We start from the raw sequence: 425,654 nt of genomic DNA on the forward strand, positions 1-425,654 counted from the left end.
CTTAACTACTTTAAAGTTAAAAATCTCCTTCTTACAAACCCCATATCGGTTATGGTTTTATTCTATAGTGTTGAAAATTAAGTTCCTTAGAAAATGATCACAAAACATTCAAATGCTTTTTCCGGAACAAAATAAAATTAAAACACGCTTTTAGGCGATGTTTTTTTCTTGCTAAAATCAAAACGGTTGGCTGGAGTTGAAAGGGAATTTAAACCTTATCGCCATCTACATAAGGAGTGTCATTGTTAGCGGTTCGATTCCGGATGTTACACGGTGTGGTGCATAACCTTAAAATGAAACTTTAGGCGAATAGCTGAACTTTCACGTAATATATATTGCTTGGGCAATGTGTCAGATCAGATGATGACAAGCTAAGTTAACTTAGAAAGCAAAAAATTGTTTCAAAATGCTCACTAAACTCAACTATTTCAAAGTTGTAATCATACGAAGAATAATAAATAAATATTTAAATGTTTGGTATTATAAATCAAATACTACCCCTAAAACAATATTAAGCAGAAAAAGTGCTAATAACTACACCCTGTCCAGAAATTTTTACGTACAACAGAGTCTGGATCGCTTCTAAACTCACGCAGAGGTAAAAAATGAGCAAAGGGTCACAACGGGACTTGCATGACAATAACTCTTCGGGTAGCTGTACTCTTCTCAGATTGGAAGGAGTTCCCAGCGTAAACAGGGGAACTTTACCGTAACCAACTAGTAACTTTGTAAATTATTAGATTTTTTGTGCTTTGTTAGGTGAACTGTAGATAGTAGCTGCGTTTTAAACGGCTTTGTAAGTAATTTTCAGTTTTTTTTTTTAAACTTTGATTCTGAAGTCTGATGATTTATGTTTAAAATAGGTCAAACTTCATTTTCAACTCACAAAACTATTTTTTTATAGGTAGTAAAATATCATTTTCAGTCAAAAAACAATAAAAACATAGTTCTATTCGGGTACTCCAAACGAGTCGATAGTTATTTTGATCCAATAAAAAAAATCTGTCAATTAAGTAGGTGATTATGTTTGCGTACGATGAGAATAACGTTGAACTTTAAAAAAATTACGATGACTATCCCTCTTCTCCCCAATCTACCCTCTTCAGATGCAGTTTTTGCATATACACTGCCATCTTCTCTAAGCATGAATAATTTCGTATTGAACAAACAAGCTTGTCCGGGGAACGGTGCAGAGCTCAGGTATAAATTTATATTCGCTGCCTCAATGAATTATTAATGCGGTTTTCACTCGTTTCGGATTGATTTTTGGGGCATTTCCACAGCAGTAAATTAAATGATAAAGAATTGATATTTTAGAGTAGATTTAAAAAGTTTATTTTTATGTGTAACGCCACGTTAGTAAGTATTGTTCGTAAAATAAGATGATTTGTGAAAGTGGAGTGATATAAATTAAATGGGTAAATATTATTTTTTTTATTTCCTTTATTCGTAAAATATATTTGTATTCAGTTTTTTACATGCTTTTCGACTATCACACTAGACACATGTCAGTATTATGGTAGTCGAAATTTGTGTATAATTATATAAATGTAATACATGTTCATTTGTTAATATATTATTTTGTGAAATGCAATGTATTTGTAAAATAGGTAATACTTAAACTGATTTTCTAGTTAAGTACATTTCACAAGAAAAAACCAACCGTTTTGCATGTTGATTTTAATAAGATAAAATAAATATAAACACAAATGACTTTACTTGAAAATAAAGATAAATTAATTAATTATTTTAAAAAGAAATTTTAAACATAATTTAAATGATTTTTGTTATTTGTTTTTGGGGTATTATGCCGTGTTGCGCTAACTCCTTCTTTAGCCAACGTTTCGGACAGCATTGCAGTGTCCATCATCAGGGCAGATGTCTTATTTGAGGTTGTGTTAAAATGTGAGCTTAAGTATGAGGTTGTGATACCGTGTTGCCAGCTCCAACCCTCTGAGCTAACATTAACGTATCATTTTTTTATTTAAAGTGGTTTTCTTCGTTTAGCTCTGGTGTATCCGTCAATTACCGGATACCAAGAACTATTAAGCTTAGCTCCATTGTGATGGACTCGCCCTGGGATAAATTTTTTTTATTGTTGATTTATTATGGTTAGAAAGAATTTTTCAGTTGATTTCACGAAGTAGGAGTTTACCAGATGTTGGCCTTAAAGCTGCTTTAGAAACAAGTGTTTAGATTTATTAGGGTAGAGAAAAAAAAAATAGGAACATGCGCTGTATCGTAACAGACCTCCGTGATGGTCGTTTGAATTCTTAGATTTTATTCAGTGGGGTAGCAATGGATTTGCCAGAGTAGGGGGGGGATAGGAAAAAAAACCTAACGAGGTCGATAAGAAACAATTCAACTAGGTTGAGCAATGCTACTAAGTGGCTTTCTAAGTATGAAATACGCCGTTAAATATAGTTACGTAATTTTCTAAGGATTCAGACGAATTATAATTATGAATAGCGAGGTAAATAACATTTTAACAGGACGAGTTTCGAATTTGCCTAATTAAATTAAAATCTCGCAAGAAGATTAAAAAAATTAAAACTATCACATCATAATTATTTACTACATTCTAGAATTAGGTTGGTAATTTGAAAAGAGGCTAAAAACTGGTGGGCCAACACGCCACTGGACTGGGGGTAGTCAAGTTTCATCCTTTGAACAAAGAGTTAGACATTTCACTGGAGGAGTAACAATTTATTGGTTTTGAGACGATTTAAAATTAATGTGACAGGTTCTAGGGCCATAATTGATGTGTTCCTTTAGTGCATTTCTGTCTTTTGAAAACAAAAAGCATTCAGAATTCAAAAGAATATAAATTAGAAATCGCATATGGTGATTTGGGGGGTTGGTTTGGGGAGGGGGAGTCTGGTTAGAAAAAGCGGTTCAAGGCAGTCAGCGTTGAAGGTCGGAAGAAGCAAGTCGATAGTCGTGGTTAAGGAGCGCGGGCGGGTAGTCAGTTTTTGGGAGTCTGGATTTGAAAGCGCGGGGAGACGGTCGGGACAGTTAGCGTTGAAGATCGGAAGGAGGAAGCCGATAGTCGTGGTTAATGAGACGGTCGAGACAGTTAGCGTTGAAGAACGGAAGAAGGAAGTCGATAGTCGGTGGTTAGAAAAGGCGGTTCAAGATAGTCAGTTTGAAAACGTTGGGAGGCGGGAAATACAGTCAAGGGGGTCAGAGTTTCAAGGTCTGGGAGACGGTCAGGAATAATCAGGATCGGTCAGCGTTTTAAGATAGTCGAGTTAGTAAAAACTAGGAAGCGCGTCAACAAGAATTAATCGTCGGGACGCGAACACGGCTAAAATCATTTAGTGTAGAAGGTGCGGTTTTCTAACAGCATGAGTTTTCTGCATGTGACTGTGTTTGTTTTTTTTAATTATTTGGATTGTTGACACTAAGATGTATCGGTAAGTCTATTATAATCTAATTATTAACACTTATTTCCTTAATGTAAACCAAATAATCCAATTGTATTTTGAAGTAAGGGTATTCAACTTGAGCACTATAGGTACCCGTTAGCGAAGGAGGTCATAAATTACGAGACCTGGCCATTAAAAAAGGGACGAAGAACGGTTACCCTGAAACCGCTTTAGATCATCCAACAATAGACATTGTTTATGAGTTTAAAATGATTTAATAATTCTCTAGTAGTTATATTTAGCGCCAAAATTTATAGAACACAAACCATTGTATTTATGCAGTGTTTTTATAGTAACGGATAGAACGGTAAATTAAATGCTTCAATGCCTGTTATTTGAAAATGAGTTGTCGTATCCTCCTTGGGAATTCAACTTATTCTATACGGAATTCATAAAATATATTTAATTAAATATAATTTATTCAAACATCGCTCTTTTAATTCATTTTTGAATCGGAATAACGCAGCGGATCGAGGCTAGTCGCCGAGAGAGTGCATCTGTCTGGCATTCCTATTCTATCAAGCGAGATTTTAATTTTTCATGGGTTTGACGGGGACGAAGTATACGAATTTTCCGTAGGCTGTCCTATCTTACCGAAGCGACAAAAGCGAAGGGAACGAAATTTGTAATTTGGCTTGCCTAATAGGGACTCTTGTGTTAGCAAAGTCGATAACCCTGGATACCGATATAACGTCTATTTTAGTATAGCAGCGCCGGCTTTTTCCCCTGCTATTGGTGTGGTTGAGTTATTCCCGTAAAAGCACCGGTTTCTGTCGAAGGTGTTGGCGGACCAGCCTTAGATAGTCACCCGGAATAGACCTCTGTTTCGAGTATTTTCAGCTGGTGAGAGGACGCTTTCACTGAGTTCAGATCGAAGGGAACGAAAATTGCTAGTGGGCTTTCCTACTTGAGTTAGCTGGTAGACGAAGGAACAAAGCGGATAAGGGCTATGCTATTCTTGGCTGGCGTGTGAGGAGGATTTTCTCGCTGACAGAACGAAGGGATCGTGACGAATATGAAGTTGTCTCGGCGATTTCTGACGTCCTTCCTGTCAAATTCAATAAGTACTTACCCCACTATAGGAGGAGAAGTCATCCAGAATTAGGTTGGAAATTGACTCCGACTGAAACCGTTTGAGCTGACGGAGATCGGATGATTTCAGATTCACGACCTGATGATTCCAGTATCCCTGATCCTTAGCGCCGGAAGTCGAGGATATCAATTTCTACCATTCTTTGATATTTGAAGCGAACGGAGGGTAACAAACGATAGAGCGAATGACCATGACTTTGAAGTGGGGTAAAATCTCCCGTCTAGGAAACATTCGTTATGTCGGATGGACGCCCCGTTCAAATTAAATATTGACATGACTATTTTGAGTGTGGACGAAAGACTTGAAGTATGTTCTGTATTGTACATATGATAAATATGTGTCATTACCTCTACTGGAACGGGAAGCTGTATAGACTGGAGCCAGGAGCTATTTGGAGTAGCGTGACTGCAGAGGCGAAGTCGAACAAACTGAAGCTGAATTCATCATTATCCTTACGAGCGTAAACCAGAGGGGTGTTCACGGGACTCCCGAACTCCTGACGTTGCTGATGCAAACCACTTCAGTATATGTTTATGTTTGAGGTTAGTAGAGTGGACTCCTAATTTTCGGCATGCTGGCGAAGCTCAACTCATCATCGATTTGGGGGAGGTTGACGCGACCTAAACCTCGCGCTACCCACGTGACCCAAATGGTTCCTGACACCAGGCTATCATGCCACCGGACCAGAGCAGCTCCTTGTACCTAACGGTATAAGATGAATCTTCATCATTCATCATCAACATCAACAGTTACCACCAAGGACCCACATTCCACCTTCATCACCCTCCGGCAGGAGGCAAAACATGTCATTATTTCGTCTGTCGCTGAGCGATATTCAATTCATTTCTGGAGGTGTTGGGATTGGACCATCAACTTGGCTGCTCTCGAGCTGGTCACGTTGATGGGTGGGATTTGGACGGAGACCAATCGAAAGCAACACATGTTTTGTCTCTAGCTATTCCCGAAAATACCCACTCATAGAAATAACTCACAAAACTAACAATCCATAGTCAAATCATTAACTTAGAATCTTGTGCATCTTGAATTGAATTGTCTATAGTGAATTTCATGTACTTAATTTGTAATTAATTGTCTCATTATATTAGCACATTATCAACTGCAGCAACCGGAAACGTTTGGGCGAGCAAACAAGGTAGGAAAAGGTAGTTAAAATCGGGGTAGTCGGTCATTGTCTTATTTTCAAACCATACAGAATGTAACACGCCTCATCTAAAAAGAACCAAAGTTACCACAACCAATTAAAAGGATCCTTCAATGAATTAATCCCTGTCGAAACAAAAAATTGACACAACGTGACATATTAATTCGTTAAGATTGAAGGGTTGATAAACCGCGAGAAGAGGGCAGGCGGGAAAACATTACACCATCGTCTCTATTGATGTTTACGGGATTTTTATGAATTTCAATGGCCTCCTAGAATTTAAATGAATTTAATTTAATGATGTCAGTCATTCTTTAAAATAGTTTTTTCCCTTCATAAATAACCAATTCTGAATATATTATATTAAGTAGATGATCACATACAGGAAAGGAGTTTCAACGAACATAATTTGCTTAGTATTTTTATACGCCCATGGGGCTTTTACTTTAGGTACACTGAAATACTTACAATTTTGTTCAAGAGGGTTATAAACAAGGGTTGAAAAAAATAATTTCTAACTTCACAATGGTTTACAATTAGATAAAATAAAATAAAGAATAATTATTTTTAACTGAAATAATATCTTCATAAATTTTTTTTTTTTAAACATCGACTTTTTTACATTAAAAATGTCGATATTGTTGGTACATTTATTTGCTTAACTATGTAGGCAAGGAATTGGCGAATTTGCTAGATAATTGATTCTGAATGTTAGACATTGAAATAGGTCCTTAAAAAGAAGCTACTCTTAAATTGACCAGACTCAAAAAAATGATGAATAGTATAAAAATAAAACTTTCATATTTATTAGAGTAAGTTGTCATCAAATACAGGTAAACGAATTCAATATTCGGCATTCACATTAAAGACTATTCTTAACTAAGACGGGATGAGATATTAATAATGACGGAATCTTTACGAGATAAGTGAAGACGCCATGTACAAAAATGTGCCACATACGGCCCTGGTGTATTGAACAGACCAATGGTTGAATTTTTGAATAAATCATGAATCTTAACGTCATAATTGAAGAAGTCGTGTTAAAATATCTACGGCCCGCGGCTTTTTGCAATAGACAGACGTACAGTCGAATTTGCCTTAGCAGTTCTAGAAAATTGATCTGTCCTTGGAGTTTATTTTAATAATATCCGATAAATGTATTATTATAATCTCGGATGTTTTTACATGAAAGTTACTACTGCATTGATTAGAAAAATAAAATCTGGTGCTTACTGCTAAATTAATAATTAAAAAACGTTAAAAAAAATTTAAACCGTTTTACAGTAAATATTTTAAGGGTAAGGTACTGTTTTTATCAATCTTATACATAAATAACTTAAAACTGTAGGTATCGATCTAAAAAATATTAATTCGAGCAGTTCCTACAGAAGTTTTACATTTTTAACTGATATAATTGTAAAAGATATTTAATTAATAAATGGGGTAGCCAGATTATATTCCTATGCAAACTTTAAATTAACTACTGTTCGCTTTGTGAATCATGTCTTTGATCGACTCTGCACTACTGTATGCGTTCTTAATAATTCGACACTATATTAATAATGCACACTGCACAGAACACAAAGTGCACAGAACACACAGTGCACGGGGTTCTAAGGCAGTTGCAGTGAATTATGAAGCGATCATATTTCCGATCTGAGCGATCATTTTGCGATACACTTGATGCACGATACCATAATTTGAAACGAAGCTCATGGCGCAGCTTCTAGACAAGTTCAATAAATTTCGTGATACATTCGGAACAAAAAATCACTGTGGAGGGCTATGGGTTCAAAATTACAATTTAAACCATAAAATTATTGCTATAATTGATTTGTATTTTAGAACAAACAATTTTGTTTAAATAAAGAGTGTTTGGAATTTGTTTTAGAGAAGAAATCAATACATTTTATTTTTTATTTCACTTACTTTTTTACTAACTTCCTAAATACAAGTCATAACAAATACAAATAACAAATTGTAAAATTATACATAATACCATATCCTAACAATTTTTCTACAAATAATTCAGGTTGTCGGGAAGCAGATTGTAAATGTGTATACCCTAATGGCCCACGGTTCTCTTAACTAATTGTGTTTACTGTATTAGCGTACAATTTATTATGTTTTCTCGTATGGTGTTCGTGAAATTGTGATTTTTTATAAACGTCGTGATCGTCTGTATTTGTCCACTTTTTGTTTTGTAGATAAAAATACAAAATATTATGTTACATTCGTACATTCCAAAAAATACTTGCAGAACTTAAAAATTATATTATTAAATTTGATTTAATTATTGTTTTTTTCAATGAATGGAGTTCTACGAATTAAACACAAAAACAATAAATACCTTGGTATACGTGTTTCGTGGGCAGTATCTGCATTATAATTGAAGATTTTTGTGTAAAATTTTATTTTTTATTTGTATTCAGTATTTTAAGTATGTAATCTGTGTGTTTCCCCAAATTTCGATTTTATTCGTATTATATTATTTAAGTACTGGATTGGATTAAGTTAAAGCAATTTATTAATTTTTGAATTCTATGGAAGAGTCGCATTCAAATCTTTTAATGTGTAAAAACCCAAATGTAAATACAATTTTATATGTTATTTCTTTATTTATTTAATAAAAAAAATAAAGTAGACCCTTTTGTCATTAGAAGATGAGCTATTCTGCCAAATACCACTAATCAGTGGAATGATATTTTCTTTTAGTGTTTCTATGTGTTGTTTAAAAGTGAGATGTTTGCCAATATGTAGGCTCAGGTAAATTCACGATATGGAAGGTGTAGGTTTCTTTCTTCTCTTTATAATGGTTTATGCGACGGCGTTGTTCTTTGAGGTGAGCATTTAAAAAATATTTATTGATTAAATGTTAATATACTTTTTAACAAGCCAGTTGTTTAATATAAAGATCCATTTGAGATTCTTCTAATTAGTTTTTGGCATAATAAAAAAAAATATGTGCTATTTGTGCATAAGAAGGTTTTTCCATTTGATTTTAATGTATAGTATTTCATCAAAGGTTTTATGGAAGTCTACTAGAAATGCCATGACATAGTTTCCGTTATCTATACTTGTTCAAAGTTTGTTTATAAGGTAATTTGTTGCAGAAATAGTGTCAGACTTTTTTCTAAATCCGTGTTGTTTAGCATATAATTTTTCTTTTGAGTTGTTTAGCGTATCGTATCTTTACCCTTTCACATATTTTTGATAAAATTGAGTATGAGTTTGAGTTTTTGAACCACCTTTATATTTTTTTCTGGAAATTGACCTTGTTTTAAGTCCAGGTTGATCACTTTAGTAAGAACAGGTGCCAGAACCGGGGCAAGTTGCACCGTTGTGGATTAAAGATTATTATGTCCAACAATTACGTTAGATTTTAGGTATTTTATAATTGTGTTTATTATTACTCAGTTGTAGGTTGCAGATATATGGATTCAGCATTTTCGTGTGTTAATGTAATTTCATCATCCAATTTCCCGTGCATTTGTTGATTTTATTACCAGCCAAAGAAACGCCAATATTAAGTAGTTTTTGAAGGTTATTACATATCTTGGTATTTTCTTTGATGATTGATGACATAATCCACTTTAGTTTTTCACACGATTTGTTTGGTTTCTAATGATTCCATTTATTTTGTTTCATGTTTTCTGATATTATTTTCATATTTTAAAATAGTAAAAATAGTACTGTTTTAGTTTTTTACAAATTTGTGGTTTTCTATTTTAAAAATGCCGAACTATGATATGAGTAAATGAAAATTAAAAATACTTCATATTCTAGTAGTTTGACTGTTTGACTTAAGAAAATGAGTAATTGACTTAAGAAAGTCTGAAAATTCTCAGAATTCCAATGCCTATGCTAAAAAACACAGTAAATCTAGTAGCATAAGCAAAAACAAGTTTTTGCCTATGATACTTAGGATACTGTCTCATTGCTTTTTTATTTGCGGTTTTTGTGAAAAAAATATGAAAAGTAAGAAATTTTTTACACTGATATAAATTATAAAATATTTCTCTCTTCTCTAAAATATAATATTAAATTGCATAAACTAAATCAAATCTAATTATATTTCACACCATAAACTTTGAACATAAACGATAGAAACGCCACCAATTAAAAAAAAATACGAAGATCACAGTCCCTTTTCTAAACGGCAGTCTTTAACGAGTTCATCACCAAACCGCAAAGCATGTGGTACAGTAGCTACTAACTGACTATAAGGCTATACAGTACCTAGTTACTAGTCAGCGGAGAAAGGCGACAAAAGGCTACCCTGTTGAAGTTAATGGAAACCACCACCACCCCAAACGTCTGGGGTAGCTGCGACAGACTGATGAATTTTATACTAGATCCATCCCGAGAGAAACTACCCTTAGTTGTTATGGAATACAGTACATTAGCTTTTGTCATTTGAAAATAATCCCAAACCAACATTAAACCTGCAAAATATTCATGGTGGAATAGTCCGGAGGGTGAATTTTATACATAAAATCATGTACGGTGTGTTAAGGGACGTACTTGAATTTCTTTAACCAATGATTCCTGACATCATATGGAGTAAAAAACAAAAAAAAACATTTTGATCTCCAGTGACATTGTTTATGTTTTTTGAATTAAATTTAAAACATTAAATCTGATTAGTTGATGAAAAAAATACTAATTTATAAGTCACCAGAGATAAAAATTTTTTTTTTTACTTTTTACAAATGTCAGGAATTCCTGGTTAAACGAAGTCAAGTACGTCCCTTAACAACCGGTATAGTATGAAAAAAACCTCCGATGTAAAATATCCGGGGATCACTATAGAAAGTAATATTAAATTAAAGAAATATGTAGTAAAAAATAGATAACTCACTCATATAAATATATGACTTACGTAGAAAAAAATTCTGAAACATTCATATATTGAAATGGTTCTATGCCGTGGTACAGTTGGCGTTGCAGTATGGCGTAATTGCACGGGAGGCGTTTATAAGACTTACTTATATCCGATAGTAATAAAAAAAAAAAAGATTATGAAAGTTATTTTTAAAAAAGCAAAAGTTTTTCCAACCAGTGAACTTTTTGATAAGCTCAAGATACTGCTTGTTGTAAAACTATAAAGTTACCTTCAACATCGGGTAATATATAGGTACCTAAATAGAAAAGGCCCAATTACCTGTCGTAATATAAAGTGAGTACAAAAACTTTTCAAATAATACAAAAGATTTTCAGATATATTTTTTTGCTATTCGGTAATTTTTTGTTTTTTATTTACTGATTTTACTAACCTATATTTATAATATTTTATATGATTAATTACTGGAAAAAATTAAAACTCAATATACCCACTATTTTTAAGCAATTTTATTGTAAAAGAAAATTTTATTTATTGTGTGGGACTATTATCTATATCATGAAAAATGGTTGAATAATTCACAAGTCATGAATCACAATTTTAAAAGTACAGTTAAATCAAATTGAAATCTGCCAATAGTTGAGTTTTTTTTAAATAAACACCAATTCTAAACAAAGGGAATAAAGTTATTATGAATTTTGTTGGCTCGCTAGAAAAAATTTCATCTCATGCAATTTATATCAATGAACCAACCAAATTTACCTACTACTAACCTTTGAGTTTAGCATGGACAATGGTAGGTAGTTTCACCGTCACGTAGGCTTACGTTGTGAGCTTTGATGTGGTTTTTCTTGTGTTTTCATATCATGAACTCTGCCAAGCCTTCTGCTTTAATTATCATATTTGTTACTATTTTATAAGAAACTTTCATGCATGCAAGAGTGTTTTGTTTTATGCACGATGTTATGAGACAGTTCCAGCAAAATTTGAAGGTTCGTATGCAAGTGTTATTACATGAAAGCATTCTGCAAATTTAATTCGAACATTCAACTGAAAATAATGATGCAAGAATTTATCACACTATTAATATTTTTATGTAACGAAAAGTATTTTTTTATCAGTGCATAATATATTATATGAAATAACGTACAAAAGTTTTCACCGTACGCAAACGTCGATTCTTTGAACTATTGAATGAATTGATTTCAGCAGCCAAATTGTTGAGTTCAAATAATTAATAACTTGTGTTAGCTATTAACTTGTGGATGGAGTTTAAAGCTATAAACAAAATGGCGTGACCGTATATTTCTGAGCCATGTATTTCAGAAAATACTGGTCTAAGGCAGTCAACTCTTAGATCATCGACATCATCTGCAATTGGAAGGTTGAAAGAGCCTAAGCAAAATCCGAATACTAAGTTTGGGGATCGTACATTCGGAGTATCCGGCCTTAAAGCTTGGAATAAACTTCCTATAGAATTTAGATGTATAACCAGCCCAACAGAATTTAGAACCAAATTAAATACTCTCTTTTTCATAGACTCATTCCAATAAATCCGTCATTCTATCCAGATGTTGCATTGTTTTCCTTTTGTTATACCGTAATTGATGATTCATACACATACATTCTTCTCTAGCGATTGCGTTCAACTACTTACGATAAAGACAAAATGCTATTGACTTGCCTACCAATGGACAATGGACAATATCAGCGAGAACATAACACGTCAATCGGTTTGATTGTTGGCAGATGAATCATTTTGATGCGTTAAAGAACGACGATTAATTTCATTCATCCATTTAAGATATATTTCCAGCTAATAATAAAAACTAATTTTATAAACACCCTAATATAATAGAACTCCCCCCTTCTTCTGGCGCTTGTAAAATTAGATTGTTAATGTAAATTTTAGTTATAAGTTTCTACATATCTAATTATATTTTTTTAAGATACGAGTACTAGTTATAGGCCTTAGTCGTAAGTCTCTAGATGTAAGTCTCAGACGTAAGTCACTAGTTTTAATTCAGTGTTAACGATTTAAGAAATATATTTGTACAGCGCCCTTGAGGTGATTTCTCGCGAAAACAGCGCTATATAAACTAGCCAAATATTATTATTATTGTTAACTTTGGAACAATATTTACTTAATTGTATTAAATCATTCCAAAGCAAATCATTTCTCAGCATGAAATAATGCAGCCCGGTGAAATGTATAATTTATTGGATTCATTCCAAAGCAAATAATTTCCTAGCGTGTTATAAACCCGCCCGGTGAAATGTTTTGTATAATATAGAACAATACAAAACAGAAATTAAAAAAAGCCAAACAAATTGTTATAAGATTCTTTTTATATTAAGATGTTTATACATTGGGGTCGATACATGTAATTGTATAAATATGCATATGAGTGTGTTATTGAGCATGTGTGTATATTGACTGTATTTAATAATCTATCTGTCTATTTATTTTATGCCTTTGTATTGTAGTCACTTGAAATGTTATTCTTCTGTATCACTTTAGAGTTATAATGAATATTTAGGCAGTTTAGCGGGTGCTTACAAAGAATAAAAAATATATTTTTTTAAATACCGTATATATTTAATGGAGACGTGACATTGGTACCGAACCTTGTTATAATTATTTCTTGATAAGTTTATTTAGGTACTGTTATTATAAAAACATTTTTTCAATTGTGTATTTTAACTTATAAACCTTATAATAATACCATAATCATAATTACAAAACTCGATGAAAAATGAAAATAAAAATTACATTTCTAAATTGCACAAAGTTTTATTTTAAATGAAGAGTTTGTAGTACAAAAGTATTACGTATACCTTACGTTTCATAAGTAATATTATTTTTTTATCTGAACAGGATAACCGTAAAGTGCATAAACGTCGTGAGGGTTTTCTACATGATAGTAAAAGTAAAAATGATACATAACTTTTTTTTGAAATCTCAATATTTTAAGGTAGTTTTCAGGCATAAAAGTTGAATTTTTATGGAGAAAATTATATTAATTTACAGAATAATATTTTTTTATGAGAAAAGGACATCAGAATTTCTTAATAAAAAATTCCTTCTATCATCATGTAGAATCACCTCCCGAAGTTTGTATACTTTACCCCCGGACAACCTGTGTTAATTATAATTCGTAATCATGCATGTTTGTGAAATATTTGTATTCTCAAGTTCTGAATGTGTGTAATATTATTATGGTGTCTTTTTTAAAGCTTCTGCTTGTCGACATTCATTTTATTCTCATTTTTCATTCCTTTATTGTCTTTATTTTAACCTCTCCCTTGCCCACGTCTGCTTTAACCCTACAGAGCTAAGTTCAATAAGTTAGACCTTTTGACTAACATTTTTCGAAGTCCTATTTCAAAAGATTTTATTATTATTATTTTTTTTAATGATTTGCTTAATAACTTAATCAACGTAACAACAGAAATAACAAACCTTTGTTCGATTATTCTTTTAATACAAAATCACATTTTTCTAATATGGCTCTCCTTTTATGAGATGAATTTTACCCTTCACTAAACACTATTTGGGAAAAATGCCTTTATTTAACGTCGCGCAGTAGATACATATAAATATACATGTAACGACAGTAGGATGAAGAAATTCATAACTCTTAAAACAATTCAATTAACCATTCGAAAAAATGACATATAGTCAGTAGGTATCTCTAAACTAAAATAACTTACCTACCAAACACAACCACCATGCGCACGAGTCTAGCGGCTACTAAGTTGACGCATGTGATGTCTGTATTCTCCGTAGAAGCATTCAAAAGAGACATGTAGATTTGATGCTCGTCATTTTGACGAACGTTAACTATGTAAGGATAAAGGGTACGGAGAGAATATTATAGGGGGAGGAATGGCGGGATGAATGACATAGTACTAATGTCTAGAGCCCGAGGCTGGCCGGGGGCTTTGTCTCGAGGTAGGGGGATGGGACGCCAGATAAATCATCAATACACATCTCCAAGGGTAGTCAGAGGTGAACACCATCGTCATAATCATATTATCATCTCGTTCTGAAAGGACACTGGGGAATTAAAATCAAATAAGTATTTTCTTGGCTTCGTTTTAGACTATTCCCCAAATACAGCAACTTCCATCAATCAAAACTAGAGATTTATTTAGTTTTGTGACTGAACGTATAGTTTGTACGTTCGGTTTTTGGTTTCAAGGTGGTGGCCGTGTTGATTACTGCCATTTTATACCGCCAGAGTTCGGATAAGCGTGGATCCTTCTACGAACTGTCAAATTAGAATTTTTTTCAGTTTCAGTGCCGGCAACCCGGGCGTTTATTTAATTTCATGGTTGTTTACATTGTTTTCTTTTCTTTTATTTATAATATTATGGTACCAACCTGTTAACGCAAAAAAAAATAGAAAGAAGGATTGCAATTGAGATTCTTTCGTTTTTTGAACGAATTGTATAATTACTCCTCATTTGATATTAAAAAAAATCTTACATAAAATATATGGTTTTTAATTAAGTAGGTACGCAGGTCTGTACCTACACAATTTTATGATTACAGAGATTTCAAAATTTAGTTTTAATTTTTTGATTCTTTATTGTACTTCTTTCTAGATTTTGAGGAAATGGAAGCTATCTGATGTACAGGAACTCCTTATTTTTTTATATATTCAATAATATTGTTTTTATAAACCCAATAACAATATTATTGAATATATAAAAAATAAAAACATAAAGTGGAGTTCTACAAATTAAACTTAATAACAATAAATAAAGGAACTCCTTATTTTTTAACTCACATTAAATATGAAAAATTTCAAATTCATATTACATAATAACCATTCCCTACTTTTTTTATTATTAAGCTATTCTGTTTGTGTTTTCAAGTACAAAGAAGCCGTAATTATGCATTGCAACGAATAGGAAAAACAAGGTACGGAAATTTATACGTGCATTTATCAAAAACGCATTCGTTATTCAACCGTAACTGCAGACTAGCAAAAGAAACTAAAAAAAATTTTATTTTATAAAAATAAAAGCCAGCAAAAAGCAACCAAGTCATGTGAAAGACATTTACATAAAATTATTATCAGCTGTGTTGTTAACGTTTATATTTAAATTTAGGCCTCTTCGAAGATCATTTGAATCCTCGTCGAAAATAAACGTTTTTTATTTCGAAATAATGAAGATCTGGATAAATACAAAGTGTCCGGGGGTAAAATGCGCTAACTTCATGAGATGATTCTACATGATGGTAAAAGTAAAAAAGATCAATAACTTTTTAAGAAATTCCAATGTCATTTTCCAATACAAAAATATTTTTTCCATAGAAGAAAATTTATTTTCCCATTCAAAGATTCAACTTCTCTTAAAACATTTGATGAATCAGATACTTCAGTCAGGCCATGTCAATAGTAAGAATAGTAGAAGAGTATGTATGAGAGGGAAATGAAGAGTTAATATGAATGGTTTTTCAAGGAAAGGAAGAAGAGTAAGTTCTGGGAAGGTAAAAGGTATTAGGATTAGGTAGTATGTACTTGTTTTCATTTTGTATTTTTTATTATTGTATCGTGCATGTGTTTTTTTTTCGGTTCCCCAATATCAAAAGATGTATTTCCCCACACTTATGTTTTGAAAATTATCAACCTTCAAAAGTGAGCTTTGTGTCTCATCATGATTGCTGTGCTGTAGTAAAAAATAGAATAAATATTAAGATTTTTTTTTAAAACCTAAAATATTAGCTTTTTCGAAATGTTAACCAATTACCTTCACCCTCTTATATGATTAAACGAAACATTTTCGGTTGATGAATTTTATTCTTAACTCAATCCTGATGAAAGCAAACTTAATTTCCTGTATAATTTTATAATAGGAGTAATACAAACTTATAAAATACAATATTCAATAACCTTTTAAAATTTTAAGCATTTCTGGTCCATTATTGCTTTTAATTGTGCTGTCCATTGTTTTCAAAGTCAAGTGGCTTACGACTCTGAAACTGGAACTGCGCAGTGCTTTCTCGGAACCGGTTCTTCAAGGAAATCTAGGATTCCCACCCCTTATCATTGTTTCTATGATAAACTACCCTCCCCAAACACTCGGGCAATATTCAAATTCACAGACATAAATCATTGTTTACGCAAAAACCGAGAAAAATCACCTTTCCAACACCTCAATCGTCGTTTATCAATGCGGTTTAAACCGGGTAATAAATCATAGAGAAAGCCTTACGATAAATCTGTGATATAAAAAATAAAAACCTTAAAGTTACTGCTAGTCATTCTAGGTTTTTTTTTTTCAGGCTGGGGGATGCAAATTTGATAGGATTTTTAAATCTGCCCGTAATGTAGGTAATTGTTAAGTAAATTTATAAATTTTCACTTGAACCAATCAATTTGTGGCAAGACATAATAATAATTTATATTATATTAAAATAATAATAGTACAGCAATATTAAGTGGTGTTCAATTAAAATATGTCATGTAGATTAATTAATAAATATTCAACCAATTTGGTTTGCCACTCCAGCGATTGATGTAGTATATATACATTTACCATAATTAATACCATTCCTCAAAATATTAATATTGAAACATTTGAAACTGCTAAATGCGGTTTAAAGCCAATGAATCCACCTAGATTTCACCACCTATCCCATATTTTAGGTTTAAAAAAATTGGCACATTATTAAGCGATCACTTAAAACTTTTTTGCAAACTTGGCAAAATATTTCAATTGTTTTTGTGTTTAATTTGTAGAACCCCTATGTTATTATAAAGTTCTGCAAGAATTTTAATTTTTATTATTGTGACAACTGTTTTGCCGTTCAAAGCCAATTTTAAATTTTAAATGAACTGTCATATAAAATATTCACAAAACTCAATAATAACATTAGTAAATTTGATTTACATTAAATTTTTATAAAAATTTGAAAAAAAAATGCCAAAAATCGTTCATAGTGAATAGAGGTTTAAGTAACAAGCAATTTATTTTGAAAATACACGTGACTCAAGGTAATTCAAATCCTTGGGGCATCATTTTAACTAAATTAATACAATGAACTTTTTTAGTAATTTATTTTTGTGATATTATGCAGTGTGGGGCTAACTTATTTTATACTCAGCGTTTCGCACAGCATTATAGTGTCCATTATAAGGATAGATGTTTAGACCACTACCTATTTAATACAAAATATGAACATGTTTCAAACCAAAAAATATCTAGATCATTTAAGCCTTTGGTTTTGAAACATGTTGATATATTTTATTAAATAGGTAGTGGTAGTGGTTAAACAGAGTTTATTATTATTATCATTAAAAAAGAAGATGATACTAATAAATCTAAATATAATATGAAACAGAACAAGACACGAAAAAATAAAAAGATAATGGTCACAACTAGGAATCGAACTCAGGGTTTCTATGTCTTACCGAGACAGGCGTCTTGATGAAAACGAAAACAAAACCACTCGACCATTGGGACCCATTTATCGAGTGTCATATTTCAAATTCAGAATTAACAATATCAACTTCAAACAAATTTTTCAAATATATTTTTTAATCTTTTATATTTTTCTGTGTCTTTTTCTGTTTCATAACTCGTTTAACTCTATCCTTAAAAGTAATATAAAAAGAAAAAGATATTCCTTTTTTATTTTCGTTTAATTAAAATTTAATTTTAAAACTTTGGCGACTTAAAGTTGGTAACCTGAAGACATTTTGTTTAACATTTTTTTTTTATTTGGTACAATATATATATATTTTTTTTTACATTTCAAAGTTTTCCAGTAATGTTGGCCTCACTGGGTGGCTTCATTTATTTAATAACAACTGTGATTACAGGTATACACAAGTTATTTCTGAATTATTAATGTCGTGAGTGAGTTTATTTGTTGTAGTTTTATAAAATTACTAGTTGACGTGTACCCGGCGTTGATCGGGGTTATGAATGATTTTGTAGTAAAGTTTTAAGGAAGTATCTTCTAGTCAACTTGAAAACTGGGTGTCTTTTTTCGGTTGACATAATATTATTCTAAATTATTGAATAAGTTTTCTTTACAAATATTTATATCACCTGGTTTTGCCACGTCTTAATCTCTTCTACCATCCTATTTGCACAAATTTCTTCAATAATCTTCATCACATGTGCCACATTTTTCCACACGCAAAAAAAAAAGATTTCTTTGATCGTGCCATGCCTTCCTCAAGCGTCTCCGACTTTTTCTATCATCCAATTCATGTAGTATCATTAAATCCACTGCACAAACTTATGTGGTTATTTGGCAAAGATACATCGTTTTAAATTTATCAATTTTAAAATAGAGTTAAACAATTTTTTTAAGCATTATATATAAAATTTAAAAAACACCTTTGTAATACACAATTTTCATTGAATTAATAAATGACCGTCAACTACGTGTCGATTATCTCAAGCTTCTTCACACAAACAAAACCTGGTTGGCTGTCATTAATTAATTCAATCAAAGTTGTATATTACGAGTAAAAAGTGTGTTTTTTCATTTAGTATAAAACATTACTAATTAACTAATAAAACATCGCGCTATTTCTCGTAGGCACGTTGTAGTCGGAATAGGAAAGGTAGGAATTAGATAAGTGTTCAACAATAATATTCATCAAGGAAAAAGGAAAGGTGTAAGGCATAACGACGCTAGGTACCAAATAAATAGAGTGGATACAAATTCCACGTATTATGTCCTTCTATGTACCGCGTTCTACACAGTTTGATACTCCGATGATCTGTAGGGAACCCGCTTGCACAGCACGGGTGTAAACTGTTAGTTAAAGTTAAGGAATTCAATACTTCGTTTGTGTGAAAGCACTAATATTAGGTTTTCAAAATAAGCCTTATTATTTTCTTACTAAAACCTCAAATTTGCACTGTTTTCTTTATAACGACAATCCTAAAAGCTTAAATGATTGCGTATTTTCCGAAAACATTTTGAACCGCAGATATTTTTGAATAAGATTTGAGATTTCCTCATAGCGTATTCAGGCGGCGAGTTCTCATAGGAAATCCGAACCCTTTTCCATACCCTCTAAGGCTCCTTTTAATTCATTGTGTATTTTTTTCGACTTTTCTTATTGGCTCAAGTTGCGGGAAAAATGGATACAAATTGAATCGACACATCCTACCCCAGCAGAAGTGTTGTCAGGCCTGAACGTGAAAGAAAAAAATCATGACAATCCGATTATAAAAAAAAAATTTTTACAAAAAATAATGTCTCGAGAAGGTAATTGCTGGAGGATATCGATTCGATTGTCGCGTTATTAACACTTAAAAAAATTGCAGTTTTCAAGTAATCATCTAAAGCAGGTGTGGCGAACCTAGGGCACGCGTGCCCGAGGTGGCACGTTTGATCATTTGGATGGCACACTGACGATTTCCAAGTTAATTTTTTTTTTTTTTTAATTTTTAAGTTTAAAAAATATTTTTTTTGATTGAACAGTTGTTTCAAAAATATCTGAACAATCGTTCGTATTCTTCTTTTCTTTTCAAATTTAACAGTCATTCTGTTGATTTTTTTCAAACCAGAATTGGGTTTTTTCAACTCAAATTTAATTTACGTTACATTTGAAAATTTCATTTAATGTTCCCGCCGAAACTGACAATTTTTCCAGAGAAATCGATAGGAATATTTTTTTACGCTTGCAATATGATTGGTTTATTTATGCTTGCAACACTCACAAGTTGTTTATGGAGTTCGCTGCCTGTCAAATTTTACCGGTTTTTATTTTTCGCCGTGCGCAATGTTTTCTACAAAGCTCTATAATCTGTAATTTTTAAGCTTATGAATAAAATTTAAAAAAAAAAACATTTTTATTTTATCTATTTGGTTAATTTTTTTTACAGCTTGGGCACGCCACACAATCTAGAAATAATGTTTGAGGATTTTTTGCACGCGGACCCAAAAAGGTTCGCCACACCTGATCTAAAGGTTAATCGACGCGTTTGAGCCAATCTTTTCACGTAATAAATTACAAATTACTTATTAAAATAATTTTCTCAAACCCACCAATCGTTAACTGGAAAGTGCAGAATATTTTTGTATCCAAAGAAAAACATAATTTTAAAATTCCAAACAGAACAGGACAGATTTTTTTTTCCTTAATTTATATTTACGAAATAAACATACCATAAACACCAATTGAATGTCACAATCTACAAGCACAGTAAAAAAATAGAAATAGGTATATAATTTTAAAAAAAAAATTAACTGTTGCATTTTAACGTAAAATGACGAAATAAAATAAAACAATATTACAAATATAGACACGTATAAAAGTAGGAGATACAAGTATATACAGAATATAATTTACAACTGTAGAATAAGATTAAATTAATATAGAATTTTCACTTGCAGCAAACTATTTGTGGATATACTAATTATAATAATTTTCAAAACCTTAACTTTTTTGGGATAAGTCTAAATGATATTTGCCAGTCGCTAAACAAGCGACGGAATATTATAAGTGTCCTGTGGTCCTGACCCACGGCGTATTCTTGACTTGATTCGACTTGTCACTTTATTTTCTTATATTATTATATCTACCATATGTCTTTGCTTTCATGTACCTTTGTCTACTCCTATATTTTTCATTTTACTTTATTCGTGTTATTATTTTGTAATTTGGAAGATGTCCGTTAATAAATAAATAAATAATAGAATAATTTTTTGTACCAATTTATTGTACATATTTTCAATATATAAAAAAACCAACCGATTCAAAAATGACTATCGCCAAGCTACAACTAAACTGCGTGTTTTTATATAAACCTGATGAAGGTTCAGGGTGAACTGAAACCGATTGCTTTTTTTGTATATTGAAAATATATACAATAAAGTGGTATTAAAAACAAAGTAATTTTATTATAATGATTATAAATTAATATTAACTTAAAATATGTGACAGTAAAGCCTTCCTGTACCCATGCAGTTAAATAGATCGGCCACATCTGCCTATATATTACTAACTTCCTGTAATCTAGGTACAAGTGAGTATTTGAAATGCTCAGTCCTGGTATTGTTACATTTAAATAATATTTCGGAACGAGTAGCTTACATAGTTATATGAAATTTAATGAGGTCGCAACTGGGAATCAAACAAAAGATCTCTGTCTTACCATTGAGTGTTTGAGACCTGATTATTTACATAATTTTTAAACTTATATTCCAATTTAACAATTACCAATATCGATATTAATTGCGCCCCCTTCAGATGGATTCAAAGGTTCTGAGTTCTAGTAGCGTCCGAATCCAAATATTTTTTAATCATTTGTTTCCGTTAGTGCAAGCCTGATGTAAGAGTTATGAGTAAGATCAAGAGAGGGGCGCTTAGATAGTTTGGTCATGTAGAGCGAATGAGCGAAGAAAATAGTGTAAGGAGAATATTTGGTGCAGATTTTAATGGAAGCAGAAGTCGGGGACGCCCGACGAAGACATGGCACCACCAAGTGAATCAAATGATTGAGTGTGAATGTCAAGAGTGAGCATAATAGATGCGTATGAATGTGAATGAGGCAAGGAGTGTGTGCCAGGACCGATTTGTTTGGTGGTCCGTCCTCTCTGCCCACCCCTGCGGCGAAACGGTGTGATGGTTAGTTAGTTAGTTTTTTTTCCGTTACTTTCGTGGAATCTTTGAATTGTGCCATTCATTTTAAAGTTGTATCTTTGTAATGTTGCCAACAATACGGATCTTGTATAGCATTAAATCCACTTTAAAAATCCCACTGCGCAGTAAACAGTAGACATAAATCCGAATTCAAAAAAACCCGCACACCAATGGCACGCATGAATCGACACACTGACCATAAAACTGTACCAACTCTGTTTACTCGTCCGCCACACAGAATTGCGCGCCGCTCGCACCGAATTCAATGCGTTTTTTGTTCCGGTACTGTTAAAAGAGCAGTGACAGCTCGCGTTATGATTTATCAGGCCGTAAATATTCTTTTGTATTAAAAACCCATTTACTAAGTAAAATAATGCTGGATGGCTGCACCACACGACGACCATCGTGAAACTGGCGGAATTGTGAATCTAGTCGGAACAAATGCGTAATTAGCGAATTTGTTATAATTTCCGGCAGTTTGTTTGTGATTACACTGCGCCCATACTTTATGAACACTTTTTAAACGTAGGTAAATATATTTAAATGATATTAAATTTGTAAGTCACAATATACACTGGAATATTGTTATATATAATAATATCATTCTATCGTCATTAAAAATTATCACTAAACATACTAATATAGGTTGTAAATACCGCACAAGAGTCCCAACTGCTCCCAGCCGCCTGAAGATAGTGAGACTATGACATCCCCAATTGAGGTATGTCGTGAGGCTTAAGGTAGTGGGGAGGGGAAAGAGATGGGTAAGATGATGGTGGGGAAGTACCTGGCTATTCAGATCAAGACACCAAATACGGCTAAATCCATTTCAAACCACGTTTCAATTCTGAAAAGTCATCTTTCACTAGGGTAATACTGAAAGTATCTTCCAATCTGAACGTGATACAAATATACCGTATATTATTTTTAATGAATAAATTACTTGCGCAATGCGCATGCGTGGTTGTTGTTGAAAACTTGTTCAATGAACTCTAATTTTGTTTTCCATATAGCCCTTATTCATATCATCGACCGACTTTTGCAATTATTTATATTTTTTACGCATTTTAACTCCGTATAGATGGCTTCATAAAAGTAATTTATGTTTTGTAATAAATTTAAATAAAATATTTATATATTTATTAATATAAAAAAAACATATAATTCAAAATACCCAGTTCAAAAAATTCACTAACGACATAAAAGAAAAAATTTACCTAGTACCTACTTACAAAGAAAAAGTTCAAAGATATTTTTTTTGATAATTGCGACTAGATATACTCATATATTGAATAAATGTTCTTTTTTATATAATCTATGTAGGTAAGATTATTTTAAGCTTATTTTTATCGAAAACAACTATCTCGCATTATAGAAATTAAATTTATTTCGTTTGATCGAAATTCGAAAATCGTCGACGGTATAGTTTTCAATGAATGTACGCATATTATTATGTCGACTGTAGAAAAATGTTAAAGGATAATTTCTTTGTGGTTAATCAACTTTGAACCATATGACCAATGATCAAAAAAGCAAAAATCAAAGCAAAAATCAAACAACACTCACGACCCAGGTGCGGTCATGGTGACCGCACCTGGGTCGCGCATTGTTTGTTTAGGAATGTTAGAGTTTAATTCTCAACCTGCCACCGTTGTAATTTAACAATCTAACTTCCATATAGGATAAGATGTTACTCTCTGTACCATCACGGCAGAAAAGCTTTCCGACTTACCTGCAAAAAGTATTTCTTTATAAAAATCTACATAAAAAAATGTAGATGTTCGTTGGTTCAAAATCTTTAATCTCCGAATTTCTTCACCGATTGCTTTGAAATTTTGACACAACATTGCAATCGAATCCATAATATGTAGATGTCACTTGTGACAAGTAAAAACATGCTTTGTTTTAAAAACAGCACTATTTGTGTAAAAACATACCCACAACAACGCGTCGCGCAGAACAGGTAGTGATTAATAAATTACTCAATCATTTTACTTTATTTTTATGCAAACTGGCTGAAAAATACCCGGGCAATACAATAATTTACCTAATAATAGTTATTTTGCATATCCCATATGGCAAGGCTCTTGACAAGCGAGCTGAAGGTCGCGGGTTCAAATCCCAGCGTGCGCAAGTATATATTATTTTATTAATTTGTCTTATGTCTCATACATGGTATACATGCCGCACGTGTTGGAGTGGAAGATACTCTCAGTATCACCCTGCTGTAAGACCCTCATTCAGCATTGAAACGTTGCTTGAAATGGCATCCCAACTATTTACATCCCCTCCCCATTACCTTCAGCCTATACCCCATACCCCAATAGTGGACTTGTATGTTTATATTATTCCATTTCAATAATTTGTTTAAAAAATTTCAAATAAAAAAAACGTTCCTTCAGGTATAGTTTATAATTTCATAAATTTTAAGTTTTTTTCCGTTAGAGGCGTCCACTTGAACGTATTGCTCGAGAACGTGATTTAAATACTGAATCTCATGAAGCTACGTGATGCCGGGAATTTTTATTTCTGTTTTATTTTATTTTCCTTGGAATTCTACGGAATGAAGCCAAAGGTTCACGTACAAAAAAAAAACCTTTTTTTTATGTGAATACTGCACAAGAGTCCCAACTCATCCCAACCGTCTGGGAGTCAGTGAGACTACAAAGTTTTCAAATTTACTAAGAATCTCTTCAAATTATTGGTAATCCGATTAAAATCGAGATTGCAAGTTAAATGAATTAACAGGTTTCCTGATAAAATTTTAGTGCATTTCTTACAAGTATTGAGACATCGTGATAATGTATTCAAAATGTTCCAAAAGTTCACTTTTTGCAAAAGAGTCAATAGATGTCGCAGATTAACATAAAAATAAGATATGTTTATCTAAAGACACTGCCTAGATTGCATTTAGTTCGGGTTGAATCTTGCGATCATACATAAAGATAGTTGCCAATAAAAAAATGTGCGGTTAGAAAAATGAAAACAATGTTGGTAGTTCTTATCCGAAGTATGATACATTTAAATATGACCGAAGGAGATAGAATCCCATTAGCTCAGTGGTAGAGCGGTGGCCCGGCAAGGCGATGGTCCTAGATTCGAATCCTAGATGTTACCGTATCTTTTTCTGATTTTTGTTTAGGAATCGCTAATATTGTCTTCAACAATTAAATATTACAATTTGAGGTTTTACTCACAAGTTATTCTAAATAAAAATTTAAAAAATTTCTGTCCACGTCGGCATTTGAACTTATCCCTCGACCGCAAAGGCTTTTGGTTTTGATATTATTTTGTTGAACTGTATAAAAAAGCTACCCGTTTGGGTTGCACATAAACGGCTGTGTTAAGACCGCGTATATCAACACCGCAATATTGATGGTATAACACCTCATAAAGAAAACGTATGCAGCCAATTACTAGTAAAATTGCCAGTTGCTACATCTGAAGAAGAACCGCATTACACCTCCATTACTACCACTATTAATATTGAGTTCATCAACTTGCTCACTACGGAACCTTGGCGTTAATTACGTCACGGAAATGAGGCTATATCATTTGACAAATTCGGGCGTCGCAACGTCCCTTGGGTAGGCTCCGTTCGCTAAATGACAACCGACGCCATAATATCACCAGCTTAATTAAATTTGTATGCAAAGCGAACTCGGGAAAAGCGCAGCATATTATCGCATATAAAATCGTCGCTTTGCAGGTAAAACTGATTAAGTGCCTTCCACAGATAATTTATTGTCTTAAGGATAAATTTTTTAAAAATCAAATCTGCTCTTTCACAAATAGCACTAATTTAGTTTGTTCACTTAAATACACATTTTGTAAGTTTCGCTTTAAAATTATTTGTTTGCGCCTTTACAAACCTCATATGAACATGAATAAATAGTTCTATCCATATAAAAAATCAATTCTTTCGAGAAGCATACAAATACATAATTTTCAATTTAACATTGACAAAACTCTTTATTAATATTCATAATGCGTATTTACGGGCGCAAAAAATAATTCGTCTTAATATTGTAAAGCATAACTTGCAAAATAATCAAATTAACTCTATTTACTAACACGTAGGTTATAACGAACGTCGCGTTTAACCGTAACAATAAAAGAAACAAAAATTGTTGAACAAACGAGTTCCTGGAAAAGTCACTTGGTGAGTTTCTCCTTTGGCCCGACGATATATCGTTCCCAGTTCCCAGGGAGAAATACATGAATAATTGCATAATATTTTAATGATACGATGCACGTCACGAGTGCTGTGGAAACTGTCTTTGAATATTATCATTTTCTTTCACTGCAGCACTATGGAAATGTGACGTCATTTGGAAGCCGGAACGCTAGCGATGCGGAACTAGGGTCGTGTGAATTATGTCAAAGTTTTACTTACGTGTTCACGATGCAATGTATTATTATATTTACGAATAAGAAAGTAAGAAATTTTCGTATTAAAAAAAATTATTTTCATGGATTATCATAATTTCTTAATTTTTGTATATTTATTAGTAGTTTTAGCTTTGTTGTAATTAACGTAGATATCATCATTTAATTTTTCATTCTCTTTGAGATATTTTACAAACGTTTACGATGATTTTGTTTTTCAAATATGGATTTTTAAAATTTATTTTCAAACGCATTGCTTTGATAAAAAGCATAAAGTGTAGTCCTATGAGAATATTATGACGCGAAAGTAAATAATATGAAGTGTGGGGGACGTCCGAAGAAGAGATGTCACAACCAAGAGAATCAAATACTCGAGTCGAGTCCTGTCAACAGAAAATAATGATTCCATGACAACTCAAGAGTCCTTTAAAAAGTGATAGTGGGTGAGTTGGCATGGCGTTTGGGTCCCACCCAGGCGTAGTGTGCTCAATTCCTCAGCTGGCAAAAGTCATCAATCATAACACAACCAATCAGTTTTCATTGTCAGGTTATTCGTTATCCGGGAATGTTTGTCTTTCTTTTAAACAAATTTATATAAAATGATTAAAACGATGAAAAAACCTAACCTATTTACCTTGCTAACGTTACCTATTTAACCCCTTTTAAAGGTGTGTTTAATCGTTATTTTGATGATTTTCCCAGACACCGAAAATAATGTATGCATGGTACAATAAATGGATTTGAGTGGCGGTTCCTCTCTACCTACCCATCCCGGGAAACAATTGACCAATGGAATCCATTTATCCGCCTTTTTCACGTGAGTACCGCACAAGAGTCCCAACTGTCCCCATTCGTCTGGAGCCAGTGATTAATATTAAAAAAAAATGGTTCACATAAATACAGAATTATCATTTGAGTATCGATAAAAATAACTTGTTTTTGGTGTCTATGCATTTTATCGCTTGTCTGTTTTATTTTATGTGGCTCTTGACGGGGGCTATAGGAAAGGATTTATTTATGCGGGTCTTGAAAAGGCCTGGATAATATGAAGGAGGAAAAACAGATGTCAGTAGCTCGTTCCACATACGAGCGGTCTTACCCAAAAAAATCGAAGAAGCGGCCCTTCTCATGAAGCCAACGGACGCCGTGAACGGGTGTTTCGCTCGTGTACGTGAGTTTCACGCACGTGCACCGGTGCACCGAGATCAATACTGTTAGCTCCTTAAAACAGGATCGTAACCACATTGCGTCTATGCATTAGAGATTGCAATCGGTTTGTTAACAATGAATCGTTAATCAGACGGACCGCCTTTCTTTGCACAGAATCAAGTTGTTTTATCAAGTATTGTGGGGCCCCAGCCCAGAGGTGGTTCCCAAATTCAATTGCTAAGCAATTCAATTGCTCCCATAATCCGTTCCAATTTTCAAAATGACACTTAAATGTAATCAAATCCACATACTATATTTCGCTGAATCGGCGTTATAGACAGAGTCACAACCAAACTTATTATTTTTAATATCATACGTCATTTCTCGTGTTCGCCTTTATGAATTTAACCAGCGACCTTTGTGACGAAGTAAAGCGATCTTATGAACACTCCTTATAATAGAACAATACTGTATTTTATTGCAGACGCGTTTCAATGAATATATTCACAATATAGGTTCAACAATCTTACATTATTGGGTAAATAGGGATAGGGGAGATACGAGTACAAAGTCTCGGATTCTACTTATCGCGCCACTAAATACGAGTTAAAATTGATAACATTGTCTTTCCGTCGGTTCGGTATTGTTTGAAGTGCCCGGCGTTATCTTCCTCGGAACTTCTCAAACTTTCCCTCCCCTTTCGTACGTACTTCTCTGTGTTCCGAGTACTATCCGCAGTCTACTGCGAACACTGCTGCAATAACATCGTTAATTTTAAAAGTTGTAAAGCGATAGTTCTGTAAACGTAAGCATTAAACAAAGCAATTCTTTATGAAAAAAGTTCAAAGGTTTTGTAAAATAATAAAAAGTCAGGGTACATTTGAATTGCGAAGACAAGTTTTTGAAATAAATAATTAATGATAATTCAGCCAATGTTTTTTTACTCTTCATTACAACTACGCACTAAACTGCCAAAGCAATTTGTCAGCAGGTCAATTTCATATTTTTTTATTGTAACCCTTAAGCAACAATATATAAAATACATAAACATATAGATTTAACACAGTCAGTATACTCATAAGCATACTCACTCAATGGCACACTCATACATAAACACTCAATCAACTCAACCCAAAAAACATTCCCCCAGTCTTTTTGAATGGTGAGATTCTGAAAACAGTAGAAACCACAAAATATCTAAGACATATCATCAACAACAAGTTAACGGATGATGAAGATATTGACAGGCAGAGGCGTGTACTGAGTATAAAATGCAACATGCTCAGTAGAAGATTTCGGCTCTGTAGTCCACGAGTGAAAAGGACGCTCTTCTTAGCCTTTTGCACCACCCTGTACACATGCGAGCTCTGGGCTAATTTCAAGAAAAGAACAATGGAAAGGCTTCGGGTGCAATATAACAACGCTTACCGATTGATGTTCGGACTCCCCAGGCACTGCAGTGCCTCCTCAATGTTTGCACAAGGGCGAGTTCCAGGATTTACAGCTCTGTTAAGAACCAGGATTTCAGGACTGAGGGAAAGGATAAACCATTCCAGAAACATTATTATCATAGAATCCCGTCTGACTTCAGGATCGAGCATTGAAGACCATTGGAGAAAGATACTTGCTCCCATAATCTCAGATCCGATGGATTCCCGTGTTTCTCTGCTTTAACTTAATTTCATTTTCTATTTAATTTTTAATTTATCAATCTCTTCTTATTTATTTTACTAGATGTAAATATTATTTGTACTTATATCCTCTATGGGATGTGTGGGATTGCACTAACCTCCCCACATCCTGGAATAAAGAATTTATTATTATTATTTTATTATTATTAATGGATAGGATACTTATGTATTTATGGACAATATCAATATTTAAAAAAAGTATTAACCATATTTTAGCGTTTTTTAGTTCAGTAGTGCAGGTCATTTATTATTCTATGAGAATTAAATTTTAACTATGAACCATAAACGCTTTATGAGTATTATTTTCTTACAAAAAACCACAAATAATAATTATTTACCCAACTTATTATTATTTATAACAAGTTTTAAATTTTAACTGTAAAGCAGAAACGTTCTTTGCAAACGCAGCAAAATCTCTTGAACGGTAAGTTTTGGCGTAATGAAAATTGCACAGTTTTTATTCAGTTGGTGAGCCCGTCATTAGCATAACGAATTACGAATTTATAACGGTACACACAGCTTTGATTTACAATAAATCGGTCCATTTTGACTTTCAACCGGTGCACATAAAAAGTGCATTCAGGAGAAAAAATATGATTGTCTATTACATTTGGATTTCAAACTTCCATCACTCGCCCCCCACTTTCACAGACGTAAAAAATCAAAGATCAGAAAATCAACACTCAGAAACGAGTATAGGGCAGACAAATCACTTAAATTGATTAGTTTTGTTGGAATTGATCTATGAGTTTGATTCATCGCACGTATACATAAGTTTTATTCAAAATAACACTACAATATTGATGTGGTGGTAATTTTTTTAAAGCATTGATTGTAGTTTAATAGTAAAATAGGGTACAAAAAAGAAACCGCATCAATGTGAATATTCACATTATTTTTATTTTTATTTTTTATCTGTAAGTATATGAAGTTGGGAAGGCTGACAGAGATATTGAAAGAAGGGTAAATGAAGGTAACTTCATTAATGAAGTTCAGCCTTCGGAACGCGGTTAGCGCCAGCAAAAAATTTCCAAAGTAACGACACTAGCAGTCAACAATGGAGTACTAGTGATGTATGGCAATGAGGCATGTAACTAGCAGAGGAAGGATGAAAGTAGATTACATGCTGTAGAAATGAGATTCCTGAGGCTTATGTGTGGTAAAACCATGCATGATACGTGAGAAGTGTAAAGATTCGCAAAAAATGCAAGACTGATGTAATTGTAGTGAGTAAGATTAAGAAGGGACGCTTAGATGGGTCGGGCTGTAGAGTGAATGAATGAAGAAAGGAGTGTAGGGAGAACATATAACACGAATGATAGAAGTAGTTGGGGACGACCGAGGAAGACTTGGCACGATTGAGTGAATCAGATACTTGAATCGGGCCATGTCAAGAGTCAGTAAAATAGTAGAGCATGTATGAGACGACCTTTGAATGTGAATGAGGCAAGGAGTGTGTGGCAAGATCGAGTTGTTTGGCGGTTCGTTCTTTCTGCCTACCCCTGCGGGGAGAAGGTGTGATGGTTAGTAAGTTTTACATGAAGAAGCGTATCTGTGATGGGCGACATTGGTTAGATTTTTATTCAAATTTACATATTTACGAGATGAAATTTTGCACACTTGCCATTCAAAGCAAAACAAAGGTCACTATTGAAGTGAGATTTCGGAAAAATAACGCCATCCCATTTTTCCACCTCTCAAAGCAGAATTTTCAGAAGTTCTTGATGAAATTTGGTTCACTTTCAAAATAAAATGAAAGTTCTTGATGAAATTTGGTTAACTTTCAAAATTAAATGAAAATCATTGCTAAAATTAAAAAAAAAAACTATGATTAATGCCCGGGCAACACCGTGGACTTGGTACTGGGTAAATGTGCGTTGATACTGCACTAGGCCAGAGAAAAACTCATCAACACAATACCAGCTTTGTATTTTTTCTAAGCAAATTATGTAAACAAATAGTTTTACATTTCCATTGGATAAATTCAGCGTCGGTTGTATTGTTATCAGACCAAAATATGGCGTTGCTTAAATATACAACTATTTATGCTCTCTGTTGATTCTCAAAAGTTGTTGTGGGATGTTCCAAGTTCACAGATTGCTTTAATCAAATACTGGCCATCTAACAAAGCAACGTTAAATTTCCACACCTAGTTATTTATTTCGTAATATGTTTGACGTTAAGCTTTTCAGCGATTGAAATTGTGAATCGTCGAGTATCTGGATTATTTGTATGATCGTTGTTGAAATTTCAATTGACGTTACAAAATGGTATTCAAAACGTGATGTGGGCTGAAAACTACTTGGCGATGTTTTTATCTTTGATATGAACTTACAAAGAATTCGATGCTAAAGTACCCATGGAGATCATTGTAAAAGAAAACATTTATAAGTACTTGTAGCTACCTAATAAATTACTAACGAAGCTATTATTTACTATCTGACCCATGTTTAGAATCGTTGGGATAGTTAGAGATTGTCACAAGTTAAACCAAACGCCATTTTTCGAAGAATTGGAACTCTAAAGCGGTGTTAAGCTGTCTCATGTTTTGAAAATTTTTATAACCGTTTACAATCTTTCGATTGGTTACCTTAGTTGGATAGGATTCTAACTTCTCTTAACCTTATTCTGAGAACCTTAACTATCAAAGTTTACAAAGACGATTTCTCGTAAAATTGTGTTAAGTAATTTAGTTAAACATATGTTAAAGGAAAATATTTAAATTGGAGGTATACTTACCATTTGAGAACATACATAAACATGCAGAGAGAACCATATGCAACCAGCTAGGGCATAATAATAACTTGTATGAAGTTCTAACTACATTTTTGTAATGCCATTCCAGAAGGCGATGCACTACGTAGTAATGCAAAATCGTATATTTTTTTTTTGGTTTGAAAATTTGGTCGCCTAGAAATGTTTCAGATGCTTTAATAAAATACTGCGAGTAGAATACATCTTGGCCTTTGAAATAATCGAATATTTTTTAAATAGGTAAGTCTTTTTATAAGCCCAGAAAAAAATAATAAAACATAAGGCCTATGAAAACTCCTTTAAAGTTCAAAATCTCCTACTTACGAACCCATTTTCGGTTATTGTATAATGTGGCAAATTAATTTATTAATAAAATGGAAAAAAATAAATATTTATGCCTGAACATCCACAAAATAAAATAAAAGGCACTTTTTGGCCATGTTTTTTTCTTGCATAAATCAAAACAGGCGGATGGTGTTAAGCAGGAATTTAAACCTTATCGACATCTACGTAAGTGATGTTATTGATAGCGGCTCGATTAAAAATATTACACGGCGTACTGCATCGCCACACTGTGCCTCGTCAAAACGATCATAACGATACAAACAAAATGGTAATTGTAAAAGGATCAAAGCATTGATGTAATTACACGTTCAAGGTGATGTTATAATCTTAAAAATTAAATGAAACCTGATGTTAGAACGTCGTGATACAAGTATCTCCGGAAATACAACACAGATGACTCTGAAAGTTATTTTGGTTATAGAAGTGGGTAAAAAAATGGTTTTGCATCCATACGTAATTTTTGAAAAAAACTGTCACTTAGAACTTTGTTCAACTGAGATCACGTTTTGTTAATTGATTTAGTAAATTAATATGTGTTGTTTAGTTTGCCATGGCGTGTTTTTGTTTGTCATCAAAATAAACTGTGAAAAGGCAAAAGTGTTTGTCTTTCAGTTTTAACTCTGGTAAATCTCGTTGTGGCAAATTACAAACATTTTTTGGACGAAATTATGTTATTATCTTGAACCAATTTTAATAACATGTGACCAAGTAGAGTTCATTTAATTGAGTAAGATCTTTTATAGAGTTTTGTCTGTAAAGTCTGTTTAAGAAACACAGTAAACACGAAATATGAAACAGTGCAAGACACGTATAAATAAAAAAAATAACGGTTGCAACTAGGAATCGAACCCCGGAACTTTTTTCTTGATCGGGACACGATGGCGTCTGACATCAGACGTCTTTACCAACTAAACATTTATCTTAAAGATAGTTATAATATTAGAATAAAATAACAAACCCGTTTCGTTTCACCCTGAACCGGTTGGATTTATATTTTGAAAATACATACAATAAAGTGTTATTAACAACAAAGTTATTTAATTCTAATTATTAAAATTATGTATCCACAAAGTGTTTCTCTATAAGTGAAAATTTAAAATAGAGTTGTTCAAAAGTTTAGCGAAGCCAGGAAGATTGATTTTATGGTTAGTTAATTAGCAGTATCAGATTTAAGACTATTTTGAACATATAAGAAAAACACCTTAATATCTTGAAAAGTTGGCGTTATCTTTGCGCTTTCTACCTTCCGGCATATGTAATATGTTTGTGGTTTTTGATGGAGAAAAATGAATTTGCTATACGTACAGTGTAGGTTATCAAAATAACGGAAAATAAATTCAACGAACTGAGGAGCATAAAAATCGCCGAAATTCTGCAGAATCTATTATTTGATGGCAGATGCAGATACTGATACCTTTCCATGTATCGTCTTATATTTTTATAAATTTTCATCCAACCATAATACATCGACGACAAGAAGTTACAGTGAAATGCTCAGCCTTCGACAGAGCCTTCGAGCAAATGCAAATTGAACCGTGAAAAAGTCTGAAGCCTCATTGGTGATTTCAGGTCACCGGCTGAATATATAAAGCACCTGAACACGGTACCCCCCACCCACTCGGAAGGCCATGAAAATGATTTGCATCCATGAATTTAAAACGTCGTTAAATTATTCCGCAGCACGAAAAACTTTCCGGTGCAGTTTCGTAACTAAATCAGAAGGTTGAAAATGCATTCACGTGTAAATGTCAGGGCGAGAGATTTTATTACGTAGTTACAAACAATGTTTGATCTAGAAGAAAATAAATCTGTAATCTTCACAAGAAAATATAAAATTTCCGTTTTTACATCCTCCCGAAATAGCGAACAAATGTACATTAAATTATAGCGTTATATTAAGAAAACACGTTAAAATTATTAAATGTTGAAGTTATGAAACATTATCTTTGGCGATAAAGCCTTAAAGTTTAAAAAATAAAAAGTAAAGATGAAAATTGTGAAAATGGATAGTATGTTGAGGTATCAGAGCAATTTTTAGTTCTATGCGATATATAGTTAAAATTTCCGATAAACTTTGTGATAACAAGAACTTTATTACTTTTATTGATGAAGACCTTTAAAAACAAATCAAATGTGGCCTAATATATATTATAATGAAAAGGAAAAGAACAAACAAGTTCAAACTTTACTCAATTTTTGTATTCCTCTGCAAAGGGCCGCAATCGCCAATTAAAACTGAAGTAATTTAGCCAAAAAAAGTTTATAACACAAACTTATGTTTCAGTTTTCAATAATTATGACTTAAATTAATAATTATTGTCAGTTAATTTTTTTCTGTTTTTATGTATTGCATACTACATACATACAAGTGGAAAAAGTAATGTCACAATGTGAATGTGCCATAATTTTTGCAAATGGTAGCAAATGTCGTTATGCTTTGACATTTATGTTATAGACAAATAGATAATTAGTTAACAACAAGCAACGGAGTAATATACACCTGGAAAACGCGGAAATATTGTTATCATATTGATAATGTTAATTTTTTTAATCAAAGCATCGTTGCTAATATTTTTCACAAAAAAGGTCATGGCAACAGATTTAATAACTTAGAAGCCATTGAAATAAAGAAATCCGTTAAAACCAAAAGTATTTTTCTTAAGAAAAGAAAATACCCTAAAATGAAGCAAAATTTTAGCGACGTAAGTACAACAACCGTGTATAAAAACATGCAACACGCGGCCCTGGTGTATTGGACAGACCTGCGATGATGTTTTCCTTTTCAAATCTCTAAAATAAAGTGGGAATAGACATAAGTGATGTTGTCGTAAAAAATATTCTACGTGCGTTTGTTTTTCATTCAAATAAGACTGAATGCTGTAGAAATGTGATCCCTGAGGTGTATATGTGATAAAACCATGTATGATCATGTGAGAAATATGGATATCTGCAAAGAATCTAAGGTTGATGTAAGCGTAATGAGCAGGATTAGGAAAGGGACGCTCAGATGGTTTGGGCACGTAGAATGTAAAAAGAATGTATGTTTTACTCAAATGTAAATAGAACACGACGCTGGGGACGCGAGAGAAAGATCGGCATGATCAAGAGAATGAGGTAATTCAGTCGGGCCATGTCAATAGTATGAATAGTAGAAGAGGATATATGAATGTGAATGAGGCAAGGAGCCAAGACCGAGTTGTTTGGCGGCCGTCCTTTCTGCTTACCAGTTAGTTTGTTAGTTAGTTTTATATGAAGAAGCGTATCTGTGACGGGCGATTTGGTTTAATTTTTTATTCCAATCTACAGATTTATTCCGAGATTGACGAAATTTTGCACACTTGAATTTAAAAGCAATATAAAGTGAAACGAAGGTTATTACCACATTGGGCGGTATTGAAACGAGATTATAAGGTGAAGGGCACGTTGCGCGCCAATTATCTCAGGTTATGTGGTCACAAAGTGTAGAAAATAAAAGAAAGGAGGAAATGATTCCAAGATACAATATTTATTTCTACATCTTTAAATAACATAAGAACTCTTTAATCAATAGCAAATATCTCAGGGGTGTGCATCAACTGAAGGTTTGAATGCACAGTTGGAAATTTAAAGTTACATTGAGAGATGACAATAAGGTTTGTGACATTAAAAACTTAACTAACCTGATAAACGGTAAAAAGGGCGCCAAGCAGTGCCATCCGGCAAAGCTAATGTTTTATATGTAGAGCGATGGATGACCAAGGTAAAAATAGCTAATCTGCGTCGCCATTGTAGCTCGTAAATTATATGTCGTGTCGGCCCATGAGTTGGTTCGTGTCCCCTCTGCTCCACAACTTTCGGGAAGCGCAGCCTGTTGAATACTGATGCCTGGAAGTGGCTGTGCTGACCGCCAACCCGTCTCTCCTTGTGGCGAAGTTGCCATCCTTTAAAACAGCCGTAAATCAGAGATGGGCACTGATTGTTGCTATGACTCTGTAGCGGGCCAGAAATAACTGCTACAAAAGGACACCATTGAAATGATTGAAACCTATCTAGGACTCATGAGTTCTTATGTAAATTAATCGGTAACATCAGTTTCCTTCCTCGTTTTTATTACATTATCCCCACACAGGAGGCCCTGAGGAAAGTACTTTCCGTCAGGGCCTTGTCATCTTTGAGAATGCAGTGTGGAGGATTTTGTAACGACAGGAAAGAGAGAAAGTTCTGGCTAAGAAAAAGGTATGAAAGGTGGGTATTAACCTAAAGATCAGTGTGCCCAGGAGTGACGGACGTATAAATATATGACTCCTAGTGCAAGGCAATAAGTCAAGAGGCCAGTTGGAGAAGTCCAAGAGTCCCCCAAACCAGCCTCTCCAAATCTGATAAACCACACAGCTGGTAGGCATGCATCCTGAACACATCTCACCCGATGAACCCGGGCACCCCTGCTAAATCATCAAATGCAGCGAACCACTACGGCATAGGTGGTGTTGGTATTCAATAAATGGTTCCCTAATTGATACCCAAACCTTCCTCCCAAATTTTATGATCTTGTCATTATCTCATCTCTGATGATGCTTCTGTTAATCGAAACCGGTCAGTCTTAGTAAATTAAACGAATTTTGTGGTTACCAACAAAGTTATCGTGTTATTTCATTAAAATTAGTAATGAAAGTGTACGGGACGTGTTTGCCGGCACAAGAAAAAACTGTAAAGTATAAGCACCGGCACACATTTACCTTTGTCCTTTGTAATGATTCAAATAAAGCTCTAGAGGTATTTCATTTGAATCGTTACAGAGTTATTTAAATATCATAAAAATGTATGGAGGATCGACTCTTGTTATATGTCTGCATATAAAAGTGCGTCTTGAGAAATACGATATATCCGACATTTGTAATCTGCATTTTGTAGGAACGCCTTTATAAAGACGGTTGGTTTTTATTGCGGGTGCGACTTCTTGTATCCGTCCAGGCTCAGTCGGTAACGGCTCTGCGGGGCGCTGGCTGGCGGGCTGGCTCAGTAGGCAATGGTAGATCCCCTCTCTGAGGCTGGCTGGCAGGAAGGCTCAGTCGGTAACGACTCTGCGACATCGGGGTCAGTGAGCAGGCAGACCCAATAGGCAACGGTAGATCCCGTCTCCGAGGCTGGCTGGCAGGAAGGCTCAGTCGGTAATGGCTCTCCGGGGCTGGCTGGCAGGCAGGCTCAGTAGGCCGCGGAAGTGGAGGGGGGGGGACCGGGTTGAAATCAAACACAGCGAGTTGGTTCCCAGGTAATGACGCGGGTATGGGCAGAGCGGGCAGCGGTAGGTCTTGCCGGGTCCAAAGCTTAGCGAAATCGTCACCGACCCCTGTTTGTAATATCAAATTTATTATAACGAGCTTTACATTTTTTGCTATGAAGCTCGCCACGTTGTAGAATTAAATCTGTTTATCTCAGAAATAAGGGAATATTTTATAATATCAGTTCCTATCTACCGCTGTTGTTTTGCCAAAACCACGTTATCGCGATTTTTTTTATTTGGTTATAATAAGACATTTTCTACAAAGTAAGTGGTCAAATCTCTGTAACATTTTTTGAGTTTCGCTAAGTACTTAATTATCTTACGTGTAACATATTTTATTTCTATTTGAGTTTATTTAATTAACATGTAAGAATCTTTGTATAAAACTATTAAGTTTTAAAACTATTGAATCCTATTATTGCACAAAAAACTTGCAAATTCTGGTATTTTTTCTAAATTTCATATTGCCTGTTGCCGGGAAAGCGGGTCTTTTCGTTCAGCCAATGAGCGTTTGCTTCGCGAGAGCAAGATTTTTGCGTTTCATCAAGTTTCTTGCGTCAGGGCGAGACAACTGTTTTTCCATTCGGCGTGATAAAATGTATCGCTAAACGGCAGGCCAAGTTTTTAAACATGAGTTACCTATCTGTAGGGCAGGTTTATCAACATTAGTTTTTATGGTAGGTTTTACAAAGTTTCCAACAGTGGTAAATATGATGGCATTTTGTTGTGTTTGTTATATTTGAAGTTCACATTATATTGATGATGATGATGACGTTCGATACAGAAGGATCAGTGTTTATGCAAAAGGCAATTAAGTGTTTATGCAAAAGGCAAAATCGATAATTTAACATTTATATATCAATAAGATTTACAAAGGCGGTATGTCATTCCATCTGTTTTTTAAAATTAAAATTTCGATTTTATGATAATAACTGCGATGTTTTTATTCCCAAAATACAATTAAATCAGATTCAGTTAGTATTGAAACATGAGAAATTATGTTATTATTAACCGTCGTCCTTAGCTGTAGGTACAATAACTCAATTTCAAAAGTAAATATTCCGTAATAATCATTCAAAATCTATAATACTTTTCAATAAACTTTGCGATTTGATTTGCTGTTGGTTTTATCGTTATGATCAAAATTTGAGGACTAATGTTTAAATAAATGCCTTTTTTCCTAGACTCCAATTAACTAACTAAAATATCTTTTAAAAGTTAACAGAAACAGTCAGAAAAAGTCAAAGTAATTTGTTTTAAAGATAACCACTTAAAGTTGTCAAACATTATTATATGAAAATACTATTTTCAGTTTCAGATTCTTCAATTATAATTGCAAGATGTTTTTATAAAACAATATTTCGATAATAAGCAAAACCAACAGAAAATCTTTATTATATATATTTTTTTTTTATTTATTTAGAAAAGAAGTAAATATTCACATGAGATAAAAATATATTACATTTCATTTCAGACATCACTTTTTTTTGTTTACCCAATTTGTAGAGAAATATTCTCGGGTCAAACTGGGGAGCTAGTCTATGTGCTTATATATATATATATATATATATATCGATAATAATATGTATGGTTACAAAAATGGAAAAAAAAATACTACAAAATATTGTACAATAAGAAAATTACATATAATTATAGAAACAGAATATCAACAAAAATCAACGAAAAATCAACAAAAATATAAAAATAAGCAACAGAATGTATCTGAAAATCATCGAAATAAACTAAGTAGGTAAGTCAAAATAAGTAAGTAAGATAAAAATAAGTCAATCTTCTCTGCAAAAATACAACGAAAGTTTTTTTTTAAATTTAAAACAATTTTTCCCACTTTTTATTGTATCCGGTAAATCGTTAAATAACTTTGGGCCTATATATTCATGATAGTGTTGTGCAGCTGTCGTATTGCATTTAGGTACATACATGTTCCCAGATGTTCTAGGTCTTATACTTCGCGTTGAGGACCTTTCAGAATCTTTAAAAAACTTTTAAAATAGCATTTGTTTGAAATAGTTTTGAAATCGGTAGGACCTTAAATTTTTCAAAAAGTTCATTGGTTGGAAAAATTCTTGGTTTTTTAATAATAACTTTGATTATCATTTTTTGTGTAATTACTATCGAATACAGATTATTCTTATAGATACCTCCCCATGCGATTATTCCGTACTGCAACACTGACTTTACAAGAGCAAAGTAAACCATTTTAATATTTGAAAGATTTAGGATATTTCTTAATTGTATAAAAATGTAAGTAAGTTTTCTAATTCTTTTCACACAGTGTTCGATAAGTTTCTTAAATTTCATGTTACTTTCAATAGTGATTCCTAGATATTTGACATCTGGGGTTTTCTTCAGGATTTTACAATTATTATCGTTACATTCTCCTCCTTTACACGAACGACTGTGCACTATCACGCTAATATTGGAAACTGTGACAGGATCATTAAGATAAAAAGGTATATATGATGTTTTTTCTACATTAAGACTTAGTAAGTTATCATCAAACCATTCCTTTAATATGTTAATGTCAGCATTCGCAGCTATATTCACTTCTGTCCATGTTATTCTTTCGATTATGACTATGTCATCCACATATGAGATGACACTTCCATTAAGAGGGATAGTAAACATGTCATTGACATATATAAGGAAAATTATAGGCCCAATTACTGTGCCTTGTGGAATTCCTTATTCAGAAGACAAGGGTTCACTTAGTGAATTATTTAGATTAACGTACTGTTTTCTATTTTTTAAGTAACTCTGGAACCAAGATAAAGCTTTGTCTTCCAGTCCAATTTTCTCTAGCTAAGCGATCAGCCTAGAATGCGACACACTATCAAAAGCCTTTTTTAGATCGATAAATATTCCCAGACACTTCCGACGTCTATCCAAGTTCCCCATAACTAGAGAAGTCAATTTTGCAATTGCATCATGAGTTCCTAGATTAGGTCTAAATCCATATTGGTTAGAATGCAGATAGGTAATAATATTTATTCATACAAAGATTATATAAAGATAGATAATATAACACATTTTTTAATAAACTGTTTTAACATTTTTGACATGCACAAAATACAATAATATATTTTCAGACGTCGCGCGTCGGTATTTTCCGTTTTTCCTTCGTTCAGTTAACTAATAATAGTAATAATTGCTAATTTATATAGCGCCGTTTTCGTGAGAAATCACCTCAAGGTCGCTGTACAAATATATTTTTTAAATAGTAAATACTAGAACTACTCACATAAAACTAGTGACTTACCTTTGAGACTTATATCTAGTGACTTACGACTCAGGCCTATAACTACTGTCTTAATATTAAGGCCTATAACTACTATCTTAATGACATATATTTATAAATATGAAAACTTACAACTTAAATTATTATTCACAATCTAATTTTATAAGCGCCAGAAGAAGAAGAAAGATCTACATCTAACTTTTGTTAGTAACAGTTTGTTGTTTTGTAACAGTTTTCTGTGAAAATAAATGGTTAAACAAAAATAATACATTTCGCTGTCCTAGTTCTTATATGTTCAATGGATCTTTTTTCGCAAAACTGAGTTATGAATACCAATATGTACATTAGCCTATTGCGCATTAATGAAGTTAAAAAAAAACATATTTTTGGTTTTTAAGTGATATTTTAAGCATTTTTCGAGTGCCAATATACACTCACGGAATAATGTTTCAGTTCTTATTTGTTCAATCTCCTGGATATTGAACATTCAAACACTCAAAAATATGAATATAATATTTTTTAAAAAGTTCATAGATATTTGTTCAACATCCCGCAGAAGGTTGAGGTCTAGAATGTTCAATCTCCACTGTCAACCAATCAGGAGCCGGCTAGTTAAAATGTGCGGCCATGTTGATTTTTAGTTGCTTTCTAACAACGAAATTGTTCCACTAAAAATATGTTTAATTGGGAATATATACTGTTATTAAACTAAAAAATGACTTCACCGACTCCAGAATCAATAAACCTTAGAACAGTAGCTCAAATAGAAAGGTAAGTCTTAAAATTATGTCATTTATAGGCTTTTTCACCATATTTTACATGTACTTCTTGAATTTGCTAGGCAAATATACAGGATGCTTAATTTATTATTTATTTATTCAATTATTTACTTACAAACTTAGGACTTTTACCTAAAATGAGTATTAATAAATTATATTAGTGCATTAAAACTTTTTTTTTTCAAGAAATACAACAAAATAGTCAGGAAATGGAAATGTGCAAAAAGTCGACTATCCTCATAGAATGATTGAAAGACATCTACGACACATATTTTGTCCGTTATCACTGCTGAGATCGCTGATGAAAAAGTCAATTTTAAATTCATTCAATTAAAAGCTTCTGATTTTTTGTTTTTTTTAGTCACATAAAAAACAATAAACATATTCTTATGTAGGAACTACAATAAAACCAACTAGGCACACGACTAACAACAATAAATGTAATGTTACCATTGCGCACACCCATAACCCAAATCGCGGGATATTATAATTTAAGGATTTTAAGAGCTGAAAGTATTTAAAAAAATTATATTTTATTCACAATAATCAGCATAAATAATAAGCTCACGGCAAATAAGACCTTTCGAAAGAAAAAAAACATCTTTCTAAAGTTATTAAACTTTAAAAATTACTTTTATCAAATGTAGGTAACGAAAAAAAAAAAAAAAACAAATTTTCAAGTGAAAATTGAACTTCAATAATTTTACGCATCACTCGGGATTTTTTTTATGAAATACCGCACACAGTCTCAACTGCTCCCAACCATCTGGAGCCAGTGAGACTATGGAATCCTTAATTGGGGTATATTATTATATTGTGAGGCTGAAGGTAGTGTGGAGGGGAAGGAGATGGAGAGGAGAAAGAGAGGAAGGAGGATGAAGGAGAAGAGAGATGGTATGTGAGTATCTATTCAGATCTGATCACCAAACACGGCTAAAGCTATTTCAATTCTTATGGTGTTCTTTACTCCATATCTTTCTCTCTGGAACATGCCGCAAATAGACTATATGTTATTTTAAATGAATAATTTGTGAAATAACATAAATGAATCAAATAAAATTTACTTGCGCACGCCGGGATTTGAATCCGCAACCTCCGGATTTCTAGTCAAGAGTATCCCTAGACCACGGAAGCCGTAATACGTACGATGTAAGAATATTTCACATCACGCATGCACTGACAACCGATAGTAGTATATTAGCGGTAGGTACCTTTGTACTTATGCATTGTTTTCAAACTTCCAAAATATTGGATGATTTATATAGAGCAGTTTTTGTGAAAAATCAACTCAAGAACTCTGTTTGTATATTTTAAAATAATACTTTAAGTCAACTACTAACTAGGATAAAAGAAAAGTATTTGAAATCTGAAAATCACCCTTTTTATACAATTTATCACTTATTGGCTAATTGAACAAAAAATACCTCAAACTTATGGGAGCCGAATTGTTCAATCTCCAGACGATATGTTCAATATTCAAAATAATCATTCATCATTTTCAAGACATGTTCAACGTCCACCTTTAAAGTCATTGTAATAATATTATCATATTAATATTAGCATATTATAGCTTCAATCTTCGAAAAATGATCTTTAATAATTTCCTGTTACACATATGTATTAAACGAAATGACCAAAATCGAGAATTTTTTAGAATTTGCATGTAAAAAACAAAAAAAAACGTCTCCTGTAAAATTTGCTAAATGGTCTATTGAACATAAAAAAACTGAGGCAGCGATTTAATAGATTAGAAATTAAAATAGTGTCAAGGTTAAACGTAAGGGTTATTATAATCTACGCTAATTCAATTATCTGATGAAAATTTAATTTTTCAAGGTTTGCTTTAAAATGTTAAGACGAATTATTTGTTGGCGCCCGTACATACGTAATATAAGTTCATTTCTAATGCACTTTAACATGGAAACTTCTGTGGCTTGACTTCAATTAACTTGTATATTTATATCTATCACTGCATATTATATAAAAGCTGTTTGTTTCTTACAAAATAAATAAATAAAATATGAATATAAGTATTATAAAAACCCTATTCTTTCAAGAATAGCATACAAATACAATATTTAACCGGTGATTCAATCAAATATTGAATTTGTATGCCTTTCTTGGAAGAATTGAATTTTTATACTGACTTAACTAATTATTCATAGTTTTGTTCATTCATAGCGTATATTCAGGTGAAAACAAATATTTCATCTTAATATTTGAAAGTATAACTTGCAAGCAGCAAATTTACATAAAATAATTTAATTAATGAATCTATGAACCCCTAAGGTTAAACCCTATGCTCATTATAATCAACGTGTTCATAGATGGCGTTAATTCATTTTTTTTATTAAAATACACTTTTTTCAAGGTATTGCTTTACAATATTAATACAAATTGATTGTTTGCGCTTGAAAATACGCAAAATGAATATTGATAAATAGTTTTGTCTGTCAATAATACAATTCTTCCACGAAAAGCATACAAATACCATATTGAATTGAATCATCGACACAATATTGTATTTGTTTGCCTTTCTCAAAAATTTTTATTTTTTAAACGACCAAAACTATTTAATTATATTCATATTGCGAATGTAATGATGCAAACAAATATTTTGTCGTAACCTCTCGAAAACCGTTCGTGAACCAGTGACAAAATTATTTTTCCGCTGAAAAAACCGTTAATGCGCTGCAGGCATTGGAATTACGCCATTGTTGGAATCTTTTCATGTGCAATTTAAACCTGTACGCCATGTGAAAGTGAATAAAAAAATCGCTTCAAACAGTTGAGTTCATTTTTGATTCCATTATTGATTTCCCTCAAAAAGGGTCGGGTGTTCCACAGGCTTATATTGTAAAGAATTACCTTCCGAAAACCGTATTATATTTAAATAAATTAATTAACACCATCTATAAACATGTAGAATATAACGAGCATCGCGTTTCATCTTAAATAAATAATCTAGTCTAGTTTTAAACCCGAGCCGCGATCGAACTAACCGCTCTCTCATAGTGGTCTTTCGTCAGTTATTATGAATTGCTATAAAAGATCATTATTCTCATAACTTATGGGTTGTTATAAAATTGAGACTTGAAACATTTGTATTCTCTTCCTATAAAAATATTGAAATACGATGTGTTGCACCCGCTACGTTAGCTAAATGGCAACATCTGCAGATTAATTTAAAAGCTCACTCCGTACTGGGGAATTAATAACATTATTATCGCAATAACTTCCATAGAACTTCCACGAGGAACAAGGTACAATGCGCAGTATAATCGTGTAGCAACAGGGGTAGAGTGGGATTTAAGAGACGGTTGGGGGAACCGAACAATACGACTCTACAACTTTCCTCAAATTAACGTGGCATCTGCTTCAACTACCACGAAAGTGCGCTTTTTCGAATTTTTCCCTGAGCCGAGTTTTTAATAAACAGTTTAGCGACGTAAGGAAAGGAAAGCTTTTCAGAAAATGTCGGCACAGAAGTATTCTTGTGAATTTTTTACTTGCATATATTTGTACGTTGTGCAATTTTTATTTTTATATTATTTTTATTTTATAATTGTAATGTTCGAAATTTTTATCACTTTATTTGTGTTTTCAGGAGAGTCCTGACTGCTTCCTTCTGTCTTTGAGCCAGTTTGACTATTGCATCAGCCAATATATATCGGGAGGGAAGGTGATTTGATTTTGAATTAGGTTATTCAGATGTGGACACCTCACATGGTTAAAGCTAGTTGAAGCAATATTGGGCCTATCAGCGTTTGAATAAAAAATGTTCATTTACTGTTAAACATAATAGTTATCCTCTTATGCTTGTGGGCTCTTGTCTTCTACCTTAATATTTTATACAAAGTTACTTAACCAACAACTAACTAAGCATCACATGTATAATTATGTGATGTATTCTGTTGGCGAGCCAATAAATAAATAAATAAATCACGCCGTTCTGCAGAGGTAGGCAGAGTGGGCGAACCGCAAAACAACTCAGTCTTGGCACACACTTCTTGCCTCATTCAAATTCATACATAATCTTCTATTATTCTGACTCTTGACATGGCCAGATTCAAATATCTGATTAACTTGATCGTGCCATGTCTTTCTTAGGCGTCTCCGACTTCTGCTACAATTCGCATTTTCGTTGTATATTATTCTTGCACTCCTTTCTTCGCTCATTTACTCTAAATTCCAAAACCATCTAAGCGTCAAATTTATCTAATTCGTTACGCTTACGTCGCCTTACACTCTCTTTGGATCTCCACATTTAGTAACAATTTTTTTTTTCAAAACCTCAACGCAAGTTTTTTAACCCTGCACTACACACATGCAATCCACAAAGTAAACTTTGTAAAAAGTTTTTTCCGTGCAAAAGTTCAAGGGAGAGAAACGTATTGCGAAAGCTTATTTGTGAAAGTTTACAAAAAAATACCCATAATGTTGTTCGGGATGCTTTCAAACCATCAAATGACTTCGTTATGCAGTTCTTAATTTGTGGCGATGATTTAATTTCTTGAATGCATATTATGAGAATTCTTTTCAAAGCTTTAAAGGAAAATATACTTTGAAAAATTGTAGAAGGAGAAAAAATGCCTTCCACTGTGGCTAATTATTGATACTTATCGTTTGTTTATTTATAACTTCTATTTGACATATCACTTCTTAGATGAATTCACTAACTCTATGGATCGTGTATACCGATGTCTTTCAGTTTGAAAAGCTTAGTTGGTTCACCCTCACTCAATAATAATCCAGTTATTTTGAATAACAAACCACATTATCTAAAAAAATAATAATAATAATAAGAATTTATTCCAGTATGTATGCAGGGGTAGTGCAATGCAATACATTCCATATTTGAAATAATATACATAATAGGTAATAAAAATAATTATAAGGTTGGTAATAACATAGGTTATTCCGACAGGCACAAAAAAGCGGAATTTAAGTGAAAAAATATATAATATAAACACAAAAATGAGGTTGTGCATATTTACAGCATATCCAAAACCTTGAAGGCCAAAATACAAGCGGTTAACTCAGGCACTAAGGTACCGAAAGGATTGAAATTGGGCACCAGTACTAAGAATTATTCATTGAAATTGAATCAAAGATTAAATTTCTGAAAAGTAGCATTTGTGGAAAAACCCTTCATTATTACGAGCACATTGCAAAACTAGGGTTCGAACATTCAAATCAGTTGTCTCAGATTCTGAAGTGCCGAACGGACTAAAATTTGGCACACGTACCAAGAACTATAGGTACTATATAACTTTATATTGAAGTGGAATCAAGAAAAAATTTCAGTAAGGTAGCATTTCTGTAAAATTCTTCATTGTGACGGGCAAAAATTCAACACTTTGGTTTGAACTTTCAAAACTGGTTTTCAGGCTCTTAGGTACCAAAGGATTGAAATAAATAATTATTATTACTGAAAGAAATGGAAACAAAGATAAAATTTCAGTAAAAAAGCATTTATGAAAAACTCTTCATTCTAACGGGCCTAATGTAAGACTTGGGTTCGAACTTTCGATGCACTTTTCTCAGGAACTTAATAACTGAATGGATTGAAATCTTGGATCCATACTCAGAATATGGTCTGTATTTAAATCGATGAAAAAAAAACAGAAAATAGCAATTGTGGAAAAAACATAATTTTAACGGGACTAATGTAAAAGTTGGGTTCGAATTTTCGATGTACTTTTCTCAGGAATAATAATAAATAACCAAATGGAATGAAATTTTGGATCCGGAATCAGCATTATGGTCTGTATTTGAATCGATGAAAAAATCTGCAGAAAATAGCATTTGTGGAAAAATCATCATTTTTACGGGCCTAAATGTAAGTCTTGGGTTCAAAATTGCGATGCACTTTTCTCAGGAACTAAATAACCGAATGGATTGAAATCTTGAATCCGTACTCAGACTTATTGTCTGTATTTGAATCGATGTAATAATCTGCAGAAAAAAGCATTTATGTAAAAATCAAATTTTAACCGGCCTAATGTAAGACTTTGGTCCGAAATCTAGATGCACTTTTCTCAGGAACCAAATAACCGAATGGATTGAAATCTGGGATCCGTACTCAAAATAATGGTCTGTATTGGAATCGATAAAAAAATCTGCAGAAAATATCATTTATGAAAAACAATAATTTCTAAGTGCCTCATTTTTACGGGCCTAATGTTAGACTTAGGTTCGAACTTTCGTGCACATTTCTCAGGAACTTAATATCCGAATGAATCAAAATCTCGGTTCTTACTCAGAATTATGGTTTATATTTGAAGCAATGAAAAAATCTGCAGAAAATAGCATTTGTGGAAAAATCATAATTTTTACTTGTAAGACTTGTGTTCGAAATTTGGATGCACTTTTGTTCAGGAATTAAATAACCGAATGTATTGAAATCTTAGATTCTTACTCAAAATTATAGTCTGTGTTTGAATTGTTTAAAAAGTCTGTAGAAAAAAGCATTTGTGGTAAAATCATCATTTTTTCGAGCCTAATGTAAGACTTGGGTTCGAACTTTCGATGCACTTTTCTCAGGAATTAAATTACTGAATAATGCTATATTCAAATGTCAAATGCTATTTTCTAAAGATTTTTTCATCGATTCAAATACAAACCGAAATTCTGAGAAAGGATCCAAGATTTCAATCCATTCGGTTATTTTTTTCATCGATTCAAATATATTCCATAATTCTGAGTACGGATCCAAGATTTCAATCCCTTTGGTTATTTAGTTCCTGAGAAAAGTGCATCGAAAGTTGGAACCCAAGTCTTTCATTATGCCCGTTAAAATGATGATTTTTCCACAAATGCTATTTTTTACAGATTTTTTCCTCGATTAAAATACAGACCATAATTCTGAGTATGGATCCATGAATTTAATACATTCGGTTATTTAATTCCTTAGAAAAATGCATCGAAAGTTCGAACCCAAGTTTTTCATTAGGCTCGTAAAAATGATGATTTTTCCGAAAATGCTATTTTCTGCAGATTTTTTCAGCAATTCAAATACAGACCATAATTCTGAGTACAGATTCAAGATTTCAATCCATTCGGTTATTTATTTCCTGAGAAAAGTAACCCACTTTACTTCGGTTTAACGTATTTTTCTGGCGCTCCAAATGTCCAAACCACCTAAGTGGGAGGCGGTTATGGGTAGGTACCGCTGCCTCAGAAACTATTTATTGGATAATTAACACCTCTGTCGTTGGGCACCAAATTCACGGGTTGAAGTTTTCCTAGTCTTGGCAACTCATGCGTCTGTTTACTGACTGCGTGACATATCTGGTTGAGGAAGATCTCTTGACCACTCCAACAGGTCTTGCTTTCAGTCCTAAACACACTGACCTCCAGATTCCTACCCACCTTTTATACTCTTTTCCTACCCAGAACTTCCTTTCCTACCTTTCGTAAAAAATATCCTCCACACAGCATCCCCAAAGATGATATATGCCTCCTGCGTAGAGCTTATTTAAAAGAAATGTGTGAGAAAATAATAATTTAAAAAATAAGTTACTATAAAAGCCTTGATGAAGCTTGAGATAAGCGAAACGTGGTTGCCTGTCGGTTATTAATTCAATAAAAAGTTGGATAATTAAAAAACGTGATTTTTATTTTATATATAATGTCACACCCCTAAGTTTCTTTTTTAAATGGGTTAACTTTGCTCAATTTAGCCTTCTTTCAAAAAACAAAATATTTTTTTTTGTAAAGTATCTTGTCTTGGCCATAATTATCATTTCACAGCAATTATTAGGTACCATCTTCGAATAAAATTGTTTCGCATTCCAAAAGCTATTGATTTTAAGCTCATAATGTAACAGCTTCGATTCCTTTAGTATTTTTCTGGGAGAAATTCTCTGGGAGTAGGTAAAAAGTTTTGACGAATTAATTGAACATCGATAGCGTATTTTTTCCGGCACCGCGTTTGGTGACTGTTGTGACGAATGAAAAATGCAATGCGTGGTATGGCCGCCTACAAGTATCATAATAACAATGCAAATGAACAAAACAAACTACAGTTCTGCTCACAGCAACCCGAAAAAACCTTTAAAATGTTTTAAAAATGAAATTTTTTACGCAACCATTACAAAAATGATAAGCGTAGATCATGGTTATGTTTTTGTTGTATACCATCTCAACCTAATATCTTTTTTGTAAATTAACCCCATACAAGACGCCTTGAGGAAAATGATTTCGGGATGATGTGTGGAGAGTCCTTTAGGAGAGGAAGTTCCTGGAAAGAAAAAGGTACGAGGAGTGGGTAGGAATCTAGGGATCAGTTTCTCTAGGAGTGACGTATAAATATATCCCTCCCACTGCGGCGCAAGGCGATGCGTTGAGAGACCAGTCAAAGTGTCTACCCAAACCAGCCTCTCCTGATCTGGTACGCCACGCAGCTGGCTGACTTAACCTTGCATTTTTAAACCTTTTGCTGTTTTCCAAAACTAACGCACGGTAACGACTTTATATAAAATAGTTTCAGATTAACGTATCTTTACGTGTAGTCGCAAATATTGCAAACAAATTATTTTCTGGTTTTATTGCGGATCGTTAATAATATTGGACAAAACTATTGTTGTAACTGTTGTTGACAGTTAGAATTGGAAAGGTATTCTGACTTAACCCAGGTCTATGGTATACGTCTTGTGTCAAATTGATCATGATATAGGCCATGAGGCCTTGAGGGACTCTGCGGGTGATCACTGCACAGCGTAAAATACTCGATCGCACTGAGTGAACTTGTTCACCGCATAGGTTTTCTAAGCAGACTATTAATGTAAAATAGTAATTGTAGGTACTGCACACTGTCAGACAGTTACAGGTAATTTAGGGTAGATGAATTCAGGATCATTCATTAAAAGGAGATGCATACAGTTGCCTCAACATTACGAATCTTGTTTTTGTCACCATATTACTTAATAATTTGAATTATCTTACCTCTTGTTTTGAAGGACAAGTGTGCAAAATTTCGTCAATTTACGAAAAAAACTATAGATTTAAATTTAAAAAAACCCATCGCCACACCTGTATACCCAAATTTATATGTGTAGGGTCCCAAAAGTCAACGTTATCCCTTGGGGGGCTGATAGGTGAATTCGTGACGAAACGGAATATGACTCTTGTAAAAAATCGCTAGTTTTTGAGATATTGGCATTTTTATGAATTTTGTAAAAAACGACAACACGTGTCAGTTTTTTGAATTTTATTTTTTATTACTCGGCCTTGAATAAAAGCCTTGCTATCGATCACAGTTCAAAATAAAACCAGGATTGCTCATATCTTTGGAAGATAAAAACATTTTTGGCGGATTCGTCAGCTTTTTTTTATTATTAGCTAACTTAGATGTCAAAAAATGAACCACGCTAACCTGACATAAGTGCTCATTTAGTCTAAGTTTTATAATCGCATGAAATTTGCAATATTTTAATTTAGAAAAAAGATATTACCAGTTTATCACATAACAGAAAGAGACAAAATGGTGTCCGAAGAATGTTTGATGTATTGTTGAAGTTATTGAAGTTGAGAATGTACATTTTGAGAACGCTACAGAACGGACATGGAAAACTTAAAGCAATCATATAATTATGTAGTCAAAGTTGAGACGATCTCCAAATTAGAATGAAGAATTTGTTCCAAGTTATGTGTGCCATTCATAACTGTAATTATTATTTTTTTTAAAACGTTTATCAACATCATCAACATGCCTTGGAAGCAGTATACTATTACGTGTGCACTGATGGATGAACTCGATCGCTCAATGGTTCCCGGCACTGGCAGTGCTGTGGCGGTATTCCCACTCTGGTGTCTCGTTAATTTTCATTTCGCAAGATAACACCCGCGAAACTCAAATCATTTGTCTAGATTACGCGCCACCAACGTTCATTGATTTATGTACCTTTATTATTTATGCAGCTGTAGGTACTATTTCTGTTAGTTTATCACCAGGCGGGATGGTTATTGCAAGCGGAATATCTATTTATAAATTGATCAAGCGAAGTGTGGATACTATATTTTCTAACTGAAATAAATAACTTTGAAAAAATCAAGCAACGTTTCAATTCTAAATAGTGGTCTTACACCAGGGCAATACTGAAACTATCTTCCACTCTGAAACGTGCCGCAAGTATACAATATATTGTATTCTTAGGTGTAGTAAGCTATTTTGTGTAGTGGGTATTGTTCGTTTTTGTTAGCCTAATTTTATAACACGTTTTTGTGTTATGTCTTTCGATGTCCTTGCTGTACATTTTTTTCTTTTAAAAGTATTTCAATGTCAGCAGTTGTTTTACTGTTCGCAAATTAAGTAGCTTTTTAGTTATTTTTGAAAATCCTTTCTCACGGCTCTGTTTTGGAAAATTTGCAACTTATTTTATTCTCTGTCATTATAAGAAAATATGTTTTAATAAATGAAACGCAGTAATGAACATGTGAAGCCAAAATGGATTATTCTCTCACCCACCCCAAAACGAGTAAAAACTTCTTTTTTTTCTATCAACCTAGTATGAAATAAAATAAAAAAATATTCCAACTACCTAATATGAAATAGAAACTTGTTTGCCCAACAACCTAGTATGAAATATTTTTTTTTTGTCCAACAACCTAGTATTAAATAAAACTTTTTTTTGTCCAACAACCTAGTATGAAATAAAAACTTTTTTTGTGTAACAACCTAGTGTGAAATAAAAACTTTTTTTGTGCAACAACCTAGTATGAAAACAAAATAATTGCCGGTTAGAGGATTGAACTTCAAAATTTGGAAATTCAGATCATGCCTTTATCAGATTCGCCACGTATATCATACAGAATGATTTATTATGAATGATTGAATTCCACTTGAATATTATTTTTGGACACAAAATATTTATTGGTTACAAAATAACAACACTGAATGATATTGACGTCACTTTTGATTTATTATTAGAGTGAATCCGCAGGTGTCGCATATACTTTTGACGGATAGGTTGGACAGTTGCCAAGCCACAAATATCTATTATTTATTTTAAGTTAAATATAATATTTTACTCGCTAATTTATGTTTGTTTTTGAAATAATAAATAATATGCTATTTCTGAGAAATTCCGATCCTTTTTATTATTAAGTAAGTCATCTGGTCAGCTTACCATCAGGTTAAAAAAAATTATGTCCTTTATTTAGAATGATTTTCACTATTTACTGCGTTTGTGTTGTAATATTATGTTAATAGTTCATTGGTTACAGTGATGAAACAATTTACAGATATCAAATACTACATGATGGTTACCTATGAAAAGATGCTTCCTTGAAATATCTTATTTATTTATGTCTATTCTTAAATACACATTTTACAAATGATAAAAGTGGTTTATATTGTAGTATAGAGAAAAAGTACAGAAAAAAGGTATAAAAAATAAAGAGCATAGGTTGAAATAGGTAAAACTGTGTGTGGGTGATATTGTATATTACGTGAATACCTCACTAGGAGAACCTTTGTGTTTAAGATTAATTGTTTGTTGTGGTAGAAAGTTATTATTTTTTTTTTCACAGACATATCTTGAAACATGAAAACACACATTTATATGTGAGAGAATGTATTTTTGGATAATTCTTGAAGAATGAGTATAATATTTAATTTTACTTATTATATTTTGGTTATGTTTGGTTTGGAATTATAATCTTTTGAATAAAGAGAATATCTTGATTTTTTATCCAGACTACGATATGTGATTTGAGAAAATTTGTAGCTATATTTGTAGTCAGTAATTATTTGAAAGTAATGGGCACACTGTTAAAAAGTTTGGTTGCGTAGTATTGGAAGTGTCTTTGTCCTTGTGTGGTGTGTGTTATCGGAATTTTAAGTGTTTTATTTTTTGAGGACCTGGTTTTTATTATGGATTTTGGTTGATTTGTAACATGAAGATTATTATGGATGAGGTGTAGGAGAGCAGTTTTGGCGTAAAGTTGTCTTATTGACATGACGTCTAGTGTTTTGAAGATTTTGTTTGAGTCTGTGTAGAATGGTACTTGCAGTATGAGTTTTATTATTGCCTTTTGAACTTTTTGAATTGGTATTATTATTATTATTCTTATATGTGGTATGTTTATTTATACATTTAAATTTATACCGGGTGACGTGCTTAGTGAATGTTTGTGCGTGTGTGTATGGGAGTTTGTGTGTATACTCATTTAACAGTTTATATCATTGACATAATGCTCTTTTAAAATTTAAGAAGTGAATGCGAAAAAATGTCGATGTTAGAATTTAGATTTTTTATTGAATATACGCAGAGAGCACGGTAATTTGCTAATTAGATGATGAATTTGATTGTAATTAAGCTCTTGAATAGCGCTGTATGTTGTGTACGTCTCTAAAATGTTAAAATCAATTCGGGACAGAAGTTTGGTATAAGCCATGTTATTGTTTAAATTCTATGTTTATTTATTTAGAATTGATGACACAAGTGCTATTTCCATGAAAGTTATTGACAGTCATAGTACAATGTGGAAAGAAAGGAACCATTACAAGTTCCAATAAGTTAACAAGAAAAACAGAACACACGTTTGTACAAAGTTATTAAGAAATAAAGTAGATACGAAAACAAAAAAAAAACCTGTAATGCAGTGATCTCATTATTGCTTAAATGTTTAATCAGTACAGATTTATATTTAGATACAGGCATATTAAAAACATCAATTAACTTTACGAGTTACCAGTGGTGTGTAATCTATTAGTAACAGAATTGTAGCCTGAAACCGTAGAATGATTGTTACAATAATGCATACGTGGGTAGTGAACCTTAATTTTATGGTAGGAACGTGAAAGTGAATCAAGATTTATAAATCAGGGCTTTTATTTAAAAACATAAGATCAATTTTTTTTCTGTCGCTTAACTTTAACAATATCAATGAATCTAATTAAAACTCATGATCTATTGATTCTAAAGAAATTTTAAGACTAAAATTAATACACCTCAAACATTTCCGTTGGACTCTTTCAATTATATTAAAATGATTATTAAAGACAGATGACCAAATCGTAGAGTTATATTCTAGAATGCTTCTAACGAGACTTGTAAACAGAATTTTTGATGTGTAAATATTTTTTAAATCGTTCGAAATCCTTACTACAAATTCCAATATTTTCTTAGCGATAGAAGTTATATAAGATACAGAGTTCTTGGTAAAAAATGAAACCTAAATAATGCAAGCATTTCAATAATAAATTATAACATTCAAACCAGCGCGCAGCAGAACAGTAACAAAAAATATCATTTATTGCAGAGTTGTAACTGGGTGACCAAGAATAATTTACACGACTGCATTGCATAAAATAATATGTTTTCTGTTAACTGAGTTTCGCTTCGATTCAAGTTTTATCAGGAATTCTATATATTTATTCTAATATCGCTCTCCAGCAGGTATTCTACCGTGAGTCAAAATTCGGGCAATTCGGCATTCTAGACCTAAAACTATCATGGTTGCTACAATAAACAAACGCAAACCAGTCCCAGCGAGAGATTTTACGTGACGTCATCGTTCTAGAATCTTCCGTCTCTTTCGTTTTGATACAAGGCGCGTAAGAAGGAATAGGACCACCGTCGATAAAGTATGTACGAGCTCTCGCTGGGACTAGTGTGAGTTTTTTTGGACACAATTGTTTTAAATTTCGCTAACACACAAATATTTTTTAATTGAATTTTCAACTGTGATAAATTTAATACTGTTTTTCTTTGTTTTTTTTTTTTATTATTTTAAAGACTATTTAATATACATAATATGATAGTGTATATTATTCATAGTTCTCCTCACTAAGGATTCCGAGGCGGACTGTAGGTGTTGTGTTACTTTATGATGATCGTGATCTCCTCATCTTCATGTTGTTTGTTGATTTCCTCATCTTCAAGTTTATAGACCTCATCTGCATGGATGTATTTATTAAAAAAATTATGATGGTTATGATTTCCTTGTCTGCTTAGCCATATCCCTATGTTGTTGTTAAAATTGTTTATTTCCACTTATTTACATATGAATCTGCTTTAAATCGAGTTTCCTTGACTGGGTTTCTATCGAAAGCACTTTTTTAAATATGTTTTAATTTGAAAAATAATGCTTTCCGATACTAAACCTCAAACCTCGTATAATATATTTATTGCATATTTGAATCCATCCTGCAACAATTCTCCCTGCGGAAATGGAGGCTGCATCTTGTGATAACTAATTAGCATTCACTCGCAGTGGCTTCCGGCTGATAGATTTAACAATAATTACTCGTGGGGCTTGAGGCTAATAATACTCGGCGCTTCTAGCAACCAGGCACCTACCAACATACTTACCTAGTGCATACTTACTGAGGAAGCAAGGATTACACAAGGTGTAATCCTGAAAATATTCTGAAATATTCGGTTTTAAAATCATTATACTTTGAAATCTGGTCAGAAGTGGCACATTATCGATTGTGTTATATTTTACATCGTTGAAGAGCTTATTAAAATAATGAACGGATTTTAAAAAAAGGTTGACGTAGAAGAAGGTTGCACTCAAATTCAGTTTTCAGGGCGATGTCACAACTTTAACGGTTCTTATGGAAGTTCCCGCTTACTTCCAAGTAAGCAGACATATCATAATTATCAAAACACTTTCTATGTTGTACAAATTGCACTTGTTGAAGTTATTGCAAACGAAAATAGTACGGCGATGTAACCTATTTAATGGTTATTATTGCACTGAACTTGCAATTTTGATGTGTTCAACCTTTCGTGGGTTTTTCATATGCCAAGGTTTCAAGTAGATACGGGAAGGGTACTGTAAAAGATCATACCAAATTCAAGGTATATTTCTAACCCAAAGAGCAATTTGGTGACCAAAAACAGACCGCTGATATCTGGGGAGCTTTGCTAATCTGATGACATGCACAAAAGTGAGGGTAAAAGGTGGAAAAAGACCATTGCTGAAATTATGAGATACTAAAGCAAAGCAATAACCAATGAAAACAAATTTCCGATACCGGATACAAGCCAACATTAGCTTTTAGGTCTAGGGATATTATTAGTACACTGGACCTAAAACCTAATGTTAGCTTGGATCCGGTATCCAGTTTAGGTCCAGTGTACTAATAATATCCATAGACCTTCTCCGCTTCTTTCTCGAGTTCATCATGTATGCACAATCGACGGTCTTAACACATCAACTCCGGTGGTGGGTCAGTATTGACTAGGTTCTTAAAAAAATAATTACTACACCGTCGCTATTTTGTGAGGTCTACTTCCCTTAGTCTAATCATTCATCAAATATTTACCCACAATTTGAAGTAAAAATGAACATAATCGGACAAGGTTCATTTGAGTTATAAGTGTTATTTTGCGTACAAATGCGCACTTTTAAAATTTAAATCTTCCTTACACCGAACGTAGAGGAGTTGCAAGATCAAACTATAAATTAAATAAATGGATTAAAGTTGCACAAGAAGCACTTAAATGCATTTTTTTAATTGTCTATTCGTACCCATCACCTCTGCTTCTGTTTTTTTTGATCCATCGGAGTTTAGGTGTCTTTAGATAAGAAATACGTATTTAAACAATAATCATTTTTCGGGGATAAATAAATTGAAATCCAAAAGACTATTCACCCTGTATAAGAGTAATGGTAAGTAGCAAGTGGTACTTGGCTCGGTCGGTCTGTTGAATCTATGTTGACACAGAAACACCTTGCTTTGGGCCTGGAGATTAACGGTGAGAATTTCTCCCTGCTGATTGTTTGATGCAATGCAATATTATTGTACGAAGCGTTAAGAAATTGTTGGTTTTCGACTAAAACTACTATTAGGTTTTTACGTGCAGTTTGATTACATCTGTCTTTAAAGTTATGTACGCAATTATTCAATCTATAGTTTAAGCAGTAAATCGATATTAATTCATGTTAATTACTTGATTAAGAACCGTTCTGCTGGCAAAATTACTAATATATTGCATAAACATACGTAATAGTACTAGCTTTGTGTAATTTAATATACCATATCACTTAAGGTGATGGTTGGAGATAGATGGGAACTGGATAATTAACATTCCCCTAGGAACTATGCATATTGTCATTTAAAAACAAAACAGGTGTACTGGAACTTAGTTCGTTTATTTTAACCGAACGGTCTATTTCACGTTGAAGAAGAATGCAGTCAAGAAGGTTTTGATTGAATGATATAGTTAAAAAAATATTTTTCGAATGAATGTTGATTGAAACATTATCGTTAAAGAAGAGCAGAAACAAAAGAGGTTCAAGGATAGACCCTGAGGAACTCCAGAAAAAAAATACTCATTCGAAAGAACTCGAACCGTTATAAAAACGAACTGTCTACGAATTCCCTAATATGAAGCAAAAAACTGAGTAGTCTAATGGAAAACCAAACGAACATAAATTATATGAGAGAATGTCCGTGTCAACTTTGTCGAATGCTTTTTTGTAACTTATATGTATCATATTGTACTGTGTACGTCTAAAGTCTAAATAATCTAAAAACTAACGTCAATATTTTTTTTACCTGTATCAGTTTACATATAAAAGGTATTTTTTTAATTTTTTTTATAAGTGAGTATTTAACTTGTTTCCATACGTAATAATTAAAAAATTACCTGGGTTTCAAGCTAAAAACAGCGTCAAGAGAGAAAAGGGTGTTAAAAAGATAGGATATATTTTTTAAGACCATGGGCAACACAAATATAGTTAGACGAAGTCAATTTCATTTCTCAAAGTCACGTGAAGTAAAAAATTTATTTATTTTTTATTGGTAAAATAATTAAATTTATGAAGTTTTCATAACAAAGCATTCATAATTCAATATTATTTATAATACAATAGAAAAAAAAACTTTTTATTAATCAGGCCATCTAATCAGACCGAGCCAAAAGAAATGTTTAAACTAGTTTCTAGACGATTGAGATAGGCCATGCAAAATCCCTGCTCTATCTTCAATCTAGGGGATCTTTTAGCTCTTGGAATGAAGAACCTACTTTTTCCCTTAATATCTTTCAAATTATCGTTTGAGCTCGAGGAGAAAAAAGTAGAATAAAAACTTTGATGTGAACTTTGCATGTAAAAAATTGCCTGTTTTTAATACTGAAAACTTCTGCTTTGAAAGTAAGCAAATAATTTAAATCAAACATTTGGGCTGCTTTAATGTTTGTTTTAGACTATTATTATAATGTTTATCTTTCTGAAGTACTCGGAAAGCGTATTTTTTATAAAAAAGGTCAAAATCCTAAGTCCAAAAAATAAGTAATGCTAACCCGAAATTATTATGATAATGTCTCAATTAACCTTTTTCTAATTATAAATTAACCTTCTCGCATACCATATTTTACAAAAAATATTTAAGTACAGACGCTCAGATCATACAAATTTTGTATGATCTGAGCGTCTGTAAAGTTGTAAAGTTTGTAAAGCTTTTAAAGTGTAAAGTTAGGTAAGGGCAGATTAGATAGGTTTGTTCTTGCTTCAGATCAGTTGTGTTAAGTGCAGTGGACATAATATACGAGTATGTCCTAAAACCAATGTTCCTAAGTTCTTTTCTCTCGAAAGAAACATCAATGTATACTGTATCAATAAAATTGTACGTTCTTCGTATTAGCAGTAGAAATATGACGAGATATTTTTCATATTTTTTAAATAAGTGACAAAAGCCTTTCTAAAAACGTCATCTCTAAACAACTGCTTCATGTTCTGTCTCTGAAGCTTTTAATATATTGACTAATTAATGCTTTATTGTCAGGAGAAAAGTTTGGGCGCGCTACTAAAAGCCATCTTGTTATATTTGTATTCATCCAACAGCATTAATTTGTGAAATAATATCGTTAAATAATAAACAGCGGCGGCCGCGGCCCTTTAAGGAGATTATTCACGTTGCGAGGCAACCCCAATCTTCCTTTAAAATTCCTATAGCGTCGTTTCATAAAATGAACGGTTATTTTCTTAAGTATCAATGAAGGCAAGTATCCTCCGCGTCAAACTGCGTGGGTCCAGTGATATGGACTTCTCAAGAAGGACTGTACAATTTCTGAAACTAACCTAACAATTAAATCTTTTCTTGTCACTTACACTCGCGCAGATCATAATAATCAAAGTGCTACTTCACAGGGTGGGAGTTGGCCTCCTAAACAAATGCTGTTTTTTCTCACTACGTTTTCACTTTTGTGAGTTTTTTTTTTATTTTCTTCCTGCTTCAAATCTATTCCAGCTATTCAGTATATTCAACTATTCCTCAACCTACCGTTACGTCGCTTCCACTGGAGTACTAAACTGTTATTACTTTTGGTATTTTCAAATGTTCGCAAATACGGGGCAGACTCGATAACGGTATATGTATCATATAAATAGTGAGATATTAAAATTCAAGGCAAAATACCTATTTATTCTATTCACATCACAACATTAAATTTGGTCTGACAATCACTACCATTATATCTTCCTTCGTCCTTCCACTGGATTACCTACACTGTCATAACTTTTTTTATTTCCACATTTCCTGCCCATTGCATGAAAATCGAATTGGGATCAACAGATTTTTACGAAAGTTTCTGACTGGTATTATTACAATTTGTATTTTATTATTTTTATTATTATTTTGTAAAAATAAAATCAACCTATATAACACAGATTTTTTTAGTATAATTCTATTTTCTTAAATTAATTATTTATTTTATTTTTTCATTTGATCCTCAGGAATTGAATCTTCCTACTCAGGAACTGGAGTCGACCAACGTCGTCCAGTGGCGATCGGGTAGGACCGACATTTATTTCGTATATTAACTGCTGTAATGTCATCGAATTTCAGAGAAAAATATATATGTTTGTTTGTGTGATTGCCACTAAGTTGATAGAATGCGATAGAATGAACGAGTCCATCTGCGAGTTTTAGCTCGATCGAATGTTGGAAAGTTGATTAATTTCCACTTCCAAATATGCATTCATTCGCGAAAATAAAATAGAAATTCAGATAGGTATATGATTTCGTTTTATCTAATCTACAATTATAAATAATTATTATTTCATGAGCTTTTCAACAAATCTAATGCAGTCCTCCTAGTGAATCCCAAATTGATGCTAGAACGTTTCGTGGTAAAGAGAGTTTTTTATATAATAAAAACCGTGGGTCTTCACAGGATTAGCACCATAATTTAACCGGTATAAAAATAATAACCGCGGTACAGAAAACAACCTGCATGCTCGCGATAACGGCATGACAAATGTTTAATTGCATGGTCACCCTAGGCAACACTTTATTCCACCCTACACACACTCCCTTTGAAATGGTGGTCCACTCGTTCTAATGCTGATAAACAGGGTTTAACACTGTAAATACATAAATTATGAACGTGATTTGGTACGTCACTACTTGCATTATAAATAATATAGCTGTGTAGATGTCACTCAAACAGGGATTATTATTATGTAGATACAACGGTGTCAAGTGTGCGTCAGAGGCTTTAAATTTGATTTATTGTAAATGAACACTTGAACACGTGCAAAAACGCCAACTTGAATCTGCCTGGACAATTCGTTTGATAAATTGCCCTACAATGACACTATACTATACCTTCAGTCAAGTACATCGATGGTACTTAACTGTTTAAAAATAGAATAAATGGCTTCATGACATTATCAGCTTAGTAATGTCAGAATAATAATATATATAAGGTCGGAACAGTGAAAAACTTGACTCATTATCATGATGTTTGTTAGGTAAATTTTTTTTTAAATCAGGTTTAAGACTGGCTTTACCACACCAACGTTGACAGGCGTGTAAGAATCTAAACAGTAAGACGCTAAGTAAATTAAGTACATAATAATAATTTAAGAACAAATAAGTAAATTGCACAATCATAAGTAAATATGGATAATATCGAATGTAGATAATATATATATTAATTACATAATGTCATTATGAAGTTTTGAAAGTATTTTAGATTTGTGTTATTGTGAAAGCTGTTTCGGCGTTCAAGTCCATTTTCAAACTCCGCCCAATTTCAATTTATATGATGTATATAAAATATTTTTAATCGCTAAAATATTGTAAATTGTAATTAATAAATTTAAATTAAATTTCTAAACCCAATTTTGGTTGATGCGATTGTAAATAATCTCACGAATGGGTAAGGTACATGCCTGTAGTGCCTAAATGTTTTTAACAAAATATCGTAGCGTGTTCTCAAAACATTACCTAGAATTATGTTAGTAGGTACGTATCTACTATCATAGTGCTACACCCTTCATATGAGTATATGTCCTACAACAGTAACAAGTCTGGCCAGTAGAAAAAATATGGGAATCTACATCTGTGTATTAAAAAGAATCCCGTGAATGATGACCGTGTTAGGAAATTTATTGTTACGGTGGAAATTGTTTATTTTTCTAGGGTTGAACTGTTCCAGGGTGAATTACAATGTGTTCACTTATTTTGTAAAATATTCGAAAAAGCAGTATTTTTTTAACTTTCGGCTTTTTTAAAGGATTCCCGCACAAGATTCCTCATTTGCCGGTGCCAATGGATCTTCGTCATTTCCAATATGGGTTATATTGTTAGGCTCAAGACGCTGATCTGACAATTCATATCTTATCACCAAATTCGGATAAAGTAATTTTAAGCAAAGCTTCAATTCTAATTGGTGGTTTTTGACTAGGACAATACGCGGAGTATCTACTACTCTGTAATGTAAAACTGTAGATATTTTTTTAATTAAGCTACCTGTTAATGAACTTAGTAATAGATACGCAGATGTGGCGGATCTATTTTAATATATGGAAGGTAGGTACAAAGAAGGCTTTACTATAATATCTTTCTCATCAATATTTTTATTTTTATTTTTTTTTATTTTTTTTATTAGGAACATTAACAGGTTTATAACATAACATGCATAGAGAGAGAGAAAAAATAAGTAAAAGAATTAGGTTACAACCCAATTACCAATGTTCACATCATGCAATAAAGATAAAGAAGGTTAAAAAGCAATAAACAGACCAAGAAAACAAAGAAAGGTTAAAAACAAAGAAATGTTAAAAACAAGGAAATAATAAGAGAAAATGTATATATATATATATATATATATATATATATATATATATATACACGTATAAACACATACATACATATATATACATACACATGCATATACACATATAAATACATACGTACACACATACATATACATAGTTGCATACATACATACGCATACATACATGCATACATACACACACGAACATTTGATATTAAATACAAATAATATGTAAGAGTGATAATGAATAAATGATGAATGTGTAGTGGTACGCAACTACTTCATTCGAACGAAATTCTAGAAGTCTCGATTGTTCCAAACAAACTTCTTGGATGTTCTTTTATTTATTTGTTTGGAAAATTCTACATAGCAACCAAATTGTTCCAGAAGCTTCTTCACCTTTTAAAATCGACAGCATGAAGAAGTCAGTCAGTCATCAATCTCCCATCAGTTAACAAGGTGTTCAACGAGTGATAATCCGCGCACCTCACTTGCGCGAAGGACATTCATCACGGCTCTGCTCATGGACTCCATCGGGACATCATCATAGCGCTTTGGCCCAGATCGCCGTTCCTGGCCAACGCTACATGGATTACAGCGCCCTGGTTCCAGCGTCTCTGACCAGCGCTTCATCCACTCACCATGACCACCACGAGGACACGTAGCATCCTCACTGGTCTACTCAGCTCCCTTTCAACCGCATACAAGGTCCACCGCACCTTCGGCATTCTCGTCAGCACTGGAGTACTGATTGCCAAGATCGCCAGTGCCTGACAGTCAACGAGTCCGGTCACCAGCGCCCGGCGTCGACTCACCCCGCTCGACCCGCGCTTGACCAGCACATCACAGCCAGCATCCGGAGAATACAACATCAGTCCTACGCCCACTCTCATCACGGCCCTGACTCACAAAATAAACACTCTGACCTTCACAACGTCTTTCATTCCGTGCCTCCTCACCAGATCACCAAAAATGTAATGTATTAAATTTAGAAAAGGGTTAATTATTACAATACTCTGTTAACAATTTTTTTAAAAGCTCCCAAAGTACACGATAATTTAATATTAATATTAATATTAATTTAATTTTTTATTTAATATTAATTTAACCTAAGTCTACTTTTAAATTTCGTATGTACTTATGAATATATCTTACTTAAAAATCCTTTAGCGTGTATTCACTGTGTACTTTCTAATGTTATTGTACGACAAATAGGCCCCGAGACAAATGATTTCCTTCTGGGCCTATGTCATCTTTCGGGATGCTGTGTGAAGAGTCTGTTTTAGGGAAAGGAAGGAAAGGAAGGAAAGGAAGGAAAGGAAGGAAAGGAAGGAAAGGAAGGAAAGGAAGGAAAGGAAGGAAAGGAAGGAAAGGAAGGAAAGGAAGGAAAGGAAGGAAAGGAAGGAAAGGAAGGAAAGGAAGGAAAGGAAGGAAAGGAAGGAAAGGAAGGAAAGGAAGGAAAGGAAGGAAAGGAAGGAAAGGAAGGAAAGGAAGGAAAGGAAGGAAAGGAAGGAAAGGAAGGAAAGGAAGGAAAGGAAGGAAAGGAAGGAAAGGAAGGAAAGGAAGGAAAGGAAGGAAAGGAAGGAAAGGAAGGAACGGAAGTTCTGAGAAGGTAAAAGGTGTGAGGGTTAGATAAGGATTATAGGAATCAGTATGCACATGAATATGGTCTCCCCAAAGCAGCCTCTCCCGATCTGGCACGTCAAGCAGCTGGTGGGCAGCCGCATCCTGAACACACCTCACCCCATGAACCCGGACACTCCTGCTAAATCTCGGAACGTAATCAATTGAGGTGACCTATGGTAGAGGTGTTGGATATAAAAAAAAATTGTTCCCGGGGCAGCGGTACCCAAACCCGCCTACCAAATAGAAAAATGCCACACTTAAGCGTGATTTTTCTCATATTTTCTAATATTTTATTATGCTCTATTATTGTACTCATAGCATATTAATTTATACTGTTAAATAAATAACATATCTTATTAAATGTGAAAAACTCCTGATATCTGAAAAATATAAAACTCTACTTTGAAATGCCCTTTATTGATTTTTTCGTAATAAAGGAAGAAAACAAAACTGCATAGTATTTCAATGCCTATATTTTTTCGCGAGTTTCATTTCAGATTCATGCGGAACTCGTATTTCGCTACTTATTCATGATATTTCTTTGGCTAAGCTGTGTTTTTGAAGCCATGAATGGCTGTAGGTAGAGGGTAAAGTCTAGCTACCAGAAGCGCAGGTTACGACGGGGATAAGGTATTGGAACCGTTCCAAACCAAATGCAGCGATTTCCGTGGAGCGGAACGTTTGTTATAATACAAAACGAAAGCAAACTGCAACCAAGTGAATAGAATGTATTAGAAAATACATTGAATATGTGCATCATAATTAATTTTCTGTGGAATGAGAACAAAATAAACAATATTCCGTTATTTTATAAAATGCTTAGTGAAAATATTAAATGTTTTCAATAAAATATTCATAAATTCCAATACAACTAAAAGTGGTGGTTTTGGATAACTCATGTTGTCACTTATGTCATAAATCAGTGTGGAAACCTTTCATTTGATTTTATTCATATTTACTTATGATTATGCTCTTTACTTTTTTATTATTATTAACTTATTGTTATGTTCTTAATTTACTAATGATTTTTATTTACCTATCGTCTGACTGGTAAGATTATTACACGATAGTTCTAAATTGGTGAGGTAAAGCCGGCCTTTAACCTAGTTTTAGACCGTTTTAACCAAACAAATATCACGATACGTAGTAATTCTAATTTTTCACTGTTCTGACCTTAGGCGCCATGTTTAGTAAGGTGGTTAAATATATTATACTTAATGTTATTTTATATTAAATACCTAATTTTTGGTACGTATTATAACTAACTGAACTTTTTTTTTTCTTTTTTTTACATAATTTACTTATTTGCTAATTTTTATTTAATTATTATTAATATTTCTATTTTTGAGACCGATAATTCGTGGTGGAATTCCATTATAATAAAACAAATAAAAAACTTTATTCCACTTAATTTTATTTTGACCGTAACCGGTTTCAGCTCGTCAAAGCCATCTTCAGACTGGTACACAAAATTCTTAGTCTACGGTTTATATACACAACATATGGTGGAGGGGGGAGAGGGGTAGTTTATAGGGTTTTAGTCAATTTTATTTGTTACTAAGTCGTTTAAGATTGTGGAATTTCTAAATATTTGGTAATTCCAGTAAGCTAATAACCTTGGGTTTGTAGCTCATTTCAATATTTATTTGGGAAAAACCTCACAGGTAATATGCATTATTAATGACCTAATTTTATTGTCAAATCATTATTTATGATGGGATTATATTTGCTTTTTGAAATGATACATGTTTACATTTGAGAAATTATTATAAGAATTAAGAAAGTAGGGACTTAGCAACTGATACTAATAGCTTATTAATTACAAAGTTACTTATTGAAGGGGTACATGTTTACATTGAAGTAGGGATGGTCTAACCCAAGGCTGCCCAACCTTTTTAACAGTAGGGCGAAATTGACGATTCTCTCCCCCCTCCCCCATATGTTGTGTATATAAACCGTACACTAAGAATTTTGTGTACCAGTCTGAGTCTGAAGATGGCTTTGACGAGCTGAAACCGGTTACGGTCAAAATAAAATTAAGTGGAATAATTTTTTTTATTTGTTTCAATATAATATATTATTATTATTAATTTCTTATTATTGTTTATTTTATATTTAAAACTTTTTATTACTTACTTCTTAGTATTTACAAACTTATATTTGTTTGTTGTTAATAATTATTGATTCTCTCTCTTGTCATTGTCAGTATGGTCACCCTATGATTGTGGCTGATAAGGCTACACTGTTACTTTGAAATACTTATTTAGTCAGGAGTTTTAGTTTGAATAACTGTAGTGTTTATTTTTGTGATAATTTGTAGGATTTTAATTCAAAATTATATTAGGTTCAGGAACATTTTTTTACTATTTACTATAATTGTAAAACAGCACACTTTGACACAGGAATACCCTAGTGAGAGAGATGAGCGGCTTATGATTTTACTGTAATATACTATTTTTTGAATAAATAAATATTGACTTTCAAAAATTCGGAAAGTCTGATTATCTCTTTCTCTCTCAATCTCTCTATGTCTCACAGGTGTGGTTTCGTAATGTGAAACAACTACACAGTCGAAACACACACGCCCACGAAAACACCGATGTCTGAAACATGAGTGACATCTAGTCGACCGCTTACACACTAAATGACAGAGCATAGATTTGATGATATTGTTATGGCTTGTGAACACCCTTTGTCCGCCGTACGTGTTCACTCGTTAACCGTCAGTGTGGGTGACGAATTGCAAATAATCTCTTCAGTTGCTGACTATAACGTTCTCCCAATTATGATCCTATATTGAGTTATAGGGAAACATTTGATAGACCACAGTTGTCTACTTTACAAAACAAGTTATTTTTTTTAAATTTATTTTAACTACATATAATACACATATGGAAAAGAGTGCATAATATCATTTTCCAATCCTTCAAAAGATAACATCAGCAAATTAACCTCTTTTACATTACATATAATGTTAAAAGATTTATACTTTTTTCATTTATTTCAATTTAGTAATATTTAACTTTGTACGAGTATATTATTTTTCTTTTGTCATGTTTACTTCTATCATCTTACAATTTGTACTATGAAATTTAATTTTTCTGGAATCTGTCCCGTTAATTATTAATAAATAAATAAATAATCAAAAATAAATGTATATTTTTTTAAGTGATAAGTATACATTTTAACAGTACTACCCATCTCAGATAAGAAATCTATTCTCGTATTTAAGATGTGGAGTTGTGCTATTACACTTTTAATTTAGTGTTTAATGTAATACTATTTATAAAGTAATTATAATGTTATACGAGACGTAAATGAAAAATAGATAACGTACATAGATTACAATGTAACGATAAATAATTGTAAATAAATAACGTTTATATAACATATGTACAGGTATATTATACTTATTATAGATAACATAATATCACGGAGTCACAAAAATAGCACATAAAATAAGCTCAAGTGTACGTTTCCCCGAGCCAATTGATCTAACCCAGACAAAATTGATTGTCAATTGAAAATACGTTTAACGTAATACGTAATAACGACCTCTGATCACACAATAATTTCATTTCATAAATGATACAAGTTGTAAAATTTGTTAAAAAAATTGTTTCGCATAATATATACTTTACAGGTGCCACAACTTATGTCATCTTCCTGGGCCACAAAAGGGACAGTTTAAGTCAAATGTAGGTGATTCACTATCCGAACGTCGAAAAATTAGTTAATAATTAGCGCTAGAAAACAACCCCTTAAAATGGACACCACTGCTGACGAAGCCCCTCAAGTGGTGGCACTACTGCAATCAGGGATGCGACAGAGTTCTCGGCAACTAAAATTGCCGTATTGCTGTTCGACGGGTCTTCTAACGGTTTCAAGAGAGTGGTGGCTTCATCCGGAGTCGATAATCAGGGCAACGACGCTGAACATATGAAAGAGACATCGCTTTATTGTCTCAGATTTGACAATAGGTGCGATTTTTGTAAAGCCGAGGATACATATATATTAAGTATATATAAACATTGTATATGTGGTAGTATGATAAATAAAAATTTCATGCTATTTGTAATCCTCACTTTCTAACACAAATAAATATATTTTAAAAATACACAAATCAGTATCAAAATCTGTTCTAATACACGATTACAAACGTTCATAATTGTTTTACAAATAATTTAAATTAACTGTAGCCAAAATTCGGGAGTTGGAATGTCGGAAGATTAGTTCCACACCGGCAAGCAAAAATATATTTTCTTGAATTATCTCTTTGTCTTCAAGTATTGCCAAGTTACATGGACCGGAAAATTGGCGTACAGCTGTCGTAAAGACCGCAAGAATTTAAGTAGAACACGTTTAATACGGAAAAAAAGATTTACAAATGCTTATGAAAATATGTCAAACATATTTTAAAACAATGTTTTATAAAAATATGCATGGTAAATCTAATCTAAATTCTTATCTCAATCTCAATAATATATGTAATAATTCACTCGAAAAATAGTCTACCGATATCGCTGAAACTTTTTTCTTATAAGTAGTTTTAAGATAGTGGTTTGTATGATAGAAGAAGTCGGAGACGCCTGAGGAATACTTAACGCAATACATCTGCACCGAAATGAGTACGGAGTCAAATTAAATCCGATGTAATATAGATTTTTTTAACAGTAACATTGTAGTAGGTATACATAGTGAATGGTGGAAGTCGGCGATTCCCGAGAAAGACATTAGCAATAGCGTAGCATTGCGTAGTTCACGAATAATATTATAAATAACTCTTGTTAGGTGGGTATTCTGCATTTTTATTTCTTATTACGTAAGGGGATCTGATTGATTAAACATGGATCAATATTTATTGTTCAAACCAAATAAATACAATTGATTTTGTAAACGCACAAGATTTACAAGTTATAATGTCAAGATTTAATAAACGCATAAGATTAACAAGATATAATGTCAAGATTTTGTAAACGCATAAGATTAATAAGATATAATGTCAATATTTACTAATTGTATAAGATTAACAAGGTATAATGTAAAGATTATAATGAATAATAGTAACAAGAAAGCGATTATCAATTTCCTTCGACTTGACCTCTGTTACTTAAATTATAACTAAAGCATGTCGGGTTTCGGGAGTTTTCTGTGTAATATATTAAAAAATTGTATGTTTAAAAACGTCCACATGAATTTTGATTTTTTTTCTTCATTTTAGAATCAGATTTCAGAATTTTGGGTGAACTTTAGGTGATATTTATGCACACACACTAATTAGAAATCCGATGGAGCTGAAACAATCAACTTTAGGTGATATTCATGTACACACACTAATTAGAATTTATCTAAGGCATTAAATTTTCAATTGAAGAATTTTGCTTTGCATCATTTCATTTGATTTATGTACTATAAATTTTAAATAAATAAATTCGTAGGAATTAAGCCCGATAACATTACAAACATTTAACTTTGACTCTCTTCCGTTTCATAATTTTCTGTGTATAATAATAATAACATGGCATTTGTATGGCGCAGTTTAGTGTCATTTCACTCCAAGTGCGCTTATCAATTTACATGTGTGGTTAGTTACAGGCCAAGCAGTGAACTATTAAAGAAAATGTTATTATTCGTAAAACAAGTGCTAAGAGGGATTAAGAGATGAACATCATTGAAATTTCATAAATCTGCATTGTGAGATTAAGTTTGTAATTACTAAGCTCCGCTTAACTATAGATGCTTCTTTTTTGCAATCCTTAATATAATTAAGTGCAGGACCCACGAGGAGTGATATAAAAGCACAGCAGTTTTCTCACGTTGTCATGAATAATATCCAACACCTCTTCATCTTTTTTAAATCTCTCGTTAACCACGAGCACTTACTTAAAATAAACCCGCCGTACGCCGTTAATCCTAACTTTAAGGTTATGGCTAAATCTAAGCATCACTTAGAGGTTAAAGACGCTAGTCTTAATCTTAGTCCTTATTATAAATATGGCGATTAAGCATGGACGCTGCCATCAAATCCTGGGATTGAAACTTTCAGCGGTTTATTAAGCTCGATTATTCCGTAACGAAGCCTTCAATTAAAGTGGTTTTAACATTTTTAAAACCAGTGTTATATGATTTGACATTTGTCAGAATTTTATGTTACCAAGACGAAAATTTCACACCGTAGAAGGTTGGAATGACCTGTCATTTAGTTTTAAATCAGATTTTTTTTGTTTGAAACAAAACGTTACGATTTATGACGGCATTCGTGGTCGAAGGGTAATGCTCTCAACTAGCAAGCAGAAGGTGGCGGGTTCAAATCCCGGCGTGGTCAAGTAAATATTATTCGATTAATTTGTGTTATTTCATAATTTATTCATTTAATATAATATGTAGTGTACTTGCTGCACGTTCCAGACTGGAAGATAAGCTTAGTATTGCCCTTGTGCAAGACCACTATTCAGAAGTGAAACTTTGTTTGAAATGACCAGATCTGAATAGCCAGGAACTCCCCCAACTTCCCCTTTACAATTTCCTTCCCAGCTCCACAATCTTCAGCCTCCCAATACACAATGATTTGGGTGGTATTTGATGGTCTCACTATCTCCAGAGCAATTAGTACTCTTGTGCGGTATTCACATTAATAAAAAAACTACCATAGCTTAAACAAATAAAATAAATGGTACTTACTTTCAATTCATATTCTTTTTCTAAATTATATAGTCGATATTTTCTTTTCGTTGAATATTATCTATATTTCTTTTAAATTATTCCATATTTCATATATTATTTTAATGTTCTTTATATATAATCGACCACAGCAACTCGGACATATGCCTAGCAAGGTGGTTGAAACAATTTCAATCATTGTAATAAACAATGCACAGAATAAAGAAAAAAAATTAAAAAAGGAATGTTGACCCAACGCGTTGAATGCTAATTTTATGTTTAATACTTTTTAAGATAAGTGATAATCCTTAATATATGTAGATTAATTTTAATAAAATAACATACCTAATAACATAGTAGTTAAAAAAAATTGTAGCCAGATGACAGACTAGATTACCAATTTAACAAGCGTAGCTTAAATTCGTTTGTTTATTTTTGACCTCTGATGTTTCTACAGCCCATTGACATCAGAAGAGATTTCATTACTATACATCTACCCAAAATAGGTGAAAATTTGTGACACCATCACATTAGTGACGTTGTCATGGATTCTTGCTGTAGAAAAACACTTTTTTGCACGTGGTTTTTATATTTATTATACGTAGGTGTTACTCCAACTGATATTATATGTGACGTGTCTAATCGAAATCATGTGAGACTTGCTGCTTATTGTGCCATAATAATCCAAATTTATAAAGTGTATCGATATCAGTTGGAAAGTTTCACATTTCAATATTCCTAAATAGGTAGATAGTTCATATTGAACGCGATTATAGTTAAATAAATAATTTTTACTCTGAGCAATAATAGTTTTTAGGATAATAATGTTGATTTTTTTATTATGTACACATTGGTGCGGTAGACAAATAATAAAGATAGTGAACCAAATATAATAGTTTTGGAGTATTATTGATGGAGGTGTGGATAGGTATCGTTTCTCGAATCCAGACCGTTCGCAATCGCCGTCAAAGTTCATACATTGGTCGACGTTCTTTTTTTGAGTCTCGTCGAAGGAGCATACTTACATACGCCAAACGTCAAAACTAGAATGACTTCGTCAAAAATTGTGGTCCTGGTGTTTCGAAAAAATCAAATATTTTTTTTATTCGCCATCGAATTGAGTTCTTATTTCATGTAATTCGTTATTGCGCGTCGGTGACGTGATATTCAGCGCCAACCCGGTGCGTGAGACTGGGGTCATAGGCTACTTAATATTCACATACAATCTATACCAAGGCTGCCCAACCCCAGGCCCGCGGGCCATATTGTGGCCCGTGAACGAATTATAAGCGGCCCGCGTGAACCATTTTCAAAATACCCGCCAATTTGAAAATTACTTGGATCGAAAAATAATTTCGTATCATTGCATCATCCACCAGGAGGTGTTGTGTGCAAAGGACATAAAGTTGAATGATATAATGGAGCCAGTAGTACGCTGCATAAATTACATAGTTCAAAAGCTCTTCACAGACTTCGATTCAGAGTTTTATTTCAAGAAGAAATCAGCGAATTTGGAGAGTTACAACTGTATTGCGCTATGCGATGGCTTTCAAGGGGCAACATGTTAAAACATTTCTTCATCTTGAGAGAGCAGGTGTTGTAATTTTTAGAATAAAAAGGGGCGTAACCTTTGGAAAGCGATTTACTCAAGAATAAGTACTGGTTGAGTGATCTTGCATTTCTTGTTGACATCACCAATTATCTCAATATTTCAAATCTTAAATTACAAGGCAAAGATTGTTCACTTCCGACTATGTTTAGCCAACGAAAATATTGACCTTTTCCCATACTCAAATATTTGAAAGAGAAGCTCAATATTGTCACCATGAACTGTACTAAGTACGAAGTTAAAATTAGATGCTTATTACAGTCGTTTGAAGATTCCAGGACTTTGAAAGTGCAAAAATAAATTTATTATTTTTTTTAATCCTGTCACAATTAGTTTGACTGAAATAATTAGTTATCCTGCCAATATTCAGTTTTTTTATTTTTTTATAGTGAATACCTCACAAGAGTCTCAACTGCTCCCGTCTGGAGCCAGTGAGACTATGGCATCCCCAATTGGGGGATGTTGTGAGGCTGAAGGTAAGTGGGGAAGGGAAAGAGGAAGGTGGGGAAGTACCTGGATATTCAGATCTAGTCACTAAACACGGCTAAAGCCATTTGGAGCAACGTTTCAATTCTGAATGGTGGTCTTACACCAGGGCGATACTGGTAGTATCTTCCACTCTGGAACGTGCCGCAAATATACTATATATTATTTTAATTAATTAACTGTGAAATAACACAAATTAATTAAATAAAATTTATTTGCGCACGCCGGGTTCGAACCCGCGACCTTCGGAATGGCAGTCCAATGCGTTACCACTGGACTATGCCGAGTTGGAACTCACTGAACTTCAAAATCATTCTGCACTGAAAAACCTTTTTGCAGAAAAAATATTTTCAATGTCACAAACTTCTTCAGAAGAATTTGGAGATTTCTGGAAATTGGTGCCAAAGGAAGACTGTCGTTTCAATTTTTAAGTAGTTTTGGATCAACGTATGTTTGTGAAAAGTTTTTTTCTAATCTTAATGTTGTAAAAAATAAATACCGCACATCTCTAACTGAGCAATATATGTCTGATTTGTTGCTATTGTCAACATCTGAACTGACTCCTAACATAGGAGAATTATTAAAACAAAAACCATGTCAAAAAACATATTGATTGTACAAATTACATGGATTTAGATTTTTGTTACATAAAATGATGTTTCGTTATTCGGCAGCAGATGTTATTTATTTTATGATTTCAATAAACGACAATAAAATTTCGATATGTTTATTTGTTTGTTGCATAAAACAAGACATTAAAAAGCTTAGGTAACAAAAATAGAAACCGTCAGTAGTCAGTGGCCCGCCAGTGACTTTTAAATCGTCAATTTTGCCCAACTGTTAAAAAGGTTGGTCAGCCTTGATCTATTTCTATACTATCCAGCATTTAAAAAAAAAATTGGTCATTATTATAATAATAATTTCCTAATATTGTGTAAATTGAATTATGTTTCTAGTTATTTTGAAAATAAACACGAGTTCCTGCAGCTCACCTTATGGAGTAGTAGATTAATTAAGAAAAAATATATTGAACTTATTTTGAATACTGTTATAATTTGAAATCTTGTATTATTTTGCAATAAAAAAAATAAATAATAAAAAAGGGAAACAGTCATAATTTACTGTTTAAATTTTCACTTTTTTATAAGTTTATGTATTAATTTTATTTTGTTTATATGATTATTAAACCCATTTACGCCCAAGACTAAAGTAATCGTAGAAAAAAGAATAAATCCATTTTATGTAGTAGGGAATACAGTTTTTTAACAAAAACAAAAATAAAATATTTAAATTTTTTTATTTACTACAAAAAAAAGTGCCGTGCTCAAATGGGGACACTGGGCTCATTCAGTATGGTATTTCTCGAAGCATGGTTTTTCAAAACAAAAAGTTTTTTTGCATTTTTTGCACTCCCAACGTGCCTTACTATGGCAAATAGTGCATCGCAACTGTTTTGTCAACTTCTCCGGAAAGTGGCCAAAACCATCAAACTGTAAATTGAGCACAACAGAGGCTGATGGGTGAGAACTTTGATTAGTTTTTTGTCGCAAGTAATAACGAGCAATAGTTCGTCGAAATTGTAGCTGGTCCATCTTCACGTCGTTACTAAGTATGTGTAGACGCCAGGCATTGCTAATGCATAGATCGAACATGTATGTAAATAACACCAACCACCACTTCTTGCCTCGTATTGAAGTTCGATACGTTGAAATCGACTGATCGGCTTGATCGACACCGCCCATGCTTCTGTTGTAATTCACAAACACTTGAGGAGTATTTACATCGGTTTTCTTCTTTTCGATTGAGCTCCAGCGCTTTACTTTGCCCAAAGGAAGAACATTATCGTAGTTTGTTCCCATTCTACAAACGCTGTTATCCAGCCAGCGAACAAACAATATTTTATTGACCGTGTCAAACAAGTCAGCACGACTTTTTTTTTTCATATCCTTGTCGGGTGTGAGAGGACATTTGCTGGTCCTACCCTCACGTACAGTTCCTGTAGCGCGATAGCCAGATTCCCATAAATCCCGCAGCAATGCATAGCTAGTGAAAAAATTATTGAAGAACACAACATGGTCTCTAGGATCTGTGTTTAGCTTTTTCAACAGGTTTTTCACAACTCGTGTACTCAACGGCTCATTGGTGGGTCCTTGCGACTTGCCGCAATAAATATCAAAATTGTAGCAGTAGCCATCAACACTAGCGAGCATTCAATTTTTATAACCGAAGCGTACAGGCTTACCTCGAATAAATTGTTTCGATGGATGACGTCCAAAATATTTCACCATGGATTCATCTATTGACAGATTTGTGTGAAACACTCCCCATTGCATAAATTTCTTCATGAGAACCTCAGCAAGGGTTCGCACTTTGAACATTTTATCTGATGTTTCAGCAGCTTCAGTAATATCACAAAAATGTAGGTACTTTTTGATATCTAAAAATCTGCTTCTCGTCATTGCCTTAGAAACAACAAGTACATTACAGTCCTCGTCTAAAGACCAAAATAGACATTCGCGAGGCAAAGTGTGATAACCAGATAGAGATAAAATGCCCAAAAATGTTTTCAACTTACCAACGGTAATATTGATATCATGTTTATTGTTTTGTGATGCATACAAATCAGAATATTGAAGAATCATATCGATTACTTCCTGATCAAAAATTTTCTCAAAAATTGAACCAGGATTTTTACCTTTGAGATCAGTAATTAGGTTTTCGCATCGTTGTTGTACATTATTCTCATCAAAAGGCGTGTGATCGTAGCTAGGCTCGCATTTACGCCAACGGGGCCCAACATTGCACCGTTGCTTTCTAGCGGAATTTGACAAAGGCTCTTCATCAGAACTGTCCCAATCTTCTTCGTTTCTGTTTACAAAAACTTCGATATTTCCAGGAATATCTCTTGGCATGTCATTGGTAACAATATTGTCTTCATCGCCTTCTTCTTCATCAGTGAGGATACTTGGTTCTGGGGGTAGAGCAACGATATCAAATTCAACATCTGAGCCATCTTCTGCCATAAAGCATCAAGGGTCTCCTGGAGACCATGATAGTTATCGCTTACTTCAAATTGCCGTTTCGACATATTTATGTGCAGTCAAAACTCTGTAAAAAGAAGAATATTTTACTCATTATGTGCCCACTGTCCCTATTTGGGGACACCAACAAAAAAAAGTAGTTCACAGTTCAGTAAATTATATATTTTACCTTATCAAATTCTTATTCCAAAGTAAACAAAGTGTTCAATAAGATTATGTAGAAGAATTAAGAATTAACGAACGTAAACATATAAAAAAAAATACTTACATTTGGTAATCACTGCAACTCTGAGATTCACTTTATTTATGACACTAAAATACTTTTTACGAATGGTTTTTTCCAAAATGTTTGATATAAAATGTAAGACACATCAATCACCTCGACAATAATGCACTGTTAGCAAAACTTATCACATTAATAACAAAATGGTGGGTAGATTTAAAGGCGTCCTCGTTTGGGAACCCCAGGCGTAAATGGGTTAAAGTAAAAGACAAGACACACTTGCTACCATTGAAAGAATTATTTGTGTCTAGATCATGCAGTGCAAACATGCCTTAGCTGCTTGGCTCTTGAAGAATAATATATTTTTAAGAATACTTTTTTTGTTTAGAAAGTTAAACTTTTTTGTTTATTTGTTGTAGTTCCTAGTGTAAAACTGACAAATTGGACAGACTGGCTGATTTCGCTATAAAAAAATAAGATTGCTAAAAGTTTTGACATGTTTTAACATAAATGAGCAATAAAAAAATGGTATTTTTTGACGTTTTGATTAATAGTATTTCTAGTGTTAAGATTAATAAACGGGATGTGATTTATTATATATTTTTGTTTTATTACTTTATTAGTAAAATCTTAGGTTGAAAAACCCAGTGCACATGACCGACGTCACCGTCACGTCAAATTTACGTCACAAGTGGTAGGTTAAAATGTGGACTCTAATAACCTCAAATAAATTCCCAGAACATTGATTACTGTTTCCGGAAAACATTTCTTGAAAAACAAAATAAATATAGTTGTTTTAGTCGAAACTTATTGTTTTCTTCTCTTGTTCATTCGTGAAAATATATCTACATAGCTATTATAGGTGTGTTCTCTAGTATTGTCATCTCTTTTCTATGAAGAAATATAATTAATAAAACAAATTTACAATTTCAACACGCTTATTGCCAATATTTTCGATGTTTAATGGCTCAAGGTACTTAAACATAGGGAACATTATCTCAAAATAACTGCATTCATTTTTTATCATTAAAATACCCCAAAATAACATAACGCAAATCAGAATAATAATATATAATAACAATAATACAATGTTAAACATATGCTTGAAATAATAAAATTACAAGAGGTTTAAGCGTTATCTATACATGGTGTTAAGCGATGTACTTGTCTTACTTTAAACTAGTGATTTCTGACATTATTTGGTGAAAAAAATGTTTTATTAAATGTTGGTCTCCCGTGAAATTATTATTTTTTTAACATAGAAAATAAGCATAAATTAGACAGCTAACGTCAACGTGAGGGATGTGGCTCTTACTCGAAAAAGTTGTTTTTGAAAAAAAAATTGTTAAATTTTATGAAAAATAAAATACCGGAGATCAACGCCGAAAGATATTTTTTAAACCACACTGAATCTGTGTATCCACTTACATTAAAAAAGGTTAACTTATATGTCCCAAACAAGTATACTTGTGGAAGATCCCATGCACTTTTCATGTCAAAAGCTAGGACTTGTGCATATCAGAAAGCGCCAATCAACAGAACGACTCAAATGCTTATTGATTCTGATTGCATTAATTACTTCAAAAGTCAAACAAAGTAATACTAATAAATATTATCAATGATCAATGATACTTGAACAAGGCTAGAACTTATAAAAATGATATAATCATTATTCTTTAGTACATTTAGTGCCATCTTTTTACCTTGAAAATGGTGACGGCGGGTATTTTATTGATCTCGAATATCAAAGAACAATTACGGTCTGAATTCTTTCGCCCAAGTTCAGAGGCAATATTTATTTTTTCATCTATTTAAATGTTTTATTACAATGAACACCGGCGAAGTCGGCATGCCTTCTCCCCCCGAAAAATGGCTCAAAGTAAAAAACCGAGATAAAGAAAGGTTAATAAATTCTCTGTCTTTGATGAAAACATTAACGTATTTGAATAATCTTTACCGAAGCCAAGAACACAATGGCGGGCAATAAAATTCTGACGAAAGGAAACGTTTTCCATTATAACTTACGCGATTCATTATTACTTTTTGCCAGTGTCCTTCGTCTTGAAGTAATATTCGTAGCGGTCTCGAGTCAAAAAAAATATATTGAAGATGCTTTGATTTTTATAAAGTTTGGAAGTACATACTTGGAGAGTTATCAGTTAGATTTGAAATACAATCTTTTGATGACAAGGTTTACTATATCTCCAATTTATTAGATAACTTATTTAAATGTGCTGGAGAGGAAGGTTGAGAAATAATAAGAAGTAATGAAAAGTACCCAGCTATTCAAAACTGTCCACTAAATACAGCTATTTGTCTAACGTTTTGATTCTAAACGCTGGTCTTTCACTATAGCTAAACTGAGAGTGTAGCATTAGTCACGCTTTATTTGATTGTTATAAATCGTCCTTTGTTTTATTTTTTATTAAAAATAAAAATAATGAATTACAAATAAATATAATGCAGGTATATTACATAATATATGTATTTGATGTACCCCCATTAATAATTTATAGAATACATGTATTAATTCTTATTTATCTGTTTACTAACATACTGTATTTAACTATCCAACGTGAGTTTTAGAAATCAGACGTAGAAAAAAACCTTACTCCTCCTCTTGTTTTGATGGTAAGGTGTAAAAAATTTCATCAACCTAGGAAAAAATTAATTCTTAATACAAATATACACCCTTCTACAATACTCGTAGATACATTCTATATCCGGGTTCATGTGCTGTACGTTTACATTTGGCTGGATCGGGAAAGACTGGTGGAGATACTTTTGACCTCTCCAGCTGAACCCTCTCGACCTATCGCCTTTCACCGCAGTGGGAGGGATGGAATCATACGTCAGTCACTCCTTGAGTCATTGCCCCCTGATTCCTACCCACCCCTTAAACCTACCTGTTTCCTTTCCAGAACTTCCTTTCGCACCTTCCTCAGCATCCCCAAAGATGATATAGGCCTTGACGGATATTATTTTCCTTTAATATGTGATGTATGATACATATATGTTATGGCATGAAACGTTTTATGGTACATAATAAAGAAAAAAATATCCTTTGTTAAATGAGAGATCATCCTTTTCGCAATGAACATATTATTGTGGTCAAAGATTTAAAAAAAAACATCTAAAACCAAGTCTAAATCATTAGAAAGCATCATGTTGCTATTTGACATTTCCACTTAACTTCAACTATATTATTCTCTGGATTGTTCTGAAAAAAATATTAATAAAACATCCCCCTATCTCCCGGGAGCGCAGAAAAATAGAGTAGTCGCTCGTGTTCCGCCAGAACGGTTTGTATGGGAAAACATACACCACGCGGTGGGCGCCCACACCTAGGTGGTAGGTGGTTTCTCATCGTACATCAACGTTCAAATCTTTGGGGAAATTACTATAAATGGAATAAAAAATACCAACGCCTAGTTGGCGAAACTTGCCTAGGTATTACCGAGCTTGTCAGTTTCACTTAGGGTATAAATATAAATAATGCCTGTGATTGATATGAAAATAAATTTTTATGCATTCTATATTCACGTCAGACATAGACAACTATTTTCTCCTTGAAAGAGTTTGACTTGGCTGCTCATATTGAGTAAAGTAAAATTGTTAATGCAAACGGATATTAATACCGCTTAGTAACTGAGTGGAAGAATGCGTCGGGTTGGTGGTGGGCTCTCAATTCCTCTACTAGTATGTCACCTATCATTTCACACGCACTTATAAAGATGGTAATATGAGTTTAACATAAGGGCGTGCAGTGAAAACAGGCTTACTACATACACACAGAGGACAAATCAAGAAAAATATTAGAAGTAGTGTGTAAGTTAGAGATTATAATTAATAATTTGTAAGTCACGTGCGCTGTTCGTGTACATTATATTTGCGTTGCGGGCGGATCCAAGAAAAAACTGAAAATTTGTAAGGTTTCGAATACTGCATACTTTTATGCAAACACTGTCACGATTTTTGAAATACTCAGTGTTAACAAAAAAAATATAAAAAAATGACAATTAATATATACCAACCGTCCAATAAAGATGTACAACAATATCTAAAAAAAATACAATAAGTAGGTATGTAAAAACAACAACAATAAGAGAATAGAAAAAAACTAGGTACAATAAAGTTTGGTGCAAATTAGTACAATAAACTAAATACAATAAAGTTTGCTGAAATTTTGTTATGATTTGGGAATATCCCTAAATATTTCCAGTTGCCACTGGATTGAAAGTTATAATAAAGTTGATACGTTTGCACAGGAGGTTGAGAGAAAATTAAGTTAGTCCTTTGATGGTAGATTAAGATGGTGGCCGTTTTAAAAGGAACACACAAGCCAAAAATGGGTGCAGTTTTAGTGCGCCTAATAGCACCACAAATATAGGTAATAGACATAAAAATGGATTGAAAACGAAGTCAAGAAACGTTCGATTTTAACGCAAAAGTGGTTTTTATTTATTTTATAAGATTTGGTTATTTCTTATATGCGTTTATGTATTTCTAACGAGAAAATACAAATTTTAGTCGCGTACCAATACATTTTTTTGTAAAGTGAATAAAATTTTGAATTCATCTCTACAAGAAAAACGTTAGGAAAAACTTCGATTTATGCAATCATCTTTTTTGGTAATCATAATGTAAATTAATCGTAGGTAAGATTAATCGAAAATGGTGATTTCACGCCATTATGCTCCTCTAAGGACGGGTTGTTTCGCAGAATTTCATCACAACAATTCATCAACGTTCAAAGTTTGTATTCAAGTTCTGTTACTATATCATTATTAGCCCGTTATTTAATAAAACTGTAATGATAAAAGAACTTGAATAAAACCTTCACAAAACTTAAAAATCAACTTTGATATTTGATGAAGATTTAAAGATTCTATGTTTATTTAGATATCCTTTTTTTTCAATGTGAATACCGCACAAGAGTCCCGACTGCTCACAACCGTCGGAAGCCAGTGCAAGTGGGACTGTGGCATCTCCAATTCGGGTATATTGTGAGGCTGAAGGATAGAAAGGCGGGGTAGGATATGGAGAAGAGGAAGGTAAAGAAGTACCTGGCTATCAGATCTGGTCACAAAACACGGCTGAAGCCATTTTAAGCAACGTTTCAATTTTGAATGGTGGTCTTACACCAGGGCTATACTGAGAGTATTTCCACTCTGGAACGTGCCGCACTATTAAATTAATTGTGAAATAACCCAAATGAAACCAAAAAAAAATTCTTGCCAACTCCGAAATATCCGCCTGAAGAAATGTTGACCAAAGAACAAAATAATGAAGTTTCTTTGTACAAACTGCACAATTCTTTATTTGGAATATGTAAAATATGCACATGGTTTGTGTACCTACTTTTAAATGTAATGATTTCAAAGGAAGTTTTGGTTCTAACTTATTAAACTACTCTTCACATAACGACTAGTAGGTATTACTATACATGTACTCGTAGGTATCCTTCCATAATAGGTATATTGGGTAAGTTTGAGTTAAAGGCAGTCCACGCTCCCACCTTCCTCCTTTCATCCCTCCGGAGAATTCCACATAGTTGGCTTTCCTTCCCAATGCCAGTTATGCCATTTCAATATTCAATAAAAAATAAGTGCTTTTCTACTCGAAACAAAAGGCGAAACGACTTGCGGGAAATCTAAGTGGATTCTACTATGCTCAGCACAGTGTACAAGCCCGTTCCGATACTCGTTTTACAACTGACAACGCAACATGAAATAATCATTTTATATCGATTTGCATATGCGAACATGGAGTGAATGAAGGAGGGAAGGATGTATAAGTTATGCAAATAGATAGAGTACCACACTTTAGAAGAACTGAAGACCCGAATTATCGAGGAGACATCCGCCATACCTCTTGAAATGTCCAGAAAAGCAGTCCAAAACTTCGGAAATAGACTAAACTGTGTATTGCTGTTGAAGGCCTCTATCTTTTTCCAAGTGCTAAAATGGAATTACGAGTGTATACAGATCATAATAAAAAAGTTTTAAGTCTAAGTTTATTAGTTTTTGTTAATACCTCCTAAAAACCGGGTCATTACTTTTGCCCCACCCTGTACATGACATTAATAAGGAGCATCGCAGAGGAGCTTTTGCATAATATATTCACGATATTTCAATTTTTCTACACTGTAGAATCTTGTTCCTATTTTTTCTTTTTCTGTGTCATGCACTTGGGTATGCATTATTTACTTATTAGTTGTGTATTATTAACCATTGACATAAATAATAAGACGCCTTACGAAAAAAAAATCTGAACACATTTCTGTTTCTTGATTGAATATGAAATGACTACAAATAATATCATACATAGCTAAATGAACGGAACGCATTAGAAAGAGATAGCCATTCAAAGAATATGCGTACGGGTGAAACGGCGATATTATTGTAAGCCCCCCTCGTTAGCCCTAGTTATGAACCTACACTACATTATTATTTTTTATTTTGTTTTTACGCCACCTGAAATCTATAAACTGTATTTTGTTTATTCGTTCTCTTTTTATTCGATATTCACTTAAATGCACCTGTACATATATGAACCGTTTATTATAATAATTTATTTTTGTTACGTAATCTTTTAAAACTTTTTTTGTTTGTGTGTATTATACATAAAATCACTTTTAATCCCACCAGGGCGTTGATAATTAATATTATAATTTGTTTTGCAGACAGACTTATTTGCACGAGAACCTGATATTCAGTTAACACAGAAAATATGCTAAATTATTCTCTCTTTTCTACTGGCGAAGCAACTCTATACACAGGTCATACAAAACCTCCCTATGAATAATACAACACTGAAACTGTTAAAGAAAACTTTATTAAGTGTTTCCGATAATTGTGTCATAAATCTCCCAAAAGCGATCATATTTGTATGGAAATACGTGTGAATAGCGGATGGGGAGGGGTGAGGGATGCGGATAGAGGATATCCTGAAGGTAAAGGCACACAATTACCGGCACTATAGCGAACACAGCCTTATTGTTAAGTGAAGGCTCCGCCCGGTGTGTGTTTTGTTTTGGCGCCGCCGGATGTGAAATAAATGGCGGGAAACTATCCATTGCGGAATCCTCCTCTTCCGGTTCCATCCGGAAGAATGGTGTCGGGAAATTTCAGGTTTCGCTTGAATTTCCTAGGATTGAATGTATACTATTATACTATTACAATACGTAGCCGCAGTAAGGCTTGCACTCGTATGGAAATGCCATTGCGAAATTTATAAAGTTGTAGAACTTCGCGCAAATATGAAATTTGTTGTTGCATTTCGGTGTTGCAGATTCTGAGCCATTTCTAAAGCTGGTGGAAACAGATTTTTGGTTAAGACTTCTTCTGTCATATAACCTTTTGACAAAATATTAGTTAAAGGCTTGGAATGGAGTTTTTGTTAAGACTTCTGTATACAGGCTTCTGTTATATAGTCTTTTGACAAAATATTAGTCAAAGGCTTGGAATGAAGTTTTTGTTAAGACTTCTGCATACAGGCTTCTGTTATATAGTCTTTTGACAAAATATTAGTTAAAGGCTTGGAATGGAGTTTTGGTTAAGATTTCTGCATACAGGCTTCTGTTATATAGCCTTTTGACAAAATATTAGTTAAAGGCTTGGAATGGAGTTTTGGTTAAGACTTCTGCATGTAGGCTTCTGTTTAATAGCCTTTTGACAAAATATTAGTTAAAGGCTTTGAATGTAGTTTCTTGATGTAAATAATGCGTGTTAAATATGTTAATGTTCATTTCTCTTGGGAGTAGTCAGAAATAGTAAAACCCCTAATAAATCTGACCTGTTCATAAGTTATAATTGTTAAAACTTAGGTACATAATGTGGAATTCATTTCGTGGGTGTCTCCGTGTGCCCGAAGAAAACTTTTTTTTCCTTTACTCTTGATGAAATTGGTTACACATTATCTAATATCGTAAATCTTTCTTGATCACATAACAATGAATTTTATTGGCTTTTCTAGGGCCAAGGAACCGATAGTCTTAAGTAATCTAAAGACTTTAGTTTCCTTTCAAACAATAATAATAATAGTAAAAATTTTCATTTTTCAATAGATCGTAAGCTAGTCAAGAACTGACAATATTGAAAAAAAGGATCCTGCTCAGCGGTATATTCCAGAACCGAAATGCAGCTGGTTTTCAGCAGTGCCTCCAACATGTATACTATAGATAAAATTAAACGAATTTCGGATTAAATCAAATAGTAAAAAATCTTATTAAATTAAATAAAATTCAAATCACAAAAATAAAAAAAGTATTGCTAAAAATGAAATAGGAGGCCGTTCCCTGACAAACTTTTAGTAAAATCCTAATATATCAAAACTCGTGTTCACCTGCATAAAATGAAAAAATTCAATAAGTATGTTTTTGAGCACGTGTTCCGACATCGTGATAATATATTCGTATTTTACTAGAAGTTTATCAGAAAAAAAATTATTCATTCGGGGCATGTAATTACGTTTTTAGCCGATGATTTAAAAATATTCTTAATTTAGGAAGAACTTTTTAACTTATTTTGAGGGTTACACCAAAACCTCTTAGATCACAAGGACAAGAGAGAGCCAAGTTCCGACATCGTGATAATATATTCGTATTTAACTAAAAGTTTATCGGAAAAAAAATTATTCATTCGGGACATGTAATCCCGTTTTTAGCCGATAATTTAAAAATATTCTTAATTTAGGAACAACTTTTTAACTTATTTTGAGGGTTACACCAAAACCTCTTAGATCGCAAGGCCGGTACACTCAGCCTCCGCAATCAAATCAGCCTCCTTGTATGGGGAACCTCCAACTTGTATGGGGAACCTCTAAAAATGATTTTTTTTTTTAAATCAACAATAACATTTTAAGATGTTTTAATAAATTAGAATAAATAAAAAAAATTAAATCGAATTTTTTTGTAAAATACCATATAAATTAGGAGGCTGCTTTGAATGAGTATCCCGGCCTTGTGATCTAGGAGGTTTTGGTTATCCCCATCAATGTAATATATGAAATGATATAGGTAATATCGAAAAATCGTAGTTCAAGACGCCTGTCGCGGTAAGACTGGGTTCAATTACTAGTTGTGATCGTTATCTTTTTTTTATTTTTCTGTATCTTATTCTTTTTTATAATTTGTTTAGATTTAAAAGTATTATCTTCTTCTTGATGATAGATTCTTATTTGATTATCAATACTCTTTTTCTCCATGTATTCCTTTCAATGGGTATTTATAAATAAAATCTATCAATTATGTTGTTCTACCGTTGACTGTGCAATTAGCAACCATTTTTTTCAGAACTTTTCAAAGCACTGAAACGATTTCGATATTCGAATAAACAGAGGTATTTCATTAAAGAGGAAGAGCCATAGCCACCCACCAAAGACACATTATGTCTCGGAAGATCATGAAAATGGTCTGTTCGATGTGTACTGTGTGTGTGTGAGTCACGGTACCACTGCAGTCTGTCTAATAGATAGACAAGAACCTTCGAATTCATCAAACTGTGCATTTGACATATTTAGTATCATATGCGGTATTAAAATGAGGATTGTCTAGGTCTTGGTGGCCGATTCTTCTGCCCACATACTGTGTGACTGGCCGGATTTGAGACTGGTTGATGGATATCTTTTTACCTCTCCAACATGATTCTCTAGACCCATCGTCTTGCACCGCAAAGGGAGGAATAAATTAAAACGTCCGTAACTCTTGGATACGTTGACTCCCGTTTACTACCCACCCTTGATACCCTTTTCTTACCCAGATATTCCTCTCACTCTTCTCCATACTTTTCTTAAATAACCCTCCACACAGATAGGCCTGTGTGGAGCGAATGTAAAAAATAAGCTGACAGAGGTAAGGCCAGATATGATCGCGTCTCGGGATATTATAGCAAAATCGGACACATGCATTTTGGACAAGTTACACCGTCTTTGAGTTTATTTTTACAATAAAAAAGGATCATTCACTGCGTTTCCATAGTCCAACATTGATGGAACAAAACTATCGGTAATAATCTTACGCAATATCACTGACACATAATCCGTACATAAAGATCACACTCAATGTGTACTACCTAGCAATATTTTTAATAAAACAAATTTTTGAAAGGCTTAACTTTACCAAAACTACAAAGTTGTTATTAAAAATGCGTGGATGGACAAAAACTCACGGTATTTCATTTATTAAGTTCAAATAATGCATGTTTTTACAATGGAATTACACAATTAATGTTAATAAAAATTTGACCTGTTTAATATTATCCTTGCAAGGGTGGAGTCTATTTATAGCTTTATTATTATATTTTTTTGTTTATGACCTCTTACAAACAAAACAATAGAATCAAAAGAAACGCAATACGCCCATAAAGCTTTATTTAGCTTTTCTTTGAACAGCGCACGCAATAACTGCTAGCTAATTTGTGTTCACGCTACAGTAAAAGCCAGAAAAATCGAAAATTCAAGCATTTACGATTTTTTTTAAAAAATAAAATGTAAGCTTTTATGATATTTTTCAATCTAACATCTATTTATTAAAAGGTGTTTTTTAAAAGTGTAATCGCATAAAAGTCCAACTACTCCCAACCGTCTGGATCTAGAGAGACTATGGCATCCCCAATCAGGGTATGTTGTAAGCCTGAAGTAGTATGGATGGGGAAGAAGATGTAAAAGAGGAAGTAGGGGAAACACTTGGCTATTCAGATCTGGTCACCAAACACGTCCTAAGCCATTTCAGGCCATTGAATGGTGGTCTTACACTAAGGCAATACTTTAAGAATTTTCATGTCTGGAACGTGCCGCAATTCTACCAAGGGTTTATTTCTTACAGTTGACACTTGTAACTTCTCAAGTTGACACTTGTCACATGAGAACGGGTCGCTTCTACGATTCGTTCTTAAGTTCAACAGCTCGGCTGTGGAACGAACTGCCGGCCTCTGTGTTTCCTCCCTCCTACAACATGGGACTCTTCAAGACCCATGTTCACTCCTTCCTCTCCAAAAAAAGACCCTCCACACAGCATCCCCAAAGATGACATAGGCCCCGAGGGAAATTATTTTCTTCAGGGCCTCCTGTGTGGAGTAAATATAAAAAAAAAAAAAAAAAATATATAATTTAAGGAAAAGGTATAATATTATTGTTGAGGATCTAAAATAGAAAAATTGCATCTGCGTGTACAATAAAAAAATTTAAACACTAATTCATGTGTTCTAATGAGTAAGAAATTTCTTATCAGGAAAAATCTATACTCAACTAATTACGTATTAGAACAATCTATCTACAATACGTCGTTATCAGTTTGGGAGAGTTAACAAAACTAGCCTGATCTGAAATAACCTCCAAACTAACCAACCGAAGGAAGAATTCAGTTTTTATTCGATTATGGCCAGTTTATTAACAGAATTTGAACAATTCATCAAATCTCTACACTAAGCCCTAAACCCTAAACAAAACATAATTTTGCACAACACCACTATATTCATCAAGGAAATTTTTTTATTTTTGTAAATCAAAAGCATTGACAAAAAACAAATATTCACCTGTGTCAAGAAATTAATATTTTATTGACATCATTAACAAAAACACCATTTCCAAGTGAATTAATCATACAAATAATCCAATAGGTAATATTATTATTATTTTTGAACCTAACCTAACTTTTTCACAACTGATTAAACCAAAGATACACGGAAATGGTGGTTTAAAACCCGGTAATCATTTATGTCACTACGTTATAAGGAGCATTTTTATTCATATTATTATGGTATTAGAGGTATTAAAAAATAGGAAAACCGTATTTGTGTTGTTTGTTTTTGGGGTGTTATGCCGTGTTGCGCTAACTCCTTCTTTAGCCGACGTTTCGGACAGCGTTGCAGTGTTCATCATCAGGGCAGATCCGGTAGATCCGAAGATGTCCGAAACGTCGGCTAAAGAAGGAGTTAGCGCAACACGGCATAACACCCCAAAAACAAACAACAAAAATGCTTTTGGCCGTGAAAATCTAAAAACTTACCAAACCGTATTTGGTTTTATTTTATCTACATTACACATGTACAAACTATTAAAATAAAAATCCTGGAAATAAATAAATAAAATTAAGTCAGGTGAGGTTAGATTAGGTTACGTTGATATAAAACCTAAGTTTTTAAAATTTTCGAACTTTTACAGTAACACGTTCACTTGTACACTCACACATGTACCTGCTTATTCTTGTAATGACAGAAAGTTTGCATGAAAATGATATAATCACCACCTAACCGAGGTGCGGTGGCATAATTACATAATCCAAACTAAGTTATACTACTTTTATATAAATTATAAGGGTACCTGCCTACAAGTCAGAGTGTGATATTTATCGTGCGATGGTTTGTTATGTCTCGCTGGACAAACCATTCGAATCCAGTAACACAATATAAGCATAATACAGAAAGGTATTTTCTTACAATTATTTTATTTTTACAGCAGGTAAAGATGGCCCCATAGCCATTTTAATTTTTTCCTTATAAGGTCCATTTCCTTTGTCTTGGAGAGAGGTAGTATTTTTTTGGTTCCATAAATCAGAAAAGTGACAAATCCGAACAGATTACGAAATATGTCTGAAATGATGAAAAAAATGGCCTGCAAACCAAATACAATTTTGTTTATCACGTTTCATGACTAACCCAACCATGTTAACCTAGTTTTCACTGAAAATCAGATTATACCACTTTTCAAAAGTATTCTGATTTGTCACTGCTATAATTCAATACATCTAGCTTGTGAATTGCATTTTTTCACATTAACTCCACACAAGAGGTCTTGAGGAAAGTATTTTCTATCAGGGTCTATATCATATTTATGGAAGCGGTGTGGAGGTTTTTTAAATTAAATTAAAGGGATGATGTAATGGCAAGATATTAGGATTGGGTCAGTGTGTCCAGTGTTAACAATTAACAAATGTCGTGTAAGAAAATATACATATTATTCCTGAAAAACTTACGGCATTTCATTGTGTTACTCACTTGCAATCATATTTCTTATCTCAGTTAATTTTCATTAAAGCATGCAACTATCAGAGAGATGTCTCGAAACTTATGATTTACAATCCAGGTATAAAAAGTTATGTCGTTACCCGTCGACTGTTGGTAGTTGTGACATTGGTTTAACTTTGCATGATAAAGTTATTAAAACATCTCTTTTAGGATTGATATACGACCGAATGTACGCCTGGGTTACTTTAACTCGTCGGAGATACCCGACTTTGCAAAGAGAAACATTTTGATTAATGATCTGAGAAGGGTGTTTTAAATGGTTGAAGAATAAAGAGATATTTTGCGTTGGTCACTTGTATGTTTGTCACTTGTATACTCATGGTATGTTTCAGAGTGGGAGAGAGGTACTCTGAATAGCACCCTGGTAAAAGAATTAAATTCTGAATGGTGGTCTTACACCAGGGTGATACTAAGAGTATCTCCACTCTTGACCGTGACGCAAGTATAATTTATATTATTTTTCATTAATAAATTGCGAAATAACACATATAAATCAAATAAAATTTACTTGCACACGCCAAGATTTGAACCCGCTACCCTTGGCTTGCTAGTCGAGAGCCTTACCCCTCGACCACGGAGGATGTCAAATTATTGGCATATTGCGTGTTACTTCAAATTGATTTTAATAAAGTTACCTGTGCCAAAAGCTAATTTTCATTAAAAACTATTTCAATACTAAAACAAAAATTTTCTTCAATACAAAAAAAACTTTTCTCACGCTCATCATCCATCCGCATCCAAATACAGCATCTTTTCGGTAATCTTTCGGTGTTTGTGTGGGGTTGTTTTGATACATGTATTAAAAGAGTAATGACATGAGAGTTGCCACAGGTCTGGCGGACCGCAGTGAGGTGAAGCTAGACAAAATAACAGGGGTTTGTCATACAGTAGGCAAATCATATTGCTTTTAAATTAATGAATCAAATAGTTTCTTAATTAGTCAGTTTTCTTTCGTAGCATTATATTACTTTCAGCTACATACACTTTACGTCAGACTAATTTGGTTATATTATTGTATAAAAATCAGTGTTAAAAATTTATGTAATCAGTTTATTTTTTAAATTTTATTTACTGTAAGATATATTTTGCAATATTTAGCGTATAGACATCTGTTAATATGTACACATATCCAGAGATGTGCAAAATGGGTACCCAAAACCATTTAAAATGCAAAATGGAAATGGGTCAAAACTTTTCCATTTGAAAATGCAAAATGCAAAATGGTTTTTAGAAAAGCATTTCAAATGCAAAATGCAAAATACCTATTTTCAAAATGCATTGAAAATGCAAAATGGTTTCTCAGGTCAAACAATTAAAATAATTATAGAATTTTTAAGCAATTTTGTCATTTAATAATGGACATCAATGTAGAACAAACATATTACATGATGGTAAATCCAAAAACACCACGACTACAGATTATGAAACCACAAAAAATTTGCGCGGGACTAATATTGCCAACGTAAAAACATAGAAACTGCTATCTAACATTTAATATTACAGCGTCATGGCCCCATGTTCAGTATTTGAATCAGTATTTTTTGTAATGGTATCACTCAATTGCCAGGGCTCCTACCAGGGAGCAACTTGACAAATGTAAATTATCTCTCATAGCGAGGTTGAGGACCGACTGATATTTGGGGTTTATGAAAAAAAAGATTAGTGGAGATAGTAGGAAGAATTTTGCAAAAAAGCATTTAAAATGGAAAATGCATTGAGAAAAGCATTTAAAATGCAAAATGCAAAATGGTTTTTAGAAAAGCATTTAAAATGCAAAATGCAAAATACCCATTTTGCATTTTGCATTTCCATTTGAAATGGATTTATTTGAAATAAAGCACATCTCTGCACATATCATTTTAATGTTTATATATATGGTAATATTCCTGAAATGATTTAATGTTAAAAACTTAAACAACGCTCCCCCCCTAAACACGAGTTACTCTCAATTAGGGAGGTATTAACAGCTTGGTACTTATGTACTATATAATATCGGATAGGCTCGTATCTAGTCGGAATCATTCGGAGCTCGGCTTGCGCACGCGCCGCTCCACTGTACAGACAGTGCCATCTGTGTATAGTTATCAGAACTATGTTAGATAACATTACAAATTATTACATGTATTGTGATTGCGTTGTATTATTTTTTATTCCTTTAACATTTCATCACACGCGCACAAGTTATACTCTTGCAGTAAGCATACATTTATTTAAATACATTCATGCTTAAGACTTTCAAGCATTCCATTATACATCTTAAATTATGTATACATTAGCAATTCTGTTTTTCTCATATGCGGCAAACTATTTTTTTTTAATGTCTTGTTTTATAAATATTGTATATTTCTATTTTTTTATTTATTAACTTTCAAAAATACGCTTTTACTATTAAGTCCAGTTAAACTGATTGAAAACAGTTTGTCAACGGGTTCTTTCAGTATTTTTTTTTCAATACATATGTAAATAAAATATACACATTAGTACAAAAAAATTCTTTCACATAACCATTTTTTTATATACATTTCCTTTTTAGAGTCAATTGTCAGCTTTTTATTGAGATTGGTAACTACAACTGGATGTTGTAAATTACTGGATCGAGGTATTCTAGAGTTCTTTAAAAGTATTTATTCAGGTATCTAGGAATTACAAGTCAATCGTTTTCAATTAGTATTATGAACATGTGTCACTATTTTATTATGTTCAGATTGAGATGTATGCTGCCTCGCAATTTTAAGCCACAATATAGCACGAACAGATAGTAAATTTACAAAGTTGTATAATAATGACCTAAGCACGTCAGGTCTTTGTTCGTATTTAGTTTTGTTTAATAATAATTTTACCAAAAAAATATTGTACATTTTGGACTGAAAGATGGACTTTTTGGACTATTTCATCCATAAATCATTAGGACATATTGTTTTTCATTATTTTATGAATAAAAATTAACACATTATATTAATATTATTATTATTAAATGAGTATCCAACATTCTCCTGATGCGTCATTTTCTGATTTCAAAAGAAGTTTAACCGTAATTAAGTCGATCTAAAATCAAAATAAGTTAATCCTTTTTTCTTGTGGTATTGGTTTATATTAGTAGAATCGATGACATGTTATGGTAGTTTGTTCCATGTTTCCAATACTGTATTTGCAAGGAAGTATTTATAAGGATTGAATGCAAAAGGTTTTGGAGGATTGTGATTATCGCCAATTTGAATGGGTTGTTGGCTGAATTATTTTGTGGTTCTTCAATCCGCAGAATCTAAGGTTGCGTGATTACTCTCAGTGTACAAAAATGAGAATTCGGATATCTTCTATTTAGTTTTTATTTTAACAAAACTCACGTATCAATAATTTTATGAAAAAAACAGATCGCGTACGTTATAACTTGAGTGGCTGGACCACTGAAGATAGAATGAATTATTTGCAGCGCGAGGTACCACGCGCAGGTTCACAGTGATACCAGCCTCACGCGAATGTGGGTAAAAGTAATTTTGTCATTATTTTCGGGAGATGTCAACTCCTTATAATTTACCCTACAAGGTGTTTTATTAAATTTTATCGAGTTTATTGATTTTGTATTTTTTCGGTGGTGAAGATTTCATGAATTGGAATGACATGGAAATTTGAAAGTCTCAATCAAGTCACTGCTTTCTATTCTATCTTTTTATGTTGGTTATATTAGTTCTTTGAGTCTATCTTCACATTTGGTCGTCTCTTTTTTATTGTAATCCAAAGCAGCTACTTTCATTTTAGATTAAACTTATTTATATTCCTTGCCTTTCCTTAATATATACCTCACTGTCCTATTTTGAATAACTTCCAGCTTGTTCAGGTTGCTTACGTTGACAAAATATAATATTGTTGAGTAGTTGTCCAAATGTTGAGCATCTATAGTTTTATCAAATTATCGAAGAAAGCAAACACTTTGTGGCTTGACATTATACAAAATGAAAAAGATTTTTTGTTTTAAACCACTTAATTAATAAAAAATTTATTATATACGTAACAACCGGTTTCGGTTGTTCCCAACCTTCTTCAGGACAGTAAATATATAAACCGGTCGACGTATATAATAAGATAAAGTGGTTTAAAACAAAAAATCTTTTTCATTTTGTATCTATAGTTTTGTTGACAGACAGTTCGATGGTGCAAAAACTTTTTATTTCGAATGATACAATAAATTGGCTTTTCATCGCAGATTATCCCGGGAAACATAAATAATTCGATATAACTAAAATTAATTGAAATAACGACCCCAGGGAGCTTACATTAAAGATTCACAATAAATCTCTTGGAACTTCTGAAAAAATCTAATGAAGATTAATAATTATTCAGCTTTCAGATAATTGATTTTTGTCCAGGCCAGAACGGCAATGAGACACAGAACGGTGGAAAACAAGATGGAATTCTCATGTTTTAAACGCATCTTAATATTAATAATAAAAGCACGGGATGTTTCTTTTAGTGATAATGTGAAAAACACCTTCATGAAAGCAGAAATAAGCTTGAAAAAATAATCAGATGAATAAGAAATGGTCAGTCTGTGAGAGTATTAAAATGCATCAAGCACCGATATATTTTAACTTCATTTGTTTTTTTTATACCCGAGGTTGAGAATTGTCATTTTAACACACGCGTGAGATCCAACTTTAAACAAATTAAGTCAGGCTTAAACACAAAAAAATAATATATTTTTATTAGTAAAACTTGTACATATCTATGCAAAATCAAAAAGAGTCACACTTTCTAGAATCCAATTTAAGAATGACATCGCAAGATTATTTGTCGTTTACTGTGAAAATTAGTGATTCCAGAAACGTTTCACAATATTTACAATTAATACCATATTAATCAATTACAAGCATACATTCAATAAAACATTAATCAATTACATCATTAATTATATCAATCTCAGAATAAATGGGATTTAATAGCGTAGTCATTCTCCCTAGAGGCATAATCATTGCATTGGTAGGTTGGTCCTGCTTCTTGGAAAAATAAAAAAAGGTCTGCCTAGCTCTGGTGAAGTTATCGGGGAAACAAAACGTAGTACCTTCCAGAAAATCAGTTAATGTGTCATTTGCAATTTTTCTCCTGACGTCTAGACGATCTAAAACTATCATTCCATCAAGAAAGTCAGAGGAATGCAACATTAAAAAATATACCCGAAAAAAGATACCTTTTATTATGATAGGACACTGAAAACAATGATCAGGGTATAACCCAGAAAAAGTGACAAAGAGGCAGACAAAAGATGAACTGAAAGTATTGTTGCAAGATGGGAAGGCCTCTGGAGTATTAGATGGGAAAAATTGGTGATTAGTAGTTGTAAAAGAGGCCACCTTGAGATATTACGCCAAAATGATGATGACCACATAACAGCTGTAAACTTTTGTTTATAAATGTAAAGAATGAGGAACCGACATACATATTTAAAGCATTATAGATTACCTTTAACGCGAGTCTTTAACACTTCGATTACTGTGATGTGGTTATTTGTTATAAAAATCTAGCAAAAATAGTTTTCAGAGATAGTTATAGATTGCGGTGCTTGCACTGTTGGGTACATAATAGGTTGGAAGCTTAGTTATATTTCTATGCTCCGGCAGAACATATCATAAACTCAAATAGAATCGACGTACGTCCAGTAAGATTTTTATTGTAATTATCTACGAGAATATGTAATATTATATAATGTGTAATCTTGAACGAATGAAATCAATGATTAAATACTCTCGGACACGATATATATACCGAGTGAGAATGCTTACACCAGTACATGGTTTATTTATGCACTAGTAATCCCAGACATTACAATAGATTGCACGTAAATTTGTTTAGGTCCCACTGTAGATGAAAGAAGGTATTGATTTCCACATGTGATATTTTCAATAATCAAATACTAGGCATCTAATACCTGTTATTTTGACATGCAAAGCTTAATTTTGGTCGTCAGTTACAACGGTAATAGTAGTAAATGAAGACATCTATTATGTGTATATGAGTTCTGTGGAGATGAATCAAGAATGTCCTGAAACAGTGAAAAAGAAAAAAATAGGTATTCTGACGGACCCATTCAACTGTGATGGAAAAATGAGGAGTGGACCAAATTCTAGAGTAATAAATTTAGGAATTCAATTAATGCGCCCTTTGAAGGAAAATTATCAAAGTGCGTGTTTTAAAAATTGGAGCAGAAATCAATTCCCTTTTATAGATTTTGACAAAAGCTTTGTTAAATGATTACTATAGGAAATCTCTTTGTCAAAAATTATCTTCCACATTTTTTTATGCTTCGCCCCCTCTCAAATACATTGAGAATTTTAAAAAGAAATTTGTCTTTTAAGATTCGCATCGATAAATTATTTTCAGTAAAGGTAAACAGAGAGAAAATCGTCAACCAGAGTTAAAACATCACATTTAAAAAATATTTTTTTAAACATATTTATCGAACTTTTTTATTTCCCTAAAAAAATCCGACACTATAAATATTACGATAAATTCTTTTCAGTAAAAGGTAAACAGAGAGAAAATCGTCAACAAGAGTTAAAACATCACATTTAAAAAATCTTTTTTTAAACATATTTATCGAACTTTTTTATTTCCCTAAAAAAATCGGACACTAGGACTCAGAGGCGGCTCGTGACAGAATTTGCCACCAGTGCATTTCACAAATAATGGTAACATGTAAAATAGGAAAATATACCCAGTACAAATAATTCATTTGTAGAGAAAATCCATTCGTCGCTCTTTCATTTGAGAAAATTCTTCAATTACAAGATTATTAAAGTCTAGTATAGACGAGATCAAACTTTTTCGATGCTCATCATTGATAAAGCAATGAGACGATCTTGGGACATAGTATTCCTCAGAAATGTTTTTACACGTTTCAACGTAGAAAAACACCTTTCGCACTCGACAGTTGTCATCGGAATAGTACAAATTATTTTTAACAGTATCACTATTTCACTAAAACACTCCACCAAGTTACATTTGTAAAATAATTGTAAAATTGATATTGCTCCGTCAGCAATCGCAAAATCATCTCTAGTTTGTTGGGATTAAATGAACTTCGGTTACTTTTGATAAAATCAATGTTAACCGCAATGTTTTCATTAGCACTCATTTTTAAAAACCTTTTGGCAGAGCAAAACTCGCAAAAACCGTTAAAACGTCGCGTCAATCGCCAATACTGAATAGTGAATACTGTCAAGTTTGCAGATATGTAGATCGCGCCGGTACCGCTAGAATATTATAACATTGTTAATTAGTTCGAAATCTGTCAATCCTAACTAATGCATTCCAAACGTTTTACGCATGTTTAAGGTATTTGATAAAGATCAGGATGTTTCGGCGCATGCGCCGATAATGCACCGACCACCTTCTATCTCCACTGCTCTAACACATCAACAGCCGTTATGGGTCTCTACCTGTCTCACTCATTTCACGGTTCCGGCCTCTAGAGATAGTGCCTATAGAAGGTACATGGCATGCCTCGGCAAAGCGAAATATGCACGGGTTGATACCTATATTACATTGTTTTTCGCATGCGCGGGAGTCTAGTACAAACTTTGATTGGTAAGAATATTATAATGATCTGGCGGGAATTCTTCGTGAGTGGATATACGATTTTACATTTCTGACGTATATCGATGTTTGGCAGTGCAGTGCACAAATGCACTAAGGCAGGGACCGCCTCTGCTAGGACTAAAGATTTGTGGAAAGCTGGTTGAGATTGTTGATCTGATTTTTAATCTCTTTCATTTCGGAGGTTCGCTCATTTCGGTTGATTATTCATTTGGTTGAATCATTTAAACAGTTCAATACTTTCGTAAATATGAAATGTTGTTACAAGAAGGTAAATGAGAACTACATCACACACTTACGAGGGTATAAAATATGTAAAGGATTAAATAAATAAATAACCAAGGAAATTTTACCACAGTAGACTGCTCTTATTTTTCTCGTTCCAATCAAGTTTCCACACGGAGAAAAAATTACCTCTTAAAAAAGCGACAGCATGCTAATTTCCTGATAAAATATTAGTCATTCAGAATATATCGAGAACACGTGCTATTTTCCAAATGAATATAATGACGAAATGCGAAAAAATCATTATGTAATTTTTAATATCAATTTTAACTGATACTTTGTTCGGAACTCTCTCGTTTCGTTCGTTATAGTCCTGCAGTCCCCTGTTAAACAAGAAAAATAATAATTAGACCAGATTTTTAATAAACTTACAGTATTTTATAAAATTAAGTCATGAAGAGCGACGTATACACATTCACGGGTTATATTACTTACATTCCACATTTCCAATGTTCTACTTTTGAAATTTTGAACTTTTAAATTTTCTTTTGTTAAGTATAACTGTTTTATGAAGACGTTTTTAAGTAAACTTTTTTTTCAGACAACCTCCAATAAGCTTTTGAAGTGAAACTTCTTTACGCGCGTCATGCAATTTCGAGGACCGGAGTAAAACCGACTCATAACCGTCACGAAAAACCGTGATCATTTCGCTATAGGAGCCTAGCTAATATTATATACCTAGTTTAGGTCACTCTCCAAACTCAGCTTCGCGGTCTAGAGGCAGAGCGCCTGACTGTCGTCGTGAAGAACCGAGGTTCGATCCCCGCTTTAACTAATTTTTTTTTTCTTTTTGTGATTTTTTTAATACGATTGGTTGCGCCAATACGCAATAGACATTAATTATACACACATCTCATGCACACATACACACATACCTGCGACCACTGTACTGAGATAGTATTGTTGTTCCTTTGTTCCTACCTTCCTTCCCATTCCTGCTAATTTATGTGCCCTTTGGTAGTCAGTATGTTGCAATAACCCAAACCGCTAACAATAAACCGCATCCGCTCGAGATCTCGTCTCCCTTATCTTACGAAATTATTATTCGCGACGATATAGTGCAATCCGCTTGTGTTAAGTGACATTGTTGTGAAGAAAAGACGGGAAGAAACAAGTGCCCCTTTCCCAATGGTGAGTCCTTCCTGTATCCATACAACAAATATTATCTTATGTGCAGTGGGCATTGCTCAATCATTCAAGGTCCTTCGACAATCATTTTTTACACTAACATAACTTCTTACACACCATAGTTGGCCCAAACGAGCCTGATATTGAACCGTAATTTCCGTAATTTCGGTAATAAACCATAAGAGTGTTATTGCGTTTTACATACCCGCGTAATCAATTAATAATTACCCGCATTTTATTTCTGGAGATTCCTATCCGATATTACTGGATGAATTGAATGGAAATAACATATTTACCCGCAAATAGAATAGATTTATAATATATGCCAATACCGCTATTTAATATCTATTTCTAATAATAATACCGATATTGTTATATCAACCGCATTTAAAATTAACCGCATTTCATTATAAATTATTTGGTTATTGTAATACATCCCAGTATTGGATGTATTATACATAAAAATAATAATACTTTAATAAGACGTAAAGTGATAAATTTGGTCTACCCGCATTATCTATACTTAACCCTTCACGGCACCCGCACTGAGTTAACCCTACGGGCATAAAAGTTAATTTATTGAATAAAAATTAAATATCAATCAATTTATTTTCTATAAATATTATTATTATAATATTTTTTACCGCATTATATAATAAAATAACCAGAATCAGAAAATGGCTACAAGCGCGTCAGGGTCGTCACGTGACGAAAGACTCTTGAAACGTTTAAATGCCAAATTGGCCGCTAATTTTGCATGTTTACAATCAGTCTTCGACAAGATGAAGAAGGCTTCTGATAGTGTTAACAATCGGCAATCTTTTTTATCAGGCGCAAGTACACTAGAAAGAATTCGGTCCGAATTTATAACGCTTCTAGATGAAAAGGTTAATTGTGAACTGGAATTGAACCCAGAAGCAGTCGCTGAATATTCTCAATTAAATGCTTTTGAGGAAATTTTCGGCATTATTAAATATACCGAAGCGAACATGCTGGCCAATCCGGTTGAAAAACCTCGCCGTCAAATTAAATTACCGCCTTTAGAAATAGCGTGCTTTGACGGAAAATTAGAAAATTGGCCTCTTTTCTATGAGACTTATATCTCGGTTATCCATTCAAATTATTCATTGGATAATTCAGAAAAGATGCAGTATCTGATGTCCAAGTTGACGGGAAAAGCTTTAAATATTTGCAAAACTATCACACCTACCGGTACAAATTATCAAGTGATATGGGACGCATTGTGCACCAAATATAATGATCCACGCGTTCTCGCTGAGTCATACTTTGATCGATTGCTGAAAATACCTGCTGTTACTTCGGTTACGCCCGCTTCGCTAGAAAAATTTGCAGATACATACGCGACTAACATTGCCGCACTGAAACAGTTACGAATCAAAGATCTCGCAGAATTTATATTGCTACAACTGGGCCTTAAACGTCTTGACATAGAGACAGTGAAGGCTTTCGAATCGTCTATTCGGAATGATGAAATTTTCCCGTCCAGCTCTGATTTAATTGATTTTGTGAGAGGACAGCAACGAATCCTTAATCGCGCGCAAATCGCACAACCTACGTCGAGCCGTCTTGGCTCAAATAATAATAATTCCGCAAAGACATTTATTAATGTCGAAAAAGGCGACAATCACTCTGTCGAAATTTGTTTTTGTTGTCAAAGGGGATCGCACCCTTTGTATCAATGCTCTAAATTTAATGGTTTAGAACCACGCGAGCGATTTAATTTAATCAAGTCATCGAATATACGAGTTTGCGTGAACTGCCTCAGTACTAGGCACGGCACAAAAGCGTGCAAATCAAAGAGTACGTGCAAATCATGCACTCTCAACCACCATAGTTTGTTGCATTTCAAACAAACTGATCAGCGAAAACCACAACGAGACCAAATACCGTCTCCCGCGTCGCCAGCAGACGTCGATAATGACGATTCAAATTCTGCAAGCCCGGTATCACTGTGCGTGACAAATTCATTTACTAGAGCAAATACTATTGCACTCTTAGGAACTGCCGTTTGCACTACCCGAGATGCTAAGGGCCAGGTGCAGACAATACGCGCTCTGATAGATAGCGGCTCCCAAAGGGATATTATTACGCGTAAATGCTGTTTACGTTTGAATCTCACGGTGCGATCATCACAAGGCACTTACGTCACGGGAATAGGCGACTCAAGAAATTTGACAAAGGGCATGACTTGTCTAAAATTATACTCTCGCTACGACGACACTCACTCGTATATGATTGAACCTTATGTAGTAGAAACTATAACTAGTGAGTTGCCTACTGTTAACGTCATCCGCGCCTCGTTGTCGTATCTCGACAATTTGCCCTTAGCAGATAATACTTTCCACACGCCCGGTGAGATTGATATTATCTTGGGATGTGACATGTTTGCTCGCATTTTTAAAGCAAACAAAATATCAGGTTATCCCGGCCAGCCAATTGCTATCGAAACTACTTTGGGCTATCTCATCCTAGGCACTGCTCCAACGATGACTGAAACCCCAAGTATAAACGCCACACCATCATTTTGTACGTTCGCGAAAAATGATGACTTTTGCCTTTCGCGCTTCTTCGAATTGGAAGACATTCCAGACGAGAAGTTTTTAACGCCTGATGAACAGGAATGTGAAGACATTTTTAAACTCACCACTTCCCGTGACACGACAGGTCGTTACATTGTTGCGTTGCCGTTTCGTAACAGTCCTTCTATCCTCGGTGAATCGTTGCCAGCCGCTGAGCGCCGGTTCCGATCTCTCGAACGCCGATTAATAGCTCAACCCGCTATAAAATTAGAGTACGACAAAATATTGCGCGAATACCTACAGAAAGGGTACATTTCGCCTGTCGATAATTCTGACTTACCCCATTACGTCATTCCGCATCATATTGTAGTTCGCGAGGACAAATTAACTACCAAAATCCGCATGGTTCTGGACGCGAGCATGAAATCCGATTCGGGCTACTCGCTCAACGACATTCTACATACCGGTAAGAATTTACAAGGTGATTTGTTTCGGATTATACTTAAGTTCCGATTGTTTGCAGTAGCTATAACCGCCGACATAAAACAAATGTATCTTCAAATTGTAGTGCAAGAAGAATGCCGTCGTTATCAGCGAATACTTTATAGATTTAACAATAGCGACCCTTTACAATTGTTCGAATTTAATCGCGTCACATTCGGCATGTCTTGCAGCCCATTTTTGGCAATGCGTACACTGCGCCAACTCGCGTCGCATGAACGACCTCGTTTTCCACTTGCTGCAAACTTGGTGGAAAATGGCTCTTTCTATATGGACGATTTCGTCACCAGTTGTTCGTCGGTCGAGGAAGCCTCCGAGTTATCGACGGAATTAATTCAGCTGTTCGCTGCTGGAGGATTTGACCTTGTAAAGTTCTCTAGCAATTCTCCTAATCTTTTGTCCACGATTCCTTCAGCGCGTCGTGTTAAGGAACATGTGGAATTTAATCCTGATGAAAACCTAAAAATACTAGGGCTTCATTGGATACCCGCTTCAGATAATTTCGTATTTGTTGTAAACTCCAACGAAAGAATTTGTACTAAACGAAACATTCTCTCGACGATTGCTCGTCTTTGGGATTTGATGGGTTTCGTTGCACCAGTTGTATTATTAGCCAAGCTTATAATTAAGTCTCTTTGGGAATACAAGCTTGATTGGGACGATACTCCTCCTGGAACTGTTGTCACGCTTTGGCGACAGTTTGAAAAAGAATTGCCATTACTGCAATCTATTAAAATTCCTCGTTTTGTAGGAATCGAACACCAATGTATACTAACCCTTATCGGGTTTTCAGACGCAAGTGAACGCGCATTCGGAGGTGTTATTTACTTACATGTTTACTGTCCGAATACTGATAAAACCACAATTAGTTTATTATGTGCCAAATCCAAAGTCGCTCCTGCTAAGACGATTTCACTTGCGCGATTAGAACTATGTGGAGCACTAATACTTGCGCGATTAATGCATACGGTCAGTAATACCTACGCATCAAATTCAAGAGCTCATACGACATTAGCTTTTTGCGACAGCACGGTTGCTCTAGCGTGGATAAATTCACCGCCTGCGAAATGGCAGACCTTCGTTGCCAATCGTGTGTCACAAATACAAAAACACCTGGGGGCTGAATGCTTCTATCATATAAAAGGGAAAGACAATCCCGCCGACTGCCTGTCGCGTGGTCTCACCCCCGCTCAACTCATAGACCATCCGTTATGGTTTAATGGCCCCGCATTCGCTCAGTTACCTAAAAATGATTGGCCTTTACAGCGTTTTGATTCGAAATCTGTATCTGATCCACCCGAACTGAAAACTAAAGTTTTGATGTCCGTTCAAAACAATAACCGCCTCAAAACAATTGCTCCACCTTTACTGTGTGCACTAGCTTCTCGTGTTAGTTCATGGCCGAAATTAATTCGGATTGTAATCTATGTTTTTCGTTTCATTAAGAAATTACCGCGAACATTCGAATTAAGTCATATCTTAACTGCAGAAATAGCTGTTATAAAATCAATACAGCAAGAACATTTCTCCGAAGATATAAAGGCAGTCAATGATGGGAAGAAGGTTCGGCGAGCTATTGCAAAATTGAATCCGTTTCTTCATCACGGTATTCTAAGGGTAGGAGGCAGATTAAAAAACGCTGAAATAGAATTTGACAGTCGTCATCCCATTCTATTACCCGCGCGTGATCATGTAGTCGATTTAATAATAGATTACTATCATATAAAGAACCTACATACGGGTCCCACTTTACTCATGTCTCTACTAAGACAGAGATTCTGGATACTTTCATCGCGTAATCTGGTCCGGAAGCGCGTCCATCGGTGCAATACGTGCTTCAAAGTTAAGCCTAAACCACAATTCCCAATAATGGGAGATTTACCCGCTTGTCGCGTCCGCGAAGCTAAGGCTTTTCTACACACAGGTGTTGACTACGCTGGCCCGCTACAAATAATCCCTTATAGACGTCGGGGGGTCCGAAGTCAAAAGGCATACATTTGCATATTTATCTGCCTAGTGACCCGTGCGGTTCATATCGAACTCGCTTCAGATCTTTCCACCGAAGTCTTTCTCAACGCTTTCAAGCGTTTTTTATCTAGACGTGGTCCTGTGAGTGTAATGTACTCCGATAATGGAACGAACTTCGTGGGAGCTAAGTCTCATTTAAACTCTTTATTCGATCTAATAGAGTCTCGTAATTATAAGAAGGAACTCTCAAATAATCTACGGGAAAACCGCATCGAATGGAAAATGAATCCTCCTCAAGCTCCACACTTTGGTGGAATCTGGGAAAGTAACATTAAATGCCTGAAGAGTTATTTAAATAAAATCGTAGGCACCTCTCTACTGACTTACGAAGAGATGCAGACAGTGCTTTCTCAGATTGAAGCAATTTTAAACTCACGTCCGCTGTCGGTACTTAGTGTCACCGATGTTTCAGCTCCGTTACCTTTAACACCCGCGCATTTTTTAACAATTACGCCGTTAAAATCTCTACCCGCCGCTGACTTGTCCAACGAGTCCGTAAACTTACTGCAAAGGAAGCATCTCGTCGATCATCTCGTCCAGACTTTCTGGAACCGCTGGCGTATGGAATATTTAAATACTTTACAATCGCGGCAGAAATGGAACACGAGTTCAAACCCGGTAACGGCAGGCACAATTGTAATGATCAAGTGTGACAATATTGCGCCTCTTCAATGGCCTATTGGCATAATAGTCAACGTATATCCCGGTTTGGACGGAGTGACCCGTGTTGCTGATGTCAAAACGAACACCGGCATATACCGCAGAGCAGTAGTAAAACTCTGCCCTTTACCGTCGCAATAATAGTCCTTGGCAACTTGGTCATCAGATGGTACATCTATGGCCCTCTTTTTTATTTTCTACATTATTCTATTTAATTTAGTTTAAATTTACCGCTGATTAATTTTATTACTAAATTAATACAATAGCATCACATATTAACATTTTTCTGACCTTTTTACAAATTAATACTAATTTACCGCGTGTTACTACAATTTTGTTCGTTTTAACGTTAAAGCGTACTGACCTTTTTATGGTTTATGGAAGTGGATTCTTTCATCCCCTTCCAGGCGGGGGGCATGGTTGCGCCAATACGCAATAGACATTAATTATACACACATCTCATGCACACATACACACATACCTGCGACCACTGTACTGAGATAGTATTGTTGTTCCTTTGTTCCTACCTTCCTTCCCATTCCTGCTAATTTATGTGCCCTTTGGTAGTCAGTATGTTGCAATAACCCAAACCGCTAACAATAAACCGCATCCGCTCGAGATCTCGTCTCCCTTATCTTACGAAATTATTATTCGCGACGATATAGTGCAATCCGCTTGTGTTAAGTGACATTGTTGTGAAGAAAAGACGGGAAGAAACAAGTGCCCCTTTCCCAATGGTGAGTCCTTCCTGTATCCATACAACAAATATTATCTTATGTGCAGTGGGCATTGCTCAATCATTCAAGGTCCTTCGACAATCATTTTTTACACTAACATAACTTCTTACACACCAACGAGGATAAGTGATAAAATGCTCTCGTGCTGCGACTTTTAGATATTTTGACTATATGATATTTTGGTCGAAATATAGCTTACAAATCGAGCCGGTAGAGTCGCTCGGTATTTTGATTGATTATTTTAATTTTGAATCATTTAAATTACTAATCAAGGCCGATAACGCGACTAATTACCCTCGCAGACGTGCGTGACAAGTTTTTTTAGTAAAAAACACAGCAGTAAGTGAGTTTTTCAAAATTTAGAAATGTTTTTCAAATTCAGACTCCATACGGGTATGAGACTGTTAAAACACGATAGATCTTTTCCAAAACGGACAAATATACGGAAATATTTTGAAAAACGACAGATATGACTTCACACTGCCGATATATCTTCGATTCGACCCTATATAAAGCGTTAACGAGACGTTATGTGATATTATTCTTTTTCCGTGTTTGAAAACGAAAATTTGCAAGTCGACAAGTCAATTGAGGAGTACACGTTGTATACGCGGTTCTCGTCGCGCGAGATACCTCTCCTCGCGGTCTAGAGGCAGAGCGTTCGACACTCGTTATGCAGGACCCGGGTTCGAATCCCATATTTTTATAACTTTTAATTTTTTTTATCACATGCTACTTATAAATATGTCAATAGACAGAAAAAAAGAGAGAATGAAATTAAAAGAGAGATATAAGAATACTAAAAGTTTCACATCCGTCGTGCGTAGGCTTGCCACACACTGTATTTTTTTTAACATCAATTCTACATAAGAGGCCCTGAAGAGGTTTATTTATTGTTTTTTTTGAGGATGCTGTATGGAGGGTCTTTTTAAGAAATGAGGGGAAGTTCTAAGAAGGAAAAAGGTATGAGGAGTGGGTAGAGGGATCCGCGGGTCAGTTTGTTCAGGAGTGATGTATACATCCATGCTTTTCACTGCGGTGCAATTCCGAGAAAGTCTGGCTGGAGAGATCAAAGAGTCTCCCTCTACTAGCCTCCCCCGATCCGGCCCGCTCCTCTACATCCGCCACCAAGATCGGGACAAACCTCACTCTACAAACCCGAGTACCCATAAAATATGTTACCCATCCACCCACCCATTATATATTTTATGAAAATAAATTTAATGTTATAATATTTAGCGGTACCCGTTCCCGCCTCCCAAATTGAAGTTATAATAATATTTTCCCATAAAACACTTTATTGAATTTGAACTAAAATATGCAGAATTTCATTTAATCAAGTTCTAATATATTCTCCTAAGGGATGAACACTATGAACACGAACAGTTAGCTCAACCAGACTTTACATATTTAAACTACAAATTAAAAACTTCATAATTAGCCTCGTTAAAGAGGGTTGATATATTTTTAAATATTTAAAATAGGCACTTTGTTAATAATCTCCTTTGGAATCTCCAATCTACACCTCAATTGAAACTTTTCTCGTTACCTTGACTGGATTTAAAGCTCTCCACGGTGTTAATATTGGCTTTAGTTGTGAAATCATGTAGCCAACTTTGGCATTATCAGTGTATTTTCGATAAGGAGTGATTTTATGGAAGACTAATCATAATTTATATACGTTAAGACTAATTACTTGTCAAATCCACTAAAAATATTATCAACCCTAACAAAATAATTTTTTTTTCAAATGTATGTGATATTTTATAATACAACTTTTAACAATACACAAAAGACTTTTTTAACTTAATAGTGGCTCTAGCATACATATGTTACGACATCCATCTCAAGAATTTTTTTTAATTGTCTATAGCCCTCAGGCCTCTGGCTTATTGACCGTTTACAGACCCTGTCAGACTGTCGGAGAATTTGTTTATATTTCCGCTTTGCATAAATCCAAAGAAATATTTCTGAAAGTATCCAAAAGCAAAAACTATTTTTGAAAGGAGGTAAACTACGTTCTTATAATTTATTATTAGAAATAAGCATTTTATAAATATATTTTAATGCAAACATAATAAAATTCTACAAATGACTCATTTTACGTATTTTCATCTAGCTCACTAAAATTACATATAAAAACGAAAAATTTTTTTTTAATATCAACGTTACTGTTATATCACTTTTTGTCGTTCCACATAAAAATAATGAATAAAAAATATAATGCGGTCTAAACGTTTGGTTTCATAGAAGTATCTTGACTATTTTGTAGTTAACTTATAAATTTGAATGAAATCAAAATATTATTTCTCACCATGACAATAAGAGACAAACAACGATTTTTAATAGACCATATGATCGGTTATCATGCAAAAGCGAACAAATTAGCCTGACAGGTTAACTAAGAAAAATATTAATTCCCGTATAAACATAAAAAAGTATTTATCTTTGGAACCCTTGAAACATTTATGTGCTTTGTGTTCTCCGCAAACTGGACTAACAATGGTGTTGCGTACAAAAAACGGTCGCACTTATCCACATATTCCACATGTTCCCCATAGCACAAGTACTCCCAGCAAGTCCTACGTTCGATATTGAATTAGTTCAAAGAACTAAAATAAAATGCTAGCAGTATTTACTAGTCGAAACGACTGTGAGTTGTCTTTAAGGGTAAATAAACACATTATAAGAAAATTAAATACTAATTTTAATTAATAATAATCTACATGTTTCAAAGCCAATAGCTTCTTCGTCAAAATATTGAATTTCATAATTCTAAAGAAGAAACCATTGGCTTTGAAATATGTAGATTATAATTAATTAAAAGTGGTGCATATACTTTAATTTCTACATAAAGTTATTTTGCCACAAAGTTATTTTGCAATCATTTTGCAAGAAGTTAATAAATGATATAATTCTTTCTGAGAATATATAAAAGCACCTACCTAATCAGTGTTGAAAAATGTAAAATGTATGTGTTTTCTCTAAAAACCAGGAATAAGAGTATTTTAAAAAGTACTTCCATTGCTAAAATTGATGATTTTCCCATCGAATCGTCTTCGGATCATCATTTTAAAGCATGAAAATTCCATCCCTTCGTCTCCACAGAGCTGGAAAAAAGCGAAATTTAATCCTCGTCGATCGACGCACGTTGTCAATAAATATAATTATCAAAAAAACATACTTCCGGAAAATATTTTCATCGAATTTATTAACTGAGAAACCATTTGTAGATTTATCACTGAAGAAAAAGATAATTATAACAAATTTTAACGACACATGAAACAGAACAACACACATACAAATAAAAACATAACGATCACAACTATGAATTGAACCCAGGATCTCTTGTTTTACCGGGACAAGCCTCTCAAACCACTCGACCATTGAGACCCATTAATTAAAGGTCGTATTTGTCTTTCTCATATTTCTAATTCAAAAATTAATAATATCATCTTGCAACTAATTTTTCCTATTCTTTGGCATCATAATTTTTTAAATGGAAACAAAGTGTCTAAAGAAAATGGTTTGTAAGCTAGATAGTGTCTCGGATATATATATCCGATTTTTATTTATATGGGATTCCTTGACTTTTCAAAAGTTTAAATGAATATTCATAAACAACATTTTCTTTTGAACCTATTTTGAAGGTTATACCATCAATGTAATAAATCATTGAAGACGAAGATAATACTAATAAATCAATACGAAACATAAATCAGAACAAGACACAGAAAAATAAAAGGATAAAGATCACAACTAGGAATTGAACCCAGGATCTTTTATTATCTTTTTCTTCGATGGTGTAAAATATTGATGGGGGTATAACCTTCAAAAGAAGTTAAAAGTTGGGAATGAATATTTATAGATTTCTTCATTATTCTATTGTTAAGTATCTTATCTTTCAATCCTTGTTAGTTATTATGACGGCCTCTGTGGTTGAGGGGTAAGGCTCTCGACTGGTAATCCGAAGGTCGCAGGTTCAAATCACGGCGTGCGTAAGAAAATTTTATTCAATGAATTTGTGTTATTTCACAATTCATTAATTAAAAAAATATACATAGTGTACGGTGTGTATAGTGCGGCACGTTCCAGAGTAAATGATACTCTTAATTTCGTCCTGGAGTAAGACCACTATTCAGAATTGAAACGTTGCTTGAAATGGCTTTGGCCATGTTTGATGACCAGACCTAAGTAGCCAGGTTCTTCCCCATCTTCCTCTTCCCCATATCTTCCTCCTCCGCACTACCTACATCCTCACAACATACCCAAATTGGGGATACCATAGACTCACTGGCTCCAGACGGTTGGGAACAATATAGACCCTTGTGCAGTATTCATATACATAATTTTTTATAATTATAATGGCGATTTTCCATGGCCAAGTGCAATCAACAACCTAACTTAACGAGCAATTGGATTATTATAGCATTTTTGAAAATAATTATGGTTTAAATCATTTCAACCCTAACACACAACGAAATGTATTTATTTAGACATTAAATCCTTCAGAATCTCCCCTCTGTTAGTGTGTGAAGCTGTGCTTTAGCTTGTCATTCGGCCTTGAAGAGGGTCAACTGCCGCGCTCGAAACGTCAGGCTTATATGATAAGTCTTAGGAGAATAAGTTTCACAGCTCTGAGGACAGATTCATTGTTGGAAGAGCTAAAGGCCTGGATTGGTTCCGACTTGGTGGTCACTGCGAAATTGTAAGACAAGTTTCGTCGGAACAATAAGTTAACCTGAAAAGGGAAAGGCATTTTATTTACTTGATGAAACAATAGTGCCTTGTTTTATTTTAAATTTATTAGTAAATTATTGGTTTAACAGTGTTTTTGTTTGTTTCAATATGTCAAACTATAAAAGCTAGATATGCCTTTATCATTTAATAGAGGATTGGAAATTTTATTTAGTCTTAGGTTTTAATGGTCATAAAATAATCGGTCCATCTCATGGTCACAACTAAGCCCGTCGTCCTACGGGTCAGTAAGCAATTTAACATAAACCGAATGCTAAAAGACCATGCCCAGAAAAGTCCCACTCAGGTAAAGGTTATAGTAATAACCAAAGATATTATACCGTATGTCGCTGATTTTTTTAACCAGTATTATTGCACACCTTCGCTTATGCTAAAGGGTCCGCCCCTTTCCAAACCTAAATTTGAAACCTGCCAATTACATTGACACTAATACTAGAACAGATTTCCGTGTAGGAAACTCCAAATTAAGACATTTCAAGTAGGAAACCAGTTTCTTTTTCTCCCCATTGCGTCAATCCAGGTTTCTTTAATTTTTCCTCTCTTTTGAAATCTGAAATAATGATAATGTAAACGTATCGTAACTATGGCACATAAAAACTGATATAAATTATTATTTACCTGACATAAATAAATAATCACGTTTTTTTCATGTGTATACTGCTCCCATCTGTATGGTGACAGTGAGACTCCCAGTGGTATCCCTGCTTGAAGTATGTAGTGAGGCAGAAGGAGTAAAGTTACTTTACTCCGCTACGCACAAATTATTTAAACAAAACTTTGTTTCAACTTAATTACCACAAGAAGCAACTATTTACGTCGGGAGAGATGGTAAAAGATGCATTTAAGTTCCATTTTTCCAATCAAAGTTCAAAGGTAAAAAAAATTCTCAGTTAGTAATATTTTGTATTTGAAAAGAAAAACATTGTTTTTTATATCACCATCAGCTTCTACAACAATAGTGCGGGGTCGTCCATAAAAACTTGGAAAAATCATAAAAAATTGATAGATATCGTATTCGAATTTTGTAAATACAGGAAATGATATGCCATTTGTTTTGAAGTTCACTTGGCGTGTCGCATTTTTACAAAGTTGCACTGAACAAGATGGCATTTTGAATAAAACGAAGGCGAGCTGTACTCGGCGACAACACCAACCCGACTAAAGTAACGAATTAGACCACGATCCGCCGACGGTTGGGCGCCCCCATAGCGTAACAACTTTTATTCTATTATATTTGGTAATAACGAATGTAATTTTCTGCCAAGGGTCTTACAATACTCAGGTTATGACGATTGCTTTCTTATCCGTGGGAAAACGGGCTAAGTCGGAACGATGTTTTATAATAGAAGAGTGAGATATCAAGAAAAGTTTGTTTCGACGATTTTCGATGCTAGCAACAAAAAACATTTAAAAGTATTACGCAATCTATGATTCAATCGGAGATTTTTGCCATATATCGAAAAAAGATTTAATAATGCAGCTCTTCAACTTTAAGATGATTTGATTTTCGCATCGATTTTCAGTTTTCTAATTTATATTCTATAAAAAATATTATATTTACTAATATATGGATATTTCTGGATATTTGTGTATTTTATGGAAATTAATGACATTTACGGGTATTTTTTAAAATTTTATGGATAGATATTTCTATGAATATTATTCATAATTTTACTATCGCGGATATTTTTGGATATTTACGGAAATTAATGAATATATGGGTATTTCGGTATTTTATTGAAGTTAATGGATATTTATGAATATTTGTGAATATTAATGGATTTATATGGATATTTATAGATATTCATAAACGTTATGGGTATTTTTTTGAATATTATGGATATATATGTTTATGAATATTTAAGAAAAATATTTGAATACGTGAATATTCTTGGATATTTATAATTTTTATAATTTATTGTGAATATTAAACGTAAATTAAATTTAATTAAATAAACTTAAACAATATAGAGGATGTATATTATACTAAAACTTTTATTGATATTTTATAATTTTTTGGAATTTAAATTTAAAAATACTATTTTTATACTTATTTAAGGACGGGTTTTTTATGGATAATCATAACTATGCGCGAAGATTTAGAATATTTATAGATACTGACTGTAGAAAAAATCCAACAATACAATAATCATTATAAAATAAGAGTAACTGGATTGTTAATTACAAACTGAATATAGAGCATTAACTACGATGCACTGAATAGATAACACACTAGGAATGCCTTCCAAGTAAGTTTGAATGGAAACCAATATCGCCAGTGATTAAAATCATTTTGGTTTTACTGCAGTTAGCACGCGCTCTGTTGTTCTTACATCTGCTAGATCTAGTAATTATCACGAAATACGTTCACAACGGTTTCCTTGTATTCTTTTGATATTGGATAACATTATTTGATATTCTCATACAAATTGGACAGCCATATTATTTTGTGGTACAAAAGAAGATAACATCTCAATTCTTGTTGAGTTTATTGAAAAAATATCTATCTCTCTTTCAAAAATCAGATGCATCCATAAAAATTGGTATTGAATATTCAAACAATATCCCTGGTAAGATGGCCATTGAATCCGCTTCTCCTAAGGCGTCTCTTGTGCCCACCGCTTCGCCTAAAATCATCATTACTATGAGAGATACGCTGGAAACGGGTGTTTTCGCTTCATAAAACACAGATGTCGCTAGGGGTCTTTCCTTAGCGGGTTTTGCAGAAAATGGTTCGGAGATTCGCTGAGATATGGGGGACCGGCTGTCCACAAATACAGGATGTTGAATTTTAGAATGGAAAAATTGTTGAAAAATAAGTATTTTTTTATATTACATTCTAATGTGAGCGTATGACAAGTAGTAATGTTTTTGCTGGGATCTAAGAGAAATTTTATATTTCTTTATAATCAAATTTCAAACAAAACACGACTGACGTTTATTTTGTTAGTTCCTAATTTTTACTTAGTTTTCGCTGAACCAAGCAAATAAACTAACTAACTAACTAACCATCACGCCGTTTCCCCGCAGGGGTAGGCAGAGAGGACGGACCGCCAAACAACTCGGTCTTGGCACACACTCCTTGCCTCATTCACATTCATACATCGTCTCATACATACTCTTCTATTGTTCTGACTCTTGACATGGCCCGACTCAAGTATCTGATTCACTTGGTCGTGCCATGTCTTCCTCGGGCGCCCCCGACTTCTGCTACCATTCACAATTGCATCGTATATTCTCCTTACACTCCTTTCTTCGCTCATTCGCTCTACATGCCCAAACCATCTAAGCGTCCCTTTCTTGATCTTACTCATTACGCTTACATCAGCCTTGCACTCTTTGCGGATATCCGCATTCCTCACACGATCATACATGGTTTTACCACACATACGCCTCAGGGATCTCATTTCAACAGCATTCAATCTACTTTCATCCTTTCTTTGCCAGTTCCATGCCTCACTTCCATACATCAGGGTAGGTACCAGCACTCCATTGTGGACTGCTAACTTCGCTTCTTTGGACAATTTTTTGTTAGCGCCAACTGCGTTCAGTCCTCCATTAATGGAGTTACCTGCATTTACTCTTCTTTCAATATCTCTGTCAGCCTTCCCATCACTCGTAAACATGCTTCCTAAATACACAAATTCATCCACCTGCTCCAAGTATTCCTCATTCACAGCTATATTACACACTGTTTTCGTACTTTCTCTTTCAAACACCATTACTTTAGACTTACTTACATTCATCATTAACTCATTTTTCACGCATACTTCGTTCATCCTAGACACGAGAGACTGCAGATCATCTATACTATTAGCAATCAGCACCGCATCATCAGCGTACAACAGGCAACATACTTTCAGATTACTCAAATTCGCGCCCACTCCCACATCTTTCAATTCTTGCATACAATTATCCATGTATAGATTGAATAACCACGGTGACATTACGCAGCCTTGTTTAACACCTTTTGTGATATCAAACCACCCCGTAAAACCACCGTTCACCCTAACACATGCAACGCTTCCCTCATACAGAGACGCAATTGCCTGAGTCAGATTCGCATTCACTCCATACTTGGACAACACCTTCCATAGCTTTTTCCTGTCGACTCGGTCGTATGCTTTTTGTAGATCTACAAAGGCACAGAAAAGTTTCTGGTTTTTTGCCAGAAACTTCTCGGTGAGCATACGCAATGAGAAGATCTGGTCCATGCACCCCCTTCCACTCATAAAAGCACCTTGCACATCCCATATTTTATCTTTTGTTTCCTTTCTTACTCTTTCAATCAAAATTCTACCATACAGCTTGCCAACTGAACTTAGCAGGCTAATAGCCCTATGATTCCCACATTCCATACGTGACCCTTTACCTTTGTATAATGGCATGATCACTGCTCTTCTCCAATCTAAGGGCGTGTAACCTTCCTTTAAACATTGGTTAAAAAGATTGCACAACCATGTGAGAATTATACGGCTACCTCCTTTAAAATATTCAGCAGCAATATTGTCGAAACCGACAGCCTTACCATTCTTCATACACTTAATTGATCTTTCTATCTCATCCATGCTAATTTCGGTAACATTCAGTCCATCATCGTTCATATCTGATTCGCCGCTAGAATCAATGTCACTCACTTCGCTTTCAAAGACTTCCTCGAAATACTTCATCCATCTCTCTTTTATTTTTTCCTCATTCGTCAACATTTTTCCATCTTTCGATTTTATTACTTTCATGCTTCCGGTTTCAGGGCCACACCGGGACCTTTTGACTTCTTTCCAAAACAACTTAATGTTTTCTTGGAAATGGTTTGTCATTTTCATTCCTTTTTCCTCTTCCAGGCGTTTCTTTCATTCTTTCACTCCAACTCTTACTTTTTTCTTACATTCCTTATATACTTCTTTCGCTCGATCCTTCTCTTCGCTGGAAGCACTGCCAGCCGCAATCAGACATAACCATGCTTTCTTCTTCTCTGAGACCAGTGCTTTAATATCATCATCCCACCATGCATCACCTTTCTTTCTACCTTGCGTACTTATTCCACACACCTCTCTAGCAGATTCACAAAGACTCACTTTTATGTGGTTCCATGTTTCGTCTATGCTTAGACCATCCATTTTTTTCTCATTCAATCTCATCTCTGCACAATTCACATACTTACTCCTCTCATTATCGTTTTGTAGTTTTTCTATTTTGATTCTTGTTGGAGTTAGTACCGTTTTCACTTTAGAGCGCCAACCGCGAAAGAGGTTTACTCTCGACACCACCAGAAAGTGGTCAGTTTCAACCTCTGCCCCTCTGAAAACTCTCGTGTCCTCGGTAACGGCTCTCAACCTAGAGTCAATTACTACAAAATCGATAATTGACCTCTCATTTCCTCTTTCCCACGTATATTGGTGGATACCTTTATGATCGAAAAAAGTATTGGACACAAAAAGGTTCCACTCTAAACATACTTCAAGTATTCTGTTCCCGTTGTCATTCGTTCTTTTATCCCCAAACATACCTAAGGCCGATTCAAATCCGTCACGTCTAATTCCTAAGCAAATAACATCTTATAAATAACCCAATCATTTTATATATATATATGAATATGTGAAACTTATTTGAAAAACTTTATAAAATTGTCACCAGAATGTAAAATACAAGTGTGATTTTTTGAAAAAATAACTTGTTTTTTAATCACACTCCTTTCAGAATCAGTATTTTCAACGATTTTCAAATCAAATAAAATGTTGGAATAAAATTAAAAGATTATGAAAAGTATTTCAATGAGATAACTACGTACCTAGTATCAGAAAAATTATACACGATCATAAAAAATTGAGCACTCATTCGTTTTCTTTTCCTTTTCTCAAGTATTTTGCTGATTTTTAAAAGTTTGCAATTAAAAATAAAAATAACTTGAAAAAGTAGCTTTTCTGCTATCAATGTGTTAGGTATGTTATTTTATGCCAAATAAATACATACTCGTATTTTAGCAATACGCATAATTTTTTCATTTCTTGATTTTTTTTTTTCAAATACTGTAAAAAAAGATCTAAATGTCTTGCATTTTTTAACCGTACCGTAATGACTAACTTTTCTTAGCTCGCACAGTTTAACGCGTATCTCAAAAAGAAAGACTCGTCTGGGTTGAGGGCAGTAGGAAGATTCCATTGATTTATGAAAATTATACTGTAAGCTAGTATATTTCGTTTTGTTTCATAGTTTTCCTATTTTTTTTTATTTCTTTTCTAAATTTCCTTTGATTCTTGTCAATTTAATAAAATTTAGAACTTTTGAATTCCACTTGTACCAAATAATACCCAATATCATTAGGGAGATAAATTTTTGTATGTCATTTTCCAACACTATGCAAGGTTTAAAAATTCAAGGTGATTAAAAGAGAAAGTTGATATGGTCGAATTAGCTCTGTGGTCAGAGCACTTCCCAGCAAGAAAGAGGACCTGGGCTCTATTCCAAGATATAAATGAATTTTTTCTCTCTTTTCTGTTTTACATCTTTCGTTTGAGAGTCATTAATCTTGTCTTGCAATGATTACATATTAAAATTTGAAGTTTTACTATATGCATAAGTTATTCCACTGTTAAAATTTTCACAATTACACATTTCTCAATTACTATAACCGTCTTACTCAAAATATTAATACGAGGGATAAAAACGGGTTAGTATAAAACGTTACTCATTATCAAACGCACGCGTACTGCGTGTACCGGCCGTAATACGGCATTGTTGGTAGTCGACAGTTTTTTTAAATGCCCGACCCTAGGAATAGGAACGGATTACGATGGTAATTTAGACGTAGATAGCGGACTTTGTCAACAATCTGGTTGACTTGATAAATATCGATCGGTCGCGAAATGAAAATGTAAAAAAACTGTAAAACCCATTTACAGAACTAGCAGAGGAATATTTTATATCAATATTTAGATTTTTTAAATTAGTCGGACTTCGATGCAATTCAAAACAGACCACATTAAAAATGTTATCTGAAGAAACGTCAAGCTAGCAACAAAATGCGAAATGCGTAAATGACTTTGTTTTTGAGGTTTGGAACAAAGTGATGCCAGCCTACAAAAATCTTGCATGAATAGCATTAGGGGTAAATATTTTAATCCGAGCAGCATATACGGCCTTCTTTCTCTTATATCTATACCAACTCTGGAGCGGCATATTATAGAAAATTTATAAAAAAAGATTTAAAGACCAAACAAAAGATCCTGTAGTTGTTTAAATATATCGGGCATTTGAAAAACTCTTCGATTTGATGGTTATTTAAGAACACGGTTCGACTTCGGAAAGGTACCCCAGCGATCCCAACACCGAAAGATCCGTCCCTTTGCAAATGTCTCACTTGGTTTCCTTCCAATGTTTAGTTGAAGTAGAGCCTACAGTGTAGGTCCTAAACTTTACGCGAACAGTATATACGTACATGTAATAATATTATCATCTTCTATCGAAACTGTCTAGAAAAATATCCTTACAAAATCTAACCTTGTAGTGGTAAATTTTTTAATCTTTTGCATGTCAGTACAATATAATTAGTTCAATTAATGTAGTTTTTGACGTTTAATTTTGGTGTAGCCGTCAAGTACGTAATACTAAAAACAATTAAAGGATTTATGTTCTTTGTTATACAAACCCTTTGACACTACTAGACTTTAAATGTATTTTTGACGGCCCTCGACGTTAGCGATCAGAATAAAGTTTTGAGAAATGTTTATATGTAAAACATTTACATGTAAAACATTACGTGTAAAACATTATTTGATAATATGGGCCTCACTGTGTGCTTTCCAATTTTAAAAATTAATTAAATTCAATAAAAAGATTATATGAAATAATAAAATAAAATACAAAAATTATGAGATACAGTTATATATTTATAATGAAGTATGCATTGTAATGGTGCCGGGAATTGCGCATTCATGTTTTGTTATTTTTCGTTTTTTTGTGATTTTTTGTTATTTAAAAGAAAATCTGATCTGATTGGTATACTGATGAAAATTTGTGCTGGTCGAAATTTGTGTTTTTGGTAAAATGTATAGTTTTGTAGTGTTTTCTGACCAATAGCTGAGTTTGTTGCTCCTCCCCAAACAACGATTCCATATTCTTATTATGGATCAATAAAGTTCTAAATATGTTTTTAATTTGTTTTAGTTCAGTATATTCTAAATAAATCTACAATACAGCTCACTAACCTATCATGAATACCTATCTATTATTTTTCTATTTCTTTTTCTTAACTTTTAATTTATAAACACGTAGATTTTAATATACCTTACTGATTACCCTTAATGAACCTCTTAATATGTACTTCGGCCGGCTAATAAGACTTTATTTTATTTGAGACACAAACAGGACATTTAAAGTACATTCTTGTATAGTAAGAAATAAATTTATATGCAAATATAATGTATAAATGTCCCTAGACTAATGTCTCTGCAGCAATCACATTTGCACATTCACTGTCAAAACAATTTCATTATTTTTTTATACAAAGTTTAAAAATTACAGAAATTACAAGACATAATAATTTTGAAAATATGTTTAAATTACGTACATAATACAAAATATCAAACCATCAAAAATCAACAAACAACATGTGTTTTTTATTTTTATTTTTTTTTAGGTACAGAAATCGTGGAGATATCTCATGAAACAAGTTATATTATTATATCTGTTTAATGGCTGCATTGTTTAGATTCAACTATAAAACTGTATTCACAGTGGACATGACTTTGCTTATCTAAAGCAGTTTTTATTTTCGTGGTTTTGTTTTATGAGTTTCGAAAACAAATTTATTTATTGTATATTTGAAACGTTAAAAAAATAATTTTGTTTGTATATGAGATGAACACAAATGATTACAGTTTCCCCTAAAAGAGATGAATACCTATTAACATTTTCTCTAGATTCACAGGAAAATAGGAAATGAAGCGAAATTTTAGAAGAATGTCGAGGACTACATAGGAAATAACGAATATTAGGGAAATTTGTTTGAAAAAGACTCGCGTCCAAGTCATAAATTATTTACAATACATTATCTTCGTCAAGTAAATTATTTCCTTTGTTTGAAACGTTTCAATAAAATTTTAACAAATTAGAAATCCAGTCGGTTTTTTGAAATTTGCACGAATTGTTATAAAACGATACCCACTTGTACTCACTATCATATGTGCCCAGTAGCTAAAAGTTATTCATTATTTCATTTTATTAATCGCTTTGTTTACTTCCATATTTGAGATAGTATAATTAGTTTGTTTGTGAAACCCTAATTTACCCACTGTATCTGGATCCTGGTCCATACGTTATCACATCGATCCACATTCCTACACCTTGCTTACTGCACCCTGTGATACAATATTCCTTATCTATTAATATAAAAACAGTACTAACGAGTAATACTTGGAGCAGGTGGATGAGTTTGTGTATTTAGGAAGTATGTTTACGAGAGATGGGAAGGCTGATAGAGATATTGAAAGAAGGGTAAATGCAGGTAACTCCGATAATGCAGGACTGAACGCAGTTGGCGCTAACAAAAAAATGTCCAAAGAAGCAAAGTTAGCAGTCAATGGAGTGCTGATACCTAACCTGATGTATGGAAGTGAGGCATGGAACTGGCAAAGAAAGGATGAAAGTAGATTGAATGCTGTTGAAATGAGATCCCTGAGGCGTAAGTGTGGTAACACCATGTTTGATCGTGTGAGCTTAAGGCTTATGTAAGCGTAATGAGTAAGATTAAGAAAGGGACGCTTAGATGGTTTGGGCATGTAGAGCGAATGAGCGAGGATAGGAGTGAAAGGAGGATATATAATGCAAATGCGAATGGTAGCAGACGTCGGGGACGCCCGAGGAAGACATGACACGATCAAGTTAATCAAATACCTACTCGAGTCGGGCCATGTCAAGAGTCAGAATAATAGAAGAGTATGTATGAGACGATGTATGAATGTGAATGAGGCAAGAAGTGTGTACCAAGACGGAGTTGTTTGGCGGTCCGTCCTCTCTGCCTACCCCTGCGGGGAAACGGCGTGATGGTTAGTTAGTTAGTTACTAGTGACTTCTTTGTGCTCTTAGTCTTTTGTATGGTACAGATGTACCTATCATTATTTGTATACCCGTTTTTAGCGTATGTTAATAAATAAATGTATACTTTCTGTAAAATGTCATTTTGGTGACTTATTTATTTGACATTCCTAAACCTGAATACAATGAACAATGAAGTTCTCTTAAAGGTTAATCACCATACAGTTGCCTCCTTGATTGGCATAACTATTAGTTGTCGTCATAAAAAATAACCCAAGAACAACTAGAATCATGCACCTGACAATCAGCATATTTGATGGAATTTCTGACCAGCTTCCAAGTACTAGAATTAGTATTATTTAGAAATATCAATGATTATTTGAAAACAAAACATCTTAAAGATAATTTTATCTAGTTTCTAAACGAAGAAAACTATTGCAATAAAATAAAGCTAAATTATTGAAAACATCTCTTCAAATTTGTCATAATCCAGTTAAAAACGGGACTGCAGGCCCTATACGAATGAATTGATAGGTTTCTTGTAAAACTTTATTAAAAACGAATGTATTAAAACGACATCGGAATACGTTCTCATAAAAATCATTATTATTCGCATTATGTTTTTTTAAATATTAGCACGGCAAACGTAGGTGCATAAACACGTGTTCCGATATATTCGGAAATAACTAACATTTTATTAGGAAACGACTTGCTGTTCCGTTTTGAACAGGATTTTAATAAATCAGCAATACTCATTTTTATCCGGCTACAAGCGGTAATAAGCGCATTTAAAATGTCTCACAAGCATTCCGAATTTTCATGAAATTTCTCAATCAGGGCAAGAGAGAGAAAAAACGGAAGAAGAGCAGAAAGGTAAGTCGGCATATCCTAAATTCCAATCCTCTCGTATTCCGCGGTGCGACGGTGCCTGAGATCATCCCCAACAATCAATAATATAAAATATTTTAGTGAATACTACAAGAGTTATGTTACAAAATATTGCACACTTCACATAAAACAGTGCACAATACATTTACATAAATTTTAGAACATAAGTTCCAACATCCAGAGATTACCGCTCGGACAGAACCTGCTCGTAGCTTCCATTCCCGCAAGCGAAGATACTTCAAGCCGGAGGCTGCCCTCTGTAGTCTGTTCATCTCTCAGGTAAAGAGTTATCTGAATTCTTCCTCGGCACTTGAAGTTACTTCTTCAAACTTAAACTTTCATCTTTCTCAGCATCCGAGAGTTGAATAGTCATAATATCATGTATCCAAAGTTATATGTTGTACAATGTACGTGTGTTAGATTCCCTAAGGCAGTGCAGTATGCAGTGTTTGAGTTGATATGAAATTTGTAATAAAACTTTTGTATACCGAAATGAAAGCAATGAAAATTTTTGTTTTATTGCACTGTTATTTATTTAATTGTTATGAATCATTTGAGAGACAGAACTTCGTTGTGGACACTTCCAATACATGTGACTGATACAGACATTTTATGTGACTATTGGTGAAATTGACAAAATATTATCAAGTACTTGTAGGATTTATTTAACGGATAATCAATTTGTAGAAGTTTCTAGGTCGTATTTAAATTGGCCACATCAGATTTATTGTAAAATGGTTTTAATATTACATTTTACACATATTGTTCATATAACTCCTTATTGTATGCCCGCAAAGATTCATCTGAAAATCGTTTTCCCAATGACAACTTTTCGAGAATTGGATTAAATATAATTAATTATTCCTTCTCAATTTGAAAGGCGATAATCAACACCTCTGCCATAGGTCACCCCAAGTGGGCCGCTACGTTAGGTGATTGAGCAGGGGTGCCCGGGTTCATCGGGTGAGGTGTGTTCAGGCTGAATCCATCGCCTTGCACCGCAGCAGGAGGTTTTGATTCATGCGTCCGTCACTTCAGGACACAGTGACCCCTAGATTTCTAACTACCCCTCATTCCCCTTTCCTTCCTAGAACTTTTTATCCTTCTTTCCTCAAAATATTTTCAACACAGCATCCCCAAATAGAGGAAAATTATTTTCTTCAGGAAAATGTGAGGGGTTGATAAAAAAAGAACAAAAAAAAACGCAAATTTATTTCAATAATTCTAATTGAAAAGAAAAAAATATTTGCATTACTCTACTTTCTTATTCAACGGTACCTGCTTGCTTTTAATACGTATCCGTCCAATTTATTTGATTTTATTAAATTTTTAAAGTTTTTTGTAATTTTTTTTATTATTCTATCTAAGTTTTGCAATTGCAATAAAGTCGCAGATAAGGAAATCTTTGACAAGTTATTAAACATGTTAAAGTAAATTTATATTACTTTTTACGTTTTTAAATTTGGAACGGCGGATATGCTCGTAATCTGAAGTTGAAAAGCGATAAAAAAAACGACTTTAGTCATTGAATTAGAATGAACTAAAGAGGCCCTTCACTAAATTAAACATTCAATGAAACTTTGCTGATTTAGCGAATGATTTCTGAAACGGAATATGAACACTATAAACATTTGCTTTTCTATCAATATTTATCATACGAAAACCGCATTAATAAAATTGGTAATTCCATTGTATCACTGGCTTCAGACGATTGGGAGCAGTTGAGAATCTTGCACGGAGACACTTAACAAACACTTGTTCTGTTTTTAAAACAGAACTTAAAATGTTGTAAAAATGTACATTTTTTTTTAAGAAAGACAAATATTCCTAGGTTACAAATAACCTGACAATATTTGAAAATCTCCTACTACCACCACAGTAAGCTGAAAATGTTTCTTGTCTTGTGATGGAGGACTTAGTCAACCGAGGAATTGAGCACAGTACGCCTGAGTGGGACCCAAGCGCGATGTCAACTCGGCCACCGACCGGTCATTATTTATTAATTTCTTAAAGACAGGAATAAGATATTTATGAAACATGATTTATTACAAAACATGTTGACAATTACTATAATTAATATCCCTATACTTATGCATGCGCAGAATTCATACTAGATAGTGCATAAAACTGAAGAAGTATCAAGTGCTTAACGCGAAGATTTTATTTGATTTGAATACCACACAAGGGCACCAACTGCTTCAAACGTCTGGAGCCAGTAAAAATATTGCATCCCCAATTGAGGTACATTGTGCGGTCTAAAGTAGTGGTGAAGGAAATGAGACGTGGAAGAGGAAGGTGGGGAAGTACCTGGTTATTCAGATCTTGCCACCAAACACGGCCAATGCCATTTCAAGAAACGTTTTAATTCTGAATAGCACCAACACCAGAGCGATACTGAGAGATTCTTCCACTCTGGAACGAACCGAAAATGTACTACATATTATTTTAAATGAATAAATTGTAAAATGAAATTATTAAAAAAAATACATTTAGGTACTAGCGTACTCCGGAATTTTAACCTGCGACCTCCACATTTCTAGTAGAGAGCCTTGCATTTTTTTTTAAATCCATGAATGAAAAATGAAAATATTTATTAGTCATTTTGCGTAATTTCTGACAAAAACCATTTTGACTGGCACCAAACAATGAACAATAGAGATCCTATCCATAATTTGTGGAGTGTTGATTGAGGAAAACAATATATTATTTATATGTGCATTATAAAACATACACGGATATTGATCGAATCATATCTTATTAGTATAGTTTCTTAGTATGTGGACTAATCAAAAGTTCAGTTAATTTCATTGCTGCATAGACCTACCTTTAAAATTTTTTTCATGATTTACTTGACTGTGTTTTACGAGTTTTTTGAGTTGAAAGTCAAACCGGTAATTAGGTTTTCTTATTCTTCTTTGTTTTGGGGAGAGGAGACGGAACTAATCCGGTTACAGCGCAAGGGTTGTTTAAATTTATTGGGGATTCGTTTGCTTTTGTAATGTAGTAAAGACAAATTATGTCATTTTTGTACTTCAGAAAACAAAGGGTAGAAAAAATACGAGGCGAACATTTTTATGGAGAAAACTCGGAAAAAAGCTTAAACGGGATATTTACGTAATTTTTAAGAAGAAAAAATTGGTTTTGCAAAAGGATCAATGCTAAATTTGTAAATGATAGAAAAATTAAACATCATAATGCTTACAGATGTGCATTTATTATCTCTTCAATGTTAGTAAATAAAACAAAGAAGTGTAGCTTTTTTTAAGTTTCGTAATTTTTTTTAGGTAATTGTGCCGTGTTGCGCTACCTCCTTCTTTAGCCAATATTTCGGAAAATGTTACAGTGTCCATCATCAAGCTGTGAAGCGGGTATTTATGCAAATTGGAAGTGATGATTTGATCTGGTTGAAAGCGTTAATCTTCTTAAGACAGGTATTTCAGTAAAAATAAAATCAATGTGTTTTTCGGCGTTTCGTTTTGGTGTAGCCGTCAAGTTCCGAAAACCAAGAACTATTGTAGAACTAATATCTACAAGTCTGCCCCGACGATGAACTTTGTAACGCTGTCCGAAATGTTGACTGAAGTTGGAGGAAGCGCAAGATTGGATAGTAACCCAAAAATGAAACATGATAAACGTTCCGACGTAAAAATCTTCATGTTTTCTTCACTTGGGAAAAATAAAAAAATAATATATATACTATTTATTATATTTTTCGGCGCAGTCCTGAGTAGTAAGTAGGTACCGACTCTCAGTATCGCCTTGGTGAAAGACAGAAAGATAATGTAAGATGTATAGTTGCAAGTATTACACGAGATTCTATTATGCAAACTACTTTTCCAGACAGAATCATCTAAAATAGAATTTACCACTGAGGATTTCTCGTACCGGATAAAAGCTATCTGAGGTGAATGCCAAGCTAAAACCGTCTCATGTCGCATCTTATCAGATAATTAATTGCATAAATTAACTATTTATCATGTGCTGGGAAGCAATTGAGATATGAATGGGAAAGGTAAGGTTCAGGGTAGGGTAAAGGTGGAAGTTCCCACTTCCTCGTGTTTGAATAATTAAAATGAATTTGGGTTAGCGCAATAAGGATGGCACAAAGTCACTATTTAAAGTAACTACCTTACTATCATGCCATTTCTCTTCAAATGAAGCGAGGAAACTAAACAATTATTATAAAAATACACATACCATCAAGATCATCATACCAAACTAAACTTTAACAAACATGCTGAGTATACACAACATTTTTTTTCTGATCTGCAATCACCAAATACAACGCCATTATTGACATTTTAACTACTGCTCTTCGATTTTTTTCTTATGTAATGACAGAGAACTCAATAAGTTGCAAATTCGCGAAAATAGAGAAATGAGAATAATATCTTACTAAGCTAAAATGTTAAAGGAACTAAACTGGTTCAGTGAAACAAATTTTGAACACGATGATATTAATCAATAAAAAATAAACAATCTATTATCGAAATACTTTTCAGATTAAATTATATACAACAAGCACATTCAAAGACATCATATAAGAACGTGCAATGAAATTAGGCTACCAAAAAAGGATAAAGCCAACACACAATAAAGTTTGCTGTACAAAGGAATGCAATATTAAAATTCGCTGCTTTAAATCATACAGTCTACACCCATTGATAAATTCTTGCTGGATTGCAAGATTTTAAGGAATTGATAAAACCTTATAATATATGTAACTAATAATTAATTAGCTATTAGGAAGTTTACAAGAATCGATGTAAAAAGGACTAAAATAAATATAAAAATAAAAATGTATTATCTTACAAAAGTGGTACATCTTATTATCTTACAAGAGTGGTTACAAAAAAAGAAAATCATACTGACAAACAATGATATATACGAAAATGGAAATAATGGCCGAATTTACATCAACGAAAATCTCACTAAAGAAAAAAAAGACCTCCTGTACATCACAAAACAAAAAATGAAAACAAAATTTAAATATATATGGGTTCAAAATGCAAAAATATTAGTAAGAAGTGAAGGTGAAGGCAAAATCATCCACATCAAAAATGAGAGTGATATAAACAGATATATTTAACAATAAAATAAAAACACCTTTTGACCCGGAACACTTATTTTATCAGTTATAAATTCACGTCATGGAAGATTCAACACTATTTCAAACTCATAAATTTATAAAATGCTATAATTTGGATAGCTGGATAAATGATACAAAGATCAAAATGAGGTTTGTGGCTATTCACCTAAATATAAGATCACTAAAAAAGAATTTTAATTCATTTATTGCACAAATTAATGACGTTCTGCAGTTTATTGACGTAATCTTTCTAACGGAAATAAATACTAAAAACGAAACAATATCTATGTTCAATATTCCAAACTTCATCGCGATTGCAAATACTCGAGAAAAAAGAAGAGGAGGAGGACTTATCATGTACTTAAAAAACAATCATACTTTTAAAGAAACAAACAATTCTTTTAAAAGCTGCGAGACAATCTGCGGGGAAATAACCACTGTTTGTCAAGATATCATAAACATCCTTGCAATATATCGTCCGCCGAGCAGCAACAAGAATATATATCTGAAGGAACTAAAGCAAATATTACAAATGACCTCATCTGATTCAAATTACTTGTACTGTGGTGACATTAACCTAAACTTATTGGATACCAAAAATAGTGTAATTACAGAATATCAAAATCTACTCAGTGAAAATGGTTTAGAAAGTGTAATATTAGATGTGACCCGGGATGAAATATTAAACGGTAAAAATGTTTATTCATGTATCGACCATATTGCAATACGTAACCGTTGTAACACTGTATTTTCATGTATTGTAACTAACAAAATATCCGACCATTATATAACAGGAGTAGCAATCGGGAAAGAGGTACTTACAAAGGATTTAAATAAAAAAAGGGAAATCATTGATAGTAAAATGGTATATTCTAAATTAAAACTAGTAAATTGGGGAAAACTATTACAAACTGAATGTCCCTCAGAACTGTACTATAGTTTGAAAAATATATTTGAAAATATTTATTCGTCCTCGAAGAAAGAAATATCATTTGTAAATAATCTTAGGCACAGCAATCCGTGGGTTACTGAAGAAATCAAGAACATGATTAAAAAAAGAGATTATCTTTACCGAAAATGTAAGAATAGCCCAAATAACCCGGTATTTCGTTTAGAATATACTAGACATAGAAACAAAACAAACAAACATATTAATATTACTAAAAACGCATTCCACAAAAATGTAATAAATAGCTTAAACGGAAACCCGAGGAAACTCTGGGACGAAATAAACAAACTAATAGGAAAACCTAAACAAAATTTAGATAAAATAATCCTTCAACATATGGGAAATCAAGGAGACACAAAATTTTTATGCGATAAATTTGCTACAACATTCGTAAATGAAATAAAAGACATTAGACACAATTGTATTACAAAATTCTTAGATCGTAACATGTATACAACTCCTGCTATTATGTCAATGAGATTTAGACCTGTAACAGAAAAAGATATAAAAAAAATAATTAATGATATGGATGTTAAAAAGTCAGAAGGCAACGACCAAATAAGAATTAAAGACCTGAAGTTAATTGCTGATAATATAATTCCAGTCCTTACTAAATTAATTAACCTTTGTGTAAATAAAAGCATCATGCCTGACGAACTTAAAACATCCATCATCAGACCTATTTATAAATCAGGAAATCACAAAGATTTCACAAACTATCGACCAATTGCGATTCTCTCGTGTATTGATAAAATTATTGAAAGAGCTATTTTTAACCAAATACAATATTTTATAGAAAAAAACAGAATCATAAATCCCATACAGTACGGATTTCAAAAAGAAAAAAGTACTACACAATTACTTTCTAATTTCACTGACCACATAAATTGTCATTTAAATGAAAAATATTACGTTGGTATAATTTTTATAGACTTTAAAAAGGCCTTGGACACATTGGACCATCAAACATTACTAAAGACAATGGAAGAATGTGGTATTAGAGGTCCTTTAAATAAAATGTTTAAAAATTATCTGTTAAATAGAAAAATTAAAGTTAAAATTGACGGAATTTACAGTGATGAAATGTTAACAGACACTGGAGTAGCAACAGGGTCGATATCGGGACCTACGTGTTATTTAATGCAAGTAAACAGTTTACCTAACGTAATAAAACGTTGTAAATGTTACATGTTTGCAGATGATACTTGCATCATATGTGCTGACAGAAATCTACAGAAAATTGAGGAATTTTTACAAACAGACCTAAATAACATAATTAAATGGTCCCACGACAATGGAATTATTATTAACGCAAAAAAAACAAAATATATGCTTATACACTCTCCATATGCAAGTTGTCAGGATAAAGAACTACATATAAAAAGTCATTCATACGATTGTTTTCACACAAAAAACCAATCTCTGCCATGTAAATGCCCAAACATAGAAAAAGTTTACCAATATACATACCTTGGTCTTACAATAGATGTCAATTTTAACTGGTCAAATCACATTGAAAATGTATGTAATAGATTAAGATCCATATTAGGGAAATTTTATCACCTAAAAAACTTAGTCAATAAAAATATATTATACTGTATACATAATGCATTAGCGGAATCAATTATAGGATACGGAGTAAATAGTTACGGATTAACGTATAAAACGTACTTAAATAAAATAGAACAATTACAAATCCGTTTCCTAAAATTGATATCAGGCAAAAAAAAAATACAATTATGTGTAGGTGATTATAAAAAAATGTTTTCTTTGTGTAATGTGCTCTCTATACATAGTAGGATAGATTACCAACTAACGCTAGATGAATTCTGGAATACAGAATTCAAAAAACCTGTAAACCATAACTACCCTACTAGGCATAGAGAAGCACAAATGTTTATTATTAAAATATCGCAAAATGTATACGGAGATAGAACAAAAAGATATAAAATTCCGGAATTGTTTAACTCATTACCAGAAGATATTAAAAATGAGACATGTCATTCAAAAATAAAAACGAAAATTAGATCGTTCTACCTCCGTCAAACATAAAAACAATTAATATTGTGGTACCAAGATATCAAGTTGAAATTAAATATATTGTTATAAGCTAATAAATAGAAAAACTGAGAGATTTCTTACAATTAAACTGATTGATCAGTTTTGTAAGATCTAAGTAAGAGAAAATAATGTACAAATAAAAAAAACTGAATAAACACATATAAAAAAAAAAAAAAAAAAAAAAAGAACTTAACCTAACCTTTGAATAAAATCGTCTTCTCCGTATACGTGCGCAGTATAACACACAATTTCATAATAAAGTATTCCCAGTCAGAGCTAGTCTGCACGGCATCACGATGCATTCAAAAGGAACGTACATTAATAGACCTTTACGATGAAATATATTTATATTAAAACATAGTATCAATAAGTACCTATATAGGTGATTAAGATTCATAATACTCCATTTGTATGCATTCATAAATCGCCGTCCTAGTTCTTACATGTCCAATAGACCTTTTTTGAAAAACTGAGTTATGAATGCCAATATGTTCATTAGCCTATTGCGCATTAATGAAGCTCAAATAAACATATTTTTTGGTTTCTAAGTGACATTTTCAGCATTTTTCTAGTGCTAATATCCACTCACGGAACAATTTTTTAGTTCTTATTCGTTCAAACTCCCGAATATTGAACATTCAAACACTCAACGTAATGAATATAATATTTAACACGCCGGGGTTTGAACCCGCGACCTCTGGATCTCTAGTCAAGAGTATACATAGACCACGGAGGCCATAATACGTACCATATAAGAATATTTCACAACACGCATGCAGCGACAACCGATAGTAGTATATTAGCGGTTGGTACCTTTGTACTTGTACGTTGGTTTCAAACCTACATAATATTTAGATGATTTATATAGAGCAGTTTTTGTGAAAAATCACCTCAAGGAAGTTGTTTATATTTTTGAAAGTAATACTTTAAGTCAACTACTACCTAAGATAAAAGTAAAGTGTTTTAAATCTGAAAATCACCCTGTATATACAATTTATCACTAATTGGCTAATTGAACAAAAAAATACCTCAAACTTGTGGGAGCCGAATTGTTCAATCTCCAGACGATATGTTCAATATCCAAAATAATCATTCATCATTTTGAAGACATGTTCAACGTCCACCTTTAAAGTCATAATATGGGCATATTATAGCTTCAATATTCGAAATATGATCTTTAAACATTTCCTGATACACATATGTAAAAAACGAAATGACCCTAATCGAGAATGTTTTAGAATTTGCCTGTAAAAACAAAAAAAAACGTATTTTTTTACGTATTATTTCATCTGTCACATATCTATTGTACAAAAAATATGTATATCTATATGGGACTTGTGGGATCGCACTAACTTCTCCACATCCTGGAATAAAAATATTATTATTATTATTAACATTTTCAACATTGGACTTCAAGGGTATTTTTAGGCAAGGATTCTAAAATATATTATTAAATATTTAGAGTTATGTAAAGTATGTCATGTGTATTGTAATTGGATTATTTAAATCTATTTTTTTGTTTGTTTTGGTTTAAGGCATTTCACCCTGAAAAGAGTGCTTTGTTAAATCTGTTATATACATTATTAAAAAAATAATAATAAAATTAGTGGACAATGGCTTCTAGAATTCGGTACCGAGTCATGTAAGGCGCGTGCATTGATACCGGTTTACTAGCCTCCTCAGAATTATAGATTATGCATTGTGTTAATCAGTGGCGGTTTTATCTTAAGCGCGTTTATTCAGTGAATCCTTATCAAAATGATAATATGTTATTTTATTTTTAAAATATTAGCACATTATGAACAGCGTGCTATTAAAATCCAAGCGACCGAAAAATACAATCAAAGAGCAACCCGACATTCCCATGCTGTGCGTTATAAAACCATCACACTATCCCCCTGAAGGTGCAATCTTAAAACCTATGCCAAAACAAGACGATCTTGGTGCGCCACAAGAGAATGTTTGATGTCACGTTACCTCTGGAGTTTGATGGGTGTCACAGAGATTAGCCAAGCCATCACGGCCGTTAACTGAAGTTTTCATTACATGGATGCAAGTTAAATTTTATTTTTCTTATGGAGGTTGGGTTAGTAGTAGTAATTTTTTTTTTGATTTTTTTTCTTGTTACTGCATTTTTCCAACCGTTTGCTTTTAGTGGAATTTGTAAATCTACTTGTAAAAGAGATTTTAATCGTAACTGTCTTAAGTCGCAAGCAATGCACTATTGTGTTGCGATTTATATAGTTTGGTTTCGGCTTTCAACTTGAAAGCAGTTGGATTTATTGATTTGTCGCAGTTATTTTTGTTAGTTATACCAATAATTTACAATTGCGAAATATGGTGTTGTTTACAAAAAAAATGCGACTTCTTGTGAGAAGGAAAATAAAAAAGTAGGTGTGCAAATATGATATCTTCTCTTGATATTCTGAACCCCCAGTGAAAAAGTCGACGAACCGCCACTGGTTGTTCATACAGAAGTACATGTAGTACAAATCTGTCATTGTCTATAGGTAAATCTGATCAAACAAGAACACTCGCATCCTCCTCGGCTCTGAGAGCGATCGATTTGAGGCAAGGACATGCAATACTCTCTATGTATTAGTATTATGCACACATCTACATCTAGTGCAGTTCATTGATTGCATATCAGTTACTAATTTCCTTGCGTTTTACATATGCAGACACTTCAGACGGGAACATGTTTGTATTAATTAGATGGTTGGTGCATTGGGAGTCACGTGAAGCATGCTGACGCATCAGTTATCATTGCATATTGCATAATTATTTTAATACTATAATATTAAGACGTGATCATTTATTTACTAACCCTCTACTGAGCATTTACTCAGAAATCATAATAAATTTAAAACCACAGTACTCAATACCCATTGTATAAATAAAAAAGATTTAAAAGAATAATGCATAAAATACAATAAACTTCAAGTTAATATCACATTAACTTTATGTAGGTACGTGTGGTAAAAAATCATAAAAATAGTGAAGATATTGTGAATAATTAAGCATTTATTATGCCTTAATTATGATTACATACTCGTTATTTACATGAACAAAAAAGTGCTGAACTAATTTGGTTTGAATAAAACCAAAGATAATTAATTAATTAATAGCCTAGATTTAAAACCAAAATATCAGCGAAACCCCTAATCTAATTGTCTCTCTCCATAATAATGTACTCTCTCCATAACAGAGGAGAATACAAAGCTATTGCTGTGAAATAATACATTGCATCTAGTAAGTTTTGGAGATACATATAGTGACTTATAGAGTCAGGCCAGTCAAACCTTGAATTAACAATTTTATACAACTAAGGACATATTTTTCGCCTTTCAATTTTGTTTGAATAAAACCAAAGATAATTAATTAATTAATAGCCTAGATTTAAAACCAAAATATCAGCGAAACCCCTAATCTAATTGCCTCTCTCCATAATAATGTACTCTCTCCATAACAGAGGAGAATACAAAGCTATTGCTGTGAAATAATACATTGCATCTAGTAAGTTTTGGAGATACATATAGTGACTTATAGAGTCAGGCCAGTCAAACCTTGAATTAACAATTTTATACAACTAAGGACATATTTTTCGCCTTTCAATTTTGTTTGAATAAAACCAAAGATAATTAATTAATTAATAGCCTAGATTTAAAACCAAAATATCAGCGAAACCCCTAATCTAATTGCCTCTCTCCATAATAATGTACTCTCTCCATAACAGAGGAGAATACAAAGCTATTGCTGTGAAATAATACATTGCATCTAGTAAGTTTTGAAGATACATATAGTGACTTATAGAGTCAGGCCAGTCAAACATTGAATTAACAATTTTATACAACTAAGGACATATTTTTCGCCTTTCATATAGTCAAGATAAATTGAGTTTACTTCGTAAACATAATTGTTTTTCTTTAATAATGTGTCACATTTTCACAGAAGATAATATACGAGTAAGTAGATATATTTTTCATTGATTGACAATAATATTCGGGGGATAATTTACTTTTCGCAATATTTACACAACAACAATGTTTTTATTTTATTTTAAAAGCAACACGGTTTTGAACGGCAGATGTACTAGGACGACACTCTATTCATAAAGATTATTAGCTTGTATACTTTTGGTGAAGTGAAAAAAAATTAATTTTAATGTTAAACAATTATAAACTTAAAACTTTTCGAAACACTAAACTTTTCAGATCGTGGAATAAAGAAAAACACGAGAAGAACCTTGCGGGCGTATTTTGTGATACAAATATTTGTCTAATCCAGCCTTAAATTTCCAATACAAAACTGTGTTCACGAAATTGACGACGTCAGGCGAGTTTAAATTAGACGTCGACGTCGCTCTGGGCTATTTGGACTAAATGGAGCATTTGTTTCCATTCAAATTTGTATTGAAAGCACTCCTAGAGTTATTCTTTATTTTATGTTTCAGAACAATAAAATTCAATCATTGTGTAAACTTGCCTCTTCTGTTAATAAATAGTAAGAGCATATAGCAATAAGCAAGACAAAAGCTATTACTTCATAGAATAAATCTTTGTTCTATGAACTTCTCAGAAACAGTATTTATATTCTCAGTAACAGTAATTTTTTGTACGTGTTAAAGTCATAACTGCTCTCAACCGTCTAAAGCCAGTGTGAGACTAAGGGGTTATTTTGTGAGGCTGAAGGTAGTAATAAAGGAAAGGAGATGGAGAAGAGAAGGGCTATTGAGATCTGATATCCAAACACGGGTAAAGTCATTTAACACAAAGTTTTAATTGTGTTGGTCTTTCTTCAAGGCGATACTGAGAGGATATCTTCCACTCTGGAACCTCTACATATACACCGGACAATAAATGTACATACAAGTATACTAAGCATAACGAAGTTCTGTTTAAATCCGACCATTTGTCATATCATCTGGCTGTAAATTTGTTTGTTATGCTCCGGTCCCGGTTCAAGATGGTGGCCGTATTGGATACTAACTTTTTTATTCCACTAGTGTTCGCATGACCGTGGTTACTACTACGAGCTTTCAAATCGGAATGATCAATAGTCAACAATGGTACCTACTCACCGGCCTGAAGCAAAACCTCCTAGATCAAAAGACCGCGTCACTGAATCAAATCAGTATCTTAACTTGAGATCCGCCTAATGTATTATTATTTTTTTTTAATTAACTAAAACATTTTAAGATGTTTTAATAAATAAGCATAAAATCTCTAACAAGTTATATATATAAACAAGACTTATATTTACTTACTTATTATTAAAACAGTATTATGAACCAATATACACATTGCTATATACAAGTGTGAGTTGTTAGAATTATCTGTAATGATTGTGCGACCTACGTAAAATTTACAATGTGCAATTTTTTGGGTAAATTTAATATCGTGCATTATCTCAAAATCGAATAATTCTTTTGAATGTAAAGAATTTTGTAGTCTTTTTGACCACTCGAGTGATTTTTGCATACAATTCCAATCTTGCAAAACGTGTGAGTAAAACTTGCCATAATTTTTAAAATCTATAGAACCTAAAAATATGATATAAATATTGAAATCTATATGGATTCATTAGCTTTAAGCCGGCTTAAGCAGTGTCATATGTTTCCATATTAATATTTGAGAAATCTATTAATAAAATAATACATAAAATTATAATTATATACCGGCTTTACCCCGCCACGCGTTGCTGCCGCTCAGTCTGTCTGTTCAGATGGGGAAACAATAGCGCGTGTTGCTTTTACGTCTAATAGATGGCGCTGTTTAAAAAAAAATCCTATCACAGGTCATCTACATAATAGTTTTATTTAAAAACACACGCGTATTCAAATGCAAAGTTGTGTAAAAATTTCAAAGCAATCGGTGAAGAACTTTTGGAGATTTAAGATTTTGTACAAACGAATATTTACATTTTTATTTATATTAATTTATAGATAGATAAATGACACCTAATAGACAAACAATCGCTCGAGATATTATCTAAGGAATAACAAGGGAATTGCATTTGATTTCAATATAATTTAGCAAACACATAACGGCTTCTTTCGTATATTTCCCAATAACACAGATTTAGCGATTCAATAACAGAAACATATTAATTAACAAATAATAGAAGTTCATCCAAAATGGCTAGACTGCCTTTCCCGGCATCGCCCGGGTTATTTATCGGCTCTGAGCTGTCGACGCCAGCTGCGCCTAGTGGAATACTTGCTCCGCTCACAGATGCTCTGCTAATTGCGGACAACCAGGCGCTGCGCTTTCCCTGGACACCATTACTATTGGAGTGCTACGTATTATTATTATTATTACATTAGATGGGTGTGATTGTGATTGAATTTAATTAAAAGCTACGACTCAAACCAAGATAATCAATTTAGTCATTGAGGAAGAAAATAATGCATATCTAAATGAAACGTGAATCAGAACAAGACATGGAAAATGAAAAGGTAACGGTCGCAACTGGGGATCGAGCACAGGACCTCTGTGTTACTGGAACTACACTGCGGAAGATATTGCCGCATGACTTTCTTTGGCCTCATATTTAAATTTAAAAATAAATAACAATATTGAAAATATCTCCAGAGTAAAAATAAATGCCGCCAAAGGGAATTGAACCCGCACCTTCTGATGTCCGGTCAGGTGCTCTGAAACCACTGAGCTATTTTGGATTATTTCCAACCCGCCAAATACTGCTTTTTTGTTCACCTGTAAACAATCAACTTTATTTTTGTAGGAAAGGCTTTGTTAGTGCTAAATTTCTCACTAGATGGCGTCGAGACATATTATATCTTCATTTGCTGGTGAAATGTTTTTCGACTTTACAAATATTATTGTTTTGTTATCCTTTGTGCTATTTATTAAACCTTGTCTTATATACATTAGTTCAATAAAAAAATAATAGTGTCTAGTTCTGTTTAATGTTTAGTTCAGATTTATTAATATTATCATGTTCATAGGTAGCATTATGTAATAATTCATAAAATTGTTAACAAATGTCACTCACTACATATTGAAGACGAAAGCAGTGGTTAGTGGCTATCCTTAGCGCTATCCACTTCTCTTCTTCATCCTTATCCTAGCGCTAAATATAAATATAAATACTACTACGCAGGAGCGTTAGCAACGCACTCGTTTTTTACAAAATTTCTGTCAATCTATCAAAGTTAATATCAGTAATAAATGTAATACTATAAAAGTATTAAGTTATGTTCAACTCGCACCATGTGACATAAGTCACATGGTGCAAGGGTATTTCATATCGCTCATCGAGGAACTCCACGTGGATTAGCCAGTTATCAATACGCGCAGAGCTTGAATGCTGACCATACTATTGAAATTTCTCCGAAACATCAACGGCGCTCACCATTTTCACAAATGCCTCTTCAACTCTTCGGCAAGATGGCACCACTTAAGTTCAAAATTTCTAGTTGCTGGTATCCTTTACCCTAACCTATCCCGACGTAGGGACTAGGGTTATAGAAGGTAGAACTCCAATAATTCCTCACTTATAATATTTAATACGTGTTACTTCCTTACTTAAAATAATTCTTCTTATTATAATAAAGAGTTTTAAATTTTTATTTTTCACCTCGAGTTTCTTCGTTTTTAGACAATGAATGAATTTTTAAGTTCAAGTAATTGTACTAGAACTTTACCTTTCCTGTTATGACTTTCTATTGACTACTAAGCTTAGTATGATAAAATAAAATGAACTTGATTGAAGTGGCTCAGAGCCAGAGATTGTCCAATTGGAAATGTTGCGAGTCTGATTGTAGTGAAGTAGAAAAGTAAATACGTGGAATGTTTGGCTGTAATTGGCTGTTCACAACTGTGCACTAGGAACTATCGCTGTGACAATTGATAGAAACGATTTGGTTCTGAATGTGGCTTTCTCACCAGGGTACCTAGGACGGTAGATTGATAAAAACCTTTATCAATACGATATTGATAAAATTCATTTCATAAAGGTCAGTTAGCTATATTTGCGAGCACGGTCAGAATGTGATTCCTAAAGTCAGTAGAAAATAGCTGCTGTTTTTAGCGCGACCTCCAAGGTGTCAGAAGCTTTCAATATATCATGTTTTTAGATAATGTGGTTTGTTATGCCAAATAACTGGCTTATTAATGCATTGAGTTGAAATAACTGACCGGTCATTGGCTGTGTTGGCATTGCGTTTGGGTCCCCCTCGGGCATAGTGTGTTCAACTCCTCGGCTAGCTAAGTCCTCCATCACAACACTAGCAACATTTTGCGCTTACTGTGGTGGTAGTAGGAGATTCAGGTTATTCGTAACCCGGGAATGTTTGCTTTCCTTATAGATGAAATGGGATGTTTGCTTTTATAGAAGGGAATGATTGCTTTTATTCTTTCTGAAACAAACAAATGGTTTACTTAATTTATTCATCCGTAATGTGATCAATTGATTCCGTTGCAGCTTCGAGAAAAAAAAGTTGTAAGCTATAACTAATAACCTCCTGAACTAATTAACTCAATTTTTACTGTCAAAAAGTACACGCAGACCGCCAATGTATTTAAAGTTAATATTTTACTTCCAATAGTATCTATATTTAACTTTTACGTAGCTGTCTGACGTTTTGAAATATCAATTCGTAGAGAAATACGCCAGTGTTACCAGAGTATATCAATTTCTGATTTATTGCGTTATCAATATCAGTTTGGCTTTTAAAAGCGCGACCGTCCTTGGAAAATTGGTATAAAATCAACGATAGTTATGGATATCAGTGTGATAGACCCCAGGGCGATATTCAGAACTTCTCACAATTTAGAAGAGGTTATAAAAGAAGAATATCTTAAGAAATTATTATGACGTATTTTGATCAAGAGCCTAGTAGGTTATCACTTTGTCGTCTTGTGTAGTTACAGTAATCGGATGCATGTAATAATATCCCTCTTCGTAGGTTCCAAGAATAATTAACATTGCATAATAATACATTATTCAAGGCGATTACCAATATTGCCATTGCAATATTATACTGCCAATTAATTAAATATTAGATTAATAGGTATTTAGTTCATAGGCCCGTCAGTGTCGTACCCATGCAATTGAAGTAATGCAAAACCAAGTATGAACATGATTTAATCTTAATGATTTAATAATGGCCTTTGCTACCGCGAGCATTTGTAAGAATATTTCTAAGTTAAGACACACATAAATTATTAGGCATATAAAAAAGGCATTGAAGTATAAAATATCCAACTTTTCAAAAAAACATCTTTTTAGATGCGGCTTTATTGTATAAAGGAGCAAAATGACTTTTTTAGGCAATGATCGGAAAAATCACAAGTTCGCAAGTATATATGCGTAATGTATCTTTTCCTTCTTTCCCAACTTAAATATTTGTTTCTAGTGCAGAACGGAGTGTCGGAGAATATAAGCCTGGCATGATCATGTTAATCAGAATAACAGAAAAGCACATAAAGGAACTAGAGTTGGCCATGTCAGAGTTGTGTTGGGTTTAGTTGTTTCGTCCACTGTGCCTACACTGCCTACTACTGCATGGAAACGTTGTGACGGTTAATTTAAAAAATAATATATAGTATTATGTAAAGTATCGATACAGGTTCAGTCCTAGAGAGGTTAATTTTTATGAGAAAAAACCGGATTTCTGTATAGTGATATGCAATAAATAAATAAATATTTGCCGTACGTTCCAGAGTTGGAGATACTTTCTGGTGACCGACCACCATTGAAATGAAACATTGCTTGAAATGTATTTAGCCGTATTTGGTGACCAGATGTGAACAGACGGTTACTTCTCCACCATCCTTTATAACTTCTGCTTCCCCTCCACACTGCCTCAAGCCCCACAACATACCCCAATGGGGGATGCAATAGTGTCACTGGCTCCAGACGGTTGGAAGCAGAGTCTCGAGCGGTACTCACATTTATTTAAGTAAAAGAAACTTTTGATTTATCTTTACTTTACTTTACATTATTTGGCACAGTTGAATAAAAATGAAGATAGGGGAAACCGGGAACAATTGTACCAATTTAACTTTTACCATTTTCTATGTTTACGAAAAAATATTTTGCTATCAATGGAAGATATTTTAGCTGTTTATTTTTTTTTCGAATGCTTATTTATTTATTATATATTATAGAAACAAACAGTACATGATTTACAGAGATGAAACAATACACAGGAACAAGATACTTCATGTGGTGTACCTATGATATGTTTCCTTGTAATGTCTGCTAAGTGGTATGTTTATTCCTTAATTACCAGGTGACTTGTGTAGTTTATAGATGTATGTGTGACGTTTGTAATGTATGTGTGAGTGTTTGTATGTGTGTGTCTGTATGTATGCGCATTGAATAGCTTAAATTATTGACATGATGCCCCGTTTGAATTTGGGCAGTGAATCCGAAAAAATGTCAATGTTAGAGTTAAGACAAATAAACTGAGTATGAATAACTCGGTTAATTGTCGAATTAGATGCTGCATTTGTTTTATAATTAATAGCACTGTTTGTCGTGTACCTCTCAAAGGTATGTTAAAGTTAATAAGGGACAGAAGTTCAGTACAGTCAATGTTATTGTTTAAAATTTTGTTTATAAATATTGAGTCAGCTACTACTCGTCTTCGCTGCAAAGTTTAAAATAAGCCATTAATAGAAAATAAACCGTTAGCGCGTAAACATATCGGAGGAAATTCTACATCTGTCCTCGTGGTTAGATGTACCAGTAGCAGAATGTTGATAAAAAACAGAATTTATTCATTAAGTTTTTCATATTCAATAATTTTGTATGGGAACACTGTTATTTTAATAGTTTCTAAAATTACTATTCAAAATTTCAATTATATTTAAGATAGTAAACGATTTATCTGGCCTCAAGAAAACTAATATGGAATTCGTCAGTTATAAAAACAAATGCATCTCAGTATCATAGCTTCTTTTAATTTCAAGATAATTAGAAAAAAAGATGTTTATGTACGAAAAAATGCGCTACTTTTAATCAGGTGGCACGTCTATCCCCCAAATAATATGTTTAAATATTTTTTTACAATAAAAATACGAACTTTGTCATGGAAAAGAGAGAGAGAGACAAAAAGTACAACGAACAAATAATTGGACTTTGAGATCTGGGAGCTGTAATCACATAATCATAAAAACACAATCGGGGTTAGTTCTAGCTCGGGGACAATTTTACCGGTACAATCATCCCCCGATAAATCGGTACAGCTGTCCCGAACCTGACATTTCAAATAAAAACCCAAAAAATTGGTTATTCTCTACTCACGAATGCTTCAAAACTCGTCATAAACTAAATTCATTTGTCCAAAGTAATATGTAGATAGTAAAGCAGGTACAAAAAGAGTATAGTAATTGTAAAATTATGTATGCAATCGATAAAAAGATTAATTTTGGTGCTTCTTCCAAACGTCCCGTGACCCACGGAATGCTGGCGACATGCCCGCACGTGTCACGGCCATCGCTTGACGACGTACCATAAACGTACTTATTATAGTTAGTCAGTTATTCGCTTTGGTACTGCTGACCAGTAGTAAATTTTTCCCCGGTCTCCCCTATCATTAGAAGTTTGGTACAGAAATATTTCCTTTTTATATACCTAAATGAAATCAAAGAGACTTGAAACAAAAAAATATCCATACTCATTCCAAGACTTAAGTCTAGTAACAAGTGTTTACCCCCTGAAATCCAGACTTAAGACATTATACACTATTATAAATTCCCTGGATATCTTCCGTCGTGTCGTCACACACTTCCGCTGAGCGAATCCTCGTAGGAAATGCGCACATTTCCTCGTTTTTTCTTCTACTTCTTTTCCTGCCTCATCCGCGAACAATGGCTCTACGATCCCGTCCCCCACAGGAAGCAGCCTCCTTTATTAAATCTTCAGGATAAATCTTCCAGCATTCATCCCGCGGTGTGGGCATCTTTGCAAGAGTTGGAATGAGCATTATAAGAGCAGAATTACCTTGTTTGCGAGAGGCTGTAATTTTTAATTTTGCCATTACCATCTTGGCGTTTAGTCGTAAAAAGGCTTGGTACAACGGAGATATTACTCGGTAGAAGTGTGGGCTGTGGGCGTTACCATGTTCCCTAAGTGCGCTCATTCTTTTCTCACTTCTTGACTATAATCTATCTATACAAATAAAAATGTGGTTGTTTTTTGTTCACAATCTTAATTTTTCTGAAAGTTCTCCATCGATTGTCTTTAAATTTCAATATCACGTTTCATACAAATATGCGTGTGTTTTTATATACCTACATTACATAGAAGTCACTTGTGACAGGTAAAAACATGCTTTTTTGAAAAACAGCATTATCTGTTGGATAAACTTGCGTTTTTTGAAAAAAACGGTGCCATCTGTTGGACTTAAAAGTTACACGAGATATTGTTTTTCTATCTGCACAGACATACTGAGCCACAGCAACGCGTAACGGTGTACAGCTAGTTTGCAATAAAATCCAAGTAAATTGAATATTTCTCAAAACTAAATACTCATTTTTAAAGGGGATGAAATACGCTTTTAAATTTTAATATTATGTATAAACATTTTCAAAAGAGATTGATGATTTTTTTGGTTAATACCGCACAAGAGTCCCAACTGTTTGAATCCAGTGAGACTATTGCCTCCCCATTTGGGGTATGTTGTTAGGTTGTTGGTAGTGGAGAGGGGAGGGAGATGGCAAAGAGGAAGGTAGGGTTTTACTTGGCTATTCATATCTGGTCACCAAACACGACTTTTCAAGCAACGTTTCAATTCTGAATGATGGTCTTACACCATATCTTCCATTCTGTTCCGATGTTAGCAAAAATTGATATCTAATTTCCGAGAATTAAAATTTTATGATTTGGCGATATCATTTTCTTTCTAGTAAATAATTTCTCTGGTTCTATTAACTTCTAGTGATTATATGTTCTGTGTTTTTTTTTGAATCGCCAGGTACGGTTAAAGCGTATTTAATATTAATCACCCCAACAAATATCAAGAGACCCAAACAGCAAGAACACCCGTAAATGCTTAAGAAACAGACATTTATGAAAACAATTTATCTCACGGTTAATCTTAAAGATCCCTCTTCAGGTCTCATGTTCTTTTTCATTAATTTATGATTGGTATTATAGGTACCTACCTAGGATCGCATATATGCATTCTCTATATACAGTAGTGGAGGTATTAATACAATTTAAAAAAGTAAAATTGTTGAAGAAGGATTTCTTAGGTTCAATGATTTAATTTAATTAAGCGCATAGCACTACTTTGACATTTTCAATTTTGAAATATAAGTAGGGACGTGTTTTGTGATGTGAAAATAATCAAAATATATATTTTTCATTCTCCACAGGAGGTATTTTAGGGAAAATAAGGAGAGGACGTTCTGGAAAGGAAACATGAATGAGTGAGTAAGAATCTGGGGTCCATGTGTCCAGGGGTGACGGACGAATCAATCCACTGCGGTCCAAGGTGGTGGGTCGCGAATTTACGGCTGGAGAAGTCAAAAGGTCTCCTTTAACCAGTCGCTCCCGATCAGTCACGCGGCAAACGCATCCGCCGTCAAGACCTAGACAAACCTCACCCGATTAACCCGGGCACCTCCGCTAAGTCACCAAACGTAGTGTACCACTTGGGGTGACATATGGCAGGGGCGAGTAATAATTTATCAAAACGATTATTTTTATTCTATATTTGAAATTTGTATTGCGTTTTAATTCTGTTGAATCAAAAAATTAGAGTTTTTATTTTCGTATGTCAATTAAGTTCCTTAATTTTGAAGGAGTTCCTAACAATCACTTTTAAATTTTTGACAAAACTGTCACGTGGTCTCCGTGGTCGAGGGGCGTCTCGGGTTCAAATCCCGGCGTGAGCATATAATTTTTATTTGATGAAATGCGTTTTTTCTTTAATTTCACGATTTATTCATTTAAAATAATATAAACTGTACTTGTGGTACGTTGCACACCAATATCGCTTTGGTGTGAGACCCTCATCCAAAATTCAAACATATTTGAAATGTCTTTACTAAGTGTTTGGTGGATCTGAATCGCCTTCATTTTCTCTATCTCCTTCCCCTCCCCACTACCTTCAGCCTCCCAATATACCCCAATCGAGGATTGTATTGGTGTCACTAGCTCCAGAGGGTTGTGAGCAGTTGAGACTCTTGTACGGTATTCACATTAAAAATAAGTAAACTGTCAAACACACAATTGTGTATGTAGGCAGGTATATTTATTCACAGGTACCTACTTATAAAGAAGCTTTTTTGCCTAGCTAAGCATACAGTAACACACAGACATTAATACCAGGAAGATTTGAACCGAAAAAACTTCGACTACTAAACAAATCTACTACCAATACCAGAAAAAATAACATATTATTATAAGCATTAACTACTTGCCTGAAATATCCATACAAATTGAAAACATCTCCCGTGTAAAAATAAATGCTGCCGACGGGAATTGAACCAGCACCTTCTGATGTCCAGTCAGGTGCTCTAGACCACTGAGATACGTCGGCATATCCCCGACCCGCCAAATAATTCAATATGTACAAGTACTTCAATCGAAAATTACTTCTTTTTATATTCACAGGAGATATTTTCAATTTGTATGGATATTTCAGGCGAGTAGTTAATGCTTATAATAATTTGTTATCTTATGTGCTATGCATAAAAACCTTGTCCTTTAAACATTAGTTTATCATTAAAAATTAAAAAAAAAAAAAACACAAAAAATGGATTCAAAATATTACAGCGATTCTATATTTTATTAATAATTTTTTTTTCATACATGAAGGACAAGAAAAATATCAACCCAGATATTTGCAAAATCAAGTCAAAAGACAGAATAATGCAACTATTTCGCAAAATAGGCTCTTTGGCAACAAAAGACGCAACCTTTATCATAATAAATGACCATATTACCAAAGTCTGAATGGAGTCCCCTGAAAGTTAGTGAATAGCTAACGAAGGAACTATTTCCTTCTTCCCCGAGTAGGTCTTACCGGATGCAACCCGAGATACTAAGTCATGTCTGCTGAATACAAATCAGATGTGCCTAAAGCCTTACACCGACCAATCTTCCTTGAATATGGATGTCATAATCCTGCCCCAAGCGCTAAGTGTTTCATGGAATTATAAAGAGGGTAGATTTGAATGTAAGTTAGCGTCTTTAGTATAACAGCTTAACCTCTCATCAATGATAATAATTTCTATTTCATAATTATTGGCCCAAAATAAGTAGGTTTTATAAACAATTGTTTTAAATCTATTTTTATCAGAGTGTATTTAATATACAAAGACTGAGAAAACAAAATGGTTAGGTTGTGACCGTATTTTTAATGACGTCAAAGTATTATACAGGTTGTCAAGAGACGTTGGTACCTAACTTACTTTAATCAGTAATTCCAGACGTTTTTTGTTATTAAAAATTCTAATGAAATTTTGGTCTCTGGTAACATTTTTTTCGTCGTTTGTTCTGTGGAATTTTAGGTTTGACGCAAAGATTTTACAATCGCAACAACATTTCAATCTTATGTTATGTAAAGTCTCCGTAGTAAAAAGCATTCAAAGATGGTTTGAAAGCAAGATATGCAAATACAAATGTTAGAGGGAGTGCGCTTATATAAAAAAGCTATAAAAATTAAGCGAAAATTGTGAAAATATTTATTCAAACACAACTGGTTTGAAATAGAGCATAAATCTCTCTACAGATGCTTTAGTTGTATTTAAAGATACACTGTGAATTTTCCATGCCCAAAACATATTAAATAACAGAACAAAACGTGTTTTTAATAATTTTCGGAGCTTACTTTGCGATTTTTTTCTATGGAAGGAATTTCATATAATTAACGTTTTGGCAAAACAAATATATTGATATTATTTTCAAAAATAACATATAGTTTTTTTGGAACTTAGAAACTAAAGACTGTTGTTTCCCAATTTATTCTTATCTTAGTATTTTCCACAACTTTTTTGTAAGTAAATATAAGATTGTGTGGGTACAACATAAGAAACATTAAAATAATTATTCAGTAACGTTTATTAATTTTACCTTGCTAGCCTATTTCGCTTATGCCTGTCTTAGATTCTCAGGTGTAAAGCAATTTGCCAAAATATTTAGTGTTATCCTGTCTCATTACTCACGTGGTTCTCCGACATTGTATTTTGTTAATTAAATTTATTATCATCATCCGAATTAATTAACATCACGCGGGAATCAATTTATCTCGGCTTATTGATAACAGGAGTGTAGCCTCCCAAGAGTGTAATAGTTCTTCGTTATAACAAATAACGGGGGATCGGTTATCTGAAATACAAGACGATCTTTTTAGTACGTTTGTTGTGATAATTAACAAAAACACATTATGTTGTGTTAAGTTGAATACTGTAGAAATAGTTTATTATTTCTACTTTGTTATTTTTAATTATGTTTTTTACAAGAAAATAAATATTATTATGTTCCTTTTACCCTAGATTCATAACCATTTGTCCCACAGACCGCACAAAACGTAAATTTGTTTCTAGTGTCTCGAGTGAAAGAGATAGAATGATGACCTCTCAAGTACCTTCCTAGATCGCTTGTTCATTAGTAACGCGGGTGCGTTTGCCTTGCAGTGAAGTCTTGTGGACAAGTTATAGACCTTCGAACGTCTGAGAGACGAATGTTTATGAATAGTGTAACTTTTGACGAGACTGCAAGTTATTTTGAAAAAATTGTTTTTGATGAATTCTGGTTATACAGAGTAAAAGTAAGTATATTATATTATTCTACATGAGTTATTATTTATAATTACATCTTATTTTATTGTTCAAAATGTATTTTTTTGTGTATTTTACATCAAATCTTTTTATTTTATTTTAGAATGGATGATCGGCAAATTGATGACTATTTGAATCGTTTATCTGATTCTGGTGATGATAATTTTACCAGTCAGCAAAAGGACGTAGAAATCAGTGATGTCGAAGATCATGTGAAATTAGATGAAATGGTACCGACAGATTCCGACAGTGATAACGACATGGTTACGTAAAAGACACGAAATGCCAACTTTGAAGAGATGCCTAAAAAGTAAAATCGCCGAAGTTTTAGATGAAATGCCTACCATTGCCACACCTGGTCCAAGTGGTACTCAATAAAAGGTTTGTGGTTATTGTGATTATAAAAAACGGCATATGACAAGGTTCCAATGCAAGCAATGCAAAAAGTATATGTGCATGGACCATCATGGCCTCATGTGTGTGGAATGTATCGAGGAAATTTAATTTGAACTCGTTTATTATTTTTTTGCTACCTAATTAAACATATTAAAGAGTGCCATACTTAATTTATTTATTTTATTTACAAGTACCCCAAAACTCGTCACTTAAATTTAGTCGTCTGTGAGACGAATGTTTATGAATAATGTTCCTCTTAGATAAGGTTATGAATCTAGGGTTAAAATAAAATAAGAAATTACATTACTCTCATAATTATCACGTGTTGATACACATTTATGGAAGACCATTATTACATAGCTACATTATTATTACACGTTTAGCTAATATGCTGTATCTATAGTTACAGCATTTTAGCATTACATCGCTCAACCACCATTCGACGAGTCATGAATATTCCATGTCTATAATGAGCTCACTTATATTTGTATATTGTGGATACTTACTAAGGAATTAACGATGACACAATACTGTAACTACAAAAAATAACAGTTCTATATTGACAGAACATTTTGTATTTACGCAGGCCGATGGCGTGCAGGAGACAGAGTTTTAACTGTACCCGTCGCGTGATAGGTCAATGCGCTGTATCTCCAAAAATTTGTTTTGAGATAAATTATTAAATTTTGGACTTTTTTATTTTCCTGGCAAACTAATATCTTAAGGTTTTAATAAGATTTGAAATGTAAAAAAAAAACCATATATATATTTCATGAATTTCGAAATACATGGTATACGAGTATTGTTTATAATATTTTAATATAAAAATAAAGAAACTATTTAACTTTTAACAAAATTTTGAAATGGTTACCTACTATTAAAGTAATTTATTGCAAAACTAGCTTTTTGGATAAACAGTATATTGCCACTAAACGGGCGGCAGAGACTCTTGAAATACCACTGGATACTAGTATTAATGGAGCTGAAAGTCGGTTTTATGTCTACTGGACCTAGTTGAATAAAACCAGGCGGGTTGTCTCAGTAACGTATCTTCACTTCGCTATTAACCCATCTAAACATCTATCAAACTTGTAATCAAAAGAAATACGCATTTCGAATAAAGAATTATTTATTCATAAAATAATTTTTGTACGTACATTATCGCAAATCTAAAAGCAGTTAAAATTTTGAACATTGTTCATTGAACCTTACTTACATAAATATTTCACATTACTTACAGACTTACCGATGCACAAACAATAAATATGATTAATAGGGTTCCGTAATAACTCAACACAACGACAATTCAATACACATTTAAAAAGTTATATTGTAGAATTAAAAAACTTTTTTCGAAATTTTGCTTTTAATTCAATTCAAAAATATATATCTACAGAAGAATATTATTTTCTCTATGCAAACAATTCAACTTTTGTCCCTCAAAACTACCTTAAAACATTAAAAAAAATTTAACAAGTAATATCATGTAGAATCACCTGCCGAAGTTTTAAGAACTACTTACTCTATCGCTTGTTTGAATTATTTTTCACACAGCTGATTTAAAAATTGAAAATAAAATGGTTTTTAAATTCAAACCAAATTTGGGTTCTTTGATTCCGATTTCACCTTTTAACACTTTACGCACGGACAACCGAAATTAGTATTTTTGATTATCGATACTAAGCGCAGTCATTTATTCTTATGTTATGTTCAAATAACACATCAAAGAATTACCCACCAAACATGGATAGGAGGGGTTTTTCCAAATTATGTAATTGATTCAATTTATTCACAGACTGATTTGTGACCATGTCGGAACCAACATTAAGTTTCTCAAATCGTAAATGTATGTAGGTATCTATCTACCTACTTCAAACCGCATACCAATTCCCCATAACATGCATCTATAATTATTTGGTCCTTGTTGCATGTCAAAAATTCAGTAGTCTGCCTGGCCGGGTACAGTTCGTTAAGGATCATTATTCCTTGAAGTATTGCTGGATGGATGTTAGAAAGCGTGGCACAGACCGGATGGCTAGTCGATGATGTGGCAGTTATAAATAATTGAAAGGTGGACAACAGATGTCACTAGACGACGGTAAATTAAATGTTTCGGAATGCGGCTTAAAATGTTGGAAGCTTTTCGCATTCCTAGAGAAAATAATTGCAGCAGTAAAAAAATATATACTTTTTTATAAATAATTACATACAGTTTGCTTAACACAATTTTGTAGAATTTTTTTTATTTGATTCGTCGATTTTTTAAACTTAATAATAATAAGGCCCTGTGTCATCTATAGAGATGCTGCATGGGCGGTCTATTTGAGGAGAGGAAGGAGTGAAATGATGTTTTGAATAGACCCATCTTGTAGGAAGGAGGAATTACAGAGGCCGGAAAATTGCTCCACAGACGAGCTGTTGTCAACCATGTATAAATGTTGGACGCGCGTTTGGCGTGTTTCGTTTGCGTTTTTGGCACTATGCACCGGTGCTGAAGGGATCAATGGTCCTAGTTCCTCGGAGCCTCGGAGGGCGAATACTGGCAGAACAAATAGCATTCTCACCTAGCCTGTGCTGTAAATCCGTTTGTTTAGATAGGGGAATCTATTAAACGGGCAGCACATTTCTGAACATGGTAAAGGGTTTTTACTATTTACAGATTGGAACTTTATATTGGTGTTTTCGTAAATAAAATGCATTTTTGAAAGATTCGACTATCTATTTGCAATAAACTTAACATTCTTAAAGCGACGTGTCTGAAGTGTTGAAAGGACTAAGAAAAACATCAAAGCCAGAGAGTTTTTCTGTTAAGTATTTGGCAGTTTTGTTTGCTCTTACACGAAACTTACTGAAGATGTTTGAGGTATAATATTATTTACTGTGCAAAGTTAACCCAGACTGTAAATTTGTGACACATTCTTTCGACTCTTGAGACAGACAATTTTTATTGTTTATTTACTTGTATACGTCTGTTATTGTGGCACGAAACCAAACTATCAAATAAATAATATTAAAACCACTTATTGCCTGTTATTCGTATTAAAAAATGGGATATTCGAAAATATCTTACATCAGTTAAAATAAAATATTTTCGTAGATTATGTTTAACCTCTAAACATCATACGAGTAAAAGTAAAAACAAAATAACGTAATAAGTATTGAATTAAGTAAAAAAAACTGAGCAATCGCACCCCTCAATGTTATTTTTGCTTAATTTATTGATATTGAATATGACTTATGAAGGAACCTTTATGAAAAGTAAGAAATAAGATTTCTTTTAATGTTACTAAGCTCATAATTATTTATAGTTATTATTCATGTAGCAATTACTTACATTTCTTACTAAGTAATAAAACTTAGTGCTTGACTAATGGAAATAACTCTGCTATAATAACTTTACTAATAAGGTATAACATTTTCTTATAGAAAACTAAAACATTTATATGAGGTACGTAGTTACTTCCTTTCAAAATTACAAGGTACTATAGATATTAGTGTGTGCATCAGATAAGAAAAATTACTTAGGTTACTTTATAACATTATCGTGAATAATATTAAAAATAATATTTGTTCACTCAAACTTCGACATTTTATGGGATTCACTGCCCATATTTAAAAGGAGCAACATTTTAATAATATAAACTGTTAAATGCATAAACACCTACACATACACACATACCTACACAAAAATCCAAACAAACACACACAGAAATAAACACACACACATACACACCAACACACAAACCCTAATACACACACACTAACACTCTCTCTCTCTCTCACACACACATACATACACACACATACACACACAAAATAAACAGTTTTTTTAATTGAATAATATTATTATTCTATATATAAAAGAAAGACTTTAAAATGAAGTTCTACGAGATAAACTTGATAACAATAAATACGGAAGTATTAAAATGCTGTATTTACAGCACCCTCGAGGTGATTTCGCACAAAAACGGCGCTATATAAATCATCCAAATATTATTATTATTAAATTCTTAATTTAATTATGTAGGCGTAATACATACGTATAATTGATGCTTTAATTTAACTATGCTTAGTAAATATTTTCATATTTTACAGAATTATCACGAAAACTGTCAGACTATGTTAAAAATGGACCTTCCAAATTTCCCAACCTCCATCTTGCCCATCTCTCTCCACTGCCCGATCCCTTCAGCCTCAAAATATACCTCAATTGTGGAAGTCAACAACCCATTGACTTTCGCAAGATACGACTATTGTGTAGTGTTCACACAATAAGTAAATAATTATTAACTGTAGACAAAATTAACAAACTTTTTGAAAACTAAAATCAGAAGGTTACAGAAAAAAATAAACCTTATTTTTATTCAACTCAACACACATATCACGCCTACCAAAAAATAAAATAAAAAAACTTTCTTAATTTTTGACTTTTTTCCTCTCTTGCTCTCGTATTCCCCTGGGCCTCGCATTGTCGCGTAGCAGCGCGCGTTTATTTCTGGAGACGCCGGGGTTATCCTGTACGATCAGACATACGTCCTGACGTATTTCTAAATATTCCACGTGGTAGAAAGGGAGAGGAAGGGGGTCGTACGTCGCAGCTTCATGTATTTCTGGCCTATGTTGTGCTCCCGTAATATGTCCGCGATACAACTGGATTTAGTTTTAGCATTGGGGACAAACAGTGATTCTTAATTATTTCAGCAGATCGGTTTTGTTTTCAAGCGATATGTAGGTACCTTACATACTATGTGTAAACACTTCATAGATATTTCCCACATATCTTCAAGATTGCATAATGTATTTAATAGTGTACTTTTTATGTGAAACCGCATAAGAGTCCCAACCGTCTAGAGCTAGTGAGTCTATGGCATCCCTAATTGGGGAATGTTGTGAGGCTGAAGGTAGTGGGAAGAAAGGTGGGAAAGTACTTGGCTATTCAGATCGTGTCACCAAAACGGCCAAAGCCATTTCAAGCAAAGTTTCAATTCTGAACGTTGGTCTTATATCAGGGCGATACTGAGAAGATCTTCCACTTTGGAACGTGCCGCAAATATACCATTAATTATTTTTTAAATAGTTATTTGTGAAATAACACATATTAATCAACAAAATTTTATATTTGAATTGAACCAAAACCTCCTAGATCACAAGGCCGGGACACTCATTCAAAGCAGCCTCCTGACTTTTTGGGATTTCCAAAAAAAATTGTTTTCATTTTTTTTTCAATTTATTTTCATTTAAAAAAAATGTTTTTGTTGATTTAGAGTATTGGCACATTGCTAGCCAATCCAAGGGTGCATGCTATGCCTCAATACAAAGGACTATTCCATCAAAACCGTGGTTTCAGCAATTCCCCCATTTTTCCAAAAAAGAAATTTCTTCACTTATTCGAATGAGGATCGGACATTGTTCCGTTCCTTCCCATCTTTTTAAAATTCACGTCCTTGACTCCCCAGATTGTACATTCTGTGGTCTAGAAGTGGGAACTTTAGATCACATATTTTTTGGTTGTCCCTCTCTAAACAAATATCCTCTCTTCTATCAAGCCTTATCTAAAATTGCCTCCCCTCCATTCAACATCTCATCTCTTCTAAGTCTGAACTCGACTCCAATTTTCATTATAATTTTGAAATTTGCCTATTTAAATAAAATTAATATTTAAATTCACCTTTCATTTCTCAATAATTTTAAATGATGGCCAAGAACACCCTTGAAGGGTGAAAGCCAGAAATAATGTAAAAAATATATATATATATATATATATTTTGAAGGTTCCCATTCAAGTAAGGAGGCCGATTTGATTCAGTGTCCCGGCCTTGTGATCTAGGAGGTTTTGATTGAACCCGTTACCTCCAGCTTACTAGTCGAGAACCTTACCCCTCGACCACAGATGCTATGTATGATGCAATGATGGAAGTGACGTCAAACTTATTGTTTGCTCTCTCTACGAATTAAAAAAAGAATGTTATTTACTGAATGTTTACGCTTTTCTTTAAGTATGCTTATTATAAGTTTATTTTCAATTTCCCTGAGATATAAGCTATACATTTGGATGCCTTTACGCATTAAACTATTGTGTTTTATTGATTTTTTTCAATCTTTTAAGTATGATGTTTTTTTTTTCTGTCTTGTATGGTGTATGTGGAAGACATACACCATACAAGATAAATGTAGTTTGTGTCTAAATTAAGTCGGAAGTAAATTGTTAAAAACTTTGTAGATAAAAATAATATGTCTAATTCCGCAAGCAGTCTTGTAGTTAATTTATTAATACTGGGTTTTTAAAGACGATCTCACTTACACAAGAACAATCCAGTTATAAAACTCGGTAAATGTACAAATAGGTACAATAATTTTAACGATCTACTCAGACAAAGGATATATCAATCTTCATACATATAAATAAAGATTTCTATAAAACTATTAATAAAAATTGTAAAATTATATGAATGACAAATAGTACAGAAAAGTAAGATACCGAAGACACACAAATAGAGACTCAAGTAATACATAATAAAATTTTGAATCCATATAAATTATTTATCAACGAAAATATCTATTTCAGCACACTCTCATATTATTGTACAGTCGTCACATTTGGGTCAGAGGGCTAAAATAGGCGATATTATTTTTGAATTTACTCAGGTGAAACATGCTATGGCGTCTTAAACAATGGAAATTGGGAACATTTATTTCAATATTGCTAAGACATAATGTATCAAGATGCCCGTGAATTAGTTTTGTAGTGAGTTATATTTATTACAAATCAGTTATCTCATTGCTCTATTCTGTAATTATTTGAACTATTTTTAAGCTATCTATATTACTAAAATATAACTAGAAGGGTGGTTATTAATATTTGTATTGGTTATATCATGGTTACCTATATTCTGTTCATAAGTCTCAATGCAGATCATATAAGTTCAAGTAATTTAAAAGATAATTAAATGCTTCTAATGTTATATCTACGAATGTTTAGCTTTAAAGAACAATCAGCAAGTGTTTTGATGTTTTGTGCCACCGTTCAACGTAGATCTCATGTAAACAATATTCTTATTTTGCTTCAATGTTGTTCTAAAATTCTCCAATGTTGCCTTTATTTGAAATATACTGCTATTCTCTAAAATTATCTTCTTAGTATGAAATACTATTGAGATTATAGCACTTAATTAATGATTTGGTTCCTCGACGATTAGGAGTACTATACTATCGTTTGACATACGTCCGTTGTCTCAGAGACTATAAGTTATTGTAACGAATAAAACAACTGAGCCTTGGGATCGGCTAGCATCGGCTGAACTCGTAACCATTCGGGTACAACCGACGTGCTATCTCGATGTTGTATGTCCGCCACCTATAAAAAACTCTTAAAACTACATTAACTGGAGAATAATAACTTAGATCCATACACTCTACCGACAATACAAAGTTCTTGAATCGTTCTGAGATTTTCATGAATTTGTTCTATTCTGATATTGTTCTGTGAGTCTTTTGGACATTCTAGTAACAATTTTCGCAGTGTTTTATGATTCTAAAAAAATAATAATTTGGTTTTTTTATATAACATTTATTAAAAAATCGTTTAAACAGAGTTTAATATTTCCATTTAATAATAAATATAATTTTGGTTAAAATTCAAAACACACAATAAATTTAACTATTTTCACTGTAATATCGAATTATTGCCGCCGTTCTTACAATAGTTGGTGGTGCACTGATGAACATTTTTGCCTTCCAAGCAGTTGATTTAAGATCGATTCTTGTCGGTGGTATATATATTTAAAATATTATGTTACTTAGGGTATATTCTGTACAGGGTGTCCGGAGATAAAATACACTAACTTCGAGAGGCGATTCTACATGATGGTAGAAGTAATAAGGATAAATAACCCCTATTTCCATCTTTTTTTTCCATACTAAAATATTTTCCCATAGAAGAATATATTTTTTCCCAGACGAACAATTGTTTTCCCAAACGAACAATTAAACTTTTATCTAATGACTACCTTAAAACGTTGAAATTTCGTAAAAGATGTTAATTTTTCTACTTTTAAAATCGTGTAGAATTACCACCTGAACTTAGTGCACGTATTGCACCCCCCTGACTCTGGACCCTGTATAATTTTTTTTTTAAACGCTTTTTAAATTTGCCTAAAAATTTTGACGGGCCCGCGTTAGTATAACATAAACAGTGTAGTCATGTTAATTTATAAATAATGAAAAATAGATTTAGTAGGTATAATCAATGTGATATAATAACCTACATAAATCATTGCGGTGTACTGTGTAGGTTTATAATCTACCAAGCTAATGATAGATTAATGGTGATCGATATTTGATTCTGCGAAAAAGTTGTAAGGCGGTGCAATGTTGAGAAGCCGTGGTATTATGTTGAACGTTCAACTATGTCGTGTCGGGCTGCTCGGGTTTGTTTTGAAGTTTCAGTTGGCGGCGTGCTTCTTTAATTATCCCAGCGTCGCGGTGCGTCCCAACCGACGCGACGTCCCAACCAACTTCCTCAGCAGTCCTGACTTCAGTCAGGGGCCAGTCTCCTGTCTCCCGTCTCCCTCCATCGCGTCTTCCTGGCGTCTCGGACGTGAGAATTTCAGTGTTTTCGTGCTAAACCACCAGAAAACAAAAAACTTTAAAAAGGTGTTTTACAGTGAAGAAAATTTCTTTGTAACCTTTTACAAATGAAGTAAAGACTTTAAAAAGTGAAGTTTTGTGCTTAATTTGAGTGTTTTTTTTATGAAATCGCCGGAAAACTTAAAGAAATATAATTCACAGTGTAAATAATGCAGGTAAAAAAACGTGTTTTTCTAAGCAACATTCAGCATTATCTTATTTTGGGGTGAAATATATTCTGAGTAAAGAGGAACAGTTTGGAAAGGAAATCACTTCTTTAAAAACTTTACTTGTATTAAAATAAGTTTAGAACTCACTCAAAAAAATGATTTCTACAAAACACGGAGAAAAATGACTATTGCTAATTTATTAAAAATCTCTTCAAATTAAAAGTAATTCTGGTTAACTACAGGATTGCAGGCATTACGAATAAATTAGCAGGCTTTCTTTTAAACATTGAGTGAATTTCGAATATATTATCATGATGTCGGAAGACGTGTTCATCAAATTCCGAATTTTAGCATTACTACCAAAATTCTTTGTGTATTCTTGATATATTAATAAGGCAAATCGATAAAACAATCTTAAATTGCTGTTCGATTAATGAGGCCTATTAATTTATCATAAGGGCAAAAATCGATTTCTCTCCGCGTAGTCCCAGAGAGAGCTCGTACGTGACTTCATATTTCTATATTCTGTAATTTTCGTTTTCATACAAGACGTCTGAGAAGAAAAAAGACGTGTATCCGATATCTCTCTTGGACTATTGTATTCGTTTACTTTACTTTTAAAAAATGCTACTTGAAAACAGGTTGAATTTAGCTCGTTCCTATGAAATTCTGAAATGAAATAACGTGAATTCAGATAACCACAAAATTGTAGTGAAAAAGTTGGGCTTAACTGCAAAAACATTGGTTTTTCAAGAAAACAATTATTACATTGCGATCCTTTGCTTTTTTGCCTAAGATAAAACGTTTTACCACCGCGGCTCACGTACACTAAAAGTCATTTTAAATATGTGCCGTCTAAATTTATTGGGTGTAAAATGGTCATTTGATTTCAGAGTTATTGTCTAATAATTTTGTTTTGCGATTGTTGAGTGAGCAGAGTGCTTGAATTTTTAATGTCTAGTATTTCAACCATTTATTTATAGTTCATTTAGATGTCTGTGTCAAAAGTAGGTCTTTTAAATTGAAAATTATATATTTTTGAAGCAAAGTGCAGTTATATAATATAAACAAGATTAAACCAATAACACATCTGCGTTGGTAATGAACGCTTACTCTGTTCGAAATGTTGGCTAAAAGAAGAAGGTAGCGCAACACGGCATAATACCCCGAAAATAAGTTATGATTAAACTTAAATTGTTTTTCTTAATTTTTTTGAGTAGGTAGATATATCTTTGTGCTCTGTTCGATTTTTAATGATACGGACAAACTGATAGTAAGAAAACGTTAGAAAATAATGTTTATTAAATTAATGATGATCATCAATTGCTTCCTTTATCGTATTCGCGTCAGAGGATCTAGCACAGCAAATCGAATACTAGTAAATTGACAATTTTGAATTGAAATATTTACTTTGATATATATTGGCAGTCCGCTTGTACTTTTAGACACTATAAAGGGAGTTAATAAGTTCATTAGTCCTAATTAACAACTTTTGTTTTTCGACGCTGGAACGGAATCATCTTTCAGTTCTAAGAACTTAGTTAGTTCACCTTCATGCAATAGTTAGCCAGTTATTTTGCATAGCGAACGATATCTTCCAAAAAGTTGTGCATATTGACAGCTTATCTGAAACCTTGGAGGCCGCGCTAAAAGTAGAGGATTTTGTCTACCGTCTATATGAATCATATTCTGACCGTGCTTGAAAATATGTAATATCTCTCCATGGATGACAAATTTTATCCATCGTCCGTGCTAGACCTCATGTGACCCGTCGCATCGTTTCGTCCGTGCTAGACCTCATGTGACACGTCGCATCGTTTCGTCCGTGCTAGACCTCATGTGACCCGTCGCATCGTTTCGTCCGTGCTAGACCTCATGTGACACGTCGCATCTTTTCGACCGTGCTAGACCTCATGTGACCCGTCGCATCGTTTCGTTCGTGCTAGACCTCATGTGACCCGTTGCATCGTTTCGTCCGTGCTAGACCTCATGTGACCCGTCGCATTGTTTCGTCCGTGCTAGACCTCATGTGACACGTCGCATCGTTTCGTCCGTGCTAGACCTCATGTGACCCGTCGCATCGTTTCGTCCGTACTAGACCTCATGTGACCCGTCGCATCGTTTCGTCCGTGCTAGACCTCATGTGACCCGTCGCATCGTTTCGTCCGTACTAGACCTCATGTGACCCGTCGCATCGTTTCGACAAGGCGCTTCTCTCCTTCGCTACTTCTGCGGCCTCCGTCAATTTGTGATCCAGCTACTTCTCACCATAGCTCTTGAGTTGGTTCTTTCAGTTAAAATAGTCAACCTTCTCAATAGTTGAGAAAGCATGTCATCATAGCTCTAATGTCATTTTATTTATTTAGTCTCTTTATTCCGTCGGTGAGGTTAATAGAAGAAAGCTCTGAAAAATAGCGCAATACCTTTTGACGATTTCACCCAGCATGACCCCTGAAGTTTCGAAAATTCTTCTGAATAGAAGGAGAGAGGCTCCTCCGTTATCACTCATGAAAATAGGTGGTAATTTGAGTGGCAATCGGCTGACATGAGAAATTCCCATCTCGTATACAACCATCACACATCACTCCATCAATAGAATAAGGTGCTTTAATAGCCGCTGTGCCCACATGATGCATAGATGTGTGAATGCGGCGCGGTACAGACCACCGAACATGACATGTGGCAACGAATGCCTGTTCAATTCAATCCTCGGCGGGATTGATTCACAGGGCGACTCCTGAGGCTTTTGACTATCTCGTAGACATATTATGTAGATGTTTCCATAAAAACATAAGGTACAGGTTTCATTTTATTTTCAACAATAAAAATATTATGAATACCAAGCCATGGTGGTAAAGATAATTAAATTAATATAAATTTAGTTTCGTCAAATACTAATAAATCAAGATGTTAATTAAACAAGTCATGTATGGTGTTTATTATAACAGCGGAAGTAGCCCATCACTTTAAAGATCGAAATATGTTTTTTTTTTCTTCTCATTTCTTCTCATAAACACCACCTGGTTACAGAGATAAAAAATACAATGCTTGAAATATTATTAATCTGTTTGCCTAGAATTGTTTTCTTTTGAGAAGTTGATTTGTTTTGAATATTATTTCTTTGAAGTCAGTGTAATAGTTTTGATTCTTGGTGAAATATTCAAAGAATTTGAACAAGAAAGAAACATAAATATTTTTTTATCAAATTTTTTTTTTTTTTAATATTTTTATTCTAGATAAAAGAAAATTACATTTTCACTTATTTAACTAGAAATAACATATATATTACACATAAATATAAATATATTACACACCGATATTATTCACTTTCATTGTTTTGTTGATTGAGCATGAAACTGAGCAATTTTTTTTTAAATATACCTATACTTTTTTCATTTTTAATTTCGTCTGGGAGGCAATTATATATGTTGCTTCCCTCGTAACCAATGGATTGCTTGCCATAATGAGTATGTATCGTGTTTAAATGTATTTTATTGTGTTGCCGTGTAAAGTGTGTGTGTACTTGGGACGTTTTAATGAGTTCTGTATTTGTATGTATGAGTTTATTATTTATTTTGTAAATAAGGAGACATGTATTATATTCATATAATTTTCTTAATTTTAATAGTTTTGTTTCTATATATAATTTTTTTGTTGATGTTCTAGGTTTGAAGTGAAATAGTTTTTTGATTACTTTGTTTTGTGTTACCTGTAGTTCGTTTATATATGTTTCACACGTATTTCCCCAGATTTCAACCAAGTAGTTTAAATGTGAGTGTACGAGGCTATAATATAGACCTTTTTTAATTTTATTTGGTAACAGAAATGATATCCGGCTGAATACGCTAATTAAGGGGGTGATTTTATTTTTAATATCTTGAATATGCTGTTTAAAAGTTAGGTGTTTATCAATGCACAGTCCAAGATATTTCTCCTGTATCAGGATTTGCAGATTGTTATTTTCAATTTTTAAGGGTACATGAGGAGGAATTATTTTACGAGTTGAGCTTAAAATCATGTATCCTGTTTTTTTAACATTCATTGTTAATATATTTGATTGGAGCCAACTGTTAATTTTGTCTAAGTCACTCTGTGCATTTTTTAGTAAGATGTTTAAATCTTTACCCCAGTAGAAAATTGCAGTATCATCTGCATATAAAAAAATATCACCGTTTAAATCTAATTGGGAGATATCATTAATATAAATTTGGAACAGAAGTGGTCCTAATATGGATCCTTGCGGAACTCCGTAGTTTATTGGTAGGTGGTTGCTATTTTGATTATTGATGCTAACAAATTGCTTTCTGTTGCTAAGATATGATTTGAATAGATTAAGAGCAGGACCAACTACACCAATTTTCTCGAGTTTCTTGAGAAGTATGTCATGACTTACTGTATCGAAGGCTTTTTGAAGGTCAATTAGTATGGATAAAATATAATTTCCACCATCAATGCTGCTTCTAAGTTTACTGATTAAGTCATTTATTGCCACAAGTGTGTTTGATTTTTTCCTAAAGCCATATTGTTTTTTATATAAGAATGATTTTTTTGATAGAAAGTTGTTTAATCTATCGTAGATTACACGTTCAAAGATTTTAGATAAGATTGGTAAGATAGAAATGGGTCTGTAATTTGAGGTATCCGTTTTGGACCCACCTTTGTGAATTGGTATTACCTTAGCAATTTTGCAACTATCTGGAAAAGTTCCCTCTTTAAGACACTGATTAATTAACTTTGATAAAATAGGAACCAATTCTGTGGAGAGACTTAGAACTGTTTTACATTTGAGTGTATCATAACCAGCGCTTGCATTTAGTTTTAAGGATTTTATTATTTTACTTATTTCTAATTCCGTGGTAGGTTGAAGATATAGTGATTCCATGCTATCATGCACTAATGTTATTTCATTGGCTAGATTGTGTGTCATTTTTTTGTGTATATTATTAGCTAAGGAGGAGCCAATGTTACAAAAGAAATTGTTAAAGTGTTCGCATATCTCTACGTTGTTTGTGACTGTTTCGTTGTTAATGATTAATTTATTACAAAAAGTATTCAAAGTATTCGATTGGTTCTGTATGATGTTGTTTATTAACTTCCAGGTTTTTTTACTGTTATTTTCGCATTTTTTAAAAAGATCACCGTAGTGTTTTTGTTTTAAGTTTCTTTTTTTCTTAGTAATATTATTTCTTACTACTAGGAATTCTGTTTTCAATAACGTGTTGTTTGGTTGTTTTTTTAGTTTCAGGTGTAATCTGTTTCTTTTGTTGATTAATTTTATAAGGTCTTTGGTTATCCAGTCTGGGTTATTTATGTTTTTTGTGTTAATTTTAGTGATGCTATTATAATTAATTTTATTTGTGAGGTAGTTTACAAGATTGTCATAGTTTAATACCGAGTCGTCATTCATGTTAAGATGAAAGGGATTTTGGATGATATCATTCTTTAGATTATCAAAATCAATATGTGTATATTTTCGGGACGACTTTATAGATGTGTTTTTAATATATGTGTGAATTACATCAAGGAGTAAAATATTGTGGTCGGATATTGAATTATCACAGTTCGTTAATGAGTATTCTAGTTTTATGTCGGTGAGTATATGATCAATGATTGTGTTTGTATTTTCTGTGATGCGTGTTGCGTGTTTTTTGTTTATTTTGTTCAAAATGATATAATTATTTAAACTAATTGTATTTGTGTATTTACGAGTGTGTGTATTAGTTGGATCAAGTAGATTTATGTTAAAGTCTCCAAATATAATACCTCTTTTATATGTTTCTAGCTGAGAGGAAAGTGTCTCTAAGAAGTCTTTGAAAACAGTATTTGGTTTTTTATATACTAATCCTATTTTAAGATTGAGCTTGCTTACATGAATCCATAGAAAGTTGTTATCAGAGTCGCACGTGTTATCAATCACATTGTATTCTAAAGAATTTTGTAGAAAAATAGAGAGTCCGCCACCAAGTCCAGCTCCCTGCGGCCGGCAGGATGCTTCGTGTTTGTATCCTTCTAAGTTGAAGTACTTCAGGTCCGCTTCTTTAAGCCAAGTCTCACACAAGAGGATGATGTTGAAGTTCGAGTTAGTGGATTTCAGTAAGCATTTGATGTCATCTAGTTTACCTCTCAGGCTTCTGACATTTAGGTACATAAAAGAGAGTAGGGTTTTTCCTTTAGATGTACTTGGATGTGTATGGCACGAAATTTTTTTAATTCTGATGTGTTTTTTTAGTTTTTCTGAACTTTTAGTTTTACTTAACATAACCATTTGTGGCTTTCTCTCCTCCAATAATATTTGGTGCTCTTCATGGTGTGATATAAAGCTTTGTATGTTTAGGTATAAGATCTGTTCCTTCAGCCTAAAAAATCGATTTTTTTCCTTTCTATTTCAACTTTTCTTTTATATACTGGGCATTCCTTACTTGTAGCTGAGTGATTTGTATTAAGTTTGAGTCCCAATCTTTTATTTGTTATTATGCAGTTTATGCACTGAATATCCCCATCATCTGTGCATTCTTTTATGTCATGTTGTTTTGCACATTTAGAGCATTAAATTAACGTATTCTTAAGACAGCTTGTTTCAAAGAATATGAACAATTCATCAAATTTCATTGTTAATTTTCAAGAACTGTTAAAGTTTTATTAAAGTTCTATTATTATTTGAGTTCTGTGAAGCAACTGGCCCACTTTGTTACAATAACAGAACTTCAATAGGACTTTCACAGAACTTGTAAATTTACTTTGAATTTTGATGAATTGTTCAAATTCTCCAAAACAACCTGTTCTTGGTAATTAAAGGTGAAAATACAACTAGTTGTCAGATACAACTTGTCAGATCGACATACTTATCAATGCAGTCGGAAGCGTCGGTAATCTAGAGTATGTGATTATTTTTAATGTGAAACCGCACAGGAATCCCAACTGCTCTCAACTATCTGGAGCCAGTGAGACCATGGCATCTCCAATCGCGGTATGTTGTGAGTCTTAAGGTAGTGGGGAGAGGGAAGAGATGGAGAAGAGGAATGTGGGGAAGTAAGTAGTGAGAATGGTGGGCCTGACTTAAGAATATTTTCCACTCAGTAAATTGTGAAATAACATAAATTAATCAAATAAAATTTATTTTAGCACGCCGGGATTTGAACACGCGACCTCCAGCTTGCTAGTTGACAGCCTCACTCAACCACGGATGCCATCATAAAAAATATCAAAAAAAAAAAATTGATGTGGCACCTCACAAGAGCACCCTTGTCTGTATCGTGTTCAGATGAGCGAACTATATCGCCACCCGGTGGGGCAGCGTTGAGAGGTGGGTTAAGGAAGGGGCTGTGGGAAGGGATTTGGTCTTGAAGAGATCCGGATTATATGAAGGAGAAAAAACAAATTCGTGTATCTCGCTCCACATTTGAGCCAACTTACACAAAAACAAAGCGTTCTCATAAAGCGTACATCAATTACTGTGAAAGGGAGTTGCGCTCGTGTTTGTCAAGTTTTGCGTATTTGTTTTGCATTTTTTTCTACATTTTTATCGTCATATTTTGGCCGTCTGCTATTAACTGTTTTATACACGTAGGAAAAGCTGATTCTGGTTGTGGGTTTTCTCCGTCTATTCTTACGATAATTGCTTGAGAAGCAAACAATTAGTTCGTTTAAATTTTTTTTAAACTATTTATTCAACATATTCTGAACAAATTTCTCTCTGGCCGACATTTCAGTTTGCCGAATTCAACAAAACAAGAAAAATTCATGCAGGAAAACTTATAAAATTAAAAGTTTACCACAATCATCGAAAATATTAATCACGAGGTCTAGCACGGACGATAAAGCTCTTTTTCAATACGATATTTATGAAATCTGTCGTCCAAGGTCAGATAGCGATATTTGCAAGCACGGTCAGAATAATGTGATTCCGACAATCAGAAGACAAAAGACGCTACTTATAGTGCGGCCCCAAGGTCTCAGATCACGTGTTAATGTGAACAACTTTTTGGATTAATTCGTTCGTTATGCAAAAAAAATTGGCTTATTAATGAATTACGGTACTCTAACTGAACTCTTAAAACTAGAAGAAATCGTATTCACGATCTATAGACTTATTAAATTCATCTAAAACGTGATCAATTGATTCCGTTGCAGCCAGTAGCATTAGCAATGTAGGTCTGGCTATCAACAGCGTGACTGTGCTCAGGAAATTGCTACAAAATCGTATGTTACAGCTCATAGGCTCATAGCTCATAGAGTTTGAAGGGAACAGAAAGATATAAGGAAAACGGTAGGTAGTTTAGGAAGTTCTAATTATTACCTACTTAGATGTATTAACCAAGAACATCTCGCCACGCTTATATTCTTGATGGCTTCTTCCGCCGAGGCAGTTCTCAAATACCGAAAATATCTTCCAATTAAAAACTAAGCTTTTGTAGTCCAGCAGTTTATCATTTGAAAACGTCAAGGTAGCCTGTTTTAAAAGACCAAATTAGGGCTTCTTAAATAATTTCTTAAAATGAAGAGACTTAAGGAGTGTGCTTTGAGTTGGTTTCAGTTTTTTATTTATGAAAACATTACATTTACAGAATTAAAACGGATGTAATACAATCGATCGGTAACCAATGGGTAATGGTTGTCCAATTATATAAATTTTTACTTTAAATGTGTGAAGATTTGGTCCAACCCGCCATGTTCCAAAACAATAAATAGTTACATAATATTTCATTATATTCTGTAATTTGATATATCCTTTCCATCGATTATATTAACTACACCAGGAAAATATATATTTTTTTAGTTATTTAATGAATTTGGCTAAATAATAATAATTAGTGAATTAACGAGGTTAGTGCAGTCCCACATATTCCATATATTCCAAATGCATAATTCTTCATAACGATTCATACAATGATGACAGTGACTGCATAGTTATTCATATTGATTCCCACAATGATGACAGTGATTGCACAATTGTTCATAGTGATTCACACTATGATGATAGTGATTGCATAGCTATTCATATTAATTCCAACAATAATGACAGTGATTGCATAGTTATTTATATTGATTCTCACAATGATGACAGTGATTGCTCAATTGTTTATAGTGATCCACACAATAATTAGAATGATTGCACAGTTATTCATATTGATTCCCACAATGATGACAGTGATTGCACAACTGTTCATAGTGATTCAAACAATGATGACAGTGATTGCCCACACAGAGTAAATAAATAAATTAAGGGAATCACTATGAATAATCTCAACTGTACATTTATTTATGCCAAATGCCTGACCATTCGTTTCACTAAATGAAAAGATAAAAACAAATTTGTATTAAAAGTATAAATATCAAGTGGAAAGTGTGAATTGGCTTCATGAAATAATTATAATTTTTTTAATTTTTTTTTTATTATCAATATAAAGTTTCTTTTACAGGTTTTTTTTTCGATGTCTGTCTCACTAGGATAAACCTGTGTCGAGACAGACGTATTTGATACATTAAAAATGTTTACATATTTTTTGATACATTAAATATTTCACTACATTAAATGACATTGTGAAAAAGATAGAAAATAATAAATAATAATAATAAATGATACATTTCTTAATCAGCATCTAGTTGGAGTACATACTTATGTAGGGATTTTTATAAAAAAATTTATCATGGATCTGTCTTGGCTGATGATCCAAGATTTGATGTCTGTTTTATATTTCAGAAAAAAATCGTTCAGTCTAATGGCTAGTGGGAGAGCATTATATAGCCTTGTTGCAAAATATCTAAAGTTTCTCTGGCCAAAAGTTGTTTTAGCGAAAGGGATTTGTAAGAAATTATGTCCTTTTGTTCTAGTATCACGAGCAGTTTGGATATTGTCAAAAGTAGTTTTGTGTTTGAAGAGGTATGTTAGTATGTTTTTGGCATAAAGTTGCCTAATGTCCATAACACAGATTTTCCTAAAGATTTCATCCGAGCTGCTTGTGATTGGTAGTTTGAGGATAATCTTTATTATAAGTTTCTGAGCTTTAGATATTGGATCAATGGCGGCAGCGTTTGCTCCTCCCCATGCTATGATACCATACTCTATTAAAGATTGACAAAGTGCATAGTAGATTGTTTTGAGCTGGCTTAGGTTGCGAGTTTGTCTAAAAAAATGAATGAATTTTCTAAGTTTGTTTGCTGTAGAGGTTATATGTTCTTTCCACTTTAAATTGCTATCAAAAATAATACCTAAGTATTTAATTTTAGTTACCTGTTCTAAATAAGGGCAATCACATATTATCGGATTTGTCAGGTTGCAAGCACAAATTTTAATTTGATTTTCTGGGTTTCTTAAAGAAGGATTAATACTAAATTCAATGTATTTAGTTTTGGTTACATTCATTGTTAGTGTATTATTGTTTAACCATCTTTTAACCACAGTTATGCCCCTGTTAGCTTTTATGTAAACATCATTCCAATTGCTTGATTTGAAGAGGAGAATCGTATCATCAGCGAAACTTACAATTTTGGCATCTATTTGAAGATTACATAATTCATTTATGTATATTAAGAACAGGGTAGGACCTAAAACACTTCCTTGAGGCACGCCGTAGCTAATTGGTAATTGATTGCTATTGCAGTTGTTGATTTTCACACTTTGCTTTCGGTTTGACAGGTAATCGCTAATAATAGTAAGTTCATCACCATTTGTACCAATATTAGATAGTTTTTGTAAAAGTTTAGAGTGAGAGATAGTATCGAATGCTTTGCACAGGTCTAAGAATATTGATATGCATTTTGATCCCTTGTCTAAGTTTTCATTTAGAAAATCGGTAACTGTTGCCAGGGCTTCGGAGGTGCCTTTATTTTTCCTGAATCCAAACTGGTTGAGTGATAGTATGTTATTTTGTTCAAGGTATTCAATTAGTTGATTATTAATAGTTTTTTCAAAGACTTTAGATAGTGAATTTAGTAATGTAATTGGACGATAGTTCGTTATGTCCGCTCTAGAGCCTCCTTTATGTATTGGGATTATGATTCCGTGTTTTAGATTGTCGGGGAATCGGCCTTTTAGGATGCTTAGGTTAATAAGATTTGTTAAGGGAGTGGTTATTTCTGATACAAGTTTTTTTAAGGCAATATTTGATATATCGTCCAAGCCAGTTGAAGACGAGTTTTTTAATGAGTTTATGATCAATCTAGTATCTTCATTTGAAATTTGTTTTAGACTAAAATGCAAGTTGTTGGGCAAATTTGTATTACAGCTTAGTGAACTGGAGTTGGTATGGTTTACATCGATATTTTTTGCGAGTTGTTCACCTATTTTTGAGAAGTATTTATTTGCATGATTAACAATAATATCGGGATTACTAGAAAAACTAAATATTTTATCATTTACTTTTAGTTGTTTTAAGTCATTCGTAGGATTAGGTTGAGAGTGGGTGGCTTCTTTAAGTGTTTTCCAAAGTTTTTTAGGATCATTATTACAGTTTTCTATTTTCTGTTTGTAATATATCTCTTTAGCCTTTCTTATTATTTGGGTACAAATGTTTCTATATCTTTTATGAAAGTTTCGAAGTTGTATATCATAAGGATTGTTAATAACGTTTTTGTGGAGTTTGTTACGTTTACGGATAGATTTAATAATAGTGTGGTTAATCCATGGCTTAATTGGTAAAATATTATTTGGTATATGTTTTATAATTATGTTTGTATGTTCGCTAATGGTAGTCTGTAAGTAATTGATAAAGTACGTCCAGGCGTCTTCTGGATTTATAATGTTAAGTAATTCTGACCATGATTTACTCATCAGAGATTGACGAACACAATCATAATTGATTTGAATGATTTTTTTCTTATTTGTTGTGTTTTTATGTTTGTCTTTTCTGTTGCATGTTTGTATGGAAAGAATAGTGGTGTAGTGGTCGGTAAGTGTAGATTCATATACAATAGATATTACTGGGCAGTTGGATTTGACCATGATGTGGTCGATGCATGAAATGGAGTCTAATGTAGCACGTGTGGGAGTGTTTATGGTGCTTTGGAATCCATGGTAAGTGAGCGTATTTAAGTATTCTTGGCACTGAGGATGTTCGTTTGTGGGCAGAATATTTATGTTGAGGTCACCAGCAATAATACAATTTTTAATATTACATAATTCAGTTAAACAGTTATTAATTGATTTTAGGAATGGTGAAATATTATAAGAGGATGGAGAACGGTATATTGCTAAGATACATGTGTCATTTTTGGGAGTTATTTGCAAACAGTTTGCACCGCTGACTTGGATTTCCTTGACAGATAAACCAATAAGGTCAGTTCTGGTATAGACAACAACTCCATCATTTTGTTTAGTATGTATTGAAGTGCTGTAGTGATCATACCCTTTCAAAATTTTAGGAGCATAATTTTTTGGTATCCAGCATTCAGTAAGAATAATTATATGAAAAGAGGTTCCAATATTATCAAGTTGTAGCAAGAATTCGTCAAAATTCTTGGAAATTGATCCAATATTTTGCTGTAAGATTTGAAGAGAGGATGAGTGTGTTTGTAGTACATTTTTACAGAATTTAGGATTTGACGTCCTATAATTGGTAATACATTCCATTTTTAATAATATCCATTACAGTAAGGGTTTTCTCTAGAATTAAAAATCTACAATACCATTTTTTTAATGTCACTTTCATGTTTGACTTGAATGATTTTTTCCCCCGGACCCTTACGAACGAGTAATTTATTGGCTTTAAACCATACAAATTCGAATTTTGTTTCTTTAGCCTTTTGTTTTGCTTTCCACAGCAATTCCTTATAGTAAGGCGTGAGCACTTCACTAATATAAATAGGTGATTTTGGGTTAAGTATTTTGGCTGTATTTTTGAAAGATAAGACCATATCTCTCGTTTTCTGGTTGTAGAAATTTACTTGCAGTTTATCGGGGGCGTTAGTTCTGCGGTCCTGGGTCCTGGTCACAAGGCGTAGATCCTGCTGCAACAATGGCATACCAAGGGAATTGGCTACCCGAAGAATGGCTTCAGCTGGTTGTTCTCCCGGCCGCAATTCAACACCCGCCATTTCCACACAGTCGCAGAGATTATTTTGTTCCATAGTGGCTAGTCTGGTTTCCAGGCTTGAAATTCTTAAGTCATTCTTTATATTTATTTCACGTAAGGATTGTGTATCTTTTTGTAGATCTTGTAGTACTTTAAAATTTGATAACAGATCTTCATATTGATTACTTATAAATTCGTTGCTTCTCTTCAGTTCCTTAATTTCGTCTTCGAACATTTTTTTAAGTTCAGTGACCTTTTGGTCAAAATGTTTGGTCAGACGAATAAAGAGCATATCATCATCGTCGGTATTTGCAGCCGAGGATGTAGACGGTGATCCTGGTCTGATTAGGCATTTTGGGCATTTCCAAGAAGTTTTATTTTTTTCTGCCATTTTTTTGTAATTGGAATCAGAGATATTGAGGCAATTATTGTGAAATGTTATTTTGCACTTGGTACACGTGAACATATACTCATCTTTATTTATTGGGTTGAGGCAACCTTCACAGTTAAACATTGTGGTTAATAATCCTCAACGCCTAAAAAATAGTTTTCCGCAAAATTTTAGCACGAAGCGATCTCACTTTTGACCAATAGCGAGATAGGTATATTGTTTTGAATTTTGTTTAATGTCAAAGTAATTATGGACACTGATAATATGATCCTAAATTTCACTTAGATACAATCTTGAAACTTAAATAGGTGTTAACTTTTCACTTATCAATATGGGTAGCCACAGAGAAATTTTTAGACCGTTAGGTTTCACCGTTTTACACACGATTGCAGTATTAGTTTCACTATTTTATCACTTGACTATTTCGATTTTTTTATACTTAATTTGTTTATCACATTTATATAAGCAGCGCGAAACGCAGTGATGACACTGTGAGTAGAGTTTGACACTTTTTTGGTTTTATTACAGTGATTTTGGTGATGTTTTTTAGATTTTTATGTAGAGCGTTTGACAGTCGACTTGTAGGTAGGTAGGCTAGTTGTTGTTGTTCGATTAAAAAATCTGTAGAATATTTTTGAATTCTGATTACAAATAAAAAAACTGTAGAGTATTTTTCGAAATCTGAGAGCATTTTAATAATATTGAAGCGTATGTACGGCACTAACGTTCAGACAAAGGAATGTAAATTCGTGAGTTTTGGGGAATGTATCAAAACTGCTTAAAACTCTTTTAATGACCTTTTCTAACAATAAACACAACATCAACACATGGGAGAACGAGTACCCTCTGGCAGCTCCCTAATAAAAAACGAACACAAATATATAATTACGTTTGTACTGGGAGTTAGTTCAAGGATATTTTTAACCCCTTTCAGAGAAGCTCCACAACAGATGTTCGACGCGTGCTAAGCCAATACCTTTTTACTCGTATTTTTACAAGTAAGCTGCTTCGTCTTTGACACGAGTTTTTCTTATTATCTTAACGAAACAGGGGGGTTTTAAGTACAATGACGCAGTTAAGGGTTGAACTTTTATATCCTAAATTATATTGAGCGATTCTTTTAAAGTATCACTTTACATTATGACGACAGAGAATACTTACCTACTTGAAGTAATAAAATAATGTAGGTAACTTGAAGAAATGTGATTGTTTTCCAATTGTTCACAATTTCTCTATGCCTAGGATATTCCGACTATTCCGGGCTCTGGGCATGTATAAGAAAATATGTTCATAACAAGAAACATTCAGTAAGAATTCCAGTATTTTCGATGTACGTACCTAGTTAAAGTTCCTTGGGGAAGAAAATACTTACCTAGGAGAAAGTAATTACCCTTTGACGACCTCCAGGCCCTGTGGGAGAATGAAAAGATCCTTGACCAGCACTAAATGACTAAAAACACAATGAAGCACAAATAAAAATAATATTTTTTTTTTTTTCCATTTTTACTTAACTTTAGTCGAACTAGCTCCCGGCAAATAAAAATTTGCGCGTATTCATTACATTTATTTACTCCAGAAGACGTTAGGTTTTGCAAAGAACGTAACGAATTAGGAAAGGTTGTTTACCTGAATTGGAAGAATTCATCAAATTTCGATGAAAATTTTCAAGTTCTGTTATTAATTCATTATTGGCTGGTTATTTTTTTTATATTTTAAATTTGTTGAATTGTTCAAATTCTAAGAAACAACCCGTCCTTGGTGTATTATCTTTTCAAAAAACACTTTCTTTATTCTCTAAATCTCTAAATGAAATAATTCTCTAAGCATTGTACAGTCTGCACGAATGAAAAATAAAAAAATATTAAAGACGTGAAATATGACAGGTAAACGAAGTTTTCAATTTCCAAATCATCTACATAGTTGTTAGTACATTTTTTCCTTACAAACATACCTGATTAACGTTATGAATATAACTTCTGAGCCAATTAAAGTCGTGCTAATTTGAGTTCAAAAAGCTCTCAGGGGATGATTTATATCTCTCGAAAATTTCTTTATATCTTCTGTCTGGAGGGTATTTAAAAATAATCACCAAAGAGTAAATTAATCGTGAATTTTAAAGTAAAAAATGCATGATTATAAATCTTTTTACATTTTAGGGCTTCTTGTTTCGATCGTTTCGGGAGTCGATATCTTCTCCGTGAAGAGAGCCAGTTTATAATTTCTAGAATTAGCCATTTTATGTCTCTGTCCATAAAAACCGATCACTTTTCAACGTACCCCGTTTCGCACGATTCCAATAATCCATTGGGTCTTTACTTTTTATCTACAGGTTCAATCCCAGTCTATCCCAGTTCAGCCTTCCAAGCTCCAGTGACATTTAGTTCTTGCGAAAAGCCGAGCTATTCGGAGAAGTCATTTCTATTTGGAGCTTAAAGCTTCTGCAGGCACCTGCCGCACATTTCTCCTTTCAATTCTTTGACTGCATCGAAGCTTACAACTCACAACTTCCTTGTTACAGTAATATTTTTTTCATATGTATGTACCTATTCACTTGAATTAACTGACAGTTGGTACCAAATAAACGAATTAATTTTTTTGTGGGGTACATTTGTTTAACAATTATTGCAATAGATTTAGACAAAAAATATAAATAATTGTTTATAAATTATGTATCTAACATCGGTAGTTGACAACCTAATGTCAGATTGTTTAATAAGTTTTGATGTGGAAAATAATAATACTTATGTTAAAAGCAATAAATACTTGGGCAATACCTCTATTAACGTACTCATTTGGCATAATTAAATGGGCCAATACAGATTAAGATAACTTATAACGATTAATTAGAACTACGCTAACAAAGTTTAATTGCCATCATCCAAATTCAGCTATAGAACAAATTAATTTACCTAGAAATTTAGTATGTAGATGTATAGTCAAAATAACTTCTTTGAAACATAATCAGGTAGAAATGCTCAGAACTTTTTTCCATGGGAAAGCTCATAGCTCAGAAATGAACAAAATAATTTGCAAAGCAGATAGAAACATTACACCGTTAAATTTATACGACGAAAATGCGAAAATTGTTATAAATCCCAACCAGGAATTATTAGATTCCTGGTCAAATAAAATTATTCACGCAAAACATTTCAATTATCTCAACCAAACGTATGTTGACAAATTTTCGTCAAACAAATGGTTGAGTATTGGAGAGTTGAGCGCATAAATAGAAGGATTTATGCTTGCCATTCAGGATAGAGCCATTAATACTAAAAATTATAGGAAACCTTTAATCAAAGATACAAATCAAATTGATGATTTTATAGAAGAAGAAACTATAGAACATATAATATCGAAATGTTCTGTATTATCACCGTCCGAATATACATTAAGGCACAATCAAGTTCACCAAAGTTTGGTAATTAAACATAACTTGATTGACAAATAATACCATATTATGAATACAAACCAAATTCATTTTTAAATAACGAATTTTATCAACTATATTATGATAAAACTATACTAACAGACCGAACGATTAATCATAATAGACCCGATAAAGTTATACATGACAAAATTTAAAAAAAATACTTATATCACTGATGTCGCTATTCCAAATTTCTGTACTATTCAAAAATCTGTTAATGAAAAAATAAGAAAATACACAGATTTAGGAAGAAGATAAAAAGAAATTGGCACTCTCAGACTATAAAAATATTACCATTTGTTATTTCGGCTACTGGCATTATACTAGCTCTCTCATTAAAAATTTAGGCGTATTAGATCTATCAAAAAATGTTTATATAAAATGCAAAAATCAGTCATTTTAAATGTACGTAGGATTACGAAAGATTTTTTAAATATTTATGTTGAGATCAGTAAGATTTATAGGCCCTGTTGGGAGTTCTACTGAGCCGAACCCTTCAAGAGGTTCAAAATATCAGGAGTCGGTGAATTATTTTCCCATTTGATCTCTGGTGAGTTGACGTGTTGTTCTTGTATTGTTTTGTGTTTATTATGCTTATATAATGCACTTGCATAATGTTGATTGACTAGATGATCATTTTTGGAAAAGTGTGTGGAAGGGTTTAGTTTTTCCTATGGGGAAAATTTAACCCGGACATAAAGTCGGAAAAAAGTAAAAACACAAATCTCGAGAAGTTCTTCAAACAGTCCATACAATGGATTATACATTGTCTGGACTTTAAAATTGTCTTACTTTAAAAATATCTCATACAGTAAGGAAAATTAATCATATTTAGTTAAAATGCATTATCTAAAAATTTCAAAGACAAATGGAAAAAAAAAAATATAAATCAATAATGTTATCATTAATTTCTGCAATTATTTAAGTTTATTTTACTATTCTGACAGCTGTTTTGGTGTTCAAGGCAATTTTTAAACTATGGTTAGGCCACGTTGGGAAGAATTAATAATATTAATCTATTCACCCCCTCCCAGTATAAATTTTAGTGAGGTCTAAATGATTAATTACCGGTTAACTGATTTACTGAGAAAGTAATTGTCACAATAAATTCTCTATCTTATCTTTGTAATCTGTTTTCTCCACATTAAATATTAATAATTTTTAATTTTGATAATAATGTCGTCGAACAGAGGATTCAATTGCCACGATTACTTTCTCGGTAAAAATCGTTTTAACCGGTAAAAAACATTTAAGACACCATCAAAACTGAAAATGAGCGTTGGTTAATAGAATCATAAAAATAAGTCGTATCAATTCGGCAATTTGAAAATAGCCTTACCTCAATAATAAAAATAAAAATTAACTGAAGTACTTGAAAAACTAATTTAAATCACTTCACACTTTGATTTCCTTTAAATTTTGAAAATTGTATTTCTACGTATTACACACATTATTAAAATTAATGACAACTAGAAAGTAAAAAAAATATGCCCTAAAAAAAGTAATAAAAAAAGATATTACGTAACAGAAGAATAACATCGCTTTAAGAAAATAATATAACATACGGCATAAAAGAGATGTGTATTTTTAGATATGACATGAAAATTCCTTTCCTTTGCACATACAAGATACATTTTTTAGCTTTTCAGGTACACACCTAAAATCTTGTCCACATAATTTATTATACACACAGTGCACATAAAATTAAGTTGATGATGGATAAGTTCTGTTTAGGATCATTAAATATGTATTTATCTTACCAACACATAGTTGCAAAGACTCTCATTAAACATGTGTGCAAATGACCTCTGTCCACTGAACACATATTACCAAGCAGTGTATTAATTGTTTTTATGTTCAATTCGTCAATGTCTTTGTGGCTTGACATTATGGTTAAGACGAAAAATTACTTAATGAAACGAAAAACAATTTTTTTATTTTAATTATGGTATCGGCTTATAATTAGGAAGGCGGGTTTGGGTACCGCTGACCTTGGAACAATTTATTGGATAGCCAAAATTCCTGCCATAGGTCAACCCAAGTGGTTTGCTACGTTTGGTGACTAAGCAGGGGTGCCCGGGTTCTTGAAGTGAGTTTTGTCTAGGTGTTGGCGGCGGATGCGTTTGCACCCAGTAGGTGATCCGGATCGGGAAAAAAGTTCGAGGGAGCCTTTTCACCTATCCGTCTTGCACCGCAGTGGGAGGGATGAATTTATACATCCTTTACTCCTGGACACATTGACCCCAAAATTCCTACGCACCCCACATACTTTTATCCTTCCCAAAATTTCCTCTCCTACCTTTCCCTAAAAAGACCCTCCACATAGCATTCCAGAAGAAATACTATCCCTGAGGCGTAAGTGTGATAAAAACCATGTGAGAAATGTGGAGATCCGCAAAGAGTGCAAGGCTGATGTAAGCGTAATGAGTAAGATTAAGAAAGCGACGCTTAAATTTTTTGGGCATGTAGAGCGAATGAGCGAAAAAAGGAGTGTAAGAAAAATATTTGACGTAAATGCGAATAATAACAGAAGTCGGGGACGCCCTAGGAAGATATGGCACGATTAAGTGAATCAGATACATTAGTCGGGCCATGTCAAGAGTCAAAATAATAGAAGAGTATGTATGTATGTGAATGAGACAAGGAGTGTGTGCCAAGACCGAGCATTCTGTCTCTCTCTGCCTACCCCTGCGAGAAACAGCGTGATGGTTAGTTAGTTAGTTCATTACACTTCTATAGGTTCGTATCTTTAGTGTCTTTGTCTAAGTAGTAAAATATGGCGTTCTTGTTCCTTACCGACACGGTTTGAACATGGGTCCAGCCAAACTCAACATTCTTTTGATATTTTAATGCGCAGTCTCGGAGAGTGTCTTACGGGCTATTCATAAATACATGTTATTTAGTCTCTGGTCTGATGGGATCGGCTTTGCCTGAGATGGATGACATTGTGTCTCCTGGAGATCATGCTAACTGAATGCTCGCATTTAAATTATTCTAATTCAGACAAAAATGCAGACGACTTTTAACAAAGGAGGTCATAAAGACAAGTACACAACTCTTGCTCACAATCCAAAAATAATTACAATTCATGTTAACCCTTTCGTCCCGGAAAGAAAAAAATCACATTGGATCCGAAGCGGGGTCACTCAGTCCCCCAATTTGTTTTGCTTATTAAAAGGTGTTAATGACATAATTCGATGAAATTTGTTTTGGTTATAATTAGAGGGAAGTATATATTACATATTTCAGTAGTCATTATCAAAATCGTTTCATAAATAAAGTCATAATTAATGTTCTAATGAATTTAGACCATAACGCATATGTTTTCAAAGAAAACGGAGAAGGCGGGTACGTAGCAAGCATCGCGCCTCGTTTCCGAATCTCGACTGCCGATTGGCGATTAAGCGTCGACGTGGGTGGCTAGTTTCTTGCATAGGGTGGTCTGTAAATGATGGATATGTATTTTTTACTTTTATAGTTTATGAAAACTACTACGTACTACTAAACTAGGTACGGATGTTAAATATTTTGAAACAAATGTTGTATGTTGATATTTAATGTAGGTATTAAATTATTTTATTTCTACAATTATTCTTATTATTATTATGTATCTTTTCTCGGGAGATTTTTCAATGTGGATGAGTGTTTCAAGCTAATAATTATTGCTTATAAATAAATGTTACCCTTTGTGCTATGAAAAAAAATTCTTGTCTTAAACATTAGTTTACAAAAAAAAAAATAATTAATATCTTATTTCTGATTGTTTTTATTATAATTTCATTTAGAGTATCATCTAGCATCGTGCCGCAGTTAACCTGTAATCATAAATGATGCGTTTGCTTGAATAGGTATATATTGAGTTTATAGTTTTTCACTGATCCATTTATGTAGGTATGTTTTACATTTTTAACGGTGAATGGTTTTGTTTTGTAATGTTTTATCAAATAAAATTGTAAAAAATAAGGTATTTTTAATAACTTCAAATTGTTAAAAATAAGGTATTTTTAAAGTATTGAAATCCAATCTTGAAATAAATATTTTTTTATTGTAGCCTGAGAATTCCCCGTTTTTGATAAACAATATTTATGAGAGATCTGGAAACGGTATTTATAAACTCGTAATAGGATACATATGAGAAACCGGAGAATTTCTCTCTTTTTCTTAGTAATGACGGCCCCCATGGTCAAATGGTTGAGATTCTGGGTCGCGGGTTCAAAATCCCAGCAAGCGCAAATTAATTCAATAATTATGTGATATTTCATAAATAATTCATAAAATATAATGCATTTAATATAATATATTTTCCGCACGGCCAAGGATGGGAAATGCGTTCAGTATTGCCCTGAACAAAAACCACCATTTAGAATAGAAACGTCATCATACTAGGAGGCTATCTCTTTTATGGTGACCATTTATAGGGATTGATTAAATAAACTGAAAATTGCAAAATTATAATAGAAAATAGAAAAAGACATTCGTAATATAAAACATAATTTTAATATAATTTTAAAATATCTTACACACATAATATCGTAGTAAAATGAAGAAATTTACAAAAAGACAAAAAACACACCTCAAAATATTATATTTTTACAAAAATACACCTCAACATTTTGGAAACACATAAGGTAGGTACCTACTTTATAATAAATGAGTTTTATGAAACAAACATTAGATATTAGCAAAAATTATTACACATATAGTATAATGAACATACCTATTACTGGTAAACAAGACATGTCGATCATCCAGTTGATTAGTCAGACATCTCTAAATACAAAGTTTTGAGATAATGAGGAAAGCAATGTTCGAATGCTCGCCATAAACCAAATATTATTTACATGTGTCTGTATTTTATAAATTAAATATGCTATAAAAAAATAACACCGGGAAGTATAACGGTTCGGTACATTAGTACGACATTTTTAAATTTTCTACAAATAACCCAGAAAACATATATTTTGTTTGTTTTTTCATTTTACATATAACTGTATACTCAACTCAAATTCCGATTCTTCGGAGATGTCTGACTAATCAACTGGACGATCGTTATATTTACATATTATACACAAATCGCGTGATGAAAATCACAACTTGAAATGTAAGATATTTACTCTTTATCGTATTATTACAAAGAATTTTTTTTCTTGAGCAAGTGGAATGTAACATATACACACGGCACGAGTTCCCAAAATTGAAGATGAAATAAACGAAAATTATAACCTAGCTAGAAGACAATAACTTTTTAAATAAAAATTCACAATTTAGAAAAACACACACAACACGATGAAAGTTAAACCCAAACAACATGGAATAAAATCAGCATTATTAAATAGCGAATAATTCTGTCAGCTATTAATTTTGGTACATACATATCCCAAACTTTAATTTATTGGTAAATCGAATAAATATACTCCAGAATAAATTGTATGAAAAAATGAAATGCAAAGTGATTACCAAGAAATAATCTAATCTAAAATTGGGATCATATTTATAAAAGAAGACAAAACAAAAACAAGCTGACGTTAACAACACAATTTTTGCGTAATTTGATGGAAAAACATAAAATATAATGTTATAAGAAGGTACAGTAACTATTGGATATTATGTCCGGTTTTTGACAACATTTCACTTGTAAGATATTATAGCGTAATGACTCCTGGATATATACTTATTGCACAAGACTGCAAAAGTGAACTAGATGTTCTGGAAAACATTGTAAAATTGATATCAAGTTATCAATAAACAATCGCATAAATTAACAATTTCCAAATGACCACGATGCTTTGAGCAATTGAAACCTTTATACATAAATTTAAATGGAAAATGAGAAAAGTGCACCACGTCTAAAACAGTAGAGGGACTTCTTATAAAAAAGTGATAAACAGAGAAATGATTAAAAGCACAAAAGATATGGTCGAAAAATGTTTGTTTTCTTATAGAAAAATATGTTGTTCATTTACCAAATGTTAGTAAGTGACTACATGCACTATCATGAATGCTTTAATTATTTAAAATACACGTAATTTATTATTAAAAACTATAATATTAATATGAAATAAACAAAACGGATTTTTATGCAAAATATTTTCCAACGTGATCATTTTAAAAATGAAACAATTCGACTGAGAATACACCAAGATAACACAAACAACCAGTACACTAATTGAGTTTGTGTAATCAAATGAACGTGAACAAATTCTAAAATACTAGACAAACCTAAAATTGCAGATCATGGCACCATTAGTATAGTGATGACTTGAAAAGAAACAGCAAAAATACTAGAAAAAGTGAATAATAGAAGAAATTTCTAAAGGTCGGATATGCTTATTACAAAAATGACAGATTGTTTGTTAATTTTAAAGTTCTATGAAATTTCTATTCAAGTTCTGTTATGATATCAGTATAGGCCAGGTACTTCACAGAACTGAAATAATATCGGAACTTGAATAGAACTTTCGCAGAACCTGAAAATTAACATCAAAATTTGATGAATTGTTTAAAATCTGTCAAAAGATCCGTCCTAAGCAACTTTTATTATTTTAACAACATTCATTATTGGCATTGTCCTTGATAGTTTTACAGTTAGTACAAAAATTTTCTTGGACCCTGTGCAGAACACAAATAGATTTCCTGCAAGTATAACAACACAGCTTAGTTTTTCTATCAATGTTGCGCGGGCAAAGATAACACCGTCTTCGTATTGCCTTGGTAGGTAAAACTTGTACTTCATTTAATACAATATCGTCGCTTGTGCTCGGCATAACTTTTTCAAATAATTCGAAGCCGTATTGCTGCGCTTTGTGAAATTTTACACCGCTTTCTTTTCTACTTTTAATGTTGTTTTTCACTAAGTCCATGGCCAACTCCCTGATAAAGATTTTTCGTCTGCTTCGGTCATTTGAATGCCATTCTGGATATTTAGTGATCCAAATAACATAAGCATTCAAGGCAGCCATATCTAAAATCTCCATGAAAATACGAAATGGCCACCTTCTTGTCGACCTAACGCAGGAATATTCCCTTGTCATTTTGTCCCCGGTGTCTACAGCCCCCTTTGTTGAGTTGTAATGTAATATTATATCTGGCTTTTTTGACTCTGACGCTGATGAAATTTTGTCGTCGTGGAATTCGGTTGAAAGAAGAGCCACTGCACTCTTCTTTTTCGGCACATAAGAAACAATTGTAAGTGCATCGGTAAAACCAAAAAGGCTTGTATGTAATTCCCTTTGCGGAGAAGGTAAAAATTCTTTTGGAATTTCTCTTTTATTCGACCTCAATGTACCAGTCAGCGTCAAATTATTATCCAATAATTTATTGGCAAGAGGTATTGACGTGAAAAAGTTGTCTGTCGTAACACCTCTTCCAGAACCGTAATATGGTGCTACTAAGTCAGTTACGACTCGTAACCCCTGATTTACTTCTCGGGCATTGCCAATTTTGCCCGTGTATACTTGAGTATTTAAAATATAGGCTGTTTTGGCATCAGCTGCCACCCATATTTTAATTCCGTATCGTCCAGGTTTGCTTTTCATGTATACACGGAAAGGACATGATCCCCGGTACGTCGCCAAACGTTCGTCTACGGTGATGTGGGAATCCGGGGAGTAATTTCTAGTGCAAGCTGCGTTAAAATTTTCATAAATTGATTTTATCGCCTCCAGTTTTGTCCCACTTTGTGCGATTCTTTCGTGCCTAGTCACTCTATCATCAAATCGTAGAGTACTAAATAAGAATGCAAATCTATCTCTAGACATAGCTGCTGTATAAAAAAATTGCCTAAATAGATCATTCGTTGTCCACAACTCTTTCAACTGCATCTTTCTGCAACGGTTTCTCCCAGCAGCAAGCAATATGCCGATAAAGGATTTAATTTCATCCGTAGAAATTGATGCATCATCGGCTGTGCCCTTGTTTTCCCTCACACAAAAACGTTGGGTTTCAGTAACTATTTCTTTGAGAATATCGTCAGTAATAAACAATGAAAATGCGTCTCCAATAGATGAAATATTTTTGCTTTCATTTGTCAGGCCAGGACGAGAGTAAACAATATTGTGTTGCCTACTACGGGATTGTGTCGGAGGAACGGAACTCCACTTAAATCCAGATTTGGAAGTAAAAGATTTTTCTTCCGTTTCATCAGTAATCTTTTCGGCATCTTCGTCAGAGGTGTCGGATTCACTTTCAGAAGAACTTTCAAAAGAAACATGATCTTCAATGTCCGATGTGTTTTGAATGTTTTCAAATTCAAAATCACTGTTTGACTCATCACTACCAGAGTCTTTCTCTAATAACGCTCGCACCTGCTCAGCGTTTAAAAATTTTTTGGGCATTTTTTTAGAATTGTGTAAATTTAAAAAGTAAGTAGGTAAACTTGATATCGTAACTGAATCTGCAATCAGAGCCTGCAATCTGTAATCAGAAAAAAGTAATTATGTAGCATCAACCCACTTACTTTTCAATAATAACTAACTAAATATCTAATCATCACGTCGTTTCCCGCAGGGGTACCTAGGCAGAGAGGACAGACCGCCAAAAACTCGGTCTTGGTACACACTCTTTGCCTCATTCACATTCATATATATACAGTCAAACTTGGTTATAGCGAGCACAAAAAACTAAATTTTCTCCTTAGAGCGATTACTCGTTTTATCCAAAATAGGTTTTCTAAAAGTCGTAAGTACCTACCTACCTGCCCCTACTATTAATATATGTGTAGTGTATTAGAAAACAACACTTTTATTCATAAAATTTATAATCAATGATTGTTTTTAATTTTTCGTTTTCCCGCTCCACAATTCCTTTCTCAAAACAATCAACACATTATAACTACCTTCACCTGGTTCGAGGCTTCCAAGAAAAATAACATTAAATTGCCAGTCGTAATATAATCAATAGCATGGGCATATTGTAATTTTACTCATTGCACTTACATCAGCCTTGCATTCTTTGCAGATTTCCACATTTCTCATACGATCAAATATGGTTTTACCACACATACTCCTCAGGGATCTCATATCAACAGCATTCAGTCTACTTTCATCATCATCATCTGCCAGTTCCATGCCTCACTGCCATACATCAGGGTAGGTACAAGCATTCCACTGTGGACTACTAGCTTCGCTTCTTTAGACAGCTTTTTGTTGGCGCCAACGGAATTCAGTCCTCCATTAATGGAGTTACCTGCATTTACCCATCTTTCAATATCTCTATCAGCCTTCCCATCTGAGATTGATATTCTCAAAATATCTCAAATCGAAAATTTATGCATCCAAAAAATAACCATGGGTGCCTTCCGTTGATTATGTGTTTACATTTTTATGTTTTTAATGATCTATCAAATAACGAAGATAAAATAAAATAAATAACAAAAACATCTTGAAATTATTATTTCACATAAAGAAAAGAATTAAATGATACCTTTTTGTTAATTATAATTAATGTAAGACTAAATTTAACGCTTCTTGAGGTGAATTTTCACAAAAACGGCGCTATTTAAATCATATGGTCATATTCTAATGCGTGAAAAACTAGTAGGTACTATTAGTACTACTAGTAGTACGATTATTCTATAAATTGTATGGTTTGAGCAATGGAATACATAATGTTTACATGAAAATAAATTTAGAATTAATATAATAATTTTTATCATAAAATAAAAGAATATGGGAACCAAATGAACATTTTGAGTAAAAGCGCAAAAACAAGCTGCAATAATATGCAGTTATAATAATAATACACCGAGAAATTTTGACACTGATACCATCAATAAAAGCAAACTATTAAAATGCAATATTTTAATATTGTGGAGAATAAATAATGTTTATGAATGTAAGTAAGTCCAAAGTCATGGTATTTGAAAGAGAGAGTATGAAAACAGTGTGCAATATAGTTGTGAATGATGAATACTTGGAGCAAGTGGATGAGTTTGTGTATTTGGGAAGTATGTTTACGAGAGATGGGAAGGCTGATAGGGATATTGAAAGAAGGGTGAATGCAGGTAACTCCATAAATGGTGGGTTAAATGCCGTAGGCGCCAACAAAAAGCTGTCCAAAGAAGCAAAGCTGGCAGTCCACAATGGAGTGCTGGTACCTACCCTGATGTATGGCAGTGAAGCATGGAACTGGCAGAGGAAGGATGAAAGTAGGCTGAATGCTGTAGAGATGAGATCCCTGAGGCGTACGTGTGGTAAAACCATGTATGATCGTGTGAGTAATGTGGATATCCGCAAAGAATGCAAGGCTGATGTGAGCGTAATGAGTAAAATTAAGAAAGGGACCCTCAGATGGTTTGGGCATGTAGAGCGAATGAATGAAGAAAGGAGCGTAAGGAGAATATATGACGCAAGTGTGAATGGTGTAAGAAGTAGGGGACGCCCGAGGAAGACATGGCACGATCAAGTGAATCAGATACTTGAGTCGGGTCATGTCAAGAGTCAGAAAAATAGAAGAGTATGTATGAGACGATGTATGAATGTGAATGAGGCAAAGAGTGTGTGCCAAGACCGAGTTGTTTGGCGGTCCGTCCTCTCTGCCTACCCCTGCGGGGAAACGGCGTGATGGTTAGTTAGTTAGTTAACACCCCTGAAACATATACTTTTATACGCCATTGCATAAGATAAATGTACTTACCAATCTGAAGACGCCCGTAGCACTGTGAAACTGGTCCGTTCCCAAAGAGAATTATTTAACACCAAAACACAAGTTAGCAATAACCGAAAACACTATTTATTCGCTGCAGTCTTCAATCATACTGTACTTTAAACTTTTGAGCAAGTTCTATCTTCCAAATTCCAACAAATTTAAAAAAATAATTGTCTCTTTCTGGTCTATTTGTATTTCATACGACAAACAGAGACGGATGCAATTTTAATTGTGTTCCTAAAATGTGTTGCTCATAGAATGTATAAGGACACCTGCGCCGGATGTTACCCAGACGAAATGGTCTGGGACCGCCAAGTGAATATCTTAGTATTTCAAAAGGACATATGAGAAGCGCTGTGTCACCGATTCGGATTAAGTCCTTTTCATTAATAACTAAGAAATTACTTACTATCCCTTAAAAATTGTCCAGTTACCGCCTCTCCCATTTCAATTCCGGTCAATCATTAGGTAAAGCAAAATGGTAAAGTGATAATAAGAATACTAGCGTGACTCAATTATAACGGTGTAGCCCTTTTTATTACAATGCAAAATTTATCTTTCGGCTACCGGCTTCGGCAGGATCTTCGTCCAGTTCGTGGAAACGTTTATAAAGTCCCGCCCCGTAAAAAATATTCTATCAGATTTAGATGTAATTTATTTAATATCTTAAAAAGTAGTAATGCGATATAAATTTTTTAAATGCAGATCGATAGCTGAATAGTTTTTCTAAGATTACCTAAATTATTTGTTATATGGTGTAAAAAACCATCTAGATACAGCTTAAAACTCTAGTTAGTGTAGAATTATAACCCCGGTCCGGGGTGGAAGTGTTAAATTTATGTTGTCATTGGTTCTTAAGATACGCCGCTCTATTGATTTTGTATTTTAAGAGATTTATTTTACAATGTACAATTTTTAGTTGTTTTTAATAATACTTGCATGATTTCAAGTTAATAAAATTGCTAGTGTTACATGAAAAATTGTATGGACGTGTCCAAACCGGTAATGAATTGTAAAAAAATTAAAATTTTGGTGGCGTGTCTGTATGCAACTCCGGAGCAATGAACTCTAGAAATGGGATTTTCTTTGATTTACAAAATTTGAACTGATTTGGACAATGATTCAGACAAGCGATAATGTTCGTACTGAAATTAACTACTCGTCATTAAAAAAAAATCGTTTGATACGTGTATTTCTTCTGCTTGAACTTTTGACATATGCAGTTATTTTTCATGTTTGAGGCAATTTTATTTAATTTTTTATAAATACTTTCAACGTCGTTCAAAATTCAAATATTAAAAAAAAAAACTTTTATTTCACAAAAATACAGAGTATAAAGGGTATAGCTTATAGGTCACATCTTATTTCTTCCAGTTAACCCAAAAAATACACATTATATTACATAACCTAACAATTACATGTTAACAAATGTATGAAAATAAAAACATAGGTATTTAATTTATGTGAGGTATTCATTTAAAGTGTAGTGAAATTTTTTTTAAAGAAATGTTTTTAGTGATTTAAATTTAAGTATGTCGGTTATTTGTTTGATGCTACGTTGAAAGTTGTTATATACTTCAATGACCATCTAGTGTGGTTCTTTTTGAAATATAGTTTTGTTTGCCTTTGGGATTAATAAGTTTTCTGTGAACCATGTAGCGTGTTTATGTGTTGAGTTTTTTTGTGGGAATTTTTATGGAGATGATCGAACAAACAGGCATAACTCCATTATATTTATGTCCGTCACTGTCAGAATTTGAGAATTTAAAAAATTGGTCTACATGAATCCCGGTGACCAGAGTTTTCAATTTTTCGTAGGCACCTCTTTTGGATGATAAAAACATATTTAGCGCTTACTGAGTTTCCCCAAAACACTATTCCGTATTTTATCATTGAGTATACGTATTCATAGTATGCGGTGATTATTGACACGATGTTTAAGATATTTTTAAGGGTGCCTAGAACAAAAGAAAAGCTACTAATTTTTGCTACAACTTTAGATACATGTCCTTTCTAGTTTATATTTGCATCTAGCTGTATTCCCAGCAGTGAATAGGTTGGGAAGGTTTGATATATAATTCCTACAATTATTATCAAGTCAATCCTTTGCCAGCTACGTCACCCATCATTCTATAAGAAATATTTTTTGTTTATTATGATGGAAGTAGGAGAAATACAAATGTTGTTAAATTATTCGTTACCCGTGAATTTTTGTTTTATTTTACAAAAACGAAAGAAAAAATTTTTAGAACATACAAATAATACGGTGTTATTACGATACATGTGTATGTAGGACAATGCGAAATTTTGATCTCTGACACATTGTAAATTCACTGTAGGTACTTTGCAGAATGTCAAAATAAGTTATCGAATATTTTTCTTCAACAACCAAAACTGATTAAAAATAATTAATAATATCTAATGATTTTTTAAAATACAGAAACATCACAAATGAAGTTCTTTGAATATCTCCCCATACAACAAAAAATGCTGGTGGAAACAAATTTGTAAGCGTGGAAGTGTTTTATGTTCGATAAAAAACAGTGATGTAAAGACATGAAAAAATAAAACGAATGTGATGCCTTCGAAAAGAAAAACATGGTAACAATTTTCCATTGTAAAACAGATGAGTTATTTTAACAAGGTGTGAAAAATGAGTCCGTTTAAAATGGCATACAAGTTATATTGTGTATTAGGACAGATCCCCAATTAAAATGTAAATGTGAAAAACTGTAATATTATAAAAACTTTTACTTGGTGTAATTTTGCAATTTTATACTACCGAGTACTTATAGTATTACGCTGATTAAAGAACACAAATCTACTTTCCAACTTTCTCTCTCAAATCTGCACAACATACCAGAATTATTGGGTATGCCAAAGTTCCCCTGGCTTCGAGCATTTGGGACTCTCGGGGGTATTCCTATAAATAAATAAAAATAATAACCGTATTTTGAAACAGTTTAAAAGATAAAATGGCACTAGCCCATAAACTTCAATGTGTTATTATGAATCTCTGATATTTCTCTAGTGTTTAAACCACTGCACATTTGTAATGGCATGTCGGTGCAAAAACTTCAAAGTATGCATTGTGAAAGAGTGTTTCTACGAGTGATCTGAACACTGTGCATTTAAAATGGCTTATACCACATTCCGAAGTGCGAAACGGCGTATGCCACTTGCACCATTCCTGATACCCTTGCTGTTTCCATGGCTGTTATTTGGGTTACTGGACTTGACCCTGGGCCAACTGCATGACGAGTCATTTCCTTCGCACCCGAGTGATGAGGAGAATGGCAAGAGACTGACAAGGGAGTACAGACTGAAGCAGGGGGTGGTGAAGGGGTTGGTTTTGGAGCCAAGGGATGGAAAGGGACTGGATGGGGTGGAGGTGTTCTTGGGTATTCCCTATGCAGGGGCTCCAGTGGGCGGGATGCGGTTTATGCCACCAGGTAAGAATTTTATAATATTTTTTTCTCTTTTTTTGCAATTCTGTTTGTACTTAAAAAATATTCAATCAAAGATTATAATTATTATTCGTGTTTATAACGCAATGCTCATTTTGCGTAAATCAGTCCCGATTTTGAAAATGACATTTAAAATCAAAGCAAAATCGAGTTTATTGAACCAGATTTCACGCAAAACTAACGCACATCACAAACAACCAAAATTATTATGTTTGATTATGGCTAGACAAAAATTTTGACCCAATCAAATAATTTGTAAGTTTCTGAAGTGAAAAGTTGTTCATTGTTCTAATAAAGTGGACTTATTTCATCAAAACAAATAATTTTTCAGTTTTTCCAACTAACTACCCTGTCACATGTAACATATAAAAAAAAATGCAATACTCTAATTAAAATCTAAAAATAAAAAAATCAATCCGTAAAATATAAAGTGTTTTACTGTAATAATTTAAAACTTAAAATAAGAAAAATTGTATAACTAAAGATTGAAACTCTATCATCCTAACTAAATGCGGATTTGATAAGACCGACATTTATTTCGTATATTAACTGCATTAATGTCATCAGAATTCAGAGGAATGCATATTAGTCCGCTTGTGCATACATGATTGCCACCAATGTCATCGAAGGCGAGTCAATTTACCGAGTTTCAGGTCGGGGAAGTGGATTAATGTACGCTTCCAAGTTTTGCATTCTTTCATTACCGAAGTGAAATGATACAATATTACGTTTTAATAATAATAAAAACGCTCTTTCATTCAACTTGCTCTCGGTTCTTAGAACAGCATTTATCTAAAAAAAATAATAAGACATCTTACCCAGTCTAAAGAAGCACACAATTTCCTAAAAGTGATTTATATCAGCTACAAGCGTCTACTTACTAAGCGAGTACTATAAAAGCTGGCTAAACTAAGCACACACTGCATCGATTCCAAATGTTGTGGGTTTGCGTTAGTTAATGTATTTATTATACATTAGCTGACGAGACCCGGCGTTGCTCGGGGTTAAGCCTTGAGGTGATTTTCTCACATACAAAACATCCAATAATTTGTATTATTATTAACCTTTCCTTATCTGTGGCGTGTATTTACTACACATTGCTTCTAATAACTTTAATAACTCTATAAATATAATAAATTCTGGGTTCAAATTTAAGGTATTCCTCCGTTATACGTTTATGCAGTGAATTAAACAATAATATTTTACATAGTTTTCAAATTCAATTAAAAATCAGAGATTTTTCTTAAAAATCGGGAACAAATACACCAATACAATCAACCGTGTGATACTAATACGCGAAGAGTGTGCGAGGAAATGACATGCTATTGGTGTCCCGCTTTAATTCACTATGCGGGAACATGAAAAATCCACACGTCTGCAGTTGTATTTTGATTTAGACCATCGATACGTACGACCGCACAGCTGTGTTTGTGCCAGCCGCCAGCTGCTTGCCAGTCGGTCGCGGGCCGTCGTTAGATAGGGACTCCTCGCACGTTTTTTTACCATCTGCAGATGGTTTTTTCATGTTTTCAGCAATTAAATTACAATTATTATCACTTTTGATGGCATTTTTAATGTGGAAATAATATTATTGTTTTGAAATAAGTATTTTTTACACTTGAATACCCCATACATTTTTCTTACTCCCATTTTGTCGTTCACCACATGCGCCACATGTTGCCATACTTTTTGATTAATTTGATCGTGTCATGTCTTTCTCGAGCGTCCTAGACATTTTTTACCATTCTCTGCTATTTACCGATTTGTTACTTTTAAAAAAACTACACTATATCGACTTTTATTCGACTCCGTATCTCATTTCAGTGCAGAGATAATGGTCTCTTTACGGCGTGATTTTTACGGCGTCTCCGACTTTCTCAGCTATTCAACCCGCTCTATAAACACTTCTAACACTAATAAGAACAAATAACAATTGGTCTAGTAGTTTTGGAGTCTATAGGATACATATAAAGAAACATTCATTTTTATATATATATCTGGATTAAGTCAGTCGAATATTTGCTTCAAAGTATACAGTAGGTAAAATAAATACATCTAGCGTACCTAAACGATACCTGAAATATATTTCTTTGCAATAGATTATCGTCAAATGTAAATATGAAATGAAATTCATTTGTATTTATCTATAATAGCAAAAACAATAACGGCAAACATAATCCTTGATTGCTTATTGTTGCAACTCCAACAGAACAATAGATTATTTTATTTGTTGTGGGGTTTAAGAAAAATTCGTTAATGAATTACTTAAAATGAATGCGCATTATATTACTAGTCGTTTTGTGAATAGTACACTTTGAGTTCAAAAAAGGATGTGACTAATTTTCACTAAATAAATCAAAACAAAAATTTCTTCTGAAATCATACAATTTTTTAAGTCGGTACTAAAATACTTACCTACCTAATTAAGAACCATATAATATAATAAACGTATATTAATATTATATTATTTTTTTTTTTAATTTCAAATAAAGAATCGTACAAATAAATAAGTTATAAAGAAATTTCACAATCTTAAATCTTTATCGACAAATCTTTAACGACAAATCTTTTTTGAAACTGTCTCAAGCCGATGGGTACCATTTTATTCAATTGACAGCTCTTAGCAGGAACCACGACTAAATACAAATAAAGAGGTAGTATCCAACAAGGCCACCACCTTGAACCCGAACCGGGACATACAACACCAATTAATAAACATGAAATTTCAAAATGTCGAGTAAAAACCGTTCGGTTCGTGAACTCGTCCCTCGGCGGAATCTGTACCCAGATTGTCCATGATAAAATAACGAGTACATCTTTGTTCTGGTATTTATAATGATGATGCCTATTTTTTATTCATGGCTTGTCTGCAGGTTTTGTCAAAATACGCCTTATCTCTTCTTTGTGCACCTCTTTGATGTAATTTTTCAAAAAAATATGTTTTAATATAAGTACTGCACAAGAGTCCAACTGCTCCCGACAGTTAGTAGCCATAGAGACGATGACATCCCCAACTGTTTTGAAGCTGAGGGAGTAGATAAGGGAAGAAACAAATACGACTAAATCTACATTAAGTTTTGATTCTGAATAATGATCGTACACCAGATCTAGAAATACTAGTGGGTACTCAATGGCACAAAATTATTGTTTTCTTATTTAGAGCAGTCACCAGATTTCAAATCCTGTTCAACAATCGATTTCACAGTCAAATATAAAGACATCACACAATATCTAAAAGAAAAAAACAATATAAAATGAATATTTTAAAATGCAATTTACTTCAGCCGTTCAAACATCTCAGAAGATTGATGTTCCCAGTTATTTTATTTTATAATACAGTGAGCATTTCTCTCATACTGTACCAAAATAAATTCGAAACGGATGTCAAAAATCCGAATGATGCGATGAGTATTTCTAAAAATGTTCGCAGCTCAAACAGAGAAAAGGGAAAAATTCTCCTGTCAGCATTTTGACGAGCGTTTAATCAGACTCTTCCTGTGGCCAAAGTCAGTTTGACGGGTTTAAAAAAACCACAAGAAAATATAAAAGTTCCCTCTCTTGGCCAGTGCATGGAAGATCAACTATAAAATTTGTGACACTTATAGATTATAGTTTACATTCTCTTTACATAATTTGGGATACTTTTAGACTGTAGTTTTCATTCTCTTAGTTATACAATTTGTGACGCTTCTAGATTATACTTTGCATTATCTTTACACAATTTGTGACACTTTTAGATTACAGTTTGCATTCTCCTAGTTACACAATTTGGGAAACTTATAGATTATAGTTCGCATTCTCTTTACACATTTTGTGACACGTTTAGATTATAGTTTTTATTCTCTCAGTTATACAACATATGCGACTTATAGATTATATTTTTCATTCTCAAAGTGACATTATTTGTTACCCTTATAGATTATAATTTGCATTCTCTTAACTATACAATTTGTGACACTAATATTATAATTTGCATTCTATTAGATACATATATTGTGACACTTACAGATTAACGTAGGGTTAAACCTGTACTTACCTAACCTAACCTAACCAGGTTGGATTATAGATTATAGTTTGCTCTCTCTTAGTTTTACAATTTGCGATACTTCCAGATTATAATTTGCATTCTCTTAGTTATATATTTTGTGACACTTAAAGCTTTTGGATATTTCATAAAATAAGGTATACTTGTTGCACGTTCCAGAGTGGAAGATACTTTCAGTATCACCCTGGTGTTATAACACCATACAGAAGTTAAAACTTTGGTTGAAATGGCTTTAGCCGTGTTTTATGACCAGGTCTAAATAACCAGGAACTCCCTCCTTCCCATCTCCTTCCCCTCCCCACTATTTTAAGCCTAACGACATACCCCAAATGGGGTTGCCATTGTCTCACCTGCTCTAGACTGTTGGGAGCATTTGGGATTCTTGTGCGGTATTCACGTAAATAATACAAAGTTTTTTTAACTCATGGATCATAATTTGCTTTCACTAAGTATAGTAAATAGTAAGACTTCGAGAATTTACTAGTGCAGACCAATGAAAATCATATATATTATTTCTGTAGCTTTTGAGAATATTGTGGCCTTTCAAAAACAAATATTATCATTTTTTATTGTTTAATTATATGTTTGGTTGACAATTTAGAGAGTTCCAATAAATGTTCTTATATAAGTCAGAATATCAATAGTAATCGTGGATTTAAAGCAATTGTAAATCATGGAATATGCAGTGTTTTTTATATATTATTATGGTGTCTTCTGCGTGCGACGTTATGTCTTCTCCAAGCTTACGGTGACACATAACTAATAACGGGGGTTCACTCTTGGCACACATTTTAATTAATTCTGACGATTTCGTAACCGAAGACCCCTACGGATGTAAGTTATTTATATTTAAGGTTAATAAAAACAGTACCCTACCACTGAAATATTTTATGTAAAAAGGTTTGAAAAGGAACTATAAAATTATCGGTAAGAACTGGATTTATTTTTTCTGGATAACGAATTAGAAACTTCCCGAGGGATCCCTCTAGAAATATCCGTTGTTTTAGTAATACGTTCATCAGAAGTAATTAAAATAAACCCCACGGAAAAAAAATTGCTAGGCCTGCTAAGGCAAAGTCGACCGTAGGTCCGTCCATTTGTTTTTACACGACTTTGCCACTTATTTTGTTAAGATTCCTACTTTATTTGAGAAAATTGGTAGGGAAAATTCAATCGTAGGTCTGTCCAATATACCAGCTTGCATATTTCTGTTCATGGCTTCTTCACTTACGTCATTATGATTCCGACATTATTTTAGGGAATTGTCTCGTCTTAAACCCTGTGCTAAAATTGTTTCCAATAAATTGACATTCCAGGTTAATTGGTCAAAAAATTAAACGAAAAAAATTCACATTAGCATAAAGTATTTTTACTTAATAAAATAATCTTGTTACCCACTTTTCTGATGTAATTTACAATGAACAGTTTCAATTTTGAAAATTAAAGGTTCATTTCAAAAGTTCAAAAAATACAATATAAAATCGTGATTACAATTAATTTTAAATTCAACAATGCAACGACAATTGATATTAGTAAGTTTAATAATTAAAAATAGTTTTTTCTCAGTTAAATTATTTCATTCTTCGTATTAAAAATATGTTATTTTGTTCAAAGAGAATCAACTGAACAGATTTTGTTTAGTTGTACATCGAATTAATTAATTAGTGAGAATTAAAAACCTAGCTTATTTTTTAAACTGACTTAGTATAGTAATATTATTGTTGGCGGTGTTGCCATTGCATGTTTAACTACAATTTGTAAGAAATGTTTTGAGTTTTTTATGCGATATCGGATAAAAAGTAATAACTCTACAAATAAAGTTAAACTAAGGCATCACTAGCTGACAAAAGATTAATTTTATATTGAGAGACTGAAGGGTGTAACGGAAAAGGTAGAGAAGGGGGTAGAGGAAGATTGGGATGAAGAGTTCCAACTGCTTTCAACCGACTGGAGCCAGTGAGACTGGCATCTCGGCAGTTGAAGGTAGTTGGGAGGGGAATGAGATGATGAAGAGAAAGGTGGGGAAGTAACTGGATATTCATTCAATCTTGTCACCAATCACACAACTAAAGTAATTTCAACGTTTCAATTCCGAATAGTGGTCTTTCACCTGGGCGATACTAAGAACATCGACACAATGTGTATATGGCTTTGTAAATAATTAGTGACTTTAAACACCTTATTAAATGAAAAAAATTACTTTTTGAATTTAAATGATTATTTTGAAGGATTTCTTCAGACCAAAAAAATGCTTATAAATGATATCGTCAATAATGCAAGGTGGTTGAAACGTATTCAATCAAATTTGTTCTTTGAACAATCAATCTAGATAATATTATCAACTAGTAACTACTCCTAACAAGAACCCGGCATTGCCCGGGTTTTGTTCTGCTTTAGGGAGGTGGGAAAATGGGATATGTGTGGTTTTTTGAAATCTCATTTGACCTTCGGTTTTTTTTACCTTTTTTGACGGTTAAGTGCTAATAAGTTATTGACGGCTTCAGTGGTTAAGGGGTAAGGGTCTCGACTTGCAATCTTGAGGTCGCAGGTTCAAATGCCGGTATGCGCAAGTAAATTTTATTGATTGATTTGGGCTATTCCACAATATAATCATTTATAAAATAATATACGGTATATTTGGGTCACGATCCAGATCAAAAGATACTCTCAGTATCGCCCTGGTGTGAGACTACCATTCAGTTTTAAGAAGTTGCTTAAAATAGCTTTAGCCGTGTTTGGTGACAAGAACTGAATATTCAGGTTTTCTTCCACCTTCCTCTCACCATTCCTTCCCCTCGCTACTACCTTCAGCCTCACAACCTACCCCAATTATTGGGGATGCCATTGTCTTACTGGTGCCAGGTGGTTGGGAACAGTTGTTGATCTATTGTGCGGTATTCACATAAAAATAAAAGATTTGTATACAAATGGAATCCATTCCGATAATCAGCGTGTCACAGACCCAATTATTTATATAAATATAGAAATAGAATAGAAGATTATAAATACTCGAAAAACAGGCGCGTGATATATTTACAAAAATAAAAGACAAATTGCCACCACCCTAAAATATTTTTTTTACTAATAATTTCATTGAAATAACGTAACGGCGTTCATAACAAATGATTATCCTCTCGATTCATTGCACGTGTTTACCTAGAAGTAGTATCAAGATACAGAGGCTGAAACAACGAAGGTAATGAAATGGAAACATTGTCGAATCCGCTCTTTCTTTGTCCCCATTTCTTCGTCGGATAACTCCCGTTTTTTTCCAATGATTGATTGCAGAGATTTGTTGTGAGTCACTGCAAAAAATTATTGGAAATCTGTGATAATAATGAAAGAAAGAAGGAGGGTTTTTTCTGCCCTTTACCCGACCGCTTTGGTATCGCTCGTTCGTGTTCGTGCCTGGTTTTTTCAACACTCTCTCATTTATTTTTTTCGCCCGGTTCGCGTTGTTTTTCGGAATTGATGATTTCGGGAAAACTTTCACGATTTATACAGTTGTAGGTACTTGAATTGTGGTGTTGTTGAATTCTAGCGCGGACCCGTGAAAAACCACGGGATTATCTGAATTCTCGACAAATCAGTTTCAATTTTGAAAACGACACTTAAATTCAAAGCAAATTTGAGTTCATTAAAAGATTTCTCGCAGGAATAAATTAAAGAAAAAATAACCGAATTGTTTGATTAGAAGACTTACTTATTATCCTTTTATATTTGTGTGTTCACAACAATTAAGCATTTCATGCACTCAGGTAAATTAGTTCGTTTTTTGCACAACAACGCATACAGGTCTCATGGAAATCGTTGCGTCTCCCTTACTGTCATGGTGAGAAATATGGCTTAGAGGTGTTAGGAAGAGAAAATACTACGCTTCATTATCTAATTTAAAAGTTAAACACAGATAAATTTAATTGCACACTTTTATGAAACCAAAGTTTCTAGCCGTAATTTGAAAAAAATATTTATGAAATTTCGTGAAGTTTTTATTTATTATTGTTACATAAAACGACAAAATGCTGAGGTGACAGTTACGTTTATAATACATTTGTCTAGTAAAATATTTTTGTGCTTTAGTTTTTTTTTGCTATCAGTAACAGTAAGGTAAATTAAATTATTAAAAAAATTTCAATCTTTCAAACACAGTTTTTAGTTTTCTAATAGTTTCATAAATTTTCCATTTATTTGGATTTTATTTCAAAGCAGAAATAATCTGACACAATATGCCAGAGGTCTGAAGGGTTAAAAATATCTTACCGTCATGTCAATTTCTCGAAAAAATAGGTGTGAGAAAACTACTAACTAACTAACGAACAAACCATGACGCCGTTTCGCCGCAGGGGTAGGCAGAGAGGACGGACCGCCAAACAACTCGATCTTGACAAAAACTTCTTGCCTCATTCACATTCATACGTCGTCTTATACATACTCTTGACATGGCCCGACTCAAATATTTGATTCACTTGGTCGTTCCATGTCTTCCTCGGGCGTCCCCGAATTCTGCTACCATTTTAATTTTCATCGTATATTCTCTTTAAACTCTTTTCTCTGCTCATTCTCTTTACATGCCCAAACCATCTGATCCTCCCTTTCTTGATCTTACTCATTACGCTTACATCAGCCTTGCACTCTTTGCGGATCTCCACATTTCTCACACGATCATACATGGTTTTACCACACAGACGCCTTAGGAATCTCATTACTACAGCATTCAGTCTACTTTCATCCTCTCTCTGCCAGTTCCATGCCTCGATTCCGTACATCAGGGTAGGTATATTTGGACAATTTTTTGTTAGCGCCAACTGCGTTCAGTCCCCCATAAATGGAATTACCTACATTTGCCCTTCTTTCAATATCTCTGTCAGCCTTCCCATCTGTCGTAAACATACTTCCTAAATACACAGACTCATCCACTTGCTCCAAGTATTCCTCATTCACAACTATATTGCAGAAACTATATTGAGAGAACTAGATTTCCCGCAATGAGTTTATTAACTCCTGGGAGTACGATGCTTTATATAATATACTATATTCTGTATTGTATACTTTTAATAAAAAAAAAAAAAAATAAAAATAAAAAAATAAAAAAAATATGATTGGATCAACACACAGTTGTCTGGAAACACTAAATTCAGGTATATTCACTATATAGGTAAAAACTATGCGAAGACAAGACAAGAACTATGTGCAGAATATTACTATTTTTGTGTCGTATTTTTCTTCAGTGCCAATATAATTTGGATTATGTGGATATTATGTGGATAAGAAAGAACTCCTTCGAAATCTAGTAATTCTTTGGATTTCTAAGAATGTTAGAAATACTTATTTACGTACCAACTTCCCTTTCTACTATGTATCTTCAAGTTTCTGTCTCTTACACATTATCATTAATTTCTGCGACAGTTATAGTTTCAAAATGTACTATTGGACAATGTAGGATTGATGATCGTTTTTTAACGAATCAATCGTAGTCTTATTTAGAACATAAAAACTAGACGGTAATTCTGTAATTTTTCTACACGGGGCTCTAAATAGTAAAAGCTATTGATTCTTACTATAACATATAATTGACGTTTTTACGGCAGAATTTTGACTCGACCAACATCTAGGCTATGGAATGATTATCCGTATTCAAATAAACGTATCTTCAAGACCAAGATTCATATCTTTTCATAAATAAATCTCAAGAAACCCTTCTCATAAACCACTATTGTTGAGTCATTAAAAAAGCTTACCTACTATAAATCTGTGTTTAATCACTGTCATTTTTACAATGAATTATTATTACCGATGAATAATGCAAATTAACTTTTCAATGTTTATTTTTACTGAAACAATATCAAAGCGCAGAAACTAATTATAAGGATTTTTCTAAAACTAATGATCACCTGCAGTTAGTAGAATCTTTGTTTTGGATATCAGACAACTTTACGCAAAAAAAATACTGGCGTATTTATCTCATTACGCACAGAAGTCTATTCAACTTCTCGCGATACTAGATCCTTCGGGAGTAATCTCTTACTAACCTTTTTGGTAAAACAAAATTTTTCCAGAGAAATTTTAAAGCTTAACAATGCACTTCCACCTCCCATTAGTCAGAACACAAATTATACTATATATAAAGTGGATATCAAGTCTTGGATCCTCAATCAAGAAGGATTAAACTTTAACGATTTTTTAACCTCATTTTAAGTACTTTATTTTTATAAACTCTTTTACCAATGAGAGATAAAATATTATTTACTTTAAAAATAATAATATTATATAAGTTAATATTATAAAAAATATTACGCGGTTTCGTGCTATGCAAAACCAATACCGAACCAATTCCGTAACAATAATGTTGTAATTCTCTGATCACGGTACTATAAATTTTTGTTGCTGTAATTTTATTTCTGTATTATAATTTTTTTTTTTATCGTCACTTTGTTGTTATTATATTTCACAGTCCTTTAAATTTTTGTTGCTTTAATTTTTAACACATGTATGTATGTATATTTCTTTCTCATTTTAAGTTGCACTGCTTTTATGTATATATAATAGCCCTCTAGGCGTTAAATAAAATAAATAATATTATATTTCAGCGTATTATTATTTTTTTTACATATATTTACAGCATTAATTACAGAATTTCTTTGCAAGACAGGCAACGAACATTACCCAAATCAAACAACAACAAAAATATTAAAATAATGTAAAACAAAAGTAGATTCAGATTCAAAGTCAGGACCTTTATTTATCCCGGATTACGCATTTAACCAATAGTGCAATTTTTTTATTTTTTATTTTTAGTTATCGAAATATTTTTAATCCAGTTATTTTGATCAATCTATTTTATTTTGTATTGCAGGCAGTGCCACCCAGTGGTCGGGTCTGAGACTGGCCACCAGCTTCGCCCCGGTCTGTCCCCAGACTCTGCCGGATATCAAGAAGGAGTCGTTCATGTCCGCCGGAAGGTACAACTACCTGAAGAGACTGATGCCCTTCCTGAAAAACCAGTCGGAGGATTGCTTGTATCTGAACGTGTACGTACCTTCCAGTGGTAAGTTGAACATTTTATTTCTAACCTCATTTTAAAAAATCTGCCTTAAAGATTGTTCGCTCCCCGGTAATAAGTAGTTTAAAGTGAGATAAACTAATGTTATAGTATTACCAGGCAGAGCTCGTATGCGCGTCTTCATGAAGCGTTCGAAAGGAACGCACTCGTAACTTCCTTTTTATAATTTTGATGGATCATAGTAACCAGTGGTCATTATTTTAAAATTAACGAGACCTTTAAAAATAATCCTTGCATATAAATATTAAAATCGTAGTATTAATTAGTAAATCTACATAAATAAATATTGAAAATTCTAGTACAACATGGAGAGAAAGTGTTGGGAAGTAAGAGATTCATAGATTTACATATGGCATTGCATAGAGCTTGCGTGGAAATCTGCAAGAGGGAACCAGTGGTCAGTAGTCGCCAGGGCCAGTGGGAAGGATCCCTGAGAAACTTACTGTTTCAAATTCCAATTAGCCAGTTACTAGTTAGGTCGAATATCTAGTCACCTTTATAATTCGCGGAGTATTACTAAATCTTTGATTAATCCAAAAGAACCAATTATTTATAAACTTCTTTCAAGGCGAGTCGGAGATCTGTTTGTACGAACATAACAGAAATGAAAAATTATAAGATAGCATAAATTTACAAGAAAAAATAATTTATATTATTACAAATTTATTTAAAGGAATGAAGATAAAGTAGCCTCGTTAAAATATTATCATCAATTTTATAATCATTATCAGAAACTTCTTTTATCATCGTAACATTAATCTCCATCAGTATTATTTAATAATAATGTTATTTTTTATTGAAGTTTCATTTATTCAAAAGTTCAGATCTGTGAATAATCCCTTCACAAATTTCGTCGTGTCGTCGAGGAAAATTATATTTATTTTTGTTAAAAAAAATGTAGGAATTTTTAAAAATAAACTGCTTGGCAAAGGCAAGGCAAATATGCTGAACATTTTCACCACGAACTTTTGTAAGAACGGCGTCATGAATTCATTATAAATATGTGATGAAAAGAACTAATACAAATTGTGTGTATTGTTGAATTTTAGAATGTTATGTACTCAAATCACATCACTTTTTAATAAATGTAATTTTTCCATTTTGCAACGTTTTCTGGGCTCTAGGGACTACCGCAATGCACTGATATCGTTATCGTAAATATATACAGATGATCCAGGATAAAGACTAGTTATTTGCCTAGCACTGCGCCGTGTTTCCATCATTCCGGATAATGTTTTCAGTGTTCTCACCCAGGCTTCGTGTTGTGGGTACAATTCCTCTGCTGACCTAGTTCTCCATCACTGCAAAAGTAAAAGAAATCAAAATTTAGAGGTTTTCAATAATTCCGAATAATCTTTATCTGTGTCACCGTGGTGGAAAATATTATGCAATAAAATTAAATACTTTTTTTACTACTGTATGATAATTAATTTTGTTCAGTCGTATAATTGTGATAAAAGACGTTTAACCCACATGAGGCATGTCCGAATGATATTCAATTCTTCGAAGAGCGAATGTGCGTGTCATTTAATAATATAGAATTTACTGTTCACAAAGATGAAAGACATTTCACAATTATTTTATGTGGATCATATAATATATTGTTTTATAATATATACAAATTCAATCTATATAATATATAAATAAGAGTGTCCCTGTTGACGCAACTATATGCATCTCCCTTTAACGTATGTTCCTGCGTTCCTTTACCCAATTACCTGTCCCTGCCTGACAGTGTTCAGTACATGTACCAGTGTCATTGAAACAATTTATTACACACAACCAGTCTGATAAGAAAACCTGTACAGTACACACTTTAAGTGTTCCCTCAGTGCGTTGAATTTGAGTCTATTGCGGAATCTCGTCCAGTGATCACCGCAGCTTCAAGGCCATAACATCGATTTGCACACCAAAATCCAAGGGTAGTTCAGAATGCCTTTCCTATTAAAGTGTTAATCACAGCTCTCCAATAATTGTGTAAAATATAGATAACAGTGCACGATAAAAAAAAAACAAATTGATTTTGCTCAAAATATTTGTGACTCCAATCCCGGTGAGGTTTTGTTTTTACGAAATCTTCTGTTTCATTCCATGATTGATAAAATTTTGCACACATGACCTCTAAACAAGAGGAAGGTCACTATCAACATAAGAAAGGATAAGAACCACCCATTCTTTTTGTTACCGGCCATATTTTATATTAAATGCCATCCCGAACTTTGCAGATTTTCTGCGCGCCAATACTCGGTCCTCGAGTAATGTTCGGGATGGGCAGAGCATGAAACTGTCGCCAAGGCATGGGCACACAAAGGATTACAGGTTCTACTGATTGTAGTGAAATGAAAGCAGTAGTTTTGTTTTTGCACATTATAAAACATGGAGAATATATTTAAGTAAACATGTTACATATTATGACTCGGCACTTACCCCCAGGGATCAAAAATTGGTTCTTAATTCTATCTAAAACTGATTAACCACTTAATTACGGAAAGTGAGCGGGGAGCTTCCATACGGCCGGCGGTGGTCTGTCCCAGACAGATCGAGCTGGCACCATCAGGGCTTTGGTCCAGGAGACGGGTCCAGCGTCTCCGACAAGGTGGCTGATAAGCGGTTCTGGAGCGTATCGGGTCTATCGTTTATGTAACATTAATGGAGCGAATCCATCCATTGAGCTGATCGGCAGATTACTTGAGCGGGTGCCGTCCGGGCTTGTGATTTTATTATCCGTATCTTATTAAGAAAAATACGGCTTGTATCGCGCCACTTGAGGTGAATGCTTCATTTCCCGGAGTCCGCGGAATAACGATTTACAAGGGATCGCGTATATAAACTTCAGTAGAACATTATTTGTGATCTTCACGAACACACACACGGTCATCCATTATACGGACGTTTATTTAATAGAGCCTGCACCGACTTGGTTTTTGTAAAAAAGAACCGAATAACCCGCATCAGGAATACTGATGTACACTTTTTAATACGATCGCCCATCCAGGGTAAAAATGAATTATAATCTAATTGACTGTGCGATCATTACACGGCCGTCCCGCTCGTGTAACAATTCCAGAGTACCCAGCGAAAGGAAACGGAAACAAACAATAGACTGCCCGGCGGTCTATTTGTTGCCAGACCGTGCTCTCTATAATTTTAATCAAAATTAATGCTATGAATGGTACTTGTTCTGAAGAGGTGTTTTAAATAATTACTTTTAAATAAGACTTAACACCGCTTCATAACATTACCCCCCGCGCCACACAAATGTTTGTCCCCAAACATTAATACAACTCTAAAAAAAACTACAACTGCAATAACTAAGCTTGAAAAGATCCTCTGGGTTTCTAAAAAAACAATCAACAATTATACATGAGCATCATAATTTGTAAGATAAGTAAGGAATAAGACAAAATCTACGATTTGGATAGCAAAACTTATGATGAATGGGTGTGCCGCAGCTTCAATCGCACCCATCGAGCGTGCAGCCGGATGGTTGAGCCTGCGATTCATCCATTCTAGAACTTAAAGATAACTTAAGATTAATGTAACTTAATTACAAATTTTAGAAGATATTACGTGAACGGAGTCTGCAAGCACCCACAGTATCGGAATACCGGGTGATGATAAATTGACGATTGTCGAAGACTGCCGTTAGCGTTACATCTGTGACGGAAAATATTCTTAAACAAAATTGTAGGTAAACCTGTAGGTATATAAAAAAATATTATTGTTCTTCTCAACACATCTAAACAACTTAAGCGTTAAAGCTTCACTGGCCCTTTAATAGGGCGATAAGCCACTCAGGCAACACTTTTTTTTTAGGGAGGTAAACCAACCCTCACTTTTCACTGAGTCTACTTCTCCGTTGGAGATAAAAGAAATTCGAAGAAATTCTATCTACTCTACCTGACCTGGTTATTGGGTAAGTCTTTCGAAGAGAATTTATACAATAAGACAAAATAATCATCCTTGGAAAGCATTATTTCGTAATAGTAGAAAAAACTTTTAACCTTTACACACACGCAGGTGTGTAAGGTGGTTTAATCGAGTGGAACTGTCAACAACCAATCTTATAGATGTGGTGCAATTAGTAGTAGTATACATCCATTGTTGTAAATGGAGTCATTGGTCGAAGATTGTATACATCCATTGTTGTAAATGGAGCCATTGGTCGAAAATTGTATACATCCATTGTTGTAAATGGTGCAATTGGTAGAAAATTGTATTATTGTACTAATTTATAGATAAAACTTACTTTTACTAAATATAACTAAAGTTATAGAAGGAATTTAAGGAAAAGACATATGCTGAACCAGCTCTTATAATTGTATCATTAATTACTATGAAATTATTAAACAAAATATCAAGAGTACTAACATAAGTATACCATTTCCAAACATGACAAGATAATTATAATAAAGTAAACAAAAATATATTTGGTAAAATTCAATTCTTAATAATAAAATTTTTAAAACTGCTTAGAAAACAAAGATGTACTGGACCGGTACATCTTCACTTTCTAAGTAACGGGCGAACATATACAATATGCACATAAGTATATATTAAGAAACCTAGAATATACGGGGATAGTGGGAAAGTATCACCGTGCATTCCAAGATTTGGGCAGTTTATATATCCCATGCTACCTAACTTTCACTTGTTTAGTCAAAGCCATATTTCACGTCGTTTTTTTTTTTTTTTTTTTTAATTATTGTCTTATAAGCTTATCTGAACAACATCATTGTCGTGTAACAAACTCGAGTAGGATACTAGAGTGTTATACTAAATTTATTATGTTTCTTTCTATTATTTACCGATTATACTAACCATTTTACGAAATTTCTATATTTTCTAAAAGAAAATTAACTAGGACAGGACTAAGGACTGTCATAATGCTGGGTCGCTCCAACTCGGGTGATCAAGCCGCTTTGTGCTCCCGTGCATTGAAAAATATTTGAAATATTAATTAATTGAGAGTACTTGGTAGGGTGGCCAGACCCACCAAAGCACTATCAGAAACATATTAATCCGGTATATTTTCTGACTTGACGATGTCTTTCACGTGAAAGTTACCAGTTTCCTTACCTTTGAGGTCTGCTAATGTATAGATTAAGTCTGATTTTTTCTTCACGACTATATTTTGCACAAAGCGTGGAGCTAGTTTCTGTGCAAAGTAATTTAAAGCGTTTGATTGGACGAAATTTCTACGCCAAACCCTGTCTCCGACTTGAAAACTAACATGTTTTCTCCGCAGGTTATAATGGTTTGCTCCTTTTTGATAAGCTTTTAGTAAAGCATCTGAGACTTGCTCATAAACTGATGACAGTTCTTCTAATTTTTGTGCGTAGATTCTCTGACTAGTACAATTTTGTGAATTAGATTCCGTATCAGCTATAGGGTTACGATGCAAATCACCGTCTAATATTTGCTCCCGACCATGCATTAGAAAATAAGGTGTAAAACCCGTAGCGCAATTTACGGAATTGTTCATAGCTGATTGTATTTGTGGTAAAAATTTTGACCAATTACGGTGGTCTGATTCAACTAATATCGATAATGCGGTGCCCAAAGTTTGGTTATATCTCTCTACCACATTATTTTGAGGGGTATAATAAGAGTTATAAAACGGAGGAGGTATATTATAATTATTTAATAAGTCCTTAAATTCTTTGGATACAAACTGACGGCCGTTATCACAAACAATGGTGCGCGGTACGCCATGTACAAGAAAGATACTTTCTTCTAAACTCTTCACAATGCTTCGCGCGGTACCTTTGCGCAACGGGAACAGCCAGGTAAACTTTGAAAAAACATCGACACAGGATAAAATAACGGTAAAACCAGAGTAACTTCTCGGTAATGGACCTACCAAATCCAACGATAACATTTGCATTGGACGTGTAACTTTTTTTGGATGTGATGAAATACCGTTAGGTGAGGCCGTACTGATTTTGTGGGCCTTACAGACCGTACAGCGATTTACAAATTGTTTAATGTCTCTGTACATATTTGGCCAAAAATACCGTAATTGTGCTTTTTTATAAGTTTTAAAAACGCCGGGGTGACAAGATCGAATAGACTCGTGAACACTACTTAAAATGTCTAATCTTTTTTCTTGAGGAATTACTTTTTTCCACGCAGTGTCTTCACACAGTGCTAAACGAGTTTTCGTGTGACGAAATAGTTCGTTTTCCCGAATTTGGAAGTTCTGAAAACGTTGGGGAAATTCTTGACAACCCTTCCAAATATTTTGATACCACTCATCTTGAATATTTCCTGAATCTATAATGGAGATTTCGGCAAGATCCATTCGCGAAAGGACATCTGGGACTATGTGTTGAGTACCTTTACGATGGATTACGTCAAACGAGAATTGGGATAGGCGTGAACTCCAACGCGCGAGACGACCGCTGGGGTTGGACAGAGAACCTAACCATTTTAGGCTTGAGTGGTCGGTTACAACTGTAAAATGAGTTCCTTCAATGTATGGTCTAAAGTGTGTAACGGAGTCTAGTACGGCTAAAAGTTCGCGCTCAGTTATTCCATAATTACGTTCGTGAACGTTTAAGCATCTCGAAAAATAAGCAATAGGGTGCTCCTGTCCATCTATAGTTTGAATTAATACCCCCCCAATGCCTACGGAGCTTGCGTCACAGTGTATAGCGAAGGGTTTCGAAAAATCTGGACAACTTAAGACTGGGGCAGAAGTAAGTGCTTGCTTTAGTGCAATAAATGCGGATTCAGCTTCCGGTGACCATTTAAAATTACTAATTCCCTTTTTTGAACCAGTAATACTTGTTAAAGGAGCTGCAATGCTTGAAAATCCCTTGATAAACCGTCTAAAGTAACCGCACAGGCCAACAAATGCCCGAATTTGTTTAGCATTTTTCGGTATAGGAAAATCTTTAATACTATCTATCTTACTTGGATCAGTGCGAAGTCCCTGGGAATCCACCATATAGCCCAAGTATTTAAGCTCGGCTTTACAAAATTCTGACTTTTTTAAGTTAATGGTGAGACCCGCGTCTCGTAGACGTTCGTACACCCGATTTAACAAGTTTAAATGTGATTTCAAGTCTTCCGATACTAATATAAGGTCATCTAAATAGCAAAAAACATTATCATCGAAATCAGGTCCAAACAATGCATCCGCTAGTCTTTGTAATTCGCTAGGAGCATTTTTCAAACCAAACGGCATGCGAGTGAACTCAAAGAGGCCCCGCCCAGGAACAACAAATGCTGTCTTTTCACATGATTTTTTGTCCAAGGCTATTTGCCAAAATGCCTTGGAGAGGTCAATCGAGGAAACATAACTGGCACCGCCCAGTTTATCTAGGATACGCGCAATATAGGGAAGAGGGTAACTATCACGTACCGTGACGTTATTAATTTTTCGAGAATCAAGGCAGAATCTAGCTGTTCCGTCTTTTTTTGTTACAATTATTACTGGACTGGACCATGGTGAACGAGAAGGTTGAATAACCCCTAATTTTAGCATTTCATCAACTTCTGTTTCTAATTGTTTCTGCCGTGCGGGTGAAAGAGGGTAATACCGCTGTTTGATGGGTGGTCCTGTTGTAATTATTTTGTGTTTAACTAAGTGTGTTAGACCTAACCCCTTTTTTTCAAAAGAAATTGACTCGAATTTTTTAACTATTTTAGAGAGTTCCCTGTTCTCTTCAATAGTTAGGGATGAGGCTGGCCGAATAGCCCGCAACCCACTAATATTTCCTTCCGAAACAGGAAGAGTAGCTTTCGAAAACAGTTCCGGTGCGATGTGGAACTCCTTCCAAAAGTTAACTCCTAGAATAATTGAAGGCGACAATGTCGGGATGACGTAGAAAAGAATTTCCTTTGTGGATGATTTATACGTGACCGGCAATGACATTGTCCCTAAGACTGGTTGGTTTGAACCGTCCGCTGTATAAACACTAAACTTAACTTTAACTAACTTAATACCTAATTCCTTAAAAATTTTATAACTATTGCCTCCTAGACATGACAATGAAGCGCCGCTGTCTAGCATTCCACTGTAGAAATTATTTATAATATGTACATAAGTATAAGGACGGTTATCATTTTCAATAGCCATCTCCCGTGGCAGCGGGCCCACTGTTCCGGTTGATGGGGATGAAAGAAATTTATCAACTATTCGGAGCCAACTCTCCCACTCGCTTTTCCTCTGCGCCAAGGACGGCTTGTAGCAAGAGAGACTCCGACCTAGTTTTTTGACTTTTTATGAGCTTTGTCATTGATAGCTCCCACTTTAGGATTGTTAGACCTTGAATTTTTCTTCCTGCAATCTTCTATAACGTGTCCCGATAGTTTACAATATGAACAGAATGGTTTATTGTAAAACGTTCTAGAATTTTCGTGTGCAGTTTTTGTATATGTGTTAGAAGTAGAAGAAGACGGTTTATTGTATTTATAATTATTATCTCTGTTTCCAAGACTAACTTTAGTATAGTTGTTGGAATAATTGTTGTTATTTGGTTTTCTGTACTGATTTTGGTTATAACCTTGGTGTCTATGCATATTATTATTATTAAAATTAGGTGTTTGTCTAGCAGTACTATCAAATTTCTCCGGTTTATTAGTGACAGGTAAGTCTACTTTTGGTTGAGAAACGTTGAAAGATACGAAATCATCCGACAGTGATGCATAAGATTCCAAGTTGCCTGCATGAGTAGTCAATTGCTCGAATGTCGATATATCTCTTGAGACTAGTAAATTTGTATACATAGGCAATAAAGCTTTTTTTGCCAACCGCAAAAGTTCTAATTCCGGTAGTTTAGCTTCAAGCATATTGTTTAATGATTTCATTCTGAGAGTGAATTCTAGCACTGACATACCTTTAGGTTGTGTCATGTTAAATAGTTTTACCTTAAGATCTGTTTGAAGGTCGTTTGCTTCAAATTGTCTTATCAAAAGTTTTGAAAGATCGTCCCATTTCAAATCCTGAGTGTAAATAGACCTGAACCACAGGAGTGCTAAACCTTCTAAAAGATCAGGAAAAACGCGTACAAGATGATCCTGGTTAAAATTTTTTGTCCTACATTTCTCCTCAATTAATAGTAAGAATTCCCTTACACTACTTTTTCCGTCATATTTCAGTTTCCAACCGTCTACGTTATTTGAGTGTGAGTCCCTATAAATAATCTTCGTTTGTTTAATTATGTGGGCTTTCTTAATGGTTGTGTCGTCTAATTCAGAATCCGATGATTCAGAATTCACTTCACTTATAGCAGGTATTTTAATCTCTTTATTATAAGCGCGCGCCTGTAAACGTAACTCATGAGAAGTCGACGATGGATCAATATTCCTGTCTTTAAGTTCTTTAATGAGAACCTCCTTCGAAGCCCCATTGATATTTGGTATTGGTATTGGTGAAGACATGATTACGTTCTTTGATGTTCAGATAGAAAGAAAGAAGTAAAAGAAGAGAAAAATAAATATTTAATTTTTTTTGTTTATAAAACAAAAGAAACTCTTCATTGACGGCTGTAGTATCATTAGACGTAATATTAGCTCAACTTCTATTGTACGATTGTGAAAAAAAACAAAAAAAAATTGTTAAAAAAAATATGCTCCACCCTAATGAGAATTGCGAAAAATGGACCACCCTATTATATTGTGAAACGTTATTAAACGTCGGCCTAATGTAATTGTCAATCAAAGATATCATTTAATTTGGGCGAAAAAAAATGACGTAGGTATGTATATAAATAATATTGAGTGTTTGTTGACTTACGAGTAATTAAAACGCATATCGATTGTAATGTGGACTTACAATTTGTATTGTAGAACGCCGACATAAATGTTTTTAATATTATGTATATTAGCGTAAAAATCTAATAATATTATAAAACGCAAATATGCCTTGATCAAACAAGTGAATGACATCGTAAAATAATCGTAAATAATTATGAATTAGACAGTTTGACATAACCTCCCATATAATCATCTTGTTTACCAATTAGTGTTGACATAAAATTTGACAGCTACAAAAGCATAGATAAATCATAGATTTCATGAAAGATGAAAGTTTACGCAAGATTTTACCATAGAATAACGCAAATTATGAATTATCGTTACAAGAATACTGAGTGTATTTGAGGTTATGAAACAATATTCAAATCACTTGACATATGTGATACAATATTATGTCAATTAATCATGAAACATTTCACCAAAATCAGCACAACATGCAATCACCACGAGCCAAAACACGTTGAGGCGCCAATTGTTACCGGCCATATTTTATATTAAATGCCATCCCGAACTTTGCAGATTTTCTGCGCGCCAATACTCGGTCCTCGAGTAATGTTCGGGATGGGCAGAGCATGAAACTGTCGCCAAGGCATGGGCACACAAAGGATTACAGGTTCTACTGATTGTAGTGAAATGAAAGCAGTAGTTTTGTTTTTGCACATTATAAAACATGGAGAATATATTTAAGTAAACATGTTACATATTATGACTCGGCACTTACCCCCAGGGATCAAAAATTGGTTCTTAATTCTATCTAAAACTGATTAACCACTTAATTACGGAAAGTGAGCGGGGAGCTTCCATACGGCCGGCGGTGGTCTGTCCCAGACAGATCGAGCTGGCACCATCAGGGCTTTGGTCCAGGAGACGGGTCCAGCGTCTCCGACAAGGTGGCTGATAAGCGGTTCTGGAGCGTATCGGGTCTATCGTTTATGTAACATTAATGGAGCGAATCCATCCATTGAGCTGATCGGCAGATTACTTGAGCGGGTGCCGTCCGGGCTTGTGATTTTATTATCCGTATCTTATTAAGAAAAATACGGCTTGTATCGCGCCACTTGAGGTGAATGCTTCATTTCCCGGAGTCCGCGGAATAACGATTTACAAGGGATCGCGTATATAAACTTCAGTAGAACATTATTTGTGATCTTCACGAACACACACACGGTCATCCATTATACGGACGTTTATTTAATAGAGCCTGCACCGACTTGGTTTTTGTAAAAAAGAACCGAATAACCCGCATCAGGAATACTGATGTACACTTTTTAATACGATCGCCCATCCAGGGTAAAAATGAATTATAATCTAATTGACTGTGCGATCATTACACGGCCGTCCCGCTCGTGTAACAATTCCAGAGTACCCAGCGAAAGGAAACGGAAACAAACAATAGACTGCCCGGCGGTCTATTTGTTGCCAGACCGTGCTCTCTATAATTTTAATCAAAATTAATGCTATGAATGGTACTTGTTCTGAAGAGGTGTTTTAAATAATTACTTTTAAATAAGACTTAACACCGCTTCATAACATTTTTTTCCACTTTTTCCACTGAACTTTGAAACTTCTTGACGTTCAAAATAAGAGGAAAATTACTGTTTACGATTGCAAAAAAACTCTGATATTAATTGAAAGACTGAATGTCTCTGGTTGACGAATGTTTGAAAATATTCGTACCTACTGATATAAAATATTGCTAATTAATTAAAAAACTCTTCAAACTATTCGTAATCCTGTTAAAGACGGGATTTCAGGCCCTTGACGAAAGAATTGATGGGTTTCCTGATAGTAGTAAAATGTAGTGTAGTAGTAAAATGCCAATAATTTGTCGAACTGTCGGAAAACGTGTTTATAAAAATCCTAACATTTTCGCATTTCGTCATTATATATTATTAAAAGAAACGCATGTGTATGCACATGTGTTCCGATATATTTACAAATGTATGAAAAGTGTATCGGAATGTGGCCTGCAGTCCCGTTTTTATTCGGATTACCAAAAATTTGAAGAGATTTTTTCATAAATCAGCAATACTCATTTTTCTCCGTGTACTGTTAATATAATTTTTACCAAAAAAGAAATGTAGAAACATCAGAATTAAATTCCTGTCTTTGGAATGCTTTTCTCGAGAGGTTAATAATAAATGATTGGAATTTTAATAAAAAATAAATAAAACTAAAGCTGTTCTTCCGATGGCTCGTTGAGAGAAAAGAAATAATAATCTCGCAAAAATTCCTATTGTATGCGCCAAGATAATTTGTTATACTTGGCCTGACTCCAGAATTTGTATCAAAGTTTTAGAAAAAAACGTAATGTAAGCTTCGTCATTTTCTGTACAAGAAACGACTTATAAAGAATTTAATGTTAAAAACTAATTAATATTATTTCATTATTTATTATTTTTCGTCTAAATTTTCTAATTAGTTTGCCTTTTGCACAATAGAAACAGCGTACGTAGATAAGTATTTACTGTGTTTGGGAAATTATTTTATGGTAGAATTTCAATTTGCATTATTATTCGTAACCCTGTAAAATTCTTTATTAATCATAAATCGCCTTTAAGTGAATACTGCACAGGAGTCCCGATTGCCTGAAGTCAGCAAAACTACAGCATGCCTAACCGGAGTATTTTGTGAGGGCAAAGGGAGTGGTAAGGGATGAAGATTGATAGAGGGTAGTTTGGAAGTACTCGGCTATTCAGTTCTGGTTACATAATACGACTAAAGCAATGAATGTCAAGGAACGTTCCGATTCCGAATTGTGGCCATTTACTACAGCATCTACTAAGTTATAATCATAATTTTATATTCAAAACTTCGATACGCTAGTGCGGAACAGAGGCGTGAGGGGAAAGGGAGCTGTATAGCATTAACAATTATAATATTGTGATAAAATAGATTTTCACGTTACTCGTTGGAGGTATGTTCACCATGGGAACTTCCAGGGCCGGCCTTATGTGGGTGCAATTGGAGCAGTCCGCTCCGGGCATCGACTTGATAAGCGCCAATGAACCAATGAGTATTGCTGATTTATTAAAAATGTTCCAATATTATTGGTAATATGGTTAAAAAGGGACTGCAGGCCGCTTCCTGATATTTTTTTAGCAAATTTGTAATAATATCGAAACTTGTGTTCATGCACATGCGTTTGTCTTAATAATAAATAATGTCGAAATGCAAAAGTGTTAGGATTTTTGTGAACACGTGTTCCGATATCGTGACAATATATTAGTATTTCGCAAAAAGTTTATAACCTATCAATTCATTCGAATAATTTTAATAATTTTAAGAGATTCTTAATAAAATAGCAATATTTTTAATCAGTAAGTTTTCAGGCGCGGTTTAGCCAAGGGTTGGTCCCAGGTATTTTTAAATATCAGCATTTTTCTTCTTTCTTATGAGTATGTTTATATTTGACTGTTATTTAATCTCAGGTAGAATAAACGACGTTGACTTTAACCTGCCAAAGGCCAACAGCTAATGAATCAAAACAAATGCCTCCAACACAACAGAAAGGAAGTTTTCTAGCAGAAATAATAATGTATTTCAGCGGCACATTATTTGACGATGATGGATCTTGAAAATTATTGAATTGTTAATTTCCCTTGGTACTGGATAAATAAATGGGTACGAGATGAAAGCTCACAGCTAACAGCTTTCATAATATATTATTTATATCAGAATTTTCTTCGGCTGTTGTTACAGGTTTACATAGCAACACACATCAAACATCTTTGGATATTCGGCTGGTTGAATTATTTGACCATACGTGTAATGATCTGCCCTTTCTACTTCAAACTTTTCCTTCTCTTCTTTCTACGATAAATTTTCCTTAAGTCCCATAGGTAACTTTTCCATAGGGCTTTGGTTATGTATATATCCGGGGTAGGAATGTCCTCCCTTCCGTCTTTCAAGCCTTTGTCCCTCTCCTTATTACACACCCCTTCAAGTGTGTACATCCTAGTTTGTCTACGTGACGTACGACCTTGAACGTACTTATTTCACGTGACGGTTCAGTATAAAAAGGCTTCACCGAACGTTGTGTTGGTTTTTTTTTTGTTTCTCGGTATAGAAACCTAGTTATCTATGTATGTGTGGTATCCCTCGGTTCTTTTGAGATAGAGTGAGTTGAATCCATTACCGCTGAGTTTTAAAGCCATTTCATAAACCTTATCTTCTAAGTCGCCTGCTCCCCCAACTAGCTACGCGATTCTATCTATCGTAGGGTAATGTGAACATAATAAAGTGTTAGATTTTATATATGTGATATACATACGATAAATTTATGGTGTTAGTTGTCGGCGCCATCCATGTATATATTTTGGGAGGGGAAGGAGAGGAAAGGAAATGAATTTTTTTCAAGTTAAGATTGGCTCCTCCTCTTTACCAAACAAAACCGATGGATGATAATTTGAGCAAGGCGATCGATATCTGCGTGTCTGGATATCACAACCGGCCGGGTCTCCCCTTGTTCCAAATCGGCAACCGTCACGCCAGAATAAAGAAAACCAAGTCTCATCACCAATTTCAGAATTGCCCTAACCTCATACACCTCCAGGATAATCTACTTTACTGAGTGTAGAAGGGGAAAGCCATGACATCCCTTGTCACGAATCTAGTCGCGAAAATGTGACACGTAAGGTCCTAAGTTACGTGCCACCTCTAGAAAACGTTGTAACTCCCTCGTCGTCGGGTATTTACATCCCTTTCTAGGTCAATAACATAGATAACACACGACGATCTAGTCGACATTTAGCCTGCTTTTTAGCGATAGGTTGTGTGCCTACCCATTCAGCCAATTATCATGTGAGATATATGTAAGGTCTACTCGAAATGCCAAATTTAGGATGAGGACTGTTTGTATTTTAATATTTGGTTCTAGTAATTATTTTATGAGGTTACTAGCATCCTCGTGTATTAGGTATGGGTAACTTCTACTGAATACCTATCCTCTCAAGTAGGTATAAACGGATAATTGGTTTGATTTTTGCATTTAATTTAAAGAGGCTGCCTACCTCTCGAAAGGTACCTGTTGAGAAAAGTTGTTCAGATGGTAGTTTTATTTCGGAGATTACCATCTCCCTCTTTTGACTCTAGATTTGTTTTTGTGCATCCCAATTCGTAACTTAGAAAGTCAAACAATAGATGAAAAATATTAAATTAGAAAGTCAAATAACAGAAGAAAAGTATTCATTTTGTTCCGTCTGGTTGCATCCGATCGCTTTCTATTCGGGCGGTCATACGCTAGCAAAACTTTCCCTTTGACTGACTGTACCTGCGTCTTGTCCTATATATGAAAGGGTCATTGGCCCGTCTCCCTTTTTCAGATGATAGATAGTATGATTGACACATTCCCTTTCTGAAACATTATTTGGGCTGCAGGGGTTGTAAACTTGGATGCTGTATCCGTCCTTTAAAGGGACTTCTGTTATTTAATAAATAATATAAAAAAACTCACCCTGTTAGTCACCTCCAAATCCTAGTGTGAAACTTACCTGGTTACACACTACATAGCTAAATCAGTTTAATTTTCGGTCACCTCCCTATCGGCTTCTTTCCTCCTTTTCAGCGAAATCCTTGCAACTTGTTCAAGGTTGGTCCCCTCCCTACGCCTATAGAAGGGTAATTAAATAATTCTGTAAATACAATTGTACCTCCCTAATCTCTGTTGGGATTCGAACCCAAGTTTATAATTTGTTTGATCCTCTGGTTTTTGGTCTCCGTGGATAGATCTCGCCAAATCAATTCCTCCCTAGACCGATTTAAAACTTGCTGCCTTTATATACGTTCACTCTGTTTTAAAACGCAATCATTATTATTATTATTTTCATGTTTTTAAGACAAGTAATTTAGTTTGAACTACACATTTACGAAATCACGTTTAATTTAACAAATTTTATATTATAATCGCGATCGCCCAACCATTAGCGCCCCTGGGGTGATTTTTCACAAAACGGCGCTCTACAAATTATCCAATTATTATTATTGTCATTATTATTAATTGTATTCTCACTGAGTCCAACTACTTTCACTTCACACAAACACCGGTTCAATAATATTTCACTTTAATTCAATATTCCACAGTACTTTCTAACACCATTTGAATTCACTAATTAACTGTAATTTCACACGACACTTCTGATTTGTATTGGTTTCTCGGAGCTGTCAACGTATCCACGTTCAAGAACTGACTGCCCGTATTTTATCCCTTCCTGTGGGAATGTGTTTACTTAAGGCCTGTAATCTATCCCATGTTGCTAGTCTAGACAAATTTTTTTGGAGCACGTTCGTTTATTATTTATCGTTTATTTATGTGATTGTTCAAACCATCACATACGTTGGATTTTTTATATTCACGTGATGGAAATTTTTTCCCCATGCAACCCATTACTCCGTCAAACTTCAGAACGACGGCAAACACATTTTATAGACTCCCATTAAAATTTCGATTGCCTGACGCACGAGAATGACGAAAATCTCTTCTGCATTTTACGCAAGCGCACAACATTTTGTTCATAATTTTAACTGTCACCGTTTTATATTAATATTAATTTATTTTATTTATTACTAGCTGACGTGTTACCGGCTTTGCTTGGTGACTTATTAATGGTTTTGGGTGGCGGCCACTGGCGGCCCGTGACTTTTGAGTGTACTAAAGTGCTCTAATATTAAAATATAATGACTTTATTGATGTTGTTGTAGCCGAAAACTTTTTTATTTTTGTTCAAAAGTTTAAGTTTAACAAAGCACTGCACTGATTTTCTAAAAATCTTCTGAAAATTTCGAAAAAAAATAAAACACTTTTTCGGCTACAATGACATCAATAATGCCATTTTATTTAATATTAGCATTCTAGTTCACCCAAAAGTCATGAGGCGCCACTGGTTCGAACAAGCCTGAAAAACTAAATGTCATGTAGATGTTGCCTTTTTCTAACAATTGGAATATTTATACAACTGAGCATTAACCGTTTGGTCAATATTGTCAAGTCAAATACTATAATATATAAAAAGCTAATATTACTATATAACTTATATATATATATATAGCTTATTGTAACATTTCTCTTTGGATAAACTTTGTGTAATATGTAATGTGTTAATTGAACTTGGTCCGTTAGTAAATAAATAAATAAATTAAATTATGAAAAATAATGTAATTCCATATTTGATAAAAAAAATACATAAAAGAATGGTTTAAAGAAGGCAGGTATATAAGTACCTACTTACATATCTTGTGATTAAGCGGAAATTTTGATTTTGATTTATTAAACAAGAGAACTAACTTCCACTTCATAACTCCAGCAACAACAACACACCTTATTGGTGTGACAGTGGAGGTGTTGAAAATTATACGACTAAACGCTTCTCTCTTGTTTGAGATAAATTCTGAAATCACGTACGAAAATACGTTGTATTATACTAATTCAGTAGAGATGCAAGGTTATGAAAACTAAATCATCCACGTTTATTTATGGACAAATAAAATGTAACCAAGTGCCCATATAAATATAACGCAATCCACCTAAACACTTTGAAATGGCACTCGTAAAAGGAAACCCAACTTTGTTGAATTTATTTCAGTTGTAATAATACGGTTCTGAGTAATTTGAACACAATGTATTTGCTTTAGCAGATGAATGGAGAAAATTGTGCCAAGAAATGAGCAAGAATGCATTACAATATAAACACAAACAGGCATTACTCATAATGATACGTTTCTACCGAGAGAAGTGTTAATGAACATTCACAAAATTTCTGAACTCAATCAAGGGCCTAATAATATCATATAGTATTATTATGTCAATATCGTTACAATCAGCTGAATCACTTATTTGTTTAGGCAGATTTTAACTCGTAAAGCATTATCATCTAGGTTTAACGCATTTAGGACGGGTTGTTTCACTGAATTTGAAAAATTCACCAATTTCAAAGTTGATTCTCAAGTTTATTGAAGGTTCTCCAGGGGCTTCACAAAACCGAAATAATAACATAACATGAGTAGAACCTTCACAAAACTTGAAAATCAACTTTGATATTTGATGAATTTTTCAAATTCTGTGAAACAACCCGTCCTCAGTAATTAACACTACTACACCTAGACCCCGACATATACGCGAAATGGAAAATTCATTTGAATATCTTGTAAAACACAATCCCGTACCACTAAACTTCGGTACTCACGTATCGAATACCGAACAAGAGTCACAACTTCTCCCATCTGTCTGCACCCCCAATTGGGGTACGTTTTGAGGCTGAAAGTGGCGGGGAGGGGTAGGGGTAGAAGAGGTATGTCAGTTGGGCGGGTAGTGGACAAGTTAATGTTTCTCTATAAATAAACATATTGTTTAATATAAATACAACATTACCAAATCATACATAACATTACGAATATCTCTTCATTGCTCCGGACATCAATGACTTTTTATTACAGATAGTTTTATTTGAGCTTTTTCCTCGTCTCTTGTGTGTAATTGTGGGGGAGGTTTTAATTTTTTATCAGAAATGTAGTTGATGTATGCCCATGGAATTATTTTGTAAATTAAAAATGAATTAATAATTCGCTTAAGTGACAAGATATTTATATTCGTCAACATTTTCTTGGTCCCGCGCTGCCACAAACATAAGTGAAACCTAACCATTATGTATTATATATTTGTACAGCGCCCTGTGATTAAGCTGGTTATTAGTATATCAGTTAACTTAAAATTTTTATTTATTTGTGTTCTTACATCTTCTATTATTTTTTATTTATTATTTTAAATATTGTATTTTTTGTAAATCTCTCAGGTCACGGATACAGAACCCTTAGTTTTTTTTAAATATTTTTTTTATTATTATTATAATTTTAAGTGAAAATCTGTTATTGGATTTTATCTTTATTATTTAGTTTATTCTTATATATGTAAATAATTTGTTGATTTTCCCAAATAAATAAAAAAAATTTTTAGGAAAACGGCGTTTTGCAAATCATCAAAATATTATTTTTATTATTATCCGGTATCAGGTCTATAAGCAGACTAAGAAAACGTTTCATGGACATCGTTCTTACCCATGGAATGTGGATACTGAGTGAAAGGGGAAATGATTCATTGTAAGAAGAAACTACAATCATAAGGATGAGGAAACTCTTCAAGTCTCTATGACCATTGATTTCCGACAGTAAACAGCTAATATTTATTATATAATGAGAAATTGGCTAAAAAATATCAAAGAGAAACCATCTCTTCGACTCCAATAAAAATCTATCCCTTATTATTTATTTATTTCAGTTTGTACAGTTTTTTTAATAACAAAACAGATTGGATTCTAGGCTTGTGCCATTTATACAATGTATTTGCAGTGCCAAAAATCTTAGTGCGTTGTCGTACATGAAAAACACATCGATCTTCTGAAGAACTACATTTAGGAAGTACGTGGCACTCCGCACGGGTGAGTTCATGAACAAATTGGTGCGGCTCGTCCTACAGTAAAGCAGGTTATGTCGACGTCTTCGATAGTGGGACTCTGGTAAAAATAAATTTATTTTAGCCAGAATCTCATTGTTAAACATGAATCCGTTTCGTAAAATGTTAAAATATTTAATCAGAGCAATATCTTAACAGTCGACATGTCTCCAAAAGCGTGAATACTGTGAGCCGAAACGCGAGTAGAGCTTCGAATTATGTATGGGAAACGAACGAAGCAATAGCCAATGGCGCAAAACGCCGCTTGCGGTTGCTTTGTCCCTTTCCGATAATCTGAACTCGGCTCGGGTTTTGGCTCGCAAATGTATACTAAGGTGGAGCGGTCTAGTATGGAGAATTTTTTTTTCGTAATATCGAATTCGGCATACGCGGGATTAGTGCTCCGTTATGTACTTATCTGAAATAAAAAATATAAAAAAAAATATTTATTCATAATTACGACATCGCCACCACTTTGAATTTTTGATAAAAACACTGAAAACACCAATAATGTTCTCCCGATTCTTAGAAATGCTTATAAATATGTAAAAAAAATCGAGTATTTATTTATTACCTATGATATAATTACATTATTATTTTATAATATAATTATAAAGTAGGACTGTAGGAACAGTTAAACTATTCCCACACAGCAACGAATCCTTCTACCCCAAACGCGTATCAAACAGAGTGAAGTGTATCGCATATTATCTTGGCGAAGTTTCCGATCCGCTAGACATTATCTAGTAGATCGGGGTACTGACGCTATTCCTTCTTGTAGTTTAAACTTTAGACTCTCAAAAAAAATGTGCTTCGTCTTCAATTCCTCAAGAAATAATGCAGAGTGAAGCACAACCAAATAATTCTCACCATGGGGTGAAAGACTTCCCTTTTGTGGCCAGAACACTAGACAGATATTGTATTTCAGATCGAGCAGGAGCTGCAATTTTTTTCGCTGTATTACAAAATGTTGGCTTAATTTCACAGAACGATACATCTCGCGTCGTGGATAGGAGTAAAATTCATCGAGCTCGAATGAAGAAAAGAACTGCCCTTACTAGTAAGCCGTTAGTAATCGATTCCAATGAATTTGGTTTATACTTTGACGGACGGAAGGACAAAACTTTAAGCATGGAGGACAATCGGCGAAAAATAATAACTGAAGAACACGTTAGTTTAGTAAAAGAACCAGGTAGCGAGTACATGGGACACATTTCATTAAAAACCGGAAAATCTGAAGCAATAAGTAATGGAATTATTTCATTACTGTCTTCGAAAGATATTGCTTTGAAAAAAATTGTTGCAATTGGATAAGAGACATGTTAAAGGAGCTGAATATTTTGACGGTGAAGCAAACTGAGTATTTGAATGTACTTATTTTTATACATAAAATTAACATAGGGATGATGTCTAAGGAACTGAAAAGAAAAATAAATTACAATAACGAGATACACGGACACGGAACGAGAAATTCTAAGCAAATTAGATTGAGAACAAGAAAAAAAAACAAGCACCCAAAAATCTCTGATGTACCAGCCGTTCAACTCTCTAACAAAATCCCGAAGGAAATTGCTGTGATAGAAAATATTAATAAGTTCAAAAATGAATTAAGAAAATATGTCTATCTCAATTAATTATTAATGTTTCTTTTTTGTGACTTTATTGAAATATTTAAAGAAAGATCAAGTTTGCCAAACAATGTACATGTTTATATGTTTATAAAACTATTAGCACACACGAAGATGTGAGCTAACTTAAGATTAATAAATAAAAAAATAAAATTGGATGCGACGGAACTGAAGTTAATACGGGGTACAAAGGAGGTGTTATTCGGCGCCTTGAATCACATCTCAAACGGCCTTTACAGTGGATTGTCTGTCAATTACAAGCAAACGAACTCACTTTACGACATCTCTTTGAGAACATCGACGGAACCACGACTGGACCGCAAAGTTTCACTGAAATTATTGGTAAATCTTTAAATAAGTGTGAACAACTTCCTGTCGTGAAATTTGAAATCATTCAATGTTCATTACCAAGTATGACAAATACACAGGATTTAAGTACAGATCAGCTGTATCTACTGAAAATGTGTAAAACTATTGACTCCGGATTCTGCAATGAAAATTTATCAAAAACAAATCCCGGTAAAATTGTACAATCCAGGTGGCTCACTACAGCGAATCGGATTCTTCGGCCTTACATTTCTACCCTAAAACCATAAAAAAATATGGTAACTTTAAAGACATTTGTATTAACAGTTTACGCACCTGTGTGGTTCAACATTAAGACCAAACCATTGTCTTTCCAGTGCAAGGCATTTACACGAAACAATAGTGCTTTCACGGTATTTGCCAAGTGATTTAAAAGATAAATTATTGATCCAGTAATCCAGCGTAATGGCTTTTTTGGGCATCACGAAAATAAATTGTTAGCCATGTTAAACGACAACCGAAAATACGTAAGAGAGTTGGCGTTGAGAAGAATATTAAAAGTTCGGCAAATGAAAATGCAATCAGACTTTATTCGTACCTTTAAAGTGCCTGTTTTTGATTTTTCAGCAGATGATTATATTGATGTTATAAAGTGGGAAAATATAACCAGAGATGTGCTTTATTTCAAATAAATCCATTTTAAATGCTTTTCTAAAAACCAATTTGCATATTGCTTTTTAAATGCTTTTCTCCGAGATAGCGGGGGTGGGGGTTGTGATGAATCAAGGTCTCTCCCGAGGTAGATGATATAATCCGTCATAGTAGCGCTATCTGTCGGCACAGTCGCATATGAATTACAGGGAACTGCATACAAAGATGGGGGAGTTTCCTTTAGGGTTGCGGCGAAAGGGGTAGGCGTGACTTTCTGACAGGACAAAGGGAATTACAGATAGGGGGCGTGTTTAGGTTTTGATTTATATAGCATCGACCTTGGAAATATTCCCACAAAATGAATAGGTGAACGAACGGGGCTAGGATCAAGGTTAAATCACTTGACATTCTAGGAGTTCACAACCTTTTTTGAACGCATAACTTCACTCGGACGGAGCGAGATTTGGTGGCAACAGGCCTGTTACTCGAGGTTAAAAGAAGTAAGAGGGTTGCCAATTTCAGACACTTGGGAGTGTTGATTTTGGGAAAATTTCGAACATGGTTCTGCGTCATTTAGTCGGTAATAACCATTATCGAAAGTACTTAATTTTATACGTGGCTTATGGAAGACGAAAATACATTAAAATTAATGTATAGACGCTTGGCAGAGGAATTATGACCGAGTACATACGGGTTTGTTGTGAAGGGAACTTGAGACCTCTGATTGATTTGAAACGAGTTGAGGGACGAAGAGAGAAGATAGGCGTGTGACTGAATCATTAAGGCCAACACCCATAATTGCAGGGAGGAATCGTGAAAATTCAGTAATAGTTCTTAAAATGAAACTGGCCAAAGAAATAAACAGGTTATCAAACCGATGCGATCTCGGACGAAAGGCAAAGGGTGAGCGACATGATGTGTACTGGGACATTTCAACTAGAACAAGTACCGAAAAGGCCTTAGGAACTTGGAATAATCAGTGAAAAGTGTGATTATTATACTAAACTACGAAAGGGGAAGGTGAATAAATGTGCAATGTAAGAGGCGACCTTACGCAAGGGACTTATCATACGGAGGAAGGGGAATGGTTGTCAGAAGTGATCGATTCGGGAGGTAAAGGGAGGAACGGACGTGTACAGCATTCAATTCGACAAAAGGCGAGTTGCGAGTTCTATTTTCACACGGAAGAAAGAAGATTGAAGGTAGGCTGTAAGATATATCCACGAAAACGGAAAGTTAAGAGGAAAATTTTGATTAGTTACGCGTAAGAGGACGTCTTAGCGCACTAAAGGAAAGGTCATCAGAACACACATCACGGACCAAATAGGAACGCGAAAAATTTAAATTAGAAAAACAGGTCAATTTTGACGGATTATAAGGCACCTGCAGGAAGGGGCAAACTTCAGAATTTCACCAGTACGGGCCTGTGTTGTGAGACAGCAGATGCCCATTTTTTCTGAGAAACGCAGAAGGGTAAGTCTGATAAGTTTTAAGTCACACAGAGGATAGTGTGCGAGAAATATAAGACCGTAACGCTTCAATAAAGGTTGGATCGCAATGACAAGCGTAGTTAATTACTGCTATAAAACATCATGCGCGGGCACAAATCGAGATAGTTCGTCACAAGTCGCCGAGGACCTTTTAAGGGAGTATACGCGCCGCGCTAGGAGAAATTATCACTTTGATAACTTATCCCGGACTTAGAGATTTTCTGGTCAAAAACATACAGTTCAATTCAGTGTTTGAAGAAATTAGACTCAGTGACGTAATAATTAAATTCAGGTTGAAAGGTTTTATTGGTTTAAATTCAGTAATTAAAATTAATAAACGCTAAAAATTCCTTCTCGAATAAAGTTGAACGCGATTTTATGTTTTAAATAAAGTCACGGATTATAAACGAGTTGTAATTAAAATTAATAAACGTTAAAATTCCTTCTCGAATAAAGTTGAACGCGATTGTTATGGATTCAAATAAAGTCACGGATTATAAATGAATTGTAATTAAAATTAATAAACGTTAAAATTTCTTCTCGAATAAAGTTGAGCGCGATTGCTATGGATTCAAATAAAGTCACGGATTATAAATGAATTGTATTAAAATTAATAAACGTTAAAATTTCTTCTCGAATAAAGTTGAGCGCGATTGCTATGGATTCAATTAGAGTCACGGATCATAAACAAAAGATTGTGGTCAAAAGATAATAAACCAAAAATATTCTTCTCGGAAAAAATTAAACGAAAGTGATAAAATTTTAATTGGGAGCTTCAATGGAGCCTCGGATTAAAGTCAAATTATAACTGAAATCTATATACCTAAGTATCTTGCTACCGCGCTTTGGGCTCGATCGAAGCCGTGTTACAACGAAATTTTTCAATAACTACTGGGTTAGGGAGGGGATATCGAAGCACATTCATTGCGGCCGGTAGAGAGGGTAACACAAAAAAAAAAAATTAGGAAAATAAGGTTGAGAATAATCAGGTGGAGGTAAAGATATTATGTATAAGCTCAGGGTAAATCTAGTGATATTCGCGAACACCCCGCCCAAAATGGCAACGGTTGTGTAAAACCCAACCCGGATGTTGTTATTTAGCGGATAGGGACTGGGTAAGTGTTTTATTTCCAATTCAATTCAACCAAATTCCCAGATGGACTTGGAACGCGTGAAGCTGATATTTGCCGACTGACAGTTATTACTAATCCACTTTAATATGTACATAAAACTAACATGCCAATTTTCAGGATTCCCCGACAATATCAATATAATTACCCTCAAGCCTTACCCCATTCCCAAATTTACCTCTCGAATAAACTTCATAGTTGGGTAATGTCTGATAGTGTCGCTGCAAATCCGTTTCTCACAAACACTGACTAGACAGAAGGATTTTTTTTCTCACGCTATCACGTGAGAGGGGTTGTCAGCGTGGACGGATCAGGCCAACGAAGCGCTGGATGGACTACACCCTCTGACGGAGCCGTGTGGAGTTATTGGGCACGAAAGTGGAATGGAAATAGTGATGCCAATTGGTAATGAACGGGAACATGGCCTGCAGTTGGGGCGTGTAGGACGAAGGCACTTTGGACGTCTGTGAAAATCCACGTGGAGGGCGGCGGCGTAATATTTCGTGGGAATAAGTCCGCAGCGCTATCACATTATTCAATGGTGTCGACCGAGGGGCTGATGTAAGCCAACTGGAACGCTCCCTTGGCGGAATTACAGCAGCTCCCTTGAGGTGAACTGTAGGTCTGACGGCACGTGGGGGATTGAGCTTCATCAGGCAAAACCTACACGACACACTTATCGCGCTAGTATCATGATATGGGATGCAATTACCTTCCCCATCTAGACTCAGTAAAGTAGCTCGTCCGGAGGAATGGGCGTTGGAGCGATTTTGGAAGTGGCGTGATGACTTAATTCGCTTTCTCTTGGACGTGAAAGGATCCGACAGGTCAGGGTATCTTTATGAAATGGATCGCCAGCTGTGGGGTATAGTCTAGCCACGTCGGAGTCAGCGTTTGATTTCTGATCACCATCCACCGTTCTCGTATTTGGTCAGCGGAGGAGCCAACGTAATTTGCAAAAAAAAAACATTTCGATCACATAGTTTACCCTTTCTCTCCCCCCCCCCCTCTCGTCCCTTCCCTATATAAGATTAAGTGTCGAATAACAAAATTAATATATGTAAAACAGAATGGAGGCGACCCCGGAGCTGAGATGACGAAAACCGTCGCACTATGCATGTCAACACCATACTATACTAATTTGTGCAATAACGAAACTATTTCATGTCCTCGGATTTATTTAAGGTAGGAAAGAGCTTAAAAGGAAAGGTTTACAAGCGATTACCACTGTATAAGAGTTAGGCGTACTGCAGGTGACAGGAGTAGGCTAAACACGCGGTCTTGTTTTAAAAATTTCAATGGTAAGGGGATCATTCACTCTAATTTAAACGAACCAGGATTACCACAAATATATGCATTAATAGCCCGTTCATATCTCATATGAATTTCAAAACCAAAAAATACACAACGCTGAAAAAGGGGCATTATTGCGAATTAAATCTTAAGATCTTCTGCCGTATGTTCCATACGGGGGTCGAAAGACTTAGCTAGGGTTTCTTCTTAAGGTAGTCCTCCAAGGGCGCCACCAACAGCTTAGGAAAATCGAAGGGCAATGACCAGGATGTTACAACATTTTGCAGATCAGACAGGAGAAATAACCATTATTTCAATATAGGTATAAATGTAGAAGGATGGAATCATTACAGGGTCATGGTAAATAAGAAGCTCAGAACAGCATCCATTGCCCTGGTTTTCTCAACGGCTGAATACTGTTCTCCAGTATGGGCTAGAAGCGCCCACACTTCCATGGTAGACATTCAGCTTAATGCCACAATGCGAACCATCAGCGGGACTTTAAAATCTACTCCTCTCCCTTGGCTCCCCGTACTTGCAAACATAACCCCGCCAAACATCAGGCGAGAAATTGCAACACTGAGGGAATACAAGAAGGCGCTGCAAAAAAGCGCAATACCTCTACACGAAGATGTCGTCTCCCACCCGGCATGCCGCTTGAAGTCCCGAAAGCCCTTCTGGGCGGAAGGAGAGAGGCTCCTCCGACTACCTCTCACCCCAGAAGATAGGTGGAAACTTGAGTGGCAAACGGCCAACGTGGGAAATGCCCATCTCATACAGGACCCCACCGAGAGACAGCCTGGGTTCTCACTGCCTCGCAAAACCTGGTCCGCCATCAATAGGTTAAGGTGCTCCCATAGCCGCTGTGCCCACATGATGCACAGATGGGGCCTTAAAGAGTCGGCGATGTGTGAATGTGGTGCGGTGCAGACTACCGAACATGTGGTCAACGAATGCCCGCTCCATTCATTCCCCGGCGGGATTGATGAGGTTCACATGGCGACGCCTGAGGCCCTAATATGGCTCGCAGATCTAGATGTCCCCCTCTGACCCCCCACCATACGAAAGAAGAAGAAGAATGCTTTTCTCAATGCATTTTCCATTTTAAATGCTTTTTGCAACATTCTTCCTACTATCTCCACTCATCTTTTTTTCATAAGCCCCAAATATCAGTCGGTCCTCAACCTCGCTATGAGAGATAATTTACATTTGTCAAGTTGCTCCCTGGTAGGAGCCCTGGCAATTGAGTTATACCATTACAAAAAAATACTGATTCAAATACTGAACATGGGGCCACAAAGTGGGCTGAAAATCGCCTTTCAAAGACATATAAAAATATTCAACGTGCTCTCGGAAAATATTAAAATGAGTCAAACACAGAAAGAGTTTAAAAAAATGTTAAAATTTGGATTTATTCAAATGATCGAGCCTATACTGGTGCCCTCACCCAAACGCCTTGTCATTGATAGTTATTGCAGTATGTACGGTGCTAAAACTTACTGTATGTGTATTGTGTAAAAGCAAACAATAATTAAAAGTAACCAAATGCCTTGTCACTGTAAGTTATTATAGTATGTATTGTGCTTAAACTTGTTGTATTTGTATTTTCAATATGTAAACAATAATGTAACCTAAAAAAATGGATTGCTGTATGGGAACCCATATGCCCATATTAAACATTTACATATAAGCAAACCATAGACAAAATGGAGAAATAATTAACTAAAAATTCTGCATCAATACAGGTTCGCCTAGTGAGGCAGGTTATGCACAACCTAAAATATAGTACATTATGCCATTTCTATATAACACTCTTATATAGAGACTTGAATTTTGATTTAAAGTGTCAATAAAATATTGTATCGAACGTCATCAGCATCATCAATATAAAATGTACATCAATTATAAAAACACAACAAAATGCCATCATATTTACCACTGTCGAAAACTATGTAAAACCTTCCATAAAACTAATGTTGATAAACCTGCCTTACATATAGGTAACTCATGTTTAAAAACCTGCCCTGCCGTTTAACGGTAAATTTTATCGCTCGGACCTAAAAGGCAGTTGTCTCGCTTCAACTCAAGCAACCATCTTACTCTGGCTAGGCAGCCGCTGATTGGCTAAGCACAAAACCTGCTTGAGCGGCCCACGTGTATCCAAGAGATTTGTAAAAAATACAAATTTGCAAGCCCTTCCTGTAATAATAGGAAACAATGTTAACTAAATAATTATATACAAATATACTTATATGTTAATTAAATAAGCTCGAATAGAAATAAAATATGTTACACGTAAGATAATTATGTACTCAGCGAAACTCTGAAAATGTTACAGAGATTTGACCACTTATCTTGTAGAATATGTCTTATTATAACTAAATAAACAATATTGCGACGATGTGGTTTTGGCAGGGCGACAGAGGCAGATAAGGTCTAATATTATAAAATATTCCTATATTTCTGAGATAAACAGATTTAATCCTACAAACGTGGCAAGCTTCATAGCAAGAAAAAAGCAAGCTCGTTAGGGGAATTTCATAATACAATCAAAGGTCGGAGGCGCGGTCCTATAGAATCTTATAAAGGCGCCGCAAAAACCGGTGCCTTCACCATTCCGCCACAAGTCCTGGACCGAGCAACATCTACCGCTGTCGGCTTGCCATTACTCGTTTCGCTGGGAAATAACTCGCTGTGTTTGATTTCAACCCGGTTCCCCCCCCCCGCTCCACTGCCGCTGTCTACTGCAGCTGCCGGCTACTGAGCTGGCCTGCTCACTGGTCGCGACGCCCCGACGTCGCGGCGCCTCTGCCCCGGGCTTCACTGAGCCTTCTCAATAGCCAGCCTCGGAGAAGGGATCTGCCATTGCCTACTGAACCAGCCAGCGCCCCGCAGAGCCGTTACCGACTGAGCCTGGAGGGATACAAGGAGTTTTACCCTCAATAAAAACAAACCGCTTTTATAAAGGCGTTCTTTTCAATATGCAAATTACAAATGTCGAATATATCGTCTTTCTCAAGACGCATTCATTTATGCAAACATACAAGAGTCGATATTCCCTGGATCGAGGGGATTGAACGTTGCCGACTGAGCCAGCCCGCCCGCCAGCCAGTCCCGGAGAGCCTTCCCTCCAGCGTGCGGTCTTGCTCACTGGCCTCGATGTCACAGGGCCGTTACTGACTGACCTTGGACGAATACAAGGAGTTTCACCCGCAATAAAAACCAATCGTCTTTTTCAGGACGCTTTCAAAGATTAGCAAATTACAAATGTCGAATTTATCGTCTTTCTCAAGACGCATTTGTTTATGCAAACATATTACAATAGTCGATATTCCCTGCATTTTTATGATATTTTAAATAACTCTGTAATGGTTCAAATGAAATACCTCAAGTGCTTTATTTGAATCATTACACAGGACAAAGGTAAATGTGTGCCGGTGCTTATATTTTACAGTTTTTTCTTGTGCAGGCAAACATGTCCCGTACAAATATTGTAAACTAGACAAAACATACTCATATGTAAAGCATTTAAGCATTAAAATGAATCGTCAACATAAAAAAGTTTATTTTTCAACTTGAGGATTTAAAAAAAAAATCGCAAGTTGCGCCACAATACGAAGTATGTCAAAAAATACAAATAAATAGTAGTATATCTGTGTGTAAAGATAGAATTGTCAACCTTATGATTCCAGAGATAGCCTCATTTTTAGTGTCAGTGCCATACAAATTTTTCTTTAAAAAATGATAACTCCTTCATTTGTACACGCAATTGCTTCGTACGAAATTTTATGGCATAGTAATGATCAGCAGAATCCATTTCTACCCAAAAAAATACCCTTGAAAATTCAAGTCTCTATGTCTATGAAGGGCGATTTTCAGCCCACTGTGGGCTATGGCGCTGTAATACATGGTATTAAATGTTAGATAGCAGTTTCTATGTTTTTACGTTGGCAACATTCGTCCCGTGCAAATTTTTTGTGGTTTCATAACCTGTTGTCGTGGTGTTTTTGGATTTACCATCAGTAATATGTTTGTTCTATATTGATGTCCATTATTAAATTTCAAAATTGTTTGACCGGAGAAACCATTTTGCATTTTCAATGCATTTTGAAAATAGGTATTTTGCATTTTGCATTTGAAATGCTTTTCTAAAAACCATTTTGCATTTTCAAATGGAAAAGTTTTGACCTCTTTCCATTTTGCATTTCAAATGGTTTTGGGTACCCATTTTGCACATCTCTGAATATAACCGAGCCACCACTAACCAAATTTGTAAGTGACGAGACAATTTTACAAGCCATTACCGATCACACGATAATTGACGATGTCATACTATCAATGATAAAAAATGTTCCTTGCCACACTCAAGCTACAGAGAGATGTGTGAAAATTGTAACAGAAGCCTCAGCCGTTGTTTGTGGACCCTTGAGGCGAGATGGATTAATAAAAACATGGTTAGAGTCACGACACCTTATGCCTATTTTTAACACCAAAATGCAGTACCGTTCATAGTAACTTTTGTAATTTTCAAGTTTTTCAATGCGGTAAATAATATATGTACATTTTTTATTTCCACTATTTGTTCAATTCTAACAATCTACGAATGTATTATCTGTAAAATAAATGGTAAAATACAAATTGTATGTGTGTTTATTTCGCGTACATGAGCTATAAATACTTAGGTAAAATCGTGAAAATGATAAAATATAAAGCTTTGGCGGTGTCCAGGTATTGTGAATATATTTTTTTAATTATTTTTGTTGTAATTGTAAATATATGTAGCATCTGTCCCAAATATGTCGATTTAGAAATTCTCAAAAAAAAAATTTCACTCCACCTTAATGTATAGGTACACAAGATAGGGAGAATAATTGATCATGCCCAGGATATAAATAGAAGGGTTTATCAACAGACAAAATTAAAATAATCTTTCGAGTGATAGGTAGTAGGTTAGTTCTTAATGTATTATTTCATTTTATTTGACTGGACGTGGCGAAGTCCTATTTTAAGTCGACCGTTTGGCATTATAGATGCCCAAAAATTTGTTTGTGCGTTCCGTTTCTGATTTCTGCTACGTCCACTTTATTATATTCATTCACGCCTTACTTTTACTACATGGCTAAATTTGACTAGATGGCTAACATTGACTAGATAGCTAACTTTGACTAGATGGCTAACTTTGACTAGGTGGCTAACTTTTACTAGATGACTAACTTTTACTAGATGACTAACTTTGTCTAGATGGCTAACTTTGACTAGGCGGTTAACATTGACTAGGTGGCTAACTTTGACTAGGCGGTTAACATTGACTAGATGGTTAACTTTGTCTAGGTGGTTAACATTGACTAGGTGGCTAACTTTGACTAGGTGGTTAACATTGACTAGATGGTTAACTTTGTCTAGGTTGTTAATATTGACTAGGTGGCTAACTTTTGCTAACATTTTAAATATTATGATACTAACCTGCTTGCGTTGAGAAAATTTTAAAAAAGAATTGTCATTCAGATAGAGACGTTTCTTTGGACAAATTTTTTTAATTCCTCTAATGAAATTAAATAAAAGTTACTAATTTAAAATATTGTGTGGTCTGTAAATAAACAGATTTTATGTTTTGAAAGGAAATTTTGGTTTTGATTTAATAAAAAAAATAGAAACACACTTTTTTTTGGATGCGAGGTCTACTAACTGTTTACAGAACTACTCGTTATAAAAATAGTATTGTGCTTTGATGCACAGTGACAAAGCCACACAATCAAAAGATAGTTGTTCACTCCACAACACTTTTTCCCTGCAGCCTTTATATTTTCAATAGAAAACGAGGAAACGCGATCCTCGCTTGAGATAACGAAATGGTAAAAATGAAATGCATTCTTTCGGGACGTTCTTTCACTTTGTTCCTTCCGTTTCCGTTTGCCTTCACCGCCTCGTCCTCGTCAGGCCTCGTTTGTCACTTGTTTGTGTTCCTCCCGTCACCATGTCACAACCACCACCCATTTCCCTATGCCTATGTCCCCCGCACCTACCGATCATATTATATATGCACAACATTATTCATAAAACATGAAATGTAGGGCTGAACGAAATGGTTTCATAAATATATGTTTTGATATAAAAGATGCTAGAAATGACAATTTACAACAAATTTAAACCTATTTGATTATTTTACACTAGACAAGACGCGTGAAAAATGTAGAGATATTATAATTCTAGGATTTATCAAGCTGAACGTATTTACTAAACAACAAAAAAATTGCCACCTTTTTAACAAACAATGTCAATTTTAGAAACGATCAGAAATTTAACTTTCGAATGAACTTGTAAAATACAATTATTACAAATGTCAAAAAATGATACAATATACACGTGTCAAATTCAAAATTTTTCATTTTTGTTCCTATTTTATCGCTTATCTTATCTGTATCCAAAATAAGTTACAATTTAAAAAAAAATTAAAAGCAAAAGTTCTAAAATTTATTGAACAGTATAGGCCAGTGCAATAAGCGCCAAAAATGGGGTCGCGATCCTAATTATTACGGCAGTCCCAATTTTTTTATATGTTTTATAAAATGATCCCCTAATGTAAAATCTGAGTTTCCTACCTTGGCGCACATGTGTTCGCGCCGCCATTTTGAAAAAAACCGGCCAAAAACGCGCGAAAATCTAGTTTTTTCCAAATATCTCATTTGATCAAGAAAATTGATATTACAAAAGTTGTAGGTAATTTTATTTTTTACTATATTTGTTAAACTTCTTTAGCCGAAATTTGCATTGGAAATCAGATATTTGGGAAAAACTTGATTTTGGCGCGATTTTTGCTGCTTTTTTCAAAATGGCGGGGCGAGCATAGGTGCGCCAAGATCAGAAACTCAGATTTTACATCATGGGGCCAGTTTATAAAACATATAAAAAAATTGGGACTACCGGAATAATTACGATCGCGAATCGCTATTTGCACTGGACTAGTAATTACTAGAAATAAGAATTATCTAATATTTTTTAATGTCTGGGATAGTTACAGAGTTAACATATATTTGTATTATTGTATTAATTTATATTCAAGAGTATTGAACTTTTTAATTAAATTGAACAGATAATTGTGATTAGGATTCTATGTACTTTGCGATTTGAAGGAAATCTGAAGCCGGAAATTCACATGCAACCTTTGGACTCTTCGGCTACCCCGGACTACCTACGGAATTGGTTATCTGTGCAAGCAACAATAAATTTTAAAAAAATTTCCTGATCTTCCGCTGAAGTAAAACCAAAGCACGCAACATACGGATACGACCACAACATGCTTACATCAGTTATTTTTTTCTGTAATTGGAATTAAAGGTTTTCTGCTGTGATTATTGACCCGTTCCATTCAATTATCAGTCGAGTTCTGTTGTTAGAAATGAAAAATGAGTTTTTTTATCATTGAAAAAGGAGACAATGATAATAAATCTAGACGAAATATGATAGGGAACAAGACACAGAAAATAAAAAGATAACGTTCACAAATATGAGTCAAAGCCAGGATCTCTTGTCTTACCGGGAAACCTTCATAACCACTCGACCACTGAAACCTTTGCATTAAACGTTATATTTGTAGATCTCATATTTAAATTTTAGAATTAACAATATTATCTTCCTACTAATTTTTTCCCAATTTATAATTTCTTATAAATTGATTTGTATCCTCGATAGTGTCTCGGATGATTATATTTTTAATTTCTGTGTCTTGTTCTGTTTCATGTTTAATTTAGATCAATAAGTATTATCTTCTTCTTCAATGATATATTAAATTAAGTTAAAGTTGTTTCAATAATTATTTTTTTGGATCATTTAAACAATACAATGCAATCAAAACTAATATACAATCATCTCCCGCTCCCATCCAACTAATAATTAAGTGAGCGAAGTTATATGGTTATCTTAACGTTAAAGTATTGTGTATATATTACACACTTCAAGTGAAATCTCTTTAATTGCGCTACAGAAAATAATGGTTAATATTATTACTTAAGTACTGATCTCGGATGAATTCGCTTTCCGGTCCTTTGTAGCAAGTCGGAAATGTTAACTAGATTGCGCTTATCACGCTGTTTTATTGACTTGAAACTGGCATCTTTAATTCTCGCAAAAATTATAATGGGTAAATGGGATGTTTTGAAGATCTTTTCGACCTTATAGGCTCTTCGGTGATGTGCCTTTAATTATTTTAAAACAATTCGCTGCGTGAAAACATTACCAAAATAAATACGAACATTTGGTTACAAGGCATCTGCATTTAAAAAGAACTGCTACGTACGTGTCATAAAATCATGTTTAATCGTGTTACGTACTTATTGTTTGCTCCGAAAAATGTGTCAACCCTGCAAATTGCCCTTTGTTTTAACCGGGATCGAATTTTTTGTTATGGCAATACAAATTGTTCCTTGCTTCCTTCCCCCTCTCTACAACTTTATTCATCGGTCTTAGGTTTGTAATTGGCCGCAGAGCACCGTCATGCGGTACCGATCCACAAAAACACAAATAATTACATCGCAACATTACGGAATTAAACATTATTTACTTTGTAAAATCTTAAAACCACCAGAGGATTCATTCCACCTTTAACCTATTAATGAGTATCATTCTTACACTTTACTTTGAAACAGAACAAGATGTGTGACGCAAAGAAGGGTGGTAAAATAAGTCGGGGTTGACATGACCCGATTCACAAATTGCTTTATATCAAGAATCAACCGAACAACATATGCGCATGTCAGCACGAGACAATGCATTTATGTAAAAGATTTTTCAAAAGACAGAATTGTGCGGCTGTCAATCTTATCTTCCTACCCCTACGGAATTATGATAAGAGAATCAGTTAAATTTAAAGCAAAAGGTTTCGCGGTTTTCAAAGGCTTCATATTTTACAAATCACACCTAGAAATTTATCTCAACTGACAAGATTCAAATGTTAATTCACTCGGTCAAGTAGTTTGTTATTGGTTTTCAAAATGTCAAGGGTAATTTGGCAATCAAAAGCCAGCGGTGATTTATTTTCAGTCAAAACTTTGCATCATGGAACTAACACTTTAGTCGAAATTGAGCTATCTGTACGTGACCATCCATAAAATAAAACCTTTTTTTGTACGCTTGGGTATTTTTTTGCAAACGCGGTACAAACCGGTTATTTAACTCCAAATCTTAGGAAAATGTAAAATAGAGGAGATGATTGACGATTTCATAGGAAAACAAGATTGTGAAGGATTCAGGCAGTCTATAGTTCAATGGGAACTTTCAATCTTTTAAATTTGTGTGCAAAAAAAGTCAAATATTTTGAACGATGAGCTCTTATTATCATGGTACATGGCCATCATTCGAAATGGGTCATTCCGCCGTTTCGTTCAAATCGCATGTTCTTGCAAAAAAGTCATATGAAAAATAATGTTTTTCAAGAAAGTTTTATTGGAAAATGTAGTTATTTAAAAAAGGAAAAAGTAGTATTTACCGGATTAGGCATTTGTTACTTAATAACTTTATGGTATACAAAAAACATGCTAAAATCTCATTACCTTCCCCGTGTAAATGAGGGACCGGTAAATTGATCAATAAATAAGAACATTTTACACTAGTAAAATCACTACATTCATTAATCGACCTGAATTTACAACTAATTTTGCATATTTATTGGTGTTTAATTTATTTTTAAAGTTACTGTATCATAGAAAGAATTGAGATTTTGTTTTTGTCCAGAAAAAATCGCTGTCGTCTTCCGCCAAAGCGGTAATTAAAATTGTGACCGTGTTTGTCACTGTTCGTCAGCTGTACCCCACCCCGCGCCTCCGTTATTAATCAGTGTACCGCTATATCTGGACGGGGGAGGACGTGCGTCGCTGAATAAAGAAATATCTGCGATCTCCGTGCTCGAAAACGACTTTGTCACCGACCAGGCATCATTACCTTCCAGCATTTTTTAAAGTAAGTACATGTTTTAAAAATTTGAATCATGAACCTATAAACTATAATTAGTCGGACTATTTTTTATTGAAACATAAAGATTTGTAATGTCATTATTAAGCGAGTTATTAAAGAAAGATTGTCAAAACCTCATTACCCTCCGTCTCATTACCTTCCGTATCGTAAAATTTTTTGCCGGATGGTAATTTAGAGGTGTGGAGGGTAATGATAAATTTGTAAGGGTTATTTTTACGTGCATCTGGGACCATGTTTGGGGGTTCATAAAAGGTAATATTATCAATAAAAGCAGTTTCTTGCGTTCTAGCGTCGGACAATTTCAGTTTTGGTGAAATACATATTTTCGTTTTATCTATTTACTGATATGGAAAAACAATCTGTTAAAATTTACCCTGCGAATTTTTATTTGAAAATCGATTTTTTTATTCAATGATATAATTATAATTATTCAAATGTAAACGAATAATATATTAATTAATTAATTAAACATAACTTGATTGACTGCCGTAATGTAGTACCATATTATGAATACGAACCAAATTCATTTTTAGAAAACGAATTTTATAAAATATATTATGATAAAACTATACTAACAGACCGAGCGATTAGTCATAATAGACCCGATATAGTTTTACATGACAAAATTAAAAAAATAACTTATATCATTGATGTTGCTATTCCAAATTCCTGTAATATTCAAAAATCTGTTAGTGAAAAAATAAGAAAATACACAGATTTAGGAAATGAAATAAAAAGAATTTGGCATTCTCAGACTATAAAAATATTACCATTCGTTATTTCGGCTACTGGCATTATACCTAGCTCTCTAATTAAAAATTTAGGCGTATTAGATCTATCAAAAAATTTATATATAAAGATGCAAAAGTCGGTCATTTTGAATACATGTAGGATAACAAAAGATTTTTTAAATATTTATGTTGAGGGATCAGTAGGATTTATAGGCCCTGTTAGAAGTTCTACCGAGCCGAACCCTCTGATATGAAAATATCTGGAGACGGTGAATTTTTTTTCCCATTTGATATCTGGTGATTTGACATGTTGTTGTTCTTGTATTGTTTTGTATTTATTTTACTTATATAATGCACTTACATAGTGTTGATTGACTAGCTGATCATTTGTGGAAAAGTGAGTGGAAGGGTTAAGTTTTTCCTTTGGGGAAGACTTAACCCGGACAACTAAATCGGAAGTTAAAAAAAAAAAAAAACAAATGGTTTAACTATTCCCCTACAGTCACAATTATTTTCATTACTTATCTTCATTACTTCAGTTGTCTATTAAAACAGATGAATTTTTACAAAATTTCAAGTTTCTAAACAAATCCAGATTTGAACAAAAATCTATATAAAGGGCATTATTAAGAGTCCAACGCAAATTTCCCGATTAAAAAACCATATCATTACTGTTAGATTTTAAATCATTTAGGGAAAAAAATATTAAACAAAGATATAAAAGTAGTGTAACAATTTTTGGGCTCTCCTGTAAAAGTAACGAAATTGAAATTATCCATATTTGTTATTCAACTTTTCACTTGATCCGATACTTATGATAATTTTTCTTTATTATTTGTTACAGGCTAAACACCATAATCCACAATGGCAAAGTTAAATAAAAAACTGAAAAAAGAAGAAAAGTTATCCAAGGACAGGCTGCGTAAGCAACAAAAATATGCTGAGATTAAAAACAATCCGGAACTGTACAGTCTTCAGAAAGCGAAAGAAAAAAAAAGATACTTAATGCGAAAAGCGCAAAAAAAGATTTGCAGCATTGAAGATATGAGTGAAAGAGCCCAGAGAGAGCAAAGACGAAGATGGCGAAAGAACTCTGTAAATTATTGGAAGAAAAAAGAGGAGCAGCGTAAAATAGAAACGATTACAGTAGAAAATATGCCTCCAATTCATGAAAATGTCAAGGAAGTACCCAATAATGTGCAAAATACTCTAGATCCTGACCCTCTCGCAGTCGAGAATGAACAACAAATCATTAAAAAAAATGTGCGTGGTCTAACGAATGTTAGAAAATTGAGGTATAGATCATTGAAAATCATTAAGACGTTACAGGACCAGATAAGCAAACTCAGGAACGAGAAAAGAAACGAACAAAAGAAATTGAAGGCGTTGCAGCTACAAAACTTAAATAGACCAATCGAAGATACAGTAGAGAAAAAAGTAAACAAAAGTAACAAAAGTAGTAATAGTACGCAAGAATTCAATCCTTTTGATCAATGTGAGTTCGAGAAGTTCATCCGATCCCTAAGAGTAGAATATCCTGATTTCGATGAATCAAAACAGCAGTCCCCCAAAACTGTGGAACTCCCACACATGGACATTGACGAGGAAACCAACAAAGAGGATAAGGAGGCGCCATTCAAATACTACTTAGATGACTGGATAATGGTTCAATATAAAATAACTAACACGACACATCATTTCATTGGGAAAATTATTGGAAAACATGAGTACACACTAGAGTACAAAGTAATTTTTTTGAAAAAAGCTCAAGGGAATTCCAAAAAATTTGTCTGGCCAACAATTAGTGACGACGATTTCATTTTGGAATCACAAATTCTTCAGCGCTTGCAAGATCCAGATGAGAATGAAAGAGGACAATTCACTTTCAAAAATTTGCCGAACTTTGATTTGAAATAGTTTTCCAGCAAAAACTTTCACAAGAATGATCTCAAGTTCCTTAAATATTATGTTCCTATTTAGATGTAAGACCTTTATCTTGTACTTATTAGTTACATATGTTGTGTTTGTTTTAAGTATCTCTGATTTTATTTTAAACTGCATTTCAATTGACTTCTGATTTTTTCTTATTTTTAATTATTATTTTTATTATTTCTATTTTTCAAATATTACAATGTTTGCTTAGGAATGTGAAAATTTTGTATTTCTTGTGTACAAACCTACTTATAAAACGTAATTATAAAGAATTTGACTATTCCTTATAATTTCTGGGTAAGTAGTATAATAGGAAAATTTTAGTTGTGTTGGGTTTGATGTTCCAGCTGCCTTTTCTTAATTTGTATTTTGATATTTTTTTCCATTATTTTTTAACAATTCATACAGATATTGCAAAAGCATAAGTAAGCAGAACTGATTACGTATGAAAAAATGTATTTTTTGTCTCCAATGTTCAAAAGTCTGAATAAATCATTTAGTTTTTCACTATAATAGGTTTTTCTTCTTTTTCCTAATCCGCTCACCACGTCAAATGATACTTAGCATGATTTGAAATCTATTTTATTATTCAATTTCTATTTAAATTTCATTATTCACAGACATTTTAAGAACCTTAAACATGTTCACTACCATCTATTAATATTTCATTACCAAACTTCATTACCATCCAAATTTTTAAATTACCATCCAACAGTTTTTCATTACCATCCACACCTTCATTACCTTCCATCAATTTTCTTCGAATCCAAGTGTCGCACAAAGGTGCCCTTTTCACTTTTATACATCTGATAGGTACGGGAACCCATTTCTATAAAAATATATAGTAAAAAGGCAAAAAAAAAAAAATCCGCGGAAACAGGCAAATTTGAACGAAACGGCGGAATGACCCAAATACATGTTTTAAAACAAGCTGAAGTCCTTGGCTTTGTGCAGGCTTTTCGCAGACAAAATGTAATATAGACAGTGACCTTTCGTTTGTATTGAATGTCAGGAGTGCAAAATTTATTTATTCGTTTCAGAACAAAGATGTACATTTGAGTAAAAATAATTAAATGTGTCGACACTTTTGAACAAATTGTGATCAAGAGAAGAGGACAACTATCAAGCTTCTCAGCTTATTACAATGTGATAAAAATCTGTAACGTACCTTCGAAAAAACTGACGCTGAATGGCCAGATAATGAAAATGTTACGTTTGAATTTCTGAGAAACAACTGTGCCTTAAATTAAATGCTGTACCTCAGCTCCCAATAGCTTCTGTCTGTCTGGGACCATGGCATGCCTTTAACCTTTCACTTCGTAATAATACCTTCCCTGAAATGTGGAAACTAACAAAAGTCACGCCTATACACAAAAAAGGCAAAAAACCGGCAATCGATAATTACAGACCTGTAGCTGTCTTATCAGCAACCGCAAAACTTTTAGAAACCATAATTTACTCACAAATATATAATCAAACAAAACATATATACTCACCGAGAATCAGCATGGATTTCGCCCCACTCTATCACCTTCAACAAACCTTATGAATCTCACCACCTATATGAATAAATCGTTTAAAATTTTTTTACATGTCGATATGATTTATACAGACTTCGAAAAAGCATTTGATAAAGTCGACCATGATATTTTATTAATAAAATTGAGAGACATCGGATTCTCTCAGGATTTTCTCGCTTTCGTAGCTAGCTACTTACACAATCATCGTCAGTATGTTAGTTACGGACACCAGTTCTCTCACGAATACAAAACTAACCCCGGGATTCCCAGGGATCAAATTTAGGACCCCTCCTCTTTCTTTTATTAATTAATGATATAGGCAAGGCCATTAACCTCTTAAAATATCTCCTCTTTGCTGACGATATCAAACTTTTCAGAGCTATCAAAAGTTGTATCGATTACATTCTTCTGCAGAATGATCTTGATTCTCTTGTCAAATGGTCGGAATTAAATAAATTACCCTTCAGCATCCAGAAATGCAGTGTAGTTACATTTACAAGATCCAAAGATACATTTATATTCCCATATCACATTAATAAAAATATATTAACACGCAAAAACGAGATTCGTGACCTTTGAAGCAAATCTCTCTTTCAAATCCCACATATCTTTCATCGTCTCCCGCGCCAACAAAATGCTTGGATTTGTTCTTCGTAATTCGAGATCATTTACTAATGGAATTGCAATACGGAGAACATATGAAGCACTTGTCCGCAGCATCCTGGAATACAGCTCCATTATTTGGGCCCCTACTGAACAAAACCATATCTTAGAAATAGAAAAAGTACAAAAAAGGTTTATGCGTTACCTGTATGGAATATACATACTATCCATTCCTGTATCCATCCTTTAACAGAAATGCTCGATTTAAATATATTAGAAGCCCGCAAAAAAATATTTTTAGGCAAACACTTTTTTAAGTTAATCTCTGGTACAATACACAATCCGCCTATGTTGAAAGAGGTTAACTTTTATGTACCTAACAATTATACTCGAGGGAGATCCCATGCACTCTTATATGCTCCGAAAGCGAGGACTTCTGCCTATCAGAACGCGCCAATAAACAGAGCGACTCAACTGCTTAACGATTCTGCATTAGCCATCGACATTTTCAATGTCACCTACAGACATGTCACAAAATAATAAAACTGCCTCTGTAAACTTTTTAATTTGTAATCTTCTCCATGATATATTGGTGTATAACCGTTTTATGGAGAACATGAAAAAATAAATAAATGACTAACTGGGGTATGCTGAGAGACTGAATTGAATGAGCAAAGGAAAGAAACGGAAATATTCGGATCCTATCACCAAACACGACAATAACAATCTCAACCAATGAATCTGTCTGCAGGGCCTTACTGCGAGTATATATTATATCTACCACATTTCCAAGAAGAAAACATCACCTGTGTTTTGATTTGATTGCCATCTTGTAAAAGATATGTTTTACGTGCGTTTAAGCTAGCTCTCTATCCCTTCGCATCAAAAAAATCTCTTCTATCCCCTTCCTTTCCCCGAAATCAGCGGCATGACGATATTCAGTCCGCCCACCACCGGCGCCCATAAAGTTGTGGGGGTCACTCTGTGAAATATTTCCACGCACGGTCCAAATTCAAACTCGTCCGGGAAGCGGATGTAATACGGGAAGTCGGCTTTATAAATGGGAGCCATGACTTTCCCATGTCCGCCGCGAATTTTGAGATACGCTCGTACATCATTATTTGGCAGAGAGATGGAAAAAGATTTTTTCTACCTTTATTTACCTACTCATTTGTGTTTGTACTTTATGAAACCTGGCGAGAAACTTTTTCAGATATTCGTAATTTTCAAGCTCACCTTGCCAAATTATTATTTTCAAACCACCTATTTTGAGTATCGATTTTTGTGCTCGTGCTAAAACTTTCACGTATGTAATATATATCTGCAAGTATCCAAAGGATTTAAATTAGAAATTCCTGGGCACATGTCGATAGAAAAAGAATAAAGCAGTTTTATATTTTTTTCAATAAAAAAACAACAAAAAATTCAATCGCACTGTCACACGTCGCAACGGATCACGTGATACGCACAGTGTCTCGTCTCAGTCTCCAACAGTGTACATATCACGTGACTCGCTAGGCTCTACCCAGTGGCGATGTGTGATGGAAGAATATTTTTATTGTTTTTATTTGAAAAAAAAATATATATATTCTCGAATTGCAAAATGAGACCTAAATTTTTTACTCCAAATATGCTCAGGAATTACTGGTTTAAATTATTTTATACACACTACATTTATTTATCTAATTCGCTATGTATTAATGCCGACGACATAATAAGAAAACATATATACACCACCACCGCAATAAAATATAAACTTTTAGTTCAAAATACCTAAATAATATATTTTCTAATAAAATCCAACAGAAATTAAATGTCCAAACTTTGATTCTTGCGCTCACGTATATTTTGTTAAATTAAAGTAATGAGTCAGTACACAGATCTCAATGTTTCTATCTCCAAACGTTAAATAAGACTAAAGATTATGAGGAGTCATTACCCACAATTAGTGAATTCTTCCTTTGTACTAAGTACAATAATATCTGCCATTTACTTGTTCAACCCCACTCAAGCTTTAAGCAACTAATGCGAAAACAAAACTCAAAACCATGTTAATAAACGCATCATATTACACTTCAATAGATTTCGGAAGATCTCGGCTTTCAAATTCCGGTAAAATTTATAATACGGTTATGGATAAAATGTATTTATTTTTATAAAGTTTAATTTGCATACCTTTTTTATAATCTTGAAAAAAGTCATGGATATGGTTTCAACATTAATCTCATTGTCCATTTTAGAGGGAACCCCCCACCTATTTAAAACCACGTCGACATTGTCTGTTGTTTTGATTCCATTATTTCATATGGATTCATCTCAACGCCAAAGTTAGGCTTTCATTATTGTCCCACGCCATCCCTAACTTTTCTCACACTTCCACAGTGGGAAACCTAAAATGAAAACTTTTCTTTCTTATCATTCTTTCTAGTGATGGGAACAATCGAGAATCAAATTTCAAAATGATCGATTATTTAAAAATTAAACAATTTAATGCCTTGAAATAATAACTATTTGTCCACGGATTTCAGAAAATCCGACTTTAAATTATTTTGAAGAATAGTATTTTAACGACTGATAATATTATTTCACATCCAAACAAAAAATTCATATGGCTAGAATAGCGACTCGGTAAACATAGAATAAAATCCCAAACTATATTTTTGGCCTAGCCCATAGGTCATTATTCTAAAATACACCATTTCCTGTTTACACTATGTTTGTTTTATAACATTTTTTTAATTGCTTGCTGTTACACAGTTTATTACAGATTACGGGTGTAGGTACCTACGCATATTATAATGCTTTTAAAAAACAAGTATTTTTCAATCCTTCTCAGGTTACGAATGACCTGACAATATTTGTAAATCTCCCATTACCATCAGAGCAAGCGAAAAATATTGCTTGTGTCACGACATGGGATTTTATCAGGATAAAGCCGATAAATTGAGATCAAGATGCCCGGGTGGGAACCAGATATGATGCCAACTTGGCCGCTGACTGATCTATTTAAAACATTAAAAAAATCAATACATTTACCGCTTTTCAAAACATTGTAATTGTTATTTTAATACCTACCGCCATTGTTTTTCCGAAGAAACAATACTTGTCGTTATAGTAATTTATTTTCGGGGTAGGTCATGGAATGAATTAACTGAAAGATTAACAATCAACCCTGTAAGATATTTAACTTCAGGAACTTAATATTTAATATTTGCTTGCCAAGACATGGCAACAATGACCTTCATTTGATTTATCAAGGGTTTTGAAGGGAGGAAGTAGCAGATGGTTAGTTGAACAATCAAGGGCTTTCAACGGCTTTCTTGGGTTTTAAATGTCGTAAAGGTCAATCGTAGTTACCGGACACTTTCGTTTCTTTAAAGTTTGAATTCAACTCATGCCAATTTAACTGAATTACTGGAAATGCATTTTAAAATAAAATCAAAGTTACATAAGAAAAATCTATCTAGTGGTTTTTGACATCCCTTTGCACTGGCTGCAGAAAAACAATGCCAAGGGTAAAGTAAATTGTATTATTGTTTTAAGCTATGATTTATTCAAATATCTGCTTTAACTGATATAGATTCAGAATCAGTAAAATAAATTCCAAATTCATCCACAAAGAGATTATACTTTTTTACTTTTTACTTTCCTTCTACCCAGAGTCAATTGATAAAATATGGGTCTCCAGAGGGGTTATTTTTAAATGTTTTTTATGTATCTCTGCCATCAACGAACTGAAAACCCGATAAATACCTCAAGAATGCGCTAGTAACGGGACGTGTAAGTATTTAATTATCAGTTCATAATTATAAGTTGTAAAAGGTTTCGAAACCCAACTCTGCATGTAAAACTACCTGTGTGTTACAAGTATTATGCCGTGTTGCGCTAACTCCTTCTTTAGCAACGTTTCTGATAGCATTGCAGTGTCCATTATCAGGACTGATGTGTAATGATTGTGGTGAAGTCGTGAAGTGTGTGCTTATTTGATGTACTGCCATCTCCAATTTTCTGGTAAAAAAATATAATTTATCATGGTTTTCTGCGTTTAGTTTTAATCGGATACCAAGAACTATTGAGCTCGTCTTTATAAATAGAATTCCAATAATATTTATATAGACGAGCTCAATAGTTCTTGGTATCCGATTATGCTGTAATTATTATTTTGAGAAATTATTTCAGCGCGAAGAGACATAGCGCTATCCGTGTCTAAAAGATTTAATCGAAAAATAATTCGATTATCTAAAGTTGTGGTTGACCATCACTAACCGTGCCACCCTTTTCCGGCTTATTTAAAGTGGAATTGAAACGAGTTTTTCATTATCCGCTTAAGTATCTAAATAGCGCAGTAACATAGCGGAAATTTCTCATCACGCAAATTTGGCAAGAATCCGTTACAGAGTGGCGATTTATCTCCGGGCAGGCAGCTCCCTACGGAAATCTGCATATAAATACACCACGGGATTATGGCGATGTTCAACCGGCTTCATTGTCCACAAATCTACAAAGTTATTATTATTGTCAGCTTCATTAATGTGAAAACAATGCATGTCGACTATGTGACATATTTTATTAATATTTAGGTTAGCGTGTTTCAAACGAATGACCAAGCAAGTAATGACCAGCAAATCGACGGGCAGTCTTATTTTTTAATGATGATTTTGTACCCTGACCCGTTTAAGCTTTTGATCAAATTGTAATCAATGCTGACAAGCGTAAAGATCATGTTGTTATAATTTTCAACTGATCAAAAGCTTAAACGGGCCGAGAATCCAATGTTGAAGTGTCAAAAAATTATTATTTCAAAAGCTTAAAATTTTTGCTGGTTAAAGGCTTTTGTGTGCTTTAAAGTTTTTTAAGTTCTGGCAGCGTGTTATAAGGCTTCACCACTTTCTATAGTAAACTATTTTTCGTATTCGCTTTGCCCCTTTTTTGGTACACTTATGTCACTACATTCCTATATCTGTTAATGTTCTTGCTATATATGATTTTGTTTGAGAAGTCTTTTGGTAACAGGTTATTTATTATTGTATGCATAAATATCATCGCGTTTTACAGTCAACCAATTTAGTTAGTTTTACACTACAGTTATTTTTGAAAATGTATTTTGCATTTAGTTATATCGTACTTAATATTATTCTCACTTCCCTAGTTTTTTTCTATGTGAATATCGCACACGAAACTTAACTGCTCCTAACCGTCTGGAGCCAGTGAGACTATGTCATCCCCAATTGGAGTATGTCGTGAAGGTAGTGAGGAGGGGAAGGAGATGGGGAATAGAAAGGTGGGAAGTACCTGGCCATTCAGACTTGGTCACCGAACACGGCTAAAGCTATTTCATGTAGCGTTTCAATTCTGAATGATGGTCCTACACCAGGGCGTTACTAAGAGTATCCTTATCTCTGGAAAGTGCCGCAAGTTTACTATAAATATTATAAAATTTAAAAACATTTCTTGCGCACGCCGGGATTCGAACCAGCGAAATTCGAATCGCTAGTCGAGAGCCTTACCCTTCAACCACGGAGGCCGTTTTGGAGAATTTGCACCTTATTTTGTTCTCTGCCGTTACACAAGAAAATAATCTTTGAACAGTAATTAAAATGTGGAGAAATAATGGAGTTGTACATTAATAGTGATTGTAGTTTATCTGGAATTTTTTCGACAAATCCTACTGCATCCCGGCAGTCTTTTTTTACCATACATGGTTAAAAAATGAATAAAACTTCACTTTCCAACTACATAAATACAGCTATATAATATACACATAGGACAATAGTAATTTGACATAATAAAACAATAATACATCATATATTTACAATTATTTTGCATAAGAGGACTTCATAATTTTGTTAACTTAACTTAAGATTGAACAGTTATTTTTTAAATTTATTTATTGGATTATCCGTATTAGGAAATTGTAAATTTGGATACCCTCATAGCCAATGCTATTCTTAACACTTTCATTATTTACTGTTTTTGTGTACAATTTGTTATGTTGTCTTGTTTTGTGTTCTTGTACTTGTTTCTAGAAATCTTGTTTGAAAGCTTTTGAAAGGTCAGTTTGAAAAAACTCCTTACTTTTTCATATCAGTAACATTTTCAATTATTGAAAAAAAAAATGCGATTCTTAAAAGAAAATTGGAAACAGATTATTACGGGGCGCTTCGGCAACGGTTCAAGTCCTAGATGCGACCTTATCTTTTTCAGATTTTTATCTTTGAAATTTTCCCCTAAGAATCGCTTATATTTTCTTCAATAATAATATTACAATTTGAGATTTTACTCATTAAGTTATTCCCAAAATAATATGTTCAATAATTTCATCAACATTTTTTGCTTGTTTATTTTTATCCATCTTAACAAATTATTAACGTTTTTTTTCATTCTTTTAAGTTATCTTCAATTATGAATCATCGGCAAACAGTCGTAGCTTATATATTAATTTATATCTACTTCTAAAGAAAAATTTATTGGTTCATACCAAAAGAATGATTTTCTGTACATACTGTAAAAACGATACATCTTCTCGTCCATAAACAACATCCCCTTGAAGGAGGTTAGAACAAAAAGATTTCCCACAGGAGCGCCGGAAAAACGTTTTTTTTTTTCTTTAAAGCAGAAAACGGTCTCTACTATTCCAACAAACTGCTCTTGTTACTGGAAAAAACTTGACCGAACCAAATACCAGTAATTTTGACTTCTATCTTTTGTCGATGTTTTAAAATATATTTTTATCTAGTTATTTAAGTGGAACGGCTGCGCGGCCTTCTCATACAAAACTTTAATTTGGATTTGAGGCAAAAATACTTAACCAAACCTAAAATATATTCTTTTCAATTAAAAATTTCTATTTGCCTGTTTTATTTGTGTGTTTTAAGTAATAATAGTAATTATATTAAATTAAGCCATTAAAAATAATGATAATTAGAGATAATGATAATTTTCAAAAAAAAAAAATCTTTCTCAACCTACGTAGTATGAAAAAGAAATCAAATATAAATTAAAAAATAAAACATCGTAAGAATTTATGTCGGAGTTTAAAAATTTAAATACACAAATTTGTGTTCCAAAATTTTGAAAATGAAAGTTAAACCGATCAAGGTAGTTTTATTGATAAATCTTGTTTTTTATTTAATATTTAATATTGTATTTGGAAAGTAAAAAAGGCAAAATTATTTTTTTCACCAAACACTGTTGAATCACAAATATTTTCCAAACTTGCCTTTAAAATCGTAAAAAATAGTTTTTTTCTTAATCACCCATATTTTATAATTTGAAACACAAATAAATAAAGTAGCCCATGTTTTTAATAGTTTTTTTTTACACCTTTCGATAAAAAAAAACAATTATTCAGTTTGGTTGGGTGGTTTGGGATAGAATCCAAATTTAAATTTTGCACGTAAAAGGCCGCGCCACCGTTCCCCTTAATGCTTGAAAATATTCTAGTAGTAATTAATTTTAAAATACTACTTGGTGCACAGCATATTTCCGGATGACCGCAATGGCAAAGAGAATAAAATCCATGACTGCTCATTCAGAGATCGCATTTTTGTGATATTACTGTTTTCAATTTGGTAGGCGGGAATGGGTACCGCCGCCCTGGGAACCATTTATTGGATGACCAACACCTCTGCCACAGGTCACCCCAAGTGGTTCGCTACGTTTGGTGACTTAGAAGGGGTGCCCGGGTTCATGGGTTAGGGATCGCCCGGGTCTTGGTGGCGGGTGCGTCGGCCCACCTTCTGCGTGGCGGGCCGGTTGGGAGATGCTGGTTGAGGGAGACCCTTTACAACCAGTTACCGCTGTCCGGGCCGCTCGATAGTACAGGGGCCCGACCCTCAGGCTCACGACTAAGGGTGGGCTGCCCCATCAGCGAGTGAAAAAACCCCGCCACTGCTGTTGTGCCGGTTCGTGACCGGAGGGGACCCAGCAGCAGCGTTTGGGGCGCATTGGATGCCCTCTCCAGCCGGACTCTCCCAGCCTATCGCCTAGCACCGCAGTGGGTGGGCTGGAACCAAACGCTCATCACTCCTGGACAGCCTGAACCCCAGATTCCTACCCACCCCTCATACCTTTCCTTTCCAGACCTTTCCTTTCACCTCCTACCCTTACAAAAAAAAAAAAAATTAAATTCATGAACATACAACACAACAATTTTAACATCATTACAGCGGCGAGTAGCAGGCGTCCCCGGTGCGGGCCAAAACTGTTGGTAAATTTTGCCAACATTCGCGGCCTGCACACAAATTTAAATTCCGTCCATCACCATCTTTTGTCCCAACGTCCCAACCTTCTTTTCCTATCCGAAACTCAGATAGCCGAGCCGCCAGACTCCTCCTATCTGGACTGCCCGGGCTTTACCCTCGCAAGCAAATTCCGACTGAAAGGAGGAGTCTGCCTCTATAGTCGAGCTGACGTCAACTGTGTGCGACTATTGAGTCTGGAAAACTCCAGATTCGACGTAATGTGGGTGCGCGTCAATCTTGCCAGTACGGCAAGATTCTACGCATGTCTATACCGCTCACCGAACCATAGCGAATCAGACACTTCCGAGCTCTTCAAACATTTGAGCGATACTATTGATGATCTCTTGCCCCGCTACCCTTCGGCCGAGTTTGTTGTTCTGGGGGACTTCAACGTTCATAACGAACCATGGTTGAAGTTCTCAGGCCCAACGGACTCGGCTGGCCGACAGGCGGAATCCTTTGCCATTTGCTACGGATTAGAGCAATTGGTTCAGGAGCCTACAAGGGTTCCTGATGTCCAGACTCACCGCTCCAATCTGTTAGACCTATTCTTAACTACTGTGCCACACGGTTATAAGATTGACGTCACAGCGCCTCTGGGATCATCTGACCACTGCCTAGTGACGACATCAATCCCCGTTAGCCTCAGACCAACCAATGAGAGGCTGAGGAGAAAAGTGTGGCACTATAGGTCAGCAGATTGGTTCGGTATGCGGGCCCATTTCAATGCTTTTCCGTGGTCAGCTGTTTGTTTTCGGACTTCGGACCCTTCAAGATGTGCCCAGGAGATTGGTGAAGTCATCAATTCGGCGATGGATGGCTTCATACAATCGACTACTAAAGAAACTGGTGTGGGCTCAAAGCCGTGGTTCAGTCGACAGTGCTCCGAAGCAGTTCGACGAAAAAACGCGGCTTACCGAGCCTACAACACATCTCGAACGCCCGAAAGCAGATCAGCATACAACAAATCGGCAAAGGAATGCAAGAGAATCATCAATAGGTCAAAATTCGAACACGACCTGCAGATCAGCAAAAAGCTGGCTGCCTGCCCGCATGGCAGCAGAGCATTCTGGTCGCTTGCGGGCTCAATAGGTCGAAATTTTTGCAAACCCAGTTTGCCACCTCTTACCAAACCTGACGGCTCACTAGCAAACACCGCCACCGAAAAGGCAAACCTTTTAGGGACAATGTTTGCGGAAAACTCGACCCTCGACGACGGGGGTGCTGTTCCGCCGTCGGTTCCTCACTGCGGCTTCTATATGAAAAAGCTGAGGATCCGGCATCGGGATGTACTCCACGTCATACGGGGGCTCGATGTTAACAAAGCTAGTGGACCTGATGGAATACCTGCCCTGGTATTGCAGAGGTGTGCTGCGGAAATAGTTCCAGTTTTGACAAAGCTCTTCAAAATGTCCCTGAAGTGTGGCACTGTGCCCTCTGGTTGGAAAAAAGCGGTAATTCACCCTATTCCCAAGAAAGGTGACCGCTCCAACCCGGCCAACTACCGCCCCATAGCGATCACATCAGTTCTGTCCAAAGTGATGGAACGTGTGATCAACGACAAACTGCTCACATACCTCGAGAAGAACAAAATTATCAACGACCGTCAATACGGATTCCGGCGGAACCGCTCGTGCGGTGATCTTCTCGCGTATGTGACGCATGTTTAGGGGCGGTGCCTGGAACGTCACGGTGAGACCCAAACGGTCGCACTAGACATATCCAAGGCCTTTGACCGGGTCTGGCACCGAGGACTTGTCAACAAATTGCATTCTTACGGACTTCCCGCATCCCTGTGTACGTGGATTGCTGACTTTTTAAGGGATAGGTCGATTCAGGCGGTTGCTGACGGTTTCACCTCTTCCTCGCACTCCATAAATGCTGGCGTCCCACAGGGATCGGTTCTGTCTCCGACTTTGTTTTTGTTGCACATCAATGACCTTTTGACATGTGCACCGATTCATTGTTACGCGGTTGACAGTACAGTTCATGATAGCTTTTTGTTTGACAAGCCCCCAAAGGGCACACAAACTCCAACGGCTCGGAGGGCTTTGAAGCAGAGAATGGACGGTTATCTCGAGAGTATTTCCTCCTGGGGTAAAAATAATCTCGTCGAATTTAATGTTTCAAAGACGCAATCCTGTCTGATTACGTCTAAAAGGGATCCAAATGATAATCTAGTCTCCTTCAACGGAAGCAATCTTCCGAACAGGCCTTCCATTGATATGCTTGGTCTAACTATAAGTGACCAGCTCAGGTACGGGGGCTCCATCGAAGCCAGAGTAAAGTTGGCCTCTCAGAAGCTGGGCGTACTGTACAGGGCCCGCAGATACTTTAATAGTACACAACTGCTCACCCTGTACAAATCGCAAGTGCGCCCTACTGTCGAATTTGGCAGCCATCTCTGGTCTGGAGCCCCAAAATACCTGAAAAAAACCCTTGACTCTGTGCAGAAACGGGCGGTCCGTTTGATAGATTCCCCAATCTTAACAAACGGACTGCAATCTTTAGAGCACAGGCGTCAGGTAGGTATGCTGTCCTTGTTTTATCGGTATTACAATGGAAGATGCTCTGAGGAACTAGCGTCATTGATCCCTTCGGCACCGGTGCGTAGTCGGGATACTCGCCAAACGCGCGCCCAACATTTTTACACAGTTGACACTTGTCACATGAGAACGGGTCGCTTCTACGATTCGTTCTTAAGTTCAACAGCTCGGCTGTGGAACGAACTGCCGGCCTCTGTGTTTCCTCCCTCCTACAACATGGGACTCTTCAAGACCCATGTTCACTCCTTCCTCTCCACAAAAAGACCCTCCACACAGCATCCCCAAAGATGACATAGGCCCTGAGGGAAATTATTTTCTTCAGGGCCTCCTGTGTGGAGTAAATATAAAAAAAAAAAAATATTAATGTTATATCAGCTACGCCACTGTTATAATCAGAGAGAGATCTGCCTCACTCAACACTAGTGAAGTCAAATATCTGACTTTACTGTCCAATAATTACATTTTAAAATACTATAAGCCGCACGTTCTAGAGTAGTAGCTAGTGGCTGTGATGCATCCTCTAGTGAAAGACCACAATTAAGAATCGAAATGTTCATTTTCTTTTGTGAATACCCCACAAGAGTTCCTGGAACAATAATGTTAGTGCGACTGTAAGCTTCTCTAGGCAAAACAGCTTCTATGATTAGTATTTGTGATTGAATATTCCTACCTATATAACAGAATCATCATTTTGACAGTTGTGAATACCATATAAAAGTTCCAACTGCTCCCAACCGTCTGAAGCCAGTGAGATTATGGCATCCTCATTTGGGGTATGTTACCTTGCTATTCAGATCAAATAACGAAACACGGCTAAAGCTATCTCAAGCAAAGTTTCAATTCTGAATGTTGATCTTCTACCCTCGAACGTGCTGCAAAATACGATGTATAAATTTCGAATGAACAAATTTAAATAAAATTTATTTGCGCCGGGATTTGAACTCCTGACTTCCCGATCCATGATCAAGACATTAATGTCTCGACCACGCAGGCTGTGGTTGACGCTGTAATTAAATCGTGTTTGGTAAAGAGATTTAAATCACCTTTCCTTCCCAACCCACATCTTTCCCATTTGATACAGTTGTAATCCTACCGTATCTTGGTATTTTTATAACGTAATTTGTTCGTGTATATGTTTCATGCTGTAATTACCGACTGTAAAATTTATTTAGTTTTCAAATGTTTATTAAAAAAAATTATTTACATAAAATAAAGTAATAATTTTATACACACGATGTACCACCATAATAAAGCTAGGCTTGTGTGTATGGGGGATGCCCCATTATTGTTTCTGAATATTTCGATATCTTTTGTAAACAAAACATTTTTCAAATAACTGAAATTGACGAAGAAATAACGACAAGACAATGAATAAAAACAGTTTGTTTTGACGGTATTTTCAATAGACATCCGAATATATAGACTGGCCCATCGGAGAAAGGGGAACAAACCAAGTTGAGGGAATGCGGAGGATGCGTGACCGTGTCCCTTTCTATAAAATGTCAGTAAATTACAGCATACAGGTAACTCGCATTGTAATATAACCATCTCTGCTTACGAATTACTAGTATTTTTTTTTTACAAATGCCAAACAAATTGCAGCCTCCAGTAAAAAAACTTAACTACAAAACCCAAATTTGGTGATCAAAAGTTTTGGCTTGTTTTTAAAACTGAATATTTTGTCACCCTATTTAGTTAGAGACTTTTACAAATATGTTATAATTTACTCTCCACACTCATTTTAGTCACTCCAACCCAATTTGAAGGAAGTTTGATTTCTTAACTGTTTTTACAAATATTCCGTTCTTGCGCAGAAAAGTCTCACAATGGACTTCGCTGCAACCCGACGCCTTTTTAAAGGAACTTTACTTTCTACGCACGGTCTGGTTATTTCAATGTGCGCTCTTTAGCGTTCAACCGACGACCGATTATTTAAATTAATCTCGAACCTTCCTGGTTCCAAACTCCAGTTAGTCGAAATGATACCCAGATTTCATGTTAGAGCAAGTCTATCATTTTGAATATCTATGGTATTTACCTTTTTCAAATGATTTGAAATCCAGAAATATCCTCAGCAATAAGTCAAATACACAAAGTGCCTTCATACGGGAGGGAGCCTACATAAGAGAAATAATATAAACATATTTTGATAAAATGCTCCCATAAAAAATATTATTTTACCTTACATGCTTTTAGTGAAAGCTTCTGTTGCTAGGGAGAATATTTAAAGAATTTAAAAAAAATGTATTGGGTAGGGAATTACTTAAAGCAGTTACTTCAAGAAATTAAAATATATTTACTAAAGTTCTTTCAAGAAATATTAGTTTTACATCTGAGGATACTAAGAAATGTCAGTATTAAATTTGAGAGGAATTTTATATATTCTTTTGATTCGTTGCTACTTTAATTAAAGAAAAATAAATTAATTTACTTTTGGTAGATGTAAGATCCTGAAATCTTATTTCGCTTAAGTATTTCAAAGTAACTCAAAACGTTTTACAAAAACACCGAAAAACCACTGTAAAGCGCCAATTGGGTAATTGAATTACCAAACGGCGATACGTAAATTGACTATATTGGGTTAAGTAAATCAAGTAAAAGTCTGAATTTTAGACAAATCAGTTCTAATTTTATTAAAATATTATATTTGAGGTAGGTACCTACTTTATCTGTGACTGAATTTTTTACACAACTGGGAATAGAAATGTGTAGATTACCTGGCTATTCAGACTTGGTCACCAAATACGGCTAAAGCCATTTAAAGCAACGTTTCAATTCCGAATGTTGGTCTTACAGCAGGGCGACACTGATTTTATCTTTCACTCTGGAAAGTGCCGTAAGTATACTATGTATATTTTCATTTTTATAAGCAATAATTATTAGCCTGAAACACACATCCACATTGAAAAATCTCCTGATAAAAGATACATGACGCCAACGGGACTTGAAACCGTGTCTTTTCGATTTCCGGTCGACAGTACTGACCACTGAGCTATGGCGGCTTATCTCTTATCCGCGAAATAATTCTATATATACTATTGTTTCATTCAACAATTACTGCTTTTTACATTTTTTCACCTGAAACAACCAACTTTATTTTATAAGAGAAAGGCATTGTAAGTACTAACTCTCTCACTAGATGGCGTCGACACAAATTGTCTACATTTTTTGGTGAAAATACTAGATCTTGTCAAATATTAATTATTAATAATTATTACATTAGTTTACCAAAAAAATAATAATGTATATTTTCAATTAACAAAAATACTTGCGCACGTATTTGAACTAGCGACCTTCGGATTGCTAGTCGAGAGCCTAAGTAGGAGTAGGAGATGGGGAAGAGAAAAGTGAGGAAGTACCTGGCTATTGTGTTCACGAGACATATAACATTATCCACTACAGTGTCACCTACTCAAACCTACCTCACACCCAGCATAAAACAAACACCATATTAACAACAGTTCTAAATTTATGTGTTATATACAAATGTAAATAATTTGTTAGACACTGTAATGTATGTATAAAAATAAAAAAAAATTCAGATCTGGTCACCAAACACGGCTAAAGCCATTTCAAGCAACTTTTTTATTCTGAATGATGGTCTTATACCAAGGCGATACTGAGAGTAACTTCCACTCTGGAACGTGCCGCAAATATACAATATATTTTTTTAAATCCGTAATTAGTGAAATAAAACAAATTAATCAAATAATATTTACTTGCGCACGCCGGGATTGGCGCACCCCTCGACCATGGAGGTCGTCGATAATGACAATTAAGTCCTTTTTCTTAAAAAAATCTCCTTTAAAGCCATTTTTTCTATTAGTTCTATCAAAATCTATAACAGCCAATATTACAATTTGTCTATCTATTAATATAAGTAAGAGCGTCTGTGGCAGCGGTGTGCAGGCGGACACCGAGCGAACACCGGGAGGGCACCGCGTGGACAGCGGGCGGACACCAGGCCGACACCGGGCGGACACCAGGCCGACACCGGGCGGACACCAGGCCGTTTTCAATTTATCAAAGTCAACAAAAGCACTAACGTCCTCGTAAAAATCACCGTCCGAAATAAATAATTTTCTCACTACAAAGAAATTTTAAGAATACAAAAAAACTTTCACAATAATTTACGCTGCTCAACAAATTAATGAAATTGATATGAAACTGGGTAGAGTTTCGGGGGAAATTTAACCAACAATAAATAATGTCGTCGATATAAAACACATAGGTGGTAAAAAGCTACTGCAATTTTCTGAAACACAAGTTTAAAAATGTGTCTTGTAAATAATACAATTAATAAAACTAGGGGAATTAGTTTGCGGTTATTGGAAACCTCCGTGGCAGGATGGTGAGATCTTTGGCTATAAGCCAGAGATCAAGGGCTCAATACCAATCGAAGTGCTTTTAATAAGTTTGTTTCTTAGGAAACATTAAAACCCCGCCATAACACAGGGTCATCCCTAGCATGGAGGGTGAAATATCACAAAAAACCAGGTGGACTTTTTTAATCATGCATCAATAAAATAAAGAAATGAAATTACGAATAAAAAACTACCAATTTTTATCTACTTCTTCTATCTGTATTCTACCTTGAGGTGATTTTTCACGAAAACGGCGTTATATAAATCAGCTTAACTAATATGTATTTGTGTATATAAAGAAAAGTGTGGCGGAGAGGCGACGTGTTTTAATTTTTGTACAAATCTACAGTTTTATTACAAGATTTATTCCATTAAGCAGACTTGACCTTCAACACAAGGGGAAGGTCGCTTTCTGCACGAGCCTTCGAAAAACCACCCAATCCACTTTTCCTGCCTCTTACAGCAGAAATTTCAGGTAAAGTTGTTCACACTCCGAAAAACTTTGCGTAAAGGCCGACAATGACGGTGACTTCAGCAAGTCGAATAAATAAATGCGCACAGATCGACACACTTAGCGTAGCAGTCGGACGCGTATTGCATTTCCACTTTTGATAATTTGGACACAAAAATTCAATGATTTATAAATAAATACCATTTGCAGATGTGAGCAAATGTGTAAATCTGTTAGTATCTAAAAATATGAAGTTTGCATTTCGATAAAGAATTGGATAAACTAAATCCTAATGTAGAACATTTTTGTTCTGGGACAACACAATATTTGAAACGTGCTTTAGCGTCACCTTAGCGATTTTCAAGACCAAAAGTATTATAATGATTTAATTTTGGGTATTATGCCATTTTTCTGTACCTTCTCTTTAAGCCAAATGTTTCGGACAACTTTATAGTGTCCATCATCAGAGCAGTTATATAATCTAAATCACTATAATGCCTAAGCCTCGTTTAAATTGTCAACCTTTAACATTTGGACAGTCGGATTCTTTTCAACTTTAATCTTCCAAAATACTTTTCTGTATCTATCTACCGTTGTTGTTACATCACACAATACTCAATTCAGTATAAATCTTCAGTCCCAGGGGTTCCGGGCAGCATGATTCTTGCTTGCCCATCCATTTCAATACCATCACGCTTTATAAAAGTCTCATAGTTAGTTATCAACTTTACGTAGTTACATCATAACAATGAAGACTGTCTTGTATGCAATTATTGGCTTCTCGCCAATAATAGTGAAATTCTGGTATCAATATATTATTCCAAACATTTCGTCATGGGTCGATTGACATGTCAAGTTCGTGATATATTATTTGTTAAATATTGAATTGCTTTATTTCCAACAGTCGCAGCAACGAACGCTAAATCTGTCATTTAATTGCAGACTAACTTTGATCTACCGTCTTGAATAACTGTCAGTACAACAAAGACTGAAGATAGAAATCTTTCTAGATTAGGGTAATGCCGAATAGCATTTGACCATGTAGCCGACTGAAAGAACACATGAAGCCCTTGTTCGCAGTTTCCTGGTATACAGCTCCATTATTTGGGTCTTTTCTGAATAAAACCATATCGCAGAAATAGAATAAGTTCAAAATAGTTTTCTGAGTTACTTCTATATGAAAAAATATACGTATTATTCATTCCTGTATCCATCCTTTTTCTTAATAGGAAAGCTCGATTTCAATAACTTAGAAGCACGCCGAAAAACATTTTAATTATACTCAATTCACCTGTACTGAAAAAGGTTAACTTATATGTACCTAGCAAATGATACTTGGTATAATCGAAGTCGATCCCGTGCACTATTTTATATTCCGAAAGTAAGGGCTTCTACATATCAGAACTCGCCAATTAGCAGAGCGACTCAACTGTTCAATTGATCACCGACATTTTCAATGTCACTACAGACAGTTCAGTAAATATCACATCACATTACACTCGCCACAGCGGTGGTGTGTGGACGTATACGTAAATACTTTCGTCTTTACAATATTAGAGTATTGTTACACGCACCGTTACTAGTATTTTGCCGCGAGTGAGGTGACTGCGGTCACTAAGCCCAACCCATTATGGACGTGCTACAAATAATAGAACATATTAAACTAGAAATCTCAAATATTTCTACCAAACAGGACTCCAAGGCCAAAACTAATCTGGAAACAAACATCAAACTTCTAGAAGAAAAATGGATGCACGAAAAAACTTCATTTCAAAACGAGATTGTTTCTCTGCAAACCAAACTTATAGAAAAATTAGAAAAAAAAATTGAAAATTCAAGTTATATGGAAAAAAAAACCTATGCAAGTCGACTAAAAGAAATCCCGGAATCGAAATATTCATTGATTATTAAAAGTGAAAATTCAAATATGACATCAGACGCAATAAAAGAACAAATTGTCAAAAAAATAAAAATAGCAAATTTAGGCATTGCAGTAAATGGAGTTCGTAAAGCCGCCCAAAATAAACTGATAATATCTTGCCCTACTAAAGTCCACGCAGAAAAATTGACGGATGAAATTAACAAAACGCTCAAAAAAAATATGGTTGCGGAAGAACTAAAAAAGAAAAACACAAAAATTTTCATAAGAAATCTACAGGCAGATCTGACAGAAGAAGATATAATCGAGGCTTTAAAAACCCAAAATGAAGGTATCAAAGATATAATGGAAAATGATACAAAAAACACTGTAAAACTAATAAAAATGTTTAAACCTAAAGTACAAAATGGACTCACTAACTATATATTAGAAACCAGCGGAGCACTGAGGTCCTACCTCATTGAAAAGGAAAAAATCAATATAGGATTCAGCAGAGTACGAGTGGAAGATGCAAACCCCCTGACGCAGTGCTACCACTGCTTGAAATTTGGACACACTGCACTGAAATGTTTGAGCAAAGACAAAAGCGCGACCTGCTTACATTGTGCTAAGGATCACGAATGGAAGGAATGCCCAAACAAAAACTCGGAAGAAACATGTAGCAACTGTATTTACCAAAACAATACTTTTAAGATGACCCTTAACACTAATCATAAAGCAAACAACACAAACTGCACTTACTTTAAAAAGATGATGCATATCGCGCAAAGTCGCATAGACTATGATTAGATATGTTTATATGTATTATTATTCTAAAAAATCAATGCTTCTAACCAAAACTGTATTTAAATACTTAACATCTTCTTCTGATAAGCACAATAATGTATATCTTTTACTTCCGAAATATGAGTATCTCATATCTTTGATATTTTTTTCTTCCTTAAATATATTATATTCTAATTTATTGTCCGGTATCTATAGTGTTAACACGGGAGTATTGAAATGTATATTGATGTTAGTTTATCCTAGGTATACTCATACATGTAGAAAAAATATTTATTGTTGTCAATTATTTAACCAAAAACTTTCTGAACAAAGCAAAAATCTAACTAGGAATATATTGGTAATGTTTACTTCCGTAAAAATATTTATACAATTTATTTGCCTTGATAAATCCTCACACTTGTTTATATACTATTGCCGCCTATCAATATGGGTGATTTGAACGTAGATTTTGACACCTCTGAAATCGCTTATGAACGCACACAAAGTTTTGAGAACTGGATTATCAAAAAACATGTTTCGGGAAATAATAATTTAACTGCAATCAACTTAAATATTCGATCCTTATCAAAATATTGGGATACGTTTCTTGTCGTTATCTCTAGCTCTCTGAGTAATATTGATATAATCACGCTTTGTGAAACGTCGATTAATGAAAATGATATACATCTTTACAAAATATTGGGTTTTACTTCTCATTACTTTTGTCGAAAAAACAAATCGGGAGGCGGGATTATTTTATATGTGAAAGATCACCTAACGTTTCAACAAATTAACATAATGCCAACTAAATTTGAATGTGTCTACGGAACTATTTCTGTCAAAAAACATAAACGTCTACATATATTGGCAATATACAGACCACCTAATTCAAATAAAAAAATATTTCTCGAAGAGCTAGATGTAATATTGGGAAATATTGAAATTAAAGAATCCGTTATGGTACTTGGGGATACGAACATAAACTTATTAAATTATCAGGAACCAATTGTAATGCAATATGAAAACATTATGGCTAAATTTGGATTTTTAAAATGTATTAATGACGTGACCCGTGAAGCCATACTGACTAACTATGTAACGGCTACATGTCTAGACCATATCTATGTAAGAGAGAGAGAGACAAATGAAATCAGCTCATGTGTATGTGAAACTATAATAGCGGATCACTACCTTATTGCAACAACGATGCGTTTCTCTACCTATGAGGCAGGTACCACCAATAAATCGCACCATACGAAATATACTGTAATATCGGGAAAAAAAGTCGACCTACTTATTGAAATCACTGATTGGAATGAAATACTAAACAAAACGGAACCTAACTTAATTTATGAAGAAATTAAATCGAAATTCAAATATATTTACGAAAAAAGTACTGAAACAAAATCAAATACAAATAAACAGCGTAATAACCAAAAGGGCTGGATAAATTATAATCTCATTGAAAATATACAACTACGTGATACATTATGGAGGAAATGGAAAAACACGCCTAACAATAAAATATATGAAATCGAATTCAAGAAATACAGAAATAAACTAAATAAAAAAATATTAAACACAAAAAAAATATACTATAATAACAAATTTAAACATTGTTTCAAGGACATTAAAAAAACATGGAATGAAGTAAATCAAGTATTGGGTAGGAAAAATAAATCAGATTGTGATGAAGTCATATCTAAATATTTCTTAAATTCCCAAACTGCGGATGTGGTGGCAGAAAACTTTGCAAAATTCTTTGACGACGGTGTAAATCAGTTATTGCACGAATGCAATGTTCGAGCGTCTGAGTTGAAGCAAGAACATTTGCAACATTCAATGTACCTACCAAGAGCTAATACAGAACAAACTGAATGCATTATCGGAAGAATGAAAAATTCAAAGACACCGGGCGTGGATCTAATTCGCATGTATGATCTAAAAAAACATGTTAAATTATTTAGTCCTATAATTACTCACCTAATTAACAGAATTATTGACACAAGTCACATTCCAGCTGAACTAAAATGCAGCATCATAAGGCCCATTTTTAAAAATGGAGATCACACCGTAATAAATAATTATAGGCCTATTTCCTTATTACCCGCATTAGAAAAAATATTAGAAAAATATATATCTTTAAATTTGGATAAATATTTAAATAATTTGGGCATTATTGATGAATGTCAGTATGGCTTCCAAAAACAAAAAAGCTGTGATAAACTGCTCGAAAAATTTTCCAATTATATAAATTCAGAGCTTAACTCAAAAAAACATGTACTAGTATTATTTATTGATTTCTCAAAAGCTTTCGATACACTCAGCCATACACAATTAATCAAGGTACTCGAAATCATAGGAATCCGTGGTAAACTCCTATCATTTTTCAAAAACTATTTAACAAATAGAAAAATGTATGTAAAGATTTTGAATGTAATGAGTAATTTTAGATTTATCAAATCAGGGGTGCCACAAGGGTCAATTTTAGGACCAAAATTATACATTATATATGTAATTGCCATGTCTAAACTTTTTAAAATAGCCCGTAGATTTATTTTTGCTGATGATACTGCACTAGTTGTCTCTAATGAAAACCCTGAAATAGCTATTCAAGAATTACAAATTGACTTTAACGAACTACTTAAATGGTCTCATGATGTAGGATTAATTATTAATGTCAAAAAAACTAAATGCATGTATATAAGATCACCGAGCTTGAAAATGTGGAACTTACCTAAAATAACTGCACATAATTTTGATTGTATACATAAAAAAATGGATAATATCTGTTGCTGTGAAAAAATTGATTTTGCAAACGAATATACTTACCTTGGCATAATCGTAGACAATAACTTTAAATGGGACAAAAGTGTGATCAAAATTTGTAACCAGCTCCGATGTTTGGCGAGTAATTTTTATAAATTAAAATTTGTATTGCCTCGATGTACTCTCAAACTTATATATCATTCTATGGTCGAATCAATACTTAGATATGGAATTCGAACTTGGGGACACTCGAGTAACATTAATATTAAATTCATTCAAAATCTACAAACTGCTATAATTAAAAAAATTGTTAAACCTAGCATTTACAAACAAAGAAACAACTTAAAATTACTGTATGGCTCTGAGGGCCTACTCCCAATTAAAGGGCTTCTCTGGTTTATTATAATTATGGATAATGCGGGAAAAAATGGGTACAAAAAGCCATTGGTGCATAGTCACAAAACAAGATTTACTGAAAAAAAAGGCCTAAAAATTCCACTAATATCAAATAAGTATGGTAGCAGAACACTTGACTATTTGATACCTGTGATTTATAACAAATTTAACGAAAACTTTAACTTGAAAAATAATGAGGAACCCTGCCCTAAACTGACAAAAAAGTGGTTAATAAATGAACAAAACGTTTATCTATCCTAAACATTATATTTGGTATTAATATTTAAACTTAAGCTAATGTGTATTAATAATAATAATAATAATAATTGGATAATTTGTAGAGCGCCGTTTTTGTGAAAAATCACCTCAAGGGCGCTGTACAATTTATTTCCTAGGATCTACATTTGTTATTTAGACCAACTGTGCCAGCACGAGGTTCGTCATCCGTTCAGGCATGTGTCTGCCGCCAATATAGCGCTGACATGTGTCTGCTGCCAATAAAGAGCGCCGACACAACATCCTCACATAGACAACAAACCTTGGCAGCACCGCTGTGACGCTCGACAAAGACAGAAGATGGAGACTCTGCTGCAAGAGTCTTAGGTAGCGAAGGAACTGTACCAGCTGCTGCAGGGAGAGAGACTACCCCGTCCACCAACTGTGCCAGCACAAGGCTCGTCATCCGCTCAGGCATGTGTCCGCCGCTAATATAGCGCTGACATGTGTCTGCTGCCAATATAGAGCGCCGACACAACATCCTCACATAGATAACAGACCTTGGCAGCACCGCTGTGCAAAATCACCTCATCCTAGTCTACCCTAGTCTCTCCAGTCACCTCCCAGCCTTTCATGCCACCTAGTGCATCCTCTCGACCGTTTCAGACTCCTTCCTGGCTCCAATACCTAAATAAAATCCAGCAAAAAAAATAAAAAAATAAAATTCTTTCTATTGTCGTGATCCGACGATTTCACACCTCTGTCTCAGACCCTTAGGGCTCGTTTATCGCAGGCTATCATAAGCAAAATCTTGAACCAAAGTCAAAGTGAAGTTTATGTGTACAATCTGTAACAAAATACATAAACAAAAACAGAAAATAAAAACAAAAACTTTAAACAAAATATGGCTTATCTGTCCTCCAGGCAGACATCCTCGGTTGAAAAGGTCCCGTAAATCCCGACACCACTTGACACTTGAGTCAGGTATAAAATCTTCGACTGCACTGAGAATCTTTGTTCTAGGTTCACTTTCAAAATTTAATCGGTTAAAATGCTATAATAATTGCAAATTCCGGCTAAACGGTAGAAGTTACGCGCATTTCGCGAAATAAGAAGGTAAGCACTATATAAAACACGGATGCTGAACATTTTTCAGCGATCTCTTAACAAGGGAAACCTTCTGAAAGGATTAAACAAACTGGAGCGGTTAAAACACGTCCGCTCTCGTAGGCTTTACCTAGTATTATGTTATAACATTAAATGGTAGAACCTACAGACAAGCTGATTGTCACAGCTTTGTGGGACTACCCATATCTTATATTGTATTAAATGTAATTATATTAAATTTAATAAATAATAAAAAAAAAAAAAAATAAAAATAAAAAAAAAAAAAAATCTTTTGACGCATCTCACAAAACAGTGAAACAGCCCCATTACCTTTTTATCAACACGCACCTTAAATTTTTAATCTTCTCCATAATATATTGGTGCATCCACTGGAGTGATTGGAAATATATTTATATGTGTACATTTACCATATTGTTTAATTTATACCATTCCTCTAAATATTAATAAATGTACATACAAAACTGCTTACTGCGTTTTAAAGCCAATATATCCGCCTATATTTCGCCGTTTATCCCGTATTTTTAGGTTTTATAAATATGGAAAATGTCTCAAAACGTTTTTGCAAAATGGAAAAATATGCCGAAAAATCAATCCAGTGGATAATCGTTTTATGGAGAGAATAGAATGCACGTATGGCATATTTAGTAGATTATCAACGCCTTGAAATTTAAAAATCGTTACAATTTGTATCTTTTTTCTTGTACGACATAGTGAATTGTACGACCTAGTGAATTGTACGCCATAGTTAATAATATATTTCCTAGGTATTACAAAAGAAACATTTCCACAAAAAGATACATTTTCACCGAAACGCTTTTGTAAGAATTTATTTCGGCAAGTTGAGTGTTTCTTTGCTAAAAACTACTTTGTTAAATATTAACGACTGTTGGAGTTTCTTTTATCTGCGTAAATATTTAGAAAAATATGACGCAAATATTTAGAACATACTTCGGCACTCGTTCAAATGTTTACAAAAATTCTTCATTTTAAAACATTCGGAAATGTACGGGAATGAGAAGATATCGAACAGCTTAAAATAACATTGTTTATATGTTAATAAAACATCAAAAGTTTTCTAATAAGATCTCTTATGCTTTTTTTGTATCAAATATTTCTAATTGATTGATTTTCGATCTATGCATCTCTTTGGAGCTATGGCATTATATTAAAAGTTTTTTTTTTAGCGGTGAGTTAAGTTTGCAAAACGTTATTGACGAGCAGTAGTATTTCATTGGGACAAGAACCAAATTCATTTTAAAGCACAACTAAAATACATGTTTTGATAATGAAATTCGTAACGCAATATTACAAGACTTACTGTTTTAAGAGTTATTTGTTGTGTCTAGTTGATTGGGGTAGACTGTGAGGCAATGCATTTATGTATATTTATATATGAAAGAGACAACGAGTATGAATAAGACAGCGAAACTTCTGATAGCCTTAAAAATTATAAAAGTTAAACTTTTCCTAAAAAAATGGGTATCCTCTACATATCGAGGTGAATTGATGGTGATCGCCGTTTTCCCAAGACAAACAATCACCAAAAAGAAGTTCCACGTTTCCAACTTTGATTGTAACATTTAGGCATGAATATTAATTATAAAGGTGCACTTGTGTCGTATTTGTCGTGATCGTTCTCTTGAGATGGGCCGAATTCAATTGAACACACAGAACATTGTGGCAAGGTATAGCTTTGAGTGCAGGGCCTGCACGAAGGGATGCAAAAGGGTATTATCTACACATCTGCCCTGATGATGGACACTGCAATGCTGTCCGAAACGTTGGCTAAAGAAGGAGTTAGCGCAACACGGCATATTACCCCAAAAACAAATAACAAAAATACTTTTGGCCGTGAAAATCTTAAATCATATTTAACGTTGTCTAGTCTATAATATTCACGCTTGTATTAAAGCTTATCCTTGACCTACGTTGTACTTTTCACTATATTATGTCTTTGTGCACATATCCAATATCCTATAATATTATTTGGGCTATAATGTTACTTATAAATTTTCTATATCAAATATTCAATAAAATATAACAAAATAAATAATTTTGTATAGCAAAAACGTGATTGTCTTGAAACACTTGCAAAGTTGTAATTTTTTTAAATTAACAATTATTTCCATTATCAAATAATATAGAAGAGGTTATAAATCAGTTGAAGCTAAAACCGAAGTTTGACTAGAGTTTGTTATTGTTATTCTGTTGTTATTCTGTTCAGAGAAAGAAATGGATTACTTGCCATCATATAGGTTTCTTTGTAATAAACAGAAATAATTGGGAATGTTGGGAGACCTAGACTATGTAACAGAATGGTGTGCACTGTACAAGTGCAGGCCAACACCGAATCCTTAGAAAAAAGATAGTTGAGGGAGTACTTGTCATAAGAAGACTATACGAGTTTTGTAAAATACTGATGATGAATGCATTGGCAATATAATTAAATGCAAATTGATTTTTACTATCAATTTATCTATATTTCAGTGGAAATCAATATTTCACAACATGGTTGATTTGTACATGTGTAATATACTTAACTTACCTTAATAATTAATAACAGAATTAACTTTACTTAATAATTTGAATAGAAACTAAAATAAATAGGTCGTCTGTCAGTGGCCTCACTAGTTTGATATTGCCTTCAGAAGGCGAAACAGCTATCACGCGTTTTAACAAATACCTTTCTTATAATGAATTGAATGGTAATGTCAATGAATGCATAAAAGAAAATTTGAAACTTTTTTTTTCCAACTTTAGTTTTTATGACTGCGAAGAAAAAATATTGTTACTTCTCAATTGTAACGCAGTCAGACATTTAATTAAAGAAGAAGGAAATGTAGCACAACCCATCACATCATGATACCATGACCCTTTCAAATCAGGCAACACAAAAATGATACGTATCTTTTGTAAAAACCTATGAGCATTTTTTTTTACACCACGACAAAATAAAACACATGTGCACTTCTGCGCGGTGATTTATGACTGTGAGTTACACGGAAAACTAAGTCCACTTTGTTTTTGTTTTTATTTCATATCGTTAGCAGTACAGTGGAAGTGTTCTCTTCCCAACAAGTCGAGCATACCTTCACATTGACACGGTAGATCTAGTCTTTTGCCAAAGCACTGGCAATGGGCCAAAACCAATTAAGAAAACAGTCCAACGCAGAAATAAACCATGGCCGGTGCATCAGAGTTCAGAAACTGTAACCTATACAGACTGAACTTATTGACCAGCTATTTATTAGCGTATCCTAACAACAACATGTGGATCTGTTGAAAACTTTACAGCTTATGAGGAACTAAAGCGATTTGTTTTACCTGTTGGAGTTATTACAGAGATTAACACAAGTATTGCAATTTATTGCAAACTTTCGAACAGAGTTCCTTAAGTGTGCTTCGCCATGCCAGCTTAATATTTAAAAAAATTTAACAATTTCTCTTCAGGGGCGCTTTTCTTATTTATTTCTACAATAGTAGAAATATAGCTTAAGACATCTAATTAGAGCAATGTTTTTTTGGTGATTAACCTTTTTAAGAATTAGTATTATTATTTTAGTATACTGAGTTTTGAATTAAACTAGTTCTGCTATGTGATAATTATTTTCACCTGCGAAAACTGTTACGCCTTCCTAGAAGAAGGCAATATCAAATAGTTATCGAAAGTATTATTAAACTGTTATCAAACAGTTCTATAACGGTTTGATAATGCCTTCGGAAGGCGAAACAGTTATCTCTTGTAATAGTTCTTACACAGTAGAACATGTTTGTAAATAAAACATTTTTTGAGTTGACCATTAATAATATATAATACATATGACTAACTAAACATGAGAATGAGGAAATATTTGAAATTATGAAGTGAAGATCTTAATTTTTTTTTTGTTTTTGTGGAAATCAACAAACATGAGTGAGGACTGTGAAAAAAGTACTCTACTTTTAATTTTTAATACAGTCGTTATTAAAAAAAAAACAATTTTAAACATATATGTAATAATGAAAAATAATTTTAAGTTACTGCAGATAAGCTGCCATTACTATGAAATTGTCTATGATAATCATTGCATGCTTAGTTATTTTTACGCGAATATCTACCGCACAAATTCCCAAATGCCCAAAGTCAAATGGATCTTGATATCCCCAATTATTATGGTATGTTGAGAGGTTGATAGGAATTGGTATGGGAAGAGGAAAGTAGGAAGTTCCTGGCTATTCAGATCTGGCCACCTTGGCTAGAGACATTTCATGCAAGGTTTAGATGTCTGAAAGTAGTAAATGATGTCATTTTCATTAGCGTATTATTTTATTAACACATCAAGAATACGAACGAAAATATATTCACATTAAAATGCAAGTATCGATATATTCATTAGATGCGTTCATCAACTTACACCCTATTCATATTTTTTAAATAACGTAAAAAAACAATAAATACAGCAATAGCATTTCACAAAAAAAGATCTCAATAATTACACTAGATTATTATAACTTGTTATTACATTGATGTTTATAACCTTCAAATGTTATTAAAATAAAAGTTAGTTCAATAAAAATTAAATATTCACAAAACTTTTAGAAAAAATCAATACGAGTCCCATACAAATAAAAAAAATGTTTATTTGAGACTCTTTCTAGGTTACAAAGCAATGCTTTAAAAATTTGTAATCATTCAAAAAGAGAGCTGCCATAAGAAAAAATTGTTGCAAGTTAATTCTAAAATGCGATAAAAATGACGTATTATAATTAGGTCCTAATGGACGAGTGATTAAAGACGTTGTACAGGTAAGACAAATTTCCTGGGTTTGATTCCCAGTTGAGACCGTTATCTTTTTATTTTTCTTTATCTTGTTTTGTTCATGTTTAATTTAGATTTATTAGTATTTCTTCTTCAATGATATTTAGACTTCCATATAACGTAATTAAACTTTGTTTGTATACACATATTTTTATATTCCTTGACACTCTAATGACATCAATAATTTAATCCATAATATGAGTACGTTGATTTGGTACAAACGGACATTATTTACTTCGGCAGATTTATAAATAATACCTTCTTATTTACTCGTAGGTACTTTGTTCTTTTCCTTTACCTTTCTTTCTTTCTTTGCCTTTACTATGCAGACTTTGGTGTTGGGAACTCTTTGAAATTAGTAAAAGGTTCTATTTATTTTTTGTCTTTATTTACTGTACAGTAAAATGATCTGGATTAAACTACATTGTTCATTGCCTGAGGGTAGGTAATTCTCTGGCTCCCGTTATTTGTTTACTTTTGTAAAAATGAAGCAATAAAAATACACATTAAACACCACTTGTTTTCTCAAATATTAAAATTGCCTAATTTTCTTTAACCTTAGTTAGTATTCAATAGCAATGCCGGATGCTAGAGTCAAGTCAATACAAATGAAATGTTTACATGATAAGTTTAAAACCATAGGCAGACAATAAAAGCAAACCAGCTGTGAAACACCTTGCCTATAAAACTAAACCGCATGTTGATGTTATTCGACTTCCTTCGTTCCTACACAACTTTCACATTAGTAAGGGAACTATTTTGGTATCACAAATGGTCAACCAACTTCTATCAGTATGAGATAAACTAAATTTAAAAAACTTGTAAAGATTCTCTAATAATTCCGCTGCAGTGTTAGTGTGGCTACTCTTGTACGAAGAAGAGGGCCGTATACTGCTTGGGTTAAAATCTCATATTAATATTCGAGCCAGATTTTTTTAGACTGGCATCAATCACTTTGTTCCAAAACTCAAAACACGGTCATTTTTACATTTTGAGTTTTGTTTCTAACTTCACATTTCTTCAGATACCATACATTATGACATTTGTAATTCCATTGGCCCGGTCAGTTTTTCCAATTGATTATGCGTTATGTATTTGCTTTGGTAAGTAATTTTTGATAGTCCTGCAAATGGGTACTGTCTAACTTCGGGTATTCTTCGTTTTCTAATTTTAATAAAAATAAATCTAGACCTCATACAGCAAACAGTGTTATTAGGCATTTGCAAGTGCGTACATATTATTAGTTATATAACTGGAATATATCTCAGCCAATTGGTGTTTCTGCCAAAATTTTATTGAAAAAAACTGGAAAAATTTACAATAATTATAAGAGAAATAAAATAAGATGAGATTGCGACTTGACCAAAGTAGCTAAATTGCAGTTGTCTGGCAGTCCTGCCGAGAATGATCGTAGCGGAGAATGGATAAAAGTGAGCATTGGTAAAGCAGCATATTAAACGTTCACTTATCTATAATAATAATCACACATATATTATATATAAAAATAATCACACAGGTTTGCTTTCGGTGGAAGGTTTAGCGAAAATAGTGATGAAAATGCAATCCAACGATGTTAGCGGGTTTGCCTCCCCTTTGCTCAGAAATTCTCGTGCAGAAAGACGTACAAATCTTCAATCAAGGTACTGAAATTTTAAGAACATAATATATATATATATATATATAAATCGAATTTTTATGGTGTTTCCCACGAATAAGGAAAATATGAGGCTTCTTTTTTTGTTATTACAATACTTACTTTAGACTTCTGCAATGTCACTCCAGCCTACTGCACATCCGTGCTACAGTCAATTCTCAGAAATGTTTTTTTTTTTTAAATGGGACGCATATGGATTGACCTACCAGCATTTTACAATCTTAAATCAGTCTTTTCATCCTAATTTAATCTGATTCTCTCTAAGAACTCGCCAGGAAACCCCTTCGTAAAGCTTCTTCCTAAAACCTATTCTTAACAGTACTAGGTACAATTTTCCACTCAAAGTGTATCATTTCATAGAATTTGTAGATTGACGAAGAAAATTCGCGCTTGCCTCTGATAATGGTATGTTCAGTAGGAGTAATAGGACTTTACTTCTAAGTATGACTCTTTGACTTCCTTTAGCTAAATGTGTACAACCCCAAGAAGCGAAAAATAACATTTTATATTTATTTATATTATTCGCTCATACGGGTGTATACAAACATGTGGTATACATAATAATTTATGGAAGAATACTCTAGAAGTGAAATTCTTAAGAGCCCATCCAGAAGAATAGTATTCTGCTAACCTTGATAACTAACTAACCATCGCGCCGTTTTACCGCAGGGGTAGGCAGAGAGGACGGACCGCCAAAAAACTCGGTCTTGGCACACACTTCTTGCCTCATTCACATTCATACATCGTCTCATACAAACTCTTCTATTATTCTGACTTGATAATAATTAAAATTGAGTGTATTATTAGAGCCATCTTATCACTTTACTCAGTGCAATTGAAGACATCTACAATCGTGCGAAAGTACATTATTGCCAACCGCATACAATCTAGGTACAAGAGGGTATAAAAATGACTCAGTCCTAAATTAAATAAATATTTTCGAAACGTGTTTTTTGTATTCATATTTTAAAATCTTCCAAATGCTTTTATATCTGTGGGAATGCTGTATTTAAATGTCACTAGGGAAAGTAAAAAGGAACACTTAGGACGGGTTGTTTCGGAGAATTTGAACAATTCATCAAATTTCAACATTCATCTTCAAGTTCTGTGAAAGATTTTTTCAAGTTCTGTTTTTATTTAAGTTTTGTCAAGCAACTAGCCTTCAATGATATAATAACAGAACTTGAATAGGACTTTCATAGAACCCGAAAATGAACGTTGAAATTTGATGAATTGTTCAAATTCCCCGAAACAACCCGTCCTTAGTCTTGAAATGATTTAAATTGTTAGAGGGGTAAAACAAAAAGGCTTTCAATTCATTCAAGAGCTTAGCAAATGAGCAAACGAATAAAAGTCAAATATCTTGTGTCTATGTCAAAAAGAATCAATGATAAAAGTTTTCAGAGGCTTTTCACTCAAATACTGGTAAAACAGAAACAAAATTTCACCTGCTTTATTTGGCTCATCACTTGTAAATGAACTGTTAACATAAATAAATATATAGAACGGATTTGTAGCTCTCACACACAGTAGAATTATTTGCTTTTCAGGTACCTATCTAGAAGCTTCAGGCCAGACGTGAATGCCAAACTTAATACTAAAGCGCACTTGAGATTTATACAGAAACAGCGGATATTATGCAACGTTGCTAAGCTTTTGAGAGGATGGCTTAACTCTAGCTTCAATAGAGTCTCCTTAGTCCATACCTAAACTTGTCACTCCAAGTTGAACTTCTGACTAGCTTTTCAGTAAATACGAATAAACAGATTTAGAGAATCTAATGTCCGATGTACACAAAGGTTGAGAGAGAGAGACGGGTATTATATCTATCAACTTTCATTTAAAAAATAACAAGGGTGGATCTAATAATGTAGGTACCTCCGGAAGGCAAAAACGTTATAACAAGATAGGATCACTTTGTATCAAATTCAAAAGCCTTCTAACAAGTACGAAACTTTATCAATTTCTTCCTACACCCCTAGTACGAGTATCTACTACCTACCTCTGTCGTAAACTTTTATATTTCTGAAAACAGACTTCCCTCGCGCAGAGCGGATTTTATAACGAAATTAAACACCAGAGTTCCAACTCGAGTTTTGTGATAAATACTTTGTTCTAGTGTTTTGATAATTAATAATCTCGTCGAATTTAATGTTTCAAAGACCCAATCCTGTCTGATTACGTCTAAAAGGGATCCAAATGATAATCTAGTCTCCTTCAACGGAAGCAATCTTCCGAACAGGCCTTCCATTGATATGCTTGGTGTAACTATAAGTGACCAGCTCAGGTACGGGGGCTCCATCGAAGCTAGAGTAAAGTTGGCCTCTCAGAAGCTGGGCGTACTGTACAGGGCCCGCAGATACTTTAATAGTACACAACTGCTCACCCTGTACAAATCGCAAGTGCGCCCTACTGTCGAATTTGGCAGCCATCTCTGGTCTGGAGCCCCAAAATACCTGAAAAAAACCCTTGACTCTGTGCAGAAACGGGCGGTCCGTTTGATAGATTCCCCAATCTTAACAAACGGACTGCAATCTTTAGAGCACAGGCGTCAGGTAGGTATGCTGTCCTTGTTCTATCGGTATTACAATGGAAGATGCTCTGAGGAACTAGCGTCATTGATCCCTTCGGCACCGGTGCGTAGTCGGGATACACGCCAAACGCGCGCCCAACATTTGTACACAGTTGACACTTGTCACATGAGAACGGGTCGCTTCTACGATTCGTTCTTAAGTTCAACAGCTCGGCTGTGGAACGAACTGCCGGCCTCTGTGTTTCCTCCCTCCTACAACATGGGACTCTTCAAGACCCATGTTCACTCCTTCCTCTCCACAAAAAGACCCTCCACACAGCATCCCCAAAGATGACATAGGCCCTGAGGGAAATTATTTTCTTCAGGGCCTCCTGTGTGGAGTAAATATAAAAAAAAAAAAAAAAATTGTTCTGAAATATAACACTATCGACAATTAATACACGTCACACCTCCCTTACATAATATTCTCTGCTCTGCAATATTTAATTATTATGATTATCATTTATTATTGGTGCACTAGCTGACATGTACCTGGAGTTACCCGGGGACTTATTTATGGAAAGTTTTAGGTTGTGAATTCTAGTGTACCTGACAACTGGGTGCATTTTTAAGGTGGAAATAATATTATTGTATAAATTATTATTTAAATGACATTATGACGACTTTAATTCAACTCCGTAACTCATTCTAGCGCAGAGCTAATAAGCCTTTTTCGAGTATCCCTGTCTTCTTCTACCATTCAAAAAAACTCTGTAAGCACTCCCGGAACTAAGAAGTATAAAATTTGTAATTTTCATCGCAATCGAATGAATTTTATAGGAACGCGTACGGAACAAACAAATAAATGTTCGTTTTTACATACATACGAAGTTTAAAACATTATTAGCATTCTGATAGATATTATAAGCATTGCTGATAGAACCTAAACATGAATACTAAGATCAGGTTGTTTCGCAAAAATTCACGTGTAAATCGAATGGCCATTCAGCGCCATTGTGTTTTTTTGATAGTAGAAGGTTCCCGTGTAGTGCCGATTCTGATTTGAATAAGTTGTGACGTGTGAAAACTATTTTCGTGCCGTGTTGCTCTACCTCCTTCTTTATTCAACTTTCCAAACAACTTTACAGTATCCATCTTCAGGGTAGTTGTGTTTGTAACGCTGTCGAAAACGAGGTAACGCAATACCTAGTGAGTAGCACAATAGAGCCTCGGAAAACATATTTGTACAGCGCCATTAGGTGTTTGCTAGCTCCACACAGGAGGCCCTGAGGTGAATAATTTTTTTCTCAGGGCCTATTTCATCTTTGCGGATGCTGTTTTGTGGGTATTAGGAACGGAAGGAGGCAAAGTTCTGGTAAGGAAAAGGTTATGAGGGTCAGTGTATCAAGGAGTAACGGATGTATGAATCCATCCGAGGAAGGCGATGTTCTAAAAGTCCTACTGGCGAGGTGATAAGGTCTCCAGTCTCAACCAGTCTCTTTCGATCCGGCCTACCACGCAGTTTAATGGTTCTCGGTGCGGCGGTACTCGACCCACCTCCCAAATAGATATAAAAATATGAAAATCATCATCCAAATATTTTCATAGTTATTACTAAACCCTTTTTTGTAGCTTTGAGAATCTTGTGGTACAAGATTCAATTTATAATGTTTAGGTTTTCGGATAAAATTATTTTGGCAAGAGAACTTTTTGTGTGCGGTTTCATCAACCACGGTGGTTTTCCTAAGCACATATCTACTTTACAACACACTGTTGACTGTTGTAGATTGATACGTTCTTTCTGTATGACATCGGGTCTTAAAATATCATCCGAAGGAAGCACATCTAACTTTTCCAATTTCAACGCAATAAATTTCTTAAGCATCTGATTTTTATATGGGTACTATGTAGTGAGAAATGGAATACATTTATTTGTAAATTCGCATAAAGTATCGAGGAAATTTCTTATCCGGTCTTGAGCATAAGAAATTGAAGGTGAATTTCAACAAATATTAATTGCATGTAACAATGTACAAAATGTCATTAAAGGCACACGGAGAAAAGTGTGTATTGCTAATTTATTAAGATTCTCTTCAAAATATTCGGTTAAATTAAAAATATTAACTATTATTATTATTATTAGATAAGCAGTTATCTGGTTAAAAACGGGATTGCGAGTCTGAAAATAATCTTGCAAATACTATCTTTCTCGATAATCTGAGCTATGACCCTTTCAATCTCACACTAACAACAGAACAAGAAATCACTGAAATCATCAATTCACTCAAAAATACACACTCCGCGGGAGTTGACAATATATCCACTAAACTAATTAAACACCTTAAACCAATCATTGCTAAGCCCCTTGTATACATCACAAATCTAAGTTTTCGAACTGGCCTTTTCCCAAACACTCTAAAACATTCAACAATTATTCCTATCTTTAAATCAGGGGACAGATCAATCGTCAATAACTATAGACCAATATCTCTACTGAGTCCAATCTCTAAAATAATCGAAAAAACTGTAAAACAAAGGCTCTACAAGTTTCTCGAAGAAAATAAAATCCTGTCAAAAAACCAATACGGCTTCCGCAAAGGTCTTAGTGCATCAGATGCAATTGCAGCTTTTACTAAATTAATTTCTGATAACCTCGATAAAAGTCGCAAGCCCCTCGCTGTATTCTTGGATCTGGCTAAAGCCTTTGACACTGTATCTCACCACATACTTTTGAAAAAACTCTCACAGATAGGAATAAAAGGTGTTCCTCTTAAATGGTTTGAGAGCTATCTAACAAATAGGTCCCAGTCAACTATTATTAACTCCGCTAAAGAGTATAGAAGTACAAGTTTGCCAATCACATATGGCGTGCCCCAAGGCAGTGTGTTGGGCCCACTTCTGTTTCTAATATACATTAACTCGTTATGCAATTTGGATACTGGTGGCACTATAATATCTTTTGCCGATGATACGGTTATAATATTTGCAGATGAAAATTTGAATTCAACATTTGAAAAAGCAAATCATGGTATAAATGAAATAAAACACTGGTTAGATTCCAACCTCCTCACTCTAAATATTGAGAAAACTAAATACTTACTTTTTTCCATACGCAAACCTAATCTCCCTCAAAACTATCATAAACTTACCATACATTCATGTTCACAGAAATTCAACATGGCTACATCACCTCACAAAAATTGTTCATGCGATAACCTTATAATATCAAACGAAATTAAGTACTTGGGGGTCATTATAGACAATCAACTGCGATGGGAGGCCCATATAAATTCTACAACAAAAAGGCTTCGCAAATTATGCTACATTTTCTACTCTCTCAGATCTATCCTTAACCTACAAACACTAAGATGTGTATACTTTGCACTTTTTCAATCAATTACTACATATGGTATAGTGGGATGGGGAGGTTGTGCAAAAACGATTCTTCATCCCATGGTTTTAATTCAAAAACTGTTACTAAGGATAATATTCAAATGTAAGCCAACAAACCCATCAGAACCACTTTTTAGAAAACTCAGAATATTAGATATTCGACAATTATATGTTAAGACCATTCTCATATACATACGGAAAAATGACTTGGTGAATAAAACACAACAAAAAATTAACACCCGTTACTCGTCACACCTAAATTGTAAAATTCCCCAAACGAAAACAGCTTTCGCCCAGCGGCAGTTTTCTTATATTGCTCCCAAAATATTCAACTCGCTGAGTATTGATATCAGAAAATCAAAAACTCACAATTTGTATGTCATAAGTGTTCAAAATTGGTTATTTATAAAGGGAAGGAACTTTTTCAAGGAATGCCTGCCATCATTAAATTAAATTAAGCTCATTTTCTTTTCTTTATTAGTCATTTTTGTTTTTTCATTCAATTCTGTAAAGAAAAAAGTTTAATAATTAATTAATTAATCTTTATTTTCATTATTTCAATAAGTTCATTTTCATAATTTCTACTTTATTTTCATTATTTTAACAAGTAAAGTAACCTATTTATTTGCTGATTGTGTTCATTTTATCTCATTAATATCAACAGTTTAAAATACGGTTGATGTACACTTGAGCAATCTACTGAACTGGGAACCAGTAAAAGTGTCACCTATTATACACATACATTGCATGTAAAAAAAAAATACTTAGATTAACAAGTTATCAAATATTACATTTATATAATTATATAAACCTATGTATATAAATTTCGACTACCATAATACGGGCGTGTGTCTAGTGTGGTAGTCGAAAAGCATGTAAAAACTGTACACATTAATATTTCATGAATAAAGAAAAAAAAAATAAATAAAATAAAATAACGAATGAATTGGTAGGTTTTCTGTTTTTGTAAAAGAGTAATACAATATCAAGATGTTGGAACACATATTCATAAAAATCATAATATTTTTGCATTTCGTCATCATATACGAGTATTATCAAGGAAAATGCAGATGCATCGATAAGTGTTCCAATTTATTAGGTATTGACTAAAAGTTTATCAGAAAACGCCGTGTAATCCTGTGTTTAACCAGAATATTAATAATTTGATGAGACGTTTTATAAATCAGCAATACTCTTTTTTCTCAGTGTACTCGTTTATTAGTAAATCTGCAATCGCTTGGTTCGATAGTGAATATTCGATATGAATCGATTCATTCATTGAAAATCACAGCTTAAAATGGTAAATTTTTACTGTAGTAAAAGACCTAATCTGAATATCCAGGTACTTTTCAAACCATTCTAACCCATTCTATCCTTCCCGTCCCAGCTTCCTCAGCCTTAAAGCTTACCCCAATTTTGTATACCATAGACACCCTGGCTCCGGGCAGTTAGAAGCTTTGTATGGATTGATGATTTGGATATTTGGGACTATTGGATGTATTCTGGTATTCTAGAAACTATCGAACGAACGAACTATTTTTTTGACCCACTGATTTTTTGTATCTATAAAATGATTTTTTTTCCTATGCCTTTTTTTCAGTGTCGAACACGAGTCTCAACTGCTTCCAACCATCTGGATCCAGTGAGACTATGGCATCTCCAATTGGGTTATGGAATGAGACCAAAAGTAGTGGGGATGGGAAAGAAAAGGAAAAGAAAAGGTGGTGAAGTACCTGGATATTCTGAACGTTCACCACATACAGCTAACGCCATTCCAAGTCTTTTGCTAGGACAATACTGAAAGTATCTTCTTTTTAAATAATTAAAGTATGAAATAACTCAAATTATTTTCTTTAATAAATGTTATTGGAATAACTTCTTTATGTAACTTTTGAAGGTTTATACCCATCAATAAAATATATCATTGAAGAAGAAGATAATACAAATAAATCTAAATGAAACATGGAACAAAAAAGATAACTTTCTCAAATGGATGATCATTAGGCGAATAAGAGGAGAATAATTAGGCCCCAATGGCCGAGTGGTTAGAGGCATTGTCCTGGCAAGACAGAGATCCTGAGTTCGATTCCCAATTGAGTTACTGTAATTTTTTTTATTTTGCTATTTTTTTCCGTTTCATGTTTAGTTTAGATGTAATAGTATCTTCTTATTTAATTATACATAAAATTAAATTGCTCACTTACGGATTTATACCCGCGACCTACAGATTCGTAGACGAGGATCGTAAACACTCAACCACGGAGATATTTTCTATTACATTAATTATTCGATGATTATTATTGTGGAAATATTTATAACGTAACTATATAAGAAAGCTCGTAATAATATACAGCTTTTCTGTGAACCTGTTATAATTCTCAAATGATACCAGTTATACGTAGTTTGCAAACACGCACAGATTGCAATGTGTAATGTGCAACTTGGCGAGACACACATAAACTAGCAAGTTTAATAGACTGGATACTTGAATATTATGACTTCTTGCTTAGCTTCACTTCTACTCGTTAATCTTGTAACAGTATGGTTTTGGCTTGCATACCTCTCTGTACAATATTATATATTTAAATTTCTAACTTACTATAGCTATTAGTATCTAGTTCTTAGAGAACTTCGACAAATTTGAAGTTTCAATTAGCTATAATGAAAACTGTATCTATAGCTTTGTAAGTTAGTATTAGATTTTCAAACGCATATTAAGAATTAATTCCCTTTTCATTTACCGAAAAATATCATTGGAGAAGAACATAATACTAATAAATCTTAACGAGAACAAGACATAGAAAAATAAAAAGTTAACAGTGTCAATTGGGAATTGAACCAGAATTTTTGCCTTACCGGTGTGGCGGTTACATCACATCTCGCTTCTCCTAAATAAACAGAGTTTGTACAGCAACTAACCAGTAACCACTAGCAACCTCAGTGAATAAATGAACGAGCTTCTAAACAGAAGTGTCATTAAAATTACTCCCCATTGTGTTTTGACTCCCACACACTTTAACTTAATAAACCGGGAATACGTCTCTAACCACTCGGCCATTGGGACCAAAATATTTGTATATTAAGACCTGGTCACTTAATACGGCTGAAGTCATTTCGGTAAATATTCGGTATCGCTGGACACGGATTATACGAAATATTTTTAAATAAAACTTTCTGATTTACCATAATTACAATAAAAGGAATCTGACTGCATTTGGGATATTTTTAAATTTAGTATTTTAATTTTCAATTACGTTAATCGAAAATTCACTTTCGTTGTATGGGACAGCTGGAATGATTTCTATTGATGACATTTTCTCCTGTTGGTATTCTTGATAAGAGTAGCTAGATTTTTTACCATTTACTCTATGCAAATACAAGGTAGGTACTATTTTGGCCAAACTCGGAAAATAAAATAAAGATATTTAGGTATGTTTTATAAAAATAGAAAAATTAAAAAAGGTAAGGTTATTAAAGGTTAGGTTAGAATAAAGGTTGGGTTATTATAGGTTAAGTTAGGATATAGGTTAGGTCGGATTATTGTAGGTTAGGTTAGGATAAAGGTCGGATTATTATGGGTTAGGTTAGGTTGGATTATTGTAGGTTAGGTTAGGTGAGGTTGGGTTGTTATAGGTAAGGTTGGGTTAGGTTAGGATATAGGTTAGGTTAGGTTGGATTATTATAGGTTAGGTTGGGTTATTATAGGTTAGGTAAGTATTTAGGAATAAGGTTGGCAAAAACACAAATCGATTCAATAAAATTTACCTGTACCACGCTGGGATTTGAACCCGCGACCTGCGGATCGATAGTCAAGAGCTTTACCCTCGACAACAAAAACTGCCATATTATTGTGATAGGTTTTTCGAAACCTGTTTTTTCAATGCGTAGCGTTCTTTAACATATAACCTTTCTTTAACATATTCACGCTTTTCTTTGAATTTCACTTTTGTGAATATATATGAATGAGTGCGTGAGTGGAATCTTGAAATTGGAAACTAACCCACATCTCAACATCGAGCGAGCTGAATCTCAGCAGAAAGAATCGTTGACGTCTATAATGCATTCTATATTTTTTTGTTGGCAATCAATGTTAAAATTTTTCTGAAATTTGATGAAATTGCGAAATAAATGTGGGTCATACCCAATTGTTATTTGCATCAGTTATTAGCGTGGTTGACTCCTGTCCCGGAAGAGGAATCAATCCTTAGTCAAACAAAAAAGAACATTTGGAAGCTTTTTTAAAAGATCACAGTAGTTAAGGCCCCGTAGTAAACGTTCAAAGATGGTTTGAAATTGAGATATGTAAATACGAATTTATAAAAAACGATAATAATTAAGCGAAAATGGTAAATATATTTAATAAAACACGACTCGTTTGAAGTAGAGCAAAAATTTCTAGACTCTATTCAAAGATACACTTTGATTTTTTTCATAACTTATTAAATAACAAAGCAAAACGTGTGCTTAATAATTTTCGGAGATTTCTTTGAAATTTTTTTCTTTCGAAGGAATTACATAGAATTTACATAACATAACAAATGTATAGATATTATGTTAAAAAAAAAAAAATCGGAACTAAAAAACTTAAGGAGTTAAATAGCAACTTGTTGTATATTCGAATATTGATAAAATTTTTAACAAAAACCTTTACTGTTATGAGCGTTATTTATATAAGTTTCTATTTATAATAGTTATCATTTTCACCCGTTAAATACAGTTTTACTCAGAAATTATATATCGCTTACTTCTAACCAACCTCTGAAATAAATTATTCAGCTACAATGCCCCCACTACAGCTACAGCCCACTAATTCTGGATGACCAAATCTACCGAAGAACATTATTTATAAAAAACCAGACTTAAATATTCTAATGGCTCAACTATTTGTAGACCATCGCATCTGTAACATTAGACCCTTTTTCCGAAAACAAAAACCAACCAAGACCCTTCGCAGCTGGAACTGCAAAAACACGCGACCCTACTTTTTACACATTAGCCTTCAGGCCTCAGACCCCGGCCTTTCACCCATTTTCTTTGAGCTAGCACACGAAGGACAAAATGAAGGAAAAAAATATCCAGTCAATTTCGGGAAAATCGGATAATTATCTTCTTGGTTAAATCAGTTGAATCTATTATTAGTTTGCGACAAAAAGTCGAGTAAAAGTCAACTCGACAATATTCTCAAGGGACCTCCAAACCAAAATTCAAATCTACAAAAGGTGTTGAAATTATCTTCTACAATACTGATTTCGGTTGTGGCTGCCTGTTTTTTTACTGTGATTCTTTTGTACTGCAAAATTGGAACTCATTTAGTGGAGAATTCAAACGAGTGATCAAGTACCAACCCACTATTTTGGTGAACACTAAACATCGAATTCTGAAGAAGTGTATTTCTAATTTTCTCTTTTTTAATAAATCTATAATACTGGTACTTTAATACCTTTTATTTTACTCGTCATCTTTGGGGATACTTTGTGGAGAGTTTTATTTAAAGAGAATCCTGCCGGAGAGGTTTTTTCTCTCTTCCATTTTGATACAAGGCGAATGAAAAGGTAGAAGACGACCGTCGATGACGTACGTACGAGCCTACGAGCTATATGATGTACAGTAGTATATATATTATTCACAGTCCTCCTAACTGGGGATTCCTATTCCGAGTCTGACTGTAGGTGGTTGTGTTAGTGTTAATTATGATTTCTTTATCTTCATATTTGTCGACATCATATTTTCATCTATTTTGCTGTCCTTACGTTTGTAGACCTCATTTTCATATTTAATTGTTATTTTCAATTTTAGAATTCATGTGTCAGAATTCAGACAAACCTATGATTTTGAACGGGTCTGAGCTAGTATCTAATAAGACAAAATGCCATACAGTTTACTACCGTAAATTTAATTTGTTTAATGATAAAAAAGTGGTTTTCGGTTCTTTGGTTTTTTGGTTATTTGGTTCTTTGTTTTGGTTTTGGTTTGAAATTAAGGAGAACGGTTGCCCGACCTTTTTCACACAAAACTTAAATTTGGATTTGGGGACTAAATACCCAACAAAACTGAATAATTGTTTTTTTTTCAATAAAAATCCAATACGGATATGTGCTTTTTTTATTTGTGCATAAAATTATAAAATATAGGCAATTTAAGAAATCTATTTTTCACGATTTTAGAGGCTAGTTTGGGAATTATTATTTTTTAATTGTAATTACTAAAAAAATAATCTCACCCTTTTTGATTTGCAAATATAATGAAATACAAATTATATTAAATGGGAAAAACTTTTTTATTGGCTTAAAATTTCATTTTCAAACGATCGATTTACGTTGGAACACAAATTTGTCGTACATAAATTTTAAATTCCTACACAAAAACATCTTTTATACGATTTTTTATTTTTTAAATTTATATTTCGTTGTATCTACATAGTAAATTGAGATAATTATTTTTCAATAATTTTCAATAACTCAAAAAAAATTGTCATAGTTGCCTATGAAATTATTGGCTTTGTTTTCTAATTTAAAACACAAATAAATAAAGCAGGAAAATTCATTACTAGATATTTGCTATACCTTTGGATTAAAAAAATAACTATTCAGTTTGGTCAAGTATTATCTCCTCAAATCAAAATTTAAGATTTGTACGATGAAGGGCTCTTAAAAGACCTCGCGGAAATGATAAAATATTTTTATACTATTAATTATTACTCCAAGAGTGTTTTAATATACGCTTGTGGTTTAACACTGATCTGCTCAACAAATTTTGAAATCATTTGATTCCAAAAGCTACCAGACATTTTTCTTGGAAATAATAAGGCGTTCAAAGAAAAGATACTTCCAGACATTTAATCCTTTCAAATAATATAAAGTTAACCGGTTAATACATTCAGTTCTTCAATAAACTTTCAACAAGAAGCTTTGTTTGGTTTTCTTAGAAGCCTTTTTCAGTTCTCTTAGTAGATTAGTTCTTGTAGACTCAGGAATATGTAACAATATAATATTATTCCCCTGTTATCCCTCCTATTACCTTTATGGAATCTGATAGGGAGAGATTAGTTCTTGAAGTGATCTCGAAAAACTGTAAGCCTTGTTGCCAATCCTTTATGTAACAACCTAAATAACGAAAAAAACCTAAATAACTAAAAATCGAAATATAATGTCTCCACTTTTACTAACCGGCGAACTTATCTTGACCTAATGACCTAGTACAAAATCTGTAACAATTTCGTCTGTTCTGGCTTACTCAATCTAATAAACTTTAAAATACCACCCAGAACGACGAGGCTTAACGACTTCCATATTAGCCGGACGCGCACAAATGCTGGTGTCAGGGATCCAATCAGAAGAATGTGCGAATTGTATAATAATAACCAAAACCTGAAGGATTCCGACATATTTTTTGATACATATAGTACTTTTGGTAGGAAATTGAAGTCTGTTTTCCTATAAAAAAAATAAAATGTGTACTTACTTCATTCACTATGCTCTTTAAGTACTTTTTTATGATTTATCTCTAAACTTGTATAAAAAATATTTGTACACTTTTATTTGACACTGAGCATTATCTATATGCAAAATATTTTTTCTTATACTTTTACCTTATTTGCATGTAAAAAAATATTTAAAATTGTTATCTACCAGTCAATCTGTGAGAAATAGTTAGGATGCAGGCGAATTCTCAAGTTATTGTTTTACAAAATTATATTTTAATTACTGTCTGTATCTGTGTTTTCTCCTTAAATAAATAAAATAAAACCTCTTCATGGTTTGAAGATATTACGCCTGTTAAAAATGTTTTTTTATGGTCACCTAAAATGTATTAAAATTTGGATATTTTCTGTGGTAATTTGGTTGACTGAGCGAAGCCCTGTTTTAATTTGTCTGTCTTTAAATTCGTACGTTCCGTTTTCGTTTCAATATGGCGGCTATTTTAAAGGCTCAGTTAAGATTATTTTTTCAGAAATGACATCGTCGTGTTATTTTTACTTTCTTGTTTGCATTTTTTTAAATAACATGGTATTTACCTGTCTGAATTTAGTAGTGAAGTTTCTTTGGACAAATTGTATGATTCATTAATAATAAACATATATGTTTGTATATGTGTTATATTGTAGGTAATGGTTAAGGATTTCACGGCAGTAATATGTACAGTAATTTTCTCGGCTTACTCGCGTAATACTATATTATTTTTTTTTAATAAACGCCATTTTTCGGGGCTTTTACTTATGAATATTAAGAAATATACATTATTTATTGTACATAACTGAATTGCTTTTATATTTGTTTAAAGATGAATTGAAGAAGTCCACTGACTTAGTATAATTGTTTCCCTCCATTAGTATTCTAGGCAAAGAAGAATACATATAGTAGTTAGTCCCAAAATTTCTGCAATGAAATAAAATCCTGACTTCGAGTATTACGTTTAGTTGGTAGGTACTACGTGTTATGATTAAAAAAAAACAATGGTTTTGATTTATTAAATAATTATAAACATACTTTTTCAGACGTGAGGTCTACGGTTTACAGAACTACAAGTAATCCACTAACTTTGAATTTTGAAAATGACTTAACGCTTAAAAGTATCTTATAAAAGTAGGCAACAGAAACTACACTGACTTCCGAGTAAAATACTGGCGACAATTCCAGAGGAATGTTGGGAAACGTTGTGTGAGGTGAGTCTGAATCTGAAATTTGAAAAGAATATCGGAATTATTATGAAATTATCCTAAGTATATCAGGAAGCTGCCTGTAGTCCCGCTTTTAACCAGATTACCAATAATTCAGTCAATCTGTGAGAAATAGTTAGGATGCAGGCGAATTCTCAAGTTATTGTTTTACAAAATTATCTTTTAATTACTGTTTGTGTTTTCTCTATAAATAAATAAAATAAAAATAAGTAAATAAAAATTTGAATATATTTAAGATAAATCAGATATTATCATTATTGTCGGTGCATGAGAGAGACGTCATGGTATCGATTCTCCAATCCAGGCCACTCGCAATCGCCGTCTAAAGTACATACATTCGTCGATGTTCTTATTTTTGAGTCTCCACGCTAACAATGAGTGGGTCGAGCGAATCTTTGTGCAAGTGGAATGACTTCGTCGAGAATAGAGGCCCATGAGGCGCTTTGTCGGCGCGATGGGTCCAAGACTCGAATAAGAGAAAAGATTAAAAAACTGGTCGGTTTTGCTGGACAGGTCAAACGGCAATTTAACATACAAATTTCGGATGTCGGTGCAAACATGATCTGAAATATTCCCAAACGTTCCTTCAGTTTGGTGCAAAAATTTTTCTACATAATGCGCAAAATTTTTAATGAGCTTAATTTTGAAAATTGAAACTGATGAGTATTCAATCATGTCAAACAAGCAATAAAGTAGGTACCAAAATATTTTATCAATTTGGAAGGTGGATATGGTTTGGGCACCATCGCCCCGAGAGCCATTTATTGGGTAACCAGTTTATTTATTTATTTTTATTTATTTATTAATCTTAAGTTAGCTCACATCTTCGTGTGTGCTAATAGTTTTATAAACATACAAACATGTACATTGTTTGGCAAACATAATCTTTCTTTAAATATTTCAATAAAGTCACAAAAAAAGAAACATTAATAATTGAGACTAGCAGTTAAAAACCCGCTCCGCGGGTTTTTGCTGCTAGGCCCTGCGGGCGGCACTTGGTTGGGCTGCGCCCAGTTTAAGTGATATTAACAACAGTTACATTTAATAGATAGATATAAGGTCATTCACAGAGAGAGGGTGAGTATATATTGTTAAAACACGGAACAGGAAGGAGTTAATGAATAATAACATGCTCAATTTAGGCATAATAAGAATGACAGTTGTTTGAATAAATGAAATTTTACGTATTTGTGATGGATTATTTCAAATGAAACACTATTATTGACTACATGTCTACAACTGATATTAACTGTTATGGTACCTAATATAATTTGCTCATAGGAGACTTGCAGTGCTTAAATATGTGTTACAACCGTCAATGTCTATAAGTTGAATCAATATCGTATAGTTTGTCACAACAATTAAAGATAGTTACAACAAAGTTGACTGAAATAATACATTATTACATATTGATTAATTGTACCCGTGTTTATGGATAAAAGGAGGGTAATGGTGCAATGTGATTAGCAGTCGGTTTAATTAAAAGGTGTGAATTTTACTCCAACTGGTGGTAATTCTTTTCCTAAAACTGTTACTGTATCTAATAAAGTTTAAAGTTAGATTATATATACACCTTCATCAGGAGAGTAAAAATCTATATATAAAGGTAGATTATTACAATATAGCGCCCCTGAGGTAATATCTCACAAAAGCGGCGCCATGCAAATTGTCCAATTAATAAATAAATATAATGTTTACATTTTATTATGTACGTATGCATTGATATACAATGGAAATAGATAAAATAATGTTATCCGATTAAACTTTATTTTATTAAAAAACAAATAACTTTTTTAACTTCACTTTATTATATACAACCAATACATGTTTCATGAACGAAGTATACACCGAAGTCAAAAATTAAATATAGATTACAATTGGAAAAAAGAAGTGGAAGGAGGGGGGAGGGGTAAGAGTAGGGGCTGGGTTTATAAGAATTATGAATTACAATATGAAAGACCAGTTAAGTGGGAAAATATTTAAAAGAGAGTTTATAAAAAAAATTCTTGTTAATTACATCTACTTTTATAAACATGTTCTCTTATTTATAAAATTTAGAAATTATTTATTTGTGATGCTTTATATCCTGTGTGAAGTATTTTAAGACCTGAAATTTTTTTTTGCATATAACCATAAAACAATATATTCATAAGACAAATAACATTTAATAACGGTTATTCTAATAAATTGATAGTTGAAATACTAAATAAAATAATTAAACATATTATCTTCAAACGGTATTTTTACCCTAGTTCTTAAGATATAAATAAACAATGGCGTAGAATTCTGTTTGTGGATAACGACACTTCTAAAATGATATATATAAACATTCCTGGTACTATTCAACCGGCGTTTTACACTAATAACAGAATGAATAAATATATTCTTAATAATATAGATTGCGAAAATCAAACAAAAAAATCAGGAGTTTATAAACTCAATTGGGCTGGATTTGTAATTTATTTTACAAAGGTAGAACCAATAGAAACTTTGAAGTCAGAACTAAAAAACATCTCAGGGTTCTAAATGGAAATAGTGAATATGAGTTTGCAAATCATCTTTTGAATCACACTTTCGATAAAAATTCAGGTCTTAAAATACTTCACTCAGGATTAAAGCATCGCAAATAAATAATTTAGAAATTTTAGAAATTTTAGAAAATAAGCAAAAAAAAAATTATAAATAATAATGAAAAATGCCATTGCAAAGTAGAACTAAACTTCCAGAAGAAATCTTATTATTAAATGCTTGATGTTCAAGTAATTTTGCATATTTAAATATACGCGCCAGTCATTTGATTCGTTTCTTCACCGCCAGAGGGGCGCTCTGTCGGCCACCTAGCCGCGATGCGTATCGGGAATCGGCCATATTGAATTAACGCCTGCTTTTTTCGTCAAACGTCAAACGTAATCACGTAATTGTGGATAATTTTCACTGTAATGTAATTAATCCAATGGATTATGAACTTTCTAAGACATATTTTCTTCGATATTATCCAAAAATTGTATGAGCAAAAACGATATTTTTTAAGAAATATCGTATTACATGTGGCGATTCTATTTCAGTATGAAATGGTGTCTTAATCTTTAAAGTCTTATTTAAACACAATTTGAATTTGACCAATCACAGGGCCTACACCGTCCAGACGCTGGAGTAATAATATTATCAGATAGACATATTTTCTTAATTCATTTTTGAACTTATTAATATTTTCTATCACAGCAATTTCCTTCGGGATTTTGTTATAGAGTTGAACGGCCTGGTACATCAGAGATTTTTGGGTGCTTGTTTTTTTTCTTGTTGGCAATCTAGTTTGCTTTAAGTTTATGTGTTAGGACAGAATAGTCCCAACTGCTAACAACCTTCTGGAGCCACTGAGACTATGGTATCCCCAATTGGGGTATGTTGTGAGAAGGAAGTGGGGAGGCACTGGAGAGTTATAGTGAAATAACACAAATTAGTCAAATGATATTTAGATTATCCAATAAATGAATACCGAGGCGGCGGTACCTATACTTAAATCCCAAATAACAAATTATCTAACCTTATTGAACTTTCCTTCACAGGGACCGGAGTAAACCGCGCTACCGTCCTTGCCAGATGCCGATCTAGTAAAACTGACATTCATTTGGTATATTAAATGCTAAAAGATCGTCCGATTTTGTAGAAATGCGTATATGTCTTCGTTTGTATAAGTAATTTGTAACAAAAAGTAGTTAAAAAGCAGTGTCATCGACAACGAGTCTACCTGCGAAGTTTCAGCTCGATCGAATGTCGTGAAATAGGTTAATTTCCGCTTCCAAGATGTTCATTCATTCATTATCGAAAAAAACATCATATAGATGTTTTTTTTAAATGGCGTTTTTTGGATTGTCAACTTATTAATATCATTAGAGACTTAAAATATTGGGTATATCAAGAAATAAATCAAAATGAACACATTTTATTGTAACCTTCAATAAAAACTCCATAAAATTTATTCAAGGTCAGTTCACTTTGCCAGAATTCACAAAATTTTAATGGAGTGCTGATTACCACCGACTTCAAATATTCTCAAAATAATAATAAATTGCTAAGAGCAAACAAACAATATTAATTAATTTCAAAGTTGTTTGCCTAACATAATTACAACTTTGCGACAACTTGACGGAAATTCAGGAAAATAATTCCTGGTACTTGTAATGAATATTTATGAAATACCAGTAAGGTTTAACGGTTAAAAAACTATCGCTTAAATTACTAATTAATAATATATTAGATATTGTATATTATGTATTACACAGACGTACATATTTAATATTCGGACATTACTACCTTGCATTCTTGTCAACTTTTCAATATGCTAATTTTCTCAATCCTTTAATTTAACTCGAAATTTTCTTAGCTTTTCTCGATTATTTTTTTTTGCCTAGCGGAACGGTGTTCTGCTTGCAAAGCTTATTTATTTATGTACTCTCATTTCAATTAGAGTTATATTTCGGCATATTTTGCCATTTTGCAAAAACGTTCTGACAGATCGCTTGTCATATTTCATATATTTTAAAGCGTAAAAATGAATAATATTTTAACATTTACATGAAAAAAACTATTACTTAAACGTTAGAAATTTCTAAAGAATTAGATTTTAAAAAAATACACTCCTTTTCTGTAGGCAATCGGTGAGAAAACTGTGATTTATTATGACGTTCATAAATTATACAGTTCTTAAATAAAACAAAAATTAACGCGAATAATCCCAGCAAATTGTAATCATACACTGAGGCCATTTTTAGGATTCCATCCATAAAATCCAGAATAAATATTTGAGGCAAAAAACTGTTTGTTTTCAGTAATGAAAAAAAAAACATTTATCCGCGTTATAGAAAAAAAAAATTGTAATGTATACCCAGGGCCAGATCTGTCCTTCAGAAGCTCAAATAGAGTATGACATTTGTGACTAGTAATAGCCTTCCAAGTCTTGACGGGTTAAGAATGTATTGTTTGTTGAATACTAAGATACCTTGTACAACATTTAAATATGATGTTACCTAGCAAGCAAGTTTTCTTAAAATAGTAGCAAAATAAATCATGCACCATCTTTTTCTTTAATATGACATATTTTGCTAATATTGCAAAAACTCACTTAACATATAAAATTTCCTACCGGTTTGGCCAAAGTCTGTATTTTTTATACCTATCACAAACTTCTTATTTTGTCAAAATTTTCTTTGATGTGATTAGTTCGACGAGGCACTGTAAAACTCGGGTTTTCCTCTTTAAAATAAATATTAAGGACACGCTTTCGTTCTATCAATTTTCCGGACAATTTCCCCGGACGAGTTCCGCTTGACCACTTCTCTCATACAGCCAGCAACATCATATCTTTATGGCCCAACTTACCTCTCGATACGGCGCCGTATTTTTTCGATACCGTACTTAGAAATTTGATATTTTCATTTTCGGGCATCACTTTTACGAAGCCTTCAAAAGCACCTCTCAAGCTTAAGTAGTATATAAGACGTGAAATATGATATATAGATTGTAATTTATAGCCACCTACGTAGCTATATAGTTTAATATTTTATATTGGTTTATAAATCTTACCAACAAAAATCAGTGAATAGGACAAAACCTATTCGAGTTTTGGATTCATATTCCAATTATTGTTATTTTTTGTTTCAGTTAGGCAATAGTTTCATGAACTAAGATCAAATTACTTTGACATGATACTTTTCTAGAAATGGGGAGAGGGGCAAAACCAAATCGGCTGAAGAATTGATGAAATAATGGATGGCATAGGAATGACTCTTTTAAAAAAATAATAAGTTCTCTTAATCTAAGCTTTCATATATGGTTTTAGAACATGCTATGTCAGAATTTTTGAAGTGAAACTTCTTTACCCGCGTCATGCAATTTCGAGTACCGGAGTAAAACCAACTCATGACCGAAACGAAAATGCGGGACCGATTAAAGTTCATTTGATCTAGTCAAAGTTTTGAAGTAAAATATAAATGCTTCTTAGCTCATCTCGACAACTGGCGTTGGTGGTGTAATGGTCAGCGTAGTTGCTTTCCAAGCAGTTGATCCGAGTTCGATTCTCGGCCATCGCACATAATTTTTTTGTTTTTAACGCCTTTTTTTTTTTCAATGGTTGACCATAATATCAATCCACTAAGTAATATTTTAGGCCTGTAGCATACTTGAAAAGTTAAAGAATGATATAAAATTTTTTATGATGTTAACGATAAAAAAATAAAAAAAAACATAAAATTACCATAAAAAATGGGCCAACGGCACGCGGTGTTCCCAAGCGGTCACCCATCCAAGTACTGACCGCGCCCAATGTTGCTTAACTTCGGTGATCGGACGAGAACCGGTGTGTTCAACATGGTATGGTCGTTGGCAAACGCTAAACAATATTAATTTCTATTCTACCTGCCAATAAATATATGAAAATTAGTATAAAAAAGCCCTAATAATACTGAAAACATTAGCAAGGTGTGTGCGACGTTGATAAAAATAATCATTACATACGCGCTTGAAAAAGATCGTAATTACATCCATAACTTTGCAGGAATTTTTTTTTTCAATGGTTGACCATAATATCAATCCACTAAGTAATATTTTAGGCCTGTAGCATACTTGAAAAGTTAAAGAATTTTATGATATTATTAATGATAGTAACGATAAAAAAATAAAAAAAAACATGAAATTACCATAAAAAATGGGCCAACGGCACGCGGTGTTCCCAAGCGGTCACCCATCCAAGTACTGACCGCGCCCAATGTTGCTTAACTTCGGTGATCGGACGAGAACCGGTGTGTTCAACATGGTATGGTCGTTGGCAAACGCTAAACAATATTAATTTCTACTCTACCTGCCAATAAATATATGAAAATTAGTATAAAAAAGCCCTAATAATACTGAAAACATTAGCAAGGTGTGTGCGACGTTGATAAAAATAATCATTACATACGCGCTTGAAAAAGATCGTAATTACATCCATAACTTTGCAGGAATTTTTTTTTTCAATGGTTGACCATAATATCAATCCACTAAGTAATATTTTAGGCCTGTAGCATACTTGAAAAGTTAAAGAATTTTATGATATTATTAATGATAGTAACGATAAAAAAATAAAAAAAAACATGAAATTACCATAAAAAATGGGCCAACGGCACGCGGTGTTCCCAAGCGGTCACCCATCCAAGTACTGACCGCGCCCAATGTTGCTTAACTTCGGTGATCGGACGAGAACCGGTGTGTTCAACATGGTATGGTCGTTGGCAAACGCTAAACAATATTAATTTCTACTCTACCTGCCAATAAATATATGAAAATTAGTATAAAAAAGCCCTAATAATAAGAGAGAAGAATACTAGAAGTTTCACTTCTGTCTTGCGTAGGCTTGACACACCCACTTTTTTCGTGCAGATCATCGAGTCAAATCATTTCCCTCTTATAATTAGAGTCTCTTTAAGACTTATGTTCACTCCTTCCTCTTATCAAAAAGACCCTACACAAAGCATCCCCAAAGATGACGCAGGTCCTGGGTGAAATTTTTTTCTCATGGCCTCCAGTGTGTCAATACACAACATTTAACTTCCAGTGGGAGGCTGTAAAAGTCAAATATTGTCGGGTTATTCGTAACCCAGACATGCCTTTTAATAAATTAGACGTGGTATAAATTTACTTCGTTTTAAAGTAAAACATCGACTTCTTGTAATCTTCAGAATCTGTGAAGCGGGTATGGGTACCGCGCCATCCCGGAAACCATTTATTGGCACATCCGCCATCAAAACCTGAACACACCTCACCCGATAAAACCTGGCACCCCTGCCAAGTCACCAAACGTAGTCAACCACTTGGGGTGACCTGTGGCAGATGTGTTTGGTATCCAAGAAATGGCTCCCGGGGCGGCGGTTCCTATAATCGCCTCTAAAATTATAAAGCCGGTATATTAAATTATCTCGGCTTCCGACTGCGTTTTATCTCAAAATTGTTTCCAACAAAAAAATCAATTTCGTTTTTTAACCTTTTACTATTTTTGTGTCATGGGACTACCGATTCCAAAACAAAGATACAACTAAGGCACCATTTTAGTGGATATACTTACATCATTATTAAGGAGAAAACAAATATTTCTCTACTAAGCCTACAAAGGGCTATAAAACGGTCTGGTTTCGGAGGTACAAATACAATCACCTTCCAAAGTAACTCACGCTCTAGTAGGCATACGAAAAAGAAGACGCAATATTTTCTCAAAGTCAAAACAAGATATATTTCGTCCATTCTCCTGTGAGAAAAATGCACGGCGTTAGTGATAAAGATTAAAATGATTTATTTCGGATACACGTTTTTCTGAATATTTACGGAACATAAAGCTGAAATATGGCTTTGTTATTTTTCCTATCATAAATATAAATACGTGTGTATTTTAGAATAAAAATTATTTTTCATATAGTGCGTTACTGTCATCTGTTAACGAAAGATTGAAACATTTTATCAAGTTCTAATGGGGTGGCTTGCAAGGTGCGTCTTTGGTAAACGTTTCAAACGTTGGCACAGAGATGGCAGTAAGCATTCTTTACTATTTTCAGAAAACGTAACACTCTCTGTCGTAAAACACACTCGTGTCGAAACTTTTGAAACCTTATTATTATGGAATTTATGGATGTATATTTCTTCTTATATTTTACCGCAAATATAATTAAATCTTTAGCTTCTCTTCTATGAGATAAATTACTTATTTGTCATTATAACGAGGCTATTTAGTTAGGGCTGTCGCGTTTTTCATATGTGTTTTTCATCAATGTATGACATGTGTTTTTAAATTTTATTTCTAATTATTTTTGATCTACAGGCGGCCTGATGATAAGGTTTTCCCAGGACATACGTTATCCTTGGGGATGTTGAGTGTTGGCTATTAGAGTTCGAATACGTGTACCTGGGTTTTGAAGAGAGCCATTTTGAAGGTGGGAAAAAACCGAATATTATTCTCATTTTGAAAGATTTTCTCACCACTATCCCGTTTGGTCACGTAATGTAAACGTTTGGTCAACATTCGTTTGCTAGAAACATCAACAGGCGTTGAGTCACACTGTGACTCAAAACAGTTTTAGAGAAAGATAACATTAAGCTTCATCTGCTTATTTACCGTGTTGTGTAAATACATGGGTAAGTCTGGGTATGTCTGCAAATATTTTTTCAATTAAATTTCAAGCGTGAACATCTTAAGATATCATAATTCCTCCTGCGTTAAACTTGAAAAGTAGTCGATCAATATCGCTGAAAATTTCTAAGTTTGTTCTTATTAGTGCCAGGAGTATTTAGATTTTGTTTGAATGGTGTAAGAAGTCGGGGACGCCAGAGGAATACTTAACGCAATATCTCTGCGCCAGAATGAGATACGGAGTCGAATTTCACAAATAAAACAGTAACATTGTGGGATACAGTAGTTAATGGTGGAAGAAATCGGTGACGCCTGAGAAAGATATTAGCAATAGCGAAGCATTACTAGTTTCTAAATAAATATCTTATCTGGAAGATTTTGTACATAACTTGACATTTTTTATCCTGCGTTTTTACAGGAGAACAATGAAGTTATAAAACTAAGTCAATACACTAAAAGGTACAAGAATTAAAAAATATATACCTACTCAGACAAAGGATACATTAATTTTTATGCATCTAAATCTTAATAAAGATTAAAAAATTAAACAAATAAAAATTAATATATGAAAGGTGCTTCAAATGGCAAATAGTACAAAAAAAGTAAGAGACACAAATACAGACCCAAGAAACACAATTAGAGAAGCAAGTAAAACGTTACATTTCAGCGCAACATATTGTTTAGCAACAAAACATATTATACTATATTGTCTTACCTTGAGGGGTTAAGGTATTTTATGAAACAAAAATAATGCTGATTAAATTTAAACACAATTAATTATATCTTTATCATTAATAATCGTGAAAACCATTTTAAAATCAAAACTTTGATGCTAAAAGTTGAGATGGTTTTGTTCCCTTGTGACTTCTGTATAAAACTTCTCTCCCAGTAATCAATCAAAGTGCCAACAATTTGAAGGCGAGATTACAATTTTTACAGACAGCTAACGCACTCTTGTAGAAACAAATTAAAAGTTTGAGAGATCGGAAGTTACCAGAGTTAGTGTGTAGGTGGTGCTACCAGTATTGGCTTTGGAATGATTCGCTCTGAATCAAATCGTAAAATAAACTTTTTTATTAAAATAATGGTGTTTTATGTTCGGTTTGAAATGTTATGGTAATTTGTATAAAATAAGATATATATTATTTGGAGGTACGATTTAATAATATAATTAAGGATTTATTTAGAAAAAAATTGTAAGTGGCCGTAGAACATCAAAATACAATAGCACAAAAAAATATTTAGTTCAAAGCCGAAGGTGTGGCAGTATAGCCCTGATGAAAGAATTCAGAATAAAAACGTTTTTTATTGTTTTTTTATAATTATTTTATATTAAGTTTATAACAATTTCTATTTGGGGGGTGGGTATGGGTACCGCCTCCCCGGGAACCATTTATTGGATAACCAAAATCTCTGCCCTAAGTCACCCCGAGTGGTTCCATTCGTTTGGTGATTTAGCAGGGGTGTCCGGGTTCATCGGGTGAGGTGTGTTTACGATGCACCTGCACACCAGCTGCGTGGCGTGCATCGCAAAGAGAGGCATGTTTTCGGGAGAGGCTAGTTTGGGGCGACCCTTTGACCTCCCCAATTAGTCTATAGACCCATCGCCTTGCGTCTCAGCATGAGGAATATATTCATACGTCCGTCACTACTGAATACACTGATCCCTAGATTCCTACCAACACCTCATACCCTTTTCCTTCCCAGAACTTCCACCTTCCTTTCTTTAAAAAAGACTCTCGCTCAGCATTCCCAAAGATGACATGGGCCCAGAGGGAAATTGTTTTTCTCAAGGAAAAGGGTCGCCCTGCTGCCACTATGGCTGCTTGTCTGCAGTTTGTAATTTAACAAAAAAGGTTATTTTGAGAATCACATTTTTTTTTCTTTTCGTTCATACTTGGATTTATCTTTTACTAGCCACATCACGCAATGTAAGTGCTAGGTTTCTCATTTTCCTTTTTAACTTATTATCAATTTGCTAATATTATTGTTAATCGTTTTATTTACTAAAAAAATATTAATAAAGAAAGACAGAAACATTCCCCAAAACATTTGGTATTTTCTCAATTAACAAAAATAGAGGAATACAAATAATTGACAAAGCTGGTAACAAGATTTGGATTGCCAGATGCATCTCTTTAGTTCACTCAAATGGAATACCGTAATTCTACTGGCTCCGGGTATTTGGATCGCTTGTGAAGTATCACATTAGAAAATAATTCAACAATAATATTACATATCAGATGACTGCTGACTTATAAATTGCACGGGAAATATTCTTTGCACAGGATTGGTTTGAGTTTTTATATTACTTTTGTATCCTTAGAGTTGTGATGTTTTGAATATCCACGAAAATAAACGATAAATAATAAACGAACGTGCTCAAAAAAATTTTTTGTTTAGACAACGACGGAAGATTTATGGACAGACAGGCCTGGAGTAAACAGATTCCCACGGGAAAGGAGAGACCGGAGGGACAGTCGAGTTTTGAACTTGGGTGCATTGACAGCCCCGAGAAAGGGATACAAATCAGAAGTGTTGTTTGAAATTGCAGTTAATTATTGAATTCAAATGGTATTAGAGAATATTGCGGAATATTGAATTAAAGTGAAAGATTGTTGATCCGGTGTTTGTGTGAAGTGAAAGTGGTTCGACTCAGTGGGAAAACAATTGATAGTAATGACAATAATAATAATTGGATAATTTGTAGAGCGCCGTTTTGTAAAAACCCACCTCAGGGGCGCCAGGTGTTGTGCAATCGCGATTGTGTTATAAAGTTGTGTTGATTTAAACGTGATTTCGTATACAGTTCGAACTAGATTGCTTGTCTTAAAAACATGAAAATAATAAAAATAATGATTGCGTTTTTAAAGCAGAGTGAATGTACTTAAAGGCAGGAAGTGTTTAATCGGGCTAAGTTATTGATTTGGCGAGATGGCATTCTATCCACGGAGACCGAAAACCAGAGAATCAAATAGATTATTAACTGTGGGTTCGAATCCTAACAGATTAGGGAGGTACAATTTTATTTACAGGAATATTTAATTACCCTTTTATAAGCGTAGGGAGGAGGTCGAAAATTAAAGTGATTTAGCTATATAGTGTAACCAGGTAAGCTTCACGCTGAGAATGAGAGGTGCCTAACTGGGTGAGTTTTTTATATTATTTATTAAATTTCAGAGGACCTTTTTAAAAGACGGATACAACCGAGGTACAGGAACTAAGTTTACGACACCTGCCGCCCAAATAATGTTATCATTAACAGGGATGTGCTAGGCGAACCGTCAATCAGCTGTGAGCGAGAGACGAGTCAACGACCTTTTCATATATAGGCCGAGAGGCGCGGAGTACAGTCAGTCAAAGGGGAAGTTTTGCTAGCGTATGCCGTCCCAAATTGAAAGCGATCGGATGCAACCAGACGGAACGAAATGAAAACTTTTCTTCTGTTATTTGACTTTCTAATTTAATACTTTTCATCTATTGTTTGACTTTCTAAGTTACGAGTTGGGATGCACAAAAACAAATCTAAAGTCAAAAGAGGGAGATGGTAATCTCCGAAATAAAACTACCAACCGAACAACTTTTCTCAACAGGTATCTTTCGAGAGGTAGGCAGCCTCTTTAAATTAAATGCAAAACATCAAACCAATTATCCGTTTATACCTTACCTGAGAGGATAGGTATTCAGTAGGAGTTACCCATACCTAATACACGAGGATGCTAGTAACCTCATAAAATAATTACTAGAACCGAATTTTAAAATACAGACAGTCCTCATCCTAAATTTGGCATTTCGAGTAGACCTTACATATATCTCACATGATAATTGGCTGAATGGGTAGGCACACAACCTATCGTTAATAAGCAGACAAAATGTCGACAAGATCGTCGTGTGTTACCTATGTATTGACCTAGAAAGGGATGTAAATCCCCGACGGCGTGGGAGTTACAACGTTTTCTGGAGGTGGCACGTAACTTAGGACCTTGCGTGTCACATTTTCGCGACTAGATTCGTGACAAGGGATGTCATGGTTTTCCCCTTCTACACTCAGTAAAGTAGATTTTCCTGGAGGTGTTTGAGATTGGGGCAATTCTGAAATTGGTGATGAGACCTGGTTTTCTTTATTCTGGCGTGAAGGTTGCCGATTTGGAACAAGGGGAGACCCGGCCGGTTGTGATATCCAGACACGCAGATATCGATCGCCTTGCTCAAATTATCATCCATCAGTTTTGTTTGGTAAGAGGAGGAGTCAGTCTTAACTTGAAAAAATTCATTTCCTTTCCTCTCCTTCCCCTCCCAAAATATATGCATGGATGGCGCCGACAACTAACACCATAAACTTATCGTATGTATATCACATATATAAAATCTAACACTTTATTATATTCACATTACCCTACGATAGGTAGAATCGAGTAGCTAGTGGGGGGGGAGCAGGTGACTTAGAAGATAAGGTTTATAAAATGGTTTTGAAACACAGCGGTAATGGATTCAACTCACTCTATCTCAAAAGAACCAAGGGATACCACACATACATAAATAACTAGGTTTCTAAACCGAGAAACAAAAACCCAACACAACGTTCGGTGAAGCCTTTTTATACTGAACCGTCACGTGAAATGAGTACGTTCAAGGTCGTACGTCACGTAGACAAACTAGGATGTACACTCTTGAAGGGGTGTGTAATAAAGAAAAGACGGCAGGGAGGACCTTCCCTCCCCGGATATATATATATAACCAAAGCTTTATGGAAAAGTTACCTACGGGACTTAAGGAAAATTATCGTAGAAAGAAGAGAAGGAAAAGTTTGAAGTAGAAAGGGCAGATCATTACAGAGTTCATTTATAATGTTAATTTATTGTTTATTTTTTAAATGATATTTTTTTCATGATACATTTAGTTAAGAAATCACTTCTAGGTAAGCATTGATTTCTACATTTAACGATATTTATTGTCTGGTATTGTTCAAATTTATATCATTATAGTGATTTGTTTTTGGGGTATTTCGCCGTGTTGCGCTACCTCAAGCAAATTAAATTTTAAATTTGAAAAATAGTTCGAATTTTCTGAAACAACCCGTCCTAAATCTTTCACTATTCTGAATCTAATTGCTCTTGAAAAAAGTTCTCCACAACACAAATGAACTCTTAGCGTGGAGGACCATAATACTATATTGGTAAATAAACAATACGTTTCCACTCCAGCGATTTTTGGCATATTATGCCAAAAAACCTTTTGAGCGATTGCTTGCCATAATGTGTCAAATTTATAGTCCTATAGGATATATTTATATATGATTCTACATATACAAGTAAAAAACATTAATAACTTTTTTTTAAATTTCAACTTTTAGATGTACTTTCACTATTCTGAATCTAATTGCTCTTAAAAAAAGTTCTCCACAACACAAATGAACTCTTAGCGTGGAGGACCATAATACTATATTTGTAAATAAACAATACGTTTCCACTCCAGCGATTTTTGGCATATTATGCCAAAAAACCTTTTGAACGATTGCTTGCCATAATGTGTCAAATTTATAGTCCTATAGGATATATTTATATATGATTCTACATATACAAGTAAAAAAGATTAATAACTTTTTTTGAAATTTCAACTTTTAGATGTACTTGTTCAACTACAAACGAAAAGTTGCGCCGGCGTGTGCGTACTGCATTATTATTGCTTTTGGATCATTTGAAATCAACTGTTCGATCCTAGAACTAACACTCGCTACCCCCCCCCCCCCCCCCCACCGGCACTTTACAGCTGGTAACAGAACAGCTGTGATTTGTTTACTTTAAAGAAATATTATAAACAAATACCTCACATGTACTCACTATACATGCATGTGGGTTACATAACTCGATAATGGGTTAGAGGGCCTGAAGACCGCCCGTTACGTAACAAGGGATTCATTAATTAATTCTTCTGAAAACTGATTACTTCAATGATCGTTTTATGCCGTAAAAACATAAGGATTTTTAATCAACATTTACGACAACATACCTCTCTACGACGAAAACTTCAACGAATACCTACAGTTGGAAGACGAAGACACCAACACACTTTCGGTGTAAATTCGTGTTATTATTTTAGTGCAGTTCTCTTTGTTCTTCGAATTTGGTTTAAAACATCAAACATCAAACAGACGATTTTGAAGCGCATTGTTATAACTTCGAACACTCGGTTTACGCGTCACTGGCAAATAATAAGCAACGTCACCAGTCTAGCGCTCGACAAGCACACAGCGAATTTATCGGGTAAGTGTGTACCTCCACTTAGGATTTTAGTAGGTATGTCTTTTTGTATGGAAAAAAATGTAGAATTTCGGAAAAAGTTATTTTATCTTTTTTGCTCCTACCATCATGTAGAATCACCTCCCGAAGTTACTGCACTTTGACCCCGGACACCCCGTTTATATGACATCAATCGCTCGAGTGTATGAAACAAAAAAACTCATCTATTCTTTGCTGAGAGTTAGTTCCTGTGTTTATACTTCATGTCTACGTTTAGAATCCGTTTCTATCTTTAGAGTTTATTCCTTTGACAGGGTTATTTCTTATGTTTAGAATTAATTCTCTGTTTAGAGATAATTTCCATGTTTAAAAGTTTTGTATTGCTTACCTAAATTCTGCGGAACTGATATCCATTCATCCTTTGCTGAAACATGTTAAGGTGTACATTTAATAATAGCGAATACAAAATAAAAATACACGTTTGCTATCAGATCTGTGGCAAAGTTCAGGGCAAACATTATGAGACCTAGGGCGTAAAGACGTTACGAAATGGCATTTTCTAGAACCCCTTCCAATAAGAATAACTTCGCAAAGATCTGTTATTTCAAGAAATGTTATTTCGTTTGTTTCACACAAGGACGCATTGGAACAGATTATGCTGGATTGCCCCTTTTTTCTACTGTCCTACTATTTTTTTACATCTTTTAGATTGTAGTAGTGTCGTACCTACCTTTTATAAATAGCAGCCTAGTAGTACCTAGTTAGTCAGGGCAGGCCCTAAGCCAAACGGCACCTGGCGCGAACATAATTTTGGCGCCCCTTGCCAAAACCAGTAAACTTCTAGGTAGGTAATCACTGTAATCTATAATATTATTAAATGATTTTTATTTTAGTGTAGGGCTGTAAAGATTACAAAATAACCTCATGGCGATATGTAAGGACTGTTAGTTGTTAGGTATTATCAGAGTCTTGGCGCCTTGGCAAATCGGCGCCCTGGTAACTCGGCGTCCGAAGCTGACTGCTCCAATTGCACCCACATAGGGCCTATATAGTGACCTACCAGTTAAGTATGGTCCTGTTTATTATTTGCCCGTGCAAAATATAAATAAATATTAATATTCACATTATGTACATTCTAGCATTACGTTGATTAATCAAATGGATTGTGCATATAGTTTTGTATTAGTGACGCACCTGTGGATGCAATCTGCAAGCCATAAATTGATCATAGTTTGACTAATGGCAAGAAGATAGATCATTGAAGAAATATATAATGTATTTTTGTACAGAGCGCTTGAGGTTATTTTGCACAAAAACGGCGCTAAACAAATCATCCAAATATTTTTATTATTATTTTTAACCGTTGTTACTGTTCCCTTTTTTCTGTGTCTTGTTCTGTTTCATGCTTCTTTTAGATTTATTAGTATAATCTTAAGATTACGTGAAATAAATAATTAATAACAATAAAATAACAAACACCCATACAGCTAGATAGCTAAGATTTTTTCTAAAAAAAAACTACAGGTGTTACATGAAAACTTTAACAATATTTCAACACAATACGAAATTTTATAGTCGATGGATTTATTTTGTTTCGTTATATTTTTATTATAATATCGTGTTATGGTTGCTTAGGCGCGGAAGCCTTACCTAGGATATTTTGAATGGATAGTTTCGTACATAGACTGTATCAGTTTATGAAGGTATTCACGTTTTGCTCCAGCTATGTGTCATCTTCATTGATTGAGTGATTTTATAAGTGCCTCCTTTCTAGCCCGGTATACACCCAAAAACATTAATTTAAACTACTCCAGATGTGCCTTCGAGAAGAAAGTTTTTTTATGTGAATAACGCACAACGTCAATTCATTCCAATTACTGTCCGGAGCCAGGGGCACCATGGCATCCCCATTATTAGGATATGTTTAGATGGTGAAGGCGATGGCAGAGGAAGGTAATGGGAGAGCGCAAGGTTGGGAAGGACTTTAGATCTGGCCGTTTAGATCTGGACACTAACCCGAAATTGCAATCTAACAACCGGTTAACAGTGGCGCTGCAGAAGTGGTACTGAAGGTACTTCCCGTCTCCTGGTGACAAGGTTATAGGACGGGAAGGTAGGAAGTAAATGATTGGAGATAACAATCGGTTACACGCCCGAACACGAAGCTTGCAACTGAATTTTTCTCATTATCTTAGAGTTTATATGTAAGTTTCCGTAAAACTAACAAAAAATACCATACTGTTTTTTCACGCTTTTCACTACAAATCTCAGGGACCCTGATAGTAAAACTTTTTCTAAAAAAAAGGAGAAAAAAATCTTTTCTCTAAAAAAAAAGTAATATTATTTCAAAATCTGATGACAAATAAGTTCAGCAGTATTTCATTGGATGTAACGACGTGGTTGAGTGATTACAATCCTTGGCTGCGAATCTGTAGGTCTTTTGTGTTATTTCACAATTTATTCATTAAAAATAATAAAAATAATATTTGGGGCATCATCCAGAGGAGATACTATCAGTATTGGTGAAAGACCACTAATTAGAATCGAAAAGATGCTTAAAATGACTGACCAAATTCTAAAAGTCAGGTAGATACTTCCCCACCTTTCTCTTCCTCGTCGCCAACTCCTTTTAACCATCTTTAGCATTTCCATAAACTACAATTGAGGATGCCATAGTCTCACTGCCACCAGACGTCAAATGTATGTCAAAAATTAAATTACTAGTTTTTCAAATTTTTAGCCTGGTAACCATAATTCAGAATCAAAACATTGCTTGAAATGGCATTTGTCATATTTGGTGACCTCAAAAGACCTTTTCTCTCCAAACGCTCTTTACTTCGGCAGTTGAAACTGCTTTCACGGAAAAAAATCACTGCGTATATTGCATTATTTTATATCAATGCCTGAAACAAAAGAAATATATAACGCCCCCACGATCAAATCAAATAAATATTACATAAAACGAGGAAACCAAAATTTCTGTAGATTCTATAGCCTTCGATTTGAATAAATATATTTTACCGTTTTGATTTTATATGAATTCGTTTCTTAAAATACAAATTCTGTACCCGGATGAGTATACTTGGAACTTGAGATAAAAGAACCCGGATTTCTACATTCTCTCTGCTTCAGAAGGGTTTTCAATTTTATTTTGATTGGTGCTGCTTCGTGTCATAGAGGGCTGTATTTTTAACCCCTTACGTGACTTTCTTTCACCTTCTGTAACCCTGGATAGATTATATTCATGTCTTATTAAAAACAAAAGATTTTTTTCAACCTTTTAATATTCTATTTTACGTGGAAAGGACATAACTTCACCCATTCAAATATTAAATTCTTGATCCCCTCGCTTATTTGAATATGTCAATGTTATGCTCACTTCAGGCAAAAACTCAATTGTACCTAACGAATATCAAAAGGTTTCTGAAACAGAGTGTTGGCTACTTTTTTCCTAGCTGTCCATTTGTTTGAAGCTAGTGGGACTATGTCGTCGCCAATTTAGGGATGACTGTGAAAATTTAAGTCTAGGGAAAGGAACCTCGCTAATCAGCTTTTTTTCTTAAACAAATCCAAAGCCGTATCAAGCAAGGTTTTGATTCCGAATGGTGATTCTCTTCAGATATTGAAAGTATCTTCCACACTAGAACGAATAATTTCAAAGTAATTTGTGATTTTAAAACTAATCATCATGAGGGAAAAAAAATTGCCGCATCTGAAAATCCAATATTTTTTATTTTTTATATTAGGATGTTCTGAGAAAAAAATACCCTCAAAGCCTATGTCATCTTTGGGAATGCTGTATTGGGAGTCTTTTAAAGGAAATAAGGGAGAGGATGTTTTGCGAAGGAAACTGTATGAGGTTGATATGAATCTGGAGGTCAATGTGTCCAGAAGTGACGGAGAAATGAATCCGTCCCTCCCTGGAGAGGTCAAAAGGTCTCCCTCGATTCGGCCCTCCACGCAGCATTTGGGCCAACGCATCCTTCGCCTAGACCTACACAAACTTCACCCCACGAACCGGGGCACCCCTAGTAAGTAAACGTGGCGAACCACTCGGGGTGAACTATGACAAGATGTTGGTTATCATATAAACGATCCCCTCCTATTTGCATAATATTTTACATATTTATATATATATATGTTTTATCTATTTATTAAGAAATTTCGTCAAATCACCAGAGACAAAAGACCAAGAGACAAAGCAATAATATTTTTTTAAAGTTAAAAGTTAAAAAGTTTTAGTAAATAATTAATACATTTTAATGATTTCCGAACACGTGTTCATGAACAACCGAATTTTATTTGCTTAGTAATCTACCATGACGAAATACAAAAATATTCGGATTTTTGTGAACACGTGTTCCTACATCCACATAATAAATCGTGTTTTATAAATAGTTTGTTAGGAAACGTGTTAATTCATCAATGCATTCAATTTTTTTTTCGCATTTCGTCTTCATATTTTTAAGGATAAGCGAAGCCGCGTTAACACGTGTTCAGATATATTTTGAATAATGAAATGGCATCCCATCAAATTTTTAACTGGATTTTAATAAATAAGCCTCAAAAATTTGTTTTTTTTTCCGTATAATAGCCATGTTTTTTCTGAACCATAATCATTTTATAAGTATATTTAAATTAAGTAAGTGGGTTCTCTTGTTTGCAAAGATTCCATCAGTTTGTTCTAGTTAGAGATCAGGATTCGGTGTTGCAATCATTTTTGAAATAGTCATGTTATGTTACCAGATCAGAATAGCCCAGCATTTTTACAATTCAAAATTTCACTTCCCTAAACCTTTGCGTTTCCCCATCACTCAAAAGTTTTGCCTCACTAGCTGATTGTCTTGATCATACCATGTCTTCCTCGGGCGTCTCCATCTTCCAACATTCACATTTGCGACATATATTATCCTTACACCCCTTTCTTCGTTCATTCGCTCTACATGCTCAAACCAACTGTCATAACATCAGTCTACCACGCTATAGTACAATCAAATCTCCAATACGCTGTAATCAGCTGGGGAGATGCATACAAAACAAATCTACTCCCTGTTGAAATTATACAACGTCTAATTATTGAAAAAAACCAAGAGATTATCTAACACACCTAATTTTTGAAGAATTTAAAGTACCTATTCAAATTTAATGATCTTGTTCAAAAAAATAACAATTCAAATGATAAAAGAAACACAAAATCACACGCTTTTTAACTGGAAGTCGAACTCGTCAAAAACATATATTTTCTACATAAAAATGAAACACCACTTTTGCTCAACATCATTACATATATCTAGGGAAAAAATATTTTAACAGCCTACCCGAAAATATCAGAACAATCTAAAACGATAAACACCTACTAAAAGCAATTAAAGAGAAATTCAATATAAAAATACCAAAATGATGAGACTATCTTTTTTAATTAATTATAAATTTTAAACTTAAATCATAATTACAAAGAGTACATATTCTTCATCTTGATGATCACCACCCTTCTAGATACAAGCGCCAGCTTCTATAGAAGATGAACACAAAAAAAAATCAAAAGCAGTGAAAGCTAACTTTATGAATTATTTTAATTAACATCAATGATTATACAATGTACTTTGATTAATTATATTATTTAATATAGAAATTGATTAAAAAAAAAACTGAGCATTCCTTTACTAATCTTACTCATTACCCTTACATCAGCCTGGCATTCATGGTTTTACCACAATTACACCTCAGTGATCTCATTTCATACAGCATTCAATCTTTATTAATTATTACATAATATTAATAAACCAAAAAGCTGTTATTATAAAAGCGCTCAAATTTTGGAAACCAACACGATGGAACTGATATTGGACAAAAATTATTTATCAATGAATATTATGTAGACCCTGGTTTTATTGCTGATCCGGTTTTGTAATGTTACCAAGACAAGGTTTAAATACGACCTTCAAATACGTGAAAGATAAATTAAGAATTCACCACATATTAACATCAACGCCTCCACAATGTTTCCCGGAGTAACGCTTTAATACCATTGTTATGGTTACTGGGGTTTTTCGACGTTTCTTTGATTCCTCCCTGACTTAATTTAACGGTTTTGAGTCCTTCAGGTCTGAAAATTCTGGTCACATACGAAAAGCTGGCAAAACATGGAATATATTTGTATTAGTTTTATGATGCTTTCAGAATATCTTCAGTTGCGTGTTGTACATACAAATTCCCGCAAATTAATGCAAATCATCATTGTCATTTCTGTTTGACAAGATTTCATAATAATTTAATTTAATATCAAAATTCACGTACAATAAACTCATACTTTTGGAGGATCATTGACAGAATCAAAATATGTCCAGATTAATTCGACCAATTTTCGGAAGTCAGCTCAAATGTTTTGTGACGTTTTCCAACCAATGTCAAATATATGTAAATGTTAACAAATTATTAAAAGCAATAATTAGTCACCTGAAATATCAATACAAATTGAAAGTATCTCCTGAGTAAAAATAAAAGCCACCGACGGGAATTGAATTGACTTTTGATGTCCGGTCAGGTGCTATGGACCACTGAGCTACGTCAGCTTATTTCCAACACGCCAAATAATTCAATATGTAGTAGTACTTCAATCAACAATTGCTGCTTATTATGTACATTTTTTTTCACCTGTAAACAGCCAACATTATTTTTGTAGGAAAGGCATTTTTAGTGCTAAATTTCCCACTAGATGGCGTCGAGACATATTATATTTTTTGATGAAATATTTATACTTTTTTTTCATGATAAACTGATGTTTATAAGACAAGGTTTTATGCATAGCACAAATTTCAGGCGACTAATTATTGTTTATAATAATTTGTTATCCTTTGTGCTACCTTATCTTATGAATATTAGTTTATCATTAAAAAAAATAATAAGATGTAAGTGTGTTTTTAAATTTATTTCCTTCATTATTTAGTTTATACAATTTGCAAAAAAATACAAAGTGTTTGCGAGAAAACAAAATAAATCGACGGGTATTATAAACTATATCGGGACGTCTGACATTGACTAAACATATTAAATCTAGCTGTTTTATGTGCGTCATCCCCAATTATTTAAAAATATTTTGTCTGAAGTAATTATTCCAAATGAGCATATATATAAAGTTAATAGACCAATTATAAAGATTGTAAATACATTAAAATAGAAAATGGTGAATAAAAAAAAATCTAGAAAAAAAGTGTCCGTGAATTTAATAAAATAGCTACTTTATGATTATTATGATGAGTTTTCTGAGAATTTGGATTATTTCAACAGATTTTAACAGAATCTTAAAATTTATCTCTAAAAATAATCCTCTGAAGTCAAAAATAAAGTTGCAACCTTTATTTTATAGTAATGCCTAAGCTTAGTTCTAAAAGTCCATAAAATATCCTATTTTTATTATATTCTTTTCAATCTTGACTGTTTACAATACGAACGTAAAACCTTTATTTTTTTATAATAGTATCAACTACTCACAACTGTCTGGATGCAGTGAGACTATGACATCCCCTATTGGGGTATATTGTGAGAACGAAGGTAGTGGAGAGGAGAAAGAGATGGGAAAGTGGAAGGTGGGGGAGTAACCTGGCTATTCAGATTCAGTACCTGGCTATTCAGATCAGTCACCAAACAATTCTGAAGCCATTTCAAGCATCTTTTCAATTCTGAATAGTGGTCTTACTTCCACGAACGTACCGCAAGTATGCCATATATTCTATTAAACACAAATTCATAAAGTAAAACTTACTTGCGCACACCGGGATTAGAACCCGCGCTCTTCAGATTGCTAGTCGAGAGCCTTACTCCTCGACTACGATTTTCGCAACAATCCTAAAATTTAAGCGAAACGTTATTTTTATTTATTAATCTACTCTTCTTTTATAGCAAACATTAATAAAATTCATTAGAGAACCAACAAAAATGTTCAAGCCATATAGCTAAACATTTTTGGGTGTTTTTGCGCTGTTCAACTAATTACGAGTTAACGTCAACTCTCAGGTTGTAAACAAAGCTCACTTCGTTTATCTTCTATTTTTCTTTCGCTCTCCTGCCGAATAGTAAACTGTTAAATGCGGAGGGTGCTGTTTTTAATAAAAAAAAATCCTGCCTGGTAATAATTTCGTTCAATCTTCACGTCTCCATGGCAACTAACAGGGGTCCAGAGACCACGTAGATACGTGCAGGAACGTGGTAACGTCTAGGAACGTACTACGTGGGTACTTACTGCTGCTTTCACTGCAAAACTCCTCATTATCCTACGTGTCGGCTACCCTTGCAAAAATGCTGATCTTCCAGTTTAAGTTTTCTAGAAGAGAGAATTTTAAATCGTGCGGTGGAAGAATTGACACTTTTTTCGTTTTAATATTTTTTAATACACTCTCCTTTAGTTAGTCATCCCTACGAAGATTTGAAAAAATGTAGGTGTTTTTGAACATCGAACTCACTAGTAATGAATTCCGGAGAAAATCGCCGCTATACCCGTTGAGATGAGCAAAAATGAAATTTGAAATTGATTTTATCACTGTACCGCTGCTGTGGGCCATCATTTTTCAGATGTCACCTTCAGGACTTGATGCGAAACACGGATAAATTTTAAATCAACGCCATTTCTGTAAAATTTGCTGAGCCCTTCAAAACTGAGCTGTTTGTTTTGCAGCACTCTTTAAATGCAATGTAATTTAAAAAAAAACTTGAAACGTTATAATGTATTATTGAAGTGAAACTTCTTTAGGCGCGTAATTCGGGGACGGAGTAAAACCGAGTCAGGATCGACACGAAAATGCGGGTAACCCCACCACCGCTCACCGTTCACTGTCCCTCTCTCACCATATGCGCTTGTTGAGGTGGGGGAGCCGCTCACGAACGTTCTCTCCCGACACGGGACAACAATCGATGCAGTTTTTGCACGATTCATTAAGGATTTAAGTGCTCATGTATATATCTCGCACTTTAGTTACCATAACCCAATTATCACGACATTAGGAAATGATATTCATGAAATTGACAATGAAAATGGCACATGATTGGTAAATTGTCATTGTAATTTCTTTGTAATTTTTAATTGTAATATTGTTATTTATTTAATATTGTATACTTGTGAATAAATTGAAAATTTTTGGAACTATACATTAATCGAATGTCATTCATCTATAAGAAAATATTAGAAAAAGCAAATCCATGCTTCGTCGTTGAATTATTTAACCTCTAATTTTCAAACTAACCTAAGAGAGAAAATAGAGATGATGAAATGAAAATAGAGAGAGAGGAATACTAGAAGTTTCACTTCTGTCTTGCGTAGGCTTGACACACCCACTTTTTTATTTACACAAAGAGTTCACTGGGCGCTAAACAAGTATGTTTGTGGTATGTGTATGTAGTTGCGAATAGGCGTTTGAATGTGTAACATCGAGTTCATATATTATAGGCTTAGCTATGATTTTGCTACCAAAACAAAGCTCAAGCTCTTAGCCCAAGCTCACTCAAGACCACGCCCTGCATAGTTGTTAATTACTTTGTTGTTAATTTATTCCCTGTCATATATTTTTTCAATTTCACATACCAACTGTTCCAAAAATATGTATACATATATGGGACGTGTGGGATTGCACTAACCTCCCCACATCCTGGAATAAAAATTATTGTTATTATTTTTTGGAATAACTTTTATTGAGTAAAACCTCAAATTATAATGTAATTGTAAAAAGCATTCACTTTGTGGCTCATCATAATTTATAATAAAAACACATAAATTTGTTTTTGACCACGATAGTTTTATTTTCATTCTACCGGTTTCGGAAGATCCCTTCCTTCGTCAGGAGAATAAATATTCTCCTGACGAAGGAAGGGATCTTCCGAAACCGGTAGAGTGAAAATAAAACTATCGTGGTCAAAAACAAATTTATGTGTTCAAATTATAATATTTAAATATTGAAGACAATATTAGTGATTTTTAAACGAAAATCTAAAACAGAAAAATCAGAAAAGGAAACGGTCACATCTGGGACTCGAACCCAGGACCCTTGTCTTTCCGGGACAATGCTCTACCAACTGCGCTAATGGGACCCCATCCTCCTCGGTCACTTTTAACTGTATCATACTTCGAATAAGAACCCTTAATTACTACTACTCGAACCCTTCCTGGGTTCGAGTCCCAGATGTGACCGTTTCCTTTTCTGATTTTTCTGTTTCAGATTTTCGTTTAAAAATCACTAATATTGTCTTCAATATTTAAAAATTATTGTTATTATTATTATTAAAACACTTATTGTGGTTGTCAGTGCACGATGTGAAATATTAACACTTCCACCCCGGACCGGGGTTATAATTCTACACTAACTAGAGTTTTAAGCTGTATCTAGATGGTTTTTTACACCATATAACAAATAATTTAGGTAATCTTAGAAAAACTATTCAGCTATCGATCTGCATTTAAAAAATTTATATCGCATTACTACTTTTTAAGATATTAAATAAATTACATCTAAATCTGATAGAATATTTTTTACGGGGCGGGACTTTATAAACGTTTCCACGAACTGGACGAAGATCCTGCCGAAGCCGGTAGCCGAAAGATAAATTTTGCATTGTAATAAAAAGGGCTACACCGTTATAATTGAGTCACGCTAGTATTCTTATTATCACTTTACCATTTTGCTTTACCTAATGATTGACCGGAATTGAAATGGGAGAGGCGGTAACTGGACAATTTTTAAGGGATAGTAAGTAATTTCTTAGTTATTAATGAAAAGGACTTAATCCGAATCGGTGACACAGCGCTTCTCATATGTCCTTTTGAAATACTAAGATATTCACTTGGCGGTCCCAGACCATTTCGTCTGGGTAACATCCGGCGCAGGTGTCCTTATACATTCTATGAGCAACACATTTTAGGAACACAATTAAAATTGCATCCGTCTCTGTTTGTCGTATGAAATACAAATAGACCAGAAAGAGACAATTATTTTTTTAAATTTGTTGGAATTTGGAAGATAGAACTTGCTCAAAAGTTTAAAGTACAGTATGATTGAAGACTGCAGCGAATAAATAGTGTTTTCGGTTATTGCTAACTTGTGTTTTGGTGTTAAATAATTCTCTTTGGGAACGGACCAGTTTCACAGTGCTACGGGCGTCTTCAGATTGGTAAGTACATTTATCTTATGCAATGGCGTATAAAAGTATATGTTTCAGGGGTGTTAACTAACTAACTAACCATCACGCCGTTTCCCCGCAGGGGTAGGCAGAGAGGACGGACCGCCAAACAACTCGGTCTTGGCACACACTCTTTGCCTCATTCACATTCATACATCGTCTCATACATACTCTTCTATTTTTCTGACTCTTGACATGACCCGACTCAAGTATCTGATTCACTTGATCGTGCCATGTCTTCCTCGGGCGTCCCCTACTTCTTACACCATTCACACTTGCGTCATATATTCTCCTTACGCTCCTTTCTTCATTCATTCGCTCTACATGCCCAAACCATCTGAGGGTCCCTTTCTTAATTTTACTCATTACGCTCACATCAGCCTTGCATTCTTTGCGGATATCCACATTACTCACACGATCATACATGGTTTTACCACACGTACGCCTCAGGGATCTCATCTCTACAGCATTCAGCCTACTTTCATCCTTCCTCTGCCAGTTCCATGCTTCACTGCCATACATCAGGGTAGGTACCAGCACTCCATTGTGGACTGCCAGCTTTGCTTCTTTGGACAGCTTTTTGTTGGCGCCTACGGCATTTAACCCACCATTTATGGAGTTACCTGCATTCACCCTTCTTTCAATATCCCTATCAGCCTTCCCATCTCTCGTAAACATACTTCCCAAATACACAAACTCATCCACTTGCTCCAAGTATTCATCATTCACAACTATATTGCACACTGTTTTCATACTCTCTCTTTCAAATACCATGACTTTGGACTTACTTACATTCATAAACATTATTTATTCTCCACAATATTAAAATATTGCATTTTAATAGTTTGCTTTTATTGATGGTATCAGTGTCAAAATTTCTCGGTGTATTATTATTATAACTGCATATTATTGCAGCTTGTTTTTGCGCTTTTACTCAAAATGTTCATTTGGTTCCCATATTCTTTTATTTTATGATAAAAATTATTATATTAATTCTAAATTTATTTTCATGTAAACATTATGTATTCCATTGCTCAAACCATACAATTTATAGAATAATCGTACTACTAGTAGTACTAATAGTACCTACTAGTTTTTCACGCATTAGAATATGACCATATGATTTAAATAGCGCCGTTTTTGTGAAAATTCACCTCAAGAAGCGTTAAATTTAGTCTTACATTAATTATAATTAACAAAAAGGTATCATTTAATTCTTTTCTTTATGTGAAATAATAATTTCAAGATGTTTTTGTTATTTATTTTATTTTATCTTCGTTATTTGATAGATCATTAAAAACATAAAAATGTAAACACATAATCAACGGAAGGCACCCATGGTTATTTTTTGGATGCATAAATTTTCGATTTGAGATATTTTGAGAATATCAATCTCAGATGGGAAGGCTGATAGAGATATTGAAAGATGGGTAAATGCAGGTAACTCCATTAATGGAGGACTGAATTCCGTTGGCGCCAACAAAAAGCTGTCTAAAGAAGCGAAGCTAGTAGTCCACAGTGGAATGCTTGTACCTACCCTGATGTATGGCAGTGAGGCATGGAACTGGCAGATGATGATGATGAAAGTAGACTGAATGCTGTTGATATGAGATCCCTGAGGAGTATGTGTGGTAAAACCATATTTGATCGTATGAGAAATGTGGAAATCTGCAAAGAATGCAAGGCTGATGTAAGTGCAATGAGTAAAATTACAATATGCCCATGCTATTGATTATATTACGACTGGCAATTTAATGTTATTTTTCTTGGAAGCCTCGAACCAGGTGAAGGTAGTTATAATGTGTTGATTGTTTTGAGAAAGGAATTGTGGAGCGGGAAAACGAAAAATTAAAAACAATCATTGATTATAAATTTTATGAATAAAAGTGTTGTTTTCTAATACACTACACATATATTAATAGTAGGGGCAGGTAGGTAGGTACTTACGACTTTTAGAAAACCTATTTTGGATAAAACGAGTAATCGCTCTAAGGAGAAAATTTAGTTTTTTGTGCTCGCTATAACCAAGTTTGACTGTATATATATGAATGTGAATGAGGCAAAGAGTGTGTACCAAGACCGAGTTTTTGGCGGTCTGTCCTCTCTGCCTAGGTACCCCTGCGGGAAACGACGTGATGATTAGATATTTAGTTAGTTATTATTGAAAAGTAAGTGGGTTGATGCTACATAATTACTTTTTTCTGATTACAGATTGCAGGCTCTGATTGCAGATTCAGTTACGATATCAAGTTTACCTACTTACTTTTTAAATTTACACAATTCTAAAAAAATGCCCAAAAAATTTTTAAACGCTGAGCAGGTGCGAGCGTTATTAGAGAAAGACTCTGGTAGTGATGAGTCAAACAGTGATTTTGAATTTGAAAACATTCAAAACACATCGGACATTGAAGATCATGTTTCTTTTGAAAGTTCTTCTGAAAGTGAATCCGACACCTCTGACGAAGATGCCGAAAAGATTACTGATGAAACGGAAGAAAAATCTTTTACTTCCAAATCTGGATTTAAGTGGAGTTCCGTTCCTCCGACACAATCCCGTAGTAGGCAACACAATATTGTTTACTCTCGTCCTGGCCTGACAAATGAAAGCAAAAATATTTCATCTATTGGAGACGCATTTTCATTGTTTATTACTGACGATATTCTCAAAGAAATAGTTACTGAAACCCAACGTTTTTGTGTGAGGGAAAACAAGGGCACAGCCGATGATGCATCAATTTCTACGGATGAAATTAAATCCTTTATCGGCATATTGCTTGCTGCTGGGAGAAACCGTTGCAGAAAGATGCAGTTGAAAGAGTTGTGGACAACGAATGATCTATTTAGGCAATTTTTTTATACAGCAGCTATGTCTAGAGATAGATTTGCATTCTTATTTAGTACTCTACGATTTGATGATAGAGTGACTAGGCACGAAAGAATCGCACAAAGTGGGACAAAACTGGAGGCGATAAAATCAATTTATGAAAATTTTAACGCAGCTTGCACTAGAAATTACTCCCCGGATTCCCACATCACCGTAGACGAACGTTTGGCGACGTACCGGGGATCATGTCCTTTCCGTGTATACATGAAAAGCAAACCTGGACGATACGGAATTAAAATATGGGTGGCAGCTGATGCCAAAACAGCCTATATTTTAAATACTCAAGTATACACGGGCAAAATTGGCAATGCCCGAGAAGTAAATCAGGGGTTACGAGTCGTAACTGACTTAGTAGCACCATATTACGGTTCTGGAAGAGGTGTTACGACAGACAACTTTTTCACGTCAATACCTCTTGCCAATAAATTATTGGATAATAATTTGACGCTGACTGGTACATTGAGGTCGAATAAAAGAGAAATTCCAAAAGAATTTTTACCTTCTCCGCAAAGGGAATTACATACAAGCCTTTTTGGTTTTACCGATGCACTTACAATTGTTTCTTATGTGCCGAAAAAGAAGAGTGCAGTGGCTCTTCTTTCAACCGAATTCCACGACGACAAAATTTCATCAGCGTCAGAGTCAAAAAAGCCAGATATAATATTACATTACAACTCAACAAAGGGGGCTGTAGACACCGGGGACAAAATGACAAGGGAATATTCCTGCGTTAGGTCGACAAGAAGGTGGCCATTTCGTATTTTCATGGAGATTTTAGATATGGCTGCCTTGAATGCTTATGTTATTTGGATCACTAAATATCCAGAATGGCATTCAAATGACCGAAGCAGACGAAAAATCTTTATCAGGGAGTTGGCCATGGACTTAGTGAAAAACAACATTAAAAGTAGAAAAGAAAGCGGTGTAAAATTTCACAAAGCGCAGCAATACGGCTTCGAATTATTTGAAAAAGTTATGCCGAGCACAAGCGACGATATTGTATTAAATGAAGTACAAGTTTTACCTACCAAGGCAATACGAAGACGGTGTTATCTTTGCCCGCGCAACATTGATAGAAAAACTAAGCTGTGTTGTTATACTTGCAGGAAATCTATTTGTGTTCTGCACAGGGTCCAAGAAAATTTTTGTACTAACTGTAAAACTATCAAGGACAATGCCAATAATGAATGTTGTTAAAATAATAAAAGTTGCTTAGGACGGATCTTTTGACAGATTTTAAACAATTCATCAAATTTTGATGTTAATTTTCAGGTTCTGCGAAAGTTCTATTCAAGTTCCGATATTATTTCAGTTCTGTGAAGTACCTGGCCTATACTGATATCATAACAGAACTTGAATAGAAATTTCATAGAACTTTAAAATTAACAAACAATCTGTCATTTTTGTAATAAGCATATCCGACCTTTAGAAATTTCTTCTATTATTCACTTTTTCTAGTATTTTTGCTGTTTCTTTTCAAGTCATCACTATACTAATGGTGCCATGATCTGCAATTTTAGGTTTGTCTAGTATTTTAGAATTTGTTCACGTTCATTTGATTACACAAACTCAATTAGTGTACTGGTTGTTTGTGTTATCTTGGTGTATTCTCAGTCGAATTGTTTCATTTTTAAAATGATCACGTTGGAAAATATTTTGCATAAAAATCCGTTTTGTTTATTTCATATTAATATTATAGTTTTTAATAATAAATTACGTGTATTTTAAATAATTAAAGCATTCATGATAGTGCATGTAGTCACTTACTAACATTTGGTAAATGAACAACATATTTTTCTATAAGAAAACAAACATTTTTCGACCATATCTTTTGTGCTTTTAATCATTTCTCTGTTTATCACTTTTTTATAAGAAGTCCCTCTACTGTTTTAGACGTGGTGCACTTTTCTCATTTTCCATTTAAATTTATGTATAAAGGTTTCAATTGCTCAAAGCATAGTGGTCATTTGGAAATTGTTAATTTATGCGATTGTTTATTGATAACTTGATATCAATTTTACAATGTTTTCCAGAACATCTAGTTCACTTTTGCAGTCTTGTGCAATAAGTATATATCCAGGAGTCATTACGCTATAATATCTTACAAGTGAAATGTTGTCAAAAACCGGACATAATATCCAATAGTTACTGTACCTTCTTATAACATTATATTTTATGTTTTTCCATCAAATTACGCAAAAATTGTGTTGTTAACGTCAGCTTGTTTTTGTTTTGTCTTCTTTTATAAATATGATCCCAATTTTAGATTAGATTATTTCTTGGTAATCACTTTGCATTTCATTTTTTCATACAATTTATTCTGGAGTATATTTATTCGATTTACCAATAAATTAAAGTTTGGGATATGTATGTACCAAAATTAATAGCTGACAGAATTATTCGCTATTTAATAATGCTGATTTTATTCCATGTTGTTTGGGTTTAACTTTCATCGTGTTGTGTGTGTTTTTCTAAATTGTGAATTTTTATTTAAAAAGTTATTGTCTTCTAGCTAGGTTATAATTTTCGTTTATTTCATCTTCAATTTTGGGAACTCGTGCCGTGTGTATATGTTACATTCCACTTGCTCAAGAAAAAAAATTCTTTGTAATAATACGATAAAGAGTAAATATCTTACATTTCAAGTTGTGATTTTCATCACGCGATTTGTGTATAATATGTAAATATAACGATCGTCCAGTTGATTAGTCAGACATCTCCGAAGAATCGGAATTTGAGTTGAGTATACAGTTATATGTAAAATGAAAAAACAAACAAAATATATGTTTTCTGGGTTATTTGTAGAAAATTTAAAAATGTCGTACTAATGTACCGAACCGTTATACTTCCCGGTGTTATTTTTTTATAGCATATTTAATTTATAAAATACAGACACATGTAAATAATATTTGGTTTATGGCGAGCATTCGAACATTGCTTTCCTCATTATCTCAAAACTTTGTATTTAGAGATGTCTGACTAATCAACTGGATGATCGACATGTCTTGTTTACCAGTAATAGGTATGTTCATTATACTATATGTGTAATAATTTTTGCTAATATCTAATGTTTGTTTCATAAAACTCATTTATTATAAAGTAGGTACCTACCTTATGTGTTTCCAAAATGTTGAGGTGTATTTTTGTAAAAATATAATATTTTGAGGTGTGTTTTTTGTCTTTTTGTAAATTTCTTCATTTTACTACGATATTATGTGTGTAAGATATTTTAAAATTATATTAAAATTATGTTTTATATTACGAATGTCTTTTTCTATTTTCTATTATAATTTTGCAATTTTCAGTTTATTTAATCAATCCCTATAAATGGTCACCATAAAAGAGATAGCCTCCTAGTATGATGACGTTTCTATTCTAAATGGTGGTTTTTGTTCAGGGCAATACTGAACGCATTTCCCATCCTTGGCCGTGCGGAAAATATATTATATTAAATGCATTATATTTTATGAATTATTTATGAAATATCACATAATTATTGAATTAATTTGCGCTTGCTGGGATTTTGAACCCGCGACCCAGAATCTCAACCATTTGACCATGGGGGCCGTCATTACTAAGAAAAAGAGAGAAATTCTCCGGTTTCTCATATGTATCCTATTACGAGTTTATAAATACCGTTTCCAGATCTCTCATAAATATTGTTTATCAAAAACGGGGAATTCTCAGGCTACAATAAAAAAATATTTATTTCAAGATTGGATTTCAATACTTTAAAAATACCTTATTTTTAACAATTTGAAGTTATTAAAAATACCTTATATTTTACAATTTTATTTGATAAAACATTACAAAACAAAACCATTCACCGTTAAAAATGTAAAACATACCTACATAAATGGATCAGTGAAAAACTATAAACTCAATATATACCTATTCAAGCAAACGCATCATTTATGATTACAGGTTAACTGCGGCACGATGCTAGATGATACTCTAAATGAAATTATAATAAAAACAATCAGAAATAAGATATTAATTATTTTTTTTTTTGTAAACTAATGTTTAAGACAAGAATTTTTTTTCATAGCACAAAGGGTAACATTTATTTATAAGCAATAATTATTAGCTTGAAACACTCATCCACATTGAAAAATCTCCCGAGAAAAGATACATAATAATAATAAGAATAATTGTAGAAATAAAATAATTTAATACCTACATTAAATATCAACATACAACATTTGTTTCAAAATATTTAACATCCGTACCTAGTTTAGTAGTACGTAGTAGTTTTCATAAACTATAAAAGTAAAAAATACATATCCATCATTTACAGACCACCCTATGCAAGAAACTAGCCACCCACGTCGACGCTTAATCGCCAATCGGCAGTCGAGATTCGGAAACGAGGCGCGATGCTTGCTACGTACCCGCCTTCTCCGTTTTCTTTGAAAACATATGCGTTATGGTCTAAATTCATTAGAACATTAATTATGACTTTATTTATGAAACGATTTTGATAATGACTACTGAAATATGTAATATATACTTCCCTCTAATTATAACCAAAACAAATTTCATCGAATTATGTCATTAACACCTTTTAATAAGCAAAACAAATTGGGGGACTGAGTGACCCCGCTTCGGATCCAATGTGATTTTTTTCTTTCCGGGACGAAAGGGTTAATATGTGATATAATTCACGTTCAATGGACTCAAATTTTCTTTTAAATTTATAAAAAAATGTTTTTTTGTCTAACAAGCGATGCAGTAAGTTGGTATATACCCATATTAAGTTTATTTAAAAAAAATTGAAATGCGTATTTATATTATTACTTTGGTGATTTTTGCGATGTTCATTCGAAAGGTAAATTTCTGATCGAATATGATGAATTTAAAGGTAATGAATGATCCTGTGGCAAATATTTAAATAATACTTTCAGTTTTACAAATCCTGCAATTGTGATTTTTTATGGGTCTGCACCATTAATGTATTTTAATTGGTCAATGGTCTGCACTAATTAAGTAATATTTTCCAAGATACTCGTATATCCCTACTTCTTTTGATGAGTTTAATTTGTGGTCAAAGCCTTTCGTTCCAAATAAATTCTGTTACTTTGGCCAAATAGTTTTCATTTTCAGTTGAAAGAGGTTCATGCCAAATCCTACATTTAATATCGAAACCTTATTTGGCTATATCATGAGAAAACGTGTATGTTTCTTCTGGAAGAAAATAGTAAAAATATGTTTGCTTATTTACAACACAAACTCTAACATCTCAATCCCAAGAATAACAAAATTCAATTATTGTTAATCGAACCCACATCTTTCGTTTTCATTACGTTGTTTATAATAAAACAAATTCAATGTTTGAGTTTCATTATATTTCCTTCAAAATAAAAATGGTTTCATAATACGAAATATTTCTTGGCAATCTTCAACGTTTACAAAAGCGTGGTCCTACTCAAACAAAATGATTAATTTAATCATAAAATTGCGAGAAAGAAAAAGCACCCCATTTCCTAACTATTAATTATGTATACAATTTTTATGATCGTTTCTAATATTTGCTTTTGGAGGTTTTTTTTCTGAAAGTACAGGTTTTTTTGGTGTTGCCATTTCAACCCTTGATGGGGAGTGTTTACCAACGTGATCGCGCGTTTGTTGCCTCTGGCACTATTTTACAAAACCTTTTCGATGTCGGGTTCAAAGCTCTCAGGTTTTGCTGCGTTTTTTTACGTTGGTCGTGTTTTTGTAACGCCGTTTTTATCATGGGAAAATATTACGTTACATTCAATAAATTAAGTCGATCCTAAGTGTATTTAGATTGCGCCCGGAACGTCGATTTTTTGTGGAAATATTTTAAATTATAGAGATAAACCGAAGCAGGGTGATATTTACTATGCTAGAAGTTATTCAGGAATCCAGAAATGAAAGTACCCATATTGGTTATCTTTTTTTTCACTAAGGTAATATTGTACATAATTTATGTTCGAAGACCAGTACTTCTAAAGTCAAATTATTTGGTTGACACCACTTTATCAGATACAACATCTTCGCGTTATGATCTCTTCACCTGGATGATTCGGATACTAAAGTTAAACTAAAGTTAAATTAAATTAAATTCGATAATATATACAGATTCAAAAAATATGTTCTGCTACTACTAAATTATATGTTAAGATAATTATATTATGTATAACTGTAACTCTCCTAGTATTATTTGTCATTTTACTGAGCTTATGTAAAATTTTATATTATTATTTAACTGTACGTAACCTGTATTTAACTGCATTTTTGCCTGCATGTATGTAATTTGTAGATTTTTGTCTGAAACTTAACTGAGTTTCTGTAACTGGATAGTTCTCACGTAAATGAGAACATCTGTAAAAACCCAGTAAAAATAAATAAAACATTGATCAACGATGAAGAGACAAAGTTAAGAATTGATAATGGAGTGGAGGGGAGTTAATTAGGGGAATAACATGGTCTTTATAAGGAAAAAAAGGTAAGGTAGGAAATATTTAAAAGGGGATTGTTTACAATTTTTGTTCAAATTATTAATTAGCCATAACTATTTGAGTATATTACCACGTTTATATATCTGAATTATTTATAACGTTTAACGTACGTCATATTTATAACCTTGTAAATTACAAATGTTTGGTCATGGTATACTTACAAATTCCGAGTCATTATTGATATTAATAACTTTAAATTACTGGAGAACTGAGAAAAGAAGAAAGATGAATTTTTTAAATTGAGATATTTCGGCATTTATGAAGAGTTTTGATATTTATTATACATTGGAGAAGTATCCCATAATTTCAACATTAGAATTTATATGAAACAATATAGACGATTGCGACAATAATATTTCGTTTTAATTTTTAAACAGTTAAACGAAGAAGAAAAAAATATTAACGTTTTAATGATGAAAAAAAATTAACCATTATTTTTCTTCTGGTACCTTCCCTATCATGCATTATTGAGGCAATCTTCAAACTGCATTTCTTTTACAGTTCTTAACTAACAGTACTGCGGAACTAAACTAGCATCAGTCCCCTAGTTTATGACACCATAAAGTACGGCATCATCCCCTGTATACTATTTCGTAAATATTCGCATGAATTACACAGGCCTGCAACGTTTTTTTTCTTCTTTGAAATAAGAGGTAATTCCCATGAATTTTTGGTTGCTGAATTCAGGAAAATTATCAAAAAAATTCCATAACGTAAGGTTTTTCCGCAAAACGCAAAATACTGTGGGATTGCCTATCTTAAGACGCAAAACGGGGTTTATTGCAGAAATATATATTTTTTATTATTTACAACTTATAATAAGATAATATAAAGTTTTATAGACTGAAACAAAACATTTAGTAGCTCATGACGATAAAATTATTCAGCTTTGAATCATATGTATTGCGAGAGAGCCTCGAAACCACAGCGATGACTGCTACTTTTGTTCGTGCAATGTGCAAGGGTATAGTACCAAAAAAAAAAAAAAAAAAAACAAATTTGTTACCCAAACATGGATTCAGCACTCCACCCAGTCCCTCACGGACCTGGCATTCCTACACCACAAGAACCCCAAAGCCTGGACGATTTGCCATCATCAGAAAGTGAATCAGAAGAAAGTTCTAGTGACGAGTTTCAAGTAGGCGACTCCAGTGGACCTCAACAATTTTCTCAAGCTGAATTAAATGACCTGATCCGAGATTTAAAATCTTGGTGCAGTTAGTGAAGAGCAAGGTGAGAGGTTTCACTAAGATATCAAGGAAATGGAGAGAAGGTATCAAGGTCGATGGGATACAAATATGATGGGCGTCTACTGCTGGATGCTGGATAGGGAAAATATAACGTCCCACAAACGAAAAAGCACAAAACGAAGCTTCCAAACTAAAAAAAAAAGTGGGTGTGTCAAGCCTACGCAAGACAGAAGTGAAACTTCTAGTATTCCTCTCTCTCTATTTTCATTTCATCATCTCTATTTTCTCTCTTAGGTTAGTTTGAAAATTAGAGGTTAAATAATTCAACGACGAAGCATGGATTTGCTTTTTCTAATATTTTCTTATAGATGAATGACGTTCGATTAATGTATAGTTCCAAAAATTTTCAATTTATTCACAAGTATACAATATTACATAAATAACAATATTACAATTAAAAATTACAAAGAAATTACAATGACAATTTACCAATCATGTGCCATTTTCATTGTCAATTTCATGAATATCATTTCCTAATGTCGTGATAATTGGGTTATGGTAACTAAAGTGCGAGATATATACATGAGCACTTAAATCCTTAATGAATCGTGCAAAAACTGCATCGATTGTTGTCCCGTGTCGGGAGAGAACGTTCGTGAGCGGCTCCCCCACCTCAACAAGCGCATATGGTGAGAGAGGGACAGTGAACGGTGAGCGGTGGTGGGGGTACCCGCATTTTCGTGTCGATCCTGACTCGGTTTTACTCCGTCCCCGAATTACGCGCCTAAAGAAGTTTCACTTCAAAAAGCATGTTTTATAAAGATTTATAATTGTATATAATGTAAATAAAATATATTATGACTTAAAATTAATTAAATTTGTATAATTTTATGATTTTTTTTCTTTTGAACATTCCCTACAGAAGTAGTGTAAGGCGAGTTTTGCCTATATTTTAATTTCCACTTTGCGGAAAATCCTTACGTGATGGGACAAAATGGATGGCATTCTCGAATTCAGCATTTCGAAATACATATAATTCAACCATTACCATTTTTAAAAAAAATCAAAAATGTCAATTTGCACACCTGTGTTATTTGTACGATTAGTAGAAATAAAAAGATTTTGAATACGCTAATTCTAAAATTGATAAAATCGTTAATCATATATAAATTTTCAGTGAATAAATCTGATAGTATTATTACCCTTGCGTCTGGACGATGTAGGCCCTCTGATTGGTCAAATTCAAATTATGTGTTTCGGGTTAATTCCACTAACTTGAAAATTAAGACCCGATTTCATACTAATATAGGATCACCAGATTTCTTCAAAAGCATCGTTTCTGCTCATATATTTGTTGGATAATATCGAAGAAAATATGTTTTAGAAAGTTCACAATCCATTGGATTAATTACATTACAGTAAAAATTATCCACAATTACGTATTAAAATTTGACGTTTATCATTATTCACGCGAAAGACAGATTGTGTTCAGTGTTGCCAGCGTATATCGATTTCCAATCAATGTAAAAAGCTTTTATAGCCAGTTAGTGTCAAGCAATGTACAATGTCAGTGTGATTTATTAAAGTGAGGTATATACATACAAATATATAATTATAAACAATAAATATATTATATAATTATAAATTCACCATTATAAAGCCGGCTGCAAAAATAACCAGTTCCACTCGATACTCAACTAATTATTTTTTGATATTACAACACCGATCACATGCGCTGTCATCTAGTTATGTTTTAATGCCATTACGCCATATTGGTTCAACACTTTTTGACATCATAGGTACTCATATTAATGTAGATACTAAAACAAATATGTTAGTATTTTTATTTTTTGAAAAATTCGATTCACGTCGTAGATGTGACCGAATATTTTTCGGATTTTTCTTTTCCAAATTTTCGTTTAGAAATCGCTAATATTGTCTTCAATAATTAAATATTTCAATGTGAGGTTTTACTCATTTATTCCAAAAAGTTATTCCAAAAGTAAATTTTCATCCTAAACTATAGACACACATTAAAATTAAATTAAGATATATTCCAAGACACTGTCTACATTGCATTTAGTTTGGGTAGAATCTTGCGATCATACATAAATAGAGCAGACAATAAAAATGTGTGGTGAGAAAATGAAGTAAATGTTGGTAGTTCTTATTCGAAGTATGATACAGTTAAACATGACCGAAAAAGATAGGGTCCCATTGGCTCATTTAGTAGAGCGGTTCCAAGGCAAGGCAAGGGTCCTGGGTTCACGTCCTAGATGTGACCATATCTATTTCTCATTTTTTCTGTTTCAAATTTTCGTTTAGCAATCGCTAATACTGTGTTCAATAATTTAACATAACAATTTGAGGTTTTACTACTCATAAAGTTATTCCAAAAATAAATATTCTTCCTAAACTTGAAGAAAAAGTCAATAGATGTCGCACATTTAAATAAAATTAGATATATTTATCTAAGACACTGTCTAGATTGCATTAAATTCGGGTTGAATCTTGAGATCATACATAAAGATAGCAGGCAATAAAAAATTGCGGTGAGAAAATGATGACAATGTTGGTAGTTCTTATTCGAAGTGTGATACAGTTAAATATTACCGAAAGAGATAGGGTCTCATTAGCTCAGTTGGTCGAGCGGTGCCCCGCCAAGGCAAGTGTGTCCTGGGTTCACGTCCTAGAAGTGACCGTATCTTTTTATGATTTTTCTGTTTTAATTTTCGTTTTGGAATCGCTAATATTGTCTTCAATCATTAAATATAATGTAAATTCGTGATAAAAATATGTATTCGAATAAAGAGTAACATTTCTTGTTTTTATTCATATTAAAATTTAAAAAAATACAATGTCGAAGCAACAGATTTTAAAATGTGCAAAGATTTTCACACTCACCACCCTGGTATGAGAAATGATACTATAATGAATAAAACATGAATTCATTCCACCGTTACTATTTTATTTGACCAGCTGACCTGCTACGTTCCTTCTAGTTCTAACAATGCTTCGCGAGAATACATGGCCGCAGGGTGCTGGAATATATTAATTGTATATATGCAGATGCACAATAATGTTTGAGGTTTGCGCCCCGGATAAGACGTGATTTCATTGAAAATAAGGAATTTATTTCAAATATTTGGACGTGAAATTTTCACGTGTTTTTTTTTCAATTTTCGATTACATTAGGTGTTATATTTGTATTTGTGTGTTTCACTACACTATAACAAGCTTGAGTCAATAAATCTAAGGCTCTATCAATAAGGTTCAGGGGGAAGTTGCATAATGAAAGGTAATAGTAGAATTATTAACTTTTTTCATTGATTTACCCTAACAATGCCTTAAGGCGAAGATTAATGCTAAATCAGTATTTTGACTAATCTTTATTACGAATTGGTGTACATTATGTAAACCAAAAAATATGTTTTAGATAAATTGAAGGTTTTCCTATCGTTTCGCTTGAGTAGAATACAAATAAAAAAAAGTGGGTGTGTCAAGCCTACGCAAGACAGAAGTGAAACTTCTAGTATTCCTCTCTCTCTATTTTCATTTCATCATCTCTATTTTCTCTCTTAGGTTAGTTTGAAAATTAGAGGTTAAATAATTCAACGACGAAGCATGGATTTGCTTTTTCTAATATTTTCTTATAGATGAATGACGTTCGATTAATGTATAGTTCCAAAAATTTTCAATTTATTCACAAGTATACAATATTACATAAATAACAATATTACAATTAAAAATTACAAAGAAATTACAATGACAATTTACCAATCATGTGCCATTTTCATTGTCAATTTCATGAATATCATTTCCTAATGTCGTGATAATTGGGTTATGGTAACTAAAGTGCGAGATATATACATGAGCACTTAAATCCTTAATGAATCGTGCAAAAACTGCATCGATTGTTGTCCCGTGTCGGGAGAGAACGTTCGTGAGCGGCTCCCCCACCTCAACAAGCGCATATGGTGAGAGAGGGACAGTGAACGGTGAGCGGTGGTGGGGGTACCCGCATTTTCGTGTCGATCCTGACTCGGTTTTACTCCGTCCCCGAATTACGCGCCTAAAGAAGTTTCACTTCAATAATAAATTACTCAATAAAAAATATAAATGTAAACTGCTAAAAAAGGAAACAACAAAAAGTACAGTATTATAGCTAAGATTATCTGCGACAGTTTCACTTTTGTGCTTTCTTATAAAAATATTTATAAAATAAATAAAAACCAGTTTTGTTCTTGAAATCGAACGTTTCTAAACTCCGTTTGTCAAGCGATTTTAATGCCTATTACCTAAAGTATAAGGCATACCAAGAATTTACACATTTTTGGCTTGTAGCTTCCTCTTAATATGATCTTTTCATGTTACAAAAGTTGATTTTGTCCTAAAAAGGAAGAAATATTTTTATTTTTTATTTGTATAAATAAAGAAAATACACGATAATTTTTATTATACATGATATTCATTGAACATTTCAATTACCCAGAAAGTAGAGAAATCTCGGGTCAAAATTGTTATGGAACTAATCTCGACCAATTTTCTTCGTGCTATGGTGCCTGGAATTTTCTACTTTAGAATTCCACCGTCGGGATTTATGGATGCAGAAGTAAGTTTTGAAATGAAGTTTATTTTTTGTGCAGCCAAATGCAACTGTGTATGGAGGCTGGGCACGTGCTAAAGCGTTCACTTCGATCATGTGTAATGCACTGAGGCCAATTAAATTAACGGGAACCGGATTCCTTCAATAATATCAAAAATTCTATTGAAATTGGTAAAAGTTCAAACGGTGCTTACTTTTGCCCTTAAAAAAAAGAAAATTATTTGACACAGATATAATCTGTCTTACTAATTAAATTCTTACACGCCTATTCAACGTTGATGGGGTAAAGGTGGCCTCGAGCATGGTATAAGACAGTTTTCAAACAAACATCATGGTTATAAGTCAAGTTTTTCACTGTTCTGACCTGACGTGCCGCCTAACATTTAAACCAAGTTTTTTAATGAGGCTGATCATTTGTACATATACACTAGTCTCACAACAAGAGTTGAATCGAACAAAAAAAGTGACGTCGCATTAGATGTGTTGGTGCATTCGTATATAGAGAGAGGCAGCCTATTGTCTCTGATACTCCATTGTGTTGTTCATGGCAAACATAAACCAAGGTACATAATTTGTATTTGTATTTTTTTAATTCAAAAAGTTGTTTTTTTTGTGGTTCAGAATTAATGAATTGGTTCCTTTTTTTAATGACACCGTCGAAAGTTTTTCTTTCATAAATGAGAACTCGTTTTACAAATATCAGTCAATTTTTATTTTCTAAACTCGAGTTACAAAGTTTGAAACATTCTATATTCAAAACATATAGGTATATATGTACTAATTCAATTCTATTTGCGATACTAGAATTACGAATCAATAATCAACCCATCCTTCTAAAATTTAAGAAAAAATATCGAGAACCCGTTTGTTTTTTTTAAGTTTCAAGGATTTAAAATCTGCTGCTAAATAATATTTCCAAAATATCGAATATCCAATTAATAAATACATCATTTACAGTTAAAGCTTTTCCTAATAAATAATTTACTGTCTTAAAACTAATCCAAAATGCAATTACGAGAACAAAACAATTTGACGGCCTCCGTGGTTGAGTGGTAAGGCTGTCGACTCGACACGCCGATTTGTATTATTTCAGCATTTATTAATTTAAAATAATACATAGTATACTTGCGGGACGTTCAAAAGTGGAAGATATTCTGAGTATCGCCCTGGTGTAAGACCACCATTCAGAAATGAAAGGTTGTTTGAAATGGCTTTAGCCGTATTTGTAGACCAGATATGAATAGCCAAGTTCTCTCCCAGCTTCCTCTTCCTCATCTCCTTCCCCTCCCTACTACATTCAGCCTCACAACGTTCCTAGATTGGTGATGATATAGATAAAAACATGAACCGATGAACGAATTGATTGCTATTAAAATCATAATTGCCAATTATATTCCAATATACCGACAGAATAAAGCTACAAATGGTCAGTATTGTTCTCAATAGTCGGTTGTTATCAATTCATTGGATAATGGGATATAGTATAATCAGTTTATTGTTATCTGGGATCCCTCAGAGACCAGATTTCAACCGCCGCAGAATCTCCTAAGATCAATCAGAAGCAGGACAATGATTTTGATTTATAGGACCCTTTATCAAATGATGATATTATTTTGTGAATTGACTGAGGGTATGGGAACGAGTCCCACATTGATTGACTCTTGTAATAATACAGCTAACGAAATGGGTTTCGTAATAACACGTAATTTCGGTTTGTTATTTGTGATAATACACATTTTTATCTGAATGAATTTATCTGGTGGTAATATTAAACCCATAATCCCTAGAAGAATGCTCTATACCAATTCGAACACCGATATCGCCAATATCGACTCCTAGACCCCAGACAGGCTATTGAATCTCATTAGATGTACAGGAAAGTACGGAGATTGATTTAAATGTAAGTTTCGAATAATTACTCTCATTAATTTATTCATATTATACGCCATAAGGGCTTTTACAAACATGTGATATACATATAATACATAACAATTTAGGAGACCAGTAATCATGAAGTAAATTTTGCTATTTAAATTATATAGAACCTATGCAGAAGTATAGTATTATGCTAACTAACTAACTAACTAACCATCACGCCGTTTCCCCGCAGGGGTAGGCAGAGAGGACGGACCGCCAAACAACTCGGTCTTGGCACACACTCCTTGCCTCATTCACATTCATACATCGTCTCATACATACTCTTCTATTGTTCTGACTCTTGACATGGCCCGACTCAAGTATCTGATTCACTTGGTCGTGCCATGTCTTCCTCGGGCGCCCCCGACTTCTGCTACCATTCACATTTGCATCGTATATTCTCCTTACACTCCTTTCTTCGCTCATTCGCTCTACATGCCCAAACCATCTAAGCGTCCCTTTCTTGATCTTACTCATTACGCTTACATCAGCCTTGCACTCTTTGCGGATATCCACATTCCTCACACGATCATACATGGTTTTACCACACATACGCCTCAGGGATCTCATTTCAACAGCATTCAATCTACTTTCATCCTTTCTTTGCCAGTTCCATGCCTCACTTCCATACATCAGGGTAGGTACCAGCACTCCATTGTGGACTGCTAACTTCGCTTCTTTAGACAATTTTTTGTTAGCGCCAACTGCGTTCAGTCCTCCATTAATGGAGTTACCTGCATTTACTCTTCTTTCAATATCTCTGTCAGCCTTCCCATCACTCGTAAACATGCTTCCTAAATACACAAATTCATCCACCTGCTCCAAGTATTCCTCATTCACAGCTATATTACACACTGTTTTCGTACTTTCTCTTTCAAACACCATTACTTTAGACTTACTTACATTCATCATTAACTCATTCTTCACGCATACTTCGTTCATCCTAGACACGAGAGACTGCAGATCATCCATACTATTAGCAATCAGCACCGCATCATCAGCATACAACAGGCAACATACTTTCAGATTACTCAAATTCGCGCCCAATCCCACATCTTTCAATTCTTGCATACAATTATCCATATATAGATTGAATAACCACGGTGACATTACGCAGCCTTGTTTAACACCTTTTGTGATATCAAACCACCCCGTAAAACCACCGTTCACCCTAACACATGCAACGCTTCCCTCATATAGAGACGCAATTGCCTGAGTCAGATTCGCATTCACTCCATACTTGGACAACACCTTCCATAGCTTTTTCCTGTCGACTCGGTCGTATGCTTTTTGTAGATCTACAAAGGCACAGAAAAGTTTCTGGTTTTTTGCCAGAAACTTCTCGGTGAGCATACGCAATGAGAAGATCTGGTCCATGCACCCCCTTCCACTCATAAAAGCACCTTGCACATCCCATATTTTATCCTTTGTTTCCTTTCTTACCCTTTCAATCAAAATTCTACCATACAGCTTGCCAACTGAACTTAGCAGGCTAATAGCCCTATGATTCCCACATTCCATACGTGACCCTTTACCTTTGTATAATGGCATGATCACTGCTCTTCTCCAATCTAAAGGCGTGTAACCTTCCTTTAAACATTGGTTAAAAAGATTGCACAACCATGTGAGAATTATACGGCTACCTCCTTTAAAATATTCAGCAGCAATATTGTCGAAACCGACAGCCTTACCATTCTTCATACACTTAATTGATCTTTCTATCTCATCCATGCTAATTTCGGTAACATTCAGTCCATCATCGTTCATATCTGATTCGCCGCTAGAATCACTGTCACTCACTTCGCTTTCAAAGACTTCCTCGAAATACTTCATCCATCTCTCTTTTATTTTTTCCTCATTCGTCAACATTTTTCCATCTTTCGATTTTATTACTTTCATGCTTCCGGTTTCAGGGCCACACCGGGACCTTTTGACTTCCTTCCAAAACAACTTAATGTTTTCTTGGAAATGGTTTGTCATTTTCATTCCTTCTTCCTCTTCCAGGCGTTTCTTTCGTTCTTTCACTCCAACTCTTACTTTTTTCTTACATTCCTTATATACTTCTTTCGCTCGATCCTTCTCTTCGCTGGAAGCACTGCCAGCCGCAATCAGACATAACCATGCTTTCTTCTTCTCTGAGACCAGTGCTTTAATATCATCATCCCACCATGCATCACCTTTCTTTCTACCTTGCGTACTTATTCCACACACCTCTCTAGCAGATTCACAAAGACTCACTTTTATGTGGTTCCATGTTTCGTCTATGCTTAGACCATCCATTTTTTTCTCATTCAATCTCATCTCTGCACAATTCACATACTTACTCCTCTCATTATCGTTTTGTAGTTTTTCTATTTTGATTCTTGTTGGAGTTAGTACCGTTTTCACTTTAGAGCGCCAACCGCGAAAGAGGTTTACTCTCGACACCACCAGAAAGTGGTCAGTTTCAACCTCTGCCCCTCTGAAAACTCTCGTGTCCTCGGTAACGGCTCTCAACCTAGAGTCAATTACTACAAAATCGATAATTGACCTCTCATTTCCTCTTTCCCACGTATATTGGTGGATACCTTTATGATCGAAAAAAGTATTGGACACAAAAAGGTTCCACTCTAAACATACTTCAAGTATTCTGTTCCCGTTGTCATTCGTTCTTTTATCCCCAAACATACCTAAGGCCGATTCAAATCCGTCACGTCTAATTCCTTAATTATTTAATTATTATTATTGAGGTATGTTATTATATTAGTTAAATGTATGGTATTTATTAGTTACACGGAGATCTATTTTGTATATACAGCCGTTTAAGACAAACAGTTAGGCATAAAATCATTCTAATGATGATTTGCGTTTATTTCAAAACTATGTTTTTGTAGATATTCCCCTGTGATTCTAAAACCCCGATTTTTTAGGTAGAACAAGTTCATAGTTGTTAGTATTATATCTGATTTTTTCAGTGAAATTGGAGTGGATTTTACAATAAGGGGGCGTGAAGATGGTCTCAATACATTTACTAGAAAGGTAGTCCGTCCTTTGAATTTTTGAAATACTCGTAGCATATTTAAAATTCAGACAATTTAGCAAAAAATTTTAAAAATATTTTTTAGTTTTTAAGTTTCTCGTTTTTTTAAAATCAGTATTACATTACTTTGGTTACATCAATTTTATTGTTCTTCTAGGAAATTCGAACCATTAACTAAAATTCCAATTATCTTACTTATATTACTTTAAAAAATTTTTTAAATTATGAAAAATTAAAAGTATGTAGTATTTGAGAAAACTCCAGATTTTACGATATCCCATTCCAAGATAAGATTTTTCTTCACCCAGATGTTTAATCAACTCCCGTCTTAATAAGATGGCAGCAAGTATTCACGTAAGAAAATTCCTTCTTTGCTTCACCGGCACCTGCGACGTGTAATTATTTTCATTAGTAAAGTAGGTTCTTGGTTTCCGATGGTTGGTGGTTCGGCTGACCGAGAAGCCTTGAGTTTCTTTATTTAATTAAATGAGCGAGTGGCGTTTTAACGAGCATTCAAAGCTTCTCGAAATCCTTTGAGATCGCGCGCTACACCATTAGAGCTTCCGTTGCAATGGTGACCCTATTCAAAAGGCTGCGGAACATAAATCCAATGTTTTTTTTTTTCCGCTCTATAAAAATTATACTTAATTTTTCTAAATTATATGAAAGGCGAAAAATATTCTTGTATTATATAAAATTGTTAATTCTAGATTGAACTGCCCTGATGTTATTAATTTGTTATAGATGGAACTTATTGTTTCACAACAAAAGCTTTGTGTGGAATTCTTTTATAGAAAGGATCCACAGACTTGACAATGAATTAATAGATGTTGCCGATATTTTCATTTTAAATTGTTTATGTATTTTGAACCAGATCAATTCATCACTTAATAGTAAATGTCAATAACGATATATCATAATTTATGCACGTGCTTAAGTATTAATAAAATTTTTTTTAAAGTGTTCTTCAGTTCACTATATTGTATTTAATGCTTTAATTTTCATTTATGATATATAGTTGTTATTCTTAATTAACTGTTGTTCAAGTTTGTGTTTAAGGTACTGGTGTTGTATTCTTATACAAAATTCTAATAGAAAGATTTAAAAAATGATGCAAAACTTGCTCTTATTGTAATTCTGGTTGTTCATTGCCATGTGAGGTGAAAATGGTTTTCATATCAAATTAAATACTTTTCATGATTAAGATGCTTTTTCTTTCGAAGAAATCCATTTCATTTTAATATTTACGTGTATTCTCCAAAATTTACCATGAAAATTAAAATGCAGTTTCAATTTTTTTTTCTGTTTTAAAGATGATTCTAGAAAATCGTCCATATAAAATTTTTAGCATGGTTGTTGAAAATCAACTGCACGGAATTTTTTATTTATAAAATGATAGATTATCTTTGTTTTTCCAGTATGCAGGTATTTAATTTTTTGCCATTTTCTGGATAGCATTTCTTTTTTTCTACTGCTTATAATCTTACAAAAGCATAATTTTCGTTCAACTGGAGCTGAAAAAGGTTCATTTTAAAAAAAATGTAAGAAACATATTTGAAAAATATTATTCTTTGATTTGTCTCTAAAATAGAAATACTAATCGCAATTTGCCTGTTAATTATGTTCATTGTTTATGAAGAAAACCTAAACATATGCTCCAACATGGTTTTCCATACAGTGAAATAGTAATTGTGTAGATGGGTTCAGTAATCTCTGAAATTTGTCAGCACTTCCAAATATCTTTCAGCTGGATTGAAAACCGTTGACCTCCTGACATAGAGAGTCGTAAAGAGGATTGCGTATTTTGCACATCCAGAAAACATTACTCAATCAATGCTAATCGATGAAAAAAAATATAAGGGAGCTGGGATGCAGAAGGATCAACATATAGGGTCTTTAAATGTCTGGAGAGTTCATCATTCGGAGGATTAATATTAATAAAGTAATTGACTGCAGGCCACATATATTATTCTGCCCTCCACTCCTGAACAGCATAAAGACAGATGAATTGTTAAAATTCTGTACAGAAGGAAATGTAAAAAGTTCCGTTTATCAAAATTTCCTTGCCACATATGAAATGTTCGTAGTCGACTACAGAGGCATCTTGTTCTGTAGCTGGCTAAAATGCTCGAAATATTTTCCCCAAGCTACATTCCATAAATATATGTAATACAGAATTGGAATTCTAAGCAAGATTTTAAAAATAACTTTTTTTTATAACGTCAACATACTATTTCGTGCAATCATTTTTTTACTCGTTGTATTTTGTTGCTAAAATATTAGTTTTGTAGTTATATAGTAATATATTGATTTCATCCAGAAAACTTGTTTTTTTCCCTTTTACATTTTTAATAACAAATCAAGTTTATTTAAAAAATTCTTCTTTGTACTGTATATGGGGAATAAAAAACAAGTTTGCTACAAAAAAAAAGAAGCTTTTTAAATGTTTTTCCAAAATCACGAAATCTCATTTTTTTCAAAAATTCAGCCGTAAAGCGTGCTAAAAATGAAAACTTTATTTTAACGTTTTCAAATAGCTACAGATCATCCGCAACTTTTGAAACCTTACCCGTGTTAAAATAAGGCACTTTTGTCTCTCTATGGAAAGCAACACACGCTACCGTAGTCAATTAGTTCGCTTTTCGGAACAACGCATAGAAATCATCATATCTCCCTTAATGAACTAAACGGTGCAGTGTTAGAAAGAAAAAAAATACCATATAAAGAAGTTAACTACAGAATAATTCATAAATACAACTCTATGAAACCAATCGTCACGACCGCAATTTGAGAAAAATTTGAGAAACTTTGTGATTTTTTTAACAATTATTTTTTCTTATATGAAACGGAAAAATACTGAGGTTGCAGTAATGTTTTTAATATTTTAATTCAGTTTTTGGATGGAGAAACGTAAGTTGAGCCATTTAAATAAAATTTTGTTTAATTTTTCAATTTTAAATATTTATCACCATCCAAACACAGCTTCTGGTTTTCGAATACGTTCAAAAATATCTCAATTATTTTGATTTTATTGAGAAACGGAAATACACATAAATTCTCCGATTTTACTCAATACGCCAGAGGCCTGAATATTGAAGTTTTCTCCCAATCTACCTCTGGATTATTTTAGTCGATACACGAGAATTGAATCTCTAATAACTCCCATCTCACAGTATAATAAGAATCAACAAAACCGTGGAGTTAATTATTAATAATTGGTTTGGAGGTTTTTGGGTAAATAAATTTTCTACCTCAGTGACGAAACACGAAGGGGAGATTTTTTTTGGTAGCTTGACTTTTAAAAGGTTAATTTGAATCGGACCATTGATTCGACTATGCACAGTGTAAAGCGTTTTCATTTGAGCAACGCAATTGCTTTATTCAAAGTGTTAATATTATTTTTTTCACTATTTTTCAGCATTTTCGAGTTAATCATAAGTTATTTCGTACTAAGTAATGCGGTCGCAGAATAGGCCAGTGTACGGACTAAATTATTTAATTAATTTTTCATTCAAATCTCAACTTGCTCGTAGTCTCTGCAAGTAAGGTGTTTAAAATCAGTGGAACACAAACAGTCAAGGGAAAATCACTTCAACCAAACAAAATGCATAAACCAAAAACCTATCTTGAAAAAAAAACTTGTAAAAATATTGCAAATGGACAATTTGAAATCAAATAAAAAAACATATATTTCTACTACTTTTTGTAAAAGTGAAGACTTTGCAAATCTATATTTAATCATACATTTAGTAAATTAACGTTTTTCAGGGAAACTAACATCTTTATGCTGTTGTTATCGGCAAATGGCATTCCTTTATTTAAAAAAAATCGGCTAATAGTAGAACATGGTAGGTACTGACCCCAAAACTGAAGATTTAAAAAAATATATTTATGTATTTAGAAATACACAGCACATTTTATCACATGTGATAATGTAGGAATATTATATTAAATATGTCCACACGATATCATTTACAAAAAATAGATTTTATCCAATTAATGAATGTTGTTATTACTTAATATTTAGAAAACAGTTCTCACTCCCTCCCAAATCAAAGAAACATAACCATAATATAGGCCGTTTAGATAGAATAATAAAGGTTTAAATTATAGTTTAAAAAAATAACTCTCAATATTGAAAAATACGATTTACCAACATGAAAAATACATCAACCAAGTTATCGAATATTTTGTCCGACTCGGTGGAGATAAGGATGCACAGCGCTACGCGTCCTGGAAATTCAGGATATTCTGAAGATGATGGATGAGATGAAAGCCTTCTTTCCTCCCGCGAGATTCCAGGAGATATTTGCACCTCCTCTCCGAAGGCTTTGAACCCTACACCGGTGCTAATGTGCCAAACTTCTACATAATTAGGGATGGGGAGACGAAGTGGTCGGATTGATGGAAGGATAAAATGACGACGAATTTGTATGTATTTGGACCCACTGAAGAAATAAACGCACAGATGTGAGTTGTGGGCGATCCAGAAAAAAATCTCCAGAAAAAAACACAATTTTTCGGGTAAATTGTAATAATATTGAATTAATTTAATTGTATAATTGAAAAAATTTTACTTCTTAGAATTTCTTTCGAGAGCAATTACACGATTTCATTGGCTTTTACATCCTACGTGTCGAAATGTCAATTATATGTTTTTAAGCTAATTGGACAATTGAGTAGGGATCCTATCAAGAAGTCGTAGATTTAATCATCTACTAGCTAAATACTCCATCATTGAAAAGGCATAATTATAATTTTGAAATAAGAGCTTTACAAATATTATCATGTTATTTGTAAGCAGGGAATGTTAATCAATCTTTCAAAAGTAAAGTAAATTTGGGGACTTTTGAATTTCTTTTATGTTCAGTATACAAAACATAACCATCTAGAGATTATCTTATCAGTGGAAAGTAAGGCTAAAAGATACTCTGGGTGAAGTAAGGCTAAAAGATAGTATGGGTGAATTAAGGTTAAACCATACTTAATAATAATTTCAAGCTTTGACGAGAGAACGTGGAACATCCATACGATTGACAAATTACGGAAGTCGTGGTGAGATTCGTAATTATTATTAGTATTGTATGATTGAGTCAACCTTTAAAGATACGCTATGCTAAAGCTCTTTGATAAAGCTGACTCGAATCTAACCGTACTTACTCAGTACGAGTTTGATGAGACGTAGATAAAGGTTTGTTGTCATTGATGCATCAGTCAATGTTTGTTATGGATTAAGTTCATCTGCTAGTTTTTTTTTATCCTATAAGATGGTCTAAATAAAATTATTTGATTGAAGGAGAAGATAATTCTAAGAAATCTAAAAATATATGAAATAGAACAAGACATTGAAACATAAAAAGAGAATCGAACCCAGAATCTCCGTTTTACAGGGACAAGGTCTTTAACCACTTAACCAATAGTTGAGATGAGTTGAGACATTTTTTTGTGTCTTATTCTATTCCATGTTTCATTAAGATTTGTAAGTATTATCTTCTTTTTCAATGATATATTAAACTGTTGGGTATAACCTTCAAAAGTAATTAAAGAAAATATAAAAATCGTGTATGTTTATTTGAGACAATATCTATGTCATAAAACAATTCTTCAGAACTTTGTAATCATTCAAAAAGATAGCTGCCTAAAATATGGGAAAAATAAGTTGCAAGATAATATTGTCAATTCTTGATTCCTTATTGTGACCGTTATCTTTTTACGTTCCAATGTTCGAGTTTTGGTTTTCGTTAATAATGACGGTAACAGAATATTTTCAAATATTGACAGATTATTCAAAACCTGTAAATATTTTATTTCTCTTTTTAAACATGAAATAAACTGCTATTACTATTTCCGGCAGCGATATCATCCCAAAAACAACAGTCAAACTTCTCGGTGTCAATTTAGATTCAGACTTTTCGTTTAAAAGTCAAATAAATAGGACTGTAAGCACCGGTTTTTTTTTACCTAAGACAATCAAGTCTGTCCGAAGAAACCTTCCTTCAGAAGCAACAAAACTACTTATCAACTCTTACGTAGTCTTACGTCTCGATTACTGCAGCGGCATTTATGCCAGCCTTCCAAAATATCAAATTGACAAACTTCAATCAGTGTTTAATGCAGCAGCACGGCTCATAACCGGGGTTTCAAAATGTTCGCACATTTCAGAACACCTTCATAACCTTCACTGGCTCAAGTGCCCTGAAAGAATCCAGTACAAACTGTGCTGGATGGTGTTTAAATCCATCAATGAAATGGCCCCACCCTACATCTCTGAACTATGTTTCCCGGAAAACACTGGTCTGAGGCAGTCAACGCTTAGATCAGCAACATCAGCAGCTGTAGGCAGACTGATAGAACCTATGCGCAAGCCAAATACTAAGTTTGGTGATCTCGCTTTCGGAGTATCTGGGCCGAAGGCTTGGAATAAACTCCCTCCGGAACTAAGATCCATAACAAGTCCAACAGAATTCAGGTCTAAACTAAAAACTTACCTTTTTAAGCTGTCGTATCCTTAAATTAAATATACCAATTCTAAGAGAAAGTCCAGTTATATTCAATTTTTCAATTAAGTCCTAAATCCTGTATCTAAATTTCGCCAATAAACACTTAGATAATGTTAATCTCAAGTAACCTACCAGGTAAGTATTGTATTGTATATTTTCTCCATAAATAGTAAAGTAATAACATAGATCACTGTAGAAATGTATTATAAGTTGTACAGCGCCCTTGAGGTGTTTTTGTACAAAAACGGCGCTATACAAGTCATTCAAGTATTATTATTATTATTAATGTTTTAAAAAATATATTTCAAAGTGAGGGTAATTTTATTATTTAAGTCTTTTTTCTATTCCAAACTAAATATCCTTTACGGATATTCCCACGGATGGGTGGAATTTAAAGTGACGAATGATCGGTACTCGGCTGCCAGTATAAAAGTTTTCGCTAGATTACCGGTCTCATTTGTTTTCCGTATAGAGAGGAAATCACGCCATCCCATTATTGGGTCAATCGTATATACTTATGGAATTTATCTGCCTGTTTCTAGTTATACAAATGAGGTGTCCCCTACAGATGAATTGTAAATTATTTACCACATATTAATTACAGAAGGTTGAGGACACATCGTTTCGAATTTATTTTATAAGCCGACATGTTGAAAATCTGGCCGATAAACGCGTGTAGTCACGGGTGATATGTCTGGAGTTCATTTCATACGATAAAATAAGTTATGAGGCAAACTCACTGTAACTATTAATAATCTATGATTATGTTTGTTACGTTGAAAATAACCTAAATCTTATTAATTTCTCATAAGTCACAATTTATTCTCCAAATACATACATAATATAATGTTTTTATTAGTATTTACACTATTTTAGATACGTTTTAGCTACCTGCATTTATATCATATTTAACAAACCTGTTACATATTTATTTTTCTCACTTCAATGTTCTAACCATATAACAAAATACAGTGCCTACCATATTATTATATACCTATACATTACAACAATGATGTACTGTACACTCTTTTTCTAACCACAAGCTAAAGCTTCCATGGAAGAGTAGTTTTCAAATCTTACAATATGTGCAAACACAATGTTTATTGTTTATTGCGGTATTTTAAGTAGGTACATAGTTATCTATGTCCTAGTACAATCCTTATATACAGATAAATATATTTTAGTAACACATTTAAAATGAATCAATCACATATTTTCGTAATTTAAATTTAAATGTTTTTATGTTTTCTTCTGATTTTATTTCTTCTGGTAGCTCTCCAAATATCTTCAACGCTCCGTACATCAATAACTTTTGACTCTGTGTTTTTTCCTGAAGGGGAGTCTCAATTCATTTCTTTTTCTCGTCTCATGTGTGTGTTTGTTCTGTAGTTTATAAATTTTTCTTAGGAATTCACTAGACGTATGGCCATTGATTATCTTGTAGATTAAAATATGGTATTAAAGTAAATAATTTATTTAAATGACAAGATATTTCACGCCTTCAACTTGTTCTTAATTTTTGTGTATCTATTTTTCTTCAATATGGTTCTCATTGCTCTATTTGGTAGAATTGTCATTTGTTTCACTAAACCGTCGTTGGATAAGAATAGGATGCTTCTACAGTAATTTGTGTGTGGTACAATAATTGCGTTGTAAACATTTTTATTGTATTTATCTATTGCTTTTCACGGTTCCATGGCACTTTTGAAAAGTGATAAAAAGGCCCACAAACCTAACTTAATGCAACTTATTTAACCTAGTTTTTTTCATAACTTTTTATGGTATGTTTTACTTTTCAAGAGTGCTTTGAGATGTTTTATCGTAATTACCCTGAGTTAACCGGTTACCGCTTTTCACACAACATAAAGCCTAATTTAGCGCCTAATAATCAACCTTACTAGGACTAAAAGTCTGCCTCGAGGTTAACAATTTACACGATTAAGTGAAGCAATATAAAGTAATCACTACATAGATAAACACAAAATATTACAAAAAGAAAGAAGAAAAAAAAAGACGGTGAGAAATTAACACACTTTTGAAAATTAATATTTGACGTTATGAGTTAAATTCCTCAGCTGTCTTGTCTCCGTGGTAGTAAGAGATTTTCAAATATTATCAGGTTATTCGTAGACAGGAAATGTTTTTTTCTTTAAAAAATTTGATTCTAAATTATTTACCTGTGTTGGGATTGTATAGTAAATAATCGCCAACATGCGAGTTGCACATATTTCCTTCAGAGTTGACAGTGGAGTAGAGTGCGCTATAAATTCTGATCCGGACATTTCGTTTACAAAAATCTCCGTACCTCATGAAACACGTATCCGTTTATTCTTTATCTTACTATTTATCAAGCATGATTTATATTTGCGATATTTAAGTAGATACTTGCATTTGAAATATACGAAGCACTAGAGACCTACTCCTCTATCAGATGACATCGATTAAGATTTTTCGATGATTATTGGCAATGGTCTTATTCTCACTAGTTCTCGATGATTATTGGCAATGGTTTTATTCTCACATATTCTATTTTTCGATGATTATTGGCAACCGTCTTATTCTCACTAGTTCTCGATGATTATTGGCAATGGTTTTATTCTCACATATTCTATTTTTCGATGATTATTGGCAATGGTTTTATTCTCACTAGTTCTCGATGATTATTGGCAATGGTTTTATTCTCACATATTTCTATTTTTTGATGATTATTGGCAATGGTCTCATTCTCACAAGTTTATATTTCTCGATGATTATTGGCAATTGTTTTATTCTTATAAGTTTCTATTTTTGGTTGTAAAATTATTTTCTTTATTCTCACAACATGATATATATTTTATGGTGACCGGATAAATCATCACAATGATGATTCATAACATCTTTAAAAAGTTATATAATGTCATGGAAAGTGATGACACAAAAACTGTATTAACTGGGTTAAGTAGGTTAGGTTAAAAAAATTTTTCATCGTTTCTAATAACTTTATATTCATTTTATGTTGAGTTATCATGGAACCATATTTTGTATATATATACCTCACACCCAACTGCTCCCAGGCGTAGATTTTAAATTTATTTTTATTTTGAACTTCAGTGTGCTAAATTTCTCCAATAAGTATCTAAAGTATACTTTAAGGGGTGGGTTAGTTTTTTGATATTTCATGTACATATTGACCTTTTTCTTGTTTTTAATGGCTTTATATAAAAATGAAATCCACGCCTTCCACCACAAAGAAAAAATACGTACTGTAGTAAGTTTTTCTAATGTTAGATCTTTTTGATTCTTAGTAGTCATTTATTATTTTAATATTTTATATACCTCTATCGCTAGGGTGGAATAATGCGGAATCGAAGATAGGAAAGACGGCGATCTCTTTAAAACCCCCTCGCTGAATAAACGGCTTGGACCTATTATGCAAATTTTCCAGGTATCTCATTAGCATCCTTCCGAGTATTTCATTGTATTTCTAATAAAACTAGAGCGATACTTCCGGCGTCGATTCTTGGATTTAATCAACGTCACTAGATGGCGCCCGCGTCGCTCTTTATTTTCCCGCGAAAAAAAAAACAAATTTAGATACTAAATCCTGGTTGGTGGAGCGATTGATTCCGTCGGCCAATAAGGGAAGCCGGTCACGTTTGTATTTCGAACGACCGGTCGTGACAAAACTGTACAAGGAGAGATGGCTTCAGATAGGACCTAGTTGTATGGAAGAGATGTATTTTAATAAATGTCATTGTTTCGCGGCTTCCAATATATATTCGGGGCGTGATGTGGGTATTAATTTTGCATTAATTAGAAGGACGAAATTTTAAAATTTTTATATAAAACGATAAAAAAATATGAAACCATCGCTCTTATTGAATTATCTGAATATTAAAATCAATTGAGCAAAACGTTTATTGGAGCAACCAAGATTCGAAAGATCGATCTGAGTGACAATTGATACTACTGATATCTGAGATTATATCAAAACAAGAAAAAAACATTATTTAATACGTAAAAATATCATATTAATATTATGTTTGGGGATTAAATTCATTGTTGTAGTGGATCCGAAATTTGAATGTTTAAAGCAGGTTAAAATTTGAAATGTTGAATGGCGTCATGAAACCAGTTAATCCATCTTAATAACTAACTGAGGGTCATGTTATTTCCCCACATGCGTATGCAGAGAGGAAAGACCGCCACAAAACTCTGTGTTGGCATTCACTTTTTGCTACGATTATATTCAAAATTAGTTTCATTCATAGTCTTCTGTCTTTTGACTTTTAACATGACCCGCCCTTGTATTTGATTCATTTGATCATCCCAACATCTTGTTATCATCACTACCATGTGCCGCCTCAAGTGGTTCGCTACGATGAGTGATTAAGCAGGGGTGCCCGGGTTCATGGGGTGAGGATTGACTAGGTTTTTGCGGCGGATACGTCTGCCCCCCTACTGTGTAGCGGGTCGGATTTGGTGAGACTGGTTGTGGGAGACCTTCCGACCTCTTCAGCAGGACTTTACCTTTTAGCGCACTAAGATGGATAGATTTGTTCAACTGCTGGACTCACTAACCTCAGATTCCCACCCACCTTTTTTTTCCAAATATTTCTGTCCTATATTGGACCTAACGGAATATAAAAACAACATTTATTATAAAAAAATATTTTTTGAATTAAAAGTAGGTACCTAATGCGTATTTGTGGGTATGTGGACAAGTAGCTCGACTAGTTAAGAACTTTTAGAATAGTGATTTAGTAACTTCGATCCATAAGTGTTCACTTGTCCCGGTGTGAGTAGTTTGAAAAACGCTTACCTTTCAATGAATTAGTCTTTACCCGAAAACGAGACGCTTGGGAAAACTCTTGGAGAAGTATTAAGGACAAGTACCTTATGAGTGCGACCTTTTGACAATATCCTAGTGATTATGAGATATTATAAAATATGGTCTCTGGTGCATTTAAATTAACTGTTACTTCCTACAAAACCCTTCCCTTTTTCATTGCGATTAACATAAACTAAAACATAACTTAACTGAGACTTTGACAATGACTTGTTTTGATTCTTATTTTTAAAAAGACATACATATCCAAAATATAAATCATTTAATAGTAGTATTTAAATTCCTTCTTCTTATATCAGTTTTGTGCGATTAATCTTGACGTGTAACAGTCGGAATTTGGCGAAATAAGGTCACTTTAAGGCCAAGATGTATTTTACTCATAGTAGACTAATTCAATCATCTATAATGTATCTAAGCTAATACATTTTTAAACTCACTCTCATTGTATTGCGTTAAGAAGAGGAAAAGATAATAACAAATTGTGTAATCGGCGATGCCTTCAACTACAAGCTTTTAACGAAATGGTGCGATTAACAATAGTATGATTTTAGAATTGATGATCGTCCAAGGCCTAAAAAGGCTGTTTTCACATTTATCTGGTAAAAAGGGAGTCATTGAAGACTTATCAAGATAAAGGGACTTCTAAGTGTTGTCATTCTTTTGTCTTTGATTTTAGTTGATTTATCTGTCTCTTGCAGAATCTACCGTAAGATATGGGATAACTTCATGGGGTCAATCGTGCAAAACCAACATAAAACATGTACAAATGATTCAAAATGCCATGGTAAAGTTGTTAGGAAGCAAAACCGTTTATATCCAGAGGAGAGACATTAGTATTATGTATAAATCAATAAATGTATTACCGATTCGTGCCCTTATGTGGCAAAAAATTGTATTCAGCATATATCTGACAGTCCGTATAAAACAATGGTGGATCATGTACACAATACACGTTTCATACAAAATAAAGGAATGAAAGTACCTGTGTTTCAAAACAAATATGGTCAAAGAACTCTTGAATACACAATACCTTTAATTTTTAACAAATTGCCATATGAATTAAAAGAAAATTGCTAAATTAGTAAATTCTCTTCAATATTAAAATCATGACAACTAAGGAGTAACCTCATGTATTAAGACTGTGTTACACTGTTTTTCCCCATAACACTGTTTCTGTATTTTCAAATTTAAAGTATTACACAATTTTTTATTTACTTTTTTGGTTTTTCGTATATATACACGTATTACTACGCTAAAGCGTTGATGATTATTAAATTTTATGTACTATACTATTATTATAGGTGCAACTAATCTCCTGCTGACAAGCTACTTGCAGTAGCTTAGCGGGTATAAATAATATTGTATGTAATCTTTATACAAATATAATTTAAAAAAAGTTCTATTTTATAATGCAAGGCATTTTGTATGCATTTAAGCGTGGGTAGTAATGATTATTGTATTTAAGAATCAATACAAATAAAAATGGACGAATACGGAAGGGCGATCCTGCCATTGACGTATTATATTTAAATGATCCATGAAGCGAAAAAATAGGTTCCATTTTCTTACCTCTAACTGATCTCCAACTCTCCCAATTCTGTAAATAAAACTACCGAATCCGCATCTATGCGCACCTTTTATCGCCTTTTAATAGTGGAACAAGTTTCGATGGAATATTAGTACGCAGTAGCGCCTCTAATTATAGCTCTATGGGTAAAGCGTGGTTATCGCCTCATATACAGGAAAATTATTTTAAAAGATGGACATCTGAATTTTTTCGTGAACACCGATAGTATATACAGGGTGTATCGGCACGTACCCGACAAACTTTAACCAGCTCTTCCTTAGCACATTAGGAGTAAAAAATGTTATAGGCACTTTGCTGTCCGGTAACATTTTTTTTAATAAAAAATTTACTATTCATATTTTCACCACATGTCACCAATGTTTTATCCTTTGTCAAAGTTTGAAAACCCATCTGGCAATATTTTGTTCGAGTTTCGTTGAATAATGTACGTACGTGCCTACGTTGCTGCGCTTTTACAATCACAACGAAATGGCACGGCACCATTCGTCTCATTTTTAACTATTATTATTTAGTGTGTACGAAAGAGCGAGGACACTTTTTGACACACTTGCTAATAACAGCTGTTGAACACGAGATTCAATGCAAATGACAGTGACGGAGTGTGGATTTCTTATTTATTTTTTGTTTTTAATGGAAAAAAATGTTACTGGACAGCAAAGCGCCCATAACATTTTTTACTCCAAATGTGCTGAGGAATAGCTGGTTAAAGTTTGTCGGGTACTTGCCGATACATCCTGTATATAGAAAATTTCAAAAGAAGTTTTTTGAAACAATATCATTTTAACACCAAAAATGCCCAAAGATACTTACTGTGTGCGTAGCGACGTTTATCAACACTGTTAAACTCACGATATAATTCGAAAATGTTCTTTTTAAGTTTTTTTTAATGCGTCTGCCCACCTTCTGTGTGGCGTGCTGGATTTGGAGACTGATTGAGTTGGACTTTTTATATCTCTTCGGCAGGACTCAGAAGACTTCACAGGTTCTCCTAGACAGACTGACCCCACCCCTTATCCCTCTGTTCTTCCCAGAACTTCTTTGCCTTTAAAAAAACTCTCCATACAGTATCCCCAAGATGACACTGGCTATGAGGAAAATTATTTTCCTCAGGGTCTCCTTTGTGGAGCTAATAGTTATTTTTTCAACAATTCCTTGGCAAGAAATTAAGTAGTTATTTGAGTTTCTGTATAACTGAAACTACAAGGAGTTTGGAATGTAACATCACATAAAAAGTAGTTTCGCTTAACTTATCTACGATTGTGTTCAAAATTATATTATTTTTAATAGCACATGTCCGTTTTTAATTTAAAATCTGAAAGAATCTGCTTTCAAACACAGTATTTCATATTTCACGTTCTCAAATAACAAATCCATTTGAAATTGATTTAGACTCGAGGGATTTGACAGTCCTAACAGGAAGGAATGTAACTAACGGTAAAATGAATGCACTTTATGTTCTCTATTTAAATGCCACACAAGGGTGTCAAGTCCCAACTGACCGGAGCCAGAGAGATTATGACGTTCCCATGTTGATCCCACGGGATGTGGTTAGGCTAAAGACTGTGTGAGGAGAAGGATATGGACAAGAGGAAGGTTGAGAAGACGGGTCGAAAAATGAGTAAATCTACTTTATTTAGAATCCCTTTAAATTATTGATAATCCAGCTAAAAACACGATTGTATGCCATTTCCTGATAAACTTTTAGTACATACCTAATATTTCAAAACAAGTGTTTATACACCTGCCTTCATAAAAAATGATGACGTAATATATACACATGTTAATAAATTCACATTTTACTAAAAGTTTAACAGAAAACCTACTAACTCATTCGTTAAGGACCTGCAATTCCGTTTTTAACCGGATTACTAATCATTTCAAGTTTTTGAAATTTCTCGTTCTTTGTGAGATTTTCACGGTCAAAAATTGTATTGCGTATAATAAGTATTGCGATTTTTGGGTTATTATGCCGGCTTGCTCTTCTTCCTTCTTTTGGCAAACGTTTCGGACAGCCTTACACTGTCCAACATCTGCCCCAATGATGAACACAGGAAAAGTTGGCTAAAGAAGGAGGATGTGCAGCATGGTGTAGTAACTGAAAAAATAGTCATGATAATCATCGAGACAATTTTTATTCTTCGGCTGCAGAAGACTGGTTACAGCTAAATAGTAATTGGATTCAAAATTCAAGGTTCAGCTACTGACGTCAATGGGTTTAGCTAAAATGAATGTTCATAACACAAATAAATAAAGCTAATAATATAAGTTTGGGTGGGTTTTTATTAATTGGCTCTTTAATCAAAGATATATTTTTTTTTATAAAAAAGCAGCATCAGACTCTTTTATTCTGAAAAATCATGAAAATCGTAAAAGAACATTCACAGCATGCCCCAGGTATACCGCGGAGGGCAATAATAATAATTTAACTAATGATAAATCACTTAAATTACGATTTCATTTCGAAGAAAGCTCAAATGAAAATCGCTTAACTTAGTTTATTCCAATTTATCTCCCTAAATCTGTAATTCGAGAGTTTTTCGCCAAGTTTCTGATTCTCGGATTCCTAATGTAAAAAAAAGAGATTCGATGATAATTCCAAGAATAAGCATTGGGTGGGAGACGTTTTATCGAAAAGATTAAGGCTATTATAATTCTCGTTCAAATTTCAATGAGCTTGCTTTTTTAATATTTTTAATCCGTAGCTTTTCAATGAGTGGATTAATATCCATCGATTCACCCTTCAAAATTGCTGGAACAAAAACATATCAAAGCTTTGACTAATGGCATTTCATGCAAAACAATTTGTACATGCAAGATATGTTCCTTTGTTATTACGGGTGTAGTTTACAGATTGAATTTATGCATATAAGATCTATATGGATCTCAGCCAGGTCAATGCATTGCAGACGTTTTGTAAGGATCCATCACGTTATTTGTGTATCAAACGAATGGAGTTGTGTTTCGTTTTAAGTTATAGGGAGAAGATTGATGTTTTAGTAGTTAGGTAGGAAAGTTATCTTTTTGATGGCGTTGTATGTAGTTTGGGTACTTTGAGGTGCCGGTTGGTTATGGTTCTGGTGGTGTAATTTTGTTGTGTTGTAAGAAATATGTTAGCATAAATTTTAGATTTGATTGTTTACTACAATTATGCAAGACATATAACCATTTTGGGCTTGTTGTAGAGAATCAATAATAGTTTGAGCAATACATTCATTTGGGTTTTTAGTCAATGAATAAAAAAAACCAATGGAACTATGTAGTAGGCGTCTCCGTGTGCCCGATAATTTCCTTATTTTATTATTATGAAATTGATTGGACATTTTCAGGGATACAAAAACTTTTTTGAGCAGATTACTTATTTTATAAGCCTTTCTGTGGCGTTGGAGTCGAACGGTTTCATTTTCGTTCAAATGGTATAGATTTAACTTCTAGGTATTATCTGTATCAGTGGAGTTCTCTCATTATTGAGTAGGAAATATAAATTGGTTTTCCGTGAACTTCAGAATATAGTATGTTATTTAAAAATAGCAGAAAATAATATTATTCTTTGCGATCCAATAAAAATAATACAGTTTTGCTGGATCACTCAAAATAAACAAAAGATATTATTTCATTGTAGCGCAGACCGCTTTGTCCTCGGTAAAGAAGATATTCCAATAAATATTGGACGTTTCATTAATACTCGGTCCGGCAAACAAAACTTATTCTATTTTATTGGCCAGGAAATTTAACGGAAAAAAATAATTAATTAGCCTCATGTGTTAAAGCATTGGTGTACATCATCTTAACATAACCTTGCATCATTTTAAAATTGGTAGAAAAGGTGCATCGTGTTAAATGCTTACTGTATCGAACGTCATCAGCATCATCAATATAAAATGTACATCAATTATAAAAAAACACAACAAAATGCCATCATTTTTACCACTGTCGAAAACTATGTAAAACCTTCCATAAAACTAATGTTGATAAACCTGCCTTACATATAGGTAACTCATGTTTAAAAACCTGCCCTGCCGTTTAACGGTAAATTTTATCGCTCGGACCTAAAAGGCAGTTGTCTCGCTTCAACTCAAGCAACCATCTTACTCTGGCTAGGCAGCCGCTGATTGGCTAAGCACAAAACCTGCTTGAGCGACCCACGTGTATCCAAGAGATTTGTAAAAAAATACAAATTTGCAAGCCCTTCCTGTAATAATAGGAAACAATGTTAACTAAATAATTATATACAAAGATACTTATATGTTATTAAATAAGCTCGAATAGAAATAAAATATATTACACGTAAGATAATTATGTAATCAGCGAAACTCTGAAAATGTTACAGAGATTTGACCACTTATCTTGTAGAATATGTCTTATTATAACTAAATAAACAATATTGCGACGATGTGGTTTTGGCAGGGCGACAGAGGCAGATAAGGTCTAATATTATAAAATATTCCTATATTTCTGAGATAAACAGATTTTATCCTACAAACGTGGCGAGCTTCATAGCAAGAAAAAAGCAAGCTCGTTACGGGAATTTCATAATACAATCAAGGGTCGGAGGCGCGGTCCTATAGAATCTTATAAAGGCGCCGCAAAAACCGGTCCCTGCCCATTCCGCCATAAGCCCTGGACCGAGCAACATCTACCGCTGTCCGCTCTGCCTGACCCGCTTCGCTACCTGAGAGCAACACGCTGTGTTTGATTTCAACCCGGTTCCCCCCCCCGCTCCACTTCCGCTGTCTACTGCAACTGCCTGCTGCTGAGCTCGCTGCTCACCGACAAGCCAACGACGCCCCGACGTCGCGGCGCCTCTGCCTCGGGCTTCACTGAGCCTTCCCAACAGCCAGCCTCGGAGAGAGGATCTGCCATTGCCTACTGAACCAGCCAGCGCCCCGCAGAGCCGTTACCGACTGAGCCTGGAGGGATACAAGAAGTTGCACCCGCAATAAAAACCAACCGCTTTTATAAAAGCGTTCTTTTCAATATGCAAATTACAAATGTCGAATATATCGTCTTTCTCAAGACGCATTCATTTATGCAAACATACAAGAGTCGATATTCCCTGGATCGAGGGGACTGAACGTTGCCGACTGAGCCAGCCCGCCTGCCAGCCCGCCTGCCAGCCCGCCTGCCAGCCAGTCCCGGAAAGCCTTCCCTCCAGCGTGCGGTCCTGCTCACTGGCCCCGATGTCACAGAGCCGTTACTGACTGACCTTGGACGAATACAAGGAGTTTTATCCGCAATAAAAACAACCGCCTTTATAAAGGCGTTCTTTTCAAAAGCAAATTACAAATTTCGAATATATCGTCTTTCTCAAGACGCATTCATTGAGGCAAACATATTACAATAGTCGATATTCCCTGCATTTTTATGATATTTTAAATAACTCTGTAATGATTCAAATGAAATACCTCAAGTGCTTTATTTGAATCATTACACAGGACAAAGGCAAATGTGTGCCGGTGCTTATATTTTACAGTTTTTTCTTGTGCAGGCAAACACGTCCCGTACACTTACTATTTATTTTTTTAAGTAAGTTTATTTTACTATTTATTTTTTTTAGTAAGTTTAATTCTAATAGATATGGGGGCTTAATGATTTACTTAGTTCACAATGATCCCTTCAAAAGGATGATTCTCTGCCCGTAATAAATATACCGATAAAATTGTGATTGTCTGTGAAGCATAATAGCCTATCCCTTATACTTCATATATAATCACATCTGGTCAAATTTTGAAGTTGGCTAGGAATCAGTATTTATACAAAGGTTTAATTTAATATTAAAACTAAAATTGATTATTGATTTGATTGTTATCAATTATGATTGGCTTGAAACACGTCAACCATACTGTGATACTTTTGAAAATCCTCCTGTCGAAACCCAGTCCTTTTATTTTAAACACCATAAGAAACACTTTCACAGTTTATCGAAAAATGTTAATGTATGCTTTTCTTTGCTTTTATTTAGACATAAATTAGAGAAATATTTATCATAGAACCGAATTGCCGGACTCTGTATTAGTTACTTCATCGAAACATCGGATATTCCGTAAATACTTCGGGTCGCCAAACTTCCCAGAAAAATTATTATTATTACTAGAAGTATGACTGAAAATAACCTCGCCGTTCCTCAGCGAAAGTTTCCACTTCACTTTGGAAGGATATAAAAATACGCGAATAAAATTCATAGACTAACCGACATAGAATAGACGAGAGAGGCTATTGATGTGCTCCTTGTGGTACGCCTGAGGCCACCAAGTATTTAATCTGCACAATACCCAATTCAACAAAAGGCTCTGTCCTGTTTATTGATTTGTGTATTCTTGTATTATGGATAAATTCATTCCGACATAAAAGCCTTACAACTTGAACTGCTCTTAGCAACCAATCACTCAAATGTTGAGTTTGATAGCCAACTCTGGTCTATAACAAGAAGATGTCCAGCCTATAATAAAGAATTTCAATGAGTTTTTTCATGAATGTTAGATTTAAAACATTGTTTTACCATTACCGATTCTGAGAATTACAGATTCATTACAAACCGAATATTCAGAATTTTTCCTCAATGGAAATATTGGACAAGACAACTTTCGCGCAAAAAATCACTGAAGGGGTATTATTCGGATAAAAAAAATTAATATATTTTTGTTACAAAAGAGTGATGTTGGCCAACGTTAAAATCAGTTAATATTCTTATTAGTTTGAGTTTATTTTTCTTAGAATTTATTAATATGTTGCTTCCAAAATTACAACTGTGAGCCGCTCCCAACAAGCAAATAAATAATAACGCAATCGAAAGGGCAAAACATATTGTATGAAATCATTTGATACTATAAGAGTGTATTCGGGCCTTGTCATCAACGGTCATCAATCAAGAATTTACTAACTAACTTGCCAGTTGGAGGCGGCTCAAGTGCTTTGTGCGGCCCGTTTGTAGGCAACCATAAAATTTTCATGGCTCATTCAGCCATCCATTGAGCTTTTCATTTGGGTTCCCACTAGGCTGAAGTATTTCAAAAAAATAAATGAAACTAAATTATTATTTTTTTATTGGAATCTAAAATAATTTTTAAGTTTGTACCCATCAATGTTATACATCTTTGAAGTAGAAGATAATACTAATGCAACTAAAAGAAACATGAAACAGAACAAGACACAGAAAAAAAAAATTACTGTCTCAACGGGGAATCGAACCGAGGAATCTTATTTTACCGGGATTACGTCTCTAACCACTCACTCATTGGAAAATATGTGAAAAATAAAAAATTAAAATTCTTATATAATAAAATGGCGTATGTAATATAATTAGGGCCGAGTGGTTAGAGGCGTTATCCGGGTTAGACAGAGTGTATCATGTAATTATTTATATGTATGCTTTTACATGGCAGACACAGTATGGCATTTTCGCAGCACTGTTGAATTAAATTAAACACAAATTATTTTGTTTTAGTAATCAGAAATTCATTTTGTGGCCTCATTTTCATTTTAAGTAAAATAAATAACTTTTTATACACCACTATTCATCAAAAAAGATCGACGTGTTTCAAAACCAACCGACGAAGAAAGCAGTTGTTTAAAACTTATCAATCAATTTTGATTGAATAGTGGTTACCTAGTGGTGTGTACAAAATTATTTATTTTAGTCAAATATTATTATTAATTATTAACATTTTACATTTGTATACCTCATTTCAATTATGGTTCACAAATACCTACTATGATTACACTTGATAACAAATGTCTATATAATGGATTACAGTATTGTTTAAAATCGATAGGTCACGCTTTTCTATAACACACTGCATCATATACCTAATCCTTCACATAGCATAACCTTTTTGATGTAATTCCTCAGGTCCTGTCATCATTTTTAAACATTGTGAGAAATTAATTACGAATATTCACACGGAAGACTTTTGACGAGTATTAATCCTGATTTTTTCCTCGTTTCAGAGAGCTACTCACCTTACGGTAACAACAAGAAGTATCCCGTGATGATCTTCATCCACGGGGAGTCCTTCGAGTGGAACTCGGGGAACCCTTACGACGGTACAGTCCTTGCGGCGTACGGGCAAATCATTGTCGTCACTATCAACTTTAGACTGGGAATATTAGGTACAGTATGAAAATTTTCTTTTAGGCATGTTTAAAAAAAAAAAATTCTGATTCATCTGGCAAATCTGGTTAATCTGGTAAATCTGGTTCAACTAGTCCATCCGGTTAATCCAATTCAACCGGTTCACGTGGTTCATCTGATTCATATGATATGTCTGCATCGTATGGTTTATCTTGTAAAACTTATACAACTTATTCGACTAGTTAAAATGGTGCAACTGGTGCAACTGGTGCAACTGGTGCAACTGGTTCAACTGGTTAAAATGGTTCAAATGGAATAACTGGTTCAACTGGTACACCTGATTCAACTGGACTAACTAATTAATCTGGTTCATATAGTTCATCTGGTTCATCTGGTTCACCTCGTTAATCCTGTTCAGCGGGTTCATCTGGTTCATTTGGTTTATTGATTGTACCTGGTTCTTTTCCGTATTTTGTGCAATTTTTTGTGGTTACATGTTTGTTTTCTTTTTATCCTTGGCTGTTATTCTTGATAGGTAGACGCATTAATCGAGTTTTTCAGATGTTTTTATCTTAAATTGGCTGTCTTATGTTCCCATGATGTATGCGCTCACTTTCCATAAACATTTTAATGTATTGTCCTAGCTAATACAACTGATAAATTCCTCTTATAAAAAATTGCAACTCTTCCGAAACAGTTTCATCGTTTAGGTTTAGTTTATCTTTTTTAATTATTATTTTTTTGATAAATTAATGTTTTTAAGACAAGATTTTATTTATGCATAGCACAAAGGATAACAATTATTTTTAAAAGCAATAATTGTTCGCCTGAAACACTCATCCACATTGAAAAATCTCCTGATAAAAAATACATGACGTATTAAAATATATGTCCCGTTGGCGTCATGTATTTTTTATCAGGAGATTTTTCAATGTGGATGAGTGTTTCAGGCGAACAATTATTGCTTTTAAAAATAATTGTTATCCTTTGTGCTATGCATAAATAAAATCTTGTCTCATCCACATTGAAAAATCTCCTGATAAAAAATACATGACGTATTAAAATATATGTCCCGTTGGCGTCATGTATTTTTTATCAGGAGATTTTTCAATGTGGATGAGTGTTTCAGGCGAACAATTATTGTTTATCTTTTTTATTATTATTTATTTCCCTAAAAAATACTCACTTTAATTTGTGTTTACTGAGTTTTTAGACGTTAAAAACATTTCTTACTTAGATATACAAAAGCCTTTCATCTTTTCTCAAACATTTTAATACAGTCATCAAAGTTAATAATGGAGTTTGCTTAAATGATTGAATTTATTTGGCTGGAAGAGGTAAATCAATTTTCCTGGTAATGAAGTATGTTGGGATTTGATTTTTTTCAGTACTTTTCAATCAATAATACTATTAGATAATATTATATTACGGAGAAATCTTTTCGTCGGGCAATTCACTTCTCACGCATTTGGTGGAAATTAATTTAAAAAGATCATTGGAAATAATAATCCACGTAATTTTACGATGAACATGAAACATGTCTGATATATTAAATTATTTGCACTATTTATGAGTAAACCATTAGACTGTTAAACACTGTAATTTAAAAATTCTTACATTGTTAGCTGAGATTTAAACATTGTAATTAAAAATTGTCACATTATGTAACTTTTGTTAAAGTTGTTTTAAATTACTACGAAAACAGCAGTTTTAGAGCTCGGTCGGAAGGTTACTCTTTCAATCCAATTCTCCTTATATCATTTTTCAGATATTCCATTCTCTTTCCAACAATTTCTAAAAAAAGCCTTATTTATAACGACGCCGTTTTAGAACTTTGATTAATATTTCACCGTCAAACCACGTGATTTTTTCACACGCGGAATCAAAACATGCTTCAATTTGATCACCGTGATTGTAGTGTAACATATATCCCAAGATATGAATAATTAACATTATCCTCAAAAAAAACACTAAATACTCTTCAATGATTCTTATCATTTGCCTCCAGTCATCAGTTTCAATGCTTTTCCGCGCAGTCTATCCACCTCCTCTTCGGTCTGCCTCTCGGTCACTATCACCATGACCAATTCCTGGTCATAACTTCATGAATCATTTTAATATAGATGATGGGATCATCGAATCGTTAAAATAAGTAAGACAGAATAAGGCTACATAATTATTTGATCTTCTAGGATTATGTTTTAGGTTTCATGAAGCCCAGTATATCGGAGCACACGTTGGGGAACTTCGGCCTCCTGGACCAGATAGCCGCTCTGCAGTGGGTGAAGGACAATATAGCGGCCTTTCATGGTGACCCCGGAGCTGTTACGTTGGCTGGACATGGGACTGGTGCCGCTTGCGCCAACTTCCTCATGGTGTCTCCTGTAGCCAATGGTAACTTTTTTAGTAAAATCATTATAATAATAAATATAAAATCAACGCAATTTTTATTCAACTCGAATGTATTATGGCCATGTTTTTAATACGTGAACCCAGCAATAAATTTTTGGTGACATCTAATTTGATAACCTTGTGGTCGAGGGGTTTAATCCTCTACCACAACCCAGATGTAGCTGGTTCAAAAACGGGCGTGTTTATTCATTAATTAAAATAACACCATTTTGCTGGGGTGAAAACAGTAATCACTTACTACGTTTTAGACGAAAATGAGATTTAAATGTCGTTACATCATGGAAAAAGTGAAGATGCTCTACTAGTAAAATTCACTCTCTACACTTATTTAGATTTAAAAAAAAAGATATTTTCTGTTAATTACTCCCGTTCTGTCATATCTTTGACAATTGACAATTTTATATCTATTTTTAAAATACTTTTAAGTATATGAACTTATTGGCTGTAATAACTCCATTTACTTTCCAAACAACAGTTCAAAATCCTTTGTTGAAATAATTTGCCAGTCTTTTTAAATTTAAAATATCTTTATAACTATTTAAATAAAAAATTAATGTACCCAATAAAATTTAGAATACATATATATATCTAAAAATTGAGAAATTGTGAGTATTTTTCAAACAAAAAAATAAAACGGTGATTATATCAGGTTTTTTGAGTTAGTGACTTCTGCTTTCATGCCCACGATAATTATAAATATATTTGCGACACGTTTCAGAGCAGAAAATTTTTTCAGATTTGCGCTAGTAAAATAACACAATTTACAAATGAAAAGCGCTGCTTATAGTGGATTTAGCCGTGTTTAGTGGCCAGACCTGTATAAATCAGGATTCAAAAACACAAATGTATTATTCTCTCTTTGTCTCAATAGCTTCCTCTTTTCATCACCACCAAACTATAAATCTCCATACATAACAGAAGTTAGGGAAGAAATAACCTTTCCGTTCCAACAAGCGACAGAGGGGCCCATCAAAAATTATCTCATATCTCGGTCCTAAAATATATAACAAAATCCCTTCACAGCTGAAACTGTGTGAATTGTCATCCTTCGGTCCAAAAATAACAAAATAGTTATTAGATCTAGGCATGACTGATTCCGAAATATTACTGAAAATGTAATCTATTATTTATGAGAACGCTTAGTTGTATCTTCGCTTTTACATATTTATTTTCTCTGAAATTTCAAATTTCTTACTAATTTTTTATTTTTCTTATATTCGCGATTAGTGTATTACATACTCAATTTTGTTGTCATATTATTCAACAAGATAGTGTTACTATTATGTAATTGTGTTACTTTTTTATGTATTTTGTAATGTTACTGTTATGTAATTGTATTTGTGTACATGTATGATAATTTGAAACCTTTTTATTTGACTGTCCTAAAACGTGAAAACTTCCTAGTTGGACAGTCAAAAGCTTCCTACCATATAATGTAATGTAGCTTTTCAAAATAAATAAATTTGAGGAAAATCTATTTTAAGGGTCCACCAAATTATTATCGTGATCTCAAAAATAGATTTTCATACAAAAAATTTATCAAATAGACAAATTAGTATTATATCCTATTTAGAATAATTTACGAACATGCGCATATCAGAGCGAATGTCTTGCCAAACTAAATAAAGCGCTCCATTTTGCATCCAAATCCAATCTAAGTGACTGTCAGAAATAATCATTTACATTTTCTGACAAATTCAGCGAGATTTCTGCCAAATATCTCTCGGAACTGGTATAAGATTGTGTTTCCGCTAATATTGACCCAAATCACTGAAGTGAACTGAAAATTGAATCTCAATGCCTTTTCTCGATTTGAAGTGCATTTCGGGATCGAACCATGAACATGAAAATACCAGTCAGACTTCGGCAAATGGCCAAAACGTGCATCGCAGCAGATTTTCACATTCTGGAATTGAGAATGCATCGGGTAGTACAAGGAAAAACTGTTTATTCCTGACACAAAATGGACAAGACCGGGCCTTGACTTTTTTAAGTAACTTATTTATTTATTCATTTATTAATTTTCGGGAAATCGACATTTTACATTTAATCAGTTTTTATTTAACGTAAATATTATAAAGCCAAAATAAAACCAATTATGGACTTCCTTCTTGTGACTTTACCTCTACTGAGACAGCATAATATGGAATAAGTCAATTAAATTTGTAAGAAAAGAATATGAATTAAAAAAAAATTATACAAAACAAAAGATTATACAAAACGAAACATTTATAAATCAAATCATACTAGAGATATAAACAATAGAGAAATTAAAAAAATTCACAAACCATCCGAGAAATATTCTTTTATGGACCTCTTGTATTTGGTAAGTTCGCAACTGAAAATATCAACCTTGGATAATACGCTATTGTAATTATTGCATTGTCTGTTCAGGCAAGAATTCTGCTTAGAGTTCTTATAAAGTAATGTATAGACGAGGCTATTTATAACGTCAACCTACTATTCATATTTTAAGAGAAAATGTATCTGACACAATTAAAAAAATGTTTGTTTTTGCAAAGCCCCTAATGTTTTTGAACCAGAAATTTTTTTTGGGAAAAAAAACTATCATCTGGTTGGCTCTGGCGTCATGAAATAATGTTTGTAACTTTTCTTAGTCAATAATTTATGTATAAATATATAAATAACTATGGAGTTTTTTAAATCAACTGCCAAAACTGTTGATTTTTGTTTCTCAATTATTTTACCATCTAAAATATTGGAAATTAAACTTGGGCAAAGATAGATTGGGTACTAAAGTCTTGCAGAACAAAACACTTGTTTATTTAACCAAAAGCAGTAATCAAATCTCATTTCATCTTTTGAAAAATATTCAGTCGACCATCTTATCGTTGGACAATGATACATTTCGACTTCTACCAAAACATACCAGTGTTTAATTCTAAATAAATATATTGTTAGATAATGCGTTTCCACGGAATCGAACCGCGTGTTAGATAAAGAGTTTCTACGGAATCGAACCGCGTATAGAAATGTATTATATCTTCAAGAATACCTGGCTAGCTCGAGCAGGTACCGTGTTTTCAGTTCGTTGGTATTAAGAGAGAACTTACGCCTTCTAGAAGTGGGTAGAACAAAGGGTATCTTGGAAATAAAACACTATTATTGTGGTGCCTTTAAATGCCTTCAAAAAGACTATATAATTACAGCACAGGAATCTACGCGTAGGAAAAGCTTAAATCTCTTTGTGGACGGTTAAAAGAATGAAAAAATGAAGTTAAATTAGTGGGAAGAAAACAGAAACAGAAATAAATAAATAAAAAGGCATGGAACGATACCGCGGTTTTCGTAGTTTTGTAGACGTCCAGGGGGCAGGCAGTAGAAAAAATGAATTGAAATATACTAGTAATCAATTGACAAACACTGTAGAAAGAATGAATCGAAATATATAAGTAATTAATTAACAAACGCTGGGTAGCAAAGCAAGTCTCGAATTCAAGGCGGAGCACGTAACACCCTCACGCCACGAGAGTTAAAATCCAAGAGAGCCGGTCTCCCTTCGTTCGGAGCTCAGAACCCCCGTGCCCCGCCTCTTCCGATAATAGTTACACCCACTTTAAACGCAACCACGGGGTGGCCATATGAAAGAATTTAAAAATACAAAGTACTTGATTTTAAGAAAATATTACGGGGTTGAATGTTTTAATTTTAAGAAAGTTCATTTCATAACAATATTCTATATTTTTTTGGAATAACTTGATGAGTAAAACCTCAAATTGTAATATTTAATTATTGAAGACAATATTAACGACTCTCCAACGAAAATTCAGAAAAAGATACGGTCACATCTGGAACTTGAACCCAGGACATTCACATTGCCGGGGCGCCGCTCTACCTACTGATCTAATTGGACTCTGTCTCATTCGGTCATATTTAACTTCGATATAAATACTAAATACAATAAAAACTACCTTCTTCGTTTTCTCATCGCACATTTTTACTGACTGCTTTCTTTATGTATAATCTCAAATTTCAACTCGAACTAGAAGCATTCTAGATAGTCTCTGATCAATAAATCCTATTTTTATTTTAATGTGCGACATCTATCAACTTTTCTACAAGTCCTAAACTCAAGTCCTAGATGCGACCTATCTTTTTATGATTTTCTGTTTCAAATTTTCGTTTTAGAGTCGCTAATATTGTCTTCAATAACTAAATATATTTTTTCATAAATACAGTTAACAATAAATATTGTTTCTTGCATATTTGATCGCAATTCACAACCGATAAAATCTGTTCTAGTGCACACCAGTGGAAAATGTCTCAAACATTATATTCCTTCTCAGTATACATACAAACATGCATTCTTTCTAACCTAAACTACTCACTGTTTAGTGTTTACCGACTTTTGTATGAACTGGGAAAGACGGTTACTTGCGGTTACTCGGTTCTTGCAGATAACATAATATTATTATGGTTCAGAATGCAAACATCGAAAATAGATTTATAAATAATAGGGACTATATTCACAACGTTAAAGTTTCCTGGGAACTTTGAAACAAATGCTTATTTGTTTTTCGTGTTTAAGGCAATCCAATGCGAAGTAATACAACATCATGTGTTTTGTATTTGAAAATTTCATCGACTGTTATAATAATAATACTACATTTTAAAATATTGTCAGGTTATTCATCACCCGGAAATGTTTGTCAATATTTTAATATTATACATATAAATGTTATGGTAGAATATATGTCCCAAATGTGAACGCTAGCAGAAGTCGGGGTGCCCGAAGAAGACATGGCACGATCAAGTGAATCGGATACTTGAGTCAGGCCATGTCAAGAGTCAGAATATGAAAAGAGTATGTATGAATTTGAATGAAGCAAGGGGTGTGTATCAAAACCGAGTTTTTTGGCTGTAAGTCTTCTCTGCCTACGCCTTCGGGGAAACTGTATGATTATGAGTTAGTTTTGGTTATCTGGAATTTTGGGGAAGTTTAGAATATAGTCTATCTTAGTACAGATATCTGACTAATAACTGATTTAGTGAACTTAATCATCTATCTTAAACGCATTCAAATGATTCATCGCACATTAAAAAGATTGAGGTGTTAAGCTGCCACATACGTTGTTCATTGGTAGATAAAAAAATAACACTTTGCAATCAATATATTGCGAGTATAAATAACACTTCTCGGGCGTTGCTATAATCGAGCTTTTTTGAGAAAAGCTTATTTATATAGGTATATAAAAAAAGGTCTATGATAAATGCTTTAAAGTATAAGATCTCCAACTTAAAAAACCTATTTTCGGATACGGTTTTCTTGTATTATGTTGAAAATTAAGTTCTTTAGATTTGGATAAAAAAACATTTGAACATAATTTGTGGTTTAGACTCACAAAATAAAAATAAAAATATTGATTCTGTCAAATTATTATTTGAATAAATCAAAACAGAGAATTTCAACCTTATTGCCATTTGAGTAAGGAGTTTTTAATTTTAAATCGCACAAGTGTCAGAACTGCTCCCAACCATTTGAAGCCAGCTGCCCAACCCCAGGCCCGAACGAATTATAGGTGGCCCGCGTGAAACATTTTCAAAAAACCCGCCAATCCGCCAATTTGAAAAAGGGTCGCGGGCCCGCGGTAAAACAAACAATGCAGCTTGCGCGCGGTCACCAGTGTTGCCTAGGCGATTTATCGCTATTTAGGCTACTCAGAACGAGAATCAGCGACGAAAAAATCTAACCTGTTGAACTTACTTTTTAAACAAAAATACACCGGTTTTTGATATAATATTTTTCGCGTCCGAAATGGAATCTTGTAGCCACCCCCCCCCCCCATGGAATTCGAAAAATTGTTGTGGGGAATCACATATGATGTTTTTGGGTGTGCGGAATTTTTTCTCAGCGAAGCTCCGTAACAACCCCCCCCCCACCCCCATGGATTTCAAATATTTTGTGGGGAGCACTCATTTTGAATTTTTTTTGTGGGCAATTATGTTTTATAGAAATTCTCTAACAACCCCCCCCCCCTCATGGAAATAGGAACCGCCAGGTATTCAGTGGCCCGCCAGTGATTCAAAACCGTCAATTTCGCCCAACTGCTAAAAAGGTTGGGCAGCCTTGAGCTAGACTATGGCATCTCCAATTGGGGTATGTTGTGGGGCTGAAAGTGGTATAGAGGGGAAGGAAATGGGAAAGAGAAAGGTGGGGAAGTATTTGGCAATTCAGATTTGATCACCAAACACGGCTGAAGTGATTTCAAGGGTCATTTCTGAGAGTATCTACATATTATTTTATATGTGTATATTGTGAACTAACGAAAATTATCAAATTAAATTTAACTACGCACACCGGGATTCTAACCCGTGACCTCCGGCTTGCTAGTCGAGTATTATACTCCTTGACCAATCGGTGCCGAGTGCCTGATCTTGCAAGATTCTGAAAACTACACGTCGAGTTTGATTGCCTTAGCAAAATTTTATCGGTTTTGAAGGTTAATCAAAAGTATAACTTTAAATAATGTTTTGTGTTGGTTTAAATGGTAGCCAAACGTTCTTCTATGGACAAATAATGTTATTATTACACATATGCATTTCAACGATGTCAATCAATATAACCGAAAAAAACATTGCTTGTTCGATGGTGGAGGATTTAGGTTGCAGAAAATAAATTGAACCCTCGACGCCCTGGTGGAAAACCTAACACGGTCATTTAACCTAACCTAACCGTTTATACTTGAAAATTTATTTTTAATGACTTTCAAATTGTATGCTCGAGTTTCTTGATATTAAACGGGCAATATTTGGTATTCAAAACGTATCTTATCTCCTTACGTCAAAAAAAATTCAGTTTCTTCAAAAAAATAGACGAAATTTTATAAATTCGGAGTTTGGTAAGTTAAAATCATTAACACAGCATATTTGGTGAATATATTATTTAGTAAAATCATCGTGTGATTTCAAAACCTTGTTAAAAATGCATTATCATTATCAAAATCACGATATGAAACACACCTTCCAAGGTTGTTTCACGATTTTTTCAAATTGTTTTTTTTTTCTTTTTCTCTATGTGATCATTTATATATACAAGAGCTGTAAGGCAATTTGTCATTTTGTAAAGCCGTCTCATTTTCTGAAATCATAAATAAAGAAATGCCTTCACAAAGAGGCCATTATACCATTAACTAAGGTCGAGAGAATTTCAGGTCTTATTTTTGATTAGCTTTTAAAAGATTTACGCGTCATACAAGACTGTCAGATGTACTTTCTGATAATATACCAGGTTGGTATTTACAGTAATACAGTAAAGCTGATCTTAGGTATTGATTAGTCTACGCAGTGTGGATATTAGACTATTATGGCGCCAATGCATTAAAAAAATGTGTTTCGTAGAGTACCTACCTAAGCACTTTGTGGTGTGTTAGGTATTATTAATAAAATTCTTTGTGGGAACCTACTATCATCAATTAATTTGACTATCTAAGAACTCTGACCGGACACAACTTCAACCAACTTCTTGGGTTGGAAGGCTTCTTCCTAGACGTTCTTGAAATTACCTCCAGGAAAAAAACGGATTTTTTTTGTGTTTTTATGTACCTATTATGTGAAATATTTAGAGTCACCTGTTGTAAATCGATACACTCTTTGTTTTGGAAAAATTATGTATTAAAATAAAATATCTTAGCCAGGTCTTGAGTTAGCCGGGGGAGGATATTAGGAAGCTTCATAGATGCACGCACAGATGGCAGTGCATAGAGCTTGCGGGGAAGTCCGCAAGATGGAGCCAGTGACCAGTTGCCACCAGGGCCGGTGCAAAGGCTCTCAGAGAATCAAATGCGCCAGATTCCAATTAGCCAGCTTCTAGCTAGGTCGACTATCGAGTCACCAATATAATACGCGGAGTATTAATAAATCCCTGATTAATCTAAAAGAACCCATTATTTATAAAACTCCTTTCGCGACGAGTTGAAGACAACAGGCTTCTTTGTAGTTTTTGATTGTCATTTTGAGTACAACGCAACTATTTAAAACCTTTTTGGCTAGAGTGTGTGTGTGTGTTATACTTACCTGTATAACGGCCAATAAATGTGTATAGTGTAGGTTGTGATAAAGTGAAACAGATGTAATTGATAATTTAAGTTTATTGCAAACACGTTACACTATTACACGATTTGAATATCAGAAGGATTTAGTAGGAATCAAGAAATGTCGACCGCCAAGGTAGATCAGAGAAACAGGAATGTCGGTCGGTAACGGAACTAGCAGCGAGCTCCGTTTTCGGGTTGCTATCCGCAAAACGGTGTTTCCGTATTAGAATATTATTTTAGGCTGGCTGACGGTTCTTGATCCCACATACCTTCCCCCCAGTGTCAACGATACATAAAAGAAAAAAATTAGGGGTTCTAGAAAAAATATATATATATCACAAAATTTGCATGACGTCGGTTACATAATATAAACAAATTCGGTGTGTGACGTCATCGCAAAATAACATAAGCCTATGCGTTCAGAAAGATATCTCTTAAATGGTGAAGTTACTTTATGAACAATACATTTATATGTTTGTGAACGCATAGTCATGAACAAATTCCTACATAACTAATAATACATTATTTGAAAGTTAAATCCTTTTTTAAAATATGTTGATATAATTACATGTTCGGAGCATGTACTGCATCTACGAACTGTATGTTTTCCTTGGAGCATTTACTGCATCGACAAAATTTTACATTTATAATTGGAGCATTTACTGCATCGACAAAATTTTATATTTATAATTGGAGCATTTACTGCATCGACAAAATTTTATATTTATAATTGGAGCATTTACTGCATCGACAATTGTATGTTTTGTATTTATTTTCAAAACCAAAAGTTGCAAACAGAGTGCATTTAATACTTTAATGTTTGAAAACAATAAATGGTATTACAACATTTGACACAAGTGGTTATTATTTAACTTATCTAAACCTTTTTATATGGTAATGCATCTACGAACAGTGTTGTCGGAGCATGTTATGAAATTAAGCATAAGTTAATTATAAAATAAAAAGTAGGAATCTATTTCCATTTGTATATATTTTTAATAATGCGTCTACAAACAGTGTTCGGAGCATGAGTTGTCAATTATTGAGTTATTTTAAAGTTGATTATTCTAAATATTATTTATTACATATTTAAATAACTACAAATTTGTCTTATAATATAGGAACATGATATCAATGTATAAAGTATGAACATAAGTGTTTCTTCAATCTTTGAACAAAGTGAAACGACTATTAATGTCTCTATATTATAAAATTATTTATATCCGTGTTATGGAAAAAAAGGTGTAAAAAAAGAAAAAAATACATATTTAAATGTTTTTGTAAAAGTACATTTAGCAATAGCATGGCTGTGAGTACATAAATCTAAATCTTTATTTTGGAGGTTACAAGATAACTAAAAATATAACAAAAAACAACTGTCATATGTTCGTAGAATGTGTTTGTATTGATAATATTATCAAATGGCTATGTTTTCTTACGAACAAATGACAATGGTTCAATTCTGTAAAAAATTAATAATAATAATACATATAGGTCTCAACGACATGTTACATCAGATGCGTGATCAGTACATTTGATTTAACATGGTTAAATGCATTTATATTTGTGACAGAGTCATCACATATAGTGGTAAGTTATTTCTGAACAAGATTTATACAGAAGTTGTCGCATATAGCGAAATGGATAATTATCCTAGAAAATATATGTATATGAGTTTGCACTACACTATGGTAAGTGAAAAGTTAGCTAGGTAACTTTGTGCGATTACATGGAATTACTTCATGGTTTTAAAGGATGAAAGTATTCATCGTAATAAGGTTTTTTATAAAATGATAAAAAACGTAGTAATTTGCAAAATAATTATAATAAGAAAGGTCAGGTTTTCATCAAGAACTTGAACGCTTAAATATTATGTATGTAACATTAATTTAGAGAATATAAATGTTGGTATATGGAATTCAATCTTTAAATCGATAGCAAGAGTAGATTCTTAATCATTGTTTCTATCATGAGTTACAGAAAATTTATATGTTAAAAAGTTGTGTCTTTTGTGCATTAGTATGTACCGTATCTTATTGGAAAATGGACTTGACGACCCGATCTTGTAGTTGTCTTTGATTCAGGTGGGTCTGGAACAGATGTATGATTATCGCGAGGGAGTCTTAGAGTTCTTCCATTAGTTAGTTCGGCTGGCGAACATTTCAATTCCTCACGAACAGTAGATCTCAGGCTGGTAATATAAGTGGGAGGGTTTCCATCCAGTTTTGCTCACCACTTGCCATGAAAGATGCCTTTAAACTGGTTATTGCTTGTGGGTGATAAGCGGTAGTCGTGCTGAGAGATGATGTGACAGATTTAGAATTCTCCGGGTGCGCGCGATGGTTTGCTTTGCGGTTTGTTGGTCAAGCGCGGGTCAGTGTGTCGACGCCGGGCGCTGGTGACCGGACTCGATGATGATCAGGCACTGGGGAAGAACGTGGTTCTTCAAGTACGCCAGTGCTGACGTAAAGGCCGAAGGTACAGTGGACCTTGCAGGCGATTGAGCGGGAGTTGTTTGGACCAGTGAGGGTGTTGCGTGTCCTCGTGGTGGTCGCGATGTATGGATGAAGCGCTGGTCAGATTGCTGGAACCAGGGCGTTCAGATCCGATGTAGGCTGGCCAGGGATGATTCCCGGGACCTGGGCGCTACAATGATGTCCCGATGGAGTCCATGAGCAGAGCCGGGAATATTGTCCTTCGCGCGATGAAGATGCGCGGGTTATTGCTTGTGTTTCTCTCTAATTGAAGACGGCTGATTGATGACTGGTTTGATTTGTTCCATTTGAAGGGGCAGCTTTAGTATTTGTTTTTGTAGGTAAAATACATGATGTACATCTGCTTCCGAATGTGCTGCGCGTTGGTCTTCCATATTGTTCAACTTTTCTTGTGAAATTGTTACAGGTTCTTGAAACGATGAAGGTATGTTTGTTTCTTCCGATGAGGTCATTTCCAATAATATGATACGTAATACGTTATGCAAGACATACGAAATTAAAGAAAAAAACTAGAGAATAATATGTTAGAGAATCTATTCCATCTACCGGATATATTAGCAAGTTATTAGCGGGTTCGCGTTTGTATTGTATTTCAGTGAAGACGCAAACCGCGTCACGTAAGCTATTGTGATATACCAATATGCCAATATGGCGCTATTATTATATAGTGCAATAATAATTTAAATTTGTTATTACAAAATAGTATGATGTTAAATTACCTCAAAGTAAGGTTTGGCAATTATTGGACAATAACCTTAATATTACTACAATAATGTACATCTAAAACATGATTATGTAGGTATGCTGAACAATTCATTGTTTTGCGAAATGGCAATAAGAAATCGTGATATAGGTTACTTGATTGAGATATGTGGGTAGGTTGGCTTGTTCAACTGCAGGTTGTCCACGTGGATTGTTGCGTCATCTTCCTTGTCCGGGGAGTAGATGCTGCCGTTGTAGTGGGTAGGTTGTAATTCATCGCAAGATTATGATGCCATGGTTAGCCACGTTGTTGACAGCCTGATTTCAGGATCGTTCTCACTGAAATTAATTTTAACACGCACTTAATTTTCATAAAAATAGTAAAACATTTCAAGCTAGGGATTGATTGACAAAATAGGGTATTGATGGGAACTATACCACGTGTATATTTCCTTAAATTACCGGGACATTTACTAGCATTTAAATTAAAAAATTGATTTGTAAGAGATATATGAATTGGATTTTACTTACTGATCTTGCCCGGGATTGCTGTTTCTCTTTTCTGATCCTTGGCAGTGACGGAATGTTGCAAAATGATTTTAAAATACTAAAGTCGATATATTGTTCTGAGTCGAAGGGTCACCAATTTGGCTAGCGTGTGTGTGTGTGTTATACTTACCTGTATAACGGCCAATAAATGTGTATAGTGTAGGTTGTGATAAAGTGAAACAGATGTAATTGATAATTTAAGTTTATTGCAAACACGTTACACTATTACACGATTTGAATATCAGAAGGATTTAGTAGGAATCAAGAAATGTCGACCGCCAAGGTAGATCAGAGAAACAGGAATGTCGGTCGGTAACGGAACTAGCAGCGAGCTCCGTTTTCGGGTTGCTATCCGCAAAACGGTGTTTCCGTATTAGAATATTATTTTAGGCTGGCTGACGGTTCTTGATCCCACACCTTTTACAACACGATCTACGGGAGTTTGAAGTATTCATTAACACGTTCACCGCCAGGAGCTATTGTTACCATTCAAATTATTTATTTTTACTTTTGTTCCACTTTGGAGGCACTGAGAAAAAAAATCTTTAAGGGCCTCTGTCGATGGCGATGATAAAGGCGATGGGTCGAGAGGGTCCGGCTGGAGAGGTCAAAAGGCCTCCCTAAACCAGTCTCTTCGTATCAGCAGGTGGGCAAACGCATCACCCACCAAGATCTAGACAAATCTCACCCCATCAGCTCGGGAACCCGTGATAGGTCACCAAACGAAGCAAATCACTTTAATTGACCTATCGCAGAGGTGTTGGTTATCCAACAAATGCTTCCCCGGGCGAGGGTGCACATACCCGCCTCCCAAATTGAAACAGAGTTTAAATGTTACACAAGTTGTAAAGCATATAAATTTGGTACTCATTAATATTTGTTGCATTAAAAAATCAAAATCTATCATTATTTGTTGTAGCAAAATTCATCCTTAAGTCTTTGTGAGTATTTCAACCTCAAATTGTGATGATTACATTTTTACGTAACCTTCAAGTGGGTGTTGCTCTTCCTCCTGTTAAACCTTCCAAACGATTTTCCAGTGTCCATCATCAGAGCAGATGTCCATGAAGGGTCAAGAAGAGGGAGGGCAACATTACTATCACTCCGAAAATCGTTAGTTATAATATTTTTGGCTGAGAGAATCTTAAATCATACATATCTTGAGCAAATTGTTTTGTGTCCAGTGAGCCCAATGCGATTACTTTTCTCGTACACAGTTCATCTAGTTTATCTTTCATCGATGGCCTCCTTTTGTACTTGATATTAGATTATTTTTTCGGCTTCTTAAATAACAGGGCCGAACAAATTTGATCCAACTGATATAATCACTTTATTTTTGGGGCCGGCTACTAAAAAGGTCTAGAAGGGCATTGTTTCGTATAGGTTTAAGGCTCAAGGAAACTATTAGCAATTTTCCTTTCATATTGAAAATGTTAATCTCCTTGGCCTCAAGTTTATGGCTTGTTTAACACCTAAAACTCGGTATGAGGGAAAGGTTATCCAGTATTTAGGGTACTTTTATTTAATTTGAACAATTTCATTAGTATTTTCTTTATTTTTAACATAATATTCTTTATTACCTGTTTTTTATGTTCTCTGAGTTATAGTATTTATTATACTCTAGAAAGAAATGAATAAATAATAAATAAATTATTAATACATAATATCAATAAATAAAATAGTTTTTTTTTTGTCTGATAACATTCCTAAGAACCTAATTATTTATCATTAATTACTCGCTTGTATCGAGTAATTTAAAGATAAAAAAATCACCAGTAATTTATCTTGTCTTTGATACTGAATGTTCATCGCGAACATATTTCATGCAAATTGCACAATCTTACATAGTTTCAATTTTTTATCTGGGTAGACGTAACGAAACTGAGATATTTCATACAAAACATACGTAGGCAAAATTGTGCTTAGGGTGAAGCTTAATGCTAAATCACTATTTTCGATTGATCTTATTACCAAATTGGTTTACATTATGAATACCAAAAATTATGCTTTGGATTAATTTAAGCTTTTCCTATCGTTTCCCTCTAGTAGAACACAAATATTTTTATTAATTACTCAATAAAAAATATAAATGTAAATCAATATTTTTTTTTATTTTTTCAATAGATATGAATGAACACATAAAATAAATAACTTTAAAAATACAGTCTTATAGCCAAGATTATCTCTGACAGTTTCCCTTGATTAAATTTTTTGCTTCCTTAAAAAATTGTCGACAAAATAAATAAAATATACTTTTGTGCTTGAAATCGAGCATTTCTAAACTCCATTTGCAAAGTGATTTCAATGGCTATTACCTTTATTCATGACGATATAAGGCATACCAAGAATATACACATTTTTGGCTTGTAGCTTCCTCTTAAGCCACCAAGTGTTGTAAAGTTATGGCGCCGGACCAGTGTTACACGGACAAAAATGAGTATTGCCAATTTATTAAAAATCTCTTAAAATTAATAGTAATCCTGTTAATAACGAGATTGCAGGCCGTTTCTTAATAATTTTTTTGTAAATTCCTTATTTATTGAAACACGTGTTTTGCACTTGCCTTGATAAAAAAAATGACAAAATAATAAATATTAGGATGTTTATGAACACGTGTTGTTCTAACATCGTGATAACATATCCGTATTTTACCAAAAGTTTATCAGGAAACCTATAATTCATTCGCTAAGGGCCTGCGATTCCGTTTTTATTTATAACGAATACCAATAATTTGAAGATATTTTTTTAATAAATTAGCAATACCCATTTTTCTCCGTGTAGATTTGAGAGGTAATGGTGAATTTTGTGTGAAAGAAGGAGGATGGAAGGGAAGAGAATGAGAAAGAGGATGCTTGGGAATTCATAGTAATTTCAAGCAACGAACGTTTTGAATATGAATGATGGCCTCCCACCGGGGCGACACTACTATTCAAGAACTGTGCATGAGTACACTAAATCATACATTTCTATTCAAAACCGATTTTTTGACTTATCTACTTATGTCCGGGACCAACTAATAACACTCTGTCACGGATTTTATTGTACGTATCGCCAACTCTAAAAAAGGTATAACTTCTATTTAGGTGTTTAAGACTAACTGGACCATATATTTTTATAAAGGACGTATAATTTTTACAAAACTAATGTGATTGCAGGATATTGATTGTTTATCTCTACATTCATAATGTCAGATTATTTTAAACATGTTGATGAAATTCAGTAATATACCCAAGGAATAGGCTGTGTAAATAAGCAACGTGTATTTTATGTATTCCGTATTTTCTTCTATTTTTATTTCATGCGAGTTTTTCTTCACCGCGATGGATTTAGGGAGTTTACAAAAGTTACGCACAACTTTCTAAAAATATTGACAGTATCACATAACACTCTGTATATACTGGGACTGTAAAAAAATTTACATCTTTTTCGTTTAGTTTTTTTGTTGTTCTAAATTGACATTTAAGTAAATTTTCGTCCGACATAAAATCCGACACAACGCAAAACAGGTAGATTTATATTTATGACTGAATAAAAAGACAATGCTAGTAAAAATAAACAAAACAAGACACACAATAATAAAAAGATAACGGTCACCACTAGAAATCGAACCTAGGATCTCTTGGCTTAACGCAATAGGCGTCTCAAACCACTCGATATTTGGGACCTATTTATTAAGCGTCATATTTTTCGATCGCATATATAGAATTGAGAATTAACAATATGGGTATAGTGTTCAAAATAAAGTTTAAAAACTATAGATAGTTGTTTTTGAAGATTTGTTTTTGTTCAGAAATGATGCTTCAATCATAATGTGTCCTGTTTTTGACCTTTTTAAGATAAATAACTTCATTATCGTCCTAGTTTAAGACCGTCGTTCATAGAATATGAACCATATGAATATGAATATGAACCCACATTCTGAAATAAACAATTATTTTTTTTTTTTTTTTTAAACTTCCGATTTAGTTGTCCGGGTTAAGTCTTCCCCAAAGGAAAAACTTAACCCTTCCACTCACTTTTCCACAAATGATCAGCTAGTCAATCAACACTATGTAAGTGCATTATATAAGTAAAATAAATACAAAACAATACAAGAACAATTATTTATTATTATTATTATTATTATTATTATAGACTAGGTCAGAATAGTTAGGTACTTCTAAACCGATCTTAGCTCCTTCTCTTTCCAGTCACATTATTCGAAAAATGGTACCAATATTGTTCAAAGCACTCTTAATGTATTTTTTTATATAATTTAAATACTTACACGCAGTCTCCATTGGGTTTTATAATCGTCGTCCACAAAGTTTTTTTCCGACACTTGTGAAAAGTAAAATAAAGTATGTATTGTAGTATATTCAATATCCGAATTGAAAAGAAACGAATCGGAACTGTGGAGGGAGAAAAATCATTCTCTTTCGAAATACAAAACAACTCCACCTACCTATCAACATTATACCGGAGAAAACTTGTTTTTCAAGTTCTAGACGAGGCGGGAATAGGCATAGAACTGTGATTTGGAGATTGGGATGAAGGTTTTTTGGGATAATGATAATAATTGAATATTTAATTTTTCAAAACAATATTATAAAATCCTGTCCCGGGTTCATGTCCTAGATACGACCGTATATTTTTCTATTTCATATTTTCGTTTCAATATCGCTAATATTGTGTTCAATAATTAAATATTACACTTTGAGGTTTTACTCATTAAGTTATTCCAAAAATAAAATTATATTATTTAAGTATCTGCATAATTTCCAGATTTTTAGCCTTATTAAAAAAAGTGGTGAAAATTTTATTTAAACATAAAAAAGGTCATAAAAGCTTACCACAAACATTTTAAATAAAACCGTCGAAAAGATTCAGAGAATTCAAAATCAAAAAAACACAGTCTTTTTATTTGAAAAATTTGCAAGGAAGATGTCACTTCACTTTTATCTCGTTCATACAGTTAATAATTATAATTATAAATCCCAGTGAATAACCAAAAAAATCTACATTTTGCAATCATTTTTGCACAATATAATTTTTTTTCTTAAATTTGTATTACCCATACATTTTGGTTATTAAAAATATCAATTTTATAGAAGTTTTATTAATTTCACCAGGTAAAAGTCAATTAAAAAATTACATGTCCAAAATAATTGGACACTTTTTCCGATAACATGAAACTCAATTCACAACATGACATTATTAATGGATTAAACTTGACGAAAAATTACAAACGTAATAGTAAATATATTAATGAATAAATATATTAAATTAACACATAAATAATGAACTATGTCATTAGAATCAAAGTCACGAATAAATGAAATGATTTGAATCGCACATCACAAATCGAAACTGTCAAAATCCAGGAAGCCCATAACGCAAGTGCGCATGCGTAAGTCTGCCAAAATGCAATGTTGCCAGTTCTTTCGCAGCCAGTTAAAGACATTTTTTATTAGTAATTATTCGAAAAGCGATTGTAGAGTGTGGAATTAAAACACCGTTGAACAGTTGAGAAGTGCTTTTTTGGTAAAGCTGTAAGTATTTGTCATATATTTAAGCAAGTTCTGTGAATCATTTCAAATATTAAGGATAGAGAGTATCTATTCTAAATATATATTATAGAGAACACAAATAGCAAAATTATTTATTAATTTTCCAAATCTAGCAACGAAAAGCATTATCGACAAATTTAATTGTTGCAGTTACTGTATCGAACATCATATCATACAAATATATTGAGTTGTTGCTACCCACTGTATCACGAACTTGAAGTAAATACCTGCAAGTTTGATGACCCCCTTTTTTTCCAAATCACAATATTTACCAGTTGAAAATGCCAATAATACTCGATTTATGCATCAAAACATTCTGTTACCAGGCAACAGGCCAAGTCGACTATATGAAACATGATATTGTTGCGTTTAATATCAATTGCACACCCGCAAGTATGATGACCCAATTTTTAAAAACGAAATATTTACAAAGGCTGTTTGTTACCAGGTTAATATTATTAATATAGAAACTGTAACATGTTTTTGCAAGCTGACGCCACACAAAGGCTGGTAGAAAGACATTATAAATACCCAGTTAAAACAAAATATTGGGTCAGTCAAATTTCAAAAATTAACACGAGTGGACGGAACACCTCCAGTTAAAACGCGATCTGTAAATTATAATTATAAATTCCTGAGTGTCAATTGAAATCTATAGTTGCTTCTGTTCCTCCATCACGGCACAATCATTTTAAAGATTACAACTATTTCTAACGAGCTGTTTACGGCCGGCACTTTATCAGCTGAGTCAGACGAATCTGTCGTCATTACAATAATAGGGCATCTTCGTGTGCCGGCTCTTATAATCAAACGACTGCACTGCCCACTGCCGGTGATCACCTAGAGGCTGGCCAATCCCTGCTGCATTGATGCTGACAACCTAGAGGCTGATGAATTCCTCCTGGCTCCCGACTAAACCAGCCACAGTTGCTGACAACCTAAAGGCTCACGAATACCTGCTAGCTACCGACTGAACTGCCCACTGCCGGTGATCACCTTGAGGCAGGCCAATCCCTGCTGCATTGATGCTGACAACCTAGAGGCTGATGAATTCTTCCTGGCTACCGACTGAACCAGCCATAGATGCTGACAACCTAAAGGCTGACGAATACCTGCTGGCTACCGACTAAATTAGCCATTTATGCGGAAAACATAGAAGCCGGCCAATTCTTCCTGGCTACCAACTGAATTAGCCCTTGATGCTGAAAACCTAGAAGCCGGCCAATTCTTCCTGGCTATCAACTGAATTATCCATTGATGCTGAAAACCTAGAAGCCGGACAATTCTTCCTTTCTACCAACTGAATTATCCATTGATGCTGAAAACTTAGAGGCCGGCCAATTCTTCCTGGCTACCGACTGAATTAGCCATTGATGCTGAAAATCTAGAAGCCGGCCAATTCTTCCTGGCTACCAACTGAATAAGCCATTGATGCTGAAAACCAAGAAGCCGGCTAATTCTTCCTGGCTACCAACTGAATAAGCCATTGATGCTGAAAACCTAGAGGCTGGCCAATTCTTCATGGCTACCGACTGAATTAGCCATTGATGCTGACAACCTAGAGGCCGGCCAATTTTTCCTGGCTACCAACTTAATTAGCCATTGATGCTGAAGCCTAGAGACTGGCCGATTCCTGCTGGCTACCAATTGAACTGGCCACTGCTCCAGCAGTCGCCTACGCCATTTGCTGTATCGTATGGCGCGATGATGCACAATGTGCTCCAATCTGAAATTATCGCTGAAAGGATTCCAATTGTATCAGTTTTATATCTGTGTTTTAAATCCCAGTTATATTGAAATACATATAACTATTTCTTGTGAATTGGGTTGGCTGTAAAAAATTAAAAATACCTATAAGCTACACCCCTTTGAACGTTCTGTATACCAGTACAATACTTGTAATTAAAATGTGAATTTTGATTCAAATCGTCTTTCTTTTATGATGGTTTGGAAAGAACACCTCACGGTGTTATACTTAAATCATTGCCCAGGTTGAGGACTGATGTGTGCCGGTGCTTATTATTTACAGTCTTTTCTTGTGCAGGCAAACACGTCCCGTACAGTTACCGTAAATTACAAGTTCAAACATTTTTATTCAAATTAGTTATAAAGGGGAAAAAAATAGCTAAATAAATAATGTAAGAACATCAAATTATCAAGCTCCAAAGAAACTCAAATTATCACAATTATAAGCAACAAAGAACATCAGATTACTAGAACACAATACAAAAGTATTGCCATTCTCCAAATTCATAACTCTGTGTGCCAGCCGTAATGTGATTTGTATTGGGAAATTCTCTCATATTTGATAAATTGAAGTCTGTATTGGAAATTGGACCTCAGACGGAAGAGCAGAGAACTACAACAGCAGATATTTGTCGGAGGAAGCTGAAGACGTTCCTAGATAAAGGAAGTGAAAGCCCAATGGCATTATTTTTATTGTTTGACGCAGGAACTTATCACAATGGAGAAATTCGACCATAAAATAATATATTTTCCCAGCTTTATTAACAGCCGAGGTTTTGATGAAAATACACCTCGCTCGCAAAAAATACTTCAGCAGAGGGATTCATAGAAATGAGTAAATCGATCTAATAAATAGTTTTCTATGGAAGTACACGAATAGCTTGTATTAGGTATATTACTCGCTTTAACCATACAGATTTCAAAGGAAAATCAAATGTTTGGAAATACGTTCTATTTGACGATACTTTGAATATACGAGAATCGTCTATCTCTTTTAGAGTCGTTTTATATCACTTTATTAAACATTAGTAGAACTTATTTTATGTTTTCTCTGAAACAGACATAACGCTTCATTGTGACCCCTCACGCTCTTATAGGGGGGTCATACACTACCCTCAACCGAGAACTGTGTGTTCTTGCTATCTAAATTAAAGTTATCCCGTTACTACTTTTAAGATATAATAAAGTATGAAATTCCGACCAAAACCATTACTTTTAAATAAACTTCCTCGCTGCAAACAAGCTGAAATTGTGGTTGTGAAGGGTGCATTTTGAAAAGGGCGGAAATAATAATAAAATAAATGTTTTTTAGTTATACTTGATTTTGAAGTAGATATCTTTTACCAATTTGCATTATTTAATGATTGACTGCTGGTCGAAGATGGGCGGTTTCCGGTGAAAACTGTGATATTTCTGGAAAGGGCAAATGAAGAGACACAATCGCTCTTCGATATATGGGGAACCCAGGGACAGAACTTTATTTCGTACGTAATTTTAACTTTCAAGTACGCGATGGTTAAAAAGTTAGTAATATCGTATTTAACTGAAAAAAAACATTTTTCTTGCGATACCTTCCTTCCATTTGCTGTAGGATTGGGAAATTTACTGATAAACACTTATAAATAAAATGGTAAACATAGGCAATTTACCTTAGGAGTTAAAAAAAATATGATGGCATCGGTTCATTTGAGGGTAAAGGGTATTTTTTTTGGTTGGTAAATTTGAGGTACTGATGACGGAAGAAGAGGAATATTTTTTTATGTAAAGAGGATTTACATAAAAAAATATCTATCTCTCGACAAATGTTTCACGAAAACGCATTAAATTTGTACGCAATATGAATAATTTTCCATTAAATTTAAGAATAAACGCGGAAGAATTTGCATTAAATTGATAAAACGCCTGGGGTAACTAAGTCACCCCCATATTCTTATGAATGTCTATGGTTACCCCTCATGACCAATACCAATAATTTGAAGAGCTTCTTAATACATAAGCCATACTTATTTTTCTCCGTGAATATTTGTTTTGCTTCTTCATGTCAAAGGTTAATCACTGTTGTATTTTTTTCCAGGATTGTTCCACCGCGCCATCCTGATGTCAGGTAGCGCTTTATCAGACTGGGCAGTGACCTCCAACCCGTTACAGTTCACCGTGCAAGCCGCCCAGAGCCTTAATTGCCCGCTGACGGCTGATGACCTCGGTGACTGCCTGAGGAGAAAGAGGTTACTGAACTGATTATCTAAACTTTAATCATTTTGCATTATTTATTATAAGCACCCGCTAAACTGCTAAAGCAGTCTGTCAGCAGGTTGATTTCACCATATTAATTATAACACTAAAATCCACATATAACGAGAAGAAATAACACAGTCAAAACACTCATAAAAATACAAATATTCAAAGGCACACATCACACTCATACAAATGTACACACTCAATAGGCATATTTGTACAATTACACGTAATTCGCAGGGCTCGGGTGCAGATAGTGTCAACTTTCATTTTCTTAGTTTCAAGTTGGGTAAATTTAGAACTTTGGCCTAATCCAAAAATCATAAAATAAACAATTATATTTAAACCCTTTTTTTTAAAGTATCATCTTTTCTATCACAAAAGTAGGTACTTATAAGTAAACTGACACCATTAAACATACTAATTTTGGCTGTCTGTGCGTTTGTCCTACGTGAAATATTGTTTAATGAACTCAAATTTGTTTTGAATTTAAGTGTCATTTTCAAATTATTTTGACTGTTTTAATTTGCAAAAACCATTTGTAAAAGTCTAATCTAAAAATTGTGATAAAGTAAAACATGTTAAAAACATACCTAAACTTTTGTTTACCCGATTTGGGATATGTAGGAACGGCCAGCAATTTGCGCACCATTGTAAAAATAACTAGTAATTCGAAAGCAGATTTTATTTTTGTTCACTAAATGGAGATATTGTACTAAATTAGATTTTTATTGATAAATCACTGACAAATACACCCCCACGCCAGCCCTCCTGCTCCGCACAACTTGGTTTGTTCCCTTCGCCCTTATGGGAAGCCCTATCTATTCCTTACTCTGTGGCTAAACCCAACAAAAATGTTCCAAACTCCTGGATAATTTAGTTTCATGCTTACCTCGATTTCAATATTCGTAAACCTAACACTTTTGATAAAGTCTGAATTTCTGATAGAATCGTCAAAATGTTCTTGAAACTGTTATTATTATCAAAACCGAGTCTCACGCAAGCCGCATTTAACGCTAAAACTGTCGCCATTTTGGTGATGCAATATTTTTTTCCACAAAATATTTCCAAATAATACCGGAGAAAACAACCCGGCCATGGCCAGAGATCCAACCCATCAACCAAATACGATGGTTCTTAGATAGACAGCTCATATTTTATTGCCATAGATGGCATATTCAACTCATTTGATAATAATCTCGACACTAGGGATTCGCCTCTTTATTTTTGTGCACATAATATTAAATTGAATAGCGTCTTTATTTTAAATTGTTCACGTGCTGTTGATATAACTAAATAATTTCATTGAATTATGTCTTTCAGATTATCAGATATCATGGCAGTGAGAGTGTTGGCCCCCAAATATATGACTCCATTTGGGCCTATCATCGATGGATCTGTCATTCCCAATGAGCCAGCCCAAGTCATGGGAGTCTACAAAAACCTCTTCAGCAAGTAAGTCAATTATTTATTTTACTTTTGCCTGACCACCTTCAACGCGCCTTCCAAGCCAAAAGTTTATTATTCGATTACTTTTTCGCAAAACACTAGAAGCATTATATTTCTAAAAGCTAGGGTAATACAATTGTAAAGGTCAGACAGAGGTTTTCTATCTAATTCGTTGTATTACTTAGACCTTTTCTCGAGTGTTAACTTCATTACGTTACTGTAGTATAGATCAATGTGAGTTACAGCAAACGAATAATTATTAATCGTAAGCTGGCGCTAGAAGCACAATGTGATTTTTCCAGTATTAAATGAATATTACAAAGGTTCTCATACTAATTTGATATTTCATTTCCAGAACCAAACTACTCGAATAACCCGAATAGAATTATTATTTAATTCTACCATACTGAAACTTAGATTTGATATTATGTGAAAATGTCTGACGTTGAATTATACTTGCTAAGTGACTCCACTGCCAAGAGATAAATTAGATCTTAGAGAAACTACTACCGTAGATGAAATCTAAATATTTTCATTCAATTTACAATATTATACCGCGAGGTGTGGGGGTTTGTTGTTTTACGAATAGAAATAAGATTATCGTTTTTTCAAGATTTCGACCTTCAAGGAATTGTTGTTCTATTGAGGTTCAGGTTTCCAGCAATATTTGGTCACATTATTTGAAAAAATGTATTGGACCTTGTTTGTTTCAAATATTTTTTAATATATATATATCCAAATTTTATGTACAAAGAATCAAACCTGATTTTTCCCCAAAATATATAAATAATCGAGCCGGTAAAGTTTTCTTTCTACCTTAAGCCCTCTTAAAATTAATATCCCTCAGGCTTGTCACATCTTTGGGAATGGTTTGTGGAATGTATTTTTTAGGAAAGAAAGGGAAGGAAGTTCTGGGAAGAAACATGTATGAGGGGTGGGTAAGAATCTGGGGGTCAGTTTGTTCAGGAGAAATAGAAGGAAGGAAGAATCCATCCCTTCCTCTGCGGTAGTGCAAGGCAATGTGTTGAGGTGACTGGAGAGGTATCTTCCGATTGGAAAGTTAACTGTAACTTCAAGTGTTAAAGTGATTTTTCCACACTTGCATAGAGCGTGAGTCTCTGCCAATCGGTCTGTTAATGAGAAAATGTAATAAGCACATGGAAGAATATTGAGCCAGGGGAAATACCTTCCGTGCTTTAAGTATTTAAATTTTTTAAATGTTCCTTTTCATTTATTGAATTTGGCATATCTGAGGCTCGCGATTTGAAAAATCTTACTTGTTAATTGGTGATATCAGTTTTTCTTTCAAATCGGTATAGATCACACTTCAAGGGTCTGAACAGTGGTATAAACGTGTATTTTATAATTATCCTTAATAAGATCTTTTAAAAAAACATTATAATATACTCACCGACGAAACAATATGTATTTAAAAATTTATTATCAATATAAAATTAAACCATATTTATTTTACCAATACAAACTGCGTTACAAAAATATCACCATTCATCTATATCAAAATGAATTTTATCAAAAAACTAATTTTTAAATAAAGTTAGATGACCTTAAACATAACGTTTCGTCACTAACTTAAAAATGATTCCGTAAAACCAGATAAATCAATGAGTTTTGAAGAAAAAAATTGTGAAGACAAAGAAGACATTTTGCAAACCGAAAACTTATATAAAACGACAAAACATGACCCTGTAAACGTCTAAACAAGGGCGACTTTTGGTAATTAAAGTCAAGAGCTTTTTTTATTAACTTATTTAAGACGGTAGCCAATGATATTATTCAGAGTTTTTTAAATACGTCTCCAGTGTCCTAACAAGGTTAAACGTAATTATACGTCTGAGAACCTAATGGCAATATTACTGCCGGCGAAAGTAAAAAGTGCCACATACAAAAACGTGTTTGTGGCAAATTGACTTTTAGTACTTTCTTTTATTTTTGACAGTTATTACTTCAATTCCAAATTTTTCTGCTATCGATTTACTTTTTCTCTATTTATACGAAACCATTACGTCACGATTTAATGGTTTGTGAAAAGAAAGAAAAACAAGTAACTGATTATTTTCACTATGCCAAATCAAAATCAAAAAAGGATATAATTTTTAAGTTTAAGCATACAGTAGGTCGGGGAGAACTGACCGGAGCTAATGGGACTATGGCGTACATATTTGGAAACTAGAAACTGAATAAAGTTTAAGGATAAGGAGTAAGGAGATTGCTTCAAATATAGTTATTTGTTTCAACTCTTAGATTTCCCCGGTTCGTAAATCTGCAACTTGTGGAAGTAATTGAAGATAATTGAGGAAGATGAATTTTTAAATCGATAGATAAAAACAAAGAATTTTTAACATGTCATTTACTTTTAACAAATTTAGTGTTCTATCGAAGCTTTTGGTCTAGTTAGTTAACGTCATTTTATTACTAGTAATTTTCGGAGATGTTAAGAGAAGATGAAGATGTCAATGACATGAGTTGGGGTTATTATTTATAAAGTTTGCATGCGGAAATCGTAGAAAAGGTTAAAGTGACTTTTTAGGGTAAAATATATATATGGTTGAGTTTACTGACCAGTTACATGGGTTCTGTCGAACGCTTAATTTAATTTTAAAATAATTGAAACCACATTGATAACATTAAATTTTAAAAAAATATTCGATGAAACTAAACAATGGTCAAAAATAATAAATTCAATTGGTTTGCAATGATTTTCTCTCCACGCGATTAAAAGAGAATCTTGTACTCTGGAATGGGGTCAATTTGATAAAGGTATTTTGTTTAAATTTGTTCCATTTCTGCAAGAGACTACAACCTAATGGTTAGGAGCCAAGATAAATGGCAGAATGCTATGTGTTTGAACTACTCGTGCTAGTATATTACGCCATTCTTTGCTTTTTATCATCCATTTTGTAGGTAGGCTTCATTACATCACAATCGCTTTTGGGGAAAATCATTTTGGGACAAGGTAAAAATATAAAAGTATATACTAAAATAAAAATGTATAAATCGTATTAAAAGTCAGTTGGATCCTGACTGGACGTGAGATTAGAATTGAAGCATCCGACAGCCAGCCACTATTTATCAACTTTTAACTATCCCTTATAGCTATGCAAATTAAAACTTCAGCACGGGAGATCTCAGTGATCTTTTTGTTACACAAGATAATTACTTATTATTATTATTATTTTTTTTATTTTTTTTATTGTTTAACTTATAACATTGTTACATTGTACATAAAATAAGTTAAAAATAAGTAATAGTGTAAAACATATGTTGTTGAATTTCTACTCCAATGAAGAGTGCTAGCTCTTGAGCTTGGCGTAGGAGTTATTTGACAATTATTTCATGTTTATATCAGTAATTAACATTATTACAGTACAATAAATATAAACTTAAAAGAGGATTGTGACGTTAATTTTGGTTGAAACATGAATTGAAGTTATAACATTTGATAGGTGATATTAATTATTTTAAAGATAAATTTGACCTTCTTTTTGAATAAAATAAAATCTGGTATTTTTTTCACTTCTTCGGGAAGACTATTAAAATATATTATGCCTTTGTAAATGTAGTTATTGTGCATTTGTTGTGTTGAAAATAGAGGAATTTGGATGTTAAAATTATGCCTTAAGGATGAGTTAAATTTAAGTTTTTTTACTACAGTTTCTTTATATATTTGTAATATTGCATCTTTTTTATAGAGGTCTTCAATTTTTGGTACTTCGAAAATTTTGAACAATGATGCTGAAGAGAAAGTTGGTTTTTTTTTCAAAATTACTTTGATAATTAGTTTTTGTACCACTTTAACAGAGCTTAAAAATTTTTCATATGCACCTCCCCACCCAATGATTCCATACTGAAGTAATGATTGGACTAGTGCGTAATAGACTTTTTTCAGGTTGTTTATCTTGAGAACATTTCTTAATCTAATGAATATATAGATACATTTTCTAATGCGTTTAACAAGTTCACATATGTGTCTGTTCCATTTCATATGTTGGTCTACAATTACACCGAGGTATTTTATTTCAGTTGTTTGGTTTAGTATGGTACATGATTCATTACAAACATCTTTGTTACATTTTTTGTTGTGTATTATTATATGAATGTTGGGGTTAGTTTTGAATTTATTTATTGTGAATGGTATATAAACTGTTTTTTTTTTGCGTTAATTGTAAGTAGATTTGTATCGAACCAGTTTTTTAGGATTTGGATGTCATTATTTGCATTTTCATTTACAATTTTCCAGTCATTACCCTTAATTATGATAATTGTATCATCTGCGTAAGATATAACTGTTCCACTGAGGTTTTGTTTGAAAATATCGTTTACGTACATGATAAAAAGTAAAGGACCCAAAACAGTACCTTGTGGTATCCCAAAATCACTTGTGAGTGGTAGACTAGATGCGTGATTAATTTTTACAACTTGTGTTCTTTGGTGAAGATAACTTTTTAGCCAACTTAATGCTGTGTCATTAAAACCTACGATCTTTAATTTTTGTATTAGTTTGACATGAGATATGCTGTCGAAGGCTTTTTGGAGATCAAAAAAAATACCAACACATTTTAATGATTTGTCTAAAGCGTCTTGTATGGTACTAGATAATTTAGCAATGGCGTCTTTTGTGCTTTTGTTTTCCATGAATCCAAACTGATTTTCGTGAATTATATTATTAATCTTTATGAACTGAGTTATTCTTTTTTTGGCAATTTTTTCAAATATTTTTGCAATGTTTGATAGTAAAGAAATAGGGCGGTAATTGGTTGGTTCTTCCGGATTGCCGGTTTTAAATATTGGTATAATTACAGATTGTTTGTACATGGATGGAAAAACTCCGCTTTGAAAACTTTTATTGATTATATGAGTTAATGGTTTTGATACTTGTGATTTTATACATTTCAGTGTTTGTATTGTGACCCCATCAAAACCAGGGGCAGAACCTCCTTTCATACCTGTAATAATTTGTTCAATTTCTTCTGGTGTTGTTGGTTGAATTAATTCAAATTTATGCTCATTATTTACTGTAGTATTTGGGTCATTTGGGGTAAGGCCTTGTTGGATTTTTTTAGCGAGGTTTTTTCCTACATTAGCAAAAAAATTGTTAAATACATTTGCGGCTTCTAGAGGTTTATCTTTACAGCAGATTTTTGAATCATTATGATTTACATTGTTGATTGTTTTATTTTTTAAATGTTTTTTATCGACAATTTCATTTATGATGGACCAAATCCTTTTACTGTCATTTCCAGATAATTCAAGTTTTTGTTTGTAGTAGTCATCCTTTGTGTTTTTTATTAGATATGTAAGTTTTTTTTTATAAGCTTTGAAATGTTTTTGTAATGTTATATTTTCCGGTTGTTTTGTATGTAGAGTGTTTCTTTGTGTCTAATTGAGATGATTAATCCGTGAGTTATCCATGGTTTGATTGGCTTTAGTTTTGAAGATGTTTTGTTAGATTTAATATTTCTACAAGCATTTATGTGAAAACTCAGTTTTTTATCAAATATTTTGCAGCATTCTTCTACATCGTTACATTGATATATTTCTTGCCATTCTTTTTCGTTACTTAATATTTTAGTGAGAGAATTTATATTAATACTATAGTTGTATTTATCAGTATTATTAACGGCCGTTGTGGTTGGTAATGAGAGGTTTTGATGTTTGTAGTCATATTTAAATATACATGCAAAATGATCCGTTACAGATGTTTTAATTACCGCAGATGATATATTTTGTATATCTTTGGTGTTTGTGAATATGTGATCGATACAAGATGGTCGTTGTCCGATAATGTTTCTGGTGTATGAATTTATACATGAAATGTAATTTAATTCTGCTAACATATTTAAATAGTTATCTTTATCGTTAGAGGAGTAGTCATTAGCGATATTTAAGTTAATATCTCCGATGAGTATTGTTTTTTTGTTTCTATGATGTTGTAATATTTTTTTAATTCTTCTATGTATGTGGTTATAGCAGAAGAGTGTGTCCGATAAATAGCAATGATATTAAATGAATAATTCATAAAATTTATCTCCAAGTTTAATAAATTGACATTATTCACCATTATTTCATTTACACTTGTGACAGCGTAAATATTTGATACAAATATGGCGACGCCGCTATTTCTGTTAATTTTATATTTTGTTGCATAGTACGAGTAACCCGGTATATTATAATTAATTTCACTCGATGAATGCGTTTCTGATAGTATTATACAGTCAAGTCTATTTAATTGTTTAATAGTTATTAGAAATTCTTCGAAATTTTTTTCCAAAGATCTAACGTTCATGTGTATTATTATTAGGCTGGCTGTAGGTTTTATATCTATAAAATCGTTTGTATTATTTACCGTGTCAAAAATCCTTTCGTCTATTTTATATGAATTATCTATTGCGTTTATTATAAAGTCGTTCATTTTGAGGTAGTAATAAAATTAACAATAATGTTGGCGCTGGGAATACACTTCACATTTGCAATTATAATATTATATGTGTTTGCTTGTACATTATCACTGCGTGTTAACACTTTGCGGGCGGGCTTTTCGTAATATTTTTTTGAAATATTGTGCATATTATTTAGGTTTTCGTTACACTTGTAATTAATAATATGCATCATTAGTCGTAATCGATGCGATCCCTCTTTTACTTTACTTTGGTATTTTTGCAAAATTGTTAATATGTACAGCACTGAGCTCTCATTCATTTGCGAATTTTAGTGTCATTTTTTAACTTAGTTCGCTTTTAAGTACAATCCACCATCTAAAGTTTTAAGACACTGTCTCTCATAAAAGTGGCGTGTGGCTTTAAATTTAACTTTGACATCAAAAAGGAAATAATTGAAAGTGACTCAAACTAAATTAAATAGCAAAGTTTTCATTGGCTTTGAAACGGTTTTATTGTATTTTTCTTGAGTTTTGAGACTTTAATCCGTGTTGTGCTATCTCATATTTTTTCATTATCAGGACTATTTCTATCGTGGTACGAGAACATCCAATGGTAGGCAGGAAAACACTTTCTTCTATTTCTCTTCACATAAATTTAGTATAGTAAAATACCTTAAGCAGAAGAGACAAATTTCCCTAAGCATTTAGGTAATATTATATATGTATCAGTTCTTACAATTCTACTATGTGATTTTCCAACTATCACATAATGTAGATTAAGGGTTTTGTTTCAATCAATCAGTAGGTACTCAACTACCTACCCCTTCTCACAGACTACTCTTAGAATAAGGGACTAATTGTCGAACCCAGGATTTCTGTCTTACCGGGACAACGACTCCACACACTCTTATATTGTGATTTATTTTTTTTACGTCGAACATGAAATAAAGTCAGTTCCATTAATGCAGGGCTGTCAATAAGGGAGTTAATGATTTTTTTTAAATACATTAAATACCAATTTCCTGTCGGACAGCTTTGTTAATTTTATAATGTTCATTTAATAGTTATACTTTATATGTGTTCAATAGGAATGTTAAGTTTATAAAAAATAAAACCTACACGTAACACACAAAACCAATATAAACACACATCACTCACATACACACAAGATTATTTTCATTATATTATTTTTTAATTTTAAATGTATTATTATGTATTTCGTATTTTTAATTTCAAATGTATTATTTTCTTTTTAAATGTTTTTTTTTTTTTTAAATGTATTATTTTTTTCTTTAAATAATATGTAGATTATATTTTCATATTATAAAATGAAGGCCTCAGCACGGGCAAGCCACCCAGTGAGGCCTACATTACTGGAAAACATAAATTGTAAAAAATAATGTACCAAATAAAATAAATAAAAAAAATAAATAAAAATAATCACTTTTTTAAATAAGAATAATTGCAAAATTACTTTAACATAAATAACCAACCAACGAAATAGTGTCTATTTGCTTATTCCTTTTTGCTTAACATTTTTCCGTTTTATATCATTTTTCGTTTCATTGTAATTTTTTAATACTAACCAGCATTCCTATCCCAAACAAAAGCAACGGCTTACATTGGATAAGTATATAGCAGCGCACAAAAAAATCTTTGTTTCGTTTTTTCCCGTGTTTTTTCCCAATATGTTTTTTCACAATAGTATACAATTTTTAGAATAAAAAATTCACCAATTATCTAATGCTAAAAAAAGGTCAATAGGTATAAGGATCCCAGGAAGGCCTTGCCTAAGCGTGGATAATATTACAAAAATACTAATAAAATAGGAAGAGAAATAAACTTATCCAAAAAAATAAAATAATATAAAACAACATCAAACAAGTAAAAATGTAAATTTTAAAGCTACGATACAGTAATATAATATTGTTGTTAAGAAGTGAAACAAAAAGTTAACATTCTTAAAATGTAATTATTTATAATAGTTTGTTTTCAATGAGCCGGCGAAAAAAATAACCTCTTAATATAGGCAGATATATGCAAAGTCCACGTATGGTAAGAGGTTATATCTCTCGTCTGTGACTAGCTTCACGCTGTTCACTTGATTTAACTTACCCTTAACCACCGTATTCCAAGCTGTTAAGGGTTTTGGTAAGCACATTATTGTTACAGGAAATATCGAATTTCCAACATTGGTCAGCAGGAAAATTCTCGATATTATTTCCCGGTAAATGCATCGGAGAATGTTAACTTGAATTTGAATTGGTTAGGCAAACTCGTTTCAGTAAATAACAGATTCAAACTACAATAATAAATAATAAAAATATTTGCAGTTAATATAAAGTACATTTTGTTTTTTGGTCGTGCTTTAAGCTTATCCATAAAAATACTACATTGCCCTGGTATCTACATTTTTACATGTTGTTTAATTTTTTAAATAATGAAGTTGTAATATTTTAGGTGTAGTTTGTTTGTCTTATTCAAAATGATGTTTTCTCATTCAAAATTATCGATTAATTTTTCTACATTTTGCACAAACTCTAACTAACCATCACGCCTTCACGCAGGGGTAGGCAGACTGCCAAACAACTCAGTCTTAGCACATACATTCCTTGCCTCGTTCACATTCATACATACTGTTATTCCGACTCTTAACATTGCCCAACTCAAGTTTGTGGTTCACTTGATCGTGCCATGTCTTCCTCAGGCGTCCCGAATTCTTTTACCATTCACATTCGCTTCATATATAATCTTTAAACTCCTTTCTTTGCTCATTCGCTCTACATGCCCAACCATCTAGGCGTCCCTATCTTAATCTTACTCACTACGCTTACATCAGTCTTGCAATTTTGAAAATCTCCATATTTCTCAATTTATTATACATGGTTTTCCACACATACGCCTCAGGGATCTCATTTCAGTCTGCTTTCGTCCAACCTCTGCCAGTTCCACGCCTTCATGCCATGCATCAGGGTAGGTACCAGTACTCATTTAGGGACTGCTAATTTCGCTTCTTTTAAGATTTTTTTGTGTCGCTAACGCCTCCAACCATACAGTCCTTCATTAATGGAATTTTATACATTTACACTTCTGCCAAACAAATTTCAAATTCATTCGGACATGAATAGATGCTTGTGTTATTACAATATTTGCAGTCAAAACCAATTTTTAGCGAAATACAAAGTTGTATTTACAAAATATAATCTCCAGTACGTTAATATCTTGTTAGGAGAATTTCGGATTTGCCTCATTTTAGTTAAGTACCGTTTGTAGGATAATGAGTCGAACAAGCAATTAATACGTTATTATCTTATCAAAGGTGTTAATTAGAACAAGAACCAATAATAATAAATGTTAATCTCTCCCGCTAGACTTTCATTGTAATAATTTGTACACGATTGTATTATAATGTAGCTTGCGGGCTTTGCTGAGTACATGTTATTTTTATAATAAATAATTGCTGACGTGTACCCAGCGTTGCTCGGAGTTGAGAATGATTTGAAGTAAAGTTATGAGGTTCTATTTCTTCTTCGTTTGTTCGTCAGAAAGGAATATCAGAGATAAGAATTCTAGTGTACCTAAAAAGTTGGGTATATTTTTGTAGTAGAAATAATATTATTACGAAGAATTGAAGGACACAACTTGTTTAATTTTATCATGCCATGATTGTGCCTTATTACTTCATCCCATCCCAATCACTTACAAGGCATACATTATCCTAACATGCTATCCTCGTTAATCGTAATTGATTAATTTGATCGTGTCATGTCTTCCCGATTTCTTCCACCATTCCCTTCCTAATTGTACATTCCCCTTACACCCCTTTCGTAGTTCATCGCAGCCTAATTTTATCACGAAAGTTTTTGACTCACTTGGTCGTCCCATCTCGTCATCAGGCGTTCCCAACTTCTTATACTATTCGCTTCCATATCATATAATCTCCTTACACCTCTTTCTTTGTTCATGTCTTCCTCGGGGTTCCCCGAATTTTATACCATTCTTATAGTATCATGAAACTTACATTGTTACTATAATTTTTATTTTATTTATATCGACTATAATTTAACTCCATATCTCATTCTAGTGAAATAATAAGAGTTAAGTTTTCCTCAGGCGTCTCCGACCTTTTTTACCATTTACTACTGTGTATTTAACAGTGTTGTCTCGAGACGGGAGACGGTCACATATCCTCTATAAACTGATGCTTGCACTACATTTTTGTTACAATTTTTTGATTAACATTTTTAATTTTTTTTCTTTTTCATATTTATTTATTTTTTCTTTTCTTTTTTCCATTTTATGTGCCTATCTATGAATTGTTGTTTTGTCTTATTTATTTTTCTTATTATTTTTTTACTTATATTTGTATTACTTGTAAGATAGAAATAAAATTATTCTAAAGAATTCTAAAAAAAAAACACCTTTTTTCAGTGAAAATGCTCCAGTAGTTTTGAGTCTATAGAGGACAAACATCGAGCAATGACAGTTTATAAATGCCAGCGATTTTAAACAATTTTGTGCCAACAAATGGTTGTTACTACTGTTTTAACACAAGCAAAATTAAATGAACTGATTGATGAGACTGAGTTAAAGTGTGTAGGTCACTGACAGCACTGACTTTGTAATTTGGCAGTCGCGCGCCCAGGTCTGCACTCTAGTCTTTTTTTACATTAGCTCCACACTAGAGGCCAGGCAGAAAATTATTTTCCCCAAGGCCTATGTATTCTCTGTGGAGAGTCTTTTTAAGGAAAGGATTGAGATGAAATTCTGGGAAGTAAAAGGAAATGAGGGGTGGGTAGGAATTAGAGGTGTGAGTACTTTTCATTACTGGGTACAGTGAGTAAAGTTTCGAAAAAATACCGGTTACAAAATAATCACAAAACAGTATTTTATACCTATCTGAGGACTTTGGACAGAAAGTAAGAAATACTCAATCCCAGTATAAAATACTAGTGAGTATTTTGGAACCAGCTATTTTGGAGATTTGTCAAAGTACAAAGTACCGCTTGAAAATAGCCGGTACTTTTACTGGGTACGGTAAATACGCCTCTCCTCTAGTGGGAACGCGGAAATTAGTGAGTCCAGAAGTGACGGGCGTATGAATGCATCCTTCGCACTACGGTGCTTGGCGATGGTTCGAGATAGTTCTGCTGGAGAGGTCAAAAATCTCCTTCAACCAGTCTCTTCCGATTCCCGTCTCGCCACGCAGTCTGCGTGTAGACGCATCCGCCGCTAAGACCTAGACGAACCTTAACCCATGAACGCGGGCACCCCTGCTAAGTCACCAAAATTTGCGAACCACTGCTACAGAGTGACTTATGGCAGAGGTTTTGGTTATCCAATAAATGGTTCCCGGGGCGGCGGTACCCATACCCGCCTCCAAAATTTACATACATGAAAAGTAATGGAATAATTACATAAGTATAGGTTTGGAGAGCAACCAAACATTTAAAAAATCACTTGAATGCTTTTCCGTAAAATATAAAAGGTTTTTTTTCTTACTTGAATAAATTAAATAAATAATTTTTCAATTTCGAAAGAAAATAAGGTTTAATATAATTCAACCCCCGTTTATGAAAAAAATCAAGCTTCACAAATTGGAATTCTAGCAAAAATAATATTTAATTCAAATTATACAAAGACAAATTTACAAACATTAATTCAATATTGAATGCTTTATTGAGAATTCTTGGAATTGAATTTTACATTATTCTGAAGGTGGTTTAGGAGATTTCTGAATAGAAATATGTATAGTGTTTCTTCGAAATGTTATCAAAATCGGTACATTTTGCTATGGGCAAAGAGAATATTACAATAGAAATAATAATGTCTACTTGTTATGTTTTTCGACGTTATTATTGTAAAAATTAAATGTTGTTTCAAATATTTAAAAGAAAAGGATATGATGAAAACAATTTGCTAAATTGTTGCTCTACCAAAAAGTTTTCACAATTAGAATATTCTGCCGTGGACAAAAGGAAAATAGTATATAAGCATATATTCTTGTTGTATAAAAATGAAGATGCGAGCTGAAAAGGTGGTGTTTTCCTTGAAATTCCTGTATAATTCTCTTTTCAATTTTACTTTTGCATTTAATGACCACATCCAGGCACTATCTAACCTTCCCCCTTCCCGTCTCCTCCCCTTCCTACTTCATTAAGCCTCAACAAGAAACTTCAATTGATAATTCCATATTCTCATTGCCTCCGGGTAGTTAGGAATTTTGCCCGTAACATATTTAAAAAATTTACGTTGTGGAAAACATTTTATTTAACATGTTATGAATGCAGATTCGACAGTTAATATCTAATTACAGTTTCTAGTTTAATCTCAATGGGGAGATTTTAAACAATGCAAAGACTTATTGAACAATTGTAAAATTTTGTTTCATGTGAAATATAATAATATGGTGAAAAGTGACTTTAGAAATACTGAATTAACAAAAGCTAAAGACAGATTTATTTCCCAACTAAGACAATAAGGGTCAGCACTATTCTACCACAAACCCCTCATTAATTAGGTTGGTACTGGTAATTAATAATAATGGACCGTTATCATTGCTTTGTCCCTCAGAACAATAACAAGTCTCAGTCACAAAGACAGCATTATTATGTTTTCATATATGTAACAATAATTAGACAATATTTTAACTGCTCCATATACGAGGAGGTATAATGAAGTAGTTCTACATTATAACTGCTCCATTAATAAGTAGGTACCTACACGTTACGTTACTATGAGTAATGCTGTGAGCATTTAGCCGCCCGTCATCGAAAAATGTTATCTAATTGTTGTGTTCCCACAAACAGTTCTTCAACTCGTCGTGGAAGGAGATTTTAAATAATAGGTTCTTTGTGTTAAATCAGGGATTTATTAATAATTCGCGTATTACAATGGTGACTCGATAGTCGACCTAACTAGAAGCTGGCTAAATGAAATATGAAAACAACAAGTTTGTCTGGGAGCATCCTAACTGGTCCTGGCGACTACTGGCTACTAGCTGCCATCTTGCGGACTTCCACGCAAGCTCTATGCACTGCCCGCTATGAATGCATCTATAAAGTTCTTACTGCCCAGCGGTAATTATGTATATATTACATACAAGCAGCACATAAAAAACCTTAAATCAAAAAATTATCCTATTAGTTGGTGTATTTGGTAAAATAATCGATCTTCAACAACACAAGTAAAAAGGGGATTGTACTTTAGCTTAATCCAGTCCCATCTAAATTATTTAATTTAAATATGAGGAAACACTTACATTACATATTTAAACGACCTACATATAATACAGAGTAAATTTATAAAAAAAACTTTAACCCAGATACCCTCACTAAAAAAGTACACCAAGAAATGAAAATTACTGAATATCAGAAAACTGTATGAATAAAATATATGCTTATTATTCTACAAAATCCAAAATAGATTTATACATACGAACACAACATTTATAAAAACATTACAAGTACATGAACACTAAACAAGACAACATAATAAACTATAGACACATTCAGCAAAGACTGAAAGTGGTAAAAGAAACATAGGCCACGAGTTAGTAGTATTAAGTGTGTGCCAAATTTAGCCAAAGCTACACATGCTAGTAACTCGCGCAAAAGCATGTCAGTCGCAATCTTTAGCGTACCAATGGCGTGTGTATCGTGTCGCTGTTAGTAACTCACATGCCAGTAGTTCGCATGTGATCAAATGTCTCGATGGGACGATGAAAAGACTTGGCGATGACTTAATCATGCAATATTGCGACTACCGCTGCTTGTATAATACAGGTTTTCTGCTCAATAACAAAAATGCAGTTCTGGAGTTCTGATTTCTTCTGGGACCTCCATTCCAGTTGAATATACACACTAAACTAGAGACATGAGTTGCTAACATGCCTGTAGGTAGCGGGTGTATATTGACCTTCAAGCACGATAGTATTTAGCATGCATACTCACCAAAAGCATGCGTTTTCACTGACATATGTATCCGCGGTTTACATGTGCCAGAGCTGTTATTCAATTATGTGCCATATGCGAAAAGGAGGATTACATTTTTATTTTAAACAAACACATGTTTAAAAAAATATATATTTGAATAAAGTTCCTAAAAATGTGGGGAAATTGGTGAAAAAGTGGCTTTTGTCGAAATCAAAATTAAAAAAAATATAAGTAAATTAATAATTTTCTTATTTGTTTTATTATTATTGATTATTTTCCTCTTTTTCAGTACACCTTGAGTATTCAAACAAAACATATTTAAATGTGGTGGTAGAATGCTTCCCTTGCACCCATTTGCGTTTACTATAATACTACACATTGCCAATAGAAGTTGCATCTTTCATAGTAATTATTTAATTGTTCTATTAACGTGGTATTATTACTACTCGCGGACTAGAACTACAAGGGATACTTTATTGCTGCCGACATCAAAAGCTTTTCCTCGGGAAGCTTTGTTAATGAACTTTGTTTAGCCGACGACAAATATCTTAGCCTGGATTATTTGGACAGCGGCTCGTGTTTGCTTACTGCATCGCTGCGAGTTAAACTAGATAATGTCTTTTGTCTTTTCACTCTTTACTTTCAATAACTCCTTGGTGAAAGAGCAACGCTCAGAAACTAAAACCTTGCTTGAAATGGCTGTAACCGTGTTTGGGACCAGATTGGAATTTCTTGAGTTTTCAAAACCTTCATCCTCCCTTTCCTTTTCTTCCCATGATCTGCAGACTCACAGCTGATTCTGGGCAGTTGTTACTATTCGGTATTAGTATAGAACTGTGCGTTCTTAGTATTGTGAATGGTTTGTTGATAAATATTAACGTCTTCTTCACAACACAATAAGTTTATTTTGACCCGAAACCCTTACAATCGGGAACGAGTGTGTAGGATGGCCTGGAGGCCAAAATCTCTTCTATTATGCTTTTAAAATCAGAATGGTGCGAGAAACCTAACTGCTAGCCCATCTCCGTACTTATTATGGAGGGGCAAACCTACGTACTACCGCCATCTGTCGGATAAGTTTATTACCTACATACATGTATTGTAGCTCGAATTATTACACTGAGTAATAGGGATATATTTACATATATGGCAGCAGCACGCTTGAATTCAAACAAAACCTCAACTCATCACGCATAGCTGCTGCATCCGGGAAACAAGCTGGGATGATGTTTACGATCAGTGCTAAATCGGATCTTACTTGTACCTGTGCTGTGAATATCTGTGAAAATAAAATAGAACGAAAAAAATGAACACTGGAGTGAATTTTTGGAATATTTTACCGTTTTTCCAAAACGTTTTGAGAGATGTCTTGTCATAATGTACCATATTTATGGAACCTAAAAATATGAGATAAGCGACGAAATCTAGGTGGATTCATTGGCTTCAAACCGCAGTAAGCAGTTTTATATTTTTTTTATTAATATTTTGAGAAATGATATTAAAAAAATAATATAGTAAATGTATATATTTATATATACTCGTATGTGACATCAATCACTCTAGTGGTTAATAGCATAGCTCTCCATTTTCCGAATAAACAGTTATTTTTAATGGTTCAAGAAATAACAGCTAAAAAAATTTTGAATCAATTATCTGTGAAATATAAACTATAATAACAATGTAAAACGCCTGCATCAATAACAAAAAATACAAAAGACTTTACCAATATTTACAAATTAAAGTATCATATTAATCAGAGTATGCTGAGTAAAGAATTTGATTTTTTTTGGAAAATACCGAACGTACCTATGGTATTGGCCGTCAAAACGTCAGCGAGTGACGTCACGTGTCACGGGACATAATTACATACAATTAACCGATGTTCCCTGCGAAAGCTCATAAGTTCGTTATTATTGGAGATATCGTAAAAACAATTTTACTGTGGTTAAAATTCCTCAAATACAATATTTAGGTCAGTGAGCCAGTCTAGGGCTTTTGGTGTCGCCCTGTGAAACTCTTAAATCCCGCCGGGGAATTAATGCAGCGAGCATTCTTTGACCATACTTTCGATAGTCTGCACCGCACATTGCCGAATTTTTTTTAGCGTGCATACCTGTGCATCAATATAAATGGAATGCAAAATCAATACACATTGGTGGACAACTTAATTTAACTCTAAGCAAACAAGCAAAAAATGTTAGTAAATTAAGAGAATAATAATTCGTAACACTTCTTCTAAAATAGAATCCAATCTCGTCAGTTACAACCCACTGGCAAGAAAGCTGTATGTTTATTACCAACTCTGTACAGTAATTGAAGTTTGTTCATGCCTCAAATGAGATTCTATACGTAAAATAATACTCGTGGCGCCCACAAGCTACCCAGGGGTTTCCATTGCTTATTGGTCTAGTTCAAACTATACAATTCTAGGACAGAATAGTTCAAGACTTAACCATTAGGTGCTTACGAATAGCAAACGTTATATTTTTTTATAAATAAATTTATAAAAATAATGATTATATGGAAGAGTACGTATGAGACGAATGGGGCAAGGAGTGTGTGCCAAAACAGGCAGAGCAGCTGGGATTCTTTTGAGGTATTTACATAAAAAAGGGTTTTTTGGCGTTCCGTCCTCTCTACCTACCCCTGCGGGGAAATGAATAATTAATAAATTAGATGAATAAGTCAATAAAATAATTTTTAAACAACCACTTAGTCAGGATAACTAAATATTTCAAAACAACTTTTCCTAAACTTCTTAGTTAAAATATTTCATGAATCATATTATTGGAGTGACAAAAATTTATGTACGGACATGAATAACACAATTATTTTAACTGTATTTTAATCAATAATTACTTTATCTTTAATGGTAATAATAATAAGGAATTCACAATGAATACACTACATTTTATTTTGATGAAGGGAATTCGGTTACAGAAATATGTAGATTTTTCATTAATTTGTGGTGCACATCGTTTTAATATATATGTAAAAAAATATATATATATGTTCACAGTTAATTTTCAAGACCTTGTAATGAACGTAGTCGGGGAAAAATACTAAAAATTTAAGTATAAATATTAAATTTAAGAAATAAATAATATTAATTTGAAAACAAGCAATATACAATCTAGCGAGAAAATACTGCTGACGTAATAAAGCGCTTGGCGAAACACAGAATACTCAATTATGATAAAACATGGGCTACTCTTCATTCATATGAGTTGCTTCAGGGTTGGTGAAATCATAAAAGTTTTTGAAAATGATTAAAATTCACATGAAAAAATATTAATTAAAAAGGTAAATTCAAGACGAATTTTAATAATATTTTTCTAATTAAATAGTGTGTTTTTTTTACCAGCCATTGGTGACTTTAATATTTGTAGGACCAGGTAGTTCGAAAAATGCGAGGGAATGAATTGAGTTATAATTTCGTGTACTTTCCTCGTTGCGTGTCCCCCACCGAGGTGCATCTCGTAGTTTTGGAGCCAACCCGGTGCGTGAGACCAGGATCACAGACTACGTTAGTCAAATAGTCAGTATAATTTTTGACTATTATAGTTTTATTTGTGACTTCATTTTGATAGTATGATTAATTTGGATGGCAAAAAAAACAAAAAAGCAAGATAGATAATTGCTAGCATTGCAAGAAATATTTGTGCTTGGTTCGTGAAGAAGAGTAATCATCGAGTAGTTTTTTTGTTTGTTTTGTTGGTTAGAAGGATAACTTTTTTAGATTATTTTTCATGCAGTTCCTAGTGTCATAAAACTGACAAAGGATGATTAAGCTATAAAATTTTGGTATAAAATATTATTGTTAAAAGTCTTGGTATTTTATAAGCATAAAAAATGGTAATTTCTAGTGATCTAAGTACATAAGTGTAAATATCAATAAACGAGATGTGATTATGATATACCTTTGTTTTGTTTAAAAAAAACATAACGTTTTTTTATATTTTAATTCACTACAAGTGGCGGGTTAGTTGCTGCCTATGCAATCCTCAGTAGTGAGAAGGGGGAGTAGATGAGGTATAGGCCAGTTAGTTTTAAAATAAAATTAATATCCCGCAAGAATTCCAACCGAGTATGAAAACAGAGATTAAAATCACTTCGGATTTCTGATCAAATAATGTATAATGTGGTATTTTACTCGTATAACGACTCAATAAATAAATATTGGAAATCGTTTTCTTGTCTTCCTAAGAACAATCCAATCTACGATTACACCATATAAAATGATTCCCAGCAACGTTCGGTCTGATCGTTTCGACATAATACACATTTACTTGTACAATGTACAGGTCAATTTGAGAGGCGGGTTTGGGAACCGCCGCTCTGGGAACCATTTATTGGATAACCAACACCTCTGCCGTAGGTCACTCCAAGTGGATCGCTACGTTTGGTGAATTAGCAGAGGTGCCCGGGCTCATCGGGTGAGGTGTGTCCAGAATGCGCCTGCCCACAAACTGTGTGGCATGCTAGATCTGGAGAGGTTCATTTGAGGAGACTTGACTAGCTTTGACTTCTGCTATTGGTCTCTTGGTTTATCTCTTCTCCTTTTTTTCTTTAAAAAAGACCCCCACACATTATCCCAAAAGATGACATAGGCCCTGAGGAAAATTATTTTGCTCAGGGCGTCCTGCGTGGGCTTAATGTGAAAAAAACAGTTCACTGAATAAAAAATGTAAAACTAAAAATACTGCAATGCAAAATAAAATGTCGGCATCAGTTGGTGTCAGTGTCGAAAAAGTGGTGTTTATTGAAATATTATTTTAACAGATTCATTTACAAAAAAAAAATATACCTATGAAAACATTTTTTTTACAATAAAACATCTATTTTCAATTTTTACCTAGTTCTGTCATCTCTTGTGCAGGGAAGTAGCCAATTTCAATGATTTTTTTTTGGTTTGAATTCAACCATCCTCCCTGGGAACTGAAGTCGACAGCGTTAACAATTACGCCTAATCCCAGGTGAGTAGGAACGATAAATATTTACAGCCAAATAGATTATTGAAGACAATATTAAAAGTAGGAAGCATAATTAATTTTCTACATGATTTAATTATGCACTTTATTATAATGTTACCTACCTCACTAGGTGTGACCTGTACTAAGGAACATATTAATTAAATTAAATTTACTTTGTATCCCGAAGGGATCATTTTGAAATTTATTAAATAGTGATGTATACAAAGTAGGTTATTTTATTTAATTATAATAAATCCACACAGTGATTTTGCCAATATATAAATATTGTGTCTTATACTGAATTTTTCTTCTTATAATGAAAATTTCCCTGTGAATTTTCTTATTTTATCGTCTCGTTTCAAGCTGAAGAATACGCCGTGAACGTCCTTGAGAAGTTTTGTAAATCTGTGAGCGCATTTGAGAAGGATTTGTGAAACAGCCCTCGCAGTCTGAAGCATGTTTTCATGTAATATTTTAGAGTGAGGCTCTCGAATGTGAATGCCGCCTAACATTTATTTAATACTGCTGAAAGGCCGAGAAATTGCAGCTTTTTGATGTCGTTTACATATCGTTACTAAACTTGTGCCGGAGCTTGTTAAAATCCGGGCCGAAATAATAAATGTCTGGGGTTCTAGGAACTCTGATATTTTTATTTTTTAGAACGTCATATATTTTTACAGAATCAAGTTTAGTCGAGCTGCAGTATACTGAGTTGTTTTTATTTGTTTCTTATCAATATAGTATTGAATTGTGCTGAAGAGCTGATCTACTGATAAGGCTACTGGTCCGGACGGTTTTCCTCCTTCAATAATTATGAAAATCTCTCCAAATATCTCTGTACCCCTTGCGTACATATTTAATCTCTGCATCATGTCTTCCACATTTCCACAGTGTTGGAAACTAACGAGGGTCAGCCCCATTCACAAAGCTGATGAAAAGACTGACGTCAGAAATTATAGACCAGTTGCAGTACTGTCAACAATTCCAAAAATTTTTGAAATGATTATCTGTGATAAAATTAGTCCACAAATCACGCCTTTCTTAAGAGGTAATCCACATGGCTTCTTACCGAAGAAATCAACGGTAACCAATTTACTCTCTTTCTCTCGACGGGTAGCACAAGGCCTAGACTGTAGGCATCAGACGGACGTAATTTACACGGACTTCGCAAAGGCATTTGACCGAGTAGATCACGATATTCTAATAAAAAAGATGCATAAAATAGGTTTTAATCAACCCTTACTGACATTTTTTGCGTCATATTTAAAAAATAGAAGTCAGTATGTAAATATAAATGGATACGACTCCCATAAGTTCGCAGCTCTGTCAGGAATTTCTCAAGGATCGAATCTCGGTCCCATGTTATTCCTTATTCTGATAGATGACATTCAGGATTGCATACGTCACAGCTCATATCTACTATTCGCAGATGACATGAAACTGATGAAGGAAATCGAATCAGATTATGATTATTCGAAACTGCAGGCCGACCTCGATTCAATCATGATATGGTCGGTAGAAAATAAACTTAACTTCAATATTAAAAAATGCGTTGTTATGACTTATATTTGTTCACAAAATCCGCTATTCTGCCAGTATAGAATGAATGGTGAAGTACTTACACGCGTAAACATCATCAAGGACCTTGGGGTGATCTTTGATCCCAAGCTGACATTTTCAAACTACATAGTCCAGCTTACCTCGGCTTGCTCCAAAACTCTTGGTTTTGCAATTAGAACTTGCAAACAATTCAATAACATAGAAGCAACGACCTCCATGTTCAACGAAGTGGTCAGAAGCAAGCTGGAGTACGCCAGTACTGTCTGGATACCTTATCAACTTAAATACATAAATATGATTGAACAAATTCAAAAAAAATTCCTAAGGTATGTTTACATGCGATCATACGGAATATATCCGAAATTCATGCATCACGTGGAACTGCTAAAGGAGACAAATTACCAAAGCCTGGAGACTAGGCGTAGTGCCAGACTCATGGTGTTTGAATTAAAGTTACTAAAAAACCTTATCGATTGCCCATATCTCCTGTCATGCTGTGGATTATTCGTTCCTGATAAATACTGTCGAAATCGTAGCCACGACCTATTCTGTATACCGCAGGGTCAGACAGATGTCATTGCCCAACATAGCATGACAAGAGGTATGACCTTGCTAAATTCCCTACCAGCGGATATAGATGTGTTTAATATTAACTATAAAAAAATAAAAAATAAATCACTATACCATGTTTTAAAAAATATATGTACATGTATTGTTAGTTTTAATAAAATTGTACCATAATTGGACTGACCTGTCTGTCGTACAATAATAAAAAATAATAAAAAATCTTAGCAATACACTTCTTGTCACTTATTCTGAGTGAGCTGTGATTAATGTCATACGAAATCTAAATACTTCTCGACTCAAACTCATACATTCAATACATCACATTTCGTTAACTCTTCGGGCTAATTTTTTCACTTTCGGGAATAACTCATATGGTATCATAGGCCATAACCCTTACTGCCATGGTGAGAAATGTGATCTAAACGATATTATAAATCCTGGCAAAGCATAGCATGACGAGGAGAGTGGTGCTGTTGAACGAACTAGCAAAGAATTTGGATGTAAATGACTGTTCTCTAAATGACCTAAAACAATTATTGAAGAGTCACTTACCCAAATGCTGATATGATGTAAAATTGTACTGTAACTGAAATAAATGTTCTGTTGTACAATAAAAAAATAAAAAATAAAAAAAAGAAAAAAAAAAAGATAAAAAAACACCACGCTTTATATTCAAATGTAAAGAAAAACGACAGGAGAATTAAAATTAGCACCTTTATGAAACCAAAGGTTCGAAACGCAATATGGAAAATAAGTGAAACTGATTTTTTTTTACTAATTATTTTCGTACGAAAAGATAAAAAAAAGTGAGGTTACAATAACGTCCGTTATATATTTATCTAATAAAGTCCTTACATATTTTGTCGTTATCAATAATTTAAATTATAAAAAACGAAAGCTGAGCGTTAGCGTATACGTTCAGAAATATTCAAATTAATTTGGATTTTATTGCAAAGCGGAAATACTTATACCTACTATCAAAATATTGCTGAGGCCCGAAGAGTTAAATTATTATATCATAAAGAATAATTTTATTGAATCTTTGTGTTTACCAAAACACTTTTACTAAAGTAACAAGAAAACCAAATTGACAAATCTAAAGCTACCACTAAACAGATAACACAAACATTATAAATGTCTTCAATATATATCTGAATTAAAACCAATGCTGCCACAGTATGTTCAAAAAATTATTATGCCTAAAAATAGTAAAGCAATGTTCAAAGACTGGGTAATGACACAGTTAGTCCGCATCGCATTATACATTGCTTTCTAGAGTGGTAGATATTTTCATTATTGCCCTGGTAAAGACCACGAAACGTTGACAAATTAATTTTAAATATTTTACAAAGCTTTATAACGCACACCTACTGTCCATCAGACAGAACGCAAATCGTGCTTAAGGTAAATCAGACGCCAAAACTTGGATCACCAGCCATGACAGATAAAACATCAATTTTTAGTGGTATTCGATGACACGATCTACATAGCCAGTAACTTCTTTGACTTTTTCTTCTCCACGTACCTTTCAACCTAACACAAATGCCACAGTCCTACTGGATCCGCTTAACTGGAATCAATTGGTAATTTGCGCGGTATTCACATAAAAATAAAATAAATACCACCACTGTCTTTGAAAATGTTTGTATTTTAATTTTTGTTTGTAGTAATCTTATTTTTTCTCCAGATATGAGCTGATGTATGGCTGCACCGAGTTGGAGAGCTATCACCTCCTGGGGGCGGTGGCCCTCGCACATGGCATGCTGGAGAGTGAGAGAGACGCCCTGCTAAGACTCTACTCCCAGGCCAGGTTCGAGTACAGACCAGACCTTGCTCTGGTGGCTACACTGAAAGAGTATGTAGTTACATTATTACTTTAATAGCTATCCGGGCAGCTTGTTGTAACTTGAAATAGTCTTTTCTCTTATCTCTTGGTTTCAGCTATGGATCTGTTATGCTTAATGTTTGGTTCATAATTGTGAAAAACCCATTCTAATATCAGACCGAACAAAAACCTGCAATGCACTGGTCATACAAAAAGAATCTTTGATGACAGAAAACTGAAAATCATTACCAAGTGGGGACGACTCAGTAAAACCGATTCAGATGCAGGTAGATGAAGAGGAATATTGACTGCAATTAAGAGGATTGGAGCAGAATGGGATTGTTTACGGGCTGGAGAAGATGAGAAATTTTAATTTCCCAAAAAGGACCTCGTAAAATACACTTCTCTGGCTACGTAGGCTCCGTTATCCGTATAAAGTGTAATTTTAACATTTCTGATCTGATAATATTTTTCCCCAGGTATAGCTCATTTGACCTAGAACCCGGAAAGTCAGCTGCAGATTCTCACAGAGACTCTCTACTAGACATCCTCAGCGATGCGCGGGTCACTGCACCAACAGTGCAGACTGCGAACTTCCACTCCAAAGCCAACCCCAAGTCCTACTTCTACGTTTTCGGGCACAACTCTCAGGCTGGGGAATACGCTGCTGTAAGTATCGGAACTCTTTGCCATTATCATTTTCTTACCCTTGTATTTTTCCGTCCATTACAGATCAAGTTTTTCCTCATATAGCACCTGGATTTGCTTTTCTCAACTTTGTCTGAAGTAGCCAATTAGACGTCTTCGAACTGGAATTGTTGCCAGTATTTTATGCTGATGTTAATTTCCCGACATTCAATCGGCAACTATATTTCCAAGCAACTTTATCTGCGACTTATTTGTGCCACTATTTCAATACTTAGTACATCTTGGATCGTCAAACTTCCCACAAACGCCCATTTTGTGACTCCCGCCGTTCTTTTATAAATCTCATTTCGACTGTTTGGTGCCCTCAAACGTTCTTTTCCATTCATCATCCAGATTTGTGGCAGTTGGTAAAGGCGGGGTGATACACTAATTTTTATATTGCAACTTTGAATCGTAACTAGCACTGCGTTTCTTATCATCGAGGGGTGAAGCGAACGCACAGCACCACTCACCGCACCTTTTTTAAGTTCGCTTTCCCCATCTTGCCAGCCGTCGCTTGAGAGTACTACTCTTCTGTACTACATATTGAAACATATTTCACTATCTCTGAAACTGAAGATCGCTTGTCTGCTTTCTCATGGTAACAGTGTATAAGTTTATATGGCTTTGAATAACTTTGTACGTGCAGGTAAAAGGATACGGTTGTAATTCGACATGGTCTTACGAAGTAATTCCATCTTAAGCACTGCTTCACATATTGTATTTTGAAACGGTTATAGCCATGTTCACATGTGCACGTACAGTACATGGAGTGCATGCCGTACACCTAATGGCAGTTTTCGCCCAACTTCATACTATCTGGGCTATATACCTACTATGGGCTTCATACTATCCATTTTCCAATGGACACAAGTCATCTTTAGCTGCACAAATCTACAGAATGTCAAGATCAAACCGTGTTCGTAAGGGTTTGAGTGTTTGACATTTGTAATATTTTGCGTTACGCTACTCATTGTCACCTTTCTGAATTATACTTATTTAAAGAACGGGTTATTTTTCAGATTTCTAAATTTCGAAATATACGATTTTCTTCACAGAATATCATATAAATTATTTTTGAAGTGAAACTTCTTTACGCGCGTAATGCATTTTCGAGGACCGGAGTAAAACCGACTCATGACCGTCACGAAAAACCGTGATCATTTCGCTATAGGAACCTAGCTAATATTATATACCTAGTTTAGGTCACTCTCTAAACTCAGCTTCGCGGTCTAGAGGTAGAGCGCCCGACTGTCGTCGTGAAGAACCGAGGTTCGATCCCCGCTTTACCTAATTTTTTTTTTCTTTTTGTGATTTTTTTAATACCAGGAAAAGTGATAAAATGCTCTCGTGCTGAGACTTTTAGATATTTTGACTATATGATATTTTGGTCGAAATATAGCTTACAAATCGAGCCGGTAGAGTCGCTCGGTATTTTGATTAATTATTTTTATTTTGAATCATTAAAATTACTAATCAAGGCCGATAACGCGACTAATTACCCTCGCAGACGTGCGTGACAATTTTTTTTAGTAAAAAACACAGCCGTAAGTGAGTTTTTCAAAATTTAGAAATGTTTTGCAAATTCGACTCCATACGGGTATGAGACTGTTAAAACACGATAGATCTTTTCAAAAACGGACAAATATACGGAAATATTTTGAAAAACGACAGATATGACTTCACACTGACGATATATCTTCGATTCGACCCTATATAAAGCGTTAACGAGACGTTATGTGATATTATTCATTTGCCGTGTTTGATAACGAAAATTTGGGCGGGACAAGTTAATTGAGGAGTACACGTTGTATACGCGGTTCTCGTCGCGCGAGATACCTCTCCTCGCGGTCTAGAGGCAGAGCGTTCGACACTCGTTATGCAGGACCCGGGTTCGAATCCCATATTTTTATAACTTTTAATTTTTTTTATCACATGCTACTTATAAATATGTCAATAGACAGAAAAAAAGAGAGAATGAAATGAAAAGAGAGAGAGAAGAATACTAAAAGTTTCACTTCCGTCGTGCGTAGGCTTGCCACACACTGTATATTTTTTTAAATCCCTCACGAGAGTACCACGGAGCACTTAGCCAGTGCAAAACAACGGCATACTCAAGTGAGGATTTTTTTTAACATTAGCTCTACACAAGAGTCCCTGAGGAAAATGAGAGGAAGTTCTGGAAAGGAAACAGATATGAGGGGTGAGTAGGAATCTGGGGGTCAGTGTGTCCAGGAGTGACGGTCGTATGAATACAACCCTCCAACTGCGGTGAAATTTGATGGGTCGAGAGAGTTCTGGAGAAGTCAAACGACCTACCTCAACCAGTCTTCTTTCGATCCGGCTCGCCACGCATTAAGTGGGCAGATACAGACAAACCTCATCCAATGAACCCAACCACCACTGTTAAATCAACAAACGCACCGAACCACTTGGGGTAACCTATGACATAGGTATTGATTATGCAATAAATGGTTCCTGGGCGGCATTACCCATACTCGCCTCCCAAATTGAATGACACAAAAAAGAGGAAGGCCATAAATAAATAATAAATAATTCTTTATTCCAGAATATGGGGAGGTAAGTGCAATCCCACACATTTCATAGAGAGTATAAGTATATAGCTATGATTCGCTTTGATTAGCCAACGTTTTTTTTCTGAATGCTTGACTTTCACTAGGGATACTGAACGTGTGTACCGTGTACCCCTTGACATGATTTTTTTAGGTAGGTAGGTAATAGATAATATCTGACGTATTATTTAAAAAATCAACACTAGGTAAAGATAAGCTTGGTAAACATTTGCCCCTTGTGGAAGACTAACCAATATTTGATCATTAATAATGTAAAACATTTTTTATTTTATACGTACAGATCTTCATAAAACATCGAGTCAAAAGAAAAATGTTAACTTTTTATGGCAACTTCCATGAATCCGTTGTCAGCTGAGCAGTGCAGCGGACCCGCAAAAACTACGCGGACAACACTTTAATAGTAGTTCAACGCTTCGCGTGATTTTTTTAATATTCACAAATAAGAAAGAGTTGGAGAGCGTGTAGTTGCTTTTGTTATGTTTTTGAGTCTGGATAAGAAATTTCAATAAAAATTTTTGGAAAAACCAGAAAAAACAAGTGTAATCTAGAAGATTGTTTGTAGATAGATATAGAGATATTTTCAATGGGTTTGTTATCTTCGTAAATTTTATAATTTTCTGAGATTCTAACTTGTCCGAGTGCTAGCCGAGCATCCAGCGAATCCGACTGTCGTCCACCTCAGATATAGATTTTTTCCACTTGTCTGATTAGCATTTAATTACTTCCCGCCTATTTAAATGTTACAATGCTCGTTTCACTTGATAAATCAACGCATTTATGACAAATCGTACTTTTTTAGATGAATAATTTCTTTTAAAGCTCCGTAGCTCGTAATGGAAGCAGCGTTGCGAGAGGAAAACAGTTGTCTTGGATGGGATATTTAAGAAAAATCTGGGCAAAAGTAATTACTCTACAACTATTAACGTTTATGCCATAGAATTAAGAAGAAAATAATTTTAAAAACGATACACATCGATTTGAATGATAACCGACGTCGTCACTATCTTTGGGTTCTAGCATATTTATATTATGTCTCTATTATACGTTGCCTGACATATTATATCTCCTTCCTACGCAGATAAAACTAACTTATTATGAAATATTGTAAATTTAAAAAATCTGGTAAAATTATTGGTTTTCCTGTTAAAAACGGGACTATAACGAATGATTTGACGAATTTCATAACAAAATATTACTAAAGCACGAATATTTTAATAGGAAGTTGGAACACGTGTCCTTCAAAATATTAATATTGTCGCATCTCGTCTATTATATATTTTTTTTGTTAGTGTCTATTCAATTACAGGTTTGATGAGAGTTACAATATATGATAATCTATAATATTTCATCTGTTTGTTCATAGTCCTCCTCACTAGGTAATCCTGTGCTGAGGCGGACTGGTAGATTTCTTTGATTTTCTGTTATTTAGTTTCTATGATGTTTTTGATACATTTTCTAGTATGCCTGCATTAATTTCTTTCACCCATGTTTTGATTTTTTCCTTAAGCTTATTTATCTTTTCTATCTTTTCAAACTTGGAGGAAGGATGTTGTAAAGTTTGGTTACCAGATATATGTGGTTTCTTTGGCCAAAACTTGTCTTGAATTTTGGAACATCTCGTATATCCCCTTTTGAGGCTCTTGTATCATGTGTCCGAGTTTCGTTAGGAGATTTTCTGTTTTTAAAATGATGTATTAAAATATTCTTGGCATATATTTGTTTCAAATTTAGAATGTCAAAACACTTAAAAATATCTTTTGAGGGGGTTCTGATGGGTAATTTTAGTATGGTTTTTATAATGCTCTTCTGAGCAATATCTAAGTGGTTAATATTATTTGCTGTAGCAGTTCCCCATACTAGAATTTCGTATTCAAGATGGGAATGACATACAGCATAAAATACTTTTTTGATGTCTTTCCTAGGTAGTATGTTTCTTAGGTTGACAAGATTAGGACAAGATATATTCTGAATGACCAATACATTATGACGAAATGGTCAATTAGTCACATTTTTTTAAATTGATTCTCATTTCTTTTGGCGCATTTGAATTTCATTATGATGGCACGTGGCATTTCTATATTCTTCATTATTATATTGTTCATGGGTTTTTTTACTTCACTAGACTAACGATTGTCCTGCACCTTGGTGGAGATAGAAAAATTGTTTTTTTTTTGACAATTATTAAAACTTTTTTATAGCAATTTAAAAGTCAAACATGTCGCTATAATATACAAAATACTTGTCCTACCAAGAAAACACTTTCCTAGCACAAAATAAATACAACATAGTTTGCGATACGAAGAAAGTACAACTTTCCTACTATCTTTTAATGCCTACACCGTTCTTAATATTTCCGGAACTAACAAACTTCAGAGTCCCCAAAAGCAAAAAGAAGCGACTATGATGGTTGCTAGGGGATGGTGGTTGGTGGCGCGGCAGATATGGAAGTAGGTTGTACGTTGAACGACATGAAAGCCTTATGTACCCAAACGGAAGCGTGTATGTGAGATGTACAGTAAACATGTCATCGCGCTCTGTTGATAAAAATGAAAGGCTGGGGAAAACGTCGTACGTTCTTTTGTGATAACTACTAACTGAAAGTCCAACTTATGAAACAAACATAGATAAAAAGGTCTTCTATTGATTAAGTTGATTTACGTTATTACGAGAGAATTTAAGAATATATAAGTCCAGTAATTAGACAACTTAGTGGTCAAAGAACAGTTCGGAATTCTAATACCGATTCAGATGTTTGACAGTCAGGCATATTATTGCTAGTGAAAGACCAATAATAGTAGACACTTATTCATTAAAATAAAACAATTTTGTATATTTGTGGCACGTTCTAAAGTAGAAGATAGTATCAGTATCGCCCTGGTGAAAAACCACCATTCGGAATTTAAACTCTGTTTGAAATGGCTTTGGCGCAGATTGCTGACCAGATCTGAATAGCCAAGTACTTCCCCATTGCCTTTCTCTTCCCACTTCCATTCGACCTCACAACATACCCCAATTTGGATAGCCTCAGTCTTGAAAAGCCTCTCTATCCTCAACGGGTGACTGTTTGGTGCGGTTTATGGTCCGGCGGAGTCATTGGACCTTACTTTTTCGAAAATGAAGCTGGAGCAATAATTACGGTGAATGGATTGCGCTATCAAGAGACGATCAATGATTTTTTATGGCCGGAATTGAATGGTATTAATTTGGACAGCGTTTACTTTCAACAAGACGGCGCTACGTGCCACACGAGCAAAGAAACCATTGATCTTTTACGATTATATATAAAAATAACACCTCTTATTGGAAAAATTCTGTATTTTGAAATGGAAGCCAACACTTTGGTAGTGCACAGCGCACTATCGGATAAGAGAACATTACGAACTGAACTGATAACTGAACTAACTGAATATTTGACATGAAAAAGAAGAAGATAAAGTTATGATATCACAAAAAGGTATATGACATGATCAACCGTATTACGTAATTGAGTTGTTTGACGTCAAGACATGGAATGATTAACGAATATGCATGAGATGTTAATGAATGTAAATAATTATTCATGCCGACGAGTATGGCGTGTCATCGTCTTTGACCTATTTGTATATGGTTCCATGAAAACAACTATCTCTGGTTCTCTGGTCACCTATATAATATTACAAATTTCAATGTTACCCATTCATAATATTTAGAAAAAAAATTCTAAATCAGTAAATTTCTTTGTTTTCGTAACATTTTTGTTCAGGCTACCTAAGACTTTTACAACGGGGGTTTTATCGAAGCTCACATTTTAATTATTTCTGATCAACGGATTACTAAAATCTCAAATGTTTCTAGAGGGATCTTTATGGGTATAAGTCATTTATATTTAAGATTAATAAAGACAAGAGCTTACCATTAAAATATTCTATGTAAAGCGATTTGAAAATTTTATATGATCTATAAAATTAGCTGTAAGCACCAGATTTTATTTTTCTATACGATGCATTAGTAACTTCTCAAAGGATCCCTCTAGAAACATGTGATATTTTAGTAATTAATTCATCAGAAGTAATTAAAATAAACCCCACCGAAATGGGGTAATAAATATGTCGTTAAGATTTCCACTTTATTTTAGAGATTTGATGGGAAAAATTGAACCGCTGGTCTGTCATAGTGTCATTTTGTGCACAGCTGCTTCATTATGTCATAAATATTCTGATTTTATTTAGGGTATTGTCTCGTCAAAATAAATATTGTTATTATTCTAATGCAATCTTCTATCGACAGTTGGCTATCATCAGATCATTTTCTTGGATACCCATTGTACAGAAGGTGTTTATTAAGATTTTTTTAAAAATTTCGCGCTAGTTGAAGGGTATTGCAAAAAAACGACTGTAGAATTGTAGACAAGGACAAAAAGTATTAGTTCTAACAGTTCCCTGGTGGCACATCGTAGCTGCAAGATGCCACGTCGAATGCTATTGAACGACTAAAAACTCTGCATCTCTTTGTAGCCACCGTCAACTCTCAAACCATAAAAATGAGACGAAGAAATGTATGCGCTTCTTAATCCCTTGGGCCATTTTTGTAGGTATTCTTCACAGACAACAAGCGCCGGTAAAGTCTTTTTGCTTTCAGCTTAATTTAGCTTGACACTTTCTTATAAAATAAATTTCCATCTCATTTTGTATTTGGTTGAATGATATAATTTTAAATCGTGTTAGAAAGTGAGAATACCGTGCTTTTAGTTTGCATAAAAAAATTTACTATAGACGCCCCAAAAAAAAGAAATAATTCTACGAAACCACATTTAAAATTTGAAAATATTTGTCAAGGTTTGCTAACTTAAAACTTAACTTGGTAAGGACAGAAAAATTCAAATAAAAAAATATATTCGGCATTTAATTTTTAAATTATTTTAGAAAATAAATAAAATTTCATCGTTAGTAGGGTTTACAGAGTGTATCTTATTCTTTACATTGCCAAATATTGTTACACGACAAATAAATGTGTGAGAGAATATTAAATTGAACTATGTTTAAATAATCTAATTTGTGAAGTTATTGCAATTCTTTTTAAAATCTAGAAATGAAAAGAGTCAGGTTTGTTGGTGATCAAAACCGTATGTAATTATCCGATAGATACACAGTCAATAAACGATTTAAACATATATACTATAATTAATTAGTTTCACATCACAGTAACATAAAAAAAATATGAAGCACTTTGTTAACGAGCAATTTTCCTAAGTGCATCTTAAAAGATACAAAATCAAGTTAAGTGTTTAAAAAAATACTTTTTATAAGACAAAAGAGAAGTAAAAATAAGTTTTATCACACCTCCGTTTAATTATTTTTGTTTAATTTCGTCTAAATAAGTGATTACAGTTTATGCAACAAAACCTTCGGTAAGCAATGAAAAAAACTTTATCTGTATTTGCATTCAAATTTTAAATATTTTTAATTGCATGTCAATTTGTGATACTGAAATCCAAAAGAGTATTTTATTTGCTTTAAAAAACGGTAATTTTATTTTGAAATACGTTCAAAAACAGTGATTTATCTGGAATTGAATAAAATAAGAAAATATTTTTGGAGCAATACGCATTTTGACAGTTCCCATATGTGAGAAATAAATTAAAAATGTCAGAAGCTTTAGGAGTTGAAACAAAAAAATAGTATTGCAAAAATAATGCGGTACTCACCCAGTAGTGTAGTTTAAATCATTTTAACCATTATCTTTGTTTTATTATGGGAAATGAGAAATACTAGACCAACCGATTGATAATTAAGATGAAACACAGGAATGTGTGACTGTTTTAAGAACGGTTCCACAGATTTGTTCCCAGCTGCATCATAGGGAGAAGAATTCTGTGATAATAGTCAACCTCCGATAAAACAAGGCACCAGAAGTAGAATATAAATATAATGTACGCAATACGATGATGAAAACCAAAGTCAGCGAAATTTCTAATACACGGAATTATGCATAAATAATGATTCTTAATTTTATTGAAATAATTTTAATAAATACAATTTAATCAATAAATAATTCTAATAAATATAAACGAAACACAAAACAAAATAAATAACACAGAAAATAGAAAGTAACGAAATACAAAAAAGGTGTCCCATATTAATAGATATCTTAAATGTTTATCCAAGACACTATCTAGGTTACAAATAAATTCGTTATAACTATATAGTTCTAAGAAAAATAGCAGCCAAATATTTAGAAAAATTAGTTTAAGATAATAGTTGTAGTGATTCTGAATTTGAAACATTAGATCATTATAAAATAGATCACAATAGACAAGCGGAAAAAGGCAAGATAGAAATCCTGGGTTCGATTCCCAGTTGCGACCGTTACCCGTTTCTTTTATGTTTCGTGTAGTTTTAATATTATTATTTTCTCCATCGATGAATAACGATTTTTAAGATTATTCCCATCAACGGAGATACTCAGTTTGAAATTTGTGAAAAATATTTTTAATTTTGTGTCACCGCAAAAAGTGTAACATTTGGCGCTCTGCCGTTTCTGCTTCGCTATCGCCCGAAGCTAAAGTTTTGCGGAACGAATGAACTTTTCCGCAGAACTGACACGTCCAGTGATGCGGATCTCTTGCTCTCGCTGCTCGCTGCTGCACGAGGCTGCAGCAGTCGTGTATTATTTTAGGGTTACCCCTCCCTACTCCCTATACTCTCTAGTCTCTGGTCCCTATGAAGGTCCACAAGCCATTTGGCAGAACAAACAATACATATTTCGGAGACAAGTTATTAGCGTGTGCATTGTAATATTGAATTTGTGAAACTAAATATTCATTTTATTATGAATTTTTTTTATTGATTTAAAAGGGTTTTTGAATTAATTTTAAACATTTCAATTTATAAAAATATTCATTCTCCTTATAATGATTTAGAATGTCTCGTTTATTGTTCGATGTTTCTTGTTTTTACGTGCAATGGAATGCTTCTAAAAAAATTACATCTTATTAAAAATTAATAAAATAAACTGAATTTAAATATAAAAACTACTGACTTCTCCTTGAATTTTTTGGGTTCGAATATTTCAATCAATTTGAGGGTGAAAAAGGATTTTTTTGATACCACACAAGAGTCCCAACTGTTCCCAACCGTCTGGAGCCAGTGAGAAAATAGCATCCCCAATTAGGGTATACTCGTATATTGATAGGCTGAAAGTAGTGTGGAGGGGAATGAGACGGGGGAGTGGAAGGTGAGGGAGTACCTGGCTATTCATATCTAGTCACTAAACACGGCTGAAGCCATTAAAGTAAACGTTTCAATTCTGAATGGTGGTCTTAGACCAGGGCGATGCTGAGAGTGTATCCCACACTGGAACGTTCCTTAAATATATTTTACATTATTTTATTTGAGAATATTGTGAAATTACACAAATTATACAAAAAAATTGACTTGCGTTAACCGGGATTTGAAACCGCGACCTCTGGCGAGTTAAGAGCTTTACCCCTCGACTATTTTATGAAGTGTTTTGGAATGAAAATGGAAATTTGTTAGAATTTTAAAACGTTAAGGTTATTTCAATTGAACTAAATTAATAAAACCACCCCTCCTTTGGAGGTTACTTAAAAATCATAACATAAAAATCAAAAATCAAAAAATATTTTTTTACTGTTTATTTTATTTCCGACTTTATGTCAGGGTTAAATCTTCCCCACAGGAAAAACTAAACTCTTTCACAAATTATCATTTGATCAATCCTCACTATGCAAATGCACTATTTAAACACAATAAATTCACAATACAAGAACAACACGTCAACTCACCAGAGATCAAATGGGAAAATAATTCACCGACTCCAGATATTTTCATATCAGAGGGTTCGGCTCGGTAGAACTCCTGACTGGACCTGTAAATCCTAATGATCCCTCAATATAAATAATTTAAAAAATCTTTCGTAATCCCACATATTTTTACAATCACTGATTTTTGCATTTTTATACATAAATTCTTTCACTAATCTAATAAGCCTAAATTTTGAATGAGAGAGCGTGGTATAATGCAAGTAACCGAAATAACAAATGGTTAAATTTTTATAGTCTGAGAGTGCCAAATTCTTTTAATTTAATTTCCTAAATCTGTTAATTTTCAGAATCAGATTTTTGAATATTACAGGAATTTGGAATAATATTTGGCTAATTTATGTAGCGCCGTTTTCGTGAGCAATCACCTCAAGGGCGCTGAATAGTGACATCAATGATATAAGTTTTTTTTTAATTTTGTCATGTAAAACTACATCGGGTCTATTATGACTAATCGTTCGGTCTGTTAGTATAGTTTTATCATAATAAGTTTTATAAAATTCATTTTCTAAAAATGAATTTAGTTTGTATAAATAATATGGTACTATATTACGGCAATCAATCTAGTTATGTTTAATTACCAAACATTGGCGAATTATTTTGAAAATTTGATTGTGTCTAAATGTATTCTCTTGTAATATTATTATTATTAACAACTATTTTAAAATGTCTTTTAAAAACTAAAGAAACAAATGGTTTGACTGAGGACTAACCCTTCGTAACCAATCTCGCCAAAATCGGGTAGGACCGATATTTATTTCGGATATTAACTGCTGAATTGTCATCTGATTTTCTGAGAAATTTATACATTTAAGCGTGTGCGCGTGTACACCCGCTTCCCAAATTATAAGTCGCATAGTAAATTCCCTTATTTGCTTTTGGTTAATTCACAAGAATTTTTATTGTACAATTTATTATCTGGACCCTTTTCTTCAGTTATTGCATTTTCAACTTTTCCCGCATATTCGTACATATATTTTAAAAACGTTAAAATTTCCTTTAAAACTTGAAGCAAAATATCGCTTGGTTTCACCAAACGCCGCATACAATACGCCGTGAATTATGATAATGGGCACCTAGGAATTTCCATCACCCCATTTGAATGCAGGGTGGTCGGGAGAGGGGATGGTGTAGCGATCCATTCACTGTGCAGGTCGAAATGACGTCTCGCTATTGAACAGTGTGATTATCTCATGGGCGAGGTGCCTGGAGGCTGTGCTCTGGACCACATTTCGATGATAGATGATAGAGAGTTAGATGGAGATGGGATGCAAGGAGATGCGTTGATCGAATGCTATTATTACGATGTCATAGATTGATATATGGAAGATTAAGGTGATGGATTTCAATCATTATTTTGTAGCTAAATTATATTCAGAAATTGCAGTTAATAATATTATTATTATCTTTCAATGAAATAGTGTTTTACCTACCTTACATCTATGTATGGTTTTAGAAGACAGTGTGAATTATTACATTTTGACAAAAGCAATTAAAATGTGAACTACTACTTATTTTTAAATGCTTTAAAATTTATTCGTTTTGTCACAACAGCCGTCCAGCCATTTTCGATAATAATTGAACAATCAACAATGCAACAATCGTGTAAATTGTCTGTAGGTACTTTGGTTAGTTAATATTTAAAGAAAGCAATCAAATTCGAAAAACTTGAAAATAAATCACTTTGTATTCACAGCTATTTTTTAAATAATCGATACGTTTTGAACCTGATTTCTTCATCAGGATAAACACAACAAATTTCATTAAATTAATAATTATGATTTTTTCATCAGACTAAACATAACATATTTCATTAAATTGATAATTTAACTTTATATTTATTTTTCTGCAATTGTTTTAATAGTCGTTTCCTGCACTATTTTCATGTATAATTTCGTAAATATTTTATATATATATGTATGTAAAAGCCTTAATAGGCGTGAAATAAATAAATAAATAAATAAATAATAATGATTTCTTCATCAGAATTAATATAATAGATTTCATTGAATTGATAATTATGGTTTCTTTATCAGGATAAACTTAACATGTTTCATTAAATTGATAATTATGATTTACAGTAAACACTACAGCAAACAAACATAGAAAATTCATTTACTTTTTTAGACAAACTCTCAACTTTCTCAACCTAAGCCAGCTCAAAACAATCTACTATGCACTTTGTCAATCTTTAATAGAGTATGGTATCATAGCATGGGGAGGAGCAAACGCTACCGCCATTGATCCAATATCTAAAGCTCAGAAACTTATAATAAAGATTATCCTCAAAATACCAATCACAAGCAGTTCGGATGAAATCTTTAGGAAAATCTGTGTTATGGACATAAGGCAACTTTATGCCAAAAACATACTAACATACCTCTTCAAACACAAAACTACTTTTGACAATATCCAAAATGCTCGTGATACTAGAACCAAAGGACATAATTTCTTGCAAATCCCTTTCGCTAAAAGAACTTTTGGCCAGAGAAATTTTAGATATTTTGCAACAAGGCTATATAATGCTCTCCCACTAGCCATTAGACTGAACGAATTTTTTTTGAAATATAAAACAGACATCAAGTCTTGGATCATCAGCCAAGACAGATCCAAGATCAAAAATTTTATAAAAATCCCTTCATAAGTATGTACTCCAACTAGATGCTGATTAACAAAGTTATCATTTATTATTATTATTTATTATTTTTTTATCTTTTTCACAATGTCATTTAACCCATTAATTATCAGGAACCCAAATTCGTATGATGTTTGGGGACAAATTTGGTCTCCTAATAATTAAAGGGGTTGTACTGAAATATTTTATGTATCAAAAAATATGTAAACATTAATTTATGTATCAAATACGTCTGTCTCGACACAGGTTTATCCTAGTGAGACAGACATCGAAAAAAAAACATGCTAAAAAACTTTATAATAAAAAATAAAAAAATCATAATAATAATTCATAATCAAGATAAACATAATAAATTTCATTGAATTGATAATTATGATTTCTTCATCAGGTGAAACACAACATATTTAATTTAATTTATAATTATGATTTCTCCATCATGATAAACATAACAAACTTCATTAAATTTAAAATTATGATTGGATAATTTTTTGTTTTGTTTTATTGTGCAAATCACCTCAAGAGCGCAAAAATGATGCGCTGTCCCCCTTTAATATTCTTTCTTTCACTCTTTATTCGATATTTTTTTATACATTAAGAGGTTAAAATAAAAACAAAGAGAAAAAATCAATCAATATTATTATCGTTCTCTGTTGTCTAATAACACAATCATTTTCATTTTTTTAAATGTGTTTTCAACTTTAAAATATTTTTTTGCATTCTTTCAAATAATATAAACTAAACTACGCTACATTTACACCACTTTTATATAACATAGGTAAGTTTATAATTACTGTCCTGAAGGTTTTGAGAGTCCCGGAGGAGTAACCATATGTTACTTTTACCAGGGCGGGAAAGCGGCGGATATCCTCCAGTGTCCTGAAGGTTATTCCAGTGGGAATCTTGTTGTTAAATAGAATTACTTCAGATATTGATATGATTAACATCATCAAGCAGAGTTTAAACGGCCAGTTTTGTTGCTGTTATTTGTTGGTTTTTATTTTGTATATTTTAAAAACGAATTTTAATTTTAGTTTCTAATATTTTTAAAACGAATAAAATGATTGAACTGAATTGAAGGTTGAGATATAACTGAAATTAATTTAAACGAGATGTATTAAATGTAATAAAGTGGTTAAAATATATTTATTTTTCATTTAAGAGTAATGTTAAGCCACAGAATGATTTCTGTCTTCGATAATTCTTGGATAAAATAAATATTTTATTTTCAGTTGGGGAAAAGCGTCCACGGCGAAGAGCTGGCTTACGTATTCGGTGTGCCATTAGGCGCGACGGGGAACCACTTCAGAGAAGAATACAGTCCTCAGGAGAGACTCTTCAGCGAGGTGATCATGACCTACTGGACCAACTTCGCCAGAACAGGGTAAATAATTACTTTTCTACCTTTTTATGACAATATATCGCGAGCCTGCCAGTGGGACTTTTACATTGCCAATCGGACCTTTTAGGAGGGGGGTGTTGTTTTGGTGTCACCAAACACCGCTAAAGCCATTTCAAGCAACCTTTCTATTCTGCGGTGATTGATAATGTTTTTTTCAATAGACTGTTAAGTAGCTACCACTCTGGAACTAACCTTAAATAGCTCTATAATATACTTGTAATATTTTAGCGCAGAACCGTGAAAAATCACGGGATATTATGATTACACTTTTTAAAAAGACGATGAAAATAAATTTTCCACTGAACACTGTATTATATTTAGGTACTTACCTTCTTTATCGCCTGTCTCAATCCGTCATACCATGAGTTCCGATTTTGAAAACGACACTTAAATTCAAAGCAAATCCGACATCTCTAGAGTTTATTGAATTAGCGTTAAAAACAAACACAACCGATATCATTTTTTTTAATATGGTCTCAATCTATATATTAACAAACGAAAAAACGTTCATCTTTATATATATATAGATAAAGATTAACGTTTTTTCGTCTGTTATTCCTCTACATACTAAAAAATTAGGGGACCGATTTCGCTTAACATTTCAAAGTTTGCTCTTATTGGTGTAGGTAGTGTTTAGAGAGTAGTTTAAACGGTAAGAGAAGTCGGGGACTCCCGTGGAAGACTTAACATATTATCTCTGCACTAAAATGAGATACGGAGTCGAATTCAATTCGATATGATGTAGTTTTTTAATAGTAAAAATATGGTAAAGAGCAGCTCATGATAGAAAAAGTGGAGCACGCTCAAGGAAGACTTAAAACTTTATTTCTGCACTTGAATGGAATACGTAGTTATATTTATTTCGATATAATTTAGTTTTTTAACAATAACAATAGGATATACAAAATAAAAAAATGAATCAAATAATTATTTGTGGTAAATTGAGACGTCAGTAATGAGCGAATAAATAGGTGTAAGGAGAATATATTACATGGAAGTAATCTTTGAAGATATCGGGAACGCCCAAGGAAGACATTTCACGATCAAATTAATCAAATACATATGTGTGGTAAAATATGGCTTTTGTTATCAAAGAAAGGGGTGACATTATATAAACAAAGAAAGGGTGACATTATATAAACAAAGAAAGGGTGACATTATATAAACAAAGAAAGGAGTGTTAGCAGAATGTATGACGTGGAAGTCATAACCCCAAGCAACGCCGGGTACACGTCATCCAGTATTATATAAAAATGAATGTTTCTTTGTTTGTTTTCTATAGACAGGAAAACTACTGAACGATTTCGATTAAAATTTCAAGGTTTGTTTTATTAGTGGCAGGAGTGCTTAGAGAGTGGTTTGAATGGTGAAAATAGTCGGTGACGGCCGAGGAAGGCATACAGCATTATATCTACATTGGAATGAGATTAAAGTCTATGTAATGAAGTATTTTAGTAGTTACTATATTGTATACAGTAGTGAATGGTAAAAATAGTTCGGGACGTCTGATTAAGATATTAAGAATTTTTTTGCACTGGTATGAGATGGAACGAGTCGGATTAAACTCGACAAAATGTAGTTTTGTAACAGTAAAAATGGGTTTATCGGGTGAGGTGTGTTCAGGATGCACCTGCCCACCAGCTGCGTGGCGTGATGGAAAGGAAGAGGCTGATTTGGGGACACGGTTAACCTCTCCAATTGGTCTCTATTGACCCATCGCCTTACGGCGCAGCGGAAGGGATACATCATACGTTCGTCACTTTCAAACACGCCGATCACTAGATTCGTACCCACCCCTTATGCTGTTTTCCTTCCCATAACTTTCTCTCATTCCTTCCCTTAAAAGACTCCACACAAAATCCCCAAAGATGCCATAGGCCCTGATGAACAATGGACATTATATTCCTAAGGCCTCCTGTGTGGGTTTATTGTAAAAAATCATCAAAGGCGGGTACACGTCAGCAAGTATATTATAAATATCAAAACAATAACTGACGGATGAAATAATCTACTTTCCCTTTACAAAACTCTCGAAGCTCCCCCAATATTACATAAAATGCACAATTGAAATCGTTTCATCGTTGTTTTCCCATTGTTGTCACAAAATCAAATCCCTCTTTATAAAAGCGTTCAGTTCATTTAGATTACCTTTTCATCCGCTACAAATTAGAATTGATGTTTGCAGTATTTTCCATGGCTCAAACGCGAAGTCCGGCTCACTTAATTTTGGCCGGATGAAATCGGATCACCCCAAATCCGTTTCAATAAACACTGATGCGTTTTTTGAGTCAATTTCACCCGCGTTAGGCCCAGTCCGGCACTGTTTGATCGAGACTTTGTGACTGTGAGTAATTTCAAACGTTATTTACAATTGGTTGCATTGATTGGTTTTATTTGAAACATAATATGAAAGAATGGTTTGAGTGCACATTAAAAAGGAAGGTGAATGGATTATATAATATTGATTCAGTCATTAATTCAAAAAAAATGATTCACGATATTGGAATTACAGTGCAGTGAATAGGAGAGAAAATAAAGTGCTACAAAAGACTGTGTTCAGATCTAAATATACCCCATTTGGGATGCCATACTCTCGTCCTTGCTGTGGAAAGTTGCAATAGGTATTCATAAAACAGATTTCAAGAAGATATCAAAATCAAGGTTTTTTTAGCTGTATACAACAAGCACCCACTCAGTATCAAACAAACATAATGTAAATAAATCTCTGCAGGCGATGCAGCTCTGCGTGTCTTTTGCGATCCGCACACACCAGCCGCCCTTTTTGATTTATTCATGCAAATATCAAAATAATGAATTAAATCATTCTGAAAAGAAATTGTGCTGGAGTACTGTTACACCTGATGTAGTATGGCAGAGAGGAGTGAAACTGGCAGAGGAAGGATGAACTTATACTGAATGCTGTAGAAATGGGATCCCCGAGGTGTATGTGTTGTAAAACCATGTATGATCGTGTGAGAAACGTGGAGATGCAAGGCAGATGTAAGCGTATTGAGTAAGATTAAGAAAAGGACGCTTAGATGGTTTAGACACGTAGAGCAAATGATCGAAGAAAGGAGTGTAAGGAGTATATATGAAGCAAATGTGAATGGTAGCAGACGTCAGGGATGCCCGAGAAAGATATGGCATGATCAAGTGAATCAGAAACTTGAGTCGAGCCACGCCAAGAGTCAGAATAATAGAAGCATATGTAAGAGACGATTTATGAATGTGAATGATGCAAGAAGTGTACGCCAAGACCGAGTTGTTTAGCGGTCCGTCCTCTCTGCCTACCCCTGCGATAAAACGGCGTGATGGTTAGTTAGTTAGTTTATGTTTTTTTTTTTTTTTTTTTTTTAATTTTTTTTTTATTTATTTAAGGAGAAAACACAGATACAGACAGTAATTAAAAGATAATTTTAAAAGATAATGTTGGCATTAATTTAAGAGAGTAATTTTATGGTTGGGGTGTGTTGACTTTCATGTTAAAAAATCGTTCAAATATTTGTGTATTATTTTCAAAGATAAAGTTGTTTGAAGCAAAATCAATTTTCTCGGATGGGTCTCTGTTTTTGTCCGCTTGAAGTGTGTATACATTTTTTTGTTTCGGTCTTACTTCTTACTTCATGGATTGTTCTAATCTGTTTCATATATTTCTGACATTTATTTTCGAAAAATAAAAATATTTCTTTATCATCGTGGAATAACCGCCCCCTATGAAGTAGCTAGGACTAAACTGCAAGGATAAATTGCCTGCGATTAACTCGTCAAGATAACCATCCCGGTTAACCCTGGACAAGCCGACGGCCTACATTACCCCCCCAGCTAACTGGAGTACTAAAGCAGTCCGCTACGGGCTAAAGTAGATAATCATTATTAGACCAGTGGCTTGTTTGGCCGAGGGTTAACTACGCTAATTTGGCTGACGGATCTCCGAAACACAAAGGTCTACGAGCGCTAATTTAGAAATAAAAATACTCCACTAATAGTTTGAAGTTACTCTAAAATGAGTGGTGTAAAATTCATAATAATATAAGATCCTTACTGCATATGCAAGAACAAATGATTTTAGAGCATGAATACTATAAACGATGTTCTTAAACAGTTTAGTCACTATATTTTGACGTATGTTTCAAAAGAGTAAAACTGTATAGGCAATCACCACGCGCGTATTTAGTAGCCACAGAATATATGTTCTCCTATGGTATCCCAGCGAAAGGATAGCTGCGCCCTACCTACCTACTGAGTAGAAGTTCCTGTGGCCGCCATTTCCTGTTGGGTACTGTTCTGAGCTAGCCGCTCGCGTGCGTGATTAGCCCATATATCTTCTGATTATAGTGTTTTGTGAATAATATATTACGTTAACTCAATAAATATAAATCGCGTGAAATATAACCATCTTTATATTATTCAACATGACACCCAATAGTATGCTTGGTCGATAAGGTAAGCGTCTATCTCAGCATACTATAACAGCACCCATGACCTTTTATACTTTATACTTACATGTTCCTCAAATTCGTAATTTTCTCCGCGACTATTCTATGCAACAATATATGAATATTGTCGCATAACCGTTTAATGGAGAGCATGGGAAATAAATAAAAAAATTCGCTTTTCATTGGCTCTCACCTCAATTGGGGAAGCAATTTTCACGATGACTAAAGGCAGATGGGACACTTTTGTGGTGATTAAAAATAAAATTAAAATTAATAAAAGCGATAATAATATGTTGTACTAACTTGACTCGAGTATTTATGTCTTTGGGGCGCAATGTCTTCTTGGGTGTTCTCGACTTCTTTGGGAATTCATTTGTATCCTGACTGTCTCTCCTTGCAACTTCTATTTCTTTACCCACTACGCTTACATAATCCATAATTAGATATATTTATCATACAAGGTGGCGCAAAAGTCCTCACCAGTGTTCCCAACAGTGCCATCGTTTGTATGTAACAATAATTATAAAACAATAATTCCGCGTTCTTGAGAATTATTATTAACAATTTGGTGGGCGGATATGGGTACCTACTGTGTAGCGGGCCGGATCGAAAGAGACTGGTTGAGAAAGATCTTTTGACCTCTCCAGCTGGACTCTCTCTCAACCCATCTCCTTGCACCGCTGTTGGAGGGTGGATTCATACGTCCATCACTCCTAAACATGAACACATCGACCCCCACCCACCCACTCCTCATACATTTACCTTCCGACAAATTCCTCTCTCTCCTTTCGCAGACCCGTGAAAAATTACGGGATTGTCTGAAAACTTGGTTTTTGACAAATCAGTTTTTATTTAAAAAAAATAAGAACTACTGTTTTGTAGGTAGGTACTTTATCGCTTGTCTGAATTATTTACAAAACTGATTCCAATTTTAAAAATGACACTTAAATTCAGAGCAAATTTAAGTTCATTGAAATTTTTTTACGGTCACAAATGAACAAGCACATACAACATAAATTAGTAAGTTTGCTAATAAATACCCTAGCTTAGTAAAGATGAACTATTTGGAATATAGTTTAAAATGTTAATGTTCAAAATTAATCAAAATTAATACTCACAAATTCAGTTTGCCAATCGAATTCCAACAGTTAGAAAATTAAAAATATTGCGTTCTTTTTTTAGCCCTGGTGAAAAACCTGTATTCAAAATTGAAACGTTGCATAAAATGCCATTAGCGGTATTTGAAAAATAGCCAGGTGTACCTGCCTGTGGTGATCACATAAGAAATTTAAAAAATATATCTATTTTACCGACTCTACCCAAATATATTCATTTCGCTAGACGGTGCAATGTATTTTTGGGTATTCCCAAATATTTCTGATATTCACTTGAAGCTTATTTTTTTCGCTCCTTACACATACACCGTTACTCTATATATATTACACCAGGTGAGGCAAACTTTCTCACTCGTTTACCAAAGGCAATAACTTTGATAAATAAAAAGAAAATTATCATTCCGCATTCTTGACGAGTATTTGAGCGACCAGTAGTTTTTCAATGTGTTTATTTATTAATTTATTTGTTCATGTTCTCCATAAAACGGTTATGCACCAATATAAGAAGATCACAAATTTGAGGCACAAATATGTATACATGGTCATGGTGGGCATTTTACTTTTTTGTGACACACGTCAAAAGATAATTGCTGAACTGTCTGTAAGCGACATTGAAAATGACGATGATCAATGCAGAATCGTTAAGCAGTTCAGTCGGTCTGATGTTTGGTGCGTTCTAACAGGCAGAAGCCCTCGCTTCCGGGGTATGAAAAAGTGTATACTTGTTGGGCACATATAAGTTAACAACTTCCAATATAAGTGTATAAGTGTCTGCTTCTATTTATTACACATTTGTCAAAGTAGTAATGACAAAAGATGCCACTCGTAAAAATGAGAGCATCTTCTGATAAGGTGACGATTTTTGTGCCACCTTTTACTAACTACAAAATGAATGACCTTTTCATCTGCAATTGTGTAGTTACATTAGACTAACTTTTTTCTATGACGAATCCTTTCATAATAAATGAACAATTTGTTTTGTTTATACTTAAGTTTATATCATCAAGGGATTAAAAGATGAAGGGATGATGAGATGAAAGGATGGGAGGGAATAGTGGTAGTTAATTTAACAGATAATTTATTAGAATTGGGGTCGCCCACGTAAAAACCTTTGTGAAACTAATGACTAATGACTCTAATGAGGGTAGCGCAGAAGTCTGACAAGCAAATTAGATCTAGCTCGAACAAATAATACAAAGGTACGTAGCGCGTACTTACAGTGCTTCAATGTGCTAAAAAGGATGTATATTTGCATTATTCATATAATTGTGAAAATAAAATGCGTTAAATATTTACGATTCAAATAAAATGCAGAAAACATTAGTAATGTAAACGAACGTGCAAATCTTTATGCATTATCTTAATGATTATTCGACCATAGATTATAAATACAATATTATGTGTTTCTCAAAAATAGATATTGGTCGAGATCACAGGTTCAAATCCTGGCATGTGCAAATAAATTTTATTCGATTGATTTGTTTTATTTCACAATTAAATCATTTAAAATAATAAAAGGTATTTATTTTGTACGTTCGAGAGTGGAAGATACTCTCTCGCCCTGGTGAAAGACCACAATTTATAGTTGAAAGGTTGCTTGAAATGGCTTTAGCCAGGTATTTCCCCACCTTCCTGTACCCCGTCTTTTTCTTCTCCCCACTACGTTCATCCTCGCAACATACCCCATTTTGAGATGCCATACATTGACTGGCTCTCGACAGTTGGGAGCTGTTGCTACCCTTGTGCAGTATTCACTCAAAAATTAATAAATTTAATTGACAGTGAATTCAATTAATGTCATAATTATTAATCCATCAAAATGCCGGGAGTTAGTGTGGGAAAACAAGTACGGAAGAAAGTAAATTCATTGCCACACGTAATAAAGTAAGAGGTACCCACACAATAAGATGCTTACGCTTAACGTATGCAACAACAGAAAATAAGTTGATTTCACTTTCAAACAATAAAATTCAGCCGTCCGATATCTTGTCTCCTGTGAATAGGTGTTTTAAATGCGGTCAAATATTACACCCTGTATTATAATGCCAGACAGTGGTAGATCTAGAGAGAATTAAATCTTCGTCGCCACAGCTATGTTGACTGCACCCCTGGGGCTCGCGTGATGAATGTAACCTGCCAGGGGTTTAAGTGTTAAGGGTTAGAGGAAATAAAAGGTTTAATTTGCTGAGATATTTAAGGGTTGTTAAGATTTTTTTAGAGAGTTTTTGTGTCTTGTCCGAAAAAAACAGGTTTTTTTCTTTTACCTTGTTTCAGTATTTTGAATGTGGTTGCAAAGGTGTTTAATATAGCAGTACATTAAATGTAAATAGAAAAGTACCTTACATTATTTTAACTAATTATATTATTTGTGTGCTATAACATAACTAATTCTAATTACCTCACTTCCTTAAAAAAAAGTTATTTTAATGTGACTTTTTTACAAAGTTTAAGCGCAAAAAATTCTTTGGTTATTTTAATGAAAATAGAATATCGAAATGAGTTGGGTTCAAAACTAGAAATAATTCAAAGTTCCGTTTTCGAAGTTTCGTTGGTTTTTCCCCAAGTTTTTTTCCCAATCTTTCAAGTAATACTTTATAAATATTTTATTTACTTTTATTGTTACAGAAACCCAAATAATCCGAGGAAAACTTCATTCCTGAGTCTAGGACCAAAAGATTGGAATAAATATGATATTGAGTGGCCTCAATACAACCCCGAAAACCAATCTTTCGTTCATTTGGGTAAGGAAACTTCATTTAATTTTGGATCCACTTAACTTAATCAATAATTATCATATTTATAGAGTTATTTTTCAACATGTTTATCAAAACTCACAAAGTAAAGCAAGAGAGCCTCCCCTCTAAATAAAATCCATCGACATGTGGAAAGGGGGATTAATCAAGATAACAACATTGTGTATATGGATACCTTACTATGGAGGAAGTCAGTGTTTTACAATATCTGTCCCGTTAACAAAAAATGTTACTAATGAAGATCACCACACGCATATAAAAGAAGCAGCTGTGGAAAGAAAAAGAAATGTTAAATTCCATCATTAACCCTAGAGAATTGTTTTCACTTATTCTAAAATGAATTTAAATTCGAAAATCTGTTCATGTTTTCAGGAATTCCTCCCCGTATAAGCACAAGATACAGGAGCCGCTATATGAAATATTGGAATGAAATTCTACCCAACATGTTGAAAAACCACACGAATCCTTTGGTTTCATACGACATTCCACCTGCGAAATATCCAAAAACTACGCAACGACCTTACAGATTCGCAGGTAACCACTTCAAACAATCCATTTATTTTGAAGTAATAGAATAGTTTAAATTCACATAATAGAGTAAATAAAAGAGAAATGTGTGCATGGAAAAATCTCCAAAAATTGAATATTTTTCTTTACAGGTCCACCATCATGGATAAATCCGACAGTCCACAAGCCAGTTTTCACTGACTATAGAGAACCATCATCCCCCAAAAACGACAGGTACGGAAGATTCAATCAGTTTCCAAGGCCACCCATCGATGTTAAACCATCTCACGAAAACCCTTATGATGCTATTAGAAAGTTGGACCGACCAAATCGACCCATGGTACCTGGTCTTATGGATGGACCTCTGAAAAATTGGCTAGCTCCACCGAAAGAAAACCACATTCCACCCTTTTTGGTTGCCGCTTCTAATACAGAAGACAACATTATTACTAATCCAACAACTGAAGTTCCTATTCTGAAATCTGGAATGACACTGAATAATTTCCTGATTGCTGCTGGAGTTGCGTTTTTACTTATAAACGTATTTTTTTTCACATTTATTTTCTACAAAAAATCGAAAGCCAGATCTTTAGAGCGACAGACCAAACAAATAAACACTTGTTCAAATGCAGATTTACCAGATGGTGACAATAATTGCTTTGAAAAGGGAAATGAGGAGGAAGCTGCGAATACCAAAAGTGGTTGTAACGTATTTAGAATCATCAAAAGTTCTGACAAAGCAAAACCTGATGACTATTATGAACCAGTGAGGAACAATGTTTTTGATGGATCCAAAACTCCTAAATCTGATGATTCGGGGGGGTTCGGACAAAGATTCAAGTTGAGAAGGCATATGAGCAATAGCACATTAGATGCTCATACTAAAGTAAGAGACTGGATTGCTCACGAAATTGTACAAAGATGTTCACCCAGATTTTTAAGAAAAACAGAAGACCCGAAAGCGGAACCTAGACATTTGATGAATTCAAATTTAGTTAATGTTCCTTTTAATAGGAACACTATTGATGAAATATCAAAAGATATACCTAAACCCAATTGTAAAGTTGGTTCTCTGACCGGTTCTTTGAAAGCCCCAACAGATTCAACAGCTTCAGCTGGATTTCTAGAAAAGCAACTGCACATGAATAATGATAAAAATAAAAATACTGGAAGCTCGAAAAAAAGTTCAAAGCGAGTCACTGGATCAGGAAAAAGTTCTAAGCCTAGCAACTCTACAAAATCAACAAAAAGCAAACACAGCAATGAAAAAAATGCTTCAGATGGAAGTCTTCGAAGAAAAAACAAACCTGAGAAGGTCTCCGTTGCAATTGACGCCACACCTGGTACCAGAAGTAGTTCTGTGTTGAAGCAGCAACCTATCGAGTTTTCCAAATCTCTGGATTATTGCTGTTATATTGATGATGGTATGAACGTTTCAACTTCAACCACACCAATGCGAAGATCTCAAACAGTTGAAGATTTTGTGAAAAGGTCTTCGTATGAATCACTGGAACAAAAAGATAACGTGTTTAAGAGTAGTGTGAATTTAAAAGTCTCAGTCAATAATTACAACGAAAAACCATCGGAGATTATCCAAATAACTCACAAACATTCAAGGTCAGATCCAGTCAAGGACATAAATTATGCTGATATGTTTGCTCATAGGCTTCCTCCAAAACAGCCAGGTTCATTCCACACGTTTAGTACAATACAACCACCAGCTGCATTCAGAAATGACATAAATGTTACCTCCAGAGAAGATGGCGGTAGGAAGATTCCAATGACCCCTGAAGAATCATTGATGAACATGAAACGAAGGAATTATCCCAAAGTTTTACCAGACCTGCCAAGGTTGGGGGAAGGTGTCTCTACCATGGCACAGAAACGTCTTTCTCTTCCACCTCAAAATCACTTGTTACTATTTCCAGCATCTGAAGAAAGTTCAGTATCAAATTCAGAAGCAAGCACTCCTACTGAATTGAAATCATTTTACAGGAATCCTCCCCCACCACCACCAAGAACGTCATCCACGCTTGGAAGGAGAAATCAGCATACAATAGCAGTACATCCTAATGATTTGATTAACGCCAGGCACAATGTCTCCCCGCATTATGTTGAAATGTGTACAAACACTCTACCCAATTCAATTCGTTTTAATTCAAACCCTTCAGATTTGATGCAACTGTATGCGCAAGTTAAACATAAACCTAAAAATAGAGTGAACATTTTAGATTTGGAAAGTGATATGTCACAAAGCGATCTAACTGACAGTGAAAGAGATGAAGACACTCCCCACTCCTCTTACGAAGTAATTAAACCAAGAGCAAGAGTGATTGTGACTGCTAATCCAAATGAACCACTTCAAGTGATTGATGCAAAAGTTATTATCAGACCTGTTATAAACAAAAACCCAAGTTCTAGCCGACAGACTAATATTCCTCGGGTAGTTGCCAGAGACAACAGTTTTGATAAATCCGACATGAAAACATTTGTAAGTAACAAACCCCAAACCAACGCAGTTACATCTGATCAAAGACACGATACTGTTGATGCAAAAATAATACGAAATAATCCACCAAACAGACCAGAATTGAAAATCAATATCCCGGTTTACATACCAGACACAAAAGGTCCATCAACACCGCACGAGTTGGAGAAGTCGAAACTCAAACAGTCTTATCATGAATCAAATCCTGAAAATAAACCAAAAACTTCTCTTGATGGAGCAGTGAAAGCCAAACAAATACCTCCAAATTATAGTGATGCTAAACCTGCTGATTCAAACAGGGAAGAAAATATTAAAAACAGCAAATCAGAAAAGAAGGCATCATCAATGAGCAGAAGCAACAGCAACTCTAAAATCCCCAAAACTCCAACAATGGCAGCAAAACATGCCAAAAAAGATTTAAAAGTCCAGCAAAGTCCAAAAGCAAATAAAGCAAAACCTCCTAATAAGATGTTGCCAAGCAAAACGAGTGCTATACCTCAACCAGTTCAACATCAAAAATCATCGGAAGACTCGAATGAAAATGATCATTCAACTTCGGAATCATCTAACGGCACTGAATGTAGTACTGGAACTGTAAAGAAAATACAAAATAAATATTCTACATAGAAAATGGTTAGTAGTGTTATAGTAAAACATTATTTTTAATTTTAAACTGTGGTCTTTACTTTACTATGTGTGTTAGGAATTATTCATTTGTACAATCCTTCTACCATTAAAATATAAGAGATTTCCTCATTTAATTTGGTTGTCAATCGACAAATAATGCGCTTTTACAATTAAATGATAGATGAAAATTTAAGACTTGTTTTAATATACGGGATTGAGAAATAGTGAATGGGAATGTATAGAAAGTAGTATAATATAAAGGGGTATGGTAGTGTAAAAGGCAACGCAGAGATAAAGGGATGGCACATGGGTACATTATTATTAGAATTTTTATGAGCATTTTTTATGAGGGTAGGGCTTACTACTGTTAAAAAATACAATATGTATTAGTTTAAGATTTTAACAAACTGACTTGAAGCCTAAGTATCCAAATGACAGCAGTATTAAAATGTAAACATTTTTTGTCCTTGTTTCATAGACAAATAATTTACATGTATTAAGTTACTATAAAATAGGATAAAAAAGAGCCAAAAATGAAATGTACTTTCCTTTTTTTTTCTTTATTAAGAAACACGATAAAACGAATGTAACGTAGTGGTCAGATGAACAGTATATTAATATTTTATATTAAATGTCAATTAGCATTCGACGATATGAAAAACAAGGTTTAGAAGTGACTGAATTGGAAAACCACGCAATTTATATTCAGAAATAATTTTAATTTTTAAATTCATTAAGTCTAGACTTGTAGGTAACTATTTATGTTTTTATATAAATTTGTTGTCATTTAGAAGATAATAAGATGACATAAAATTGTGCCTTTTGAAATAAAACTATTTTTATTGGAATTAAATGTTTATTTTTATTTGAATACCTGTCGGCCTTTCAAAATTCACTATTACGAATAAGAATTTCTGTGGCGGCGTATCTTTTTTGTTTTATATTAATTAGTTTTATTCCGAGATCGATGTAATTTTGCACACTTAACTTCCAAAACAATTTTTTTATACACCACCTCGTTGCATTTTTCCATACCGTAAAGCAAAAGTTTGATACTTCTTGATAAAATTTTGCACCCACGTTCAAAATATGAGGAAAATAACAGTCTAATTTCAAAAAGTCTGCGTAAAGCGCCAGACAACACCGGGTATTTCAGCGTGTATAATTATAATGGAATAATAGTGAGTTCACTTTAGTTATTCGATCACGGCCGAACGAATTGTGTGGTTATTATATATTGTTTTTGGGTTTACCTGTAGACGTACACTGTGACTGGTTAGTGGCTAAGTTGGCATCGCGTTTGTGGAAACACAAGCTTAGTGTATTCAATTCCTCGGCTGACTAAGTCGTCCATCACAATACTGTGGTGGTAGTAGGAGACTTTCAAATATTGTTATAGATTATTCGTAACCCGGGAATGTTTGTTAAAGAAAAAAAATGCAATCTTAAACGATGAATAATGAAGGAAGAAGAATATGAATTTTTGGTTATTCTTAAAAAAATTAAAAAGTGTTCTTTTAACACAGTTATTATTGCATTAATTCTAATAGTTGT

General features: G+C 33.7%; 1 protein-coding gene and 3 non-coding genes across 4 annotated transcripts; 1 reads left to right on the top strand and 3 right to left on the bottom strand.

The window, feature by feature from the left end:
- The first annotated feature begins 154,563 nt into the window (after positions 1–154,563).
- Positions 154,564–424,837, top strand: LOC149411359 (uncharacterized). The gene is made up of 13 exons (XM_089647466.1): positions 154,564–154,672; positions 184,579–185,590; positions 196,504–196,695; positions 348,470–348,631; positions 350,799–350,987; positions 372,175–372,325; positions 373,659–373,790; positions 396,903–397,070; positions 397,520–397,709; positions 412,005–412,156; positions 420,351–420,466; positions 420,851–421,012; positions 421,138–424,837. The coding sequence occupies exons 2-13, from the start codon at positions 185,275–185,277 to the stop codon at positions 424,098–424,100; spliced, it is 4,893 nt and encodes a 1,630-aa protein (XP_089503592.1). The 5' UTR covers positions 154,564–154,672; positions 184,579–185,274; the 3' UTR covers positions 424,101–424,837.
- Positions 287,223–287,341, bottom strand: LOC149411360 (5S ribosomal RNA). The gene has a single exon (XR_016304944.1). It is a non-coding gene; the product is annotated as a 5S ribosomal RNA (ribosomal RNA).
- Positions 287,665–287,783, bottom strand: LOC149411361 (5S ribosomal RNA). The gene has a single exon (XR_016304945.1). It is a non-coding gene; the product is annotated as a 5S ribosomal RNA (ribosomal RNA).
- On the bottom strand, positions 288,107–288,225 carry LOC149411362 (5S ribosomal RNA). The gene has a single exon (XR_016304946.1). It is a non-coding gene; the product is annotated as a 5S ribosomal RNA (ribosomal RNA).
- Positions 424,838–425,654: the final 817 nt, after the last annotated feature.

Source organism: Hesperophylax consimilis, chromosome 26 (genome assembly GCF_061612785.1).
Source record: "Hesperophylax consimilis isolate HC1 chromosome 26, BYU_Hcon_1.0, whole genome shotgun sequence".
Taxonomy (NCBI): Eukaryota; Metazoa; Arthropoda; class Insecta; order Trichoptera; family Limnephilidae; genus Hesperophylax; species Hesperophylax consimilis.

What these genes read in the sequence shown, in the direction of transcription:
- LOC149411359 (XM_089647466.1), top strand. Translation starts at nt 185,275, where the DNA reads ATGGCTTATACCACATTCCGAAGTGCGAAACGGCGTATGCCACTTGCA. An exon ending in CTTTAGACTGGGAATATTAG is followed by an intron (nt 348,632 to 350,798) that starts GTACAGTATGAA and finishes ATTATGTTTTAG; the next exon opens with GTTTCATGAAGCCCAGTATA. An exon ending in ACCAACTTCGCCAGAACAGG is followed by an intron (nt 412,157 to 420,350) that starts GTAAATAATTAC and finishes TTATTGTTACAG; the next exon opens with AAACCCAAATAATCCGAGGA.